The 545,452-nt window shown below is 34.9% G+C and overlaps 49 protein-coding genes and 2 long non-coding RNA genes across 63 annotated transcripts; 27 read left to right on the forward strand and 24 right to left on the reverse strand.

Moving 5' to 3' along the window:
- Positions 1 to 3,221: 3,221 nt before the first annotated feature.
- On the reverse strand, positions 3,222 to 4,010 carry LOC124459800. The gene is made up of 3 exons (XR_006953812.1): positions 3,831 to 4,010; positions 3,514 to 3,774; positions 3,222 to 3,442 (listed from the first exon to the last, which is right to left on the reverse strand). It is a non-coding gene; the product is annotated as an uncharacterized LOC124459800 (long non-coding RNA).
- An 8,166-nt stretch (positions 4,011 to 12,176) lies between these two features.
- LOC6638301 (5-hydroxyisourate hydrolase 1) lies at positions 12,177 to 12,784 on the reverse strand. The gene has a single exon (XM_002061539.4). The coding sequence runs from the start codon at positions 12,562 to 12,564 to the stop codon at positions 12,217 to 12,219; it is 348 nt and encodes a 115-aa protein (XP_002061575.1). The 5' UTR covers positions 12,565 to 12,784; the 3' UTR covers positions 12,177 to 12,216.
- Positions 12,785 to 13,042: 258 nt separating this feature from the next.
- On the forward strand, positions 13,043 to 14,608 carry LOC6638300 (periodic tryptophan protein 1 homolog). Its single transcript, XM_002061538.4, has one exon. The coding sequence runs from the start codon at positions 13,139 to 13,141 to the stop codon at positions 14,531 to 14,533; it is 1,395 nt and encodes a 464-aa protein (XP_002061574.1). The 5' UTR covers positions 13,043 to 13,138; the 3' UTR covers positions 14,534 to 14,608.
- Positions 14,609 to 14,693: 85 nt separating this feature from the next.
- LOC6638299 (transcription initiation factor TFIID subunit 5) lies at positions 14,694 to 17,162 on the reverse strand. Its single transcript, XM_002061537.4, has one exon. It carries the CDS (start codon positions 17,068 to 17,070, stop codon positions 14,956 to 14,958), a length of 2,115 nt encoding a protein of 704 aa, XP_002061573.1. The 5' UTR covers positions 17,071 to 17,162; the 3' UTR covers positions 14,694 to 14,955.
- Positions 17,163 to 17,407: 245 nt separating this feature from the next.
- LOC6638298 (peroxisome assembly factor 2) lies at positions 17,408 to 20,699 on the forward strand. 2 transcript variants are annotated; one of them, XM_002061536.4, is made up of 5 exons: positions 17,411 to 17,481; positions 17,575 to 17,744; positions 17,808 to 18,013; positions 18,070 to 19,132; positions 19,191 to 20,699. In XM_002061536.4, exons 2-5 carry the CDS (start codon positions 17,715 to 17,717, stop codon positions 20,577 to 20,579), a joined length of 2,688 nt encoding a protein of 895 aa, XP_002061572.1. In that variant the 5' UTR covers positions 17,411 to 17,481; positions 17,575 to 17,714; the 3' UTR covers positions 20,580 to 20,699. The 2 variants fall into 2 exon arrangements, with proteins under 2 accessions (XP_023031698.1, XP_002061572.1); XM_023175930.2 differs by lacking the exon at positions 17,575 to 17,744 and having other exon boundaries at positions 17,408 to 17,481.
- A 389-nt stretch (positions 20,700 to 21,088) lies between these two features.
- On the forward strand, positions 21,089 to 22,345 carry LOC6638203 (peroxisomal (S)-2-hydroxy-acid oxidase GLO5). The gene is made up of 2 exons (XM_002061535.3): positions 21,089 to 21,555; positions 21,619 to 22,345. Exons 1-2 carry the CDS (start codon positions 21,152 to 21,154, stop codon positions 22,310 to 22,312), a joined length of 1,098 nt encoding a protein of 365 aa, XP_002061571.1. The 5' UTR covers positions 21,089 to 21,151; the 3' UTR covers positions 22,313 to 22,345.
- Positions 22,346 to 22,454: 109 nt separating this feature from the next.
- Positions 22,455 to 23,705, forward strand: LOC6638202 (INO80 complex subunit E). The gene is made up of 3 exons (XM_002061534.4): positions 22,455 to 22,785; positions 22,852 to 23,480; positions 23,545 to 23,705. Exons 1-3 carry the CDS (start codon positions 22,519 to 22,521, stop codon positions 23,627 to 23,629), a joined length of 981 nt encoding a protein of 326 aa, XP_002061570.1. The 5' UTR covers positions 22,455 to 22,518; the 3' UTR covers positions 23,630 to 23,705.
- On the reverse strand, positions 23,646 to 24,481 carry LOC6638201. The gene has a single exon (XM_002061533.3). It carries the CDS (start codon positions 24,427 to 24,429, stop codon positions 23,668 to 23,670), a length of 762 nt encoding a protein of 253 aa, XP_002061569.1. The 5' UTR covers positions 24,430 to 24,481; the 3' UTR covers positions 23,646 to 23,667.
- Positions 24,482 to 24,734: 253 nt separating this feature from the next.
- LOC6638200 (mitochondrial amidoxime-reducing component 1) lies at positions 24,735 to 26,109 on the forward strand. Its single transcript, XM_023175959.2, has 4 exons — positions 24,735 to 24,789; positions 24,845 to 25,479; positions 25,546 to 25,832; positions 25,896 to 26,109. The coding sequence occupies exons 1-4, from the start codon at positions 24,783 to 24,785 to the stop codon at positions 25,999 to 26,001; spliced, it is 1,035 nt and encodes a 344-aa protein (XP_023031727.1). The 5' UTR covers positions 24,735 to 24,782; the 3' UTR covers positions 26,002 to 26,109.
- LOC6638480 (vesicle-associated membrane protein 7) lies at positions 26,032 to 28,574 on the reverse strand. Of its 2 annotated transcripts, none has more exons than XM_047009456.1 (5): positions 28,407 to 28,574; positions 27,610 to 28,047; positions 27,296 to 27,524; positions 27,164 to 27,231; positions 26,032 to 26,376 (listed from the first exon to the last, which is right to left on the reverse strand). In XM_047009456.1, the coding sequence occupies exons 2-5, from the start codon at positions 27,811 to 27,813 to the stop codon at positions 26,218 to 26,220; spliced, it is 660 nt and encodes a 219-aa protein (XP_046865412.1). In that variant the 5' UTR covers positions 27,814 to 28,047; positions 28,407 to 28,574; the 3' UTR covers positions 26,032 to 26,217. The 2 variants fall into 2 exon arrangements, with proteins under 2 accessions (XP_046865412.1, XP_002061567.1); XM_002061531.4 differs by lacking the exon at positions 28,407 to 28,574 and adding an exon at positions 28,174 to 28,379.
- Positions 28,575 to 28,727: 153 nt separating this feature from the next.
- LOC6638479 lies at positions 28,728 to 31,667 on the forward strand. The gene is made up of 5 exons (XM_002061530.4): positions 28,728 to 28,801; positions 29,989 to 30,162; positions 30,220 to 30,662; positions 30,726 to 31,116; positions 31,175 to 31,667. Exons 2-5 carry the CDS (start codon positions 30,069 to 30,071, stop codon positions 31,261 to 31,263), a joined length of 1,017 nt encoding a protein of 338 aa, XP_002061566.2. The 5' UTR covers positions 28,728 to 28,801; positions 29,989 to 30,068; the 3' UTR covers positions 31,264 to 31,667.
- Positions 31,595 to 32,585, reverse strand: LOC6638478 (origin recognition complex subunit 6). Its single transcript, XM_002061529.3, has 2 exons — positions 32,472 to 32,585; positions 31,595 to 32,414 (listed from the first exon to the last, which is right to left on the reverse strand). Exons 1-2 carry the CDS (start codon positions 32,534 to 32,536, stop codon positions 31,715 to 31,717), a joined length of 765 nt encoding a protein of 254 aa, XP_002061565.1. The 5' UTR covers positions 32,537 to 32,585; the 3' UTR covers positions 31,595 to 31,714.
- A 245-nt stretch (positions 32,586 to 32,830) lies between these two features.
- On the reverse strand, positions 32,831 to 33,900 carry LOC6638477 (proteasome subunit alpha type-3). Its single transcript, XM_002061528.4, has 3 exons — positions 33,783 to 33,900; positions 33,157 to 33,725; positions 32,831 to 33,091 (listed from the first exon to the last, which is right to left on the reverse strand). The coding sequence occupies exons 1-3, from the start codon at positions 33,801 to 33,803 to the stop codon at positions 32,911 to 32,913; spliced, it is 771 nt and encodes a 256-aa protein (XP_002061564.1). The 5' UTR covers positions 33,804 to 33,900; the 3' UTR covers positions 32,831 to 32,910.
- Positions 33,901 to 33,988: 88 nt separating this feature from the next.
- Positions 33,989 to 36,552, forward strand: LOC6638393 (transducin beta-like protein 3). The gene is made up of 2 exons (XM_002061527.3): positions 33,989 to 34,104; positions 34,158 to 36,552. The coding sequence occupies exons 1-2, from the start codon at positions 34,073 to 34,075 to the stop codon at positions 36,499 to 36,501; spliced, it is 2,376 nt and encodes a 791-aa protein (XP_002061563.1). The 5' UTR covers positions 33,989 to 34,072; the 3' UTR covers positions 36,502 to 36,552.
- A 943-nt stretch (positions 36,553 to 37,495) lies between these two features.
- Positions 37,496 to 50,707, reverse strand: LOC6638392 (pyruvate carboxylase, mitochondrial). Of its 3 annotated transcripts, none has more exons than XM_023177372.2 (7): positions 50,419 to 50,707; positions 43,763 to 43,881; positions 42,191 to 43,700; positions 41,624 to 41,671; positions 39,646 to 40,043; positions 38,297 to 39,586; positions 37,496 to 38,231 (listed from the first exon to the last, which is right to left on the reverse strand). In XM_023177372.2, exons 2-7 carry the CDS (start codon positions 43,859 to 43,861, stop codon positions 37,983 to 37,985), a joined length of 3,594 nt encoding a protein of 1,197 aa, XP_023033140.1. In that variant the 5' UTR covers positions 43,862 to 43,881; positions 50,419 to 50,707; the 3' UTR covers positions 37,496 to 37,982. The 3 variants fall into 3 exon arrangements, with proteins under 3 accessions (XP_023033140.1, XP_002061562.1, XP_023033155.1); XM_002061526.4 differs by having other exon boundaries at positions 50,642 to 50,704; XM_023177387.2 differs by lacking the exon at positions 41,624 to 41,671.
- Positions 50,708 to 54,414: 3,707 nt separating this feature from the next.
- On the forward strand, positions 54,415 to 55,960 carry LOC6638391. Its single transcript, XM_002061525.4, has 4 exons — positions 54,415 to 54,607; positions 54,959 to 55,109; positions 55,166 to 55,486; positions 55,548 to 55,960. The coding sequence occupies exons 1-4, from the start codon at positions 54,415 to 54,417 to the stop codon at positions 55,951 to 55,953; spliced, it is 1,071 nt and encodes a 356-aa protein (XP_002061561.1). The 3' UTR covers positions 55,954 to 55,960.
- LOC6638390 (nodal modulator 3) lies at positions 55,961 to 60,703 on the reverse strand. The gene is made up of 6 exons (XM_023175954.2): positions 60,529 to 60,703; positions 59,846 to 60,392; positions 58,893 to 59,787; positions 58,657 to 58,835; positions 57,636 to 58,600; positions 55,961 to 57,578 (listed from the first exon to the last, which is right to left on the reverse strand). Exons 1-6 carry the CDS (start codon positions 60,666 to 60,668, stop codon positions 56,699 to 56,701), a joined length of 3,606 nt encoding a protein of 1,201 aa, XP_023031722.1. The 5' UTR covers positions 60,669 to 60,703; the 3' UTR covers positions 55,961 to 56,698.
- Positions 60,704 to 63,742: 3,039 nt separating this feature from the next.
- LOC6638195 (protein eiger) lies at positions 63,743 to 72,822 on the forward strand. Of its 2 annotated transcripts, none has more exons than XM_023176156.2 (6): positions 63,743 to 64,517; positions 70,307 to 70,432; positions 71,364 to 71,707; positions 71,774 to 71,964; positions 72,057 to 72,185; positions 72,264 to 72,822. In XM_023176156.2, exons 1-6 carry the CDS (start codon positions 64,320 to 64,322, stop codon positions 72,632 to 72,634), a joined length of 1,359 nt encoding a protein of 452 aa, XP_023031924.1. In that variant the 5' UTR covers positions 63,743 to 64,319; the 3' UTR covers positions 72,635 to 72,822. The 2 variants fall into 2 exon arrangements, with proteins under 2 accessions (XP_023031924.1, XP_023031926.1); XM_023176158.2 differs by having other exon boundaries at positions 72,075 to 72,185.
- Positions 72,823 to 73,756: 934 nt separating this feature from the next.
- Positions 73,757 to 77,113, forward strand: LOC6638193 (facilitated trehalose transporter Tret1). The gene is made up of 2 exons (XM_047009524.1): positions 73,757 to 75,214; positions 75,690 to 77,113. The coding sequence occupies exons 1-2, from the start codon at positions 73,866 to 73,868 to the stop codon at positions 77,017 to 77,019; spliced, it is 2,679 nt and encodes an 892-aa protein (XP_046865480.1). The 5' UTR covers positions 73,757 to 73,865; the 3' UTR covers positions 77,020 to 77,113.
- Positions 77,114 to 78,672: 1,559 nt separating this feature from the next.
- Positions 78,673 to 80,314, forward strand: LOC6638192 (facilitated trehalose transporter Tret1). The gene has a single exon (XM_002061520.4). The coding sequence runs from the start codon at positions 78,803 to 78,805 to the stop codon at positions 80,132 to 80,134; it is 1,332 nt and encodes a 443-aa protein (XP_002061556.2). The 5' UTR covers positions 78,673 to 78,802; the 3' UTR covers positions 80,135 to 80,314.
- Positions 80,315 to 81,648: 1,334 nt separating this feature from the next.
- On the forward strand, positions 81,649 to 91,824 carry LOC6638191. 2 transcript variants are annotated; one of them, XM_002061519.4, is made up of 7 exons: positions 81,655 to 81,901; positions 85,231 to 85,443; positions 87,505 to 87,750; positions 89,526 to 90,597; positions 90,654 to 91,064; positions 91,125 to 91,401; positions 91,465 to 91,824. In XM_002061519.4, the coding sequence occupies exons 2-7, from the start codon at positions 85,263 to 85,265 to the stop codon at positions 91,657 to 91,659; spliced, it is 2,382 nt and encodes a 793-aa protein (XP_002061555.1). In that variant the 5' UTR covers positions 81,655 to 81,901; positions 85,231 to 85,262; the 3' UTR covers positions 91,660 to 91,824. The 2 variants fall into 2 exon arrangements, with proteins under 2 accessions (XP_015034701.1, XP_002061555.1); XM_015179215.3 differs by lacking the exon at positions 87,505 to 87,750 and having other exon boundaries at positions 81,649 to 81,901; positions 91,465 to 91,823.
- Positions 91,825 to 93,890: 2,066 nt separating this feature from the next.
- LOC6638160 (putative uncharacterized protein DDB_G0291608) lies at positions 93,891 to 95,262 on the reverse strand. The gene is made up of 2 exons (XM_023176912.2): positions 94,651 to 95,262; positions 93,891 to 94,590 (listed from the first exon to the last, which is right to left on the reverse strand). The coding sequence occupies exons 1-2, from the start codon at positions 95,119 to 95,121 to the stop codon at positions 93,997 to 93,999; spliced, it is 1,065 nt and encodes a 354-aa protein (XP_023032680.2). The 5' UTR covers positions 95,122 to 95,262; the 3' UTR covers positions 93,891 to 93,996.
- Positions 95,263 to 102,646: 7,384 nt separating this feature from the next.
- Positions 102,647 to 104,457, forward strand: LOC6638159. Its single transcript, XM_002061517.2, has 3 exons — positions 102,647 to 102,658; positions 102,766 to 103,002; positions 104,074 to 104,457. The coding sequence occupies exons 1-3, from the start codon at positions 102,647 to 102,649 to the stop codon at positions 104,455 to 104,457; spliced, it is 633 nt and encodes a 210-aa protein (XP_002061553.2).
- Positions 104,458 to 108,417: 3,960 nt separating this feature from the next.
- LOC6638157 (larval cuticle protein 65Ag1) lies at positions 108,418 to 109,161 on the reverse strand. Its single transcript, XM_023177689.2, has one exon. The coding sequence runs from the start codon at positions 109,126 to 109,128 to the stop codon at positions 108,535 to 108,537; it is 594 nt and encodes a 197-aa protein (XP_023033457.1). The 5' UTR covers positions 109,129 to 109,161; the 3' UTR covers positions 108,418 to 108,534.
- Positions 109,162 to 112,674: 3,513 nt separating this feature from the next.
- On the forward strand, positions 112,675 to 115,349 carry LOC6638156 (cuticle protein CP14.6). The gene is made up of 4 exons (XM_002061514.4): positions 112,675 to 112,736; positions 114,374 to 114,565; positions 114,630 to 114,705; positions 114,811 to 115,349. Exons 2-4 carry the CDS (start codon positions 114,387 to 114,389, stop codon positions 114,967 to 114,969), a joined length of 414 nt encoding a protein of 137 aa, XP_002061550.1. The 5' UTR covers positions 112,675 to 112,736; positions 114,374 to 114,386; the 3' UTR covers positions 114,970 to 115,349.
- A 2,386-nt stretch (positions 115,350 to 117,735) lies between these two features.
- Positions 117,736 to 118,139, reverse strand: LOC6638322 (major prion protein 1). The gene has a single exon (XM_002061513.4). It carries the CDS (start codon positions 118,081 to 118,083, stop codon positions 117,751 to 117,753), a length of 333 nt encoding a protein of 110 aa, XP_002061549.1. The 5' UTR covers positions 118,084 to 118,139; the 3' UTR covers positions 117,736 to 117,750.
- Positions 118,140 to 123,451: 5,312 nt separating this feature from the next.
- Positions 123,452 to 124,225, reverse strand: LOC26529530 (shematrin-like protein 2). The gene has a single exon (XM_015179278.1). The coding sequence runs from the start codon at positions 124,223 to 124,225 to the stop codon at positions 123,452 to 123,454; it is 774 nt and encodes a 257-aa protein (XP_015034764.1).
- A 4,201-nt stretch (positions 124,226 to 128,426) lies between these two features.
- Positions 128,427 to 128,753, forward strand: LOC6638319 (glycine-rich cell wall structural protein). Its single transcript, XM_002061510.1, has one exon. The coding sequence runs from the start codon at positions 128,427 to 128,429 to the stop codon at positions 128,751 to 128,753; it is 327 nt and encodes a 108-aa protein (XP_002061546.1).
- A 2,900-nt stretch (positions 128,754 to 131,653) lies between these two features.
- Positions 131,654 to 132,218, forward strand: LOC6638318. The gene has a single exon (XM_002061509.4). The coding sequence runs from the start codon at positions 131,733 to 131,735 to the stop codon at positions 132,093 to 132,095; it is 363 nt and encodes a 120-aa protein (XP_002061545.1). The 5' UTR covers positions 131,654 to 131,732; the 3' UTR covers positions 132,096 to 132,218.
- Positions 132,219 to 134,627: 2,409 nt separating this feature from the next.
- On the forward strand, positions 134,628 to 135,314 carry LOC6638317 (splicing factor 3B subunit 4). Its single transcript, XM_023177667.1, has one exon. The coding sequence runs from the start codon at positions 134,628 to 134,630 to the stop codon at positions 135,312 to 135,314; it is 687 nt and encodes a 228-aa protein (XP_023033435.1).
- Positions 135,315 to 138,136: 2,822 nt separating this feature from the next.
- On the reverse strand, positions 138,137 to 139,453 carry LOC111519088. The gene is made up of 2 exons (XM_023178016.2): positions 139,309 to 139,453; positions 138,137 to 139,245 (listed from the first exon to the last, which is right to left on the reverse strand). Exons 1-2 carry the CDS (start codon positions 139,412 to 139,414, stop codon positions 139,070 to 139,072), a joined length of 282 nt encoding a protein of 93 aa, XP_023033784.2. The 5' UTR covers positions 139,415 to 139,453; the 3' UTR covers positions 138,137 to 139,069.
- LOC6638284 (glycine-rich RNA-binding protein 1) lies at positions 138,659 to 138,997 on the forward strand. Its single transcript, XM_023177660.1, has one exon. The coding sequence runs from the start codon at positions 138,659 to 138,661 to the stop codon at positions 138,995 to 138,997; it is 339 nt and encodes a 112-aa protein (XP_023033428.1).
- A 22-nt stretch (positions 139,454 to 139,475) lies between the features above and the next one.
- Positions 139,476 to 140,011, reverse strand: LOC6638283 (H/ACA ribonucleoprotein complex subunit GAR1). The gene has a single exon (XM_023177656.2). The coding sequence runs from the start codon at positions 139,980 to 139,982 to the stop codon at positions 139,620 to 139,622; it is 363 nt and encodes a 120-aa protein (XP_023033424.1). The 5' UTR covers positions 139,983 to 140,011; the 3' UTR covers positions 139,476 to 139,619.
- A 1,933-nt stretch (positions 140,012 to 141,944) lies between these two features.
- LOC124459816 (acanthoscurrin-1) lies at positions 141,945 to 142,391 on the reverse strand. Its single transcript, XM_047009525.1, has one exon. It carries the CDS (start codon positions 142,389 to 142,391, stop codon positions 141,945 to 141,947), a length of 447 nt encoding a protein of 148 aa, XP_046865481.1.
- Positions 142,392 to 142,938: 547 nt separating this feature from the next.
- LOC6638282 (glycine-rich protein 5) lies at positions 142,939 to 143,331 on the forward strand. The gene has a single exon (XM_002061505.3). The coding sequence runs from the start codon at positions 142,939 to 142,941 to the stop codon at positions 143,329 to 143,331; it is 393 nt and encodes a 130-aa protein (XP_002061541.3).
- Positions 143,332 to 145,625: 2,294 nt separating this feature from the next.
- Positions 145,626 to 153,719, forward strand: LOC6638281 (MAGUK p55 subfamily member 7). 5 transcript variants are annotated; one of them, XM_002061504.4, is made up of 10 exons: positions 145,626 to 145,730; positions 145,814 to 146,136; positions 148,540 to 148,623; positions 148,701 to 148,978; positions 149,501 to 149,632; positions 150,059 to 150,088; positions 150,446 to 150,613; positions 151,783 to 152,110; positions 152,215 to 152,514; positions 152,575 to 153,719. In XM_002061504.4, the coding sequence occupies exons 3-10, from the start codon at positions 148,581 to 148,583 to the stop codon at positions 153,093 to 153,095; spliced, it is 1,800 nt and encodes a 599-aa protein (XP_002061540.1). In that variant the 5' UTR covers positions 145,626 to 145,730; positions 145,814 to 146,136; positions 148,540 to 148,580; the 3' UTR covers positions 153,096 to 153,719. The 5 variants fall into 5 exon arrangements, with proteins under 5 accessions (XP_002061540.1, XP_015034702.1, XP_023032036.1 ...); XM_015179216.3 differs by having other exon boundaries at positions 152,338 to 152,514; XM_023176268.2 differs by having other exon boundaries at positions 145,814 to 146,000.
- Positions 153,720 to 155,652: 1,933 nt separating this feature from the next.
- LOC6638280 (spermine oxidase) lies at positions 155,653 to 160,053 on the reverse strand. Its single transcript, XM_002061503.4, has 2 exons — positions 159,844 to 160,053; positions 155,653 to 157,261 (listed from the first exon to the last, which is right to left on the reverse strand). The coding sequence occupies exon 2, from the start codon at positions 157,245 to 157,247 to the stop codon at positions 155,742 to 155,744; it is 1,506 nt and encodes a 501-aa protein (XP_002061539.1). The 5' UTR covers positions 157,248 to 157,261; positions 159,844 to 160,053; the 3' UTR covers positions 155,653 to 155,741.
- Positions 160,054 to 162,311: 2,258 nt separating this feature from the next.
- Positions 162,312 to 164,945, reverse strand: LOC6638178 (syntaxin-6). Its single transcript, XM_023176250.2, has 4 exons — positions 164,466 to 164,945; positions 164,206 to 164,366; positions 162,512 to 163,255; positions 162,312 to 162,444 (listed from the first exon to the last, which is right to left on the reverse strand). The coding sequence occupies exons 1-4, from the start codon at positions 164,498 to 164,500 to the stop codon at positions 162,368 to 162,370; spliced, it is 1,017 nt and encodes a 338-aa protein (XP_023032018.1). The 5' UTR covers positions 164,501 to 164,945; the 3' UTR covers positions 162,312 to 162,367.
- An 837-nt stretch (positions 164,946 to 165,782) lies between these two features.
- On the forward strand, positions 165,783 to 168,822 carry LOC6638177 (phospholipid scramblase 3). Its single transcript, XM_002061501.3, has 5 exons — positions 165,783 to 165,923; positions 167,012 to 167,188; positions 167,259 to 167,650; positions 167,714 to 167,857; positions 168,706 to 168,822. Exons 1-5 carry the CDS (start codon positions 165,839 to 165,841, stop codon positions 168,733 to 168,735), a joined length of 828 nt encoding a protein of 275 aa, XP_002061537.1. The 5' UTR covers positions 165,783 to 165,838; the 3' UTR covers positions 168,736 to 168,822.
- A 1,600-nt stretch (positions 168,823 to 170,422) lies between these two features.
- LOC6638176 lies at positions 170,423 to 225,502 on the reverse strand. The gene is made up of 8 exons (XM_047009526.1): positions 225,212 to 225,502; positions 199,136 to 199,192; positions 177,897 to 179,434; positions 176,803 to 177,582; positions 176,605 to 176,724; positions 173,394 to 176,539; positions 173,131 to 173,324; positions 170,423 to 173,061 (listed from the first exon to the last, which is right to left on the reverse strand). Exons 1-8 carry the CDS (start codon positions 225,240 to 225,242, stop codon positions 171,062 to 171,064), a joined length of 7,866 nt encoding a protein of 2,621 aa, XP_046865482.1. The 5' UTR covers positions 225,243 to 225,502; the 3' UTR covers positions 170,423 to 171,061.
- A 1,836-nt stretch (positions 225,503 to 227,338) lies between these two features.
- On the forward strand, positions 227,339 to 229,186 carry LOC124459801. Of its 2 annotated transcripts, none has more exons than XR_006953813.1 (3): positions 227,339 to 227,497; positions 228,487 to 228,576; positions 228,794 to 229,186. It is a non-coding gene; the product is annotated as an uncharacterized LOC124459801 (long non-coding RNA). The 2 variants fall into 2 exon arrangements; XR_006953814.1 differs by lacking the exon at positions 228,794 to 229,186 and adding an exon at positions 228,641 to 228,719.
- Positions 229,187 to 229,263: 77 nt separating this feature from the next.
- Positions 229,264 to 294,285, forward strand: LOC6638266 (G-protein coupled receptor dmsr-1). Its single transcript, XM_023176030.2, has 10 exons — positions 229,264 to 229,513; positions 230,982 to 231,314; positions 256,616 to 256,736; positions 269,251 to 269,304; positions 286,002 to 286,292; positions 288,140 to 288,308; positions 288,371 to 288,497; positions 293,404 to 293,592; positions 293,667 to 293,852; positions 293,927 to 294,285. Exons 5-10 carry the CDS (start codon positions 286,053 to 286,055, stop codon positions 294,249 to 294,251), a joined length of 1,236 nt encoding a protein of 411 aa, XP_023031798.1. The 5' UTR covers positions 229,264 to 229,513; positions 230,982 to 231,314; positions 256,616 to 256,736; positions 269,251 to 269,304; positions 286,002 to 286,052; the 3' UTR covers positions 294,252 to 294,285.
- Positions 262,582 to 262,881, reverse strand: LOC111519029. The gene is made up of 2 exons (XM_023177647.1): positions 262,749 to 262,881; positions 262,582 to 262,673 (listed from the first exon to the last, which is right to left on the reverse strand). The coding sequence occupies exons 1-2, from the start codon at positions 262,879 to 262,881 to the stop codon at positions 262,582 to 262,584; spliced, it is 225 nt and encodes a 74-aa protein (XP_023033415.1).
- On the forward strand, positions 275,442 to 277,478 carry LOC6638268 (PR domain zinc finger protein 5). The gene is made up of 2 exons (XM_002061498.4): positions 275,442 to 275,735; positions 275,807 to 277,478. Exons 1-2 carry the CDS (start codon positions 275,610 to 275,612, stop codon positions 277,412 to 277,414), a joined length of 1,734 nt encoding a protein of 577 aa, XP_002061534.2. The 5' UTR covers positions 275,442 to 275,609; the 3' UTR covers positions 277,415 to 277,478.
- On the reverse strand, positions 279,900 to 280,322 carry LOC6638267. Its single transcript, XM_002061497.1, has 2 exons — positions 280,311 to 280,322; positions 279,900 to 280,184 (listed from the first exon to the last, which is right to left on the reverse strand). The coding sequence occupies exons 1-2, from the start codon at positions 280,320 to 280,322 to the stop codon at positions 279,900 to 279,902; spliced, it is 297 nt and encodes a 98-aa protein (XP_002061533.1).
- Positions 288,548 to 289,618, reverse strand: LOC124459802 (melanization protease 1-like). The gene is made up of 2 exons (XM_047009461.1): positions 289,535 to 289,618; positions 288,548 to 289,458 (listed from the first exon to the last, which is right to left on the reverse strand). The coding sequence occupies exons 1-2, from the start codon at positions 289,596 to 289,598 to the stop codon at positions 288,656 to 288,658; spliced, it is 867 nt and encodes a 288-aa protein (XP_046865417.1). The 5' UTR covers positions 289,599 to 289,618; the 3' UTR covers positions 288,548 to 288,655.
- LOC26529784 (CLIP domain-containing serine protease 2) lies at positions 290,065 to 291,195 on the reverse strand. The gene is made up of 2 exons (XM_015179286.3): positions 291,105 to 291,195; positions 290,065 to 291,033 (listed from the first exon to the last, which is right to left on the reverse strand). The coding sequence occupies exons 1-2, from the start codon at positions 291,166 to 291,168 to the stop codon at positions 290,174 to 290,176; spliced, it is 924 nt and encodes a 307-aa protein (XP_015034772.1). The 5' UTR covers positions 291,169 to 291,195; the 3' UTR covers positions 290,065 to 290,173.
- Positions 294,286 to 295,343: 1,058 nt separating the features above from the next.
- On the reverse strand, positions 295,344 to 299,257 carry LOC6638217 (Bardet-Biedl syndrome 4 protein homolog). The gene is made up of 10 exons (XM_002061495.3): positions 299,140 to 299,257; positions 298,893 to 299,032; positions 298,652 to 298,764; positions 297,468 to 297,758; positions 297,193 to 297,349; positions 296,995 to 297,117; positions 296,837 to 296,921; positions 295,946 to 296,032; positions 295,612 to 295,826; positions 295,344 to 295,527 (listed from the first exon to the last, which is right to left on the reverse strand). The coding sequence occupies exons 1-10, from the start codon at positions 299,219 to 299,221 to the stop codon at positions 295,354 to 295,356; spliced, it is 1,467 nt and encodes a 488-aa protein (XP_002061531.2). The 5' UTR covers positions 299,222 to 299,257; the 3' UTR covers positions 295,344 to 295,353.
- Positions 299,258 to 311,842: 12,585 nt separating this feature from the next.
- On the forward strand, positions 311,843 to 313,735 carry LOC6638216 (probable cytochrome P450 12d1 proximal, mitochondrial). The gene is made up of 4 exons (XM_002061494.4): positions 311,843 to 311,941; positions 312,028 to 312,356; positions 312,417 to 312,533; positions 312,589 to 313,735. The coding sequence occupies exons 1-4, from the start codon at positions 311,852 to 311,854 to the stop codon at positions 313,607 to 313,609; spliced, it is 1,557 nt and encodes a 518-aa protein (XP_002061530.3). The 5' UTR covers positions 311,843 to 311,851; the 3' UTR covers positions 313,610 to 313,735.
- A 26,335-nt stretch (positions 313,736 to 340,070) lies between these two features.
- Positions 340,071 to 465,354, forward strand: LOC6638215 (Krueppel-like factor luna). 2 transcript variants are annotated; one of them, XM_023176586.2, is made up of 4 exons: positions 340,071 to 340,264; positions 456,212 to 457,553; positions 457,618 to 457,791; positions 464,678 to 465,354. In XM_023176586.2, exons 1-4 carry the CDS (start codon positions 340,163 to 340,165, stop codon positions 464,851 to 464,853), a joined length of 1,794 nt encoding a protein of 597 aa, XP_023032354.1. In that variant the 5' UTR covers positions 340,071 to 340,162; the 3' UTR covers positions 464,854 to 465,354. The 2 variants fall into 2 exon arrangements, with proteins under 2 accessions (XP_023032354.1, XP_046865419.1); XM_047009463.1 differs by lacking the exon at positions 464,678 to 465,354 and adding an exon at positions 457,932 to 458,135.
- A 44,454-nt stretch (positions 465,355 to 509,808) lies between these two features.
- On the forward strand, positions 509,809 to 511,670 carry LOC6638213 (serine protease inhibitor 42Dd). Its single transcript, XM_002061491.4, has 3 exons — positions 509,809 to 510,805; positions 510,867 to 511,011; positions 511,508 to 511,670. Exons 1-3 carry the CDS (start codon positions 509,927 to 509,929, stop codon positions 511,633 to 511,635), a joined length of 1,152 nt encoding a protein of 383 aa, XP_002061527.1. The 5' UTR covers positions 509,809 to 509,926; the 3' UTR covers positions 511,636 to 511,670.
- The last annotated feature ends 33,782 nt before the right edge of the window (positions 511,671 to 545,452 follow it).

Here is a 545,452-nt window from a genome sequence, read left to right on the forward strand (position 1 = left end):
CTTTATTAATTTAAAACGTTTAGTTAAATTTCTATATATAATCCATTCAACATCTGGTAGCCATTTGAAAAAGATTTCATAAAGTAAAATATAGAAAAGTCGGAATCTTCTTAGAAATCGAATTTTCTTAAATTCTTATAAACTTATTTCTAGTGGAATTCCCTTGAACTTCTTACTGACCTTTTATAATCTTTGTGTAATACTCAAGGACGCAGTTGTATGCAGTTGGTCTGTTCATTTGCGTTAATTAAATATGCCCATGATAATGTTAATGATGCCCTTTCATGAAACATGTGGCAAAAAAAGTGCTTTAAACGTGGAGGCGAAAAACTGAAACAGAAAACGGGAAAAACGAAACAACAGAAGAAAAAAACTTGTACGCTTCAACAATTTGCAAAAACGCTGCAAATGAATTTCAATTTTCATTGAAATTGAATTGAATTTAATTTAATTGTTGTAATGATCAAATCCGCGACTGTATTGAACAACAAAACAAAAGGCGACAACTTTAAATACCCTTTAAATAAGTTAAGGTGTTGGATTAGGGGGGACATTAAAGTTCAAGTATGACCAGAATTAATCCTCAAAATCTTGTGATGGATTAAGATGACCTTCTGTTGTTTTTTTTTTTTTGCAATTCTAAAAGGTCGCTACTCCCCACTTACATTTTATTTATACAATTAATCATATTCTTACTAAAACAAATAGTAAACAAAAGTAGACAAACTGAACAAGAAACATCTGTTGAAGGAAAGCTTCTCAATCAACTTGCCAAAAAAGACATCTGTTGAATGAAAGCACGTGTCCCACCTTTCATTGTTACCACCATGAAGTCAACAAGTACAAAAATGTCGAAATTCCACATATTAATATATAGGGTATCTTGTAGTTGACATTCTAGGCTGAAGAATTTTTTGCTCATTTAATGAATTGCACAAGCGGAGCGTGAAATTTGCCAAATGGCTACTGAACATTCCCAACTAAGTAATGCTCCTATCAGCTTCTATATGTACATACATTCATGTACTATACCATATAGAAAAGAGATTGATATGAGGGAGGGGAAGCTTTCATTGTTGCCTGTGGGTGGGGTCGCCCGGATGCTGTCAAAGAGACTGAGATTAATAACAGACATTCTGTTTATTTTTTTTCTATATGGAAAAACATTATCGCTTTCAAGTAGATAAGTCAGAACTGTACTCTGATGTCTTTGACCCAAAAAATTAAAGAGCCAAAAGAGTTGCACTAATAACACTGGCCAATTGTACAAGAAAAAGCCATCAAATGATTAGCCAACATTAGGGCCTAATCGTTTTAACCTTTTGTTAAGTGCAAAAAACAAAAAAAAAAAAACAAAAACAAAAACTAAAAAAGTGAAATTACACGCAATGAACAATTTCTGGTTTTTGGTTTCATCATGAGGCGGACATAAAGGCGGACATGGTAAGTTTTTTTTCTCTTTAGAGGGCAAAAGATGTTTCCATCACCCAATGAAAGTCATCTACAGCTGCTTTTTAACCTAAATAAAACTAAAGCAGCCAAAAAACGATGTTTAGAAAGAAGAAAGAAACACAACAAATAGAGGTCAACACAAAAAAAAAAGAAAGAAACAAAATATATGCTATTGTGTCGATTGAATATTTGATTATTTCAAACAAAAGAAACCTTGTAAATATGCACAAACTACAACGAAAAAGGCAGCAGAAGTAAAGAGAGAGAACGAACGATCATTTCGGCCATAAGGTTACTTTTCAACACTGGCCAGAACCTGTTGCTTTCTACAACTGTCAATTGCAAATTTAATTACGTCTTTTTCAGCTTTTTTTCTGTTGTTCTACACAAAATTTCGTTATTTTGTAATTTGACATGCATGGCACGTGCAATGGTTATGCCTCCTACTTCTCCTACACCCCATTCCCCTTCCCATTCCAAGCACCTTTCATGGAATGTACACATGTATGTATATATGTTCACTATTATTGTTGTCGTCGTCGTCGTCATCGTCGTCATCATCGTCGTCACTTGAAGTCTTCTTGGCTAGAGTTTTGCTGTTTGCTACCGTGAAGGTCTTTTTCATGTCTCGTCATTATTCTAATACACACTGAACGAATTCGAGGAGTCTAATCTTGCCATTTCTACATACTTCTAAAGAACCTACACTATACTACTGTTCGTCTTCCAAAAATGAGGCATTATCTCAAATGTTATAAAGAAAATTGATTAATTGAATATAATTTTCGTAATAATCATAATTATTTACAAACTTATGTGAAATTATGGCATAAGTAAATATAAGCGTGTAGCAACTAATTTAAATGAAACGAATGTTTGTCGATACGAAAATATAATTTCATAATTTCCTTTTTATATACTTCTTAAGTAGCTTTCAAAATATATAAATGGTGAAAAAAAGTGTTATAAGCTAACATACTTCTTCTTTAGTTCGAGCTAGTTGAGAATCATAAAACGCCCAACATGGTAAAAATAAAGTTGAGTGTTGGAAAACAACGCATTTGTTTTAATTATCGTTCGTAAGAAGTAGTTATGAATTATAAGGTGATATTTAAAAGTCTAAGTAGCCGAATATGTTTTCCAAACTTGTTGTAAGTAAAAATAATTCAACATTCTGAAATTCTGTCTTAGTACCATATATCTAATAGTAATTAATATGAAATATTATTATTATAAATAATATTATTTTTCAGTTTTCTAAGAATTTAAAAATTTTTAATTTAGGGTCCTTAAGGAAATTTGTGATTTAAATCCTGCTATCAGACTGAAAAATTTGATTATTTTTATGTCGACCTTAAATACAATTAAAAATTAAACCATGGATTTACAAAATAAGCTTAAGATCGATTTCGTAATAGATTTTTGGATAAGTTTATATAGAGAATTATTACAATATTTCTCAACTGTCTATAAAATTCGGAAGAAGTTTTAAAAGAAGCCTTTAATATGTTAGTTATAATTTCATATGATTCTACTGATTTCCGTGATTTTATCTAAAACATTCACTGCCAACTAAGTATCTGCAATACTTGTCTTGGAGACATCTACATTTTCCAAATACAAATTAGCCTACCCATTTTCTCACTCAGTTTTTTCAAAGTGTATTGAGGAATCATGTGTGTATGTGTGAGTGTGTCAATGTGGCAATTGATTCGAATTGCGTGCATTGCAACTTGATAAAATTGTTAATGGTGTGAATATGAAATACATTTCGATGTCTATATGGAGAGATGTATTTCCATTTATTGTGTGTGTGTCTTGTTACTGTTATGCGTACGATCGGAGAATGGCAAAACGACTGACAATGAATATCATCGGTAAAGACCATCAATTTATGCATTTATTCCATTGGGGGTTCGAGCTAGTTGCTGTTCCTCAGACAGCTGCTTTATGTACGATATGAATACCGCCACAGTATATGCAATAGTAACTGCAAATAATAGATGAATCTTGCGTAAGTTTAAATTACAAAAAATAAATGTGGGAAAAACTCTTACTTACATACAAACAGAATATTCAACACAGTCAATTTCAAATTTTCGCAATCAAAACATCCGCCAATCCCAATAAAACATTCAAATTCAAATTGCCCAAGGATATAGAACACGAGGAAGACGAAGCAATCAATAATGAATAAAATTTGCCAGATGATAATTGCTAAAGGTTTTCGGTTAAAAGCACCAACAGTAGCCATAAAAGCGCCAATCAAATTAATGAATTCCAAAAAGGCCATAATACGCATGCCAATTACGCAATTTCCCTCTAAATTGATTAAAATTTACTCTTCAAATTACAAGATATGATAATGAGTTAATTACTTTTCTGTGTGAGTGTGAGTGCGCTAGTCAGAGAATCAAAAATCCAAAAAATACCTAAAATAATGCAACCAGTTCGCAGTTGCATGCAACAGAGAAAAGATTTTAAATAAAACATATTTAAAAAAAAAAAACAAACAACAAAAAACAAAACAAAAAGTAAATTCCCAAACAGTTTTATACAGGCTAACTTGAGGTTTCTCTATTTAATAAACCAATCAAAGTTTCGGCACACTCCTAAAACCCATAACATGTCCGCCTTTCGCACAATCCCAGTTTGTTGCAAATTAAGTAAAAAACGGCAATTGATGAAACACACCCAAAGCCAAATTTAATTACAAAATGATGGGAATTATAGGCACAAAACCGATCAGACTTATTTGTCTTAACAATACAATTCGCACATGGGCGTAGCCTGGAATGGAAACAACAACTGATTAACAGCTTGATTATCTGATCAGCACGATGAGATGAATCATTCCAAAGCGCATATTATCGTCTTTAGGAAATAATTATACAAATATTTATATAATATTCTTCATTATTATAAGTATATAATGTAGACAACCCATGTGGATGAAATGTAAGTAAATTATTTGCTATATGTAATGCATATGATATAAATTTAAAGTATGAAGATAGAAGAAGCCTAAGAAGGCACAGCAAGATTTATTTATTTATTTACTTATAATTCCTGCTATGAAAACAATAAAATAATGTCGTTGGATATTACTTATATTCTGAATAACAAAATATACTTAAATCTAAAAATCGAACTTCAATAAGAATTATTTACTATGAAAAATATTTAATAATTATCAAAAGTGATTCTTCTAAATTTTAATGCGAAACAAAAATTATTTAGAGCCAACAATTTTTAAAATCGATCAAATCGATCTAGTTGAAGCTAAAACTTAACCTCAGATTGAACCAAAAAGGAAAGGTTAGGGGAACTTCAGTTATATGATTGCAATCCTTTAAATTGGTCTTTTAGTTTTATTTTGACTGATGAAAATGAAAACGCGCAGCTAAATCAATCTAAAATTCTTTAAATTCATGACACTCACTAAAATCTCACTCAGCTAAAAGTCTTTACTCAAACTATCTTTGATATTTTTCTTACTAAAGAAATTACTAAGAGAATGTTAATAGACACATGAGAATCAAGAGAATAATACGAGATACTTAAAAATAAATACGAATTACGAACTATGTCAAGCATTTGAACTTAAAACAGATCAAATAATGTTATTGCTTTACAATCCTTCTAGTTGGCAATCCATTATCATCTATGTTTCTTAAATTATTTCAACATATATTTTAAAACACAATTAAGATTGAAAGAAGTTTTCTGAAGTAACTAAGCGAGCCAAGACTCTGTCATAGTTCGACAGGAAGTCAAAGTTAAAGACAAAATTAAACGATTTCCTGTTAAGACAGGGAAAATATACTTCCGTTTGTCTGGAATATCCCCCCCTAGCAGGTACGCTCCTGATTGCCTGCCTGATATGACCATTATGTACAATTTGATGTTTTCTATGGCTTTTTTGCAAAACAAATTTCGTGCCCCTGTATTTAAGCATTTTTATTGTTTCTCTCTCGTCTATAAACACACATACTAGACAATATGTATCCATCCATCTATCTATCTCTGGCCGTGATTAATGGTTGCGTTACAATTGGGATTTAGTGCGAGACTGACTTCAAACTATATACAAAAACGGAGAGTCAAACACTACAGCACTTGGACTTGGTAAAAAGGCATCTCTTCATGCTTTTTCAATTATCTTTGTTTTGTTTTTATTTTTTTCGGTGCAGAAATTTTTCGTTGTATTTTTTTTTTTATATGCTTAATGTTGAAACCATAAAAATGCGCTTGATGGTGGTGCAAAATGAAGAAAAAACTGAAATAATATAAAGTTATTGTAGACCAAGACTCGCTTGGCTCGTTAACAAGTGGCAAACAACGGCAAGTGCAAAGAAAACTAAATTTGTTTCAAATCTTGTTGTTCGGTTTTCAACAAAATACAAAAAAAAACTCACTTTAGCATGGCGAATGGCTTAGTCACGCCAATATGGTTATGGAGGGGGAAGTTTACCTTCATTAAGTGGGTAACTAGTCACAGGTATAGATGGTTATAGGTTGGGAAATCTTATTTTATAGTTTAGCCTATCGAATATAATCCATTAAGACCTCCCACACAAAAAACGAAAAGAACAAAAGAGAAAGGGAAACCCTCAAGTGGCAGAAGGAAGAGGGAAACAATTTTTACATATTTCCTCCTTTGGTTGGTAACCTGAGACATTATCTAAGGGTTAAGGCCTATCCCTCTTCCTTTTCCACTTAAGTCGCCTGAAACTAGAATTGTATCTTATGGATGCAAAAAAATGTTTTCAGCTGACTCATATGCTTGAGGTTGAATGGTGAACAGGTTGGTTGGTTTGCTGACTGGCTGGCTGGTTGTTGGCTGACTGCCTGGTTTGTTGGTTTGTCACATACATCTACATGCAGCAATAACAACAACAACCACTACTACACCCAGATGACATGGCCAAATGAAATGCACATGAGCATTAACCGAAAAAAAAAACAAAACAAAGCAAAACAAGTGAGAATGATAAATGCAATAAAGAATCGGCTAGTTTGTTACCCATTAGCCGTTTGAAGACAATACGAATACTTTTAGTTATAGACGAAAGTTAAGTAAAATTTAAGGGAAAGAATTAGAGAGATTGATTTGACAAACTTTTTGATTGATATCAAACCTTTTCGAGGTCCAGACGGCAACCAAAAGAGATTACATTAATACACAGAAGCGATTATGTTTAATACTAAAACGTGAGAACAGAAAAGGAACTCCCCCTTTAAATTAGCTGCAACAGTTATTAATTAATTTATTTATTGTAAAAAAGTGTTTTAGAAAAATATAAAAAAATCATATTATTACAAAGTTAGATTTCAAAAACCACGAAATTTAAAAAAATAGTAACACAATGTCTCCTAAAAAATTATTAAGGGCTTTCCAACACTATTAAAAATAAGTTAAAGCCTAAATTTTCAGACAACTCTAGCTACCAATTCGCAAACACTTCGATGAATCAAACCATGCTCAGAGGGTATCCATGTATGTAAAAAAAAAAATACAAAACTAAACACAAGTAACATAAGACGGCAAAAATAACAACTACAACAACAACAACAAAAGGAACACTAACGAAAGCAACAACAACAAGAAAAGACTCCAACTCAAAACTCTCCAATGGGATGTTGTTATTGTTGTTGTTGTTGCTGTACCCATTGCAATCTGGCCGGCAAGTTCGAACGAACGAAAGGGTACTTAAAAAAGTGCATGCGGGTTCATTTCCTGTTTGCCCCATTGGAAAGAGTGATCAGAGAAACGTGGAGAGGGTTGGGGGGCGAATAGAGAGAACGACACTTCTCAGAGTCTCTCTACTCTCGAAGTCTTTGCCATTTTGCAATGTCAGTAAAAATGGAGGGAAAAAACAAAAACGAAAAGAAATAATCGACGACAAACATGCTCAAGCTGAGAGACTTGCTCTCTCGAAAGCCGCAGTTTCCCCTTACCCACCTTACCCACTTCTCCTCTATGCCCAACCACTTCTTATTATTAATGACTTAAAGGTTTATTTCTTTTTGTTTTCTTATTACATTTGATCTAAAACTTCAACTTTTGCCTTCGTTTTGCTGCACTTTTGCTTGTGGTTGGGTTGTTAACTTGATTTTGCCGCTCTCTAATTTGGCCCAAAGCCTCTAATGAAGATCATTGGAAAATATGCAAAAATTATATGACTATCCGATCGGCGAATGTCTATCTATATACTTATGTGAGTAGTGGGCTAATGTTTTTGACACTTTAGTTGGCTTGAAAACGGTTAAAAATTGTTTTATTTTTGGCAAACCGTTATTTTAGCTGCGGGGCAAGAAAGTGTTTTTTTTTTTTGTTGGTTTCTTTCATTATTATTTCGGCAAAATTTGATAATCAATTATAAATTATGAATTTTTGTTTCATCTTGCTGATTGGCCGTTAGCAAATTGTCAATTTAATTACATTTTAATGCGGCATTTTGGTTTTTTTCGATACTTTCAATTGTTAGATAAAAAAAAAAAAACCAATGTGATTGAATGAGGTAATGGTCCGAGGTGACATAGGCCAAAAGTCCGACTGCCCGTCTGTCTATCATTTGCCCCGGAGGCATTTCTCCCCTATGTATAGGCTGATTATGTGACAGTCACCACGATTGATTATGTGTGAGAAGAAAAAAGTGTCGGCATTTTGTGTAGAAAGAACCAAAACTAAAAATTATTTTGAAATTTTCTCGTCTCTGTGTGTGGTAGAATTAGATAGAAATATGTCTAATCTCGCATCTGGCACATAATTATGTTAAAATTTTGCATAAATTTCGAATTAAGCCTGTCAAAAGCTACTTAATATTTGCCATCTTGACTGAGAATTGAGAAACATATGAAGAAATCGAGAATCTTTTAGGAGCGGAAACAAATTTATGGATGAGCAAATGATGTGTGAATTGAGTTGGGACTTAAATTCAAGAAAGTTGTTCTTTTTTAGATTGAAAGATGATATAAGTTCTTTATAAATACTTTATAAAAGGGCCTTGCTAAACAGTAAACTAAACAGATCCTATTTCTAAATTTGAAATAACTCGGATTAGTGCTACAGGAGGTTAAATATAATAGTGGATTGAAGAAGTTTTAAAGTTTTTTTAATAATTTAATTATTTCTTTCCATTAATGCACACATTAACACATTTTGGAAAAAGAAATGACTTTAAAGCTTTAGTTTTTTTATAGACATAAAAATATCTCTAGTTCTTCTTACTAGACGTGACATTTTTACATAGAAGTTTCTTCTAAACTTAAACTTAAACTTAAAAACTTAAAACTTTACCTAAATATTTGATTGAATCACAATGCAGAGGGCAGGGTCATTTATATTAAATATTTCAACAATTCGTTAAAAAAAAAATAACGAATAAAGTCAAACACTGTAATCAAAATAATAAGAAACTTTTAAGATGCATAGAAAAAACTTAAAAGAATTCTTCCCTTTAAAATTTAATTTAAACATTTCATAAAATTTGTCGATTAATTTATATTATTGTTAGTTTGTGAAAGTTAAAAAATTTCTAGCGACCTTTTAGAATAATTCTCTGTGTAAATTTATTAAATATTTGTTTATTATTTAATCGAGAAACTTTTGACGAAGCTAAAATGTATTTATTCTTGTTTTTATTCTGCTTCAAACATAAAATTTCTAAAATCTCAATTTGCTTTCTATAGAAAATTCATAGAAAAAGTTTTTATATAACAAACTAACTTAAGCTTGGCCGAATTTGTCGTTTAAAATATAAACAACAAAAGAACACCAAAAACTTTTGAAAATAACTTTTTAAAAGATACTTTTTAAATGTATCTGCATCTAAATAGTTTACTTAAATTTACCCATTTTGTGTGTTTGTGTTTCTGTTAAATTTCTTTTCCATTTTCATCTTCATATGTACATAAATTGATGTATGTTAGTTAATTATAGCAATTAGTTAGTTGATGATCAAAATCAAAAATGAATTTCATGGAAAAACTTGTAGCACATCTTTCTATAAAAAAATTTCATGCCTGAGCTAACTTGGCTAACAAGAGTTTTTCATAGCCCATTTACTTGAGATCCAACTTGTTATGTAGAAGATTTATTTCTTTATTAATGATTGATTGTAAAACAATAATTGTTAATAAATAAAAATTACAGACATTTTCCATACCTTTCTAAAAAACAATGCCGGCAACGTTTCCAGTGTTCGTTTAGTTTTTTTTTTATTATTAGATTTTTTCGGCTCTGCACAAACAAATTCAAATTGGACCAATTGGGTTTTTGATCTTGTTAGAGGCAAAAGAAGCTGAGGCCGAGCTTGTTACTTGACTTTTTTCGTGTGTTTTATTTATTTATATATTTCTTCGTTTCGAGGATTGCTTTGGGGGGCGAGGCAAGTTGGGAAACTTGTTGGATCTGGCCGGGGGAGAGAGAATAGAAACGCGATTGGAGGCATACAAAAAAAAAACACAAAAAATAAAGGGTACACAAAACAGATGCAGAGGCAACAAAACGAAAACAATGCCAGAAAATACAACAACCACACACAACACACACACACACATACAAAGAGACAGACAGAGACAGGGAGACAGACATGAAACCATCAAGAATATGTATCTTGAAAACTGGTTTAAGATTTGTGGGGATTTGTTAACTTGGCTAGGAGCGAGAGACTGTGTACCAGTGTGTGTGTTTGAATGTGTGTGCTTGAGTTGGTACTTTCCAATAACAAATTCAACTTCTGGTTTAACTCTTTTTTTTCTTTCTTCTTCTTCTCAATAGCACTTGGATATCATTTCCATATTTTACTTTTAGATTTATATATACATACATACATATGTATATTCGTCTCCCTTCTTCTTCTTCTTCCCCTGGGGGGGTAACAACTGTTGCGCGCGCCTTGACAGAAGTGGAAGAGGGGGCAAGATTTAATACAAAATGCTTAATTTTCAATTTACACTTTTAATGCAGCACTGCATATATTAAAATACATATATATTTTTTATTTATTCTTATTGCATTTATTACCGGCAAAAACAGAAACGACGATCTGTGACTTAATTCGAATCAACATTCATTTAAATGCCAAATACTTTTGAATATCCCGCGGCGACTCACATTCACTTTGACAGGAATTTTGTCATTCAATGGGAATTGTGTTTCAAAACTTGTAGATTTTTAAAAAACGGCATTATCGAAAATCCGACCGACCGCACAACCGCTCACCACGAATTCAAAAACAACACTCCAAAAAAAAAAACAAAAACAAAAAAGCAAATACAGCATTCGTGGGTTCCGCCCGCCACTCGTGTCTGCTACTCGACTATTGCATACTCTGCATCACATGATAGAACTTTAGGACCGACAAGTGGCTAATGGAGACTCCGGAGTTCTTTTTTTTGAAGAGTGGTACTGGATGGGGGTGTATTAGCTCAAGTCCCTCAAGGCCCAGACCCTTGAGAAGGAATACAGTGGCTCAAGTGTCAGATTAGTTCTGGAATAACAATTGTACGTCTAATGGAAGAAATTTGCGTCTTCGTGGCATTTCACACGTGACACATTTGATGACGTCCTTTTTAAAGGAAAAGGCTATGTTCGTCTCTATGATGAAGATATCCTTCCCAGGTCACTGATGAGAAGTTGGTCTCATGAAGCGGCATTTTGAGTCACTGCTGAGCTTTATGGAGACTCTAGTTCAAAACATGGAGATTATTTCTCTTTGCATTTCCAGGGCCAAATGCTTCAAATATTCAAACTTCTCTACGATACCCTATCCTACACAACTCGAACATTAGATGCCAACATTCGCCTCAAATACGTTTGCCTCAAAAGCAACAAAACATTGCTTCAAACCGATTTCGAATCGAAAGAGTGTTGGGCCATGTTCGAGTTGCACTCACAAGGTTTGAGTTGCATGTTTAGTTAAGAGTCGTGTTGGGCTAAACGAATCATTTTGATGAACAAGTTCACTCACTTTTTAATGAGTGAACAATTGTTCAATTAATCAGTCACTCAGTTGCTCACTTACTCCATTGACTATGACCCTTGAAAATATGGACTTATTTCTAATGCGAACTGACAAAATAGCTTTAAGCCCGGTAATATTTTGAACCAGTGAATCAGGACTTTCTGTATCACATTTAAAGTTTTCTGGAAGTTTAAATTTTTCATGGATTTTGTTAATGTTGCGCTATGTTTAAAGAATTCCACAAACTTCTCGTGATTATTAGATATTACAGTTTAATACTCCCAAAAAGAAAGTGGAAATTTATTTTTGACTTTTATAATAGTTATTTTTAATTTTTATAACAATAGTTATTTTTTATTTTTATAATAAAATAGTTCTTAAAAATTAATAAAATAGTTTTTTTCGAATTGCGTATAAAACGTTTTCTAACCGATGATTTTTTGAATAACAAAAAATTGAATAAATTGTTATTTGAAATAACTGATATACACATATTTTTCTTAAAAATAATTGTTTTAAACAACGATACGCACAAATAAAATAATATTTAAAATCAAATGGAAAAAGTTTTCAGTAAATTATAAAGTAACGTTTAAAAAAAGGGTTAGGCAGCCCTGCAAACAAGAATAATAGTTTCCACAAATGTGAGCCAGTTGGGAACTGGAACTGAACAATTGATTTGATTGACAAATCAGGTTTGATTGACCCCAACAGGTTTTACAAATAATAGAAATCATTTATTTATCAATTCAGTTATTTTTATTTTCTTGAAATACATTAAGTGAAATTTAATTTAAGTTCCTCTATACGTCGTATATCCAAAGGGATTAAGTAGCAGCGGTATATGATAATGATCTTGTTCGTCATCACAATCCACAATTATCTCTATGGCCGGATAAAGAGTTTTCTCATTTTGTTCTGCGAAATAGGCACCTACATGAAATGTTAACTTATAGATGCCAGATGGAAACTCATCGCCATCCTTCAATAACTGACAGCGTCCATCCTGATTTGTTTGAACTGCTCGTAATCCTTGCCATTCTTGAGTCTCATTTAGACGATAGACCGTTACCTTAACATTGGCCGCAGCCTTGCCCTTTGAGGTATCCAAAATGTGGGTAGAAAATGTTCGTGCGACCATTTCTCACTGGAGATGCGATGCAACTGTGAAGATAAGATCGTTGGGAGCGTTTATCTGTAGTTCATCGTTCGATAAGATTACTGTTGCTGCTGGTTTAAGTTTTTACACACATCACCCAATACAAGTACATATATCGGTAAGAATTTAAAAAATGGGATAATGTACCAAAACGAGATTCGACATTTCGTTGTCTATTAAAAATTGTGTCAGATATATCATGGCTGAGTTTTAGTCTACTCCTAAAATTTGAATTTTAGGGAATCTAAAAGAGGATTTAGGGAGTAGAAAAAGAAACAGAAAGAAAAAGAATAAAGAGTAATTAACTGTGCCGAGAAGTCACAAAGAAACATGTTCACCTCCTTAAGGATCAAAGGTCACCATTAGAGACGCAGGAAGCATCTAAGAGGCATCCATCGTGGTCGTCAGTTTCAAATTTTTATTTATCGCGCAATATATCGATAACACATTGTGGTAGCCCTGGTTTTGATTTCCCAAAACGCGGCACGTGTTGTTCTTTAGCACATTTCGTTTTCGGTTGAAATTTATAAAATAAATTAATAAATAAAGAAAAATAATGGCTGATAACGAGGAAGGACCTCCAGAGGCAAGCATTGACTTTGTCCCAGCTCTGTGCTTCGTGCCACGCGGGGTTTCAAAGGAACGCCCGGACAAGATTGTGTTGACCCAAACCGAGTTGGCTAGAATTATTGGAGCCACCCAGAATGAGTTGGACGAAGATGACGACAGCAACGATGATGAAGGCGAAGAAGGGGGCAACATGGATGTAGATGAGGAGGAGGACGAGGACGATAATGATGCTGGCGCTCAAAATCGTAATCCCAATGATGAATTCAATTTCAATGGCTATGAAAATGAGGAGAACTCCAATGTAACCAGTATGGCGAACATTGTGGATGCCGATGAGCAAGTGCCCGATGAAGATGAGGATTCCGAAGCCGAGGATGAGGTTATACAGAAAAATGATAATCTCATACTGGTGGGTCATGTCCAAGACGATGCAGCTTCCATGGAAGTATGGGTATTCAATCAGGAAGAGGAATCCCTCTATACCCATCATGATTTTCTATTGCCCAGTTTTCCCTTGTGCATTGAATGGATGAATCACGATGCGGGCAGTGACAAGCCAGGAAATATGTGCGCCATTGGCTGCATGGATCCCATAATAACAGTCTGGGATTTGGATATTCAAGATTCGATTGAGCCTACTTTTAAATTGGGTTCCAAAGGCAGCCGTAAGCAACAAAAGCCTCAATATGGCCACAAAGATGCTGTATTGGATTTGTCGTGGAATCGCAACTTTGAACACATTTTGGCAAGTGGTTCAGTGGATCAGACCCTTATACTCTGGGATATGGATGAGGGTCAACCGCATACTACTATCACAGCATTCGAAGAGAAAGTTCAGTCGTTGGAATTCCATCCGGAGGAGGCTCAAAGTATTCTCACCGGCTGTTCTGATGGTTATGTGCGTCTCTTTGATTGTCGGGACTCGGAGATGGTAAATGCTGCCTGCACTAAGTGGCAAATTCCAGGAGAAGTTGAAAAAGTCCTGTGGCATCCCACACAGACGAACTATTTCATCATTGGCTCAAACGATGGCAGTCTTCACTATGCCGACAAGCGGAAACCCAATGAACTTCTCTGGTCCATCAAGGGTCACAACGAGGAAATCTCTGGAGTCTGCTTCAATAGCCAGAAGCCCAATCTATTGACCTCCACATCCACGGAAGGCACTCTGAAAGTCTGGAATTTCGATACCAATGAGGCAAAAGAGGTCTATGAGCATGAATTCAATATGGGACGCTTGCAGTGCATGCGCCAGTGCCCTGAGGATCCATACACATTGGCCTTTGGTGGCGAGAAGCCACCACGTTGTGCCGTCTTCAATATCAAGAACTCCATAGCTGTGCGTCGGACATTTGAAATTGAGGATGCACCTCAGGAATAGATATTTCTTTTTGACTCCTAGCGATATAATGTATATATAAATAAATGTGTTTTTATATAAGGATAAAAAAAATAACGCTCGAAAGAGAAATTAAAAAGTTGTATTAACTTTGGAATTGGCTCGAAGTTGGTCCTTACCAAAATGAAGAAGGGAGGTTTAGTTAATTTTGTACAAACATTTAATATTTTATTACAATTTGGGTTTACTACTCTTAATCTCAGCTTAATAACTAAATTGAAAATGGAGGAAAACTCTCTCCAGTCAAGGTCTTTCAAAATGGGACTCAAAAAGGAGCGCGTAGGGTTTAAAAAAATGTTGAAATAGTTTTTGGACGCACACAAAATATACATACAAAAGGGCAGGTGGACTTAAATCTAAATGTAACTTAAACTAAATACTTATCGATGAATAATCCGTTTTCATTAACTTTTAAAGAGACCCACACACATAAGCAAATTCCGACGTGTGAAATGGAGACTAACAAATGGTGAATTTTTGCTTGGGAATGTGCGCAATAGATAGACATCCTCATCGTTCTCATCCTGATGATGAGAAACTGTGATATGATTGTTAATATAATCATCGGTGACCTTGTGAAAGTCCCAAAGTGTTAGGTTATTGTCTAGTCCAGCGGCGGCCAGCAAAGTGCCATCTCGACTGAAGGTAATGGTAGATACAGTGCTCATATGCCGCAGCAAGGTGGTTACCAGGGAGCCACTCGATAAATCCCAAACGATTATCTGATGATCTACAGCGCCAGAGGCCAAGTAACGTCCACAGGCAGAGAAAGCCAGACAACTGACCGTTCCTTTGTGCCCTGTCATCAGGCGCACCGATTGCCCCGACATATTGTCCCACAGGCGTACCGTACGATCACTGGATCCAGTGGCCACATAATTGGAATTCGGATGAAATTGCACACAGTCTACATCGGAAAGATGTCCCACAAATACCCTTAAAGCCTGATTCGAATCGGTGGCCCATAATCTGGCGGTTTTGTCATACGATCCGGATACAAAGTAATAACCATGAGGAGCAAAGCGTACATCCCACACGGGATACACATGTCCACGATAAGTAACGACACACGACCAGGTGAGAAGGGACCACAGGCGTATAGTGCTATCCTCCGAGCAGGAGAGCATCAGATTCATTTCGGGAGCAAAAGCACAACGATAAACTGGTCCCGTATGTCCAAAGAAGGAGCGGGTCACCTCACCATTGTTGGACAACATTCGCACATTAATATCCGCCGATTCCTTGTCTAGATCTCTCAGAGCTTCCGCCTCCTTTAGAGCACGCAACTTGGTGGGTGTCAATGACCAAATCCTTATGCTGGAATCGGCAAAACCACAGGCCAGCATAGTTGAATCATCAGAGATTTCGGCACAGGTTACTCCTTGTTGGGAATTTAAGATTGTATAGAAGACAGCCGAGGGCAGTTGATCCTTGCTTAGAGGCAGTCGTTTCCCCGCTTCTCTCAGTGCCTTTAGCTTAAGCAATTTATCTGAGTCTTTAAGTTCAGGCAGTGGTATTCTATCGATTGCCGGTGCATTGGGATCCGATTTTGATTTCTTTGATAATAATGGATCTTTTTTGGGTTTCTTTTTCTTGGGACGATCTGGAGCATCCGGATCATCGTCCTCTTCTTCGGGTGCGGGTGCAGGTGTTGTTAGAGTTTGAAAGTCCACTTCCTTGAGCAAACCATAATAGACACGCATCTTATTATCCTGCCGCTTGGCCTCGCCTATATGAGATCCTGCCGTGGCCACACATTGAATTTTGCTACGGGCCATGCCCTCATATGTATCAAAATGCAAATATTTGGCGACAATATCGGCTACTACTTCCTGCCGGCGATCCTGAATGTGACGCTTGAACAACGAATGGGAATCCCTGGACATGCGTATGACAAATTTATCCACTTCCATGGCTACTACCAGATCATTCTCCAACAATTCCTCCGGTTTGGAAAGCATTAGCAAATTAAATAGTCCTTCTATGTAATATCCATCCAGATCTGATTTGTATTTCTCGATGAAATCTCTCGCCTTTTCCTTTTGTGCACTAGCGAGAATCTTAAAATAGATTTGCACCAATATGGGATACAAGGCCATGGACAATTCATGTTTGTATATATCCAATGAATCCTCTACAAAGCTCCGAAACTCCTCGTAGGCCTGTTCATATTGCTGGGCGTCGAAGTTATCGTCGCCTATAAATTTAGCCAAAGCCTCTGCAGCATTGGCCTCCGTCACTGCGGTGGGTTTTGGTGGTGACTTTGGTCGAGCCTCGCTGGGTTTGGAGCCGGTGTCCCCACCGCTTGGGCCGAGAACTCCGCCCAGTACCTGCTGTACATCTGTCTCACTGATTCCCACCAATTCCGATGTACTCACGTTTGCCTCCTGACACAGAAGCTCTTCGGTGCTCTTCAGCTGGTATTTTTTAAGCAATTTCAATAAACAGAGCAACTCTCGCTTATCTGGCGACGGTTGACTGCCATTGCCGCCATTTATATTGCTTAGTTCCACACTCATTTTCAAGAAATAGAAATCTTAATTTTTACTAATCTTGTGTTGTTGCAGAGGACGCAATTGCGATAACCGATAACCGGTGCATTTTTCAATAGAGATGGCAGCAAAAACATTTGTTGGTGGTGGATGTTTGGCTATCGGGTCCATTCACGTATGAACTGCACAAAATTATTGTGATTATTGTAGGCAAAAGCCTGACGCCCATTGATAACCAAATTTACACTCATTTTTAGTTGCACTACTTTTCAGTTCCATTTTAATAAGTGGTCTAAAAAACTCTCGTACAGCGCCTCGTTACTCATAGTACTTCACCATATGTTCCAATATTAGCAACGGTGTTGCCAGATTGATTACAGATTCACCATAAGAAGATCGGGCGAACAAGCAATGAAGAGAAGAGTAATTGTAAAAAAGGTAAATAAAGTGCAAAATACTTAGTTAATTTAACAATTACCATATATATAATGTTGCCTGATTAATTCGTTAACCTATGATTGCGCATTTCAGTGTTTATTTGTGTCACTGCAGCTGCCCTTGCTCCAAACTCCTTGAACTTTAACCCTTGTACATTGTCACTGTCTTTTGTTTTTGTCTACTCTCCTCGCCACCACTCCCGCCAAAGCACTGTTTTGTGTTGTTGTAGAAACATGAGCGATAATGATAATAACAATATTGCGGTAGGTTAATTATGCCAAAAAATTTCAAATCGAAGTGTATAAAAATGTAATTTTTTGTAATAGAAAAAGGTGGCCGGCAAACGGTCATCTATCACAGCTATTGGCAATCATGATCCCAACGAACCGGCTTACACTTATTCTGGACGGATTCAAGAACTAGTCGAAGGATATAATGTGCTCATACAGTTGATGAGACCCAAATGGCCGTGGTATTTCTTTCCAGGCTATTTACAATACTCATTGTATTGGCGTTATCAGAAATATTACAAGTAACATAGACAAATAGTTGCATATTTATCTGAATAATGATGTTCGTTACTTTCAGAGGCAAATTTCTATTATCCCCACTGCCCAATCGTCTGTACGATCTCTTGATCAAGGATGAGCTTATCAAATCGGAACATGTGATATTTGCCAGCCAGGAAGTGTATGACACCTTTGCAGAATCCCCGGATGTTAATTTTGTAAATGTAATTTTACGCGGACGAAGCAACAAAGAGGACAAATCATCTGGGAGTTCTTCACCTTCCTCGCTGATTAAGCAAATGCTTCAAGAGGCACCCCACACCATCGTGGCTCAAATATTGCCAATGAAGCAATGTCAAGGAAATTGCCTCTTTGTACAGGAGAATTTCTATGGCAACATTTTGGATCGTTTTCGCATCCCCCCGAATCGTAACTGTTGGGTTGAATTGGATAATTTTAACGATGATCAGGCTATACCAGGCATAGCTACCAAGGCACATGTCTATCTTATGACTAATCCCCATGAAATGCCAGCGGAGATTAGTGAATTGATATTGGGCAACTATTTCAATACACCAAGACTTTTGCATCGTGGTCACACCTATCGCATTGAGGTCAATGCCCAACTGGTGGGCACTGCTGCCTATGCTCATTATTATCTAATCTTTGCATACTTGCCTCAAGTCCATTTCCGTTGTGTTCATCTGGAGACAAAGTCAAATGATTTTGAACTGCAGGCCATAGTAGCCAAAAACTTTAGCAACTTGATTCAAGTGCCAGCAACGCATAATTTCCTGCCGCGACAAGTTCTGGATCCATGTGCCATTGTGGAGAGTTATCCTTGTGGTCTGAGGAAGTCATATCAATTGCTACGCTCCTCTATAGATGCTTTTTTACCAAAGAAATCGGCTTGTCTGTCCTCGAAGCACATCTTTCCCGTCTTCCTGCTGCAAGGTGAACGAGGCGCCGGCAAAACCAAGCTTATCAATGCCGCTGCCCATGAGCTGGGCATGCATTTGTATGGAGCGGATTGTGCTGAAATTGTTTCCCAAGTGCCGTCCCACACGGAGATGAAACTAAAGGCAGTTTTTGCCAAAAGTCAAGTCAGTGAGCCGCTAATCATTTGTTTCCACAACTTTGAAGTGAGTCAAGTACAACAAAAAATTAGCCAATTTTAAACTCTTTTCGACTTTCTTGCAGATATTCGGCATAGACAACGAGGGCAATGAGGATCTTCGCCTGCTGTCGGCCTTTCATGTTCAAGTGCAAGAGCTATTCAATCGCGATCGCAAACATCCCGTTGTTGTCGTAGCTTTAACCAGTGACAAGCATCTGAAGCCCATGATTCAAAGTCTTTTCCTGGAAATAATCAGCATAGAGATGCCCGGTCAGGAGGAACGTTACGAAATGCTTCGCTGGATGCATATAAGGGAAACTTTCAATGATGTTATATACAATCAAAAGGCCATCAGTCAATTGCCCCTTTTCCGACTGGACAGACAACGCCAATTTATGACTAGATTATGTTCGAATTGGGGCAAAACCTTGGAAGTTCTGCAAGAAGTGGCAAACAAATCACAGGGCTTCCTCTTGGGGGATCTTCAACTGCTCTACGACAAGGCTGTTCGCCTAAAGTCTAGTCAGAGTTTGGATTGGCAGCATTTTGCCAAGAATCTAACCGATATGCAGAGTTCCTTTGCCGACAGTTTGGGAGCTCCAAAGGTGCCCCGAGTGTATTGGTCAGATATTGGTGGTCTGGCCAAATTGAAGGACGAAATTCAGAGTAGCATTGGATTGCCTCTCAAACATGTTCATTTGATGGGCAAAAATCTACGCCGTTCGGGCATCCTACTTTACGGTCCTCCAGGCACAGGCAAGACTCTGGTTGCCAAGGCAGTGGCCACCGAATGCAACTTAAGTTTCCTTTCCGTGCAGGGACCCGAATTGCTCAATATGTATGTGGGTCAGAGTGAACAAAATGTGCGAGAAGTTTTCTCTCGCGCCCGCTCGGCAGCTCCTTGTGTGCTCTTCCTCGATGAACTGGACTCGTTGGCTCCCAATCGAGGAGTTGCCGGTGATTCAGGCGGGGTTATGGATCGTGTGGTTTCCCAATTGTTGGCCGAAATGGACGGGATGGTTGGTTCGGATGCCACGAAACCAATTTTCATATTGGCTGCCACCAATCGTCCGGACTTAATTGATCCCGCTCTCTTACGCCCCGGACGTTTCGACAAACTCTTCTATGTTGGGCCCTGCACTACGTCCGATGATAAGGCGGCCGTTTTACGTGCTCAGACGCAACGTTTCGCCATGGCCCCGAATGTAGATATTGCAGAAATTGCCCAGAACCTTAAGAGTGAGATGTCTGGTGCGGATTTGTATTCAATTTGCTCAAATGCTTGGCTATCGGCTGTCAGACGAACCATAGACAAACATTTATCGGGAGAACTAAGCGATAAGGATCTAAGACCAGATAATGTTATAGTGGAATCACAGGACTTTTCCAAATCTTTTCAGAAATTTGTCCCATCCATAAGTAACAAGGATTTAGAGTATTTTAATAATCTAAAAGCCACCTACAGTGTGTAGAAGGCCAAGAGGAGAGCGAGTGAAAATACAGGTACATTATTATTATTATTTTTTGTTATTTATTTTGTAGACTTTTGCAGATTGTTAATAATAAAAAAGCGTTAAAAGTTCTTTGAAAAACCAACAATCGTTAACTCTCGAGTGGAACGGATATTTCTGTAGAGTTCAAAATAAAATGACTACATGGAATATCTGTTCCATCTTGGCTTAGGTTAAAGCAAAAAGAGATATTCAAATTGATTTACGTAACGAATCCGTGAGAATTGCAGGGAGTCCAATAATTTCACCAGACACGAGCGTTGGATTTTTTGTATAATTGTTTTTATCAGCTATGCCCCCTAAGAAGAAGATCCCAACGAACTGCGTCGTCTGAAATTGTTTTCTGTCTTAGTTATCAGCTGATTCCGTGTCTTATCAATTTTATAGACAGTACACAAGACATAGGCAGACAGCCATCAAAGCTATAGATGCTGTCCGTTTAATCTTGATGCTCTCAGTTTAAGTGTGAGAAGGCAAGGAAAGGTTGTGGTTTTTGTTTTCATTCCAAAAGTTTTACCCTTGGATTACGTAACATGGTTTTAGTTTGTGTGGAGGATTTCGAGCAAAAGGCCAAAGAGCATTTGGAAAAGAATGCCCTGGACTACTACAAAAGCGGAGCTGGTGAACAATTTACTTTGAGTCTGAATCGTGAAGCCTTTCGTAAATTGCGTCTTCGGCCCAGATGCTTGAGAGATGTCTCCAAGTTGGATGTTGGTTGTAAGATTTTGGGAGAACAAATGAAATGGCCTCTGGGCATTGCTCCAACTGCCATGCAAAAGATGGCTCACCCTGATGGTGAGATCGGCAATGCCAGAGCTGCTGGGAAAGCGGGCTCCATCTTCATATTGAGCACTCTATCGACTACTTCGCTAGAGGATTTGGCAGCTGGTGCACCAGACACGGTGAAATGGTTTCAGCTATATATCTACAAAGATCGGTGGGTGAATTTCTATTTATTTGAAGATTGAGGCACCTAATTTCCGAATGTTGTCGTTTTTAGCTCAATCACTGAGAAGCTGGTGCGACGTGCCGAGAAGGCAAATTTTAAGGCTCTCGTCCTGACTATTGATGCCCCTATTTTCGGACATCGTCGTGCCGATGTCCGCAATAATTTCAGTCTTCCCTCACATTTGACTTTGGCAAATTTTCAGGGTGTTAAGGCCACTGGAGTAGTCACTGCTACGGGTGCATCTGGTATCAATGAGTATGTGTCCAGTCAATTTGATCCGACTATTACGTGGCAGGATATTAAATGGTTGAAGAGCATTACCCAATTGCCAATTGTGGTGAAGGGTATCCTAACGGCAGAAGATGCAGTTTTGGCCAAAGAGTTCGGTTGCTCTGGTGTAATTGTGTCCAATCATGGAGCACGTCAAATTGACACTGTGCCCGCTTCCATTGAGGCTCTGCCGGAGGTGGTGCGAGCTGTGGGCAATGATTTGCTAGTTATGATGGATGGTGGCGTCCTTCAGGGCAATGACATCTTCAAAGCCTTGGCTTTGGGTGCTAAGACAGTTTTTATTGGACGTCCAGCGGTCTGGGCTCTCGCCTACAATGGCCAAAAGGGAGTGGAGGAAATGTTGAGTGTGCTGCGAAAGGATTTTGAAATAACTATGGCATTGATTGGCTGCCAGTCATTTAAAGACATTCAATCTTCCATGGTAATTCATGAATCGGCATACTCGAAACTTTAATTTGTAATCAATAAATGTAGCATCAAAATAGAACAATTTTGCTGGTTTGAATTTGCAATAGGCGCGCCCAGTGTTGCCACCTAAACACGCCAAAGAGATATCGATAAATGGCAGTGCTCATCGCGAAACAGTTCTTTAATTTGTGCCATCTCTAATTCCTCAAAGCAATAAATTGGCCTGCATTTTCTTTTTCCTCGATTTTGAACATGCTGGACGGTTGGTATTGCCGTTCCCTGGCCAATCAGGGTGAGGAAAACTTTGTGAAGGATGAGCAGGAGAGTGAAGAGGAGGTGACTCCTCCAGGAACAGTTAAAGGAAGAGTTCCCAAGCCACATGCAGCGGGAGGAGCAGTTGGACCAAGTTCATCCGGATTGGGCCCATCTGGCAGTGTCGATCCAAGTTCCAATGACAATGTCATAGACTATAAAGAGCGCTACAAGAATCTTAAAAAGAAACTCAAGTTTCTTATCTATGTAAGACAATCCACGAGGTGGTTGGGAAGACAAATTTTGAATAATTGGATTTTGATTTTTCTACAGGAAAACGAATATTTTCAGGATGTCTTGCACACAAATCAGCGCCGTTTGTTGAAGGTATCCAAAGATCGTACTTTCCTGCTAGATCGTTTACTGCTATACGAGAAGCCTGCTAAGGATTCAAGCGATAGCGATGCCACCGATAGTTCTGATGGAGAAGCTGAACCACATTCTGTCTCATTAGCCACACCAAATACATCAATAGGGATGGGAACAAGTGCAGCAGGAGGAGGTTCCACCAAAGAGACGGTGCGACGCAAGTACAAGGATAAAGAAGGTGGAGCAACCGCTCAGGGATCTACAGGCGGCGCACCACGAGGTCGAAAGCGTAAAATACAAACAGAGACACCAACACAAATCCATCCGGCAGCTAAAAGGCAACTAATGGCCACTGTTTCACCATCCCCCAGTGCCACGGTATCGGTGCAACTGCAACCGCAACCTCAACCACAGACGCAACAACCGTTGCCACAGAAATCTCCACAACAAACGGTTCCCAAAGATGTCTCAGTGGCGCTAAGCACGGCAGAGATTACCCGCCAATTACAAGAACGTCGGCCCATGATGAGCCCAGAATGTACTTCGGCCACAGTGCCGGCAACAATGCTCAGTGACGAGAGCCCTTCCAAGTGGTAAATGAATTGGGATGACCCATTACTCCCATAATCTAATAAACAATTTCCCTGGTTTTTACAGTTATCCCCACGATAGTTTCCCACATCTAATGGAGGACGACGAAGTGGCCGCCGAAGAATGCGTTCCCATGGAATATACCAGTTAGATTTCATATTTACATATAAGTTTTCTTCAGTCTTACCTTTATTTTTTTTCCTTGGATATTAAACAAACTAAAACTACTTGTTCGCCTCGTATTAATACTTGGTTAAGTTTCCTCTTTAGCTCAACATTCTTGCGATTGAGACTCTTTACGCTCATCACTTGGGGCAGTGTGATGCCCAGTTCATTCAGTCTATCACTGCAATCCTCTTCTACTCCGCATTGAATATTCTGTTGGCCATATTTAAATTTGCGCCGTTGCCAAGTCTCGATGGCATTGCGAAGAAGGATGTTCCATTGCTTATCGAAGGCTACTAGGTCACCCTCAATGGAACCAGCCACAGAGTGCTCTTTTCGCACCATGACTCGCACTCTGGTAGTCAAAGATTTATTAAGCAGCGACAGAGGTCCTTCGGCGCCGGACATTTGTACGTAGAGATTGCGGTGATGGCGCTTGTTAACCGCCGCTTTGACGGGCATTTGATGGGGCTGAAATCGGCGCTGAGTAAGTTCCTCTTCCTGTGCCTTTTTTGATGTGGAGGCGGCAACAGAACCAATCGGTGGTTTGTCGCTTGTGGGAGCAGCGGTTGTGGATTTCTTATTTAGTTTCCATACGCCGAATTTCTTTAAAGCCGTCTCAAAGGCGGCCAAATTTTGGTACAAAACTTTTGGCTTAGTCTCGGAAATTTTAAAGTTGTCAGCATAAAGAGCCCGCAAGGGATTGAATTGTTCGCTTCCTGCATCCAGTTCGTGATCGGAGTGTTCCTGTTCAGCATGACCATGGTCATCTTTATCATCACTCATGTTGTCGTTGGAGAAATTGCCGGTTAGGTCAGGCCTGGATTTAGTAAATTAAGCGCCCTTTGAACACACGAGGAAAATACCGCACTAAAAATACTGAATCGTAAATAATCGACAATAATCGATAACAAAAAACCAAACAACAAATGTTCACTTTGCACAACGGTACTCTGCAAATATCCGTTAATTTAAAATTAATTATTTTTTAATTAACTTTAATTTGTATTGCCATGCAATCCCTCTGTCTCTACGCATATGGAGAGCTTTTGGCACCAAACAAACACAAACAACGCTAATCAAACCAATCAGTCGAGCTTTTCCAGTGGAAGAAGCAACAAGTCTTTTGATCCCCCATCATGTCAGGCAAGTGAAAATGGAATCTTATCGTAAAACAGGTCCACTTATTATCTCTCAACAGGTGTTGTCGCTATAAAAACATCATCCTCCAGCCCCTTCGAGCTCAACTCGAAGAGCCTGATTGGCGTGGGCGTTGGCGTGGCTGCTGTATGCGGGGCCAGTTATTTGCTCTACCGTCACCTGAAACGGGATGTGATGCCTGTGAAATGGCGTCGTGTGGGCACCTTGCAGCCAATCTACTTATTTCCGGTGAAATCGTGTGGCCCCCTTGAACGTACTCCGCAGCTTGCCTATGACTGTGACACGCTTGGCCTCTCTCTGAATGGCCTAAGAGATCGGAATCTTATGTTGATCAACGAGCGTAATGAAATGATAACAGCCAGAGGTTATCCACATATGGTGAAAATACAGCCAAAGCTACTGGTCGATGGTACGTTGGTGTTCAATTTTCCGGACTTGCCCGAAATAGAATTGAATTTGAAAAACTTGGAGCCTTCGGGAAATGATGTACACACAGCCGTTTGGGGAGTTCCAGTTGATGCTATGCCATGTGGAGAACGCTTTGACAAATGGTTCTCTAAGGCTATATTGAAAAAGGATACGGGAGTAAGACTCGTCCATTATCCCTATCCCAAACCCGTGAGACAAACTGTGGAACGTTTGAGGCACATGCCATTCTTAAGAAAAGAGGATTCGGTGGGTGATAAATCGACGACATCTTTATAGTCCATCGTAACTTACGTAATCTGATTATTATTTTAGGGCACTTTTCAAGACGCTACAAGCTATATGATCATGAATCTGGCCTCTGTTGCTGATCTTAATACGCGCCTCAAGCGACCCGTCGAATCACAACAATTCCGTAGCACTTTCGAACTGAAAATGGATGTAGATGAAGCCTATGCCGAGGACAATTGGCAATGGGTCCGAATCGGAGATGATGCAGTCTTCCGTATTGTTGCTCCTTGCACACGGTGCATTTTGCCCAACATTAATGTTCATACCGCTGAGCGGGATGTCGATGGCGAACCTCTAAAGACACTAAGAAGGTAGGCGTCACAAACAAATTATGACCACTCGAATTCTTATCTCTCAAAATTTTCCTCTTGCAGTTATCGTCTTTTCAATTATTCTTCACCGGCTTTGGGCGTTCATTTGGGTCTGCGTGTGCCCGGTAAGGTTAAGGCCAACGACATTATCTATGTTGAGGAGAAGTGAATTTTCGTAAATTTTTTATACAAACATATCTTTTTATACAAATATTATATCTTTATTTTTACATTGAACAGAGATTATTGACAAATATAAAATCAATTTCATTTCTTTCTATACAGATGTATATTTATATATAAGTTTTGCGGTTAATGCGCTTAAGTGTAAAATATTTTTAGGTATAATATAACAAATACATAAAGTATACGATTCAACGACTCCTCAATTTAAGCATCCTTGCCATGCTAGACCACCACAGGCCATGCTCACAATAATATAGATAATAAAGGCTATAAGCAGACCAACAACCAAATAAACACGAATTTTCTTCCAGAACATTTGACGGGCCAAATTACGTGAGGCTTTCCGGAATGCCACAGACTGCAAAATGAAATAAAAGTATTATCTATGGTTAGAGGGTGTTTAAAATGTAAAGAACTTATTATTTGTTCAACTATTTTTAAAATTCTAAGCCAAGCTTTTTGAAGCTATGTAGCTCCAACATTTTTGTGCCAGTCAAACGATGAATACCTATTTTAAAGTGTAACATTTCTTCTTTTAAATGACGTTTACTTTAATATATATATATATTTTTGTAGCGTTTCGAATTTTGCACAATTGCTTCTTTATTTTTTTAGCAAGTTAACGTTAGAAGATATAGTCAGTCATCCAACAGTTCACTATCCTATTTACTTACCAATTAATGTCTGAAGGTTTTCATTCTATATAGCAAATGTTTACTTCATAGGGGTCAATGTATAAATAGCACTACAAAAATGCATTAACTCACTAAAAAATAAAAATATTCTACTAATTCAACTAAAACTTAAAGGACTTCCAAATGCTGTTCATCGTTTTCCAAATAACCCATAAATGTTGGAGCTACATAGCTTTCAAACCATCTGAAATTTCCTATTTTTGCAATTTTCAGTAAACCTTCTAAACTAAGTGTAGGTACTTTTTGCTCTAGGTCTGAGTTTTGTAGGGCTATGTAATTCGAATATGTTTTGAAAAGATCTACAGTATCTTTAAATCCCTAACATTTTTCTTGAATCTTTTGTGGTGCTCAACTTTTAATAGATCTCAAAAGTCAGATTACAATCAAGATAAATTTCTAATTGCAAAAGTTTTTATAAAGAAATCTGGATTCCAGAATCTCGACACTTACATTATTGCTCAAATTTTCAGTCTTATTGACCAACAGTTCCAATTTTTCACCTCGATCGCGTAGACTGTCTGTAAAAAGAAAGTTGAGCCATTAAACAAATTCGTTGTGTGTGCCTATATACTGGATTTTTACCAATATTTTTAACCATAATATCCTTCAATTCATCGATTTGACCATGAACTCTCGATATTTTATCCACCTCAGTCGATTGACTATAATAGACCATTTTCTCTGCCAGAACCTTGGAGAATTCTGTGTTCATGGCGTAGGAAATTGCTGTGGCCACCTGAAGTCCATAGGTTTGGATGAATGTTTGTTTAATATCCGAAAGGAATAGAAAACTTCTCGTTTTATCGAATAGCTAGAAACACAAACATTGAGATATTTGAGAGGGTGGAGGGTAGGTAGAGGTAGAGCGTGGCCAAGGGCTATGGGGGGCTACTTACATTATCGGTGATACACATATAAATGAGTTTATTCTCGCAGGTATAATGTATCAAATAATCACCATGATTGTAGATCATCTTGTGGTTATGATTACCAATTTTCGCTATAACTTGTTCGGTTACTTCAGCAAAATTGCCAACGCAATCGGCAAATTTGGCCAACACGGTGGTGCCCCGCGAAATGACGCTATATAATATCGGCATTATGTTGGCTTTCGATCTTTGTTGATGTATGTGTACGTCGTCTTTGGTGTAGGTGTGAGCAATTGAATACTAGGTCTCTAGATTCGAGTGTTTTATTTCCTCTCCCTTTTGGCTTTATCAGCACAAACAAGAGAACTTCCTTAGATCTACGTATGAGTCACCAATTGAACCCGGGGCTGGGGCTCCAGATACAGATTCTGGAATGTATGATCGTAAACAGATTCGATATTGCAGCTAAATGAAATTACAAAGGGAAAGAAGAAGAAAAGTCTTTGTTAATCCGCTTATAACAGGGAATCTCATTTAGTTGCAAATTTTAAGTTATAGCATACAGTTTATACTAAATTTTTACGTACTTACTTGTGAAAAATAACCAATAATTGGGCTAGTTTTAATAGGTTTTAAATCAAAATCGGGTTTTTTTTGTTTTTTTGTACTTTTTAAGTTTAGTTGACGTTTCCAATTATTTGTTCATTTTGTTTACTCTTTTTGGTATTACTTCGTATAATTAAACTATTTCCAAGATTTTATTTTATTGGCATTGGTGCTATTTTGTGTTTAGAGATGCAGTTGAACTGCGAATTTTTACTTACTTTTGTTTGTTAATTTATTTATTTATTTGTCTTTATCAAAGCTAGTGCAGTTGCAGCATCTAGCGTTGCCAGAAAGTGAAATCACATTGAGTGGTTTGTTTTCCATCAAGTCTCGCTAGGTGGCGTTTTCAAGCCAAATTCCGCTAAATCGTGTGATGTTTATGAGCTCTCAGTTTTTTGCATTTTTGGCGCGCCGGCATCAAACGAAAGTTTAAAATAAGTTTTACAAATATACATATTCGTGTACGTGTATATACACATACATCCACAATATATATAGAACCGGTTGATATGCCAAACACGCAGTATTCAAAAGATCAGTCGAAGCATCACATCTAAGATAGAATTTGGTGAATCCCACTTATTAGGCTACGACGATCTCATCGCCTTGACAGGTAAATAAATGTATTCTATTTAATGAAAATAGTTTTTCAAATTAATCAAAAATTTAGAAGGATTCATCCTTTTTATTTAATATAAAAATAATTATATGTATAAAAAAAATGTTAGTGTCAATTAGTTTGCATATATTTTGGTAAGCAATAGTCCGACTACTATCAAAGAATGAAGCAATAAAGAGCCCAAATGAAGTCGTTTGCAAATAAGCCGAAAAGGATATATCAATAAGTTGTATCAGTTTTTACATCAAGCAAATAAAAGATTTGGGATGAGTGATCACTTAAGTTTGGAAATGAAACTGTCTAGTTCATTTTTTTCGACTGATTTATGAAGTCGTTTGCAGATAAGCCAAAAAGGACAGATTTATCAATCATTTATTTACCCACATATGTATAGACATTTTAAATATTTCGTCGTCATATTTTTGTTGTATCAGTTTTTACATCAAGCAAATAAAAGATTTGGGATGAGTGATCACTTAAGTTTGGAAATGAAACTGTCTAGATTACTTTTTATTCAAAGACAACTCTAGTTAGAAAAAATATATATATGTATATATATATATATATATATGATAGCTGGAATAGCAACTGAGTACAATCAAATCCATAGCGAATTGCAAAACACAATCCATGGGTGGGGCCAAACATTGGAAACATTTTGCGCGTTTTTATTTGTTTAGACAACTGTATGCACAGTAGAATCCGTTTATAACGACACACAAGGAAGACGCTCTAACCAAAGGGGAAAAAAAAAAATATTATTTTTATAAAAAGTCGTATATGTATATGCATAAGCATGATGTAATAAAATTAGTTTCTGTATGTTTTTTTGTATATTTTTTTCGACGCCAAGCAATACATAGTTGGTTGAATTGTGAAAAATATCGTCGCTATAATCTCTTTTCCCCTAAAAGCGGAAACGTATTATACGTATGAGTTCGCATTGGGATCAAACAAGTTAAAATATTTTAGTCGCAACCGGACGACAATCATTATAACCCGATTCCACTGTACGTACATATGTAAATATTTGCATACATTTCTATATATGTATTTAGTTTAATATAACTGATATGAGTCACATTATAAATAAATGTACATGTATGTATGTATGTATTCTACAAATATTATATACAGAAATAAATGAGCAAAACTAATAAAAGATTTCATTTTGTTTTAAGGTTCAGCGGCTAAAGAATCGCATTAATTCTGCATACTTCAAATTTTTACCGATCTGGCAGCCCAAACAAAATCGCGAATAATGGCAATCCCTGGTGAACCAGAAGACGGGCAGTTAAAAGTTGTGAGAGAAAGAAGAAAATGTGAATTTCGAAAAATGATTGGCGATTATATCGGTAAATATTGTCCAATTTGGTATGATATGATGTTTATGCCAATTGCAACATTTCCAGACACTGTCGTCCGCATTGTAATTACAATTTCACTGGCCGATCTACTGCAGCGGGTTTTCTTATCTGCCTATGAATATATATGGAATCCCAGATTTTATTTGCCGGATGAACGCTTCTGGACCATTTTGCGACGTACTCACACCTACAGCAACAAGCATGTGTACTTAATGCTAGCCTTCGGATGTCTGGGTCTGGCGCGTTTTGGCGTTACAGGCAATCTGAAACCCATTCTGCCATCAGCCATGTATCTGGCCTGCATGCCGCTTTATTGGCTATTCAATGATCTTGGAGAGAGTACCTTGTCTTATGCCAATTGGGTAAGAGATACCCATGGTTTAGATTATGCATCTGGGATGGCATCAAGTTATTTCCATGGCTATTTAAATCTTGCTTTGCCCGATCGCAGCGATGATGGACTGCAACATAGAATGCGGCGATATGAGGTAAGTTGAATTGAATTAAATTTTCATTTGATTTGGATGACTTATACTAGATCCCTTGTTTAGGACTCTCACAATGTGACATTTGGTGTGCATCGACTAATAATACTCATACCCGATGAAATGTGGGTGGGCGGCAGAATCAATAGTGATTTGCTAGAACCAGCTCAGCCCTTGGAGACAATCAATATTAATCGAGCAGGTGTAAAAGGTCGACCCTATAAAATTGCAGTTTATAGGCTAAACAGAAAGATAAACGGGAAATATTATTACTTTGCTTTGGAGGGAGCAACACCAATGTTATCTTTCTTTGAGTCGATTCAATCGAATTTATCAGCCACATGGTATATGCGGGAATTGAAACGTGAAATTTGGCTAAAATTTTCAGCACACTTGAAGAATCTACTCACCACCTGGCCAGAGACTCGTGGGAAGGTGGAGCTTCTAATGTACAATTGTAAGTGCAGTCACGTATGTGTTTCATTATGATTCATTTCCTTTCTAATCATTCACAGCTTTGGATGATAATGGCAATGCCATTGATGTGGGTGAACTTGTCATTGCACAAATGGAAAAGTGGAATAAGACTAAGAAAGTGCAGTAAATGAACGTCCAAATCTTCTTATGGAACTTGCGTGCCATATTCATAAATTTTTTTTATGTATGCATGTATATTTTCAACATGATTTAATCATTTATTCATATAGCTGTTAAGAAAAACTAAAGAGTGCCTTGTGCGTAGAATTCGCGAAATTTCATATTTTCTATCAAAACAAAAAAAAAGTTATAACAAAAGTTATATCGCTATAAAAACTTAATTCAATGTAATGTCGAAATGCATGTTTTATGAATATATTTTATATTGTAAGTTCCAAAATAATGGAAGCTTCTGTGAGAAAACCTTTAGTTAAATTCAATGTCTTAACGATACAATGCATTTTTTATATGTTTTTTATTGCAAGGTGCTAAAATAATAAATTAAGTTCACTTATGTTTGTACTCACATAATTTTCGTATTTGTATTTGAAAACCTAAGACTGGGCATCTAAAACTGGTTAAATCGTTGCCTCAGGAGCAGTGGCTTCCAATTCTTTTAGCTTGGCTTGAGCCATGGCCAACATGCGAGATTTCCATTTATCATAGTCCTCTGTTTCGGGTTCAGACTTCTTTGAGGTTTGTGTTCTTAATATGTTATCTTGTTGGCTCTGTTTTAGTTTATCTTCTAAATTATTGGCACTGTTTCCTATATCCTTGACCTCCTTGTAGTGTTTGGTAATCATGCGTTCCCATTGCAATTCCAATTGTTGCCATTGTGTGGGACGCAGATTACTAAATGGCATAAGTTTGGTCTTGGAAACTTTATGTTTCATTAGGCGGCAGGCATGGAATACAGCTATAGCCGCATATTGAGGATGATCCGTATCAATTTCCGAATTCTCAGATGCAACTACGGCTTTGAAGAGAGTCATTAATTCACCGGCCTTGCGTGAAACCTCGTTGAGATTGAGTTGAACACAAATATCATTGACACTGACTAATTTATTGAGATCTAGAAGTTTTTCCAATGTCCGTTTGGTGTTTTGGTAGTGACTCTTACGCAGACCCGACAATTTCAAGGCCTGCTCCTTATCGAATCCTATGGCCAGAAGGCAAGATGCCAAGTCGGCGCATATGACTATTTTCCCGTATTCGTTAATTTGCAAAGGGACATTTGAGGACCGCAACTCAAGCAGACGCACTAGCTCCGTGGTCTTTCTGAAAAACATTTAATACGTAGGATTTGCCTTACTGCTGTTTAAATATTTCACTTACTCCAGGACATTTGGCTCGTCTCTAAGACCCATTTTTGTGATTAGTTGTTCAATTAAGGTGGTCATCGTGATAGATAACTGCTAAATAAAATCAACAAAAATTTTTGGCGCGAATCAACAATCAGTGATGGCACTTTGTCACAAATTCTTTACATGACTATCGATATCGGATTCCGATATAAATAGAAAATAATTATTTTTAATTTTTTTTGTAAAAATAATTTCTGAAAATATCCTGAATTTTTAAAGGATCAAAATTGGGAGAAATCAAAAAGGCGGCAAGAGGAGACCCCCTAACCACTTAACCCCTGTTGTGGATTAGTAGTGTTATAATAGAAAATACAATGAAAGCACTGTCGATTTCATTAGGCAAAATATATGTATATAATTAAATTTAGTTATATTTGCGGCCCAGAATTAGATTCAATACCAAAACAAAATTATTGTGGTCCCTCATTGTCGCTGCCATCATCATCATCCTTTGCACTTTCGCCAGCGTTCCTAGCCGACAAGGTATACAATTCATGATTAATGCAGTGAGTTCCTTGCGTTTCCTGCGCCACCAGGCCCATTTCAAACCGGAAGTTCTTATCCTTGAGCTCATCGTGAACACGGTAAATACTGAAAGAAAAATATCTCAAATAACAAGTGAAACTATTTACGGAGGGGATGAGCTTAGAACCTACATTTCACCGGCTCTCTTAACCAGTGTCTCTGTGTCCATTTCGGCGAATTTGAATTTTTCCATTTCTGTCTTGGCCTGCTGCTTCGCCTTGCCACTGGCACAAGCATAGTAGCCAAACGACGACCCGGACGGCTCAATCTTATACAGCTGTGGTCCATCTGTTTCGTCCCACGAAGCCAAAAGTACGGAAATACCAAACGGACGCACGGCACTGTATAATGTGTATGCATGTATATAACCGGAAACCCGATCACACAAATGCTTCAAGGGAATGGGCTTCTCAAACTGCTGACGGAAATTGGCCGCTTCCTGGCGAGCAATATCAGCAATGTAGTTGGCATCAGCCATAAGTCCGGCAACAGCCATGCCAATGTTCCGCTCAATGGTAAAAATGCGTCCGCCGGCATCCGGTTCATGCAAACTGCTGGTGATGATCTTCTCAACGGCCAGGACAACACCGTTCTTGCCTCGCAAACCGATCACTGTGCCCCATTTTTCCACAGCCTTCGAAGCATAGTCAATTTGAAACACTCGTCCGTCCGGCGAGAATTGTGAAGCGGACAAATCGTACTTTTAAAGGGAATTCATTATTAAATCGCTACACCATTAAATAAATATTTTACTTACACCTGTGCCAATTGTACTCATTGTGATAGATCAATTTGTAAGCGAAATATGTATGCAAAACGAACTTATTATTTTCGACGATGATTTGACGGCTTTTGCTTGAACTAGGGATGTGAAATCGGCGATAGGTTACTTATCGAAAATACCAAAAATATCACTTCCCATTTTGAGTTAGCATAATACCACTGTGAGTTAACACTCGCTCCCTTTGAGTTAACAGGATGTACCACGCGATCTCTGGACGAACAAGTTTCTGTATTATAAATAATCCTTAGAATAAACGCAGAACCATGGCCATGTTGGCCAATCTATGTGAGAAAAGGTTGGTAAATAATAAAAGTTAATATACAAATCATTAATATACATTTTTTTTAGCTATGCGGCTGAGGCGCGGTATGTAAATTTCTATGCTGGTGGCGATATAGCCTGGAGTTCAGATGGTCAACATTTATATTGCTTGAATGGAGGCGTGGTCAATCAAGTGGATGTGGAAACCTCACAGATATTGCAAAGTTTCGGCATCAGTTCTGGCCAGAATGACCAGAAGCCAACATCTTTGAGTGACATAGAAGAGGAGGAGGACACAATCTACTGCTTTGCCGTATCCCATGATCATTTGGTAACTGCCCATCGTAGTGGCTTGCTTCGTCTGTGGCAGATTAGTCCCAAGAAAATGGTAAAATTGTGGAAATCCCAACACAAAGGTCCGGTGGTCAAATTGGAATTCAGTCCTTGTGGCAAAATAGTCTGCTCCAGCGGTGGAGCCGATGCCACTCTGCGGCTTTGGGATCACACGAATAACAGTTGCCTATGCGCCTTAAAGGATTATCCAGGACCTGCCATGTTATTGAGATTTCATCCCAATGTCTTGAGGCGAGAGATTTATGCTGTTGGATCGGATAATATGATTTATGGCTGGAATTTCGAGTCTAAGAAACTGATACACAAAATGCGTGGTCATTTATCTCAAGTCACGGGTTTGACATTCCGAAGTGGCCAACAGGATTGTAATGACTTGGTCACCGTGAGCAGAGATAAGGTTATAATTGCCTGGCAACTGATGGCAGAAGACGACCAATTGGATGCCAAGCAAATGAAGGTATTGCCCCTGTATGATGAACTTGAGGGTGTTGTCTATGTCAAAGAAGGCACCAAATTGCTAGTGGCCAGTGGTTCGGGTAAACTCCAAGAGATTGATCGCACCAGCTGGAAGATCAAGGAAGTTCTAGCTCAAACAGATTTTCAAATCAATCATCTTTTATATTGCACGGAGTTGAATCAATTGGCTTTGGCTACCACCGAGCAGAATATATTGTTCTATGATCCTGACAGCATGGAGCCCATCAAACATTTGGTGGGACATAATGATGAAATTCTCGACATGTGCTTTCTGGGTGATAACGATCGTTATTTGGCCGTGGCCACTAATAGCAAGCACTTTAAACTCTACGATACGGAGCGGCAAATGAATTGTAAACTAATTGTGGGCCACACGGATACCGTAATGTCCTTGGCTTCGTCTCACAATCTGCTTGTGTCGGTGGGCAAGGATTATAGCATTCGGTTGTGGAAACTTCAGCATGAGCATGAATGCTCTTTGGAGGAAGTAATGAAACAAACAAATTGTCATACCTCGACCATTGGTTGTGTGGCCATGACCCATAATGGAGCCACAGGATTTGCCACCGTTTGTCAAGATGGCTCTATGAAGGTCTGGCAACTACTTAGGGATAAAAAGGATGTGAAATCTTATAGCTTTCAATTGCTATACGCTGCCTTGGCCCACGATAAGGAGGTGAATTCCGTGTCCTACGCCTTGAATAACAAAATTTTGGCCACAGCTTCACAGGATAAGACTGCAAAATTGTGGTCATCTGAAAAGAATTCTGTAATGGGTGTCCTACGGGGTCATTCTCGAGGCGTTTGGAGTGTACGTTTCTCTCCGGTTGATCAAATTGTCTTGACATCGTCGGCGGATTGCTCTCTCAGATTGTGGTCGATTAGTAATTTCGCTTGCCTCAAGCGTTTCGATCAGGAATGTTCTATATTGAGAGCTGAGTTCCTGGATCATGGTAAATTCATTATATCGGCCGCTTCTGATGGTCTCTTGAAACTGTGGAACATCAAGACAAATGCCTCTATACAATCTCTGGACGAGCACACTGATCGTGTGTGGTCTCTGGCTGTCTCAGAGCGAAGTAATCGATTTTTCTTCACCGGCGGAGCAGATTCCAAACTGATACGTTTCAGTGATGTAACACAAATCACCAGAAATGAAGCCCTAGATCAACGTCAATCCATCTTAGAACAAGAGCAAACACTTCTATCCTTACTTCATGCCCAAAAGAATTTAAAGAAAGCCTTTGTCTTGGCTTTAACTTTGGATAAACCCAAAGCTTCATATGACATCATTAAGAACTTTGTCCGTGAACGGAACGAGACGGCCATGGTGGAATTGGTGGATCAACTAAATGTGGATCAACGTGTGGCCCTGCTTAAGCACGTCAAGGCTTGGAGCACTAATTCACGGCACTCTCAGGTGGCCCAACTAATTCTCAAACATTTGCTGGGCGATGCTTTGATGGATTCCAAATTCCGTTTCTACGATAATGCAAATATGGTTGAAGTTCTTACGCCCTATGTCCAAAGGCATTTCAAGAGGATAACTGAAATGAAAAAGGAATTGGCATTCCTTGAGTTTATAGTGAAATGTATGTAGATTTTAAGAATTTCTATCTGTTAAATATAAACAATTGTAAAGGAAAAACAATTAGTTGTTTAATTAATTCAATCAAAATGACGTTGAATATTCAATATTGTGTTCTACCTTATTACTCAAAACATATGTCAATGGAATTTTTTATTTGGATTGGAGAAAGTAAATTCTGTAAAATTTGAGACTTTTCAATATTTTTCTATGAATTTTTTGAAGAAAAAAAAGACCTTGTTTTAAATTAATATATGTACAATTCATACAATGTCCTTCGAAAAAATCTTTATCTCCCTAAAATGCTACTGAACTTTGGAAAATTCTCCTCTAATGAATCAACATTATATTGAATTCAAAGAATCTTGTTTTTTCTTCCATATGTAAGTCCTACAATCTAAACATTTTAAACTTTTTAAAAATTATTCTGCAAAAAAATTATGAATGAGCTATGTATTTTGTAATTCTTAGTACATAGTCTAAAAAAAGTTTACTTAAGAATTAAACTAACAGGTAAAACCAAATACTTTGATTAGTTTTTGGTAGCTTTCGATGAAGAGTAGGAATGAATCTACTAATTAGAAAGTTACAAATTTTACCACAACAAACACAAAAGTCCTTAAAAATTCAAAACTTTCATTTAAATTGCACACGTTTACATGTGTGAATTCTAGGTAATAATTTTTAAAAGTAAAAACTCTGATTTCGAGAGTAGAAAATCTGAAAAATCTACAAATTTAAAACTGAAGACTTAAGATTTGTGTGTACTTTGTTTTGAACTGAAATATTCTAGTACAAATTCATGTGCATTATATATTTTTATTCAGGAAAAATGTTTAACCGCTTTTATAGAAAAAACTAAAAGCAGTTTCGGGCATTCCCCCGAACCATTGTCCAGGAGGTCCATCCTTAATAAAAACATAATAAATAAAAAATCTAACAAAAGATTGTTTTTCAAAAAATAATAACAATAGATTCACTTTTTTTTTTGTAATTACATATTATATAGTATTTAACATTTATTTCAAAATAGATATTATTCAACATTTATAACCACTTAGGAAATATTCGCTACACAGAATCTGGTTCAGACGAAGGAGGGGGTACTTTAATTTGGCATACAAAAAATCGACAATAAAAATTTGTTGGTTTTTGTGCGCGAGCTGACTAAAACACGTACTATAAATACATACATATGTACATAGGTATATATGTATATGTTTATGTGTATATAGAACTATACATATGATAATTTTCTTTTCGTTTTTCGTTTTAAAGATTTCCAAAGATATTTGATACATATTTTTAAAGATTTACAAAAACGAGGATGTTCGGTTCTAGGACTATCACGACTTTTCACATTTCACTTAAAGTAATCCATTTTTTGTTTTCAGATGGATAGGAAGGGGTTAGGGAAAGGGGCACGGGGCGGGCAGCATGGTCTCTTGTTCTCAATTCTTTCACTCTGGCCATTTGGTGAGAAGAGAAAGAATTTACTCGATAATCATGATGAGATCATCACCCTCCAATTTCATGCCATTGCTGATTTCCAATTTCTTGACCACGCCAGCCTGTGGGGCCTGGACAACCATTTCCATTTTCATGGCCGAGAGAACAACCAAAGGTTGACCCTTCTCCACTTTGTCACCAACATCGACACGAATATCAATAACTGTTCCCGGCATGGGGGCACCAACTTCGCTCTTGACCGATTTGTTGGCCTTGGGATGGACATGGATTTCCTAGGAAAAGAGCAAGTAGATTAAGTATTTAGTCAGGGATTATAATTTAATCGATATGAGCTTACCTTAACAGCTTCCTTGTCCAGAATGTGAACCGTACGCAATTGTCCGTTCATTTCAAAGAAGACTTCCCGATCGCCATTGGGTTTCAGATCAGCTGCCATGGCCATGGCCTTCAAGCTGAGTGTCTTACCCTTCTCCAAAGAGACTTCAAATTCTTCTCCCACTTTGGGTCCAGTAAGGAAGATGCGCGTATCCAATTTATCGACTGGTCCGAACTTCTCACGGAAATGTAGATAATCATTGGTAACCTGAGGATACAAGGCCGCGGACATAACATCGCGATCACTGATATTGGCATGAGATTCCTTCAGGTCCTCCTTCAGCTTGGAAAAGTCCAATGGCTCAAGCTCCTCACCGGGACGTCCCTCAATGCGTGGCATATCCTTGAGTACACGGGAGCGCAGAGGTTCTGGGAAACCGCCATGTGGAATACCAATTGATCCCTGCAAATACTCGACCACCGATTTGGGGAACGACAACTCCTCGGCCTTCTCCAGAACCTGATCGGCAGTCAGATTATTCTGCACCATAAACTGGGCAAGATCACCAACCACCTTGGACGATGGTGTCACCTTGATGATGTCTCCGAGAAGCAAATTGGCCTCTCGATATGCCTTCTTGACATCCTCGAAGAAATCGCCAAGACCCAATGAAAAGGCCTGGAACTGCAAGTTCGTGTACTGACCGCCGGGAATCTCATTCAGATAGACATCAGCATTGCCCGAACGCATCGTGGTGGTGCACTCGAATGGAGCATATAGAGTACGAGTTTGCTCCCAGAAGGCCGAGTATTCCGACACATCACGCAAATCCAAATTGGTATCCAGAGGAGTGCCCTGCAGGGAGGCCACCACGGCACCCATGCTGGGCTGCGAGGTCATGCCGCTCATAGAATCGACGGCAACATCGACTACATCGGCACCGGCCTGAGCACAAGCCAGCATAGAGGCCACGCCGGCTCCCGAAGTGTCATGGGTATGGATATGGATTGGAACATCGGGATGCTTATCACGAATGGCAGTGATTAAAAGTCTAGCGGCTTCGGGTTTCAACAAACCAGCCATATCCTTAATACAGAGCACATGAGTTCCAGCCTTGACCAGCTCATCGGCCAGATTGGTATAGTATTTCAGATCGTATTTGGTTCTCTTGGGATCGCTGACATCGCCAGTATAGGAAATGGCTGCCTCAACTACACCACCAGCTTTACCAGCTGCTTCCATCCCCAAAATCAAATTGGGCAAATAATTCAAAGAGTCGAAAACTCGGAAGATATCCATGCCAGTTTGCACCTAAAAATGACACGATATCTTCAGACATCTTTCTAAGAATGTTTCAATTGCAGACTTACCGCCAGTTCACAGAACTTGTAGACCACATTATCCGGATAACTGGTATAGCCTACGGCATTGGCGCCACGCAAGAGCATCTGGAATGGAATATTCGGTATGCGCTTGCGCATCTCCTCCAAACGTTCCCATGGGCATTCGTGCAGGAAACGCAGTGCGACATCGAAAGTGGCACCTCCCCAATTCTCCAATGAGTACAAATTGTTAAACTTATGCGCCACATACGGAGAGATCTTCAACAGATCATGGGAACGCACACGGGTGGCCAGCAACGATTGATGGGCATCACGGAAAGTTGTGTCCATCAGCATTAAGTTCTTGCGGCCACGCACTTCCTTGGCAAAAGCCTCCGGACCCTGACGTACAATAATATCACGCAAGCCCTGTGGAGGTTCTGTCACTACGGAAAGATCATAAGATTAGTTGAAGTAAAGTAAAGAAATCAGACATTAACCCCACAAAAGTCAAGGATACTTGAAAACGCTGCATAATTTATAATTTTGTTTTAGTAAAAAAAATTTACAACAAACAAATTTTACAAAATACTTTATTAAGACCCCCAAAAAGAACTCAAAACTATGGAACAAAACAAAAGATCTGAAGAAAATACATTAGCCAATTTGAACATAGAAAAAAAAAGAAACAGAAAATTTTCACATCTAAAAAAAGGAATTAAAATTCTTAATATATATAACGAATAAAAGACTGTATTATTTTTTAAATGAACGCACATTGAACATTAACTTAAATTTTAAGCCCATTATGTGAGGATGATGATGGGGATATTTATGATTTTAAAAAGACAATTTTTAAAAAATAATATTTAGTTTTTGTTTGTTTTAAGCATTTTTAGAGAGTGAATTGGCAGAACTTATCATATATTATCGAAAGAAGAAGTTATCAGAAGTTATCGTAGGTAAGATTAGACCTTGAAGAAATCATAATTAAATATGTGTTTGGTCTAAAAAATTAATGAATTCTTTATTCCCAATTGAAAGTGAAATCTTGACTTTTAGTTCGTATCATTACAACTTAGCAAAAGTGCCCTAAAGTATGCTATGAGTAAGGTTTCTGAGCAAATAACTGTGGATTGATGGAGTAAAATTATTGGAGCTCTAAGAATAAGAACTTAATTAAAGCTGGTTTCCTTTAAAAATTCTTTAACAGATGATAACAATTTGTAGTAAGATTAAAAATTAACTCTTCACTGTTGACCAACTTATTTAAGGACAAAAAAGTAACTTTTTAGTCAGTTAACTCTCTGTTGAGTTATACGGAGATCATTATATTATGTAAAAACCTTTTTAATAGAGAATTATGAATCAGTGCCAGATTAGTCATTTAGAAGGATTAGCAAATGCTGTAAATATGTCATTTTAATTCTTTTAATTAACATATTTTGGAATTGAAATAAAAAATTACATTACTTAATCAAGTAACATTTTCAAGCAAGTTAAAAAAAAGCAAGTTAAAAAAGCAAGGTATTCCGAAAAACCTTAATTTTATGAAGCTCTAAGTTAATTTTTGAAGTATTTGAACAAGTTATGTCTTAAATTTTACGATAGAAGACATTATTATAAGACTTTATTCAATTATTATTATTATTCAATCTGCATAAAAATCTTGACAACTAAATTTTCGCAAAGTATTGTAATTGTGATATTTTTCAAAAATCGGGTCGAAATAATTTTTTTAAAATAACCAAGTGTTTGATGCCATTTTAGAATATGGTCGATTGCGATTTGATTAACAAACCACTTTTGGTTGGAAATTGGCCAAAATACAGTGTGATAATCTTTGCGAATTTATAACTCAGATAGTTTCTGGCTTTATCTGGCACTTTCCTGAATGCGTTTTAGATGAATAACCCCTGTTAGAACACCCTTAACCGATATGATGTATGATGAATGTATACATATATATATTGTTTGGTGTATTATGTGGTAAAAATTAAAAAAGATTTAAGCAACAAAAACGTACCTTTGGCCTCACCACGTTCTTCACGTTCTAATGCTTCCGGGGACAAGTCTTCATTTGTTTGTGGATTTTTGAAACGTTTTGATAAGTTTTTTTTTTTTTGAGTTTTTTTGCATTTTGACAACGTGTGAATCATGAGAACGTATCGGGCAAATCGTTTGAAATGAACGTGTGGAGATTTTTTTGTTGGTGCATAGCAATTGTTTTGTTTTGATTTTTTTTTATGGATTAATAACAAATGTGAACAGAAAATAAATAAAAGGTAAAAAACATCAAAATAGAAAATAGATTAAAGCATTGGCAAAAATTTTGGTGCTAAAAGTTTATCAAAAGAGCGCATCTGGAACGTATCACAAAAGCATGCTTCTTCAATTTCAATCACAAACTCTGAGATTAGTTCAAACTCTGGCCAACGATTAGTTTAGTTGGCAAAACGAAACTAAGAGTTGGATTTTGGATTAAAGATATACCCGGAAAATGTCAAAGGCAAGCAAGCAGGGAAAATATATAGGAGCACATGCCATTCAATAGTTTCTAAACTGAAGTTAAAGAGTTTTTGACAGAACTTACCCAATGGGACAGTTGGCACATGAGGATTAACTTCGGCTGGCTTCAAACCGGTGGCCAATGGAGTTTGTGGCCCATTGACTAGAACTTCACCCAAATAGTTGAGCAATTTCTGGGCACGATTCTGTGTGGGACGAAATTTAAAGAGCTGTGGATGTTCATCAATGAAATAGGTATCCAGAACGCCATGCAAAAACTTTTGATTCTCCAGCACATTGAGTAGGAAGGGAATATTGGTTTTGACACCACGAATACGGAATTCGCGCAGAGCACGATTCATCTTGGAGGCGGAACTCTGCAGATCACTGGCATGTGAAATAACCTTAACCAACAGGGAGTCGTAGTAGGGTGAAATAATGGCTCCAGCATAGGCTGAGGCACTGTCTAGACGAATACCCATACCCTCACCGGAACGGAAGACCTCCAGACGTCCTGTATTGGGTTGGAAATCATTGGCAGGATCCTCAGTGGTCACACGGCACTGAATGGCATAGCCACGTGGTTGAATCTTATCCTGAGTGTAACCCAATTCGGGCAAAGTCATGCCCTCGGCAATGCGAATTTGTGATTGGACCAAATCAATGCCAGTAATCTCTTCAGTCACTGTATGCTCCACCTGGAGACGGGCATTCACTTCGATAAAGTAAAAGTTACCCGACTCATCGGCCAAGAATTCCACAGTTCCAGCATTTTCGTAGCCCACATGACGGGCCAAACGAACAGCCGCTTCGGTCATCTTGTCGCGTATTTCGGTGGGCAAACGTGGAGCGGGGGCAATCTCCACGACCTTCTGATGACGACGTTGCACCGAACAATCACGTTCATACAGATGCACCACATTGCCAGCCTTGTCGCCCAACAATTGCACCTCAATGTGCCGCGGACGTTCAATGAACTTCTCAATAAACATGGCTCCATTGCCAAAGGCAGCCTTCGCCTCAGAACTGGCACGCTGAAAACTCTCTTCGACTTCCTCCATTTTGCGTACCACACGCATGCCACGTCCACCACCGCCATAGGCAGCTTTGAAAATCACTGGTAGTCCATGTTTCTTGCAGAAGTCAAGAGCCTCCTCTTTGGTGGTCACTGGGCCATCGGTACCCGGCACAATGGGCACTCCTGCCTCAATGGCAGCGACACGAGCAGCCACCTTATCACCCATATTTTGTACCACCTTCGGTGAGGGGCCAATGAAACGAAGACCAGCATCGATCACAGCCTGGGCAAAATCACTGCGCTCTGAGAGAAAACCATAACCAGGATGCACAGCATCCACATCATTCTCTTTGCACACACGTATGATCTCTGGAATGTTCAAATAGGCCTCCACCGGTGGCAAACCCTTGCCCACCATATACGATTCATCGGCCTTCTGGCGATGCATATGCATTTTATCCTGTTCCGAGTAGACGGCCACCGATTTGATTCCCAATTCGGTACAGGCACGGAATACACGTATGGCAATCTCACCACGATTGGCCACCAGCACCGAACGTATTGGTTTATATTCCACCTAGAATCATAAATATTTAACTTAAAGAATAAGTCAAAATTTAGTCCATTTAACACACTCACCTGACTGGAGTAGCCATTCTTATTGATGAAATAGAGTCTCACGCGCGGTTGCGCATGGCGCAAAGTTTTGAAAGCGCTCTGGGCCACCGGTATGAACATGGTGTGGCTCTACTTTTTAACTGTGAAGAAATACAAAACAAAAAATAAAAATTAATATATTGACGATCCACCAACAACCATCTTGAAGCTTGATTTCCAAATGCCTTAAGGTTATCGACTTTGCTTTCACAAAATAAAAACAAAAATCTATACTATATTCCGGGGAGGTCATGATCGTAATGAGACTAGAACATAAGCGTTACGAAATCGCATTTACAGTGGTTCCGAATATAGCGAAAGTATTTCAATTCTAATCAATAAAGAACAAAGTCCATAAAAAAGAGAACAAATCAATTTCATGACGTTTTAAGAAATCAAGAAAAAAAATCCAAGTTAATCAACTTTCTTTTAAATTTTGGCTTGATTAAAAGTTCCGGTTTTAAAATCAAATCCGAAATTTCAAATACTATCGCTTCTCTCAGTCATTTTGTTACAAAATTGAATTCAAATTACTAATACAAAAAGTATTTTCAGTCACGTGATAGATATTGCAAACAAGTTAATTAGTTTAGCTAGTTAGTTACAGCATACAAAAGCCATTCGCGCAGTGTCGCTTCGTTTTGAAACGTTTCAATCAAAAACTATTAAATCCATTATCTCTCGCTCTCTCTCTCTCTCTCTCTCTCTCCCTTTGAGTATTCTACAATAATCATTGATAATAATAATAGTATTAACAAATATTTATAGACACAAATAATAAGTGCTACTTTATTTAGTTATTGTTGGTGTTGTGTGTCTTTACTCAATACTCTTCCAAAAAAAAACGCGAATTTTACAAACAAAAAATTTAAACAAAACAAATAATTTTTCTAATTTAATTTGAATGGGAAACTCATTGTTAATTTGATATAAGTTACTTTGAGAATAAAACAAAAGCCATAATTTTTAATTCGAATGGTTAGGGTATTTAAATTTTGGTCATGACCATAAATGAAATTACTTTTTTCCAATTTTTCAGTTTTTTGTTAGCCATTAAATTCCATTTTAATGAAATAATGTTATTTCATGTTATTTACTCGTCTGTATATGAATGTGGCAAGTGTGTACATTATGTGTTTGTAGAGACAATTAGTCGGTGCAAAAAAATATATGTAGCTACCAATAAATCCATATATTATATATGTATATCTTAAATTGTTTCATATTGTTCAAGCTGCATCGTTATCAGACTTGGAACTTTTCAAAAACAATCTTTTACCGAATCAAAATGAGTCCCGGAATGCACTGATTCAATAAAAATTTTGAATATCTTTATAGAAACAGAAAAGTTCTTGAGTATTTTGAGAAGCTAAGGAAAGAATATTAAAAAGCTATGGAAAAAGTTTTTGAGATAGTGAACATAAGCCAAAATTGTCTTGTATATATTTTAAGCGGTTTCTTATTCAAAATTTAAATAAAAAACTTATGAATATTATTGTGTATATCTATCAATGCTTAAACCAGTTGAGAATTATAACTACATGAAGCGAAAAGTGAAAAGTATTGCTTACAATTTCAAAGTTTTAAATTTTTAAATATGAAAAAGTTATTCATAAAGTCGATGCAAAGCTTAAAAACTATTACCAGAAGGATAAACTAAATTTTCTTGAAAAGTTTTAAAGAGTATCTACTTGTTTATAATTTAAAAACAAATGCCAAAGTCAAGTGTATATACTTATATATTTTATTTGCTCATTATCATTATCGATTCAAATGACTTTTGTTGTCTAACTCGGCAGACAAGAGTGACAAAGACTGGAACTGGGTACAAAGTGCGGTTTTTGAAAATTTGCATTTTAAAGATACTTTTTGCAAGTAGCTCTCTCTCTCGAATAGTCTCCCTCTCTCTCTCTGTCTGCCTCTATCTGTCTCTTTGATCGGGGGCTCGTCTGGAAACCAGTCGAATATTGTTTTTTTTTGGGTTATAATATATGGCCTAAAGCAAATGTGATCTGGTTTGAATTGGTCATGTGATGCGCCATAACCAAAATGAACCTGAAACACCGACCCTGGACTTGGAATGAGCCATAATTGTTTTAGCTTTTGGAATCCTCTCATACAGTTCAACGGTAAGGTTCAATGTTCCACTCTATTTTTGGCCAACTCATTGGATGTTGTTTTACCTGTATTTTTTTGTTTTTTTCGTATGTTTACTAATCGTAATTAAAAAGGTGTTTTGTTTTTTGTTGGTGGCACGTGAAAATTGTTAGTGGAGTCCAACCAAGTAAACAACTGCACTTGAGAATCATTCGATTGCAGTATATATAGAACATACTCATACTTATATATATGTGGACAGGTTGGGTTAGTCAGAGGAGAAAGTGGCTTAACATACAATCTAGAACAAATGTTGACACATGTATTGGTTGTTTATATATATATGAGTGGAGCTATAGACCTGACAGGTGTAGATAATGAGCAGATAAGCTGCAATAGTTTTATTAACACATTCGCGGGAGAATCACTCTCGGTGGGGGTGATGCACTGAAATAAATCGAAATACATTTACACATTAAATTATCCATTTATGTCACACAGACCCTATAAACAATCACTAATTCAATTAACGTGTATATCTATATATATTTGTGTATTAACATTCATTAAAATTGTTAATTATTGTGAAATCAAAACATGATTATCTTATTAACAATAGCAAAAAAAAAAAAAACAAAAATATAATAATAAAGAAATTTATTTGAACCTGTTTTTTTTAAATCCTTCAATGGAATTACACATTGACTGTAGGATTTCTATACTCTTTCAAAGTAAGTACTTTTACTTTTTGAATTGACAAATTGTTATTGGTATATCATAATAAAGGAAAGGTCTTTTCGTTTTCAATTTGTAGATATTGTACGTAATGGTGAATCTTAGAAGTTTTTTTCATTTCCTTTCCCAAGAAAGCCTGCAAAAATTGTTATATCCAAGATACCTCGACGACCGATTTCTCTTTCCAAATCTTCATCTAAATACTCCTTGCTTTTGAGTCTTTATTTGACGTCGAGCCGTTTAAAAGAAGGTCATTATACATATATCTTAAAAAATGTAAATGTAGAAAGAAAATGGACTTTGTAAGTAGTTAGCTTCTTAATATTTTTGCCAAGATTCAAGACTTTGAAAAGAAAGATAAGTATGAATAGAATCTATATAGATAGATTGAAGAAGAAAACAATATTTGTCTTACGTTCTTTATAGACTTTGATATTGTAAAAGTTCCAAAATTCAGACGACAAAAAAAAACTGGACAAAGTTTAAGCTTTGCTTCCCTCTTGATTAGGTTTATTACTCACCTTATTATATCTATTCGGAATTCTCTGGGGAAGGTTTGGATATAAAACTATACAGATGGTCCAGAGGGTTGACTAATAAATGACACATATGTATAAGCATATAGATTCTAGGCCAGGATAACTAAGGACGTTTACAGTAATTATGGATATACATATATGGAAATTCTCTTACTGATCAAAAAAATGTATAACTAGCAATGGCTTAGTAAGAAGAGCTCTACTAAAGAGCTAAGTATAAACTTATTAGGAAAAATGTTTATATTTTAAAACATAAACATGAATAGAGAGAGGTACAAATAAAAAATGATATAACAAAAGAAATACACAATTTCACTTCTCTCAACTAAACTCAATTAAAAACCTATCTCTTTCTTTAGTAAGTCTTAAGGCGGTATTCAATATTTTAAGATGTTAAATATTACACTTAAAAAAAAAAACATATATTAAGCGTATAAGTTGGTCGGTTTATTCAACATTTTTCCCGTTCTATATTTCATACATATTTTTATTCAAGATAAGCACTCAATGTCACCTCTACGAGACGGGAAAAGCCACTCAAGGGGCAAACATATATGACTTTTAGGTTTATTTACTGTCTGTCTTTTCAAAATTGTTGTAAATTTAATAAAATATAATAAAAAATACCAACTATATTTGAATAGTTTTCAACTACTTCAAATGATTTATAATCAATAGAAATGCATTTGAAAGATAATAATTGTATTACATAAACACAGAAAATTTATTAAGAAATTTCAATATCTAAGAAAGATAAGTTCGCCAAAAGCGGAAATTATAATCGCTTATCATTTAAATTAAAGAAGGGATATGATGATAAAGGCAAAAGGCTTATCAAAGTATTGAAACGTGCAAACCGAATTTTAAGACCAGGATTTTGAGTGGTTCTCTGTGTCTACATACATATATCTCGATTCTGGTATTTTAATTCTCATTAGCACACGAATCGTATGCATTTATGACCAAGAAAAAAACAACAATAATAATAATGACAATTTGTTAGCGTTTTGTGAAAAATAAAACGCAATAACATACAAACGAAAAATCTGCTTGGAATCTCGAGTTTTGTTCAACGATTGTGAGATACTCTTTTATGTCTCTGAAAACAATTGTTTCATGTCGTTTATGGACTTTTATGGGATGTGTGATTCGGTTTAGATCCCATATCCTGCTTGACAGTCTTAGCCTCAAGTTTTTATACATAAAAGTACATTTTTGAAAATCATTTCCTAAAATTTATTACACCAACTTGTTTTTCAACTCATCCCATCCCAGAGTCATAACCCCCTGGTCTACTCCCCTGGATCCATCACTGTACTAATTTTATTAATTCAATTTCTTTTCTTCTGACATCTGTTCAAAAATATATATTTTTTTAAATTTTTTTTGAGTTCTACGATTAGAAAACAGATTTTAAAAAATTCGTATCTTCTCATGAAGCAAAATAAATAGTATTATGAGCATTTCTAAAATGCTGGGGCTCACACCTATTAATCTGGCCATGAGTGTACATCTAACATACTTTCCATCTTATTTTGTAATATTGTTTTTCTATTTCTTTTCAGAATTTTATTTTACACTTCATTTTTTTAACGTTTTAACACATTATAATTTTAAAATAATTATTAAAACGCTTTTTTTAAATTTACTTTCCTAATTCTTTTAAAACCTCTTGTTTATTTTGATTGTTAATTTATTTATTTTAATTTTAATATCGTGATTCTTTTCAATATGCTTGTTTAACTTCTTTACCAAATTGTTTCATAAGCACTTTTCGTAATTTATTCCAACTTCAATTCTTCTTCTCAGCTCCTTTTATAACTTTATTTCCTAAAGTCGTAACTATTTACAATAATTTTTAACCCTTTTTGTTTAAATTTCTATTCACTCACTTTACCATGTAACTACATTTATACATACGTTATACATATATTTCGAAATTTGTAATCTTTTTACATTGTTTTCTATTTGTTTAAGACTTGCTCTTTCACCTATCTCAAATCTGCGTATAATTCAAGCGTTTTTTTCTTTATCGCTTTTCGAGTAGAAAAGCAAACATAAAATGTGTTCGCTTCCTATTTCCAATTGTTTGCTTTATATCAATTATCCTGTTGATTGTGGTTAAATGCTAAACAAGGTGTGTTGCCCTAGGACACACCCAAGTACAACTCACGTTACCTCTCCCCCCCTCCTCAGACAGCTCTCTCTCACAGTCCTTGCCCTCTGCTAGTCCTTTTGAAAAACAATTATATGATTTGTGTGTTTGCCCTGCCGCAATAAGTTAGATTACATAATGGAACTGAACAATATACACATAGATAGATAATAAACTACAATAATGGAATTATTCTCCATAGTCTCGTCGTCACTTTCAAGTATTTCACGTCATAGAGCAAAAAAAATGTGTGCCACAATGATCTTGAACACTTAAGGTCAAAGCATTGATTTTTCACAAAAAAAAAAACTAAACTAGAAAAAAGAAAGCAAAGCAAATTTAGACGACAAATAAAAAAAACGGTGCAAAGTTAAAGCTTCGATTCCCCCTTGATCAGTCTTATCAGTCATTTGGACGATTTGGACATTTCGACATTGACTGTACTCTCCATATTAGAGAGACTAGTCTGGGGTCCACTTAGAACTTTGACTAGTTTTTTTTAGAAAGAGTTTTAGTTTATTTTTTTTTTTGTTTGCTGCTTCTTTTCACACATTGCACACGCGATACGAAATTTAAATAAATAATATTGTTGGAAATGTGGAAATATAGATATTTATTTATACATATGTACATATGTGTGTGCACACATTTTGTTGTAGATTTTGTTATTGTTGTTGTTTCCCATTTTGTCAAACACGTTTCATCAGTGGGCAGAAACCATAAGAAGGTCATAAATATTGGGCAGACAGGCAAGGAAAAAAACAAAAACAAAACACGCAAGACAGCAACAACTGCTAGAGCAGAAGGGGGATGACTAGAAGAGAGCGAGAGTGAGAGCGGGAGAGAGCGTTGCGTAGGAGGGTGGAGTAGGGGAGGGACTCCGTTAAAATAGAATAAAATAAAATGTTTAATTAGGCAGCATATGTAAATTACAATTACCCGAGGGAGAGTGAGAAAGAGAGAGAGAATGGGGCAGACGGAATCGACAGAAGAGCAGAATAGAAATTATGCAATTTAAATTTATATATTTTTGTTTTTTAATGGCGACATTTGGGCTAGTGACCCTTCACACACACACACACACACACACGCACAGTTATGAACTCCCTTACCTTAACTGTAAATGAAGAAATGCAAAAAAAAGAGAGTAAATTAGCGCCCGGCGCTAACCTTTACTTTATCCTGGCTAAAAACCTATTAATTAATAGATTTCCTTTTTTTTTTTTTTTTGCTACGAGTACAGTTTGTGTTTTAGCCGAAAAAGAACCAACAAAATTTCGCCGTCTATATGTATATGTATATTTGGTGCGGTGTTTTTCGAACTATCTCACATACACGTTCCACGTAACTGCAATGAAAATCCTTCCTTCTGGGAACTTGGAACCGTTCAAACCAAAGCTACACGTCCAACTGAAAAAAAAACGTGAACGTGAAAACATTTTGCCAAAGTCTCGCAGCTTCGAATTGCTCTCTCGCTAGCGACGCTTCTCTCTAGGCCTTTCCATATGTGATGAGAGAGACCCATATCTAACTCAGTGGTTAAGCTCCTCCTAACCGGTAATGTTTAACAACAACAACAACCATATCAAATCTGTACTTTGTCCTAGTGCCAAAATAGCCGGCTGTTAGGCAGATAGAGAGAGAGACAGCGAGAGACGGAGAGAAGTAGAGAGAACACGAGAATACGCAAGCAGAGAGCTCCCACACTGATGAGAGCAATAACAGCTGTTAGCGGGCCCCCCAATTGGGATGGTATGGTAACAAAAAGGGCAACAACACATTTTATTATATTGTTTGTTTCAGATAAACTAAATCGCTGGATTAGAAAATATATAATATAGACATTAACTTTTGAATATAATGAAAGTCTGTATACCCTAGAAAATATGCTATGCGATGGGTCTAGTTTATACAACAAACTATAATTATGTGTTATAATTATGTCTAACTCAATTTAGTTAAATGAGAATCAATATACTCAGAATTTGTATTAAAAATAGTATTATAGAGTGTATACTCTGAAAGGTAAACTATCTAGTCCAGTTTATACTATATATAATTGGATCAACTTGGTCTTAAGGCGATTGGGATAATGGGATAATTTGAGAAAAAGGTTATAAATTAATGTTTCAATATTTGGAATATATCAACGAAAATAAATATTGAAAAAACTATAAAATATAGTTTAAGAATTCAAAGCAAAGCTGTTAGTCGATTTTTTTAAATAAATGAATGAACAACTTATGATTATTTTTAAAATTTATAATCGAAGAAGAAGAAGAAGAGTTAAGAGTATTTTTAGAATTATTGACTATTTTTACAATTAACGAGTATTTTTAGGACTTAGGCTTACTATATTATTTGTAGCTGATCCATTGGAGTATTATTGTATTTAAAAACTATTAAGATTCGGAATTTGTTCCATATAATTTAAAAATATTAACCGATCATGAATAAATTTTCAAGTTCAGTTCACTTTAGCCTCCTTAATACCTGTACTAGTTCTTTTTACCCTATCCTTAAGAGACTTCAATATTTCCTTAGATATTTCAAACCATCCTATTTTTCTTTGTAGAATGTGTGAATGGAAACTTTTTAGAAGTGATTGATGCTGTCGGTGTTAGTCTATTGAATTCTAGCAACGACGCGTGTGTCTGATTGTTGCCGCAGCCGTCATTGACAGAAAGAGAAACAGAGAGATAAAGACTGGCAGAGGGAGAGAGAGATCGAGCCTAGTCTGATGGAAGCTTATTTTACAGACCCCTTGATATTTCTAGGTCTATTATGAAGAATCGTATGATTTGTATGCGTGCGTTGATTTTAATGAATATGAGCAACAGCTAAAGTAATCATCTCAACATGAACATCAACAGCAGCAGCAGAAGCAGAGCGTCAGGCCCTCTCTTCTATAGACCATCGTCTGTTTGGTTGTTATCTACTGGCACATATCAGAAGGTTTTCGAGATTTTTATTTTTATATTGCGGCACGCGTTGTATGGGCAATTGCTAAAATAAAACACAAATAAGTATGTCTCAACTATATCATGTATGTATATACATTTATATTGATAAGGAACGGCCACGCCTCCGTCTGGATGTTGTGGAAATCTTTTCTAGGCTTTTAGGTATACAAAATGCTCAGTCACTGCTAATTACTACTTGACGTCTGTTATCTTATCAGTGTCTACTGTATGAATTAAATGGACTAAAAACAGCAATCGATGAAAAATACAAAATTTACATGAGTAAAAGCACATATGTACTTATATAGAGTATCCAATGGTTGCCTAAAAAAGATTCCATTGCAGAGATATGAGGAGGTGTGTTTCTATATTGGACACGTCCTATCTATCAACTCTGAAGGTCGCCATCAGACCACACGTGCCGTCGTTGTTTGGGCAAATTCCTTTAACTTGTTGTAGGACTATGCTTATCAAAGTTGTTTTCATCCGATGTGTATATCGGCCTTCCTGTACAGTTTCATCATAAATTTTGATAGAGTCATACAAGTTTGTTTAATTAAAAGTTTACGATTTACGTAATTTGAAATTCTTGAGATTTGTCATACTTATTATCATAAATATTGATGAATATTTTATTCAAAGTCCAAAGTAGATAAATTGTCATGAGTTTCTTTAAATCCAAGATAAGCCTCGCTAGTGGGAACTACCTTGGGTTAGTAAATTTCTTTAGTTTGATTTCAATGGCCTTTAACGGCATAGCATACTTTACGGTGCAGATTTAAATCAAAGATGAGTTTTTAATATATCGATAACAAGTTGGGGCGGTAAATTTGAATTGTCACATACATATGTGTATGTGATACATAAATGTTTTTACTTAGTGATATATTTTATATGAAAAGACTAACTAATTTAATAATAATAAAATAAAAGATTTTAAGACTGTGAAAAACAGTTTGTTTACTTATGAAATTCATTAAATTAAATTATTGAATGTTCTAAATTGCCTACAATATACACACTTTGATAAGTGTATCAGATAAGGACACGAGTTAATAATAAGAACAATGACTAACAGATTGATAAATTTAAACTAGGATTTTTAGATAACTTACATATATAAAGTCATTACAATTAATTTATTTATATGTTTACTACCAGCTACTAAACTTAACACATTTTTGTTTATTTGCATACTAAACTCTGTTCCACCAACTATATAATTCTTTAAACTAAAATTTTGTTGGCATTCCCGTTTATAATTATTATAAAATACATTTCCTTCCCATAACATTACGAGATTTATAATACAAATAATTACATAGAACGACATTAATTAAATTAACATGTTAAATGTTGTAAAAAAAAGGGCAATAGGTCTTCTTAGAGCTGATATTCATAAACTTGACTTGACTTCCTCAACCCACCGCTGTTAATTTTTCGCTTGACTGTTTTTTCCAATATTTGAAAAACTAGGTCAATTTCCTTTTAAGCCGGGACGCCTGGACATTGCCTCCAAAGCCAAAAAAAAGTTACGAAATTTCAGGACTGAAGGTCACCCTATCTTACATGGTAATATAATAATATCCTTAAGAATCTGAAAAATGACAGATATTTGGATTAATTATAAAAAAATGGATGTTAGAATTATGTAAAATAAATGAAAGCATAACTAAAGCCCAAAAGAATTATGTAAAATAAACGAAATAAAATCTTTCATAATAGACTGAATGCGGAATTAATTTACATAAAGTTAGAAAATCTATAAGCACGATTTATGAAACGAAAGTGAAATTGCACTACATATGACAAGTCAAATATTTTGGATTGAAGAAATTTTTTGTTAGCAACGAACGATAATGCATGTTTTGGGCATTAAACTGCCGAAAAGAAGCGGCCAAGAAAAGCAGAGCAAACCAAACCAACCAACTTTGTGTCTACGCACTAAAAATTCACGACTATCAATTATCACCCTGAACTTGACAGACGAATTGGTGGTATATAAATGGCCATCTGAGCCAAGTTAGTGCATCATTCGGTTTTTGCAGTTTTGCAGTGTGAAACAAAAGTTAAGCTCCTAAGCAAGTGTAAGGATATATATACATATATAATCCACGGATTCCAAATCAATAATCTATATCAATCATGCATAAGAATACAATTTGGTATGCAGCCATATTATTGGTGATTTATTTTACTCTCGTGTTTTGTGATGAAAATATTGATGATGAACATGTGAAAAATCAAAGTGAAATAATGAAAACTCCGGCAAGAGAAATTGGCCAAGATCTGTTGGAATTTGAGGGGCGTACTCGTCGTCATCGTCATATGTTCTGGTGTAAGTCTTACTTAATCCAAACTAAAAAAATGAACCATTTTAAATAAATAAAACATAACAATTAGCAATTTCAATTCTGATCAATATTTGTGTTTTGGTTTAGCACTTTGGCACTTTCTTTCGAAAGTTTTCCCCAATCCATGTCTCTTCTTTGGTGTTTTCCAAAGTGGATCATCACGAATCGAAAAAAAACCAAAATTCACAATTTTTAATTAACACTTTTCACTTTCAATCTTGGAGTGTTGGATAGAATTCTCTCTCTCTCTCTGGAAACAAGTGAAAGTGTATTCTCTTGATCATGATATAATGTTTATTACTTAATCGTTTCAATTATTTCATTTTCATTTACAGGGCGTCATATTTGGCCCATTGCCATTGCCTATTGGATTAAGGTGAAGGTGATCATTGTGTCCTTCTTTGTGGGCAGTGCCATTTATTTGGGTTTCCGTTATCTATTGCCTCAACATCATAGATGCAATCAGGAGATTATCCTTGATCATCCGTAAGCTAAAACAGGAAATTGTGTAACTAATTGCTAAAGAGTTTTATATTTTCTAGACCACCATCTTTCCATGATCATCATGATCATATTCCTTACTCCTTGGATCACTCGGACCACTATGAAGGACCCTCCTCTTATGATTCGAGCTCCTTTGATCCTTACTCTGCCTATGGTGGTTATTCCAGCAGTTCGGATATTGTTTCTGATATTCAACCCGATATACACAGTGATGGGCCCACAGCTCCTGGCGATACGCGTCGTCGTGGCAAACGTGATGTAGAACAGGATCAACAGCTGGAAGAGGAAGATGAGCAAGTGGAAATTGTCGATGAGGAAATCTCAGAGAGTGTTGGCCGCCAGCAACCCACTGAAGAACAGTGAGTTCTACATAATTGCCAACCAAATGGAGCTTTATTGATCTTTGCGTTCTTTTTCTAGAATTGCCGAATTTATGTTTGCCTTCTTGGGACTCGATTCCAAGGCTTGTCGTCGTCGTTTTGTCTGCGAAATGGAATTCCGCTCCAAGCTGAATCCCCTGACCAGCATGGCCTTCCGCATAGTGGGACGCGGCTTCTTCGAAAAGTACACAAATGCCAATAATCCAGAGGCAAGAGCCACCAGTTTCCAGGAATGTGCTGCAGTTAATCCCGAATGCGTTTTCGTGGAGACCGATGGCATTGATGAAGAATCCACGGCATCTGGTCAGGAAGAAACTTCCACTGAAGCCTCCATGGAATCGCAAAATGAGATTAACTTAAAGGCTGAGCGACGAAGTGCCAAATTGAAAAATCGTCGAGGTGATCGCATGCTTAGTCCCATAGCCGAACATATAATGATGCAGTAGAAATCAATTTTCGTTTTTAAACTATTTATTGTATTTATTTATTTTTAGCTAATAAGAAAGTGAAAGGAACTCTCACACAAAATAAACTTGCCTCAAATTTAAAATAAAAGAAAAAAGGAAAATAATAACAAAAGCAAAACTCCACAAAAATTTGTTTTAAAAAATGTCCTAAACAAAAACCGAATACCTGATATCTCTAAACGGCTAAAGCCTGACTAAGGCCCTATTTACACTAGAACATGAGAAGGAAATTGAAATTTAATTAAAATCCTTTAACAAAGGATCAATGCAGAGACATTTTAAAATGGCTTTTAGTATATGTATATATATGCATATACTATATGTAAATTCATGTTTTTAAAATTACTATTTAAGTTTTTTTTTCTCGTTTCTTACTAAATAGTATATTAAATGTTTTAACTGGATAGTCTATGGGGAAAACTTTTTCTTTTTTAACAAACATTCTCTTTGATTTAAATATGTATATGTTAACTTATGCGCTGATTGGTCGTACAAGACTAGAAAAATCTCTTTGAATGTCATCAAAATACTACAAAGCAATTAATGTATGTATAAATGTGTGTGTGTGTGTGTGTGTGGTGTGTATGTGGAGTTGATTGAAAAGATAATTGGACAAAAAACTTGTATAAATATATACATTTCAGTTCATAGTGTTAGTGTAAATAGGTTAACCATCTCTCTCTCTCTCTCTCTCTCTCTCTGTCTTTCTATCGGTGGTCCTGTCTTAAATTTTCTTGGCCTTTTTCTTTTTAATGGCATTTATCTGTTCGGCCATTTGTTCGATTTCACGCTGATTGATTGGCTCATTTTTCCGGACTGGCGTTTTGTTCTTCTGTCGCTGGGCAAGATCCGAAACAAGATCATTGATTTTGGACCACACAAATGTGATGAAATTCACAGCTAAATCTTGTTTAAAGAATGCTATGGCCACCAGAGCAATGAGTACTAATGCGGATATGGAATTCTGATTGAGATCTGCCTCGGCAGTACGCACTTCTGGTTTAAATTCCAGGCTAATGAATATTGAAGATTTGTCGGCCGTAAAAGTGGCCGAAGGCAATTTATAGCTATAGGTTTTGTCCGACAGTGTCGATTGCAGCTCAACCACATAGCTCTTGCCATCGAGTGGTATGCGTGGAAAGTATACATTCATACCAGGATTCTTCTTGGATTTGGGATTTATGGGTGTGCCCACACGTTGTGAGAAAAGAGGCGAATCGGCGGATCCCTTGCGATACATGACAATTCGTAGAGTTTTGTACTGATCATTTTGGGCAGCTGTGACTCTGGCTGTGACATCGACAATTTTGACAGGATTAATGGCAATCAGATTGATATCACGCACATCTTCGTGAGCCACTTGCACCGTCTGCTGTGCGGGAATGGAACGTTCAACATTCTCGTCATCGGGTACAACGCGAACAGTGTAAGAGCAACCAGGCTGTAGTCCACGTATACGATATTGTCCATTGCTTTCGCTGATGGCCTCCTCTTGCTGATGCTGACATCCCTCATCGGCTGTGGCCTGAACAGACACGCCAGGGAAGGGATCGCCATTCAAAGAAGTTATTGTTCCAAAGACCGAATAAGCAAACCGTTTGCCACTAAAAGAAAACCATATTCAATTCAATTGCACAATTTTGTGTTAATCAGAGACTTACACCAGGGTAACATCGACTGTTTCGCCATCCTTGATGTCAATCATTTTGGAATTCGGATCAAATTTATATTCTTTCATCATGGGTCTTAGATAATATTGCGAGGGTGAGAGTGAATGGAAATTGAGGGCTCCATTATCGCCAGTGATGAGATTTTTGCGATAACTTTCACCACCACTAAGCGAGAGCAGGACTCCACTTAAGGCTTCACCAGCTTCATCCTTAACATTTACCACAATCTCACAGAGTTTGTGGGCACTAAACGATGCCGTTTGACGATTGTATTCACTGAACACATAGGATTCCTTTTCTGCATGCAAATCAAAGGCTAAACTCTCATCGATGGGTCCAAATTTGAATTCACCCGTCACCGAGGTTAGGGCCTCCAAATTGGCCAGTTCGGGTTGATCGGGAAAACTTAGAGTAATCTTGGCATCTTTAATTGCTGGCACAACCTTGCCACGCAAAATTAAACCACGATTGGCCACAAAATTAAATGCTATATCCACACAATCGCTGGCTCCGACAATTTGCTGATGTTGTGGCGCAAATAGCAGGACATCACTCAATGGGGTAACATCGAGAACTTCCTCGGGCTTGAGATACGCATCGTAACGATAGGCATACTTGCCATCAACTTTATGGGCCTCTGCAGTGGGTGTAATAGTCTGTTTACCCAAAGATTCCGATTCAACAACGAGTTTCAATGAATCCGCATTGGGTTCGCTGGACAAGACACGCAAGCCCGTTTTATGGGCTATGGCATTAATGATTAGCGTTTGCAATTGTTCCGGTTCGGGTGTTATAAATTTGCTAGGCAATGAATCATCATAGAGATGACAACCCTCCAGTTTGAAATCATAGCTGCCATATTTGGATACACAGAATGTGTTGACACCAGAGAGAATTTTTAAGGTTTCAGTTGCTGGCTTTGGTTGCGAGGGGCCCGTCACGTGGGTGTATCTCATCTAAAACAGAAGAAAGATCAGGATAAAGTCAAGGGAAGTCTATTTCATCTACTTACCAAAGCACGATGACTGGAAATAATGGAGACTTCGTATCCCTTGTGTACAAACGGAGGAGCATCCTCTTCAGCAACTGCCACATTGATAAATACCCGTGTGGATTCATAGCACAGATTACCCTGAGGAATAGTCAGCTCATATGGACCGGGCAAAACATCCTTAAACACATATTTGCCACCTGCAAAAGAATTACGATAATCAGTCATATCTTTGATCAAATTTTTAGTCAACTTACGATGAGCCTTAGCCTTCCATTTGTTTTCTGTCGGCTGACCAGTGGCATCCAAAGCTTGAAGTGTCACCTCGGCAGCTGTACAAGTGCCCGTGGCATCGGGCAAACATTGCAACTCTCCACGTATTTTGGCACGCAGCTGGGAGAAGGTAATGCCACTCACTGGTGAATCTTTAACCTCGGTTTGTTGTTGCACCGGGAAGAACTGAACCCCACTAGCCTTGTCCGCTTCAGTAGTAACGACTTCTATTTGATATTTGCCCGCTGGCAGGAAAGCACACCATGATCCACCACTTTCGGGTTTCGTAGTCGCTGTTGTATGGAAAGTTGAACCACTTTTGGTGAGTCCCACTGTATAGGATTTGCTGGAGACAACCTTGCCGCATACTTCGTAGGCTTGCGGGACAATGGTGGGCAGCGTTTCGGTGTTAATCAAAACCTTCACTTGAACTGGGTTAAATTGCAGTTGTGACGAGGCGATTTCAATGTTATAGGAACCAGCTTTAATATTTTCCAGAGTATAACCTCCTTGACTATCGGTTACAGCAACTTTCTGATTATTTAGCTTAACAGTGGCCCCCGAAAGGGGTTTACCACCACTTTGGGCACTCAAAACCTGACCAGAAATGGTAAAACCAGTTATGCCAAACTCCTCCTTCAGTTGCAGTGTATCCCTGGCCACTTCTAGTTCTATGAAGTCGGGACTAAGGTGCAATTTAAGTTTGGAATTCTCGTTGATGGCTTGCAGCAAGTATTTGCCAGTGGGAACATTCTTGAAGCTATATTCTCCTGATTTCTCAACAAGTGTATAACAACTAGGTGATGATTCATATGCAGTTTTAAGAGTATTCTTGACGCTTACTGATGATGACTTTTCGCACTTGGCATCCAAGGATTGCTGAAGGAAGCAAGATATATTAATTTATTTAATTACAATCTTAAGGCTTTCCACTTACTCCCTTCTGTTTATACAAGGCCACACCGATGTTGCCAGGCAACTGATTATTGTCAAATCGGCCATTAATATCGAAACCATGGACAACAAGAGAATTCTCGGGCAATTCTGTATTTCCACTGACCACAACCACTTTATGTTCAGACTTGGAGAAATGCCATTTGGGATGTGTTGCTTTGACCACATATTTGCCCGGTATTATGGGGGTAAATGAGAATATTCCATTGATATCCGTTTTCGTGCGCCGTACTTCATTTGTTTGCTCTGATTGCAGCTCCACATCGACATCACGTGCTCCACTGCCAATTGCTAGGGCCACTTTGCCCGTTATGCCAAAACCCTTAAATACAAAATTTACATCTTTGCCCTGACTGCATACGTCATTCTTGCCATCGAAATTTAACTCCACATGTTCCGGCTCAAAACTCCAGCCCGGCGGCGGCGAAACGCTCAGCAAGTATTCACCTTTATCGTAAATGGGCAGGAAATAATAACCGTTTGATGGGGAACAATCAGTCTTATCCTTAAGTGATCCCTGTCTGGTCAATCTAATTTGGGGGACAGAAAAAAAGTGGGTTAGGGTTTTCTTCCAATTAGCATGTCTGCGGGTCACCGTGTATGTGTGTGTAGGTGTGTGTGTGCGAGTACGTGTTATCAGTCGGCTTTATGGTCAGGTTTACTTACAGTTTAATTTCCACCTTGGAAAAGTCTATATCGGCATGACTCTTAATGAAACCGCCGCAGCCCAATACTTCACCCTGGGCATTAGTACTAATTAATTTAATTAAAATTAAAACAAAAAATAGGCCAATTTTTTCTGCCATAGCGCTGCCATCAATTCTAACGTCTACAGGTGGTGCCAGAAGATAAGAGCGTAACAGTCTGGCAGCATTGGTTTTCGGTCACAGCGTTGCCAGCACTATTACATGATGTATCGATAAGTTATTTCAATAGCTATAGTCTATCGAAATTTAAATTACCAACTTGTCCGTTGGAATATTAATTGGTCTGAACAATTAGCTATAATAATGTTTTGCAATTGTCAGTTTTGATGTTTTGCATATGTCAAACTATTAAACTGTCATTGGACTCAATATTATTATTATTATTAATGCTCACAAAAAATTATTAAGGCATTCCACATTCTTCAGCGCTGACATTGAAAGCAAAAGAAACGGCCCATAGTTTTCATTGAAACAGATATAAGCTTGTCGTATACTAATTATCGGAACGAATTTTCATTACGCCATCCCCAACAAGTGCCTCCCAAGCGATATGATCAACAACAAGATAAAGCGAGAAAGAAATTCATTTCAAGCATCGTTTGGAGCTGCTTTGGAAGGCGTCGTCTGCCTAATACATTTGGCCGATGAGCGAGCCGCAATACAATGAAAAATGATATATAGTGGGATTGCTTTGGAGCGGGGTGGCACACATGTGCACATCTACAAATATATATTCATACATATATATATGTACATATGTATCTGTGTCTATGAAGCGCCAGAATTGTAGGAAACTGCTGTAGCCTTTTGCCAGACTCAATAAATGACATTGACTTTGAAAAAGTGCGCAATTGCTAGCGTTAGGTATTGGTTAAGTGACCGGAAGTCCAAGTACACCACAGGCAGATCAATAAATAGTTACAAAGATATAGACATACATATATGTCTGCTTCGTGCCAGACATTTTCCACTCGGTTTTTACCTGTCGTCGCCATCAATTACAAACTAATTAGCTGCAAAAACGACGCAAACGCGAAGGTTTCTCAAATTATGCACCTTTTGTGAGATTTACGACGGTAGCAAACTGATCCACATCGGATTTTATGGTTTTTGCGGACTATAATATAATTAGCCTATCTCCTCTCTCTTTCTATCTCTTTGTCAGTCTATGTTGCCGTCAGTTTGGCTGCATCACTTAGCAAACCGATAAGCCTAAGTAATAATAAATTTCTTTTTAATGAAATGCTAAAAGTTCATTTCAATCTTATCGGTTGTGTTTTTTCCTAAAACAAAAACGAAGAAGAAGAAGAAGACAACAACATACAAAAAGTCTTGAGGTTCATATTCCGTTTTTAAAAATGTCAATGCTTTGAATGCTATGTACAAATAGAAATATGTATATTGTTGTTTGCTTTTTTTTCAAATGTGTGTTTGGGGTGTATTTTTAAACCGCTTAGTGGTGTTGCTTTCAAACAGCAATCAATGATTGCCGATTTGAAATTGCAACCACCCCGGAAAAAACACAAAAAAATCTGATGGGAACTATTAAAATGAGGGAGGTTTATTACACGACGCAAAAAAGTCAATTATACACAGTGTCTTGAATTAATATATGCACACATGGTCAGTAATTCTGTATGCCAAAGGATTAATTTGTTAAGAAGCATAAAAGCCTTTGAAATCTTATTTATTAAAGTAGGTGTGGTTATTTTTAACAAATGAATGTTTTTTTGGTTAGAGAGGATATTGTCTTGACTAGGCATTAGTTAACTTCTCAAAAAAAAAAAAAAAGACTGTGAAAACTCACCATCTTTTAACAAATCTGGTTAAATTTAACTTTTGTTATTTACTAATTTATATCTTCTATACAAAGAAAATTTATATACTTCCAAAAATGTAATACTATTTAAAATGTTACCTACGTTTCAAGCAGGTAAAAGAGTGAAGAACTGTCTGCAAATCATAGAACTTTCTTGATTTACTGATACTTTTCAGTTGATTAACTGAAAATACGAAGCTAATCTGAATCTTTTTAATAAATGTACGTATGTATATTAGTAGTTTCACGATATTTTTAAAAATATTTACGATCGGAGTATTTTGTTCTTCTGGAATAATGTAAAAAATTTTAACTAACCAGAAATAAAACTTCATTATCATCAGAAGTACTAGGAATTAACAACTAAATAACTATATACATTTGTAGTTACTAAAATTAAGATATGAATATTGTAGAAAAGATTCAACAATCTCTAATAATCGTAAGATTAAACTGAATTAAGAACCTGCATTTTGTTGTAATAAAGTCTTCATAATATAATGTAATATAATATAGTTTTCTTCAATTTTATTTCATATTTGTTATTATTTTTAAATAATTTGTTTAGGGTCCATTAACCATGAGGCAAGTTTTTGGCATATATAGCCTTCCTTGTGACAATCAATTATTCCCTTCCCTTAATGAAGGGTGTCAGGAGGTTGTCAAGTAAATGTTTGATTTAGTAAACCTTTTCAAACCATTTTTTAGTTTTATCTAACATTTTCTATTCTTATATGGATTTCGGAAGGATTTTTTTAAGCATTTGTAGAGTTTCCTTAATTTGCTATAATAATTTGCTTAAATTTTAAAAACTTTGTTGTTATTGTATCAATGATTATAATCAAATACTAAATACCAACTAAATACTATCGATTCTCAATTCTAGTGAAATATTGCTATAAACAGACATTGAGAAAATATTTAGTGTGTTTCTTAGTGATGTATTCTAAAGGAAATGTAATGTGGTGTACACTTACATTTAAGGGTAAGTGGCCATATGGAGGCACATGTGTTAGGTCAGTGTTAATGTTTGTAATGAGCAGAAGCCACCCCCCGAGGCGCAAATTGCCAAAATAATGGAAAACCGTAAAGTAAACGAAACCATACAAAACAGAAATAAAATGAAAAGTAAATGGCGCAGGCGCCCTTAAGTATGCCCCGTTTCGAACAAAGATCACGCTCTCTCTCTCTTCCTCTCTCTCGCTCTCATTCTCTCTGGGTCATTTCTCGCTTTGTCTCGATCTCAACATATTTATTCGTGCTTCGACAAGAGGAAATATGCCTTGGCAGCGGCTGCTGTTGCTGTTGCTGCTTTGGCTGTCATGGCTTCGCTAAATCCGGAGGCAGTGCTGCTGCTCTCAGTTTCTTGCCAGCCGCAGATCGAAATAGACGTCTCGACCCGACCAACATCTTGCCGCGCAAAAGGTGGTAAAACAAAAGCGCGTGCGTACCTCAAGCTGGTGTAAAAAAAATAAGCAAAATAAGTGAAGTGCAATCAGCAGACAAGACAAGATAATGATAAAAAACATATGAGTATAACAAAAAAAAAAAAAACCAACTACTTGTGCAAAGAAGGGAATCTATGTGAGTGAAGTGAGAAGTAAAGTGAGTGGAAACTTGTTTTATGTGTTTGTGTGTTTTTGATTTTTTTTTTTAAATACTTATATAGTTTTTTGTGCAAAAAACATTTAACTTAACAAAGACGCAAAGGGCGACAACTTGTTTATCTCTCTGCGAGTGCCGGGTCCGGTTATCTAGCCCAAGCACTTGACACTCTCTGCACTCACAAGTCAAAGATTCCATTCCAAGTCATCACAAGTCAAGTCAAGATTCTGTGCGACATTCTAGACATTCTGTCGTATTTGTGTGATCTGAAAGTCTCAACTGACTGACTGATTTGAACTGATTAATTGCGCTTGTCAATTGTAATTATGACAGCGGAGACACTTAAACCATTTATAACACCAACCAGTGCCGTTGATAGTTTTCCGGCCAATCGTCAATCGAGCGGAACCTCATCTCATCATAATCATCTAACCCAACGGAAGGCAACAACATTGAGGCAACTGATACCCACTGTCTTTACCATAACAGCTCTGGCCCTGGTCATTGTTATCTTGGGCTTAACGGTAAGATGATTAAACCAACTAACTAATTGGTGAAATAATTAATTAAAACACAACAGTTTAGTTCTTACGTTTAATTAAGAAATGCCATTAGATAATTTTCATTTCATGTTTCGCTATCATAAACTTTGGAATGACAACAAATCATTTTTGCTTTTTTTTTTTAACGCATATCAATTTTCTTTCCCCCCCTGTTGTTTTGCTGTTTATAATTTTCAAATTGAATTTATAATTAAAACAAGACTTAACCGAAATTTTATGAACCGTGACCGCCATAGGTAGTATCAAATTTGCATATGGTCAAATGAGAAAAAAAAAAGTTTTGTTTTTGTTCCGTTTATTTTGGCAGAAAAATTATAAACTATATTTAGGCAGAAGATATACGTGTTGTATGTCGTCACCAAAACGAGTCTTGATACACTTTAAGAAAAGTTTCGATAACACTTTTTCTTAATTGAAAATATTTAACTTTTATTTTTAGTAACATTTGCCAATAACTTTCAAATATTTAACATCTAAATGATGAGAAAGTGTATTAAAACTTAGTATATTTTAAGGAATTTTTATGGGAATTTCATTTACAATATCATAAATGAATCTTTTGATTAGACTATAAAGGAAATTAATTTTCTTTAATGCTGGTGCTATGTATCTATATATTCATAATTATACTGGGAAATCCCTGTTCATTTTTATTTGCCTTTAATAGTTAAATTGTTATAAAATAAAGTCTAAAGCTCAAATTAGACAATTTATTATCAAACGTTGAACTTTCCTTACATTCTTTTATTATGTAATACTAACTATTTAAAGTTAAAAAAATATGTTATTTATGAATTTTGGAGCTTCAACTAACTAAGGAAGAAGTAATATGTCTTTTTATATGGCAAAAATCCACAAAAAATAAGCTAACGGGAACTAGTTGGGAATTCTATGTTATAATTCGTAATTCTTCTTCCAATTCTTCTTAACAAACATCTTAACAGCTGAAAATATACTTTTTCTTCAGAAGACTCTTGATAATCATTTTTTTGTGGGTTTGTTATAACAATTTTTAAGCCAAATAACTTTGCAAACTATCAAAACAGACTTTATACATCGAAAATCTTGATTATCTGAGTTTAAACAAAGTTTTTAAAAAGAATATTCTGAAGAATGAAACCGTTGCTTTTAGGCCAATTAATAGAAACTTTTTTGAATGTCATCAAATCTCAATCTCCTTATTTCATTTTTCTCAGTGTAAAAACATCCAACAGACAGTTCGTCGACTGTGCCTGTGCAAATACAAAGACAGACACAGATACAAATAGAAACGGATACAAAGATACAAATAGTTAGTATAAACAATTTTGTTTGTTATACTATATGTATATACATATGTATAAAGAATTGACTGTGTTGTTGATTGATTTGACTAAATTTGAAGTTCTGCATGATCCTTTCACTTTATACCATTTCGTCTCGAAAAAAAGAAATAAATGAGTTTTGTAGGGCAAAAATAAGATAAGCCAATGAAAACGAAACTGTTTTATGAGTTCATGGGAAGAGAGAGAGAGAGAGAGAGTTGTTGCCATTTTTCTTGCAATGATTGCCCACTATCTTTACATAGTTCAGCACTTGGTCTCTATATACATGTTCTATATACATTTTTGCATTTATATATAAATACATATATATCAGCCTCAGATTGCGCACTTCTTTCTTCTTGCATTTGCTGGACAACAAAAAACAAAAAAAATGAGCAAAATTGTTGGCTTTGGGCGACGGAAATCGTACAATTCCTCAATTGACTTGTAAATTATTGAAACTGAGAATGAAGAACGGAACTTTTGCCACCCGCTTGGCACACTCAAATTCTTCTTTATACATGTACATACATAAATCTTTGTTAAGATTTTCTAGTTGAACAATGAATTCTGAAACTAGCAATCAAATACGAACACATCTAAGTGCAATCGGAAACCCTCATCAAAGTGTCCAGTGAAAGTCAATTAATTGTGCATACATATAGATTTCTGAGATATCAAAAACTGTTATCCATCAAAGTGAATGCACATTGATAACTATTTAGCCCTGACAATGGCCCTGTCTCTCCCTCTCTGTCTGTGTCTTTTGGCCCTTGATCGATGCAAAACTTTAATTAAATAAGTTTTTTATACAAACGAGTTTTTTTTCTGTTTTGTTTGTATAGAGAGCCCTTGTACTTGGTCTTGGGTATACGTAATTTATACAAAGAGTATGAGTACGAGTTGTTTTTTAATTTTATTTATTTTTTCTCCTCTTGTACTCAGTTATTTTTTTTCTTCTCCCCACACACAGACACACTTTTATGGGTCTGGCTTAAGTTGAGCGGACGTTCAAGTTTATATGTACATATGTATTTATATACCCTGTCCATTGTGGGGCATATTAAGATTGTTATAATGTAGGTAACAGAAGTTAGAGAACTAAAGTATGGAGTTGCTATAGAAGGGAAGTTTATAATTAGAAGAAATCTATTAGGATTAAAGGATTATACCTATATTAAATCTAATGATGTGATACAGATCATTTTTCTTAGTTCTCTACTATTTAGTTGAAATGAGAGTAGGTGACTATTAGTTTAAGCATATCACGCATCTGATTTATGGTGGATTGAAGTAATATTCTTGTTTATCTTTATCTAAATAGTTAATATACATAAATTATTAACATATTTTTGGCTGCTTTTTTAAAGATATATCTACAAGTCTATCAAGATACTTAGTGTATAAAAGAACTATATTGTCGATATATCTTGTTAAATTAAGTTTCTTGATAGACTTAACTTTTCTTAAATCTTAGCTTCTCGGTGGATCCCAACCAAACCCTCAAACAAATGTCTAGATACAATTTTTCATACTTGATTCAATTTGAGCCATGGAATGTCAGTTACCTAATATTTAGTTTTTTGTTCGCATTTAATTGAATATATTAAATATAGATGAATCAAACAACGCATCAGTACATAAGTAGATAAAGTTCTAAGTATTATTAGACAACGAGGTACAAGATGCTATTTTAGTAACTTAAACCTTTGCTATATAAATCTTTTTAGGTTATTTATTAAAGCAAACAAAAGATTAGCAGGTAGTCTTGTGTATCACGCTATTTCGAGAGTAATGAAATACTCTTATCAGCAGACTCACCTTTCTAGAATTGTAATGTCAGGCCACTATTTCAATGCAGAAACTAGTTGGGAATTACAACTAAGTGATGCGAAGAAAGAAGTTAATTTTATGTTTACATACCCCTAAGAAATAAGTAGACAGTAAAAGTTTACGTTAGTAAAATTAAATTTGTCATGCCAAAATTGATTTTATATTATTACATTTTAGGAATGATAACATATGTACATATATATCAAAGTTGTTGCTAAAATGTTACGTAGAAAATATTAAGATCTTATTGTTAGATAAAGAAGTTGCAGCGTTAAGTAAATATTAATTTAAAGTTGTTTATATAGAGATCTAAATCAAAAGTTATTCACTTAAGCACGAGTAGGTAGATAATCTGCTTTACACACACTTTTCACCCAATAAATATTTACTGTTATTCATTTTTAAAATACACATAAACAAGCTGAAAAACAAACAACTTTTTGTCCATATATATGTGTATGTATATAGACATAAATAATACTTTGTAATATTGTTTTGTGGAAACATTGTAATTGTTTCTATTTATAGGTACATCAAAATATAAACCACCAATTCTTGTTGTTCCTTCATCTCTCCTTGCTAGAGGGTATAATCAAGGTCTTTATTGTCATGAAACGTGCAGAATTTGTATTTCTTTTAGTTTTTTTTTTTTTTTTGCTGCTGTTTGTTGTTGTTGGGTTTTTTGTGTTTTTTTTTGGCTGCCCAGTGAAAGAATTATGAAAAGTCGCTGCCATATTGAGCAATGCGTTCTTAAAGGGGCCAGGCAGGCGTCTGGCGGCGATGTTCGCTTCCAGAATGTTAATGATCCATTAAAAAGATTATGTGCCACGAAATCTTTCACTTCTGTGTTTCGACTTTCTGTGCGTTCTGGGCACTTTTTGTTTTTTTGTGTTTGTTGTTGTGTTTTTTTTTATTTTTTGGGTGTCAAAGTTCTTTGGTGTATTATGTGTTAGATTTAGCACCAACTAACTATAATTGGCTTAATTGAAGATTATTGAATATGACTGATAAGGCATTATGGTTGAATTTGAAACTCATCAAATATTAGAAATAACCCAATTGCCTATTATATAAAAATTTGTAAGACTGTTCAGGAAATAAGTGACTTAGAGTGAAATTAATCTGTTGGAACAATAAATTTAGTTGCAATGAGTTTACATTTATCAGTAAATTATATAGTTATATTATATAGTTTTCATTGTTGGTCTCTATTGTCTTTGGCTTAGTAATGCTTAGGAAACTCAATAGAATCAATAATAAGTAATTCTATGTAAAAGTGCTTCAGAATGCAGATAAATAATATAATAAAAAAAAAAAAAAATTCAAGCTTGGAGATAAAAAATAAGTTTAAAGTACAAGTGTTGGCATACTTGGTTCAAAAAACTATTTAGAAAATCTTTTTTTAACGTTTTCTAAACGAATACTTTAACAATTTTTATGGTTCATTATGTTTCAGGCTTGTAACTATATCAAACTTGTTATAAAGATATTTTTAATATTTATTTTTTAAATAAACAGATGAAATTGTCTAGAAAATTCAATAATATTGGATGCTGAGAATTAAACATTTTATTCTATTTTTATTGCATCTGCATTATTTATTATATCTTTTTATAGACAATTTTGTTCTTGATAATACGCTAATATAATAGCAGCCAACACATTTTAAGCTTTTTTTATAGGTATAATATATTTTTAGAACTGCATTTTCTTCTTATTCTACCCATAGATTAGTTATAACATTATGCCTCGCAAATTAATACAATTTATATCTATGTATTTTATTTGAATAATTAATAAAAGCATAAAATAGTTTCATAATTTTTATATCGATGTAATCGTCCTATTTTAACTATGTATGTGTATAGAGAATTAGAGTTATTTACGAGTATTTTGATTTCTGTTGTACACTATTCAAAGGGAACATCTTATTTGTCATTCTGGCTGCAAAATGGGAAAACTTTGGTCCTTAAAGTATGCCACGGCTGCAAATAAATTCATTGTTTTCAACAAAACAATAATGTCTAACAATAATGTTTATAATCCATAGGATATTGGATATTTGTTTATATATTTTGAAAATTTGTCTATTGCATTCATTGGAGGACAAATTTAGGACTAAATTTTATTATTATACAAAACTTGAAGTAGGTTTTTTTGACAATTATTAACAAAACAAAAAAATAATTTTCAAAATTGTTAAAAAAAAAACAATAGGAACACTTAGTAACAGAAAAAATAAACCGAAAATTATTTATATATATTCCAAAGAACTAGATTTCTGAGCACCAAAAATTATCTATATTTACCGCAAACTCTAAAAAACTAAATTTATATTAATCATTAATATGAAAAGAAGCCATAAATTATTCTTTAAGTCCAAGAGAAAAAAACTGATTTATTAATGGTTTATATAGGGATTTGCCTTAATGATATTAAGTCCAAAATATACAAAGATATTAGGAAATTTCTCAAGAAAAGTGTAAAAGTGTTTACAAGTTTTGATGCCACTGAAAAGAGGGATAAACCATAATTCTACATACAAATTAGATGCATTTGCTTTTTGATTGATGGAGACAATTAAAAACACTTTAACGATTTGATCTATTTCAGATATGGCAAACAATGCGTGTCTCTCAAGCGGAAAAGGATTTGAAATCTCTGAAACGAGTTGTCGATAGTCTACAGCAACGTTTGGGCATCCATTATTTAGAGGATATTGATGAATTTCAAAAAGAGGTAAAGCAAATGATTAATGCTTTTGACAAAAAAAAAAAAATTTACAAAAATAAAACAAAAAAAACTACCGAAAATTGTTTTTGGCCACAAAAATTTAGAGCGCCACGCATAGGCATATGATAAAAATCTTTGTGTATATAGCAAATATTTTTGTGTGCTGCGACATATATTAATAGAAATATGTGCTGACACTTGAAATATATTTTTGATCCACAGATGTGTATGTGTGTGCGTTTTTGTTAGAAATTTGAAATATTGATAAATTAGGCTAATATATTTAACTCTCAATTACAAGAAAATATTAGCCAAAAAAACTAATTTATGAGCCACAAAACAAACCACCAAATGACATAAGGCTTAGGACATTGCCACATTCACACTTGAGATATGATTTTTGGTTGCCTCACACATACAGATATACAAACTTATCCAAAATATATGGAAACATATCTGTATACAATTGAAAATCGATGTATTCTAGTTTCAAGGCAAAATGTTTTATTAGCTCTATAAAGAAATTATTGCATATAGACAAGAGTGATGACGGATCTGATCTCATCAAATTGCCCTAATGGCAAAGATCGTTTCAAGATTTTCTATAAACTGTGTGTATATAAACATAGATATAGATTGTATGTATATGTATATATACACATAAGTATAATGTAGCCGCAATTCTCTAAATGCTAGACTCTAGAGGGGCAGGCGCCATCAATTAAAATGAAAAAAAAAGACAAAAAAAATTAGAAGAAGAAGGAATAAGAAGGAAAATCCGCGCATTTTTTTTAGAAATGAAATCACACAAATGAATTTGAGGGAAGAATGTTGCAGTCACGTACGACCTAAATAAATTTATTGTACAAGTACATATAGTTATTATATATATATCTTTCTGTCTCTGTCTCTCTCTCTCTCTTTCTCCGTGCTGCAGTATGAAAATGCACTTATTGAGGATCCCAGCAAACTAGATGCCATTGAGTCCGAAGATGATGATGATGATGAGGATAATGATGGAATTGAAGATGATGATGAAGATGATGATGACACTTGGCCAGCAACTGGAGATGATGATGACGATGGTCTAATAACAGACTATGAAGACTATGCCGATGTCATCAAAAATTATCACGATTTCAATGAAAAGGAAAATGATATGGCATCTACAACTCCCACACATGAGGAGACCGATGATGCCAGTTCTTCATCTGCCTCGAACGATGATAATGTATTTCAAGACTTCACCAGCTACAATGATTCCAAAAAGAAAAGGGAAAGGTACGTAAACCCACATGTAATGATATATAAAACTTTATACTCATTACAATGAGTTCTACTTTACAGAAAGACTCGTTCCATAGCCTCAAATGTAGGCCATGATCTGCAGTCCAATAACTTCCCGACCTCTCAAGAACAGAATAAAACCCAAGAGCAGGCAGAAAAATCAACAAACATTAACGAAAAAGAACATAAATCTGTTGTACTTCATCATCGTCGTCGAGTACATCGTCGTCCAAGGGTTCTGGTACGCAAAGGTGTGTAAAAAGTTCATAGGAAAAACAAAAAAATTATCCCAACAATTGGCAAGAGAAACGTTTTTGAAACTGTTTTTTGGTTAATTTTGCAGGTGAATCTTTAATTTCAGCCAAATCAACGAATCTGAATTCGAATGCAAATCAATTGAGTCGAACACCTGCTGCCCATTTTCATCTTAATCGTAAAGTGGCTCATCATCAGGCACCCATACAAGTGAGCTGTAAGTAATTTTATATATTATCAGCTAACCCAAATAATTTCTAATCCCTCCCTCGCTTTTTCTTTTCTCTTTTTTCAGCCTATCAGGGTGATATGTATATAGGTCATGCCACAGCAACCAGCGACAATACGTGGCAAGAATATTACAGTGTCAATGGCGGAGTTTTGACTGTCAATCAGCCGGGTCTATACTATATCTATGCTCAGATCTGTTATAATAACACTCACGATCAGAATGGTTTTATAATATTCCATGGACAGAATGCCTTCTTACAGTGCCTGAACACAGTGCCTACCAATATGCCGCAAAAGATACACACTTGCCACACCAGCGGCTTAATTGAGTTGCATGAAAATGAATCGATTCACTTGCGTGATATACATCGAGATCGGAATGTTATGTTAAGGGATTCGAATAATCGCAGCTACTTTGGCATTATCAAGCTGTAAGGAAGGAAGAGAAGGCAAGAGAAGGAGGAGAAGGAGGAGGCACTGGCCAGTCTAAGCTTTAGTAGTCACCTTGTCTAGACTACGCGTGAATACGATTTAACAGATCATTTAGCATATAGTTTCATAGCTTTTAGTCACTCATGTATAACTTATTGTGTATATATCACTATATATATAGATATATATATATATATTCTGCTGATATTAAACTAAACGAAAATATTAAATTTAATTTGAAATGAAACAGAACTCCTAGCATAATCCCTGTGACATACATTCAATTGAGAGAGGAAAAAAAGTAAAGCATTCCTTTTCATTCGCTTTCTTAGTCATTGCCTTGGCAACACATTGAATTGAGTTTGTTGAATGCCAGAGCAAACCATGGCAAGTGGCATTTAGTTGGCTATTCCTTTATGCTGTCGTTGCCAATGACTGGGATCGAGATTCAAGTGCATCCTGCTCAAACCCGTATTGACGTCATGCACTTGCACACATTGAGGTCCTGGGAAACCCTAAATAATCTTAAGAAGCACTTTTGCCAAATTCACAAGATGGTCGAGTGAATGGGGGAACGTAACAGGTGGTGGATTTTTGGGGTGGCAAGCAACAGTTCTGCCTATCCATTCATTTTGTATTCAGGTGCTCTTTGACACTCTTTTGGCCACTCTCCTAGTTTGAGCCATGCGCAGTTTCATATGCTTTGAATTCCCTGAGCTTTCATTAATTTCAGTTAGGATTCTTCTAACTTTAAAACTTTTAACTGGAAAATGCATTGACAATAATTTCTATGTAATTGAAATCAATTGAACATAATTTGAGTCAAAACCTGTATATTGGTATATTTAATACCCTTTGGTGGGTAATCTGGTCTTTGAAGGCCGTGTAAGAAATATTTATTCTTAAACAAAACGTTCATCTAAATTCTAATTTTAAAATAATATGAAAGAAAAAAATCAAGTTTATTTTTTTAAAATTTGAATCATCATACCCTGAACTTCCATTTCTCTTTAAAAGTTTTGAATGCAGAAGAATGAAAACTTCAGCAAGTCTGTTTAAATGACCTTTATTTCCGCATCACAAAAAGGATAAAGTATCTAAAAAGCTTTGGTTAATTAATCAGTTTTTAGTTAAACTTATCTATTATTTCAATTGACTAGGTTTTTAAGTCAAGACTATGTGAAATTATGTCAAAATTTTTTGTTTTTGGAATTCCTGCAATTTTAAGGACATTATGTTACCGCCAGCTTGGAAGCAATATATTGCAGGATTAACAGCAGCTTTTGGAGCCACCGCTTTTGGGTCCTCGGGTGGATGGTCTTCTCCTGTAGAGGGCAGATATAAAGACGGTTCATCGGGTTATCCATTTCAACCCAACGATAATGAATGGGGATGGATCAGTTCGCTGATCACTCTGGGAGCAGCATTCATGAGTATCCCTGCGGGATTTATAATTTCTAATTGTGGACGCAAATCTACCATGTTATCACTTTCTATACCCTTTTTGATTGGCTGGTCATTGATAGGATTCGCTCAAAATGTTTACATGGTGTACGGTGGACGCTTCATCATAGGTGCTTGTGGTGGATCATATGCTGTTGCTGCTCCCATTTACACCACCGAAGTGGCACAGATTACCAAGCGAGGAGGAATGGGTTGTTACTTTCATCTGATGGTTGTGCATGGTGTCCTTTATAGTTTCATCTGTGGCGCCTATTTGCCTGTGAAAGTGGTCAACTTGATGTGTGGCATATTGCCTGTGGTGTTCTTTACCATATTCATTTGGATGCCCGAATCCCCGGTATATCTTATGCAAAACGGCAAAGTGGAAAGGGCAGAGAAGGCTCTGAGGTTTCTACGTGGCAAGGATGCTGATTTCACTGCTGAATTGGCTGAATTGGCAAAAATGGCTGAGGAGGCCGATATGAAGAAACATAGTGTTCGGTCTACCAATGCTTTCTGTCACAAGAGCATATTGAAAGGCATGTTTATTGCCATAATGCTGATGCTCTTTCAGCAATTCTCTGGCATCAATGCCATTGTTTTTTATTCCACGCAAATTTTTGAGTCTGCCAATACTGGCATCTCGGCCAATCTTTGCACTATACTACTGGGCATCATTATGGTATTGTCCACGGTTGTGGCAATCTCTCTTATCGATCGAGTGGGGCGTCAGATAATTCTCCTGATCTCTTCCTCTGTAATGTGCTTCTCAAGCTTTGTTATGGCCTGTTACTTTCAATGGCTTCAGTCAAAGAACATCGGTTGGCTGCCCGTTTTGGCCATATTGGTGTTCATCATTTCATTCTCCCTTGGCTTTGGACCAGTTCCGTTCTTGCTAATCGCCGAATTGTTTGCTCAAGATGTTAAACCAGTGGCCGGATCCATTGCTTGTACCTGCTGTTGGTTATTTGCCTTTTGCGTAACCAAACTTTTTCCTCTATGCTTTAAAACATTTGGGGAGGCTGCTGTATTTGCTATTTTTGGTGTCTCATCATTAACGGCCTACCTATTTGTTTTAGTCTTTGTGCCAGAAACGAAGGGCAAGACTTTAACTGAAATTCAAGCCATGCTTGGCGGCTGACAATGATGTAAAAATTAACTCTGATTTAAAGTGATATAACTGGCGAAATGTGTATAGTTGATTTAATCTTAATATCCTACTTCGACTATGATGTGCAATAAAGAAATAAAAATCCATAGAAAAACCTAAGAAAATCGATAAATCATTTTGAATGTAATCTAAAGCTAATAAAAGCAACTATGTGTCATGTATATTAATGTCAACTTTTACTGAAAGGCTAAACCGGATATAAACCTTTCACACTAGGCTTTTGTTATTCAATCAGATTTTCATTTTATTCACATTTAAGTTGGAATGTGCATCGTGCGAATGAAAAATATTTTAATACAACTTAAATTCTTTTTCAAGCAGCTTAATTACATGGAAAAAAATTTCGTTTTTATATATGAACAATTTCTTATATAAACGAAAAATTCTGTTTGGCTATTCTATTCGGGAAAAGAGATTTATAAAATAAATTGCATTTATTATGGTTTATCCAGGCTGGAAACAATACGCTGCAGGAATGTCGGCAGCCGTGGGTTCTTTTTCTTTAGGTGCCTCGGTGGGCTGGTCGGGTCCGGTTGAAAGCAGGTATAAGGAAGGAAAAGCGGGCTATTCATTTACACCCAACGATGATGAATGGGGCTGGATCAGTTCACTGCTCACCTTGGGGGCTGGTTTGGTATGTATCCCGATTGGTGTAATTATTGGAATAATAGGACGTAAATTGACCATGTTGATATTGGTATTACCTTATATGATTGGCTGGGCTTTGATTGGATTCGACTTGAATGTCACAATGGTAATGTTGGGACGATTTATTATTGGTGCTTGTGGTGGCTCGTTTTGTGTCACTGCTCCAATGTATAACACCGAAATCGCTGAAGTCCAGAATCGTGGCATGATGGGATGCTTCTTTCAATTGTTTCTGGTGCATGGTATTCTTTATGGCTACATTTGCGGTGCCGTTAATGATGTGAGAATTGTCACTTTCCTGTGTGCCATTATGCCAATAATTTTCTTCATAACCTTCATTTGGATGCCGGAATCTCCTGTGTATCTTATGCAGAAGGGCAAAACCGAGAAGGCCGAAAAGGCAATGAAGTTTCTTCGGGGAAAGGACACTGACAACACTGCCGAATTGAATGAAATGGCTGAGGAAACCAAAAAGAAGAACGTTCGGCTCACCGACGTTTTTTTTCAGAAGGCCACCATGAAAGGCTTATTTCTATCTGTTTCTCTCATGCTGTTTCAACAATTTACTGGCGTCAATGCCATCGTATTCTATTCGAGTCAAATCTTTGAAAGTGCCAATACTGGGATCTCGCCGAATCTATGTAACATAATACTAGGCATTCTTATGATTCTATCGAGTCTCATGGCACTTTTTCTTATCGATCGAATTGGACGCAAGATGATTCTGCTTATCTGTTCCACAGTCATGACCGGCTCACTTCTCCTTATGGCCGGCTATTATCAATGGCTTCAGTCAAAGAATCTTGGTTGGATCGGAACCTTGGCAGTTTGTATCTTCGTGGTTTCATTCTCAGGTGGTTTTGGACCAGTTCCTTGGCTATTGACAGCCGAATTATTTGCCGAAGACGCGAAAACTGTGGCGGGTGCCATTGCATGCACTTCCAATTGGCTCCTTGCCTTTTGTGTTACCAAACTCTTTCCACTTTGTGTAAATGAATTCGGTGAGGCTGTGTGTTTCCTATTTTTTTCTATAATGTCGATATTGGCCTTTGTTTTCGTATTGTTCCTAGTGCCCGAAACAAAGGGCAAGACTTTAAACGAAATTCAAGCCATACTTGGCGGATGAAAATGTAGTAAAAATTAGCTCCGAAATAACCCTTGAATAAAATGTGTAAATTTATAATCTAACCTTCATGTAATAAAAGCGCATTCAAAACTAAGTAATATTCATATTAATGGCTAGAACGAGTTAACCTTTCACACTAGGCCTTTGTTATCCAATCCCACTGTGCATTTGCAGCATCAACTGGAATGTGCATCATGCGAAAGATAAATATTTCAATAATATTTTCCATTAGAACGTAGCTTAAACTGCATCCTGTAAAAATCAAAATGCAAAAGTAAAAGCCATTCATCATCATGGCCCTTTTCAAATTTCCGTAGCAACAGGCTTAGCAACCGATTCAATTGGCATGCAGGAAGCTATTCCTTTGTATTGTAGGAATGCCAATGACGAGTGTCAAGATTCAAGTGCATCCTGGCCAGGACTTGACTGACTTGAGCGACTTGACGTCATGCATTTGCACACATTGCAATGCTAACTCTGAAATTCCGAATGTCAGTTGCCTAAAACAAGAGATGGCCAAATGCCCAATGAGGAACGTAACAGGTGGCGATTTTTTTGGGCGGCAAGCAACAGTTCTGCCCTCTGCCCATTCATTGTGTATTCAGAAATCTCTCTTCTAGTCCCTCTCCTAGTTAGAGACATGCGCACTCTCATTTGTTTTGAATTCCCTGAGCTTTATTCCATTCATCCATAAAAAACTCTTTTGCTTTTTAAAAAGTTTCCAAAGTGCACTTTAAGAAAATTATGCATTACACAAAGTTTTGTTTAACCACAAATCATTATATAACCGAATTTAATGACGCAATCGACTAAGTTAATCATTCACAGTGCATATCAGGTGCATATGGGTTCCTTTACAAATAAACTATTTAAGTTATCGATCAGCAACATATTACTTTCATATTAGTTATTGAATAATATCTATGAATCCTTAGATTATAATCTATACAATAAAGTTACATGTCAATACGATATCATTGAGGATGAAAATGAGTGTAATCTTCCTCCCCGAAACTCACATGCTTTTCTCTTACACTGATAAAATTTCGAATCAAAGAACAATTTCTCGCCCCCCAAAGTGATTAATTTCCTTGTCAATATATAAACCTAAATCGGCTACTGTTCTAATACAATTCTTGAGAAAATTTGACATTAACTTAAGCAGTGAAATTGAAAATATTCTACATAAGAACCGTGTAAACCGAAAATATCCATGAAGCTAACGTGACTATGGTAAAGTTAACATTGCCATATTTATTCATTTTGACTTTCTATGTTTTTTTAAGACTTTTAATAATAATTCTCCCAATCAATTTGTCATTTGTCCGCCAAATTTATAAAACAGCTAAATTGCATAAAAGAGCAAACAATAAATTTAAGAGACTATGCCTATCCTTAAATTTATTTGGGTATTTTTGAGTAGTTTCAGGTTTTTTTTCTGATATACAAGGAACCTTCAAGCGATTTGAGTATATGGCTCTTAGTGTTAGCTTTAGTCACTATGGCTTTCTCTTTATATCCCGATACTCCTATCCTTTCTATATACAGCAAAGTAATTGTAGCTGTGTCTCTCATACGCACAACCTTGATTAAATTTCGTATCACATAGACACTGAGGTTTAAAATGTTCCATAGGTCCGATTTTGAGAACTGTGTTGCCTCTATCAGAGTAGTTTGTTAGACGAAAAGTTTCCATTTTTTTCTGAGAAAAAAATTGTTTTTATATATCAATAATTTCTCAATGTTTTCCAGGAAAAAAATTTAAAGTAAAATTGCATTGATTATGGTTTATCCAGGCTGGAAACAATTTATCGCGGGAGTAATAGCTGCCCTGGGAGCGGTTTGTTTGGGTGCCTGTATTGGCTGGTCGGGTCCGGTTGAGAGCAGCTATAAGGAAGGAAAAGCGGGCTATAAATTTACACCCAACGATGATGAATGGGGCTGGATCAGCTCACTGCTCACCTTGGGTGGTGCTGCTGTATGTATCCCGATTGGTGTAATTATTGGAATAATAGGACGTAAATTGACCATGTTGATATTGGTAATACCTTATTTGCTTGGCTGGGCTTTGATTGGGTTCGCCCGGAATCTCATAATGATATACTTGGGACGCTTTATTATCGGTGCTTGTGGTGGATCCTTTTGCGTCACTGCTCCAATGTATACCACCGAAGTGGCCGAAATCAATAAACGTGGAATGATGGGATGCTTCTTTCAATTGTTTCTGGTGCATGGTATTCTCTATAGCTACATTTTCGGTGGTTTTCTTAAGCCGAATATTGTCAATTTACTTTGTGGCATTTTGCCAATAATTTTCTTCATAACCTTCATTTGGATGCCGGAATCTCCTGTGTATCTTATGCAGAAGGGCAAAACCGAGAAGGCCGAAAAGGCAATGAAGTTTCTTCGGGGAAAGGACACCGACATTACGGCCGAATTGAATCAAATGGCTGAGGAATCCAAGAAGGAAAAAGTTCGGATGACCGAAGCTCTTTATCGAAAAGCCACCTTGAAAGGCCTATTTCTATCTGTTTCTCTCATGCTGTTTCAACAATTTACTGGCATCAATGCCATCGTATTCTATTCGAGTCAAATCTTTGAAAGTGCCAATACTGGGATCTCGCCGAATCTATGTACCATAATACTGGGCATCATTATGGCTCTATCCACAGTTATTGCCGTCTTTCTTATCGATCGAGTTGGGCGTAAGATCATTCTGCTTATCTGTGGCTTAGTCATGTGCGTCGCAACTCTGATCATGGCAGGCTATTATCAATGGCTTCAGTCAAAGAATGTCGGATGGATCGCAATCTTAACTATTTTGATTTTTATCGTTGCATATTCAGCTGGTTTCGGACCAGTTCCTTGGCTATTAATGGCCGAATTATTTGCCGAAGACGCAAAGACTGTGGCGGGTTCCATTGCAGGCACGACCAATTGGCTCTTTGCCTTTTGTGTTACCAAACTCTTTCCACTTTGTGTTAACGAATTCGGCGAGGCAGTGTGTTTCCTATTTTTTGCTATTATGTCGCTATTGGCCTTCCTTTTCATATTATTCCTAGTGCCGGAGACAAAGGGCAAGACTTTGAATGAAATTCAAGCTGGTTTGGCGTAATTATTTAACTGTTGTAGTAGAAGTTGTTTATGGACTGTTAAGAAACTATTCGGGATTATTCAAAACTATTCAAGACTATTAACGACTATGTTTCTTTCTACAAATTTGGAAGTTAATAACAGTCAAATGTAATTCAATAAATTTATATAAATTTACAGCCAAAAACAGATAAAAGTACAATTTTTCGTTCTTTTTTTGAGTAATTCAAATATTTAAGTGAAGTGAATTTTTAAAGAAGATTTTAGAAAGATTTTCATGGACTCTTCAACCTTCCCATGCTCTTTCGATGCTCACCTACTTAATGGACGTTTCGTTATCGGTAATCTGGATCAAGTTTTCCAGCTTTCACATTTTTTTCGTGTCATTAAATTGTAACTCTCAACTTATTTAAATAAATCATTGCAATTACTAACCCTTTAAAAAATATGCTTCAAATCGTAATTTTTTAAAAGAGACAAGAAGTATTACTCCCTATGGATTCCCACTTGTTTTTTGAAAGCCCAGGGCCCTCTCCTGTACCTTTTTCCCCATGTCTATATATAGCGAGTAATTGGACCTCAATATTTAATTAATTGTTTTTGCTTTTAGTGACCTTTACATATTTATTTTGATGTTTCTCAAGCTTAAGGTCAAACATTAAAATATTATTAAATTAATAAAGCTTTTTCTTAATAAGAAGCAAATAAAAGCAAGACTTAATTTAGACTTTTGATATTCATCTTCGAAATACTTAAACTTGCTCCAAAAAAAAAACTTATGCCGATGGGCATATAGTTGTTGCTAGTACTTGATAGTTTACAACTATATTTTGTAGTCAATATTAATAATAATATTAAATCTGGACACAGCATTACAAATAACTTTAATAATAATAGTTTATGATAAATTTGTTAAAATAATTGGTGAGGCTAAAAATAGTTCCATAAACCAACTTGATGTTACTCTAACTAATTACCTACCAATTATCCTAACTGTCAAATGTCTTCATTAAATGAACGGCTTTTGTTTTTAATAGTTGCTTCTATTAGCATTAGTTTCTATACATTTTTCCACAAAGAATGAATAAACAAATGAATATAGTCATTGTATAGATGAAAAGGTCTATCTCTGCTATCGTTCAATAAACTAATCTTTGGTTTTAAAGAGACAAAAAGTAAAGTACGATGCTTAAACAAGATTGGGTCAAATAGCATCAATTAATGTTGGTAATAATCATCATTATTGCATAATATAATTTTATTATAATCATCATTATCATCCATAGACCTCTGATGGATTTATCTTGGACTCTGACAAATGATAAAGCGAACTCTGCGGAATAAATATTCATTCAACAACATGCCATAGCCTGGCTGCAAGGATATGCAAAGCTCTTCCCTATTGAATGCTAAAAAGCACTCTCCAAAAAGCTTTTACATCATTGTATCAGCTGCTTTATCCCATTCATTTTCGCTCCTTTTGTGTATATAAAAGCAGAAACTTTGCCATTTTCATGACACTCTTAGTTTCGTCTTGACTGAGGGCAGTTGAGCCAAAAAAAAAAAAAAAAATTCATACAAACATAAAACTAGAAAAAAAGAAAAGAAAAACCAATAATCCCAACTCTTGGGGAAAGTCATAAAAACTCGTATTCTTGTGGCGTAGGTGTGACGCCATGTTGTGAAAAGTGTCTGCCATTTTTATTTGCCCAAAAATAATAAACGTAAAGCAAAAAGGAAAAACTTCAAACAAGAAACTTTCTTCCAACAAATTATATACAAACATCAAGTGAGTTTAAATATGATAAATTAATGTGCAAATTCAATGTAATTGATTTGTTTATTAATATATCTGAAATGGGTGTGGGAAAATGGGGCAAAAAAAAAGAACAAATTGACAAATTGTTAGTCAGTTTTGAGTGGAAAATGAAATATGTTGCTGAATAAATTATGCTTCTGACAAGCCAAGAAAGACACTGACACATATGCAGATACACACACGCACACACATACAGAGGAGTGGGTGTATACACAGATGTGCCTATATATGCAGGCTAACGAGCTCAGTGCAAACAAGTTGCCTGCGGACAATATCTGTATGTAGATAGGTAGATGGGTACCTTTAGCCAGCATTCTTGTGTCCAAACACGAATTCATTTAAATATTTAAGCCCAAGGATGATAAAAGCCTCTAACTAACAGAGCCACACATAGACAGGCAGACGACAGAGCGAGGGGCGAAGAGGGTGCTTACTGCAATGGGCAATTTTACATTTTTGACCCCCATGGCAAAATGCTCAATTCAATTTTCACATCAATTTTGTAAAGCGAAATTTCAACAAATTGCTTGATTTAAGTTAATTATGAGACAGCCAATTGCCTCTACTCAGTAGCAGGAATCGAAATGAACGAATATCCTTTTGTGTGGACTGTGAAATTCGTTTAGAAATTAGTAGCTGATGGTTTTTTTGATTCAATTTGCCCAATGGGGCTTTTATACAATCAAAAAAAAAAAAAAAAAAGAACGCAAATGGCAATGGCAAAGTCAAAGAGATGTAGTTATGCAATTTCTCTCATACAAATTAAATTCAATTGATGCAATTGTCTGTATAAAAGACCATCTGACAAATAGATAAAATATAAAAAGCAAAAAAAACCCAGTCAGGCGGTAATAATAAAATAGAAAAAAATAAGTCGAGAAGAGCAACAATAACAAGCTAAAAGGAAAACAAAAACAGAAAAACAACGAACAACAGCTGCAGGCTAGACTCAACTGACTTGTTCTTAAGTGGTACTCAGCCAAGCCGCCTTTAAAAAAGGGAACCCAACAGCAGAAAAGTGGCTAAAATCAACAATTGAGACCAATGAAGTTTAAATACTCTCTACTCTACTTTTTTCTGTGCAAATAAAACATAAATCATGGAGAGTTTCTGCTAGATGTAGAATTTGACATTAGAAAAATGTTTTATATGCCTTTTTCTATATTTTTAAATGGTTTTTATTAACGCTTGAAGGTTTAGTATGAGAAAAGTACGCTAATATTTGCCTATTGATAGCATAGGTTTCAATTTGACTATTTTAATTGAGCATACTAGTTGTTAGTTTTTATTTAGTATGCACAATAAGAATGTAGTCCATGTATTAAATAAGAAATCAGTTGATAAAAGCATACGATTATAATTGAAACTTTTAAATCCCATTTTTATATGTATGTATCTATTAATAGTAAACTTTGTACATATGTCTGAATATGAAGATGGACATGTGATTAAAAAGTTAGTCAGTTGACTACAGAGTTTGAAAACTTTTAAGGATTTAATTGAAAAATGAAGCATTGAGTAATTTTAGCCATTTATGGTCTACATAAAGTTTGACCAAAGAAAAACCATTAGTGTGAAGAATAAGAATTGAATTGAATTAAAAAGGGCCACTTATCTAAAACAAATTAAAAATAACTTAACACATTTTATAATAATAGTTAAGTAAACTTTCGAGTTTTTGTTTTGATAAAATGTTCAACTACAACTTGCATTGCACATACGACATGTGGCCTCAACTAGCATAAAGTTTGTCAAAAAGGCAAAATAGGTTTAAAATGGTTAGAAATGCAATTATCAATTGAAAAAAAAACAACATTTTTCTTCCACAAATTATATTACGCATACGTCATGTGGGCATCATCATGAAGTTTGCACAAAAAAGCGGAAGTTGTGCATAAATTGCAAAAAATAGGATAATTAAATAATTGATTTATAGACACACTTAATTTGTCGCTAAGGTAATTATTTTATATACTATATATTACTCATACGACATGTGGTATGTACTTTATTAAAGTTTGTCAGGAAATGTTTCTAAAATTTATATAAAGATATGGAATAGATAACTATAACATTAAACTAGTTCAATGAGTATAAAGTATTCAATTGTAGGTAAGCTTGGCCAAGTTACTTGACCTTTAACAAGAAAAAGTGTATACAGACGATGTCTGCGTTAGAGCGTAACAAGTCGATTGGCAAAATGATAATATCCATATAATAGAAACAACAAAAATTAAAAGCAAATTTTCCCCCAGGTTGTGGATATGAATAAAAAACAAATACATATGCACAACACAAACATACATACATACATATATGTATACTTACTTTGTAGGGCCTCTCTCCATCTCTCTCTCGCTGTGTGTTTGTATGTGTGCGCTTATGATAATCATATTATGAAGTGAAATCTTGCCTTCTTCACCCTGGTCTTCTAACAATACTTAACTATGCATATACAGACACACACAGACTGACAATATATATAAAGAGCCTTATAGACGTCATGACGCGTCCATAGCAGAAATGTATAGCATACTTATGAGCGTCGCACATTTACAAGAATAGAAATGGAAAAAAAATTACATGAAGGAAATAAAAAAAAAAAATAAAGTTTGAGATGAAAAGAGATGGACTAGCTCATAATTGTCAACTCTTGGCCTTTGTTAGCAAGACCAAGAATTCTGATAAAGAGCAGAAGTAAAAGTTTTATATCGTACGCTGTATGCTGAAATATGTACGCGCATTGGAATTTTATTGATTTATCCCCTCGCTCTTCCATCTCTTGGTCGGTTGCTTGGTTGGTTCATGTTCATTAGTTTGCCCAAGCATTTTATGAGAAAATAATTGGAATACCTTTAACTGGTGTCCCAAAATACCCACCATCTACACAGGCTCCACGCTGCTACGATGAACAGACAGAGATGGAGTGAGTGGAGAGAGCGCGAGTGAGACAGAGAGCAGGTGGATTTTTGCATAGTTATGCTGGGTTCTTGGGCTATTTGCATAATTAAGTGTAGGATGTATGGAATTTCACGCTTCACCACAAAATAAGGACACCTGATATGCTTCCCACACCCCATACCAAGAGATACATACACGCACACACGCGGACACCTTTTTTTTTTTGCTGTTGTTCTTGTATACATATTGACCCTCGCTTTAAAGTGCAAATGTAATTAAAAGTTTTTCTTTTTCTTGCTGCGACGTGTTGAGCATAAAAAAAATATCCTTTTAATCCAAGCCATTCGTTTTCTTTTTCACTCTTTGATTTTTTCATTTTATTTTTTCTTCCTTTGCAGTCACCATTCGACCTTGAATTGAGCTTATAAAAATGTTAAGCCATTTTGTGGTTGCCTTTGCGGCTTTACACTGCATTGTGGCCACATCACATCGTCCGGCATATTCTTTGCAGGCAGCTGTCGATGAGTTGCATCGTCGTGAGGCAGCAAAATATCCCTTAAACTCACCGCCCACACATTTTGCCGGCGAACCATTGGATGACTGGAATGAAGGTGAGTTAAGCAAATAAAAAATAGAAAAAAAAGAGATAAGAAAATGGCTAGACATCTTCATTGAATAAGTAAGTAGCAAAAATGACTGCGCATAAAATTCTTTAGCATTTTAAATTGTAGTTTTTTTTCGCAAGTGAATCAAAGCACTGAACCACACTTCTCCCTTTTGCCCTCAACTTGAATCCTGTATTTAAAAGCATCTGACAAGGAGAGTCCTTACAAGATATACTCACAAAAAAAACTAGGCAAATATTTAAACGTTTTGAGCAGTTTGTTTGTCGTTTCTTTTAAATATGCAAAGTTAAATGTAATAGATACCTACATTGAAAAGTGTGTCGTTTATTAAGGTTACAATTTGAAGGTAAAGTTTATTGCTTTATTCAGCCTCAAGTATATTCTAACTATTTAAATGTAACTATTATTTGGAATAAAAAGTGTGAAGTCGTTTGAGTCGTTTTTTCAAGCTATTAAACTCTATCATTAATTAATTTACAATCCGTTTCACTTGAATTAAGAAAAAGGAATTAGACCGAATGAAATTTTCTTGGCTTGGTTTTATAGTTAATTCATTTAGCTTTTATTAGCAATAAAGAAAACTAAAATACGTTAAATAAGTTCTTCATGTTAAAGAGATTCAAAATTATATAACGAAAATATAATGCGCATATTTTGTTTCACTTGAATAACTTACTTTGTCCTTACTTACTTTATAGAACTTTATTGTGTTCCTTTCATTAATAATGATAAATTGGGAGAAACAAAAAATAGGAAGTACAGTAAACTCTATGGGGTGTTCTATTCTATTTCTATGTGTGGCTTAGATTAAAAAAATCTTACGAATGTGCAAATAGATATCATATCTATTAATCATTTTCAAAATAGTTGTTTTGATTAACTGAAAAATCGTAGAACACGGATAAACGAAAACTGTCAATCTATATTCAATAATTTTAATATATTTTTCTTACAATTCCGTTAAAGCAATGCAGCCAAATAATAGAAGTAGTTAGGTTACATAGAGACTTGGGTAATTAAAAGCCGTCTGAACAAGTTTTTACATTTTTGGTTCATATCAAAAATGTCTAGCATAACATCATCCATTAGAATCTATATTAATACTATAAGATTTTCAATTTTTCAATTTTACGGAGCTTCTCTGTTCAATCAATCTTATAATATTTTCAATCTAATAATTTGCAACCTTATATTTTCAATTTATTTTTTGTAACATTATGGTGAAACATTTTGATATATAATTAAGTTCAACCAGTGTCAAAAAGTTAAACAAAACTCATTTTTATTACAAGTAACACATGGATACTATAATACCTACAGAAAGACATAACTTTGAAGCTTGAGCGATGCCTACAAGATCCGTTTAAAGGAGTAAATATTTTTTCTCTATCAGTTATAACAATAGTTAGTAAATACAAGGGACAAATTCTTCAATATGTCAGTAAAATATTTTAATAAAAATTATACTTAATTGCATAAAATTTGACTCAATGACACACAAATTTAGTTATAGTTGCTATGTCATATTCGCACTTAGAATCCAAAAGATTCCTTTACCTTTCACCTACGTTAAGCAAATAAAAACCCCTGTTAGAGAGTCCCTTTTAGATTACAGTTAATTGGAAATTACTAGGATATACATTTAAGTATATAGTTAAATCTTAGCTGAAAGCTTAAAGCGAATCGAAAGTAGACCTGACGCACAAGCTCATATTCATCCTGTCAAATGCATGCAAACTTTGTGACACAATCTGTAAATGATATCCAGGCAAAAGTGACTGGAGATTGGCGAGTGAGCTGCCCGCATGATGTATGTAACTAGCTAAGCTGGAAGTTAGAAGGTTCTGGCACGTGACTGCCAACAGATGATGTCCTCCCACCCGTCTACCTCAAAGCTAACCCAACACACCAGACTTTTCCATTTCTCAGTAATAACCAACGCACAATTCACTTTATATTATTTTTTGTTTGTGTTTCTTTTTTTCTTATACCTTTATCCCTACCACACACACACACACACGAAAATTCAACTGCACACGAACACAGATGGCGATTTATTTGGCACTAAGATTAAGAATCGGAATCGCCATCGAGTTAATAAAGCACTGGCCAAGTACTTAGAACAAGAAAGCGACAATGAGAACGGTCACTTTGAGCCAGATCATGGTCTTAATCTGGATGGCTATGAGTTTCCTGGTGACTATGACAATGGCCCGCATAATCTATTTGCCGATGAGAAGAGGAAACGTTACTCATCCTCATCACTCTTTAGGGAACGTGACGAGGCGAATGGTGAGTAAAATGTGTATATGTGTGTGTTTGCTTGTCTACTTATGATAATCCCAGTGAGAAAATGTGTACGTCTGTGTGTGGGTGTCCACTTGAAATGGTATAAAAGCTAAAAATGCCAAAAACCACTTAGCTCCGATTAACTTGTGACTTAAATTGTGTGAATGCATTGAGCTGGAAGACGGAGGAGAACAAAAGTAGATAGAGTTTCCTTCCCTATAGGTTCCTTGCTTCCTGTCAATTCATTCTTGCCATTTGATTTAATGGCAACAACTTGATGCATGCCTCACTTACAATTAATTTTCGGTCGACTTTCACAATTTATGGTCCTAATGTCAGAAGCAACTGTGTGTGTGTGTGTGTGTATAAGTGTGCCCACTTTCAATTTTCGCCCCCTTTTTAAAGTAAAAACCATATATTTTCTGATACCCTGTATATCTTCTTCACTTTAACTCCATGTTTAGTGGGGTATATACATAAATCTTGAGCTCGTGCATAAGTTATGTTGATTTAATTCACTTGGGCAAAGAAAAACCTTGAAGAGCATATTTATTCAACAAAAAGTAGTTGGAAATTAATATACTCCACTAAAGGAAAAACGATGATTTTATTTGTTCACTTAATTAAGATTTTAATCACATATAGTTGGATTTTAGATTAAATCAAACTTTGCTTGTTAATAGTTGTTGCTACATTTTTCACATGTAAAAAGGATTAAAATTCTTCAATATGATGCCATTATAGACAGCACCTATCAATATGGTATGCCCAGTGACGGATAAAGCCAGCGCGTAGCCTGTAAAACGTAAAATAAGTAACAAAGAAGATCAATTTCCAATGTGAAAATCGTTAAAAAATGATTAACAAAATTAATGTGTTCCTTTTTTACTCTGATTTTTTCAGGCTGTATTTTGGTCAATTTTAAGTCGATTCCAAAAAGTTATATCTTAATTATATCGCAATTTAGTAGCTTTAAAAATGACATCAAACTCTTGGATATTCGAAAATATTATTTTTAAACAAAATCGTTGAAAAAAATCATGATAAAAAAAAATGATCATGTAAATCCATCATGATTAGTTTTGAAAATTGGCCAAATATTTAGTTCAAGAGATTTTATTGCAGATTGAAACACAATATTCGAACTTGAAAATAAAGACAAGATTTTTTCAAATACTTTACAAATTGACTAAATTAAGCTCTAATAAATTTAAGGTTTTTTGAAATACTTTAAAAGGTTTTGTCTTCTTTGAAAGATAACTTGATAAATAGCTTATTTAATTAATTTACATTCCAATTCAAAACTGAAATAAAAGCCATCAAAATAAGATATCAATTATCTAAAATTTGGCAACGTTACAGATACGCAAAGCTAAAAGTTTAAAGAATTTGTAGAATTTTGTTTTTGTTAATTTACTTGCTCAGAATGAATTAACATTTAAATTAACTTTTCAATAATAGCATGAAAAGGAGGAATAATTTTGCAGCCTACTGCATACTTTCAGGGGGAAAGTCACCTTATTTAATGTGTATATAAGGCAATTTCATTAATTATAATTATGATTTGCCAGAGGGCTTTAGACTATTAATGCCAATTAAATGAACTCCAAGGAAGTTATATAGTTGTGTGAAAAAATTAATATGAATTGAAAATAATTAATATTCTGTAATATTAAAAATACACATTTAAAATTTTTCGAATGAAAAAAACTCTCTGATACTTACATATATACCAATTACAACACTAATCTAATGGTTTTATTTTTAAAATTTTCCAGACATTCCATCATCAGTTTTCCGCGAACGTGAGCATCAGGCGCCAAGTTTCTCGCACAGCGATCTAACCGATCAATTTTTGCGTGAAATCGAAGAGGCTAGGGAGGATCAGCCACAGGAGCAGGATCAGGATCATAAGCATCACTATGGCAATGCTATTCGAGAATGGTGGCATCGTTTCAAGCAACACCAGCAGCAGCAGCAGCAACAACAGACAGCAGCTGCTGATCAGGATGATGATGCTGACGATGATGATGATGCCTTGGAGGCTGCCTCCAATGCTGATCTTTTCGAGCAAAAGAAACGGATGCGTATGCCTCCTTATTATCTCTTGATGCAAAAGAAACGTTCATATCCCGTGCTACCCTGGTTGCCCTACAATGCCGACAAAAAGAAACGTTTCCCAGTGGCCAAGCGTGCCATTAGCAAGGATCAGGATATTGTGCCTGCAAAAACCGATGAGCGTGTGGTTGAGGAGTTAAGCGAACTCTTTGGCAAGCCTGCAGAAGCCGAAATTCCAGCCTCGGCTGAGAAGAAGAAACGTTCGGCTGAGGAGTCGGGAAAGAGTTCTGGCACCACTAGCACCACCACAACCACCACCACTAAACCAGCTGACTCTGCTACAACCACTGCTTTGGGTGATATGCGTCTGGAGATTAACTTTCAGCGAGTGAATGTCACCTCATCATCGTCTCCACCCACCGGAGAACTCGTACAACATGGCGGACATGCTGGCCATCATGGTCATGCGCCTGGAATGGCTCAAACGGAAAATCATCATCGTAAGCGTAGCGAACATGTTCATCATTCCAATGAAGATTCCTCCGAACACGATGCCGATGAGCATGATGAAGAGGGTGAGGAAAGCTCCGATGAGGGTGATCACGATGAATTCGATGACGAAGAGGGCGAAGGTGATGCCAACGATGAAGATGAGCGACGCAAAAAGAAGAAACGCTCCACCAAACGTTCGCCCAGTGTGGGACATCTAATGCTCAGGGCCAAGAAGTCCATCGATTGGTCACAATATTTTGGTCTTGATCGCAAAAAGAAGTCCTTGACTGAGGCTCAAGAGTGGGTTTATTTCTACTCTATATAAAAAATGTTTATTGATCTCTTTCTTTTAACAGAAAAAAACGTAGCGAATCGGACAACGACAATGATTCCAATTTGGAGAAACGTAAACGTGATCTAGATCCCGAGAAGTTGGAAAATTTAGACAAAAAATTGCAATCCATTGAGGATTTCATTATCGATGAGACCATCAAGTACACTGGAGCCCATGAGGGTGCCATCAATAGCAAAGAGGAAATACGTAAGATCAAGGATCATGTTCTTTCCCGCCTGGCCACAGCTTACAGTCTGGAGAAGATGCGACGTGCCTTGGACAAACTGCGTCAATCTGTAGAGGCCGAGAATCATTTGCAGCGTAACATCATTGACACTACATCATCGGAGGAAGAGAATAATGGCCTAGAGGATCATGGCAAACTAAATTTGGCCTATATCAAACATAAAGCCGATGAATTTGCCGAATCCGAGTAGGTTTTTGGCTTACTGTTCTTCTGCTAATATGATTAATAGCTAATTTTCTCCTTAAGACAACCTAGAATTGTGGAATCAAAGAAGAAGCGTAGTGGCTATTTACGTTATCCAGAACAACCCAATAATATGGAAGACGCCCTGGCTTTGGCTAGCAATCCCTATGAACCACTAAATGATGCCTATTTGGGCAATAAGAACTACATAATTGGCTCGAATCAGTGTCCCATAATTGAGTCCATGGCTGAACGTTGCCGCGGTGTAGATCTAATCTCCGGTGATCTTAATCAAGAGCTTTTGCCACTCTGTGGTGTCCATCAGATATGCTATCTATGCGTAAGTAACAATAAATTTTCGTAAATTATAATAGATCCAATAGTAATGCATTTTTTATTACAGGGTGCCTCGCAAGTGGCCTGCGATTATCAGTATTTGGCCGAGGCTGACAGCCTGTGCGGCAATAGCAATGATTGCCAATCGGCAGCTCGTTCTGTGCTCATGATTTTGCGCAGTACTCCGGGTCCACAGATCGGACCACGTGAGTGCCTGAAGAATCCTTGTCTATATAGGGCCATGCGTGAAATTGGTCTCTAAATCAAAAAAAGGAAAACCATGCTGAAGATTTTTTGAAGCTGAAGCAAATCAAAAAAAAAAAAAACATTTTATTCAAAATAAAATAGAAAATTTGGAAGCATTTTCCCCCCATCCCCAACCCCCCAAAATGAAAACTTGCAACATTTTTGGTTAAATATTGTTTTTGGAAACATATTTCAACTTATATATACAATACAATTTGTGTGTACAAAACAAAACCAAAAAAAAAAAAGAAAATCCATACATATATACATAAATATATATAAAATATATTCATATAAAAGTATTAAACCAGAAAGCAACTCACATTGGCAGCTAAAACCATACGTAAAGTGTAAAACGGATCTTAGCTCTCATGGTATGCTAATAGATCGAGCTTTGGATCAAAATGGCTTAAATCAAACAACCCCAAATATATATACATACATATATAGACGATCCAATAAAATATACAACTTATATATATATATGTATAAAATAAAACCAAAAAACATAAATGTTTTCTAAACAAAAATTGTCCTAAAGAAGAAAAAAAAAAACAAAAGAAAACCAACAAGTAAACACTCTTTCTCTATATACATACAATATATATATTTGAATGTGTTTCAGTGTGAAAACAATAAATGACATTAACTAAGACAAATACAAAAAAAGAAAAAAAAAATTCTTAATGCTCTAAAAAAAAACAAACAAAAAAACCAACAAACCAAAACTAAATAAAAATCTATAGATGTGATTATATAATATATATACAACTTTAAAATTTTATCATGAAACACAAAAATCATATTATATTGATGTATATGCTAACAACATGAATTTGGTAAAACAATACAAAACAAAAACAAAAAACACTTATTTGAAATTATGTATTGCTATGCAGTTATCATAAATGTGAAATATATGAATGTGAGGTTCCTCCACTTAAAACCAAAAAACCATAATTACAATAACAATTGACCAGTTTCGGAATGGAGAGCAAAACTATCCCAAACCGGTTGTATGTTATTGCTGTTTATTTGTTTTCAAAATTAGCCCGCCTTTAGAGATGCAAGACAAGCTATTCGATAAGTCGTTGTGGGTAAAGAAGACTTATCGATATAATTGATATCGTTTTTTGAACTTTGTAAGTTGCAGCTAAAACTTTTCTTTGGGTGATGACAATTTATGTATCTGTCTATATAAAGAAATTTCAATCGAATCCTTTATTTCTCAAGGTCAATCTTCTAGAGTAGAGTACATATTTCAAATGCAGGACCAAGTTTAACTATTAGCAGATTTTCCTAAAGAACCACAGAATTGCAATGGTCATAGCAGTAACTAATTATAACAATCTAGTTTTCCATCTGAGAATCTAAGCAATGAAAACCGAATGGGGAAAGGCAAGGGTTTTGTGTAAAATGACTCATTTAATCATGCATAAACACAAATGTCAAAATCAATTCTTTAAATTATAACGACTGTAGTTTATCTTACAAGGAAAGTACCAAAGGTAAAAGGCGCCGATCTGGACAAGTTAAAATTGTCAGAGCTAGAATTAATTTACCGAAATTTGCTATGTCCTAAAAATGATTTACTATTTTTGGCCGTAATTGAGAAATAAAACAAACAAAAATAACTTGCGTTTCTGGCCCGTCGTTCAACAGTTTTCGAATAAAACAGTTTTGAATTTGGCGGAATGTTTACAAAATACACGTTGTTCCCATTCGGTTGCGTTTTTTTTTTTTGTCATATAGTGTTAGAAAACTTATGTTAAAGATTTCTAAATGATAATCTTGTATAGTATAGATTGAAAACATTTTTGAGAAAAACTGATTCTGGAAAAAAATTTCGATCTGAAATGAGGTACCTCGAACGATTAGGTTTTGTTGAATATCTTGAAAGCATGAAAGCTGAGGTCATTTTCAGAATCTAAAATCTGAATATGATGTAAATATTTTTGCCCCTGGCCTATTGTTTGAAAGTCGTCTAAACTATTTCCTCTGCTGATGCCATTTGTTTAGCTTTTCTTTGATATTGCCCTTTCTTTTCTAGAAGAACTTCTTAAAAAAACATGAAGTTTTTGGTTTTTAAAATACAAGGTCTTTATGTCATTTCCCCAAATTTTGCAGGGCATTGCTAAAAACAATAAAGATAAGCAGCTATGTGGACCTCTCCCAAAAGAGGATTATGTCTTGCAGAGGGATAAGAGGAATTTCTTCCATTAACCCTCCATTAAAACTTCAATTGAATACATTTTCTTGTGTGCATGTATTTCATGCCTTTGAATTGAACTACATAAGAATTTTTGCACGTCGACTAATTCGTAGGTTTGAAATGGTTTCCTTTTTTACCGGTTCACTTTTTGGAGGACTTCTTGAAGCGTCTGTTGTATTGATTGTAGCTGAAAGGATCGACCAATTGATTGGGACGTCCACGCAATTGTTGGGTAATCAAAGCCTGTTGCTGCTGTTCATTTTGCTGCTCCTTTTGTTGTAGCTGCTGTTGCTGTTGTTGTTGCTGCTGCTGCTGTTGTTGTTGTTGCTGTTGGGGATTAAGATTTTGCTGTTGACCAAATTGTCCAGCATATTGAGCAGGCAAATTATTTGGCGAATGGAGCTGATTAAATGGCAATTCGGGCTGATATTGTCCAGTGTTGCGTAACTGTTGCTGTTGCTGTTGCAATTGCTGCGGCGTTAAAGGTTGCTGCTGTCCCGGACGAAACGCATTTGTGGGCAATGGCGGTGGCAACTGCCTAAATGGTGTTTGATAGGGATTCAAGTTAGGATTGGCAACACCCCCCAATTGTGGTTGATATGGTTGATTGGGAGCAAAGTAGGGAGTTGCTGGTATGCCAGTTCCTTCGGCACGAAAACCATTCTCATCGGCAATATATCGCACGGTAATGGGTGTTCCCTCCGGTGAGGTATATGAGTAAGAGCCTTGAATAACCTACATTTACAATTTTTTTTAATTGGATTTTGTTTATGCCTCTAAGAGTTGTATACAAACCTGAGCCTCTACACCCTCGCCATAGCCCAGATTCTTGACATATCCTTGAGCTTGAGCTGTGGTGCCATCTGCCGTCGAGTAGCCGTAGGAAAAACTGCCATCCAAGTTTAAATCATTCTGATAGGCTGTTATGGGTACATAATTTTGTTGTTGATATTGTGGATTATAACGTGAGACACCAAAAGGTGAGGCTAAGGCAGGATTAATTAAAGGATTTAATTGATTGCCCTGTGGAGCAAATAAGCCTTGTCCTTGTAATTGCCCTCGTCTCTGAAATGGTTGCAATTGCTGCTGTTGTTGCTGCTGCTGTTGTTGTTGTTGCTGTTGCTGCTGTAACTGCTGTTGCAAAGGACGTTGCTGGAAAGGCGTCTGTGTCAACTGAGCCTGGCTCATATCCATTTGAAACAACAGCAACATCATCATCATCGTCGTCGTCGTCGTCGTCACCAGGAGCGAAGGCATCATCATCATGCGATTGTTATTATTATTATTATTGTTCAGCTGTCAACACGACGTTGCAACATAAATCTTAAGGCAAATTTCACGCTCGATAAATTTGACGACTCACTTGTTTTTCGCGTGGGAGAGAAGAAAAACTACTATTGGGATGAAAAGCCGAAGCACAACTGCAATGCCAGCATCGATGAGCAACACTATTTATACTTGAATACCACACGCAGAATTGTACTTAGCTTGGAATCTATGTGTATGTGCTTAGGGCCTACCACGGGGGTTGCAACAAAAGTATAGACAGTGAGCATTTCTGTGATTCTTTAGAAAGTGGTTTTAATTGTAGAAGTAATATATTTGTAAGGTATTCGCAGATGCGTTTGTGATCAATAATTTTTATCCTTTAATTTGTTAATATAAATTTTCTTATTCTTTATAGAATATGGTAATTTGGTTGGATCAATCATTTTATTCATTTGTTATTTAAAACATAAGAATTCGATCATAAATATGTTGTTTGTTTTGCCGAACTTTTTGGGTCGAGGTTCGATGCTGGCAGTCGAAAGGTTTTTTGTCAAACCTATTTGAAAATTTACGAAATTTCAGAAACTTACGTCATAATATTCAACTAGTTGTAGCTCTAACAGCAGTTATAAAAGTAATTAAGGGAAGAAATTTCTAATTTTTAAACCCTTTTGTCGAGATATAACTCCGTATTTGGTCTTAAAAAGCTTTTTCTTGAGATATAATGTTGGAGATTTCCTTTTTGAACCAACACCCAACATCAACTACTTAAATAAGAGTGGTGAAAGAATCTATCGAATCATCTTTTAGGGACACAATTTTATCTTTAAAGCAGCTCTGGAAAGTAACTAATGCTTCTATATACACATTTAAATTTGTAAAATTTGAGTAACTTTTAATTTGTGTTTCAATATAGAAAATTTTCTGAAAAAGTCGCATTAGTCTGATAAGTATCAAGCAGTTCAAAGTAGGTAAAATTGTGCTCCAATATTTACTATTGGTAATTTTCAAATATCAAATGGATTAGCAAGCTACTTGTTACTCCCGACTCCTACTTGTATTCACAAGCCTAAGAATTGACATAGAACCATTTTCGTTCATATATTAATATACATTTGTATCTACCGCTATCAACCACTCTCATTTGCTTCTAACAATAATTTCCTTCTTAATACTCTAGCAGCTACCCATAAGTAAAGCAAAAAAAAAGCGCACAGCCCAGTGGCTTTTCCTCTTGAGTGTTTTTACGATTTTGATCTTGGCCAGCATAAACTGTGTGCATTTACTCTTTGCATATACTATTACAGGGGGGTCAGGGTATGTAATTTATCTATGATCTAGTAACATGGCAGCTTTATTGGTTTTTTATCGGCCATTGACAAGAAGGACAAATGAATTTTTCTTACCTCACTTTGCCGGTATCGTCTCCCCCACCCAGGAATTCATTCATTATCAACTCTTAAAGTGATCTAACGATATGAAATCTTCTTTTGCTTAAAGGTTTTGCTTGGGCTCGAGCTCTTCCGGCCTTATTGTAGTTGTTGTTGGGGGGTTTTTTGCTCTAGCTCTTGTCTACATTCTATCTCTATCTATCTTTGGTAAGGTGTCTATGTGAGTTATGTGCTGACAGTTTTAGTCAGTTCTTTCATCTCTCTCTATGATCGCTGGTGGTCAAGGTGGCCACTATTTATCAATTCCTACATTTAGAACCAGGCGAAGAAGACGACAACAAATTAATATCGGCTTCTGTTCTGCTCTCTTGGCAGTTTCTCTTTATCGTTTTGCTGATGTAGATTCGTCATGCTCAGGTTGTCTAGAGCTGAAGTTAAGGTGTTGTCTTGACATGATACATCAATCTTAGTCATCTATGTTTGTAATGCTAATTTGTCATCTTACTACCTTACTTGCCTGTGGCTTCAATTGCAATTAAAATTCGTACATATCTTTTTTCTGGCATGTTTTGCTCGAAATTTAATTGCATTTATGCTAATTTCCCGTTTTCAACGACAAGGTCAATTAATGACAGCAAGCAAATGAATAATACGCCAAACAATTTAAGAAAACTTAATCAAATTAAAACTCACATAATGAAAATGTCATGAAATACAAAATTTATGATAAATTTTACTGCGGAAATTATGCAAATTTTACTGCAAATAATGTTTTTTTTCCTGCCCTTGTTTTAAAGTGTTTTTCCTGAACACATATGTTTTGTAGACGATTTCATGAATTCTGCCTAAAAGTATGCTTTGAATTCGTTGGCATATATTTTTTATAAAAGCCAAAGAGATGGCTAGATTTGAATACGACTTTGGTTAGGTTTCATGAACTATTGAATGCGCTTCGTAAAGTCTTAAAACTTAAAATATTCTGAGAATTAAAGTTGATCAATTTCACATTTATGAAATTGAAATAGAAATAAAACTTTAGAAACAAAAAGATGATATTTTTAATAGCTTAATTTTTGGTTTTATTTTTAACTTAATTAATTTTGCGTTTATATATTAAATAAATTTAATAAAAATGAGTGGAATTGTTTAAGCCCTATACATACTTATAAATTGTATATAACATTTCTATTCAATATTTTTTCAAAATATCTCATTTAACGGAATAGGATCTATACTTTCTTATAAAATATAAATCAAATAGGTCGTCAATATAAGTTTGATTTGTAAAATGGATAAATATATATATTTAAGATATGTATAAATATATATACTATACGATTTCGAGTTCTTTCAGCTGTTTTGGTTTTAGAGGAATAAACAGTACATCGTAAGAAATGATTATTTTTTCTTTGTCCAACCAATTATGGAAAACAGCTTAAAGGCTTTTATGTTATTTACTTGTTTCAAGAACTAGAGCTGATGCGTAAACCCCGATAACCAATGATCCCGAATTGTAATGTGTTATTAAATATATCTTTTTTTTTAAATTTTGTAGATGTTATCTTAAATACTTTTTATGTATGTATAAATAGTATCCTAATAACTTACAATCAAAGATACACCAATTCCAAAAAATTAAAGAAATATCACCTTGTATTCTAATTGAAAAAAAAAAGAATGAAAGTATTTAAGATGCATATTTTGATACTTCCTTTAGTTAGTTTTTTGTAACGGCTTGATATTTTAATATTTAATTTCATTTCAGATATCAAACAAAATACGTAATAAACTGTTGCCTTTTTATAGCGATCTGTCTTAATGGTAAATTAGTTTTCATTTCTTGGAATTAGTTATAATTGAAGGAATTTTGTTATAAATAGAACACAGTTTAACACCAAAGATCAGTTTGTTACAACATGTAATTAATCAATAACAAAACAATTTAATTTTAACCAGTAAGATTCTATTGAAATATAAATTAAGAGTCTGACTAGCCAACGCCATTTTCAGGACTCTAAACTAATTATATACATACATCTCCCATAGTCAAGGTAAGCACTCCCTGAACTCCATGAACTTTTACCAATTGTTACCTCTCTTCCCATAAAACATCCTCAACTCACTTTAAACCTGTCTATTTTTTACCTTATGGCCTCTTTAACTGAGAAATATCAAATTTAAAGCCAACTGACAGTTAATTTGTATTTACACCTCCAGAAATTAGGCTCCAAATTTAACCTTAATTTAAAAACATTTGGCAAGATCATCATCCCGTCGATTTCCCTCCAACCTCTTTGCTAAACAAAAAATTTATGCAAAAATGCGAAACAACAAGCGGCACAATGTGTTTTTTCTTTTTCTTTGAGCAAACTACATTAAAAACAAAGTCGAATTTAAAGTCAAAGCTGCGCAAAGAGATGGAGATGGCTGGTAGACGGACATGGACACTCCTCCCTCCCACGATGCCAACTGCGATGATTATTAATAGTCGGTTGGTTGGTTGGTTGGCTGGTTGGCTTTAGGTAACTGAGTTGCTTTGACATTTTGTGTGTTATGCCAATGCCGTTAAGGGGCAAAGTCGGCTAAGAAAATTTTAATGGCTAATTGATTCTGAATTGAATTGAACTAAATCCCCCTCGTATATCTAATGGCCAATTGAGTGCGTTAGGTGTTCTGCTTTTGGGTTCCGGTTGGCACTCGACAACTGGCTAAGTAAGCTGGCCATGCAGTTGGTAAAAGGTTACAACTAAATTATGAACTAGTTGGCATTGCCAGTGTAATGAGTTTCAAACTGTGTGAATATCAAGAAGATTCAATTTTATTAACACGTTTCGCTGGAGTTTCAATGTATCTACCCCTCCCCTCACCCCTCAAATTGAAGTGAAACTGGAACTGGGCGGGCCAAGGCAAATGCCACAAAAAAAAAATAGGAAAAAAACTACTACAAATGAAACACCGCAACAGGCAGCAAGTGTTACCAAAATTGCGAAATACCTCAAATTATTATTGAATTCTTTTTTCTGTTGTTGTTGTTGTTGTTTCTAGTGTTGTAAATGTTAGTCGCTTCTCAGTGCCCACCCACTGTAACACTCTGTATGCATTTTGCTAGTGGAATTTGCATTTGTTTGCTGGGGGAAGTCGGAAAACTCCATTTTTTGCAACCACTCAGCCGTTACTCGCCATCCCAATCTCAGCATTTGTATCTAAATCTGGCACCTTACAAACCCAAATTTGACAAATTCTATTAGCAATTAGGTACCCAAGAGAAGAGAGGTGCAGCCACCTTTATATATATATATGTATATGTATATAAGCCCACGCCATGCCCATGCCATTGCCATGATACCTATCTGCAACATGTTTACACAATGCTAAACATCGAAAACATATTTTTTGTTGTTTGTTGTTTTTTTTTGCCAACAAATTAAATCAGATCAAATTTTTGAAGCATTTGAATTACAAATCTGCATCTGAATGGGGCGGCATAATGGGTTCAATAAACCCAAATAAATAACAAAAAATATATGTGAATATTGCCGTTGTCTGCTCTTGACTTGCCACGCAACTTTCTACTGACCCTAAAACAAAAAATATTTCAGCCAATATTGCATAACAAGAAGCCGACTGAAAGATCTTTTGGAGTATGCCATGAAGTTTGCATACTCTTTCTACTTTCTATTCTATTTGACTAACCTTTCTTTTATACAAAATAAACTTTAACAGAAAGTCATTTGGCATTGTCTATTAATTTGTTAATTAATTTAAATAATTTCTGTCCTCAAGGTTTGGTAAAAGTTTTGATGTTTAATATTAAATACATCTGTGCTTTTTTAACAAATTATTATTAAAACTTTTGAGCATAAAATTTTTTTAATAATTTTATGAATTTAATCAAATCCATTTAATTTTACTTTTTAACAAACCTTCGATATTGCCTGTTCTAGGTGCAAAATATAATTTTTGATTTTTACTTAACATTTATTGCATTTTGTTCGGTATATTTTGATCCCACACGTTTTTTATTCATTGAACTTCGATCACGAAACAGCAAAATTTATCTTTGGCTAAAAAAAATGTATAAACTCACAAGTAACTAAACAAATGCTATAATTGGAAACCAAATAGATATATTTTTTTAGATCTTTTCATTTATATATATATTTACTCTTTCTCAGAGAAATACATAATAGAAAAAAGAAAAAATAAATGAATAAAAATAAATAATAAGAGCAAAATAACATTTTTTTGTAACTTGAAATAATACATAATTGAATTAATGTAATTCTATTTCGAATATGTAATGACAAAATACTTTGATATATTTCTTGTGAGTCAACAAAAGCAATCGAACAAACTAAATAAATACTATATGCTTATTAAATTAAGGCTAAAGATAAATATAAACAAAAATATTAAAAAAATAAAACTGATGGCATTAAAAATATGTCAATTTATTTTTACATTAGCCTTTAAGTTAAATGAGGAACACCTGCTGAGACGCATGTGGCGATATTAAAACACTTAAAATACCACCAGCAAATATGTTTAAAATATGAATCAAGTTTTTATTGGCAATCAATCAGAGTCGATTCAAATGCTCATTATGATTATTTGCCATTTATTTAACATTAGAGTAGAGTGGCAGAGACTACTACTCCAATTTAATTGAACCGATCAATCAGAATTGATTTTACCAATTATCGTAGGGAATCGCTTTTTATACCCTTGCAAAAAGGGTATATTAATTTTGGTCAGAAGTGTGCAACGCATAGAAGGAAGCATCTCCGACCATATAAAGTATATATATTCTTGATCAGCATGACGAGACGAGTTCATATAGCCATGTCCGTCCGTCCGTCCGTCTGTCCGTCTGTCCGTCCGTCTGGATCAACGCAAACTCCTCCTAGACCGTAAGAGCTACAGAGCTGAAATTTTGCATGTAAGCTTGTATATACTGCAGGCGTTGTATATCTCGGATTCAGCCGGATCGGATCACTATATCATATAGCTCCCATACAAATGACAAAGTCACGAACAGTGACTTTTCTTAATAACTTCGTTATTTTCTGAGCTATTGTCGTGAAATTTAATATTGGTGAGTTAATTACACATATAAACGACTGTGCCAAATTTGATCAAGATCGGGTGACTATATCAAATAGCTCCCATAGGAACGAACTTTCGAAAACAGTGACTTTTGTCAATAACTTCGTTACTTTTGACGCGATTGCTTTCAAATTAAACATTTGTTAGTTTAATATATCTGTTAATGACTGTGCCGAATTTGATCAAGATCGGGTTACTATATCATATAGCTCCCATAGGAACGATCGGTTGAAAACAGTGACTTTGATCAATATCTTCGATATTTCCTATGCCAAGATTGTAGGCCGTTCTTTCGCAAACATTAGCCTTTTTAGATTAAAAGTTTTTCCACTTTGAAAAGGAAAGAGTTACCAAAAAAGTTGCAAGGGTATACAAACTTTGACGCGGTCGAAGTTAGCCCCGGCCCTCTGGTTATTAACTACCATAAATTGTACCTAAAGTTCTCTAATTTTTTCAATTTTGATGGTTACTATGCAAAATACAATGAATCATGTAAATTTGTGTGAAATCAAACATGCAATTTCAATTACCAAGGAATTTCCAAAAACACTTAAAGTTTAAATCATAAAACTATGATATATATGAATGAAAAAGATGAACCAAAATAAAACCAGTTTCTCAACGATTTGAGTGAGGTCTGGTGCTAGTTTTGTTTATATATTTGGCAATCACATTATATTTATTTACTGTTTAGCAATCTGATCTCAACTGCAATAGATGATAGTTAAATAAATTTAATAACTAAATGTTTATACTAAGTTAAGTTAGTTAATGTCAAATATATTATTTAGTTAGTTTATGAGAGCTGTTTACAAGAAATTATGACCTCAGGCTTCTACATCTTTTAGTAGGTCTAAATAGAAAAATGGCATAAATAAAAGGCCACAATTGAATTTATTAAAAGAACAATTTATTAACATGAGAAAATTTATAACATCTAAAAAGTGGTTTACCCACTTTCAGTAGGGTATAAAAAGAAAGGTCTATAAAAAGCGCAGAATATTTGGCTGGCATTAACATAAATCATGTTGGCATTGGTAAGTTAACAAGCTGATTATGTATAGAGAAACGCTGAACGAAATCAACAGAAAAAAACTTGCTACACACAGATTCTTTTTGTCTCTCCTTTGCTTGTATTCTTTAGCTTCTAATTTGCTTTGTCTGTGCACAAGGAGCCACGACCTCAAGGTCCAACATCATCTCTCCCGTGGCCATAATCAAATCTCAAGCTGAGCAACAGACAGATGGTTCTTATTACTTTGCCTATGAGGCAGCTGATGGCAGTTATCGCCAAGAGGTTGGCCTAATTGCCGGTCCCGAGAGTGAATTGGATATTTCTGGTGCATATGGCTATATCAATGATAATGGTGATCACGTGCAGGTCAAATATATGGCCGATAAAAATGGTTTTGTAACACGACAAATCTATAATAATCGTTTGAAGCTAACAACAAATTGAAGGCATCCAAATTCTACATCAATGCGATGCCAGCTAAATGGAAAACTATGCAAAATTTATACACTTTTGAGGAGCGGCCGGCCAATATATGCAACACCTTCTTCTGTTTCGGCGGATGGGGGTGAAGAAGGCAGCTGTCGAAAAAGTGGTTTGAAAAATTAAAGTCAACTTGAGGCCATTTTTGCCCTTTTGGCCGAAAACGCGAGCAACAGAGACTCAACGCTAAATGTCGTTAATACCAAATCGATTTATATTTATCACACTGAATAATAATATAATAAAAAAAGAAAAATAATAATAAATTTATCCATTTAGAATTCTATGATTCAAGTAATTGAAATTCTAATTTTTAGAATTTATCAAAAACTGACTGAAAATGCTTAAATAATAATAATAATGCCTGGAGCGCATTCTACTAATGTGCTTGGCTACACCTTTTTGCATAAATTTTGCTGACATTTTACATGAGGTAAATGAAAACATTTCTAGAGGCTTGGCATCTCCACTCTATATTAATCTTTTCTTTCATAGTGGGTTGTCGAGTGTTGTAAATGATGTGATTATCGAGTCAATGAATCAATAAAAGATAAAGAAAAAAATGATTCACTTGGGAAGTTTGACACATTTTTTCGATGTTGTGTTTCTATTTGCAATGACCTTGACATTTGAACAAATTATCACACATATTATCAGACAAAATCGGTTAAAAAATTCAAAAAGTGAAGAAAAAAAAGTAACAAAAACAAAAAACCAAACATGTTTGGCATGTTTAAGTGCGACAAACTTGAAATAGCCGAAAAAAAATCATTTTTGGTTTTTGTCTGTCTGTTGTGTCTTCTCCTCTCTCTATATATAAAAGGCATATGAATGATCCACTTAGTCTTCACTTTCAGTTCAACTCTCGCTTTCTACACAAAATGTTCAAATTGGTAAGCTAAATTTTTGTTTTAAAAAAAAAAAAACAAATGTTTCTAATTCCTTTTGGAATTTCAGTTGCCTTTATATCTCTGCCTGGTGGCACTTTGTATGGTCTCTTCCCTGCCATTGGATAATAGTGAAAAGGAAGTGATTCCAATTTTAAAATCCGAGACAAATAAATATGAGGATGGCAGCTATAAATTGGAATATGAAACCGGAGATGGTACAAAACGTGAAGAGCAGGCTTCGGTTATAAATCAGGGCACCGATGAGGAGGCTCTTGAGGTAAAAGGATCCTACAAGTATATCAATGAAGATGGTCAGGAAGTGGAGGTATTCTATACGGCTGGTGTAAATGGTTTTGTTCCCTATGGTTCCATAATCAATTCAGAGATCACAGCCGTGGCCGAGGCAGCTAAGGATTTGCCCAAGGAAGTGCCAAGTGATTTGAAGGCGTAAGCCTAAATGTGTAAAATAAGTTATAAGTGTTTTAGCCAGCGTGTGTGTTTAAAATAAAATGAAATAAATTACCAAAATAAACAAAAGAAATAGAGAAAATCCCAAGAACAAAAGCCAATCACCACAAATTAAGTAATTCCTTATTATATAAGTTTTATTTCTTTTTTGGCCTTGAAAAAAATCTGACAACACCAGACAAAAGTGTTTCGAAAAATGATTTTTTTGTTTGTTTGGTGAAATGTCTGGGCAAAGAGCTAAAAGTCTGGATGACTATGAAAAAACGTTAATAAAGAACTCTTTCGTTTTTCTGCTTTGTGGTTTTTTAAAGGTCAATGCTAAAGAAATGAAGAAATTAATAATCGTATGATTCAGGACCGGTTTAATTATTTTTCTTGATATATTTATTTTAGGACATTTAAAAAACAAGAAGTGACTTTACTCTAGGTACGACCAGTTGGAATATTAAAAGGTTGGACGAAGAAATTCCAATTTTATTAGCATGAAATAAATTATATTTAATAAATTCGAACTTTTAACTCATTGCTTCTATTCTAGTGCTTCAAAGGTCTATTCTTCTAGTTATAAATAGTTCTTCTTTAGATCTTTCAAGATCTAAATCTTATATAATTTACTTAAGAACTTATGATAAGTATTAGAATTGAAAATGATAAACTTTTTGAGGTACTCGAAGCTTTGCATAGAACGAAGTTTTTTAAGTTGTTTTTAGCACTCTAAAAAGGACGAAAAAACTGAGGGCGCAAAAGCAACCCAAGAGGGTCGTCTTGTCCCCGTTACCATTCCGACTTGCCATCCTTCAATAACTCTTATATTGATGACCCTTGACCTCTTTAGGAAGCTATTAAGCAAACGTTTCTGCTGCTTAAGCCTTTAACTTGTCTAACTCTCATGTCAAACACTACAAATAGAGGCCGCCTACTTCCAAAATGTTTAAGTTCGCCCCTGACTTACCATCTTATTGGTATTCATCAATCAAAGAATAAAAAACCAACCATCAATCATTACACATATTATATCTTAATTGGTATTTTATTTCACATTAAACATCCACACCGTAGGACAGGAACACATTGTGTTTGAGCAGCACCAAGGCGAATATAAAAATTAAGTAATAGAATACACGAAGTGCTCCACAGGCGGTGCGCATCTTGAAATTGTTTGTTAAAATGGCCACCAGGGTGAAGCACATGCCAACTTCAGTAAATATGCAAGTGAATTCGCCAAAACTTCCCTCCTCAGGGTAGAAGATACCATATAAAAAGCGTTGTATATAAAAACTTATGGATAGTACTTACAATTATATCCATTTCGGAGTGAAAAATAATCTCGATGGCCAGTGGCATATACAATTGACAAATGTCCCAAAAACAGGCGATGAACCTTGCCGGGCAAATGCAATAATTGAAACCAAATCACCACAACTCAGGGACCAACAGATTGCTGTGGCTACAACAAAGGGCTGACTAAAACCCATAATGGTGCCAATGGTAAAGAACATGGACATCACTTCACAAGATAGAGCAAATATTAGAAATATTGAAGCAATGAAACCCATATACGACATATACTGAAAAAGTGCTAAAGGTATTTACAAATTATAATAATAACAGACTTATTACCTTGAAAACTTGGGCATGGTATCAGTTCGTGTGGTTAGAAATATTAAAATGCCCAAAGGTGTCAGTATATAAAACGCCATAATATAAGCGGCCACTCCCAAAATTGAAGCGCCACGTACTGAAATGATGTGAAAGAAATATTTAATAGTCTCAAAGGGCATTAAGACTTAATAGATTGGTTAAGATTCTGTTATTTATTATATAGGCACAAAAATTGTTGGTTTTTAATCGATAGAGAAAAATATCTTAAAAGTCTCTTTCATCATAATCAAACCTTTCCAAAATGGATTAAAAATTGATAACATTAAGCTTAATTGAAGTAGTTTTGTATTGGAGTGCATAGTGCAAAAAAGTTAAAAACTTAAACTCGACATAGTTTATATCGAAAGATGATCGCAATGTTTGGTCTAGTAAAACAAGTCATGAAGGACTTTGCAATGGGGAATAGATCATGCCCATTTTTTTAGGTCTGGCTCAAGCAGTGGTCGTCTTAAGTGGCTAAGAAAGAATGAAAGAGAGAAAATAGGGAAAATTCATTTCTCAATCTTTCCCATTTCCCATTTTCCAAAAACAATTACTCAAATCCCACTCAATTCCCTCAAGCATTCAACTCACATTCACAATATAAATGCTATATAAACGGGAGCTGCAACAAATTGTATACAGCAAAGTAATTTCGACCATCCGTAATTATGTTTTTCCATATTGACAACAGGAATGAATAGACGTAACATTATTTGCATAGGTTCTTTGATAATTAGAAACATTTTCATTAATGTATTGCAACGCTTGAAACGATCACAATCAAATTTACATATGGAATTCCAGAATTGTGGGAATAAATTACTATTACGACGATTTGAACGTGAACTAGAATGATCTACCATAACTCGATTGATAGGCAATACAGTTTGGGACTTAAGGGCATTTAATTTTCCCAAATCTTTACCTGGTTCACTCGTTGTAGAATATCTATGTTCTAGCACTATAACAGAGATCAAATAAATCTAATAAGAAGCAAAAGATATACTTATACACTTCTTACCCACTTTTCAATCTTGATTTAACTAGATGAAAATCAAATATGGCAACTAGAACATAAAAGATAAAAATGAAAAGTCCTGGAATTGCTTACCAAGCAGTTAATACTGTTCGAGTCTTGTGAATGTAATCCAAGTAGGTAATATTCAAGAAAAAGAAACCAAAATCACGTAAGAGATAGTTAGCATCCGCTTCAAATAGTCGTATCAGTATAACCATACCGCCAACAAAATTGTGCAGAAACATCATTTGAGAGACACAAACTAAAAACGTAAGTTTATTGTGTCTCATCAGGCCAGAAACTGCAGTGAAAATATCTGGAGAACCATTTAAACTCATTAAAGTCACACCAGCAATATTCTCATTCAATTTCAGATTATCAACAATTACTTTTAAAGCAGGACAAAACTTCTTATCTTAAACTTCTAATATGATAAATTAACATTAAACAACACTCGATAAAGTGCTGCCCATCAAATGACGGGTCACACTATTTCACAGTGTTGGTTAAGGTTAACTTACTATTGCGATACAGCCTCTTGAAACATCCAGAATACATAAATGCATATTACAAACATGGCTAATCCACTCCAACCAGACAATAATGCCATGATAGATAATTTATCAAGTACATATTATCCAAACAGTCTTCAGTGTTGCGTACAAACTCACAACGATGCGATTATGGTACATTTTGTACTTCTGCACATAATGTGGCATGCGTTGGATCCATTAGAGGAAGTTTTCATATGGTCTAGCATTGTGTTTTGAAATTTTGAGAAATTTATGTAAGGTATGTTTGATTTGAGATTGATATAAGGTTTTTAACTAAGTATGTACATATTTTATTGATAATTAATTTATGAACAAGATCGTCTCACTATCATACAAACTTAATCTACAGGAAAGAGAAATCTAACGAATTGTTTTTAGTTGAAACTCACAAAAAGCTCATCAAAATGGATCTACCATAAGTCATTTGATTGTTCTTAAAAACTCTACAATGCAAAATATAGCTTTTTTCAAAAAATCTAGAGAAGACTTTTATGTATGATCGCGATTAAAGCTACTTAAAGTCTCATATGCTAGCAAAAATAGGACAAAAATTTAAACATAAAAAGCCAAATACGATCGCAATCAAAAATGCGTTAAATTTGTTTACCCGAAACGAAGAAAATAATCGCTTTAAATGCATTTACATTCTACATTTTAGAGTTCTCTATTGGAAATAATGAGATTCAGTTTAAAATTAGATCAGATTATGCATGCAATTGATGTCGTCTCGTTTTTAGATGAAGAATCATTTATTGGTCTAACCAGTTCTTGAACAAAAATACATACAGAGAAAATTAAATTGTAATAATACTTAAATTAAATTTCGTTTAAACTAAATGGCGAACTAATGGCCGACAACTTTGACGGGAATATCATGAGACTTCTCATGGACAGCATGAGATTTCTCATGCACATCATGAGTCTTTTCAGCCTTCTCAATCTTCTCTACTTTTTCGTTCTTCTCCTTTTTCTCGTTCTTCTCATGTTTTTCACCCTTCTTGGTCTTCTCATCGTTGGAGCGAGCCTTACGTCTGGCTTTCAGATCTTCCTCCTCGGATACTTGTGGCAAATCAGCAGCAGCCTTGGCCAAGGCCGAAATCGAATGGGGAATATTAGTGCCAATGGGTACGAAACCATTTTTGCCAGCCGTATAGTGGACTTCGATTTCCTGGCCATCGGCATCGATATAACGATATGAACCAGATACTTCCAAAGCCTCTTCATCAGTGCCTGCATTTTCTATGACACCCTGCTCTTGACGAGAACTTCCATCGCCTCCCTCATAGCTGAAGTGGAAATTGCCATTTGGTTCCTTTTCGGTCTCAAATTTCAACAGAGGAATAACTTCATGTTTCTCCGTGGTGACCGATTGACCAATGCTGGCCGCAAAGGTGCTGCCCACCAGAGCCAAGACGGTAACTAATACAAATTTCACCATTATGCGAGAGTGAGTGTGTTGTTCCCGGTTAGAGAGTTCAATAGCTACTTATGATTACCACATCTTCTGTTGAGGCTTTTATAGTTACCACACACACACGCACACACACACGCACACACACACACATGGAAAGAGTGAATTTTGTATTTTTGTCTCTTATTGTTCTTCTTTACGTTTTGCGCATTAACTATATACAAAAACAAAAAAGAAAACAAAAAATTAGCATCATCTTCATTAGTCCATCCACGAAAAAAGAATTCTTTTTAAAGATGAAGAAAAAAAAAAAAAAACCAAACCCCATACACTCATACTCATCAAAAAATTTGCATATTTATTATTCCAACTAAATTGTTGTAGTAGATGGATGTTTCATCATCATTATCGTCAACGACATGAACGAATCGAATCGATCTTATTAGTTAATTTCATTTTGCCACGTCATAAACTGGTTTCGGTATTTTTGTTTGTTTTTTTTTTTTTTTGTGGTTTTGCTTCACATTACTTTTGTGATAGCCCAAGACGGTATCTCACTTAATCCATCATTTTGATTGCAAATGTGTTTGCTCGCAATTAGCATAGAATTTGCCCATTGTTTTTCTTTACTGCACTCCACTTCCCTTCATTCCATTCCTTTGCTCACTCACTCGAATAACAAACACACAACAAAGGGGCATAAATTATAGATACAAATGTTACTTTGGAGCAGATGCTGCCAACTGAAAATTCATTCATTCATCTCACACGGGAAACTACTTGAAAATCCATTTTGAAGCCAGTAAGCTGATGGGAAACCTTTTGTAAATGATATGAGTAATTCTTATTCATTAGGGTATTACGATCATTCTCTGATTGGCCAAAATTTACCCAAGTGAATCTTTTTGGGGAAAAAAACTTGAAACTTCTTCCTTTCCTTGATTACTTTTATACTATTTTTAGTCTTCTTTCTTTAATCATTCCTTGATTGACCAAAATTTGCCAGTCAGGAAACGCATGTGAAACTTTTGGGAACAAACCATTAAACTCAAAATTTAATGGTTTGTTCCCAATACGTTTGTGTCTTTTCCTTTCTTAAATATTTTTGCATTTCTTAAGACTTACTTATTAGGCATTTCTTGGGGTCAAAATTGTGTGAAAAAAATGTTAAACTCCAAGATACGTTTATGTCTTATCTCCCTCAAATATTTTGTTGACTTTATTCGTTCTTCTTACTATAGACTTATTCATTGAAGTTTATTCTTGCTTGACCAAAATTTGTCAGCCAGACAACTTATGTGAAATTTTGTTAAAGAATCTTTATTCTTACTCTAAAGCTTCAAATATAAATATAGCTTTTCTTTGTTCAATCTTTTACGGACTTTGCTTGTTCTTCTAACGATGATTTTTGCAGAATACATTTAAGTATTTAACTAAATTATATTTGTTCATACATTAAACATTTTAATTTTAATAAATAAATTTAAATTAGATTAATTGACTTAATACACCAAATCAAAATCAAATTTTTTGTATTGCTTCAAAAATAAATTGTGAAATTATTATTCAATATTTACATAAAATATGCCAGTTAATTAATAAGAATTTTTAATTTTACAACAATAAAATAGGTACTTAAAATAATTAAAAAATTAAATTAAAGTCGAAAAAGTTAACCAAAAAAAACCTTTTGAATCTATAGCCAATTCTTTTACGAGTACGATTTCAGTTTTTTTTGTAAAGACATTATCATAGAAATCATTGATGATATTTGGGGAGTTGGAGTTTACGTTGACTTATCTGTTGACTGTTTAACTCTATCAAGGTAAGGTAAAATGATAAATTTTGGAGGTTTTTTTATTACTTACAATTAGCTTTAAGATCTACATATGTATATAGTTTAACTGTCGCGTGGAAAGTCGCGTTCCAATTGAATCGCAATTTGCGATCGCTAGTAAAAATACTAAAAACCTTCAAATAGAATACTAAAGTTTATGAAATTACTAAAATTAAAAGAAGTTTGAAATGTTACTAAGGATTAAGCTATTTCGAATTGTTTTTTGATCGTTTTTAAAGATCAATTATATCGGTCTTTTAGTTTTAAAAAGTAAACAAACCATTTTTAAAGAGAAATTTCCCTTTTTCGTGAATTCTTTTCTTAAATGATTATGATTATTAAAGCTATGATTCCTCCTAATTTCTAAGGAAAGTAAGTCTCTAAAATGTTATGAAGATCTAGACCCTAGACCAAAGACTTAGCTGAAGTTATAAACATTACCAAATAATAGCCAAATGGATCAAGTACAAAGTTTGTACTACAAACCCAGTGAACTAATAGTTATTACTCTACTTTTAAGTATAAAATTTGCATGTCTTACTTATTTTTCTCTGTCTTTTTGATTCATCATCTCGTCATCATCATCATCATCTTTCCCTTTCGCTGTTTCTGTATGTCAAATGTGAAATGATTCGAAGGCCAAAACAAAAAATGTACGAAAACAACGCCAAAGAGGCGAAAAAAACAACAAACTAGGCAAATAATGCGGGTGATGTCGGTAGATAGATGGAGGTTATAGGTGCATGGGACAAGTGAGAGAGATGAGGGCAAGAGTGTTGGGTGTAGGGAGGAGGCGTAGCCGTTAATCTCGTGCGATGTTCATCATTATGATCATAGTGAAGTGGAGTGGAGTAGCTTCGTGATGATCTACTCTAGTCTTTGGTGTAGTTGCAGTTGTTGTTTCTGTTGCTGCTGCTGCTGCTGCTGCTGCAGTTATTGCTGTAATTTTTATGAATTGCAACTGACATTTCCTACACGTTGTAAAAGTTTAAAGTTTAAGCCGCCAAATTGCCAACCGGCCGGCTTACAAAAAAGTTAAACTAAAGCAGGCGGGGAGTGGCCATAGAAAAAAAAACCATTTGGTCAGTGAAATTTGGCAGACTTAAAAGATTATCAAAAGATGCAACTTGTGCATAGAATTTATAATAGACAAAGGCCCATTAAATCGAGAAGCTGCTATTTAAAATGTCAATTTATAATGTTGCCAAATGGCCAATTCATCAAATTCATCAAATTGCAATCGAAACGGCAAGGCAATTGCAAAATTTATACTTATAAGTTTTATTTAATCTTTTAATTAATATTTTCCACTAGGCAGCTAATTCACATAAATTAATATGATCCACGACAAGTATTTGCGACTTGAGAAGAGAAGAGAATCATTGCATCGAGATGTCGAGTGGTAATACATGGCGTATGCGCAACGCCCATTTGCATTTGAAACTTGTTGGCTGAAACTGTTGCCGGTTGCCGAGTGTTGCTGTTGCTAATGCTGCTGCTGTTGCTGCAGTTCTTCCGCCAAAACCATTGCCAATGCTGTTTGCTGCTGCTTCTTCATCCTCCGCTCTGCCTACTACTACTTTGCCCTACTCTACTCTGCGCTCTCTGCCCAGTTAACGGATGCTGCTGCTGCTGCTTCTGCTGCTGCCTCGGCCTCTGTCGCCGCGTCACAGTGAATGCATTTTTGGTATAAAAACGTTGGCCCCGTGTGCATTCAACACAAAACATCAGTTTTGACGAGTCTTTCAATCCCAAAAAAAAAGTCTAACCGCTCTCGCAAGTCGCGTGTTAATTCAAAGTGAGTTTTGAAAAGGATAAAAAAATCCTCTTAAATGGATAAATAAACACAAATTGTTAAAGACCAAAAAAATAAAATCAAAAAAGGATATTAGCAATCTGCAGAGTTTTTGCAAAAACTGCGTTAACTTATATTTGAAAATTACTTAAAAGGATATTAAATACAAAAATTTACTTTAAAAACATCGACGAAAACATGTTGAATAATAAAAACATTTATTGAAAGGATAAGTATAAGCCTTAACAAATTTATTCTAGTAGAGTCTTTAGAAAACTCAGCATAGAAAATTCACAGTTTGCAATAGTTTAAAAAAGGTTATAAACTTCTTCTGATGACCTAACTATAATAGTCGTTGTTTACTATGCTTAGCTTTTAAAAACTTCCTTAGGTGTTACGTTTTTTCGTCCGAGCAGGTGACATATAAAGAGGATGAAAGTTAAGAAATTCCTACTTTTTACACTGACAAATTATTTTTACAATTACTGATCCTAATTGGTGAGAGAGGTTGATCAAAAATTATAGGTATATTTCTACAGTATATCGACAAACTATCGAATTGAAATGGGACTACTTAAATAACGAAATTGTTATACAAAATTTTATTTATCAAAAATATGTTCCAGAAAGCTAGAAGCAAATAAATATTTTTAAGGCTATTCTAGAAAAATAATAAAGACTGTATTTAAAAATTTCAATATGTAGAGGGCCATAACAGAATGTGCAAAATTTTAAAAGCTTCGTTTACTCAGCTTTTAAGACGCCAAGAGCCAAAATAGCATTCATCTATGAAACAAATACTAGATCTTTAATAGCTATTTTTGTCTAGGTTTTTAGTATCCATCAAACATATTTAAAGTATTTTCCAAGCCAAATTTGGACCGTCTCCAAGAAAAACGAGATTTTGCTCTAGAAAATTCTAGAAAGTACTAAGTTCTAGTAACTTCTGCGCTGGCTACAATGACTATAACTCCCTATTCTTTCGTATACATCTTAAAAGATACCGAAAAGAATTTTGAGAGCCGACAAAAAAAGTTTGAGATATCCAGAATGTAAACCTACAACTAAATAATATATTTTTGAAATTGTTTCAAAATTAAAAATTCGGACTGAAAAAATTTGTCTTATTTTCGAGCCCTAAATGAAAGTCTTCTAAAAACAATTATTCAATATCAAACTTATATTAAAAACTTTGAAAAAATTTCAAATATGTCATATATACTAAGTTACAAACGTTCAAGTATATAAATTATGTTGGAAATTTGAAAGCTCCTTTTATAATTTTGAATTTTTTAAGCAATTACCAATTCTTCATCATTGAAAAACCAAAGTGGAAACGTTTAGCTAGTTATTGGATGTTTCTTTTTAAATACTGTCAACTGGTGCCTAGTAAAACCCTCCCTTGATAAAAGCTTGTCAGCGATAAATGTTTAAATATCTATGATTAATACCCAAAGATTCCCACGCTATGTGAGTAAGGCACATCAACCTTCACTTGCAAAAAACAAATTTTATTTGACATTCAGAACGAAATGGATGCCGCAAACGAAATCAGATGCGGAGGAGTAACATAATCATTAACATCATCGATTTATGACTCAATTTAGCCAAACAATTCGATTATTTCGTTTATTCCCCAGCAAAAAGGTCATCATGTCGAGACTCACCTATGCCTATGCTATAATAGCCATTGCCTTGTGCTGCTCTCTAAATGCCGTTCGGTCTCAGCCCCAACGTGGTATACCTCAGCCGAGATATAACTCCGCCGATGCCAATGCGGTTATATTGAAACAGAATTTCGATTTGAATCCCGATGGCTCATATCAATATAAGTAAGACAAAACTTGCCTTAAGGTTAATTGATAACTAATTTGTGTTTTCTTTTTTATGATTTAGCTATGAGACCAGCAATGGCATTCGTGCTGATGAAGCGGGTTATCTAAAGAATCCCGGCACTCAGGTTGAAGCTCAGGTAAACATTTTGTTGCCTACTTTTAGGCAGGCATTGAATAAATTTTCATTACTGCCTAACAAACTTTGAGGCGTCTCAATTAAACTGATTTGAAATCTTCAACAGGTTATGCAGGGCTCTTATTCATATACTGGACCAGATAATGTAGTCTATACCATTACCTATATAGCCGATGAGAATGGTTACCGTGCCGAAGGTGCTCATATACCCACACCTCCGCCTGCACAAGCTGTTGGAGGACCATCACGCAGATTCTTCAAATAAATTTCCCACTCACTCTGGACTCTGATATAAGCGAAACTTACATATTCCACTAAGAGAAAGAGAGAGATATATATATATAAAAAAAAAAGAAAGAGCAACAGCAAAGCAAGCGATGCAGTGATTAAGACAGAGAAAATGCGAAAGGGAGAGAGACACAGAGAGAGAGAAAGAGATCATTCACCCTGCATAAAAACAAACAAAAAAAAAACAAATCATTTTCCCACTATATTCTCATACTCATTTTCCTTTTTTCTTTCCTTTTCTTAATTTTTAGTTCTATAACCAATTCTTTGTAAATTATACAAATTTTTTCTCAATTGTTATTTCTCACTTATTATCATCAAAACAATTCCATTGCAAGCCAAGCAATAAAATAAATATTGCGCGAAATCAATCATTGTGAAAGCATTTTTTATTTAAAGTTTAATTCTTTTTTTGACATCAATTCAAGATGGCTCAAAATTTCACTAACTCAATCCAAGTTAGATTCTTATCTAAAAATATTAAATATATTAAATCTTTTTTGATTGTGACAATTATTTCAGTGCGCAAAATGCAAAAGCAAGAAAGCAATGTTGGTTGATAAATTAAAAGGATACAGTTGTACAGATCAGTATATTATAACTTACATTCACACACATCAATGCAATGAATAGTCAATCCACGGATGTTGCTTAACTGGCGAGATATCTAACTTGAATAATTTAGTCCTTTAATCCGAAATTGTCTATAAAGATCATAATCCATGGATATAGTTCAGATATATTTGAACATTCACTACAGCAAATAAAATATAGTAAGCTTGATGTTTTAATATTGATATTTATTTCTAAGTTCGGTGGTTTTTTTCAGATTATAATATTATTCATGTGGTTTGTAGTATTATATACCTATGTCCTTACTCTGTCTGTCCTCAAAATACTCAGGGTGATGGCATTGGCAATACAAAGATCAAAATCTATGCACGTATGCAAGAAATTTAAAAAATTATACTTTACCTGTCTTTAACTAGCTTAGATCCAGCTAGTATTTTATTCATAATAACTGGAATTGAAAATGAATTAGTTACCAATGGGATAAACATAAATACCATGATCCAGTTTAAGTTCGAAAAATGGGCTCATAAAATCTTTTTTGTCCCTTTTACTAAGTTTTTATTGAGATATTTTCACTCATGAGATTTAAAACCAGTCTCACTAAACAAAACCCTTAAGGATCCAGGCACTGTTAGATTACTTCCGATTTTTATTTTATTGATAGCAGTTAACTAACAAAATTGGAAACCAAAAATTGTTCAAAGCAATTATAAAGATAAATAAAACAACAAAAGCCCCCAAGTAACACGTCATAGGTGAAAATCTTGAATTAAGTCATTCTTATTTTTATATTTTTTGCTCTAATTGTTAACAACGAGGCTGTGTGAATAAATCTGAGTCAAAAAGGTTTTTCACCATCGAAATAGTCATTGAAGCATAAAAGTTGATGACTCGCTACATTTATACCCCTTCGCAACTGAATTAACTTAGTTTTGCCTCATTCCATGCCATAATTACATGACAACACAGAAATTTGTATATTTCTAGAATGAAAAGTTTCATCTTATTATCAACAGTCGGCAAGACAAAACTTAAGTTAACGTGTTTTAAGCACTAAATTTAAATTTCGCTTCAATCCAAAGTGTCTAGACAGAAAATATAAAAAGTAACAGTGAACTTTTCTATTCAAGCTTGTCCGATAAAGAAAAAATTTAAATATTTAATATTTTCCTCTCATATCATATTAATTTAAACAAAAAAAATAGTTTTTCTTATTGGTTAAAGTTCTTTATATTGACGGGGTTATAGAACATCATTTGAGGGAAGCCAAATGGAAGATCCAGTGGGTGACACCGTTTCAGGCGCATTGTGGGGGTACTCTTATACAATAGATTTATTGCCAAAACGGGAGAAAGAGTACTTAGAGACATCAGAAACCGTATGTATACCAATATTTCTATCATGTAAAGATATTAATTCAACTTTTCCTACCGATTGTACAACCAATACACCTAATTAAATTGCTATAGTCATCTATATTGAACATTTTTAATGACTATGTAAAACAATAAGAGCTTAGTTAATGTTTTGGAATTTAATTTTTAGCAGCTTAAATTTTTTAATAGTTTTTGTTCTCAATGAAAAACAACAAAGTGAATCACTAGATTTTACAACTTGAAAAAATAATTAACGCCGCTTCGGCTAATCTCCACTAATTGTAAGTATAAGGTACTTAAAGCATTTAAATTAGCTATACAACAACAAGAAAATTAAAAGAATAATAATACAAAGAAGAGCATAAACAAAATGAGTTTACTAAGCAAGTGATTCAGTAAGTCAGTGAGAGGAGTAAGTAAGTTAACTCATTAAAAAGATGAGTGATTGAATTTGTCAATCTAAATGAGCCAATTGACCCAGCACAATGTATATTTTAGACTTCTTGACAGTTTATGAAGATTTAGCTTCCATATACTCACACTTATTTGTTTTTTTTTTTGCTCACTCACGCTCGTTGAAGTGCGTATGACTAAGAAGGTGTGACCTGTGAGCTTAGAATTTGTTTAACGACTTTTTCAAATAGATATTTTTACGAGACTTGACCACAAGGAACTCCCCCCCTTTTTTTTTAAGCATACAATTTGTGGGTTTTTTTTTTGCACATTTCAATTTTATTTATTTATTAAGACACAACAAAAAGGAGGTATGAAAACAAAATTTACAAAAGTGTCTTATAACCGGTTGGAACTTATTTGCCCCAACCCCATCCGCCACCACGGCCCCAACCACCACCATGGCCCCAACCACCACCACGGCCCCATCCGCCTCTGTGGCCTCCTCCCCAGCCGCCTCCCCAGCGGCCTCCGTAACCGCCTCCCCAGCCGCCTCCGTAGCCGCCTCCCCAGCCACCGCCATAGCCTCTAGCCTCTCGAGCGCCAGTGTTATCATGGGTTTCTGCAGGACCAGCCACATCTAAGAGTCCAATTGGTTGTTCGCCATCGGCAGAGGTATCAATATCATCCAGGGCATACACATAGGCCAGGCACAGGATGCCAATAAGAGCCACTAAAGTTAGACGCATCTTTCCAATACTATATATAACTCCTCTTATTTGTTTGTTTATTTGTTCGTCGGTTGTTGGTGCTCTGAAATCTTCGTTGCAACTGTTGATCTTTGGGACAAATCAGGGGCCTTTTATTTTGCCTGAGCTGATGATCAGATGATGCGATGTATTCTCGTTGACGTTCCTGTTTGCATACGCATCAATAAGTTCTAAGATCGGAGAAGGTTAGTAATAACACACACACACTGACACAAATACACATGCAAACAAATTAAACTTACATACATATATTCCCATATATTATATTTTGAGGGGCTTTTTTTTTGGTGCCGACATTGTTCTGCGTATTATTGCACTTGCTTTTGTTGTTATTGTTAATAATTTTTGTTGCTGTTGTTACTGATGGATTTGATATTTAATGTTAATGTCTCATTTGGGGGAAAGGTGTAGAAAAAGAAAGAACAGAAAATAAAACAAGTTAACAAGTTGATCTGCCAGCTGCCTTAAGTGGTTCATATTATTGATTATATGTTCATTGTGCGCTTGTTGTGTTTTTTTTCTCTCCCTCTTTTTTTTATCAGCGCTCTAATTACTTGATCTGTAAAAACCAGCTTAAAATTTACGATTTGGCCTTGGATGATGTCTTACCTTAGAATGTCAACAAAAATTTATATCGTTAATGTCAACAAAATTTCACAAAACTGTTGCAATATATTTTAATCTATTGGAAATCGGTAATTTCTATATGATCTCTGAGATATTTTAATGTCAATTTTCGAGGACTCTTCATTGGGAAAGTCCAAGGGGTCTCGACAGCTCTAAAAATATTAGTTTCTCAAACAATTTTTGACCTTTTGGGGCTCCCACCTCACCTAAACAGAGTGTTCTCAAAGTGATCGTGTAATTTGCATAAATTTCCATACTATCAAACTGCCAAAAGTAAATATTTCTAAATTTTTAAAGTCGAAAATTTCTGTTTTGATAGGACAGTCTGCGAAAAACTGTTTTTTTAACCGTCCATGGATTATATTATATGAAGTATATTATATTTCGATGAAACCATTTCATTTCATCAAAGTTTCTTTGAAATATCTATAACTTTAATGATTCTTGGCTAGTATTCTTTTAGTTATTCTAGTATTTTTTTAAAGAACTATATACATATACATATAAATAAAGAATTTAAAAAATCTCAACTGAATTGAATCCTAATTATTTGATGTGTTGTTAATTAAATACCAATTTTTTAACATTTTTATCTTAACTTTGACCCACTGTAAAAGATACAAACTGATCGCCCAGTAAGGCCACATTGTAATTTGAATTAAGACTCGTAAATAAATGCGTAAAAAATGTTAAAAATAGGAAAAAAGGTGTATATTTTTAGTGGCTATGACTGTTGCTTAAGTAAAAGATTATTCAAAATTTAATAAAATTTTTTTTTAATATATGTATTACATTATATATTTGTAGTGAGTCGAGTAAAAGTAAAAGTTCATTTAAAATTTGATTAAACTATTTTTTTGAAAAAGAAACACTTTCTAAACGAAGTCGTTCATATTAATTTCCGAGTTCCCTACAGAGGAAAGGATCACAAAGGATCAAAGAATCAAGTTTGTAAAACCTGTTTCAAATATTAAACGAAAATCAAGACTGGCGCCTCTATTAGAAGCACTTTATTAACTTTATGATACTTAGATTAGACCTTGTTAGAAAGAAATATCAATACATCAAAATTGTCATTAACTGCATTTTTTATGTTAAACCTTCTAAACAAACATTTTGCATTTTAAGTTGCCTTAAATTATTATTATTATAGTGTTTATGCCTTTTTCACTAGTTGTTCCTAGACATACCGCCTATAATTTAAGTGTTTAGTTCTTTTATGGCAAACTATCTCGCATTAAAAAGCAATATTTGAGAGTTTTAGCTGATGATAGATTAACATATATGCTAATGCATATAACAACTCAACTCTTTTTAGATGCACTGCACAAAATTCTGGTCTCATTTTTGAAAAAATATTACAGCTCAATATAAAAGTCGTTTATTAACAAAAATATCCTTTATAGCCTTTAATACCAATCATAATGATGATGATGATGTCCATAATAATATGGACCACCATAGCTGGGATAGCCCCAAGAGTACCAAGGACTGCCGCCCCAAGACCAAAGATGACGTGCCTGACGTTCGCTTGACTCCTGCTGCTCCTGCTGGTCCACATCATCCCAAAGCTGGGCTCTGGGCTCAACCTGGGGGGGCATGGCTAGTGCAAAAGCCAATGATATGAGTACCAGAAAATATGCCAAATGCATTCCGAATGCCATCTTAAACCGAATAACTGACAATTGATCTGAAGGCAGCTTCTTTTATAGTCCATTCTAACAAGGTGCTTGCACTTTGTTCTTCGATAGACTCTAATTGAATTCATTGACGCCTTTTTGCTTGATTGACAAAAGAAACACTTTGCTTACACAAACAATTTCAATTTGCATTAGGAAACCACCAGAAAACAACACAATTCACAATATTGCAAACTCAAAATTATTCTACATTATTCTAGTTATTAATAGGTTACTAGTGCAAGTATAATTTTTTGGGTCTAGGCTAACCAGAATATAAGCTGCTTTAAGCCGTAAATGTAGCTTACTTTCCGGTTAGCCTAGACTAACTTTGAGGATTAGCTTATAAATGACGAAACCAATGCTTCACCCATAAGGCCAACCAGTTGGGATGTTCACACCCTCATTATTTGGAATGAAATTAGAAGACCCTGAAAAGAAAATAAGAACTTTATAGCCACATCCCTATCCAACAATCTTCAATTTCCGTTTGCCACCTGAGTTTGACATTTCTTACGAAGAATGTCTAAATGATTATACTTAAATTCATAAAAGTAATAATATGAGTTAATGGCATCCTTTTATCTAGTTTGAAATAAGAAACTAACTGTAACACTTTTTAAAATTATATATTTTTTATGAGAATTGAAAGTCACTTGCCTCCATTTCATGCGCATATAGAAAACGTAAAACTTGTTTGTAATAAGTCTGTCAATACACAAGTTTCTCTTACTTTTTTCATTCATTCTTTTAATAACTTTGCACTGCACAAAATACTAAATACAAGTCACACAATCCATAATTATTTTATTAACCAAATATTTCATTTAAAGCAGAGTTAAACTAGAGTCACACACTTTTGTAATGTATCCAGAACACACCAAAATCATACTTTGGATTTCTATTTTAATGCTTAATTTCTGATTTCGGATACTAAAAATAACCTCTTTCGATGTGGATTGCAAATGTTTTATATAAAAAGTTTAGCTACTTTTTTGTATCAATTATTATTATTTTAAAAAAATTATACACAATTGCGAATAATATCCCATGGCTGGGTCCTTTTTAAATAAATGTTTTCATTTAATATGCGCTCTCTGGTTTATATAAATAAATAACAATCTCAGGACCAAATGAAATTTATTCAAAGACCTTTAGAACCCTATTATATTAAATTTATATAAAAAATTTAGATAAATTTAAATTGGACTTATTTTAATTGATAGATTTGGTTTGACAGATTAGAAATAAAAGCTAATATTGATCCAAATCATAGATATTTTATGCATATTTTTAAATCCCAAAAATAAGTTACAAGTAAAAGACAGAAACATAAACACTTTGACTAGTTAAATCGTTAATTAGTATTTCAGAAGTCTTTTTTAATTCAACAGACGAAGGACTAAAAATAAGGATAAATCGTCTATACTTTAATTTTTCGTTTGGTTAGTTTTTTGATAATAAATTAAAAACAAAAATCTGTTCATAACTGTATGACGGACAAAACAAACATAAACTTTATTCTGAAACGATTTTCGAAAATCATTAAAATAAACTGGGAAAATACATAAATTTAGTTCGTGATTTTCTTTATCGACCTTGAGCCAATTTAGGCAAGTTTTGGTAGAAACTAATATTTTAGATTTAAATTGAGATGTGGAGTTTTAAACAGAAATTTGGCAACTCCTTCACATGATCCAATTTAACAAAGTTTTTTGCCTCTATTATTTAATTGAAAGTAGTTTTGGTAATGTCTTCTAAGTAGTTTTTTTTTTTATCTACTTCATTCTGTAAACTCTAAACTTCTACTTACTTTCATCAATCTCCAACCTGACCTTTAAAAATTAAAATGTTGTAAGAATCAAAGCTTTTATTACAATTAAATTAAAAATCGTATTACAAAAGATAATATTTAGACAACTTTACGATACAATGATATGGCAACTTTTACGAGAAGATATTCTTATAGGAAGTTTAGCCGTATCCATAGCCATGTCCATGACCATGTCCGTGTCCGTGCCCATGACCGTGACCATGCCCATGTCCATAACGACCATAGTTTCCATAGCCTCGTGCGACACGTGCTCCTTCATTGACATCATTTACTCCTTGATCATTGACTTCGAGAAGATTTTGATAGTCCTCACTTCGAGCCAAATTGCAATAGAAACTCAAGCAAATGACTGCCACCAGGAGAGATACGAAAAGTAGACGCATTTTGACTTTGTTTTGTTCTGTTAATGATTTGTAGATTGAATTGGGCTTTTATAGAAAGATTGATACCATTTATTTATTTCGCAGTTGATATAATTTGTTTGTTTTTCTAAATCAAAATACAATTAGCATAATTTGTAATAAAAAATTCAAAGCTTGTTAAGTGCATTTGATTATATTTGGCCGTTTGTTTATTTCAAAAGTTTATTGACAAAATATTAGAGTTTTTTTTTTTTAATTTTATGACGCATTGATAGATAGATGAGCTTTGTGTGAATTAAAGCTTTGCCATTTGAGTGATGTACCAATGAGCTTCAGTCTGTCACTACTAATGATGATCATGGTGATTGCCATGATGGTCATCAGAATGATGGTCATCATCATGATGGTCGTGATGATGATGGTTATGATGATGATCGTTACAATCTTGAGAGCCAAGATGTCGGGTATTAGAAACCACATCATCCGAAGGTGATCCATTGGGCTCCTTCTCGGCCATGACTAGAACCAAAGCCATTGAAATAAGAGCCAAGAAAAATACATGTTGCAATACGTTAGCCATCTTCAACTGAATTAACTGACAACTGAGTAGAAGGTTCCTCCTTTTATAGCCCAACCACCTTACAAAGTGATTGCATTTACTTCTTCGAAAGGCTCTAATTGAATTCCTTTACACCTTTTTGCTTATTTTGGCAATATCATTTCTTTGCATAAAAAATATTAACAAATTTATTAATCATTATTCAACAAAAAGGAAATAACAAAATTGTACAACTAAATCGCCTATATAGACTTATTAATAGGTTAATACTGTAACTAATTCTAGGCTAACCAGAAAGTAAACTTAACAAGCCGCTTAAGGCTTGAGGATTAGCTCCAGACGCAGTGCCAGCAGCTCCAGCGCCTCCATTGGCTAACAAAGGTCGCAACTGAGAGCCCAAAGCCTGACCCAAAAGGCCAGCCAATTGAGCTGTCTGAGCTTGAGTCAATTGGGAACCAGCCGCAGCGCCAGCAGAAGTAGCTCCAGGAGAGGAGGAAGATAGAGAAGTTTGCGAACTATATGATGGGTAGCCAACACCTGAAGAAGCTATGGAACTCTGTGCATTATAAGAGGGATAACCACCAACTCCTGGTCTTGCGCCGACTCCAGTTCCTACTCCATAATTATAATTATTATAATTGGGATAGGTAGGTCTATAATAGTTATAGGGATAGGTATATGGTCTTTGATAGCCTCCTCCATTATACCAATTATAGGCAGGTCTATAATAATTTGGATAAGCATAGTTATACGAGGGATAACCATAACCATAATTGGGTCTATAGCCATAATTTGGTCCGTAGTTGCCATAATTTCCTCCATATTGATCTAGAGGATCAGATTGTGCTCCACTGCCAGCCCCACCAACACCACCTCCTCCTCCTCCCCCGCTGATTGGCACTGGAACATCGAAGAGTCCACCGCCACCCAAAAGTAGAGGTGTCAATAAACCAAGAGTCCTGCCCTGCGGTTGATCCGATTTCCTCTTATCATTCTTAGCTGCGGCAGCAGCAAAAGCCCACAAAAGACTTAAAATACTGCAAATTTTCAATAGATTCATCTTCCACTAAACTCAACAATCAACTGAAGTGGCTCTAAACTAACCAAATTAGTTTTATACCAAACTAAAATATAAATTGTAGCAAAGCAAAATTCTCGAGGAAATTTCCAAGTTTGCCAAAAACAAACCTATGAAAAAGAGACCTTCACAGTCGCAAATTGAGAGTTGTTTGAGCGGAACCATCCACATCAATTGAAACTACGAAAGAAAAAAACGTCATCAACTGGTTTTTCGTTACTAAAGAAACGCCCGACATTGACCTTGTTTAGTCAAAGAGTGAGAAAGAGAGAGAGAGAGAGAGAGATGGAGTCTCACAAAAAGATGTTGGCCACTAAGTCACTAAGTAAGGCAAGAAATCCGATTCACACCGTTAACTTTTTTTTGCATACTCTACCTATTGATTTATGGGGCATATGTGTTGAGACTTTTGTGAAAAACAACTGACTATAAGAGGGGTATTTGTGGTCTGTATGATGGATGATAAATAGCTAGATCAAAATAAATTTTTTTAACAAATAGTCGTTTTTTTCAATATGGAAGTTTATTTGTCTCTTAGTTTCTTTCTTTGAAGTTTAGCTTTATCTTCTTTTTGTTGTCACTTGTTATAAATTTGCCCAAATTCTTATAAAGTTTGTTCCTAAACCAGTATCAAGATTTTCTAGACCCTTTTGGCACCTTTTCATCTATCGTTGAATAATTTTTAAATCATTTGAATACATATAAATGTATGTCTTAAAAATTTCTGCCGTAAAAAAAGTATTCAAAGGTAACACGAATTAACTTCATCACTTTGCCATATCTTTAAAATTTAAATATAGAAATTTTTAAAAACTCTTCTAAATTTTCTACAATGCTACAATGATAAAAAGAAGGTTCAATAGGACATTAATGAGAAAACTACTACAGCCTCTTGACAAGAATGGTTCGATACCGTCCAAATTCTAGATAAAGTGATAAACTTAACAATATTCTAATGACAAGTATTTTTATATATTTCTAACTCTATTAAAGCCTTTTTTTTGGAATAAACCATTAAACACCTCTGAAGTTCAAAAATAATGAGTTATATATAGGTACATATCTGTAAGCTACAAAATAAAGAAGTTTTACTCTTTTTTATTACAAATTGAAAAGACTCGAGTGGATATTGGACTTATCTTTATTAAAGTAAAACCCCTTTTAGCAGTTCGTTAGCAACCAAAGATTCTTTCGAATGATTAAAAAGTCTGGTTCTTACAAAATGAGTTCGAAAAGTTGAGCAAATATACATATAAAAACCAATAGATGAATTAAAATATACTTATTTTCATAGTTTCAATCAAATTTCTCATCCCTTCTTTTGGTTAATAGAGAAACCCTTCTCAAGGATGGTTTTTATAAAGGAAATTACAGACTAAAGGGAAAATAAATAGTAATTTCCAAATATTTTATATGACACCATCCCTTAGTATATAAACTACTGGAATTTTGCAACAGTTTCTATCAACTCAGTCAGAAAGCAATTGAACCAATTAGAAAAGCGATTTTGTGTAGAAAAAAGGTCACAATACACTTTCTTACTTTAGACAGTACAGACATTTCGCCATCAACATTAGAGACCTGATAATGGGTATTTCATAGTCGACTTCTCACAATAATTCACGCATCATCACAAGTTGCTTTACTTCCGCTGTGGGTTTTTCTATTTTGTCAATTGCAGTGGGCGTTATTTTTAACTGTTTTTTTGTTTTTTGTGTTTATTAATGAACATTTAAGCCATTTTAGTTTTGCGGTTTTAGTTTTAGCATTTTGTGCCTATCGTAAAATTCTATTTTGATGATAATCTAAATGTGAATCATTTGCTTTCAGTTTCTAAGGCGAATTGCAATTTTTAAAAGTTCAAACTGTTGCCAACTGTCTGCTTTGGAGAATAATTATTATAATCATACTAATTAATTAGGTCCATGGAAAGGTTTTTAATTAAATGAAATTTTTGTCTGGCCCAGACGTCTGCCAATTAAGTTGGACACATGTCGAGCTGGTGACTATGGGAAACACGCAAAGTCTGTGTGAATCGCTGGCTCCCAACATTAACTAAGTGAGAATAATGGGTATTTAGTCAGAACACATCATCGATGTAATTTAGTAAACCATTTGCTTTGATTAATTTTTAAACCTGTTTTACTTGCGTCAAAATTAACGTTTTTTTTCTTTATGACCATAATTAATGAGTAGATTTTTTTATATCAAACATTTCGTTTAAGGATTGCTGATTGAATAGATATTGAATTATTGACTGCACATGTTTTGTCTTCTATTTTGTTTTTTTTTTTTTTTTTGGTAGGTGGGGTCAGTGGCTTTGAATATTTTAGCAGGTTTTGTCTATACTGTGTGCAGTAACAATCAAAAGAAAAAAAAACGATAACAAAATTAATATTTAAAAAGCAATAACAAGAAAAAGAAACATAAACCTCAACAACGCAGAGACACACACAAAAAAAAAAGAGGCTTGTTTGCCAAGTGTGTGAGAAGTTGTCTGGGGCTTGGGGCGATCAGGGCTGGAGTTGGGGGTTGTCTGCCCCAAAAATGGGGCTTATGAATTGAATGAAGAAAAAAAATTAAGCCTGATTGGTACTTTATTTTTTCGAATTCGTTTGTATACAAATAATTAAAGTGTTTTCAGTGTTGGGTTTTTCAAAAACCAAAGATTGCTTTTTAAGTTTTGATTTTGAATCTCAAATAGTATCTACATGAAGTAATTTCTACAATCTATCTTCTTATTATAAATAGATGAAATAGAAAATGATTGGCTATTATAAGTAACTAGCTAGTATAATGAACCAAAAAAATTACATATAAAGTTTGGAACTAATTCCTTTGAGTAATTAATTAACTCTTATCAATTACAAAGGAAATATCCTTAAGCAGGACTTCATGTTTTGGAATTCTGTTCCCAGAGCTTATGATTTTAGATCATGCAAAGCCATTCCAATCTCAAAATATTGTTATTAGGATTCCTTTTATTAGGGACAAGTGCGTACAATATTTCAAAGAACATCTTCAGATTTCAAAAACTCACTGTGAAAGTTTTAACCATTCTTCCCTAACTAATTTCATATCGATAAATTACCTGATAAGAAATTAGTCAAGGAAAAATGAGTAAAAATGACTGAAGAAGACTTTTTAAGCAATATTTTTTAACGATAAATTACCCGATATTTCTGTTCTCCGATAACCCAAACAAACTTTTATTTTAAGAGTTCATAGAATACAAACTTCCTCGGAGATGAAATGAGGGCAATTACCACCAAAGTACGAATTTTTACTTCTGAGTCTGGCCAAATTTCCCCATAAAAAGAAGGGTTTTTCTATCTAAATGCCCAAAAATGAGAGAAATCTCTCCCCAGTGTTCTGATTTCCCTTACCAAAATTATGAGGCAGACCCGCCAACGTTTTAAAAAAATTATTTTCCATTTTTAAGCAGAGCCTATGAGTTTTTTGCTTCTTTTTAAATATAAGAATCTTAGTTTTGATTCTGCATTAAAGTATTGATTTTCCAAACATTGTATCCCATTAAATGTAAGTTTCTTGACTAAGATCATCAAAATCTTTTCAACCAACTCTCTTTGAACTCATACTACACTCAGTCATACTTTTATCAAAATTTTCAATTTTTGTAAAATTATTTTGGGACTTTTTTTAAAATATGAAGAAAAAGTTTTATCAGTAACAAATATATTTATAAAATACATGCAAATTGTATAATAATTTATGCTTAATATTTTATCAAGAAGAACAGAGGATCAAAAATCTTCCCCAATATTCTTTTTCAAATAAAACTAACTAATTTCAATATGACCCCAGCTCCAGCCCCGTTTAATTTGAGGATCACTTGATTTTCGACAATTATATGTTAGAATGTTCTCTAGACTCGAGAGAGAAAGAGAAAGGTAAACGGGAGTCACTTGAAATTTTAGCCTGTGGGTTTCTTTGGTAGTTCCCCTGTCAATTGATAAACAAAAACATTTACAATTTATGATGAAATCATCTTCTATGTCATTCCAATTTAATATAATTAAAGACTCTCAAAGCCTAATGATGCCAGAGTTCACATAGCACAAAAAAAGGATGATTGCGGGGCACCACATTTTGGTGGCTAGTATATAAGAGTTGGAAGATTTCTAATTTCCAGCATTAGTAGACAACCGAAAACAAGCGAAAGATGAAGCCATATCTGATGATTGTAGCTTTCGTGATGATTCTGGCCAGCAGTTTGATATCCTGTCAACCCGTAGAGATTCAGCAGTTGACTTTGGAAGATGTTGATGGACAGCAACAAAATGATGTAAATGGCCCTGGAATTCGACAAGTTCGTCACTTTTTCGGAGGCGGAGGCCGTAGAGGTTATTTTGGCGGCGGCGGAGGCAATCCTTATGGCCGCGGCGCCTATCCTTATAACGGCGGTGGCGGCTATTATCCTAATAGCGGCTATGGCAATAGCTATGCTTCAGCTCAAGCTCAAGCTTCAGCTTCATCCTTTGGGCGATAAAAAAGTTGACTTAAAAATAAATGTGTAAATTTGGAAAACCGATTTAAACTCGATTTACTAATAGGGGGGCTGGATCTAGTGGTTTAAGATTACGCACATGTATTGCTAAATTGTTAACGTCGATGACCGGTTCATAGATTCGCTAATCGATGACTGGGTGGAGGAGCCAGCCATAAACGCACGAAGCGCACTCTATTAATCGTTCACTGCGGTGGAGCAGTCTACAAATATATGTATATATATAGATAGATTTTTATTGTTTTCAATTTGTTTGAGAAATATTCCCAAAAGCCAGTGGAATTTGAATGAAATATCAAAAATATTCCGTTGGCTTAATAGCCAAATTATCTATAAATGCCTTAGCGATGTGTTATTATTAGATAGATATCGCTTTCAATGGAATAAAAGATGCAAATTGAATAAAATTTTAGTGAAAAAATTGAACTTTGGAATCTTATTGATTAGTTGACAATGATCAATGGCCTCTGACTCACCCTAAGCAGTCAGTCTGTTCATAATTATTTGATTTCACAATTATATTTGAAGCAAAGAAAGTGCAAAATACATTCTAGATTCCCCAAAAGTGTGCTATAAGTGCTAAACCATAAAGTGGAGACTCGTTAGACAAGCAAATTATTATTTATGAAGACCACTTAAACCAAGTGTGTTTTATATTACAAGCCTTAAGTTGTTATATCCGATATTTTCTGTGCTACCCAGTAATTTGTTTTGAAAGCTGAACAAAAAAAAAGGCTATTAAATTAGGCTTTACGTTCATTTCAATGAAATGGAAACAAATTAAGATCATTTGAAAGCAATAAACTATTTTCATTGATCAAGAAGAAGTAATAGTTTGGATACCGCGAGTTCCCACTGGGAACTTCCCAGCCTTAGATAGAATTAGAATCTAAATTGATGTCATAAGAGAAATACGGTCCTGCGTTGGAAGCGATAATAAATGAAGTCTTTCACCGGGCATGATACAGATTATTTTAGACCAGTAAATATGTAAATTTATTAAAAACAGAACACTTTTCCATATCACAATAATGGAATATAAGCCACAGAATTATGTACATTTTAATTGGAGTTTCTGAAAATGTCTGCGTAGATTACGACCTATTTTATTTATTAACGGTTTGATATCAACATTTTGAAAAAAAATTATTTTAAAGGCATCTCAACAGAGTAATCAGGCTCCCTGCTTAGCTATGATTACCAAATGAAGCAAAAAAAGATAATCTTATAAAAAAATTTATATTTTTAAAAAATTTTTTTGGAAATTTATTTTAGTTAAGATTACGAATACGCGTACCAAACTATTTACTAACTATTTCAAATGTTCATTAAGAGATTGTCAATGCTTTGAGGAACTGTTTCTTGTTTAAGAAACTTTAAATTAAAATCTGTAAAAGCATTTAGAAGGGGCTGTCTCCTCAACAAGGACGACTATTTTAATCAATATAGCTTTCGAATTTAATTATTCTTTGTCTAATGTTTTTCTTTCCTGTTTTACGTTGATAAAAAAGCAATACAAAAATTCCTACAATGCAAAGTACGAAAAGGCCATCCCGACGATAGTTAAATAAAAGTTCCATGTAAATTCCTAGACTATCACATATTTCCCAAACGATATTTAAATCGAAACTCACATCACTTCCATTAACATCGTCAACATCAACATCGTTATCATTAACATCTGTATTGAAAAACAAAAACAAAAAAACAATTTGTTTAGTTACTTCATATCATATCAAATGGCAAGGGGGGTGGTCAAGTGGGTGGCGAGGTGGGCTTGTATTGAGGGTGTTTGAAATTTTTACAACATCTTGTGAAATATATGAATACGAGGAAAACACAAAAGAACTGCAAATTGTTGTTACAATGCATTTTGTCTATATCTATTCAAAGAGGGCGGCAAAGGCGAGCTATGTAAAGTTTGTTTGTTTTTTGTTTTTAAAAGGGAAACATACTAATTAAATATATTAACAGAGATGATAACAACAACAACAATAGAAATATTTTCAAAGCTATATTTTCTATATATACAAAATTTTAAAATATATATGTTTTGCGGTTTTCTTTTGATCAAATGAAGTACCAGTTAAAAATTGGCACCATTTTTGTTTGATCAGGATACAAAAAAAAACGTAACTTGAGGTAGGTTTGGGTTTACGTAAATTCAAATGAAATGAATCAGTCCCAATAAATTAGCAAGCTTTAAGGAAATTTTTGCGAAATCAGTCAATCTGAATGATGAATCATAGTTATTTCTAGTTAAACTAGGCAAATTAACAAATTAACGCCTAAGCTCGAAAGGTGAAAAAGGTTGAGCCCCTTTGGCCCACAGACAAACTTGCGAAATGCTAGGAAATTGCCAGAACCAAGAATAGACTAGACAGATTTAGATGTAGACTATAAATAAACCAAAAGAAATGGCCAAAAATAAACTGACCATACCAAACCTATGAACTAACCAAACACGAAGAGGAGCGTCCATTTGCACATTGCAAGAGTTAATTGATCAACTTATATATATATATATGATTCACAGAAAAGCCTACCACAACTCGAATTTATTTCGATCAGGGGATGGGGAAAGGACGTGACAAACGGGGGAGTTATCTTTGACGTCTGAGCATTTGATATTAAAAATAAAGACAAAAGAAACAAAATAAACCACATTGACGGAAATGTTGTGCGGTCCAAAAAAAAAAAAAAAAAGTTGCTAATTATATGGAAAGATGTATAGCAAATTAAATTAGTGTTTAACATTTATTATTTGCTCACTACTGTCATCGGAGAGTCTGCCATAATAATTAGCGCATAGTGCGAAATGTTCACAGGGAGAGTATAAAAACGTTTAACAAATCTCCAAGCAGACACAGAACCCACAGGAAGCTCAATAGAAGCAGATCACAAACAGCAAACAAAAAAAAACTTTCAACTATCTTGTGAATTTTAAAATATTCAAACAAAATGCAATCCGTCATCACATTTACTTTTGTCCTGTCGCTTGTTTTGGCTATTGGTCAATCGGCTCCCATTATCTCTTCTACGGATATTAGCGGCAATCCAGTTCCCATCACATCACAGACGGATATCACTGGCGAATTAGTCCGTCAGAAGCGTGCCAATCGGGATTACTATCAGGGAGACTACTTCATCTGTTATCCCAGCAGTGCGGTCTATGGCCAACACGGAGCTGCCACCTTAACTCTGGCCAATCGTCGCTCCGACAATGGTTACTCATCGGGCAATTCGCCTTTTGACTCCTTCGAGGCTCGCAAGGATCGTGCTGATCGTGAACGTGCTGCCTATACCGATAGCTATGGCAAATAAGCAATTATTTATTGCCTTTTTATCTTTTGTTGTTAATACCAATTTGTTATTTATTTTAAGGGATATGAACAGGTCTATATTTATTGTTAAAACATGTTGATAAATTATATTATTTATTATTTATTAAAAACTACAAAAAAATCAAAAACAAAAAACAATTTCTATTTATTTTTACTTGCAATAACGTTAGTAATTTATGCATATAAATATAAGGTTAGCTGGACTTATGGTATTTAGTTAAAGTTCTACAGAAAAAATTATGTTTTTAATGCAATCTGTTCTAACAGTCAGCCTTATCGTAGCTCATGGCAATTATCTTCTGTTAAATAAAAAAATTTTTATATGAGCCAAATTTTCCAAAATAACTTAAAATGTAGCCGATAGGCTTACTGATGAAATTAAGAATAACTACAGATCTTCAATTATTTTTTTATTTATTTCGTGTTATTTTTCCTCTTTCATCATTTAAACTTCTCAATGTTTTAAGGTCTATATAAAAATTGTTCAACTTTTAAAGCATGGCTTTTATTAGTTACCATAAATGAATGACTAACCTAGTTTTGGTCATATTGTCATAAAGCAGTGGCTTCATTTCATTCAATTTAATTCTAAAATGACTTTATGCAGTATACAATGAAGCTTTCGATAACGGTTACTTTAAACAATCTAACTTAATTTGAAATTTAATCTAATATGTAAACAAGGAAACAAAGAAACCAATACGGAAAGACATTGAAGTCGGTATTAAACACAAATGCAAAGACTCACTTGGCAGTAGGAGTCAGTGAAGAGATCTCTGGACTTACAAAGGCTCATATAGAATCAGAATCTTTCATTACACCCTGCCGCACGGTATGGTATGATTAATATCATATATTTTTAATTGTGAAAGTTATTATGATATCTGATGATTGTACGGGTACAGATAGATTACAGAAGGAATAAAAAAATAAATGCAAATACCAAAAACGGAAGGCCCGCCGTTTTACACATATTGTTTTGACACTTGCTGTAAACCCTCTTTTTTGCATTTGGCCATTACAACTGTGGATTATTTAGCGAAGTCTGCTGATGATAGAACTTGGTGGTTCTTGAAATAGCTATACAGCCTATGACTTAAAATCTTATAAATTAGTAAGATTTATTTACCTGAAGCCCCGCTAAAACCCAGTTTTCAAATGCAAAAATCTATAAATCCTTACCAAAAGTTTAACTAATAACTGTAACCAGTGCCAATTAAGAAGATTAAATTAAAGATTAATACTTTAAGCAAAACATAGAACCATATCTGAATTATTCAAAAGGCATCAGTTTAGAATTGCTAGCTAGCTATTTATATTTTGCCTTTATTAAATGTTTGACAAAGACTCAAAATCATATCATAAGAAGCAAGTTCAGTGTAGAAAAAACTATATATAAAAACTTTAGAAACAACTTTAGTCATCAACCAATCGTTACTATCCATAAGCATATCCAGCAACTCATTGCTATCATCATCTTCAAATTATCATCCCACATTTAAAAGAATCAAACATCAATCGGTTTCATCTACATTCTAAAGTAAAATGATATAATTGCACCTATGCAGAATGTTGCGCCGAATCTAGTCCGGCAATACGTTCAAATCGACACTAAGGACGATAAAGGATCATTGCAACTGGCACCCAATATAACCTAAAGAAAAGGACCCAATTTGTTTACGATATTGCCGTTTTCAAACCAATTTTTCGCTCATATTTGACGCAATCTTCTTTTGCAACTGCTGTGAAACTGAAACCAACTGTAGACCTATTGAATAATGTCAGAGCTGATCGATTTACCCATAAATCAAAATCAAAGCAAATAAAGTTTAAGGTGATTGCATATAAACAGTAAAACTTTGCCCTCTTATAGGCTTTAGCCATTCCTAACTACCATCAAATAATGATATAAATTAACCATTCTAACATTCTAGGTCCGTTTTAAATAACAACGTAAGGACATATCCACTTATCATCTCCATTTTCATTGAACAAAGAAAGTTATTCCATAATATGTTGCCTACTTTCAGGCTGTATTTGCAAAATCAAGTTTGTGTCTCAAGTCTTTCGTTTCAAACAAGTAATTCACCACAGCTGAGCGCAATATGTATAGTATTCAATTTTCTGGCTTAAGAAAAAGTGTTCAGAGTCATCGCTCCAGCTCCCAGATCTACCATACGATTTCCAGCTTAAGATTCACTCGTCCGGCGCTGAGATATTTCGCACCTTGTTTACTTTTAGCATTAGGCTAAAAGTGTGAATTGTTTATAAAGAGATTACAAAACTGTTCATGAGACACAAAGTCGGCTGTTCGATCTGCGGCGGACTTCTTTCTTTATTTTTGCTGACAGACATAATAAAACCATAAAAGAAATCACCTTTAAAATGGAAAAAAATTGCAAAAGAAAGTTTACCCCCTCGTTGTTCGTTATTTTTGTCTTTCATGTCGGGGTTTAAAAGGCCTTCACAGCGAAACGGAAGCAAACAGTCAGTCAACAGTAAGTCAACGAAAATGTTGAACAATTTTCAAGTGAAATCTCTGGTCTTGGCCCTACTTATGGCCAATGTAAGCCATTTACATGGACAACCATTGCAGGATCATCATGACCGAGAGCAGCGACAATTGAAACAGATGGCAATGCCTGGAGGAACAGCAGCAGCAGCAGCAGCTGGCACTACGGAAGCCGAGGTACAAATGATGGCGAATACAACCCCAACAATGACCATGCCCATGGCCATGAATCAAATGGGATTGAGTGGCATGCAATTGGCACGTTATCCACAATTATATTTTGGTCCTGGTGCTGGATATCCTTTGCCTGTTCCCGGTCTGCAAACAAATATAGCCAACAATTATCCAAGTTATCCTAATGGCGGCTTTCCGGGTGCCTTTGGTGTGCCACAAGGATATCCCACTGGCTTGATGTATCCTTCGCCAGTGTTTGCACCTCCTCCGCAGCAGCCACAGCAGCAGCTGCCCAATGGTTTTGTGCCTCAGCCATCGGTGGATAATTATGCCAATTTGAATAACATTGTCAATATGGCCAATATTCAGGGTCTGCAGGGAGCCACAACAACCAACAATGGTTTCTATCCACCACCACCGCCCACTGGATTCCAGGGAGGTCCTGTGTTGCCTGGTCTATATCCAACGCCTCCTAATGCTGGCTTTATGCCAGCTTATGCTTCTGCTTTTTAGCCAAACAAACGAATCTTTCATCTTTCATCTGCTTTTAATTTATTGCATTAATTTATTTAATTTCTATTTATATAAATATATATTCTCAAAGAACATTTCATTTAACCTTTGTTACCAAATTTCTTGGGCCATTGATAGACTTTTGGCACTTGTGGCAATGGTTGCCTTCTCTGCTGATATGGATGTGGTTGTTGTTGCTGGGAAAATGTCTGCCAGCCTCCAGTTGGTCTATTTCCAGCCAATCTATAGGCTCCTTTGCCAATTTGACTTGGCGCTATGCCATCCAGACGCATAAAGTAACCTGGTGGTAATTTTGCCAGACCATTTGCCAAAGAGACTAACATCATCATCAGCATAACTAGCATCCCGAGAACATTTTGGTTCCTCATCTTGACCAGAACTGTGTTGGCTTCAAGGCCAACATCTGGCTTTTATACCAGCCTCTCCATCCAGCATCCAGCATCTAGCATCCAGCATCTTGGGGTACTATATATGTCAATTGATCCCCATACTGGAAAGTAGGTAAACTGGGATTGGGATTCGAAGTTAACTTGCATTTGACAGTGGTAACTGCATGTATTAAACCGGTTACACTTCATGGCTAGTATATCACACGAATATACACACACAGACACACGCACGCACACACTCTGACAGACGCAGAGACACCTCTTAGCTCTTGCTAATTGCCAAGTCAAGTGCAAGGCTGAAAAGAGGGCCAAGCGGTCAAGTTGCAGGTTTTCAAATTAAATTATTACGAGCTTCGTCACTTAAGAGCCTTCTAACGGTATCTAAAGTAGAAGAAGTAGAGGGAAAAGTTGCTAATTTTAGTTTATGCACAGAAACATAAAAATTAGTTTTAAGAAAATTGCTAAAGGTATTCATATAAGTAAACCAATCTTGTGATATAATCATTTCAATGTATTAAATAGGTATTTATAATTTAAACAGAAATTGCATTAAGAATAACTAAACAAAAAAATATGAGTCATTAAACAAAAATAATTGAAAATTAAGAATGATTATAAGATTTAAGCGTAAAATCTATGCATAAATTTTAATAATAGGAATACAATAGAAATAGAGAAAAGAAAGATTCGAATTTCATAGGAAATTCTTTTTAAGAGCCTGCATAAAGACATCTGATTTTAAATAAACACACTTTGAAATATTTTTCTATTGATTTTGTTTCCAAATATTCATAAACCTGAATCTAGGTTTGGGAATCAAAAATTTCCCAAGTTCTAGCAACTTAGCAACAGCAAGAATCGGATATATTCTCATCTGTACTTAGAACAATCCATAATAAAGAAAAACAAAAACCTATGTTCAAAATTAAATCTGAACAATCCAAAATTCTCTATTACAAGTATGTGAGGAAAATAATTAAATGGCACCCAAAATATTACATTTTTATTATTATTATTATTAAAGTATAGGATATAGTTGTAAACTATCAACCTAACTACATTTTACAAGCACTGGCAACTAAAGCCTTCGGCTTATTGTTAGACGAAAGCTACATCCATACACTAGCCTTACTGGGCCACAGTCAGTTGACTAAATGACTGGGCCACTTAGACAACTCATCTACAGAGGACTGCCAAAATATTACATATTTTTAGATAGAGTATCAGTATCAGTATATCAGATAGAGTAAAGTCAATCTAACGAAGATGATTATAAAATGTCATAGGCAGCAAATAGCTATGTGTTTCAAAAACATCCTAGTTCTACTAACACAGGATTATTTCTCTGTCCCTAAACTCTCTCCTTTACCTGTAAGATACTGATCTGTAAATGAGCCACGATTTGAAAAATTTGCTGTCGATATGAGAATTTCTAATAAAAAAACGTTCCGAATGAAAGAGTAACAAATATTTGTATTGTTTTTACGTTTTTAAGCTGCGAAATCATCTCCAGCTATAGGAAAACTAACACTTAATCCCGAAAATGCCTTCAGAACCCTTAATTTCCTTTTAAGTGTAGTCCAGTAAGAAAAGAATCACTTCTTTGGCTCAGTGTATAATGCCTTTAAAAGTGAAATTGAGATCGTGCTGTTTGACATGTTAACTGAACACTCAAATAATGCACTTTTGCAGATAAGCTGAACAAAAAATGTCATTCTTTATGATTTACAATCTCAATGAGAGAAGTAGAGTAAAAGAAGGACAGAGGAAATGTCAGAAGAGAGTGAAAAAGAGATGAAACGACAGTAATTGAGTGAGAGTGAAAATTTCAGCTACCTGTGAGTAAACCAAAAAGGTCATTGATAGTTTCGAGCAGGTAAATCAAAGGTGAGGGATAATCCACAAAAATAAAACACATACATACATATATAGGTGCTCAATAGAAAAATTTTCCTTCAAGTTACCTAAGAACATTTTTGTAGTCAGTCTTCAATTGCAACTTAAAGGATGAACTACATCTGCGTAACACTTCTAATAGTCCTTTTTCTTTGGCTAGTCGAGGCTAGACCATGGTGGCCTCACACCCAAGACACTACATACGATGCCAGTTTGGATCCTTTGGTCTGGTCACGTGCTTTTGTTCAAGACACTGTGCGAAAATCGCGCACAAATCACCATCATACGAAACCTCATTATGGTCGAAGGAAAATTCTCAAAAATACTTGGTGGCAAGAGCCACAGGATTACATGAAGAGGAAACATTATCGCACTGGCAAAAATCTTTCTGGACGACGTCGACCATCCGCACGTGAGCGTCACTTAGGTGCTAAGCAATTTAAATTAAGAACAAATCATCCGACCAATCTATATTAATTAGCATAAAATAAAAACAAAACAAAACAAAATCAAGAGACAGATGTTATTATTTTTAAACTTAAGTTTTGTGGCATTAACGTCATCAAATCCTGTCACGTTTTGTTTAGCACAGGAGCTAATAATCCAAAAACTGGTTTCAACTGATCATACATACACGCACTTTAAGGTCATTTGCCATTTCATGACCAAAAATATGGTAACAACTTGGTAAATACTAAATAAATATGTAAATATGATGTAACCGGCGAGGCACCAGGCATGGCTATGACTTTGCGTCTGTGTCAATATGAGGGAAGATCATGGCGAGACCCAACCCAAAAATCTAACAAAAATCGGACAGATGAATGAAAGTAAATGTTGCAAAAGAAAAGAAGAAGTCACATATTTTATTGACTCTAACAATTAACAGTTGGACGCACGAGCCCATAGCTAGAGAGAGAGAAGAAGGCAACCCAAAAATGACTATAAAAACGTTAGTTACCAGGGCTAATGGCATCAAATTTGTCTGACCAACAACCAAGAGTAACCAAAAATTTACAAACCAAATCACCAAAGAAAATGAAATTCTTTTATACATTGTGCATCCTGATCTTGACGGTGATGATCTTGCCCAGTCAAGCATTGCCGGTAGAGCAAATAAATCTTTTGGATCTGGAATTGGATGAACCTCATACGGCAGATAACGAGCAGGTGGCAGAAGCTGATCTTCAACGCGTCACACGTGGACTAGGAGGCTTTGATTTTGGTGGCAAATTTGGAGGACTTGGCGGCGGTCTGGGCGGTCTGAAGGGAGGCTTTGGCGGCTTGGGACATGGTTTTGGCGGCGGTTTCGGTGGCCTAGGACATGGCTTTGGTGGCGGTCTTGGCAGTTTCAAAGGACTTTTCAACAAATTCTAAATACCAACATCATTTCTTATCTCTTTTCTACACTTAGTACAAATAAATGTTAATTTTAATTAGTTTATTATATTAAAATTGTCCTGTTTGATATATGGGATTTAGAGCTCCATAGAACTCTAATGTGGGAGCTGGCGTTGAAGTTGTTCTTAGTCTGGGTAAAGGAGTGGAAGTTGAAGTGGTTTCTGTACTAAAGGCTCTACGCAATTGGGCCAACAAACGAGGCCAAGAGTAAAGAGGTCGTTTAACTGGAAAAAAATAAAGAATTGTAGAAAAAACTTTAAGAAATTTCACACAGAAAAAAAACGTACCTTTGCTGGTGCTAATGGGAGCCACTTTAACATCGTATTCTCGTTCATCTAGAGTTGAGGCCAAAGCCAGCAAAAGTAACAACTCACAGAGTAGCAAACGAAACATATTTTCAAACTAAATAAAATGAAATTGTCATTCCATTTTAAAGCATTTTTTTACACGAAAGCTTTCCCCTTATTAAGCCAAAGAAGTTGTAAACAATTTGTTTGTTTATTTTTTTTTCATAGTTTTATTGCCACTGAACAGCACAAAGAAATATCACAAAATCACAATCGATTGATCGATAGATCTCTCGCACTCCCTCTCCCTTTCAGCCATAAAATCCACCGAAGCCACCACCGAAACCACCGCCACGATATCGGGTACGTGTACGTGTCACATAGCGTGTACGTTGATAGCCCCCGCCAAAGCCACCGAAACCTCCACCATAGTATCCGCCATAGAAGGGTGGAGGCGGCGGTGGTGGTGGTCCAAAGAATGGTGGTGGTGGATAGAATTGGCGCACTTTTCTAGTATTCTCCTCCGACAATGTGGCATCAGTTTGATCCGTTTCACCAGCTTCTGCCAATTGGCCAAGTGTCTGCTCCTTCTCCTCGATGGCTTCGCTGCTTGCGAGCACAACAAAACTGAGGCAACAGATAAAAAATAGAACTCCAGTTCGCTTTGAAAACATTTTTAGATACTAAACGTCATTAGAGCTTGGCGTTTTAATTTATATATAAACCCAAAAGACGAGTAGTTGGGGGTAGAATGAATTAAGAAGAGGTTTATTGGCCTGTTCTTTGTGTGAAGCTCATTTGAGTGTGTGTGTGTGTTTGTGTGTATATATTTGTCATTGAATGTAAAGAATAATTAGCGAAAAAACCCAAAAATATGAAAACAACCATTAGTAAAAATATAGCATAAAGAATTTGTGATACTCTGAGGCAAATGCCATGCTAGTTAAAGAATTTGTTAAACCGGATTTTCCCTATGCGAGAAATGTGTTTTATTTTGAAAAATTTGAACCCTGCTTAAGACATCTTTGAAACTCTCCGGACTGTTGATTTAAGGGTCCTAAGTAAACCTTTGAAAGCCGCATTTTTACCATATATTTTCGATGGAATGTTTAAAAAATTAAAACAAAAAAGAAAAATAATAATATATCGAAACCTTATTTTTATTTTCACAAAAATTTTCTGCTCTATCATTATTTGAGTTCGTTAAATGAAAATGGAGTATTTGGTAAGTATTTTTCTTTAGAATTTATTTGAGAATAAGTAAAAAATTAATTAGTTACAAAATAAATACTTTACCTTTCATAATGCATATAGTACTTATTTCAATTCTGAGAACTGTAGATTATACCATAATACTTTCTATTAAACTCACTTCAATAAGTATTATGCTTTAATTTTAAAAACTTAGTACTTATGTATATAAGTGTTTATAACTTATTAGAGTACTTACTTGTGTACTTACTTTGGAACAAATTTGATTTAATTTAGCGTCGAGCTAAAAACATGGTACTAGGTACGTTGACTCCCAAGTTCAGAACTTATTGTTAGATTGGTAAGTTTATTTGAGTTTAATTATTTCAGTACTTTAGTAGCTTCTTTATTGCTTACTTAAAGTACTGAAATACTAACCTCAGTAGTTTAGAACATAATTACTTTAATTATATTATAGTTTGTTATTGTTTTTTAAATTTCTTTCTTCTAACTGTATTTATATTAATTGCCATTTTATATGATTTGTTACTAACCTAAAAGATTAGGATAACAATACTAAGCTTCGCCTATTTTCTAAAATAAAACTTTATGTAGTTACCTTTTGACGTAATTAATTGTTTTCAAATTTTGTTGTTTACTTATTTTGTTAATTACCCAGTTAAATACTTACTATATTTTATATTTTTATATTTTCCTACATAAATAATTTAATTTTTCCTCGTATTTGAAATTAAGTGAGTTTCTGAATTTATCAATTAAAATACTAAATACTTTAATCAATTCAAACACGAGACAAATCAATAAAACCCTACAATTTTGTTTTTAAACTTATTCTTATAAATTTCAAATAAATTTATCAAATATTAAGATTTTTATGATGTAGTTTTCTATTATGTCACCAAAAGACTCTCTTATAGAGTATTAACAAAAGACAATGATTGTTAGTTAAGAGGAATAAATGAAATTGAAACAACGAAGCCGACCTAATATATATATGTATGATGATTAGGCGGAAGTATGTATAGGCCACAGTGGGGCAAATTGTTTGTTGATTATTGAAAGGTCTTTGACTTCAAGAGAGAAAATTTGATTTCAACACATTTCGATAAAGTGATCTTCATGTCGTCGATTAAGCTAAGTCACTTTGGGCAACCACTTAAAATAAACAAATCGACTCATTCCACTGTAATTCGAAGCTGTCTGAGTGGTCACTCATAATGTTTATATGCTTTTGGTAAACAAATCCAAATGGAGGGAACAACAAAAAGCAACCTAAAGAGCAAGAAAAAAAAAACAAAACTGCAATATCATCAAACAAAGAAAACGAAACTCAAACCCAAATTGGGAATTTTTAATATTTTTCTTCTCGATTTTGTTATTGTTTATTAATTATTTACACATCACGATTTAAGTGGTTTTTTTTTTTAACCTAACAAGCCGCCAAAGCCGATACCTTTGAATTTAGCAAATCCGATGCCGCCGCCAACGAAACCACCGGCACCACCAAAGCCAGCACCACCCAAGCCAGCACCACCCAAGCCGGCACCACCCAAGCCTGCTCCTCCATAACCATAACTTGGCACTGCCTGAACAGTTGAGTATGAGGAGACAACTGGCACAGTTGTGATGACTGGAATGGTGGAGACAACGGGAACCGTTTGAATGATGGGTGGTGGCGCAACTAAACCACCAACACCACCGCCGCCAGCAATTACACCGCCTCCAACAATCGCACCGCCACCACCAAATCCTCCAATGTGACGAGTTTTCCTTACTAAATCGGGCGTTTGATCTCCATTCAAAATCGGCGAACAGGAAACGAGGACACCGCCAAGGATAATCGAAAGATAAGCCACCGTTTGCCACTGCATGTTGTGTACTACTATTAATCTGAGCAAACTTCACCACGAGCCACGTTATTTATGCAAATTAATTATCAAATTGTTTGCTTTTTCAATTTACATTTAGTTTAACAAGTTGGGCGCCGGCAACAAGAAAATTTCCCACAAAGACGGGGTTTTACCCAGTGATGAGAAGTTTCCCGAAAATATTGACCACTAAACTAAACCGCAAAGGTTTCAACCTTTGAATAAGTAAATTTTCACAAGTTCTTGATAGTTAGTAGAGAAATTTCCCTTTAAAAAACTTCAATTCCGCTTCCTTTCTTCTCGAATGTACTCGACTTGATAGTTTTCGCTTAGTGTATCTGTCATTTTTGGGCCATCACTGGTTTTGCCCAACTTAGTTCACACCTCATCACACACTCATCATAACTCACCGTCATCAGAATGTGAAGGTCACCCCGGGGGAAGGTAGGGAGGGATTGAAGACCCTAATTCATAGGTAAACAAAGCATAAGTAGGCATAAAAACCAAATGGTTTCCCTTGTTCGCATCTCACAACGTTGTCAACCTCACAATGATGAAGAAGCTTCAATTACAAGTCCTAATCTCAATGGTCATTTGCCTCACGTTGAGTCAGAGCCAATGGACGGGCATACAACAGATTCCTGTTATACAACAGGTCCCAGTTATACAACAGCAGCCACAATCTCTGGGATTACTCGGAGGAGCTGGAGGTGCAGGCGGATTGATTGGCGGTGGTGCAGCAGCTGGCATTGGCGGTGGTTTCGGACGTTATCGTGAAAGTTATCGCATCAAGGCTCGCGGTTTTGGCGGTGGTTTGGGTGGCTTTGGAGGCGGTGGTTTTCGTGCTCGTTATGACAAGAAAGTTGCTGGTGGCTTTGCTGGCGCTGGAGCTGGTCTAATTGGCGGCGCCGGCGCCGTTGGCGGTGCTGGTCTTTTGGGTTAGGTTTGAAAGTAGAAAATTAGTACAAAAGTTGTGAATAAAATATACTTAAATTTTATGTTTATCGAACAATTTATTTAATGCTTGAACTCTTGGTAAACTGATCCGTTTTACCTCTAATTATAATGAGATAATAAAGGTAGCTTATATATTAAATACATTCATAGTTATGCCTAATATGTACTTATATGTAGCCTTAAGAATGTTACTCCAGATGTTACTTACGAAAATCGAAGCAAAACATTATTTTTAATTTAAAATGCGTTAATAAGGAGTTTACTATTAAAAAAAACTTCCCCTCTGTAAACTAGTTAATAAAGTGTCTCACAATATCGTACCACCAACTCCCAAAATGCTAAAATCCTTATACATTACATTGTGAAATACATATTAAATCTTGAAAGGTAGCAGAAACTTTCTTTGAAAGATAAAGTATATAAATACAAGTAACCCTAAAATCACATTCAATTATAAATATTCATATGATTATCTCAAAAAAATCAGTTTTGCATATAAAATTATATTATATTATGTTTTTTCGAAATATAACTGAAACATTACGAGAAATATTTAAAAACATAAATGCTATATATATATGGCTTATGGGGAGAGTTCTCAAATTTGATTTTTGAAGTAAATGTTTTTGACCCAATTTTGGCCGCTACTTAACTTTTCCAACAACAAATTTTTTACATCTTTTAAAAAGTTAATGATCATTTTTACAGAAACGTGAAGGTGTACAAATTAAAAGTTTGTTTTTAGCTTTAGTTCGTAAAACTTTCCAGTGAATATGTTATCCATGTCGTAATTGCTATATGTTATCCTAACAACAATAGAATATGGGTTAAGCGTAGAATAGAATTGTTAATAGAATTCTTTAAATTTCATAAATATCTTCAACTCCTTAAACCAGTAATTTAATCAGTTTTTCAATGATTTTAGATGAATTGCTGCTGCTCAAAGTATTGAAAGCTGCAAGTAAATACATCAAGTCAATGCTATAAATATGCGATTACTATATTAAAACTAAGCGAAGTAAAATTGTATGTTCCAAAAACTTTGCCACTACTGAAAAATGTCTCAAAATCGGATTTAAATTGTCAAAAATTCACAAATTTCCCCGATTATCTTTTATCTTTGCAAATTTGTAATTAAGAATTTATTACGACAATTTTTAAAAGTCATGTCTATCATTACTGCTTAGAATTTTAATTGGAAAAACTAATCTGTTATCCAATATTGAAAAAAATCGTGAATATCATCACAATTTTCAAAAATGTGTTGTAATTTTTTCGGTTTGCAAAAGATTAATAAAAAATATATTAATAATAGAATTTTGTAAAATAAAATCAAAATAAGACTTTTAAGTCGGTTTCAACTAGAGAGCTGCATGAATGATAGAAAACTCAATTCGAGTGAACAACATTCAAAACCAAATGAATGAATTGAATGACTTTGAAAATCGACTTCAAGTAAATGAGTGTGCGACGTAAAAATCAGTCGCACAACATTCAAACGAAACAAAACGAATTGAATGAGTTAGAAAGTGAGTCAATGAGTTGCTATGACTCGAATGCATTCGAATCCCAATTCTGATTTTAGTATTTAGTATTTATATTTGTATTGTATATTTTTGAACTATATGTGATTACTATACGACAAAACTAAAGTGGTCAGTGGCTCAGTGGGGACCTACTCAGACTACAAAACTGTTGTTATCTGGTTCAAACCCCCCTACGGAGATTAAGAAGAATTTTTTTTTTCCAACTAGTGAAGTAATATTAAAAGGTACATCCATCGTGTATATGATGGATTAGAGAATATGATTTTTTTTTTATAATATATTAGATTGCCTTATTTATGTTTTACGGTTTGTGGTAACTAGGAATCTATTTTTTCTAAAATAGAAAAAAAATATTTTTTTCCGTCGACCCAGATATAGACTTTTTATTTTACTTGCCTAAATCCGGAAAATTTGCATGAAAATTGTTTCATTTCCTGCATCATTAACTCACTGAAATATATGTACATATTTTTTGAATATGTCAAGAATATTGTCTTCCCTTGTTGTTTTCTGTTGGTGGACTTTCAAAAAAAACCACCCTGTAGAGCAGAAAATATGCTCAACCTTCTGTTATATAGTTTTCTGCTGACATGCGCATTTGCAACCCCCTCTTCCGAGGAACTCAAAATTCTTGTTGTTGTGTTTTCTCGCATTTTGTGTGTGTTTTCTGAATGGATATGCTCGTTGGGGTCTCTTCGATGACAACGTTTTGGTTGGGCTTCAGTTCGAAATAGTCGCTCCGTGCATTAGCTTCTCTTCCGTTGTTGTTTGTTGGGCCCAATTCTTGCTCTGCCTTAGCCGCCTCTGCGATATACTCTCTGTCTCTCGCTCGAGTTTTGTGTGTGGACAAATATATATATATATATATAATTTGCATTTGCATTTCAGTTTTTTTATTTTCATTTTGGTTTTTTTTTTTAGTTTGTTTTGCAAGTGAAACAGATTTTCCAAAAATGTGTTTAAATTAAGGGACTAAGTGAAAGTCGTTTGATACTAGTTAAAGCTATGTGAAATTGCCTAAAAATAGACCAAAAAAACACGGAGCAAGAGACAATACGACTACGGACTAGGAGATGAATTTTATGTTTGTGTCTTGGACTGTGTCTGTGTATGTTAAAAGTGGAATAATTATTTAAAAATAAACATCTAGTAGACATAATACTTAAACAAAAAATTAATCCATCAGCGAAGGAGATACTGAAACACACAGAGAGAGAGAGAGAGAGAGAGAGAGAGGAAAACTGGTGAGAAGGACCTTTCAATTAACATAATATTTTCACATCAACTTCTTTGCTCCTATAGAGTGACCAGATTTTCCATGATTTGTTGTGTTAAAGTAGAAAATGTTGTTTTTTATTGTCTTTAAAGAAAAGTAACAGCAACTTAATAACTACCCTTCTCTTGGGCGGGGGTGGTGACCGTGTGGAATGGGGGTAGTTGGCTGGTTGGTTGGTTACCTGCCTTATCTCCCTTCTGGGGCTATATAAGATTGTCTCAAGTCGTACTGCAATTAGGGTAATTGCAATGACTGCAAAACTGTCTGTCTATACTGACACTTTTCTTAGGATTATATGCATTCCATTTGATTGGCAGTTACCCACAACTAATGACGTTTTGTTATATATAGTTCACTTTCCACCTCACTCTCTTTCTCTCCCCCTATATATAGTTCAAGGTCATCTATCATCAAAGGATATGTAGGGGGTGTGTGTGTGTGTGCAAGTTGAAGGACACTAGTTGTATGTACATCTTTATTTTTTTATTCATGCCTTTTTCACACTTTTCCCGCTACCCTTTTCTTTCCTTTGTTTTGTTACTAAGAATGTTAAATGGTGACATTAATTTCCCACATTTTCTTCTACTTGAAGGCGCTAATGAGTTTGTGGCATGCAACTTGGCCATTTATAAGTTACTGAACCCAAGCAAAAAAAAAAAAAAAGAAGAAACAAATTTCCTTTTGGCACTCAGCCAGGACCATATCATGCGCTTGGCTGGTCATCAGCAACAGGACCATAAGCAAAATCGAAATCAATGCAGCCATTGAACATTTAATGTTATGCAGTTTTCCTATTCCTTTTTTTCTTGTTTAGTCAAAAAGCGCATAATAAATTTTCTCTTTCAAATTGAGCACATTGGCTAACCTACTTAGGCAGACTAATTGCATTGGGGGCCAATTGCCTTTGCCAACATCAACAACAACAACAATAGCCCACCGAAATGGAGGCAAAGTTTTCTCTGTGACCCTTCAAAATGTCGCCAGTCAGTCAGACGCCAAGACCCCTCTCCAAAAATATACATATAAGAAAAAAGGCAAAAAGGAAACACAAACAACTGACAAGAAGCAATTTTTTTTGGCCAACTTTCAATACAGTAGCGGTTCAATGAGCATATAGGAAACACCCCCACTTAGTGATGCAAGATTAGATTAGTTGAAAAAAGACGTTTTCAAGTTTTTTAAACACTTTTTTATAGTCTTAGCTTTAACCCAGTGCAATTTTTTATATAATATAAATGAATATGATATCTGAAGTTTATTTTTGCAACATTTTTTATTGCAAAGACGATTTATACATAGATTCATTTATTTAAAATCAATTCGAATGGATTCATTCGACTATCGTTTTTCTCTCACTCATGCAGCTCTCTAATACCTACATCCTATAACGAAAAATAATACTTTGTTAACCTAAAATATGAAAGAGTTTATGAATGAATTCAAAACAACCGTTTAGTCGTTCATTTGTTAATAGTTTTCGATTATAGTTCTCTTTGAATCGAATAAAATATGTTCAATACTTAAAAGAAAATACATGAATGAAGTAAAAAAGGCTTAAATATAAAATTTTCAGTCAGCTGGAATCCACTTTATGTTTAAATATATAAAAAACCAAGTTTTTAGCATTTATTCAATTGAATACTATTCACTAAATTCACTTTAATTCGATTTTGAATGACTTACTTACTAAACTTAGCACTTAAATCTTTCTGGAATATCACAAAACGCTTCTTTTTTTGAAAAATTTGGTTGATTGATTCACTAATTAGAGAGAACTATGTGCCCTTAATTTGGCATTCCTACATGTATATATTTTTATATACTTATATAACTTTTCAACACTTCTTTCGAATGTCAAAATAACTATTTATAATCGACAAACTTTGAATTTTGTTATTGTTATATTTGCTATTGCCCTCTCTTTGTTAATAAGAACTATCTCATACCCTACCTTTTTTCAATACTTTGAGTTTTACCTCTAACGAAAAGATTCGATATTTTATTATTATTATTATAAGTATAAATGAACATAAAGCTAACTATATTTTACAGGCACTAGCAACTAGATTCGATATTCGATAACATAGTCTTTCTTTAAGCCTTTGATTTGAAAAAGGTCAACAAAATCCAATATAACAGTTTTTTTTTTGATAAAATTGAATTATTAAGTAATAAAAACTAATCTCCTGTGTAAACTCTTGCTACTCTCTCTTCACTTTTCATCTTAGAACCGGTCCTGTTTGACATTGTTATTATGAAATAACGTAGAAAGTCAACATTTTAGAGTGGGTGGAGGCCAAGCATGAGCCTTGGAATTATCATGCTAAAGAAAGTTTAATTCTATTCATCGATTTTGTCATTTCAATTTTAGCCAACAACATAAAAAAATAAACAAAGGACCAAGGACTTAGCATGCCAGCTGCAGTTATGGCTTCCGATATCAATTGGGATCCTGGTGAGTCATAATATATCCAAGAAAAAAAATACATATTTACATATTTTAACCAAATTTTATTAACTTTTTTTCGGCAGCGCTTTCCAAACTGTTCACCACCTTAAAAGAGTCGGATAATTTATCAAATGATCAGGAAATTGATTTTCTTAAAGCTCTACTCGAATCAAAAGAATTGAATGCTTTAGTTAATGTTCACACTAAGGTGGCAAAAGTTGGTAGAGATGATCGTCTAGCTCCTGTATTATCAACATCATCCCAAGTGCTCTATGAGGTCCTGGAACAATTATCGCAACACTGTCATCTCAACGAGGAATGCAAAGAAGTATTTCATTTGCTACAAGATGTCCATTTGCAGGTGCGAAATATATCAGAGGTCTTAGCTTGATAGTACAAATAGATAACATTACCTAAGCAAGAAAAGAAAAGAATTCTGAATTCCGATCCCATAACACTTTCAACTCTTTATAACGAAAGTCGTACAATAACCGAAACAAATCTATCTTTGGCTTTCGCACTTCTTAAGATGCATCTATAAATAGTGTAAAACTTATTTAACGAATACTGTTAGTTATGAAACAAAAATATGTTATTGACATCTGAAAATGACACATATATTAACTAAAAATGCTTTACTGTTTATCATTAAACGACTTTAAATCGTTTTTTTTTCGATAAATATTTAGACACTTTTACTACCAAAATTTGAAAATCAATTCAAAGAAATTTTAAGAAAATGAATTAATAACCGTGTAAACTTGGAAACAACCAAAAGGTTTAAATTAATAACTTTTCAATAAGACCAACCTGAAGTTATAAATTGATTATCAAGAGATATTTGCATCTACAAATTGTTAATACATTGTTTATTTCTTCATAGCACTTGTTATTTGCCCATGATGCCATAGCCCAAAAGGATTTCTATCCTCATCTGCCAGAGGCTCCTGTTGAAATGGATGAAGATGAGGAGACCATTAAAATTGTTCAATTAGTTAAAAGCAATGAACCTTTGGTAAGTTAATCATCTCATTTTGTCTTTGTTTCGTTTTTGTGTATCATCTTTGGCTCATCTTCATGTTTTGTCAACTTGTCTCACCGCTCCCTACTTTTTGCCTATATATGCATAGATATATTTACATATACATATATATGTATATCTATGTCAATATATATATGTATTCTGCTCCTTTCTGCGCCTAAATTTTCCAAACTTCATTCATCTACCCATTCTGTTGTCCACATTCATTCTAATAATAAATATATGCATTTTGCTTTTTTTAACCGCTTGAAAATGTCGTATGAAAACGAATTCGATTAATCATTTTGAATAACAAAAAACAAAAAAACCAAAAACTAAAAACCAATTCATATGATTGTTTCAAAAAATATTGTACAAAATATATATAAATATATATGAAAAACAAATATAAAATCACAGACAGGAGCACAAAGTGCGGAGCCAATTGTTGTAAGTAAACAAAATGTCCAATAGCTGTTAAAACTGCAACAATAACAACAATAACCAACAAGAAAAAAACACTTGAACACTGGAACACCCACTTGTCCACAGTGCGTCCACCCACTTGACACAGAATCCCTTTGAACAAAAAAAAAAGAAAAACAAAACGAATTGTACAGAACTTTGCCTTTACTTATCACCTAGATACAAAAAAACACACTCACACACACACCCAGCTCCCCCTACACACCCACACCCAACAACACGTACATATATTCACACCTACACTTACACCTTACATATATATGAATCACTTGTTCATTTTCTCAATATCTTTCTATTTGTCCTTCTCTCAATATCTAACAGGGCGCCACCATTAAGACAGATGAGGAAACTGGCAAAATAATCATTGCAAGAATAATGCATGGCGGTGCCGCCGATCGTTCGGGTCTAATACATGTGGGTGATGAGGTTATCGAGGTTAATAGCATCAATGTGGAGGGCAAAACACCGGGAGATGTTTTAAGCATATTGGTAAGTAACTGGAATAAATGTGATTCATTTTGTTTGGTTTTTTATATAATTAAAATAGTTAAAAAATCCAAATCCAATAAGGTCTTCTCACTTTTTGATTATATTTTCAATCTTGAATCGTCTACTCTTACATTTTCAAACTAAAACAATTGTAATTCTCAACTGTTTAAGTTTCAATCAATTATTCTCATTATTTCAACTTAATACACATATAATTCCCAACTCGTTTAAGCCTGAATTCGCTTAGTCTTACGCAGTGTTTAAATTGCTGTAGTCGAATTAGCAAAAGTCATAAATTTTGTGCTATTCATTGCTGTGACTGTTTAGCAAATATGAAAACAAATACTTTGTGTTGCTTTTGCTTCCGAAAAAAACCGAAATTAGAAAATCTAACCGAAATAGAAAATTTTGACAGCAGCAGCACACAGCAAAAATCCGAAAGCAAAAAACCCGACAGCAGCAGCAATAGCAAAAACCCGAAACAGATTGCTTTGATAGCAACAGCCAAGTTATACATTTTAATACTAGGAACTGTTCCGACTGTTGCTATTGGCCAAATTCGGAAGTCGACGAAAGCAGCAGTCGGAAAAATAGTCGCAGCAGACTACTTGATTCTTAATTTTTGGCCTACTTTGATTTTACCTATACATACGAATTGACTAATTGATAATTTACATGTATTTAAAGAGTATTGAGTACTTTCATGTGTAAGACTCTTACGTCCAATCAAAAAGGCTTGTAGTTATTCAATTTAATTCACTTATAAATCACCATAGATAATAAATTGTCACGATTCCGACATAATACACTGGTTGAAATTCAGTTATCAATTATTTTTACTTTTCTAACATAATTTACTTATAATTCCCAACTTATTTAAGGCTGAATCAGCAATAGCTAAATAACACATGCAAATCTAAAAACCTAAAACTTTGTACAGATAAATTGTATTGTATTAAATTATAGAATATTGTTGTAAACTATCAACCTAACTATATTTTACAAGCACTAGCAACTAAAAAATTAAAGTTTGCTTATGAGGAAACAAGTTCATTTTTCTCGAACTTTTACAAGCAGGACTGTTGAAACTTGTTCACGTTACCTTACCTTTGTTACTTACTCTACCTCTCTAAAAGTTCTGATTAATTTATTCATCCTCTTTTCCATAGCAAAACTCCGAGGGCACCATTACCTTTAAGCTAGTGCCAGCGGATACCAAAAATGCCCAGCGTGAGTCCAAGGTGCGTGTGCGTGCCCATTTCGATTATAATCCCGATGTGGATCCCTATATACCCTGCAAAGAGGCTGGCCTTGGGTTTCAACGGGGCGATGTCTTGCATATAGTGGCCCAAGATGATGCCTACTGGTGGCAGGCACGCAAAGAGCATGAGCGTAGTGCTCGAGCTGGTCTTATTCCCAGTCGGGCACTGCAGGAACGTCGCATAATACACGAGAGGACACAACGTGAGGGCGGCAATGCGGATCTAGATTCGAAGCGTAAGCATCAAGAGTTATAATCACTTTATAATCTCCCCCATAACTCGCATTTACCCATATCATGCATTCATCATGCCCCTTTTGCCCCTCTCACCTAATATCAGCCGGTTCATGCGCCTCACTCTGCACCACTAATACCCCACCTGGCTCCCCGCGTTTGCATACGAGCAGCAGCAGTTCATCATGTCGCCAGCCAAAGACTAAAAAGATCATGTACGATTTGACAGAGAATGATGACTTTGATCGCGAACTGATTGCCACCTATGAGGAGGTGGCCAAATTGTATCCACGTCCGGGTGTATATCGTCCCATTGTGCTCATCGGTGCTCCAGGAGTTGGACGCAACGAGCTGCGTCGTCGTCTAATTGCCAGAGATCCGGATAAGTTTCGTAGCCCAGTGCCATGTAAGTGAAACTAAATCTATGTAGATTTATTATATTTTCATCTCATCTCTCTTTTCCTAGATACTACCCGCCCAATGCGGACTGGCGAAGTGGCCGGACGGGAATATATCTTTGTGGCCCATGAGAAAATGGAAGCAGATATTGAGGCTGGCAAATTTGTCGAACATGGTGAATATAAAGGACATCTCTATGGCACTTCGGCTGAGAGTGTAAAATCCATTGTCAATGCCGGCTGTGTTTGTGTTCTAAGTCCGCATTATCAGGCAATTAAAACTTTGCGTACAGCCCAATTGAAGCCATTCCTTATACACATTAAGCCACCAGAGCTGAGTGTCCTGAAATCCACCCGCACCGAAGCACGTGCCAAATCTACATTCGATGAGGCAAATGCTCGTAGTTTCACCGACGAAGAATTCGAGGATATGATCAAATCGGCGGAACGTATAGATTTCCTTTATGGACACTTTTTCGATGTCGAGATAGTCAATGGCGAATTGATCAATGCCTTTGAGCAATTGGTTCAAAATGTTCAACGACTCGAGACGGAACCTCTCTGGGCGCCTTCCATGTGGGTGCAATAAATGCCAAAAAAAAAAGATAAGAGAACTCAAAACAAAAAAAAAACTATAAACAAAAAAAGTTGCATAAATCCAACACCAAAGTATTTTTTCTGCCATACCGAATTTAGCAATTTGATGCTGATGGAGTTTTTAGAAGTTAATGACTTTGAGAATGAGAGAATGATAAACAAATAAAAAAATACCCTAAATAAAGATATAAAACCCTTTGGGCCTGGCCTCCTCAGTCCTTTTTTTCACTATATGTACCTTGTTTTTGCATAGAAAAAAAGAAAAAGTGAAAAACGTAAACACTATTGAAAAGAATACAATAACAAAATTTCAAATTAACTAAATTAACTAAAACAAGTTCATTACAAAACTATATTGTACAAATCGGATTTCTGTTCAACTATATTCTACTATTACAAATCAAGCAAATCAAATTGTATATACACAAATAAAAAAAATACAATAGATTTCATTTGGTTCTATATATAAAAATATATGTATATTGTATTGTATTCCTGATCTGTCCTGATCTTTGAGATGTTCACATTGTTAAAAACAAATGACAAATTAATAAAAAACCAAAAAAGAAAATGAAAAATACATAAATAAAACTCCTATTTTAAAGTAAAAAATTAACATTATTCTACAAATTTTCTTCAATTGAATTAAATTAATTAAGTTTGAGTTTAAGTTTATTTTCGACTTTTCAGAATTTTGTGATGAAAATATTACCAACTCTCCCCATCATTCTCATTTTTCTTATTTCAAAAAAACTCCCAAGACTATAAAAACAAATTAGAAAAGGAATTGTGACTTGTTTTGATTTTAAGATCATTTGAATCTTTATGGATAGTAAGAAAAAAGTTCTTTAACTCTGAATTTTTTAGAAAACTTTCTTGAGAAGACAAACGATAAGAGAAGATCCAAAGTACAAACTTGTGAGAAATTTTATAATTTTAATAGATTTTCAATATAAGAAAATGTTTTCAGAATAAATCAAACAAATTCTGGTGAGTACTAAATTTAGTTTGTCCTAATTTTTTAATTTTATTTGAAGATTTAAAAATCGTTTTAATATCTGATATAACTACATATGTAGCTTTCTCTGAACTGACCAAAACAAATTAAGACACAATTTAAAATATACTTAGTTATGTCCAATCTGTATTTTATTACTTTCATATCAAAATTTCTATTTTTTGAAAAGAATTAAATCGGTATACTCAAAGACACTTTTATTCCGTAGCAAATAAATTTCTTATGATAAATGTTGAAAAATAATGTTGAAAAAAAATAATCAAATATTTCAAAATCTTAAATTGTTTAAAGAAAGCTTAGTTGCGAGTGAGTGAATATAATTGATGTTCATTCAAGAGACTTGTTCTTTTATTAATCATTCAACTTGTTCACTTAGTGACTCACAGTTTTACTGGTTCTCCCTGAATCACTGTTCGGGTTACTCACTGTCATCTTGTTCAAACATATATTCAAAATTAAGCTACGCAGTTATGTTGGGTCGCATGTGAGTGAGTGAAGAAAATTTAACAATTTTCCACAGTAAGTGAATAAAGCTGTTCACAAAACTTGTTCCTTTAATACTCTTGTTCTCTGGCCTATCACATTACTGACTCACTTGTTGGGGTTCTCATCCTGCAAGCAATGTTAATACCTGATTGATAATTGCAAGTTAAGCACGATCAAGAGTATATTCTTTTCACAAGAGTATAGAAAGAAAGTATGGAAACTGAACAAAAGAGTCGATTGAATAATTGAATCAAAAAATGATTCAGCAAATAAATAAGTAAGTTACTAAATGAATAACTTAGAAAAATAACTTCTTGATAAGTGAGTGAACAAATTATTAATTTTTAATTTTCACTTACAAATTATTAATTTGTTCACTTATTAAAAAGTGACTCAGTGAATTGGTTCATCAAAATGGGGAGTTTTTGGAAATAGGTATATTTGAATTGTATTTGAAATGATATATGATAGGAAAAATACATTGAACATACGTTTTCGATTATAATTTAATTAAAGTTTTCAAGTAATATTCCCAAAGATTCCCTTCACATTAAATTTCAACAAATTATAGCCATGATTGATATGAAAATGTTTAAAAATTTGCTTTTTATTCATTTTTTGTTTTCTTTTTGTGTGTAATTTTTTGTGACATTACAAATTAATGGAAAACTTCATTAGCGGGAAAACATTGACATTGCATAACGATTCGAAATACATTTGAATTATCCATATATACAAATTACATATTGGTCACATCTAGACATTCTATTTCTATTGTTACATTTAAATTGCGGAATACAGAAAAATACAAATTTGTCCTTTTTTTTTGTTAATTAATTAATCTTAATTTTGTCACTGGCAGCCCCATAATTATATGCATTTTTAATACATATATTTTCATATTACCTATATACAAATATATCTGTTTTTGTTTTTGTTGTTTGTGTCTTATGCATTATACAAAGTCTATACAGGATGTATTGTTCAGTTGTTGCTTGATTGATTGATTGCAAATTGATTTTAAGTCAGTTATGTATGTAAATAAAAAACGAAGACATCGATGGAGAAGTAAAGTTCTGTAGAGCTCTCTGATTCAGGTTATATATAGTATTGACATATATCTTTCAGTTCCGGCTATAGTTGCGATTTGGGTATAGTTTTAATGGGCAGACCGTAGAAGTCAGCCAGACGATTGGCCTCACGCCAACCAGCCTCAACGGCGCCATGAACGGTTGAATAATAATGCTCACTGGATGCCTCGCCGGCAAAACAAACCAAAGGTTTGTCACAACGACTCTGTTGTAAGTCCTCCCGTTCTCTGGGCGATGTAACCACCACCGACAAGGGTTGGGCTAACTCTCTTGCTCCTGTGCCCAGCTGTTCGGTCTCCATGGATCGATAGGAATATGAGCCACGGAAATTTTCATTTGTAAACCAAGCTGAGGTACGGAAATTCACCGGATCGGGTATGGACCAACTGAGAAAACGACGGAAAAGATACATGCAACCATCGAGTATCTCATCTCGCTCCAACGACTCCATATGTCGGCCATTAGCATTGATTATCCAACCGGCTAATACATTAGGTTGATAGCTGACACGATAGAAGCCAAATACATCTTCCAGCCAGGCACGGGATGTTCCTTTTATATCCTTTAGATCCTCATCGCGCCAGAGTAGCGTGAAACCCGTCCAATCCTCTGGCCAAAATGCCCGAGGAAATTCCACAAATATCTTATTGACAGTTCCAAATGCCAAACCATCAATAGATCGCTGTTTATCCTTGGGCAATTTGGGTTCGAAGAGACGTAAATGTTGTTCTTTGAGTACACCAAGAGACACGGTGATTATCACATGATCGGCCAGACATTTCTCGCCATTATTTAGTTCCAATTCGACTCTCTTATCATTTCGATTCCAATGGATTTTCTCCACACGACGGTTCAGTATTAAACGTTGCTCTAAAATGCCAAATTCTGATTTCATTTCACCCGATCTCATCATTAATTTGAGTAACTCTTTGTAGCCTTTATCTTTCCAATTTAATAATATATCACCTTCACATTCCCAAAATTCTAAATAACCCTGACCCGACACTTGATCCAGGGTATCGGAGGCCTCAACGGAATTCTCAAATTTCTGATAATTATCGAAAAACTCACGGGCAATAACCTCATCAATATCACGATTTTCCGGTTGTCTCAAGACATCGAAAAATTTATTGGTCAAATAACTGCCCAGCGAACCGCTGCAATTTCTCAATTCCAATTGCCGACTGATTAAAGAATCTCCAACTATAGTTTTCAGACGATTTGCGATATGTTCGGGTACAATTTCTCGATTTGAGCGTACACATTGATAATTCTCATAAACTGGGCCCGTCGATTCCAAAAGTTCTTCATCGTGTCGCTTCACCAAATCGTAGACTATATTATCCCTTTCCCCATGACACCATTGAGCACCCAAATCGATGACATTCTCGCCAAATGGTATGGTATGTATACGTCCACCCAAACGTGACTCAGCCTCAAGGAGCAGGACATTCTGGAAGCCATATTCTAAGAGTTTTGTGGCACAGGCAATGCCCGAGGCACCGGCGCCTATAATTACAATTTTCGTCGCTGCTGTGGGTTGGCTCATTGTGCGTGCAAGACCTACGGAAATATATAAAAATAGATAAAAGCAGTTAATAACCACTCCACTTTCTATCTATATATGGCTAAATATATAAATAGATAACCCTTGCTTTTAATTAACTAATTAGAATTTCAGAATTGTATGTCAACATATCATTAAAGAGTTGGAAAGTCTTTTAGTAAGTAGTTAACCAATACATATGTTAATGCGATTTTATGAATTCATTATCCACGATTTTGTTTTGAAACTGTAACTAAACTAGAAATACTATTAAGTAGACACATTACTTAGATTAAATCGCTCTCATTTAAGTCCTATATATTTATATTAATAGATTCCGTTATGCCTTTAGTGGAATTCCCCTTTAATATCGACCTAAACACTGAGGAGATTTTTCCCATAAATTATTTTGGAATCGAAATATATTAAAAAAACAAATAACGTCTAAAAAAAAAATATATATATATAAAGAAGAATGATAGATATGAGAAGAATACTCTAATATACATCTTTTTCATTTGCCGACTTTAAGCTAAAAATAAATGAACTCACTGTCAATATTATTTGCACCCAAAATTGTTTTTTAACCTATAGATCTGTGTATTATAAACTCTTCTGAAGTTTTTATAAAAGTGTTTCAATAAATAATCTTCAAACTAAATTTTTCTTTAAATAATGAAATGAAGTGTTGTGTAGAAATATTGAGTGTTTTTGTGTAGAAATCAAGTTTTTTGGAATATAGAAATATTAACTATTATTAAATAAGGTATCTTTAGGACAGTTAAAAATGTTTTTAAGAACACCTGTGAGGTGCTTGGTTATAGTTTAAAAATTTATTTTGTTAAAAATCAATTTAAAATTAATTATAAAAGATAATATTGAAAAATAATGCGCCAAATTAATAAGTTATTAGGTTTCCAAAATATTAACTAATATCAAACTTTATCAAACCTTAGGTCTAAGTAGGCTTAAAGTCGTTATTTTGTTTTTGTTGTAATTCTCAACTAATTTAAGCTTTTAAAGAATGGAATGGTAATTGTATTCTTGGAGTCTTTATTCGTGCTATACCTACCTGACATAACTTATCACCTATTCTACTGCCAAAAGACTACTTAATCAGCAAAGTTTGGTTTTACTAAAAATCGAAAAAAATTTCTATTTAAAGCACTTTTAAAGCAAACATTAGCCCAAAAAGGCCGCAAGCTTGAGAGTTTACATTACTTTACAAATAATCTTTGTAATTGCAGCAGATGCCATAACACATTCAGATACTTCTTTGGAATTCAAACAAAAAATACAAGATTCAATAACATGTGTTTCTAAAATTTCATCGAAACTTAAAACAGCTTTAAAATACAAATTTCAATAGAATTCCAATTATATTTCGAGTCGTCTAATATTAAGTTTGTAATGCTTCAAGCTAGAGCCATTTTATTCAAATTCTAATTACGATTTGGAATAGTTGAATGGATAAACTTTATAATTTTTAAAAAAATTCAATATTCCAGCATTACTTAACTTAACATTAGTTAATAGGCGATACTTGGACATTTTTAAAGTAACTTAAGGAGTTTCTGCAACAATTTTTGAAGTAATGGCGCTATAATACTTGAAATTGCTAGTAGTATGTCTAGTATTAAATAATATTATAAAAAAATATTGAAATTTTGGAACTATTATAATACTATGGAGTAAGTATTGGCTAGAAATTAAATTTACTTAAGAATTTACACCAATTAGTTCCTATTTCTTAAAAAATAGAAAACATTTTCGATCTTTGCCATAATTTTTTAATCCACAATTTTTTAATAGTTGCAACAAATCTAATTGACTATCCAATTGATTAAGGAATAAACACAAATATATTCGTATATAGTCAAAGTGACTAACTATGTATAGACGCAGAGCTCAAGAGGTGATGCATTGGGCTGGGGGGCTAGGGGGGCAGCGCAGTAATTTGTGTGCATTCGACAATTGAAGTGAAGGCAAATTGGTCTCAATTGAAATTGTAACGGATTTCTTTCTAACTTAACGGCAGCTTTCTCGCTGCTGTTGATAAGATTGGCCGATGAGGCAACAGCTCTAACCTATACATAATCAAAAGCTTTATGTGTGTGTGTTTAAATAAATATGAGTATAAAAAAAAATTGCCAGTGTGTGTGTGCGAGAGCATATAAAAAAAAAATATATATTTATTAATAGGCTCTTGGAGAGAGAAGAGGAAGGAGATGGAGGAGGAACTGGACCAGCTGGTTTAGGCCCACTCAAGGCAACAAACAACAACAACAATCTTACGGTCTAGGTGAAAGTTTATGTACATAAATAGCAGCAGGCTCCAAACATCCTGCCCCTCCACACCTCTCTCTCTGTCTCTCTCTCACTCTCTGTGTGGTTTCTGTCCCCCAGTCCGTTTCCTGTGGCAAAACATTGATTTTTTTTGTCCCAAAAATATTCAAGGTTCTTTAGCAAATACAACAAATTGACTTCTAGAGATTTGCAGAGATTTTTTTTTTAACTTTCCTCCATCACCTGGTCGTAAAGGTAACTCACATGCTTTCCAAGCGAGAGAGAGAGAGAGAGGGAAAGATATGCTACTCACCGAGAGGAAGTGTGAGGGAAACGCCAAAGGATTGTCTCTAGTTACTTCTATTAGATATTAGATTTTACACGTCAAAATTTTACAACATTTTCCACAAGTCTTTATGCCCGATTTACGAAAATTAATATATATATAAGTATATATATTTTTCCACGTTTTTTTTTGATGCTGGCGGCGCGGTGCGTTGACAAAACAAAACTGCCAAATGAAATGGAAATCATATGGGCAAACGTGCTGTTGCCCTCCACGAAGCGCGCTTATGCTTAATCCCCGTTGCCACCCAAATTATCAGAGGCGGACCCTTAAAAGGGGGTCTCTATGATGTTTATATGGAGCCCCCAGAGGGATATTTACGTAGAGGTCTCTGTATTTTCTGCGCATGCTGAAGAGCTTCCGCGCCAAACAAACGACAAAAGCTCCAACAGCATGAAAAAAGCTCTAGCAACTAGCAACAGCTGTGAAGTGGGTTATATGTAAATGGGGGTGGATGGTATTCGAATTTGAAGGGTATCAGAAGAAGGAAATCTAAAACTTAACGATACGAAAATCTAAAACATAATACAAAAAACCTTTTTCAACCTCTTCAGGAACCTTTTGGAAAATGTAGCAAATAGCAATATAATAATAAATATTTTGAAATACTATTCCAAAATTTATAATCTTTCAGTTGTGGATTTCATTCATTTTAAAACTATACTACACAAAAGTTCTTGGTTTTCTAAATCCTACTAAACCTATTTATGCTTTAATAAGTATTAGATCAAAAGTTAGTAAAAATCTGACATTTTTTCGAAAATTTTGAAAAAAAATTCTGGAATTGTTTGTTTTTATCAACCTTTTTAATTGAACTCAAAACATTTGTTTATATTATGAGACTTTGAGACAAACAAAAGGTTTAATACTTTTTAAAATTTCTAAATATTTTAATCATTTTGTATAGGATTCGAATAAAAACCATTCTGAAATATGATTGGAATAATAAGAAAAGACCGGAAAGAACATGAAAATTTGATAGAAACCCCTTAAACTTCAATTCTATAGTTAATATTATCTTGTTAGATAAACTGATTGTGAGAGAGAACCTTAGAAGGGGAACTATATACACTTTATTCATTTCGAAATATTATTCTAATATCCTGTGTAATTTTGTTACATAATTTCTTTTTTTAAACTTACTCGTATTAAATAAAACATTAATCCAACAAACTTGGAATTCTAGATAATAATCAAGGTTATCTCAAGTTCTTATACCCTCAAGACGTTTCCGAACTGAACTTAGATAATTTAAAATATATTTTCAAATGTTAATAATATTTTAATGGAAAACTGTCAAAGGAATCGTGCAAATAAGGGCCTTAAACAAATTCTTACCTGTAATAACTCTTATCTTTTCTACTTGAGAAAATTAAGTTTTGATTAGGAAACATTTGATTGCTTTATCACCTTATAATGAGCTTTGGTCAAACCGATGAAACGAAATGGGTTACATTTTATAATTTCAACAAAGCATGAAATTAAGTAAATCTATTATAAAAAGACACATTTTCATAGGATCTGCTACAACAAAATCTTCTATTAAGTTCAATGTATTCTACAAGTTATAATATTTTTCCCTGTTGCAAACATTTATATAATAAAATATATGGAGTAATAAATAAATTGATAATTACGAAGAATTATAATTCTAAGATTAAAAATTAAGAGAAGGCTAAAACAAGAATTTAATTCTAGAATCATTTGAGTAGTTAAGATCTTTACATTTAAAGAGATAAACTTTTTAAAATTTGAAAAAAATAGGAAGAAATTTGTAGAAAACTATTAAAAAATCATTCAAGTATTAACAATTAATAAGATAACAATTTCCAAATTAATAAGTTTTAGAAGTTCAATAAGTTCCACAGATTGACTTAACTCAAGCATAGATCGTCTATTGCAAAGAAACCTAAAATTGTTCCTCAAAAATAATAATATTCCTATATAAAATATTTTCTTTCCTTAATCTATAATTCTATCATAATTATATCCTTTGACAATTCGCTCAATTTGAAAGCCATTTAATCATTTATCATTTGTCTTTATTTAAGATTTTTGAGAGTCGTTGTATTTTCTTTTTAATTTTGTCAAGTTTTCTTTGTTTTTTATTTGGTTCGAAATGATGTTGAAACAGTTTTTTTTTTTTGGTTTTGGTTTTTGTTTTCTCTAAAATTGTTTGGTTAAACATTTTGCTTTATATGATATACAATTTGTTGGATATATTCACCTCTTTTCTTTTGAGTTTTTGTTTTTTTTGGCCAAATTGAGAAATAACTTAGATGGAAATTTCATATATTTGGTAATTATGTATATATATGTATATATAAGTAAATATATATATATTTTTTTGTCTTTTCATTAGATCTCTGATGTTTTTGTTAACGCATTTTTTTGTTGGATTACATATATAAATATATATATACAGCTAGGGCTGATTAAAATAGAAAATAAACTAATTTACTAATTTACATACAGAAATATATATATGGAATTACAATATAATAAACAAAATTATCACAAATAATAACAGCCCGGATAGAATTAATATGGCGGCCCATTGACGTTTATCTGAAAAGTGAGACGAAATGTGAAAAATTGAAATGAACCATCGAATCGAATCGAATTCGTTTCTCACCATTATTCATATGCAATACTTTGGCAACTTTCTTCATGGTCGTATCCAATTTGGATTCCGTGGTATCGAATTCATTACCAAAGTCATCCAACATCACCGCCTGTTCGTCCAGTTCGACACCAATTTGCCGGGAAACTGTCTTAAGAGTACCAATGGAATCACTTATCATGTCCAGCTGCTCGTCCTGTCCCTGCAGCATACGCTGCTGTATGGACACCGTCTCACCCACATATCTATGACCTGGACTATCGAGACTATTATGCTGGCTATGATTATGCAATGCTGAATGATTCGTATGACTCGGGCTATCGAGATTATTCTCCAATTTCGAATATTTGGTGCCACTGTGACGCTGGGCTGCTGCTGCCGCTGCTGACATCGTTCCGGCTATGGTATTGGCCACCACTTGACTTCCGCTGTTGATCAGAGAATTGCCGTTGGTACACTCCACCAAATATGTGCGATCGTTGTGCGGATGATTATGATGATGCGATTGATTGTGATGATGCGAATGATATTCGTTGGAATTCAAATTGTGATTAGGATTTTGTGGATTATTAATGGATTTGTTGTCGTTATCGAGGAGCGGCTGATGTGCAGTTATATCTCTGTCCCTGTTCCGATTCAGGCTCATCTTATCCTTCATCTGTTTGACCTCATCGCGGGTGTTGTCAATAAAATGACGCCGGCTGGATAATTCACGATTATCGATGCGAAATTTTGTCGGATTCTTCTCGACAATGCGTATTATAGAGAGTTAAGGTGGAAAAACCATTAAATGTAATATCATAAAGGTAAATTTATAGATCTGGAATTGAGATACAATATGTTTTAGTTGTGATTCTATAAAAGATAACTATTAGAATCAACCTATTTCTGATAATCATTCATTCAATTCAATTGATTTAATGTTATTTAATGCAATAATTTTCATTCTATCTAAATCTTTAGTTTATATTCGTTCGAATATAAAGATAGATCTGAATCAGAATTGTCTTTTTAGAGTTAATTTTAAAATTTTATATGTAAAAATCATATCTAGGTGAGATTTATCTTTTTTGTGATATTATTTATCATTAATTTCTGGTTGGAAATTAATGGTCTTTGGTCTGGATATTTTGGTCTTTTAAATGCAAAATTGATTCAGTTGGCTTAAATTAAATCAAAATTAGATTTCAATTGTTGTCAATCTCGTCATATTCATTAATTTCAAATAGTCTTTAGAGAATTAAAGCTTCTGTCAGTCTCTTGGATATACTAAAAACCATCTGAACTGATATATTATCAACAAATTTGTGTTATGTCCAAAAAAGATAAGATCTACAGAAGTTTTTTTATAAGAATATGAAATAGTTTGAAAGGTAACATTCTGAATGAGTACTTGACGTACAAAATGTGAGTTATCAAAGATAATTTTGATGCCGATATTTACGTTTAGATAATGCCATGAAAGAAAGCTATAAAAAATGCTTTGGCGATAAATATTTTTACAACCTATCATAAGAACTACGGCAGTTATTACTTTAAACAGAACGAAACGGAAAGGGAGAACGGAAAGACAGATGGGAAAGAGTATACAAAAATTAACTTTTGAAACTTTTCGTTCCATCAGTTTCAAGTAGAACAAATTGATTTTTCTCCTAGCTAAGTTCATGAATTCTTTTTGTGTTTGTTTTTGTTTTGTAAAAGGATATTGATAGTATCTTCCAAATCCTCTAGATCCCATTCAATGCTTCTCAGGGAATTCCTCAGCTCTGTGGTTGTCCATTCGCTATCCGTTCCTCCACCGTTCTCGCCCAATTCACGCCAACGTAGATAAAGTCCGCGAGTTTTATTCAAAGCTTTAAAGACCTCGCTAAAAGAAAGAAGAAAGAAAAACAAAACGAAATGTAGAAGGAAACTCAAGACCAAAGGGAAAGGCCATAAATTCTCATCATAATGTTCATTTTCATACTCTTTAACAACAAAAAATGGATCCTCCAGTGACATGATATCCTATATCCTATATATTTTGGGTTAATTGTTCGAGTTCAGAGGTCCGTTTAGCCGCACTTGACTTTATATTCATGGATTTTTTCCGTTTTTCTTTTTGTTTTTCTTATTTTTTTTTGCGGAAAAACAACCCCCACAAAACGAAAAAGGGAAAACGAAAATAATGCAAGTTGAAAAGGTAGAAAATATATATGCTCTTTTCTCTGAGGGGGATTTTTGGGGGTATGTTTGTCCGTTACATAGATTTTTTTGGGGTTTTTTCTTATGTTATTTTCAAAGGTTGCTTTTCCGTTTTGTTTCGAATTGCACAATCGACTTTGATCTAATCTATTTCGTATTACTTTAGATGAGAGGGGAAAGCTTATGCTTTTGCAGGTTTATTGATTATTGCACTTGAACCGATGAAGATGTCTTATCTCCTTTATTTGTCAGTTTTTTTTATTATTTTTTTCATATAAACCGCCGCGAAATGCTGCCAACAATTACGATGTCCAAGAGCAGACTGATGTTATGTAGAAAGAGAGAGTAAGAGAGAGAGAGAGATAAAGCTGGTGAGAGTGAAGGCAAAGGTGAAGGCATTTTGTTTATACCGCTCCAGCGCAGGCGCCATGGACAATAAATGAGGATAAAAATAACTAAACTTCAATGCCAAATTATTTTGGCTATAAATTTTAATTTGAAATTCCGTTGCGAAGCACAACTAGAACTTGGCCATAAAATAGCCAAAATGGCAGCTCTGTTTAAGAAGGGTCCAAATGGCAACCCACGCAATTTTCACAAAATGATTCACATAAAGTAAATATACTATTTTCGGACCTTATAGTGCACTCACAATTAACCACAAATGCAATTGTTATTAAACAATTGATATTTCTACTAACAGTATTTCAGCCAGTCAGAGTGAAAAGGCCAAAGCGGCAACTCTGTGGCAATTTTATGACAAAACAAACAACAAACGGAAAAAAAAGAAACTCACCCGTAGCACAGAAAATTTAACACTAGCTTCTCAATGATAGGTCAAAAAACTTAGATTAAATGAACTATTTAATGATTCTACTTAAAATTTACATCAATTTTAATTAATTTTCTTCAGTTTTAATCAAAATATTGCGGATTTCTCTCACACACACACGCACACATTCTCTCTCGCTGCGTAAGGTCACTCTACTGGCTGCCTGTCGATATCGATATGTTTCCGTTACGTCAAACGTTACGTGAGAAGGTCTGAGACGAACCAAAGCGCAACAACGTCAAACCGTAAGGAGGTTCGTTAAAATTTGATCTGCGAAACGTTTAGTTTAAAATCGCCACAAACAGACAACAACTAACATAAAAATGCTTCAAAACGATGCGGTACGAACTCTACAATATGATAGCGAAATCCGTGTGGCTCAACAATCCTCAAATACAGAGCCTAGAGGTAAATTTTTCTATAAATATTGCAAATTAGGTTTAATATTTTGGTCAAATGTTAGTCGAATGAATCATTAAATACTTCTAACTTATCAGTTGGCTGCAATTCGGATTAGTTGCTATTGGAGTGTGGGTACTGTGTGTGTGTCATAGTGGTAACAAATATTCCCAATTGGCTATATCTTATCAGTCAATTTGTTTTGTTGTGCTTTGTTTATGGTCGTTGTTGTAGTCCAAGTTCCTTTGTTTCTTTACTTTAAGTTGACCAACTACACATTGAAATTTGTGAAAGAAAGAAGTTTGAAGAATTATTCAAAAAGTTCATTAGATTTCCAAAATTTATTCTAAAATTAAAATTGAAAATAAAACTCATGTTGTGGATTATAAACAAGTTATCGTTTTGACAATTTCGATTGGGAATATTTTATAGGTTTGTAAATAGTTTATAAAAACCATAAATAATATCAAAATAAATTTAAGAAAACTTACCTTGTAGATCGTTATAAGGTAAAGTTTCAACTGACTTTGATTGGGAAGAGATTGTTTGAATATTTGGAATAATTTATTGTCGAAAATGTTGATTAAATTATGAAATCAAAATGAAAATAAAATTCAACTTGTAGATTATTAAAGACTAAACTTTTAATTTATTTTTGTTCGGAATAGTTTATGTACTTTATATGTTTAAGTTTAAGATTGCGACAAAAAAATTCACAAACTATTATTACCATTAGTTAAAAAAGTGTTAAAAAGAATAATACAATAATCCTAAAAAAGAATACCTTAAAAACAAATATAACAGAAAGAATTATACATTAAAAACTAGTGTATTAGGACTTTGAAAATTTAAAATTTTCACAATTCTAAACTTTCTACTTCAGAAAAAATTCTTACTATTACTATGTAATACTATTCTTACTTAGTATATAACAGAGTTTTTAAAAGTAATCTTAGTAATACGATTCCAAAAAGAAAAGGCAGAGATTATTTAACAGATCTTTAAAATAGTAGAAACACCCAAATCAAACACCTTGTAATAATATTAAAAAATAACTTTACTTTGATTAATTTTGTTGTTTTATTTTATTGTTTCAGTTTACGATTCGCATGTTAGTATAACCTCACAGCCCCGACCTGCCCCAGAAGTGCCTCGTATTCCCTTGCCCATATCGACGGTGACTGGAAGTCGAACATTTATACCCTTAGCTGGTTATGATTGCCTGGCCGATTTACCCTCAGTGCATATAGAACAAACATTCGAGTTGAATGATTGTAGGTTTACAATACTGTTCGAAAGAGCTTCACTATCTAATCAGTTAATGTCCGCTTTCTTTACACCTAGCCCTAACAGCGGTATCATCAGAGAATCGCTATGTGGTACGATCACCCCTCGGTGACGCCATCTTTGCCGCCTCGGAGAGCTCAACAGAGAAGAATCGTTTGGTTTGGGGTGCTGGTCGACCATTTCAAATGCACTTGCTGGACAAAACGCATCAGGAGGCTTTAGTATTTCGCAAAAAACTAGCTTTGGGTTCACTCTGCTGTCGACCCAAGAATCTTGAGATTTGGATACCACCGGGCAATGTTCTGGGTCGCGTGGTCCAATCGCCAACATTTATGAAACCGGTTTTTTATATAGAAGATGGCAACACAAATGATCCTGTCTTCTGTGTTGAAGGACCTTCAAATTCGGGTTTCTGTTGCTTTTGTTTGCCCAAAGAGAGCTTCTTCAGGGTGGGTATTTAAAACAACTTTTAAAATTACTAAAATTATAAGAATTTTCTATCTTCTACACAGATTCATTCGGGTGGAGATATGCGAGCATCAATAGATCATAAATGGGTTAACAGCAAATCACAATATACCACAAATATCTACTTTAAGGACTCAAAATTAACCGCCAAAGAGAGAGCTTTGATACTGGGAGCAGCTTTTCTACTGGTAAGTGTCAAAATAATATAAAATCAGTCCAAAAAAATGCAATATCAGTCAAAACTATAAATACAAAGGTCGCATAGATAGAGGTATAAGTACGATAAGATCTGTAGTTCTCAGAATACTTAAAAGTAATTAGAACTCAATAAATAATTATCACTCATAAATATTAAAGTAAATCGATCAAATCGAAGGCGCTTGTCACTTTTATAAGATAAGACAAACTCTCTATCTTAACAACGTTAACAACAGGGAATTCCATTTTTAACTTTTATTTTTGACTAGTCTTAGTCTGTTGATTACAGCTATGGGATATTACAATTAGAAAAAAGGAAAATTTACTCCCTACAGTATGCAAAGGTTTAGTTTTTCAAACCGTTACTAGTTTTTAGAATATTAAGTTGTAGCTGTCTTTCCCTGCCTTACATGGCAACGCCTTTGACGATGTTTTAATAGAAATTCCCAAAATATTTTATACCCAATAAATTTAGAAAATATCAGAGTATTAAATAATAATTTAGGTAGAAAAATTATCCCCTAAATTAAGTAAAATATTAAGTATTACGACGACTTTGTTCTAAAGTAAGACCTTAAAGATTTTTAAAGATATCCGTAGAACTTCTCGCGGGCATTTCCAGGAAAGTCTTTAGGACTTTTGGTCAACATATGCAATAAAGCCTAATCTAAGCCCCAGCCCCTGAGGCGGGGTTTATTTATTTATTTATTTGAGGGTTTATTTTTTCTCTTTTTCTGCTCAGGAGAGAAAAGGAGACGGATCAATTCTTTTATAAATCACTTTAAGAATTCATAAACTACAAAATCTAAAAGAAATATATATTTTCTTCTCGTTTCAGGAATATATGTACTTTCAAACACGCTTCTAAAAAATCGTTGCATTTTATGAAATAAATGTACTATATATCTGAATATAAACATATACATATACATATAGGTGGCGCAAAAGAAGTCATCCGATATTGTTTGGCTCTTATTTTTTTTTCTAAATGAAAAACTTCGATTCTGTTTTTTTAATATGTTTATTTATACCTTTAGAATTAATTGTGTTAAGTCGAGGAGATGATATCGGACAAATGGGCGCGTCACAATTAATTGCCATACGGGCTCGTTTTGGCATTTTCCATCACTTCGGCGAGCGTTTCGGGCGATAAATTCTCGCATTTGTGTCGGATATTTTCCTTGAGGGCTTCCAAGGTCTCAGGCTTGTTGATGTTAACACGGCACTTCAAAAACCCCATAAAAAGAAGTCCGGGACCGTCAAATCGGGCGATCTGGTGGGCCAGTGCAAATGCGTTCCGCGTTGTTGGGGAGTGTATCGCTCCATGGCTTATTCACTTGTATTCTGTATTTGTCTAGTCCACAAATGTCAAAACAGATTTACATTGGCGGCCATTTGCAAAAATGAGAGTATCTTCCAATAGGGTGATTTCTTTTGTACCTCAAAGCAATTCAAATTCCATAAAAATAATAATAATAAAAAAACAATTGTCAATAATTTTGCTTTTCACATTGATTTCTTTATTTTTTGTTTTTTTTTTTTTTTGTATAAGATTTCATACTTTTTGTGTGTTTTTTTGTTGTTTTTGTAGGTTTTTTTTTTTGTTTTTGTTTGTTTTTAGTTTCTTCAGTTTTCCGTTTTTGTTTGATATATTTTACAATAATGTAATAAATCACTTCATTTTTGCTTGTTTGACCACATACATTCAGATATATATATATAGATTTTGCTTTATATATATATATGTATTTGTACAATATTTTTCATTTTTTTTTATAGCTAACAACATTAAATCTACCAAAAACTTAATGGCTAATATGACAACATAATAGTTATATACAATTTAGTATGTGTAAGTGTAGGTGTGTTTTTTGTTTTGTTTTTGTTTTTGCTTACTTTTTCGTTTTCTTTTGTCAATAAAAAAAAAACGGAAAAAATGTTAAATTAAAGGAAAAAGAGTCTCGTGCTCTCTGTTTAAACACAAAAAACTATGAAGACGAAAATTCATAATTTATTTTAAAATAAATTTTCGCTTGCAATTTGAAATTAGGAAGATCTATGTGATTTTTTTTCACTTGTTGCCTTGCATGGGGGGGGAGTAAGGGAGGGTGGTCCTAGGCCTTAAATTATATTGAATTTAAAAAAGAAAATCATAAATTTTCATTTACTTTTGTTTTCTTCTTTTCTTTTTCACATTTGTAGATAGACTCACAGCACTTCAGGAGTTTTTTTTTTTTGTTTGTTTTCGTTTTTTGTTGAAATTGAAATTATATATACACACATTAATATATGCATATATATATATATATATATAGATCAGGGTGGATAAATTGTTGACAATTTTCTTAAACTTAAATACTTAAGAGGCAAATCGATGTTGCTTATATCTTGTGTATATATAGACATGAACATATACGTAATTGTATATATATATATATTTATATAGATTTCTTTGCACATTGAGGATTAGGTTTCAATTTGTAACTAGTTTTAGTTTAATTTGTTTTTGGTTCAATTCAATTTGAACTAAATGAAACTTAAATCAAACGAAACCATTTGTTTTAGTTATTTAATTTAGGTTTAGTTAAACAACATTTCATTAAATTAAAACTGGCAGCTATCCAAAGAATAGAGCAAAAGTGACTCGTTCTTTTGTTTTGGGGGCAAAATTTTTAACCAACCATTTGCTTAGATATTTGGCATCGAAAATTATTAAATAGGAGAAGGAAATTGTTAAATTTTATGAAATTTTCCCGGCTGTTAGCTGTTGCACTTTTACTCTTTTGTACTAAATAAAAATTTGCTAATATATTTTTGTTGCCAGAGATAAGAAATGTTTGCTTCTTTTGTTTAAGCCTTTTCCCTCAATGTGCCTTCCAATGTGGTTTCGCTTAAAGTCTAAAGTTTGTTTAGAGTAAAGAGTGGTTGTGTTGTTGGTTTTGTTGTAATCTGTGCCCAAATGCGATATGCTTAGACATTTGATATGCGCTCGTTGGAGTTTTGGTCGTCTTGTTGGTTGATTCATGGGCTCCATCCCAAGCTAAAGCATCTCCTCCCCTGCTATCCAATTGCTGGAGGTGATGTGGCTGCTGATGATGAGGATAATTGTATTGCTGCTGCTGCTGCTGCTGATGATGATGAAGATATGTGCCCTGTTGTGCTGGTCAGGATGGCTGCAACATGTACATATATTGTCAGTTGCTTGCTGCTGCAGTGGCTGCAGTTAAGTCCTGAGGTCTTGCGCGCTTTTCATTGCCACCACCACCATTTTCCTGAGGATTGTCACTCTCTTCGCCATTGCTGCTGAAACTAGTGGCGGGCAGACGACGTTTTAGGCTCTGCTGAGTGGTCACTGTCTCATCCTCGGACATGGAACTAGCTCGCTGCGGTGTATTGCCAGCGCTATCATTATCCAATGAGGCAATTGCCGAGGCAGCAGCACTATTTGCCGCACTGAAACCATCTTCGGAGGCACTGTCCTGGGCCATACCCGAGGGGGATGTGTAACCACTTAGCTTATTCGGGTCCTTTTCAAGCAGCTTTTGGGCCAGCAATTTCAATGAGATTAACGAATTTTCACAATCGCTTGTATCGATTTCGGTTAGACTAATGCCAGCCCGTTCGATCTCTGCATAGGTGCCGAATGGCAATTTCTGTAGGCATTCCAATTTCTGGACATGAGTCTTTGATCTCAGGTGCTTGGCCAAATGGCCATGAATTCGAAAGGCTATCTTACAGTCGGTACACTCGAAGGGTCGCGGATTTGAGGTGGTTGGCACACCAAAAGTCGATGTCATCATCACTTTATTCTTATGGGCCTCGGAACGTTCGTGTTTCTGGAGATGGCCCTGAGTGCGAAACGAAATGCTGCAGGGTTCACATTTAAATTTGCGTTCCATATAATGGATATTCATATGGAGAGTGAGTTGATGCTGGCGCTGGAAAGTTTTCTGGCAAATGTTGCAGGTAGGGCGAGCATCGCTGGCAATGGGTGGCGGTGGTGGAGCCACCACACGTTGAGGAAATGCAGAGGCATTGCTCACCGTACTACTAACAGGTAAATCGGCAGGCTTGAATTTATCATCACCCCGAATCACTGGACGTGTGAGTGGCGTCGTTGGTCCACTGGAAGTGGATGTAACCGTGGAAGAGCTACTAGTGAGTACGCCTTTAAAATCTGTAGCATCTGGTTGTTGCACAGCTGCTGGTAAATTGGCATTATGTGTAGGAATATCCGTTGTTGTTGTTGCTGCAGTTGCTGTTGTTGATGTTACAGGCTGTTCATCGTTTTTCTTTTCCTCAGCTGGCGTTTCCATTTCCTCACTTTCAATGGCTTCTAAGGCGGGAGCAGGAGCAGCAGCAGAATGAGGAGGAGGAGTTACCGCTCTTGTGGTTGTGGCTGTCGGGGGACTCTCATCTGGTGTCTTCACCTCATTAACCTCTATGGTGGGCAATTCTTTGATACTCATCACAGGACGACTACTGCTTGAACTAGTCGTACTGGTAGTTGTCACATTTATTTGATAACTGCGACTAAATTGACTCTGCTTCATTTTTGCATGCTGCAGAGCCTGCTCCTTTATATAGGTTTGAAGTAGCAAATCTTCACCTTCATTTTCGGCTGCATTCAGTTTCACTTGCTCTTCCATTTCTGCTGATATACGCACTTTATCGGAAACCGATATTAAAGTCTTCATGAATCCACTCTCATTGGCCGATGTCCCGAAAATCACTTCCCTTATCTGTTGGGCCTGAGATTTGGGCAAATCTTGCATAGCCTGATGATGAGGATGGTGATGATGATGTTGATGATTGCTGCTTGGCTGATGATTGGAATTGTTGATGGAGTTGTTGGAGCTAGAGCTTGGCCGTGGCTTGGTCAAATCCATTGGAGCACTCTCATCGCTAGCCAAACTTCCTTTCGGTTTGGATTCCTCTGGATTGGAATAATACTGTTCCTGTTTCTGATAATCAAATGGCGGCTTTGGCGATGTAAATGAACAAACCAAACGCTTCGGTTGTGATCCTGTGGAACCAATGCTATTAGCTGGACTCGCCGCTGGTGCTGGCTGTGAAGCATCTTGAGTTTGTGAATATGGTGAGACACTTTGTGGTATTGGTGGAGTCATGGATAGCGAGAGCAGACACCGGGCCGCCTCATGCTCTTTCAAACGTGACTTGGATTCATCAGTATCTGTTGAGAGAGAAGAGAGTGAGATTAGTATTAAAAATAAATTAATTTAAATGATTATGTTAATCTTACCACTACTTTCCGATTCATTGTCACTATAATCATCGGAATCCGATTCACCAGCCATTGATGAAGTTCGTCCACCAGCCGAAGTGGATGATTGCTGATCAAAGTCCACATCGGCATCAAGAAATTCACCGCCGCTGCATTTCTTGAAATGAGTTTTCGATTGCATATGCTTCGTAAGATTTCCCTTGGTCTTGAAGCTACAAAAATGAATTGAATTTCAATTAGTTAATCAATCACACACACAATTCATAGTCAAGATTACTCACCTAAAATTGCATAAACTGCAGGTAAATGGACGCACATCTGTATGGGTACGTATATGCTTTTTAAGCATCGATGGCTTCTTGCAGCGTATGCCACATTCCGAGCACACATAACGTCCGCGTCCACGTCCCCGTATATAAGTGTAATCCTCATGCGATTCATAGCCACCAACCAATTGTTGTCCCTCTTGCAATTTCTTGGCCGTTGCCGCATCTTCACTTGCCGCCTTGGCCGCCACATTGGCCTCACTCAAAGCACCCACTGTGGATGTGATTGCAGGAGATGTGCTTGAGGTATTGGTTAGCGATGGCGGTGCTGGCAATTGCTTCAATGGATGCTGATAGAACGAACTACTTGGCTTTGTTGTTGATACTGTGCTAACAGTTTGCTGTGAATAGACCTGAGTATAGCTCAATTTCCCGGCCATTGAGGTGGTTGAGCAACCATTACCCAACATCCTTTGACGCGAATCATAGAGCGACATCACTTGCTTCAATTTGAAGCCCAAAGGATGCGGCTGATTCTCCTCACAGACTTGCCAAACACTGTACATGGACAGCTTATGCATATCGGCCACATACGAAGGTTGCGGACAATTCACTGTACAGTAAAACATTTTCGTACTACATTTTAAACCCAAATACGTATAGGCATGGCCATTTAAATAGAGTTGAACACATGATTTCGATGGCCGTGGCGTCTCTGGTGATATCAGAGGCAATGTATTGGCCGTTGGTGTGATGCCATGATGACGTTTTGGCGTAAATGTTCCCGGTTTCAGTGGCAAACTAGTGGGACGTAAAAATTTCGTCTTGGCTGGCAAGGTTTGAGGCTGCATCTCCTCTGCATTGCCATTGGGCGTTTCTATGTGCAGAGGCGTTAGGGGTTCCTTGTTGTTGGTGTTGCTTGTTGTCGCCTGCAGATTATCAAAATTAAAATGACGCACTTCCTGAAGTGGCTGCTGGGCAGTTGTTGTTGTTGTTGCTGTTGCTAATGCTGGTGTGATTATAGGTGCTGCTGCTGCTGCTGCTACTGCCTTAACATTATCGGCCATTCTTAAAAAATTGAATGGAGCCTTTTTGGCTGCCACATCCTTATTCCATTGCATGGCATTCCTCTGTGCTGGTGTTGGTGGCTGTCGGCTAAACTCACTGGGCACATTTTGGACTCCGCCAAAGGGGGAGAGAGCACCACCGAGCAATGGACTTGGTTGCTTACGATTTGGACTACGTTGTCGTTGTCCTGGCAATGGCAACTGCAATTGTTGTGGCGGCGGTGGCAATAAATTCATTTGTGGCGTTAGGCTACTCGGTCCTGGTATACCCGGCACATAGGGTATACCACCTGATGATGATGATGATGATAACGATGATTTCTCTATTGTCATGGGTGGCAATGTCAATGGATTGAAGGCGGTGATGGAATTAATTGGTGGAAATTGAAAATGTTGAGCACTCGTTGTTGTCGTTGTTGTCAGCAATTTGCGTTCCTTGCTGCTGGGTGACATTTCTTGAAAGCTGCCACCGGATAAAAGTGGTGTACGTATAATTTTGGGACTTTTATCCAATTCCGGACACTCGGAGAGTGGAATCATTGAGCCACCTGAAGAGGTGAAACGTCTTAGGCGTTCCTCTTTACTAGATTGTGGTTCCATGTTGTTGTTGTTGTTGTGATTGCTGCTGCCGCTGCTGGCAAACATTAAGGTGGGAAAATTAAATGAATCATTACTCATTTTTGGTCTTTTGGCATCATTTTCAAATTGACGATCCTCATGCATTTTAGTTATCACTACTTGAGCATCTTGGGAGCCCAGTCTTGAGGCACTTTGTTGATTATAATCCACCAGAGGAGTTTTACCAAGCAAAGGACCCGGCGAGGGTAAAGGAGTATCCACAAAGCGTAAAGAATCGACGACAACTGTTGTCATTGTTGTTGTAGCAATTTGAGTTGCTGTCGTTGCCGTTGTTGTTGTAATTGTTGCTGGTGTTGCAGTTGCACTTGTAGTTGTTGTTGTTGTTGGCGTTGATGTTGCTGTTCTTGCCGGCGATTGTGCTGCACTTAAACGACTCAAGACCAAACTACTTGGCTTTGTCTTTAACTGTGACCATGCCAATTTAGCCAATGACAATGGATTCTTTGAATTGGCCATATGTGACTTAACCTCTGCCAAACTCAGCGTAATCGAATTGGAACGAAAATATTTCGTACTTGGCGATGAGGCCGGACTCATGGGTGCACTTGAACTGGCATCCTGGCAATAGGTACTGTTATGCAATTTTAATTCATCCGCACTGCGGAATTCATTAGTGCAAATGGGACACGAATAGACAGCATCATCGCCCTCACCAATGGGCACAGCCAAACCGCGTGCATTGAGCAAAAGATTCTTAATAATGGAATTATTGACATTTGCCGCAGTTGCCGATTTGGAAGTGCTGGCCACAGGAGCAACAAGTGGAGTCGTTGCCGTTGATGGAACAACAATTGTTGCTGGTGCGGGTGGTGCGGCTGCTGCTAGTGTGGCTATATTATTTGGCTTAGCCTTGCTGGACAAATTCAAGGGCATCACATGATTATTGTTGGCATTTGGTATTTCCAATTTACTGATGGGTGTTGCCGGATCTTGACGATATTGCAATTGTTGCATATTTAAAGGCGATGGAGGTGGTGGCAATTGTGGTTGCACTGGCTGTGGTGGTTGTGGCTGTTGTGGTGTCTGCTTTGCATTTAATGTTGTTGACTTATAGCTGCGCTTATGTAAACCATTTGGTGGTTCTATTGACTGTTGCTGTTGTTGTTGTTGCTGTTGCTGTTGCAGAAACATTTGATATTGTTGTTGTTGATATTGTTGTTGCTGCTGCTGCTGCTGCTGTTGTTGTTGCTTTTGTTGTATGGCTTGAGCCAAATTCACTTTAGCCTCAACGGTTTGCTGTGAGCTGCTGCCGCTGGCATTGTTATTGCTGCTAATGTGTTGTGTTGTTGTTGTCCCTGCTGCTGTTGTTGTTGCATTGCTATTGGCATTATTAAAGCTACGCGAACGATTCAATTGCTTGGGATATTTCTTTTGCAATAGAATCTCCTTATTCTCAACTATGGCCTCATTCTGTGATATCAATTTCGATATATGCTCTTGCACCTTTTCCACATTCTGCAAAACAAAACAAGAATCGATAATTAATTAAGATAATCCCTTTTAAGAGGAGGTTTACTTACCACTTGCATGCCACCGCTGGCACTGGCAAATGTACTTCGATTAGCTGATGGCAAGGAATTGACAGGTGCTGCCAGTGGAACTGTTGCCGTTGTGGCATTAGCACGTGATGGCGGCGGCAACTAAAAGCAAAGAAATTTTTTGATTGATTAGTTTAAGAGAGAAAACTAAAAACACAAGACAAAAATAAAGATTGTTACCTGTTGCGGCGTCTGTTGTGTTGCTTGAGGAGCCTTTATCAATGGAGAATGTTGCTGCTGTTGCTGCTGTTGATGTTGCTGGTGCTGTTGCTGCAATTGTTGCTGTTGCTGTTGTTGCTGCAATTGAAAATGCAAAGCAAATGCTGCCTGCTGTTGAATTGCAGCAGCTGCCGCCTGATTATAAAAAGCCGTACCAGGTTGGCCCAAATGATAATAAACACCACTCGGATGATGAGGTGGTGGCGGTGGTGGTGCCGCTGTTAGCATTAACGATTGTTGATGCTGATGTTGCTGCTGTTGCAAATGCAATTGCAATTGGTGGGAATTGATGTGATTATTCAATTTCATTTGTGTGCTAGGCGATAGAGAGGGATGAGACATCTGTTGTTGCTGCTGCTGCTGTTGTTGTTGTGGCAAAGGCATTTGTAGTGTCAACTTTTGTGGTTGCACGTGTTGTGGCTGCTGCTGCTGCTGCTGCTGCTGCTGCAACGACTGCTGTTCCTTGCCTGGTGCATACAAACTGGCATTATGAAATTTAGGTTTATATGGCTTATAATCTATTGAATGACGTTGCTGGGCTGATGTATTGGCCGTTGTTGCATGCAATAGATTATCCTGTAACGGTGGCAATGTACCAGCTGCTGGTGAACCCAATGGCAATTGTTGCATATGCTGCTGCTGTTGCAAGTAGGCACTTTTGGCAGCCGACAATGTAGATGGTGAGGGCGAGGGCGACGATGTTATATTCAGCTCTTCATACGGCGAACCAGAACGACTAGGCTGTAAGAGAGAATAAATGAATAAGTAAAACAATTTCATAAATTATAAACCAATTTTTTTCCTATGCATAAGCGCATCTAGGACTTTGCCTCTTAAAGTAATCTAAGAATTTGCTTTTTTAATCGTTTATAAATATATTTTTAAACTTTGCTATCTAAATTTTGCAAAAGCCAGTGCAAGAATTCGCTTTTTCAAACATTTAACAGAATTTTGAAATGTTTTGTGATCTTGGGGGCAAGATTTAAGTTCCAAAATATTCAAAAATGCTAATTTTAGCCTATTTTCAAGTGGCAACAACTTTTTTGTTCACTTACCAATTCGGAGCTACTGTTGCTTAGCTCATTGTCTACATCCTGATCGGATAGACCATCATCTGCATCGACTGGGACTTCTATACCCCTGGCACGAGCCGCATGCGATCGGGAGCGACAATGCTTGTAGAGATTGCTTTTGGTCTTGAAGGCAATGCCGCAGGTATTACAAGGATATGGACGCTCATTGGTATGGGCACGTATATGCTTTTGCAGTACTGATGGCTTGGCACAAATCAAATTGCAATATGGACAAGTGTAACGGCCTGGCTTTTCGCCAGTTGTTGGCACTGATGGTGGTGCCGTTGCTGCTGGGGCCGCTGTTGGTTGTGTCTGTTGCTGATGTTGGGCAAATGTTGCCGGTGTTAAACCTAAGCCAGTGGTGCCATTACTTTGACTAAGCGGTGTACGTGGGCTTGGTGGATGATTCGCATTAAAAATGCCAGCACTTTTAACGCTAATCATATTATTATTACTGATCATATCCTCATGGTGCTGCTGTTGCTGATGATGATGATGATGAAGATGATTGGCACTGAATTCACTCAATGTTGCTGCTGCGGTTTGCCCTCCATTCACAATTATTGGCTGGGGTGAGAGTGAGCTATTTGATGATAGACTTGTGGTACGCATGGCATCACAGATGCCACCAGGGCCACTTGGACCACCAGCAGCACCAGTACTTTGATTACTGCTATTGCTGGTTGTACTGCTGGCACTTTCAGCTTCAGTTGAACTGGCCAAACGTTTAAATTTCTTATGCAAATATCTTGAATTTTGGGTCCAATCGGCAGCGACGGCGGCAATTGTGCCGGCCGATTCGATGCTATTGATATTGCCAACATCTGTTGTTGCTGTTGTTGTTGTTTGTTGATGGTCACCATCGACAACCATTGCTCCTCCTTTGGCCACTGTTGAGGCTAACATATTATGTTGCTGTTGTAGCGTCATTTTGCTATCACTTAAAGTTGTTGTTGTATCTGTTTCTGTTGTTGTTGTTGTAGACTTAAATTCATTATAATTATGCTCACTAATACTATTATCACTGTTGTTGTTGTTGTTGTTAATAATGTGATTGCTGCTGTCGTTGTTGTTAATTGTAGGCAACGTCGACGATGGCAATTCGTTCAGTTTATCTCTTGTAGTTGTTGTACTGGGTTGTTTGTTGTTGTTGTTGTTGCTGTTATTATTATTGTTGTTGTTGTTGCTGCTGGCATCATCAGCAACTTTGACTTTAGTTGGTGTTGCTGCTTCTGTTGCTGCTGTTGTTGTCGTTGTTTCTTCTGCAATTTTCGGTGTTGCTGTTGCTTCTCGATATGTTTGCTTCTTATTTGTTGTTGTTGTAGTTGTTGTTGCTTCTGCTCTTGTTGGTGGCGTATCTGTTGTTGTTGTTGTTGCTGCTGCTGCTGCTGCTGTGGCACGTCTTGTATTATTATTTACTTTTTGTGTCTTATATTGTTTGGCTGTGCTCTTATAATGCTTTGTAGTTGTCGTTGTTGTAGATGTTGCATTTTCCATATTAGCATTTGCTAACGGCTCATCTATTAATGAAAGAAGAAGAACACAATTTATTAGATTACATTCCATATTTTTTGTTTTTTTTTGTTTTCGTTTAATTGCTAAATGGTAATTGATTACTTTATTCTTAACTATTTTATCACACAATGTGACAATCAATTCAAGCTCCAAAGTAAAAGCTCTTGAGGCTTATCAAAAGTCAGAGGAAGACTACAACTGATAACTGTCTTGGACAAGTCAAGTGAACAAATAGTAAAGAAAAAATAAATGCTGATTCAAATCGCTAAAAGAAAAAAAAAACCCAACAAATATTTGAACAAACTTTCTATTTCGCATACCAAAAACTGATATAAAAAAAATTTTGCCAAGCAAAATGGAAACTTAAACGAGGCAAAAATTAAAAAAAAGAAAACAAACAAAATAATCAAACCAAAAGGGCCAAACTCAGTTTTATCATTACCGACTATTTGATACCCTGAAAATTGCTAAAGGGGTTTCCGTTGAAAATTTGTATCAATTCTGCTATATGACACAAAAAAGTCTATCTTTTTCAATAAAATCACCTAAATTAAGAAATTTTTGAATAATTTCGTTAAAGAAAAGTTTTCGAAACCTAGTTTTCGACGGCAAAATTTTAGATTGGCAAACAATGTCGCCAAAAATTTTAATTTTTGTAGAATTTTATCAAAAATTAACGATCAATACCGCCCATTGTGACATATATAGTGGATCAAATAATAAATGGTCTATATGTGTGAAAATACAGCTTCAAATATATAGAAGACCCGTATCGAGTATCAAAGATTCATGTCGCCAATTCTTTATTATTTGTTAAAATCGTTAAATTGCCGCTTTAAATTGCTAAATCTAACAAATTTACACGAATATTTTTTTTATAGGATCACAATTTTAAGAGCTAGTATCTAAAATTGACGAAGGATTTCGCCCATAATGGCAAATATCTAGGATTCTGGTGAAAAGTAAAGTATTTAAGGCTCATTACCAAACTTTAATGCCAATGCCTGTACCGCAATCTTTAAAACGAACAGATTTATAACATTTCGAGCCACTTTGCAAGACTATACGAAAACTGCACTAATGATTGTTGTGCGGTTCGTTCACTGGTGTCTGTTTTTAGAGCGTTAATTGACTCTTGACTGCGATTGGTATATGAGAGCGTGGTTCATATACTCGTTTCTATGTTTATTTAATTCTTTATCAAGAGCTGTGTGTATGCCTTTTTTTTATAAGGCTTTTAAAATAAGGCAAACGCGAGAAATGCCTAAAAATTCCATTGATAATAGGCAAAAGTGAGTGAGTGAGTGAGTGTGTTGTGTTGTGTTGTGTGTTATCATCTCAATGTTATCAGTGAAAACCACCCATAGATGGTCGGGCGGTTGGTTGTTGCCGTTTTCGGTTGGATTTACCGGTGGTTTTATGTGTATTACTCAGAACGTAGAAACGCGATAAGTAAGCAAAAGTGTAGATGGCGTTGGCGGTGGGGCCCCATTGTAAAATTCAATGATTATTTTGTGCTTATACATACATATACATATAATATATGTACATATATGTATTATGAGAGATTGTGTGTAGACTGTTTGACGTCAGAGTTTTTTTGGATTATTTCAATTCGTTTTGTTTTTTTTTACTGTGAGGAGAGCAATTAAGCAATTTTCAAGTGTCATACAACAAATACGGCACGTTGGTCGGTCGGTATTAGATAGATTAGCCTAGCTTAAGCCTCATATTAAATATTAATTACATAAGACTGATTCGTAACGAGGCTGTGTGAGAGGCGCATTTACATAAATACACACAAACATATCTCTCACTGAGTAGGTCAATTACAAAGGCGTCGACAACGTCGTCAACCACACACTTTACTACGAAGTAAAATAAAAAAGTAAGCGTAGTTTTGGGGCGATTAAATGGAATTTGCAGCTCGAACCACATGTTAAATATAACAATGTCAGTCATATATACTTATATACATATGTGTATATGTATAGGTATGTATATCCCAACGTTTCTCTCTCTACCTATCCCGCTCTATCTATATATGCATGTACCATAAGCAAATATTTACTATATAAACACAACCTAACTTTTTATACCATGCATCTAGTGAATGACATGGCATATTAAAGCCTACAAAATGTTTATAAGATGATGAAGAATGCGTTGTTAATCCCATAAGAATATATAACAGCAGAACATGTCAAACCTAGTCTTTGCAGATGTAAACATATGTAAAGCTTGAAATGTATATGTATCTATAGGAGCTACAGTCCCCGCAAAATTTGAAGTATCGTTTTCAAATTTAGGACACTAAAACATCTTGTCAATTTCTTTGGGACTTTGAAATTTCATAAAATTCTGATCACAAATAACCAAGTTATTCATATAAACATTTTTCACTAAAAGAACCAAAGTGCTAAAGTGTAAATGCGGGTGAAAAAGCCAATGAAAAGAATGTTATATGCTTATCAAGTTGATCTTAAAATTGTTTCACTTGTTGCTGAACATGGTATACTTAAGTCGGTGCGAAGAGATGTTTATTTCTTTTTTTTTTTTTTTTTGCTGTTGGGTGTTAGAGTTTACGTACTTTGAGCTTAGCCTGCACGCGTTTTTACAGTGTTTTTTTTCGAAAAGCACCGAATTCTCTACGTAAATGACTTGAAACATTTTGCCCCCACAAATTGCATCATTAAAAAAGATAAGCTTTAATCAGTGTCACCAATAAAATTGATGTTTGTATGCGATTTAGAAATAAACATCACACTATACACGGTTCTTAAACGAGGCGTTTTATTTTTTCTTTTTTTTTAGGTGTGTGTTTGAAAATAAATATTGCAATGCAATTTGCATGCACATTTCAAGCAAGAGCAAAGTGCAATGTGTAAATAAATAGAAAACAAAACCAACTCGCATATAAATATCATTAGCACGAATGCCAAGAAGCAACAATAGCGTTTCATTTTTGTGCTTCGATCGAGAGACGAGAGTGCACTACAATTTCAGCGGCACACACACGCTTCTCGATGACTACGTCACACACAAGCAATTTTTGTTGTTGTTGTTGCTTTTTTTGCATGGCCGATTTGGCATCTCCAATTCGTGTACACCCACCCAAAGGTGCGGCGAAACGAAACGAACGTCGACGACGACAGAGGACGGCGCCATATAGTCAGCTAGTCAATTTGTCTGACACATAGCCAAGTCCGAGACGACCGAGAGACGTCATCCATGGTTAGGTTTTTATATTGTAAAACAGCGACAAAAACCAACCGACCAGCTGTCATTTGGCACCAAAACACACGCTAAATTCACGGAAATGACACAAACACTCACACACACACATGTATATTGACTCCGTGTGTTAGGGTAAAAAGACATACCGCATAATTATTACACCCACAAAAACGACACGGATATTAATATTATTATTGGCCAATTGAACAAATAATAAATAAATCGCGAAAAATGAAAAAGAACCAAAAAATATTTAAAGTAGCGCCCCAATGCGTCCAATGTGTTTTGTTGTTGTTGTTATATTGAGTGTATCGGACGAACAACAACCAGCGCGTATGAAACATTTCAGGCGACTACTACAACTACAAATGCGAAATTCATTCAAAGACCCAGACACAAAATCACAGTACACATACAGCTACACATACATACATACGTACATACAAATGTATGTGAGCATGTATTCGCATTGTTTGGGGGTGAGGAAGAAAACGAAGAAGCCGCTGCTGCTGCTGCTTCTGCTGGTAAAACGAGCAAGGCAAAAACAAAAAGCACAACATACAATCAAATAATTGAGAGTGATGTTGAAAAGCCCATGATGTGTGTGTTTGTAGGGGTGGGGGAGGGGTGAAAGAAAAAAACAAGAAGAGCCAGAAGTAGCAGGAGAGAGCGGGAGAGTTTCGGTATGCTAGGAGCAAAATATTGGCCTCACTTCCTCTCCCACTCTCTCTCTTTCGCACATACAGTTGCAATTGTCAATCAAAAAGTAAGCACAGGGTCGAGAAAAGCAGCAGCAACTACAACTACAACAACAACAGGTGACGAGACTGTTGATTACGTCGATTGGACTTAGGGATGGGACGTAAATGACAATCTGTGGTTTCTCATGAACTTTTGGACTTTGAACTAGCGAGTGACAGATAATTTAGCAGCAAAAGGCTGCAAGATTGTTTATGCAAATAAGCATAAGAGAACGAAGTGAATTGTATTCTGAGCGATTTGTAATGAATTTTAAATCAATCTCACAATTTAATTGCCCATCCCTACGTAATCCCAAAGCGCACATTTATGCATAGCTCTATAAACAAAGTTACTCATAAACACGCGCACCCATACAAATACAAACAAATCTCATCTACCTTCTCCACCTCCCCCAACCAATCCAACAGAGAAACACACACTCACACAGAGGCACAGACACACACGTTTCGACTTGTTGTTTAATATACAATATGCGAATTTTTGTGCTGAGTAAGGAAGGTCTGGGGAGCACCACTGAGGAGAAATATATGTATGTATGCATGTACATACGTACACACATTTAAAACGTAGAAGCAACAGCACAAAACGTAGCAACGGAAAAAAGTGATAATAAAATAATAATTGCTGCACACAAACACACACGCAGAAATACTAGAAATGATCGTATGTATGTGTACGACAGAGAAAGAAAAACGAGCGAGAACATTGCCAACTAAACGAGCTAGAGTTGCTGCACTCAGGGACGGACTTAGGGGTGTGATTTCGAGTCTTATACTTTTCTTTGGCAAAGGTAAGCTTGACAATTTCAGTCATCTTCAAAATATGTATATTAGCGACGAACATATTAATTGTATTTTTAGGTGGAATTAAAATGTAAAAGAATGAACGAACTTGACATCAACTTTGAATTTTGCAGATCCGTCCCTGGCCACAGCTGTCTATCTGCAGCTACGTATGCACACACACATAATATGTATGTATGTACAAACATACGAACACCCCTCCCGACGCCGCCCCCGCCGCTGGCAGCAACGTTTCCTAGCCCCACAAATACACGAGTAGAGCACGAGCAACAACCAGCCATGTGGCGACGACGACGACGACGACTACGTAGCTGTTGAATTGTTGTTGTTATTTTTCTTCTTTTTTTTTTTGCCCCAACATGACTAAGCCAAACAACTTGACAACACTGTCGCTGCCTCTGCCGCTTCGCCGCCGCCGACAACAGCCTTTTGTATATATTATATTGAGTCAATTCACAAGAAACGAGGGAACCCGCGCCATATCGTACACACACACACACATACAGTGGTTTTTATTTATTTATTTTTTTCGTTGTATGCATGAATCAAGCTACAAATTTTAATAATTTTGCTCGCGCTGGAAACGACGACGACCACGACGACAACGAAACGAAACGAGTTTAGCTTGTTGAGCTTGTATGTATATGTATGTATGTGTGTGTGTGTGTGCTTGCATTGTTGGGGCCTGGGTTTTGGACAACGCTACTTGTTTTCCTCCTTCTTTATCTTCTCCTCCCTCACCCATATACTGCATATACTGCTAGCACCTCTGCTTTTGCTTCTTCCTCTTCTTGCTCTTCTTCATCGTTTTCTACTGCTACATTCGTGGCGATAATATTTCACCAATACACAATGGCAACAACAAGCTGAGAGCTTTCTAGAGCGCGCGCGCTTGATAAGCAGCCGCAGCCGCAACAGACCCCAGACCACAGATCCCAGACCACGCGTGGGGCTTGGGAGGCGGGGAAGGAGGGGAGGGGCATGTCGATGGAGATGTGTTGGCAGCTACACGTAGCTATGACGTACCCTAACCACTCAGCTGAATGAACGTGAGTACTTAAGCTGCTTGTTTATTACATTGATATGTATGTACATACATATGTATGTATGTATGTATGTAGGTACATACAGTGTTTAAATATTTTCGGATCAGGTCACTATATCATGAGATTGTAACTACTGGGCGCGATCGCTTGCGATTTCAGATGTAAAATGTTGTCATCACCGAATTTCGTTTTTGCATAGAACTGAGAAACCAAATATGATTAATTTTTAAGAAATTTCAACACTGGGATCATCAAACTTCTAATTTTTCAATGATTTTTAAACAAAATATAATCAGCACGAGTTTAGAAAAATGCTTACCTAAAAACTAGACTAAATTTTAACGTTCTGATGGTAAAAAGTTGGATTTTTAAGGAATTTTCAGGTAAAAATATTAAAATCTACATTCAAAAATTTTGACTCAGAAATTGTCAAACTATGATGGCTGATTAATTTTGGAATAAGTTTCAATGTGAATAAGGTTAAATCGTGGTTCTTGTTCGACTTTTAAAGAATTTTGAACGGAAAACTGGCCAATTTAACAAATTTCAAGGAGAATAGGAACCAATATAGTTTAATAATGATCAAACTATAGATACAGGCTAAAAATTTTGAATATTTTAATTATATTTTATCAAATTGGAAATATTTAAAGCATTAAGCACTTCATTCACAATAAAACTTCAGTATCTGACTAGAAATTCTCTATATATGTATGTATCTAAAACAATTTATTATATTGAAAACATTTAAAGCATTAAACTTTGCATTATTCAGTTCATTCAGTATAAAACTTGGAACTCAACCATATGAAAACAACTTCATTAATATAATTCCTATCACAAAATGTATATGTATATAAATATATGTATTGCAACTATAGAATGATAAGCATAGTGAAAACACTCATTGAAGTGTTATAGGAAGTCATATAAAGACTTATTAAGAGTGCTGTAGAGTTAGTATCAAGTAAAAGACTTGATACCCTAAGCCAATAAACCTTAACTCAAAGTAAAGATAACCAAAAGAAGCTCTTCACACTCTATAAAACTTAATTTTTAGCCAGTTTGACTATAAATGTTCAGATTTTAGACTTCTAAATGATTCTATAGGTTTGAGGACATGCACATTATCTTTGATCCATTAAAAAAATCTTCTTTAATGTAATTCTCATCACAATCTAGTCGTTTGTACATACTAATGTATTTGTATATTTATATATAGAAAATAAAATGTGATAAGCGTAGACAAAGGAATTATGTTTTATTTTGGTGCAAAAAGTTTTTCTGCTGATAAGCCAATCAGAGAGCTCAAAGCTCTCAGAAACTCAATTTCGCTTAGATTATATTTCATTAGCAGTTGAGTGGAGATTATTTTTCATTATTTATTTATTCATGACAGAACCAGAAAAGGGGTTTCTTCCAATATACATAGGAGTAACCGTCATAAACATTGAAATTCCCGCTAAATGCCTGATAAATTATTAAGAATTTATTTTCAGAACGTTTTTTTTTTTGTTTTTTCCGTGACTTGACAAAAATGCCGCCTCTTCGTTTTGTCGTTCGATCTAAGCTAATCAAATGATATCGGTTTAATAGAAAATAGGTAGTCAATAGGTTGACAATTTCGTGGTCTTTTGGCAAAAGTAAAAAGGTCAAGGTACGAGGGATAAGTAGATAAGATATAAACAAAAAGCCCGTACTTGTCACATGATGGGAATGCGAATGAATGAGAACCGACCCCACAGACAGATAGCAAAAAAAACAAAAAATAAAAAACTGAAAACAAAAGCATATATAAAATGTGAAGATTATCTTAATCGTAATCTAGTTATTCCTATGATTTCATTATATGTATTCTCAACATGAGTTCATGTTCTTAATAAATAGCAATTTGTTAGAATTTAGCATCTTTGACAGTGAGTAAGCACAAAATGTTTCGTGTTTAGTTTTCTATACCAACACTTATTAAGTACTTTTCATATATTTTTTCAATTTTCCTACTATATAGAAAGTATTTATTTATATCAATTTGTGTATCTTCTACCCACGGAAATTCCCAGAAATGTTTGACGTCAAGAAAATATAGAAAGATTCTTAAAAGAGCAGACCCAGTGCCAAGGTTTTCAATATAAACACAACATTTTTCTTTGCTTAATTTCATATTTAGTTGTATATCCTCTTTAAAGGAAATTTACAACAAACACACAATCGGCACCAACTAATGGTAAGAAAAATTTTGAAATAAAATACATATATACGTACATACATACATATATAGTGTTAATAATAGAAACATATTTGTAGGACGCGATACGTATTCATTTCGAATTCGATCATTCGATTATGTTATTTATTTTCGTTAAAGAATTTGTTGTTTTTGGCCTTTTTTTTCTGTTTTCTACACATCGATCGATCTCGAAATGTATTTTTAAATCTTCAACTACGTAAGATGACATTCAAGTGTTTTTATTTAGCTTAGTAGACACAAGTTAGTATACATCTCTTTTCGCCTATATAGATATATACACAAACACACACATGAAAAAGAAAGATATATAAATATATACATATATGTACATATGCACTTGTATGTATATAGAAAGATATTTAGGTATTCCTATTGGCCTTTTAGCTTTTAATATAAACATTTCGGCTTTTTGGTCTAATGTCACGAAATGCCGTGTGTGGCTGTTCTGTTCGACTTGACATAGACCAATTAAATGTTTATAAATAATTAGATGAAAAGACTATAACCAAATCGTGCACAAAATGCAAAATAATAATATTCTGACAACAAAATTTTTATATTTTTTTTTGCTTTGAGTTTTTAGTATTATTTATTTCTGTTTTGCTTGTCTTTGCTTTTTTTTTCTTCGTCGTTTTCTTGGCATTTGAAGGACGGAAATACGTTGGCGTAGACTATGTGAATTTTTGCATATTAGCGCAAAAAAAAAACCAAGAACAAGAATAAAAATACCAAAAATAATATTTGATAAATTAAAGAAGAAGAGAAAAATAGCTTACGCAGAGCTCTGCCAAAAAAAAAAAAAAACAAAATGAAAAAGAAAACAAACTGGTATATTTTATGTTTAGAGTTAGATCAGAGCACCACGCCAAGTCAATAAGGTTTTTACATCGATGCTTATGATACCCTTTCAAATTTTTGTTATTCGGAAATCGGACAATAAGGTGAAGGTATGAATATGATTTCAGTATCCAACTAAAAAACTCTTTAAGTCCTCAAATATAAATCTTTAATCTACTAATAACATCAATTGTTTTTAAAACTTACAATTTCAGTGTATTTTCATCAAGTTTAAAGTTAATATTTAATTGAAGTAGTGTTAAAAAACTATTTTTAAACTTTTGATCCTGTTTTCAATACCGTCTTTTCAAAGTAGTTGATCTAAATATCTTAGAAATCGTTTTGAGGCAGAATATTCTTTAAATATTGAAGAAAAACAACAATTTTTATAGAATTTAGAACAATTTGAAGCAATATTCTAAATTTTGTAAGAATCTACCAACCATTTTTAGTTTTATATAAAATTATTTATAATTTATTTTGTCAAAAGTACTTAAAATTTTTTGATTTCCATAATCCAAATAACCTTAATTTGGATCATCCTCCTTTAAGAAGTTACAGAAGAGACGTTAAAAAATGTTTATTTTACAATTAAGGATCTAATTCATAATATTTATTACATATGTAAATTCTTAAAAGTATTTATTTTATCAGCACTTTTATTTTGATAATTGTGTAAAAAATACTGAAACACCTAAAGTTGTAAATTACCCCAAAAAAACAAGTTTCTAATATTTAACCCATTAATAACTAGAAATTATTTGTTAGTAAAAGACATTTACATTTTCAAAGTGTTTCTAAGAGGTGTAGATGTATGTATGGACATGGCAAAATCAATATACTCTTTGTGGTAAGAGTATAGGTAAACAGTATTGTATAATAGATGTTGTTTTTTTTTTATATACGATTTTTCGGCGCAAATCAATTTCAAAGATTTTTATGATGATGATGATGGGGGAAAAAATGAAAGAAAAAGAAGAAGCAGAGTGAAACCCACGCAAAAAATAACAGAATTTTTGTTAGCTGCCTTTGCCGCTAATGTTGCTGCTGCTGCGGCTGCTGCTCTTGTTGTTGTTGTCAAGGTCATGTATGGCTCTCGGCTTGGCTGCTCTCTCACACACAGGGGTTGCCTAAACAACAACAACAACGACAACGATAAAAACATGTGTCGTCATTTTTTTTCAGGCCAGGGCATTCCTCACTCACACACGTAACACATACCGACACACAGACACGCACACGAGAGATGGAAAGAGGAGAGACAGAGAGACAGAGAGAGAGAGAGAGAGAGCAATACAATAACTGTTGCATGCCTAATTGTTTCCACTTGAAAGATATAGAGGAAGAACATGAAGAAGAAGAAAAAAGAGAGAACACTCTGGGCTCTGAGGAGATCCCGTCCCTAAGCTGTACGTAGAAAACCCCTGTGGCGTTTTATTCTTGTGTGTGCCTCAATCTTAAGTGGATTTCCACCTTTTTTCCACTAGGCTGGCATTATGTTCTTTTTCTTATACTTCACACATGCAAACACACACACACATACACATTTATATTGTTGTTGTTGCAATGTCAATGACGTCGAAGTCGACGTTATTTTGCGGCAGGTATCCTGGCGCCGGCTTAATTTTCAACGCAGGTAAAACGACATTCAAGTAGTTCAAGTCCATAATACTTTCTCACTGACACACACACACACACTCACTCACCCTCCCGCACTAGCTCACGTTTCATCTTGTTGTTTTTATTTTTTGTTGTTGGCGGGGTTACCCCTCCTAGTATTGTTGTTGGAATAGTGATGGCCCGTTTGGTCTTTCTTTCCCTTTTGACTTTTTGTTTATTTAGAATTTTCATTAAATTTCCAAGAATTATTTTCTATTTGGGGGCATAAACACTATTACTAATAAATACTTGCCTTGTGTGAATTATTCCTTGGACTGGTGACATTTCATTTAAGTAATTTGTTGTTGTTTTGTCGTTGCAAGAGACACATACACATACAGAAAACACTATGATCTAATTTGATTAATACAAAACTTGTTGTGCGTTCTTCGCCCACACTAACACACACGCATGTTCACAGACACATACACACATTCAATCACTTATATGTTTCTTATTCTTTTGCCCGTTATTGTTGTTGTTGTTATTGTCGTCGTCGTAGGTTTTCGTTTTCTGCCTTTTATTTTCTTTTTGTATTTTGTTTATATACGTTTTGCTTTATTCCCTCCTTCTATTTCACTTCTTCTTGTTAATTCTTCTTCTACCCGAAACCGAAATTACTCTCAGGCCAACAACTGAACACCACGACGTACGATCTTCGACTGCGGTTTTTTTTCAATGCTGCTGAGGCACACAATGTGGCGGGGCACTACGAATACAGTGTCGGTCTCGGGGGTGTTTAACCCATAGACAGGCCCAATAAAGTTGAAAGCTGATCTCAAATAGGGAAGATACCTAATCCAATGTGTAGAGAATGAAACAGTTAAGCAACTCTTAATGACAATGTTGATCAAGTGTGTGAGTTTTATATAATTTCTTTGGAACAATAGATCTGCTCCTTTAATCCTTTAATATAAGACAAATAATTTTAATAATAACAACTGCTACGTATTAACACAAACTAACAAACTAAAATTACAATTATTAATGCCAAATTGTATTAGTTCTTCACATGTTTAGAAATTCGCTTCATATTTCGTATAAATTGTTTTAACAAATGATTCGTTCTTAAACTCACTTCATTTAAATGGCATTTTAATTTAATTTAAACAGTCTACTTAAGTTGGTTTAAAGTATAAGTTATTACCTATGAACATGTCGTCGTTGTTTAAGTAATCAAAACCCCCGCATCTAAAATTGAACCGCTACTGAAAATTGAATGATTAACAACAACAACAGCAGCTAAAGGCAAGTGCTGTGGCGTCGCCAAGTCGTCGCCGTTTGTGTCTCTGCTGACGTCGACGTAGGCGTAGTTGTGTTTTTGTTCTTGTCGGCTGTTGCGCTTTGTCGTCGCTGTCCGACGTCCATGTGTCTGTCTGTCTGTATGTATGTATGTGCGCGCGCGCGTATATGTGTGTGTGTATGTTTATTTGTTTGTTTGTGTTCTTATGCTTGTTGCTTACGCTTTACTTTAACTGTCTCCGCAGCCATCTCTTCCACTACCCCTCTCTCACTCTATCGTTCATACAACGTCTGGCTCCACATTGAAATGAGCTCCCACTGTAAAAACTGTTGCTTTGCTCTCCCGCATTATTTCTCTCTCTCTCTTTCACGCATTCAATCTCATTTAATCTCGCTCTCCCTCTCTGCGTATCATCTGTTGGTTCCGCGAAATATTTTTCAGTATTTTGCTTTTCTGTGCGTGTGTGCAGGGAATCCCCCCCGCAACTCATCAAGAAAACGAAATAACTGTGCGTATGTGTGTAACAGCAAAATTTCATTTCTATTGCTAAAAAAAAATCATCCAATAAGCAAAAATATTGGCACTGACTTATTTATGCTCTAAAGATATCTTTTTCACTGTTAGATCAATATAAAATTAACTATAACGAATAACATAAAATTAACTATAACACGAATCGGTATCGTTATAAAAATATTATTTAATTTAATTCATTTCAAAATTAATCATACCTAACCTAGAAAGATTTCTTAAATTTTTCAATTCTACTATATTTCTTTATAAGGCGAATGCCTAACAACTAAGGGACAGACAAAGGCAATTTTCGTTAAGTATAAAATATAGAAATCGATTTGGTCAATAATACATGTAATATTAAATTGTGATCCCAAAAAGCAATGGATATGGGCTAATAGTTTTTGTGAAATCAAGAAATATTTTTTTTTTTAATAAACTTCATAATATTTACAGAAAAATCTTGTAATTTTTAAAAAAATTTGCGTGTCTTATGTTTATCAAAAAAAGTGTTAGTATTATTAGCACTCGAAATTTGTCATAATTTGTTATGTGGATCAATCACCTACACATTTGACTATTATAATCGAAGTGTGAGTACTTTTGAGTACTGATAGTCGATGAGTAAATATTATCCTTAGAATTACAGTCCAAGGGAACTGCAGTAAGAGCAATCTAATAAGATAAGTAAGCTAACAGTCACTAACAACACACAAAAATCAAGACTTTAATATTTTTGATAAAAAAATTTGTCTTTAAAATTTTATCTAAAACATTTTAAAGCAATTTTTTATCATACTTTATCACACTTTGTATGTTTGTAAGTACGTAGATACACACGCATGTAGTTGTTGTCTGTTAACAGAAAGTGACTTTTATTGCTTCTCATAAATCACTTTGCCCCTCTATTTAGAGGATCATTAAAAATCGATCTACGATAACATATTATCGGCAGCGCTTGGCAACAACAACAAATCAGACTAATATACTCTTCCTCCCCCATCAGCTGTTTGGAAAACAAAAAGTTTATTGCAAAATTGAGGCATGAAATTAGGTGGTGATGAATATATTAACTTAACCATAGAGGACTTTGTCTCTCGTCGATAAGCCTCATTGGAAATGTAGATCCAATTAGTGTTAAAAAAGACACTTTTTTTGGCGTCAATGGCTGATCTTCATTGAGATCCTTTGAAATGCCAATTGACACAATTAGAGGCGAAGGATGTGGGACCGCAAACGACTAGCGATAATCACTTACTAAACTAAAACGATTGAATTAGGTCATCAATATGAAACAGCAACTAATATTCTATAAAATACTTATTATACTAAGGTTTAATTAACCTTTTTTTATCAATAAATTTCCAGTGCAACGGAAGCATATCGACATGTAATCTACAAAAAGGGGTCCTTATTCAGAAAATAAACAACAAAAAAACGAAAACCGAAAGGCATTTCTCTTTTAACGGGCTACGACCTTGTGTGTTTGGATTGCAATAGTTTATTTTCATATATTTAGACAGTTGACGTACGATAACGTTCCGATAGCTAAAGCATTGTGGTGTGTGATGATATCACAGAAAAGGTAAACAATCTAATCAATAAACACAATAAAAGAAAAGAAAAAAAAAAAAAAAACTGCGATGACGAGCGGCAACGTTGAGTAGCGCTAAGATACATCTATGTACAACATGCATGTGCCTCACTCAAAAACTCGTGTGTTTGCTGCGGCTCTATATACATACAATTTATATATGTATGTAAGTATATGTATATATGTATTTATGTATGTGCATACATATGTATATGAATGTGTAATACCGGTTGTAGGCTGACAATTAAACGTACAGACGACGTCGACGACGACGTCTCTTCTATACGGCGCTGAACGATTGATTACAGCAATAAAACGTCGTTTCTCGAATCGATTGATTTAAAAATAAACTCACACACATATGAGTCTTACACTTACTCATTCACGCATTGTGTGAGAGGGATGGATGATACAGAGTGTGGGAGCGGGGTATAGGGGGGGAGAGAAGGAGCCGCCAAATGAAACCATTAAGCGCTGCTGCTACAAAAAAGACAACAACAGAAACAACAGACACACACACACACACACACACACACACTGTTGAGGCATTGCAACCAGAAGCTATGATGATCGCCTCAGAGCCGCCAAAGTGGCGGCAACCAATGGCTCCAGAGAGCTCCCCAACAAACAGACAGAACAACAACAACAACAAGTCCCGACGATCATGTCTGGGCCGTACAGCTATGTTGGCGACGTTGTTGTTGTTGCTGTTGTTTCGGGCTCCATCGAACTTTTGTTATTATGCCCACGATTCATGTTGCAGGCATGCCATCCAAAAGAGAGAGGGCAGGGCAGGGCAGGGGGCAACAGGTTTGACCATTCACTTGACTTGCTTTAGCTTAGTTAGGCCGTGGGGCAGGGGCAGGGGCTGTAGGTGGGTGGGGGAGGGAACTCTTTTCTCCTCCGCCCCGCTCTACACATTTAATTGAGCCTCAATCGATGTGGAAGACTACGTTCATATGGACGTACGTACTTACGAATCAACGGCCGAATGGTCGAGCGAACGTGTGAGAGACGCAACACAAAAAGCCATGCGACAATCAAAACTAATTGAATGTATCATGGCGAAAAGGCAGAGAACGTCATCATCATCATCATCATGATGATAATACTGATAATAATGACGATGATGATGATGAGTTTTGCAATTTTTTCTTCTTTCTTCTTCCTGATAACAATTTAGTCTCTCTATGACGATTAACTATAGCCTACTTTAAGGCCCTTTACACACGCAACAGTTTGTCTACAAAAAAAAGGAAAAAAAACAGTTTAGTGTCAATTTCCGTTAATATTTGCACAGCTCACTGTGGGGGGCGGCGGAGAATGACGAATCTAAATGACGAATTCATCCATCCATCTATCTATCTATCTTCATATATGTATATACATACATACATATGTACATACATATGTATATCTTTCTCTATAAATTTTTGACAATATTTCTTTTCGTTGTTTATATTGAAAACTAACACGTGTGTGTTTGTGTGTGTTTGCCTATGTGTAAGAGTATTTTCCATGTGGCCCATTCGTTTCTGTCTGTCTGTCTGGCTGTCTATTTGTCTAGTTATATTTGCTTGGGCATCATCATCTCTTTCCTTCTCGTTTTCTCTCTCTCTCTCTTCTCTATGGTGTGTCTATCATTCGATTATAATTCTACAAAAAAGAAAAAAAAATCAACAGCAACTAAAAAAAAAAGAAAACACAAAGTACCAATTCTATCTGTATCTATAGCGCATGAGTTCATGTGTGCCATGTTGTTGTTATACGTTTAATACTCTATTTAACACAAAAGGTATAAAAACATCAATATTAAATGCTCTAAAAAAGGTTTATATTTAGAGTAAATGTTGATCTAAAGGTTTTCGAAATAATTTTCTCAATTCCAGCATGAAATAGGTTTTAAGAAATACTTTTTTAACAAGGTCAAGCAAAGTTTTCGAATTGAGATTTCAAAATTTATTCTACTGAAACTAAACTTCAGTTGTATAGTTTCAAATCTTAGAGTTATACATGGAGAAAACTCAGATGAATTTGCTTCAAACTGTGTATAAACACATCAAGAATAAAGTCTTTTGTGGAAAAGTTAAGACAATTAGAGTCGGGTTTACGATTTCTAACTAAAACATATTGGAATTTGACTTAAACAAAAAAATTGTCATAATCAAAGTCTTTACGAGTTAGTTTTTTAAAAACCCTATTTAAAGTGTTTAAGTATAGTGCATAATTACATAAGTACTATATCTGTATATAAATAGTCCTCTTTCTGTACTAAAACAAATTGCACCAGGTCAAAAAGGTGCATCTTATGCATCTCATGCTAAAAAACGAATTTAATAATCTTGATTCGAGTTTTAAAAGTAAATCTTAATCAGAATTTCGTCTACAATATGTTATGACATAAAAATGAATTTTGTTTTTATTATTTTTTTTTTTTTTACATTATGAAGCAAAAACTAGAATAAACTTGTTAGTAGACTTATTATGAACTAAGAAATAAAACACTTTTTTTTATAGATCTTTAAAGATCTTAATTTTCCAAAATTATAGTTTTCAGTATTAAACAAAATCTAGTATGAGTAAAATCTAATTGAAAAGGTGATCATGCTTGGGCTTAGATCAGAAGAAGGTTATAAACTCACAATATAATAGAGTTCCAGCTGGTAATCATTTCGGTTCTCAAAAAGTTTATTTTTCGAATACCTGTTGCATAATTTAAGGAGCGAATTTCCCTCAGCTTATATTTATAGGTTCGCCTTTAATCGAAAGAACTTATTGGATCTAAAACTAATTGAAATTTTTAGTAAGAATACTTCTATGAATTTTTATTATACTGGAAAAGATCATTTTACCGGACACTAAGATGTTTTTAAGATCATATTAAGAACTTTTTGTCTACATAGAAGTGGTTTATCCAAGGTTCTTTGATTATAAGATAGATAAAAACTTTTTAATACTATACTATACTACATATTTATTATATTTATACAAAGTTTTAAAATCTCTGTAGGAATAGTTTTGCGTTTCTAAAAACATTTCAGATTATCCAAGAACATAAAGATTTCATATGACCTGCCCAAAATGAAGTATGAGCGCCATTCAAAGTTCTGAATCAATTTTAAAACGTTAGGGTATTGAAAATTCATTTCCTAATCGATGGGAGAACTACAATTTCTGTTTCTCTGTTTGTATTTTATTTATTTTTTTTTGTGTAAATAACGCTTTGGCCGTTGTCGACGACGACGACGTCTTGCCATGGCGCTGCTGTTGCTCTGGCTGATTGAGAATCGCCAGTTTGGCGACTATGCACACAGACAGAAACAGAGACCAAATGAGACAGTGAGATAGATAGAGAGAGAGAGACAGTGAGAGATGTAGTGTGAGTGATAGAGAGGGAATGTTTATAGAGAGCTAAAGGCAGACACGCAGATACTTTTCTACACATTCTTTGCCACTTCTTGTCGACTTTTTGTTGTATGTACGTAGTTTTTTGTAATATGAAAACGTTTTAAATTAAGCAGAGACCAACGACAAGAGTCTCCGATCTGAGAGACCAGAGCGACGACGCCAACAAAAAATATTCGATGAATGTGAAATCTGATTGTCGCCGAATACATACATATACCAAAAACAAAACATTTATCTATCCATCCGTTCATCTATGATCTGGCTATCTGCGATTGCAATTTACTTTAGACGGATTTAAAGTAGATTTTTAGCTGCAGCAGCAGCAGCAGCAGATGTTCTCCCTCTAAAACTAAAATCCAAAATAAAAACCCAAAAACACCTTAGACATCAACGAGACAGCTTAATGACTTGCGTCAATGGGATTTGCTTAATTTTGTTCTTGTTGTTTTTGGCCATTTACCTGTGCGTTTCACTATGTAGACAATTTGGCATTTTTGCAGTCATTTAGAATGTTAAGAATTACCAGATTTCTGGTATTTTCCCGGGTAAAACCCATAAAATCATCAATTGAGAACAGGTCAGCTTAGACACTTGACTTGCCACCTTTTTTGGTTGGTTGCTCATCCTAGCGCCAGGGATGAACTCAGGTAGGAGGGGATAGGGCAAAAGGGGTGCCCAAGAAAATGGTTTCCCTAGAATTGGCAATTAGTGAGAGAATCATAATCCCAACAATGAGACAAAGATACCTAAATGGTATACATACACACACACATATATACCTAGTGTATATCATTTTATATCTACGTCACGTAAAAGCTTATCATTGCTTGATATGAAAGTGAAAATGATGATGATGGAAAAAAGCAGAGAAAAAAAAGTCAGCCATAACTATGGCAAAAAAAAATAATCGACTATAATCTTTTAATGATACGGTTTTGTTGCTATTTATTTATTTATTTATAATTAAATGGGTGTGTGAGTGTATGTGTGTGTGTGTGTACTCTGTCATGAATCACGCCATTTGGCTTTATCAACAAAAAATTATTGTAGAAACGCTGAACGATTCTATTTAATGCTTATATGTATATAGAGCACGCACTTTATCAATATATAAGTGTACATATATTGCTTCAACAGAACATTGACAGTATACAAATGTATATAGAAATGGTATATGACTTTCATATACATATGTACATACTTGGAGAAATATCAATTTTTCGTAGTACAAGTGAAGGTCAATTTGGTAGAAGATATACGACTATGACTTTCTTTGCATTAGATAGTTTCCATTATCGATAAGAAATCAAGTTTTTCCCTAGTTTTTGTCGATATGACTCACATTACTTCACTTTAAAGATCGGGGACTATTGAGAATGAAAATGTTATGGATATATTTGGCTTTTAGATCAGAAAGGATTGTAAAATGCTAAAAATGGGGACTATCAAAAGAAGATGTTATTTATATATTTGGCTTTTAGATCAGAAAGGATAAACACATTAAAGATAAGAGAATGGAATATCTTAAGAATAATAAATATTTCAAAAGAGTATTTGAAGAACTTTTTAAGATCAGAAACGATTTGATAATGCTTCAATAAAATTATAAAAATAAGATATCGATATATTTGCCTCTAAGATAAGTAAGGATTTGAAAATGCTTCAAACAAAGATAATAAGAAAATGTTTGGGATATAATTGCTTAATATTACTTATATCCCAAACATTTTCTTATTATCTTTCTATATTTATATTTATATTTATTCAAAATATATTCTACTCAATTGCTTAATATTACTTGAGTAGAATATATTTTGAATAAGAGATTAAAAATATCTTTTCAAGAAGAAGGATTTTAGTTGATTTATGAAAATTGTTGGAATATTACAAACTACAAAATCTTTGATTATAAGAGCAAAAGAAGAAATAAAAATCCGAAATCCCGCCATAAACCTATGAAACTAATAAAGTTTTAATAACCATGAACAATTGTCCACAAAATATCAAATTTTTCATTCCAGTGGCGAGGAAGATCTGCGACTGATAAAACAAAGTAATTCCTTTACTGGTTATCCCTGGTTAACTTTTTAGATAATTAACTACGATCATCAATTGTTGTTGACAAGAAAACGATATTTTTCCATCGATTTGTGTTAATGGTTTTATATTCAAACAAAACAAAATGTTCAAATATCATCGAAATGCCCTTTTGTGGTTTATTTTCTTTCGCTGATTTTGCAGACACTTTAATCAAATTTCATTTTATATTTTTTTGCGTTTATTTATTTTCTTTTTTGTATATATTTCGGAAGTGTTTTGATTTTTGCTTAAATTCTCTAGCGAATTCGTGACTTACCTTTTAATTTCTCACGCGCCGAATCCAAAGCATTTTTGCGTGAATTTACTGTGGATTCTGAAACGAGAGTAAGAATAAACAAAAAAGAAATTAGTTTTAATTAGTTATGGAAAGTTTTTATTTCATGTTTCTTTTAGATTAATTCATTCACAAAATTGATTTCTTAAGTGATAATTCTTAGTTTTGATGACAAAAGAATTAGCGAATTTGACATTCTGTAGTTTTCATATACTTTCCTATATTTTCATAATCAAAGTGTGTTAAAGATGATAATTATAATAGATAATGCTTATCTTTGTTTATTTCTTTGATATTCTGATGTTGTACCTTGACCTCATTAATGATTTTATTAATGGATCTTCTTAATTTTGTTGATATTCGAGTAGTTTAAAATGTCTATACATATGATATAAATTAAAATTAGTTGTGACTGGTTAACAAATCAAAAAAAAAGATATTTGAAAAATGATTCGTCAAATGTTTTTAAGTTAGTTAAGACTTAACTTAAATGCTGGAAATTTTTGCATTCAATTTCGAGATCAATATTTCAAAGCAAATTAGAAAAATTTTAAGCTTGTAATTATCTTTAAACTTAGGAGAGTTCACTTAAGATGTAGAAAGAGGGTCAATAAATATAATTGCAAATTGTAAATAATTATGTCGAATTTTTATTTTTATGGTGTTCGTTGAACTTGAAAAGTGAGGGAAAAAATATTGTAAATATTGTAAATTTGCAAACTAAGAAGAAAGTATTTTGAAAATTCTTGAAATATGTAGAAATATTGTTTAAAAATATAATGCAATGAGAAATATTAGAACGATCTGCATTATGAAAATGTATGAATATTTTAAAAGCTATATATATGTATATGTATTTACATATATTATATTCGAAATTTTGAAAATATAGTTGGTTGTCTTTAGTCTGGTTTCCCGAATCTATTTTGTGGAATCGATAAATACTAAGGAAAACCCTATTAATTAAAAGAAAAGTTCGCTTACTGGTTAGTATTTTCTAAAGATTGCTTAAACTTGCTTAATCAAAGAACTTATTAGTTAGCATATCCGCCTTTTGGCCCCGCGTTAAGTGCGTTCAAAGTGCAACAGCAACTTTACAACATTAATCAATGATAAGAACTAGAATGGAATGGAATATACAATAAATGCTACTTAATAATATTATTATGATGATTGCCACATCTTCTTATCAAGTCTACTAGGGCAAGTGCGTCATTCCCGCCCATTCCAAAAAGTATCTCTGAGATTTGTGTGGGGCAGAGAATCAGCTTCATTCTGTTGTATTTTCTTGTTTTATTTTGCTTCTTGTTGGGGAATTTCGCCTCGTTTTATTTTTAAATTTCTCTACCTCTCTCTCATTCTCTCGGTGGCTCTCTCTTTTTTTCACGTTTATTTCTAATTTATAAGTGGCATATATATTTATATACGCAGCTATGCAAAAAGTAAAGAAAAAAAATAGAATAAGAACAATTTGCTTGGCCTGTAAACAATTTTTGGTTGTCGAAAAAATATTTTTTAGACATATTTTTGTTTTTGTTTTGCTCATGGATAAAATTGGCCAGATTTTTGGTGAAAACTGAAAATTCTTTCTCAACGTCACCAAGAGAAATGTCAGTGTCAAAGCACCTCAAATAATAATAAATACAACATATTTATATATATAGAACTTGGGTTAGTCCAAACAGATTTAAAAATGGCATCAACAAATGTTGAATGTTTGGACATGGCGAATTTCGAATTTATTGAAATTAATTTTTAAACATTTCATTCACAATCATGATAATACAGTAAATGGGGATTCTTTATACCGTAGGACACTTTGATTGATTTTCATAGAAACTGATATAGAAGATCAATCGGTGATAACTAATATCGGTTATAAAATATTGTCTGTTCCTTAAGTAAAGTTAGAACCGGCATAAACTTTACTCTTATTGTAGTCCTTAAGTTAATGACCTTAATCGACAAGACCTTAAATTATTTCTCCGTTTAAAGATAAAAAGGGTTTTATAATTGTATTCCATTACTTTCACAACTGAAATGTATTAATAGAATAATTAAATGTAAGAAAAAATCATTTCTAAATCGAATTCAATTTCAACGGAACTTAGTCAGGGGTCATTATATCAAAATACAATATTTTACCTCTTAAAACTATTAATAACTATTAATTCATTAAACTATGCAGACACAAGTTATTATAGTTCAAACTCAAATTCAAAATTATCAATAAATTGTAAAATATCCAGATGTCTTTATTTATTCAAATTCCCTCATAGAATTGAGATAAATTAAAGTCTATTGTGTAATCGCGTGTTAATATTCAAGCCAATTAATAAATCGGAATCTAGAGTTCGTGATTGATAAAGTCAATTGACTCCAAAATATGAATAAGTAACTAAAGTCTCTTAAAAGCCTTAATTAGAATTAAGTGGGCTTGTAAATTACAATTTATAAACAATTAGATATTTATTAGTTTATCACTTTATCAGTTTTTTACATTTTTTATTTATCTTTTATCAGAGATAAGTAATTGAGAGTATGAAATCGATCTACTTTTTGTCGAATTTTTAAAAAACATGTATCATTTGACGGGAAATTCAATTTACTTTCATACTTAGATTAAGAAAAATGTACTATAGTTTAAATTGGTATCGTAAAAAAAGACCTTAAGAATTACATACAAAAACCCGAAATTTCGATGAGCCCCAAAATAAATACTGGGGCTAAAATTAACATTTATGGTATGCAGTTTACCTTAGATTTCCTAGATCTACAACTTCTTCAAAGAATACACATGTCTAAGTATAGTAATAAATATTTTGGAAAGACCGGGCTAAACTATTGACCAGAATTTGGGCGGCGCTTTTCGTTCAAAAGCACCTGTGAAAAAAACGTCGAAAGCCTACATGACAATAATTACGGGTCATCATCTAAATACAATAATCAACAAATTACTGAAAAAATCAAATTCAACGTTAAAAAAAAAGTAAATAAAACAAGTCATAAAAGCTATTCTTAATGCTTTTCCTTTGAGAGTAATGGTTTTATCGATTATCCTGAAAAGATTCCAGAATTTTACCATAAAAACAATGCTGGGAGTTACTATATAATTAACTTAACAATCATTTGTATAGATTTTTAACATTCCACGGTCATACATTGATTATAATATCTAACTAATTTTTGATAATAATTTTAATGTTTACACCTAAATTAAAACCTGAATTACCACTTCAAAAACCAGACTTGAACCTGCTCTTGATGCTCTTTTCTAGTTTGAACTATTGAATATTAAATTATATAATATTTGAAACTCAATATTCAATCCAAATTTGCATATTAATTGGAATATTCAAAATTATAATACAGGATTAACTAAAATTTTAATAGGTATAAGCTATAATGAATGAATCACATTATTCAATGCAAACTTTCTCAACCAAAATGACGTCAAGTGTAGCAGTGAAGCAGCCTTAAAGTAGGCAATAAAATGGAAAAACGTGTTTGAAGTCAAAGTGGCGAAAAAAACTTGCATGCAAATTAAAGCACAGACCAGGCGAACAGCAAGCAGCAGTCAGCAAACGCGGCAAAAAGAAGTCACTGTACATATACATACATACACACATACATATGTATGTATAAAGAAAAAAGGGGCAACAGGTAGGTAGTTAGGTTGATAGAAGCTCGCGCGGATACGCGAGCAACGAGTGTGAGTGGATTGAATTGCTTACGCATCCCGGGCCAACTGTTTGGGCCCCTTTTGGCCCCCGGGACTGGTTCGAATCGATGCATGAAAGTTGTGGCTCCTTTTAGCCTTATTCTCTCATTGGATTTTGCAAAGCTACGTTTTTTACCACCTGCCGCAAAGCAAAAAACGAAATCAAATAAAAAAGAAAAGAAGCGGAAACATGGGCATCAGCCACATGAAGATTGAAATTGGCAATGTCGTCGTCGTCGTCGTCGTCAGAGTCGTGGTTGTTGTCGTCGTCATCACTGAAAACTGGTTACGTTTATTGCATTTGCTGTTAACCAGTTTTTAGCTGCTACTTTTTTTGCATATGTCTGTGTGTGTATGTGTGTTAAATTCATTTGGGGGAAGCCGCTGTTATTGTTGTTGTTGTTGCTGCTGCTGCTTTTGCTGCTGCTGCTGATCCGTTAATTGTTGGCTCAAATGTTTATAAAACAATTAACATTTGCCTCGACTCATTGCGATGAGCTCAGCGCACAATAACCAAATGCGCCATAGCCGTAGAAATTGAGCACAAAATGGGATAGAGACAGAGATAGAGAGAGACACGAAGCAAAAGACTGAAGCAGACATATACACGGGGCGTATGAGTAATAAATATGCACATACTACAGTGAAATTAAATGATTCAGTTAAGCACAATTTTTTTTTCCATTTTTATTTTTAGCTTTTTTTTACGGAATAAAATTCGGAATGCCCCCTTAGGTTACCCCATTAGACAGTGGAGGGAATCACTTTAAACCATTTGGATGCAAAAATTCTTGAGAATCGTTCACATGTATTCTAAATGTATATTGAGATATTCATATTTTTATATATACACATATGAAGCAAAGCGTTATTATTTAAACAATTAGCCCATGGGAAGAACCGAATTTCTGAAAAATTAGATGTCCAAGAAAACAAGAAAATCTTGAAATGAAAACTTATTATTATGAAATTCTCTTTTAGGTAATATTAGATGGGCTGTGAGTTGTGCTCTAGTTATAATTTAAACAATTGGGAAGAATCGAATTCATGAAAATTAGACAACAAGATAATTTTGGAATGAAAACTTATTACCAAATTCTCTTTTAGGTAAGATTACATGTTGTTCTCTATTTTCAAATTGGGCTCTGATTTTTAAAGTTTTTCTACAGTAATAAATTTCATTTTATTTACTTTTGCATATTTTATATACATATAATGAACAATTAAGTCGAGATCGAATTACTCAATTTGTTTAGAAGGATATACATATCTTTCTTTAAAAAACTTAGATGATAGATGACAAAAATTTATACTAAATTTATTTCAAGCAATATAAAGTTTATAATGGTTTTGTAAAATTTAAAATATTCAAATTTAAAGGGCCGAAAATGAGAAAAAAAATTCAGGGTTCTTTTTTAAAGACTTGTAAGAAATTAATTAAAAATAAATTTAAAAAATTAAAAAACTACTTCAATTATATATGAACCCAACAAATTTTTAATTAAATTTAGTTTTCTCTCAGGAATAATTTTCTATAAATAATTTTCTTGAACTTTTCGTTTTCAAGTCCAAATTAAATTATGCAAATTACAAAAACTTTTTCCACAACTAGAAGAAATAGCATGAAAAAGTCATCCAAAAAGACAACAATCGATATTGGTTTATTTTTTGATTTGAAAATTGATCAATTATAGTTAATAAAGATATTGTGACTTAATGTTTTAAGTTATTCATCAGGCAATTTGTTGCTTATTGAATTTTTATCGCATCAAACTGAAAATGTTCAACAAATGTATTCTCAACAAATTGTTTGTCAAAGTTAACGAATTTTAATCGATATGGATTGCTAATGCTGACTCATAGTATTATAACCCAGTCAAGTGAGTGTGAAAAAGTCACTTGTTGTTCTTGCTCTGAACCAACTGACCGACTGAGTGCTAGAGCGAGAAAGAGTCACATAGGGAAGAGTAAAAGAGAAAGAGAGGGAGACAACTCGGGTACACTTGACAACTTGGCAACGTCACACAACAAAAATTCATTTTAAAAATGCGACGCAATATAAATATTGCAAATCTTTTATATACACACACTCACACACACACAACCCACAAATGGCAATACTTTTAAGCAAACAAAACTGGGAAACTTAAAAGGGGAATAGGCTCCCTCAATCAAGCAGAACTTCAAATACCCTAAAAAGGTTTATACCAGCAAAAAAAGTCTATAATAGAAATGTGCAATTTTATATCTCTAAAAGATCCGAAACAGGACAAGGTTTTTTTATATGAATGTTTTCTATAATATTGTTGGAAAGGAAAAGTTTTCAAAAAATACAAAAACGTTAGGTTAACGATTTCGAAAGATTTAGATATCTTTAAAAAATGTTTTCAAAGTCTTTACAGAAAAGCGAATATGAAAAAATTATGTTTGTTTTATTAGCTTTTAGTAAGTTAGCTGGTTTAGTTAGTTATATTAACTTTATTAATATTTTTTACTAGCTAAACAGTTTACATTTTTTTTTATCTTTATGAAATGGTTTTTATAAAAATTATTGAACTATTATAATTTAATAAAAATTTAAACCCGCATTTTTATGTCTAAATAAATTAGAAAATTCTAAGTTTTTAAATATGGTATATTAATTCAAGGTTCTGGCAAATAATTTATTCTGCAAATTGTGTTACTTAATGCATTTTGAATTTTTAGGCAAAAAAATAACTTTAAAATGTTTAAGTAAAATTTTTTTAGGTTTTGGACACGTTTAAATTCAAAAAAGTGTTTTAGAACTTGAAAACAACTACAAAAACTTAATTAAAATTGTTGACTGATAGAAAAAAACAGTAATTTTTTATGCCAATTTAAGCACATTTAATTATCTAACCACTTCATATTTTATGCTTTAAATAAATAATGGTAATTTATTTGTATAGAAACAACAAAGTTCATAAAGCAAAAAAAAAAAACTAATTGATTAATTGTGGTGAGGGTTGCAAACATATAATAATTGTGTTTTTTTTCTCTAAAAGTGCGACTAATTTTATATTTATAACTAAACAAACTTTAATTTTGTTTCGATTGAATTTTCATAAATGAAAATAAATATTATTCCCAAGTGGAATACTTCGGTGTTGAGGTAAACAAATATTCTAGACCATTCCGAATATGTAATCAGAGGTCCACAGGATACTTGACAATTGTCTTCAATAGGTCCACCCATGAAGTCTACGTTAACCCATCAAACTTTGTAACAAAATAGTTTAATAACTGTTTTAATAGACCAATTTGTTCGGTACCCAAAAAAATTATTATAGCCATAAATAGCTTTTAAATTAAGGAAATTACTCATTGTATCATTTTAGGAGCTGACTTTTTGGCAAGGGTATTTAAAGTCAAGTTGAGGGTGTAGTCGGGAGATGGGAGGGGTAATGTGAAAAAATGAAATGTTGCCTGTTAAATTGTTGAGTTTTGTTTTCCGTTTCGTTTGATTTGAAATTTTATGACGTTGAGACCTGAAGATTGCGTAATTGTTCCTACTCACCAGCTACACACAATAAACCAAATTGACTAGCCTCATAAATATCCATATATATATATGTGTATCTATGTATGTGCAATACATATGTATAACTGACAAATAAAAATTGCATATGAGCAAGTTTTTTTTTGTAGTTTTTTACTTCTTTTGCTGCCAATTTTTTGCAGCTGTTGGCTGATTTTAACTTGGTAGATATTTCTATGTATGTAAAATGCAAATGGCCAGGCTCAACCTCAACTCAACTCGAGTCGTTTTGCCTCTCAACCTCAACTCATTTGCTTAGACAGACAGCTGGCTCTGTCTGTCTGTCTGTATGTCTGTCTGCTTTTTGTGGGGAGACCAAATATTTGCAGAACTATCTAAAGAATTCGCCATGTGCGTGGGATATTTAACACAATTAAATTGCTTTCAATGAGCAAAAAAGAAAAAACCACACAAAAACTGGAGCACTAGACACAAACGTGAGAGAATTCATTTTACAATTATCGCTAAAGTGTCTAAAATGAAATAAAAGAAAAAGCATTAGAAATACATTTCCTTATCTGTCGATTGAATTAAATAAAACAAAACAAAAAAAAATTATATTAATCTGTCTGTTGGAAATTGTGACACTTGAATTTCAAGTTTAAGCTTATGAAAAATAATTGAAACCTATCGAAACTAAATTATTTTACAATTTTCATTCGTTGTAGCCATAGATTTCTTTGAATAAGTAAAAACTGACCAAGATAGTCTAGACTTTGGAGAGAGACACTCCCTGAAGTATTAAATTTATCGGGTTTTGAACCGTTCTAAGCAAAAAATGTCTTGATTCTTATTTAACTAAAGAAAGTTTTATTTTCATAGTTTTATTAATAGCTGGCAAGTTCTCTAGATTAATTAAATTCTACATCAAATATTAAATGAATTGGTAATAAACCAATTTTTAATATGTCTTTGAAATATTTATTTGTATAGCAATTTCAAATCATATGTTTTCCTTTTGCACTTCTTCCTTTGGAACGATCAATTATGAGTTATAAGTGGTGTAAAGCTATTGAAAAGTTAACGATAAAAATTTATAAAACATTCGATAGTTAATAGTTTTAGGTCTTGGATATAAAATGAGAGAAATGGGGAATAATTTCTCTCCCGTTGTTCCGTCAATAAGTTGAGATTTATAATTTCATCAAGCTGGCCAAATAATGATTTGTAGTAAAGATTCTGATTCGATTTATCGTTAAGATAAAAAATCGAATGCTTGATTATCGATAAATTTTATGATATGCTAAGCTTTCCGAATTGATTACCAATGGAAGGTAACTGAAATAGAGATTACTATATATACAGTATGTATATACAGGCCCAGGAAAAGAAGCCAAACTCCCAATCAGAGAACAGTGCTTTTTCCTAATTGATTACTCTGAATAAGAATCGGTGGTCAAAATCGTTACATTGCAATTGGTGTTAAAGTTATAGTAGCTAAAAGGTGAAGAAACCTTTTTTTTTAAACGATGTATGCAGCTTTGGTACAAGCTTTAATATGGTCGAAGTGTCACCATTTTTATTCCATAGTAGTCTCTTAGTCTGATTTTTGTTGGCCTGTATCGCAGAACATACCTAGCAACATATTCTTTCCTATTTTTTATGAGTTCGCTGTATTTTTATACCATACACCCATAGGGTGAAATGGTATATTAAAGTCGCCAAAATGTATGTAACAGGCAGAAGGAAGCATCTCCGACCCCACAAAGTATATATATTCTTGATCAGGATCAAAAACCGAGTCGATCTAGCCATGTCCGTCTGTCCGTCCGTCCGTCCGTCCGTCCGTCCGTCCGTCCGTCCGTCCGTCCGTCCGTCCGTCCGTCCGTCCGTATGAACACCTAGATCTCGGAGACTATAAGAGCTAGAGCCACCAAATTTGGTATGCAGTCTCGTGTAGTATGTACGCTTATCGAGTTTGTTTCAAATTTTTGCCACGCCCCCTTCCGCCCCCAGAATTTACATAAAACTGTTTTTCTTAAAATGTATAGCAGATAGAAACATCAAATTTGGTTTATATACTCGTTTAGTTAGCGCGCAGAAAATAATTGTTCCAACTTTTTGCCACGCCCCCTTCCCCCCCCGGAATTTGCATAACTCTGATTTTCTTAGAAACTATGAAAGCTACCGACATTAAATTTAGTATGTAAGTTAGCCTAATAGACGCGCAGATATTGACTATTAAAAAATTTTGCCACGCCCATTTCCGCCCCCGAAAATTAAACAAAACTGATTTTCTCGAAAACTAACAAAGCTAAACTCACCAAATTTAGTATGTATATTGGCTTAGTATGCGCGCAGAATACATATATTTTAATATGTTGCCACGCCCACTTCCGCCTCCATAATTTAGAAAAAACCGATTGGCTCTTGCAATTTTTTGACCATCGCGATCAAATTTGGCAGACTAATAAATCTTATCTATTTCTATCAAACTACCAAATTTGATTGAAATCGGACTAGAAACATACAAAATATACGTATGAACGTATTTTGCTAAGCGATCCATAAGGGCAGAAATGGCCGTTGGCTAGTGGCGGCGCTAGAGTGCTTGTGCGTTTGTAGAGTGAGCGAGATAGCAAATGGTATGAGCATGTTAAAACAATTTAGTAGACGTACATTTGGTTTTCGAAATTTTAAATATTTGTTTCACCTGGTGTATGGTATACCCAAGTCGGCGAGACGACTTACTTACTTCATTCTTTATAGAATTTATTGTACAATACAGCTTAAAACTAGGTAATATATAATACGCTGTAGAGCTACTGTAAGTCCTGTTCCTAAAGTTATTTCAGTTAATTTAAAACATTTCGCAGGTTCTGAAATATTTTCGAAAACTTTACGCAATATTAAAACCAATTAAAATTTTTTGAAAATATAAGAAAATGAAATATATACGTTAAAATGGTCTATTTGTTATGTCTTTTGTTGGTATTGGTAGTAAAACACTTTTCATGTTTTTCGGGTTCTTTTGGCAAAGGCCCCAGGGAAAACGCTTTACTTGTCCAACTCTAAATCCCTCCCTGGTTACTGTCACCTAGTTGAATTAGTTTAAAGCTTTATAATTATAGTTAGAAGTTAAGGCATAATATATTTTAACGGCTTTTACTTTGTTTTTGTGGCCATTTGATATATTGTCAACTTGATAGGTGATCTAACTGTTAATTATTATTTACAAACGTTACAGTTAGAAAGCAATTTGCCATGGAAAATTGTGCAATAGAAACTGGGTTAGAAAAAGCATTTTACTTTTATTGAGTCATAAAATGATAAATATATAAAAAAAATACAAATAATTTAGGGCTATAATATAAAAATGTAATTTTAATCAAGTTTTGTGATTTTTCAAACATATTTAAATTATTAATTCAAACGTAATAGGTTCATTAAAAAACCAAAACAAAACGAGCAGAATACTTAAGTAGCTACTACTAAAAATACATTTAAGCACAATAGACACTTGTTCGTATAATAAAAAGCTGGCAAACGACCGAAACCAAACAAATGTTTTGATGTAATTGAAAATTGCTTCAACAATTTGTTTTTCTTTCCTTTCACTTGAACCTCCAAGGACCATATTTTGACACAGGATTGCTTTTCGCGAAATATTTTTGATGATTGAAAGCTTATTAATTGCCCAGGGCAACCAATTAATTTGCACATAGTATATACATAAGTAGTCACTTTGTAATAATCAATGTTTGAGTTCTCAGAAGGTAGGTAAATATCCTCATGTCTATATAAATAGATTTGATAGAGTGAGGAGATGGAAATAAAGCGTAATTCATTAGCAAGTTAACGCTGAATAATTGTATAAATAAGTAAACTATACTTGACTAAAAAATTCCTTGGCATGTGACTCGATGCAAAGTGCAAATGTTTATAAAATGATGGAGAAGATAGAATTAAGTATTTAAAGAGGTATATCATGAAGCTCAACTAAGGAAGTCCGAGCTATGTATTTCAGTTTGTGCCAAAATGCTGACAATACAATTAACAAAAGTTAAGTCCAATTTTTTATGCTTAATTTCCTTTGAAACGAATTGCAGACGAACGATTAAACTCAACGAACTCTCTCACTTCAATTGAGCGAATGTGCTCTTATTCTCTTATTGGCTTTCAATTCAGTTTCAATTCAATTCCGGTTCAATTTCAATTCAATTTCAATTAAATTTCAATTAAATTTCAATTCAATTTTTGTTCAATTCAGAGCAGAGTAGAGGGAATTCCCAGCTCTCTCTCTCTCTCTTTCATTCATTTGTTTTTTTGTCTGTGTCTCTTTTTTGTTTCTCTTTTATAATTTGTATGACCATATGAATTTTTTGTTGTTTTTTTTTTGTTTTTTTATTTTCAACCTTAATTGCTCACTAGGCACATTTTTTGTTGTTGTTGTTGCTGCTGCTGTTGTTGTCGTTAGATAAGATTTCAGGTACATTTTCTGCCTTATTTACCGAACACCTCATTTTTTTGCTTCTTGTGTTTGTTTTTTTTTTGTTTTGTTGATAAAAGAAAACAAGTCAAGTTCAAGAATTTTTGCACTTAATTTTTTTTTGTTCTTCTCTTTCGTTTATTCGTGTTTCATTTTGGTGTTGCTTTTTTTCAACGGCAATCAGAACGCATCATCGGAAACACCTTCATGGCATTGCATTGCCCATTCCATTCAATTCTTTTGGGCGAGAGATTTATTTGTCCATCTGATTGAACATAAATTACAATCCTGAAGGAAACCAGGCAGCAGCTACGTCATAGTAAAAAGCTCAAAGGTATTCAAAAGAGGGTTGTTTGATTATTTAGGAATCATTAGGGGTTCCTTTAAGCCATGGCTATATAGTTTCAACTGGCCACAACACAACTGAAATCGATTGACATGTGAATCGATAAATACTTTACCTAATTCTACGATTTTTTTCAATTTGTTAGCTATCATCTTAATAAAATAGTTTCTTTTTCTATGTTGGCATTTTTGGCTTAGATTTGATCAGACAATTCTATTTTTTAGTTTGGTGAAACCTTCTTAAATAAAAAATATTTGGCCTATAAAAACTCTACAATCTCTTTAATATTTAAATTATAAGTTTTATTTTTAAAATGGTTTCAAAATTAAACCTAAATTTTTTTGCAAACGACTTAAAAACGTGAACAGGCCTGAAAGTTAGTACAAGTCCAGTGTTGTAAAAGCTTGATAAAAGCAATTTAGTGTCCAGTGTTTCATCAGACGCGTGTAAAGTGTTTTTGTAAATTATTATGCAAAGTGTGTTCCAATAAATACTAAAATAATGTGATTAAACACCGTTAAATTCAAATAAACAAAATATTATATCAAAATGCCTATCAATTTTTGGCTAAATTGCGTTAAATCTACTAATTAAGCATAAAGCAGTCAACAAAAAGACATACAATTTCACTTGAATTTGGGCCAAAGGGTAATTTACATGGCTGGTGCTATGTATTAACTGTTAAAAAGTAACAATTTATCCCTCGCACTAATACTTATGTATATTACCTATTGTATCTAACCAGCAAATCATTCGTAGCAACACTGTTCCCTTCCCCTCTCTCTCTCTCTTTCTCACTCTCTGTCTCTTACCATAAAAGACATTTTCATTTCATTTATATTTTATTTTGGTTTTTGCTTTCAGCCTTCGTTTACTTCCTTTGCATGTTTTTTTTTCTCATTTTTTTTTTTCTTTTGGGGAAAGATACAATGAGAGAGATACACAACAAGAAAGAAAAGTATCTGTTGCTTGGGTCGAAGGATTCCGAAACGAGGCAGCTGCCACAGCAGCACCAGAACATAACAACAGAAAAATGGCGCAAAATTCATTCTCAATCAACTTGTGCTTCTTTGCACAAAGCACTTGTCTTTATTTTTTTTTCCTTTGCTTTTTGTGCCACGGATTTCGTTCTTTCTCTTTTGCTCACTCATCTTGGCCTGATTGGTATCTTGATGCTTTTGGGGGCTGCTGCACGAGCTCACCAGGAGTAAAGATGTTTGAGCGAATTACGGGTAGAGGACACAGGAGACAGGAACAGAGACCTGACAGCGGTCGGGGGGAGGACAAAGAGGGGGCAGACAGACAAAGTTCTTCTTACGTTCTATAAACAGACATACTAGACGCTGGCGCCTTCATGACGACGTTCTCCATGGCTTGTACGTGCCGTTTTTGTAACGACTTCCTTTAATAAATGGGCTCCCCAAAGAGAGAAAGAGATAGGAACATTGAGGTAGAAAGAACCAGAAAGAGAGCGGTATAGCAGAACATTTGTCTGTCGTTTAATATAAATTTGTGGTTAGAGGGAATGAAGCTTAACGCTCTCTTACAATAGTTACTTTTCTTTTTAGCCCATTCTCATGCTCATTCTTTGGCCATTTCCTCAACGCAAATTTTCCTCTTTTGTTTTATGATATTTTCTGCAGAATTCTCATTTATTTATTTACATTTATAGAGTAAAATGTATGTGAAAATATGTTTTTCATATTCCAAGAAATCTAAATTTTCCTTCTATATTACGAGACTCTTTAAGAAAACATAATGTAAATATGCAATATTAAAAAGATTTCCTAGAAAGAAATTATTTCAATAAGAGATAAAACTTCAATTAAATTCCAATGAAATCTTTATCCCGAAGCTTGATTAGAAATGGTTGGCAATGTCTAAAAGATGTTTAGTTGTGTAAGGGATTCTTGTTGAGAACAATTTGTTGTCTATTTAAAATCAAGTGTATCTACTATTTTATATGTAGGAAATTTACTGTGAATATAAATAAAAGAGAAAACTCTAGTTTTATGTATATTTATAAGTCACCTAAGTAGACTCTACCTACAAACAATTGTTCAAACAAAGATTATTATAGACATAACTCAATTGTCTTGAAAGTCAAGCCTATTAGTCATTGAAGCTCTAGTTTTTGTTTCAATTTGGTTAAATTAACATTTAATTTATAACTAACGAACAGTTTTTAGCAATAAATTTAATTTTTGAATTTATATTTATTATCCCGTGGATTAGATGTTGAATGGTTTTTGATTACTTTTACTGGGTTTCTTTTTAAATACTATACATTCTTCTATCTACTCATCTTTTTTTCAAAGTATTTACATGAGTGAAAATTTAGGTAAGTTAAAATTTTTTAATCGATTCAAGTCTACTTTACAAAATACAAAACTTTAAGTGAATTTTTCGATTGACACTGAATACTTTTCAAAGATCTTTGAATAAAACTGAAACGTTTTTGCTTCGATATATACATTTTATAAAAAAATTTACCAAAAATTAATTATGATCTTATATTCTGCAAACAATTTAATTAAATATTCTTTATGACTTGGAAATCGCTTAAAAACAAGTTTTTAATTACTAAAATTTGTTTGTTTTGATTAAGAGATTTATGAATGAATAAAAATTATTATTTAACAATAAGAAATTGAATGTGAAGAAATATAACTAAAACTTTTAAAAGATTTTTAAAAGAATTAACTAAGTTTTAGATAAATAAACAAAGTTTATAATTTAGCTATTATATAATTTTTGAATCAATGAATTGTAAACCTAATTTGAAAATTTAGTTTAATTTGGAGTAGAGTATTCGATTGCTCACTTTGGGAAGTGATTGGAATATAATTCAAACTATTTCGATACCAGTTCTTAAAGAGCTACCAATTGCATCTGCCGGGCAAATCACTTTGAAAATCACCGCCAGGGCCAGACACGAAGACGTCGCCAGCGAAAAGCGCCCAACAAGCCAACATTTCGTTCTGGAGAGACCCATACTCCTCCTCCTCCTATGCGAGTGAGTGCAGACAGTTGTTGCTTGGGTCTTTAACCCAAAAACACAGGGTGAAGAGGGATACATACATACATCTTCGATATCTACATATATGTATGTAAGTATGTGTATATACATTGTGTTTATTATTACACATCGTTGTTGTTACTCCTTAGGCATTTTCCTTCTTGGTATTGTCATGGCTTTTAATCCTTTGTGCATACCCTCAACCTGTCGCCTGTACAATCGATGGATGTACCATCTTCTCTACCTTTTGGGCCACATTGAATACGTTTCAAAGTTAGGCCTTACCTGACTTTGACTCTGCCTCTCTAACATAATCATATTTATGATACACTTAACTTGAACCTGTTTTCATTTTATTTTGCTGCGTTGCTGTTGCTTTTTGTTGTTCCTCTTTTTGATCTCGGTTTTGCCACTTAACTTTTGTGTTTTGAATATTCTGCGAATTTGTTTTAATAAATGATTCCAGGAAAAAAAAACAACATCGAAAAATGTTTGTCTCATATAATAAAATTGAATTATTGATATTCAAACTTTTAGTATTTCCTTCCCCCCCATAGGGAATCAAAAAAACAAAAAACCTAATAACATTTCATTTGGGTCTATTAATCACAATTCTTAGAAATTTACTAGCGATAAGTTCGAGTGACTAAGATAAAGATAAAGAAATTGAGTGAGAGAGAGAGACAGAGATAGATAGACAGAGAGGCAGATAGCGCTGCTAGACGTAAAGACTCTAATAAGTCAAACATTAGCACAAAAAAACTTGTTTCTTATTCAATGGGCAATAGAAACTAAACAATACACTGACAGAAAAGTAGATAATTTACCTGGGTTCATTTATTTTTTTGTTGAAATTTTTATTTTTTCCAATTGCAGAAATGTTTTAAGGTTTAAGAATGTGTATATACAAAGTTATATGTCTATATTGGTTAGAAAAAATTGAAAGTTGTGAGACAGTTCATTGTTTGCTATGTTTATTAAGTTTGAGATTTGTTTTTCCGATTTTATTACGACTTTTCAATGTAGGTTAACTTTTCAAAAAGCATTCAGTAAAATAAAACCTTCTTTAAGTAGCTTTTGAGCTTTTTTGGTTCCTAATTACTTAAAATTTTAGGTGAAAGAAACTGTGGAAACCGAAAATTTAATTTTTTTTTAATCATATTCTACAATTTTTAAATCACAAATGAATTAAAATTTATAAAAGATATTGGTTGAACTCTTTTTCTTAAATATTGTGTGCTATGATTTAAGATCTGATGATTTTGGGTATTATAAGACACCTTAATGCAAAAGTTTGTCATTATCTTTACTTGAAATTGTTGAAATTATCTTAAATACTTAATGAGTAATTAGTAGGCAAATTATGGTCATAATCATAAAAAGAGACTGTGTCCTTCTTCGATAAGATACAGTTTCCGTAAATATAAATTTTCCAAGTTTTTGTTTAATTAAGTAATTACTTAAAACGTATATTTATTTAATAAAGATAGCTCAACTTCGTAACGGAAATTCCAACTAAGGTTAACTTTTCATCTCTGCTGATGTACATCAATCCAGAAAAAGGAATTGAAATTGAACATTGGCAGATTCTTTTCAATGTCAATAAATAGAAACGTTTTTATTTTGTTTATAAACATTTTTGAAACCTGATTTGATTCTTGAGTAAATGATTCATTGACAAATTTGGAACTCATTTTGCCAAGTGTATACCTAATGTGTGTATATGTAATATGTATTCTCGTAGATGAACTGGCAAATTGTCAGGTGAATCATCATCAAACATGATCATTATTATCATCATCATCGGACACATCAAGCAACCATCACCACAAAGTTCCCTCTATGAGTTGGCCCTGTCACTCAGGCAATATTTATCTTTGTTGCGGTTGGTTTTTAGTTTTTATTTGTATTCTCTGTTAGGTGTTTTTTTTTTTTTTTGGAGTGGTGGGTGCGGCAGTTCTCTCTGACAATGAGACTAGCTAACATACAGAGATCTCTGATCTCACATCATCATCATCATCATCATAATCATAATCATTATAATGTTGTGGTTGATCATTATGATCGTTGGGGAGCAACAACTGGAACAGGTTACATACAAGAATTCTTAGTGTTGTTGGTTTTATTAGTGCAACTTTAAATGGTCAGCAACTCGGACCTCAGACCGCAGACCTCAGACTCGAGTTCCGAGATCGAGCGCGTGTTTGTCTCTTGTTTGAATGGTTCGGACTTTGGTTGTGTTTTTTTTTTATTTATTTATTTATTCTTTCATGAGCTTCCCCCATATATATGTATATATAGCTTTATATATAGTTTCGTTGTTGTTGTTATTGTTATTGGTGTTTCGGTTTCAGTTTGGTCGGTTGGCCAAGAGTTGAAGCTGAATTAAACTGAAACCGGTATGACGTGATGCCTTCTTTTTTGTTGTTGTTGTTGTCGTTGAATGTATCTGTGTCTGTATTCAACACGTTGAAGTGGACAAACAAAATACAGAAAAAATTTTAGAAAAAAAACAATTTTTTGTTGTTGTTATTTTCTGTTGCTGCTGTGACACTTAAGGCGTCTGTGTGACGCCAAATGAAAGTATTTTGGTTTTTTTTTCTTCTACTTTTGTCATTCTTCTCTCTGTCTTTTTGTGTTGCTTTATTTTGGGGGGTATTTTTAGTGCTTAGGTGTTTAGCCAGCTGTTTTGTTTTTTACTTGTTTTTTCCCTTAGTTTGTTGAATTTCTTACTTCTTCTTACTTTTCTAAATAAACAAATTAAATTATTGATAGCTTATCTCGCTTTGGTGGCAACATAAATGACAAGCTATGCACTTGTTGAGTTTAACGAATTTTATATACCCTGAGAGGGAAATTTTTGCTTTGCTTTGAAATGATAGCTGCACACGAGGTATATAAAGTAACTAGGCAAATATTTATATTTTACTCTTCAAAGAAGTCATAAACGAAATATTTAATTGAATTTTAAGTCCTTGATTTCAACACTTCAAATAAATATTTAAAGCTTGAACTATCCCCCGAGCATTAAAATTGTCTCTTAGAGAACAAAATTTTACTACAAAACAAGACTAACAAGGAATTTTATTCCTTCCTGGACCAAGAATCAATTTTTGATAGATGTCATTCTTTTAAAACTCAACGAAACCCCAACTAAAGTATTATTTAAATAATATGTTTTATAATAATAACAAAATCTCAACTAACGTTTTATTTAAAAAAAATTTTTTATAATGTAGGAAAAGTAAAGACTTTTATAGATAACAAATAATAATATTTAAATTTAGGACTGTTTTGAGTTCAATAATGGATATAGTTAGAAAATATGCTAGGAAAAACATAATACCTTACGAATGTGGTAATAATGTTTAATCAAATTTAAACAGACTATAATGAATGATTTTTGTTAAAGACGGATCTAGTAAAGATTTTTGGATGGTTTTTTTTATCAAAAAACATGTTCCGACTCTAAAAATTGAAAAAATTACGCTATGGGAAAATGCATGACCATATTGAAGACTCAAAGGTTGAGCTTGAAGAGGAAAGGGGGGAAAAAAAGGAAAAGTTATTTTAAGACCGATATTTAAAGGGGTTTGCCAGACCTTCCAAAGTCCCGCCAGTAAAACTGGTGGACAGTTTTGTTATAAGAAGAGAATTCAAAAGTAAGTCTCATATAATAGAATATTTATATCTTCAACAAAATAGAGATAGGGTTTAGAAATGCTTATAAAACCGATTTATAGACAAAAGAATTAGTAAGTTTACAATAAATACTAAAGCTAGTTAAAGCTATATACTAGTTTAACCTAGGAATAAATAAAATATAATAACATATTTCTGAGAATTTTAATTTTTGATGTATATAAATTCTTAATACATTTCGATAAGTTATCAACTGATTGTGAGTTATATAACTTTGCTCTGTCTACTATAGGGATGTTGATTGATGCAGAAATCTTTCTACATATATAGAAATTCCTTTTAATAAAAAACAACCAACTTTTGATCAAATTAAATTAAATCAAAGCAAGTCAGAAATTGAGTGTAGGAAAAATAAAATGAGTTTTCATTCCTTAGAGTCCTTGTCTTGCTAATCAGTTAAATGTCATCTCTAAGATCAAGACAAACTCCAATAACTCTACATAATAAGGGTATATATTTCAAATAATTATGTTTAATGAGCAAATCAAATCAAATCAAAGCACATTGACCGCATTTAACATTGAACTGATGCGAAAGGTTATCACTTAACTCACAAAACGCATAATGAAATACAGTTTTAGAAATTTGTATAAAAATTAAATTAAGAAATATAGAACACACATTCAATGCTATCCCTAAAAGAGGGAAACAAAAATTTGTGCTTTACAATGCGGTTGCCTCGCATTGAAAGCGGTTACAACGATTTGAATTCCTTAACGTCCTTAGGCAATAACAAATATTTAGTATTAGGTTATCCTTGCCACACATAAAACACGCACACACAGACTCTTATACACATATATACACACGATTACTCACACACATAGGACACTTTTGCCTATTTGCCTCCTCCTTTACTCTTACTCTTGCCACTTGCTCAACGGAGGCAAATGGCCTTTCACGGTCGTTGCCGTTGAACGTCATGTTGTTGCTGTTGTTGAACAACTTTCTGCCCCAGCAACAATATTCAACAAGGCCTCCCCTCCTGAACTTCTCCCCAAATTCTCACTCCCATATTCCGTCACTCCTCCTCATTTGAGGAGGTAAATGTGGGGGAGGCGTTAGAGAGTGGAAAGCTTTTGCTTCCTAGTTGCCGTCACTCTCTTTGCCAACTGCCTCTCATTTGAAACTTCTGTTACCCTAGAATGTGGCAATTAGTTGGAAAAAATTTGTTAACTTCTTTTGCTACATATATAACCATTTTTGTAAGGTTACAAATTTATTGTATTTCATTTTCTTTATTCTAGCTAATGAATTTTACTTGTTACGGCGTCAGAATAGAAGCAGTTCGCTTTTATATAGCATTTCGGTATAGTTTCTTTAACTAATTTCAACACTAAAATATTAGATTCAAAAGTTTGCTAGCATACTGCAAAAGTATAATTTAATGCTAGCGAAAATTTTTTTTTTACGGTTATTCGACGTCAAGTTTCGGTTAACCTTTAGCTATACGAAAATACATTCAAATAGGGTATATTGTTTATTTAATTTCAGTAAAAAATCTTGTCTAATGTATAATTTTAAGTCTTAGTATCGAACTAAAGAGGATAGCTATGTAACGACTTTCATTTGGATTTCGGTTAACTTTAATTAACATTCTTTAATATATCTTTAACTTCAGGTCTATTATATTGAGGACCTGTGAATTGACTTTGGATACTGAACATGGATACTTAATAGGAAATATTACATATTATTCAAATGATAATTCCAATCGATTTACTCAAGTGAATATATATTTAGGATAGGGTACATTCTAGTCGTTAATTTTATGTAGGACTGTTGCTTTAGCTGTTGCTGTGGGTGGATTGGTTGACTTGGTTTAATGTTCAGAGGTTTCTGTGGCAACTGACTGCTGCTGGCTGCAAAGATGGGCATCATCCTCATCATCATCATCATCATCATCATCATGCTCATCATCACGTTCAATGTACGTTTTATTATGAGTCGTCCTGGCTGACGTCCTTTTCTCCCCAACTTTATTCCCTTCCCACTTTTCCCCCCTGTACTGTTTCTCTTTTTGTGGGCCTGTGTGTGGCCCAGAAAATTCAATGTGAGCCCGCAAAAAAGCAAATAAAACTTTATCATTTGGGGAAGCCCTCGGCTTTCTTAGACTTTGACGTGGCAGAGGGAGGCAAACCAGAGAGAAGGAGGGAGGAGAACGAGACGTAGAGAATGTGTGGTGTGGCATGGCATATATACATACATATACAAATATACATGTACATGTGTGTGTGTGTGTGTGAATGTGAGTGGTTTGGCCCCACCAAACTTTTCCCTTAATTTCTTGTTTTTATTTTCTTTTTTTTTTTGTTAATGTTGGAAGGTAGATATGTATATATATTTCTTTTGTACAGGTATGAGGTTTTATTTTAGCCAGGATTTTATTTTGCTTTTCTTCTCTTGTTGTTTTTTTCCGCTTGCTGTTTTTTTTTTTTACCTTTTTTTTCTGTGTTGCCACTTTTGAGACTTCTGCCCTGACCTTTTTAGTGGCTTTGAGTGGAATTTGGGTTGTAAATTTTTTGGGCGTGGCTTGGCTCGTAGATGGCTAGGAAACAATGATTCTCTAGGGTTTTCTATATATACACATATATTGTCCTTTGTTTATAGTTAAAATAGAAACCAAAAAAACTAAGAACCAAGTAACTGCATGGTAAATGATAAATGGCTTCGAAAGTGGCTTTTTTCTCTTGTTTGGGGCTAAAACTTTTGTTTTAGATCTTATTTATCGGATCGGGTTTCTAACTTTTTTATTTAACAAATTTTCTGGAAATTTATAAAGGAGCTATCTGGAAATGCTCAAAAGGTGAATTGATTCTAGGAAAGTTTCTTTTATATCGCTTTGAGGGGAATTAAGCCAATTTAGGGAATATTTAGCCATATGATAAGATACTTGCTGCTTAAGGTTTGGTTTGCAAAGCGATTCAGGTTAGAAAAAATATGAAATAAAAAGAAACAAAAACTTTAATAGAGTTTAAAACATATTATAAAGTGTAGAAATACATGATTAACATTATTTTTAAAACTAGGCTCTTAATCTTTTTTTGTCGTTATCAATTCCTCTTTAATTTATATGAGTTTCCATAGCAATTTCTTTTAATAAATATCAGAAGTTATGTCTAAAGTAGAACAAATATATCTTATATTGAGATATAGCATATGTTGTTTCAGCAGAATTGAACTAGTCCTACTACCTTAATATTGTAAATTTACATAAAGCCTTGAATTAAATTTGTTTCAAATTCGCAACTCTGAGATAGTTCTATTTCTCTCATTAAAAACCCAACATTCCGACCCGAAATTGATCACTCTTAGAGCTTTTGAAAACGAGCTGTAAACATGCATTTTAAGTTGCTTAGACCGAACAATTTGACAAATTGGCTAAACAGTTTTAACTATAACTTAAGTTTAGACAACCCAACCACACCTAGACCTTTACCCCACTCTCTTCCACTTAGGTAAAGGCCTTGTTTCTCTTTCTCTTTTCTTCCTAATTGCTTTTAAAATCAACCCTCGACCATTTGTTGTTTTTGTTGAAGAAACTACTTCTACAAAGTGAATCACACAATCAGGAAGAAAAAAGAAAACGCAAAAAGAGGAAAATAAAAAACAAAAGAAAAAAAAAAATGAAAATGGAATACCAACATTGAGAAAAACTTTTGCCAAAGGAAACGAAATACAAAAAGAGAAACAACACAAAAAAAAAAGGTAACAGAAATGTAATAAAAAACAAGGAAAGGAATTTCCCAGAAGTGGGGTAAGACGAGGCGGCAGGTGGTCGGTGGGTCGTTGGTTGGTTGGTTGGTTGGTCTAGGGGGTGGTTAGGGTAGGCAAAGTCAAAGCAAAAGTCTATTTTCATTCTGATGTAGTTTAGTGACACAGAACGACGATGACGAGAGACACAAACACAGAGAGAGAGAGAGAGACCGAGACTGAGACAGAGAGAAGGAGGTTAAAAAGAGAGGGCTAGATTATAACAAAGTCATAAGCAAAGGCAGAGCACTGCCAAAGGCAAAGCCAGCTTAAGTGTTTCCAAGCCAAAAACCAAAACAAGTCAAGGCGTAGTCAAGTGAGACGACGACCAAAGCGTTGGGACCTGGCAAAGCCGAAGAGTGGGAGCATAGGGCATGGAAACGGGGGGGATAAGCGAGTCAACGAGCGCGTTTTGAACATGTTGCGCTTGCTAGGCTTATGCCAAAGTTACAGTGAAACCTCGAAATAGACTTGTTATCACTGTACAGTGAAACTTTAATAAACAAAGAATAATTTCTATTAATAATTCACTTTTAAGAGATAACTGAAATTATTAATAATTATTTATAAATTAAAGAATAAAGAAGTTCTATAAACTTTACAATTCTCGCTTCAAAGGAGTCAACTAGTATTTTTTTTAAGCCTAACGAAGAGAAATGATTTATTCAAATAGGAGTCTGGCAACTCTAGGTTATAGGTAGTAAGGACTAAGGAACACTCACAACTACTTCTGGAATAATGTAACTATTTAAAGATTGCCAACTCCAACAATTATATATTTTAACCCTAAGAAGTTTTCCAAGCTTAGCTTAAAGAAAATGGGAATTATTGCGACAAATATATATTACTCTTGAATAAGAAAAAAGAATATAATATATAACCTATAAAAAATAAATATACTTTTTTCTTGAAGATGATCTATTCTTTCACAATCTAGAAGAAGAACGAAATTTTGTAGAGTTTTTACTAAACTAAACCCAACTTTAAGTAAATTTAAACATTTCAGTACCTCTCTTTGATATCAATTCACGCCACCTGGCAACTCTAGGATTAAAAGGAAACTAATCCCTGAAAACAATGACTAATTGATTGAGCTGCCTAGGATGTACATTGTCATTGGCTACCACTGTATCTTTGAAATACTTACAGATACATAGAGCGTGCTGGTGCTATCGATGGTGTGTATGATGGTAGTGTGAGGTGTGTGCGGGTATGTGTGTGTGTGAGTGTGGGCAGTGAGGCATACCCTAAGAGCAACGCCGCCGCCTTCTGCAACAAAGTCGTTTTTAATAAGTTCAAGCAGCAGCCAGCAACAGCAACAACCTAGCCAGGCAACGGCAACGGCAACTTGTCTAACAGACTCAAAGTAATGCAAAGTATCTTTTGGTCTATGTATCTGTATCTATATCTCTGTCTCTGTTTTTCTCTCTCCCTCTCTCTTTGTGTGTGTGTGTCTGTCAACAAGTTTTTTTTCTTTTTCTGTGTGGGTGAACGCCAAAAAGTTCATGGAGCTTGATTTTCAGGCCATTACATGGGTTACAGGGAAGGGGGAAGGGAGATGGGTGTCATGTGGAAGTGGAAGTGGATGCAATGATGGTAGAAGGTGGAAGAGAAGGAGGCCGGGCAGGCTGGCAGCTTGTTTTCTTTCTTTTTGTTTCTCATTTTGTGTTCTCCCTCTTTGTCTCTGTCTCTCTCTCTCTCTCTCTTTCTCTCTCTATCTATCTGTCTCTACTTAGCTCTGTCTCTTTTAGTCTCTCTGTTTATAAGTGTGTATGTCTGTTTGTTTGTTTGCCTTTTGTGTTGTGTGTTGTGTGAGCGCTTGGGGATTACGTAAGGGAATCCCCAACATTTGCGAGAGGCGCGCACACAACACTGAAAATGATAAAAGTGATTTCGTTGTTGCGGGGCTCGAGGCAAAGCATTTCATGGCATAGTAGGGGGTGGGAGTGAGGAAACAAACTGATGGGGGTTTCTCTGTAATGAAATGTAACTGACGCTGTACGTTTCATGTTTTATTCAACTTCTCTTTCTCTCTCTCTCTCTTTTTATCCTATCCTTGTCTCTCTTTTGCTATTGGCAAGTGGCACAAATAAATATAAAAGAGGCAAAGCGAAAAATGTAACTTATAGTTAAAGGGGTTGCCCAAGTACAAGTACCTACGAAACATACATATAGAAAAACCAAAAAGGGCTAAACTAAACAGAAATCCTCAACGAAATTTTAATACTCTTGCCAAGTAACAATTTGAGTGTTAAAAATAAGTATATAAAGGGGATTAGTTCGCTCTAATTTGACTGCAATTAACCAAGGTGAAGTAACCTGTGGAGCACTACAAAGAATTAGGGTTTAAACACTTGAGCTTGTGCTATTTAACAGGAATTTTATAAATTTGACGATTAATTCCGCCAATTTTAACATAAATCCTTAATAAGACAAAAATAAGACTCACTAACAAATTTCAGATCCATATTTTAGGTAAAGTCAAGAATTTCAGGCACTAAAACGCCTTGTGATCAAAGGGAGCTATAGAAATTTGACGAACAAACGGGCTCATTTTGAGTTATGTGCTAAATAACACACAAGTAAAACATTCTACTAAATTTTAGATGATTACCACCAGATCTATTTAGTTTTTGATCACAAAAACTCAATGGTTTCTATGGCCGACATATAATTACGAGCTACGTTCAAGCCAAGAGTTTAATATAAACTAAATAAATATAAAATAAGTTTCAGTTAAATAAACTAGCTTTACAAACTGAGGGATTTCGTCATTCTTTATATATATAAAAAACTCTATGCTAAATCTTAGATTGATAAGATTACAACAAAGAATACACTTATTTCATCAGAAAAACTATTTTCTTTCAGTCATGTATTGCATATGTCATAATAGATTGCATTTTTCTAACTAATTTCTAATGCAAGCCTTTTGTTTTTTAAATTCTATCTATAGCTTGAACAGAACTTTCATGTAAATTAAAAGTTTATAGAATATTTCCAGCTCGTTAGTCTGAGAAGAGAATTCTTTTTCCCATTTCCCATTTTTTTTTGTTTGTAAGAGTATAAAAGAAAGAAATAGAAAAGTTCTGTTGAATTTTAATGTTTAACGATCCAGCAACCAACTAACCACCCATCCACCCATCATTTTACATCATAAGAACCTACCTCACTCTATAAAATTTGCAACCACTCAACTCTTCATTTCGTTCTTTTCTTTTTTTTTTACTCCTTAAACTACATAGTTGCATTTTCACTTTGTAGAACTTTTCTTGTTTTTCTGCATATTTTATAAACCCTTTCACTTGATGGGCTTCTGTGTACACACACACACACACACACACCCATACTTGCATACATCTGTAGTGTAGGTCCTGCCATATGCTACTTTACTGTAATTGAAAATCCTTTCTGGCCTTGAGCTTATATATCAAATAACCGCACAAAAGCAGTAAACATAAGTATATATATTTTGTATAATTCTTAGAAATTTAAATTGGTTTTTTATTTCAATTAATTAGTTACTTACTCCCTCGACCGCTGCCCTTGCGCCGAGCCATTTTCCTTGTGATTCCCAATTGACGTTTTGCCTCTTACATGGAATCTAATCGAAGCTTTATGGTGGTAGATGGTTGTTTTTAATATTTAATTCAAGACCAGCTTGTCCAACAGAGATGGATGTCCTTGAAGCTAGTTTGATGCTGTCCTTGCTGTGTTGTAGTCTGTGTTGGTCTGTGTGTGGGTGTGTGCATATGTGTGTATATGTGTGAGAGAGTTGGCCTGGTTTTCCTCGTTTTATTTGGTTCCCCAAATGTTTCCTTTTTTTTTTGGTTTATATGCCTGCTGCTGCTGCTATTAATGTTGATGACGTGGATCAAAAATGATGATGTTACTATTGTATATATATATATCTATGTATATATACTCTGTAAATACTCAAAAATGTTTGTTTTGTTTCTTTTTTTGTGGGTTGGTTATTTGTTGTTGTTGATATGCCTGTTAAATATATATCTATATATATATATTTTGTTATGGTAAAATGTCTGTCTTCCGATGATATTGTGTCGTCATCTTTTTTTATTTCATGTCGTTCCGTTGCCGTTATTATTGTTGTTGTTGTTGTTGTTGTCGTAGGCCGCGATTTCATTCAGGTGATTATTGAGTTTCCGCACGCACTTGACGCGTTGCTCTTTTTTATTTTATTTTTCTTTTTATCCGAGGCACGCGAGAACGCACATACAATATACATACAAATCGCGAACGCAACTGCAAGGAAACAGTTTATATTTTTGGCTATATAAATTGAAGATTGATGCTCTCTATCTTTTACACGATACCGGGTTATCCGTTGCTATTCCCACACATCATCATGAATGAGATTGTGGCCCCATATCACAAAACGAGGGCATCCAATTTGCTTGTTAGCACAAAACACTTTTCTTTTTTAATATATGTATATTTGGATTTTGCTCTTTTGACTTTATTAATTAATTAGTTTCTAATAATAATATAAAATTTGTTGCTTCTCTTTGATTAGTTAATTTTTGAACGATATATAGATTGTGTCTGTGTGTGTGTGAGGGTGTGTATATGTGTGAGTGCGAAGCGTTTTTACTACAGCGCGCGAAACGTTTTTGGGGCGTGCTTCTGCCTCAATGTTACATTCACGACTGAACGTCAACCGAACGCTACCACTGGTTTGGTCATGTGTATTCCGCACTAGACGTCCGGACTCGATGAGCAAGCCCCAACAAATGAGGGAGCCAAGACAGGCGTATTATACATACGCCGCGTGAGCCAGAGGGAGAGCGCATTCATTTGTGGTGAGGTTGTGTCTCTGTTGATATTATACATATACCCGATTGAAAAACAAAATCGGCAATCGCCAATTGATCATGCTTGGGATTGAAATGATATATTCTGCACTTTCAAGAAGATGTTACTTATCTGATTCCTTAGTTTCTAATTGAACTGTAGAATCTATTAGTTTAATATTAAGAATATGGTTTAGAAAACACAAATCAATTGTTGACTTAATTTTTAATAATAAATTGAATAAAAATTTGTATTGAATTAAATTTAAATAAAATATTTCTTGTTCATGAAGTGAAAAGATTCGCGTATGATAAAAAATATGACTCGAAATTGATTAGAAAATAGGGGCATAAGCGACTCCAGAAAAGCCGGGGCTAGGGAATTCTTTTTTTTCCGACGAATGGGTCAAAATGGATCTCAAAATCTTCTTATTTATGACTATTTAAATCAGAAAGAGGATTTAAAATTTACTCGAATATAATCGAATATAATAGCAGGGTTTATGTTCCTTAACTTAATCGGTTGCATTTCAAAACAAGTTATATCTTTCTGATCTCTATTCAGTAATAACTCCGGGTTGTTGGGTCATATTCAAGTAGATGTCCTCCATAGCTTTCAGAATAACTTCTGCTGCCATAATTATGGGCCCCACGTACGAGTCCTTTACCCTAAATAGCGACCCGGACCTTTGCAATTCCTTATGAACCGAGTCGCTGGGACTCCCATTAATCACCATTGATCACGTTCAGGATAACGATAACGATCGCTAAAGCGTGGTTTTTGCGCCAATATTATGTATGCATATCGATAATAATCATTGCTCGTTGTTTTCAATGTCAGATTTAACGTAATTTTTACGACATTAAATTTCATATTTTTGTTGAACCAATTGTCGAACCACATAGCGGATGTCCACTGTATTCAGGCTGCCCAACTCGAACAGCGAACATGCAACAAAAGAGTTCCAATTCATGCAAAAGAGTCCACGTGCAGCGAACAAGTGAGTCAAACAAGTGAGAGAGAGAGAGTTTGTCACGCTCAGAGAGAATAAGGAAATGAGAGAGACAGAGAGAGAAAGAGAGAGAATTAACAGCCCTCAAATCCAGTAAGTTTTACCAAACAAATTGCGAGAGAGGCAAAGGCTCTTCAATCTGGCAGATAACTTTCAACATTCTATTTCAATTTCAATCAGCTTGGCATTTGTTTACCTTTTTTTTTGCGCTTTGCGAATTGAAAGAGCATATGTTTTGTGCTCTTTAAATGAAATTAAGAGACAGATTGTCCCCATTGTAATGCCATGCCTCAAAGTATGCAATGCTTTTTTAAACAATTTGCGCACAGTGGTTTCTTATTTCAGTTTGCAGGTAGCAATAAGCACTTATTTTTTCTCAGTTAAATTTGGCCTTTTAATGCCTTTTTTAAAGAGCTTTTTGATGATATTTAAAATTGATTAATTTTTAAGGAAAACTTTAGATTTCGCCATTTTCAGACAGAAGCTTTTATAAAGGAATACTAAATTTTTTATATTTAATTACATTTATATTTTATACTTGTACAATTTACTAATTGATAGAATTTTAGAGACGCTAACTATTAAATAAAAAGTAGTTAACAATTACTCCTGCTTTTAATCAGTTTAGACTCCATTTGATGTTATATTATTATTTTTATTATTATTATACATTGGTTAGTATATCAATTATACGTTATAATTTCAATTTTTGTTTTCTGCATATATTCAAGTCTGAAAATATTCATTTGTTAATCAAGGAGACCAATTTATTTGATTTACAAAAACAATTTTTTCAGAATGTTTGTATAAATTAAAATATTTCAAATCTATTTTTTAAATTATTGTAAAATAAAAAAATTGGCTTAGTTCTCAATTTTCATGAATTCAAAAATTTTCGAGCTTTATAGACTTATGTACTTGCAAATTCTTGCAACTCTTTTTGTTTATTTATTTAAAAAAAAATTCGATTTTTACAGGTTTTCTCTAATTTATGTAGGTTTTAAATTTCGAATTACCTGACCTTAAAATTGCTATGGTTTTTAGCCGTTGCCCTAAAAGTGATCTAAGTAAGTTGTATTTGTTATCCTTTCTTGGCAATTTTCATAGATTTAACAAACTTTATATTTTAAGCACCAAATTTAAAGAGTTAAGTGCGCCTTAAAGACACTTAATTCTCTAACAAAAGAAAAAGGTGCACATTTTTTGTTCGTTGTTGTTTATGTTGTCTTTGAAAATGAAAAAAACTGAAAAGAGTTTATACATTTTTTCGTTTGATATCTAAAGGAAAAATAATACGCCTTCGATGTCAAAACAAATACATTCCCATAGAACATCATGAACATCTTCAGTTGTCTTTTGTGGGTGTGTTTCGATGTGTGTGGCATGAAATAAATGGTAATGAAGTGTGTGAAAATAATGCGAAATTCATTGGGCAAGGGCAACGGCACTACACAGCAGCAGCAGCATCAGTGGCAGCATCAGTGGCAGCATCAGTGGCAGCTGTTGGAATTCTCAACATGACATGCAAAAGGCGTCACAATGAACTCCTTAACCGAAATCAAAAGAAAGACTCAATTTTACTTGAAGACTTAACGAAATCATTATAAAAAACCAAAAACGAAAACCATGTGGGGGTGAATTTTTTGATTGGCTTCACACTTACATGTACTTACACACTTGCAAAAACACACTTAGAGTGCGTGTGCGTGTGTGTGTGTGTGTTTGTTGTGGGTAGGCCCATCAATGAAAGTTTGTTTTTAAGTTAAAAACTACAGCTGACTATTGTTTACTTATTGGCGCAGGCGCCGTTCAGCCGGCTAGAAAGCATTCCACATTTTCGAAATCATTTCGATGACACTGGAATGTAGGGGAATTTGGCGCCATATAATTCTATTTTGGCGAAACAATTCAGTCAGTCGAACGACATCAACGCGCGTGTAAGGAAGTACGCCTGCGGAAAGAAAGTATCAAAAAATTGCAACTTGGATTACTACGACGTTTCAAGTAAATAACTAAGCAAACTGTTGAGTGCAAACAAATACTAAATAAATTAAATAGACAAATTAATAAATAAAAAAATTTATAAAAATAAAATTAAAACAAGAAACTTTTGCAAAGTTGAATCGGAAGAAAAGTGTCGAAATATATTTGAAATTTTTGAATTGCTTAATTGCTATACATACAATTTTTAATTGTTATTTATTAATTGTTAAACTGGCGTTTAATTGGAAAACATTGTGTTTTAATGTAAAAAAAAACTTTAAAAAATATTCCATATTATATTTTTAATATCAAAGTTCAGAAAAAGTTTTCAGAAAATTGATTAAACTTAAAAAGTTCTTTATCATGAAGCCAAAGAGGAGAGTTTTTCACTTTGTTAAAAAGTACTTAACTTTTTGAATTCTTTGAACATAATTAACTATTTAATTTTAGAAAGAAACTAAAATTAACTTTAAAAAAAGTGTAGTTTTAAAAAAAATCTCACAAGAATATTAAAAAACTTGGAAATATTTGAAGTTGGAAAACGAAGATGCGATGTAAAAAGTAATTTACATTAACAAAGAGCCAAAAGTTTAAAATAGTTCGGTATTTTTACTTTCTTAAAGTTAATCTGAAAATAAAATAAAAATTTCAAACATTCAAAACATTAAAATTAAACTAAAATTTAACAAATATAAATTATTTAAATAACTATTAATAATTAAATTATTTTTCTGCTGAAATAGTAAATAAAATTCTCTTTAGCAAATAAAATTGTAATTCGAAGTTTAAGAGCTTTTGAGCTTTAGCGTTGCCAGATCTATAAACATTTTGTTTTGAAATTAATTCAAAACTTTTTAAAGCCAGACTGAAAGATTTTTCCTCAAAAAAAGAACATTTTTTCATATCAAAAGAAAAAAAAACATTTGTTATTAGAAAATCTAAATGATGATTTATTGAAATTGATGTTTACGATTTGAAATATGTTCAGGATTTACTGAGATTTATTACACAGTGAAAATGTATGTGTTTGGTAATTTTAGCACTAAGTACGGCAATTATTCAAATTAAAAATCCTTTATAAGAAAGCAGTTGAATTTTAAGTGTTGCCAGCTTTTGTTTTGATAGAATTGAAATGAGAAACCAAATGAATGAATATTCTTGATAGGTAACTGATATTTTTTGGGTAAAGTGGTACAAGCATAAAATGTGAATAAATTTCTTAATCGATTTGTTTAACCTTTTATAAACCGATTCATTTTCGTATCCGTTTTCCGTATCAAATTTAATACATCATTTCAATTGAAATTGTTCGAAATTTTTTTGGACAAATTGTGAAAATGATTGATGGATATGGATGATTGTGATATTGATTCGCACCGTGTATGACTTACAAAAAATATGAATATATTTCAATACACCAAATTAGTTTTTATTACATTTTTACCATGAATTTGCTTACCAAGTGTTATGTTAATCTTTTAATTGGCAGCTGCAAAGTGATAAATGGTTTTGGTTTACCCCATACCCCACAGAAACACCCACACACACATACAGCATAATTGGCCTCAATAACTTTGTGGGTTGGGTACATTTAGCCCACAAAAGTCAATAGTTAATTGGCTACTTCAAATGGTCATAAACAATTGTGAAAACTTTTGCAGATACTAAGTGAAAATAAAAGAGATACAAAGAGAGAGAGAGAGAGAGACAAAGGTGAGAGAGGCAAAAAGGTTGGAAAACAAATAGACGATTGCGCAGAAAATAAATAAAAATCAACAATCACAGCGCACATTCCAAATAACAACAGATTCACAAGAACTGAGTAAGTATCCCATCGATATTCCCACATACAAAAGTACATATATACATGTATATAAATATTTCTATACAAGAAAAACGGAAATAATAATGCGTATACGCCACGTGGGAGTTCAAGGTAGACAAACAAGAGTTGAAGGAAAACAAAAAGAAGCCAAACAAACGTTTTGTTTGACCTCGATAGCTGCTGATTCTGCTGTCTGGGCAAACATGAACCAAAAACGCTTTCCTTTTTTTCCTTCTAACAACTTTTTTTTTCTTCTTTTTTATTATAACTAATACGTTAGGCCCACCTAGTCTACAATATGTATCTTTACGAGCTGATCAAAGGCTATAAATATTTGTTGTTGTTTTCATACTTTATTGCTATATGCATTGTTCGGTAGGCAAAAACCAAAACCAAAAAAGAAAAAAAAGGCACTCTAGACACGAGCCAAGTATCTTAGGTTAAATCACCCGTGAGAATACAAGAAAATTTGTATTTATATTTCGAAATTTTTCATCTCTATGTTGATATAAATATTAAGCAAGGGAATCTATTTCAAGTTTCAATTTCTTCTTTATTGACATTTTCTATGGCAAAGTTAAAAGTTAATAAAAGTTTTTTAAAGTCATAATTTACTGCCCATCATTTTTACTTATCAGTTAGTAAAAGAAATTGCTTTCTAACTTACTGAAATTTAAGTTTTATTTTATGAATTCAATGACTTTAGAGTTTTGTGTGAGTGGTCTGCTGAAATTGGTCAATGAACTCATGTTCAGGCTTATGGAAGTAATGTTCGGTTGCCATTTTTTGAGCACAGATTGACATAACATTGAGATCTTACATACAAATATTTGGAATCTATGTTTCTCTTTCGTCACTTTTATGGCAGATTTTCGGAGGTTTCTAAAACCCATGATAAACAAAAACTAGCTAAGTGATTGATTTTGCTATTTTTGCAAAAATGAATGGATATTTGTGTAGCCAAATATTATTGACAGGTTGTTTGTCAGTTTTGAAAATTCCATTTTGAGAATTTAGGACATTGATTGACATTAAAAATTATGTGGGGTTTTCAATGTTTTAAAATTTTTTTTTAAGAAATGTAGCAAATGTGTAAATTTTATTTTTAATCTATCATATCAGGAGCTTTACGAAGTTCAATTGACTTTTTATCGATATTTTATGAATGCAACACTAAAAATTGTCATTCACAGAAAAAACCCAAACGAATGAATGAAAAGAAAAACAAAATTTAATTTTAAAATTTTAAATTTAATATTAACGCGGTAAAAAAAGAGGGTTTCTCTCATTTTTTCTGATATTATCCATTACATTGAACATTCGCATAAATTATTTACACTTCTTGTTTTACTATTTTTATACCCTTGCAAAAAGTCCGTCCGTCTGTCTGTCCGTCTGGATCAACGCAAACTCCTCCTAGACCGTTAGAGCTACAGAGTTGAAATTTTGAATGTAGGCTTGTATATACTGCTGAATCTCGGATTCAGCCGGATCGGACCACCTTATCATATAGCTCCCATACAAACCGCAAAGTTTGTAATTGAAATTGACTTTTCTCAATAACTTCGTTATTTTCTTAGCTATTGTCGTGAAATTTAATATTGGTGAGTTTATTACACATATAAACGACCATGCCGAATTTGATAAAGGTCGGGTGACTATATCATATAGCTCCCATAGGAACGATCGGTGGAAAACAGTGACTTTGATCAATATCTTTCGTATGCTAAGATTGTAGGCCGTTCTTTCGCAAACATTAGACTTTTAAGATAAAACGTTTTTCCACTTTGATGGCTATAGGTATGGAAAGAGTTACCAAAAAAGTTGCAAGGGTATACAAACTTTGACGCGGTCGAAGTTGGCCCCGGCCCTCTGGTTTTTTTTATAAGTACATATATACATACATACAATATAAGAATAATATTCTATAATTCTGTTGAATTGTTCCAATTTCATAGGTAAACAAACGTTGGCAGTTGAAGTGGTCAGTTAATTATCCAAATAGAAACAAACTGACAATATGAGATCAGAATTAAAGAAAATATGGCAATTTATACCCCAATTGGGTCATCCATGTTTTTTTCCACCGTTTGATGGAAATAAATGGATCACAATTTGTATTTTAAATATTTCAGAAACCTAGAAGTATTAAAATCTGATCTGTAGTCTCAATACACAAACGAAAAGTTTTTGAGTGTGATACATTCCAAAATGATAACATTCTACATTTCCAACAAATTAAATTGCGGGCCAATGTTTAAATCCACTGACGAATTTGAAAATCAGGCATAAAAATCCAAGTAATTTAATGAGAAACAAAAAGAATAATATAATTATTACCGCTTCTATGGCTTTCCACATTACAAACATATTGGATTAAAAAAGTTTAAAAAATGTCTTCTTATAAAAAAACAAATAAAATTCAAGTTAATAGAGCTTCAAACCACAAAAGCATTTCAGCGGTTCTTTTTTTGGGATTCCTTTAAGTAAGTTTTCGTGGTAACTCCATATTGTTTGGGGGTCTGTCTTTTCGACCACAATTTGACTTGAATGCCAAGTCATGTGCATTCCCATTAACATCGACAACCACATACGCCAGATTCTCATCAACAGGCGGAAACTAGGATTAACCGCATACCAATCTGGTCGAAATACAAAAAATGTATGTCAAGTTGCCCTTCTTTTATGTGTGTGTGTGGATTGTGGCCATCTTCCCCCGTTTTTTGTCTTTTTTTTTGTGTAGATGGCCGCCTACTCATGACAATTTCGAACCGGATGCTTGCCAACCACACATATTGTCGCGTGTCTGTCTTGGAATGCCTTGAAAGTTTTATTATTTAGACTCGGACATTAAATCTAACATCAAAACAAAAAAAAAAACTCAAAAGAAATGAAAATAAATGTTTAAAATTTGAATGCCAAAGTCAGGGACCTCGCATTGCCTTTATTTCTTGTGACCTAAGGCGAAAAGACAATGGCGTCAGCTTTTTTAAGAGTCATGTGTTTTTTTTTTTTTTGTTGCCACAGCTGGATGCTTTTTAATATCTCTACCGAAAGCTCAAAGGACACACGGCAAGCGGTATTTTCATAATAAAAAACGGGAAGACAAAAATAAAAAAAAAAAAAAAACAAAAGACTATAAAGTACATGATGGAGACTCTCGGGGTCCAGTTTCACTTTCAGTTCATTATGGCAAATTGCCCACCATCTTTAGTTAAGGCTTTTTATGAAAATCTATTTATGTATGCCTATAAGATGTTTTGCTTGCATGTCCTTAGATACTTATATGAAACCAGGCCTATAGGCATAAATCCTTATTTATGTTCCTTAAATTTTCTCTAGTGCTTTGCCATACAAGCATTTTATGAACGGACAGAAGTTAATTAGCTAGCATGAACAGTTTTTATTGAGCTCTCCCAATCATTATTTTTCCCTAATAACAATAACAACACGAAACGGAACGGTAAAGACACTACAGGACAATGGCATGGGAAAGAAACATGATGGACAGTACTAACAATGGCCAACTTATTTCCGCTCTGAGCTGAAAGCTCTTTGGGTGTGTGAGTGTTTGTCTTTGTGTGTGTGCGTGTGTGTGTGTGTGTGTGTGTGTGTATTAACATGCTGGGTCATTGCAAGCAATCAAATCTTGGTAATCACCTGGCCAATATTTACCGCTCACTAATAGCCCGGCCAATAAAGAGAATATCTCCTAAAATTAAAGTTAAATAAATACAGAAAATCTCTTGACCATCATAGATTGAATCAGAATGCATTATTTCAATTGATTACGAGTGAGTCTTACTTTAAGGATAATGTAAACAATGAAACAACGTGGAAAAAGATTTCTTATTCAGAACAATTTTGTTTCTCTTGGGAGAATGATTCTCTTGAGTGGAAAGAGAGATGAAATCTCAAGCTCAATTTAAAAGTCATAAACAGAGCCTTTAGGGAAAAAGATTGCAATGTTTTCTTCACTAATTTGTGTTTCCTTGTAAAATGGGTACATTTATTTTGGTCAGAAGTGGGCAATGGAAGCTTCTTTTACCATATGTTTTTTATCAGAATGACAAAAACGAGTTCACATAGCCATGATAGTCCATTGGAATCAACAAATTTTCAAGTCTAAACTTTGAAGCTAGTAAAACTTGCAACGTAATTTATTTTGATTAAGTCAGATAGCTTTCATTGAGTTAAAAATGTCAATAACTTTGTTGATTCTTAGGCGATTCTTTTCAAAATAAATATTTATTAGATTTAAGCACCCATTATTGTTGGTGCCAAATTTCATTAATATACGGCGACACATTATAAAGAATTTAAATTAATATAATCGCCCCCAAATTAAATAACTTTGGTCAGAAAATCTTTCGTTTCGTTTTTGATGCGATGGTCGGTATCGTGTTTAATTGGTGTGTCTCAGAAATTGGTAACGACCGAAATGTTCTTTGATTGTTTAAAAATCTTCCCACATTTCTTTTACCATTTGAACCATATTGCGTTTCTATCGAAATATGAATGAAATTAAGTACTGTTAAAACAAACTTGGATTATTTTTGGTCCCAATTGCATTTAATAAATTGCTAAGAATGTTTGTTCTCATATTAAATTTATTTTTTTTACGAAAACGCCTTTGAGAAAATCGATTCGACTGCTTGCCAAACGTTACCAGAGAGTCCGCGAGTAGGGTCAAAAACAAAATGTCGGAATTTTTCATGACACCAACATTTGCGATGGTAGAATTCAAAAACAAATTGATTCAAAATCTCTAGAGATGTCTCTTACCTTCCCGTGTATCTGAAAATTAATGCTTAAAGAGCTCGTTTCAGTTTCTAGAAACAAAATTCTACTCTTTAGGGAAATAAGGGTATACAAACTTCCGTATGGCTAAAGTTAGAACGACACTCTGTTTTTATACCATACACCCATAGGGTGAAATGGTATATTAAAGTCGTCAAAATGTATGTAACAGGCAGAAGGAAGCATCTCCGACCCCACAAAGTATATATATTCTTGATCAGGATCAACAACCGAGTCGATCTAGCCATGTCCGTCTGTCCGTCCGTCTGTCCGTCCGTCTGTCCGTCTGTCCGTCCGTCTGTCCGTATGAACACCTAGATCTCGGAGACTGTAAGAGCTAGAGCCACCAAATTTGGTATGTAGACTCGTGTTGTATGTAGAGTGATCAAGTTTATTTCAAATTTTTGCCACGCCCCTTTCCGCCCCCGCAATTTAAAAAAAGCGTTTATCTCAAAAACTATTCCAGCTAGAGCCACCATATTTGGTATGTATATTCGCTTAGTAAATGCACACATTTTGTATGTATGAAAATTTGGCCACGCCCTTTTCCGCCCCCGTAATTTCAAAAAATTGATTATCTCCTGTATTTTTTTACCTTATGCAACCAAATTTGGCACACTTAAATTTAATACTAATATCTAGCAAAATACCAAATTTGATCAAAATCGGACAAAAAACAGTCGAGTTATGCATATAAACGTTTTTCCATAAGGCCGGAGTTGGCCGTTGGCTGGTGGGGGCGCTAGGGTGCTCGTCTGATTGAGTGAGCGAGATACTAAGATATGATTGTAAGAAGCATGTGAAAATGCATTTGTTTAATACAGTTGAAATATTTGCTTTACTGGTGTATGGTATACCTAAGTCGGCGAGACGACTTACTTACTTCATTTATTATCCTCCCTGCTATTTTTTTTTACATTTTTTCTTCAAGTTGATATCTATGTATGTACATGATGAAGATATTTCATAATTTGTCTTACAATGGATAGAGCATTAAATTCATAAAGATAATTTGACTCCCCTAGAGTTTAAGTTTAAATTTAAACTCAAGTTCTGTAATATATTGATAGGTCAGAAAAAATAGAAAATTGTATTCCCCAAATAATTTAGTCAGTTTTCGCTTCACATTGAATATGGAAATGAAATGTAAAACTTTGTATATTTTATTTATTTTTTGCAATTTCATTTATGGAAAAATGAATTTTGTGTAAATTGGATGACTTTTCTTTTGCTAACTTTCAATTTTTCTTTCCTTTTTTTCTTTTGGTTTTTATAGAGATTGTAATAACGACTTTTAAACCCCTCTTCTTTTACCCATCACTTGTTTTTTATACATTCTCGTTCACATCAATAAATCATTACGTACATGAATTTTGTTCAAGTTTCCAATTGATTGAACACTTGATCTAACAATTTTGGGCGTAAATCCCTCAAACTCGTTAAAACGAATGTGAGATGCGAGAGGTGTAAGTTTGGGGATGAAAGGTGATGCCACTTGAAAGTTTAAGCCAAAAAGAACTTAGGGTTGCCATCCTCTCACTTAACCCGCAAGCCTGCTCCTCTTCTTGGTTGCCATGGCTGCTTTAATTAAGCAAATCTTTGCCCCTTTTGAAATGGACGATTGGCAAAATGTAACAAATGGCTGACAAGATAAATGATAATTTGCAAAGAAAACAAAAAATTGAAACCATCAAAACAAACTCAAAATTAGAAAAAGCAACAACTGAGGGAATAATTTTAATTAAAAAGAGCATGTCTTCAATTAGTTTTACAGATATACATAGACGGCTGGCAAAGAGATAAAGAGAGAGAGAGAGAGAGCGAGAGGGAAAGCACAGTGAACTCATCATCTGAGTTAAATGAAAATTAAACAAAATTTATAGCTTCGACTCTTTCTCTATCTCTGAAAAGACCAAGCCCCAAAAAGCAAAAGAGAGACGAGAGAGGGGGAGCATATTCTGACTGTTGCTGTTTGCTTTCAACAAGCCGTAAATATACAAATAATAAACAATTTTTTGTTCCTTCTCCGAGAGTAGAGCAGATGTCTGTTGTATCTGTACTCTGGGACTCTCTCAATATTTGTTTGCGCCTCGAAAAATGAAACTCAAACCCACTTGAAATGTTTTACCCATTCGAATTTGTTCGTTTGGTTGTGTTGTTTTGTTTTTATTCAGGGTTATAGTTTACTTTTGCCCCCTTGTTGTTTTTGCTTTTTTTTTTTGCAACCCACTTATTATATTCTAGGGCCTTTTTCTGGCACTTATGAGATGCTGCTGGTTAAGCATTTTCGCCCCTTACATATCCGTTTATGGCAACGGACTTTTTATGGCCATGTTTCACTTAGTATTTGCCCTGACCAAATAACAAGCAAAACCCAAAAAATTTCCCATTGCGTTTAGGTTGTAGCTAAATTTATGGTAATATTCTGCACAGCTTGGCCATTGTTCAGTTAGCCAATTGTTGAAAGGTGCCAACAAAATATAACAATGCAAATGGAAAATCGAAGCATCGAATACCTTTTAGTTCTGGGAAATTTGTAAATTGACTTTTGAACAAACACTAACTGTGGTTTCACCTAAAAGCTTTTGGTTTTTCAATTTAATCATCTTATTGCGGCTTTCCTTTTAGTAATTTTGGGGATTGAAATGATTGCGGGGACAGTTTTGTTAAAATTCGTTCTAGAAACTGGAAAAAATGTCGCCCAATGTTCATTTTTAAAAACATTTATAGATTTTAAGATTAAGAGTGCAAAATAGATTTGTATTGAAAAATTGTTATTGTTTTGCCAACAGGACTTACAGCTACATTTCAAGTAAAATATTGATTCATATTCATTTGTTTTTCTAACCTGGCAATTCCAGCAAAGGGATTGGTCCAAAAAGAATAACAAAAAATCAAAAAAAAAAAAAAAAAAATTTATGAATAGCAAAAAGAAATCAAGAGGGAGTGGGAAGTGGTGGCTTTAGAAAAGTAAGAAGAGATGTGATTGCAGTTGACAGCGTTCGAGTGTCAACAGTCTGTATCATTCTTTTTTTTTTTTTTGGTGCAACACCGGCCACCCGAATAGAGGCAGATACACAGAGAGAAAGAATGTTATTACCGACTAGTTTTTTCCATTAAGTCTGTTCTTAGTTGTAGAATGGATTTGACATTGCCATCGTCGGTTTTTGCTTTCCATTTTTTTTTTCTTTATGTCACAGCTGCTTTAATGCTTCTTGTGTTGTAAGAGCCATTGGTTGGCCACTCTTCATACAAATCTACTTTGTCTTCACCTTTTAGTCTTAAAAAATAACAACTGCCTGAGCATTGTTGAAGCTTGTGATTTCCTAAGCCTTGTTCTAAGAGGATTGAAATTGGGACAGTTTATTTAGAAAGTTCTTCCAGTATCTTGGTTTGAAAAAATTCATGTAAATTACGTAAGATAGTAAATGTAAATAATTAATGTATACAATTTGCATAATTTTTTAAACAGCTGACAAGATTGGCAGAAATATTTGAAAAAACTCCTAAGTTTTTCTTGTCAAACGATCCTGAATACCACTTGAACTAGTTGTGAATTACTCAAAAAGTAGAGAAACAAACGAGATAACGATAAGACCTTGGAGCTATTTTATAGTTCAACAAATAAGTTATGAGTTAGTGATAGTATTTAATAGTAATCTGCTTTGATTTTAATTATTCTGATTAATTTAGTTTGTGGTGCCCTCAATAATAACTTACTAATAGGTGTTAGTAAGTTATGTTACTAAGCTAGTTTTATTAGTTTTAGTCCGAATTGCTCTAGAAAAATCAGTTTCGACTGGAATACGCAATATTAAATAACAGTAGCAATTTATTGTAAATTTTCAAAAGTTTTCAAAAACCTTTTTAATGTTTAACTTTTTAAAGTTCTTCTTCCATTACCATTCTTGAGTGTTCTTTATGATTTTCTCCTCTTTCTATTTCATTTGGTTCTACTTATTGTGGTTTATCTTAATTGCTATCTTAAGGTCTATCAAGCGATTATAAGACTATTTATTTAGTTTAACCAAACAATTCAATTTATTATAGAATTATTTTGCAAATGATTTCACCTAATTGAACCCAACATCTGGCTAATAAAGCTTTGCATTTGCTGTGGTCGATAATGACCGCAGTTGGGTTTTTCGTACCCAGTGGAAGTCAGGAAAATTGTATTTGGTTTATTTTGTTAATTTTATGTTTTCCAATTTTCGTGTGTTGGCACACGCAAGAAAAAGAAAATGAAGCAAACTTTGTTGTTTAGCATTTGAACTTTGAATTGCCATTTATTTGGGTTGAGCATTTTTTTTCTTTTTTTTTTTTTGCGTTTTGTTTTCAACAGAGAAATTATTGCTTTTTAGGGTCTCATTTATTTGCATTGGAGTGTCTAGCCGTCTGAGGATTGCATATAAATTGCCCAAATGCCTAAATTTGTGTTACATTACGTTTGCCAGGTTTCTCTTCGTTTGGTTTGGTTTTTTTTTTGGTAATTGTATTTAATGACATTCGAGGCCAATGTGTCAAATGACCATTTTGAGACAATTAAATGACTTGACACTTGAGTGTGAAGAGAATTTTTAAGTCGCAATGATGACCACACAGAAGCACATTAGCAACCATTAGTCAGCAAGTCCTTGAACTTTTCTTCTCATAGTATTCGTAGTCATTTTTTATTTTCTTGTGGTCTAGTTGAATTAAGCCATCGATTCGTGTATCCTATATCAAATTCGTTGAAAAGCTTTCAGCATAACTTTTTTTTGTAACAAAAAGAAGTTCACTTAGGTCGCAACGCCGTCTCGTTTTGCCTCCTACTTCATCATCTAGAATTTTTGTTCACACTTTCCTCTCACTTCCTTGTGCGTGTGCTTTTTGCATTTCGTTGTTCTTTTGTGTTATGTTGTATATGATGAGTTTATAGTTTTCATCGAGATATTTGAAGAGTGAAACATTTTTATGACCATGTTTCAATATCCATTAAATGCCAAACGTGACTGAAATTCATAAGCCCACCCAAAAAGAAAAAGCAACCCAAAACCAACCACAGAGAATGTGGGTTATGTTGAGGCCTCATAGCCTGTGGGTGTGTGTGTTTGTGTGTGTGTGGGTTTTTTGACTGAGCAAAACAGAAAAACCTTTTCTCGGTTAGGACCATTCAACGAACCAAAAAACATCTGTCTGAAATCAATTTTGTAATATGTAAAGCACGTGCTTTTCAAGTCCATTTTCTACATATATCTCTTGCCGCCTTCTTCTTGGTTTCTTTTATTTTATTTTATTTTATTTTTGGTCCGTTTCCTTTTGAGGCTTATTCTAATTGAAAGCCACAGACTTTCCATTCGCTTTCACCATTTGCCATAGTGGATTCGCTTTCTTTTGTATGAAGATAAATTGTGCAGGCGTAAAAGAGAATAATTTGCAAAACAACTGACGGCATGGATGAGAATGATAATGATTCCCAGGAGTCGTTTTGCATTCCATTAAATTGACAATTGAATTTTCGTTTGCGCCTTTTGGGTATGCAACAGTTTTGAGACCCTTCTTTTTACCTACTTTGCTTACTTTTTGTTATTCTCTCAAAAACTGTTAGACTGAACAATTTGTTTATCTACATAAAACTACATGAAGTTGTATGTGTTTGCCATTCTCGGCATAAAACTGCACTTTAAGCTCTATTAAATTGGCAGCTGAAATCAAAGCAGACTTCTAATACCTGCTAGTTGAATTTTTTTTTTGCTGCCGGTCTAAAATCGTAAAAACTATCCTTCTGCAAACTAACTAGCTACCTGCGTTTTGGCTTTACCATTCAAAAAATGCTGTAGTTTGAGTGAGGTATGTATGTGTATCAGTTTCGTGTTCATTAACAGTGTTTAAAAGACCAGCTTTGGTTTCCCAGTTTTTTTTTTCCATTACATTTTCATTTACCATTTCTTTTTCTGTTCAAACATTTTTCTTCCTTCAGCAATTTCAGTTACCCTTTGAAATGCTTTCATTGCACTCAAACTGGATTAATTTCATGTGAAACTAAATGCACTACAGTACTTTACATTTTTCTTGAATGAATTTAATGCACATCCGCTTAGTGTCCATCTTTGAGATCTTATTTTTGCCTCAATGGAGAAATTTGAATGAGTAACTTTAGCAATTTATTTCGTTTGCCTTAAAGCCCCTTATAGTCTTTACTCCTTAAGTCTCTTATGTCTAATGCAGCATTATAGTGTAGACCAGAAGCCAAAAGTCTATGCAAATCCATGGGGAGCACGTAATGCCCTACAGCTTTGATAACACACTCGACATCCTTTGTTTATGCCTAGGAAATTGGCACATTGCGAAGCTTAACTAAGATCACAGAATCCAAGACTCTTATGACTTAACTTTAATTTGAAACACGATGTGATTGGCAATGTCCACACAAAAGGTTATCAATATGAAATAGAAGCGGATGAGGCGCTTCTGTCTTCAATCGATTAGTTGCAGATATTCTTCAATGGCCAGGTAAGCCTTGTAGCCAAATAATTGTATTTGCACAACAATGGAAGTGAACAAGAACAATAGTAAAACGTAACAGATGTTACCAGATGTGGCCAATAGCCGTTTTGTTTGGCATTTTATGGTCCTAGAATGACCCAAAAAGAGCGGTTATGAAGTACTCTTAGCTTTCTATCTCTCTCCTCTCTCTCTCTCTCTATATATATATATGTATATTATTTTTTCTGGGCCCTTTACATTTGGCTATTTGTTCATTTTTCCCATTATTTTAGATCTGTTCCTTTTTTTTTTTTTTAATTACTGACCAAAAATGGTTTCAGCTTTGTTTGCTCTGGTGTGTAAAACGAAATAGTTGACCGGCATTTCAATATGTTTACTCTGTGTAAATATGATGCTTTGTTTTGTTTGTTAGGTAACTGGTTATTTCCATTGTTTTCTGCTGCGTCAGTTTACAAAATAATTTTTTATATTGTATACACAGATAGATAGCAATTTGTGCAATAAATGTGGAAAAGTGTTTGAAAATACAATAGGTAGACTATTTCAAACATATATATATCTATCAATTATTAATATTCATTGTTTGTTTGACAACAAGTCTACAATCAAAGCTCTCATTCATGACAATCCTGGCACATATATAAAAATATAAAAAAAATAGTTATACTTTTAAAGTTGCTCACTAAGATAATGCTATTATAATTTTCTATGGTAATTTATCTTCTGTAATAATTAGTATTGATATTTTTCACTAATTGGTAGGTCCACTAAGAACTGCATCTGTTAATGAACTTCAATTAAAAACGTTCCCTAACTATACAAAATTTCTCCAAGAGTATCTGTAAGTCTCCAAAGTGACATCTGTACATCAACAATAGTTTTATGTAACACTTTGAAAAAATGGTCCTTTTTTTTAAACTCTACAAACTCATCACTGCTTTTCAAAATTTATAAAGACAGCTGTACTGGTTTGTTTACGAACAACATTATTTGATAAGTCTTCACAGGTCTATGTAATTCAATTCTGATAGCTATTTATTAAAGTATCTACAAACTCTCCACAACTCATTGAATTGCATTATGATTTTGGTAACATGGGTCCATTAATCCAAGTCTCTAGATCACATTAACATTACTTGAACTCCTCAAAAGTAGCTAAGATCTGCAATTAGCATCAACTCTACAAGCTCTCCACAATTTATCAAAACTCATCTTTGATTTTGGAAGGCTAGTTCAAAAATCTCTCCAAATTCTCAAAATTTATGTTTTTTTCTAGTTTAGAAACTTTACAAAATCTCCACAGCTCTCTAAATTCCATAGAGTTAGTTTTTTTGAGTCTTTTCCATTGTCCCGTATGTATCTCCAAGAAAATATTCGAAAACTCAATCAATTAAATAAGTCTACAAAGTATCCAAAATCTTCAATCATCAATAGATCATATAAATTAAAATGCTTTTAAACAATAACAACTTTTTAAGAACTTTCGAAAACATTTTATTAAAAAAGAAGCTGGAGAGCTTTGCATATGTTTAAAATAAATTTTCTGTGAATTAATATACATAATATTGCGCATACGTCAAGTGGCTGCTCAAATTTGAAATCTCACTATTACGAAACTGACAAAAAAAAATTAAGTTTATTGATTTTTAAAACATTGAAGTCAAAAAGTTTTTTTAAATTCGACAATGTTTTCTTAAAAAACTTAATAAAACAAATTACGCTTACAAAAAAAAAAAATAGATTGTTCATTTTCCAATCTCTAATAAGTGTTTCTATTAAAGTACTGGATCAGCTCTGTATAAACCCTTTAAAAATTAAAATGCATGCAATAAAGGTAACGTTTTACAGTTTTTGTAAGCAAAAAAGTTATGTGGTAACCATATTTTTCGTATTTTTACACCATTTATTAAAAAAATAACAACTTATGTATGAATTTATTTTCATAAAATATTTCTAGCTTTAATTTGCTTAACGAAAACATATATGTATGTACAAGAGCTGAGTCTGAATAAAAGTTTTATTATAACCATGGTTAAGGGCTGCACAGCTGTTACCAGTTGCTGTAGATTTTGCGGTTTGCCATTTTAAAGTTAATAGAAAGCCAAAATGAAAATTCAATTAATTCGAATGGCACTTGAGCAAATAAATCAAGCTGTCTTAAGTGTGATGCGGTCAGGACAGAGTCTGTGCTGGCTGTGGAATGGAAGTGGCTCCTTCATTAAACAACACATAACATAACGTTATATAACAACATAACGACAAGTGACTTGACGGAAGCGTTGATAAGGGTCGGTCGGCCTGAGAGCAACATGAACTTTGACTTTGATTTGTTTGTAAGAAACTTATTCTCGTTGGTTTTTTTGGTTTTTCTTTTTTTGGTTATTTTCTTTTATTTAGATTTCAACTTGGGCCCCGAAAGTCATTAGAACTTTAAGTGCTATAAGTTTTGGCCAGAGAGCCATTAATTAAGCAAATGAAATTGCTCTCATGACAATTTAGTTTTGGCATGTGGCATATGTATACTCTTAGCTTGGCAATTATTTATCAATACAAGGTCAAATGACTAATAGATTTCCTTTCGATCTTCAGGTTTTGCATATAACTGACACAGAGATATTTACTTGTTACTTAGTTTTTTCCTTATATATAAAAACTGAAATAGAAATTATTACGTATACGGCACGTTATTCTCATCTTTGCGCCTACAAAAAATGAACATTCTGGGCAACGTGTCGTATGATTATTATTGATTTTGCATTAATCATCCGACACGTTGTACAAAATATAATCTTTTAATCAGTTTGTTTTTAGCAATTAATGTAATTTGAACTCAGTACCTGTTAAAAGTTGTATACTTTTTTAAGTGTTTGACTTTTTTGTATATTTTTAATTACTTATTACATTATATAATCCGCTGCGTAAGAAATAAATGCAAATTATATATTAATTAAATATGAATTTCTTCTTCTGTTAAATTTTCACATGACAGATATAAATGAATACAGTGCTCAGTAACCTTTTCAACTTTCTTTGTGTATATATGTATATCAACTATTTGTGTTGACTTTGTAATTTACACAGAACCATCGACAGTGGTGACATGAGTTTATTGCCTCAAAGATGAAAAAGCCAGCAGGAAATTACAAGGAGATTGAAATACAAATCACCCAGCAGATTTTAATTTAAATAAAATAAAGAGACTTAACATTTTAATTTTAATAAAAACAAAGGTCTATTTATTTGCTTACTAAGAAAACATCTGTGGCAAAACAAGTAAATGGCTTTTAGCAAATTTTAATAAACTTAGTAACTTTTAATTAAGGAAAAAGTATTCACACTCTCTATTATGACCTCGAGCAATATTTTATTAAATTAACTCTTCCAGCATTTCGCAAATGAGAAATAGTTTAATATAGAATTCTATATATATGTTCTATCTACATATATATGTATGTGTGTCTGTCTAACATTTCATTGGCAAAGTTTTTGCTCAGCTTAAAGGCAATATTTTCTTCCTCGAGTGTTAGAAATATGTTTATTATGCCATCAAGTGGCCGCTGTGACAGGAAAAACACAAAAAGAAAAAGAAAACAAAGAAAAAACAATAGCAAAAAAATTGATAGTAAAATAAATATAAATTAATCGCTTTACCCAGCTCTCCCCCCTTTCTAACCCTAAGCAATAACATACCGCTGAAATATCTGCAATGAATATAAATTGGAACTCATGAGTGGAATAATTAAAAATATGTTTAAAAATTCTTAATGTTCATTTTACGCTCCGTCTCTCTTACTCGCTCTGCTTCTCTATGATTCTCACACTCTCTTGTTTTCCGCAATTTAATTGAGCATCAGGAATTTCGTATTCAATTTTTTTGCTTTTGGTTTTTGAATTCCAAAAAAAAAATCTTAAAACTGTAAACAAATGAATAAATTTTCGTTGTTGTTGCAAACATTTCATTGACAGAAATTCTACTGGCTTGTGTTTAGGCGGAAAAAGTTTTTCATTTCGCCTTTTTTGTTTAAGAAAAAGTTTTTGTTTTTTGCTCGAAGACATAACTTTTGCGTACGTGCTTTAAAAATTGGCATATGACAAGTTCATTTAGCCGTGATTTATTTTTGTCAGTACCAATTTTTTTTTTTTTGTTGGCTTTAAATTGGGTTGTATTCAAAATATCTTACCGGACCATGCAAATATAATAAATTTAAGTAAAAAAGTGATATTTTGTAACAAGAATTTAAAAGTTTGTTCATCATTTTCACATTTTCAATCACATTGGGATTCATTAAATTTCACACACTTTAAATGAGTCCTGTAACATGGTCTAGAGGGGAGTGAAAACAGGTAAGTTCTCATTCATCACACATAACTTTACCACACAAATATATACCACACTATATTGTGGTCTTTCTAATGAAGTCTCCAAAAAAGTGCAAAAGTCTGTGCCTAAGTATTTAATAAGATTGCGTTACTTTATGAAAACGATGAATAATAAGCTTCACAAATTATTCAAAACTTAGAGTAGATAAAAAAGAGTTATTGGGATAAAAAGATCCACCTTCTGACACGTTAGGCTAAATTTTTATAGAAAAACTGTTGCCAGGCATTCCTGAAATATATTATTAATATATAAACTGAATATTTAAGTTGCTAATTTATTATTACAGAAACTAAACATAATTTTTAAGCAAAAATCAATCTTTTTGATGGCATTTTCCCAGATTATCAAAGTGCCAAAATGAGTTTTTTTGTAAGAAAAAAAAAGAAGGAGCTTGAGTTTTGGAATACGAAACAGTAACAGCAATTGAGAAAAACACTCAATTTTGCAACTAAATTGCTACAAATTTCTTTTAATGCATTAAGTTTATCGTTTTCCTATTTAGAACAGAAATAAACGCCACATAAAAACAATCGGCTAAAGTTTGTTATCCTAAGGTTATGCTTATACCCACAATGGGCATCCCTATTTTCCTCTTTCACTACTTCATTGCTGAAGGATGAGGCCCAATTAGTTTTCTAGTTTGAATAAATAAAAGGTGGGCAATGAATAGAAATCCTGTGGTAAATTCCTTAGAGCGTATTTACTTGCTTGACTACAAAAAGAGAAAAAAGTTGACTGGAGGGAAAGGTGAGGCAGCTTGAACACTAAGCTAGAGAAAAGCGCACAGGTTGTGCTTCTCTAAAGAGAAGCAAACACTTGAAGTAAAAAAAAAAAAAAAGCATCATGAAATGAAACAAAATTAACATGCCAAAGTGTTCGGATTCATTATAATAATGATGATGATGATAATAATGACGATGTTGCTGGGCATAAACAACCTCAGTATCCTACCCATCAGTGTTCTGGTTAAAGCTAAAAAGTTTCGCAACTTGTCGTTAGTTTGTCTCAAACCTTCTTCTTCCCAACGTTGTTCTTTGCCATCTTGCCCCATACAATTTGCATCGTTTGCATAATTTTCAATGAAGGCTGAATAGTAAGTAAGTAAGTAAGTAAGAGTATGACATGGTTCAAATTCAAGGCACAGTGAGCTTCTGGGGTTATACGATAAACCAGCATTTACTTTAAACATGGTTTTCCTTTTTCTCAACTTAAACAATAAAAACAAAAAGAGAAAAAAAGGCTGATGTCTTAGACAAATCCAATTGAAGGTAAGTGAAGAAAACTTCGTACTTCTCGCTAATGAACAATTTGGAATATTTTGCCCTTTCAACGTCTTCGTGGGGACAAAAAACTTCTTCTTATCCAAAGTCAATGAACTAAGTGAACCGAAGAGAAAGAACAATTAGAATCCGTTTTATTTTGTCTTAATTAAGTTGTTGGCATTGTGCAAAAACTTTTGCTTGTTATGCATTTGGTATTCAAAGCTGCTAAAATATGTGTCTCCAACAGGTCTCCAAAGGGAAAATTAACACAACAAATTTAATGATTCTTAATGGTTCTGATTTAAAGGGTAACCAAAATTTATCGATTCAAAATTATTGGGAATTATTAAGGTCCATATTAAGAGGACAAATTTCACAGTCAGTGATCAAATTAATTGGTAAACAGTAAGGTCCATATTGAAAGAGCAGATTTTACAGCCAACAAATGAAGAAAACTTCTTAAAATCATAAATAGAAAATTGGGATACTTCTATTCTTATTTTTGGTAGTTAGAACATTTTGAAAAGTCATCATCATCAAATATAGAAAGTCTCAACAAGTATCCAAAATGTCTCAGGTTTTAACAACAACAGAAACAAAAAGGTAATCCAGTTGATTGGGTGTACAATTTGTTTAAAAGAAGGCATAGACAGAAACTGAGAAAAAATGTTTGGAGATAATATTTCTTATCATTTTATTTTTAATTTTGTTAGTTCTAAAAGCATTCTAAACAAAAACCATTGCGAAAACAAATTTTAAAGCAATTTAAATAATTTACAAAATGAAACCTACATATGTATATAAAATAATGTGAGATGGCTAAATTAAATCACAAAAACAAAAATATAGAAAAAAAAATATCAAAGAAGCTAACATCGGCTATGCCGAAGTTTATATACCCTAGTAGTCCTTGGTAATAATAATTTTACATGTTTGTTTTCTGCAAGTCAATTCATCAATATACAAAGAAAACAATTTTACTCTCTATTTTACAATTTGTTCTTCTTTCCTCATTCCCAAAGCAAAGCAACGCACGTACAGTTTATGTAGCGTTGCGTCTGTGTGTGTATGCATGTACTCTGTTGATGACGAAAGACGTAGTAGACAGCAAACAGCGCTGCCGGCAGAGCTGGGAGCAGAGTCGATTATTATATTGACTGTAACTTGTGTTATATTGTTATATTTATCCGATCACATTCAAATTTTGGGATCTGGGGTTTATATCCAATATTATCACATATGTAAATTTCATAGCATACTCCAATTTTTATGAAAATGTTTCTTCTAGTTCTTCTAGAGCTATATGATATAGTGGTCCGATCCTGATGGTTTTCATACTTTATTTTTCCCGGGTAATAAAAAACGCTGAAAAAAAATTTCAGCCCGATAGCTCTTAAGACGGCTGAGTAAAACGCATACGCACAGATGGACGGACAGACGGACGCCTCCTTCTGTGCGTTACAAACGTCTGACCAATTTTATAATACCCTCTGCAAGGGTATAAATATATATAAACGACACATTATAAAAATCTCTAAAAATGTAGTTAAATGATGTTTGAAATCTATATTTAATCCAAAGTAAATGAGAAAATAACATTTTAGCAACTTATTACTCATATTACAAAAGTCTACAAATTAAAAACTAGTAGAATATCGTTAGAAAATGAAATTTCATTAAAAATAAATGTGAAAATAACACTTAAACAACATTTTCCATGCTCCAGCTCTTTTAGCTCTTTAACTACTTCTAACTCACCACATCCACAAAAACTGAAGGATATTGGATAACAACGTCACGGTGGGTGAATGGGTGATGAAGCAGATTTGCTTGCATTGGCTTAATTAAGCATTATTTGGTATTATTCTCGAATGCATTCACTCAGAATGCATTCCCGCTTTTCGAGTGCAGTCATTAAAATGGTTCACCAAATTAAACTCGTCTCGCCATAACTATTGTGCAGAAATGAAATGAAATTGTTTATCAACTCATCAAACAATATTGAACGAATGTTCATGGTAACGGATCAAGTAATTGCGCAGGATGTGTCAAACAAGTCTTTAATTTACATAAATTAAAACGCAATAAAAACTCTGGGCCACAATGAATTGCCATTTGCCATGCCAGGACGAGCCATCCCAGCGATTCTAGCCACCCAAGCCATGGTAAGAACAAAAGAATATTTATTATTCACCTTCTGGCAACTCTAAACACAATTTAGACAATAAAGCAATAGGCACGCAAATTCTCCTTTTTCTTCTTTTTATTTTTCTCTTGTTATTTATTACTTAATTAAAGTCTATGAATTAAGCCTGGAGCGGGGGGGGCGGAGCTAAAGGGGCAGGTTGATTAAAAATGAGCAACGTCGGCAAAAACGTTTTCAAATTCATTGATGCCTGAAATGACTAAATGGCCAACGCCAGCAGTAATAATAATAATATTTATTCAAAACAAAAGGGCAGCTAAAACAAACTAATCAAATAATGTTAGTTGTAGATTAATTATTTATGCAAATGAAATATTTGGTATGCCAAATTATGTTTCATCAATGTAATTATACAAGTCATTTAAGTGACCTAACAATGCGTTTAGTATAATGACTGTTCATTTTTACTTAGCCATAACGAATGTGACCATTGTATCGGCAATTAATAGTTCCATTAATAGAACTTACTACGTCAGGCAGCGTTTATGCAAAGAGATGGTCATACAATAGATGAATGAAAGTCTTTTATCGAAGACCCAACCACAAAGGTGTAAACTTTGCCATTTGGATGATGTCCTAGTTTTCTATATTCCATGCTTAAATAAGAGGATATTTGTTTCTATTGTAGCAAAGTTATTTATCTTTACATTCAAGTTATCAAAACTATGTAAAATCCTTTTAAGAATTTCGTTCAAATTGAAAGTTTACTGTAGACAAATTATTTAACTTTAACTCATTTTCGGTCACTATTCGACTTTTCGAAGAGTAAGAACAGTACAAATTCTGTATTTTATTTATTATATTGAAATCAAAAATAAATAATACAGTTACTTATTTTGATTCTTGACTTTTTAAATAAAATACAGTTTTTCCCTCCTATTTAAGTTTTTGGTCTTTATTTTTTCGATGAAAAAATCTGCTATTATTAAAATATAGCTATGCAGACAATCTACTTATAAATATCCTTGAGCCTGCACTTTCAGCAGCTTTGCAATTATTAATAATACCAACCAAAATCAATATCATTATTATAAAGAGGTATTTTAATTAAAAAGATTAATTGAGAGTTCATTTAAAGACTGTAAACAATTTAATGAGAATATAACCGGGATTTAATTTAGTAAAGCTTATAAAACGAGAAGATTAAATATACATTTTTATGATTTCGAAAAGTTTTGTCTCTATTGGCTGTTCAAAAATTATATCCAGTTGTTATTTTTCCCATCCCTTAACTATTCAAATTAAAACAGGACTTGCTTTAGAATCAAATTTGTTCAATGTCCACTTAAAAAGTACTTTAAAAATAGCTAAATTTGTGAATCGACAATTGGCTTAGTTGAAGGCTAGAGCTGAAATTAAGGAAAACTTTTCTATAAAACTCTTGCAACTAGAACATTTTGCACACTTTGTTTGCTTCCGACCAGCTGCCAAAATTTCTCGCTAGTTTTAATCCATGTGGTAAATTTCCACAGAATTAATGCAAGAACAACAAAATATTTTGATGGTGTTATCTAACTCTAGTGGTCAATGTGCTTTAGGGTTAAGAAAGCAAAAACAATTTCATTGATTATAATCAATTTGATCAGGCATAACAATAATATACATATATGGATGAGTAGGTCCTTCCTTCCGTGTATGAGTTTATATATGAGAAAACATCGCACACCCATTTTGACAAGCTTCATTAATTGCATATGGGTATTCAGTTGCCTGTATCTAGAAATCTGTATACACATGCATATATCTGAATATATATTTCAATATATGTATTGTGTTTCCTTTATTTTTTTATGATGAATGAGTGCCATGTCTGTGTGGTTAGTGTCAAATGTTCCTGTTCGGGAATATGTTGCGAAAAACTGATTGTTGTTGTTGGCTGGTGGTGGCGCCATTAAGACCACACAGAACCGGGTAAGGACAATCAAAGTAAGGACATCACACGGTTTTGTTTGTTGGTGCCGTTGTTGTTGTTGCTTTGGTGATTTATGATAAAATATACAACTTGCTTTCATTTGTCAATTTGAACAGTCAGCGACGACGACAACGACCAGCAACATCAGAGTCAGCCACACCTCGAGGCTCGAGACCAAACAAAAACACCCAACAGCCACAATGAAATGATGTTCGATAGAGTTGCATTACCGATATCAAGATACTCTTTAAATGAAGTGTATAAAATCAATTGCAAAGAGCCGGGAAATCTTTAAACCATTCTCTTTTATCAATGAAATGTTTAGTGCTTAGCTGTCTATGTAAAACTCCTTTTGAAGTAAATTATTTGTAATGAAACGCTTCCTTTCCTTCCATTCGTTTCTTCCTCACTGTCTCTATAAAACTGTTAAGGTAAAAGGATTGCAAAGTTTGAAACTTCTTCCATTTTCTACAAATCTCTAGATCAAATATTATAGGTAGTAAATCAAACTGACTCTATTGTCCTTTTAATGCTGTTTAATTTACTTTTTGCCTATCGTGTTACATGCATTAATATACTCTTTCATTCGCTATGTTAAAGGGTATTAAAAAATCAAACAAATCGCCCGTTATTTGTGACATGTCTTCGCAGTTGTTTGCTCACATGGGCTGAGTGTAGCAAGAAGAAAATGTACTAAATTGTCGCATTAGCTTTCTTCATATACATACATGCATACACACACATACATATGTATGTGTATGTGGGTGTAAATATGTAAAATAAATGTAGATAAAGTATATATAAACTGTAGATTGCTATTGAAATTGGGTGTCGTTTATTGTAGATTTGAAAATTGAAACGCCAGAATCGTTTTTCATATTCGTTTCAAATACGAAAGACTTAAAGAACTGAACTTTAAAAGTCAGCTAACCAAACAGTTCTTTCTATAAATTATATATTTATGATTAACTGCATAAGCATTAAGTATTAGCATGACTTAATGCCTATGCAGTCAAGCTCATGCCATGAAAATGTATGACAGACATTGACAAAGGCTAAGTCAGGCGAGTCAAATGGAAAACTTGACTTCTGGTTCCAACATAAACTCATAGCTATTGGGATTTAAATAAATTATGTGAGAAATATATTGATTTATTGGCATTGGTTATAGATTCTAAGAGTCAAACAAATGTTTAACAAATTTCTCATAAGGATAAAGTAGAAATTTAAACAAATTTACCCCAAAGTTGTTATAGTTGTGGAACAACTTTGACTTTACTTTAAAACGATGAATAGACTTAAAACAAATATAAATTGCAAAAAATGTTCCTTTGCCAAGAATATATGATATGAGTGAATCTTTATTAAATTTAGTTAAACGGGACATAACTACATCTTGTAAAAAGACAAAGGCTAAGATCGATCGAAAAGTTTACTTAAACAGGATCATTGATATCAAAAAATAAGCTTAAAGGGCCTTAAAACCTTTTTATAAACCTATTTAAAAATTTCACTTTAGACCACGACCTTTTTGAAACTTTGCTTAAGGTCAATCTTCTAAAGAAGGTTAGCACGTCATCTGTATAGAACCCACTAGTGTCATACTGGCTATTTTTGAGCTACTGAAATATACTTCTTGAGAATATTGACCTTGAGTCGGCTTAATCGCACTAGTTTATTTTTATAATTTTATATTTATGTACATACGTCTTCTTTTTCATCTTACTTCTCCATTAATCAGTAGCTTATTTTTATGTGCTTTGATTTATTAAAATTATGTATACGTATATTATTTCATCTATTATACTAATAAGATTATTTTTAAGCTAGAAATTTCAACAAACGAAATGACTTTTAGTTTGCTTTGTTTTAATTTAATAAGCATCGACGTCAATGATAATATGGTTATGATCAATAAAAGCTTATAACTAATCAAATACAAGATTACGACGTCGATCTTCTTAATATTTATAAATCTCGTGTCACAATATTTGTCCTCAATGGACTCGTAAACCACTTAACCGATTATAATAAAATTCGCACACCTTGTGCAGTTCGATCTAACTTGAGAGATAGGATAGTTTAAATCTCAAATTTTAATTTTTCAAAAGCGGGCACAGCGAAGCGTGGCAGGGTTTCTAGTAGCTATATACATATGTATGTATATAATTGTATCCTAAAAAAAAGTCACTAGAACAATGAGAACCGGAAAGTACATATTTATGTATATGCCAAGTTAAATAAAATATTAAAGTTTTACTCTTTGTTTTGTTTTGTCTCTTATTTTTTTTTTTGATAACCTTGACTAAGGCGATTTTTTAGTAATATACTTTTTATAGAAACTTATTTCTAGAAACTAATTTGGTCCTACAAAAATGCACATTTTTGATTTATTTTTATAACCAGACTGATTTTTCAACTTTCTGACTATTCTACATTTTTAGGGTAAATCAAATTCAAGTAGCTTAAAAAAAAAAATGAATCGCCTTCTTTATAAAGTTTTTTGTGACTTCTTTTATTTTATCCAGTCCCAAGGTCAATTATGTGTGCTCAATCTTAATATTATTTTCGTTAGAAACAAAGTTTCTTTGTCAGGTTTTTTACTTTTTTACTTAATTTTTGTTTTATCTTTCTTTTAAGCGTGACAACTGCATTGAATGGCCACAAATGATTGAGATATTTAATATTAGTCGTTGTTCAATGATCCCCTTATTGAGTTTTAGTTTAATGCGAAAATTTTCCATGGCGAAATTGTGAAAGCTGCAGCAGCCTCTGCTGGTTCTGTCACAGCTGCGAATTCCTACACTGCGTATACGTTATAACAATTTTATTAAAGGGATAGAAACAGAAAACCAAAGAGAGACTGAAAAAGAAAATGGTAAAGTCAATGGAATTCGTTCATGCGTTGCTTTTTCTGTTTGCTTTTCAATTTGTTTTCTCTCTTGTCTGTTTGTGAAGTGCAAAGAAGTGTAAGTTCCTCTTTGGCACTTGGTTTTTTGAGCGTTAAACTGTAGTGAAGAATTGAGAGACAGAAAAATGGCCAGAGGGTTACTTTAACAGCAAATGAAGGTAAGTGAATGGCTCTTGTCTGTGTATATCGTAGCAAAAGAAGAGCTTATTTGGGTGCAAGACAGGGAACTTCGTGACAGTCACAGACCATCTAGTTTTTTGTATATAACTCTTAGACTTTTTGTTTGTTTTTTGTAGGCAATTGACCTTGAGGAGTGGCAAGGCTGGTCGCATGAATTGTTATCAGATTATGACTGGTCTGACGGGGCCCCATTGTTTGGTTTAAGTTGTTAATGACACCACTGGCGTCATCCGATGATGGCCATAATGATGAGGATAATGCACTATAGGCCACTCATAACAATAATGGCAACTCTGTGACAGTCTGTTAAGTTGATTTCTCTATAATCTGGCTGCTGGCAATATTCTGATATTGTGAGGCTGTGTGTAATTGTTATTACTTGGACTTTGGGTAGTTTTTTTTTATAGTACAGACTTTATGTACATGATGTTGAAATGTGATGCCGTTGCTGTTGCTTTGTCATCACAAAGTCAAAGGCCTTTAATGTGAGGCAAAACGAAACCAAACCAAAGTCAATGTTCTGTATCAATAAAACACGCAAAGGTGCACTGAATTGCCTTTCTCTCTCGCACATTCCTTTCAGTCCTCCTTCCTTCCTTAACACTTTGAGAGCAATCAGGGTTATTGCTTCGGTTTCTTGTCAAACTTTTCCATTAGACACGAATAATTTAAGTGGATACATATATCGGTCTATGTATGTATATGTATATGAGAAAATGTTCTTTCAACTTTAATGAATGTTTAATAAGGATAAGCGGCTAAGGGCAACAAAGAAAATTATACCAAAAATGAATGAGGGAAAGAGCGACTTGCGAATAACCGATTATCAGATTTTTTTGTAGCATACTTTTTTGCTTGGAAAATATTTTCATTGTTTGTTAAAAATAAAGTTCAACAAACTTTTGTCTTACATACATTAAAAACAAAAAAAAAAAAAAAAAAAACACGCGAAATTGAAATTGTGCCGACAAAGTTTGTCAACAAAAAAATGTTGTTTTTGGCTTAAAAATTTAATGAATTGATTAGCAAACATTTATCATATGTTACTTTTTTTGTGTTTTATTTTTAATGTAATTAATTTCGCAGCTAACCAGTTTGATATTTCTCTTGTTCTATATCAGATATCTCACTTGGCTTTTTTTTTCTTTGTTTTTTTGTAGCTTTGGTGGCGCCACTAATTTGCATAATTAAATCTATTCTGAGGTGTACAACAATATATGACAATGATAATGATGAAGATAAAGACAAGATAAGTCTCGAAAGTCACCACAACCACAGGAGGTAAGTCAATTTCTCTATACTTTTCTCTACGTCTCTCGCCTGCTCTCTCCCCTCAACTGGCGTTTATTTTTGTTGATGTTTAATAGAGAGTAAAATGCCAAATAAATTTGCATTGCAAATCTTTTTTTTCCGCTTTGAATTTTTATAGTTTTCTGGGTGTGGGCGACTGTGATTGGAATTTCCAATAATTTGGTTTTGTCTATGGATGTGGATGGACGGTTTTGGTTACCCCCCCTTCTCAAAAATACTATTAATTGCTCATCAGATTCTTGACTAACCGAAAGAATGTATTTACTTACATCTTTCAAAGCAATTAATTACAGCAACATAAACGTTAACTGGGAACGAGTTTGTTTTCTTCTTTGGCTGGCGTTATAGGAAACCAATCAATGCGAGACTTTATTTATGGTCAACACACATGAGGCCTAAGGCACTTTGATTATTGGAGCCCTTGCAGGCCCAAAACTAAAAAGTGATTGGTTACGGCTTTTTTTAATAGTCCGCTTGTAGCTTTGAAGTTGATTGAAATTTGTTTTCCCAATGTATCATTCTGATGCAGATATTGATAGGTACGTCAAAGTATCAAATGAAACATTTTTTCATAACCAAAGCTTTCCAAAGGAATGCAATTTTATCCCATTCCAAATATCCCTTAATAAAAAAGCCTGGCTTACAAAGTAACTGTAGACTTATTCAGTTTGAAAGCGACAATTAATGTGAGAAATGTCAAAGAGTCAGTTAAAAAAAAAAACACATTTATTCGAATTTTTTATGTGAATGAAGTTTTTGCCAATTTTTGTAAGCGGCAAATAACAAGAAATGAAGATAGTTCTATATAAAGTAAAACATTTTTAGAGTATTGAGCTTTAAATATTTGTTGACCTGTCGTGCTTTGCATACTTTTCTCATTCCTAATTTTCAAATGTTGCCAACCACCACAATACTTTTCCATTTCAGAAATTGAAATCAACTTCTTAAACATAATAAAGGATTATCTTAAGCTTTAACCTTTCAAGTTCTTAACGATGATGAGCTTAAGTCAATTTTAGACCTCAATTTATGAACTGATGACATTCCTTTATGTAAGCCTTACCAAAAAAATGTTTCAAGAAAGTTAGACCTGCATTTATTTGATTAAATTATACTAAAAGAGTCAATGAGTTGCATGAACAACTTTTTCATACAACATATTATAACCAAAATAACTGAAAACTTTTATGCAAAGTTTTTTGGTTTATAAATAAACTTCTAAGAGATGCAAGACTTTAGCCAAATACTTTACTTTGCAATGACAAAGTTAAGAAAGATTTTCAATAAATTCTTTTGGCTGTGGCGAATTTTGTGTGGGCAAGTCATAAGGATTTATTTTCAATATATTAGCCAAGATTTACTTCGAATATAGACCACACATAAAAACCCCTTTTGCTGATGAAAAAATGTAATTTATTAAGCTTCTAAGAATTCCTAAGCCTATAGATGCTTTGCGAATTGGGCAGGAAAAAGTTACCTGCTATTGCATATCCTGTAATCGTAGACATAGAAAGGGAATATTCGTACTTTTTAAGGAATCCATATGAAGTTTGCACTAAGATGCTGATTATGTGACGAAGTTTTACTTAATTCCTTTCACAAAGTTTTAAATTTTTCGATAAAGTTTGCAAGAACATACACTTGGCATAAGCGGAGTTACCTCATTTAATACTTAAGTACAGTGAAACCTCGATATAACGAATCTGAGGGGGATCGCAAAATTATTCGTTATATCTATTGATTCGCTATAGGTACTGAAATGTAAAACCTTAGTCCTTTCAAGGGACTTAACAAAAAATTCGTTATATTGGGTTTTTCGTTATAACGAAGTTCGTTATATCGAGGTTTCACTGTATAATATCAACCAGGACAACCTTAGAAGGAATCTAAGGGGTCACCTAATGTACTCTACAGTTTCAACTATTTCGTATAGGGCATCTCGCATTCGATGCTACAATTTTATAATCAGATTTACACATGCTTTGGCATTATTTTTGTGCGTCATCCACTATTCACCCTCTTTACTTCTTGCGTTTTGGTTACGTTTTCGGTTTCCTGGCTCATGTCATATTCACACACGTGGGCCACGCCCACATGCAATTTATTTCACTTGATTGCCCACTGAGAATTCCGTTAGTGACAATTTCAGTGACAGACCTCAAATCTTTTTATTGCCTTCGGGGCCATAAATATGCAATGGAATAAAACACATTGCGAGGGATTCAGCGACATTGGCGGCTTCTCTTTAACACATTTGATAAGTGCAACTAACCCACGAACCAATAATAATATGCATATACATACATATATAGTATCGACATATATCAGCAAAAAAAAAAAATATGAAAAAAATAAACTGAAGGCCACAAAAAAGCGATTGCACTATAAAGGACATAAGTTCGCTTTAGACTAAGAGCTGGGTAAACACTTGAAACTGAAATTGCTGGGCGAAAGTTTTTGATGCATATATGAGATAAGTCTGGCCTAGACGGAAAATCCACTTGCCACACTCTCATGCATATAATCAACTTTGTGAGCTCTTGCGAGGATGCAGATGAACTTAGTTTCTTTTTTTTTTTTTTGCTTTCTCTCCTTAGTTACTTTTTGTTATTCTGATGGGTAGCAAATGGCAACTTCTTTTGTTTCTTGGATTTAGGATGGGGCGGTAAACGTGACCGGAAACTATGAAAATAGAAACAGTAAACGAACTAAATTTTAATGAAAATAGACTAAAGAACTTAAGCTTATAAGAAAAACATGCTAGTTTTTCAACAAATTTCGATGTTCATTGATGCATTTTATATTATTTTTTGCAAAATTGTTGAGCAAATTGCTTGACTAACAAAAGTTAACTACAAACAATTACTATCAACAAATTACTGTTGTTAGCAAATAAGCAAATTTAGGTTTATATTAAAAAAAAACAATGATTGTTATGATAAAGAGAAGCAATTAAAATAATAACCAATAACCAATTAGCAAATAAGTTAAGGAAGTAACCAGGTATGGCAGAGAAGGGTAGAGAAAGGCAGAGCTTATTTGTATACCTTTTTTTATGAATTCATTCAATAACTTAATGAATTTAAATCATTTAAAGATTAAGTTTTGTTTTACTTATTTAAGCGATTCACTTAGAATCCTAGCTAGGTCCTTGAGTGTCGACTTGCTTATAGTCTTGACTATACATCTTGTGTCTCGAAGTAAATCTTTCCTTAATGATTATATTCAATCTCTCTTTTTCTCTTTTTTTACTTTTCTTTTTCTCAATTAACTTGGTTTTTAATCAAATTAGTTGTTCTCCATTTCGTTTAGGTCGATTAGTCAGATAAAAACCAACCATTCGGTTGTGCCTAATTTAAATTTTCTGAGCCTTCAATTTTTCCTCGCTAAGATTGTACACCGATTAGACCAATTTTCCATTGAATTGACTTGAATTCGCTTTGGTACTGTGAAAAGAAAACAAACCAATAACAAACCAAGGGGCTGATATTTATTCAACGTTGGTTACTCACATGCCTAAAGCATAAAGTGAAGTCCATCAACAATCAGTTCTGAAATGTTTTGTTGAACAAAGAAATGCATTTTGCAGCCATGGTAACGATGGTAAAACATGGTTTTTGCAGGCAGCAAAAACAGATAGCGGTGCACTACAAAGAGGTTTACGAAGAGCACAGACTAGCCCAGAGCATCAAATGACAAAAGGCAAATAAAGAATGCAGGAGTAACATTCCACTGTACCCCAATTGTAGCCTTCACACTGTGTAGTTCCAACAGTCGAGAGCAGATTCTGGCACATAGAAACTATAGAGCAAAGAGTTAACCGCAATTTAGAAGTCAATTGCATCTATGATCCTTGTACTCGCTCGTTTTACCTCGACTCAATTTTGGTACTCACGATAAATGTTTATTTCCTTATATGAAATTTGAAATGCATTAAAAGCAGTTTGCAAATAAACTTCCAGCTCATATTTGCATTAGCAAACGATTAAATATTAAAATGAACCTACCTAAACCGCAAAACGAAATAATTTAATCAAAGTAACTGTTTAGATTTAAACATTACACTGTTTGTAATAATTACCTATAGAAAATTTGTTGACTAGATAAATAACTCGATATATGTAAATTCGTTAATTGAAATTACTAAAATTGTAATGATTTTAAGCCATAACATAACAAATTATTTGGAATACACTTTGCGGCATAAATTAAATGCAATTAAAAGTGTTATGATATACAAGGTAAATATCATAACAATATCAATATTTTTGTCAAAGAATCCAATTATCAATGTCTCAATTGCTTCAATTGGAGTTCAATTCATTTTAATAATTAATTATTTAACACATTAACTAATTGGCTTAATTGGGAGTTTTTGTTGTTGGTTAAGAACAGGATTTAAACTTTGTCAATCATATTTGCATGCTTATTATGAATTTAATTGACATTTTAATTTTGATTATACAAAAGAAAGCATTTAAAATTTGAAAAAATCCGCTGTAGAATTTCTCCATTATATATTCTTTAACTGTGACATAATAAGTTGGCAATATGAAATGAATGTTAAGCGATTTATTTACACTGAGCGACAAAATGTTAGCAAGTGGACTAAATCTATGAAAAACTGTATACAATTAATTTTCAGGACACTTCAAATAGAATGTGTTACCCTTAGCTTAATACTAAAAAATAAAGCCCCGAGTAAGCCTAGCAAATGCAATTGGCTTCCATACTTAAGATTTTTAATCCCCAAAAAAGTTAATTTAATGTTTGTTAATTTACCAAATTGCAATCTAAACATAGCGATAAATTAACAATTACTTTCTTAAGAAGATTCTGAAAAAAATCTCAAAAAATACTAAATTTTTGAATCTGTAACTTTGACAAATTTTAAGCAATTTTTAAAAGTTATGAATCTTTTTAAAAAGCTTTTAAATTGGAATTGTTAGTCTTGCTAAATATTAAGTTATCTTTTCAAGCAAGACAAAAACGTAAAAATATTCCACTAAATCTTAATTTTATAAAGCTTTATTTTAGACAATTTTTAAGAAATTAAAGAAATTAAAATTACCAAAAGAAATTATTTTAAAAGTGTCTAACAAATTCTCAAATAACTATAACTTTACCAATTTGTAATTTTGTCAACCAGTTTTTTAAAGTTCATAATAACTGTATTCGAAAATAATTTTTTAGTTTGCATTAAAGTCTTTAAAACTAAAATTTGGCAAATTTTTGCTAAAATATCTTATTATTAGGATTATGAATAATTTTTTATTTCAATAATCGAGTTGAAAACAATTTAATCATACATAAACATAGAAAATTGCTATTTTAATTTGCATTAAATACTTAAAAAAGGTCAAGGCAATTATTTTTTAAAGCTTAAAAGCTAATAAAGGTAAAAAAATAATTTGGTATTCAAAATTTACCAAATGTTTAAAAATGTGAAGTTCAAAATTTGCAAAAATGTTTAAAAATTAAACAATAGCAATAAAAAAGCATTGTAAGAAAGAAAAGAAATTTTTTTTGGAATTGCATTGATTTTTTTTTTATAGTTATGAATGAGACTTTAAGGCTTTTGCCTTTCACAAAATATTTCGTCTAATGAATGATACTTCTGAGAACACTCAAGGCTTATGGATTTGTTTTTTGCCTTCTTTACTTTTAGAATTGACTTATAATTTCTATCTATATTATTTGGAAGCAAAGCCAATTCAATGGATATATTTCATTTAAATATATATTTTATTTTATCATTTGTTCATTGGCATTTCGAAAACTAAATTTTAAGTACATGGCACAAAGGAGAGCCTCATCAATAGTGTGCCACAAAGGTGTTGGGGTCAATTAGAGTGGCCACTTCCCATGGATGGACAATTGATTTGCCTGGAATCCGGTTGTATGCAGCTGTGGCATTGAGTAGAGAGAAATGGAAATTTCAATTAAATGTGGGTTTCTGTATTTTTGGTTTTGTTCACTTACCAATTATTTTCTGTATGGCAGTTTGAGCATCCAAAATTTGTTCTGGTGCTGGAGCTGGAGCTGGAGCAGCCTGGGCAGACAGGACAAATGCGAAGAGGATGACAGCAAACAGAGCAAAGAATTTCGACATCATTTTTGTAATTTTTTTTTATTTTGTTACTTTCTTTTGGGTTGGTGTTTGCTCTCTGAGGTTTAATCAAAGTCTAATTGGTTTAGGCGGTTAGCCTAGTCTATTTATACCAATCAACAACAAGTAGAAATTTCTGTTGGTATAATGTTAATTTCTGGTTTGCGGCTAAGCCACGGAATGTCCCAAAAACATTATCAACAATACAACAAATAAAGAAACCCGTTTCGCTAAAGAACAAACGTTTCTTTAGGAGTTTGGGAATTTCGGGACAAGGAAAGTTCACTAGACAATTTTGTTTATAAACATTTTCATATATTTCGCATATTTTTGTTTTCTTTTGTTGACTTTGCATAAGAATGTTGTTTGGTCGCCCACCGGGTTATTGTCCCACCACCATCTCCAAAGCAAAGCCAAGCAAAGTTTTGTCTTTTGTTTTGGTTTGGGCATTTCCCCAAAACAAAAACAAAAAAAAGGTTTAAAAAAAACGCAACAAGATCAAAGCCTAAAGCCGAGAGCAAATTTGTCGCCTAATACTAATTTATTCACAAAAAAAAAAAAACCAGTTGAAACCAACTTAAAGAAAGTGAAATACTTTTGTTCTATGCAGAATCTTTTTTTGTGTGTCGTCCGTTCAAAAACATAAATTATATCAGCGGTTTTGTTTTGTTTTTTTTTTTTTTTCTATTCTTTCTCTTGGCAACCTTTGACAATGCCGAAACATTTAATACACTGACAGATTTATTAAATAACAACAAATTAGTATGTTCTTAGCAGAAATTAGTTTGCTTATTTTAATAAATAAAAATTAAAAATCAGTTGGGTAAAAAGAAAGCATTGCTTTAAAGATGATGATTTGGTACCCGTACCTTTCTTTTTTTTGGTTGGCAAATTTTTGTATTCCCTTAGCCTTCTTAGTTTGAGAGTACCTTAAGATGAATTGAATCAGTTTTTGTTGTCCTTTTGTGGTCTTAATTGGCCTTGCTATGTTAAATTGCCTTCTTATTTAAGTAGACTTTCGTTAATATTTATTCCTTCTCTAACTAACCAAAGAGTAAGGCTTAGTGCTGTACTTTAAGCACAAATTTTGGAATGGTAAAATATATTTCGCTTTCCAGAACTATCTTTCTTTCTCTGTTTGACCTCGATCCGGAAACAAAATGATTTGATACAGAAACAGATTAATAACAAATTGTTTGGGTCCATTTAAAAAAAAAGCATATATAATTTAAATTTTAAAATAGGATAATCTCAAATCAAATTTTTGCTTAGCGAGAAAGAACAATAGCGATACAAGTTCCATAATAAAAATTTAATAACAAGAGACCGTGTCCCGAACTGCCCTAGATCCGTCCCTGATTTGATATTAATCAAAAAGGTCGTAAAAACAACCACAGTAAATGTGGGTTATTTTATTATACAGCTTCTTAAATGAAGCTTAAGGTTTATTGAAAGCATGATACAGTCTCTTAATCCCTTTGAACTTGGAAAACTAAACAATTTTATAAGGAACACAATCTTTGCAAATAATCTTTACTACGATTTCAGGAAAAATTAGTTTGCTTATTTTAATAAATAAAAATTAAAAATCAGTTGGGTGATTGGCATACAAAAATTAAAATGTTGTATTAACTTTTTACAATTTGCTTGCTCAATTTTCGTCAAAACTACTTCTGATTACTTTAGATAGAAAGAAAATTACAAAGAATTGCATTTTGAGTATCCTTTTTCAATGTGTTTTATAATATCTATTCCATTTCATGTAGCAACTCAAAACTACAAAAATTATGAAGAATCTAATTATTTGTTTATTTGCACCTCCTCCCATTCGGTTTTCACTCCCACTTAAAATGAGTATCTTTTGTGTTATTAGTTGAACAAAGTTTCACTTTAAATTTTCATCAGCATTCACTTGCAGTTTGTTCTTCCCCAACAAAGGTAAATTTAATAACTATGTGGAAGCCAAAGAGACTGAAAGTTTTTAGTGTCACATTTTTGGCGTGCAGCAATTTTTCCCTGGAAAAAGGGATCCAAATAGCTTCCTATTGAAAAATCTACCAAGCTCAGTTTCATAAAGACGACCAACATTTCTAAAAAGCTATGTTTCTATGGCAGCTTCTCTTAGACAGAGCAAGGCTAATATAGACAAAATACATTCACTGAAGGTGAAAATGAGTTCTACATGTTGAGAGTTCCTTCGTGTATGTGTGTGTCTGTGTAGGGAAAGGTCTCGTCCACAAATTTTGATAAATTTTAGGCCACAGAAGATGCAGTTAAGGTTCGCTTAAGACGAACATATACGTTGCGTGACTTTAAAATAGTGTCTAAAACAAATATCTTTAATAACTTAAGCTCTTATGTCGCTTTAATACTCATATAGATACCAACGGCAAAATTCTTCTCTTAATCATCACGTGTAACTGTCAAAAGACTTTGAACAACTTTTTTTTGGCAACAGCTGTAGTGAAACATTCACCCGGGCTTTTACCCGACATCCTCCCCCCATCTGCTGCTAAAAGTTGTAATAAAAAATTTGACAACGAATTTTTCACCACACATGCTTTTAAGTAGTCTTCATACCCCCCACCACAGACCAAACTCGCCAAAATGGCAATCAATTTAAGTCTAATGCAAAAAATTGTCAACGGCAGAAACAGCAAAAACAAAAAAAAAAGCAGATTGAGATATATATTAGAGTAAATATGTATATATGTATTTATATAATATGATTCTTTTCCTGTTGATGTTGTTGTTTATGAATTGTTAATCAAGTGTGTGAAGAGGCATGAGACTAATGAGACAGCCTTCATGCCCCTCATCCCCAACCAAGCAGCCATCCAAAATCGCAACCGTAAAGCCTGCTTATCGGCATGTTTATGGATGCCGCACAGACACTGACACACACACACACACATTGCAGCACAGCACTTGACAGTCAATATTAATAATAATGAACACAATAGATCGACTCCCTCCTTGCCAGCCGCCACCCGCCACCCGCCATCCATTTCTCCTAATGTCACAAACACAAACGCACTCGCTCAGTTTTCCCCAGTTTCATTTTTGATATCTGAGTGTGAGTCTATCGTAACATTTTTGGGCCGTGTGCAAAAAAAAAAAAGAAAAAAAATTATTGTATAAAAAAATACCAAGAGAATTAGCAGCAAAAGCATAAACATATTACCCCAGGGTTTCTTTGATACTCTGCAATAAAAGCGTTAAATTGGGCATGATAAGTAGAGCATGTATGGGCTATCTAAAAATGGGAAATTAAATTTAATATACAATTTTGTAACTTTATTGTTATTATTATGATTAAACTGATTAAAGAAATCTAGAAAAACCGCAGAGAAACATTTTTTAGAACTATCTCAAAAGGATCTCATTCATCTTAGAGAAAAAGTATTAGGTTAGGCATATATTAAAGGAATCATTTGACTCCTATTATAACCATAAATATAAACGTTTTTCATCTTAAAAATATTCTTTAAATTCAATTGTCAGGTTTTATGTTATACAAATAAATAACTTATAATTATCAGGGATTGGATAAGGAATGGAATTAAAAATATAATGTCTTAATTGACTTAGCATATAAGCTTAGGAACCTTTCTATAAATAAACTGGTCGTTTTTATGTGCTCTATCTATCTACGTTTTCTACGTTTAAAAAAATATTTAAATTTGTACTTATTGAACACAATAGATTAATAACCTTTTTTGATTAAGTTAGGCATCTATTAACAAATTCATAACTTTTTTCAGAAGGGATTATGAAAAGATTTTATGGAGAATTATCTGAGTCATCTGAGTTATTAGTTTGATCAGATTGAATTAATTGAATATAGATCTTCATTATATACAATTAGCTTGACTTTAGTTTTCTAGTAAACAAGTTTATCCTTTTTTTAATGTTCGGAGGATACATTTTCTATAAATAAGAGCTAGAATTTCGTCCAAGTTTCGGTTGCTTCTAATTCGTATATTATTTATATATTTCTAACTATAATATATATTTATAATATCGTCTATATTTTAGTGATTTTCATAGAAAATAGGTTGATATATGAGCTGGCCTATATCTAAGTTGCTTTCTAGAGTTTTCAAGAATTTGGCTAATTCTAATAAGCATAAGTACATGGTGTTTATTTTACATTTACAATTTATTCACTATCAAACAGGGTATTTCAAAACCGAGTTCTTGAAATCTAGTTTCCAGAAATTTTTTGCCTTCTATGTTATGTGGGCCTATGAAATATGTTGGGAGTATACAAAATCACATATGTATGTACATACATATGTACATACATATGTTTGCATTTTCTAGCCAATTTTGCGTAGGGTAGAAAAGGATTATATCTCTTTGGAGAGTTGGCGAGTAAATTTTCAATGAAATGAATATAAAGCTGGAAGGCATTTTGCATAATTTTATCTGTCGGATAAGAAGCTTCAACATTTTGATTAATGTCGAATTAATTAGCCTAAACATTAGCATTAGCATTTATTATACTTTTTTTTTTTTATATACATAGTATAACTGTGAGGAATTGCCTCAAGGGGATATTTCCAATTAATTTTATCTAAAAGAGCAGCTAATTGCCAGCATCAAGTGAATTCCCACAAAGTTCATCTTTAAAACATTGCTAATTTTAGGCAGTTATATTCTTTACAACATTTAATTCCATAAAATCCTTTACCAGTGTCAATTGGCCTTGCAAAAGCTTGCAGTTGATCTAAGATAATTAAAGCGATTACAATTCTTGGTGAATCCCCTTTCCAATAAAAGACAATAAAGAAGATGTTGCGCAAGTCTGGAAATTGAATTTGATGTGGTTGGGGAAAAATATAATCAAATAGATGAATTAGTGAATATATAATAATTAATTACACAGAAAATCAGTTTAATTAACTTTTCATGAAATGTATTTTGTGTTGGTATTTAAAAGATGCAAAAAATACATTTTTCAAAACAACATTGATTTGAATTAAAATGTTAAGGCCTTGCTGAGGATATTATAAAGTTGGTCAGACAACTTTACAGAAAATGTTTTCAACCTAAAGAATATATATATATTCTTGATTTTTTACACATATGTAGTATACCGAAACAGGAATCTACAAAAAGAATTCTGGAAAAAAATTGATTTTATTATAACTCTTTAAAATTATTCATTATATATTTTATTTTTTCGCTTTTCAAAATACAAATTTTGTTTACATTTTCATTGAATTGAATTTCAAAAACAAAAAAGTTAAAAAAAAAAAATGTAAAAATTTTATTAATTTATAAAAAAAAAATAAGCCAACAAATTAGAAGTAATTTCAAAGTTGTATTTTTAAATAAACTTTTAACTGTTACGACTTTCGCTTCTCAATTGCCTTTGTGATTAAAATCAAATATTTGTAAAAACATTTTTGGAAAATATGCTTGAAAATAAGGTAATTTGCTAAAGATCCGATATCCTTGACTTAATGCAGCTCATTTATGAGCTAAACGTGGCTAAGGCATTCCATTAGCTTACCTTCACTTAACAGAATTATGGCCACTTCAAGAATAAGCATAAAAGCGAATGTTTTTTTTTGTGTTATTTTTTTGTACAACATTTCCTTGTCGCCTGCTCTTTGGCATTTTTTCTGGATTTTCTCCCACTTGGTTTTTGTTTCTGCTCATTTAACATTTTCTCTGGCTTACGACTCATTAAGCAAGAATTTCACTTGCATTTAGCCAAGTCTTTTTGTGACTTTGGCCTTAATTTCAAGATGAATATTTCTCGAGTCATATGCAAGTGACATACATACAACAGAAAGATATAAAAGATTAATTAATGATGTAGAGAGAGAGAGAGTGAGAGAGAAAGAGCATTGCTAATTACAAACATTTTGAATAGAATGTACAACATAATTAATTTAGCAGAACATGTCTAGTCCAACGAAAAAAATTATTAACTTGCTAATAAATCAATAAGAGAGAAAAAGAATATGAGAAATAAAATGGCACACTAATGCGTATGTCAATTTTCATTAGAATTATCCTTCATATGCAGATAAATTCGATTTATTCACTTGTCTCGCTAATTCAGTGAGTGAACCTTCACCTGTCAGGTGCAAATTCCAAATTTGTTTTCCATCGTTGTGGACTAACTTTAATATAACAAATAAAGCACTGCCAAGCTTTAAGATTTTTTGACCAGACTAAAGTTCAGTAGGACCAAGCTCAGCAGGAGGTGGAGAGGGGGGCAGATTGATGTGGCCAACTTTTTTGCAAGTATCTTTGCATATTTTTTTGATGGATTTGAGATGAGCATTAGCCATCAGACATGAAAATGCCGTTAAGCTCAAGTTAGCTTAATATTGCTTTTTTATTTTTTTTTTGCAGGAAAGTTGGCCTCTTCCACAAAAAAGTGAAACACGTCGAGATGTCATCTCAATGGTAAGACAGACTGACAACGGAATGACATGCATATGTCGGCCCGTCCTTTTACTCCAATTCAACAAACAGAAAAGAAAATACCTTAAACGGTAGTAGATGTTTGTTTTTCTTAAACTTCGGAGGGTTGACTTTTACAATTTACAAATACCAAAACTAGATTGACCTATTTTTGACTTGATTAAAACTATTTTCATTTAATTTTCAATTTAAAAAGTTTTATTCTGTTAACATTGTTTGACCTTGAGCCATCTTTCTCGTAAGGTTCGTCAACTTTTGAATTTTAAACTCAAAAGTTTTTAGTTCGGCTGCCACACCATGCGTATACTTAATATTTAGTTATTCACTAGATTTCCAGCAACATTATTCTTATATATCATTAACGGAATGTCTGTTAACTGCTGAGAATCATATTTACATGCTTTAAACTTAGCTCAATAAAAGAGAGTAAAAAGAGAAATCTTTGTTGTCAACATTAATATTAAGTGTTGGTAAAGGAAAAGAAAATCAAACGAGAATAATATTTTGAAACCCACAAGTGGCAACTGAAATAAGCAGTTGCAATGGAAATGCTTGAAAGGCATTAACTTTACTTAGTTTGATTTAGCAAATTTTCGCCTAATTCATTTTTCCTTGTCATTTGTGGTTGAAACAAAATATTCAACAAACTATTTGTTCTGTCTTATTTTAAAAACGACAAAGTTTAATTTAATTCAATTATATTTTCAACATGTTATTACAAAGGTCATGTTAATCACAAAAACCGGTGGCATATTTAAAAAACTTTGCTCTATAATTACATTTTGTTTATCAAATCAAATTTCATAAAACAAACAATACACATTTGTTTGTGGCATCTGGAAAAGTATGTACTCATGCTTTGTAATTGTTGCCTGAACATTAGTTTTAATTAAATTGACTAAAGGAAACAATGGAAACCGACATTGATTTTTTTTAAAGGGTTTTATACCCACTAAAAAAAGGATGAATTATTCAACAACAAGGTTGACCCATTACATATTCTATAAGCCAGCTTATGTAAGTGGATGCAACCAAACAAAAGTTCGAATGCAGTAAAATAGACTTACTGAAAAACAAAATCAAAATTCATGAGCATTGTAAAAAAAGGTATTTAACTTTTATTTCAAATTGTCCATTGTTATCGAAAATGTGCAATTTAATTGTCTACTTAACATTTTTTCGACAATCGAAAAATAATAAATATGTGTACAAGTCGAGTAACTCATTCTGATATAGCCATCCATTTTACTTTGCAAACAAAATACAGTTTTTATATTTCAAGTTGTCATAATTTAGTTTTTTTATAATATAAATATGTATCTTTGATAAAACATTAGTATTCAAAAAGAAAACTTTGTTTAAGGCATAAACTTTCAACTGAAAACATAAATGAGGAATTAAATTCCGTGTATTTCACAGTTTAAGTGAATTTATTAGGGATGTTAAAAATGTCAAGTCAAATTGGCACCAAATTGGATTCTGGATTCTAAATTTGAAATTTTTCGTATACAGTTTCTTTTAGTTAGACCTACAACTTTTTCTAAAAGTCCGAATGTGTGTTGTTATTTTTTAAAATGATTGTAAATGTGTCTTCTTTTAGCGATTCTAAGTGTGGGGCTTTGCTTCAGAAATTACCTACAAAACGATTGATAAAATTTACGGTACATTATCTCAGTATAATGAACCACTTAAAGTTTAAGTAATATGTTAAATTAAAGATCTTTATTAATATTAAAAAAAAAATTGGCAAAATATCAAAATTTTAAGAACAAAAAATTGATGTCTCACTTTAACCATAGGAAAGCGATAATTTTGGCGTTGCAAAGTTTGCCAATATTTTTTTACTTATTAAGTTGTAATTCTCAACTAGTTTTTAATTTTGGTATGGTCTGCTGATAAAAAGATTGTGGTTCTTGCTGACCTTTCCATATGATTTTAAAATCTCACGCTGAAAATTTTCATATGACAAATCTTTTCCTTACAATTTATTTTCCAAACGGATTATGGCGTACCACTTAAGTTCTTGGAAATTCTTTTACTTTTTGTTTATCAGAACTTACTTGGCAAATTCTTAATGTGGTCTGAGACCTTTGAAAATAAAGTTCTTTGTTTGACTAAAAACTTAAAAAAGAAAGTTCTTATCGCATTTCAAGCTGCCAAGTGAAAAAGAGACAGAGAAAGCGAGTTACTGTATATCCTTTTGGCCAACAGATGACACGCCTCTGGCTGATGTTTGCTCCTCTATGTGCTGTGTGTTTGTGTCTGTGTGTGTTTAGGTGCTTTTTGGCTTATTCAATTATCTGATGTGGCAAAAATATATATCAAATGCACTTGTACGTGCTTCTTTGGAAGTAAGTAATATCCGCACAACACACAAACATACTTTTACTATATATAGGGTAAAAATATGTCTGTTTACATTTGGATATTTACATTTCTGACATGATGAAATTGCAAATGTTACTTGAATCGGATTAAATGTGTAACCAATATAAATATGAATATGGGTTTATCTTCGCTTGGTTTGTCAAATATGAAAAAGTGTGTATTTTAAAAAAACACATGCACATAATTGTATATAAATTTTTTTCTTTTTGATTGAAGGTCAGGAGCAAAAATGATTTATTTCAAAAGTCAATTGTTAAACAGCCTCTCTACTTTGTCTGGTCATATGTATGTATATACCTACAATTCATTAAAATAAAATATGCAAATTTAAATTGAAACCGAATTTATTATTCCTTTTTAGCCTAGAGTAACAATTCATTGTGTTTGCTTATTATTATTTATAAACGTATCAATTTGCATTCAAACATCAATAAGTTAAGGCTCTTGGAAAGGATCAATGGGGCAAGTGAAGTTAAGTGAACCACCTGTTCACTTGGGTAGATGCAAAATCTCACTTTATTATAAGTAGTAATTTGTTACACAAAGAAAACTAAGTATAAACTTAAAATTAAAACAGCACAATAGCTGAAACTTTTCTAGTGCTTGGAAAATGAACAACTTTAATTGATTTAAAAGGTCACATAAAGTGAAATTAATTTCCTTGTTAACAAATGCTGTCAGCGACTATAAGAAGTTAGCAAGGCTACAAAACAGCTCAAAAGTTGTGACAAGTTTAAGAAAGGTAATTGTGAATATTTTTTCATTTTACTCTTGTATTTCCTTTCTTCATTTATTTCCTATATCAATCAAATAGCTAAAGTGATTAATGAGAGACAGGTGGGGCTTGAATAAACTTTTTTTTTGTGATAAACAAATATATTTTCAAAAAGTTAAAAAATGTTTCATATCCGAATAAACCAAGTTAAATTTGTTATTTTCGACATTGAATAAAATTTAATGGATATTTTGACAATTTGACGGGCAAGACTTTAAGTAAACGAATTACAGAACAAAAAGGGTTTTCGAAAGGATTAAATTAGCCAACTATTACACTGTACCATTATTGGGAAGTAGTATTAACCCGACAGATAAAAGAAAGTATGCTGAAACTCCATCTGGGACACATCAGTCCCAGCTACCAATTAATCCCAATTCGAATTTATGCCCCAGAATCACTCAGTCAGCCCAAGATTAAGAATCTGATTACTATAAAATAGCCTAATTACTCTTTTATTGTATCCACTGACTGCTTGAGCATTGCCTTAAAAATGAGTTCAAATTTTTATCTTTCTAACCTAATCCCTCAAAAATAAAACAATAAATTTGCAATGTTGTTTCAATTTAAACAATATTCAATCTTTTCAAAATCATTTCTTTTCTCTGACAATTCATTGGAAAAGTGTAAATAATTATTGATTTAGTTTAAGTGCATAAATTAAACTCCAAATTTCTTGTTAATAGTCAAATAAAGGAGTTCAAATTTCCCATATTTAAAATTATATGGAAAATTTAAAATCGATTTAATTAAAATGCCTTGAAGAAGAGTTAAAAAGTGACCTCGAAATAACTAAATTAAAGCCATAATGAATAAATAAATTTCTATTTAATTTAGTTCGAGTTCCTTGAACAAGTTTTCATAATGTTTCGTGTAGGTACGTTTCATGTTCGTTTAAGCCTTTCAACAAGCAACATATGGCGTCTGTTTGCCATTCAGATGAAGTTGGCTAAAGGGAAAGGATGCTGTTGGCTCCTGAGTTGACGCTGTTGCATAATTAATCATTCTGTGACACGCTGCCTCTGGGGGGGAAGTTGGACGCGCATGTCATTTTCAGTTGACATGGTCGTCGAGTGTCGCTTTTTTTTTTTATTTTCTATTGCCGTTTTTTATTTTCTGTTATCACTTCCAGCCGGCGGCGACGGCTTCGACGTCGGAGACAAACCCTGAAAGTAATGCTATATTTATCTTGTTACTTATACCTTCTAACCAAACAAGGCGTCAGAGAAAACTTGCCCAAACCAACAAAGCGGCCCCAAAACCCAGCCCATGGCACCCCATTCAACCAACCGGAAACCCATCTACAATCACAGCCGAGAGCTAAACAGGGTCACCATGGCGACCATGTCAAATGATGGTTCTATGTTGAGGAATGTAGACATCCTCGTGCACGTTTCTCGCTGATAATTGTTGACGTAAATCAAGCAAAAAAAAAAAAAAAAAGAAAAACCTAGAAAAAAACGAACCATGAAAGGACAAAAAAGCTTTAACACTGACAGGACCTGTTAACGCAAATGGACCATTGCCAATGGCGGGCGTATGGAAGGTGTGGGACAGGGTGGTGCTAGGGGGAGAGTTGGGCTCAACACTGTACTGATAATTGAAATTAATGTCCAATGAATATATATATTTATTCCATTATTTCATTTCTTGATTTTATTGAAATGTTCAAATTGATTTTAATGACAATATTTACATATGACCAAAGTGGGAAAAGAAACCCGAGGACACTTTGTCCTCTTTTAAGTGCAAAAAAAAATGTTTACTGAAAAAACAAACACTCTAAGAGCCTGGATAAACTATATTGACCTCCTCTTTGGAACGTCCAGTTTCAGTTGCCTTTGAATTTTTGTAAATGTCTTATCACTTAACCAGATTGTTTTGCTAGTACTATGTGCTTACTTTAAACAGAGTGGCTAAGCTGCTTCTTTTGCGTATGCTTAAACCACCGAGCAATATTAATATGCTCTTTTCACCTTACCTTTATTTTTATTTTTCTTTTTATTGAAGTGTATAAAATAAAAATGCGTAACATTTCTGCAAAAGTATATCAAAATTTATGCAAATCACGTTTTATTTTTCTTGTAAAGCCGCCGCGGGAAAGCTTTTCCAAGGAATTCATTGTGGTAGAGGTAAAATGTTTGAGGAAGGAGTGGAAAAACAAGAAAATTTTATGGCTAACGATGAGAAAGTTGTAAACTTTATATAATCCACTTTACAAGTGTTATTTCAATTTGAAAACAAAATTGTAATCTTGTCCAAAAACCATTCATAATTCGCTATGTCGAAAGCGAAAAAAAAGTTTGCTACTACGATTTAAATTTAAATTAAGAAAAAGAGAAAAAAAATAAATAAGTAAATAGAGAATTGACATAGCTGAAAAAATTTTACCCTAATTATGCTTCTGTTTCTGTAATGCAGACAATAATATTTTTGTGCTGTGAAAGAATTTCATGTATGTTGTTGGTAATGTATTAGAAACAATTTGTTATTATTTATTCATTAGTTTATACAATGTTACTTCAGCATAAAAAAATCGCTCGTGACCATAGAAAAACTTTATTATATAAAATTTGCATAAAATACAAGTTAGAATTTAGGAATTTTGTGAAAAAACATTTAATTAATATTTCATATTTCTTTTTATATTTATCATTCATTCCATTTAAATCTTTATTTTATTTTTCATATCCTTCATAAACTTTATTTCAGATAAAATAATTCAAATTCGCTTATTTGTGTATTTATTTATTAGTTGAATTTTTCCCGCCACTTATCGAGTACTTTTGAGCATGCGCCATGCCTATCGGAAAGTGTTATCGATACCTGATTACCGCACACAGCTGAGAGTGAAAAAAATATGGCTGCAGTACAGGCTTACCTCCGCAAAAAGTTAAAAAAATTGTAAATTTAATAAAATAAACTGACGATTTTTAATTAAAAGAGTGTGCAAAAGCAAAATCAATTAACACATAAACGATAAATTGTTAAAAAACCGAAAGATAGGGGAAATAATTAGAAATATTTTGAGATTATTGCATTTTACCGGCGGGGCGCCAAAAGAGCGAAAACAACAACAATACGAAGCAAAAAATTAAAAACAAATAAGTGGAATTAATTAAAAATGGAAACGGCATTAACAAATGGAAATGCCAATGCAACAACAGAAGAAGCAGCCGCAGCAGAAACTCAAGGAGCAACAAATGTGGCTTCGGACGCTGTCGGTGGGATTATAGAATACCTGGAAGAGGTTAGTAGGAGAGGGAGGAGTCAAAGAAGGTGAAGGAGCGACTAAAAATTGTTTGTTTGTTGCTTTTACAGGGCGAAGCCAGTGCCGAAGATGAGCCAATGGGCGAAGTGGAATATTTAGAGGATGAAATCCCTGAAGAGGAAGTTCCTCGTCTTATCAATGAGACTAATAAGGAGATTAGTAGTAAAAATACGAAAGACGATAAAACTGATGCCAAGGGGAAGTCAACTGTCACCGAGAGTGATAAACCTGTGGAGTCAACTGACGGTGAAGCGTTGGAGGAATCAACTCAAGAACAACCTGTAGAGACTACCAAGGAGAAAGAAATTACTACCGAAGAGGATGAAGAGAATCACGAGGACGATGCCGATGCCGAGGAGAATGCCGAAGAGGCAGAAGATGGTGAGGAGGGTGAGGAGGAAGAGCAGCAGCAGGATGAAGAGGGAGACGAGGCCGAGGACGAAGCAGATGAAGAAGCAGAATTGATTCTAGGTGATGAACCCACAGCCAAGGATGATAATCAACCTTCACCAGAATCAAAATCTGCCACCGAAACGAAGCAAAAGAAAGAAGAAGAGCCCGTCGATGAGAATCAATGTCGTGTATGCACCACAAAAGATACCGAGCAGCTGGTCAGTTTGTTTAAGAAATCATTGATACCACCGGCAACCCAGACGCCCGCTGAGCTCCTGCTAGTCATTTGTCCCAACCTAAGCATAGCTCTAAAAGATTTTATGCCCCAATTCATATGCCGCCATTGTTTGGCTACCCTCAATATGGCTATCAAACTGAAGACCCAACTGGAGACTACGGAAAAAGATCTGCGCAAGCGTTTATCGCGTAGTAAAAACAAAGTACGACGTCCCCGTGGCTATGTCGTCATCGATGCTCCAGTCTCGAGTTCAGCCAGCGATGAGGAGGAAGAAGATGATGTGGAATTTAAAGTATCGGATGTGGCCAATTCGAGTAGTGCCGATAGTGATTCCGCCGATTCGGATATCAGCGAGAAACGGAAACGAGCACCAGGTCGCCCGGGAAGACCTAAAAAAAGGCAGGCCGACGATGATGCTGGAAGCGGTGGCAGTGTGGGAAAAAAGAAAAATCTCGGCTCCTCACAGGGACCCTTTGAATGTGATTTCTGTGATATGAGTTTTCCCCGTAAGCAATCTTGGGTTTTGCATCGTAAAACCCATATATCCCATCGCAATGAGTTCTATTGCCAGATATGCAATAAACGTTTCAAGGTCCAGAAGGCATATAAAACTCACATGGAACGTCATGATCAGGAGCGTTCGCAATTCCGTTGTGAACTCTGTTCGCAGATATTCAAAATGCGTTCCGAATTGAAACGTCACATGGCCATAAAACATGATGAACATGGTGTCATCTATGAGTGTAAACGTTGTCAACGCACTTTCCTAACCCAGCAACGTTTGCAGCGTCATCAGAGTACTATGTGTACACGATATCCACCCCAAGAGAGTAAATCGACTAACCAATATTATCATGAGCAGCAACAACAACAACAACGCCATCATCAACAGCAACAACAGAAACATCACTATCAACAACAAGCGCACAGTAAACGGGGTGAGAACACTTCCTCCCAGGGCAGAGATCTATTCAAATCGGTGGCCCCATTGACAACAACCTATTGGAGCGATAGTTTCTCGGATTAAAAATCACACATTCACACAATTTGCATCATTTATACATTAAATAATTGTAATGAAATAAACAAAAACAATAAAATAAGTTTAAATTCTGCATGTCTTAAAAGTCTTTCTATATACATATATGTATAAATTTCGCTTTAGCGATGTTTTTAACAAAATTTCATTATCTATTTGCATTATTTTTCTACAACAAAACAAAATTGGTATATTTTTTTTGCATTCAGCATTGAATACAATCATTTAATCTTCTTATGTTTTACTTAATTAATGAATGGAATAACAACAAAAATTATATTTCTTATGTGGCATAAACAATTAAAACAAGAATGCACTTAGTAATTGAAAAGTCCCCTTTGAAAATGGTTTACATTCAAATTCTTCTTTTGCTGTTCTGCCAATATGGAAAACAAAAATTTGAAAGCAAAAAAAAAAAAAGTTTAAATTCAAATTTTTTCATCTTTTTTTTGCAATTTTCATTTGCATATCAAAATATGCTACAGCTGAGGGAATTTCAGACAAATGTTTCATCAATTCTTCAAGATGCACGTGGTTTTTATATCTTCGCTAGGGAAACAATAAAGTCTTAGAAAGTTATTAACAGACATAAAAAAAAGAAATTTAATATGCATATACAGTAGACACTCGTTTGGGTGGATTTCTTTTTAAACTCGACCGACAAAGAAATAAAAGTTAGGGAAAAGACAAAATTGGGCAAACAATCCTTTTCAGAAAGATATCTTGGGAAACAAGGACGTACTCAAATGTGGGTAGAGCAATTGCCTCTTTTTTTAGGAATTCATTTAAATTAAAATGAAATTTTGTAAATTGTTTTGGTTTTAATAGTTTATTTGATTTAACTCACTTAAAGATAAAGCTCCAATGGACCTTTATTTTAAGGATTTTAATTTAAAATATATAAAACAAATTGCTCGCCCGCTTTGCACTACTAATTTATACATACACATGTGTCCACCATAAAGGGATACCACTGTACAAAGTGAGAGTTCATTGAAGAAGTGCAAATAACGCGAAATATATAACAAAATTTATTATTGCAGCTAAGCGAGTTTTTACAGTACAGCATTACTTTGAAGTAATTGAAAATTGAATTCGATTAGTTGGACTAGATCTAAAAAATAATATATTATATTAAATATTAATAAGAAAATTATTTTATGTTTAATCGTCCCTTTTAAAATTTATTGTCTAACTGAGAAGGATTGGAAAGAGATTTTAAAGTCAAACCTCTTGATACTGCCGACTCTAGTTCCGAAACTAAAAACAATTATTTTGGCAATATTTATTTAAAAATTTATTTAAGTCAAGATTAAAATCTCTTTATAAAGGGTTAAAATGCTAGTGCAGAAAATAATTATTAAAATTTTATTGATTTTTATTCCTAGTTAGGTCCAAGTACTTCACTTCATTACGATCCCTGTTAGAAAACATGAAAACTTCGAAAACTTTTCCAACTTTGATCAATTTTTCAATACATTTTAAACGGAAAAATAAAGTAAAATAAGTATGTACCACAGTTTGTGTAGTCAATACAATGTTTTTTTTTGTTAACACATTTTTTAGTATTTTATAGTCTCTGCTTTGAATTAAAATGAATATTCTCGTTGTTGGGTTATTGCGTCGTTCTTAATTCTTTTTAAATCTCTTATTTGCCGGCTCTAAAATTGATAATTATTATTCTCTTTATGTCATTTAATTACAAAATTAATATTTTATTCAACTTATTAAAAAAGTTGGCAATAACTAAAGCCCAGTGCAAGTTTCATGTAATAAATTTAAGGCTTATAATATCGAAAGGATTGCATTTAAAATATTTATAGAGAAAAGTTGAAAAGGGGCGGTGCCGGGGGGTAAGGCAGAGTAAGATTTAGCTACTAAATGGCTTGGCATAAATTGGCATTTAGAGCTCATTTATGTGGACTGCATTGCACTATAATCATAATTTAGTTGGCCCACTTGCAAGCTCAAAATCCTTTTGGTCCCATCTCGCCACTACATCCTTCTGTAAATTGTTCTAGTTTACTATTACTTTAGAAAGTAAGTATTTAACTGCTGCTGCTGCTGCTGCTGCTGCTTGCTGTTTATGCCACATGATGTGACATTTGGTGCAGAGTTGGCAAAGTTGTTGTAACCCGCAAGAGCCGCAAGGACAAGTCTTGACTCTTGGCCACTTTCAACATAAACATGCCTTAAAGAAGCAAACATTTTGCGGTTAAGAGAAATGTTGAGAATATCTTAAATTTTGCAGAACAATTTTATTAGGCAATTCAATAAAAGTGGAGGATGGGGGAAAATGGTTGGAAGAATGTACAATAACAAAACAAATATTAAGCCGCCTTTTCAGTTAGTTATTTTCTTGCTGCTCCTGCTGTTGCCTTCTCGTTCTCTCTCGCTCTCTGTCCTCTCCATGCTGCTGCTCATCATTCTGTCATTCTGTGTTACTTTGCTACTACATAGATTGGTTGTTGTCCTAGTAGTGTATGGAATGATAAGTTGGCAGATGATAGGACAAAGGATGATGTGCAATGAGTGGCGCGTGTGCTATGAGCGGTGCATGCGAAATTAATGGAGCATGATGCACAATGGTCGGTGCAGCGGCCACGTAATGTGAGGTGTGTGTCACCAATGGGGCGTGGTAGCCCAGACCCAATGTCAAGCCACGTTTGGCCTTGACAGAGGACTCCTCGGCGCCATCATCAGCAACTGGAGCAGGTGCGGCACAGATGGCAGCAATGCCAGCAATAAGCAAAATTAACTATATATTGTATACAAAGCGTAAGCAAAAGGAATTTCCATTTCCATTCCGAAGTGAAAAATGTCCAAGAAGAAAAATTGTACAAAATTATTCCATCCATTGAAGTGAAAATGAAATTGAACTTACCGTAAATTTCATTCTCTTCGGTATTCTCTACACAAAACTGTGGCTAAAATGCAACTAACTTGAATTCACCATGTTCTCAGTGCATTTATATACGTTTTTGCCTGTCTATTGGCAACATAGAAACGCACTCCAAACAACAAAAAAAAAAAAACCAAAGCCAAGTTGTACGCACTCATTAGGCAAAAAATAAAAAAATAAAGTATTTCAATTTTCAGTTTTGCCCACATCAAGCAAAAGCAAGGAAAAAAAAACGAGTTGGCGAGACATGGAAAAACTTTATGGACAGCTGGACAAGTCTGTCAGAGTTTTGTTTCTCCATTTTCAATCACTCAAACTGAGCGACGGCATAAAATTAGCCTCTAAAGTTGTACTTTTATTAATTGTTTGCCATTTTCAATAAATTAAACGTTACATTTTATTTGGTTTCTTTTGCTCTTTCCCTAAAAGGCAATTTTTCAACGGAAATGGTTTTTTATCACTTTTGATAACATTAGATAACTGAGATTTAATGAAAATTTCTGATACAATTTGACTTATATTTGACACTGGATACGTAAATATATATGTTTAACTATATCTTGGTAGGTTTAATCAATTAAATAAATGTTTCGATAAATTATATTTCCATATACTCACCAGTTAACGGTACAATGAAAACTCATTCAGAAGATTATACTCAATGTTTTGGCAAACAGTTTAAAACTATTATTGATTCTTTTTAAATCCAAAAATATATAAGTACATAAGTTATCAGCTCAGATCAATCGTTTTGAAATCAAATCAAGTGCACAAAATTATGGTTAGATTTTGACTTCAATATTAAAAAATTCATTGGGTCATCTAATGGGTAGAATGAGAGCTCAGTGAATCAGATAACTTTTTGAATCTAAGATGTAAATGGAATATTTTCAAAAAAAAGAAGAAAAAAATCAGAATAATTAGAAAAAAATGTCAATTTGCTCAACACTTTTTGTTGGCAAGTCGTTTACCAAAATGTTTATTCAATTTTTGATATATGACAGTTTTTTCCATAAATTGCAAAAATAAGTATGTAGGTTTTGAAGCCCCCAAAACAATATATATTTTTTAAATATTTTACCTTTTTTATATTCATGTTATTCATTGAAATTTGAAAAATCATTACTAAAATTTTAAAATCTTTATATACATATATAATACTGTATAAAAAAAAGATTTGTAAAAAAAATAAAAACGCTTTCTAAAAGCCAAACGGTAATGACAAAACGTTTTTCTCTTTGGTTAATTTTTAAAGTCAATTTTGGTATTCGAACAAATTTGTGAACTATTTTCAATTTAACTCATCGACATGACCTAATTTAATGTGTAGAATTATTGTAGAAAATTTGAAAATAATCGATCAAAAAGTAGTAGGGCTAGAGGTCTCAAAGACTTGGAAAATGCTGTTGGTTAGAAAATCGACTTAAAATTTTTTACACTCGAACATCTTCACTAAAGGCTTATCTACTTATCAAAGTTGAAGCGCTATATGTTTGTCATTTCTCTTCCGATTTTTCCCCAAAATTATCCCCTAACATTCTTTAAACGTTACAAATTTAAATGGAAAAATTAGAAATAATGTTAACAAACCTTTTTTACCTCCTTAACTCCCCCCTTAAAGTTTTAAAAAACCAAAACTTCAATCTTGTCAGAATTTTCTAAGAACAACCTTATAAATCTTTTTAAACGTATTAAATTTGTCTTAATTGATTTTATGACAAGAATATTTTTTATTGTCTTAATTTAAGTTAACAAATTGTTCAGCTTCTGTTTTTGATTTTATCTCAAACGTTTTACTTATATAAAGTTAAATTGCAGTTGACTTAGACTTTGACTGCATTTGTTTCTCTCTTTGTTTTGTGTTTTCTGTGTATTTTTTTATGGTTTCTTTTTCTGTGTGATTTTTGAAAGCTTGTCCTACAGCATTTTGTTTGACAAATTGACCTAATAAATTTGCTGTTTACATATAAATTCCATTTTCATTTTGACTTGAACTAATCTCAGTCATTTGTATTAAAAGCCTAAAGCACTTTGTGTATAGCATAAAGTTAAATCTCATCTAGATCGGAACAATAATACAATTTACGTTTATTGAATTTATATTGTAAGGTATTTAGACATATCGTTTAAGCTTTTTATTGTTAATAGTTTATGCATTAAATTCACTTGGCCATAATTGCAGTTTAATACATTTGTGTGTGTGCTTGTGCGTGTGATTGTGTGTGTGTGAGTGAGAGAACTGAAATCGTTAATTCAATTGACGCAGGGGCAAAAGATACCGTCACCTCGGTAGCAATCCATACCCCTCCCCTTCCCATTTTTTTTTTGCTTTTGTTTTGTATTGCCATAAAAAGATACTTGGCAAGGCGGAACCATTAATTAAGGGCATAAACGAATGTCGGATGAGCAAAAACAAGATGAAAAAAAGAAGAAGAACCATATTCCCTACTCTCTGTCTCTACCTCTGTATCTCTTTCTCTCTAATGTCCTTATCTGTAGCTGTCATGGCGCCATTTTGTTTTACATGCTTTTTATATGTATCTGCATTTGTATAAATGTCTGTGTGTGTGTGTGTGTTTGTTGTGTGTGGGCACCTGTTTGCCTATTTCGCAGCTTCTTCTAGTTAGCTGGTTTTTATCAACAGCTTCTTAAAGCAAAAGCAAAAACAAAAATTGTATTAAGCAAATGCTTAAGGATAATGTTTGAAGGCAAAAAATGTGTGAGCAAAACATGATTTTTCTCTCTTAAGAGAAATATGTAATTAAATTTTCTCAGAATACGTATAGAAGTCTAACTTTTTGGTATTTGACTTGCTGGCCAGACAAAACGTTTTAGATTACCAAAAGTTTCTTAAAGCATAAAAAATATGGAAAAAAAAAGAATTTCAAACAATAAAACAAAACACACAGAATTACTTCTAGATTTCATAATAGAAAACGTTCTAATTTTTTTTTAAAGAAAGTTTTTGTGTTTTATTAAAGCAGTAGAGATTTTTATGTAATTCATGAAATATTTTTTTCAATTTTTTTTACGATTTTTTAATTAGTTATGACATTTTCTTCACAACAGTTTCTGATCTCATAAACATCTAATTAGAGAAAAATTAATGAAAACATTGTCGTCAAAATTTCCCCTAAAAATTGAATGAGAACTCAAAGTAAACACCTTAAACATTCGTTCTAAATGCAGCTGCTGATAATTTAGAGTTCCGTTTGACCAATCAATCAACATCAACAACAACTTGGACAACGACATAAATAAAAATATATGTACGTATATATACATATATATGTACATATATATATCTCTGCAAATGTATAAAAGTGGTAATAAAAAATTATGCCCACCTGATGAGGCAATCGCAAAAGATAAACATAATTTCAGTTTGTCGTTGATTTGAAAGTTGCGAAATGTTGGCAATTTTTTTTTTGTGGAACAGGATCCGGATCTAGTTTCAGATTCAATTCCAAATTTTTTTTTTGCTCCCTCTCTCAAGCCATTAGCCAAATGCAACACCTTCTGTTTTTTTTTTTTGGGGGCGCCTTGAGGTGTTTTTGGAGGGGTTGGGAAAAGTGCCAGGGGACGTGGGGCTGGGAAGGCATATTTCGATTTGCCAACTCACAAAAACTTGAGTGATTTATGTGTCATATAAATGTTTGTCGTCACTGTAACTCTGTAACTGTATCAGTATCTCGCTAGCATGCTCTCTCCTTCTCTCTTATGCTATCTATGGCATATGTCAACTGTTGCTGCTGCTGCTGCTGCTGCTGCTGCTGCTTGTGCTGAGCTGCTGTGTAGCCAATTAACTGTTACGCCCAAGCAGAGTGCTGATATGACGACAACAGGTGCGTATAGGAGTTTTTGGATACACTTTCAAACAGGTACCCACATACCAATCATCGATTAGACATGAAACGATTTAGTTATATTTCGAAAATCATTTTCAGATGTTCCCTATTAGATGATACTTCATGTTTGGGAAAACTATTATGTAAACAACCGAAAAGAGTTCTGAAGAATTTTTGTTGTCTATTAGGTTACAGTTTATAGGAGGTTTACGCCCTAATGTATGCAATAGATAGTCGAAAAATGAATTTAGTGAAAATTATATATATGTTGAAGGAATGCCAATATACCGAGACAACTTTTGCTTGTTGCCAGCAATATTTAGTGGCTAATTGTTACTTCCACTTTACTATACGAAACATTTCAAAAATTTGTAATTAGTTTCAATAGTTCTTTGCTTACCTATTGCATACTTTAGCGGGCATTTTACCGTCCTAGACGCAGTTAAAATATATCGAATTTAAGTAAAACCAAAAACTGAAGAATTGAGTGCCTTAAGTCGATGACTCTTCGGAAAAATCTTGAGTCTCTTCGTCCTCAAGTTATCGCAGAACATCCTTCATTTTGAAGGTTCACTCGATGACAACATTTTTTAAAGTTATGAAATAAGTTACTTTAAAACATAATATTACATGATATATTTCACACATTTTAGAACCCAAAAGTATGCCCCATTTTAGAACCCAAAAGTATGCCCCTATAGTCGAAGAATATGAATTCTTAAGAAGTTGTTGGTTTCTCTGGCATCTATGCAGGGAACATTCTAAAATCTTTTTAAAGTGTAAACTCATAATACTTTGACTTTATTTAGATTTCACAGTATCAGGACAAAAGCCGAGAATCAGCGATTCCGAATTAGTTAGGGGCACCTCTAAAACTAAAGTCATTAGAAATCATGTATAATAATGTAGAAGAATAACTGAATCCATTTACTTATTCATTTTACAATACTTTTATTATTATTGCTAGCTGTTATTATTGAAACAATTTGTCTTGGAACTCTGGGTTTGTAACGAATCGAATCACTCTTTTATTTGTGATATTATTAACTTAACTATAGTTTAGTCAATCCGCAATCGGTTTTAATTTAAGATATTATAACGCATAGTTTTAAATGTGAATAATATTCAAATAACCGTCTTATGTCTTTGTAAATAGGAATTTGTTTAATTAGCGTTCAAAGGGTATACAAAAACTATTTTTCAATGGGTCTGCATTTTTTTTTTGCAACTCACATTGCCAATTGCATTACATTTTTCATTAATTATGGCACTAAAATTATGTTAGCCATTTGTTGTTGTTCTTGTTGTTGTTGTTGTTGTTGTTGTTTGTCGTCGTCGTCGTCGTTGTCATTGCTCTGGTTGATGAGGTAGTTGGCATTTTCGGTCAAGTCATAAACTCATTACCAATTGATGAACAAGCCAAGCAAAAACAAAAACTAATACAGAGAGAGAGAGAGAGAAAATTTTCCATACAAAGTTTTTTTTTTCAGGCCTACAATTTGATTGCTGTTTACTTGTTTTTGGGGAAGCTTTCGGCTGTGGTTTTGTAGGGGAAGGGGAGTGGATTAGTTAGCCTACGAATTGAACTGGTTGAAGTGAGCATTTGGCATGTGTATTTTACGCAGAATTTGGCATTGGACATACTAATTGTGTCCCTTGTGGCCGATGTCTCATTATTGACTATAATTATACACACAGTAATTGAACTATACATATTTGTATAAATAGATCAAAATCAATTTAATTGCCTGTCATTTTGGAGTGCTAATTTTGTATTTAACTAGTTATTGACCTATCTTTCTCTCTCCCTTGTGTCTATTTGCAGAATGATTTAACACTTTAACTACTACCAATAGAGAAGTTAAACGCTTTCAATATGCAGGAACTCTCTGGCCCTGTCCATTTGGGCCACCATAGAAGCGATTTGAATGCTTCATTATTGGAGAGTTTACATATCTCTCCAGAGGAATTTAATGATTTTATGGCACGTTTAGCCGATATGAAAATTAAAAATAAATCGCTAGCCGAGATTAGCGAATGCGAAGGCTATTGTCAAGGTGAAATTTACAAATGGTTGCGTACTTATAATGGCATGCATGGATATGTCTCTCTATTGGTAAGTATTCAACTCATTAAACACTTCAATAAAGAAATAATTGTTTTAGATATATACTAACTTACTTAGAGAGTTAAACCATTATTTTCTAAAATTTTATGATAATAACTTCTTTATGAGGTTGATAGCAAGCCGGCTTAAATGCAAAGAAAGATTTTAGGTCTTCAAGTCTAGACAGATTATCTAAAGAGAAAAACATGTTAAAGGAGGTGTTTAAATGTTATGGTCCAAGCTAGTTTTCAATTTCATTTAATGAGTTTGCCTAAATTTGTTCCCTTTTACTCACTTAATTACTGATGTACACTGATGTTCAGTTTTTCTTAATATTACTACTAACTTAAGTGGATAATAATGCAAATGATTTTTAAAGATTACACTTATTTTTCTGACATTGTATTTTGGTAAATTTCTCAAATGGGTTTAAAATTGAATCGAAATTTAGCATATTTTAAAATGGTATAGATAATTACTCGATTTTTAAAACAAATCACTAAACAAGTGAGTCAGTGAACAAACGAGTGTGTAAATATGTGAATGATTAAATTAACTTGTTCACCTTTTAAAAAAGTTAGTCAGTAAATTAAATTTTCCAAAATATTATAATTCTTTCAATTTACTTAACAAAGCCTACAAAAGTTACTCAACAAAGCCATAATTATTCCAGTAGGTTAACAAATGTCTTTCAAATATATTAAAAGTCTTCCAAAGTGTAAAAAATATAATATTTATAATACAGTCTAAAATCTACATATAAAACATATTGAAGTGGCTTTAACTCTCTAAGACTCGAAAGTTTCTTAAGCAGTATAAATTTTTCTAAATTTGTTTAACTTAGACATAAAAAAGTGAAACTTTTTATCAAATTATTTTCCAAATGATGTAAAAAATATTCAGTAATTATGATTAAATAAAATATTGATATATGCCTGGAGGTCCATTTAAGTGTTTGAGGGTTAAAACTCTCCACAAGTCTTTATACTTTGAACATTCATGTCTAACTACATATATTAACAGTTACTCGAACCTAAAATTGTTTATCTAAATACCTTAAAGAGCCTGTATAACTAACTCTAGAAAGTCTCTAATCATAATCTTAAATAACGTCTTAGGTCTTTAAGATTTAAGGCAATCGGTTGATTGCCTTTTTGAAAATTTTCTTCAGAAGTTATAAAAAAAATATATATATATATATGAAAAGAACAAGCCACAACTGGCTAATTATCTTGATGTGGCAAGCCAAGACATTTTTCATAGAGAAAATGTCACGAAAAATATAACAAAAACGACAACAAGCACACAAAATAAAAAAAAAAGGTTATTCTCCCCCACCCTATACACCCACGGTTTTCTGTGGGGCGGCGGCGGTCCTTTGACACCTTTGAACTTGTTCCCTAAAAAGGAAAAAAAAAAGAAACCGAACGACAAAAACGTCCTGGCCCGAAAACAAATTAGTCTAATTTAATGGTTTATGCTTTTACCTACCTCCCACATAATTCACAAATCATTGCCTTTTGTTTTCTGGGCTTAAACGCTGCTCCAACCATTTGGAGATTGTGATATAAATGTGATGTGGTTAAAAGTTAATGGAATAACATTAGAAAGAATTAGAAAGAATTTCCATTTGATCCCATTTCTTGGACTTTTGCATCAATCTTGATGATAAACGGGCACAAAAAAGCAAAAGGATAAACTTAAAGCCAAAGCAAGTGAATTGTTAAAGAGAGGCAACAATTTTCACGCCATTTTATCCTAAATCCCTTAACCATTTAATCAATTATCCCTTTCACTAACATGCTAATATATGTATGGTCTATGCTTTCTTTTTTATTCCATTGCCTTCGATAAAGATTTGCATATTCGGCACAATAGCGAACATCTTAAATATAATGGTATTGACAAGAAAGGAGATGGCCAAGGCGCCAATCAATAATATACTTAAATGGTTAGCTGTCGCCGATATGTTTGTGATGCTGGAATATATACCCTATACATCGTATCAATACATCTATATGAAAGGTAAAGCTCATCAATTTTAATCAAAATTGGACTGTTGTAATTCATTTAATTCTCTAACACAGGTGACAAGGATCTTAGTTATGGATGGGCTGTTTATTTGCTATTTCATATGCATTTCACTCAGATATTGCATACCATATCAATTGGATTGACTGTTACATTGGCCATTTGGCGATATGTGGCCATCAGGTGAGTTGTGCTATGCAGGGAACGATAAACAAGCGAAAGAGGTTAAAGAATTACCAATGGAAACCAATTTATTATTCAAATTGTGAATACACTCAGGGAGTTATAATGCAATACTTTTAATCATAATTCGAATCATTTTATATTTAAATTCAAATAAATCAAATCATATTCTGTATAATTAAATCTCTGAAAGGTGCGATACGTTGAAACCACATGGGACGATTCAAAACTGGGTGGTGATCCTTGATTTCACCAAATGATAGAATTCCGATTAAATAAAAACTTTTTGGTTGGCCATCGATCAAATTTACACCCATTACAGCTGATCCAGAGCGAAATGCTCGTCCACCTAATATATAGGCACACATTTGGGACTTGTTCGAGGAGTCAAAACTACGAATTATTCTGTGTTCGTTGCAATATTCATAACTTGGCGAGTGAACAAATGCCTTTATGCGAGTGTTTATGAACACTCTTTCTTGATTATGAACGTAACCAGCTAATTCCAGACGCTGTCCTATATACTGATCAGTCTGCCCATTAGAAGGTGCCAAACAAATCGGTTGCACATAATCCGAAAACTCAACATTTTCTTTTAATTTGGCCAATCCGATGTCATTCATATAAGTATTCTGATTGTATTGAAAATGTGGAACTATCTCTTCCAAATAGTAGACTTTTTCTGATGGAGTCAGCGGTTTGCCAAAAACGACTGATAGAGCATTAGCTTTGGAATACGTAATGCAATGGGCTGGCACTATTATATACCTCTGACTAATTAGTACTGCAACGCAATCGTAGCTAATCGCAGAATTGCCTTCCTTATATCCCAAGAGTCCTAGCCAAGGATATTCGTTTAAAGCTGTTTCCGTTTGTCCATTATAGAATAATGTTTCATTCAATTTGCCGCATTCCTGCGGCAGTTGAGATTGCTGTTGGGCCAGTGCTTCGCCGTTGAATGCTATCAACATAAATATTTATATATATAAATATAAAATATTCCGATTAAAAGCAGGTTTTTGCTTATCATCACTTACACAATAATTCAAATAGCACAATGCCATTTAAAAGCACCGAGACATAGTATGGAACCCGATTCATTGCTATTAGATGCGCTTTACTAAACTGCTCAATGATTACTGAACTGGGGAGATATAGAATGCCTGAACTATATACAAGCTTATATGCAAATTTATTGAGACTTTAGCTTTAATGCTTTGTGAAAAATATCTACTATAGATGAATTTATTTTTTTATAAAAAGTCATCTTTTCTAGTTGTATTTAATAAAAAATAGAATTTTTTGATATTGTTTTGAGAAAAATTACTTTTCCTTTGGTGGTATTATTTTATTTTCTTACGTCTTTCGAATTTAGATCTGTCTTTGTTCTTTCTGATCGCTACTCGTTTAGGTAATCTAACTAAACAGTAACTAAACAGATGTGACAGACTCAATCCCACATATTCACAGTATTCGCAGAGACAAAATCTCTCTTATTTTGTTTTACGTGCCAATTGTAATTGTGTAACCATATATACTTACTTTTTTTCAGATAATAAATATTATGTTTAGATTCAAATTTCTTTAAGTAAAGTTTATTTCCAGTTTAAAACCAATTGAAAAATTTACATTATGTGAAATTTTGCATAGATATTAATAATCATAAAATATAGTCATTAGGTCATATTTTGTAGGATCAAATCTCTATAAGGTGAGACACGTTGAAACCAAGTTGGTGAATCCAAATCAACAAGCCCATTTTGGATTTCTCCAAATGTTAGAATTCCCATTAAATAGAAGCTATTTGGTTTGCCATCGATTAAATTGACACCCATTACAGCTGAGCCAGAAATTAAAGCTTTACCGCCTAATACAAATCCGCACATTTGTTTAGTTGACATATTTAACTCCGTACGTTCTTGTTCGGTTAATCCCGCCTGACAGTATTCAAAACTTGTCATATGAGTTAAAGTTTTCATGCGAAAACTATTCACATCGAAATCAGGACGATATTTAAAGGGATACCCAGCTATTTCCAGCCGTTGTCCTATATACTGATCATCACGTTCGTTAGCTGGTGGCAAACAAATCGGTTGTATATAATCCGAAAACTGAACATTCTCTTTTACTTTAGCCAAACCAATATCATTGTCCAAATGGCTCTCAACGAATTGGAAATGCGGAACTACCTCTTCCAAATAGTAGACTTTCGGTGGTGGAGCACATTGAGTGCGGTCACAATCTCTAAGATGAATATTATTATCAACTCGCCAATCGCCAAAGATAACACTTAATGCATCCGCGTTTTTATCCGTAATACAGTGGGCTGGCACAACGACATATCTCTGACTGATTAATACAGCAACGCAATTATAACTGATTGGATAGTTGGGTTCTTTAAAGCCCAAGAGACCCAGCCAAGGATACTCATTCAGAGCAGTGATACTTCTTCCATTATAGAAGAGTTTTTCATTGAGTTTTCCGCATTCTCGTGGCAGTTGTGACTGTTGAGCCAGAGCTCCTTCTCCGTTAAGTGCTGTTAATAAAACAAAATAAAATAAAATTAGCATGTATTATTTAACACCCTTGATTAAATTATCAACTTACTGATTAATTGAAATAGTACAATGCCATTGAAGAGTACTGATATATAGTTTAGAAATCGACTCATTATTAGATGCAGTTGGCTTCGCTGTTCAATGTTTACTGAGCAAAAATCAAGATTATGTACAGAATTTATATTAAACTGATGAAAAATAGAGTTTATTATTATCAATTTTTAAATACACTTTAACAAATTTATACTAAAGATTCTACCAATAACATTTGCCAATTATGATGTTTCTGTATATCTTGTAAATTATTCTGGAAAGAATTGTCCAAAATAAACTCAAAAGTTTCCTTTACAGCAGCTCCAAAAATTTTTATATTGTTATTCCTTTATATTGGATTCCTTAAAGTATCTAAGGAAGTACAAGAAAGTTGTAGGAAATTATTATCGACTGCATTAAAGAAAAGAAACCTATCAAGAAGTACAAGAAAGTTGTAGGAAATTATTATCGACTGCATTAAAGAAAAGAAACCTATCAAGAAATTTCGTTCTAAGTTTCTTAACATTTTTCCTTTCAAATTAAAAGAAAAATCAAAGAAAAGTAAGAAAAGATTTGGACAAGGCTTTTGAAATTTTTTAGCAAATACATTTCAAGTCCCATCTTAGGCTAGTCTCCAATCAAGTTTTTTTCTTTGTCAAAAGTTAGGTACTTTTTTTTTGTGCAAATATTAAATTTTTATTAAATTATTTTACAAAAAACTTAATTACATTTTTACGAAACGTACTCAACTCATTCAAATCATATTTTGCACAAGTAAATCCCTGAATGGTGAGATAAGCTGATAACCTACAGGAGAGTCCACATCCTTCGTGCGTCTTCCGAATGTTACAATTCCCAATAAATAGAAACTCTTTGGTTGGCCATCAACAACATTGATACCCATTACAGCTGAGCCAGAGAGAAAATCGGTACCACCTAATATATAGCCACACATAAGATTCACGTTCAGTGGGATTCGATCAAAGGCCTTATGACAATAAACGTTACTTGTTGAATAAATAAACGTCTTTAGGCGAACATTATCCAACTGTGAATCTGTTGGCTTGTAGGGATAACCAGCAAATTCCAGACGCTGTCCTATATACTGATCAGTCTGCCCATTAGAAGGTGGCAAACAAATCGGTTGCACATAATCCGAAAACTCAACATTTTCTTTTAATTTGGCCAAGCCGATGTCATTGATAAAACCAAACACATTGTATTGAAAATGTGGAACTATCTCTTCCAAATAATAGACTTTTGCTCGCGGAGCACATCCAGTATGCTGATAATCACACCCTCTCATATAGATATTTATATCATTGCCAAAAACGACTGAGAGAGGATTATCCCTGATATTCAAAATGCAATGGGCTGGCACTATTATATATCTCTGACTAATTAATACTGCAACGCAATCGTAGATAATCGCAATATTGTCTTCCTTACGTCCCAAGAGTCCTAGCCAAGGATATTCGTTGAAAGCTGTTTTTTGTTGTCTATTATATAATAGACTCTCATTTAATTTGCCGCATTCCTGGGGTAGTTGTGGTTGCTGTTGGGCCAAAGCTCCTCCGTTAAATGCTAACAATTATAATATATTCATTTCAATTGAAAGTATATTTTTCTTTACTAACTTACATAATAATTCAAATAGCACAATGCCATTTAAAAGCAGCGAGATATAGTATAAACCCATTATTAGATGCACTTTACTTTACTGCTGAATGATTACTGATCTGGAATTCAGATTAGTTAGAGAACTTATAAGAAGCATAATGGAGAATTTAAGCTAAAATTGAAGCTTTGGATAATTTCTATCATGGGCGTTTGGACTTTTAATGAATGTTAGTTTAGATCTCTCTTACCCGAACTTTTTCATAATTATGCACGTTATTAGAATACTTTTGTTTTGAAAAGTTCGATTGTAGGTAAATCATTCAGTTTTATGCAAACTAAAGAGTGAATATAATTGACCCACCAAATTGTAGAGTAAATTCAATGTAATCTTAGTGCATTGCCTTAGGCATTTAATCTTTAAGCCAGACTCTAGTGCAAAGGCCTTACCAGTGCCTACTAGTACAATTGATTTCAGTATTTTGCATGGTTTCCCCCTGAGTGTATTAAGGAAGTATAAATATACATATACTATATTTGATCTACAGTAAAACATACTGAATTCGCTTAACCTCAATGACGCTTTAACGAAGGCTTTAACCAGGCAGCAATTTGGATTTTTCCCCCTCCCTTTTTTTCTTCACTTCCACCCCCTTTTTTTTTTGTTATAGCAAACTATTACCATCTCTTTTCCACAGACATCCGAATGGTAGTTGTGCAAACTTTCTGCTGGCACATTCCAGAGAGGCCATACTCTTTCCATTTCTCATCTCACCGATATTATGTTTGCCAACATATTTTGTCTTCAAGGTGAGAGAAACGCACGAGTTGGCCACCGATGAGGCCATGTTTCATGTATATTTTGACAACAATTCAATTCTATATAGGTGGGTAGACCTCTCTCTCTCTCTCTCTTTCTCTCTCTTTGGCTTGAATATAGCTCATTCTTTATTTATTGTAGATTTAATTTCTGGATACATTCCGTGATTATAAAGCTACTGCCTTGCTGCATATTAACCATAATTAGTTTGGTTCTAATGCATGTGCTGTGTGAGGCCTCAAGACGTCGACTTAAATTAAAGGATTATGATACCACCGCCAAATATGCCATACAATTTAATTTGAATGATCAAACCAAGTCCAAGCGGTAAGTAAATTATTTCATCTCTAACTTTATTTTGTAATCTCAACCATAATTTATTTTCTTTCTAATCCATTTAGTAGGCCACCACGTTGTGATAGACGAAATGATCGAACTACTTTACTTTTGGTTGCTGTGCTAATACTATTTCTTGTGACGGAATTTCCACAGGGCTTACTTGGCCTATTGTCGGGGATATTAAAGAAATGTTTCTTTGAACACTGCTATCCACCATTTGGTGAAATAGTGGATCTTTTAGCTCTTATTAATGCGGCTGTCGGTTTTGTTCTCTATGGCTTTATGTCCAAACAGTTTCGTACAACATTTCGTTCATTGTTTTTTAAAAGGCATTTTGGTAGTTCAGAAATGACACGTCTAACTAGAGTAACTACCACTTGCGTTTAGTTAAGATCACAAATAAAATAAAAACACTACTAAAAAAAAAAAAATCTCAAAGAGATACAAAAAAAAAACACGATTAAAATAAAACTATAAACTTTTTAAAAGTCTTTTCGGGTGCACCAACCAATAAAACAAAAAATTGAAGCTAAACTGTGAATGATTTCGATTAATTTTCATGATTTTTGCAAAAGTGCCATTTCCAGTTTAAGTGTGTGATTTAAGTGTTTAATGAAAAAAAAAATATATATACATATTTAGCATTTAATAAGAGATTTAAAGTTACAAGTTTTTACCTTAAGTTAAGTGAAAATAAGAAACAACAAAAAAAATAATGAAAATTAAATTTAATTTTTGCAAGCAGTGAAATGCCAAAGAAAACTACAAAAGAAAACTGAAAGCTGAGCCCCTTGAAATTTTTTTATAGTTTTCTTTGGCATAAGAAATTTAGAAATTTAAAATTAGAATTGTTTGACATTTAAGGCAAATAATGTTGGTCTAAAAACATTTGACATGAATACTGAGTAGGAAGTCGCCCTGATTGGAAAATTACTGTATAATTGCATTTTTCATTTGTCATTTTTTTATATTTCAAAAACCAGAAGAATAAAATGAAAATTTAAAAAAAAAAAATATTTTGATGATATTTAGGTGAAGTGTCAACCATGAAACAAATAAATAAAGTTCGTTTGCCTTGAAAATTGAAATAGAAAAGTCAAACCCATGGGAATTATCAGAAATAGGCAAGGGCATTTCCCAAATATGTTAGATCATCTCGTTTTTTTTTTTTGCAATTCATCGAACAATTCTAATCGAAATAAAATTACAATTACAAACACAACAAATTCCATACAAATAATGAAAGTAAAGTATTACAAACTAATATACTTTAATGTATACAAACATTTCTATATGTATATTGTATATGTAAATTCATACATACAGCTGATGTTTTCTATTAAAATGTATATTTACATTGGCTTACACACACAAAATAAAAAAAAATAAAATTTGATGTAAAAACAAGAGAATTAAATTACAATTTCATACAAAATTTATTGTTTAAATTATCTTAAATAATAAAGCATTTTTGTTGTGAGTTCTTTGATTAATTTTGATTATTTACAACTGCATTCACTTCCAATGGTAAGTCATCTGTCTGCTGGAGACCATTAGTGTGCTCGGATATTCGGATATCATTTTCACTTGCGTCCAATAAAATGCCATTGCCATTACTTGTAATGCGTAGAAGAGATTTCAATTTGGTTGCTTGATATTTGTACTGAAAATGGTGAACAAAAGAAACCGAGATATGGAGAAGGTTAGACAAACTAAATTGTAATAAATACATATTTATTTTGTTTACCTCAGTGGGTAGCATTAAGTCCTGAGCTTGACTCAAAAATCTATTGTACTGCTCGGTAGCCAAGGCCAAACGTCCTGTCTCATAGCAGAATAGGGCATAATTCAAAAATATTAAAGGATTACGTGTAGAGTTTGCCGGAAAGGCCAATATCACATTGCCAGCACGCTCAAAGGCATTAAATGCGTTCTCCATATCATCCAATTTACGTAAACATACTGAAAACAAGAATTTTTGAAGTAACTTTGAAGTTCATCTTCCTTACTTCTTCTCTCCTCCCCTGCACTACTCTATACCATCAAATTCATCTTTTGTTGATTCCTCATTTCTTACTTACATCCCAATAGCATATAACATTCAGCATTGTCCTTGCGCAGGTTTATGGCTGCTGCCAGAGTGTGAAAGGCACTGGCATATTGTTCAGCTAGAGGAGAAGAAGAAAAACAATTTAAACAAATAAACAACAGTAAAGCAAAACAACAACAACAAACAATGCACAAAATATGGAACAAAAGTAGGCATTCAGCCAGTCAGACGGCCAGTCCTGCAAACAAATAAAAAAAAAGCCCCTGGGGTTAGGCTTTACTTAGGCTAGTTAGTTCTTTGGGTGTTAGGGGCGGACACTTTTAAGAATTTATTAAAATCCACCCCCCCTCTCACTCTCCCTCTCTCTCTCTTGGTATTTGTTTATATTATTTCCCTTGCCCTCACTCTTTTTTTTTTTGTTGTGTTGTTCGCCATTAGAAAAAACACGTGCTAAATGTTTTTATATAGAAAACGTGCCTAGAATTGCTACAAGTAAAATTTTGAGCTAACCACAACATAAGCTCAAAACAAAAAGGACGACTAGTAAGGCAAAAAATTTAAAGTGCCAATAGTTTAACAATTTCGCGGTTGGTAGTTTCGATTTCCGGCTAAACAATTCATTAAAAGTGACTTGTTAACTCGTCTGCTTGGTAGAAATCTTTTTCCAATGGCCACAAATCCGGGTCAGTAAATATGTTTATTATGATTTACACTTCATCTACGTTGCTTCATTAAACGATTCAATCAAGCGTAACTTCTTACTGTCGGTCTATCTACTAATAAGTTCAGCTCTGACTCTGCGTAGGAGGAGTAAAATATCTCCAGTTGACCCAAGGCAATGTAGCCTCTTGATTGAGTTAATTCACTTCTTACTAAATTCCTAATTTCTGTTTTCATTAGAATTAACGACTCCTACACATACAAGCAATGTAAATTAAACTCAAATTATAAAGAGCATTATAGTTGAGCGGTGAGAGCCAAACTGATTTGCGTAACGATGAAATTGCCTGAGAATGAAATTAAATTCATGAATAGCTGATTAAGTTTTCAACATAATTTCATTGAATTGTATAGGCTTACCACAATGAATTTTTGCTTCTTAAAGAAACACAAACCAATGTTATTCCAGAGTTCGGCAATTTCCGGTTCGGCATTTGCGATTTGACTATATTTGCTCAAGGCGCCATCGATGTCGTTGCGCGACTAATGTTCAGACAAAAGTTGAGATAACAAAAACCACCAAAGAAACCTTTAAGCATTTCAATTCATGATATTCACCTGCAAAATGGCACCAAAGGCTAGCAAGCCCTTTGGCTGGCATTTCCTTTCAATGTTAACGACTTCCTGCAGACGATCGTAGGCCTTTTGGGTCTCATTGATTTTTAAATATAAAACGCTGATTTCAGTCAATACCTCAGCATTTTCGGGTGTCAAACTGGTGGTTTGGGTAGAAAAAGGAAATCACTTTAGTTCATTGTGTTTTTCTTTTTCTTGCAAAGAGGGAAGGGGGGTTAGAGGGTGAGAACTACGTCATGTCATTAGCAGAGACTCACTGTAAACATGTCTCAAGCACATCAATGGCCATTTGGTATTCCTTCTCCTTGCGATACAGCTCAGCTAGACGCATAAAACTTTCCAATTTTTTACCACTTTGTATGGACATTTCAAAATAGGAACGTGACTCGGCCAGTTGTTGACGTGCCACTTCACGTTTAGTTTGTGTGGCAGCTGCCCTATATAATAGTTCGCCTAAGTAATGATAAATTTCATGATCCTGACGGGGACTAAGTTGTTCCGCCTCACGGAATACATTTAAAGCCTGTGCAAAGCGTCCCATTAAATAGCTAGAAAGAAAAAACCACAGCCACAGAGATTATTGATGATACTTTTCTAGTGGGTATCGCATTTTTAAAAACCCTCAAAAGTGAAGACTGAGATAATCTATAAAAAGTTTTTTAACGTTTTACAAAAACTTGCTTGATATTCTTCATTTCTATCTTTTCTGAACTATTATAAACATAAGATAAGAATGTTTTTAACTTATATTCAACTTTTAATTTATATTAAATTAACAGTTTTCTTAAGTTTATGAAGTCTCCAAATTCTAAACAATCTCTTTCAAAAGATGTTAAAGTTACTAAACCGCTTTACAACTTTCTTATTAATACTTTTTCTATCAAGTCGCCAAAGTCTCCAAACTCTACAAAAACTAAAATTTAGAGTTTTTAATATATTGAACCATTTTAGCAATACTTTTAAGCTTTATCCAATCTCTTCATAACTTTCTACACATCATTAAAAAGTCTACAGTAGTATTAAAGTATATATGAAAGCTCAAGCATAATATATCAAAAAAGCTAACAATTACTGAGAATTTTTTAAGAACTTTCCAAAGCAAATAACAGATTTTGTTTGATTTCAAACAACTAAGCATCTCACAGGTCTTTGTGGCAACTTTTAAATCTCTCCAAAGTCTCCAAGTTCTCCAATTTTTTATACAGAAATAATTGCTGCTTGATACTACTGAAATAACTTTTTCAAGCCATTGCTCAAAGTCTCTACACTAAAATTCAGTAAAAGTATTTTGCTTTGATAATATTAAGAGTTTCATTACTTATTTACAATAAAACTTTTGGCAAGGATTCAAGAAAAGCGCAGACTTCTTTTGACTTCCAAACATTGCTTTAATCGAATCGAAGGAAAAAACAAACTAAAAATCAATTGTAAATAAACTTACAGGGTGCGTCCAATTTCTTTATAGGTCTCGGTGTTTTTTGAATTTAGCTCCACTGATTTTTGTAGATTTCTCAATGCCTCAATGTTATTGCCTTCTTCGCGGTCAATTAAGCCCTGATAAGAGGCAATCAATTCGGTTGTGGGATAGAAGGAAGAGCAGATAGATATAGATGGGTATGAATAAGTAGCAAACAAGTTGGAAAGGGGGAGATGGAAGGAATGGATAATGTAATGTTTCTTACCTGCACAAAGTATAGATATTCAGGATTCAAATGACGATTCAACTCACGTTCGATAAGACGACGACAGCGTTTAAATTCACGCCGGGTAAAGTAAATGTGAAGTAACCAATCAATATTTGCATCTCCTGGCATTTTGGGTGCTATGTGTTTTTTTGTTTGTTTGTTCGGGAATTGACAAAAAAGCCCAAACAGATGTTTGGTCAGGTTAAATCCATCGAATTAGAGTAACGGAAGCGGAAAAACTTACCTGTTTTTACTACCTCCAGCGAGGGCAAGTCAATAATGTGGCCGTTGCAGTTAATTTGCTCGCTGCCTGGCTCATACATCATAGGGATAAAATGGAGAGAAAACGAAGTAACAGAGCTGAGGGTATTGTTTTGGTAACTTTTTACCCAAATGGGTTGCCAGGGGCAACAAGTTGTTGTTGCCATTGTTGTCGTCATTCTTAGTGTTGCCATACTACTACCAAAAGATTAACTTGTCGAATTAATTAAGCAAAACACATTCCAATGCAACTAAGTGTTTTTTTTTTTGTATTTTTAATTAGACATCAATCGAATGCAATAGAAATCAATAGAAAACTAATAAAAACACATAAACCTATAAATGTTTGTATGGGCAAGGTAAACAAAATATTTGCAGACAAGTTTCCATATCACGCCGACAAATGAAAACCCAGAAATGGTTATATCCCGACATCGGCATCGAAACTGCCGCCTTTAATCACTCAATCCAATTCACACCGGTCACACCGAGCCACCATTGAGTTTTGGCACTCGTTCTCCATTTTCGTAGTCGATCGTGATCTACATTCATAATATCGAATCTGGCCAAAAATATTTAACCGAGAGCAATTAATGCATGAAAATATCGTACAAGATCAACATCAACCACGAGATCGCGCACTAGATAAGCGTATCGAATCGCATGATTGCTCAAATGTGTGAAAAATGCTAAAAAAAAAAAACCAAAAAACAAGTAAACATCGGAAAAACTGCAACGTCTACGTGATGTGAGTTAGGCATTTTTTGTGTCGTCGAGGAAATAGCGGTATTCAATGAAACATTAAAGAAAATTCCAATCATGAAAATTTGACTTGGCAACAAATATAACAAAATTAAAAAACTATTATCAACAAATCAATTTGAGGGTCTTATATTTTTGAATCAAACTTTTTTTTTTTAAATCAATCAAATCTCTTCCATCTGTTCTTGAAGAAGTTAAGAAAAATATATTTATTTGGAAATTTTAATATATAGTTAATAGGAATATCATCATGAATATTTCAATTCGATATGTGTGATCAGATAAGATTGACCTATTATTTTTCCAATTATTTCCAATATTAAATATATTCATTCATTGCGATAGGTAACAATTTATTATTAATTTAAGTGTCTAACTTAGTAATTTTCAAGCCGACTTTAAATTTCTGGTTTATTTACTATAACAACTTGCTTTAGTATTTTAAGTGTCTTTAAAACTTTTAAAAGAAAATATTTTAGTTCCAAGTTTCAAGTATTTCAATTTCATTCCAATGTTAAATTCCAAAAACCTTTTTGAATTGATCCTAATTTATTTTTTAGAGTTTCTTTTAAAATATGTTGGACAAATATATTAAAGATAGGAAATTAAAGTGCTTTTAAATTTGTGTAAAATGATTTGATAATTTGAACTTAGTGTATAATAGACTAATCTTGAGATCATTAATGATAATGAAGTAAATTAAAAATCTAGTACCATCATATAATTGCGATAATTTTAAACAAGGAAAACAATTTAAAACAACTTTTCGAACACGAAACTAGACTTAAGTGTTAACAAAAGCTAAAACTTTACATTTGAAAATTCTTGTACAAATTTTTAGAATCAGATTATAAGCATTATTCTTTGAGGTATTGTACAAAGGGTTTTTTAACAATTTATTTCGATATTAAGCAACAAAAATTCAAATAATCAATTAGTTGACTCTAGGCTAGACTTAACTTTGTGGTGTTATTTTACGTCAAAAAGAAGTTAATTTTATATTATTTAAAATGTGGATTGCTTGCGACTTAAAAATAAATTTGACAGCTAAGCAAAAAAATTGTTCTTTTAGTAATCATTATTCAATGTTTTATATATATTTCACAGTCCCTAATGTTACCAACCCAGAGCTTTCCGATACTCACGACTAATTGAGCTTTTATCACGTGGGCATCTCTGATTATCCGTCCCAAAAATGAATTTAAGTTTATTTTTGAGTTTTTGTCTTGGCTAACAAAAAAGCTTATTGGAAAACTCAATCAAAGCTTTGCCATATCACTTAGCTTTCGCGATGGCACGTTTTAAATACTTTGAGGAAACAATATTGCAGAAATATTGTAAAGTAGGAAAGATTTTTAAATCAATTGCCCATCCATGGAATATATATATTCCACATTTGGGAAACAAAAATTGATTAGAGAGAAAAAGGGACACGACAAACGTGCGACTTTTATGCTTAATTAAATTTCTCCGTTTTTCCGCCATTTTTAGTATTGTTTGTGTTAAGGGGACTCCCGCAAGGCACAATTTGGGAGACATACATTTATTTGGAGGCGTGTGATGAGTGTGAGGGTAGGCAGCCACCTAATTCAATTATTGTACCACTGTAAATATGATTTACACTCGACAAAGACGGCAACGACAACGTCGACGACGACAACGAGGACAACAAGGACGAGGATGAGGACGAGGACAGCGGCACTTTAGCTAGTGAGAAGTGAGAGTGAGAGCTGTGGGAGGCTTTGGTCCAACAATTCATACGCACATTTGTGCGGCTAAGGGACATAAAAAGGCGACTTACCCTCCACAGATTCTCAGAACTGGATGCGTGCTGTTGTTGTTGTTGTTGTACTTCTCTCAGCCATGTGAATTGCAAGTGCCTCGTAATTCACTCGCTACGAAAAAGTCGTAAAGTAGCTGCAACAAATACGCAGCTTGGCCTATAAGCTGGTTTTGGATTTCCTTCCTTGTCCTGTTTGTCTCACAATTTATGCGAATGTCCTGTCTCAGCTTGGCTTGTCTTGCCTTTTGTGTCCCGTCCATCCATTCATTCACTTTATTATTTGACCATGAGTTTTATTGTATTATGAAAATGCTTCGACCAGACACCTAAATATAGCAATAGTTACATAGATATCCTTACCATAATATCGACAACTTGTTTACCCATCCCCTCTTTCCGCACTTTTCTCCCTCTTTCTTCCCTTTTTTTGGGGTATGTTGTACCCCAATCTGTGCTAAGGAGACAAAACAATATTTTTCTATGCCTGAATGACCCAAATAAGTATGCTTTGTTTTTCCCTTTTCTCGTTGTTTTTTTTTTTTTTTTTTGAGTGGGACAAGGGTTTTGGCTTTTCCGTTTGTATTTGCCATTGTTGAAGTTGTAGTTGTTGTTATTGTTGTCCAATTTATGCCGCTTGGCATAACATTTAATCACAAATTGATGTTTACACACTATTTTAGCTGAAGTATTGTATGAACATGCAAAAAGGGGAGTGAGCTAAATGGGTAAAGGAAGTGAATCAAGCCGAATCAATCAAAAAGGGAAGTATAACAAATTATGACCAAACTATAACAGAAATTGAGGAAATCCGTTACAACTGTAATTTGATTTAATTTTTGGTTTCAGTTGGTGTTAAATAAGTGTGAAGTTAGTGGAAAGTTTGATTTTCATTTGATGCTATATGACGTTTTATTTGTTTAGAAAAAAGATGAAATGTTGGGTTAGATTAGTCTTAAGTGTTAAGTTTTTTGTATTTATTTAAGAATGTTAGTTTAAATAAGGTTTCAGTTAAAGCATAAGTCTCAAGTTAGAGTAAGTTGAAAAATACTTATAAAAATTTAATCTCAAATCTTCTTAGGTCTTTGTTATTAAAATTGAAGACCAACAAGTTTCAGAAGACCAGCAAGTGCAATTGCAATTAAGTTAACTTCCATGTTTTTGCCTCTGTTGATTTGCTCTGAATATTTCGCATAAATTATTGACTACATATGTATTTTGTATTAATTCCCTGCAACTTTGTGCAGGACACAAGTTAACCAAACTTACAAGCCATAATTAGTGATTACTTCAAGTCTTAACTGTTGGCTATAATGTCACCTAGGTGAGTTTATGCAAGGCTTTGGCCTTTGTCTTGCTGGTAAATCATCAAGATTATTAGAAAGACTATCAATGCAAAACTGACCGATTTAACTAACTTCATATGGGTATATATATATATATTTTGTTGTTTCTAATATCCTCTATAAAATGTGGGCCTGACTTCGAGTGTATGTGTGTGTGTGTGTGTTCCCTGTGTAGCTTTTACCAAATTAAGCTGCACAGCACGATGGCTGGCAACTCCTCCTGCATGCTTGTAGCTTAGTTTCTGTTGGTTTTATGGCAATCAAGCTCTATGTTAAGCAATGCCAAAGACACTGTGTGTCTACAACAAGGTAAAGCCATGAACGTCCTACGAGTTTCAAAAAGGGGGTAAAATTAACAGTTATTTTAATTCTAAACATTTTCAAAATGTTTCTTTTAGTCCATGTTGAAAGTTAGTTCAAATTTTCTTTTTGTTCTTTAGCACTTTGAAGTTTGTTGTTTTTTTCAAGTTTTTATTTTCAAATAAACTTATTCAAATCTTTTCATTTCTTGAATTTAGAATTTAAACTGCTGAATAATTTTTGGATACTATAGATGGCTGCTTTCCTAATTTTTGTTTTGTTTCTTTTAATTAAATTTAGAAGATAATTTAAAGTTTTGAAAGCCGATCAAATTAAGTAGTTGTCACCCTGGGCAAAGTCATTCCAAATGATTTTTGAAAGATTTTTATATGCCTTAAGTTTGGCCACTTGGAGGTAACTTTTAGGATTATGAAGACGTAAACAGATCGTCTTTGGAGCTCTATTTTATTAACTAAAAATACAAAACAAATAAGTTTATAATTTAATTATAAAGATGACTAAAATATATTTCTGGTTTTACTTTAACACAGTTGTATTTTATACTACGCCCTGCTCTTGTTTTCGAATAGTATTTAAACTTAATTGGTTTTAATTCGGAATTGGGTTGGAATGAAAAATGGAAGATAAAGATCTGATATATTAACTAAAAGGGATTAGCCTAAGGTAAAAGCCAATGGAGTCAACTTATTTAGAAACTTCAGCCGATTTTGAAAACAGGAACAGGTCTAAATTTTCTTCTTTCATCAATTTTGATTTCACATTTTAAGTTCTATGATTTACCTTTAGGATCAAACTTAAGAAACAAACCAAAAAATAAATATGCTTGTTTGACTTCGTTTTATGACAAATTACGGATTTTGGTGAGACCAATTTTGTAGATTCTGATACTGAATGAGGGTTAACTTAATGCTATTATTTAGCAATCTGACATTTAAACCGGAAAGGAGACAGGAATGACCACTTTATCAGCATTGCTTATTGTTATGAAAAATAAATAATTCTGCAAAACAAAGGCAATTATAAACTATTGAGTTTGGTAATATCACACAGTTTTACTGAGTTTTTCATGCATCTTTTTAAAGACTTGAACACTAATTAGACAGCAATTAATGGGACCTAAATTACCCCCTCTTTTGGCTATGCCTCTGTGTTAGGTGTGCGGCTGGAAAATCTTGCGGTTGCCTTTGCCTGCCTGCTGCCATTGCTGCTGACAGCTCATTAGATCAGGTGTGAGAGAGGTGCGAAAAGTGAACGCGTTCTAGCCCTGTGGTTATTCTGCATGTTATGTGTGTATGGTGTGTGTGTGTGTTTGTGTCTATGTTTGTGTGTGTATCTGAGTGACAGATTTTGACAATGTGCATCGCATGGCATCTGCTGCTGCTGCTTCTGCTGTTGCTGTTGCTGCCTTTTGCATTTGATGTAACCGCATACACACATAACACACACAACTTGAAGTTGAGTTGTCCCTCAGTTGACATGACATCGAGTAGATGAGGGGCGGGGGGCTGGGGAGTGGAGGGAGTTGAAGAGAAAAACAGCGTTAACCACATGTCCTGCCGAGTCTTAAGAGAGGTGCCGCCTGGCAATCACTTGATTTGATGGTACATAAAATGCATTTTCATTTTCGTTTTCCCTTCTCATTTTTTATTTTTTCCTGTAGAGACTTTTTCCTTCTGCATTTTCAAGCAAATTAAGTTAATTAAAAAGTTGCAAGATTTGTGAAGTAATTACCATAAACAAGAAAACTGCGTTGTATGGAGAAAAAGTTACTACCTACAATATGTATGTACATGCATACATACATATACAATCACCTGCGTGTGTGTGTGTGCATAGTATAAACACTTCAAGACGTCCCCCACACATGTAAGGGGAAGGAAGAAAGAATGAGGAAAAAGGCATTTTCAAGTATCCTCGACGTTCAAATTTAAAATCCTTTCAGCAGTGAGAGAGAAAACAAAACAAGCCAACAAAATATAAAAAAAAAAAAAATTGTGAATGAAAGAAAGAAAGTATGAAGAGAAAAGGCAGATGTCGGCTTACGGTATACGTACATACATACATATGAGAAAAATGAGCAACTACAAGTAAAGAGGAGACAGACACATACACACAAACACACAAACACACACACACACACACACAATCGCACATTCGCACATTCCCATCTCAAAAAGGGCTACAGGTACAAATGGAGCCAAGAGTAGCATCTCTGTCAAATGCAGAACAACTAGGCAAAAGGGGCCCACACAACTAGGCTAGGCTAGGCCAGGCTCCAACTCAGTCTCCGACTCTGACTCCGACTCGACTCTCGTTTTGTTATATGGCCAGACAGTTGCGGCCATCTTTGGTGACACTTGAACATAACTGGGTTTTGTGCCTGAGTGCACTGATTATGCACATGGGAAAAGAGAGCAAGAGCGATAAGATTTACAGGCATCCTTTTTATCATTCTTGACTTTTATACATTCTCTATATAAATTATAAAGTATGACCATAATTTTATATACCAACAATTCAAGTCTATATTAAATGTTTTAGCTAACTCAAACTTAACTGTTTATTGAGATTATGGCAAGTTAACTTAAGGTTTACAGTGTTTGAAGTACTTAAGTTTAACAGTTTAGGTATTTTTGGACTAACTGCAAGTTGGCTTTAGGTTTACTGTTTACCAATAAAAGCTTAAGTTTGACTAAAATCTAGTTGTCAGCAGTTGAAATTGGTCTGTTCATTAGCATTAAGAATCTCGTAAACATGGACAGATCTACAAAATATTTTCAAGAGTTGTTAGATGAAAAAAGTGAGTAATTTTCGGCTTAAAAAATTCTGTATATTTCGATGGAGGCATTTGTCAGTTTCGACCTCTTCAAAGACTTATTTTTTGGTCGTAGACACAGTGAAAAGTAGTAAAAATTTATACAAAATTCTGATATTTCAGTTGCATTTATCAGTTTTCCAAGAATTTTGACCATCAATAGAGGCAAATAGCGTGTTGTTGGTGGTAAGGGTCCTTAAGTGATTCGAGCCAAGGGTTATTCACTAATTAGAGTGGCAAAATTCCCTCATTTTACAGCACTAGATCCGCCAATGAACCCTGACAGGTTATGCTAATCTCGTCATTTGACGTTAACTTAAACTTAACTCTTATCACAGTTTAGTTCTAATCTAAATGTCAGAATTCAAGATTTACGAAGTCCTCTATTTGCTGTTGTTATTAGATATCTAAGATTAACTGCATATCAAGATAATTAGCTCTAACTTGCCATTGACTTTGGTATGATTGACTAAATACTAATTTGACTGTAAGCTTTTGGGGCAAAGAAACCGCTAAATGTGGCCTTTGATTAGGTTTAATTCTTGGTTATGTGTCGATTGATTAACCGCGACCAAATTAATGAATTGTGGTATGTAGATCTTGGCAAATTGCCCGCATATATATATATACACACACGCACACAGGCACACACACACACACACACACTTATATATATGCCCATACCAAAGTGTGTGCTCATACTTCGTTATGTTAATTAAATTTTAATAAGCAAAAGGTCATAGGCAGGGCAACTCTTCAGTTGCTTTCTCTCTTCCTCTCGCTCTCTTTCTCTGGCTGGCTGTCGTTCTGACTCTGAGTCAACAATTACAATTATGCTTTGACCAGCAGCAACAGCAACAGAACAAACAACAAACATTAATTTTTAATTCGTTCAAATTATAATTGCCATTGCCGGACCCAAACCGATATATGCCGATGAGATGATATTTGCCGCCTTTGGCATTTTCCAGCATTAACATTAACACCCTGGGGACATGACTAAGCCTCCATGCAGCCACCCCCCAATCCCCAAGTCCCCTGCAGCACATACACACACTCACACACACAATTTAACCTCTTCAATTGACCACGGAGGGAGAAGACTTGGGTGCAACAACAGCAACAGTGTGCGAGAGAGGGAGACATTGGCATTCTGGCATCTGTATGTTGACCTTCATGACGTCGTTGCATTTATGCTTCATAACATCATTTGGGGGTTGCTTCGTTGCTTGTTCGTTGTTGTTGTTGTTGTTGACTTGGGTTGACTTTTGTGGCATTATTATTATCGCATCGCATGAGACCCGCATACCCTAATATAACCGACCCTAACCTACCCTACCCCACCCCACTCACTAATGGGTTACATCAAAAGGGTCGACAATTGGATAACTCCGAGAAATGGTTACCAAAAAACAAAGCGGAGTGTGAGCATGTAATTTATCAATAACTAATTGAGTTTAATTTAATTAAATCCCAAGAAAATCCACGAACAATTATTTGGTTAAATATGGTGAGAACATGCTACCACCCCTTTCCTTTTTCTAATTTGACGTCGAGATATAGACAATTTAAATTGAACTCTATCTCACAATTTTCAAAAAATGTATTATTTTTTAATGTTTCTATTCATAAATCAAAAAAATCTTAACTCCAAGTTGATGATATTCTATTAGCAACATAAGTAATCTTGTTTTGTGTTAGTTTCTAAATTAAGAAATTAGAAAGATCTTACGACATTAAGCAGTTAACAACATAAACTTTAAAAAGTTATTGATTATTTTAAGCACTATGGAATAACAAATATAATAATTATAAGCATGAATTATTTGTTTTTGCCCTTACATTCTGAACTTTAAGTAACTTAAACTTCAGATGTTTAAAAAGGAACGTTTTACAGACAAACAAACAAATCTTCTCCCCACACCGAATAATTATTATATTATTTAACATATTATTATTGTTATTAATTTTATATTATTATTTTATTTCGGCTTAAAAAAAGAGTGACTAAAAATTTCGGTTCTTTTAAATCTTAATGAATTCTCAAACTGTTAAATTTTGTTCTTAAAGTATAATAAATTTAAATTTGACGACCAATAAATTGTTTTAAAACTGTTTAAAGAAATTCAATACCAATAATGGGTCAATATTTAACTTAAATTTTAATATTTACTCTTAAAATAATATGCCTCACAACCAAGTAACAGGAAACTTACCTGCTTTAGGTGAAAGTTGATTTGAAATTTGATTTTGATTTAAAACATCGTAATATAAGATAAAAGTATTAAAGATCCTCCTTAAGCATTAAATCGATAAAAGCTTCAAGTTACCGCTTTAAAATAGTCATTTTAGACAAATGGAATTTAAATCTGTTGAAATGTTTAGAATAACAAAATCAAATACTCGAAACTTCTCTAAATTCTTAATAACAACAATATTCGATGAAGAGTTGGGAAAAATCTCATGGATTTTAATTGTAGCAATATAAAAGTTAAAGTTAAAAATTTTTTGGCAATCATCTTGTTGTGAGGGTATAATACTTTCGTTTTTCTAGGCACTTTACAATTTGTGTTTGTGTGTTTTTTGTTTTGTTTTTTAATTAACTCGAGATGACGCATTGAAGCAGTAAATTGAATTATTTACTCGATGGGTTTTTATGAATGAATAAATGATTCATGGCAAAAAAAAAAAATGTAATAAATATAGTGTGAGTAAATGAATATGAAAAATGAAACTGAAACTGGCATCAACCAGATCAAATTAACCTAAAAATCATTAATTGGCTTCCTCGCTACACCCCTAAAAAAAAAAATATAAAACATCAAGAAAAAATAGAGCAAAGATGATACTCAAAGTTGAAGTTCGAGTTCGAGTTCAAATGCCAAAAGATTTCTCAATAGTTAGGTATGAAATTGAGAAGAGAGCTAGAGAAGCAGTTGGAGAAGACAATTTAATTAATTAACGAGACAAATTCAGTTTGCTCACACAGGTTGGATGGGAGCCCTACACACATATGAGGGGCACATTGACAAGCCCTGCCCTTTTGCTTATTATTCATTAACCAAAAAAGCCACAAAACTCGAGTGTTGCTTGATTGCTGATGATGATGTTGCTAGCTGGTTGGTTGATGTTGCTGGTCCATTTTTTGTGCCTTCATCATCATCAATTATATACAGAGAAAGAGAGAGACGGACTAAGAGAGAGAGAGAGAGAGTAAGAGAGAAGTCAACCCTTCAATGAACTCTTTATTGAACCCCAATACATTTGAACCCTAGCCTAATTGCATTATTTGTTTAATAAAAGTCAAGGGGAGAAACCAGCCAGCCTGCTAGTCAGTCAGTCAGCCAACCAGTCGAACCTCTTCATCAGATCTGGTAAATGTTTAATGGGCCATTTTAGCCTTTGATGTTTTATCCACTGTTCATGATGATGATGATGATGCTTGAAATTTTAACATTTTCAAAGCAATTTTACAATTTACATTTGAAAACAATTTCAGCATGAAAAATAGAGTTATTACATTGGTAGACCAAGAGCGAAAGTGGAAAATGAATTCTATTTTTCTCATAAGCGTTGCATGCCTCAAATTTCATAGCAAATAAACATTCCGCATGGCCGCATTTATCTATGTGAAGTGTTGCACAATATTTTTCATAGTTTGTTTGACATAAATTACAACCATGCCGAGTGAGAAAGACAGGATGCAGCAAAGAGTGGGAGTGGGAGTGGGGAAATGGAAGTTGGCTTGATGGGTTAGGGGGGGGAGACATAACTTCACTACGCATATTTTTGCACAGAGAAAGAGAGAACTTTTTGGCACATTCCCAGGCACATTTTCACTCACAACAACCGAACCGTATAACATTTTTTTGGCTTGTATATAAAATTTTTGCCAATTTTACACTTACAACATGTTTCTCATTGTTTTTTTCCGCTTTTTTTTTTTATTCGCTTTTCTGGTATTTTCACCACAGGAAAAACTCCCTTACATCTCTCTGTCTCTCTCTGCTTTACGTCCCTGACATTTTCTCCAAAATTCAATAGTTATGCTAATGCATGAGTTTTCCTTACACCAAAATGTTGTGTGTTCGTCTGAGTGTGTGTTTGTGTGTGTTGGTTGCTGCTGTCGTGAGCTTGAGCTTGTCTTTGCCAAAATGTGTCAACAACTTTGTCCTTTTGCCATTCTCTATACACAAATTTTCCCAAGATATCGATATCGTATAAAGCTACATACATACAGACATTTTATATGCTCATAGTAGAACTATTTATTGATAAAGTGAGTAGGTTACTTTTACTCCAAGGATCAACTTTAGAGTATTACACAGTTGTTTGGGTATTCAAATCGAATTAAGTTGAAATAACTAATGCATATTTATTTATAAATTTCACGTTACAATACCAAGTAGCGGCAGGCTGATATTGGTATATTAACGTGGCCAAAATGTACATACCTTATCAAACAATTAGTTTTCTATGGTTTCTATTTAAACTATCATTTTCCAAAAGGAATATTAAGATAAAATGAAATTCGTTCAAATGTGATTAGAATAAAATATTGGAAAGGTTTTCGAAAACCACTTTTTTTTATTCCCAAATAATTTGTGGATTAATGGTTCGACTTAACTATTGCAATAAAGTTATTTCACCCATAGGGCTAATATTGAATCAGCAATTTTTCACTTAATAATTAAAAGGGGAAACGCTATCTGCAGTAATTGTTGAAGTTTCCTAAGAACAGACGGAATGATAATGAAAACTATATTGAGCAAGGCCAAAACAAAACTAACCAACACCAAGGTTCCATGACTTTGATATTTCAAATGCAACTAAACGAGTTTTTCTCTTGATTTTGTACAATCATTTACAATTTTCATGAATATATGATCTTCCTCTTCCTTATCATTGATAGGTCTATCACTTATTGTGGAGCTTTTTCATTTTATAAGCATTGAACAAACAAGTTTTTGTAAACATTGCATAGATTTTTGCTTTATCACAATGATTATATACTTTTTGCATAGGCAATTAACCGTTCTAAGTGCTTTTTTATTTCTCAAGCATCGAATTTGAGATACTCTTTAGGGTAATGTACCTTCTGTTATTTTCTTTGTCAGGAGATCAAGTATTTTTAATAAGAAAGTGATTCCTTGTGTAATTTCAGATTCTTTACAAATATTGATATGTGTTTAAACATCGAAAAAATGAAGTCATTTTATGTAAAAATTTTAAATATTTGAGTTCAAAACCAATTTAAATTGACCATTTAACAATCTCTTAACCTTTTTTCTAAATAATTATTAGTCTAAAACCTTTTTTTGTAAAATAAAGTAACGTATATGTTAAATATACTTTCAGAAAGTTTACAAAACGCTGATGAAATATTTGACTACTTTATGGGATAGTAGTCACTTTTTCAACAAACAATTTATAAAGGGTATACAGAAACATATTGTCATATCACTGTGAGCTTTTCACTTGATAAGTAAAGCCCATGAAGAACCTGCTTGATCATATAGTCAAGTCATCCACATAGGTAAAAATTGCAAAAAGCTTTAACTCAGTTTGTTGTGATTTTGTTATTCGTTAAGCGAATATTGATAAGAAACGGGTATAAAAATGCTTGAGAATTGTGAAATGTTTCCATTATAGAACAAACAAATCGACCAAAATGATCAGCCTCAGATACTTTGGGCCATTATCAGCTAGAATTTCTGCTACACAAACAATTCGCTTAAGTTCTACACAGGTCAAATTGAATGTAAGTCGTCGAGATAAGTTAAATGGATTTAATCAATATATAGGTAGGAGTAATATATATAAATCTGTCGATTTTGCTACCTCCAGCTTATTGAAGATGAAGTGCGACCCTTTAGTGAAATTCCCCGACCCTCGAAATTTCAATTTATGCGCAGCTTTATGCCCGGCGGTGAATTTCACAATGCATCGATAATCGAATTCGCTATGAAAATGAGGGAACGCTATGGTGATGTATTTATACTGCCCGGAATGTTTGGCCGCAAGGATTGGGTGGTCACATTTAATACCAAGGATATTGAGACTATCTTTCGTAGCGAAGGCATTTGGCCACATCGTGAGGGTTTGGATTCATTGATTTATTTTCGCACACATGTTCGACCTGATGTCTATGGTGATAGTAAAGGATTAATAGCCACGTAAGAAGTGGAAAAGCGACTAACTACCCAGTTAATAACTTATAAATTTAACTTTAATAGGCAATCAAGTGAATGGGGTAAACTACGTTCGGCAGCCAATCCGGTTTTTATGCAACCCAGAGGTCTTAGAATGTATTACGAACCTTTGTCGAATATCAATAATGAGTTTATTGAACGGTAAATATCTAAACAATTTTAATTTTCAACTTATTTAATACATACTTCTTCTTAGCATTAAGGAGATACGAGATCCTGCAACTCTGGAAGTTCCTGAGAATTTCTATGAAGAACTAAGCCGCTTGATATTCGAATCTTTGGCTCTGGTAGCATTTGATCGACAAATGGGTATAGTACGCAAACGTCGTGATAATCCTGATGCGTTGACCCTGTTCCGTACATCCAGAGAGATATTCCGTTTGACTTTCGAATTGGATATACAACCTTCCATGTGGAAATATGTATCGACACCCACTTATAGGAAAATGATGCGTGCTCTGACCGAATCCTTGGACATAGCCCAAAAGATGTTGGAAGAGACACGCGTTGAATTGGAGGAGCGACGCCAAAGAGGAGACCCTATCAATAGCCAAAGTATGATGGAAAGATTAATGGAAATCGATCCGAAAGTGGCATTGATTATGGGCATGGATATATTGTTTGCTGGTGTTGATGCCAGTGCCACATTACTTTCAGCATTGTTGCTATGTCTGGCCAAGCATCCAGAGAAACAGGTGAAATTACGTGAGGAACTCTTTAAGGTAATGCCCACCAAGGACTCGCTATTGAATGAGGAGACAATGAAGGATATGCCCTATTTAAGGGCTGTCATTAAAGAGGCTCTAAGATATTATCCAAATGGTTTTGGCACCATGAGATCATGTCCCAATGATGTTAATCTATCAGGCTATCAGATACCCAAAGATACAACAGTTCTTCTAGCTGCAAATGCCTTGATGAAGGATGAGACCTATTATCATAGAGCAGATGAATTCCTGCCAGAAAGATGGCTACGCGATCCACAGACCAATAAGAAAATTCAAGTGAATCCATTTACTTTTCTGCCCTTTGGTTTTGGTCCTCGCATGTGTATAGGCAAGCGAGTCGTTGATCTCGAAATGGAAACTTCTTTGGCCAAATTGATACGCAATTTCCATGTGGAATTCAATTACGATGCGTCCAAGCCATATAAATCATTCTTTGTCATGGAGCCGGCTATACCTTTCCGTTTCAAATTCACCGACGTGAAGGACTAAATCAATTTCTGTCAAACATTTCATACTCTGATGTAAATACTTGTATATATGTATGTATATTTCTATCAATTTTTTTTAGTTGTTTGTTTTGTATATGTATATAAATCATAATTGTGATAATACTTATCTCTTTTGACTAACAATTTTATTTAACCCACTGGGTCTTAACATGCTGCGTCTCTCTATGGCCAAAAATTGCTTTTTAATTGGGCACCCATAAAACCAAAAGTCGAACAACATTTAAACAAGCCCTAAATGTTTAGTGGTCATCTGCAGGGGGCCAGTTCAGGTGCAGGTGGTTGGGGCAGGTGCAGGTGTTGTGTTTGGTTTTCTGGCCAATGTGAATGCGTTTTGCCCAATTGGTGAATGCAAATTTAATTAGCGGCTAATTTTGTAAAATTGGCATAAAATTGGCGTAAAATTGAAAATTTTGAACAGGCCAAAAAATTACGAAGCGCCAATGTAAATATCCATGGGGTTCAACATAGTTGGCACTCTCTGACAGTATAAACTTATCTCCTTTGATTACAAATATTGTGAAATTTGGCGTAGGCCACAATAATTATACAAAAATTTCAATCAATTGGCTACAAAAATCTTTGCTGCAGTGAAGCAAACTTATCCAAATTCTCTCGAACTGTTCTCGTTAAAACTATTTCATTGATATAATGATGAGGACAATCCATTGACAGGCCAAGCAAATTGACATTGTCATGTCACATGATGACTGGTGACTGCTTAAAGGGGTGACAGCCAAAAGACAAAATAAAGGGGCAAGGGTGATGCTTCTAAAAGGGGGAACAATGGTGGTTGTAAAAATGTATTTTCCATTTAATTTGAATTCTTAGTATTTTCAACAGGAAAAGTCCAAGACAAACGAAAAAAAAAATTAACTTCAATGTTTTGTCTCCCCTTCTGCCACCAAAAAAAAAAAAAAGAATCTTTGCCGAAGAATTTCTATTTTGGAGAATTTGAGAATTTGTCATGTCTTCGTCTATGTCTTGCCAGAGAGTGACTTAGTCTATAAAATATATTGCCAAGGACTGACTGGCTGGCTCCCACTGAGGAGGCTGTGTGCAAATATGCGAAAGCTAAATGTCAGAGACAACCCTTTTTTACTCGTCCTACTATATATATATATATTTTATGTTTTTTTTTTGGTTTTTTTATTTTTTATTTTTATTTTTTGCCTTTGCTGGAAAGGAAAGTTTTTGCGCTTATCTTAAGCTGCGCTGACAGGCAGCAAGCGGTAAGCGAGAGGCAGTGAGGGGCGGCAGGCAACACAAGTACAAAATGGTCAAGGGGGGTGAGTGAGAGAGATTTGAGAGGGGGTTGGGGTTGAAGAGTGCGGCGGGACAATGGCAAACGTCAAGTTATAGAAATTGCTTGGGCTACTGCTGGAAGGAAGAAAAAGGAGTGAAAAAAGAAAAAAAATTAAAGGACATGCTCAACGCATTCCTGAGGACACTGGGGCCGGGCCTGACAGTGAGTGATTTGACGATACCCTCATTTGCGTGCAGCAGCAGCACCACCACTAGCACCAGCAGGATGAAGGAAGGACCTACCAATGGATTAATGTGCAAGGATGCGACTTACTTGTCGTCGGGCCAAGAAAATTACGTCAACTACGCACTGGGCCAAAACTCAAACCCCCAACCCGTTTGGAAATCTGATGAGAACTGACTGCCCAAAGAGAGAGAGAGAGAGAGAGAGAGAGAGAGAGTGAGTGAGAGATGTAAGGTGGAGTTGGAGGACATGGAGATTAGAGCAGATAATAGAATGAGGGAATGCACATGGAAGTGGAAACGTTTTATGATTTCGTTGAGGGTGGCTAAGCTATTTTTATTTTTTTGATTTTGTTTGCATTGCTATCGATTTATTTCAACATCTTATCTTCTAAATTGAGTAGTTGACTTAATTATTATTTTAATATATCTTATCTTCCACATTTAGAAGTCAAACAGTATTCCATTTTTTTTACTAAATTCTTAACTAAGAAGTAATCTTTTCATATATAAGTAATTACCTTTTTATTTAGAATCAACTTATGTACATTACAGATAATGAGTTTATAAATATTTGGATGGGAATGGGACATATTAAAGTTACTCCTGGAGAAGATCTTCTATGTCTGTCTTTAAAAATTTAGTTTAAAAAGGTTATGAACCAAAAACAGAAGCAATCATTTTCTTTTTTTTGTTATTTCTTTTCTGTTTTCAAAATCATTTGTCTCACAATTTAAGCTTCAATCTCATCAAATTTCAATGTCTGATACATTTTCGATAAGAGAAATTTACAAAATTGACTAACCCCTTGTTATGGTTACGCCTCTGGGCGAAAAGTGGCTCATTTACGCGCTGCACTCGAGTTACACACCAGCAGCAGAAGCTATAGAAGCAGCAGCAGCAGCAGCAAAGACAGCAGAGAGAGAACTTTTCCTGCTGCTCACCCAAATGACAGCGAAATGTAATAATGAAAAACTTTTTCTTTGTCAACTTGATGAGTATGAAATTTTTCACAAAGGCAAGAAGCAGGCGACAACGCAAGGCTAGAAATATGAAACGTCAGAAAAAGGGTTGCCCTATGCCCAAAAAGGCATCGCCATGCCATCCATCCCACCCCTGACCATCATCATCATCTCTCTGATCGTCTCTTTGGGCCATTCTATTCAGAGATTAGTTAGGAATTTCCAAGCGAAGAGGCACAAATGATTGCATGCCGCATTACGCATACGCCATGTTGTGCGTTTATGTTTTAAAATTGAATTTTAATATGGGCAAAAGACTGAACTTTGTGCATGCCAAAAAAAAGGAGAGAACAGACCAGCAGGAGCAGTAGGAGTAGAAGTGGTAGATGCCAGCCATCTAGTGCTATGTTTGCTTTGTCCTTCTCTTGTACTTTTGCTCCTGCTCCTGGTAACTGTTCCATTCTACTCCTACTGCTAACTTTTACTCCTTTTTGCAACCCAATCACATGTTCTGCATTTTTACTTTGTACTGTGCATGGTCCGGTGCGTATACAGGAATTCATAAGCTATGTGCGTTTGCCCCGCCGCCAAAAAGGGGGCACTGAGCATGAGATGAAGATATAGGAGATGGTTGGCCTCCCAGGCTCTCTATCTCTTTCCCTCTCTTAGTATGCAAAAAGCATTTTTGCCGCGGCAAAGGCGATTCTCTCTGTCTCTATCCTGCCGACTGGCATGCCATTAACCCACTCGCTCAAAAAGCGCAAAATCGCTTAAATTATTGTTACAAGCACCAGGACACCGGGACACCAGGACACTGGGACACACCGGGACTACACAGGCTCGTCTCCTGCCACTGCCACAGAACCGCTTAGAGCTTTGCCGCATCGCGCATTTTGCCCCATTCCCTTCATCTAACTCTCTCGTCCTTGTTTTTTTTTTGTTTTTTTTTTGCGTTTTTTTGTAGCGTTTCTGCTTTTTGCTTTGAGAGAGTGCCAGTTAGCATAACTCCGCCAAGCCGCAGGCGAAATTGTCGGCGCTTTGCGTGTGTTTCGCCTCTGCTTTGTTCTTGTTATTGTTGTTATTGTTGTTGTTGTTGGTGGTGGTGTAGGTGGTTGGCAGCATTTGCAGATATTTTCGGCTAGCAAGCATTAGAAGTCATGCCAGAGAAGCAGTAAACAGGAGGAGTCGAAGGAGATGTAGGAGAATCTGCTAAAGTGTCCTTGCTAATTCAGAAAAAACATAACACAAAATTTCTTTGGAAAATTAGGAATTTTTGAAATACAATCATTTGCAGAGTGAGTAAGTATTTTGGGGTTTCCGTTTACCTTTCTATTCTTTTTTCCTAGGTATTCCTGATCAAATCGTTTAAGATTTCACAAAATTGTTGCCACAGGTATGAGCATTTTTTTTCAAACAAAAACCTGTTCTGGAAATTTCCACGTTTTGACTTAATTGCTAAATTGTTAGTGTAGTAACATTTTTTCTTTGAGATTTTGGGAAATATTTGAAAAATACTTTTTTAAATAAGTTTATCATCTCCAAATATAATTGAGATGCTTTTGCTAATATGTACGAAGTAAAATCGTTTAAGATTTTCATTTAATGGCTTCACCAAATTTGATTAAAATCAGACAATTATTTCATAAAGCTTCCTTAAAAATTGTAAATATATAATAGATATTATTTATTACAAAAACACTATAGAGTTTCGACTAACTTAAAAATGTATATAAAAATGAATACCTAAACATTAATTGAAAAGGAAAATCGAATTGTAAATTACAGAGTTAAATGATAGCTTAAAAAAGTTTGTGGACAAAATATGTTCAAGAAATTATTACGCATCCGCCATGTGTGCCACTAATAGCTAACTACTATTAACACTAATTCCTTTCTACTTCATTCTTCTGATGGTCGTTTATAAAAAGAAGAAAGATTTTTTATAATTTTAACTTTACCTACTAATAAATATGTAGGTATATAACAAAATAAACATTTGTATGAAACTAAAAATTTTCTTAAATAAAACTGATAAGATTGTGTTTTGAGACATTGAATTCATCAAAAGAATTTCATATAAATATAATCTAGGTATGGACCTACATAAATATTTAACATTAAGAAGATAAAACTATCTTCATTAAATTATTATCTACATAGTATTATTGGAAATCATACTGCTTCCATTTTCAATGGAATCACCGTTTGATTAACTCAACATTTTAAAAGAACATTTTTTAAGAACATATATTAGAATGTATTTGGATCAAATAGATAACGCTCTAGAAATCAAGTCTATATAGTGTGTGATAAATGTTTGAGGCTTCACTCAGATTGACTTCAAAATGGATCAAATGGCGCTTCCCTTATTTCACTTTGAAATGTCTTAACAGATGACTTTTACAGCTTTTGCAATCTCTGTCATCTCTCTTACAAGGAATGCAGCAGGGGCCAGAGATGGTGGTGGAGAGTTCAAGGGGGGTTGGAAGCACTGAAATTTCATTCATTCATCAAGCGCAGCAAAGGCGCACACACACGCATAGCCAAAAATTTGCACCAACTGACACACCAACACACTCGCACACACACACACACACACACACACACACGTATACAGGGACACCAAGTACTTGCCCAATGCTGGTTGAACTCACTCACCCATTCATATATTTGATGTTTTGTTTACATTGCCGGCTTGCCGATATCAACAACAACGTTAAAAAGAAATGCCATGACGTCACAGAAATGCGTGTGCCATAATTTTGTATAAGAGAAACTTACAGAGAGTGTGAGAAAGAAAGAGAGAGAGAACCGGACTGTTATGTTTGAAGAGCCACTCGAAGTCTCTGTGTGTGTGCGCGCAATTAAGGAAGGAACTCGCAATTTGCGTTGTTGCTCATTTCGAACATTTTGCGGTGAAATGAAATTTCCGTCTCAACGAGAACAACGACAACGATACCGAATGGGAGCGAGAGAGACAGAGAGAGATAGAGAGCCAACGACGAGTGGAACGCAACAAATACGAAGTGCAATGTTCGGAAACTTGATGCTTCGTTAAAATCGTCCTGGCTGCTGCTTCTGCTTCTGCTGCTGTCGTCATCAGGTTTAACGCATTGCCGTAACAGAAACGAGTCAACGTTCGAGTCTATCGGTTGTCGTCGGGTCATTGCGCTAGGTAATGCACTTGGCCAAAACACTTAGAACAAGCGAGAGAGAGAAAGAGAGATAGAGAGCAAACACGCGTGTGTGTGTGTGTGTGCCTATTAAACGTGTGTGTGCAAGAGAGAAAGAGAGCGACCAGCCGACCGAGAGTTGAGAGTGGCACATGGCCTCCTCTTGCATTGTTTTGTGATAATGTTAAATCTTAAATTGGTTTCCAAAAAACTTTAAAAATTCCCTGTGGACACTTTTCACCAAAGGATGAGCATATAATGCTCAAAACTAAGGATTGCCATTAACTAAGTAAGTACAAGTTTCTTTCTTGTTCTCTATATAACATTTTGTTACCGGCTTTTTGAAACGTAAGGAACGAAGGCTCTCGCAACGCCTGCGCCGAAAAATGCTGCCAAACGAAAAAAAGGACAACAACAAACTGAGCGCCAAAAAAAAGAGGAAAAAATGCTAAAGGAAAAAGCGTAGTTCAAGTGCCGGTTGTACGTACGTACGTAACGTAATGGGGGGGTGGGTGGGTATGGACTGCGGGGGGATGAGTATGCACTTTTACCTGCTTCATAGACATTTCTGTGCTCATATCATTAAAATTCCATTTTGTCTCGTCTCCAACTTGCTCTCTATATCTCGACGTACATATATGTATGTGCATATACTTATTCTTACTCCCGCAACCTACTCGAACCTTTGTTGTGGCCCCTTCATTGTGTGTGTGTGGTGGGCCATTCAAATGCCTCCCCAAATGCCAACCACCCATCCTGACGGACTGACTTCCTTTTTTCGTTACTGCTCTTGCTGCTGCTGTTGTTGTTGTTGCTCTTGTTGTCTACATCGTCTGGGTGCAGCACGTGTCGTTCTCATCGTCTACGACTGCTGCTGCTGCTGCTGCTGTGAAATTTCCGCAACCGGGCAACAAAAGTGCGAAATAATGACCGACTCTGCCTGTCACATGGCTGACTGCGCCTGGTAGCAGTACCGGCAAAAACAAACTGTAACTGGCCACTGACAATTGTGTGTGTGTGTGTGCCACACGGATGTTGTCTGTAAAGTTGGTTAAACACACACAAACAGAATGAATTTTTATTGTATTGTAGGTCTTTGACCCTTTGAGATTTATAATTTAAGTGAAAATCTTTCATCAATTTTCACCCATCAAAATGCCCCCGAAGGCGCCAAAAAACTACAAAAGGCGCCACAAACTGTAAACTGCGAACGAGCATCGACCAAAACATCGACCAACAAACTAAGCATCCTGGCATCCGGCTAACAGCTATCATATCTAACCGGAGAGAGATAGAGACAGAGAGAGAGAGTTGGAAAGAGTTGGAGTAAAAGCTCCAGGTAAATGGCAAAATCAAATCAAATTCAAGCGACTAAAGCTGAATGGATGCCAGCAAGTGTAAACGGTCTACCTAGGCACATACATATATAGTCAATGTTTTGTAAGTGTAGACAGTTGTGGCACACACACACAAATACATGAATATGTAGTTGCTGCTGGATGATAGGTTTTACAGGCAAATCACTCAACTGTGTGTGAGTAGCTCTCTTTTCCTTTGCAAGTAAGCAACTCTGTTTTGATTCTCCCAACTACACCTATTGACAGACAAGTAGTTAACTGGCAGCAACAGAAAACAACAGCAGATATGGACAGCTTACTAATTGTTAGGCATTGCTCGAAAAAGAAATGCAATAGAACCAATGCCAAAATTAATGTTTCTTTTTCAAGTATGCATATCGAGCAATTCCATTATCTGTAGTACCAAGTTAACATCTAAATGTATATAATTGGATTCAAAATGCAAAGCAATTGGCAACTAGAATCAATGACTATTAAATAAACATCCCTATCCTGTTTAGGTATTGAAGAAGTATCCTTAAAAAATTTGATTTCAATAGGTTTTGGATATACTGTTACACTAAGTAATTAACTTTTAACTTTATTTCTTTTATTATAGGCAGTTATATATCTTGATAACATTAACAATTTAGGTAAAGTTCCGAGATTCTTGACTATATTAAGTTTAAGCAGTTAAGCTTTTGAATAGTAACTATTAAAACAAAATTCGGATTCCTTCAAATCTAGTTTAATTAGTACATAAGTATTTAAATGGTGAAAAGTTATAACATATATCAAATATAATATATAAAATCACACAAAATAAATAAATTTTTATAATTACCCCAAAAAAAACGTCAAACTCTTCTTCTTCTCAATTATTTATGCCGTGCAATCAATGTGTAACCTAGAAATATTTACAAAATATTTTCACATAAAATGTAGAAATATTTTCATAAAATTGTTGGACAATAATTTACTAGAAAATTTAATGAAAATATTTTTAGCAATTGTTTCATAGTTTTTGAGTCATGTATTAGTTACATTTAGCAATTATTTTCTGTGGCAAATTTAATGAGGGACAACAACAACAGCAAGAACAACTACGACGATGACAACAATTGCAATGACTATCAGGCAACACCATCGATGTGTGGCTTTTGCTGGTGGGCGGCATGGGCGTGGTAAATGCAATAATGGCCATTAACCAAAAACCGTCAAAAGATTTTAATTTATATGCAAATATATATGTATATTGCTGCGGTTTGAAATGGGGCGTGGCCATTGTAATGAAGTGACGAATAAAACGCAGCAAAGAAACAGAAAAAAAAAATTCAATTAAATATGATTTGCATATGATTTTGCAAGAGAAGGCGTTGAGAATAGTGAATAGTGCTTCTTCCGCCCCCCATTTTGGTATTCATTTGCCCTTCTTTGCAATTGAATCAGAAGAATTTTTAAAAGAAAACTTTGCACGTTAAAACGTCATGCCGACTTTGAAGTACATACTTTAAATAGAAGATAAAAGGGTATCTAGATTTAATTTATAATATAAAAATTTAAATAGCAAATTATAAGGAAATTTGACTTTGTCGATTAGAAGGATCATTTTGTTAGGATTAGAAAGCATTGAAAAATAAGAAAATCATGTTGTTAGGATCATTTTGTTAGGATCAAGATCAGGATCAAGATTCCAAGGACTACCCAAGCCTCTTAAGACATCAAGTTCTGGTATATTTCAAAATCAGCTTGTATTTGAAACAAGTTGTATATTTTTGGATAAAATTAACAAACTATTTAAAAACTAAGTGGCTCTTAGTTCTTCTTGAAGCTAATCTATCAATGATTTTTGAGGCTTAATTCCAAAAATATCACTAATTTGCATTAAAAACATACATATTTTTAAAGCTCCGACTTGAAAACTAAGACAAAGAATATGAAAAGAAGTTGCAGACGAATCTTTTATAAATTTCCAACACACTTAATTTCTTTTACAGTTCGATCTCAATCACAATCTTTTAAAAATATTCAGTCTTAAGACATTTCATTCGTTGTTTAATTACCTAAATATCAATCATTATATATTCCTTCCCAAAGGAGGTTGGAAGCTTCGAAAACTAGAAACGACATTTTTTGTTGCATACTTTTAGGTTAAGGTTGAGTTTTTACAAAAATTAGATATACTCAGTTAAATGATTTAGTTCATTTTAAGGTAAACAGTCAGTACTTAAAACCTCCAAATGCCCTGCCATCCCGAATAAGTACAGGGTATAAAAAGCATTAAATTTAAAAAATTTGCGTTTTCAATTACAAAGCAAAAGAAAGAAACAAAATATTAATTCAACGAACAAAAATTTTCATAATTCAATTAGCAGACGAGCAAAATTTTTGGCAAAAATTTAATTTCTTTTTTTTTTGTTTGATTGTTTAATTGAATTAGCAGCAGCGAAAGCAACAGGCCCAAGAAGAATAAAAGGCAGCAATTAAATAATTGCTGACCAGATTGAAGGACTTAAAATGGGGTAGGGGGGAAATGCTCGGAGAGATATATTAATGAGGGAGAGGGGACGTGTGTGTGTGTGTGTATGTATGTAGAGTTGATTTACACAGATGCGTTGCGCTTGGGCTTAAACAAATATTTGGCTTGTGGAAAAGTCTGGGATGACAACAGGCTGCTGCTGATCTCACACTTTCAATCTATCTCACTCACTTTGTGGATGCATTGCGTTTGTTGATTATTGAATAATAATTAAAATTGTTTAATTTAAAATTAATTTTATAAGCAAGCTGCGGCCTCACACCCATCAGCAACAGCAGCAGCAGCAGCAGCAGCAACCAACACCAACAGCAACACACGTTGTTCCGGAATTAAACAAATATTTTTATTAAAATGACAGGCAACAAACACACAAAAAAAAAGATGCGAAAATACAAAAAATAAAGTTGAGGGAGCAACCGAGACAAATATGCAAATTTACCAGAATGCCAACAAGGACAGAAGAGCGATGAGGGTGTGTGTGTGTGTGTGTGTCTGTATGTGTATGTGTCTGACAGCTTTGTGATATTTGTTTTTGATACTTTAATCAAAAATTCAATGAATGAGGCATATATCTTTAGGCCATTTTTGGGTAAAGTGCAAATTGCAAATACCAAAAGAAAATAACTCTAGTTAAACCTCTCTCTGTCTCTCGCACCCTCCTTATCCCTCTCTGTCTGTCTTGTTATCTCTTTTTGTTTATTGAAAAATTATGGAATGCATGATGACATATTTTTAATAGGTTTTTATTTACAACCGAAAAACAAGAAAAAAAAACAACAGCAATAAAATATTTACTTTTAATTAAATTGCATTCGGCATTAATAATGAAATAGTTAATTAATCTAGAATACAGTAGACTCTATATACAAACCATTCTGATGCCCTGTAAAGACAAAAATTCAAGGGTTATATATTTTAAGCCAAGAGAATGCATTAAAATTTTATATACATTTTATATAATTTCAATTTAAAAAATTTACAATTCTGTAAAAAAACATTTCGGAAATCTCCCGCCAAAAGATGCTTCTACTAAGATAAGTTAGTTAATCGATCATTGATAGATTGTTAATTAACTCACTGGGTAACACAAAAGTCGATTTACACTTTTACACATTTCAATGGATTTATGTTTTTGCTGGCTTCAAAAGCTTACAAATGGCTCTAAGCCGCTGCCATTGGCAAATTGTTTGATATGTTGCGAATTAAATGGTTAGTTAATCTATTTTTATGTTTTATCTTTTCTTTTTTTTGTTTTATTAATTCAAAATGAATGCGCATTAAAATAAATAGCTTTAGGATTAAATCAAAGCGAATGAAAGAAATTGAAATGGCAAATTAAAATAACAAAGCAATTCGATACGTATCACTTTCCCAAATTCTCAGATTGAAAAACTATTATTTTTTCTTTTGTACTATATAATAATAGTGAATAAATCAGAATTTAAAGCATTCTCTGTATTTACAAACTTTTCCATTGCAATCAAATTCGCATAAAAAATAAAGAAATTTATATTTCTTTACAATTTTTAAAAAGAAAATGGCAAAGCGGTTTTTAAATAGTTGATTTAATAATCAGAAATTACCTGTTACTATATAATAACTTAAATATTGGATTTCTATATAGTATCTAAATAAAGTCACAAAGTCGTGATACAATGAAACCTCGATATAACGAATCTGATGAGGGAACCCATAATATCTTTGGTATTTTTAATTGTTTCGCTATAGGTACTTAAAAGTACTTATTAAATTGAATCAAAGGGCTAAAACAGAAAATTGCATATTTTAAGTTATAAAAAGGTTAATTGTTTGAAGATTTTTCTATATTTAGTACGATTTTACCCTACAAATTGTTTATTGACTTCATTCAATTAGCCAATAAGTCCACTATTGATTATAAAGTAAATTTTAAATGGAATCAAAGTCGTTCTTGGCTTGTTATTTTGTAAAATTTCATTTCATTGATTTCACAAATTTGCAAACATATTGGAAATTCTTGAATACTGCAAATCTGATACTTTAGTGCTAAATATTCCAAAAATAACAACTTTAAAATGGAAGAAAAATAACAACATTTGATTAAGTTTTATATAATTTCCCCATGATTTTCATTGTTGAAGTCTAATCTAATGAACAAAATGCTTAATTTTCTCAACTCTTTCCTCACAGTTGTTTGTCTTTTGTCAATTCGTTTCGTGTAAGTTTTTTGTATTTGTTTTATGTTTTTTTTTAGCTGCATTTAAATATTTGCGACAGAAAATATAAAAAGGAAAGAAGCACACAAATTTTTGGAGGTAAAGGGGGGAGAAAACTTTTGCTCCTTTCTCAAATAGAGCTACGACGACGACGACTATTTACTTTATGAGAGTTAATGAATGTGCTCAGATTTGGTCAGCTTAAAGTCAGCCTAAGCCATAAGGAAAAGTTTTCCCGGTTCGAAATGATGCTGGAGCCCACTTCAGGGGGCGGTCTGTGTGAGTGGGGTGAATGGTTGGAAGGAGCCAAAAAGGACATGCAATGAATATCAACAAACAAGAGATTTTTATGGGAATACACACACAAACACACACAGACAAAAACACGGAGAGAACGTGTGTGTGTGTTTGTTAGTGCGATTGGACAAGAAAGCAGCAAGTGTTGCTTTCTCTGTCTAGGTTCCGACATCGGGCCATAGAGATAATGATTAGTGTGATGTGCATAATAATCATGACACACCTCCCTCTGACCCCTCACACATACACACACACACACACACACACACACACGTTACTCGTCCCTTATATATGCCACGATTAGTTACCAATTCATATGCCTCTGACTCCACTTCTTTTCCACCTTCTTATTCTCTTCGGTTTTTTTTTCGCTTCTTCTGGCACGTCTCTTTATCTATTCCGTTTTGCTTTTGTTTTTAGCGGCTGAGGGGAGGGTGGACAGAGCAGGGGAAATATTACCACGTAAATTATTAATAAGTCGAATGGCTTCTCCCCCCTTTCTGCTTTAGCAGCGTCGTATACCCACTTCTTTGGCTTGAGCATAAGTTTCCGTCGATTTGTCTGTTACTTAACATGCATAAAATGTTTCCATGAATACATCAAAATATTTTCGCTTTAACATTTAGCCAGGGGTTTTAGGCAAAGGGGACGACGACTTTGGGGCCTGATGGTGGGAGAGGGGGGAGATCATGTTGTTAATGTTGTTGTAGTTGCTTTACGTTTTTGGTTTTAGGCTTTTGGCCCCTTAAGCTGAAAAGTGTCTTCTCTCTGTCTGTCCGTCATCTATCTATTGTCTGCTTGACAATTCCACTTGCGAGTCGCATATTCTCTATCTCACTCTCTCACTTGCTTTATCTTTTCATCCATCTCTCTTACTCTTTCTCCTTCTTGTTGCTGGTTTGTTGTTCATTTTCTGATATCTTTTCTGTAAGCAATTTGCTTTGTGATTTTATGCACTTTATGATTTCCTTAATGGTCTCTGACTGTGGGACGCGAGCACTTAAAATGACCAGTTATATTTTCATATATATCATATACCATATTGATTGCTGGATAAATCTCTGTATTTTTGAAGCAGCAAGTAATGATTCTTTCACATAATCAGCCTTCAATTAAGGAGAAACTTTTTGTCGCAATTGGGAAAACAGCAGCAAAGACCCAAGATATATATATTATTATCTGAAAATAAAATTGAAAATCATGTTTTTATTCAAACACACATTCTTTTTATTTGTTTAAGCTATTAAATAAATTTTGTAGAATAGTTTCGTCGTTTCTTTTATTGCTAGTTTAAAAGTTTATTCTTCCAATTTAGGATCAAATTCAGTTTCAGTTAATTATTTGAGTTTCATGAAATATTAAAATATTTATAAAACTTTAGATTGTTTTATGAATAGTTCAAAAAGTCCTCGTTTGGGTTCCCTTTGCAAAGTCTTCTTTTGGCCATCTTATTACATATTAAGATTTTAAGCCGTCTCTCGTAATTATTCATTGCCATAGATCAAGCGGTTCCATTAACAAAACTATACTGATAAAAAAAAACAATACTTTAAATATTATACAATTTGAGAAAAAGGGACCTTGGTAAAATCAGCCCTGAATTTTCTTTCTTTTCTCATTGTAGTTCTTAACTAGTTTTGGCATTGAGCTTTTAGGATAATCACTTCTTATTAGACTTTCATGGCAATTGCTATGAGGACATGTTACTAAACCTCTGTCCTTCTAAAACATCACATTGAGCCGACTACTGTCAAAGGTTTGATGCAATAAATCTTCTCTTAAAAATAAAAATTGAATGCTAAAAAATAAGTTTGGCTAAAATTCCAGAAACTGTTTGGAATATTTTTCACACTAGCAATTTTTAACTTTAAAAAGTTTAATACACATTTGTTAGCAAGCCTTAAGATGTCCATAATAATGTTTTAAATAAATGGCAAACAATTTTGGTTAGTTAAATTAGGAAAAACAGAGACAATTTACTAGATTAAGACATCCTTTAATGTTATTTATCTCACATCCTTCAAATAATATGGAATGCATTAGTAACAATCTCTATTTATGTGTGTTATGCAAATTTCAAACACTTGATCCTAACTAACATTATCCAATTTGTTTGATAAATTATCCAACACTTTAAACTTATTTCTCTTACTGTTTCCCCCCATCACATTTGCCTCTCTCCATGCCACTTGTCCGGAGGGGGCAATCAATTTTAATCACTTAACAATAACAGGCAAATTAACCAAAAACATAGTCAAAACACTTGCTTAAATATTTATAAACTTCCTGTCACACACTACACACACACATGCAGCAACGCACACATACACAGATAGATGATGGAGCGGAAGGGTATGTGTTTTGGGGGGAGGTAAGGTTGGAGCGTGAGACAATGTGGGTGATGTCGGTGGTATAGTTCAATAATTGATAATCATATTGCGTATACGCCATGAACTTTGCGCCTGCCCAGGGCCAACATTTGCTACACACCCTCGCAGATTCAAGCCACCTCCATTCCCCCCACCGTTAGGTAGCCCGCAGCCCTTTGTCTCTTCAATCTTCTATACGCCTCCCCCTTTGGCTACCTTCTGCCTGCTGCCAGTGTTGATGCAAAATTATGACAACCATATAATGTAGAGGCAGCTGGCAGTTGGCATAATTGCAAATAAACTAGCAACAATAAATGGAAACGGGAGGGGCATATGAGAGAGGGGGGCCGTAGAGAATTGAGGGGAGTGAGGAAGAGATTTGGCTAAGGTAAGCTAAAGGTGCGTTGACAATTTGACATCTTGTGGGCGCTATATGCAAGTGGCAAGTGTGGCCCAAGGAGAGGAGAGTAGAGCCAAAGAGGAAGTCACACACAAATCCGTAAATGGCACAGTTTATGTGCCAGTCCCTCCCTCCCTCCCTCTCTCTTTCACACACACACACTCCCACTCAGTCACCACCTACTCACAACAATTCCAGGGCCATATAAGGACTCCAAGCATTGGCGCGCCAAATTGTCCATTATTGGCGGACAGACATAAGCGAGAGGATACACAAAGAGAGAGAGAGAGAGATAGAGAGAGAGAGAGAGGGAGTGAGAGGCGACGTCGGCGGTGGGGCATTGCAATGGTTATTAATATTGATTGGAGCATAAACTGGAACCCAAGTTGCCACTCGGGCCGACTAAATGTCGCCGATTAATTGTAATTATGTAAATGTTACTGCTAAAGCGCGTTACAATTTATGATATTTGCATGAAGGTTTCTGAATTGTACATCGAGACTTCATTTGACTTCAACTAGCAAACTAAGTGAGTGCATCTGTTGCAAGTCAAGACAAGGCATGCCTTATCCACCATATCTATATCCATATCTACTTATAAGTAGGTATATATGTATATGTATATACAACTCTGTGTATATCCTTGGGGTTTTGGAGTTTGGCAAGTTTTTGGCTTATTGATTTAGTGTGGACGCTGCACAAATTGCGCTTTGATAGCGTCTAATGTGACATTTGTGCAATTCTAATGGAAATTTATGGCGTCTCCAACGAAACCTGAGAATTGTGGCCTTAATTAATGTGAAAGGGATGGAGACAAATAGACTTACAGAAGAAGAGAGGGGAAGCTACATATATATACTCTCTCTATATATATATTTAGGCTAAAAGTGGCCACTCAGGTGGTTTAATTGCTTACACACAAAACAATTAGATGGAAAGGAAATGAAATTGCAAAGCATTAAACATATGGTTTAACGTGCCCTATAATCTATATAGTCAATTTCTAAAGTCTTTTGCTTTGTGAAGATTACATTTACATACATATATATTAATTAAATTGAAATTAAATCTATCTTAGGTAAATTTCTCGGTCAAATTTTTCTATTGTGTATGTTTTTTACATGATCTTTCTCTTTTTTTTGATTAAAAACTTGTTAGGATAGGCGTTAGAGATAAACAAACTTATATGATCATATAGAAAAGTCTGTTAAAGTTGTGTAACGGTGTATCAAATTTCAAAATTACGTAAGAGAAGTAAAACATATGGTAGAACTCATTTATATGAATATTATATTTAACTAAAGTTTATCATCAAAGTCAATATTTTTACTATTTCTGCACTTATTTATTTGTTTACTTATTAATTTATTTTTGTATTTGTAGTTTATTTAGTTTATTAAATATTTTAAGTCCACAATTAAATGGACAACAGGCTAACGAAATTCTGTGACTCGTCCTATGGAAAAAAAACATTCTCATTTATTTAGATGCCAATAAAAATTATATAATTATAAAGAATTCAGTCTATAGCGAATATTTCAAACAGACTTTGAACATTTTTCTTTAATATTTTTATTATAAATCAAAAAAATGTTTTAGTATATAAATATGAATTGTTCTTTAATCAATTTAATGTTAAATGGCCAAAGCAAAACTGGCCAAAGAAAAATGTCTTTCAGTTAACAGCATTGAATATCGTAAATTTACTTGCACTTGTATAAGAGTCAGAGTTTAACCATAAATTTTACTGATTAATTTTTTAGTTCAATTTTGCAATGAAATCACAAATAAAAATAAATTATAAATAAAGAAAATTTACCAAAATATTAATATCAGGGTTTTTGATTTTCTTTCTTAATAATTTTTTTATTCATTGTGTTTGTTTTATCATTGAATGATAAAATGTTAAACTAAACAGAAGTCTTATATCAATTCAAATTGAAATTCGAATTTCTCTTATACAGTCAGTTTGTTTGGTAGCGGCCTGCCTTAACATCGCTGTTAGCTTACAGTAGATGTAAAAAGTTGTTGTACCATGAAATGTTAAGTGAAAAAGATTAAAAATAATTAAGATAGACCCAATAGAGAAAAGAAAAATGTTGCACACAGTTTTAAATAAATGCATTACATAATTTTTGATATAAAATATTCCATAAAAATTTTTCCAATTTGCTGCAAGATCTAGGTCCTGACATCTAGAGGATTTCGGTGCGAAAGACAGGAAAAACATTATATTTATAATAGTTTTGACATTTCTAAGATAATTTTAGCAATCCATTTAAGAAATGCTGTCAGAATGTTTTTTTTTGAAAATTTTTTTATTATTATTTGCTTTCTGAACTGGAAAAGCTGTCTCTACCTTTATTATTTCCTGTGTTAAAGTTTATAAGATTGCAGCTCATACCAGAATATTAAAATGACGGATTTTATAACGCTTATACTTGAAAAATACTTTTCATATTGTTAATATTACTTTTTTGCACTATAAAATCCACTAAACAAATCTGCTATATAGATTTTTATAGATTTTACATAAAAGTATGGTTGGATTTTCGTTCATTATCAATTTCAATTTGGAATATTCAGTGATTGAAAAAAATTAATAACTGAAAATATATTCATTTCTTGGTCAATTTTTAATATTACTTTTCAAATTCTACAATTTATTGAGAAGTTTATCAAAGTGAATTGTATCTTAATGTGCAATTGCATTTGATTTGGCAACAAGATATTATACTCTGTTAGATTGCTGTTAAATTGAAAGTATTTGCTGTTAACTCCCAAGTAGATAAACTAAACTCTAATTAAATGGCAAGAAAGTATTGACTACATTTTAAATTCTAAAATTTTTTTTTGAATTTTTGTTTGTAAGTCCTTTTTCAAAAATATGTTCAAGAAATAAGAATTGTATAAAGAGAGCGAGCGGGCTTCGGCGTCTACGCTATTCGTGAGTCGCAGCAGTGTAAGTATCTGTGTGTGTGTGTATGTGTGTATCTGTATCTGCTGGATGCGAGGGCTGTTGTATTCGTGGTTGGCAGTCGCAATTCAGACGTCGAGCGAAACGCATGAATAACGCGCGTGTACTCCCTCTCTAACAGAATTTTGTGAATTCTCAAACAAAAATAACTAAACAAAAAAAAAAAAAACCAACTCACACTCTCTTAATACATTATTCTACTTTTTTAAAGTAATAAGAATGGTATAAAAATTGTTTACCTAATTTTTAGGGGAAATATATACAAAGCAAAGTGTTTGTGTGTGTGAGAGAGAGCCAAAAAGAGAGAGAGAGAGAGATTTTGTTTAACAACAAATGACCAACATCGTCTGTGTCTCTGTGTATGTGTTTGTTTTAGTGTAAACAATATGCCGAAGTCTCTTCTGATAAGAAAACAGTAGATGACAACATCGACAACAACAATCATGTTTCTCTATTGCTGATAAAGGCCAAGTTAATAACAACAACAATACCAACAACTGGAGTTAAACCCAAAAAGAAACAAGTGCTAAATTCTCCCCTCAACTCAAAAGCCGGCTACTTGATAATAACAACAAAAACAACGGCCAAGAAAATTCACACAACCAACAAAAGTGAAAATGCCAAAAAAATTTAATCACTAAACAAATTGTGCAAAATATTAAGTAAAGGAGAAAAATTCTTACGACTTTTTTTTTGTTTTGCCGGTTTTTGCTGCTAAAAGAAGAAAAATATCTTGTTCTTCGGTTTTAGCCGCTCTTTTTCGCTGCTGTTATTGTTGTTGTTGCAACATATTGCTGCCGTTAATAGAAGCCGGCGTCGCGTCGTCGTCATCATCATCATCAACAACAACAACAGCAACAACAACATCGTCGTCACCGTCGTCGTTCCGCGTGACTGTGTGTGTGTTTGTGTGTTTGTATGTGCGACATGTGTGTGTGCATATGCACTGGCCGAGTGTGTAAACAAGTTTTTCTTGGCAAAAAGGCAAAAGAGTTATAATAAAAAGTGCAATCGAAAACCCAAGCCAAACTCCCCTCCATTTTCCCCCTCAAAAAAAGCAACTCAAAACCAAAAGCAGCGCAAAAAACACACACAAATAGAGAGCAAGAAAAGTCTACTTAGAATTTGGAATAGATTGGAATTGGATTGGATTGAAGGTCGGAAATGCAAGCGATATACCATATATAACAACGTTCAGCCGATATCAATAACATTTCGTCACTTGACACACACAACAACAGCAACAACATAATTTCAAATTGAACGCCAAAAAGGAACAACACACATTTTCTTGATCAGTAGTCAAAACACAATTAAACGGTTAACAATAATAATAATAGAGCTAAAGGAACTAAACGTCTTCAATATTTCAATTTGGTTAATCATCAATAAGTAAACAAGGTAAAGAGACAACAAGTGAAATATTTATCTAGAATTAATGCAATAAATGAAGGAAAAAAAAAAACAATTAATGACTGAATATTTCCTAGACAAAAGTCAGTTTTAGTTTTTTTTATGGCGTTCTGCCCTAAGTGAAATATATGTCATTTGAATTCTATATAACTGATAAGTTGAAATCGTAAAAAGTTTTACACTTTACAGTTTTAGCATAAAAGGCAAAAGTGATTTCATTGGAAATAACAAGTTATTTTTTTTTTTATAGTGTTTTGCCATTTGCTTAGAGAGTTGAAAAGACGATAAGATATCTCTTTAAAACTTGGTTAGCAAAAATATGATATAAACTTACAAAACGAACATTTAGAATTAAGCTAAGAAAATAGAGGGGAAAATTTATAGATAATTAGGGAATTTCATTAAACTATTTAGACTGATAAACTTTTGTTTTGGAAATTCTTTACTTTAGTTTTGAAAAGTTAAGCTGACAGTATATAGAATTAATTTTTGTGATCTTTTGACATTTATTGACATTTGACATTAACAAGTGAAAAATGAAGTTTAAACCAAAAGTTTATGAAATTTTGTTTAAGTTTTTAAGTTGGCATAAAACAGCAATAATTTCAGAGTTTTTTTTCTGTTAGTTGTGAGTGATTTTTTAAAGATTTTTCTATTTTACAATTTGCCCTCAAGACCACTTAAATATTTAGCTAAAACTCACTAAGCTCAGAGTTATTTATGTGATTTTGTATACATAACATTTGATTTCCGTTTTAAGTTCGAAAAAATGAAATTCAAAAAAAGGTGAATCATTTATAGACACCTCTAACCACCTGATTGGCCCTCCCCCCGGCCCTACTTACACCAACCGCTAAAACTCGCAGACTGTGACTTTGTGAGTAACTCAACAAATTCTAGCTAAAAAGAATGAAAAGCAATACACACACACACACTCACACTCATTAGCCGTAAACTTTTTGATTTTCAGTTGTGCGAATGCAATTTGTTTATATAGTTTTTTTTTTTTTGTAAATTATTACTAAATTATATATTTTTGTGCAAATTTCTTTGTTCCATTTGAATCACGTATCAAACGTGTAAGTTGATTCATAGAGAGCTCGACGACGTCGTTGCACTTGTTACTTGAATTTCCATCTGGAATCGTGTTAAATTCAACGAATAGAAAATAAAATGTGTTTACGCGTGTTTGTTTTTCTTTCTTGCTTTTCTTATTCATAATATTTAATTTCTAATTCAATTGAAACATATTGAAATTCCCTTTAATTTATGAACGGTTTCAATTCCAATTGTCTAGCAGCCCGCGCAAACCACAATCGACCCCTTCGCCCGATACCAATTAAAATTGAACACATGTTGAGGAAATAAGCAGATCGCACATAAACAGGACAGCAATGAACACGGCCAGTGGCATGGGTAGGGGTGGGGGGAGTTGGAATGGCAGAGACAAAGAGACTGAATCCAAAAATAAGTCGCCTAATTTATGTTTTTTTGGCCTTTATTAATATTTATTTGACTTTGGGTATCTCACCCAAAAATAAAAATGAAATAGGTACATAAATAACATTTTTTCCATACAGTTTTTCCTTTTGTTTTGCTTATAAACAGATCAACTAAAAATAACTAGAAACTATTTCGAATAAAAGTAACAACTTAAAAGAGAATTCCACATTTTCGGTTTCTGTCTGCTTGTGACATATTTTTTCTATCTTTTGCTTTTGTCTTTATGGATTTTGGTATGAAATAGAAAAATCTATATACATAAATGAATGATAGTCAAATAATGAACAGTGTCTTATGAATTAGACTAACAACAATCCACTTTTTACTTTTAAACCTTTCGTTAGTATTAGAAATTCTCATTTTTAGAGAATTTCCACACACATTTTAGTGGATCAATTTTATTGAGATTTTTAGTGGTTAAGTCAATAAGAACAATAAAGAATGGAAGGCAAAATTCCTTAGTAGAGAATCCTCTCTCTTCTTTTCCCTCTGGAAAATCTAACATAAACAATGAAATTATCTCAAACTAAAAATAGAATACAAAAATTTTTCCCTCTACACACATACACACACACACACGCATAAACATTCTGATAGAAATTTTCTTCCTATTTTCCATTCCAATTTTATTTTAAAACAATTCACGTGTGAAATGAACAAAGTGTTGATTTGTTTGCCCCCGGTATACCCCCTTGGCTCCCGACCTACACCTGAATCGCCCCCCTTTTCTGGTCTCCCATCGTATAGAGTGCTTGGCGAGCAGGAAATATTAGGAAAAATCTGAAAAAAGAGTTGAATTTTTTCGTGCGTAGGAGCAAGCAGCAGCAACAACCACAAAACGAAAACCCAAAACTCAAAAACCAAATCAAGTTCAAGTCATGATATGGGGAGCTGAAGGGGGAAGAGAAACCCAAAAACAAAAACAAAATATACAAAAGGGGAAAAAACACAAAAAGCAAAACGAAAAAAAAAAAGATGCAGGCCTTTGGGCTGTGTGTTGATGACGTTTTACGTTTGACTTGTACTGGGTCTGGAACTGGGACTGACTTGACTTGACTTTGGTTGCCTCTATTGTTCCTCTACCTCTTTCTTTCTCACTCACTCTCTGTTTGCCACTCTTTTGCTCTGTCTGTCGGTTGTGTGTTTGCCTGTGTGTGTCTGAGTTTGAGCCACCGTTAAGGTCGTTCTCTGGTTTTGATATGGAACAACAACAACTCAAAACACAGGCGAGCCCTTCATCTACTGCGACTGTGGCTGCCGTTGCTGCTGTTGCGCTTTCTTAGCCTTTAAATTCCAAAGACCAACAACACAACAGCACATACATACACACACACACACATTCTAAACACACACACACACGCCAAGCCGCAGAGCCCTGCAGAGTTGAAGGAAGAAGAGAAAATTAAAACGCACGTAGGCCAGCAGTTCACAGGAGCGGTCTCCTTAACAAGAGGGACCCCTATATGGATATAAATCTTTTTGATTTTCGCACTAACAAAACTAACAGCCAAATAACTGACCTTGCCTACATATTCTTACATTGACAAACCTACCGAAATGTCAGATTGCTCTTTACAGACTTAAAATTGGGAATTTGTTCTAAATTTCAAAAGAGTTTTATTCAGTTAATTGTTTATTTATAAGAAATATATAAAAGATATGTTTAAATTGTGCAGTCTCTTGTCGAATCTTTTTTGAAGAAACATTTGATCACAAAAGGTTCAAAAATCAAGGAAAATTTCTTCTGAATTGAATTGGAAATTTATATACTAAATTTTGTTAATTTAGTTGCTCTTCTAAATATTATAAAATTTTCTGAACTTAATTGTCTTGAATACATGTACTTATATCGAAATGGTATTTCATGTTATTTATTTTTAATGTTTCAGAGATTGATTCTGCAGTTGAAATTTTGTTATTTAGTTCGCGGAAATCGTATCTTGAGACCTTTAAAAGATAATTCGTTTTAAAAGAATGAATTTTAGTCAAATGTATGTAGTCTTAGGAAACAATTTATAAATCTAACGAGTTTTGATTGAAATTTTAGCATCCTTTTTCTATAGGAAAACATTAACGTCGCCACGTAAATGCAAATTCTCTAAAATTGAAATGAAAGACTTATCTAACTTACATTTTCGTTATTTCATTTAGTTAGATTTAGATTTAACCAGTTAGATTCCAAAGTATCTAAACTCATAACTAAATTCAATTTAAGAAAATCACGACCTTAAAGACATATGTATGTGCACGTATTTCTTTATTAATTTAAACCGACCCTGTTTTATGACGATGAAAAAGGGGAATGACTATGATAGTTGGGGCAAAAGAGCGAGCATGGGGCAGAGGGCTCGCGACGTGGAGCGTTAAGTTGTTGATTGAAGGGTATTTCGAGTAAAGTATCTTTACGTGTGTCTGCCTCGGCCTCCGCCTTCAGCATCGACTTGATGCAATCCATAAATGAAATGTTGTTGTTGTTGTTGTTTTTGTAGCTACATTGTGAAAATTACCTAAAGCTAAAGCCTTTACCTCAGCTGCATCATCAGCGCTCCATCTTCATCTTCATCATCGACACCGTGTGGGTTTTTTTTTTGTCTGTTGCTTCTCATGTGGGCGGTTAGTCTTTAAGTAGTAGCCCAGGTAATGCATAAGCAGCTGCAAAAAAACACAAAAAAAATAAAACTGAAAATGGAAACAAGAAAAAAAAAAACTGGGTTAAGAGTTAATTAGAACAAAACCAGTCACAAAAAAACAGCGCATAAAGAAAATGAAATTATTAAAACATAAATAAAAAATAAGCCAACTCAAAGTTCAATCATTTTGTAAACACTTGAAGAAAAGCGGAAATCAAAAATTAAACTGAATTCAATTTAAATTAATTGTTTTTTTATGATTAAGAATGAAAGTTTTTTTGTTTTGGCGTTAAAAATTGCTTAAGTTTGCTAATTGTTTGTGTAAAACATTTAAAAATTTAAGAGGTCGTTTATTACCTTTTGAAGCAATTTTAAAAATTTTTTAAATTTACATTAAATCATCATTTGAATAATATTTAAACGTATAAGTACATACTTAAGGTGAACATATTTTTTAAATGGTGTTTTAAAATTGAAAGTCTCGAACCCTAAGAGATTTTTGAATGTAAAGTATGTTAGTTTTATTAAGTTTATTTAAAGTAAATAGAAATTAAGAAATAGAAAAACGAGAAGCAGACTCAAAATTTTCCCAAACTTTTAACTCTTAAGTTATGACAGATATTGAATATATTTTATTTATGAATATTGCAAGCAAAATAAAGTATATTCAGTTGAAAAACATTTATGAAAAACTTTTACTTTATCGACCAGCATTGAATTTAGTTCCCGTTATAGAATGTTTGAAGTTTTCAAAGCATATTTTCTCACAGTGTACGTGCATGTATGTACATACACATACAGATGAAGAACGTGTCATGTTTCCAAGCATGTAACCTAACCCTCATTTCATGGTTTGGCAAACCCTTTTTGTTATTAAAAACCAAGCCAAGTCAAGCCGTTGCCCTCATCGACTTGCCGGCCAATGGTCAACTGGAAAAAAAAACTGTACTCCCTCTCGTTGTCCCTTCCATTCACCTCCCGCCCACATATGACCTGCGACCGACTGAACGACCGCTCGCCTGTTTCTACTATTATAACAAAAAACAAAAAAAAAACTTGTTGTAAAAACGTCAAAGCGATAAAATTTTGTAACAATACTGAAAACTGAAAACGGCTGCTTGGGGAGACATCTCAGCAACAGCAACAACAATAAAACAGGAAAAGGTTCCAAAAAAAAAAAGAAAAACACAAAAAAAAAACTGAAAGAAGGAAAAGAAAATTCTAGTGGAAAATCAATAAGCCAGACAGAAAAAAAACAGAGAGCAAGGAAAAAAATGATATAGCAGACCCCAGACCAGACAATTGGAAATGAAAAAGATGAAGGAAAAAAAGTCAAGAACATAAAAATGCCATTGACTGTGGCTAAAGTCTGTGATTCGTTGTAGTCCCCTCTCTCCCTCAGTATCTGCCTCTTAGCACCCGCATCCCTCTCTCTTTCTCTTTCACTCTATATGTTTCCCTTACTTATGTGGTTACTCAAGCTGAAATGTAATGAAAAAATGCATTGCCAAAGTTCTAATTTAGAGGCCTGACAACTAGCAACAAAAACAACAACAAAACTGTACCAAAAAAACAAAAACACAACCAAAAAAAAAAAAAAAAATTCAAGTTTCAGTTAACACGAAAAGAGGCAAAACGAAAAACAGGTAGTAAAAATAATTTTTTTGAAAGGGGAAGAAACCGAGTCGAACCAAGCCGAACCGAATTGTTGTTGTTGTTGTTGGCTGGCTTAGAAAAACAGGCTGAAGTCCCGGCAAACCGAAACTGAGTTTTATGTCTCTCAACATACACAGTCAACATACAATATATTTTGGATATAAGGTTACTGACCCAAAAAACGAAAAACCAAAAAAAAAGAAAAAACACAACAACAAAAAAAAAACTGAGTTTGGCTTTGAGTGAAAAGTGTTGACCAATATGAATAATGAAGAGAAATTTTTTTTTTTTTGGAAGCAAGAGAGAGAGGGGTAAAAATGTGGGAAAAATGTTTAATAGTTTATGAAGATGAATTGGCAAAAACAAATAAGAAAAACATCCGTTCACCAAGTAGACGAAAGACGATCTTAAGATACCCCTTAATAAGTTTTATTAACGATCAACCAAAAGTATGGAAAGTATATTAGTGAAATAGAGATTGTTTTTGGATTGTATAAAAATGGCAAATTGATTTAGTTTACTCTCAACTAAACCTGGGTATGCCTCTTGGTGTCACCATTTACATTTTGGCCATTTTTTTTTTATTTTTTGGGTCATTGGCACCCCCCGTGGCTAGAACACAACTGCTGCATGGCATACAATAGAGAGTTGAGGATTCAACCCGCACATTTGTTGGTAACACAATTCTGCTGCTGCTACCCACTATGGAGGGGCTTCAACCTCAACTGACCATTTATTGGGCTAATGGTCAATTCGTGGTGCCGATTTAAAATCGCTGTTGAATTGTCTCTCACTTACTATGTTGACTTCTACGTAATAACAAAAATGTTTCTAAAGGAATTTCTATATTTCAGAAGGATTCTTAAGATATTCAGAAATATAACCAACACATTCATAATTTAGATTGATTTATTATGTTTATCAAGAGTTGGAAATTCTTTGCCATCTTCTATAATTTCCAGTACCTCAATATACCCCTCTTACGGTTAATCGAAATGCTTAATAGGGTATAAAATTGGGTTAAATAAATTGTAATTAATGTTTCTTTTAATTAATTTTTCTCCATTTTTTTCTCTCTTTGCAGCTGAAACAGCCAAAAGAAATAACAAAAACGTGCTGAATATAACGAAAAAAAAAAAAATAAAAATTATAAGCAAAACCAAAGCAAATTGAAATAAAAAAAAAAAAATAAAAATTAACAAGTGTGCAACAAAATAAGTGTTAAATCTATATATAAATATATCTATACCTAATATATATACCAACAGATATATATATATATATTTGAATGTATGTATATTGTCCTCCCCTAATCCCCCTTCGCGTGTGTGTTACCATGTCAAGTCAATTGGCTGGCATTGAAATCCATTTGAAAATCAAATTCAGTTGAATCAAAATTAAGAAAAAAAAAAATAATAATTAAAGTGTTTAGCCAAATAAGAAAAATAACAACATATATATATTGAATAATTTCCTATATATATATATATATATACATAAATATTAATATTATCAAAAGAAACAAATAAACGGCCTCATCACGGAGTCCTTAGAGTTTTTTGATCATCACGAAGCGGAGGATAACGACGATTTTGAGATGGATATTTTACCAAGTGGGAATATATTTAGCGAATTGGAACGCATCTGCGCCACAGGCTATTTCTCATCACAGCCATCGATTGAGGATCAATGGCAACAGGTAAGATTAATAGACAAATATTTATCTTTACGAATGTTCATTCCATTTTTAAATGCATCTACAATCACCACAATTATATACATATTTTAAAATAAGATATCCAAAAATGAGATTTATTTCACATCCTAAGATTTATTTCCCCAAGCTGTACAACATTTTTAAGTACTTTACATTTAAGGAGCAATTTCTGTTGTGTAATTGTGTAATAACAAATTAACATAAATCTTCGATTTAATATTTTTTGCCAATAAGTCTCATATTTCCACCATTTATTCTTGGCCTATTTTTAGTTATGGAAATGAAACAAAAATTCATTTCTAGAATTGCACACAAAATTATTTGTTTAGAAATACTTGAAATTTCAATCAAACAGAAAATGAAAAAAACCAAAAAAAAATTGTATTAAAATAAATAGAAAAATCTAAGTTAATGGCTAGCAACAATGTTGTGTTGCTGAATTTAGACCAAAAATAAATAAATAATGTAGCAAACAGCCTCAATAATCAACAATTGAAAGGTGTGAAAATTTTTTGTTGAAATAATCAAGAAAATTAGAATAATAATACGCATGTTGAATTAGAAAATGCCCTGTAGACTTTAGTTGAACAAGTTGTGAGTTAAAAACTTTGAAATATATATAACAATTAACTAAAACAACAATGATATATTCATGTAGGTTGGTTTTAGAGCCCGAGTTTTAGCTCTTTGATATTACACTCCAAGCATATTAATTATAGCTCTAGGTATTGACAGACTAAACTCCATTTCTCATGGGGTAGACAAAATACTCGCTATCAAATTCGATTACAGGGTATTGAACAATAGCATGTGGGGGGCATTAAACGGTAGCTGATATATTTGCACTGCTGTCTTTTGCCTCTTCTTGGCCTTATCTTGGTCTTGAGTTTGATGCCGGGATGAAGGCCCAAAAATAAAAAAGGCATTCGTCTTATTTGCCGCCCCCCCCCTCCGGCGGTCAGCCTGTCTGTCCGTACGTTCATTCGTACTGATAAGCTGGCCAAAAAGGCAAAAAACAAAACTGAACCAATCAGCTGCTATGATAAGAGCCAAAGCTGAATGTGAGACAAAAGAGAATTAAAACAGACTAAAACAGAATGAAAGAAAGAAAGCGAATAACAACACACAAATGTATCAAAATGTTTGCAAAAACTGAAAATAAAATAAAATTGCTATATGTATATACATATATAAATATATATTTGCATACATATATTATAATGTATGCTCTGCGATGATAACCGACGGCGGCGCTGCTGCTTATTTATGGCCGGCATCTATATTTTCGCAAATTGTAGAAATTTATATAGACATACATACTACATGTGTAGGTATATATAGTGTAGAAACCTATACCTATACCTACTATATGTATATATCCGTATGCCCATACATATGTTTGTCAGAATGTTTGCTCTCTCTCTCCATGCGCACACACAATTTGCTTATCAAAAGTTTGTTATTTTTGTTGTACCATGCACTCATAGGGTACAAAGGGTATATAAAAGACTCTAAGAAGTAAGGAATACGAATAATACAGAGCCCATAGTTTATGTTTTTGTATGTGTATGATCAGTATTAACAGTCAAGTCGATATAGCCAAGACCTACACCTACAAAAGACCTACATTCATCAAATTTGGTTAATGGAATGTATAAAGACGCAATCTATTTCAGTCTCCTTAATGAAAGTATGCCGTATCGCAATTAAATTTGTTACACCTACATTTCTTAGAAATATCTAAATGCCAATTAAATTTCATAGAAATTCCATAAAAAAAGGCTAAGATATGCGTGGAAATTTCGTTTAATATATGATGCAGAAAATTTCAATTGTCCGTTTTGCTGGTAGTGTCGCTTAAGTTCATACAATTTAATTATAAACGTTCATATCAATTTGCTCTTTAGTTGTTTCACTTAGTGCATGGCATACCAAAGTCGTTGCGACAACTTACTTACTTCATTTCTTTTTTTGTTTTGCATTTTAATTTTAGCAGCAGGTAAACTGGAAAGTAGCAACCATAAAAATAAAAAAAATGTTCACCTTGAAATGTGGCAATAAAAAAAAAAAATACAACAAAAAAGAAATACTTAATATATATAAGGCACTTTCGATTTTGTTTCTCTGTTTTGATTATGCTCTCGAGCGCATTTCTTTATGCGTTTAGTTAGTCAAAATGATTACGCAACCCACAAAAAAAAAAAAACAAAGAAAAAAAAACCGCAGCTAAAGTCGCTTAAAGCCTTTTAGATAAAATACTTTTGCTATGCCTTAGTTCTATTGGGTACAAGTTTGGTAGCAAGTTTTGTTTTTTATCATAAATAAATAAGACAAATAGAAAAGAAACTTAAAAATAAAATGACGTCAACCTGCACATGCCTTGAAAGTTTTTTCTTTTTTTTTTTTTTTGTAAATGAATGAGAAAGAGAAGAGGAAATTATTTAGCAAGAAAATATCTATAATCGAATTTCAATGATTCAATTGGTTTCAACTGAGAAAAGTTATCATGGTCAAAAACAGTTGAGATTTTCATTTGCAGACAGAGTAGGTATAAATTATTTACAATGAATAGAATTTGTTTCAAAAGGCGAAATTAGTTTATGTATTTTCAACTACATATTATGTTCTTAAAGTCTCAAAGCTGCTTAAAATTAGTCACCGACTATTTATTTCAATGGTTTTAGTGTCCGATTCCATTTAATGGAAGTTAAACTAGAAACTTTTGAGCTTCTTTCTTAAGAAAAATTATATGAAAATCATTTTTAATCTTTAAGATCTGTTTCTCTCTGCATTTTGTATATAAGGTGACTTAGTAAGCCTATGAATTTTTCATTTCTAGTCTTGGCGACTAAGGTTATCGTTGCATATGTTACGTAATACATAATTCTAGTATCAAGAGTTTACGTGCTAAATGAAATTAAATAACTTTGTCAAATGACTTTTATACAACAATGGTGTCCTATAAAGTAGTATATAGCATTCCTCACTCACCTCAGATCGGAGTACAATGTCATATCATGTGAGCTTCAAAAGTTTTCCAAACTTTTAGTAGTAGAATTAATAAGACATAGTTCCAAAGTTCTTTTCAATTTATGTTTTTATTTTGATATTCTGTTCAACTGCCTACTTCACCCCTTGCTTTGCTTATTTCTTTCTACTTCCATGTTAAAGTTACTTGGTGGGATCATAATGTTTCTTATTAAGAATGTCGTTTAACATTTGCCTTCTTCAATTTGTAATTTGTACATTGAAATGGGAATTCAATCGCACGAGTCTCCGAGTCTGAGTTGAAGTGGAAGCTGCGTCTGAATTCCATAGAGTTGGAGTCACAGTCTGAGGTTGAGTTTGAATTTGAGTCTGAGATGCTGCAGCAATCCACTTGTGTTTAATTTGCACAACTTAAAAAGTTTTAATTGAACTCGAGTACAATAACAACAGCAACAGCAACAACAACAACAAAAATTTTTGTGCATAACTTTTTTTCCGCTCGCTGTTGTTGTTGTTGCCGTATTTTGCCTTGACAAAAAGTCGAGGCGAATCGTCGCGACGTTTTGGTATTTTGCTTTTCTTTTTCGTTTTCTTTTTCTTTGTATTTTTTGTTGTTGTACTCAGCTTTGGGGTTAAAAACTTTAAATTGCAGCATTAAATAAAAGTTTGTGACAGGTAAGTTGACGTTCAAGTTAGTCAAATTTCTCTCTCAGCTCTCCTTCCAGAAAAACCCCCAATTTATACCTTCACCCACTTACCCCTCTCTCTTAGCCTTTTGAATGCCCTGAAAGCAAATGTCTTTGTAATTAGAACTTGCGGATGTTTTTGCTTATTTCCGTTGACTTCCGATGCGTTTTTCTCTCTGTCTTGATGATGAAGAAAACAGGAATAGGAAGGGAAAGTGCGGATGGTGGGGGTTGAGACGGATGGTATGGTTGGGGCGGGGTACTTCCAACATTATGTTATTGTTATGATGCGTAAATTTTTTGGGGTACCGTCACACTCACTTGATGATGATGATAATGATAATGATGATGATGATGAAACACTTGTGTCCCTTGCCCCACTCTCTCCACCAACTCCTACAATTTAAACAGCTGTTGTAGCTCAATTTGTCGTTGTTCTTGTTGTTTTTACAGTGGCACAAAAGACAAATAAACCAAAAATACAAAAGGGGGAAGGTGGGGAAGTGGAAGTGGGAGATATATCCTCTTCATCATCTGCATATGTTTATCTAAGCTGGCAAAACAATTTAAGCAGACCCAGAATAAAGTGAGAGACACCGAGAGAGGAAGAGGAGAAAAGTCGAGAAAGAAAAGAAATTTGCTTAACAAAAACAAATACAACTCTTAATTTTATTTCTCCCTTCCCCACTTTCCACCACCCCCACACATAGAGTTTCAATTTCAATTTGCCATTCAAATACATGTATGTACATACATATATACATATATGGAATATATATATTTTTCTTTCATATTCATTTTGTTTGGTTTATGCTTATTGGTTTCCAATTTGCCATATAATCGGATTTTAGTCTATGCATTTTAGTTTTTGTGTTCATTTTCATTTTGGGTAGATTTTAGCTCTGAGGTTTTTGTGGTTTGGCGATTTTAGTTATAATGTATAAATCGCTTTAAATTAAGCCGGTTCTAAATTTATAAATAAATGAATTACAATATATCATCACCTTACCTCAATATGCCACACCTCCTCCTCTTGATACACGCACACACACACACACACACGCAGACAAAAACCCTCAACTCACTCACACCATCACTCTCTCGTTATACAGTCAGACAAACAATATGCAATCAGCAGTTAACATTTAACACACACATGACGACAAGGGCGAGGAGTGGTGGAGGAATGGAAAAAAAGGAAAACAGTCACAGAAAAAACCCAAAAATGGCACGTACCAAAAAATAGCAGAAGGCTAGAAAAAGGAGAGGGCAGGGACACACACACACACACATACGCACCGAACACCTAATAAGCCAAGGGCCACACCCACTCCAGAAACGCCCTACTTCTATACTCCATCTTCATTGACTAGTCTCAGTCCTTTGGCCCTAAACGAAAGCGACGCGACGCAGTTTTTCCTCTTTTTGTTCTTGTTTCGGTTTATTTGATACCCTTTAACGGCTAAAAAGTTACACGAGGAATGCAGAAAGTTTTATTTAATGATTATGAAAACATAAATCTGCCTATAATATTTGAATATAAATATTTGTTATTCCTTTCTTTGGTAATAAATATGTTTATTACTTTTCTGTCTACTAATATAAGTCTCTGAATAATTATCTATTAATTATTCATTTAATTGTATAAAACTTTATTAAGGTATCTCAATGCTATAAACTAAATTTAGCACTTTTAAATCTTATAAAATAGTTTAATGCATTAGTGTTTTCCATCTTAAAATGCATTAAATAGATGTGAATATAATGAGTTTTCGATTAGAATGATACAAACCTGTTTTTATTATTTCTATTAGTATTAGTCATCATTTACTTTTTATAGCCTAATATATTTACTATATATTAATTTGTCAGACGAGGTTGGTCATTTAAGTATGAAAATCATAAAAAGGTTATGCAAACAAGGTCTAAATTTACTCTGTTGTTGGCTTAAAACCCAAGATAAACTATAAAAAATGATTTTTTAATGCAAAAACTTTAATTTAAATCATATCTTTAGTAATTTTAGTATAGAAGTAATGAAGTCTTCTGATCATTGATCAAAATTTAATAATCTACAGCCATAAGCTAAGAGTTTTTCACTACTTTCTAGGCATGTCAGTAACCAAATCGATTATCTACCTAACTAACTACAATTGCTATCACTAGATTATATACATATGTACATATATGTATGAAAGTACATGACCAACTGCGGTCTTATTATTCCATCTTCAAATCTAGAAGTAAATCGGTCAACTAAGAGCCTTTACCTTAAATGCAAATGCGAATGATTAAGGGCATTAGAACTTTGTCATAGTCCAAGTTATCTAGTCTCTGTTGTTACTTGGGGGGGTTCTTTTTTTTTTTTTGGTGAAAAATAGCATAGCTAGCAGAATGAACGAAATGGAAGAAACTGAGGAGTAGTAGGAGGAGGAATACGAAGAGAGGACAAGATGGAGGAGCAACAAAAAGCAATCCCAAATACGTGCAATTGCTGAAAATATGCTATGCGAGAACAGGGCCCGGCATCAAAACGTGCGGGCCAGGCAGTACTAAGCCTTAAATAGAAAGAAGGCGAGAAGAGGAGGGAAAGAAAGAGCCCAGCCCTGCTCTGTGTGAATCGCCCTCATATGTCCTCCGCAACCTCACCCTCATCCCAACCCACACACATACACACACACACACACATAGTGACTGCCGTTTGCTACTCCTATTACCCTCAATCATTTATCATCTTGGCTGCAATTAATCATCAAATGCGCGCGCTCTCACATTCGCAGGAGATGAAGGCAAGCAACCAAGGAGGAGAGGATTCTATGTGTGTCCTTTTATAGTTTTTGTGTTGGACTCACATACACACACACACACATGCACACATTTTTTGGCTGGATTTATGCGCATAATATGTGGCACTGCTGCGGTGCTAGCTCACATTTAACTATGTGACAGACGCCGAACCAGTTCCAGCTCCAACTCCATCTCCACCATCTCCATCTCCATCTCCATCTCCATCTCCATCTCCATCTCTTCTTCTGCTCCACCACCTTCCCTTGCAACTCCATTTCCATTTCCATCTCCATCTGCTGGTTACGTGCAACTTTATGATATGCCTGAATCTCTGGGCTTTTGCGGTTTCTGCTGCTTCTGTGGCTTACACTTGGTTAAACTTTGTGCCACACACACTCATTCACACACACACTCACACCACAGCATAGACACACGCAGCAGCTGCATGCAACTAAAAGTTAGTGCAACTTGCGTTTAAATTAAGATATTCGCTTGGGGTGGGCTAAGTCTATGTCTGATTAGACCCAGGTTAGGTAACTTTTCTTTGGACAAAATAAACTTCTTCGCAAAACACACATTTTCTACAGAAATTTTGATGGCAATTTTATGATATAATATGTAAGGATTGATTACTTTGGGTTGCCTATATGACAAACGAGATTATTAAACATTAAACTACCTTTTCGTACTTTCTGAAAATATTCTGTTTTAGACAACTTCCAAATTTAGAAGTTTATTCGTCTTGAATTCTAAACCTTCTCACAATTTCAACATGTTTTAATCAACTTTAGTTAGATGACAAAGTGTTTGAAACGTTTTAACAATCGATTTCCTGTATATTTGTTCTTGTTCTTCTATATGTTATAGCAGATTCAACTAATATATTATGAGACTATGAATCTGTGGGTCGAGAATATAGTTTTCGAATAACAACTTCTTCATTTTTGACATGTTTGTGGCTGCTTTTTATCTAGATAGAGCTACTATATCATAAAGATGCAATAGAAACGCTCAATCTGAAAATCAATCTTGGTTATAACAAATTTTCAGTTTCTAATCCTATTAAAAGTATAAAACTGATGCGATAAGTTAAAAATCTGTTAAATTTAAGCATAATTTTATTGCCAATTGCAATGATAAAAACAAACTTAGATCACTACGACTTCATCCTTATTTTTAACCTGTTTTATTACAGCTTGGACTCTTTTTTCTAACAATTCCTATTTAAGTATCAACAAATTTTATAAATCAGCATATGGAAATAAGCCCTGTTTTTCTCACCGTGCACATTTTTCTACCCCTTAAGCCATATTTATTTCTCCTGCTTAATTTAATGTTATTTTTTTTGCCGAATTATTTGCATTTGTAGAACCACTGTAATTACTTTAATTGGCTATGCACACACACACACACATAAGACATATGAATATATATATTTATGCATGAGGTAGAGGGAGGTGGGCAAAGGGTGAGTAAAAGAGCCCGCAATTAGCAGCATATGACACCCTTTTAAATAAAAAAAGAAATGTATATAAAACAGCTGTTGGGGTCATACATAATTCGCAAAAGTTTTCCTCCACAATGAAAACGCACAGAGAAAGGGCAAAAGTTGTTTGACTCTTTTAAATTTTCAGATAATTGAGTTGAATTGCAACTCTCCGATACAAGTACAAATGTGTATATGGTGTATGTGTGTGTGTATATACATACATATAAAAACTTGTATAAATCTTGATTAGGTTTTTTTTTTCTTGATCAAAAGAATGAAGGAAAAACTAACCAAAACGAATGTCTGATGTGTCTGATGTCGGATGTCTGATGTCTGTCTTTCTTATTTTGGCCTTTTGAGTTTGAATTATATCCTTACTCTAATTGGTTGTACAATTATATATGCTTCGGTTAGTGGCTGATAAATTTGTATTTATTAGACTCATACATCAAGTTGGCATCTCCTTTGTGAATGGTTGCGAGATGCTCTGATGGCGAAGGCACAGACACACATCGAGAGAGAGAGAGCGAGAGAGAGAGAGAGAGAGAGGCACCGAGAGGATGTCGATGTCGGTGAGGATGGATGGAGGGAAGGCAGCTCCATCAGCAGTCAATGTTGTCGTTCGTCCTCGTTACTCAAAGATGTGAGACGGTTGATAAAGTCTCTTGGTAATGAGTGGATATGTTTCGTATTAATTACAGTTGTGTATAAATGTGTGTGTGTATGTGTGATTGTGTGCTCCCTAACCCCTTCTCTTCTAGAATTGCCTTGTTATGCGTTGCCTAGGAGCGAAGCCTTGTTAAGGAGTTGCCTTTTGCTCTGTTTGCTAATCTTTTATGTGGAGGAGTCTGATCTGTGCTGCGTTTGTGTGTGTGTGTGTGTGTGTGTGTGTGTGTGTTTGTGTGGGTTGATTCTTAATTTCCTCTCAACTCTCTATCTCTATGCTATACTTACTTCTTCTAACGATTTAAGTCACCATCTCCAGGCATTAAAGTTGGCTTCTCAATAAAAATTGGCCTAAGCCTTGATTGATTTTTTTTTTCTTTCCTCTTTTTTTGTTTTTACTTGTTGTTTTTTATTGCTGCTGCGTTTTATGGCCGAAATTAATCTTTATTGGTTGTTTGGGTAGAGGAAAATTTCATCTAGCCATAAAAAACACTTTTTACGACTGCCAAAACTAATCCTTTTTTAATAATGCTTAGCTCGGCAGATGACCAAGCCCACATTCAGACTCAGATTCACAGACCCCAGACCCAGACCTAGACCTAGACCCCAACACAAAACTCAAACTCAAATCTAGCAAAACTCATGCCACGTGCCTCGATTTTTTGGCAATATTCATTTGAGTGTAAGACAATTTCATTTTTGGCCATTTTGGCCATGGCCAATTGCACATTATTTCATTGTTTCATTTTAGATATTTTTATGTAAATTTACAAACGCAAATACAAATATACAAATACAAAAGTGGAACAGCAGCAATAGGTACAAATTGTTTTCCATTTCTTCAAGTAAACACAGCCAACAGACTTGAAATGACATGAAAGCTGGCAATAAAAGTAAATGATTTTGCTTACAACCATACGACTGTTTGATGCTCTAGAAACATTCAAATATTTTTCAATTGTGAAGTAGTTTAAAGTAGAATTTCTCGCAAGGATATGAAGCAAACTGTTTAATTTCTAGTAAATCATAGATTCCTGTTTTTCTTCATAGATACATGTAAATGGTATAAATGGTAATGGTAAACTGATGAATCAAACTAAGGACTCCTTCTTTAGTTGTAAGATTCCTTAGTTACATAACGAACTTTTTTGATTACAATTTTTATTAAGACGCCTTGAGGTCAAAAGTTCCTCAAATCTTCCAATAAACAAAAACTTCTCACTAATTTCCATGTCCACTTAAGTAATATTTATGTTGCAAGACTTTTCAGTTTTTTTTTTCGGGCAAACTAAACCCATTAATGATTATTAAGATCAACTGCATAAATATCTGCTAGTGTCAGCGAAAAATGATCTCAACTTTTGATAATGTCTAACTGGCATTGGAAACGAAATATAATCATGATAAATTTGAGTCCTAGTTACGAATACATTATTTATTTATTTTTTGTGTGAGTTTTTCATGAATTATTCAAATATCGTCTACGGATTATCATATATACACATACATATAAGGTCGACTAATGCATTTTGTGTGTAAGAGTATTTCACAAGGACCAAAAAGACTATCAGACGGAGACATTTAGAATGAAACAACAACCCTCAAAAGTGTACATATTTATTTGCTTACCCCAACCACACCAATTCCCCTCCCCCCAACCATACTTTTTCAAAATGGGCCCCCGGCCACCTCAAGCAACTGTCTGTTGGCATTATTCCTATTTCTCTGCGCCCCTTTTATTTTCTTTGTTGTTTTTTTGAGGGTGAATTTGAGTTTTTGGTATTTTAAACATTTTTTGCGCACACTTGCTATTTTGTTTAATTTTTGCACACACGCTCGCTACCACCACCAGCACGACAACGGCGAATGTGACCACTCCTTCCCCTCTCTCTATCTCTCTAGAGCTGCTATTACTTCTATGAGGAAGTGTGTATTTACTTGGAATTCTAAACGAGTGTGCCATGAGTGTGTCTGTGTCTGTGTGTGTGCGTTCGTTGGGGGAGTGAGGTAGAGAGGGGGTTGGTTTTCGCTACCCTTAGAGTTGGCAAATGTATGTCAAATTTTTTGGTATTGTATGCGTTGTGTGTGTTAAGCCTCAATATGAAAGCAGTTGGTCACCGAAATGTAGCACTAATTAGATGTTCCCTTCTGCCCACGCACTCGCCACATCTACCACTCTCTCTTGCCCTTTCACTCACTCACACTTTGTCTCTTTCTCACATAAATTTGCCTTAGCCCTTATTTTCGTTGCTGTTCTGGTCTGATAAGTGTGATAAGGCCACAAAAATGGCGCCAACTGTAAGAAAATGTTCCAGCAGCTAATTCCAAGAGCAAATGATAAGGACATGAGCCTTTCTCTCTCTTTTTAACTTTCTCTATTGTTATATATGTGTGAGTGTGTGTGTTGTCTTAGTTTATACAAAAGCAATTTCGTTTAGTTGACACATTGGGCCATAAAAGGGATCAGGACCCTTGCCCTACAGACGCCTGCTTACATATGTGGCCCATAGATGTTTATTTTCTGTTGATGTTTACAATTGTCGAATGACGCCCGCCTGTGTTTCTACTTTCGATTGGATTGGATTCGATATATGTATATGAAATGGACTGGGCGTGCCTTAACATTATACTTGTGTGAGAGGATTGTCGTTTCCTCTGAAGGCTGATAAAAATGAAAAAAAAAAAAACAGTGTGACGCTGGACACACTGAATCATTTCATATCAATTTTGAAACTTATTTCGTTGTGTGTTTCGCAAAACAACTAAGGGAGAGACAGAGAAAAATTGTTTTTCATTTTTTTTTTTATATATTTCGTATATTTTTTTTTCTGTTGTTTTGTGCCCATCCCAAAGAGCAGATTCCAGTGCTCAATCCTCCAGTCCAAAGACCCATCCATATATGTTAATCATCCATTCAAACAGTTTTCGGCTCATATAACAAGCAATGGGAATGCATTTGAGACAGACAGTGGGCACCCCTTGATGTTTGAGTTGTGTTTGCTGTTAGTGTTGGGTTTTTTTTTTTTTTTCCATTTTGGGATCGTCGTTGTCGTCCCCCCACCATGCCTACCCAGATGATTTTGAGTTATTTCACACTGTCCGACAGCTGCTGCTTCTGCTGCCGCTGTTATTGCTTTTGTTGTTGTCTTTCAAAAAGGCGTGAGAGAAGGCAAGCCCTGAAATCAATTTACACACCCTACAAAATACATTTCGCCTCCCTTCTCCTCTTCTCTCTTTTATTTCTTCGACTAGCTTCCATTCCATAGGCCTAAGTGCATCAATTGACGAGAAAGTTCTTCAACAAATTGCATTAAATAAATTGTATAAAGAGAAATTCTTGACATACGAGGGTTACCCAACCAATTATAGAAAAAAATAGAATAAAAACGAATAAGAAAGAAATAAATCCAGTCACTTTTAGCCTCAATTAGAATGCTAGGAATGGGCCAAATGCTGTATGCAAAAGTGAACTATTAAATTCAACTATCATTTCGTAAGTGATAAATAAAATAAACTTTACCAATGAAATTTGTTCTTATACAAATTCTTGGAAATTATTTTAGCAATTGAATAATAATAAATTGTTTTCTTTAGCATTCGAAAGTCTATCAATAACCATAAAAATTAACTAAAATAGTTTCGAATAGTAAAACTTAACTAATTCGTTCTCCCCCCTCCATTAAATAGGGGATAAAATTGTAAATGCCAGTTTGGGGCTTTTGTTTTTATAATTTTTCTTGTTTAAATTTAATACATCAGAAAATATCTAAAAGAGATTTGTGCCTTTAAGTAATTTATCAAACTGGCTTAGAGTCAGTTGCTCTCTTCCTCTGTCTTCTCTCCATGGCAGAGAGCTAATAATAATAATGGCAAAAGGCAAAGAGGCAGTTTATTTCGTTCTTTTTTTTTCATTCTTTTTATTTTCGTACTGAATTGAAAAGGAATTATTTAAATACAAGCTGGAGGAATGAATTGGAAATGGAAATGATGATAATGATTGATGGAGGCTGCAGCTAAAAAGGAATGTTTAGTGATAAAAGGCAGTACAAAAGAACACAAATACACAGAGGAAGAAAGGAATCTCTTTCACTTGGTCTCTTTCTCAGAATGAAAAACATGATAAGTATAAGTATGCATATTGACTTTATCAAAAACATGTATATATATTTATATGTATATGAATATTATGCACATTCAAGATGATAAATGTTGCCAGTTGAGAGAGACAAAGAACTTGCCTCATTTCAAGGTTCAAACTACCCGCGAATCCCCCCCTCGAAAGGCTATCGACAATTCAGAAGTGACTAAGCAGAAAAAAAAACATAACAAAAAAAAATTTCATGGCAAAAGCAACTAAGTTATTTTCAGAACTTATTATTATATGACAAATTGATTACAAGTAATTTCTGGTCTTATTTTCAGTACGTATTTTTGTTGTTTGATTTATCTCTCTGCCAGAGTTTTACTCATTCCTTTTCTTTTATGCTTTTTTTTTATCCATTACATTTCCGAAAGCATTGAATTGAGTTATAGGACAAAAAAAAAAGAAAAATCTTTTGAAGACAGAAGCAGAAAAAAAATTAAGGGGGCTGACCAATTGAGGGTAGCATAAGAAAACCAATATCTACACTTTGAAAAAAGAGTCAAGCATATTTCTTATAAAGGGGCAATAATTTATATCAAGTGCCTCTATGTAATTCGATTCACATGACATAAAATCGAAGAGAACGACAATTACATTGCTACTTCAAGAAAGTTTCAAATACCCTGAAAATTGTTTTCGGAAGTTTTTCAGACTCAATTGAGACATTTTATTGTGTATTCAATTTAGCTAGCAACATATTGAACTATCAAATAAAAGAAATAAATTGAATGAAGTCTGAGAAATTAGACCCTGTTAGATTTTGAGAGTAAATATTTTGATGATTGAGTTAGAATTAGGATTCCAAAAAAAGTTAAGAAGCAAAAAAGCCCATTTAATTTTTTTAGGGAAACAACTTACTCTTAGCAAATTTTTGGGCTTAATGATTGTAATATTTGTTTTAAACGGCCATTCATATATATTTAATATATACAGTATACAATATACATTTAGAGCTGTCTAAACAAGTTTGGAATTATAAACAAAAAACTTTGAAAACTGAGATTTTCTTTACTTTAGAAGATCATTTGTTAACATTTACAAGTCTATTTATTTTATGATTTCAAATATAACTAATTTTCTTCTAGTACTTACTTCAGTTCTAATAGAAGATCTTCTAAGGATTTTATTAGATCTTCAGATCATTGAGAAACTTTTTGAAGTAAATGTTTGAAACACTTTTCGTTCACTTTTTTATATCCCTTTGAGTAGATTTGCCAACTGGCACTTAATTAGAGATCAATACTTTGTTAGATCTTTACTTTGCCATTAATTTCTTAAAGTGTATTTACAGTTATAAATTAAATTTTTTCATTTCAACCAAGAAAAGAGAGAGAAAGAGACACAGAGACTAGAATGTGAGAGAGACAAACTGTGGGTTAGAGCAGATGAAAGGGCAGAAAGGCAGAAAAAATGTTTTTATTTACGTTAAATTTCATTTCAATTTCTTTTGCTTTTCTTTTTTTTTTTCCTTTGACTTCGATTCCACTTCGATTTCAACTCAATGGCCAATCAATAACATGCTGAATGCTGCTGCTGCCTAGTGCCTGCTGACTGGCTCTGCCTGCTGCCTGGTGCCTTTGCTCTAAACACCAATTGATGTTTATATGATAATGATTAATGACTTTGCTTTACTTTTACACAGATTGCTTTTTGTACTCGCATTTTGTGTCAAGAACGGAATGGAATGGAAAATGCTATGGATGATGTAAAGAAAAGCCTATTTATTTATATGCCTGGCGCCTACTTCAATTCATTTCATCAGTCTACTCCTCTAATATTCTCTAGCACAAAATCGCCAAAGAGTGAGCGAGCGAGAAAGATAGAATTTAGTTGTGTTTAGCCTTAAATTTTTTCTCATTATCCCAAGACATTCATCAATTGTTGGCAATTTGTATAGAAAAAGAAAAAAAAAAACGAAAATATTGAAGAACGTACCACTTACATGGCAGGAAACTGTGTAACTAATGATGACAACTTATTTTGGCCTAAACACTTTTATTGGTTTTTCCCCTACTTCCTTCTCCCTTCTCTCGTCATTCTCATTGAACCGTTAACCGTAAGCGTAACTGTAATTAATGATGTTCGAGGGTGGAAAATGACTTTCTGTTAGTTAAGTTTTCTTTTTTTGATTCTTTACACAGTTTTTCATTAATCAGTAACAACAATCAATAGAAAAGTATTGCAACTTAACTAAAAACCATGAATGTTCTCAATATTTTGGGTTTCTTTTGGTGTGTGTATGTGTGCTTTTGACTTTTATGTGTCAGTTGGCAATTAAATTAGGCAAAGCAATTAGGCTGGCCAGAACAACAGACAAAAACAGAGAAAAAAAGAATAAAGAAAAAAGGGTTAGGTTACTTTGTGGTGGGGTGGGCAAGGGAAGAGAGGCCAAAGAGAATATCGATGAGCTTCAAATTAATCAAAGGGTCCTGGTTCTGGTTCTGGTTCTGGGTAAGTAATCATTGAGTAAACATGGTGCAAATGGAAAATGTTGCTCTGGGCAAGGACTGACCGGGGAGGAAGGCGTGTCATTTTGGGCTGAACTTGGCGTTAATTGCTCTACTCGATGTGGTGTGTCCTTTTACATTTACCATTTTTTTGTTGTTGTTGTGCTCTCCTTCTCGCTGTCTCACTTCTCCTTCTATTTTCTGGCACTTCTCTTACATTTGCCCAGTACAATTTCAATTGTAATTTATCATTGTTTGCCTTTGCATTTGCTTTGGCTGAGAGAGACACAGAAAGAGAGAGAGAGAGAGAGCGAGAGAGAGAGAGGGAGAAAAAAAGGGTTTCACAATTTCCCTTCACTCATTTACCAACCATCTCCACTCGTACTCTTTACACTCTTCACACGCCATCAAAGGCAATAGACAGCAAGTAGCAAAAAGGGTTCACTTTACTTGACCAAAAGAAAACCCATTCACCATTCCACCTTTTCGCCAATTGCCATTTAAATTTAAATATTTTATTGAGTGCACAAAAATTGTTAATTGTTTTTTAATTGCCTACCTTTCTCTTTCTCTCTGTTGCTTTCTTTCTCTTCTTCTGTCTGTTTCATTATCCACAAAAGCAAAAGAGAAAGGGGAATAAGAAAATAAAAAGAACTTAAAAGTTTTTCATTCTCCAAAGAAATTTATATGGAAAATGTTTTTAAAGGAATTCAATTATAAATAAATATAAAATCAAAAGAGAAACAATTTGCTTCGTTATGTTAGGTTGTATGCTTTGTAGAAACTTGCTACAAATTATTTAGTTACACAGTCACTCTGCTTAAGTATGGGAATTTATCTTTTTAGTTAAATATATTTTTAAAATTGAACTGGACTCAGACTTTTCAGTATTTTCTGTAGTCGTTTGATGGTTTCTAAGTTGATTTTATAATTAAATGACTTCTGATCTTTTTAAACTTTTTACTAATTTTGTTTAATTTTGGGGCAAAAGACTTTCAACACCTCTTTTATTAAAGTAAACCCTGACCATGGTCCGCTCATAATGAGTTTTGGAATTCATTATAGAAATGCTTGATGAGTTTTTGAAAAAAAGAAAAAACACTCAAAAGTGAACAAATTCTTAAAACTCCGCCAATTCAAGTGGTTAGACGGCCTATGAGTTTTTTTTTTTTTTGCGTTTTTGAGAAATATAATAAACGACACATGGCAAACGCCATAAACTTGGCCTAGCAGCTGTTTGCTGAACCAAAAATTTGTTGCCTTAAGTGAGCACGTGCCCGACAGAAAGATTTTCCGAGCCGCCAAAGTGTTAAAGAAGCAAAAAAAAAAAAAGAAATGAAAATATGTACCTACATATATTCAGGAAAAACGGAGAAGGGGACAGCAGAAAGAAAAGGAAAAGCAAACTCAAAATTGAGTTAATTTCAGTTGCTTTTTGCATATTTGATGCCTTTCGCCTTGAGTTAAGACTTTTGCCTACATCAAAAAGTGGCAAACGTGCAAAGCAACTCAAAGTCAAAGAAGGCACACAAACAACTCACACACACACACACACACACACACACACAGACATAAAAAAGGCACTGAAAAGAAAAACGACTGTCTGGTCAAAATGCCAAAAAAACAGGTGAAAAGCTGGTGAAAAATGTATGGAGACACACGGCAAAAACAAAAAAAAAGAAAATATTGCCACTCCATTTCAAGAATTTTTAATGAAGCCAGCCAAGAAAAAAAACAAGAAGCAAAAAGAAAGAAATAAAATTGGGCCTGACAATATGTCCCCGGGCTTGAGGTTTTGTTCCTTTCCAAAACTCTGACAGCTTTTAATAAAAGTTGAGGATATTCGTTCCTTTTTTTGATTTGAAAGTTCACTCGTGCATGCAGCAGCAACAGCAACAGCAGCAGCAGGTCAACCCTTTTGCACCCTTTGACCTTCTTCTTGAGCCTCTATTATTTTGTTGGTTGCCTTGGCCTTAAAGTGAGTTGTCAAATTATTTTCACTGTTTTGCACTGAGAAATCATTTCAGTCTTTGTCGTTTGTGGTTACCGCCAAAACACGTCTGTTTGTTTCTCCTTTTTGTCGGCTTTTCTTTTATTTTTTATTTTTTGTTTTTGGTAATCCAAGACGCAAATCATTTGAGAAAAGTCACCCCTAAATAGAAATTTGAGCTGAAGCAAACTGGTGATATAGATCAAGATCAACCACTTGACATATAAAAGGTCGTTTCGCTTCTTAAAAGTGTCAAAAATATACTGCTCTTTGGTTTTCTTTTCAAAATAAATAATGCAACTAATTATAACTCATTTATCCTTTTTTCTTTTCAGGTAAATTTACTTCTACTTTATGGTTTTGCTCTTTGTATGCTCAAAGGGGTAAGTTTTTCTGGCTTAGATTATAAATTCAATCACCAAGATGGCCACTTTGAATATTATGGCTATAACGAATATGGTTAATATCAAAGGCTTGTTGACCTTTTCCGCGGTTGTTTTCAATTGCTGTTGATATTCCTCCAAAACGGCAGGCGTACTTGATTTGTGTTTTTTTACCATTTTGTGGTTTATTTTATTTATATTTCTCTATATATAGAATTTTAGTTGATTATTATGACAAAGTCGTCTGATATGTAGAGTGAGACAGAGAGAAAAAATGAATCATTTGTGTTCCGGTGAAGTCCCAAGCCATTGTTTTTCTAATTCTAAGTTGCTGTAATTTATTTTAATCACTTTAAGTTGGATGATTCATTTAGCTTAGAAAATCCCTCATGATTTTGCCACATTATAGAAATGAATGTGGAACAAATAAGTACACAGACATATTTAAGTCTTTTGGTATGGGTATTTCGTTTCGGTTATGGTTTCAATTTCGAATGCCACTCAACTTACGAGGTGAAAGCGTTATCAAAAATGCATTTTACCTACTTTTTTTTCTTCACTGTGCTAATTAGTAACTCCGCACCTTGAGACGGCTAGAGTTGACTCGAGTTGACTGTTAGGGCATTTTGTACATGGTTTCAAATGCATTCAATGGGCTTCTCCTCGACGACAAAAAACACTTGACCAAGTTAACAATACACAAGAAAAAAATGAGGTAGAAAAAAGATAGAAACCTATGTTTGAGCAGTAGCAAATTGTTGATTTTTCTCACTCACTGGTTGATATTTTCTCGTCGCTTGTTTAGCGTTTTTCATGGCGTTGCTAAGTGTGGAAACTTGTTGTTTTTTTTTATTGTTGTTATTGTTGTTGTAGACTTCGTGTAACTTCAATTTGTGTTTGGCTAATGAAAACGATTTACCATATTTAGGCTAAAGTATTTGCCCTGCAATACCATAACCAACCATAACAAAAACAACTACAACTACAACTACAACTACAACTACAACTTAGCTTAAGCTAAAGCTAAAGCCATAAAATGCAAAACATTCCAAAGCCATTGGAAAATGACTTCATCAAAACGGCGTGTCGAGATTCCCCCACCAACAAATAGACAAACCACAAGACAATGAACATCGTCTCTAAGTTAGAGTGGCCTACAGTCTCTTAGCCCCTTACCACTGTTACCTCTATCCATCCATCTATCTATCTGACTGTGTGTCTGGACTGGACTGGGCTGGCTGATGATGCCTTCGTAATGGAATTCAATGCATTTAATGGAAATTTTTCGCATTTACATAATCGATGCAGGGCAACAACAACAAAACTTATGAGCTCACACGCAAATTAAGCCAAGAGACTTGAAGCAGCAAAATTGAACCTACTGATTCTTCTCTTGTTTAATGTGTAATTTAGTGCATTTTGATAAGTGAAACTACATTTTTCAACATAGAGCAAAAAAAAGGGAACAAATTTACTGTCATTGTGCGTTGTCGTCGACTCTGAATTCTCTCCATTCTGCTATTTTGCTATTTGCTTTTACTGGTTGCGGGTTTCTGCTGCTGCTGCTGCTGTTGCTGATGATGATGATGATGCTGTTAGCTCCCATCTGGGATGATAATGCCTTTTGTTTATTTAACGGCGCTAAGTGCATGGTTCTTTCCATTTGCATAAATCGTTCCATTGGCTGCCTCTGGGGTCTCCAGTCAGCAGTCAGCATCACATTCACACTCAGACTTACAAACTCACAGTCCAGTTCAGTCCAGTCCAGTTGCATGCATTAAACAATTTGTGGTTACAAATAATAATAATAAAAATCAAAAATATCTCCACATATCTGTGCTGGTCTTTAAACCATTAAGGTTCACTTTACAGTCACCTATCTCTTGCTCACTATGTCTCACTTTGAATAAACAATTTGTGGAATGAATAAATGTTTGGAATAGTTTAAGCATACAAAACAGAATGAAATTCCTCTGAGGACACCAACTGAGAAATAATTCAAAGCGGGCGGTCTCTTCATTTGCAGACTACTTCAATTCTATGTTGTCTAGATTCGGTTTCATTTCAGTGGTCTAGCTCTAACAAAAGCAAGATTTTGGACCAAGTCTGAAAAAGAAGATATAAATCCTTGATACTATGACATTTGGATAACATCTTCAGGTAAAACTTACCTTTAAAAAAAACTTACCTAAAAAGTAAATATATCCAAATCAAAAGCTCTTAGCTCAACGGATTGATATTATCGAATTTGCTCAAATAAAGTATCATTATCTCAAGTTTAATATTTCTGTACCAAATAAACATATGAATGCACCTTGAAAAATAAACAAATAATGAAGTCATATATACCCCATCAGTCATAAGGCAAATGAACCAATTTCATAGCATATTAATCTCTTTGTTAGTGTAAACGAAAAAAATTATTACATCATTTGCTTGTTCATCATTTTGGTATATTATATATTTCTTTTTGTTTAGCAAACATTTGAATCACTTGAATTTATTTTCGGCTAATTATTATGCCTAAATGGCATCGCGTGACCAACAAAAAAGAAGAGACGAAAAAACACCTCAACCTCGCAACGTTAAATGACAAAGATAAACACAGAAGAAGACGAAGAGGCAAAAAACAAATCACAAAATTCGCTGGGCGCCACGCGACGACGTTCAAGTTCATTGCCATTTAGCCAAAATTGGCGCAAGCGGAAAACAACAAAAAAACCGAAAAAAAATACAAAAACTGAAGAAAATAATTATAAAAATAAATGCAGAAAAGTGAAAAAAAAGGAAAACCGAAATGAAACACAGACGTTACATTGATGTTTGTTTTACTTTTGTGTTCTTTGGCTAGTTTTTATAAGCATATGGCACGTAGCCAGCAGCGAGTCCCACAGTGCGGGGACAGTGGAGGGACAGGCTACGAAAATTGAGGCATTAATTTAAACACACACTCACATACACACAACGAACAATCGATCGTTCAACCATCGACAAGCAATCGATCGAGCGATCCCGCGAGGAGTGAATTGCACACGGTTCGGTAGTCAGCCAAGCGTGGTAATCATTCCGGGCACGTTCCTCAATTTTCGTTGAAAGTATTTAACGCATTTGGTTGCAATTAATTTTCGAGTGGATTGGTAAAATGCCAAAGCAAACAGCAACAGGAGCAGAAACATCAGCAAACACGAGAGAAAAAAATAAGCAAAATTTCAATGCTACAACCCAAAATAACTACAACGAACCTCGAATAACCTGCAATGCACAACAATGAGAACAAAAAAGAAACACTGATGCAGTGTGCCCCCTGTGAAACAGGGTTGTGTTATGGTTTTGATTTATTTGCCTGACAAACGGGTTAATTACAATATGTTGCGGCAGCCACTGCAACTGCAAGCCAAAATGAAAATGCAAAAGAAAAAAATGAAAAAACAGGATTTACATTTGGCACAATTGTTGCATGCCCCACCATGTGGATGATGACGATGATGCAATACCCTGATACCCAGACTCTAAATGAACAACTGGTTGTTGTAGTGGGCGCCGTGTGTACAATTTTTATAGTCAATCGAAGTTTCGTCTCTCTCTCTGTCTAGGTGCAACATCATTTATATTGCCTGTCCATCTGTCTATCTGTTGGTCTGTCTCTCCGTCTGGCAGTTTCTTTGTTATTCGATTGAGTTGGCTGACTGAGTTGGCATTGAGAGAGAGACTCTCCTCTTATAACATATATTCATATAATGGAATTCATTTTCTTCTTTTTCATTATTTATTTATTAAATGTACAAGTGTGTGAGTGTGCATGTGTGTGTGTGTGTGTGTGTGTTGAGTAAGTGTTGTAATTTATCACAGTTAAAGGGCAAACCATAAAGAGGAAAATTCCTTTTATTTTAATGCCATAACAATACCAAGCCATGGAAATGCCTGCAACACAACTGATATGCTGCCTTTTTGCCATGGCTCGCTCTCTTGCTCATTTTGTGGTCGTAATCCATAAATAGTTATATGATATACCGTTTTTAAGCCCGTAAATCGTATTAAAAATTTTAATAAAAAGACTAAGTGCCAACGTAGAGCAATGAAAATTCAATCATAGCCCATATATAGTTCTTTTATTATTTAATGATTTTAGATGACCTAAATGAGTCAGATATGAATTTTGAAAGCAATTTTGTGGATTATTAGATCTTCATCATGAATTGTTTGCTATGCCATTTATGTAATATGTTTGCCGCTTGGAACGAGCAGATCTCTGCCATATGTTCCCTCGATAAACAAGAAAATTTTGTTAGTTGGAATGCAAGTCTAACTCACTTCTTCCTTAGGCAATGAAAGGGGTTCAAAGAGAGAGGAATCTTTGATATTGTATTGTAGACTTAAAAGAGTGACAAGAATGATCCAGGATGATCTGATCTATCATCTTAAAGAAATGAGACCATGAAAGACGGCTCAAAAGAAACTGATCCTTATAAAATAAAGCAGAAATCAGAAATAAACCAAAAGTAAAGTCAAAAAGAGAAAACAAAAGAAAACCTGCCTAGAAAGATCTAGAAAATCAGAATATATATTCGAAAGTAACTGTTTATCATCTGATCTAAAAGCATGTTTTAGCTAAAAGCGAATATGAATTACCTGGAAAAAGCAGAAATAAATTCTAAAACTAATTATGGATCTGTTATTACTCCAAGGATTATCTTGTACATTATAATGACAAATTAACTAGAAATGACCTAGATTAATCCATTATTCAGTTTAAAAGTAACATTATATTGTATATACAATTAAGTATAAGCAATTAGCTACATATAGATTGTTAAAATGTCTTATATGTACATAGAAATATTTGCCAAAAACAAGGCAATCAAGATAATTTTCATTTAAACACTTGATGGGGTCATCTATGGCTGTTGGGCAAAGAGTTTTCTCTGTTTCTGTTTCTTTTTTGGCGGAAAGAAAAGTCTTCATTGCAAAGAGGCAGCTTGACAACAGTTTGCACCTAATAAAAGTGACGAAGACATTTTCCAACAAGATGACAGCAAACGAAAGAGACACACACACACACACAAAGAAGAAGAAGGAAGAAAAATAATGGCAAAATGTTTGCCTCAAAAAAGAGTTGATATGTGTGAGTTGGGTGAGGGGGTGGGAGGGAAGTGATGTTAAGATTGTGGGGCGTGAGCATGAAACGGGAGGCGTGGCACCATGAAGTGTAGCGTAATAAAATGCACACAATTTACGCAATTTACGTAACGTTAAAAAACATAACAGGCAAACAACAAGACAAGGACTACAGGAGCAGGAGGAGGAGGAGGAGTAGGAGCATGGCGGGAAATTGCACAAGAGATGATGGTGATGGAAGAGGGGGAGGACAGGATGAAGACGAAGCAAAGGCACTTAGTGCTGCGACACACACACACACACGCACACATAGAGTAATGATGGGCCAACTCGCTTGCCTTCTCTTGCCTCTTGTCGCCTTGTTCAAACAGTTTTCCACGCTTTTCCCTTAACTGTTTCGCCTTCTCTTTTATTTTTTTGTGTACGCCGCCATTTTTGTTGTTGTCTTTTTTTTAGTGTTGCTGTTGTACGTGTACTTTTCGCCGGCTTTTCGCTGTCATTGTCATGGTTGTTGTTGTTGTTGCTGTTGCTGAAAATGTTGCTCTATTTGCTTGAGTTTTGTTTCGCTTTTCCCTTTTTTTTTGTGTGTATTTTGCTTTTTTTTTGAGTATTTTTTGTGTATTTTTTGTGTTGCTGTTACCAAATTCAATTTTCGTCAAGTTGGCAACAGGCACATGAAGACAGGCTTCAGTTCGAGTAGTGGGTATATATATCCTTCTATCCTTTTCGCCAACATTTGTCTATGTCAAGTTGCTGCTGCTGTTGCTGCTGCTGCTGCGACGACATGCAATAACTTTAACTGATTTTTCACACACACACACACACACATACAGCAACAGACAATTTATAATTCTATTTATGCCTGGGAAAAACTGGCCAAGAGCGAGAAAAAGTTCTCTTGCTTGTCAGGCTTAATGATAAAGTGAAAGTTTTTTCAGTTGCTGTTGATGATGTTGCTGCTGCTGTTGCTGTTGCTATGTTGCTGGTGTCCTCTGCCTTTTTGCAATCTTCTGGCATGTGAGGAGGACTCCATGGACTGTATTGGCTTTTGCATGCCATCAGGCTCAAGTTGACTTTTCATTAACAGAGTGTGCTAGTGAGATAGACAGAGACAATGGCAAGCAAGAGCAAAAGAGATGGAAAACTTAAGTTGTTTTCCTAACTGTCATAGCAAAAGACTTTTCACATATGAAAAGTTATGTATACTTGGCCTCGACTTTTTAGCCCACCTCCCTCCCCCTTTGCCTATTGGGAAAATTAAGGCGATTTTCTTTTGAACTAACAAAAATTGGTTACATTAGCAGCAACTCTTTGGTTTTTTGTTTTTTTGTTTCTTGTCAATTTTACAGTTGAAGAATTTTCTGCTGCTGCTGTTGCTGCTGATGTGACTGTTAACGTGTTGCTGCTGCTGGTGTTGGGTAGAAAACATTTATGATTATAATAATAAATTGTTGGAAATGATGATTGACATTGCATACGTGAGTAAGGGAAGGAGTTGGAGTTGAAGTAGAAGTCACTTTGCCGGGGTGTGACTCTGTTGATGTTCATCAGCAATAAAAGAAGAAGAGAGAAAAAAATAATGCCAAGAAGTAGGAGGCAGAAAATTGCTTATACGCTCAGTTAGACCTACAACGATTAAAAGCTTGGTTTTTATGAGTTCCGAGAGATGTTGCAACATAAAATTGCTGACGTGACTGGGAATAGGCTTGAGGGGGTAGCAACATCTCCACGCGGCAACTTGATTAAATGTAGGGGGAAAAAAAAAACAATATTCAGAGGGTGCAGAAGATCCCTTTTTTGTTGTTGGTTTCACCAATTACTTAATGCCTTTTGCGGCAGCCACAAAAATTTTTGTCTCGTTCCTTTTATTTTTTGGTTTTGGGTGTATTTTTATTTGCTTTTTGGTTGCATTTCAAATGAGCAACCAGCAGCAACATAAATATTTAATTTCTCAATCATTTGCTGACTTTGACTTTGTAAATTATTTATGATATATATATGCGCTGCACTTTCGCTTTTAATTAATTGATAAAGACCAAAGACAAAAAAAAAAAACTAAACTAAACTAAACTAAACTATAGATAAGATTCATGGTGAAACAATTAAGGGTTTAGTTTCAGTTCCAAGTAAAACTGGGCCATTGACACAATTTGTTGTTGCTGTTGTTGCTGCTGCTGCTGCTGTTGTCAGTTGTTGGTCTGACAGGTGATGCTGCCTGCTGCCACGCCCCAAATATGCCAGAGTGTATTAGGGCTTACGGCTTGGTATGCGTGACTGTCAGTTTTCCCTCTTAGCTTTCCTCAGTTTTCCACAGTTTTCTCTCTCTCTCGCTCACTTGATTTCTATTACACTTGACAATTTCGTTTTTGCTGTTGCTGTTTGCCTGGCATTTCACGCTGACATGATTTTGACACAGAAATGACAAAGTGTTTAATATCCACATCCATAAACTCGCGCGAGGGGCGACCAAGCCGTATAAAGTAGACAAAACGTAGGGGAAGAGGGTGATGAAGTGTCAGCAGCAAAGAAAATTATGTCACCCAAAGCAATATTCTAGTGCAATTGAAGTTTCAACTGACAAAAGGAAAGTTGCATCAATTATGTGACTAAGCAAGACTCTTTTATGACTGTTATACAAGTGTTCTATTAGTGTTATACAGCTGTTATATTAGCGCTGTTAACTTTTTCTATGTTTCTAATATAATTGACACTTATGTGGGTAATATGCAATTTGTTTACTTCATTTTCACAAGCTTATTTGTCATAACGATCAATCATTAAGAGTTTTATCAACTTTTTATGAGATTTTTCTATTATGCACCTGTTATACACCTTTGCCTCTGCATTGACTGTCATAAGTACATCACAAACTGTTATACAACCATAAGCTGCACTTCGAAATGGCACGTTTCGATATAACAATGATGATGGAAATTGCTGCAACCCACTCCTTAATGCAGCTTAATTTTTGCTGGTTCTTTTTTTTTTCTTTTTTGGCTCGCTTGCCTGGGTGTTTATATGCCATCATTATCGCCCGTGTGCGTTGCAGATTAACTGCCTGTCTGTCTATCTGTCTGTCCTTTGACTGTCTGTTTGTCTGCTGTGTCTGTGTCTGGTTTGTATTCCATTCCACACTCCATATTCCATCCTTTTGGCAGTATTCGCGTTGGCGTCGTCATTGCATCCTCTTTCTCATCATCCTCCCACCACTCCTTCCTCAACATCCTCTATCCAGTGCCGTGCCCACGCGTGCTGCATGCAACAAACTGCAAAATGGAATGCCTCCCTTTTGTTGTTCCTCTTGTTGGATCTCCGGCTTCACTCCTGCTCTCTCTATCTCTCTCTCTCTCTCGTATACTCTGTCTATCTATGTATCTGTCTCCCTTCTCGACACTGTACACTTCCTTCGCTTTTTCCCGCTTAGCACAAGCAGTACAAAATTTAAAGTTGAGTGGCTCAAATGACATTTAATTGAATTAAAAATAGCTCGGGCAACTCCTTTTTTGTCAATGAAACCGGCAGACACTAGAGACCAAGCAACAGCAGCAACACCAGCAGGATGAAAAGAAAATTGCATTGCTGAAAATTGTCTAACTATAACCTAATATATAGAACCAAATTTGGCGACTTAAAAGGTCTTTTGCCTCAACAACGAGAAGACAAGAAAAGGGCAAGCAAAAACTGTCTCTCATCAGGCAAGCTTCAGCTTTAATAGCAAATTGAAGGCAAATCTTAATGATAAATTCTACAGAATAGAAAACTTTTTTTTTTATCGACTCGTTTAAAATATTTAAGCCATCAAATTGAATTTATTTTGCAATAGTAGCTGCATATTAAGAAATTTAAAAGGCATTTAAATTTTAATAGCTTATTCTGAAACTTAAGAATCGATAAAAAACAACGTCATCAAATTTTAAAGCTTTTCATTAAAATATTACAAAATTATTAAGCAACTTTACAGACGGATTAGAAATGCTCAGAAAATTTGTTACAATTTGTATAAAAACATAGATTTTTTTAAATTTTGGAAATAATATTTTGTTCCGCATTTATTAATTAATATTTAAAATATTTTATTAATTTGCTTTACTAAAACCAAAGAATATATAAATATTTAAAACCTTAGTGTTTATTCATTGGTTAAAAGCAAAACAAATAATTAAATTATATTTTAAATATGATAAGGGAAAGACATGTCTGTAACTTTTTAATTTTTTGAGTCGTTGAGAGAATAAAGAAAGTATTAAAATGTTAAATTTGGTTCTACGCAAACTATTTGTTTAAGCAATGAAATATATATCTCTCAAATATTTTCTATAAACTCAAATAAATTTAAACAAATATTTGCCAACAAGTTTGCAAGAATGAAATATGAATTTAAACTATGCGAAAGAAAATTTCCATAAATTTTGTGTTCGATTATTTTTTATGCATTTTGAAAATTTGGTGGAAAGAAAAACTAAAAATAACTTGCTATTTAATCTAAGTATTTTTGTATTTGATTTTCCGCTTTCTCAGACCGTTCTTCACCTCCCTTGACCAATAAATTGGCCCGCGTTTTGTTCATGTTGTTGTAATTGCTGGCTGTCGGCGATAATGAATTTGACGTCAATCTTTATTTGGCAGCCAGTGTCATTTAAGATATCAACGCAACGCAACGCAAGTGGTGAGCTATTTGTTGCTGTTACTGTTGTTGTTGTTCGCATTGTTGTTGCTGGTGTCCAGCGGAAATCGTTGGCACCAAAAATCAACGCCAAGCGGCACGAAATGTTTGTTTTTTTTTTGTTTTTGGTTTTTTTGTGCATGGCATAAAATCAAAATACAAAAGAAAATACACACACACACATATAGACACAGCTTGGCATATAAAATTGGAATTACTCGTACTGCTGATTGGCAAAAGCCAAAAAAAAAAGCAACAACAACAACAAATGCCGGCTGGCAATGAAATGTGAAAAGCAGAAGCAACGACAGCAGCAACAGAGAAAGAGAGAGAGAGAGAGATACATCAGCAATGCTCATACTCATACAAGTTTAATTTAATGATGCAGTGAAGAAAGCGTGTGGTAAGAAGGGGCATTCGGAGAGGGGGGAGGGAATGGGGGCTGACAGAATGAGTGGAAGCGGGGCAAGTCAAGCGATATGAGTGGGTGTAGTGTAGTGGACACTCTCGTCGGGCAGTTAGACAGACATGCTAGTATATAAATAAATAATTGTGCATTGATGAGCGAAACGTTGCTCAGGCATTTGAGAGAGAGATAGAAGCAAATTGCTAAAAAGAGGAAGGGATGGGTTGGGGACGGAAGGCAGGATGGAATGGCATATAGTATTAAACCATGCCATGTTCTTGTAGCTCTACAGACACGCACTTCCGCATTATGCTGACTGCTGCTTAAATACAATACACACATACACATATACACAAAATCAAGCTGCCATTTCACTTGTCAATTTTGCCGTCCCCCCATCTATGTGTGTGTGTGTGTGTACGTGCTAGCAAGTGGTTATCTCTTTTTCTCTCAGTGTAGCCACTTGTTTACGTTTCGTTGTTGGCAATGCTAGATGCAAGGTCAATCTTAAGCAAATACCCCATATAGCACACACACACTCTTTCTCTCTCTATCTCTCTATCTCTCTCTCTCTTTCTGTATGTGTTTTTACAGTTCAATGATCTGTCTTTCATTTTACGCCCTCAGCAACAGGAATGGCCACAGCAATGGCGACAATAGCAACATCGATTACATCGGCTGCTTAATCATACCAAATATAGTCAGACCTTCCTCTCTCTCTATGACCATAAAGAAAACAAAAATTATGGCAGAAAATCTAAGCAAATAATCATAAACAGGGACGGATTAAGCCAACACACTTTAGGCCACACACTCCAGCAATAATTTAATAACCAATAAGAAAAAGATTTTCTTGTAAAAAATTGAAAGTTTCCTGTTACCTTTTTCTTTTCAATTTAACAATCATAAAGTTGGTAAAGTTTTTATTTGCAAGTTTTCTCAACTTTTATAAAAATAAATATATTTTAGTAAGAGATTAGTTAATAAGTACATTTTGTTCAATTACTTTTCTGAAGCTGTAGCTACTGAGGGGCACACTTTCCGTGTTGTTCCTTGTTTAAAGCCGCTCCTGAACGGTCATTGACATTTTTTTTCTCTTGACCATTTTGTAATCATTTCGATTTTCGAACTTATGACTGGCCAGTCTGCTGCTCAAAGGGAGTTCCGCTGCTGCTGCTGTTGCTGCTTAGCCACTGTTTTTGCATTTGACATTTGGCTCAAATGCAGCCAAGTTGCCTTAGCACGTGCAACATGGACCATAGACGAGGATTCAACTCCAGTCGACTCGACTCGACTCGACTCCTATGTCTGTCTGGGTTTTTAGTTTTTTTTTTTTATCTCGTTGCCGGCAACCGGCACCCGGCACCCGGCGACAGCAGCAGCAGCAGCAGCAACTGATTTGCTTGGGGATTACGATTTTGTCTATCGGCTAATGGGGTCGTTTCTCCTTCTCTTCATATCTCCTCTTTTTTTTTCTCACTGTCTTTGGTCTGGGTGTTTGTGTGTGTATACGAGTTGATGATGTTAACTCAGGTCAACTACATGACTTTGCTTATGCAATATGCTTAGTGCTTGGACTTTTTTTTTTGTTCCTTATTTTTTTTTCTTTCTCATTTTTGGTTTTTGTTGCCTGGTTTACTGATAATTAAACGGAAATTGCAACAGTCAAAAGGTGGAAGGTAAATACAAAAGAAGCACCAGAAGAAGATGAAGGCAGACATCAGAGACAGGGTTAACTTGGCATTTTGTAAACCATTTTAAATTGCATGCCACAAACCGCATTATACTCTGCCAGCCCCCTTCCCATCCCTCAGCAATCTTGTCTCACCCACCCAGGCAGTTCCTTCTTCATATCAATAAAGACTATATTGTTTGCCTGTCACATGCTCATCTTCTCTTCTTTCTTTTTCTCAACATTTTCCTTTACCCTTTACGACATTAGTGGAAGCAACGAAAAGAAAAAAAAAAAACGAAGGGTTGCTTCACTTTGTTAATCAAGTCGAAAGAGAAATTTAAAATAATTCAAAAGGGAGATTTCCCATGTCAAACGTGTGTAGATTAGATATAAGAGTCAAAAAAAAAATAAAACTCATCTTTGCGATTTTAAGTGGAAAATGAAATGGAAAAAAACTTTAAACTATATATGAAAGATTCAAACTAAAAGAAAAAAACAAAAAGTTGCTATTATATTCAAGAATATTAAATTCATTAATCTTGCTTTGCCAACAAAAATACTGACTTTTAATCACTTTTAAAGGTTTAGTTTGTCTTAGCCAGATCTTTTTGCAGTTTAGATATACGTAGATACAGCTGTCTTACATCTTCACTTTCTGCAAAAGATTTAGAAGACTTTAAAGAAGCTTAATAAATTATCAATTCCAAAAACCTCAAGTTTACAACAATAAATCGTTGACTTTAGGGAGTGATATAAGATATTAAAAAAATGTATCAGATGAATGTTTCCTATTTGAGCTCACTATTCCTATATTTATGAGAAAATTTTATTAGTATAGGAATCCTTGTAAGACTATAAGACTATATAATGTTTCCAAGAACTATTTCAAAAGGATTTTAAAATACTTAACGAAACATTTGAGATCATAGTTTAATAAGTTATGGCGATTAGGACTTTTCGATATCATTTAGATTAAAGATAGTATTCATTAATAGAGACAACTCTAATTAACACTTAAGGAAATCTAACCGTCACTTAACAAAAAACAAATACAAATTACTAAAGTCAAATAAGCATTGAATATCAATATTCTTCTAAAATATTCTTTAAAGTGTATAAAATATTTTCGATTTGGTTGACATATTTTTTTCTCCATCTCGCACTGCTTATTTTGTTTTTTTCTGTTTCTCCTTGTTGTTGTTGTGCTTGTTGTTGGTTGCTGTGCTCTACGCATAAGCTCAAAATGACATTTTAACTGGTGCGTATAAACTTGAGCATTTTATGCATATTATCCTTTTATTTTTTTGTATTTTTTTTTTCTTTTTCTACTTTGCTGTTATACAAAACCTCCGCCTGCGGCCTAATGCGCACACACAAAAGGGAGGATGAATCAGTGAAAGAATGGCTAAGGATAGGAAGGGGAAAAGCGAAGGGGAGCAACTGCCGATGACGACACGCCTTGGCAGCAGCTTTAACAAAGTCAAAAATCGTATTTATTATATTGCATTGACAACTCATGTGTCATGTGGAGCATATCAGGAGCAGACAACAGGAAGAACGGGGGAACAGCAAGAGCAGCATCTGGCGGGGAAGGGGCAGAGCAGGGGAACAGAGGAAGGAGTCGCCCACAAGCGTCGAGTTGAGGTTGGAGTGTCTGGGCTACAACTTAAAGATTAAGCTTGGGTCTGTCTCTTGGATAAGGCGGAGGGGTATAAGGTCTCCGGTTCCTGCGATTTGGGAGACAACTTTAAGTTTATGTATATGAGAAGGCTGAGGAGTTTTCTTGATTTTGGGTTTTTATATTTTGTATTCGTGTGTGATGCGTAGGTGGGGCAAAGTTTTGCCGCCAATTTCGATGTTGTTGTTGGGGTTATCATTCTTCCTGCTCTTCATCCTTGTGTATATCCTCTGCCTAGTCATCTTCCTGATGCTGCTGCTGTTGCTGTCGCTCATTTGTTATGCGACAGTGATAAATGTCATGCAAAAAGTTTCGGCAGCTGTCAAAAGGCATGTTTTTGGTCTTTTTCATTTTCCTGGCCAGCTTTTTGTCTCTTCTTTGTTTCTGTGTCCCCCCCTCTCTCACACTCTTTATATTTCTTTGATTCTTTCTGTCTGGTGGCACCGATGACAGCAGGGCAAAAGGGTTTTGATTATCCATTGGGTTTTCTTCTCTCTCTCTGTCTCTCTTCTTTTTGGGTATTTATTTAGTTCTGGTTTAAAGGCTAAGCCATAGGAAATTAAACTGAAAATTAGCTGGCTCTAATTTTACGCATATTAGTTTTCCTTTCGCTCACACACACACTTCCTTTCTTTTTGACGCTTTCTAAGGATTAGGCTCCTTTGAAAAATTAGCGCCATTTACATTGTCCTCACACCTACACGTCCCCATCCCCCATCGTTCCATCATTCTCCATCTCCATCCCGTTTTGCTTTTTCTTTTTGACAATTTCTTTTGCATGTTCAGTGATTTGGTTGATGATTTTTCTTTTTCTTTTTTTTCGGGAGTTTTTCTTGATGATGCCTTCAATTTTTTCTTCGTTTGCTTATTGAGGAATTGTAAGAGGGGCGCGGGGGGTTCGAAATTTATTGAAATTGCCTGAGCCATAAAGGCGCGAAAATGCTTACTTCATACTTCAATATGTGATTTATTTGCACTTGATCATACTCTAACTTCAAGAGGGGAAGTTCCTATCGAATATTCATGATAATCTTAAATTAAAATCGCCAAATATACGTATGTATATTTTTTTTTTTATTAATTTTCAGAATGCACTGGAACAAGTTTCCTTAGATTGTTTAACTTTATATTAGTTACTAAAGAAATCTAAATCTAATCTCTTTAGATAAAGGGTATTTCGACGTTGCCTCAGACAAATAAGCTAAGTGCAAAATTTTATGTGTTTTGTGAGGTTTTTTTTGTTGTGTTTCTTTTTTCATTTTTATGTTCCAATATTGTTGCTGTTGCTGCTGCGAATTGCCGTTTCGTTTGTGAATTGTGTCTTTTAGTGTGTGTATTTTGCCTTATATGGCAATTGATTATTTTGCTTGTACTCGAAAATCAATTTTGAAGCATAAAAAAAAAAATCAACTTTTGAAATTCTATACAAAATAAATGTTACTTGTTTTTTTTTTTTATTTTTTGTCCCATTCCCCCTTATTCTTACTCGTTGTGGAGGTCTATTCGTTTGTGCTTCTCTGATTTGTATCTTTCGTTTGAGAGACACTTGACTCCGACTCATGCTTTGGATTCTGCTGGAGAGAAGCTAAAAATTATGTAAAGTGTCTTGAAAGCATTTCAAAAAGGGTTAGCCATAACTATAACTTAAAGAACTTTATTGTTATACATATATTTAGTGATGATGAGAGAAGAGCCAAGACAAGACAAGTTCACAAGACATTGGCCCAAAAACAAGTTTTTTGTCTTAAAACTGAAGAATTTGGATTGAGGATGGGGGAAGGAGGAGGAGGAGGAGGAGGAGGAAGTAAACAAGAACAACAACCTATGAGCAGCAGATGTTGCTTACTCTAAGCTTAGACTTTGGGTTTACTTTCTTAATTAATTCGGTGGAGAAGGAGAAGCAGAAGGATGAGATGAGCAAAGGAATAGGAATAGGAGTAGGAGTATGAGTAGAAGAAGCTCAGCATGTGTTCTCTTCCCTCTCATTCTCTCTCTATCACTTGGTGTAGTGTCACAGCTTGTGGCCTGAGCATCACTTCAATTAAGGCACTTCACTCCTTTAGGTCCTTTTTGGCTTGGTTTCAGCCTCGTTTTCTGCCTGCCACCGCTTTTTGTTTTTATTTTTTTTCTTAGCCAAGGTGTTGCACGTGTCGCTGCGGCTGCGGCTGTTGCTGCTGCTGCACTGTGGCCTCTACAAGTGTCAGTTACTGATTATGATGAAGCATCTTGTCATAAATAAACACACACGACAAGTTCCAAAAGGCCTTCGCTGCCATCTCTCTTTCTCTCCCTCTCTTCACTTTTGGTTTTTCTCTTCCTTTTTCTGCCTGGGTGTTGATTAACCCCTTTTGTAATCCCTTTCAGAGAGCTAAGCCACTTCCCACTTGAGGTCTTATCTTGCTTCCTGCCTCCAGTTGGAGCCTTTTGTTCATCTTGCTCCCCGCCTCCTTTGCTGTTCCCTTCTTGTTTCTTGTGGTTCGCTTGGTTTTATTTTTTTTCCAGGGCATTTTCTTTTCACCACTTTTGTGGTTTTTAATTATTTCAAGTTTATTCTTTTTTTTCCTGTTTTGTTCTTCTCCATATGATATTATTCGTCTTGTGAGTCAACTGTACTTTGGTTTTAATTAAGTTATATATGGGAAAAGAAGAGTTCGAGAGTCTCTCACTCTCTTGAACTACTCAATTTATAGTTAAGAGTGAAACTTAAATACTTTCAGTTGGGTCGGTCAGTCGGTCAGAACTAGAGAGACCCATTCATTATCATTATCTTGAATAAGCAAAAAACTTTATACTAAAAATATAAACAGACAACACACAAATAGAACGAGAAGGAGATAGTATGTAGGAAAATAAATAAAAGTGCGAAAGGGAAGGATGACAATGCGTGAGGAAGAGTGGGGGAAGAGAATGAAAAAGATATATACATATATATACAGTTGAAAATTTAATAATAATGAAAATTGCAAGCGACAGTGAGAAATTCAATTAGCTTGAGAGCGAGAAGAGGATGGAGGAGGCGAACGGGGGTGCGAATGTAGGTGGTTTGGGGCTCTATATAGGAGGGTCTCCAAATTGTCTCTCATTCTCCATGTGTGTGTCGCGTCATGGCATAATTTAATTTGTATGCTTGCTCATTCATTCATTCAACCATCCATCCAGCTGTCTGTCCATCCCGGCATGTATTCATTCATTCATTGGATTCGATACATTGGGAAAATGAAATTTCATTTGATACATTCAAATGGCTTCAGGAAAACGAAGAGCAAAAAAATCTTTAAACATTTTTATTCACCTGTTGGATTGAAGGTTGTTAACTGAAAACCAATAGCCAAGATATTAATAAAAACGAAGAGCAGAAGGGGGGCGATTGAAGACAGTGAAGGATGTGAAGAAGTATCGGCAACTCGTAGAGTTTCATTTCAGTAATTATACTCAAGTGGAATTAAAGAAATTGCTAGCAATTATTATTTGTCATTAGTAAAAGGATGAGAATGCGAAAAGAAAAACAGAAAAGCAATGGATGCTGGAAGAGAAGGAGAAGGAGGAGGAGGAGGAGGAGTAGGAGAAAACGGGGCATATAAAATGAGTTGCAGAAGACTACGAAAGGAGGCTGTGTGGCACGATTTTCAATTTGCCTTGACCAGCATCAAAAACTGCACGAGAAACAATTAATTTGTGGCAAGAAATTAATGAACGAAATCCACGAGAGGATGGCAAAGGGAATGCCTTTGGGATAATATTGTTGTTGTTGCTTGTGATGTTGTTGATGGCAGCGGCGATTATTAACATCAATATGCAGCAACTAGCAGCAACGAGCCACCAGCAACAACAACAAATTGACACTTGAGTGAAGACAAGCAACGCTGCATGGAGACGGCGTCAAATCGATTTGCGCCACAACAAAACATGAGAATCGAGAGATAAGCAAAGAGAAGCAAAACTTGATGGCAACCGCAATGCTGCTGCTGCTGCTGCTGCTGCCGTTGCCATTGCCGTTGCCGTTGCTGCTTTGCTATGTTGTTGCCGGCAACAACAACAATAGCAACAAAGTGGAGCTGCTGATGATGATGCCGCTGCCTTGGCTACTACAACTACCCAAACGATTTGTCGTTTGCCTTTGATAATGTTAACACTGATGATGTTGTTGCTGCTGCCGCTGCCGTTGTCGTTGCCGTTGCCTCCGCCGCTGTTGTTGTTGTTGGTTGCCGGCAACACAACTGTACTGTAAAATGCGCTTATGCAACGAAAAGGGGCAACAAGCAACAGCAAGCAACCGGCAACAGCTACAGCCACAACAGAAGCAGTAAAAGCAAAACCCAAAACAAGAATAAATACTGAAACTTCATGTGAAGCGAATTGAAAAATACTCTTCAAGTTAATCAAAATGAAAGACAAGACAACCTTAAGGAATCATTTAACTATTTTAAAGTAGTCGAAGGTGGTTAAAAAAATCAATTCGGAATCGGATTCACAAAGTAATTCAGTTCCAAAGCCAATCTGAAATTTCCTTTTTTGGCATTCTGATTAAGTGGATTTTAAAAAAAGATTGTTCCAATTTAATTTTAGCAAGCAATTCATAACATTTGAGGTTTCAAGTAACTCTCTTCATATTGGCAAAGTAACTCCGAACTTGAATTCTAAGTTTGACCAAATAGCCGATAGACTTTCGCTACAGTTTTTCTTTCTTTTTACTGTCGCTCTGTTTCTATCTCCTTGGTAAAGGGTATTACAAAAGCTGTCTTTAAGTTGGAGATTCGCGTTTGAAAGGGGGTGAGAGGGAGTGGGGGACTTTAGAGCTATGGCTATCCGATTGCCAGTCACCCACTTCTGCCAGTTGCCCCGGCAATTCTCTCGCCATGCTTTCTTCTCCTACACTTAACGGTCTCTTCACCCGGCAGCTGCTGTCAACAGTTGTGTGTTGGTTGCTTTTTATGGCTGCATTTTGCCCACTCTCCCCATCTCTTTCGCACGCTCTGTCCTTCTCTCAGTGTATCTCCTCCACTGGCTGACTGTGTGTGTGTTTCTCAAGTGCTATTAAATTTCGTTCCACTCTTACAACACTCTACCGATATGCGTTATAGGATTTGACAGTTGCTTAATTTTTTCTATTTCATTGCACTCTCTTTTCTCTCTCGCATATTTCCGCATTGGCAATTGGCCTTTATAGACGAAGACGAAGACGAAGATAAAGAAGAAGAAGAACCAGCAAAATAGATAGATTGGTGAGATTGCTAGATTGGAGAATGGCCACGTGTCTGGTTTGGTTATTTCTTTTTTTTTTTGTTTTTTTTTGTAGCAACAACATGCCACAGTTTTTCAATGGCAGCGAAACCAGCCGCCAAAGCTATACTCAGCTGCTTGTTAAAGACTCTCTTGGTCTCGGGTTTGGTCTTTTGATGGGGACTGGGTCGGGTTGGGTTTGGTTTGGTCTTGGTCTTGGTCTTGGCTATTTGCTTAGAAAGTGCAACTGCAAATTGCATTTGCCCGACTCACATTCAGCTGTCAATGCCAGAAGCTTGAGCGAAGTGAAGCTATTAGTTTTGCCAACTGCGCTTCTCCTTGTTCCCTTTTAACTCCTCCTTCTCCTTCACCACCCTCCCATTCCTTATTGCTTACCCTTTTTTTTCATGCTTTCCTCGTATTTTTTTGCTCTTTCTATGCAGCAATTTGTTTGAACTGCACTCGCTGATGCTGCTGCTACTGGCTGGTAGCTGGTGGCTGTTGGCTGTTGGTGCCGTTGTTTGCCCTGCTGCATCAGCAACGGCATCAGCTGAAGATGCTAGGCAACACCGCAGATAATGCAGTTCATCAATATGTCGCCCCCAGTCCCCTTTATAACATCCCTAAGCAGCAGCCACCTCCTCCTTCCTTGTGCTCATCCCAAGGGCTTATAATCAACACTCTAGCTTGGTGTTTGCTTTGGCTCCTTCAATAGCCTCGGCAGGCTACACTTACAGAATTAACGACAACTGTGAAGCAACGACAATAGTTTCGATTTTTCTGCTCATTTCTCTCAGTGTAGTTACACTTTTGTTGTGCTTCCTTCTCTATGGGTTCGGGCTTGGTTTTGGGTTTGGTTTTCAATACGTTTCATTTCGAATTAAGTTATTTCCAAGTCGAATGCAATTTGCTGTCCCTTTGCACTTTGGCACTTCGCCCAGCACTTAAGGCCAAAAACCCAACAACAGCAGAGCGAGAAAGACATAGAGACAAAGGGAGCACAAGGGCAAGAGGTGCGAGGTTAGGTGGCTTGGGTGGGCAAACTGCTGCGTCATCATCAGCTAAAAGAGAACTGTGGGAATATTCTGCTCAGCTTAATCATCAATGCAGTGGAGAAGGAGACGAAAGAGGTAAGGCAGGTGGTGGGTGACGCCTTTCCATTTGCATTTGACACAAGCCGAAAACTTTATTAGTTCAAAATAAAAGGGAAATTGGGAAAAATCCACTTTAAATAATGATTTGTTCTTACTCACATTTCCTTTTTCATTCTCTTCTCTTTACAGGTAATTAGAGCTAAAATCGATAAATCCCACCAAGAGGGGAACCTGTGCAGGGAGTCCTCCTAATTAACAAATTGTCTGCCATTAATTAGTAAGTTATATAGTAAGCAAAAAAAAAAATTAGAAAAAAACTACAGTCAATCTGCAGTTGAAATGCAAGCAGAAAATCAGCTAATTTGCCAGATTCACGCTAATTGAAGGGTTAAGGTGAAAGGGCTTAGGTTGCACACGACTAAGCTCAAGATGGAATGAATCATTTTGCTTCAAATAACAATAATAACTAGAAAATCAAATGCAATCGAAATTAGAAAATGTTTTATTGATTTGCAATGCGAATTTAGAGATTCATCAGAAAGTCATCATATTTAAAATCGACGTTAATTCCGTGCTTATCAAACTGTGTTCAATCATCTGTTGTCGATGAGATTATGGGGAAATTTTTAATGAAATTTTAGAAAATATAATAAATTATAATAAAATATAATAAAATACAAAATTCTATATTTACAATCTGTCGTTATGAGAATTTCATAATACATTAATTAAATTACAAGATTAGTTTCTGCCATTGTTTTGTTTGTTATTTAAAACAATTTATTAAAAGAAGATTACAGAATTATTATCTCTATACCATATTATTATGAAAGTTTTTTAAAGGCATTTTTATATAAAGTATAGTATGCGAAATAATACTAGGAAGAGTGTAAACAAGTTCTTGAATATTCTCAGGATTTTAGTTAAATTTTGTACTGGTAAAGGAATTTGCCTCCCTTCTTCCCTTTTCCCATAACATAGTCCAATAAAACCCTTGGTTTAGAAAATGCTTTCGCACTGTGCTTATCTTATCGTCGACATCAACATCATCATTATCATCATCATCATCATCATAAGATTCCGATGCTAGTCTCTGTCTGGGGCAGTCAAGTCGCATCTCGCCTAGAGTTGAGAGTTGAGTCGTCGTTGCTTTTTATGACAAAGCTTATAATTATCTGCAATATAGTTAGCGAGCCAGTGACGCCAGAGAGAGGAAGGTACAGAGAGAGACAGAGGAGGAAGGGCGCGGAACGATGCATTCAAGCGCAAAAATGTTTAGTAATTAAAAATAATAAGTGCACTTTAAGTGCGACATGGAAAAAAAAACAAGAGTAGAAAAAGCAGAAAGAAAACTATATAGCCAAAAGCGAAAGTGTGGCAAGAACTTGTCGGGTAAAGAAAATGCCGAAGAAGAAGAACTGAGAGAAAAACTGGGGAAAAAGAAATAAAATGAGATGACCATCGTCCAAGCTGTTGGGTCAAATTGTAGTTTGTGGGATAGAAATATTTGCGCTGCAATGGTCAGTTGAAACTTTAACAAAAACTACAGCTGCAACTCCGTTTTGATTCAATTGAATTCACATTTCTTGTTCTCTCTCTCTCTCTCTCTGTCTTTCTTTTTAACTTTTACTTTGTTTTTGGTTCTTGTTTCTTTCTCCACTGCCACTGCCTTGTGGCTTTGTTTGCTAATTTCTTTTTACTGCAACTTTTCTTTTTTTTTTTTTGTTTTGCCGATGGCGGGAGAAAACTTAAAGGAACTTGCCCAGCTGTTGGTTTGCGGCACAATTGGAACTGTGCAACTATTTTCTAATAAAAACCATGTCAATTAATTTACCCAAAAGGCCAGCGGATAAATGCAGACAAGCAAAGAGAATGGGAAGGAGAGAGAGAGGGAGAGAGTGAGATAGCGATGCGCTGATCGTTCTACCTTCTTCTATTTTACCTCTATTCTGGTGTTACGCTCAATGAACAACAATCGAGTTTGCAACGAGGGGGCGGGAGGAAAGCGAGTTGACGGGGTGAAATGTTTTTAATCAAAAACCGCAGTCCATAACTTCTCGAGGAGACAAAGCGAACAAGAGAAACAATGCGAAAAACGAAGCAACAAACCACACAACCGCAGCGAGAATGGAGAATTCTCTGGGCGCTCCTCCTGCTACCGACATTTGCTCTGCTCTGCGCCTCAATTCTGTTCGGTTCTGCTACAAAGCACAACGACAATATATAACATGGGAATCAATTCTTAAGCTGCAAGAGAAACAGCCAAAGGGTTGTTAGGTTTCGTTCGAGTGCCAGAGGATTATATTAAATTTCCAAAACATTTCCGCAATTTCTTGAATAGCACTCAACCTAGACCCAGAGAGTCTAGAGTAAAGAATCTTGTCTTCGTCACTTCTCAATACTATGTAGATGAAGATTTGCATTTTGTTGTAATTGCCAAATGCCAGAAGCTTTAGTCTCAACCAACCAACCAACCACTTAGACAATCAATCAAAGATAGAGAGAGAGAGAGACACAGACACAAAACATAAAGCGGGAGGCAACAAACGAGAGAGGTTGAATAAATTACTCATACGCAGTGTAGACAAGTGCAACAAGGCAATTTCCATACGATCATATCACACAGAAAACGTAGATGGAATTTGCAAATGCAAATAAATTCATTAAAAAGCAAACAACGAAAAAGTGAAAACATTGAGTCAAAAAGAAAACTGAAAGGAATGTGAGATTATAAAAAGGGAGAGGGTATCAGTAATATTGAAACGACCTTTAAGCTAAATGGAATTTATTGATGCCAGTTGATAACGATTTGAATGCATAAATGTTTAAAGCTTTATTGAAAGTTTCTCTAACTTAATAGATGGTTCGTTTTTAGATGAATATAGTAAAGGTTCTAAGTATTTTCCTATTAGAGCACAACATTTTCCTTTAATTTGATTCCTGATATACTTTTCATATTTAGTTCAGTCCTAAACACTTTCACTTAATCTAAATGGCAAAAAAAAGGGTAGCAAAACAATGAAAGATATACTAAAATACACTTGTTGTTGCCATGGCCATTATTGTTGTTGTTGTAGTTGGTATTATTGCAAGTTAATAAATCTCTCTGTTGAAATGAAAGAAGACGGTGACCAAAGGGGTAAGCAAAGGAGTCAAGAGAATTGCATAAAAGAACTGAGCTCAGTAGGGAATAAAAGAGGAGGGAGCGAGGGGAACAGAGCAGCTGGCACGTTCTCTTTGTGTTATTTTATCTAACTTTCATTAGAACAACAGCAGCAATAGCAAGAGCAACAACAACAACGACAACAACAGCAACTACAACCGCAACAACAATGAATATGGCATTCATTTTAGCGTTCATTGAACTATGCCGGCAAAATGCAGTAGCAGTGGCAGCAGCAGCAACAGCAGACAACAACAACAATCATATCGGCAAATGCCGCCGGCTATAAGCAAACATTCAGCGCATGTGCGAATTTTTTTTTTCTCGCTTTTATCTCTCCTCCACCCCATCACTTCTCACTCTTTTCTCAACTGTTCTCCTTAGTTTTACAGTGTGTCTTGTCTCTGCCATTAAATGCATGCCGCGCCTTTGGATTTTTATTTCTTCTTTCTCGATTTCTGTTACCCTAAGCCAATCAAGATTATATATACAGTGTAATCAGCAGTGTACAAATATTGAAAGTCCAGCATAGTTATAGAAAGATGTTTGCTGAGTTATCGTACAAAAATATGTAAAAAATCTTTGTGACCTCTAGATAATTCAAGATTTAATGTCCAAAGAATATATATTTGCAACCTGCTATACTTGTTACTTAATTTTCATTTAATTTAATTTCATTTAATTTTCATAATTTGAGAAAGTCTGTTGAAAATCGAACAGTTCATTAAAACTTTGCTGTTTAGCTTTTAGAATACAACAAGGAAACTTCAAAGCTAAAAGAATTCCTTAGTAAATTGGGACCTTTTTTAATTAATTTTTTATGCTATGTAGCAAGTGAAAAATGTTGGACAAAATCTCATGCTAATTTGGCCCCGATATGGTTGATTGTAAATTTTATTATTTTGTTTTTGTTTGAAAACAAAAAAAACAAATTGGAAATCGACACTAATGAGCACTACAATTGAATTAGGAAGTTGGTTAGAATGACTTTTAGGTTCTTAATGGTTATATATTCACAATTTACTTATTTATCTCTGGCAATGCATACAGAAGAGTATGCAAGATTCTTTATATGGGTTTAGTTGTTTTTCTGTTTAATTCTGCTATCTTTGAATCATCTGTTGTCTGACATTTTGTTGTTACATATTACGCATACGCCGCTTACGCCGTGTTTCATTCATAAAAAGAAAGAAAATTGTTGACAATAGACTGCCATCCACACACACACACACACAAACACTCATATGTACAGACATACATTTGGTTCAAGTTGTTGTTGTTGCTATTTAATGAGATATTGCAATTTGGACATAAGCAAATCGAAATGCATTTTGTTGTCGCGGATTTTTTTGTTTGTTTTTTGCGTTCGCGTCTTTAGTATTTGGGTTTCTAGTTTAACTTTAAACGTGTTTCGCTTCACTCTTATGCAATTTGTTGAACTCGTTTTTGTTTTTATTGCTAGTGTTTTTGCTTGTGCCTATGCTGTTGTTGTTGCTGCTGCAGCAGCAGCTAAAAATAAACAACATAATTGCATATTTACTGCCTGCTCACTCACTCACTCAGTGATTGCTCAGCGGAAGTTTCCATTTTTACAAATGAAAAACACAACAGCAACAAATAACAAAATAAAGAAGACAATTTTTGCCATTTTCATTTTCTTTTTCGTATTTTTTTTTGGTTTTGTAGAGCGGATGCTTTCTGCATTCCAAAAATTTGTGTACTAATTTATGCTATTGCCCGCCTAGAAAGTTGTGTGACTTTTTTTGTTGTTGTGTTTTTGATTTTTGGGTTTTGAGCTGGAAAAACTCTGGCAAGTTTTTCACACGCACCCGCAGCTAAAGCAACAGCAGCAGCAGTTGCCGGTTTGCTGAACCGTAAAGCTTTGACTGCAGTTTTCGGGCATTTTTCATGAATTATTTATGTATGTCCGTCTCCTACTCCAACTCCGACTCCTACTCCGTCTATGCAGATGCAAGCTTACATCATGCAAAGAAGAATGGTAAAGACCGCGGAGACTGAGGGGAGTCATCTGTACCTGTTGGCCCGCGGGTGGTCAAAGTTTTAATTTTGGCCAAACAAAGCCAGAGTTAGCCATGCAATGGAATAAGAGTCTTGTTTTCATAAGCTCAATTAAAAAGTCATAAAAATATCGCATTAGAACCCAACGAAGCATCAATTTACGGACAGATTACTTCCATATTATAGTTAAATGTGAAAATAAAGTAGTAAAACTATTTGTTATTACGCATAATTCTATAGTAAATTTGTTTGGTATTATGTTTACAATAACAGTCTGTGGCAACAGACGAAACACTCGGCAATTAATTACATGTTTATACAGAATTTATTATCCCTCAAATGTTGCAACAACTTTACTTAATAAACATGACGTACCAAAAATATTTCAACTGAACAAAAACGCTGCGCCCACTTCCCCAACAAAGTGAAGGTCAATAAAATTCTGATAAATGCTTCTTAGAAAATCATTTTCAGCAGATAATTTTGTAATATTTATTTCTCAATCTACGCAAGTTTTGACAGATTCAAAATGTTCTTAAGAAAATCTTAAAACAAAAGACTCATTTTTAAAAAAGTCAAAAATTGAAGCGCATAGTTTTTAGAGGGCCAAAAGAAACAAATTGGTTTTTGTGTGTTTTCTTTTGCCTAATGTGTTCAGCACTTGAGATTTCAATGAGACATTCTGACATTCATATTGGCCTGCTGGCTTTACCATTGAGTCATCAGATAAAGAACCAAACAAAGCCAAAAAAAAAAAATATAAAACATGCCATAACAAAGACCAGGGACGAGAAATTGAAGCAATGGAGAAGCTAAAAGCGGACGGGTGAAGCGGTGAAGGTGGAGGCAGAGGCACGTTCAACATTTGGCCAAAAGAGAGACACGCGTCTCAGATGTTTTATGCTCATTGCCCAGGTAAATGGCTGAAAACGAGACGAGGACAAGAACGGGTACGACGACAACTGCAAATGGATTTTGTGTTGGTCCATTGTTTGTGCAACTGCAACAAGCAGCAGCAACAACAACAACAACAACAACAATAACCCACAAATATTTACCAACGTGACCGTGAACTGGCATAATGTGGCACGCGATGCTCATGCCGCGACACGTGGCAACAAAAAACAAAAAAAGAGAGGCGACAAAAAAAAAAAGTAACAAAAGAAACGGAAAAGCAAAAGGATTTACACGCATTTTCGCACAATTTGTCATAATATTCACTTCCAATAGCTTCCTTTATCTATAGCACTCTATCTATCCCTCTCCATTTTTGTGTGTGTCTCTTTCCCTCTCTCTCTCTGCTTTTATATATATATGCTTTTCTATATATTTTCCCTCCCTCCCTATGGCAATTAATATTTAAGTAACTTTCCGTCGGCAATTTATTTGCAAAATTTATGATGAAAGCCTTTCAATTTTCATAAAATTTTCGAGCTAACAAAAGTTCCAGCTAGTTTGGTCTGAAGAGAGGCTGAGAGAGGTCAAAGCTCAACTGAGATTTACGCAGTTTGCTTGCAAAATTTATGAGCCTCAGCTGGGATTGTTGTTGGGGCCTTGGATGTTGCTAGCTGCTGGTCCTCAATGTTCCTGCTGCTGCTGGTTGTTGTTGCTGATGACTATGTTACTTTTATCTGACCAGAAATTAACTTTTTTTGCTGCTGTTATTGTTGTTGTTGTTGTTGTTGGTGTTAGGCAGAGGCTTTAGCCATAAATTTTCGCCCTTGAATGGGCTAATAACTGCGGCTAAAAAGAAAGAGCCAGTACGGCAGTAAACGAAAAGGAGAAGGAGGAAGTGAAATAACCAAAAACCAGCAAAAACAAAAGCTTGTCTGTTAAATTACATTTATTTTGTTTTCCCCCCTTGTAGGATGATGGGGGCGAGTCAATGGTTGGCTTGATGGTTTGATTTTCCCCCGCTCTGCCTTCTTGCCGCAGCACTTTAATTGGGTTTTATTATCTAGCCATAAATTCGCAAACAATTTTTCACACATTTATGCATTTAAATGCAACACATTATGACAATTCAACAAAATGGCCAACCTGATGCCATTTGAAAAATTACAACAAAAAACAAACCAAAAAATAAGAGTACCATGGTACCATAACGATAATTGGATACTCTTTATGCCGAAAATTGGACTTAAAAATCAAATAAATCTTACCAAAATGGGAAAACTATTCAACTGTTTAAAAATATAGAATATAGGACTATATCGCGAATTATAAAGAAAGACTCATATGCTTCAATAATTCTCAATCTGAAATCGGGAACGTTTAACCAGTTTTCAATCAACTTCCAAAGTGATCTCTAATGACATAATATTACTATATGTATATCAGCAAATATAAATGATTTGTACGTCTTGAATGTGTGTGACATATTTTTATATATGAGTCAGTATTTGTTACGGATCAATATTATGTATGCTTTTAATGCGATAGTGCTTCAATTCACTCTCAACAAAGGAGAGATAAAAAAAACTAAGTTTGTTTTTTTATTTATTACAAATAATTTTTTTCTTTTTTCCTTTTGTCTTTACTTATATTTTATTGTTTAGCATTTTTTCAGCTCAATTTATTCATATTTGTTTGTTTGCCTGTTGATTTTTTTCATTATTATGACTATTACTAACCAGTTTGGTATGCAAAATTCAAAATGAAAAAAAAATACTAATAAAGAACAACAACAACAACAAAGTAATTTGTTTTGTAGTTTTATTTCTCTGTTAAATAAAAACAAAATACATACATTCTTGAATCTTTATACATATATGTACATATATATACATATATATGCACGACAAAATACCTGAAGCAAGCCCAAAGCCAATAAGGTGGGCGAGCCCGTTCTAAGCCAGAGCCGAAACGAACCGAAACTGAACAAAAAAAGAATAAAAAATAAAACGAAGTGAACAAACTAAACGAACTACGTGCCAAGTATTTGTCATGTTCTCTTAATGGAGAGCCAACACAGAGTCGGGCCATTTAGTATTATTTCTATATAATTTATTATAGAATTAACCTTCAACTTTTTGAAATGTCGCTGCTGTTGCTGCTGCTGCTGCTGCTGCCGTTGGCTTTTGCTGGCTGCAGTTTGCTCAACATGAAATCAAACAAAACGTGCATTTAATAGACCTTGACTTGGCTATTTTCCATTTGCTGTTACATTGTTGTTTAGTTGTTGTGAGAAAAACTCACAGCTCAACTTGGCTGCGGTTCATTGACACAATTTTCCAACAAATGAAACAAGTTTTTCAGTGTGAGAAATATACAAACAAACCAACAAACAAAAAAGCAACAACAATAAAAAGAAAAAAAAAAACAGAAATACTATGCACAAATACTACAGCAAGTGCAGGCAATTTTTGTGCTGAACAAAACAATTTTTATTTTCAGTTTTATTTTCAGGTTGGTTTTTTTATTGCTATGTCCAATCTCTTTCACATACGAGGGGAAAATAAAAAGTTTCAAGTATTATGTACCATGAAAAAAGAGGAAGAAATCCTTGTTCGATTTGATGTAAGCAATTAAAGAATTGCAGTTTCATTAAGTTATAAAGTACAATTTCTTCAAGTTTCAAATAGGCATCCTTTACGGGTTATAAAGTACATCTTCTTCTGGTTTCGAAAGTATATTTTTGTCAAGTCTTAAAAGAACATCGTCTTCAGGTTTCAAAGCTGCGACTTTTTCTAGTTTTAAAAAGTGCATTCTTTTCAAGTTTGCAAAAAAAAACAACAAAAAAAGGTAAATGAAGAAAAAGTAAAGGTAAAAATATGAAATATTTTTGATAAAAAGGGAAGAAAAATCAAAGAGGTAATAAAATAGCCCAAATGACTCATTTGTGATCATATAAATAAATATATCTTTCAATCGATCGATCAATCATTACTTGTCATATTGTATAAAAAAACATATTTCTAACAATGAATGATTTTGGAACAAAAAGATGTAGAGAAATGATAAAAGTGGATTTCTGGTGAGCATGGGAAAGAAAAAACAAGTCGATGAATGAATATAACTCACCAATTTTTGCAGGTTCTTGTAATCTTATATGCAGGTAACTTTTATGCTTACCCTCGTTTTACATCGAAATGTTTCCCTAGTTGTTTATGTAGGCGCCAGTTATATGTGAGAGTTGATATGATTTATGGCATTTTCACAGTCCATTTACCTAATTGCTAAAAGGCAACGAAATGCAAAAACAAAACTACCACTCAAAAACAAACAAAAAAAAATATAAAATAATAATATTGAATGAAAAAAAAAAGCAGATATCTACCAAAAACCAAACGGAAGATAATAATACATAATCGAATTACATCTGCACAATAAATGCCCATTAAATATGTATAAATTCCACTCATATCATCTCCCGTTTAAACCGATTGCCAACCACTTGAACATGTAAATGCTGTTGCAGCTGAAAAATTCCATGTGGCTTCTGCTGCTTATTTTCGCATTGTTTAAAATATTTTCCATAAGGGCATTACACCACATATGCATGTAAATAGCATGAAGGCTCCAAATGCCAAATGTCAAGCCTGCAGGGAGACAGAGAGAGAAAGAGAGAACAATAAAGAGAGATAGAGAAATAAAGACCCAAAAATTATATCCCAAAAACTGACCATGACTAACTGTCAGGGGCATAATCCAGTGTCTGATGGATGAAACTCTTTTTCCTTTTTTGTTTTTTCCTCATTTTCTCTTTCTAACTTTTGTCTGCTTTATTTTTCCACATTTTCAAGTGGCTCGACTCTGGCATTTTAATTATATATAGAGGCATACAAATGCTGAAAATGTTTTGAAGAGTGATGGCTTAGTGAGGGGCAGTTGTATGGGGTGGGGAGGAGGGCCATCAAACGATAGAGCCGGGGTAGACAGTAACTATGACATTTATGATTGCCTGCTGCCTGCTGCTGCTAACCGCCACCTGTCATAAGTTTAGCCCCAAAAAAAAAATAAAAATAAAACAACAATGAAACACAAGTTGGTCTTGTGTGTCTGAGTCTCGTGTCTGTTATTTTTTTATGGGAAACTAATTAAACTGACTTGGGCTCAAAATTGTTGAGTATTTAATTACGGTGATAATGATGATGTTTTGATTCGTCTTCTTTGTAATTAAACAATTAAACTTGGTCTACTCCTCTATTTACTATAAGAGTGTATTTCACTCTCTACAAATACCTCAAGGGCTAATATTGGCCATTGTTTAAAGACAAAATAAAGTGATTTTTATTAGTATTAAGTAAAAGACTTTCTAAATACAACCACTAACTGTTCAAAGCAGGTAATTGAATCTAATTTTGATTTAACAACCATACCAAGCTGAGATTCAGCTTATTTGAGAGTCTTTGCTTCGATTTGAGTTTTTCTAGTTTTTAAATATGTCCTGTTTAAACTTAATTTGTCTTGATCTTATGATCTTCTATCATATATTAATAAAAGTTATCTAGAAGTTGATAAAAATCTATAAATTTTATATAAGTTGGATTATATTTAATTTGTAGTTGTCTTTTACTTCGATTCTCAACAAAAGTCATAAATTCAAGCCCGTATTTCGAAATATTAAACAAAAAATATAGACACTATCTGAATTAAAATATCTCCCTTAACCTAAGCCCTCACATTATGGGAAGAACAAGCTAGCGGCGAAACATAAGAGAAACCTAATTTGTCAAGTAGAATTTCTAATTTACAGCGCTTGTCTTGCTTCTTCTTATCTTTATTATTTGAATATGTTTGAACTGTGCTTGAAAACTAAACAAAATACGTTTTTGTTTTCTATAAATAGAATAAGAAAAATTCAAATTGAAATGTACTTTTTAATGTTGTTTCGTTTCTTGCCTTTTTGTCTTTCTTTTTTTCTTAACTTACTCTATAAAGTTATTTCCGTCTTTTGCCTGACACTTTATTACATGTAATTTTGCCTTTTGGCACAGTTTCGATTTCATTTGGTTGTCACTCGATTTCTGCTCCAGTAAACTTGATGCTTACATGAAAGAAATAATGCCGACAGGCCATATGATAATTTATATTTTATTACCACATTTTTCAATGAGCCACAGATGAAGATTTACGATGTGTCTGTGTATCAGTAGTTTGACTCGTATCTCTGACTGCGCTTGTGTGTGACAAATTCCGCTCTTCACTTGTAAATGAGCTGTGAGAAAAATTAATGGCAAATCGGAAAACAAAAATAAAAAACGACGATTTTAATTGGGCGCCAATCGTCAAATGGAATTTTCGTTTCCCCTCGCCGTCTCCAAGGGTTGTGGCTCAGGTATACGAATAATCAAGCATTCCAATTGTTATTCGAGGTTTTTTTATTTGACTTTTTTATTTCATTTCAAAATTTATGGGGTATATTTTTGGTGTGCTTAACGCGTGCCAGATGAGCTCATTATGGCAAAGAGAATGTCGTATTATGTTTAAGGGGCTTGGCTAATGCTTTCTGCTATAGTTGCTGCATTCCCGCAAATCGCATTTTGGGGTTTAATTTACTTAAAGCCAAAATACACACACACACACACATAGAGATATAAACACGTAAAGCTCATCGGTTTGGGGTTGAAGATGGGCTGTGGTAGGGGGCACAAAAGGTTAGTTGGCAAAGGCAGCCGCAGCCTGTAAGTTGATATAAGCGAAACTGACAAGGGGTTAGGAGCAGCGGAGCAGATGGAGATGGAGATGGAGTAGAAGTTGTTGGCTTTGGGTCCAAAACTAAACTAAATCGACAAGCGCCAAGCCCAAACTCAAACAAGTTGCAAAGGAGCAAGAAAATGAGACAGCTCGAGGAGTGGGAGTAGGGCGAATGAGTTGAGGCCAAGGCAAAAGGTGTGATGACATGTGAGAAGCATGTGGAGTGGGTCTAGATCCTTTTTAGCGGCAACACTTCAAAGGGGTTTGCCTGATACTAATGATAGACAAAAAGCCAGCACACGATGGAGACGATGATGATGATGTTGATGCTGCTCCTGCTGCTACTGTTCGCTACCCAGCTAGCTAGATAAGATTAAAATTACCAAAAAAAAAGTAAAATTGAGGGGGCTCCTTCTCTAGCTCTCCCCACCGCAGTCTCATCCTATTACCATTTCTCATGCTTCTGCTGCTTCTCCTAGACATTCTGGCAGACAAAAGCTGCTTAATGATGACAGAGAAGTCTGGTTAGTTTTTTTTTTTGTTAGTCTCTCTTTCGGTTTTGGCTCTCTGGCTTTTGGCTTTTTGACTTTGGCTTCCTTGACTTTGCCTCTTTGCCATGGCTTCATCTCTCTCAAATTAGTCGTGAAACAAAGCCAATTTACATTTGCTTTACTCGAAATTTAAAATATATATATACATACTTTTAATATTACCATAATTTACTGGCAAATTGCAAATTGCGTTTATTAGCCACATTAATTGTCACATTGTTAACGGGTTTGTCCATTTATCAAATGTCAATTAATTTGTTTAAACAAATTCACTCATTATTTTTATTACCTATCCGTGTATATTTTTTTATTCACGAGCTTTTGTTGCCTGGACAATTTGTTTATTGAAATTTAATCATCGATTGGTCAGTTGATTGATTGCGAAATGAAACATTAAGCAGAGGCGTAAGTCAGATAATTTTCATGGGGGGGACGGCCATAAAATAAATAATGGCCATCATTCAAGCGCTTCTTTTCCCCTCATTAAACCTGTCCCTGTCTTTTAGTTAATTTCCCACAATTTGTTGTTAATTTGGTTTCACTTGCTCTTGGCTGAAGTTTTTTCTTCTGTTACTTTTTGGCCATCAAATTGCAGTACATTTTGAGCTGCATTTATGTTTCAATGTTTCCAATGTTTAATGATCCAGACCTGGCCAAATAGATTTTCTATATATAAACCAAGACAGACAGAGACAGCAAGGAAGAGAGGAAGAGAGAGAAAGAGATAGATGTAGTCATAAAAACGGAACACAGAATTGAGGAAATAATTCAACTTCTTTTGCGGAGAGTTGGACAAATTGCAGTTTCATGTTTTTGCTGTTTTGCGTTGGTCTCGACCAACCAACCACACACACACACACATACAGAGCCAATCACGGAATCATAGCCAAGTTTTACGAGCATTTAAAGCGCCAAATAAAATGGTAAGAAAAAAAAAGAAGCCAAAAAACCGAAAAAACGAAAGAAATAGCCAAGAAGAGGAGAAACATTTTTACCAACTTAAGCGTTAAAAGTTGTCAAGATGAAGATGAAAATAGAGTAGAGGAGGTTGTGGAAGGAGCAGTAAATTCGGTAAGAGGAGGAGTGAGGTAAAAAGCACGTGAGCCAAATTTTTGAAGGCAACATTTAATGTAAATTTAGAAAATTGAAATGGCGCATTGCGTCATGTATGTGCATGTGAGTGTGTGTGTGTGTGCAAGTGTGTATGTGTGTGTGTGACTATTCCCCATTGAGTAAGTAAAGTTGCCAGTGCAAAAAAAAAAAGAATGGGAATGAGAAAAAAAATGGTGGAAAAATAGTAGCACCCCAGAGTCAGGTTGTAGTTGAAGCAGCCGTCACTAAAGTGCAAAGGTTATGGGCTACATGCAAGGATGATAGGGGGAGGGGGATGGGGGCAAAATGGCAGGCGGCAGGTGATGTCGGTGGGCGTGCCAACAAATACAATCACACTAAAAGGTGTTACACCGCAAATGCAAACGCTTTTATGAGTCACTGTAAGAGTTTGCTCCCCCCATTCTCATTCATTCTAACATCTACCCTGAACTTCAGCCCACACACACACACACACACAGAAACACTTATGCCCTTCCTTTAACCCCCCCAAATTCCCTCTTTGTACGCGTCATCCTGCTTCGTTTTATAGCCACCATATATGTTTCTACATATGTATATGTATTATGCGTGCTCAGCTCTCGACAACGCGAGGACGCACTTTTTGGTTTACAAGAAAAACCCAAGCAGTATCCAAATTTGATTTTCACAAGAAAAACTATAAAAGAAAATACTGACAGTAACAACAAAAACACCAACAATGACAAGGAAGCAGATAACAAAAGAGAATCTTAAAGTCACGAATATTATATACCCTACGGGGAATATAAAAGATAATTCATTAACTTTAATTGTAAGTTAATCGTAAATCGAAGTTTCGATCTAATTAATTTCTTGGAAATACCTTGCAAATGAAATAAAGTTTTAAGTCTACAAAGTCTTTGAAACTTTCCAAAATAAAGTACTCCACGTTCCCGAATGAAACTAAAAACTAGGCAAATCACTAAAAACAATTTCCTTAGATTATGTTGTCATCAAAAATAATATTTAAAAAATTACTTAAGTAACACAAATGATAAAAAAAAACAGGGATAATGGAAAATGTATCTGTAAGATTTTAATAAATGACTTTCGAGTAATATTTGCTATTAAGTCAATTAGATAAGCATCTAAACTACTTTTCTGTTTAACCTGTAGCTGCTTATCAGGAAATTTGTTTCACTTCTAATACCCTATAAATCAGAATTTTTAGATTTGTTATTCAAATTGTGGGGAGAGTATTCCTCTTATACCATTAGAGGGTATTACCAAACATTGTGTGTGTGTGTTTGTGTGTGTCACAACCATTTGGTTCAAACCAACCACAGGTCCTCAATTTAACGAGTCCAAGCAAAAAATAAAAAGAAAACGAAAACGAAAAATGAAAATCTGCACGAGGGAATGAAAGTGGAAAGTGGAGGGGCGAACCAAAAAAGAAAAAAAAAAAAAGAATTACATTTGCCCGAACAAATTATACGAGCGTTGCGCCCATTTGGCATATTCAAATTGGCAACAATGTTGAATGTTGCCCCAGCAACAGCAACAACTATAACAATATCTGGTGCTGCTGCTGCTGTTGCTACTACAGTTGATGTTGCTGCTGCTGCTGCTGTTGCTGCCGTCTGACTCTTTCAATATGCAATGGCAATGCCTTGTCAAGTTTTTCGTAAAAATTTGTATGCAATTTTTATGAGTTTTTACTTGGCATTTTTGTTGCTGTTGTTGCGGTTATTTCAGCAACGTGTTTACGCATAAAAATTTTTCAGCAAACCATCTGAAAGGGGTTGGGGATGCAGATTTTATTTCGCCTGGAGGGTTGTTGGTGGGCCAAGGCGCGGGGAGGAGGGCTTATGTTGTCTGTGACAGTCATAAAATTTACGTTTATGCGGTTTTCCACGTGAGCCACACACACAAATTGCAGGGCAGGGGGAATTTCTTCTTTTTTTTTTTGTTGGTTAGAAAATTGCTGAGAGAAAGTGCAGTTTATAGATTAAAATTTTTGTGTTGGAAAAATGTTTTACGAGTCATCGCGTGGGCGGCCTGCCAACCCTTCCACAACCATCCATCCACATGGAGGAGTTTGAGAAGTCACCCCTATATAGGAACGGAATTGATGATTGTAAGGCCTTTTCAGTTTTTCCAGTTAACGTTGCTGGTGGTCAATTGCTGGTGTTGTTGTTGGTGTTGCTGTTGTCTATGCTGCTGGTTGGTAATGACCATGTTGGGCATATAAAACAGGGTTTTAATTTTCTAATTACACACGGCAAACAAATGAAAATTTATTGTGGGTGAAGAATAGCGCAAAAAGGACGAGGGAAAGATTGGGGTGGCCAACTGTTGAAGGGAAGGGTGTGGCAACTATACAGTTCTCTAAGGGTAGCCACACACACTTCCGCACACACACACACACACCCCGAAAGCAACAAACAAATTTATTAAAAAACCAAGCCTCATCCTCATCCCTTCTCATGTGTCCCTTCTGCCCCATAAGCCACTGGAGCTTCTGCTACAAGGTGGAAATAAATGTTTAGATCCCCACCCACCGAAAAAAAAATACAGACAAAAAAAATATTGTTATAATAAAATAAAATGCCATGCAAACAAATCGTAAAAAATTTCACTTGCATATATCCTTTTGAATCCTTCTTTACTTTCATTTCACTCCTCCTTCCTTCTCTCTTGCCATTGATTGTGGGGGCTTTTGCTGTGAGTTTTTAATTTAACATTTGGCCTCATCCTAACATTTGCCCCAACCGCCTTCTAACATTATGCTGCTGCAAGGGATCACACTTACCCCAAGCAGGACAACGACAACGACACAAAAATATCTTATGTAGCCCCATATGGTTCTCCTTTTTCTTGTTTTTTGATGTTGTCGTTATTTTATTTCATTACATTTACAAAGTGGAAGTGTGTGTGTGTGTTTGTAGAGGGGGAGTGTGTGTGGAGAGATAGAGAAGAGAGTGTTATAAGGAGAAATTCTGTAAGTTAGGCAGCAAACTGTTTTTGCCAGGGTCACAGGCAGAGGGGGGCAGCAGATAGTAAGTGAACTTCAAACCGTTTTACAGACAGTCAAAACAGCATAAAAAAATTTGTGGACTAAATTTTTCTATAAAAATATATATTAATTATAATTTGAGCTTACCCATTATGAAAAGACTGTATTAAACCCTAGAGAATCAAGACCAACCGATACTACCATAGAATACCATCAGCAACATCTATCTCGGGCTCTAACTAAAGCTTTTCCTGAGTTTTGAAAAAAACATGATATTACGATTTTTTCAGGGTGCAAATAAATTTTCTAGATTTTCATAACAGATCTAAATAGATATTCATAGGAATAAAAACGATAAACATTCGAAATCGTCAACAGAAAAGAAAAAACAAGTTAGAGCTCTTAGAAAACGGGGATAATACAACGATTTTCCTACCATATTCTGTATTTCAATCTTAAGTGCAATCAGTCCTGTTATCTTTTTCGATTTTAAAACAAATTCTCAAGTTTAAAGATAATATCCACTCTAACGTTCTTTTATACTTAAAAGAATCCGTTTCTAAATATTTATTAACTTTTACCTAACTCACCAAGAAAACTTATTTTAAATTATGGTATCTTTTAAAAACCAATAATTTAAAATATATTTTTCATTTGGTAAAGCTTCAATAGTTAGCCTAACTAAATATTGCATCAAAGGATATATAAATGGAAAAAAAACACGAAAGTAACATTCAAATTTGATCACATTTTATCAATTTTCATATTTCCATTTAGTTTCGAGGACACCTTTGAGGGCTCCCTCCTCTAGTTTTCCATTGCTCTGCCTGTCCCTGTTAATATTCAAAGTGTTTTTTGTTTTTGCCTCTTGCTTGCTACCTATAACACTCTAACTCGTATTATTTTCCGCTGTATCCCAACATGAATAGATATATTTGTGTGTGTAGTAGTAGTTTTGCCTGCCGCCGCCTGAGACTGTTACAGTTCCAGTTACTTTTCGTTTTTTTTTTTTTTGGTATACGAGTCCTTTGGGATGATGATGATGAGTGCGCGCAATGCGTGACCCCGCCGCATCAGGACACAGCGACACGAGGACACTAACATCATGTGTGTGGGTGTGTGTGTGTGTGTCCTTTTTTTGCTGCCGCTTCCTCAACGTTACGTTTTCTTCTCATTTTTATTTCACGGTTAAGTAAAAACATACGACATACTTGTACAACAACAAGCAACGGAATGGGGTGGGGTGGGATGGGGGGAGTTAGGTGAACTGGCTGTGGCAAGGGGAGACGGACGAAGAGTGTTGGCTGGCCTTAGAGATTTGTATTTGGCCCCGGCAAGAACTTAATTTATATGTTAGCTACCCCCCTACCTCTTAGTCCTCGTGCCAACACACCTCACTCCAAGCCAACTATAAACAGGACACGACACAGGTCTTGGGCTCGAGCTAATTTAGTCATATTTTCATTTTCATTTTGGTGTGTTTTTTCTTCAGCTTTTCCCCTCTGTATTTTGTTCGTTTTGGTGTTTTTTTTTTTCTTTTCCTCCGTCCTTGTTTTTTGTACTTTTTGCGTTTGCGTTTGTGTGCTTTGCATCAGAGGACACATTATGACGGCGTCGCCACTTTTCACGCTAGACTAAACAAGGCTGGATATACTATATATAAGGTCTATATATACATATGTATATATATGTAGTTGTCCTTATTTTATTTGCATGTGAGTGTGTCCATTTGGGCATTTCTTGGTCATAAAACACAAAAAGTCCTTTGGCGAGCTGCTTTCTCTCCCTTGCTGCTTTCTTCTTTGTGGTCATAAATATTTGCTAGGCTGTCACTTAGGTTACTTCTTCCTTTTTAGTTTTTTGTAGCCTAAACGTGATTTTATTAAAGCTAAGAGAAAAAAAAAGTTGTAAAAAAGGTCCTTTTACTGGCATGTGTGTGTGTGGCTAAGTGTGTGTGTGCATGTGTGTGTGTTGTGCCAACAAAATGCGCGTGTGTTGCTGCTGCTTTCTCGTTTTTCTTCCTGGCTTTTCTTTTTTTTTTTTTGTGTTGTTCGTTGAATAACACTTGAAATGGCGTCAAAGTGCAACTCATTAGAGTTTCAAGCAGGAACTGGAGTTCTCCCCGAGACATGATTAAGTGCAATGAAAATGGGTAAATGATGATGAGCATAAGGACAAGGATGAGTACAACAAAAAAAAAAAAACAAAAAAAAAGCGTAGAGGAAAAAAAGTGTCAACAGAGAGAGTGAGCCCTAAAGTGTCATTGTGTTTGGGTCTGTTCACTCCCCTCTTATCCTCTATGTGTTTGTGTGTGTGTGTGCTGTAAGTGTTGCTCTCAAGTGTTGCAAAAAGCTCTCAATTAAAAACATCAAATGCTTTTCCTTTGACTGCTGCAAACGCACTTGAAGCTTGTCGCCTTCAGGCACAGATCAAGGATAAAATTAAGCAACTACCACTCATCGCCGCTCTCCCTTACCGCTACCCCTCCCATATCATAGCCCTTAGCCGTCTTATTCCCACCGTCTCCTTTTTTTGCTGCTTCTTTTGTGTTTGCCTTTTTTTTTTTTACCATTTTCATTAAAAATTTACCGCATCTGTACACAACTCACATATTAAATGCCATGCAGACAAAATATGATAAAATAGCTCAACACATTCCATAAAAAGAAGAATTAAAGCAAAAAACATTGAGCCATAGGCGACATTTTAAATACTCTATCAACGTTTAAGGAAAGAAGATGAAAAGCAGAGTGTATACTTTTTATGTTTTCTGAATTTGTTTAAAGATTCCTAGCTTGTGTTAATATGACTAATTTGTTCTTTACTCTGTTAAAATTCTTCATAAGTATATTCTATTTATTCATTTATATTTAGTCCTTTAACATTTGGTTGAACATTTAGGAAAACTCAGCAACTGATTTATTATGTTAGCAAAGATTAAGCTATTTCTTCTTTTTCTTTTTAGATAAGAGCCATAGAAAAAATTAAGATTAAAATCGCCTTAAATTATTTTCAATAGCAGACTAATTCCATAAACCTTCTTTTATGATTCATGAAACAAGGAATGTATTTGTTTTTGTAGAAAACAAACTAATTCAACTAACAAAAACATAATTATATCATAAAACCAATAAATAGAATAAGACATGAAAATTTTCTAGTTTAAGCTGTAAATTCAAATAGTTTTCCCCCATTTGAGAAGCATTCAATGCGAGTTAAATAACTTGAACAACCTTAATGAAATAGTTTTCTATGCCCCATGGCTGGCTAAGTTAAGTCTATGAAAAACTGAACGTCATGTTAGAGGCATTTGTCCGGCAGCCTGTGACTGAATGCCAACCCTCTTTAGCGCCAATGTCTGCCTGGTTCACTGTCTGGCTTGTCTGGGTCTAGGCTGTGTATGTGTGTGTGTGTGTGTGTCTGAGTTGGGTATTTGGGGTTTGAGTTTTGGGCTAGCATAAAATTGCTTGCGGTTAATTGTTTTTCACGCGAAAAACTTCAATAATGCAGATATTGGCTGCCCACATTCATACATATATACAAACAATGCCCTATGGCAGCTCGCTTGCCGCACTTCTCCTCTCTCCCATGCCATGCAATTCTTTAACATTTTATTGTTTGTGTTTTGGCTTTTAGTGTTTAAAGTTTTCTATTGATGCAATTGCTATTATTGTTGAATTTTTGTATGAAATCAAATCAAATTTCAAACAGCGTAAAAACTCAATAGGTTCATTTAGGAAAAGGGCAAGGGAGCATGAGCAATGAAGAGACTGAGAGAGAGAGAGATAGATAGATAGGAGGTTGAGTTGGGAAAACTCAATTTATTGTAAATATTTTCGCGCCAAAGGCAAAAAGTTGCAAATTAATTCTTTTTTTTCTTCGTTTGGCCATACCCTAAAGTAGAGAAGAAACTACATACAAAAAAATATATAAATAACAGAACAGAAAATAAAATCCAATATGAATAAAAAAAAGGAGACGATGATGAAAAGCGCAACTTTAGCTTAAGAAGAAGCAAGAAAAATGAAGAGCAACAAGAAAAAAAGGCAAAGAAAAGCAAAAGAAAAGAAAACACAGCTGTGAGTTAAAAGGAAAAGAAAACTTGATGAAAATAAGAGCGCGGAAAAAAAGGCAAAAACTCTATTATAAACGGTTAATGTTGTTGTTGTTGTTGCTTATGTGTCCTGCAGGCATATTGTTGTTGTTGTTGCTGTTGTTGCTGCTGCTGCTGCCGTTGCTCAAGTAATGAGAATTGCCGCCAGGCGTTGAAGCTTGAGACTTTTGCAATATTTATTAAAGTCGAAAATTATGATACCGCCTGACTGACTGACCACCCTGGACCTCACCTCCTCACCCTGGACCTCACCTCCTCACCCCTTACGCCCCCAATATTTTTGCCAGCAAATAAACTGCCCCAACTCAATTACAGTTGTTGCTGCTCACTTGTTTCCCCAGTTTTGTTTATTTTGCCAGAGAAAAAAAAAAACTCCGTTGCCCGCTTTTGTTTTGTTTTTTCTTCGTTTTATTTTCATGTTGTTGTTTTATTATTTTCTTTTGAGGTCAGCGGCATTTCCTTTCGAGGCATTTGCCATTACATTCATTTATTGTCCACTTTTTTTTCGTTCCTTCATGGGACTCAGTTGGGATTGTTGTCCTTTCAATAATCAAATCATCAAGCAACAACGACAACGACAAGCGGCAACAACATGACAATCCAGGAAATATCAAAATGGTCGCAAATATATTTTGATTGTTTATTCATATTTTGTTACCCTTTCATGAAATCAAAGCTTATTCGACTAGTTGAACACATTTGTTTTGGAAGGAAATTAAAAGAAAATACAGCAAATTTAATTTGTGATAAGTGAGATCGGCATAAAATATAGTTATATTTTTTTTAGCAAATTCATTTAGTTTTGGTTTATAACAATGGTTATAATCCGCATAAAGATTACTTTTCCAAAATACCAAGGATATATCTGATTCTCATATTGAAATCAGAGCATTAGGACTTCGTGTCAGTCCAAAAACATTTATTTCTTCTTCTTGTTGATTTATGATTTGCTAAAAACGCAATTTGTCTATTGAATGAGCCTTAAGCAATAATTTCCCAAAAAATCAAATTGATTAATAAAAAATGTTATCTATTTTCTTTTCATTGCAGGTTCGTTGTGGGTTTCCCCCTGAAAATTCTATACTTTAAGAGACATGCGGGGCATTAGTCCGCCCAGATAAGTATGCTTTAAAAAAATTGCATTTCTCAAACAGGATTTTGAACAACAATAAAACACTTTATGCCTCAGTTGGGCTTTTTATCCTGTTCACCATCACCCAAAGGCATTTTTTCGTTTTTTTGGCTTAGAAAGTTCATTGTCTTTGCACAAAATGGAAAGTGCAGCTAAGGGGATGAAGATTATGGGTAGATAGGAGTGTATAAGAAAGGATTGTGGTGGGAGTGACAGAAAGCTTAAAGGGCAAACCGGGCACCTGCAGTGGGTGTGGCACATTGCAAAAGGGTGCAAATTGCAGGCAGCTTTTGTCTATGTCTTGGCGAATGCATTAGTTTTCGGGCCTTTTGTTACGAACAGCTGAGAGAGAAAGACTGAGCCTGGCCTCTAGGCATATGCTGACTGCCAGGCACCCACACAACTCGGTTGCCTTCACTCCATACACACCATTGCTGGCCTAACCTCGTTTCAACAGGCAACACAAAGCCTCTGTCTCCGCCTCTGCCTCTAGATTCTGCTGCAACTGCAGCTGCATTGTGACCTGCCTGCAGACAATTGAATTTTAATTTGTATAACTTTACAACCCAGACCAGACAGTGAAAGGAGTGAATGCAAACGAGCGAAACAGAGACAGAGTGATTGAGGTAGAGAGAGAGAGTATGAAAAGTAACCTACCCTGTTGCCGTTGCCTCATTTACGCCTTCAAGCTATGCAACAGACGAGGAATATATTTTACATATTTCATGCGACATAGCCAAACGTTAGACCTCCAGTTTCAGTTCCAGTTCTAGTCCTATACTCCATTTAATGGAGTCTAAACTTTAAGCGGCGCCAAGTTAGTAGTTGTAAATCCTCTTTGTTGTATATACGTATATATATGAAAACAATTTGCAAATTGCTGGCCAAAAAAAAAGAAGGAAAGACGGGGAAAAAAAGTAGAAATGGCGCCACTAGCTCACCTGACGCCATTGCCATCAATTCAACAGCAATTACAAAAGGTTCACCACGAACAGTGAAGCGGGCTAAAAGGGGGCAGAGACAGAGCACCATATATACACAAACACACACACACACACATACGTTGCACAAAAACAATGGCACAACTTTAACGGCTGGTCGCCTTGTTCATTATCAGGCAAGAGCAGCAACGGCAGCAGAAGGAGAAGCAGGAATCGGGAATGGCAAGCAGTTGACTCTTAAGTGACTGCTGTGGCGGCGTTTTGTGGCCATGTTTTTGGGGTGTTAAGCTCGACTGCACAAACACAATAAACAACAACAACAACATCAGCAGCAGCAACAGCAACAAGAACAATCAACTCAAAGGCAACAGGAGATACACAAAGACAGCAAAGACCAAAACAAGGACCCAAGCAACACCATTCACATATGGCCACTGTCGACTGAGAGTGAAAGAACAAGCAACTATGCAGATTGGCCACATTAAAAATGGCTAGCGAAATAGTAGAACGAAATTAAACCAAAAGAAAATAGGTAAATAAGGCAAAAATTTAACTTATTACTCTATTAAAAAAGAGTTGGTTCAGAAAGGATCTTTGCTAAAAATGGCAAAAATTTAATTTTAAATGCTTTAGAAAAAACTAAATCATTTTAGATACAAAGAATATTTGGATCATCTATTAAACAATTGTCTTTCGATAGGAATTCCCATTGTCCAAACAAGAGGAAAGAGTCTAGAGCAAATGTGCAATCAAACTTCATCTCATAACTGTGCTACACAAAATTCCTCTTAGGCTCGCGTTGGTCATTTTTTGTTTTTTGTCTTTTTTTTCTTTTAGTCTTTTTCACCCACCCAAAATAGGAAAAATCGAAAAGGCTAAAGTAACAACACTGTGTGGCAGCATATGTACGCGACAACGACACCTGCTGTCGCCGCCGCTGTTGCTGTTGCTGTTGCTGCCGTCGTCGACGACGCGACGTCGCTGCAACCAGAAAAAGCAGCGAACAAAGTTTAGTGCTTTTCATAAACTAGTTGCCAACAGGAGCAGCTAGAATCACGAAGGGATAGGGAGAAAGGACGAACTAAGGGAATACCAAGAGGCAAACAGAGAGAGAGAGAGAGAGAGAGAATTGGGCTTTGCTTTTATTTTCAAATTTTTGTGCCGCTGCGGCCGTTGGCCCGTCTACTATTATTATTACTACTATTATTATTTTTGGGCCGTTGCGCTTGAATCGTTGTTGTTGTTGGTGTTGCCCGCGTTGCTGTTGGCACAGGAAACGTGCGACGTCATGTAGGCGCGCCAGTCAGACGCCTAAAAGTATGCCTCAGCGTTTAGTGGCAATATCAGCAAAAACACGCGACGACTTTCAGCGAACAGGCTGAGGCACAGAGGGTCCGGGCACTAGGCCTGGGTCCTGGCGTCGTCCTGCTTCCGCATTGGTTGCTGTTGTTGTTGTTGTTGCTTGCATGTTGTCGCAGGGCTTTTCCATTTTTTCCCTCTACAAACACACAAGCAAAGTAAACTAAACAAAAGAAAAGCGAATTTTTTCTTTTCTTTTTTTTTATTTTGGCCACAGAAACTTTCGTTAACACGAGAAATTGCATGCAGCCAACTTTAAGAGAGGGAGGCGAATGGAGCGAGGGTGGTTTGAGGCTAGTGCCAACTGTGGCACTTTTTTTGCTCTTAGTGTTGTTGTTGTTGTTGTTGTTTTTTCTACTATTGCTGAAGGTTATTGTGGCAAATTGTGTTTTTGCATGAAACTTTAAGCGGCTTAAAGATTAGGCCAAGACAAGCCACAAAACAATTTTTTTTTCTGACAGGCAACCAAACATAGAGTAACTTGGTAGTTGAAACTAAAGCTGACTTTATCCATTTTCTCTGTGTCATCAAGAAAAAAACTAAGCGAGAGGCAGAGGGAAATGGGTAAAAAGAGAAGACTCAAGTATTCTGCATTTTATTTATGATAATTATGCTTGCTGAATATGAAATGAAATTTTAGCTAGACACAAACAAAACAAAAAAACACACACTTTACTAGAGACATTTTTTTTTGTACCTAACTTGAGTAATACTCTGTCCACTCAGTCAATTTTTGTTAACTAAGTTCAGTCAATGTACTGAAAGCTGAACTTTTGGTTAAGTTTACAGGATTAAGACGAAACTTGGAGTTATTTTTGAAAAAAATAACCTTTTCATAAGTTAAACGTATTTTAGTTAAAATTTTTGTTCGAATTTTCGGAAAAGTTTACTAAATAAAATACAAGTTTTCTCTGGTATAATTTATAAAACAATTCTTAACGTTTTTATCGAAAGGTCAGAGGAATGTTTTTATTTTCATAAAAGATTTTTTTTCTTGATTTTTTGTGTGCTTTTTGAATAGAACTTCATTGATATTGCAGGTTGTAGGTCCAAAATGATGGAAGACTTCTCGTCTTAACTGATGATTTATTAATCAACTTAGCCTAGTGAGATCTTCTATATGCGTTTCTAAATTTCTCATAAACCTTGTCTATGGGGAAAAAATTTTATTAGTAGAAACGTTTGTTTCATGCAATTGCAATTTTGTGGGAAAAAGTTATATCAAGTTTAAATACAGACCGATTATTGTCAATTGTCATTCTCACACACACCACAAACAGATGCAATAAATTGTTGGCTTGCATATCGAAAAATAATGTCATAAATATTGCCTTGCCACAAATACATAAAATTGTCAAAAGCGAAGGATTTTAGGAAATATTTCTTGATTAAATAGATAGTAACATATATTAGATGGAAATAAATCATCAATAAACCATTAAGTTATTAAAGAAATTAACTTTACTAGTTCATAGATTTCGTCTAGGCCAATGTAAACCATTTTCAACATTTTGCCCCGTTTTTAGTTCAAACTTGCCAAGAACATAGAGTATATGGCTAATAATCTTTTTTTTTGGTACTTGGTTTCTACTTTTGTTTTCTGTTACTGTTTTTTCAAACTTTTTGCTCATTTCATTCGCATTTGGAGTCCTTTTCCATTTGCTTGCTATTTTATATATAAAATTTTTATTTTTTGTGTTCTCAACAGTAACAGCTGCAAAAATATTTCTACTTTTTGGCCATTTGTTTTTATTGGCCTGCAGTTACAAGGCAAAACATATATGTATGTAGATAAATTTGTCTGACATCAGAGTCTCTGGCATTGTCTCTGGTGCATTCTGATGCTTTTAAAATTTATAATTCACATCACATGTTTAGGCCGAATCACATAGAGATAGAGAGAGGTAGAGAGACTTATTAAATATGGTAAATGCCGCATTGGCAAAACACAAAACAAACTTATAGACAGAGAGCGAGAGAGTGCAAAAAAACACCTGCCAAACAAACGTGGCCAAAAACGTAGCCAAAACGTATTTGTGTTAATAGTCAATGGCCGGCCAAAACGGATGCTCTAATGAGTCACATGTCTGTGTGCATTTTGACTTGAAAAAATTCATTAAATTTATTCTAATGGCATTTGAGACGCCATTCGCCGGTTGGCCAAAAGCAACAAAATGTTACGCAAGCGCAACCAAAAAAAAAAAAGCAAAATGAAACACAACAAAAAACCGGCTAACAGAATTCAACTGCTGCAATTGTAAATGCTGCTTTGCAGCTGGTAAATGTTGGCCATGTCCAAGAGCCAGTTCGTTGTCACATTTTTGGGTCATAGTTTGGCTTTGGCTTTGCCATCATCATCATCATCATCATCAACATCTCATCACAACTTGTTCTTTACTTACTTTCTGCTTAATTAGCGTTTTTAGCGAAATTTCTCACGATTATGTGAAAATAGCTTGGTTAACAATAAACAAAAACAAAACAAAAGCAAAAGCGAACAAAAAAAAAAAACAAAAACAAAAAACACACACAACCTAAGTGAAGACCTAAAAATAAATGCATACGCAAAGTTAAAAACCGGTTTCATTTTGTAGTTGTATTTGATATGATCTATAATTTGTTGTTGCTGTAACTTTATAACCAGCTTCGGGCATAAATCACTCTGCGGGCCAAGTTAATTCAATTTTTATATACATATATTTATATATGGTGAGACCTGAGAGATTGTTGGCTGGTTCATTCAAGTTGCAGTTGCCGCTAAACAAGTTTCTCGAATTTTTTTAAATTTTGTTATTTTTGTTTTGTTTTTTCGGTTTTTTTTTGTCGGCTTTTGTTTTGTTTATAAACTTTGCTTGTTCTTCATCGCCATCGCCAACGTAGTCGTCGTCATTGTCTTCTTCTTTTTCGCTCCTTCATCGTATATAAACAAATGACATAATTTGATATTCAAATTCCAATGCAAACAAAAACAGAGCGAGAGCGAGAGGGAGAATGAAAAATTTTAATTTGAAAAGAAAACGAAATTGAATTTCAATTTCAAACTACCTGACAAACGGGCGTACAGGCAGGCAAAAGCGAGTTCGCTGAATTCTGCCCCTAACTCTGTCTTTGGCTCTGGCACTGCCTCTGCCTCCGGTTCTGTTTCTGTCCATGGAGATATGCTAATTTTGCCAAATGTTTTTTCATGGCGCTGATATCATGGATATGAGATGATGTTAACAATGAGCATGAGGATGGTTGATGACGACGTGGATGATGCTGAAGAGCCACACACAAACATGAACGTAGTTAAAATATTATTTAATAGGAGAACTAAACTAAAAACTGAACTAAACTTTTCGAAGGTGGAGAATTAGCTTATATTTTCTAACAATATTTCAAGAGATTTCCATAGTATTAGCAATTGAGGAGTATATTGGAGTATATAGGATATAGGACATATTTACTTATCAATCTTAAGGCATGCTTCTTGGCATGGTTATCTTTGAAGGCGTCTTCAGTTGGCAGATGTAAAGCTGAACACGTTTAGAGAGACTATAAAAACCAACCAGAAAGTCGTTATCAAAATGTATTCTATTTATTGATATTAGATTTATTCTATGCATTAGAAATGGTTATTACGTACAAGCATATCTTTTTAATCTATCTGAATTCTGTAAAATTAAAGACAATGTTCTTCAAAGATGTGAAGATTAGACTTCCCTAACAACGACTTTTGTTCAATTTCTGTAAAAATGGTTAAAAATGATTCAAAAAATATATTTCTGACGTGAAAACTGTGTATGATTGTGTGATAATAGGAAATTATTTTTAGTTTACTGATAACAGCTAGTGAAATACCTAAAGCTAGACCTGCCATAATAATAAATACCAAAGTAATCTTAAAATGAGGTAAAAAAAACCGTTCCTATTTAGACCACCTGTAACCAATATTAATTACATTTTGTGTACCCCATTGGCATTTTGGTTTTTTGTTGATACTAACGCCTCTGGCATTTGGTTTCAGTTTGTCGCTCTTTAGTTTAGCTGCGCTTTAGTATATTATATAATTTTGTTTGGTTGGTTTATGCATATTATTTTTTTTTTGTTGTCATATTTGTTTTTTTGTATGTTTTTCTTTTATTTTTTGATAAACATTCGAACTGGTTTATGAATGGCCTTAACTGTTAAACAAAACGTTTGAGGTTTGTTTAGTTTCTTTCTTCTGGCATGGAATGATGATGTCATAGTATGAGCCTGATGGCCAAAATGTACTCATATTCTATATAGAAATAAAGAAGCATTCCTTAGATTATCAACTATAAATGAAGGCGTTGAATTTAATGGAATGCGATTGGATTGAATTGAATTGATAGTATATATTGCCACATTGACAGATATTCGATCAGTCTAGACATACATATGAACACATATGTCAAATATGTGTATGAACCACAAGCCTCCTCTTCCTCCTGCTCCTCCTCAAACAGCACCCTCACTCTGGGTAACGTCATTTCTTTCTACTAATTAAATTTGCATATAAAACGCGTGCGAGTTAAATACATAGAGAACATGTGCCCCACTCGAGAGAGTGTGAGAATGTCGAGAAGTGAGTCAGTTGACTCATTCAATTCTGTTGGGTTCACACAGCAATTGAAAGCCAAGGCAAGGCCTTACGTTCGTATGTATTTTTGTTGCTATTATTATTACTGCTGCTGCTGCCGATGCCGTTGATGATGCAGCTGATGACTAAATCGAAAATGTACTTGTAGTAAATACAAACTGGAGATAGCTCGCTAAAGTCTATATAGACTTCAAAATGACTAAGAATGAATGCCGGCAAAAACAGTTCAAAAGAATTCAAGCCCTATTCGAAGAAAGAGAGATGAGATTCATTGAATTGAGGCAACTGCTGTTGATTGAAAGCAAAAGTATTGTATTTTTTTTTCTTCTTTTTTTGTGTATAATTTACATTTAGCATGTGAGAGGTAGCAACTATGCAAATTAAATTCTCACAGTCATAATAAAAATAAAAAAAAATTGCCCAAAACAAAATTGTGCAAAAATTTCAACATTTTATTTTGGAATACCTTGTATTTAGGTATTCAATGGGTACATTCGGCTTAAAGAAAACACTTGAATTAGAAGTGAAGAATATAATATTAGACTTTTTACTATATAGTTATGATTTATATATACTGAATAAGTCCCTTCCTGTTTATTGTATTAGCCAAAGTAAATTGCTGCCAAATTCAATGACTAAAACATTTTTCATACGGAAACGGAAACAAGTCTCAAGTTATTTATCAACAAAATTTGTTTGGATACAGAAGACTTTAAAAAAATGTTTCTGAAATTACGTTAAGTTAGTTTCTTGTCATTTAGTAACATTTTCAAAAAGCGGACACTAGAATAGAAAATCGTCTTTATTTAAATATACATTTAAATATCCTCACACTAATAGTTTAATTACTCAAGAATATTCAATTAAAAGCCTAAACTTGACCGCTCCATATTAAAGAGTACCCAAAATTCGTGGCCCACAAAAAATGTGAGATAAAATTCTTAGTCGTTTTTTTTTTGCTTTAACATTCTCGCAAGCATTGTTTAATTATTTTTTTAATTAAGCTAAAAAACATAAAAAAGCCCGCGTAGCAGCATCGCCGAACACTGCTCGAAAATAAACAAAACAAAACAAAATATGAACCATCTTCCGAAAAAAAAACTTACTGAGGCAAACTAATGCGAAAGGGCGAGAGTAGCAAGAGGCATGCGGAAAATAAAACAAGGCGATGAAGGGGAGGGGACAGAGAGGAACTACCCATAAGAGGCGTCAAGAAAATGTTTAATAGGCGCGTTGAAATGAAACTTAAACAAAGAAAAGCAGCAGCAGTCAAAGTCAAACTGCAAACATATGTTTGCCCCCTTCTCCATCTTTTTACTCACCTCCTCATCCCTATCCTTTTCACATTCCCTCCACTTTACGCTTTCAGCACCCTTTTGTCCCCCACACCAAAATATATAAAAAAAAAAACAACAAAACTCTTGACTGACATTTTCTCTGTTGCTGACTGCAAATTCTGGAGAATTTTGAGTTTTTGATTAATTGCAGCAATCCGCCACCAAGACTCGTGCCCCAAGCAACAGATCCTCCTCCTTTGTGGTGGATGGCAGCAATAGCAGCAGCTGCAGCTCCTCCTCATTACTACTCAATCTTTTAAGCGGCATTCTCTACCCCATCCCGATACCAAAATCCAACCCATTCCATTTCATTTTGACTCTGGTTTATTTATGCAGCCGCAAGTGAAGAAAAAACAACGAGGAGAAATGTTTTTCTGCCACATTTAGCTCTCAGAATTTTTGTGGCTCAAGGTCTCTTCTTCTCCGCCACCGACTTATGTATGTATGGATGTAGTTTCCGTCCCCCTCTCAGCGGCATCATTGCAGCTGACTGTATTCAATTTGTTTGTCATTTGTTGCAATACTGCATTTTGCATAAAATAAATTCAAATTTAAGCCATGATATTTTATCTATTTCGCATCGTCTGAACGATTTTCGCAAATATATTTATATGTTTACTGAATACATATTTGTTCTTGTTTATTGATGCTGTCCAATTATCAAGATATTTGGCACACTTGACCAGATCGAGCAAATAAGAACAATAATATCCAAGCTAAAAACAAATGCAAATTGCTTCTAAATTTAATGCAACAGTAAATTTTAATAGAATTTTACATGAAATTTATTCGAGTGTTAAGTTTTACTTGGGCAGAAAAAGGTTTGCTCGAAACTAAATTAAAATTTGCATAGTTTCAAGCACTTTATTACACATGCAATTTTTGGTTAAATAAAAAATAAGAGACTTTTCAACTTGTCTAATGCTCGAATGAAAACATATTTGATTTAATAATGTGAAATTTAATTTAAATCAAAATGTGTCAATTGTATGTAGAAGATGTAATGATTAAGATATCTTTTCTTTATATCTATTTAAAAGTTAGAAAAGTTTGTTTAGAAAATATCTTAAATCTTATCTCCGGAATTGAAGATAACAATATTTTCATTATACAAAAATGTTGATGATACAATTTTCTGAGTTTTTTCCAACTTTACCCTTAGAAAGTGAATCATGTTGAAAACGTTTGTCTTTGAATCTTCACCGATATGAAGACGGCCTTGATGAAATGAATCATAGATTTATAGACAACATAAAATTAATAATGTTCGTAGATAAGATTATAATTATCCATTAATAAAGCAAAGAAATACTTATCATTAGGCAAACATTCGAGTAGAACTCAAATTGCAATTATTAACTACATTTTGGCAGCTTAAATTTATCTTAAGTAAAATATTAAACCTTATAAGTAATAATCTTCAATGTAATAGTAAAATCTATTTGTAAAACTTACTCAACATTCGATTGATTCAACCGTTTAATGAATTTGCCAAATGTCTTGGACAATTTTCATAGTTTCCCCCTCCGGCTTGACCAACCTTGAATACTGCTAATATGTAGAAGCAAACTGATATACAATATACACATATATATATATAATTATTTAGACACATAAAGCAATGTGTGTTTACTTCTATGTTTGCGTGTATATGCGTATGGCTTTTGAACTCTCAAGAGCTCTAAGCGAAAAAACACAAAACAAAAAAATTTGGCATAGTAAGTAAATTATTTTTGCTCGCCGCTTCTACTGCCGCTGTTGCTGATGATGATGGCTAAAGTATAAATATACACATATAGCAAAAAAAAAAAAAAAAGCACGAAAAATGTGCAAATTTATTTAGCCTTGATAAATCCAAAAATTAAAAGATGCCAAAGCAAGAGAGCTCTATAGATAGAGCAATACATATAGAGTGGGTGAGACAGCGAGACAGATATCTAGAGAGAGGGAGAGACCATTTATATGGCTTTGGCTTTGGCACACATGGCCACATTTTGAGGCATCATCAGGCAGGCAAGCAGCCCCAGCCCCAGCCTTCTCAGCATTATCAACATCATCAACATGAAAGGCATTCAAACACATCATGATTTAAACCGATTAATCTGCATCTATCAGCAGCACTGGAGAGACTATAGAACTTAGCTCAGTATATATAACTACATTTCCCTTACTCTCTCTCTCGCTCGCTCGCTCGCTCTGTCTCTGTCGTAGTCAATCTGTTTCTTTTGCTGTCTCTGTCTTTGTATCTCCATGTCGAGTGATGTCATTGCAAATTCAATTTAGTTCAGTTCAGTTCAAATGGAATTTATTTCTACAAGCTGAGCTGAGCCGCGTCGTTGCGTTTTTACTACCAAAAATTATGTGCTCGCCATCTTTTACTCCGATATACACTATAAATTTGCAGTATGTCAAGGGGTTGATTTACTTTATGAACGCATTTAAAAAATTATCGAAATTTATATACATATTTCTGTAAACTTAATAGAAATCACTTTAATTTAAATGTGATCTATAATAGATCTATGCTCATTTGTATTAATTTGTTAAAAGTTAAACTTCTTATTATTCCGTTTTGGATATCGGTTTATTATTAATTCTAAGACGACTCTAAAGCGTCTTGAAATGTATTAATATCTTTGGCTAAGTTCATTAAACTCATCTTCAGATTCTCTCCAAGATTTGTTACTCATTCTCAAAACTTCAGTGTTTATTTCACAAAAATAATTTTTTAAGTCCAATCTACATTGGCAACATTGCCAAATTTTCTAGAGTATACAATTGCTTGTGCTATAGTTGGTTCTTTGATTTTTTTATATGGCTTATGCATATAGTTTGTTGTCTCTTCCTCCATTTGATTCACTTTACTCTGCCCGTTCCCTTGCTCTCATTCTCTTGCTTTACCCTCAAACTCTTATTCTATTCCTGCGACATTGTGACTCCGTTTTGCCTATAAAAAGGTAATAAAATTTTTTGTTTACCTTGGTAATAGGAAGTGAATAGCACTCACACAAATACATGCATAGACACACGCTCATCACACAAACACACACACACACACATATTTGAATATATTGTATAGACTAAGCGCCCCTTACCTTTCCGACTCCTTCGTCCTGTTCACGAGGTTGTCGTAGTAGCCTTGAGTGGTTTTAGCCCAGGCAAGTTTATTTGCCCAACAACAAACTGAGAGGGAAAAAATGGAGTCGAAGTCGAAGAAGTCGCCGACACAGGAAATTGATTTCTTTTCGTGGCTTTTTAGGTTGCCTGGCTCCCTTCCTTTTGCTCTCGTTTTGACTCTGCCTCTGTTGTCACAGAGAATTTATCGATGATTGGTTTGCTCTTTGCGCATATTTATCTCAATGATGGGGTGGTAAGGTGTGGAGTGGAGGGAAATAATTGCACTTTGCTTGCATATAAATAAAAGTGGAAGGCTCATAATATATGGCATAATAAACTTTTTCTTTACATTTGAACGAAGGGGGGAAAAAATGCTGAGATAAGAGTGCAAGATACGAGATGGGATCATTGAGGCAAATTGTTTTTTTTTTTTTTGTGTTTTTATTTCGTCTGCATACCTGCAGCAAGTAAGAAAAACCTCATAAAATTGAGATTATCTCGGAGAAGTTTTCTTCTTATGGTATTTTTTATTTCAATAAACTCGAGAACAATCGGCCCCAAAACGAAACAGAAAAGAAGCGTTTTCCGTTTGCCTTGGTTCATTTTGGGTAGATTTTCAGCCGAAAAAGGTTGACAAAAGTTTTTGTCGTCGTCATCCGCCTCTTTTGGCGGTGTGGTGGAAGGTGAAGAAGTTTTCCATATTTGCCTTCATTAAAAACTTTTTTGCCTAGATCGAGGCATATCGTCTATGGGGAATAATGAGATTCTATTCCTACTCTCTCAATTTGATTTATAGCTCTATTAAATAATTTCTCGATGCCCCAGCTGTCATTACTGAGGAAAATTTTCTATAGCATACATTTGAGGGCAACAGACAGTATGAGAGGAAACTGCTTAAATATGCATTTGCTATTGAATTCCTCTAGTCAGAGCAGCAGCTGCAAAAACGTGAAGTTCACTCAGGTGTAACTAACACACACACGCGGTGTATGTGTATGAGTGTGTTGCCTACCGCATGCACTTTCACCTTTAACTTTGGCTGATTTTTAGTGCGGAAAGCTTCCTTTTTGCTCTCGCTCTCTTTTGGGCCCCCTCTATGGTGCTCGCTCTGCTAATATGTGTCTAATACAGCGTATTAATTTATTTAAATTCCACCTAGACACAAGGAGGATACCACATATGCTTACCTTTGCTTCCTACCTTACCCGTTCTATCTCTGTTGGTGTATGTGTGTGCTCATATGGGTCTGTGCTGGCATGGAAAAGCCATTACAACGTTCAATGACACGGCAAAGTGTGAGCCATGGCAACTTTTCCTGTCGTTGTCTCTTACCGGCTGACTGGAGCTTCTGCTTCTGCTGCTACTTCTACTGCTGCTGCTGCTGCTATCTATGCCCCAATGATTACACCAGCCATCAGCGGTAAAGAACCCGTGGACCCCCTCCAGGTGGCCTTTTGATAGAGCCACCATGCGAGGAGCAGCATCGGCATTTTGCGCATCCTTTTTCGAAACGTTTTTCCCGTCTCTTTCTCTTGCCACCTTACTCTCTGTCTCTTTCTCTTACCATTCTATCTATCTAATAGCTTCTAATGCCTGTAATGTCAGTTCATGTCAAGTTTCCGCATCCTTTTTCGTTCGTTCGTTTTTTTTTTTACTTTTTGCTCTTCACATTTTTGCGGTTTACCTTTTTTTTTAAAGACTCGCGCAATTTGTTGTGATTTAGAGCATAAAATATTGATTTTTCTTCGCTCCCTTTTCGTAAAGTAGGCTAAATGCAAAATTTAATATTTTTAATATCGTGTTATCTCAGTGGAATGTAACTAATAAATCTTGTTGTTACAGTTTAAAAATATTTCGAAAAATAGTTAAAGACTAAATGGCTTACCTTCACCTTAAATATTTTGTATTAACAAAAATTCACATCGAAATCCTCACTTACGAATTCCTGTAAAGGGAAAAATATTCGTCGATAAGAAATCCTTTTGCTAAGTATAAGTAAATCTGAGCAATATCGGTTAATGGTACTACAAAGTAGCTTCTGTCTATCTTCACTTTTTAAAGCAGATTGTGCTTAAGAGGCTGACTAAAGTATCTCTCATAAATAGTGGCAAATAATATCTCTTAAATTATGCTAAATTTGTTTTGGGTCAGACATATGCTAAATAGTTTTTTTTTTCTCTCCTATGAAAGGGATGGGATTTACGGTCTAAGCACTGGAAAACTTTATCTCAGGAAAAGTTTACACATGTCGTCAACTAATTTTAACTGCCTTTTTATCTCCCTCAACTCAAACACACAGACACACACACACTCACACACATGTCCTTGTTCAGCTTTAATAAATATTTATGTTATGTCTCCTACATTTGCCTTTTCCTAACCCGCCTGCCGCCAAGCTTACTTCCTTTCAACCGTATCTCACTCCATTCCACTCTGTGCCGTCACTTTATCGTTTTTGTTTCTGGGTTTCCCTTTGCCTGTCAATTTGCTTTTCTAATTTGTATACAAGGATTTTTCATTTGCTTTTTCTTTGCTGCTGCTGCTGCTGTTGCTGTTTGTTCTTGGCACTCTTACATATTGATGAGAGGAGCAGAGTAGAGCAGAGCAGAGCTCGGGCTGCGATTAAGTAGAGCATGCCTAATGCATGCAGTACAGGTGACTGGTGAGAGGTGATGAAGTAGGCGGTGTAGAAGCACATGTGTGTCTCTGTGTGTGTGTGTGTGTGACACGAAACTCATCAATTTTTATGCGGTTTCGTTTCATTCGTTTTTTCTTTTTCTCTGATGAAAGTGAAAAATGCGCCCAAAAAAAGGAGAAAAAAGGAAGAAATACTTGAAAAAAGGTGAGGCAAAGGTTTCAACTTTTGCTACCTGCTGTCTACCAGTCTAACCTGTCGCTAATGTTATGCAAAATGAAAGTAAACACATACACCAAACTGTATTTGTGTGTGTTTTGTTCCTCCCCGGTCTTTGGCATACAAATTGTTGTTGTTGTTGTTCTTGCCGGTTTTTAGGCGCAGCTTAATGCATTTAAATGAGAAAATTACAACTAAAGTTTTCGGTTTTTCTTTTTTACCGATCCTAAAACTAAAAATTTTCAAAGGGTTTTTCACATTGGATAACTTACCAGACATTAGGGTAACTCTTTTGCCTTGTCGGTTGCTACTTAAGGCTGAACAAAAAGAAAACAGTTAGCAGCATGTTACCAGTTTTTAAGTGGCAACAATTAAGTTAACTAAAAGAGAAGAAAAGAAACGCAGGGGTCGGAAAATGGCTCAAATTGTGTATATTTTCAGTTAAATTTAACTCAAACATAATCGGAAATTATCTATAAAAGAATTAAGAACAAGCCAGAATAATATTTACATAAGTTTTGCATAAATTGAAATAGAAATAAAGATTTGAAGATATTTTCTTTTCTCTGGGGATGCTTTGGGAGCTCTGCAAAATGGCTGAAAGTTTAAAATGCCAATTTGTTAGCGAACTATTTAAATATTCCTGGCCATTGACTGTTCGTTCGTTCCATTTTGACAATGGCTAATTTGGTTTTGGTTAAAACTTGAACAATTTTCTTTTTAAATCTATGCGTAAAAGGTTCATTTGACTTTAAAGTTAATCCTCCTTAAACTGTAAATGATGTGGCAACACGAAAGAGCCATTCTTTTGACTTATTGGGTTGACCGTAGAAGTGTGACCAAATGCGGAAAAAACTCTATTTGCGGCCATAAAAGTGTTGCCGCTGTTGTTGTTGTTGTTGTTGTTCACACCAACGCAATGACTGGGTGGACAACGACCCACCCAGTCGTCGCATTTGCCAGAGACATTTCCATTCAATCCCATTTCCCAGCCATTGCTCGTTGGCTTTTATTGCTTCAGCCCTGAAGTATGCAGCAAACTTCTTGCCTCTCTGTCCTTCTCCTTCTCTCTCTAGCTCTCTGGGCGTCACTCTTGTGAATCTCGCTCGCTCTTGACTGTTGCACGCTTGTGTTGTTACTTCTGACCCACTTTACGCGTTTTTTATTTACTTACTTTTCCTTTTTATACGTTTCTTTTTTTTCTGTTCACCCCCTGCCTGCTGCTATTGTTGTTCCTGGCCATGTCTTATTATGTGCCATCCCACTTTCGCTCCCTTCTTTGCCATCACTGCCGCCCTACCCCTTCGGGCTTGCCACGACTTGCCCGTCTTTGTCTGGCCTTTTGTTCTTCTCTCATTTTATGGCTTGTTTGTCTATGACAGCGGCGGCAACAGCAATTATGTAGATTTTCTCTCAAACTCAACAAAAACAAAAAAAGAAAAAAATGATGAAGAGAAAAAGCCAAGTAAATAAAATGTAATTTGGTTTGTATTGTGTTTTACTTTTTTTTTTTTTTTGCTGTATGCTGCTCTTGTTGTGGTTGTTGCGGCACCTTGAAATGTGAGTTAATTGTTAAATGTTTAACCTGTGCGTAATATAATGTATGATATCATATTATATTATGTGATATATCATATGTCAAAGCAGACAACTGCCGACAGACACAACAATAAGAGAGAGAGAAGAAAAAAAAACACAACAACCATTCATCCACCTTGTGCAAATTTTTCGGCAAAATGTCTGTCAGGATTTACGCTCTTGTCCTCCCTCACATTTTGGGTAAACACTTCAACATTTCAGGCAAAATGTTTGAACATGACACCAGCAACAACAATAATAACAGAAGCAACAGCAACAGCATCAACATCAGCGACAACAACAACAACTACAACAATTCATGCCATATTATTCATCGTTTTATCAACACCTCTCCGTTTATTTCACTCCCGCTCTCATTCTCTCTTGCGTTCTTTGTCGCTGTTCATGTCCGATAAAGTGACATTTAATGGTTAGCTTATTTTTTATTCGTTTTTCATTTTAAATAAATGCAACAACAGCAAAATTAATAGCATACGTTTCAACTTTTAGATACCTGTACCCATTATTGTTTAAAGTTCAAGTTGATAACTTTTAAAAAAAGTTTAAAGGGGTCAGTCAATGTATTTTGGTGTTTATTTAACAATATTTATTTAATAGCCAGATTCAAAACTAAAAAACAAAACCCTTAATTGCATTCGTATTCAATTTATTTCTATAATCTCCCAAGAGAAATCAATTTAATACTGAGTAAAGACCAGTTGAGCTAAACTTTAATTTACAACCTAACTTCTCTTAAATAAGTCTTAAAATATAATTGAATAAGTATTGATAGAGAAGAAAAATGAAGAAATGCGAGCAATTTCTACTTTTTCTAAAATTTGGTATTCTATTCTTGGTATTCTAAAATATTTTTCAAAATTCGGTTTTCCCTTCTAAACACTTCCAACTATTGAAATTTCAACACCAAATTTCTAACAGGTTCGAAAATCAAAGCGATTCAAGTTTAAAAATTATTCGAATTGATCTTTTTCTAAAAGGAATCACAGCTATAAATTAACATTAAAGCTTTGTTAGATTATTTAGATTTATTACCAATTTGCCAACGGATACTAACCCAAATATAGTTTTTTAATCTTAGAAGGGTTCCACATAAATTTAGATCAATTTCAAACATATATATCATTGCCATTTAAACTAGTTATAAATAGTTTAAATTAACTACTAAAAAATTCCATCGCAATTAATCAATATACATACAAGTTGGTATAATTAAAATCTATCTGATATTAATATTAAACGTTTTGCATTTATTTTGTCAGCAAATCATTTCGTTTAAGGCGTTAAGCCATAAAAAAATAACTTTGTATATATTGCTGTAAACCATTTGATTCATAACTGACTCTGAATCAGCATCAGTTGATTTTTTATTACTATATAAACAAATGGCATAAAAAATAGCTAATTTAAATGTTTTCCTCTCCATTTTTGCTATTTTTTTTTTTTTTGTTTTCGTTTTCTTACTCATTACTATTGACCACATAACTACACATTTAACTTTTAAATGCAACGGTTTTATTTTTGTTTATTTAATACATTTTTTGTTTTTTACTACAACATTTTGTTTAATGTTTTATTTGCTTATCTTTTGGCGTATAAAATTTACACATTTTATTTTTATTTGCATTTATTCAGCGATGCTGAAAAAATTGATTGCAAATGGCAAATAAAATTTAAATCAATAAAACAAACAAGTCTTGAAAATAAAAAAAACTGTCAGTAAGAGGGGGAGAGTGAGAAATGAAAACAAAAATTACCTCACATTAGAATAGGCAAACAAAATAAAATTATGCAACACACACAACCACAGAAATTGAATTGGTAGCAGGTTGAGAAGAGATGACTACATTAAAGCCATATATAATTACAGCTTGAATCTTTATCTAAATTCAAAAGACATGATCAAAGCCAAAATAAAAAATAAAAAATTTCGCTATGAAGTTTGAAGTTGTGGCGTCTTTTTAAAAGGATTTTCATACGTTGGTTTTCATTGAATTGAATCTGTGTAAATTAAATAGAAAACAGCTCTAGATGCTGGAGGCCGACTCTACTCTACAAGGGGTTTTGTGTGGGGGGGCGGGGGTGGTTTGGTTTAGCTTTTCTTTGCTTTTGCCTCAACTCGTGGCTCGTGGCTCGTGTCGCCATCTTTGGTTGCGATGGTTCACTGATTTATTCTTGTGCCTAGGCAACGCAGCAATAATTTGTGTAAATAATCAATGATGGTCGGAGAGGGTCGAGTGGTTCGATGTGGGAGTGTGGTTGGGGTGGCTGACATATTCCAGAGAAAATTTGGTGTCCTTTTGTGGCCAAGGCAATTAAATTATTTATAGGCCGCCTTTTTTGCTTTCATGCTTTCTTCTTCTACATTCACTTGTTGTTGTTGTTTTTGTTGCGTCCTTAGCAACTCACCCAGTCTAGACTTTTTCACTTTTGCCCTTAAACTTTTACCTTTATCGCGCACTTTGAAACTTTAACCCATCGAGAATGAGAAAGAAAGTCGCTGCCGTCGCCTTCGACACGAAACGCCCTCCCATGGCGTTTCTAATTACCAACCAAAAAAGATGTTGGGCTGCTTGAAAATTATATAACAATTGCTAATTTGATGAGTTCCCTTTCCATTAATTCATCCATCCATCCAACCATTTGTCCCATCTGTCTGTTTGTCCGCCCCGACAAACAGCTGAAATAATAGAAAAATTAAAACATTTTCCGGCAGGCAAATCGACAGACAGTCAGTCAGTCATTCAGTCAGACACCTTTTGCTGACGCCATTATTAAACTTTCTATTGTTGTTGTTGTTGCTATGCCCTTTTTTTTTTTTGGCTAATACCTTGGAAATTTGTGCATAATTTCAGGCACTTAAACCAGACGCTTTTTGTAAGTACTTAAGGCGGTATTGCCACGCCTATCCTTAAGCGAAAATAATGGTCGGCTCTACAAAAATGATGAGAAGTGTACCATCGTCCTTGTTGTCCTCATCCTCGTTTGGCTTTGGCAATTCGTGTGGCAATTTAGTTTGTCTGAGCCAGAAAATTTAAATTTTCTCTCTTCAGCGCGTTGAACAACAATTGCTTCTTTTATATTTTGTTTTAATAAATATTATACAATATTTATATTGTTTTCAATCATAAGAATTTTTTTATGGATTTTGCTTGGATTTTTGAGAATCTTTCTTCTGAGAATTTCATTGAAAATGTTTTGTTTTCAAGGTTTTTCTTTCACGTTCCTTGACAAATTAAAAAAATTTATTTGAGATCTAGATATTTGTTTGTTAAGTTTACTAAAAAGTTGATGTATTATTATACTCTTGCTTCGTCAAAGTCTAACATGTTCAGTATTTTTTTTAGGTTGTTGATTTTTAACTTTTTTCAAATATTATTCAACGAATTGCTGTTTCGAATTGACATCTATCAATAAAATTGCAATTTCCTTCAAGGAAACTTTTCAACTGTATGACAGTTAGAGGGTACTTCTGAAGTCGTTTTCCAATTTTGGTTCTCCTTGTCTGTGAAATTTAAGTAGAACACGTCTCACTTAATTAACTATTCAAAAATGTTTGCAAATTACCCATCTTGCATGATAACCAACAACGGCAACAGCAGCAGCATCAGGCCACATTGGAGGGCATCTTTGAATATTTTTAAGAGGGGCGTTCCAGGCATGGGGGTGTTTTGTTTTGTGGGAGGGTATGGATGTGGCTGGTCCACAGAATTGTCCAGGATGGTCGAAAAATAGCTACAACTCCACCCTCCTTCGTCTACATTTCCTTGCCATCATCTTTCTACTTGCTTCAAGCAGTCGTGCGTATTATGAAAGCAGTTTTTTTCCTGATAAGAAGTCTCCCCCTCTGGCTCCTCTGGCAGGGAGTGGGAGGGGGAAGGACCAGGGCCCAGCCAGAATGGCGGCTGCTTAGGCTTGGTTTTTTTTTGCCTTCAGTTTTTGGTGTTTGTGTTTTTCACCCTCTTTTTTTCGTCCTTGACTTATTGTTGTTGTTGCGTTTGTTGTTGGGTCGTTTCTCCATTTGACTTTCAAATAATAAAGCATATTTTTGGGGGCACAACAAACAGAAGCCAAGCCGCAGCAGCATGAAAACGGCAGCTGTAAAAATTTGTTCGACAAAAAGCAAAAATTTTCTACCTTCTTTTTCTGTTTTTTTTTTCTGGCCTTTTTTTTTACAAGGTGAAGTTGGTTTTTGCAGTTATTCGAATGGTATGAGTGGAGATGACAGGGTGGAGAGGGGAGGGGGTCAGAGGGTAGCAGGATTTCCATCAGAAGTGCAAAAATGCCAATTTTATGCATGAGAAAATAAAATATATTTAAAATAAGTATAAAAATATTTCATTTAAATGTAAATTTTTTTTGCTTTCCAAATTCGAATTTTAAGCAAACATACGTGTGGATGATGCGATAGGGGGTATGAGATGGCTGGGGGAGGTGATGGGTTTTGAGGGGGTCTGTCATTCTCGACGGCCTCATGTTGTGTCATTTGTTTAGCCATTTTTGGCCATTTATCTTTGGGCTAGTTAAGAATTATGAGGCATGTCCTTACCTGACGACGACTACCACGACAACGGCGACGACGAGGAGGACGACGAGGTAAGGTGAGGTGAAAAGAGCAGACAATGAGGTGAAAAGAGGGGAAGTGTGTGTGGGGAGAAGCTTCGTTCCGTCTGCTGTCGTTTGTCATAAAATTAGACTCCCCAGGCTGCTGCTGCTACATCCTCTTCACTGACATACACAAATTAGTTGCTGCATATTTTATGTGAGATAATGTTAGCCCCACATGAACATCATGTCCTTGTAGCTTCCCCTTCCCACCATCTTCATTTCCCTGTCTCTTGCCACCAGATGATGGATTTGCTTAAGAAGGGAAATGAAAATGAAAATTGATGCCTTAGCGAGATTTTTCACGCCACATTGTCAAGTGTGTTGATTCGATTAAGGCAAAGGCGCTGGCGAAGAAGATGTTAGAGGTGTGGGAGGTAGATGGTGGAGGAGGAGGAGGAGAAGTAGAGCATTAGAGGTTGCTTTAGTGGTTACTTGGCCCACAAACCCATTTCAAGTGCAATGGCATGTCTGGAGAGTTGTATAATTGCATTAAATCCCCATGCCATTGCCATACCATCAGCTGCACAGATCCACAGCCGCATCCACATGCCACATGCCACATCATTCCACGCTCATTACGAGCCCAAGCGAATCGAGAGCATGAGAGAGGAGCAAAAGAACCAAAGTGAAATTAAAATTTCCGCCTAGTTGTAGCCGTTCACACGCAGCAGCAGCAGCAGCAGCAGCAGCAGCAACAGCACCGGCAGCAACATCGGCAACAAAAATTGCCATAATAATTGCAGCAAAAAGTATTTCTTGTTTTTTTTTTTATTTTTGCTTGGGCCCTCCCATTGTGTAGGCAATTTGACTGTCGTCCACCTATAATAATCTGATCCGATCTGTTCTGTTGTGATGTGTTGTGTTGTGTTATGTTGCATTGCGTTCGGACCCCTTGAATTGTTGTCACGCAATGTTCGCATTGGGACCCAGCATCCACTTTGATTTGCAGTTCATCTTCTTGAACTTTAAGAAGGATATCCGTTTGCCCTCTCTCTCTCCTTCTCTGCCGCTGTCTCGGCCTGTTGCGGCATTCCTTTCTCTGACTGAGTGACTGACATCATCATCATTATAATTACAATACGCTACAAAAATTTCATTTTCAATTTATACTGTCTTCTCTCTCTCTTCACTTCTCTTCCTTTTTCTTCCCTCTGACTGTCTCAAGTGTTGGTTCTTTTCTTTCATTTCGTTACGTTCCATTCTTTGCTCTGCCTTGTTGAAAAGTTTATTAAAAACTCACAAATAAAAAAAGAGGCACAAAAATCTGTTGTAAGAGGGTCGCTGAATATATAGTTTGCCACAATTTTTTTTTGTTTTTGATATTAAATTTCATACAAACAGAAAAACTGCATTTCGCAAAATCCATCATCAATTTGAGTTTGTGTATTTATATTTTTCCGCATTTACCGCAAATATTTTCCAGGTGTGTTGCGTGTGCACCACCACCAACCACCACCTCTGCCACCGCCAGCAAACCGCCAGTCAAGGTAAAAGGCAGCAGCAGTAGCAGCAACACCAATGCAAATACATTTTTGAACTACATATTTGTCGATGGATTGGCAAATGGTTCAGGGAGTAGTTAACTCATAGGAGTGCCATCTACAAAAGCGTGCAAGGGGGCAGTAGGTGGAATATCAAACGTTCGACCTACACTGATCCGAATCAATATTGATAAAAATCTCAAATGAAGAGAATTCAATTTGCATGGAAGTTAGAATATGCCCCCCATAAAATAACGTAAACGTCATTATTTGAATGCAATATTTTTAGAGGACATCATAAATGCTTTTAAGAGAGGAAATGAATCATTCCCAGGGAGTTTAACTTATTCCTACAGTTTATATATACATACTAATGTCATAAGAAGTCAATATCTTAAAAATACAGCTTAGCTGTATCATTTGCAATAACTATTAAGTCGTTATACAGTCACTTTATTACATAGAAATTAGATTGAATAGTATTTTTATTTATATATTTATAATGTGATTGGGCAGTGATTGTAAATTACAATCTTCTAACTAGCTATAGCTACTAGGCCTTAAGCTAAGTTTGAATAGTAAAATTGACATTTGATTGCATTTTTCTTAATAAAAACAGCTTTAAGAAACTAAAAGAAAATAAGGTGTAAAAAAATGTTTGAGATATGATATCTCTAATTAATTAGGTCAATTTTAATGGAGGCTTAGCTGATGCAATTCTATTAGGATTTTTGTTAAATGCAAAATTCAAGTTAACAGCTTGATTTAATTTTCTTTCAGTGTAAATATTGGGCGAACGCACTTTTTACATACATATATATATATTTTATATTGTATATACATATATATTTATATATGTATGTATATATTGAACACACATCGCTGCACTTGAATGCATTCGAGACTTGGCATTGGGTTGCATTCTGACAGTAGAGTGGGCCGAAAAGGGAGGTTAACTTGCTTAAGAGGGGGAGTAGGGACAGTGAGCGAGAGAAAGAGAGTGCACGGTAACAGTGGGAAAGGGAGTCGGAACGCCATAAACGCTTTGACGCCAGCCATTCATCCATCTAGCCTGGAAATGGAGATGGAGCAGAAGCAGATGCTATAGCTTTAGCAGAAGTATTCAGTAAGCGCATATTTTATCTTTCTGCAATGCTCTCGTGCTCCCCGATTCTTTCACCTGCCCATCCCTACATACCTCCCACACTCACTTCACTTCACTTTATTCGACTTTCTCCCCATTTACTCTGTCGCTTTTAGTATATGTTGTGTTTATATTGTGAGGTTCCTCTGAAGCTGAAGCTGATGCTGTTTAGCCTTGCCATGCTTCGTTTGGCATCTTAAGTGCTTTTCGATTTGCCCTGCAAAAAAAATATATATACCAATCCCCCTCTCTCTCCCCGACTCCTTGTCTCTAGATATCTTTCTTTATATCGAAATGGCTTTATGTGAGATTCAATGAGCCTGAAATCTATTAAATAGGTCTTTAAAGTTCACTCTCTATATTCCTGTATGTGCCTGTTTGGCTGTTTATTGCATAATTAATAATTAAAATTGCAATTGCATTGGCATTTTCCCGCTGCTGTTGCTGTTGCTGTTGCTGCCTCTGCTGACTCGTTCCTGACGGGAGGGAGAGGTTGCTCATTGGGGAGCATGGGGAATGTAATCCTATTTGTAAACTCAACGCATTATTAATAAGCACAAATTTTGCATAATGGCCAAAGCGGAAATGTAAATAAATAATACATTTCATTTTTTCTCTTCTTTTTTGTGATATTATTGTTGTTATTTTCAACAAATTAAAGTGCCAACATGCAATGGCTTTAAAACTGTAGCTATAGCATTAAAATTCTGATCGTCTACATCCCGGAGAATGGAGTGGAGATAGATAGAGAGAAGTAGAATGAGAATAGGGACTTATATGGAAATGAAATAAGCTGAAACTCTGTTTAATTTAAATGTTCTCAATTTGTATAAAATCCGGGAGTTGTAGAGAGATGGGAGGGGGGGACCCTTTCGATATGGCAGCTTATGTTTAAGTACGTGCCTGGACGTACCTAAGGCTTACACCTATTGGCTTTGTCTGTCTGTCTGTCTGACTGTCAGTCACTCACAATCAGTGGAGATATAGGGAGAAATTCTCAGCGAGAGAGTGAGTGAGAGAGTAAGAGAGAGAGAGAGCGAGAACTTGCCGCGAGCTAGAAATCATGTCTAGAATGCTTAAGTGCCTCGTCGTGAGTCAAGTCAAGTGGTGTGTGGCAAGTGTGTGTGTGTGTGTAGGTGGGAGTAAAATGCGTAGGCGTCTTCTTCTTTAACAAAACGTCTTCAACCTGAAAGGTTTAATGAACCTCAGGCATTTCATTTCAATTCATCAAACAATTGTATGTCAGCTTTTTTTTATATTTTTATTTGTTTTTATTCGTGTTTGTTTGTCATTTCCCTGCTGAGAATGATATTCAAATGCGTTTTGCATATTTATTATTGGGCATCCCGCATTTTCTACTATGGCTTTTAATTATGGCCAGGCTTTCAATTATGACCGCATTTTATGGCTAACAACAATAATACCAACAACACCATCAATTCCCTCTGCATGTTGGCATTTTTTTTCCATATTTCCCCCTCGATCTCTCTGCTTCTACATTTCTGAATTGTTTGTTGTCTGCCTCGACGTTGTCGCTTTGTTCAATTGTTGAAGCGTGCAAGCCATAGAAAAACATAAAAAGAAACCAAAATGAATGAAGAGAATAAAACGAAAGAGCGAAATGAATGGCGGGTAGTAGAGGTGGTCGAGAGGCGGGCCAACACGTTCCACTGGCCAGCAGCGGCGAAATGTGCGAAATAGTTTCCTCTCTCCGACCAAAAAACAATAGAAATTTGTCAACCAAAATGCAACAGAAGCGACTCTAACAGCAACAACAACAACAATAACAGTTACACATGACCATAAATTTTAACTCACATTTCCCTCCCTCCACTTTTTTGCCTTCTCAATTTTGCCATCAATTTTTTTTTTTGTTGAAAAGAATTTTTGTTAAACATTTTTTCCATTTTTATCCAATTTTATGCCTTACTTACTAAACGCATTTTTTTCTCGTCTCTCTCTTTGCAGGTAATTTTCAACACTTTTCTGTCGTTTTTGGTTTGTTTTTTTGTGTTCGTTGGAGGGCTTATAAAATAATTCACTTGTAAGTAATCTATGTAATTTGTCAAAAAGAAAAACGGCAGCAGGGAAAAGGGAATGCGCGAAGTGGCAAAAAGTGTAACCAAAAGAGCAACAACAATCAACTTTATGAAGCGAGCGTCATTTTTATATAGTAGTAATCTGAACAGAGACAGGACAAGAAGGGTTTGGTATATATAGTCAGTGGGAAACGGAAATATAGATAAAAATATTTCAAATTAAAGTAAAAAAGGAAATGTGTACTACTATTCTATATTTAAGCTTTTCAAGTAACTTCACATTACTAGTTTCCATCTCTTTAGAAAACTCAAATTTCTCTGAAAAATATTCCTTTTTTTTAAATGATAGTTTTAAGCAAAAGTTTTATCTTGCAATATCCTGAACAAATCCCGAATTCTACATTTTATTGGAAAATAATCAAAATTCATATCAGCGCTTTAGAAACTTCTAAGAAACTGGCTTAATATTTTTGTAAATGCCATTTAGGAGTTTTTTTATTTTTTATTTCAAGTTGTTATTTTTTGGCCAAGAGTCATTTTAATTTCTGTGACTTTACTTATCTCTGCTAAAAATTTAACATAATTTCTAAGAGACAAGTTTGCATTCTACCAACTACCCATTGACGTCACAAATGTAGCAATTTGTTTGTTTGAATTTTCCTTTGCAAATTGTTGAAATTGTCAACAGTTTTATCCTCTTACTGAGATTTCGCCCACAACCATGTGAATGCAACACCAACACCGAAAAAAAAAAATATAGCGCAAATTTCGTTAAACAAGGAAAAAATGTTTTTGTGTATACGTGTGTGCTGTGCGTGTATCTGTGTGTGTGTGTGTGCGTGAACATTATGGCGAGCATTTGACGCCTTTATGCGCATTTAACTTTTATGTTTATTATGAGAGCGAACGAAATTGCTGTTGCTGCGGCCTTAGAAATGATTTTTTTCTGTTTTTTTTTTTTTGATATGTTGATGACTAACGATTACACAATTTTTATATAATTTTTGCGAGGTTTATGTATTTTTTTTTTTTTTGCAGAATCTGTCGGTACTTTCTCTCCATCAACCTCCATTTTTTCTGTTGCATACTTTTCAGAGTCATGAATGAAATGAGAGTAGTAGAGAAATAGAAGAAGTTACTGCCACTCATAAGTTGTAGTTGTAGAGATGTAATGCAACACCGGCTCCTCTTGTCCCCTTTCCATCTTCACCACTAACGCCTCCCCCACTTGCCACCCATCCTTGCCCTGTTAAAAAAAGGAAGTGAATGAAAAGTTGTCTATGCTGAGTGTGCGAGTGTGTGTGTGTGTGTGTTTATGTGTGTATGTGAGTGCTGTGTATGTTGTGGTGATGGTTGTAGTAATGCCTTTACAATGATTACTCCTCAAACCCTCTGGAAAAAACTCTCTGAAACTGAAACTCAACGTTGGCGGTTGCCAACTTTTCAAATAAACTTTGCACTGACTGACTGATCTGCGGCAAAAGGCTTGTAAAATGTCTGTTTTTATGCCACGCCCCCCCTTACACACACACCCACTCATATTATACTCTTGGGGAGGGTCTAACCATTGTGTGGCCGATTGTGCGTTCATTGCACCCTGTGACTGTGACTAAGAGTTGGAAATGGAACTGTAACTGTAACTCTAACTGTAGCTGTAACTGTAACTGTGACTGTAACTGTAACTGTGATGGCATTCGCAATGGCAACTGCAGTGCTGCAGTCTTTGTCTTTTATTTTTTTTGTTTTTGTTTTTACTGTAATGCAGGATATTAAAAATGAAGAAAAAACTCCACTCATTAATGCTTTTGCCAGGCATCTATTACTATCTCTCTTCCTCTCTCTCTCTGTGTGTGTGTGTGTGTGTGTCTCTTTTCTGTTACTTTAAAGCCTAGTTAAAGCCAAAGCCAAAAGTGAAAAACATGACAAAGAGCTAGCAAGAAGACAAGAGAAGAGTGATTTAAATGCCTAGCTAAGGCTTGGTCCTGGACCAGGCTGGCTAGATGGCTGGTTGGTTGGCTGGCTGGCTGGCTTGTGTTGCAGTGAAATAAAAACCGCATTTTGATATAAAGGCATTGCCGCAGCTTTTCAGCACCCAAACCCAGACAGAAGGAGGGAAGACATGAGGGGGTAAGGACACAACCAACTGGCACTCGCTGCTTGCTGCTGCTGCTTTCGCCTATCTATTTGTCTGTTTGTCTCTATGTCCCAATGTCTGTCTATCTGGCTGGTTTGCTTGTTGGTTGTCGCTGCTTCTGCTGCTGCTGCTGCTGCCGCTATGCCTTGAAGAGTTTTCCAGTGTTTTCCTTCTGCCTTTACACGGCCTCCCTCTCCCTCTTTTGGCACACATGCCTGGCATACAAAAATGGGGGAGAGTTGGCTCTACTGCTGCATGTTTGTGCTTATGGAAAATCCCTGCGCTCTAAAAAATTTATAAGTGCGCCGCTCACACACACACACACACACACATAAAACATTTTCCTCTTTTCCCTGCTGCTGTTTCCTCTTTTGCCTCAGCGAGAAAAAAAAAAAACTTTTGTAAAATGACAAAAATATGCCCATTAAAATGAGCAAATGTTGGAATTTATGTACATTAGAAGGAAGATGAGGCTTCAGCTCCACATTCGCATAAGGGCTGCTCTTTTATTTGCCTGGATTGTGCTTTTTTTTTGCGCTCACTCCCTCTTTCTCTCCCTCTTCACCCACTTTTTCATCTCTGTGCGACTCTTGTCTCCTTCTACTTGGCAGACACACGGCCATTCATCAGTGGAGAGAAATGTCCTCTTTTTTTCTGTTTTTTGTGTTAGCATTTGTCAGTCACAGTTGCTGCTGCCGCTGCTCCTCTTTCAGTTCCTGCCTCCTTTTTCGTTCTGCAAACAATTAGCGCAGCTTAATCAGATTGCCAGTCGAGAGCTAATGCCTGATAATGCCCAATTTTTGGCACAAAGCTAAGACGATTGACAAGGCTCTAAAGTTGGCCAGAAAGAAAACTTTAAGCGTTTCTTACCCACTTGTCTCTGCCTTGCTTTTCCCCCTTTTGCCATTCAGCTGGCAAAAACTTTTGCCGACTGACTGTGAAACTTTTCCAATTTTAATGAAAATATTTGTGCAGACATTACGCACTTGAAATGGGGAATACGAATCGGACATGCTTCAAGACATAGATTTTTCGCCTGATGTCATTAATATGCATGTCAGACAAGCTAGCGAGACGACAACAACAAAAACAAGGAAAAGCCCAAAGAGAAAAAGTAAAGGATAGAGGCAACAAGGAAAACTTTTTGGTAATAGAGTATAAAATGTTATACCCTTACACTCAATTGTCATGAGCTGGAAGAGTAGAAAGCGATAAATGTTTTTAGCAAAATTATTAATAATTTAATGTTAAGCTTGACATACTTTAATGATTTAAGTGATTTTTTCTTTCCTTCTTAAGAAAATAGCCTAAGAAACTGAATATTTATCAGTTTATTAATAGTAAGGATTGATATCCATAGATTTTAAAGTCACATTTCAATGTGACTACTTGTGTGTTAGCACAACTTGAACTTTAAGAAGCAAAACTCAAGTGTGTAGTCTCAATATCTGTATTATTTTCTATTTTTTTTTTTTCTTGTTTCTGTGTCTTTCTGGGCAAAGGGTATTTGTAGACAAAGTTTATGAGTGGATTGTTGTGGTGTTACTCTCCCCGGCTCCAACCCTTTTTTCAACACTTGGTGGACATCTTTTTTATATGTTTATAACAAGCTAGAGAAATATTTTCACACTTTTTGCCACCTTCAGCATCGCCCACTTGAGAGACTCGTGACTCGAGACTCAAGAGAAGACTCTCGACTTTGGACTTGGCCTGCTGCTTTCTGTTTTCCCACTGCCACCACCATCTTCGTCTCTTAGTCTCTTCATTCTTAGCTGCCCCTCGACAATGTTTTGCCTTTGTTGTTGCATGTTGTCGTTCGTTGTGCTACAATCCCCTTATAATCGATTTTCATTCTTTTCATTCCTTTCTTTCATTTCGCTTTTGCGTTTGCTACTTTTTTTTTGTCGTTTTTACTTTTTGCTCTGGTGTTTTTCTTCACACTCTTGATAACAAGCAGAAGGAGCCAGCAGAAACAGGAGAAAAACAGGAAAATGGGAAGAAAGCTGCATTGTTATACTTGGCTTCCCATCGTTGGGCATGGTCAAGTTTTGTAAAAACAATAAACAGAACAAAGGGCTTTAAAACCAAGGAAGAGGAGAAAAACAAACATATATACACACACAAATTTCCCTTTTGCCCTATCCCCCATTTAGCTTTATGTCGTTTTTTTGCCTCAAAAAGTAGGCTATAAATTTCAGACAAAAAAAGTTTGAAATGCACATATGACTGTCAAACTTTTTAATGAGCTAATTAAATAGAATTTGTTTCACACTTTCATTTTAAATGTGTGAAAGTTGCTACAGCAAAAAAAAGAAAAAATGAAAATGACAACAATTTTCGTTGCTGCCAATTAAAAGTTAAAGGACACAAAAAACGAAGCTAAACGAAATTGCAAGCAGCAATCGAAGGGAATTTTAATTGAAATTCCCAAGGATAAGAACGCCAAATGCAAGTCACGTGCATTTACTTGAAAAAATGTTAACATTTTATTTGATTAGTTCTTGCTGAAATATATAAACAGTATATACCATATACATATATAGTGTAGCCACATATAAATAAATCTTTTATCTTATCTTTTGGGCAATTAAAATATGAAAGCAAAAAAAAAACAGAACAGCAAAACGAAAAAGAAGAGCGGCAGGAAAATTTTAGCCATAATTCAAGTCATTAAACTTTGTTAGTTGCCTGCTATCACACAATGTTTCTCTGGCTAATGTTGCCGCCGCCGTTGCTGTCGCTGTTTTTGTTGTTGTTGTTGTTGTTGTTGTTGCTGTGGCAAACACAAAAAAGCCACCACCACCAACTAGGCAGACAGTCGGCCCCAACGGGAGGTGTGTCCTCTGCAATAAAATTACCACCGCGTCTAATGCTAATTTACTGCGTTTATATGCTGCTTTTGCCGCTTCTTACTTTTAGGCCAACCCCCTCCCCGTCCAGCCCCCAGCCCACAGACCCTGTCTGTCATGTTTTTTTCCTCGCTTTAATGGCCACCCTGAAAATAAATTAGAAAATTTATGCCTAAATGCCTAACATTAAAGGGCTCTACTTGCCTACCTGTCTAACATTCTGGTATAGCAGGTAATTTGCTCTTGAAAATGGCTAACAAATTTCGCCAGAAGAAAACAAGCACAAACAACAACAAGAAGAAAAAGAAAAACTGGCAGCAAATTGTTTGCCAATTTGTACAAATGTTCAGGCATGCATGGCCTATGGTTGCCCTTGGTTTCTGGATAATTAGGTGTTAAATAATATAAATAAAGTATATATACTTATATGTATATATATATATATATTTAGATCAAGATGTAGTGTAGTGGTGGTAAAAAGAGGAAGAAGAAGCAGCAGCATTCAATTAGCATTAAGCCAGGCGGAAATTAATCAGTCAGCATCAACAGCAGCAGCAGCAGCAGGAGCATCATCTGAAGCAAAAGGCTGCCAATCAGCAGCAGAGTAAAACTTTTGCCTTTGAAGTTCGGGCCATGTCATTTTCATGCAGCCAGACACTCTGACACATTCTCTGATCCCCACACCCCCTCTATCAACGCACTCTCTCTCTCTCTCTCTCCACTGACACTTCAATTCCCTCATCATTGCCCTACCCTCTCCCTTAGCCTGCTGACACTGACAATGACAATTAATCAAGCGATAACAAGATGTAAATGCAATGCATTGAATATTTCTCAGCCCTTAGTGAGAACAACCTCCAACACCCTCTCAGAAAAGCAACTAATGCGCTCATCCTCTCGCCGTCATCTGCATTATAATTTTATTCTACTTATTTTTTTTTTCTTCCTTTCGCACAACCCCCTGGACTTGTGTTTTTTCCTTCTTTTCCTTTCCCTAGAAAGTTTCTTTTCGGTTTGGTAGTCTGTGGCTTACGCCTTGAGGGCGCATTGCAGTTTATTTGAAAATTAAATTTACGCCAAATTTGCTCAGACAGCTGGCTGCGTTTTCTCAACTTCATGAATTGGATTATGCCAGTGAGAAAAAAAATAAAATGAAAGCTGAGGGGAGATTGGAGTTGGGGCCATGTTTTAACTGCCTTTGGCATTATTTGGCTACAATGCCCATGCTAATGCCAGGAACGGCTCGAAAAGGGAACAAAATTCTTCCTTATTCGGTGTTAATTATAAGCATATCCAAGAAAAATGAAAATTTCTTGCCAACAGTTGGTACAAATGTCTTGATGTACGATTGAAAATGTAGCTCAAGTGTAAGTTAAGTCATCTTCGAGGCTTGAGGAATTCTATTTCTGTTCTGTTCCTTGTAGTTCACTTTCTTACCTTCTGTGTTTGTTACATGATTCTTGGGTTTCTCTTCCTGGATATCTTACTATGGCATTCGTATCTCCTACTATTTCTTAAATCCCAATTCCTGGTATTCTATTTCTGACATTCTCATTTTGTTTTCCATCCAAATATTTCCTTTCTGACATCTTTTTTGAACTGTCATTCTTTTCATGGCATTCTCCCCTGTGTGCCTGAAAACTCAAAAATGTATCCAAAAGAAGCTTCTTAGATTGATCTCTTCAGGGCTTTTAGTACATTTCTCAGAATTTTTCAGCTGTTTCCCTACTAATAACCTGTTTCCCTCTAAAGCATCTTGCTAATCCGCTCCTGGTCTTGCTGCATAGTTTTGTTAAGTAGCTGCGTAAATTTTCCTGCCCAGATTTGTGTAGCCCAACTCCATACTTTGCCATCCTTGCCCTTCGCTCAAGCCGAGTGTGCGTCTTCTTTCAACGCAGAAAAATCGCCGCTAGCGTTTTTTGAGAAGAAAAATGAAATGTTGTCTATGCATGAATGCAGTCGCCTAGGGCGGTTAAGAGCGGCGTCTTTACTGGTTCGGGTTTTTTCTTCTCTTTTTTTTGCATGTACGAACAAACGGTTTAAGTGCTTTCAAAATGTTGACGCTGAGCCAGCGATGATGCCTCACCGTTCTCCTATCCATCCATTCAGTCGTCCATCCCCTCTACTCAAACAAAAGGAAAGAGATGGAGAGGAAAAAAGGGGGAAAACTTGCTTCATTCGACAGCAATTTTATTATCTGCTATGTAAATTTGTGAGCAAAAAGTTTGCCCAAAGTATTTTAAGTTTGATTTTAAAAGGGGAAGGGATGAGTGGCAGGTTGGGATTAGCCTATAGCCGCCTTGTGGCACACACACACACACACACCACCCAATGCTATGCAATACCATTTGGTTTTTGGCCATGAAAAACCAATAACCACTGGCGCTATTTTGTGGGCTATAATTTAATTCAATTATCCAAGACCCATACCAGGCACTAGGATACCTTTTTTTGGGCAATGGTTTATACTGGTTTTTGGTATATTTTTTTTGTTTTGTCGTTTTTTTTTCTCTCTTTTATGGAATTTCTATTGGATTGCCGTCGCTTAAAATGCTAAATTATGTTCAAACGCCACGTCTATAAATTTAAATGCCACGGCTCACTTTTACTTACCTAGACAGAAATGGACAGAGGGGACGATAAGGCAAAAGGAATTCACGAGGCATTGTAAAAGGAAATTTTTATGGCATATTTTGTAGGCGCGAAAAGCTGCTGCCATTTGCCATATGAAAATATTTAAGGCCCAAGAACAATTTGCCAAAGCTGCTTAAAAGCCGCAAGGCAATTCTTCATATACATACATGTATGTATGTATGTACGTATATACAGGACGAAATAGGACTCATATGTGACAGGGTGTGTATGTGTTTGTCTGTGTATGTGGTTGGTCTTTTGTTTTGGTCTTGGGCAAAGCCTCTTAGAAGCAAACGAAACGAAATCAACGTGGCGCCATATTAAATTTCCTTCGTTCTTTTTTTTTTTTGGTTTTCTCTCTTTTCACCCGACTGAGGCGGCTGCTGCGTATATATTTGTTTATATCTTTTCTGTCTGCCTGGCTACCCTCTTCTTCTGTCTCTGTCGCCATTTTGCTCTCATAAATATACTACAAAAAAACTTGCCAGAAATTCTGAATATGCACTGAAAGAAAATAATTAACCTACATACATTAAATACTTTTGAAATGAACTATTTATTTATGACTTTTTTTGCTCAAAATGTTGCATTGGTATAATTTCAGTAAAGTTTGTTTTTCAGCAATTTTAAATATGTTTTAGGTCATTTCTACAGGTTTAGTTTAATGTTTACAGTTTGAGAGTTACTGTTTACAATTTAGAGGTGTGTTTAAGTTTCTGTCATTAATAATAAAGTCTGCCTGAACTATTCAACTCTTAGCCAATCTAGCCAAATGACAAATATTATACAAAAACTTACTCAGTTTAAATTTCAAACACAGTTTTAATTGAATTCCTAATTATCCTGTAAAAATATCAACTGATTTTTACCCTCTTCTTCTCTTAGTGTCTGGTTAATTGTTTTTTGTCAATTTTTTCGCCGAAATTATGACGAATTGCAGAAAAACTTTTCATAAATATCTGGTTTATCGTTTTCTCGCATTTTTATTATGTCAGTTTTATTCTTTTTTTCAGTGTTTTATTTGTGAATCGTCTTTCTTGTTTGCCTTTTTTACGTGTTTGTTTGCCGGGGGGTAAAAGAGAAAGAAAAGAAAAGGCGGCGGCGGGCTCAACACCAAACTAATTGAAGCAAACCAAAATGAAAGCCAAGTGTGTGACGTCATTCACAACACACATAACATTTCATTTCGTTTCGTTTCGTTTTGATTCATTTGTTGGCCACCCCGTTTAAAGATTTTGGCAAAGTTAACCTTGAAGTAGGCCTCCCGTTTTTTGGAGGTCTTTATTGGGGATGCTTGGTTGTTTGGTTGTCATGCCAAATAAGAACATCTGGATGAAAGTTGCGACTGTTTGTTTGTCTCTTATCAAATCAGACTCAGAATTTTGACAGCTTTCTGGCAGACAGCCTCCTTACTCAGGCCTTACCACGCACCGTTTGGTTCGAAATTGTGTTCCTTTCGATATCTCTCTACGTAACTCGTGGATTTATTTATCTTGTCTAGTAATAAATTTCTCAAAAATGACAAAACAAAAAACGAACGAGCAGAGAAAATCGTTTTCATTAAAAAACATTGCCACTGGTTTCAGTTGACTTAACTTGGCTAAGATGATTTTGATTTTGATTTATTGACCTGACAGATTTTGAATTATTAATGTCAATTTCGGTGATTACAATTTAAAGACAAATCCAATTGCTACACGAATCCGGTAAATGTATTTAAGTCAAGTAAATATCAAACAGAAACTAAACCAATTAACTTTTGGCCAAATATTACCTCAATAGAGGGAAGGCACAAGAAGAAAGGTGAGAGAAATAAATAAAGACAGCTTAAGTTAACGAGAATGCTGGGCTGAACGAACTAAGTAAATTCAATTGGCAATGGCAAATCGATTTTTTGGCCAAGTTTAAGCCATAACCATTGAATCTTCTTCTTACTTGGTGACTTTTCGCTTCTTTTGGCCATGTGTGTAAAATTTTATTTCATTTGCTATTCTTTTCAACAATTTTCACCAATTTTCACAAATTTTCTCACAATTTCTATTTCTTTTTGCCATTGCAGGTAAGACGACAACGACAACGGCGACGACGTCGACGTCGACGATGCTTTTCATTTCGCCAAGGAAAACGGAGGCTTTTGGAAATTGGATTACAAACTTCGCTGAGCAGAAATAAATCACTTGACTTTCATAAATCATTAGCAAGTAGGCTGCAAAAAAGTTATGCCTGGGATGCTGCTATGCCGGATCCTTTGCTCCCCTGGGGGTCACGTCCGTTCCGTCCCGTCTGTCCCGCTCTTCCTTTCTCTTGTTCTCTCTCTCTCTCTCTCTCTTGGTCTGTGTGCAAAAATCAAAAGCATATTATGCCTAAAAGTATGCAAAACATAAACCAATTATGGGACCGACCCTCGCTCAAATGGTTCAAATGGTTTGCTGCCGTTTTTTTTGACTTTCTGGGGTCAAAAGAATCGCTCAAGCATTTAATCAAAACCTCCCACTGCAAAAAATGAAAAAAATTTACACGCTAAACTGATTACGCGGAAAAGCCAATAATTATGTAATCATAGAACCCATAGACTTTTTTGACAAAGGTCAAAATTGGAAGACGGCCACAGAAAAGGATACACTAGAATTGCTTTAGCTTCTCTTTCCCCCACCCCGCAACCATCCGTCCATCCATCCTTTTATTCGCTACTCTTTCGCCCCGTTTATATTTTTTTTTTTTTTGTGGTGATTTACCGCCTCATTTTTGGCATTAACTGTACCCATTTCGTGAAAGTGGAACTGGAACAGTTTGCGGTTATTGACCAGACTATTTTAGCCAGGGCTGGATTGGCCGTTGGATCAGGGCCAATCACAAACGGTTTAGTTTAGTGACTAACAATCAATTTTATTATCTATTTATGGTGGAAAATCAAAGATAATAGCCTCTTAATCCTTCATTTCATTGGTTCAAGTTTGCTAGTCCTGTGACAAATATAAAAATTTAACTGTAATTGAAGGGCATTAGTAAGTTAATCCGCTCCTGTGTTTCGCACAGACTGTGGCCAAACTGCATTCTGCTCCTTGGCTTTTATGTGGCCTTTCTCTGAATGGCCCTGCAAATGGCTGGCAATGACTGTGGAAACATTTTCCAGTCGTGCCGTTACTTTTAATTAACTTTGATTTTCATTAAACAAGCCATAAACACATACACACACACACACACACACACCATAGAGACAGCCAGAAGCGAGAGAAACCAAGATGGAGGCCACCAGCTTCCTGCCGCGCATAGTATGTACAAAAAGTTTCCATATAATGATTATGAATCGGTGAAGATTCTTAGGCAACTAGCCCCAGTCTCGCATCCCTCCTTCAGCTACATACTCTCAGGTCCTAGCCATGGGTCGTGGGACATTTGGTGTGTGGGTGTGTTCCTTATGCATTATGCATTAAGCTCTGAGCACAAAAAAAAAATAAAAACTTTCATACAATATTCATTCTCATTTTTAATGAAAATTAAATTTTAATAGTTTTCAAGCCAGAACTGTGAAACAAAAAATTACTACCAAATATTACCAAAGCGTCCAACAGAGTGTTCTGTTACCCAAAAGTCGCTGCTTCTAGACCCTTTTACCGACTACCAAGGAAAAGTGAAAGCAGCCAAAGAAATACTACATTGATTTTAGATTTTAGTTTAAAACTAGAAATGTTCTCATTAATTAAACTCATCTTTTATTGGATGTTAGAACTAAAACATAATTTATTTAAAACATAAAAAATGTAGTCTTCTCATATCGATATAAAATATCTCAGAATCTTAAATTAAAGTTTGTTATTTTCTTTCATAACTATCGATAGATGTTAAAGAAAATATTGTTTTTGGATAATTAGCAAACGGAAAAAGTTAATTGACTTTATTGAGGTTAAGCTTCTTGATTTTATTGACTATGTGTTGTCTTATTGTTGATATTTCTTCCATGAAGTTTCCTTTATTATCTATTGGAAATGTTCCTAAAATCATCTAATCGATCGATATATGCTCATATCCTCTCCCTTCTCTCCTTTATTAGTTTGTTTTTTATTAGACTATATGACGACCTGCTAAATCAAAAGTCCTATATACCCTTGCTAGTCACTTAATTGTGAGAGGGTATCAAAACTACCGCAAGCAAATTAATTTTTGGCCTGCACACACACAAAAAGGGAAACATAGTCATGCATGGTGTCCATTTTAATTATGTATAAATGTCTGTCTACATTTTTTGAGGCGGAAAGAATGAAAATTGGAATGGGAATCCACAGAGAGGGAGAGCAAGGTAGAAAGATTGGGGTTTCGTTTAGTTTTTTTTTTTCATGGTATTTGCATAAGTTTTGTTACCTTACTTCAATTTCCTTTACTCCTTTCTGACTTTGGCCTTTGGGCAAATAATTGACCAGGCGGCGACGGCAACGGCAACGGCAATGGCGGCCACTTTTGTTTGCTTAGACTGAGACACGCCCCCCGCGCTTTTGTTGGTGGTGGCGCCACGCCTTTCAGTCTCTCTGTGAGTCAGTCAATTTGCTTTTGGGTCGCTTTTCCGTGTTGCATACTCAGCTTATTAGTGCAACTCACTTAAGGCAAACAAAGCCCAGGCTAAACTGTTAATCGCCGGCAACACTTAAGACAAACATGAGCCACATGGCAACAGTAAAAGCTACAACAACAATAACAACAGCAATTGCATGTCAAGCTGATATCCCTTCCACCCTTCTTTCTTTGGTCTCCTGTCTGTTGGCTTTTGTTTGGCGCACATGCAACAAGGATAAGAGTCAGCAACACAGACACACACATCCACACAGACAGAGAGAGAGAGAAAGACAGGGTGAAATGGCATCAAGGGGAGAAAGTGCTGCCATTCACTTTTGTTTTGTCTCGAGTTGGTTTTGGCTTTGGTGTTCCTCTTAATCTTGATGGGACTGCCAATTGCCTTCGATTGGCAATGGATAGACAACATGACCAACATCCATATTGAGTACGCTTCCCCCACAAAATGTCTTTCCCATTTACCTCTTTTATTTTTACACCTTTTCTAGCCATTCCCATGATCCTTTTATATTTTTGGGTGAAATTTGCTGTTATTTGTTGCCATGTAATTTGAGGCCATAACACTAAATGCCAGGGTCGCATCGCATCTCTGTTCCTATGGTTGGAATAGAGAGCTATATCAGGGGCATGTATATTTTGCAATAAATGTTGTTGTTGTTGCTTTAGCTGCAGCAGTGAGGCAAATGCAATAAGCGAATTTACATAAAATCTCTACGTTGGTTTACTTTGTAAAACGAAGCTAAAATAAACCAGTCATAACAATGCACAAGGGCGTCAGCAACATACAGGATGAAGGGGAGAATATAACATTACCGAAGTTATCTCTAATAATCTGGTTCTGGATTTATTTCAAGTTAGCTACAGTGAAGTTTTTCCAGTATATTTGGGTTGAAAGGAGAATTGGGATCGTTAAAAACGATTGTTAAATCAAATAACTATCGAGAGGTAGAACTATTCTAAAATTCGTTCTTATGAGCGCCAATCATTCATTTATTTTAGAACAGGTAGTCTACTACTTGGTTTTCTACCTTTAAAAATTGAAATTTCGAGTTAAAAACTAAATTGCAATTGCTTACTCTTTATTCTTCATCCTATTAAAAGCCATTAAAAGACAAGAAATGGTTGTAGAAATTCACTTAATGTAGTTCAAGTTAAAATACTTGTGCCCTTCTCGATTCAAATTGTTTTAAGATTTCAAATGACCAATTAAAATGGTTTAATTTAATTGAATAGATTACATTAAATATAAAAATGTAAAGTTTCAGTTTACTTTGTGTTTTTAGAATCTAGATTGACCTAATTGCAACAAATGAAATTTAAACTTTTTCTATCAATTTTATATGACTTTGACCAGCACTTAATTTAAGTTCTAAATTCTTTAAATATTCTTCTCTCGAAGGAATTTTTTAGGAATTCCTCCCTTTTTTGATTGCCAAAAATGTTCATATCGACACCTCTGTTAGAAATGTTTTATGCATGAACAGCATCAACAAATTGCAGCTAGTAACAAATACAAATATAACAAAATAAAAAAATAAAATGTATATACAAATAAAGTGAAAAGAAAGGAGAGGTTTAGAGAGGGGGGTTCTCTTTTTCTCTATTGCTCTTTACCTCTCCATCATCCTCTTCAGCTTTTGGTCTCGTTCTCGTTCTGTTTTATATGGTTTGTCAGTTTGTCAGCATTTGGTTGAGCCCTGGCATATGCTATACATTGTTATGCATTTTCGACTTTATGGGTAAATCAGATTAGGGCTGACCCACACAAACACACACGGCTACACACACACACACACACACACACACACACACACTCTCACTCACAGGCAAATAGACAGACAGACAGCAAGCTTAGCTCTCTCAGAGCTCAGTTACAATTTCAATTGTAAAAATGGCACATTGTTTTATATGGTTTGCTCGTTTGGTATGTTGCAGTTGTTGCTGTTGTTGATTTAGCAGTTAGATTTATTGCATATTTGATGCCATGCAACAAATTGCCTAGATGCCACATACAAAAAACATACATGAGACAGGAGGCAGCAGACAGACAGTCAGCAAGCACACCATGCAGAAGGCAATTTAATTTTTACATTTTTGCTCAATTTTTGTGAGTAAAAATTTGTTGAGGTTCAGTTCCATCTGTGGTCTAATATGCAGTTAGTAAACAGAATCCACAACAAACTAAATGAAAATCTAAATTGCCCTCAAAAAAATAGAGGGAGAGAAAGAGAGATACAAAAAAATACATCTCATATCTGGGATATCTATCTGCATATATGCATTTGACCTATAAATATTTGAAATTCTTCATCACACATGAATTAAATATGCTTCAGTATTTTCCTATTTCACTCTGAATAAATAGAATGAGAAAGGGGAAGAGAGAGAGCTAAAGAGGAGAGAGTGTGATGCCATATATAATTCCACTTTTTAATTTATATTTTTAGTTGAAACTTCACTTTCAGCAATTGTCAAATGCAAATGTTTTGCAATTTTACTTTGGTTTTTGGTTTTGGCTCTCTCCTATCTAATGTCGCCGCCCTCTTTCACTAAAAAAAAATAGAAAAAAAAATTTTCCCCTTTACGAATTTTCCGCCACTTGCAAAATTACCTTTTTGTGTTCAACCGCTGTCATGTGGTTGTTCTTGTTATTGTTGTTGTTGGGTGCTGCCGTTGTCACCGTGCTGCAGCAGCAATTGCACGCCAGCAACACCAATTCTTGTTGCTGCTGGTTGTTGTTGTCGCCGCACTTAATTTATGGCATTCGCTGTTGCCGCTGCCGCTGCCTCTGCCGCTGCTGCACACACATGAAATTTTACACATTTTTGGCAACAACGGCAAATGGCAATTGCCCCTGCGGTTTGTTTTGCCACAACAGTCAGGTGACTGGTTAGAAAGAGAGATAGAAAGAGATAGAGAGAGAGAGAGAGAGAAGCAAACCAAAAAGCAAAAGAGTAATAAGTTAGAGGTAGGTGAAAGTGTGCGGGTCAGAGGAAACAACTAGCAATAAGCTTAAGGTAATTACCATAAAATTATTTCTGTCACCCGCACTATTTTTGCTTTTCTGATTGCTGCACTCTTAACCAAGCCAAGAAATATGGCTAAAGCAATTGCGATTAGAAATTCTAGATAAAGATTTGTAATGTGTGGCATTTTAGCATAAAGGTTTTGGTTTGACTACAATTAGTTTGGCTTTGTCCAGCTGTTAATTAGGTTTTCCAAAGTGAAACGGGTTTTATTCCTCATATATTGGGGAAAGAAGAACTCACAAACAAAAAATGCTTGGACTCCAGCTGTTAAAAGACTCATCTCTGCAGAAAGCTTATGCAAATGGCGACTACAAGTGCGAGAATATATTAAAATTAAGTTTTTTCTGTATATATACTGATATATATGGCCATTAGCCCTGTACTTTATTCATCTGTTGATCCCATACTTGCACTTACGTTTTGATGGACTTAATTCACCATTATGTTTCTTAAGTGTTCTCCGTACCATCGTTTTCTTTAACTCCTTAACACTTACCAATCAGGTAAACTAATTCCCGTTCCACTCATTGGGCAGGACAATATTCAAAGGCAGTTCAATTTTCGTTAATAATAGGCTTGTCTTGTACCAATAAGTTGCCTTAAAAAAGTTTCCTTGGCGAAAACGTTCATTTATCCTATTGGCTTAGAAGACTTTGGCCACTTTTTAACACCTGTTGAGGTGGAATACTTTGAAGAAGTTAAAGTTTTTTCCAGATCTAAGTGTTAAATACTCGATTTTTGAATTCGATAGCATCATTTCATTTATATTCACCAGCAGATATCATTCTAGTTACATTCAGATGGTAATTTCTTCCAAGAATACTGTAATTTTAAGTCAACACAAAACAAGAACAAAAGACTGTTATACAATACCAAATTCGCATTCATCTACAAGTATTTCAAATGATGGTTTATATAATAATAGAGCCAGATAAACATTTAGCCTTGCTCTATACATTCGTTTGGTAAACAAATTTGCTTACTTCAATTGAATTCCTTCAACTTTCTATCTATACGATAAAACCACTGCGAAAATTGAATTGAAATTAAAGCAAAGCAAAGCATAAAAATGTGCACTCAATTAATTTTGGCAAGTGTTGCAACAGAAACTTTTGTTCTACTGTTTTTGCCTGGTGGGTTTTTGTGTTTTTTTTCTTCTTATTGCTGCACAATTTTTATGCTGAACACAAAACTTTCACTTTGCAGTGGGAGAAATGTGAGAAACAGTTTCAAAAACAATCAGTGAAATGGCAAATTGCACATTTCCGCATGCAAATGGACACAGAGACACATACACACACACACACACACACACAAAGAGAGAGAGGGGGACATGAAGGAGACAAATAGTGTGTGGCAGGATTCAGCTCATCATGTTTATTACGTGGCCAGAGCCAACAGCAAACTCTTTTTTTTTTTTAGAGGGCGAAAGAGTAAAACTGAGAACAACAACCACATATTGTTGAATTTAATTTTCATTTTGGATGTATTCCAATTTCATCAACTCAAATACTCCGCATTCGAGTTATATATATACCGCCAGACCGCCCGCATGTGCCACGCCTTGCCACACACACACACACACATGCTGAGAGAGAGAGAGAGAGTTACAGAACTTTGCTTTGCCAAATTGCTTTCTGCTACTGGTAGTCTGATGCTGCGTATACGTAATATTTGTTAACTGAAAATTAAAGCCAACAAAGCCAACTAAAATGAGGTTGGTGAATGGTTTCTGGGTTTTTGGGGTTTGAGTTTTGGGTTGGATGGATTTGCTGCGACAACCATAATGTGCAATTACACACTTCGTTTTGGGGTTTCCCCTTTTCCTCTATGATCCTCCAATTCCGTCCACTTGGTCTTGCGCTTCGTATGATTTTGGGCTGTTTTCTTTTGCGGGGGAAGGGGAGTGGGAGAGTTGGAAGGAATAGTGTGCTAGCTAGTCTCGGTCTAGTCACGCATAAGTAACGAGCCACATAATTTTCATTTCAATGAATGTTGCCCCACATTAACTTGCCGCACGTTCCACCATTACATGACAGCTGTCTTGCTCTCGCTCTCGTCTTTCTTCTCTTTTTTTCCATATATATATATATATGTATATGAGTGCGACATGTTTTGAATTTATGCTGAAAACGTGCATAAAACTATATAGGAATGTGTGTGTGTGTGTGGGTGCCATTCGATCTTGTGTCATGTAAATTGCATAAAGATATCAAAATGAAATTGCTCTTTTCAACTGGCTGCCATTTTCTTTTCCTCTTACTCTTGCCAAAAGTGTCAACACCTGGACAAAAAGGTAGCATCGTCCTTTTACCTTTTATCCTTTTCTTTCTTTTTTGTTTTTTTTTTTGTTTTTCATATGGCCATCGATCAATTTAATAATTCTTTTCCAACAGTCTGCTGACATGCATCAATTGTACTTGGTAGTTGTTGTTGCTGTTGCTGCTGCTCTTGTTGAAATGGATGAAATGGTGTGGCGCCACCAGCTGCAGGCAGCTGCCTCTCCATTTTTTTTTTTGTTGCCCAACCACTTCCTGCAGCTTTTGTTTTACCCATCTCACTTCCTCTCTCTCTCTCCGTCTCTGATTGTGTGTGCTTTCAGTTGCCATGTGTCCTTGGTAATTTATTCTTGTTGAGTGCCATGTGCGAATTATTGTCAGCGATTTGTTGCAAATTTAAAGGTATTAAAAGGCTTCGACTAACGGCATCAACACAAACAAACAAAAAAAAAACCAATCGAGCCAAAACGAAAGACAAATTGTTTCCAAGAGCTGAACAATAAAACGATAGCAAAGTGAGAGAGAGATTATAGAAAAAGACTTGGAATTGAAAAATATTCGACCATGCTTCTTTTGGAACATGTCGGATTTGAATTGGCTTTAACTATTCCATTGGTTTATAAATCAATCGCATATACATATATATAATAATATTATATTGAATTTGGTACTTCTGTGCGGTAGCTGAAATTTGCCACAACTACTTTAGATACTCAAACTAAATCTACATTTAAACGAACAAAACAAAAAGAGGATTTAACTTGTCATCTGGAAACAAAAAAGGTGCAGACCAATAGGCCAGTTAATTTCTCTCTAATGAATTTAAAATAAGTTGATATTGACCTGAATTTGCCTTTAATGGCAACTTAACCCTCACCTCCATTTAAATCTATTTTATGACCAAGTTCATAACAATATTCTTAATCTGAAATGAATTGCATAGAGAAAATTTAATATATTTTATTGGGGTTCTTGGGGATTCTCAACTTTCAGTTCAATTTTCCAATTAGCATTTCATTTCGAATTCACCTGAAAACCCGTAATGCATAATTTATTTAGCAAGTATAAATCAAAGCCAGAAACACGCAGAAAAACAAAATAAAACCCAAAAAGGCTAAAAAGGAGCTGTAAAACCCATTAACAATTACACAGAGCATTTTATTTACTTTTTTTTTTTGTCCTCCTCTTAATGGTTGACAACCATAATAAAAAAAAACACAACGAAAGAAAGCAAAACGAACTAAAGAAAAACGATAGAGAGAGAGAGAGATGAAGAGAAAAAAAGGCAACCAGAAATGATAACCTAATTAAGCTGAGGCGGCTCACCTTTTTCTCCATTTTATTTATTTTGTGTTTTTTTTTCTGCTGTTTTTGGTTTTTGGAGGGGAAATTTTTATGCCTGACAATGTTTCCTTCTTTGTGTGTGTGTGCGTTTCCCCACTGCTTCCTTTCTCTCTCTCTTTGAGCCTTACAGCAGCTGCCATTACAAGGCGAATTACATGAAGAAAATGTCAAACATTCCGACTGTCGATGGCCTCGTTGTGATTATACATACCAAACCAGAGCAGGAAGAAAAAAGAACAAAAAAAAAAATAAAAAAGAAAGCAAAGAAAGGACGAACAAGAGAAAGGGCAGAGAGACAAAAGTTGAAGAAGAAATCAGGCCAACAGAAAATTTTAGCCAACAAAATGGGCATTAAAGTTTCATTTTTATCTGGGGGGCTGTTTTCTTCGTTTTCTACGCTTATTTGCCTTTCTCTTTTCATCCTCACGTTCTCTTCGACTTCGCTTTCGACTTCATACGCGTTTTTAATTTCCCCACAGTTTATCGCTACTTCCTTTTCATTTGAGGCCCCCAAAAGGACCAAAACTGAGTACTGGACTACTACTGGGCGGCTGCCATTCAATGCCATTTCATTTACTTCCGTTTCATTGGATCGCTTTCTCTCACTCATTCTCTGTTTGGGCTCCCTTTTATTTTTTTTTTCGGGGTCCTTTTTGCTCTGTGGCTTGTAATTGCTAATATCCGCTTTTAATTAAGCAACTTCCTTTTCAGTCCGCATTGTGGTTCGGTTCATACTCTATGTGTGTGTGTGTGTGTGTGTGTATTCTGGTCTGGCTTTCAGTTTTGTTCAGTTTTTATTTATATTTCCCTTTTTCTGTTTTTCTTTTTTTTTCGTTTTTGGTGTTTCGTTTTGTGTATGACCCGAAAACCTAGTATATAATTCATAGAACTCTCGTTTTGAAAGGGAGATAGAAAGAGCAAGATGAAATAAAACTTCAATTAGTCCTACGCATTTCTATGTCTGATAGAAAAAGCGTTTTCTAATTTTCCCGGCACTTTTATCTAAAATAAACGCAATTCAATGGTCCATAGTGAAGCTTCAAGCTTGCCATTGGAACCCGTTCATCCTCGTCGATATTCGTTCTACACTACTTTCCACTCTCTGTTGTATGGCAATAAAGTTTCACGAAGCATATCAATTGCCCCTCAACGTATGCAATGGGTTTTTTCGCTCTTTATTTTTTGTTTTCTGTTTTTTTTTCCTTTGCTGTTGTTCTGTATGTGTAAAACGATGAGACCCAAACAACAGTAACAGCAGCAACAAGAACAACAGAGAAGAAACAAGCTTGATTGGGGTCAAATCAACATGGGTAGCCACTGGGCATGGCCGGCTCCTCCGCCACCGTCACCGCCATCGCTTCCATCTCTTGTTTCCCCTCATCCACCTCCACCTCACCATCCTTCTCTAGAATTCACAGCTCTTGCTTCTCTCTTGTTCAATTTTTGCTTTTGGTTTTGTTCAATATTCACTACAGGCCAAGTGCAAACAGGCAGCGGCTGCTGCATCTATACGTTGTATAGAGGGGTCAGTCGACGAGCTGCCTGTAGCATTTGTGGTTAAAAATTGAACATGAAAATGGGTTTGGAGGCTTCGCAGAGACAGGTGAAAATTCCATAAAAAAAAAACAAAACAAAAACAAGAAAGAAAGAAAGAAAAAACTACAGAAAACAAAAAATACATAGAGGTGGCCACAAGCCGTTAGGCACCACGTTATAAAACTCTCATGCAACACATTTTGCTACACTTGCAGAAAATATCATCGAGAAAAGTGTTTACTCAGAAATACAAAAACCTTTGCACACTTGATCCAAGTGCGAAATTGGGAAAAGTTTAAAGAGATTTTTTGGGTATTTTAATAGGCTTTTTAAAGTTCGGGTATTTAATTTTTTTCTTATTGGAATTCGTTAGAGAACAATTTATTATAAGGGGGGGATAAAAATCGTTTTTTAATTTCTATTTTCTACTTATTTCAAAATGAAAGTTTTATAGTTCTTTGATATTTTGACACCTCGCAAAGAGGAATAACTTTGTTTATGCATCAAACATAAAGCCTTAGAATTTGAAATAAAAGAATATAGAGAAATGAATTCAACTAACTTTAGGCAAAGCAAGACAATAATACCTAATTAAATTAAACTAAAAGACATACATAGTTCAAAACAAAATGAATATCAAATTCGAGGGTATTGGTTGTCTCAACCAAAACACCTAAAGAATTAGAGGTTGACAATTTTTCCTCAAATGTTTAAGTTCAAACGTTGTCGTTAACAAAAGAAATTTCCTACTTTGTGTCTTTAAGATTCCTTTCGTAAAATAACTTTGTTATGCATTTCATTTTACCAATTTTATGTAGAGCTTGATTTTTGGCAAGTGTTTAAACTGTTTGATTGTTGTTTGCAGTTGACCTGTTGTAAATAAATTTTCAAATTGTTTGATGTCAGGCGGAGGAGGAGAGAGAAGCAACAGAAGGAGGGTCCATGCCACGTGTCCTGCCATGGTATGCATTAATTAAGCTTGACTTGGGCCAAAAATGTCACCACATTTGGCACGAAAGAGATAGAGGGAGAACATTTGGTAAGCGCCAGAAAGTGGGCTCAATTGTATTTTGGGCAATTTGGAGTTTAATGGCCAACTAGAAGAGAGAGGTAGAAACAGAGTGGGCCAATACACGACAGCGAGCAGACAAATCTAGTGCAACTAAGCGGCTTAGGCAAGTTGTTGTTGTTGTTGCTTTGGCCTTTGCCATTCGGACAAAAAAAGGGAAGCCAAGTTAAAGCTGCAAAGCTGCTTTTTTTCAATTGATTTTTTTTTCCTTTTTTATGATGTAAAGTAACGGTGCTTTACAGGCAAATTGGTTATCAATTGTTTAATTGTTCAATCACCGTTTGCTATAAATCTCAAGTAAAATCAATAAGTGTGGAAATCGTTCAGGTAAATCTCCCACTTTCTCTCTGTCTCTCTCTGGCAACGACCAACTGTTGCTGCTGTGAATGCTGCTGGTTGCTGCTCCTTTTTGCAGCAATTACTCAGTTTTACGATTCATTAAATCTTTATGTCGCTCGGGCATAATGGATTAAAATGCAGCTTCTATGAGGTGTGTGTGAGTGTGTGTGTGTCTTGGGGCAAAGAGTTTTACAATTTACTACCATCGCTCTTAACCCCTCTCTCTGTCCCCCTCTCTCACTCTCTCTCCATCGTCGTTGTCTGAGTATGTTTGGTTGTGTTAAATGTGTGTAATGGAGTGCGGCTAATGGCATTTTTATGCTTTTGTTGAAGCGGCTTAAAGACACAAGCGCGAAAAAAAATTGTCAGGGCTCAAAAGTTGGAGAGCAAAAAATTAGGTGGTCAAATATTTGCCAATTTTTTTTTTGCGCCGGGTCGTGTTTGGTTGGTTTGTTGGTTTGAGATTTGTCATCTACAGCTATGCCGCATAAATTTTCTTTGCTCTATGCAAATCTCTATCTGCATCTCTTTCAGCACACACACACACCCACACAAAACTCTGTCCATCTTTCTTTCTCTCTCTCTCTCTCTTGCTTTCTATGACACTCTTTCTATCTCTATCTCTTGGTGCTGCGTGTAAATGAAATGTAAGCAGAGTGTCGCATATTTCATGACACGCTGCATAAAATACAATCGTATTTTAGTTAACGAACAAGCATTCTAACCCCCTCCGATCCCTCCTGTTTCATTGCCTCTCTCTCTTGGGATGTATGCAAATGTATGGGTAGGGCAGGGAGGTAAATGTGGGTGGCAACTGACCACTGTATCACTGTGGCTAGCTGCAACATAAAAGCAACTTTATGGCCATGTTGCTGTTGCTGCTCCTGGAAATCCTTGGCCCTTGGTCCGACGTAATCTTTTATGCCCATTGGGTTTTATGTTTTTGTTTTCTTGTCTCTTTTGTTAGCAGTGTTCCTGCTGCTGCTGCTGCTGCTGCTACTGCCCCCGATTATAGTTCGGTGGTGTCATTATTTTATTGCCTTGAACTTAAATTTCTTTGCTTAAAATTAGGCCAAAGAGAAAATGATGTCCCTCCGTCTTACTACCTCACTCTCCGTTCGTCCGTCTCTGCTTTGTGTACAAATTTCCTATTTATCGATAAAGTCCTCCTTCCCCCAACTGTTCGCAACCTTTAGCTAGTCACATAAAATGAAACATTTTTGTATGTCGCAGACAAAATGCGTTGTTAAACATGTTTTGGGTCAATATCATAAGCCATGATAGTTATAAGCCACAAAATGTTAGACAAACACTTAAAGCAGACAGAGAAAGAGGCAACAACAAAAGCCATCATGGATAGAGAGAGAGAGAGAGAGATTGAGCAAGACAGTGGAAAAGTGGGTGAGAGGAATGAGGCAAATCTACCACCTTGACAAGGGATATAAGTGAGGGTTCGGACCATAAAAATGAAAACCACAGAAATTGCATTTTTCGTGTCGGGGGCTTCATGTCCTGGGGAATGTCCTGCTTACGTGTGTGTGTGTGCGTGTATGTCTCTCTGTCTGGCTCAATATGTGTGTGCGTCTGTGTGTGTATGTGTGTGCTTATTTTGTCATTTACTTGTATCCCTTTTAATGCGACCCAAAAAATTAGTTTTTATTGTCACACGAGAGACACACATACACACACACACACACACAGAGAGAGTCTTGTCCTTTCTCCCCTCTCACTTGGCCTTCTCTGCTCGCTTGGGCTTCTCCATTTCAGTTATTAAGCCTTTTGTCTTTATTTTATATGTTTTACAATCTCTACGTTACGTTGATGACATTTGGAGTCATCATCCAAAAGGACCCACAACGAATTGAATGTGTGCGGCGGCTTTTTGTGGTTTCTCTTGGCATCTTCTCGTCCTCATTCTCTATCTTTCCTTTTCTGTGGTGTCTCTTTGTCTGTATGTGTGTCTCTTTAAATGTTAAGCTTTAGATTACAATTTGACTCCAGCTTGTATCCCATATAGAACTATTTTATTAGTTTGTTCTTTTGCCCTAAACCTCACAAAAGGAAATTTTAATTGCCCCATTAAGTGGTTCAATAAAATTTTAGCAAAATGCCAAGCAATGTGTATTCAATTTCAATAAATTCTTGGTTAAGTAAATTGTTGCCACAAAAAAGGGGTTTTTAAATATGAACTGAGATACAATTTGTATATAAATCACACAATGTTTAGTTTAGTTTGGCGCAGCAGTGTTAATTATTTTTGGTTTCCTTACAACTAAATAGGCCTAGTTTAAGGTAACAACAGGCTTCAATTAGTCAAGTGCTAATGACTTCAAAAGCAAACAAAAGTCAGACGAAAAATACATGTCTATTAGTTAAATACATGTCTGTTAACTATCTAGTTAGACTATTGGAATTTAGTACAAATATAATGAATAGCATTTGCCCTAGTGCTATAATATTATTCCATTCGATTTGTTAAACTAAAATTCTGTAAAATTTGCATCATTTAAATTTGTTTGACTCCCTTCACCTATGTAATTTGGCTCTTAAAGCTGGCATAATGCGTTCTGTGCTTAATAAAGTTCAATTTTGGTTGGTTAACTTGAACGAGATAGAGAGAGGGTGATAGAATTGGGGGGAAAATGCAAATGACATTGACTTTGTGTGGTAGGATGGGAGGGGGAAAAGGCGCGAGTGTTTTCCACTCGCACCGCATTCTCGTTGAGCCCAAGTGCGTTAAATTTATTTATTATCATTGTCAGCACAGCGTCATCATTTGGGGCAAAGTGTCATTTAGGCAAGAAGAAGCAGCAGAGCAGAGTGGAGCAATGGCAGTAGTCGAAACATGCCACAAAATTGACAAAGAAAACGAAGCATAAAGAAAAAGTACCGCACAAATAACATCAAGTTCAAAGCTAATGGGCTAAAGAAGGAAGCAAGAGAGAGGAGTAAGAGAGGACTAAAGGACCTTCTGCTTTTGCTCTCCTCGCGAGCTTTCTGAGGCATAATCGAAGCGACGCACCCACCCACACACTCACCCACACACACACACACAGACAGACAATGCATGCGGCATGTGGCATGTAGCAAGTGGCAAAACTGTTTGTATAGTCAAGAACGAAAGCGAAAAGCAAAAAGGAAAAAGTGAGGGAGAAATTTTTGGGTAAGGATGGGCAGAAGAGGAAAGGAAGGGGAAATAATGTACGCATTAATTCCTCATTTAAATTCAGCGGCGCGTACAACGCATTAGTTGTTGCCAACACCCCCGAAAATACCCCCCGCCCTTCTACTTCTCACTCATCCCCCTTGTGTCTGCTTTCAGCTAATGCTGTCTTACTACTTTTCTTTTCTTTTTTCTTTTCGTTTTTTCCTTTTTTTTTTTTTTGTTTTGCTGGAGACACTTTTTGCTTCCTCTTCAAGTGTTTTTCGATTGCCTTAAAAGCAAAAATTTCAACGCCTAAGCGAAAGTGATCAGCAAGTACCACTCCCTCCTCCTCCCCTCCTCCCATCCAACCAAGCAACCCTTTCCAACTTTTTCACTCGAAAACTACTTATTCAAAGCAAGTGGAGCGGCAGCAAGTTCCCTTTTTTTCTCTCTCTCTCTTATTGTATTTTCTTCGAAGAAATTAGCATAATGCCTGAAATTATGCAACGCCTTTGCCACTTGAGTTACAGTTTGCTGGTGTTGTTGTTGTTGTTCTTGTTGCCACATTGTGTGTGGCACTTTAAGTGCACTTTGAGTCCAAAGAAGAAAAACAAATAACAAATGCAACAGCAACTGAAGGTGTTGCTTCTCGGGCTTCTGGCCGGGATGTTGTCTGGGGTAAGACAATGGCCCAGGTCAAGTAAATCAACGTATTACACTTGGTAATGTGACAGACTTATTTCGTTCAGTTCATCTGAAAGGCGTTGAAGGGATGAAAAGGGGGAGACAAAAGCAAGTCGAGCAGTGGATACCAGTAAGTGCAATAGCTCTGATAATGCCAATAATTCAATTATCCTGCTGCGCTTTTCTCTCCCACTCTCTCTCTCTCTTACAAACTGTCGCTCCATCTCATTCTCTCTTATTGTTATTGCCAAACCAAGTGACTTTGCTGTTGATGTTGTTATGGATGCACTTACAGAACAGCTCCTTGCTGGGTGATATGTATTAAGAAGTCACTTAACTGACAGCCAGATAACAAGACAACTGTAGCAAACACCAGATAGAGAAACAGAAACAGCAGCCACAGCAGGGCGTAAATTGAAAACAATAGTTGCAATCCAAAACGACACACGAAACGTATCAATCTGAAAGTGCTAAAGTCCGTCTCTTTCTCTCTCTCTCTCTCTCTCTCTCTCTCACTATCTAGTTTGTTATCCTTGTCGCTCTCTATATCTGTTTGTCTCTATCTCTCTCCTGCGTGTGTTATAAATACAAATAAATGAGTACAGAATATTGTCTGTATAAGCCATACAGGGTGTATAGCAAAACAATCGTAAAATTTAATCAAAGTGTTTGTTAAGTAATTAATTTTGATAAACAGAAAATTGCTAGATACTTAAGTCTCAAACAATATTAGGCAACTTTTAATTAGCAAAAGAAAATAATTCAAAGTCATATCAAAGCATAGATGAAGCCCGTTAAAAATCTCCGTTGAAAACTTTAATAAATTTTCCAATATTGATTCTCTTTCAACATTAATTTACTTCTTAATTGCTGTGAACACCCTGTATTTGCAATAAAATGGCCCATTGAAATTGATATGAAATTTACATGACCACGTCCTTTACATCTCTTCTACACTCCCTGGCAGCTGACACCGCCCCTTGTGCCACCTCATCTACACTCTCCTTTGCTATTTGTTTATCTTACTGATGATAATAATGGCTTACACGAATATTTAATGGAAGACAGTTTCAGAGATTAAAGTGCTAGGGCAATATCACACACACAGAGAGAGAGAGAGAGAGAGAGACTCACACACAGATAGGGACAGACAGGGGAATGAAACTTGGATACCGACATTAATTGTCAGCATTATTTCATTACGTTTCGTTCATTAAAAGTTTGTGTTTTATTTTTTTTTTTTAAAAGATGACAACAATAATACCCCAAAAAAAAATATACAAAAAAAAAAGGAAAAAGGAAAACTTGTGGAAAAATAAAGAACAGAGCTTTACATCCACTTCCAAAGGGGAGGGAGCGAAGCTAACGTGAAGTTGGGAATGGGATTGGGAGGGAATTATGGCTCATTAAATGACATAATGCTAGAGGGAGAAATTGAGAAATATATATGCATAAATATATGCTATATACACATAAAGCTGATATTTGGCAGCTGCTTTGACTCCTTCTTCATGTTCACGTTTTCGGCTTTGCCTGCTTTAAGTGCCTCAAACCTCAATCTCCTTGTCGGCCTGCTAATGTCTTTCTAATACACAGACACGCAGAAATATGCCACGCAGGACACCCCAGGACATGCGTGGCATAATATAGTCTTAGCGAGATTTCTTTGCCAACCATTTTTCTCACTCTCTCTATTGGTGTCTGAGTCTCCGTTTCTCTCTTAACTGCCATTGCGTCTTTTTCAATTACACACATAATTAAATATGCTACCGCCCCTTAGTGGGCCTGTCTGTGTGTGTATGTGTGTGTGTGGGCGTGGTATCCCGCGGGGTTTAAGCCTAGGCAAACAATTTTTCTCTTTCCCACTGTGCGTGCGTGTGTGTGTATGCGTGTGTGCGATGATGCCAGGCAAATCTCTTACCAAATCTCTCCCAATTGTACGATATTCTTTTTCCTTTTCCCATTTTGTAGATTTTAATAAACATTTAGATAATTAAATTTAATCGCAGGCTTTTATTTTACATTAGCACAAAGCATATAAAGTGGGACCACATGTGTCCCCCTTAAACCCCGCCCTTTCCATCACCACCCTCTTCTCTATACTTCTTTCTCTCTTTTGCCACACTTTCCATCTAAATGGCAAATTTTATTTGCCTTGGCCAAAATTCAATTTGCCACCAAAGTTAGCAAAAGAAGAGAAATGCTGATGAGTATGAGGGGTAAGGGAGGAGGAGGAGGACGAAAGTGTATGTGTGTGTGTGTGGGTACATGTGGACAAACATTTCCATCTCTTAGTTTGCTTAAATTTATTTGCATAGGCTCAATTGTGTTCATTTTCTTCCCCACATCCACTCTCGACTAGGCAAACAAAATTTGTGGTTTAGATAATTGCAAAAAACGAGCAAAAAAATTTTGCAAAAAAACCAAACCTAAAAAAATAAAAATGAAAACCCTCTCTTTCTCTATTTTCTTTTTTTCTCTCTCCCTCTCTCTTTTGTCCCATGTTTATTTGCCAACATAATTTAGCTTAGTCTTTGAAAATAAAATACAATTTGCTGGATTTTAATAACCGCAGCTGACACTTTTTCGGGCTAAGTGCAAGCCATAAAACTTACCTTAAAACAAAAAGGAAAAAACCCACTGAAACGAAAAGAAGTTGAAACGGAAATGAAAACCACAATTTAAGATGGCAAAACAAAATAACAGTGCAAAAAGAAAATAAACGGAAAAAAAAACTGAAAAAAATAATGGCCAAAAGTATTTAGAGAGCAAAAGGAAACCAACGACTTTTAGCCCATACATCTAACACCAAAAACACAGATGGAAGAGCCAAAATAGGAAAGAGCAGAGGGTATGACTGGGTATCGAGACGGGACTGATAGCTGGCGAAAAAGCCAAAACAAAACATACATAAATTGCTGGCAAAAAGTGTGTGGAAAAGTGTTTTCCCCAAATAAATTTCTATTAAACACAAATGAGCAAGGAAAAAACCCACCCAAAAAGTTCTTGAAAAAGTTTCTTTGGCCACACACACACACACACATATTCTCCCCGGAAAAAAAGCGCGTGTGCTCAGAAGATTGACAAACATTTCTAGATATCTTTGCTATTCCATCCCATTCCATTCCATACACTGGGCCTTCCCTTTTACTCATGGTTTCTTTGATAACTTTTGTGCCAACAATAATTATGTTGATTACAACAAGAGTAAAAGCAGAAAGAAAGCCAAGCACCAAAGAGGAAAACTTTCTTTCTTTCCGTCATTCTTTTTTTTCTTTATTTTTTTGCTCTCCCACTCTTTATCGAGCCTCATCAATGACTGTGCTAAGTGTTCTTGTTCTTGTTGTTATTTGTGTTTAAAAAGGGCTTCAATTATATGTTAATATACGTGCAAGAAACAAAGAAATAAAGAACCCCAAAATTGGCAATTCAGGGCATATGGCTATATAGAAATAGATGACATTGTATTTATCGAGGGGTGGATCTTGCTTTGATATTTTACTTTATTAATAACTAACCAAACTATTTGAAGCATAATGTAATTTAGCAATTTGACAAAGTGCTTATTTTTAGACGACTTCAAAGGAAATTCATGAAATAGTTTTTAAATTACCAAATGTATGGTTTAATTTACAAATAGTTTATTAACTAAGGAGAGAATACAGGACAAGAACTTAGTTTACTTTTTGATTTATTTCACTCCGATTTTGGCAAACTAAAATAGTTATAATTACTTCATTCGACACACTTTGTATCAAAATTTGAGGTGAATATAATTTAAGACCTCTGTGCAAATGGAAATTGTGTCAAAATGTTCTTAGTAACAAATAGTCGGTGACAAAAATTCTCAACCACTTTTGTAAATCAGTAATAATTAATTATATTTCTGTTACTGGCTAAATGTATTTTACTGTTCTTCCCATTGAATATTATTGTGTGCCTGTGCAATGGGCGACAATTTCTCTAGTTACATGCACATATTTAATTTATGTGCCCTGCTAAGTATGCTATATATTTTAAACAGTTCATGCTGTGTTTGTTGTGAGGGGGGCGACTCCCATGTTAAAGTTTAATTAAAAATGTTTGCGCTACCGAAAATTAATTATTAGCTAACAAATAGAACGCAAACAATTGAAACCACCGCAACAATTAGACTAATTACAGATAACAATAACAATAACAACAACAACACCCGAAAAAATATTGAAATTTTGAACTGCGAAAAACTAATTAACTTTAAATGTTCATTCGTTTTGGTTTTTGGCTTGGCATGTTTATAGATAGCTTTGAGCTTGAACTAAACAACCAACTGGCCATCAATCAGTTAGAAAGAACCCAAAAGGATATGGGTGGGTGGAGGGAGTGGCGAAATTCACCTGGCTATGTCCTCTGCCAGGAGCAATTTGAAAGTCGCGTCTAATCTTTGGCCTGTTGGCTCTCATGTGATTTGTTTGCCGAGGCGAGGCAGGCAGCAGGCAACAGCGTGGCATAAATCAAAATGCCATTTTTGATAGCACTACAGCTAGTAGTAGGAAGTTGGCTAGCTCTTACCTTCCCTTTCATCTCCTCCACTCCCTTCCTTTCTAGAGTATTCATTTTTTGGCTTTTTTTGTGTGTGGTATGTATGTGTGTGTGTGTGTGTGGTCGGTGTCTGTTTAAACAATATATCAAATTGCTTTTGCATTCCGCGCATGTTACTCGTACATTTTATTTAGATTTTTCCACTAAGATTGCCAGACTTTTGCTGCATTGTCTGTCCAGGAAATGGAAAATAAGTGCAACACCAGCAGCAGCCGGAGACTCTCTACTCCACTCCGCACATTAATCATGACTAACGTGTTGTTGTTGAGACTTTCTTTCCTTCCCTTTCTTTCCCCCTCTCACTCACACATTCTTCACTGATTCATAACACATTATAGCATAGTTTTTTTTTTGTTCATCCTTTCTTTATTCCTTTCACTTGCCATACGCAAAAAAGAAAACCAAATAGGGGAGAAAAAAGGGTTAAGAAATTTATGTGTTGCAATTATTTTGCCTTGGAGGAAATAACACTTAAAGTGATTTACACACACACACACACACACACAATGGTCAGTGAGAGGACCCACAAACTGCTTCCCCTCACTTCGTTCCTCTGCAACTATTGTTGTTATTGCTTGCTGCTTATTCCGCCTCATTGAGTTTGCCCAAAAACGAAGAATACAAATGAGTTACGAAATTTGTGGAATTTATATATATTTTTTTTTATTCTGCTTATAGAAGGTAGACAACTTTAAGCCAGACAGTACGCTACCCCACCCCAAGCTATACATTTCGTTTTACCAAATATGTAAGCTTTTCATATATTGAAATTGTTGCAACAAAGAGGCGTGGCCAATGCCCCTGCAGCAAAGTACAGCAATAGCAACAGAATTTTGCTTGTTTGCTCACTCGTCCATGTTCTGGCCCCATGTTGTTTACACAATGACACAGAATATATGAAGGCCAGAAAGAGAATGGGGGGGGGGGGGTAAAGATAGGAGGGGCACATCGGGATGAACAGATGATGGGGGCCCAGCTCGTTTTCGGCTTTTATGGTGCACTTAATTGTCGGCTCCATTAAGGCCAATGCCTAAAAGTATGCAATGTGTGCAAAATTATTACCTGTAATTGCGCCAGGCATAAAACATAATTTCAATACCCTAAATTGTACAAATGGGTGGGGTATATTGTTGAAAAGGACTCTATATACAATTGTATATTTAAAATATTTGAAAAGGACATTTTAGTTACAGTTGCCTGTCTGGTTTAGGAATAATGCAAATTGTGGATCAAATAAGACATATATATAAGAGTTATAAGGTTTAATCTCTATAAATATCTAAGAATAATTTTTCTAGGGTATTGAAACGTTGTTTGTATAAAATATTTTCAAATTCCTCTGCCTGGTTGGCTTTATAATTTATGCTGTTCCGTTGTTGTTGTTGTTTTTTCTGTTTACAATACTGGCTGCTTAATGTGGCTGATATATTTTTGGCAAATTGAATTGCTCTCACGTTAATGGACAAACTTTTAAGTGAAATTTATTTTAACTCTTTCCTTCTCTTTCTCTCTCTCTCGTTTGCAGACCTGCTATGAATTGGAACGCTATCTGCACGATGAGCCCAAGCTACAGAAAATTCACAGTGAATTGGATACCGCTTGGGGTATATTCTCGACACCTGCCCGCCTGTTAGAAGAATTGAAAATTAAAGAGCAAAATTTGGATACGATATCGACCACATCGTCGGTATCATCGAATTGTTCGGGCATCTCCTGGGATAGCAATGGTTCCGCCCAGACATTAAGCTGTTCGGTGCTGGTCAAACAGGAGCGCATCGATGAGGAAGATGAGGCGGGAGTGGTGGGTGTGGGAGTCGATGATAAGATGAGTGTGTTGTTTGCAGCGCCGCCATCGGCCATATCGCCAAATCCTAGCATTAGCAGTGGAGGAAATATGACGCCCACCAGCAGCACCATTAGCAACACTAGCAACAGCAACAGCAACACTAGCACTAGCAATCAAATGAGCAATTGCAATACCATCACATTGAGCTCAAGCAGCAGCTCAGCGCCGGGCATTAAGGTGCGCGTTTTGCAGGCCAAAAGTCAGCATCATCAGCACCAGCATCATTTGGGCCACCATGTGCAGGATTTTGTATTGCCCACATTAACGCCGCCATCATCGCCCGAATCCAGCCTGCGAACACATAACTATGCTGCGCAACCGCAGCAGCAACAAAGATCGAAACAAATTGATGCCAGCGAGTTGGCTGCTTTGATTCAACAGCAGCAGCAACAACAACAGCAGCAGCAACAGCAATCGAATTCCACCCCCCCTACAGCAATCTTACGCTTTACCAGCCATCAATTGTCAGTTAAAGGTCAGCAGCAGCCAACAATGACGCAATTGCAACAGCAGCAACAACAATTGGCTGTACAGCATTTGAGCATATCGCCGCAGGCTTTAACTAGCAACAGCAGCAGCAACAGCAGTAATAGTAGTTCTAGCAGCAACAGCAACACCAACAGCAGCATTAATTCTCCGAGCACATCACCCAGCGAGACTAACAACACTAGCGCCGCCAGCAGCAACACTAATGTCATTACCAGTAGCAGCAGCAGCAACAACAACAACAACAGTAACGATCAGGCAAGCATCACTAACAACACCAACAGCAACACCAATACCGCTGTAGCCACCGCCGCCACTACCAACATTCCCCGCAGCACCATTGTACGTTTGACCACGGCCAATGGAAAGCCAGGTGCCGCTGGCATAAGTCTAGCACGTGTCATACAAATGCAAAACAATGGCCAATCTAATGTTGCTGCCGTACTGACAGCAGCTGCCACTAGCAACAACAACAACAGCAATAACATCCAGCAACAAGTTGTTAATTCGCCGCGTAGTGACAAATCCACAAATGGTAAGCCACACAGCAACAACTTGACCCACTTTTGACTATAGACTAAAAGTTGATTCTTTTTTAGCTTCTGCCAAAAGCCATCACCCGCGCCAACACCATAGCAGCAGCAACAGCAGCAGCAGCAGCAGTGATCATAGCCCGGATGCCAAACGTCGGATACACAAGTGCCAATTTCTGGGCTGTAAAAAAGTCTATACGAAAAGTTCACATCTGAAGGCCCACCAAAGAACGCACACAGGTGAGTGCACTGCAGAGAGGAAGAGCGATGGGTTTTTTTTTTGGGTCGGTTTAAGTGTCTTTTTTGTTCGAGGTCACACGCATGACTTGATGAAGGGAATTTTTTGGGCCTCTGCAACTGACATTTTTGTTCACCCACAGAGTGCTGAAATATGCGGATTTGGCAAAAAAAAAACCAGAGAAATATATGCGACCAGCTTATAAACTTGGCCCGAAAAGTGTCAAGTCTATCAAAGTAGGCCAATAGCAAACTAAAGCCGAAAGATCACGGAATTACTAACTTCTGGCGGAAAAGTATAGGCATATGGAATAGTATCCAGTAATTTAAAAAACCAAAATTTGAAATTTGACGCTAATTTTAAACCAATTTAAAACAAATTTTAAGAATCTAAATATGATTTTTTTAGAAGTCTAAATCGAGTGTATATGAAAATTAAATTTTATAGACAAGCCTTTTCTTTAGGTCATAAGACTGAAATTCTTTTCATCGTCTCTAAGATCCCAAAAGTTCTCTCTTGAAGTCAAATTAATTCTAACAATTGACAAAGAAACATTCCCAAATATTAACTTCCAACTAGTTGCAAGCTCTTTCACAATTTCATAGACCTAGCAAAAGATCAATTGAAGTTTTTTGCCAAGAGCCTGACAATTCGTCTATGCCTTCATCTGATAGATTTAGAGTTTACAGTTTGGTGCTATGTGCTTTGGTCTGGTTACCCTTAATAAATCAGAGACCTGCGACAACAACAGCAGCAGCAAGCACACAATGTTGGGGACAGGCTCCTGTGTGACACACAAGTGACATGTTGCATTGTGTTTGCCCTGACACTGTCCACTGGAGCCAGCGATGACGCCTCCCTCCGAAAAAAAAACAACAAAAACGAAAACCAACAAACATGCAGAAATCAACTCAAGTGGGAACGAGGGTAAAGTACAGGTAGGAAATCTCATAGCATGACAGCAAGAGAAAGAGTTGTGAAGGGAATGCTTGAAATTTCAATAAAAATCGCATAACTCAAAAATGAAATATTGGTCACACACACACATACATACACACCGAAAAAGATAGCTATAGAGAGTGAGAGACAAACCTAGCATTGAATTGTAATTTTATTACATGGTAGGAAAATCTATTGATTTCAACTCGATGCTGTTGAAAAGTTTTTTGCATGCGTGAGCAATTGCCAAACCAAAAACAAAAGTAAGCAAACAAAAAAAAAAGAAAGACACACACACTTAACCCATAAATTCAAACCAAAAATCCTAGAGAAATAGAAGAAGAAGAAATTGTGAGAAATATATGATGGCAAGAGATTGCATTTAAATTGTCGTTCTTGGCAAGAAATCAACAAAAAATTTTAGACTTTAGATTTAATACGAAACCAAACAACAGGCACGAACTTACGAGAAGATCAAAACGGGCGCTTTTTAAATGTGTTCTTCAATTGAAACTTGTGAAAGTAAAAAGTGAATTAGTAAGAAGGGAAATCGCCAACAATTTAAATTTAGTTTTGAGAGAATATTGTTTGAAAACTTTGTTCATTTTCTTGCATTTTTAAACTGCTTCCTAAGTCTGAAAATATGAAGTTTGTCCGATATACAATACCTTTTAATCAATGGCTAATTGTAAAATCAACTAAGATAAAGGCGAAATAAAACAGCTTACAATGGATTAGTACTACTTAGAATACTTCCATTTGGATTGCTCCTACTTTGATCCACTCACTCCCCTCCCACTTCTATACTCAATACCAACAGACACCGCCTACTCTACACTCCGCTCCCGGCTATTGAAAATCCAAATACCAAACTACTTTAAATTTTAGCCCATTTGCAGTTTACTTACCAGTTTCAAGTCGTTTGCCTTTTAAAAAGGCTTCAAATCCAATCATCATCATCATTATCATCACTGATTATTCAGATTTTCAATTGGGGTAAAAGTAAACATAGCCTCGAGGACATTTCCCATCCCTCTCAGACCAAAAAGCCGTTTACATTCGATTCCCAAAAGGAGTTAAGATTTTAATTAACATTCAATAAGCGCAACAGCAAAAACAACAAGCAACAAAAACGGAAGGGAAAACTTTTGTTTAATAAAAATCCATAACAGTCAAAAACTTTTTGCCAAGCTTAATAAAATCTTCAGTTTATCTTTAACAAACACTTTTTTTTGTGTGTTACATGGACTTTTAGCGGAGATGAGAGTGAGATTGGTTATAGGCTTTCTAATAGAAATGTAAATTTGCTTTGCTTTTTCTCTTTTTTTTTCTTTTTGTTCTAATTAATTACACATGTTAAATCAAAATCAAAAGTCAAGGTGTTGAAGCGATAAGATTGAAACATTTGATTTCAAATGCTTTGAGAAAGAAGAAAATGCAAAATGGAAAAAGTATGCCCAATTACCCTACAACATAGGGTAAGAAGGATATTCCTAGTTGCCGGAACTTAAGATTGTATATATACAATCTTAAGGATATATCCTTATAGAGTCAATTCAGTTTAGTTGCCATTTCCACAGTTTAGTTAACAAAATCTATATTAAATTCTTTGAAAAATATTTTACAATTAAAAATTTTACCTTAGGGTATTTGAAAGTCGTCTTTATTAAAATTGAGTAAAGTTTCTTTTCGGAATTTCTTTTTATACTTTTCGTTATATATTTTGCTTCGTTTTTTTTTTTTTGTTTGCTTAAAAGAAAACGTAATTATTTTAATGACACCATGGAGACCCTTCGAGACCTTTGGACCCCGAGACCATTTGGAAAATGTCTATGACCAAAATTAAAGTAGCGAAAATTTAATGAATTACGTTTTTTGCATACACAACAAAAAAGCAAAAAAACCGAAAACGAAACGAAAATTAAGCTTGAAAATTTTCATTAAATTTTCTTTTAATGTTGTCACTTAACACTCCAAAAACACACACACACACAAACACACAAACACACACACACACACATACAAAATAATTGATGATGACCTATTATTCAGTTGCCCTTGAGAGGGAGAAGCAGAATAAGAATAAGGGAGACAACTCTGAGACTTGTCGGATGTATGAGAATAGGAGCCAATCCCTGGGGTTAGGCAAATTAATTTGATTTGGGAGTTTCCGGCCAACCGAAAATTAATTAGAAATCCATTCAAATTCGCGAGCGCCAACAATTAAAGAGCTAAATAAATTTTGCCACAAAGTGAGAGATAAATCGAGACAGACAGAGACAGAATGAGAGTGAGGAAAAGAGTAAAAGATTTCAATTAGTTAAACGCAGGCGGCTATAAAAATGCCAGAGTTGCAGCCAGTTAAGTCAGGATGGGGGGAGGAATGTGGCGAGGTAAGTCACTGAGGGAGGGAGTTGAAAACCGTTAAGAAAAGATTACAAGTGCAATCAAGTGAAAAGACGCAAACAGACCATAAAAATTGTGTTGAGTGCAAAAAGCCGAGAAGGCAAAAATAAAAAAAAAAAAAATAAAAGGGGGAAAGTAAAGCGAAAAACCCCAAGCCATGCAACGAGAAGAAAGAAAAATTTTCCAACTGCTTCTCCTGCTGCATCTTTTCCACCCGCCAGTTGCATGTCTTTGGCCCCACATCCCGAAAAAGAAGAAGAAATTCTTTTCTATTGGCCTGAAATTAAAACCCCAGCGAAATTTATAAAATATTAACTGGCTGTTGGCTGCTGCTTCTGCTGTTAAGCGGCTGTCGTTGGTTGCTCCTTCTCGGTCCTTCCTGCTCTCTTGCTTTGCTTTCTTCCTTATTGGCGTTTTAAACAATTTACAAGTCTTACTTGGGTTCATTTTATGGCCTTAACTGCAACTAAAAACTATCAATATCAAAGGCAATAGTCGGTAGACAAACGGCTGAGGTTAAGTTTTAACTGCCTTCGGCTCAATAAATTAACATTGCTTGGCGTCCTTCTGACGCGCTATGTGCTTAAATCAGTATTTGGGCCAATTGATTGGCTTTTTGGCCAGAGTAAAAGTAATTAAAAAATTTCACCAAAAGACGTGAATGAAATGTTTAAAAAAGTAAATACCATTACGATCAAGCTTTGATAGCTTAGAAGGATACGATTCTAGGTTTTGTGTCTTTAAATTGATATCTTTGCCTATACATTTCGATTTTCATTTTTGGGTTTCTGTTTTTTGGTTCTTCTTGGCTACGTTTCGCTTTTCATTTTCGGGCCATTCGGATATTTTTTTTCTCAATGGCCAGATAACATGACCATTTTTCGGTTGCTGCTGCTTTATCGCCAAAATACCAAATACGAGACTCCTGGGGTGGACCAATTGGGCATAGAGAGAATGAGGCAAACGTCTGCACTTTGTGCATTTGACGCTGATTTACACACACACACACTAACAAACTAACCAAGCACAACCAGGCCAAAAAAAGAAAAAAAATCCAGGAACTGCCATGGCCAAGAAGAAAAAGAAGAAGCAGAAGCACTGCATCCCTCGAGTTTTTGGGCATCTGGTTTATTTATGGCCAATGCTTCGATTTTCAAACAGTTCTGACAACATGCCAAAGTGCAAGTGGCAGACGGCCCACACTCACCCACACACACAACCAGAACAAACACACACACACATTCCTACACCCACACACATTCTCAGTTATTCGTAGATAGGGACAATTCTTTGGGCCAGAGTAAACACAAATGGAAATTAAGAGAGCAAGTCCAACAGAAAAAGAAGATGGGCAAGAAAATGAAGGGCTAGAAGAAGGCAAGAACGAGAGAATCAAAAGAAGAAGCTACGAAAACAGGCAGTGGAAAACATTCAACTGAGAAGAAGTGGCAGAGGAAAAGGCAAACGGAGGCCGCAAGTGCATAATGTGAAATTGAGCACGGAAATATCACACATTTCCGCATGCATTAAGTTTTAAGCCAAGCCAAGCTAAGTGTGTGTGTGTGTGTGTGCAAGTGTATGTATGTGTGTGTGATTGTATGCGCTTGTATATGTGGCGCGTTACAAAGTTTTCCACTCAGCTTTATGCATTTTTCTTGGCTGTCGTCGTCGTCTACTTGCCGGTTATCTTGTTCCAGTTCTGTTTTTTTTTATCCTCTTATTCCCCAAAATATACCCTTTAAAGGAAATTGGGTATATTTGGGAAGAGGAAATCATATTTCCTACACTGACTTAATATGTCTAATTTTAAATTTTGTTTATTTGAAAACCCTGAAACTTCAAATAGGCCTTTGTTTCCAAACTACTTAAAATAAATGAATAATTATTTTGTCGTCTCTTAATCTTCATCTTTATATCATTAAAATTAAAGCTTATTTATTTATATTGTGATAAAAATTAAGAGCTATAAATATAGTTTGAAATCAAACGTTAAATGGGTCAAAGTTTCCCATTTATCAAGGCCAAATTGCTTTTTGTGGTATTAAACATAAAAGTCTTCATAACGAAATTATGCCAACTAGAGACTTAATCGTGATCATGTTCAGAATTGGTAAACAATTCAATTTTCATAAAGGGCTGAGACTTGTCTTTATTGTATTTAGATTACACTAGAAACTACACAAGCCACAAATATAAGAAGGACTCAAGAAAAAAGGAACATTCTCCAAATTTAAAAAGTAAATAAGGCACAAAAAAAAAACGTAGTTTTAAGATTAATTTTAAAGAAAATTAAGAGTTTGTGACAATAAACAAACTTCAGAGAAACCGTCGATCAAATAATCAATTTTCTAAAGTTTAAAGTCAAACTTTATGACAAAAGTCTCATGAGTATTTTAGGGTATTAAAACTTCGCTTTAGTTTCATTTAGCCTGGTTATTTTCTTTTTTTACTGTACCCTTTCCCCTTTATCTTAGTTTTTTTTTGGAACGGGAAAGCAACGGCGGCAATTTCCTGCCTGGGCTGCTGTTTGTCTTTTAAACTCAAATAATTTTGCAATTTTTTCTACAGTTTTGCCTCTCTCTTACGGTTTTTGGCCAGCTTTACACATTGGGATCTGTGAGTTGAACTCCTGGTACTGGTTCTATAGCTAGTTCTCGCTCTGTTCTGTTTCTGGATTCCTCTTTTGTACAATTTTTAGGTTTTATGCTTTTGTGTGAAATTACAACTTCTGCATTTCCTTTTCCTTTTTGGCTTGCTCTCCTCTGTTTCGTTGGTTCGTTCGCCTTCTCAGTGAATTCTGGTTCTGGCTTTTGGCGCTTTGGCTGCCAGCCGCTTGCCTTGTATCCTTGTATCCTTTGAGGCTTTTGGCACGCATGAAAAATGTTGGCAAAGCATCGCGTTTGGCACACCGTACCGACGACTCTGATGCTGCTGCTGCTGCCACCATTCGTCGTTTTGGGTTTTCATTTTTCAGTTTTTCATTTTTAATTGTCTTAAATTCCTGGCTCTGCGTTCGTTTTTTTCCTCAGTTCTTTTTCTTTGTTTTACCCCCTTTTTGTGCTGTTCTCTTGTTTTATGTTTTGTTTACTTGTGTTTTACTTTATGCATATTTGAGCAAAAAACTTTTTTCATTTTGGTTGCCATTTCTGAGGCACAAAAGTGCTAAATAAAAAATGCTTCACAATTAGTCTAGAGCAACGACTATGAGTTACCCTGTGAAACTGATAACGAAGGTATAAATGACTTGACTAGATTTCCTTTGCTTTTAGGATTAATAAGCAAACAAAAAATATAACTAGGTTCTTTAGTAGGTACTTTTCCTATTCCAGGTTCATGTGATCCACATCTTTCTCTTTCTCAACTAAAGGGTATGAATGGGTTGGTTTCTCTCTTTGTTGGGAATATTTATAGTAGCACAAATTGCAGAGAACTAACAAATTTCTGCATCCAATAGTAACTTATTTAATAAGAATTCTTCCCACGTTTTTCATTTTACTCATTTTCTTTTCCCATTTTCTCTTTCTTTCTTTGAACTATTTGCAGGTGAGAAGCCGTACAAATGCTCTTGGGAAGGCTGCGAATGGCGTTTCGCTCGTAGTGATGAATTGACTCGACACTATCGCAAGCATACGGGAGCCAAACCCTTCAAATGCCGTAACTGTGATCGCTGTTTCTCACGTTCCGATCATTTGGCCCTGCACATGAAGCGTCATATGTGAGGAGAGATCTAAGCTACAATCAGATCGATTAAATTGAGAAAATAGTTGTTAGTACTTGGAGTATCATCTCTAAGGATAAGAGGAGAAAAAGAAGAAGAAAAGAAGCCACCACCAACCACCTAATGGGAAGTTCATATTAGTGAAAACTGTGTGCCATCAAAAAAACAAAACAACAAAAACAACTTTTCAAAAAAAAAAAAACACACAAAACGGAACGATGAAATTGGAAAAAAAACCCAAAAACAACTTGAGTAACGCAAAATCAAAAATCACATCACAAGCACAAACAAAACATAGGAAAAAAGCAAAGAATGAATGAAAGTAATAAGAGAAAAGTTCTCTAGGAATTCCGTTTTTAAATTAATTTATTAATTTAATATAATTAATTGTCATTTATCGTTTCCAATTTGTTGCCTTTTTATGTAATTTTATTTTTAGCAGAACAAAAAAAAAAAACAAAACTAATTATTGTACAATTTACCAAAGCTAAGCAACAAAAACAAAACAAAAAAAAAACAAAAAACTAAAACAAAAAAAATCAAAAACTTTACGAGAAAAAAATTAGATTTTTGTTTTCTTAATGTAAACACTGCCAAAACAAAAATTAAAAGAAAAAAAAACATACACAAATTATTAAGAGAAAAAGTTTAATTAAGTTAAACACCCCCAGCCTCAGCCATCCACGTTAGCCCCCATTCAACCCCCCTTCCTCACCCCTACATTGTACGTAAAAGAAAAAGAGAAACAAAAAGTGAAACAAGTGCAAAATATGTTTAAAACAAACATTAAAAAAAAATTTACAAAAAACACATACAAACAAAAAAAAAACAACAAATAAAAAGTAAAATGCTTATTTTTCTTAAATTAATTTTAATTGTAATTTAATTGTTGTCTAGATCTGAATTTTTTATATATTATATGTATGTATAATTCAATTGCATATTAAAATTAAACTTAATCTAATTTCCCTTCCTTTTTGGCGCTAAAACCAATTACTATTTTTCATTTCTATTTTTTTCATCTTTTTTATTTTTTGTTTCCTAAAGCAATTTTGTTGCTATGTTTTTAATTATATATAAATATATATTTATAGATCTATTTGTATACTATAGAGTTTAAAATTCATCAACTTTTTTAAATGCCTTTTTGCTTTTAGTGACGGAAAAGTATTACATTGAAAAAAACAGAAATAAAATTTTTCATCTTATAATTTGAACAAACAAAACAAAAAAAAAACAAAATTATTTGCATAAAAAATTCTTCTTTATGTGCCTCATTAATTTTAAATCAAAAACTACAAGTAAAAAAAATGTATGCAATTTTTCTTAGTGTTTTAAGTCGAAAACAAAAATTTTGAAAATATTTTCTGTTATTCATCAAAGAATGAAATGGAATTGTGAGCAAATTTGAGGATACGAAATTGAACTAGTTCTGCAGCTATTGGAATCAATTGAATTAGTGCTTTTTCTCCTGGGCTAGTTCTTTCCATTTCCATTTCATTCCCTTATGTCTTTTATCATTTTACTTTTTATTATCCAACTTCCCCTAATAGTTTTTATTATAAATAATTTTGTTAATTGCTGCTTAGATATTTTTTTCCTTTTTTTCTAAAGATATAATACATATAATAAATTGTAGTGTAAGCATTTCATTTGATTTGAATTTTATGTTTTGTTTTAATTTTTAATTATTTTTAAAATTGAATAAATGAAAAAGAAATATTAATTTGTAAACCACTTTACATTACATTTTCATTGCATTTCTATAAAAAAAAAATAACAACAACATAAATGTATACAATTTGTGATCAGTTGATCGATGATTTAAATGGTTTGTGTGATGAGCAAATTCTGTGATCCCCAATAGAGGAAAGCAACTAAACACAGAAAAAGATGCAGAGACAAAGTACTAAATAGATAGTACAACATAAATTGTTGATCAAAACTAAACTAAAATTTTGCAGTTCGTTTGCATGTTCAAATCCCATTTTATTCCTGAGAACACTTATTCTTTAAAAGTTATCGAAAAGATAATTCTCAAGAGTTATCTTTTCTGTATGCAGCAACATGGTTGTACATAAAAACGTGGCAAATGTGAAAAAAAAACTTTTGAACTAAAATTCAGTAAGGATTCCTCAGCTGGAAATATTGTGGTACGGTGCAAATATTCAAAACTCAGCATTGAAATTTCTATAAAATGCATAGCATGCTTTTAGGTGCAGCATAAGTTGCCTGAGAACAATATGATGACAAGAAGATGATAAACAAAGATATATAAAACACATACACAAGCATACAATTACACTGAAACACAGCATAATTTTGCATTTTTATAGCTTAATTCCTCATTGATGGTAAATAGTACTTTTGTTGTTGTTTTCTATGTCTAAATGTGGTTGGTTAAGGCTTAGGCTTTCTCTATGTATCCTGTGTCCAGTGTCCCGTATCCTATGTGAGTTTTTTTGTGTAAATGTTATTGCTAATGTGTAAGTAAATGTAGCATTAGAATATTGAAAAATTAAAATAAAAAAAAAAAAACAAAAAACAAAAACAGGCGCCACACCCCCCGCCCCAAAGAGAGTGAGCAGCTTACTTCGGCTTCCAGTTCGAAAGAAAATGCAAGAAAACAAAAACCGAGAACACTTTGGCTTCCAAAGGCTAAAACTAAAAAATGCACTGAGCAAAACGAAAAATTAAAAGTAAAAAAGATGATGATATACCTAAAATTAAAGTAAAAACCAGAACAAAAATGTGTACGATGTGTCAAAAATGCTTCAATCAGTTTAGTCTAACTTTTCAGAAAACAAACCGAGAAATATTTTGTATAGAAAACCTTTAAGAAGAAAAACAAAACAAAACCTAAATATTTAGTGGTCGTCACACTTACATATATATATATATGTATAATGATATATAGAAATATATATATATATATGGATATATGTATTTTACAATCCCCTTAAAAAAAAACATACAAAAATTTAAAAGAATAAAGTTTATTTTAAAAAGTAAATAAAATGTAAAAAAAACAAGAAAGACTGGTCAACGAGGTGTTCCGCGTTTATGCAACAATTGCAACAAAAAAATAAATAAAAACGATATATATATATATACATACATATATATATGTGAAATATACCAAACTTACATTGTACACTTACACACAGAAATACACACATACACACACTATAAAAAATTAGCATAGGTTTAATCAAAATCAAATCATGATATAAAGAAGAATCCAAATGAAAAAGAGAATTCTCTTCGGTGTAAGCTTTTCAAATCGTCTCAACCGCGTCCCCATCTCCCCCATCACATACATGCCCAAAACGCGCCCGCCCCCTCATCCCATGCATACGTAAGAACGTAATTAAAGTTAATAATTATAAATAAAATGAGAAAAAACCAGTACGAATTTTAAGGAAACGCTGAATGTGAGTCTAGAGAGTACTAAAAACTATAAACTTAATAACTTAACATGTAAAACTTCAAACATACACACACACACAGACACAAACACATACACACACACACATATATAAATATATATAAATGCATACATTTTTTTGTGGGGGCATAAAGCAGAGGGCAAGAGATGAAGAGGAAAGGACATGATATAGAAAGAGGTCAAACAAACAAATCTTTGGTTTAGGCCTGTTTTTCTAAGAGATTTACAGTTTGAGATCGAAAGTTTGACACATTTAGAATTTAACATTTTTAGTTGCAAAAAAGCTTAGCAAAAAAAATAAAACAAAAGTGTAGTAAAAAATAATATATATATATATATATACCGTATATATACCGTATATATATATATAAAAAATAGTATATAAATCACCAGAAAAAGTTTAGCAAGTTTTATGGTAGAAGAAAACAAAACAAAAAAATACAACAAATGAATTATAAATACAGATTTTGTGTATAGTTTAGTGAAATGACTTAGTTTAATGTTAAAGCAAACAAAAAAAGAAAACTACATTAACTAAAACAACAAAAGAAAATGATCTATGAAGTTAAGTCTAAAAACAATATTGTATGACAAACCACAACAACAACAACAAACCTATTTATGTGTAAAGTTGTGTGTAATTACAATTTATAAAACCATAAAAAAAAGAAAAAACAAAAAAAAAAAATTAAGTAAATTAAATTTATATTTAAATGTCTTAAGATAATAAGATTTCCATAAAGAGAGTTACAAAAATCAAGTTATAGAAAGCTAAAAAGAAAAACAAAAAACAAATTAAACGAGAGGTTTAGAATGAAAGTGAAAGTAATGAAAGTACGATAGGCAGAGGAGAAAATGAGAATGCAAAGCATCTTAAAGTAAACGTAATATTATTAAATATTTGTCTCAAACAAAAAAAGGTTACTAAAAAGAAATTAAGAATTTGATGTGGTTCCGAAATTCATAAGAAAAAAACGCATAAGCACAAGAATTGAGAGGATAAAACATGATGCAACAACAGGAGATAGCTCTAGGTTGATTGTCTTTTAAGTGATGTGTTTTTTAAGTCATTCAATAGGCAGATTATATATATATAATCTGTCGAAAATCTTTAGTTCTGTTTAGAAAACCCTTTGGAGAACTAACAGTTTAGAACTGAGAAAGATATTAACTTGTCATTGCACTGCATTGATTAAGACAAATTCAGATGAAACTAATTATATCCTAACTTTGCTAATTTTACAATGAAAGGGTAAGTTTCGATTGATTCCTCAATTGATTCATCATCACTCCTTCAGGTAAGATGATTAATTAATAATCATCTCTGATTCAACAAGAAGTTATGACTGAAAAATTATATTTCAAGTTATGCAGATTCTAATCTGACTTATTTTTTACATTTCTGACTATTAAAATTTTCCTTTTCAAAAATACATTTTATGAAATAACTTTAATTTGTTTTTATAGTAGTCGAAGTAAAACGGACTAACAATAAAAACAATGATGATCAGAGACACAATCTAGGGCTATCTTTTATACTTGTATTCATGTTTATACGAAAGTTGGATGTAATTTAATTTATATTTTGTGGGCAGCAACTGGTGATTTACATAGATTTTATATACATATATATATATATATATAAAATGGAAATTATCTTAATTTAGCTTGGCATATTAAAACTAAAATGACAAAAATTCTAACTTTTAAGAAGCCTAAACGAACGAAAGAAACTAAAAATTGATATCAAAAGAAAAAGAATAGAGTAAAGAAAGGAGGAGAAAAATTTTCACAAGTTTCGGCACAAAAAAAAAACAAAATTAATATTAAATTAAATGGCTACATTTTAAGGCTTAAGGGCGAGAAGAACGAAAAGGAAAATGAAACCATTAAACGTATGAAGACATAAGAAAAATGAAAATCCTTAGCTAATAGCAAATAGCAAAAATCTAATTGTCAGTGTTTATATTATTATATGAATTATTATTCAATGTGTAAAAAAATGAAAAATCAATAACAAAAAGCTACGAAAAAAACCCAAAAAAAAAAAATAAAAACAAAATGCATTGCATATTTATGGAAATTTCCTTTATTTGTTTAACAGCTTGCTAAATAAACAAAAATCCAAAAAAAAAAATAAAAAAATTAAAAGAAAAACAAACAACACAAGAAATGAAAACAGTGTGAAAATGGAAAAGTAAATTAAATGTTTGCCTCATTTCTTAGTTATAGAATTTAATTCAATTTAGCATATTTTATATTATTATTATTATATTATAATTATAATTATTATTATGGCTTGTTTGTTGCAGCTTTTTGTGCATTTTTTTCGGTCTAAGAAAATCATCAGAAAAAAAAAACTAAGAAAATCTAAAATAAAACAAAAAAATATAAACAAAAAACATATTTAGTGAGTAATAAAAATCATGGCAAACTTAAAAGCAAAAACCACAAGAACAACAAAAACAACAGCAGCAGCATAAAACAACAACAACAAAACATAAGAATTAGAAATGTTATTTTTATTCTTGTATAAGTATAGCAACAAAAAAAAAACAACAACAACAACAAAGAACAACAACAAAGGAAAAACCGAAGGCATTTTCACGTATGACAAACTTTAATTGTACGTAAACTTGATATTTTGATGAATGAATTTCTGTGAACAAAAAAAAAATGAAAATGAAAAAAAAATCAACAAAACGAGAAAAAAATATAGAAAAATATAAAAAAGTCAACAAAAAAAAGAGAAAACTATAGAGTAATTTATTTAACAACTTTTGGGTTTGGGTTAAAAAGCAATTAAAATTAAGGCCCCAGGGAATACGATTACCTAAAATATCAGCGATGGATTCTCAACTTGTTTCAAAAAGAGGGTAACCATTATTTATAGAATTAATAGAATAATATTAGGAAGGGTAAGTAAATTTGTTGAGCAAACTATTTTCCAGAAGCACTTCAATGTTTTTTGACCTCTTAGAGAATTGCTTTCCACATTGGGTAGAAACACTAAGAGAAAACATATTAAAGAGGTCAGCTTTTCTTTATGCTAAGTAGAATCGCATATATTTCCACAAACTGCCGATTTTAATGATTCTGTTGATTTATCTTTTTAAAAGCATATATGTATATATAGTAGTACATGCAGCTCAAAATCTGTAAAGAGCTCCTCATCTATGTACATTTGCAAACATTTGACCAAAAATCTATTAACCTCTTTTTGCAAAAAGGGTATAATGACTTTTGACTGTTTGTGATTTCAGTGAATGAGTTTCACATCATTAGCCCTGAAGGAATGCGCAGAAATAATAATAACAACAACAGCAGCAGTAACAACGACAACATGAACAGAAGCATTAACATTACACATCCGGATCAGGCAAACGATAAGGTTAAATTTTATAATGGCGGCAAAGTTGAAATAACATTAAAGTTCCTGCGGCATAAGTTTTCAGCCATTCATTTTTAATTATATTTTATGGCATATACAAACACACACACACACACACACCAGATGCATATGGCAATATGGAATATGGGTATACGAATATATATAGTATGTAGTGTGTGCATATATGCAAAATGTCATTAACTCTGATTTCAAACAAACAAATAAACACTGCAAGAAAAATTGCATGCATTTTTGTAAGTATAAACATTTATACAAGCAAATTTAAAATATATGAAGGAAAATGCCTATTGCTTGATTTAAGTTCAATCATTTTCACGATTTTCAATCTTGTCATATCCTCGAAAATCTGCTAATTTAGTTAGTTTTTCTCTGTGTGAATATGTGTAAAGTATATGTATTTTATGGACCTTGGACTTTACAACGCTTTTATAGTATATGACTTTCGAGTGCTTGCCATTATCAGACGAACAGACAGACAGACAGACACAGAGACGTACAGACCTACGCAAGGGCAATTGTCATAAATATATGTGGCATACTTTCAGGCTGGCCTTGCCACGAAAGCGGCCATTTATAGTCCTTCTCACACACACACGCACACGCACAAGACAGGTAGATAAATTACATTAAATCAAATTTAATGGCAAGAAAAGTAAGTAAGTAAGAAAATTAAATTGGCCAAAGACTAAAGTCAATTTTCAGTTCCAAAATGTAAGAAACCAAACCAAACCAACCGAAATTGTTTTGCATTTCCTTTTATTCTTCTCGACTAATGAAAGTGGCCTGAAGATGGACAACAGAAGTTTATTCCACCCACATGCTCTACCCCTCTCCCTCTCTCTATCTAAACTCGTGATTTCCTCTCTTTTAATTTTGGCCCGCAGACGTAACACTCGTTTTGGTATATTTTTTTTGTTGTGTTTTTCCTTTATTTTATTTTTATTTTATATTTAAACATTTCTAAAGACTTTTTTCTGCCATGAGGATGCATGCAAAGAGGGAGGGGGGAGGAGGAGGAAAATGTGAAAAGGAAAATCCAAACGAACGGGTAGTAGTAGTAGTAGCATATAAAAGTTTTCATTTTCTTGATTTTGTTGTGTTGCTGCTGCTGCATCTTTTCAGCCAGCGAAACTTCTAATTACGTACATGACCAGCATCACACACAGACAAGCTCACGTGGTGGGTCTGGGAAATCTTTTTACAGGGCAGGCCCAAACAAGGCAAGTTCTTCTCCAGCCCGGCTGCATCTTTATCAAAATTGTTTCTAAAGTTCAAACCACTTTGCGAGCGGCGCAGAGGGAATATGACTTTTAAAAAGTTTTCATTTTACCCCACAAGTTTTCCACTCTCTCACTTGTACTCACTCTCTCTCACATAAACACACACAAACACACACACACACACACATAAGACATGTTCTGTTGCGGCTGATATGTGTAGCCCGTTATGCTCCTGCTCTTGCTCCTGCTCCTGCTCCTTCTGCCTGATGCAACACAACATTTGTAGCTTGTCAAAGTGGCTCAACACGCCCGGCATGTTAACTTATTTTGCTGCTTTGCTGCCGCAGCTAACTTGCAGCTAACTAGCGGCAGCAGCATCACATGAAGAAGGCAAAGAAGAAGCAGAAATAAAAGAAAGACCAAAAAGGGTAGGCAAAACGCAGAGAAGGCGAGGTCCAACATGCAAGGTAAACACAACCAAAGGCAAACGACAGGACACCAGCATTGGCCAATCAAGAGCATATAAGGCTATATATTTAGTAACTAAAATTTAACACAAAAGATAAGAATAAAGTGATCGCTCTTCAATCCTCTTGTAGTAACTTGTTTTAAAAAGCTTTAAACCTTTTGTTGCCTTTTGGGAAATGAATACATTTGTTTGTTGGGCTTACTATAATTATTTGAGCCTCCTTTTTTTACAATATTAGCTTTGCCTGAAGCTTTTGATTAAGACTTTATTAAACTCACTTGTCAAATATGTAGTACAGCATTGCATGGATACATTCAAAAGCACAAACGAGTAATTCGGTTTTTGAAAGGTCTGAAAACTCACTTGACACGTTCAAACAGGTTCATAAAAAAATGTATTTGATATTCGAAAAACATTGAACATCTCCCGAATTGTGAGTGATTGCCGTCTCAGAACTTATAGAACATTTTATGTATACAATTTTTAACAAATGTAAATATTTCAAATTATTCAATCTTTAAGTAAATAAAAGGTACAATTAGCAATTTGTTGGATTATATTGTGTTCAGATTAAAATGAAATTCGATGCATTTTTTTTACAAAACTTATTTACCAGTAACTATTTTTATTTTCAATTAGTAATTGAATGTCATTAATCCTTACTGTTGTCAACTATAATCTTGAAACTCTAACGACCTCTTCTACTGGGTATCAACTTGGTCGACCCTTGTAAACATAAATTTGTGGCTGTTGTTTTGCTATGTTGTGTGTGCAGCAGCAGCAGCAGCAAGTTCATTTGGTAACAAAGCTCTGTGCTGGCTTTTTGTATAAATTACAGCCAGACATTCAAGCCAAAAACAGTCAGGATGGCCTGGCTCTCATATACAAGAAGAGAAATGAGCGTGTGTATGTGTGAGAGTGTGTATATTTTGGCATCCTTAAAGTCAGTCAGTTTGTCCTGCAGGCGATTTTAACACTCACAATGAAAATTTAAAAGGTTGAACACAATTTGCTGCAAATGCCAAATCAATATGATTTCAAGATAAAAACCAAACAAATATGCAAAAAAAAAAGAAGAAAGTTTAACCAAAAAAAAAAAAAGAAAGGGGAAAAAGAGAAAATGAGTTCTCACATAAGTAAATATGTGGGCGTGGCAACAATGAAAATTATGATTACAAGCAGAGACTGTCATTTGCCATAATATGAAAACGTAATACACACACACACATGTAGATATGTATGTGTATATGTGGGGAGCATAACGATTATTATGGATAAAGCTTTAGTCACGAGTCACAAGCAAAATGGATAATAATAAAGTGCTGCCAGAGCAAAGGGACGTGCTGGGGGTGTAGGGTAAATGGCAGGGGAGGAGTTGTAGCCCGGAACGACTGCCAATGACAATGACATCACTTGCAGACAAGCCCACATGGAAATGGTGGATACTAAGCGAGAATTGCACTACGTCTACAGATAGCATAAGAACGTTTCCGAACCTGGTACAAAGTCACTTGTTAAATGTCCAAAGCACACACACACACACACACACACACAGACACACTAAAAGCAAAAATTATGCATACATATCTAGATTCCTGCAATCGAAGAATAGAAGAAAGACATTTAGCTTTAAAAAAATGAAGAAGAAAAAAGTGTCATCGCATTTGATTGCTAGATTTGTGCAATTCCCATGAGTAATCAGCTGGGTAAATCACATTTATATTTAACTAAGGCTTTAAAATAGAGCTCCAATCAAAGTAAATATTGCAAAAAATGCAAATAAATATACCAAAACATATAATTTCTAAATTGCTATAATGTTATTAAAGTCTTTTTTATTGTTTTGATAGATCAATTCGATTTCTGCAGATCAACTTAGGAGCGATTAATGAATAGATAAACAATAAATGCAATATGACAACGAAAAAGCAAAAGTTTTAGATTAGCTAGTTCATAGACTAGATTATATATTAACGACGAAATGAATAGCTCACAATTGAAACCATTTCCCATTCAAAACAGCCGAATAACTTTGCATTGAGATATCGCTTAATAGCGTTATCGAAAACCTTATACAATAAATAGTGTTAAGAGGAAGGTCTTGAAAATGTTGAATGTCCTAGAAGCGTTAAGACAAGAAAAGAAAAATTATCTCAAAAGACTTCAATAAATTAACAAACAATTGAAATTCGATTACTTATCACTCGAAAAATCGAAAAACAACAATACTTCTTATTAGATTAGATAGTTTTCCACCCTCACGCCTAGAAAATGTAATGAAACTTGATTTGAATTTACAAGATTTTCTGTGGCTCGCAATATGTCTTATTGTGTTGCGATGAATAAAACAAATCTTTATGAAAATTTCATTTTTAATACCCAATAGGTTACCGTTTGTTTAGTGTAAATAACATTTATTCAATATGTTTTTCTGGAGCGATAACAAGAGATTTAAGATGTAAAAATATTGCCACTTTGGGTGTCAATTGGTTTTAAAATGTAAACATTGTCGTGGCCTTAAGGCCAACTAAGGTGTCTGCTCTTTCAATGCAATTCAAAAATCGCTAAATCTGATGGCAAAACTTTTGGGCCTGGGATGACAAGTGTCAAAGTGGAGCGGAAAAAGAGAAACAGACAGAGAGAGAGAGAGAGACAGACAGAGAAAAAGAGGATAAGATGAAGCGATAGAGCCATGGAGATGTCAGGCAAATGCGGCACGTTTAAATGTTAAGATTTCCCTAGACTGGTAACATCGTATCGTATCGTTTACGAAACGAACCGCAGGTGCAAAACGTGCCAAAAAGGTAAAGTAACTTACATACATACGTATGTATGTAAAATTCTCGACTCTCTCTTGCCTCTCTTTGTCAATGGGCGTCAAGTGCAGTTGAAGTGTATCGAATTTTTTTGTTCAGAATGGATTTCAGTTGCAGCCAATAATTTGACACTTGGCAAAACGAAAAACGAGTAGGAATGTAGAGAGAGAGAGAAAGAGAGATGGCGACACTTAAAGTAAAATCTTGAATAAAGTTGCCTGCATATAAGGGAGCCATAAAGTGTAGAGGACGAAGTGAAAAGATTGTGGATGTGTGTGTGTGTGAGTGTGTGTGTGCATAAATGCATGTTGAGTAAGCAACAAACCGAACCGAACCCAAACCCAACCCAAACCGAACCCAAACAAACAGACGAACAAACACAAACGCAATTGTCATCACCATAAAAATAACATAAAACTTTTTTACGACTCCTGTGGCCTGCGTAAAGTCTGCTTAACATGAGGGGGAAGGTGTTGCCGCCAACAGAACAGAGGGGGCGAGGGTAAGGAGGAAGTGGAGACACTGTAGCACCAAGATCCCCCTTTTCTCTACCCTTCTCTCATATGTGAATATGTGTAAGGCTTAGCACTTCTTCACTTCCTCACTTGCCTTGGCAAAAAAATAAAAGAAAAAAGAAACGAAAAAAACTTGCCTTGGCCTTAATTCGACTTTGTCGCAGTTCATTAAAGTTTTCTACCCCCCGCTCAGAGTGCCTCCCCCCCCATAACAACCAACTCGCAAGTCTATGGTTCTTTTTTTTTATTTCTTCTCCATTTTAACTAGACTTTTTGCAAATGCATTTTGTTTATTTCCTTTTCTGATGCTTTGCTTGTTTGTTTGTTGTTTAGTTAGTGTTTGTCTGGGTTGGAGTTGCGGGTTGTTGTGCTCATAATTCCTCAGCCTAAATGTTCTGTTTGGCGAAGCGTAATTGATAATGCATTCAATTGGCCAGCCAATTTGCTAAAGTGCCTAAGTGAAGTTTGCCGAGACCAACACAAAATACAGTGGTTAAAAATCAAAACAAACTTTCACATTTTTTATCAGTAGTAACTGGGGAAACAAATGTCCAGGAAGTAGTATTAGTTAATGTAACTAAACAATTTTAGAGTAATTTAAATATCTCTATCTAAATAATTTTCATATTATCTAAAATAATTAGAATTGTTCTCTTTTTTAGGAAACCAAAATATGATTTGTGGTATCTTCGATTTCAAATCTAACTCAGAACTGAACTGGAGCCGATCTGTCCTAAAGGTTTGATTAAAGCTTCTAACTTTAGACAATATTTCAACAGTTATATAATATATATATAAATTATATATTATATAATCTTTGTCTATATTTCAAATTGTTATCCATCATAATCATAATTTGGTTAATATTTTCTGCAACATTTTGTAATTTCAAGCTTATAACTTTTAGAATTAAAGTACTACAATCTCAAATTTATTAAGATGTGAATCAGTTGTCTTAAAATTTTTTCGAAATCTGTTTGCTTACAAAGGTAAACAAAAATATAGTTTATTTATTAATATACCTATATATTTTTTGTATACTTTTAAGTTTACGTCTTAAATCTTTTCTCGTCGTCTATATCATTCTTCCGTACATATAAAAATATTAGCTTTACGAAAGTTAATTTGTAACAATTGAAATGCCCAATACGAAGCTGGTGGATTTGTAAAGATAGAGCCAACTATAGGTAACAGCATAATAAGGGTTAAAATTTCGTTTAAGAATTAAGCTAAGATTTTAAATTCAAACTTGAGATCAATAGCCATCCCAAAATGAACTGTCTAAACCAAATCTCATTTCAATCGTTAAAGAACTTGTTGACATAATAAGAAAATTCTGTATGTATTAGGCAAGCTCTAAGCATAATTTGCTGAGGCCAAAACAAATCTCTATGGATTAATTGTCACTATGTTTTTGGCTTTTTGTTTTGTGATGCGGTGCAACTTTAAGCACTGTGCATAGGCGGCAACTGGTGACTTTCAACTCCTCGACTTTTGGTTTGACTGGTTGTTGGTTGTTGTTGTTGATGTTGTTTTTGTTGCTGCTGTTATTGCTCGTTGTCAGTGCAAAGATTTAAAATCAACAACACAGGCGACAAGCGACAGCAGCAACAACAACAACAAAAACAACGACAACCAGAACAATGTCTGACCGAAGTCAGGCGTACACTCATTTGCACTAAAAGCGGCATAAATATAAACAGGCACAAACACGGAGCAAAAAAGGAAGAAAAGAATCGAGCAAATGAAATGGTAGGAGACACTGAGGGGCTGAGTGGGTGGTTTATATTGGTCTGCAATAGTCTGCCATAGTGGGTGGCGAGTGGTGATGGGGGTAATGGGGATGATGGGGGTGTAGTTCGAGTGGTTGAGTTTGCCTGGTAGATTGCGTATCGAGACTGCAAATGAATTGCAATGCAGCCAAACGTGTGCCCAACTTAACGGTAATTTAAATGTTAATGCTGACTGCCTGCCTGCCGTCTACCCCATGTATACCCCTCCTTCTTGTGGTTCCTTTTACTCTGCTGCTGTTGTTGCTGTTGTTGTTGACATCCATTGGCTTGCCCGGTTGTTTGCATCCTCCATATAGTACATACATACAAAATTGCCTACAGGCCGTCATTTTGTCAATGCGCTTGTTAATGATGTGACATCTTTTCTCTCCCTTTTAGCTTCAACCCCATCCTCGTTGGTATCCTTTTTATCCTTGTTGTTCCTTGTGCAATTTGGTTTTGGTTAAATTTCACAGCAATCCGTCTAAATGAGCAACATTGTCACCAAGAATGGAGAATGGCGGCAGTCGGGTTTCAATTTAATTAAAGCATTTTCTTTCATTCCATCTTTTTTCCCCCTTGTTTTTTTTTTGTTTTTTGGTTTTTGTTCTTCTTTATTCTGCTTAACAATTAACCTTCATATAAAACACTCACTTGTGGCTAATATATGATAATTTTTTAATTAAACCAAACGATTAACTAAGTGTTCACCAAAATTTCTGTTTTAGTTTAGAAATATTTATACATAAACATATGAGAAGACCAAATACTCTTGCTTTAAAGGATTTTTTATGCTCTAACGAAATTTCAATTTCTCATTTGATTCAAAGGCGATCGTATATACTGAAAAGTTTATGAAATATCCATAAGAATGAAATAGAAAATATTGTATAGATAGTCACTATTCCTGCTCTTGATTTTAATTTTTTTAAATCACCAAAAATTTAATAAGTGAATTTTCCTTTTGAACATTTTCCCAGGCACTTGTTTACTATTTTCTTAAGTTTTTTCCGCCAATTTTATTCTAGGCAATTTGTTAAGTTTTATTATCGTTGTTGGAATTATTCTTCAAAGTCTTTTCTGACTTAGCATATTTTTAAAATTACTGAAGGCCGCCTCCCAGACCTTTCTTATCGGCTTTTTGGTGCTTTAATTTATTGTTTTTATTTTTGTTCATTAACCAAGCAAACACTACAACACTTAACTTATAATTTATGAGTTCAATCTACTTTTGCCCTTGACTTACACATTTTTGGCTACAATTTCTCATCTTAATTTAAAGGGTATACAAAATATGGAATCTTTATTTCTCTAAACTCTGACTCTACATTTTTCATGTGATTATAATACAAATTACCGCGGACTTGCCCAAAAAAATAACGAAACCCAAAGAAAAAAAAAAACATGGGGGAAAGAAAAGGGGAAAAAAATATGGAAATAATAAAAGGTTCGGACCATGCGTGACCCTTCCGCACCTTTTGCACTTGTCATTCATGGTGGGACTCTATGGACATGTGTCCTGGTCAGAGGACATTAATTTCGCCTCAAAGTGGACATACACACGCATTTACCTTAACCGCAATTAGAACGAAAATGAGAGCGAGGGCAAGCCAAAAGGAGGCGTCACATATCTAAACGATATCATTTTTCATGCATATTTCAAGAGGCGACACAAAATGGGGCACAGACGAGAGAGTGAAAGAGTGAGTCTTAATTAATTACAAAACAAGTAAATTGCCAAGGCATTGACATAAATTGTCTTTTAATTTGCTTTGGGTAAGGAAATTTCATCACTTGAGCTGCTGTTGCTGTGCTCCTTTGGCTGCTGTTGCTGCTGCATTTGATTGATTTGTCCTGTCTTTGACATTTGATGATGCAGGTCGGTCAACATTTCGACCTCTTCTTGGCCTGTGTCTTACATAATCGCGCACAGAGTACAAACGCAACAGGGTTGTGGTGCAGGCTGTGGTGGTTCAGGTGGGGCAAATGTTGTAGATGTTGATTGTTGTTGTTGTTGTTGTTGCTGCTGCTGTTGCTGTAATCCAGTTCCACTTGAGTTTGTATCTTCATACGATGGTGGCGGCATTTTGCCCTGTAATTCTGACATTTCACACACGCAAATTTGTGGTTAATACTCAGTTGCGTTGCCTGTATTTATACCTAGTCCTACCTGAACTTCAACTGAACTGAACTGAATTGAACTGAACTAATTAACCCAAATGTACACATCGATTTTGATTGAAAAAGCAGCACGCACCGCTGCAGACTGTTTATCGCTCGGCCTGATAATTGCGCGTGACTCATTCATTTTCTAGATGTATGTATATACATATGGTCAGGGTCATCAATTTGGCTACTAGTTGACTTAATTTTTAAACTAGTGGAGAGGGAAATGGGCGATAGCGATTAACTGTTAAGATAATGTTAAATGTACGGTAAATGTTTTGTTTGTGGGGGATTTTTGGATCGGGTATTTTTGGCTCGCAACATTTTTTTTATGGTTTATGCGTATAATAAATGATTAAGATAATGGCCAAAAAGCAAACTGTTCGTAATTAACTTACATGCGTCTCCCGCTCATTGTAAAGCAATCTCTTTTGAAAATTTTAAGTGCTGATAAGCATGAATGAACTTTTTGTTTTATTTGCAATGGCAAAAATAATTTTTAATCCAACTCTTTACTCTACAATATTTTAAAGAATAGGTTTATGTTATGACATATTTTGACTTCTAAAATATTATCCATATTCGTTTAAGAATCTCAGCAAGCATTTTCTGTAATTCCCTTCTCAGCATTGTCTTGTGTAATAAATCAATCAATAACTTTAGTTGTAATGATAACTATTAACATTAGCCATAATAAAATTGTTCTAAAAATTCGTTGTTATAAACGGACTTGGCTCGGCAAAATATATGAAAGAAACATAGACACGAAAATTAAGTACCTAGACCTTAATTAATAAAGAATTAAAAAGGTAAGTAGACATACTAGCTATAGTTTTAATCAAAACCCAGACACAATAGAATAGAGAAGCCAGCAATTAACTGGACCCTCTTAGACCAATGCAGACCACACACAACACACAACAGACCGTAGTGATGGTGGATTGGGTCGTTTAACTCTTTTGTGTAGATTCTTTGGATGTGGGGCGTTGCAAACAAACAAACAAACAAACAAACAGAGGACTACCACCCCAAAAACGCAAAAAACCATTGCAAGAGTCTCTGTCTTACCTTATAAGACATTTAACGGAACGGACCGCACCTTAACCAAGTAGAATCTGGCCAGGATATGGGCAACTGTCCGGCTCCATGTATTATTTAAGCATTGCGCATCCTTTTGCCGTGCCTTGCATAAAATTTCATTCTGCGGAAGTTTGTCTGCAGCTCCGTCACCGTCACCATTACCAGTTGCCGTTGCCGTTGCCGTCTCCAGACTTTGCTGCTCAGTGCTTTATGTGTTTCCGCTCGCATTTCTTTTGCCATTTAAGTACACACCTAGTTTGGGATTTTTTTTTCTTCTGTTCTGTTCTGTTTTGTTCCTTCAACTTCTCCGTTTTCTTCTACGTCTTTCGCTCTCTATCTCTTTGGTTTCTTTTGTTCTTTTTATATCCTTTATCTAACCATATAGAGGGGCTATAGTGAGGTATCTCACTCTAGCTTTGCAAGAGGCCAAAGAAGGCAACTTTGTTCACTTTCTCATTCTAGTGAAGAAACAAAACTTTAAACACACCAAGTCAAATAAATAATCACATTTCTATGCTCACTTAAAGCAATTCTCTTTTCTTTTTCACTTTTATTAATAGAGTATCTTACAATCGGTGTAACAATATATATTTGCTTTTACCTACTGCGACTGCTGCTTGTTTATGTCTCTTCTTTCTACCGGGTTTTTATTTTCTTCTTGTTGGTTTCATTTTCTTTGTTTTTTTGTTCATTGCTTGTTTTGAACCTTGTTTGAACTGGTTTAAAATTTCTTGGCAGCAGGCCTAGGCAAAACGTTTCTTTGACAAGGGTGAGAGATAGAGGGGAAGAGGGGCGAAGTCAGTTTTTGAGCTCATAACTTTGTTACACACAATTAACAATTTGATGCTTTGCCAAAGTCTCACACTCGTTTTGCAGTCCCAGTTTCTCCCTCTCTTCCCTTTTCTTTCTCACTCTCTCTCTTCGTTTCTGTTTCTTTTTGTTTGTAACCTGCAGTTACAGTTGTTCCTGCGGTTGCCAACGACAACATATCCTGGCTTAGTTTTAGGCATGAGAATATGGCTGCGACACACGAGCCTTTAAGTGGGCGTCTCTAATTGAAAAGTGCAGCCAAAAATAAAACATGTTTCCGTTGCTCTCCCTCTCCTTTTCGATATTTCTCTGTCATTTTCTCTTTCCATTAGATAGAGGGGTTGGGGGCAGGTGCCACGTAAATTTTATGCTTTTCGGTGCGAAAAAAAAAACTTTTCTACTCTGGCTTATGCAAAAAACGGAAACTTTAAGGTCAACTTGTTACTTAAAGTTGCTAGACTTTTTAGCCAAACAATTTCCCGTTGGATTGCATGGCCAGAACATGCCACTAGAGATGCCACAAGGTAAAATTTCTCTTTATCAAAAACCAAATTCTCTCAAAGGAGAAGAACTTTGAAAATATTTCATCAATTTTATGCTTGAACTGTTAACAATTTTGATTCATTTAAAACTTAAGTTGAAAGAGTTTAAGCTTAACTTTTAAGAATTTTCTCTAAATGAATTAATTTTAATGGCTATTTTTTGGTTTGTGGGAGAAATGTTTTAGTAAAAGGAATTTTACCTGTATTAAGCATTTATATCGGAAGCAATTTAAATCGAAAATTAAGTATATTTAGTATATAGTATACAAATATATAAGTTTATTATCAAAATTTCCTTTAAATTCTATTAAACTTGAATATAAGTATTAATGATTAGAGAATAACTTATACTAATCTCAGCAGCACTTTGATTAGATTTATCTCATTATATCTTAAACAACCTGCTACTTGGTATCTTAGTAGCAAAACTAAATCGAAGTTTGTAGGTAAGTAATTAAAAGTCAAATAGAATATTGTGTATTTACTCACGAAAAAAACAATAATGCTAAAATTAATAAAGAATTTTATGTTGTTACTTTCTTTACAAATCTTACAAATTTTTAAATGCTGAACAAAAACTTTCTCAAACTATTGTCTTAAAATTGAGACCTAGCCAATGCAAAGTTGTTGTCAATTCTAGCTAAAAGATACAAAAAATGTGGTCTAAGAAAAATACATCCTAAAAACCTTAAGAGAAAATTTATACGCAAACATTTTGTAGTAAATTCCATTGCCTGCTTTTAGGCTTGATTGAAGAATCTTAAGATATTTTGCATAAATTCATGGAAAAGTATATGACAAAGTAAATATTTGCATATATAAAGTACATATTTATATTCTCTCTTTCCATATCTCTGACTCATCTCTAACAGCATTTGTGGTTGGTTCTGTTGCACCAGCAGTAGCAGCATTTTAGCTAGAGAAAATTAGCCAAATGGTCGCAAAATGTTTAAGCGGCATAAAAATGTGCAACTTTTACCTCAACCAGATGGCACTTTGTTTCTCCCCCTATTCACTCTCTCTTTCTCTCTCTCTCTCTGTCTTTACCACTAACATAAGTACTTAGTTGGTATATAAAGTGAGAGGAATGCAGCTTGACCTTCACCTGGAATGCCAAAAGGGACTATACGACGAGGACAACGTTGAAAAGATGCCTTTTTGGTTGGCTGCTTGGCTAGTTGGTTGGTTGGTTGGCTGGTTGGTTGGCTGGTTGGTACTCTGTGTGAAAATTTGGAAAATTTATTCGAAAAATATTTATGTTGCAAGGGCAAAAGAGACAGAGGAATAGCTAAAGTTACCTGATGTACGCTAACAGGATATATTATGCCAAAAACATTTTTAATAATTTAACAATTAATTTTTAATAACTCACACACACACATGTTTATCTTTCCTTTGAACAGAGCTGTGGAAGGCGGGGAACTTATGTTAGCTACTGCCTTGGCACAAAATATGCCAAGCCGTTGCCGAAACTGTTTTGGCATGTTTTTAGTGTTGAGTAATGCGAAACCAATTTTGAGCGTTGCAAAAAAGGGAAAAACGTCCTAAAACATGAGCTAGCTTTGATGTCAAAAGTCATGATGCTGCAACGAACAACGACGACGACAGCAGCAACGGACGACTTATGAAATATGAGCAAGCTGAGAATCCGCTTGGCTCTTTCTGCTCCTCCAGGCAAATTATTTGCGGCCACACAAAGTCTCAAGGCACACAAATTAGTGGCATGCAGAAAGAGAGAGAGAGAGAAGCCAGAGTCAGGGGCAGAGTCATTCAGTTTGTCTGTCTAACTGTCTGCCGTCTCTGTGAGTCTGGCAGGCAAAGGGATTAGGATATATATTCAGCTTAGCAAAAACTGTTTAACTATGCCTTTGATGTTATGTGGATAATGCCGATGGCAAAGTGCTTCAACTCCAACTCCAAAACCAACTTCATACCAATGGCAACTCATTATGCTTAGTGCCTCGTTCGCTTTCAGCTTTTAATTCAATTCAAAACGCAACATCAGTTGCATGATTTTAACAGGGCGTATGCTTAATATGGATACAGTTCATCTTACCCCTGCTACAACACTGTATTCTCCTTCAATATTTGCCATTTGCACATATCATCACAAAATTGATTTCGGACCAGCCTCGTCGCCATCTTTTTCCCATGTCGCTAAAGCAGCGCCAGCTCTAACTCCAGCTGCGGCTGATGCTGCCGCTGCTGCTGCTTATTGGAAGAGCCTAAGGAATCCTCCTGCCAGGACACAGTTTTCCAATTGACTTTGGTGTTGAGTTTGTTGCATGGTCTCTCTTTTCTCCCTCCCTTTGTGTGTGTGTGTGTGTATTAGATGTTTGCATAGAGTGTGTATGTATGTATGTAAGTGTGTTTGTTGGCTGCTTGGCGAAGAGCAAACAAAAACACACACCGCCGCCGTTTCAAAATTGAATTTTAATACACAAAAGCAGCCACGTTTTGTCGTAGCCCAAAAGTACACACAACACACTCGCACACACACACATTCCCTTGCCTAGACAATGAAATGAGGCCTCCAGTCTCTCAAGCTCTACCTCATTTGGGTTTTTCCCCAGTATTCCCTCGTAGCTACAACGAGGTATGACACAAATGTTATTGACAAAACAAGTGCAACAAAGTGCCTAAAGCTTAGTTGAGAAAAAAAATGGTTTTACTTAAAGAGTGTAAAGGCAGTAGCAATCACGATGCTCATGGTCCTTCAATTGTCTCGGATATGTACTTATAATTCACTAGTGGAAATCACATTCTAGATATAGACAGTGTTTAATACTTTAAACGAATCTAGTTATACCTTTTCTTATCGTAAGCTGAAGAAAGTGAGATGTTTGACTCATTGTTTATCATAATGCTTCTAATTTTCTTTAATTTCAAAAGGTTTATGCAATACTAAATGATTTATTTTTACATGTAATTAAAGGAAACAAATTTTTGATATGAAGCCTATCTGAGTGCAGTGGAGGTTTTGCTACAGTTGAATCGAAAGGCACATAAGCTTATAGTATAGGAAAGTAAGGATAAAGATTAGGTTTTGGTTTTAGTTTTAGTAATATTCAGACAACCAACATTGAATTACCCATAATTTAAGTATTTTTCAAAAGAGTAAAGAAAATACGAAAAAGTCAGAGAATGAAAAATGCAAAGTCGTTAAATTACTCAAACTAAGGTATTCAGGCTTATAAATATATAATGATACATTTTTGTAACGTTTTAGTCTCTCCTCGTTGGCTTATTCGCTCTAATTTGGCTTAGTTGCTGCACCAGAAGAACACTTTAACCCTCACCGAGCAATTGCATTACTTGACTCTCTCTTCTCTTTAGCTTTCTCTATTTGGTCGTTTTTGGCCAAAAATTATCTCAAATGTGTTTGCGTTTTTGTGTGTTTTAGTAATGCCCCCAAAAAATAAAACTCAACTTGCTCTTGATGCCATTTTCATTGATTTTGTAAATAAATTTTTGCAGCTTTTCTCAAATGCAGATGCAGTTTATTTGTTTTTTTTCAGTTTTTGAGAAAACATCTCATTTGGTATGTCTATTACTCTCTCTGTATCTCTATGTATCTATCTCTTAATTTAATGTTATTTATTTATTTTGCAAAGAGGAAAAAATTTTCTAGTAAGTTAAGACGCAAAAAAAAAACAAAAAATAAAACGAAATGGAGAAAAACTAGAGAAGAGATTCTTGAAATTAAATTTTCAAGTAACTTTCACTCGAGCGCAAAGCAAACTAAATAATTCATGATAGCAGCAGGAAAAGTGGGCGTGCCCAGCAGGTGCTTTAACACACACATGACAGAGTATGTGTGAGTGTGTGTGTGTGTGAGTGTGCATACATTTAAATAAACAGCAGTCAGCGTCAGATTCAGTTGCAGTTACCATTTCACAACTCCCTTTTTGCCATTTTGCCCAGTTTTTCGATGCGCAGCGAGTTAACTTTTTCCAGCAGGACTCAGGCTAGGGCTATGATAACGCGCTGAAACCTCCCTCTCCCCATTTATTCCATATCCCCCCGTCACGATATTCCCTTCATTTTTTCCTTTTTTTGTCAGAGCTTTTGTGTGTGTCCTTCGCACAGTCAGTCAGAGGAGTCAGATTCGTCGTCGCCGTCGTCGTCATCGTAGTCGACGTAGTCGTCATGCCAAAATAGGCAAGTTCACTCAGGCAAAGCAATTGCACAAATGGCCAATTCTCCTCGTAAGTAGAATTTTGTTCGTTTCGTTGAACGGGTTCAACTAAAGAGTTGGCAACATGAATGGGTCCAGCAAGCGGGGGGTGGGCTAGAAGCTCTGACGAAAACTGGCTAAAACACTGCAACTATCCAACATGCGAGGGAGTAACTCCCATGTGGGTGTGTATGGGTGTGTGTGTGTGTGTATGTGTGAGCTGGTGTGTAACGAAGCATAGATAAAATAAACAAAACACAAATAAATATGTACGCTGGCATGGCCAAAGTTTAAAGTGCTAAGAAAAAATGAAAATAAAATAAAAAATAAAAGTTTTTCTTTTTCTCGCTCTCTCTTTCAGAGTGTTCTCTCTCTCTCTATCTCTCCCCATTTCTCTGTTTTGCTTGGAATACCAACTGATTGCATTTAAGTTGATACAGAAGAGTTGAAGTTGCCCACTCAGGGCTGGCAACAAACTAAAACCAAAACCATTTTCCAAAAATAGACTGCAAATATTTGGCTCTTATCTTCTTTGATAGCAAAATACACAACGATCAAGTGGAATTTAGAACTAAAATTGTAGAATATTTTAGGTATACAGTAAAACCTCCTCTAAGTGGGGTAATGTGGCTGATGATGTGATGTACCACGAACAATACAAAATATATCAGAGTAGCAAAGCTTTATCTGTTTTATTCTAGAATCTGGATTATGCTGCATCTCAATCTGTTAGGTATATTCAATATTACAATTTACGGAACTTGTCATAAGTAATCAATTTAGGCAACATTTTTAGATCTATGCGGAATAATATCTTTAAACTGACCTAAACTAGTTTAAGAAACTAAAGTTTCTAGTAAGTTTAAATAACATTATGTCTAAAGAAACCTGAAAATGAAACTACAGCTTAATGACAAAATTGGTAATAGCTAAGAAAGAGGTTTACTAGTTCAATGTTCTTATTGACTTATTAAATTGAATATTGAAAATGATTCAACTTATTTTAAATGGTATTTAATTTGACCATGATCTAGTATGTAACTAAATAACCTAAATATAACTTAACTATATTTAGTGATCTTCTTTACAGCAGCTAATAGATAAAAAAGAAGACTATACATCTGTGACAACATAACATTTTAAACCTTTTTGACCAACAACAAAGTTTGACAATGCCCAATGGATTTCTGGACCCAGTCTGTGAAATGTGAACCCAACAAAGGTGACTCATGTTCAACCCATATCATGGGTAGAACACCTCACTTAATTAAGAACTTTTACAACAAGTGAAGTCATACATTAAATGAAAATAAAAAATAAATTTTGGGGCTGTTTTCGTTTCCAGATCCAAATATTTTTGTCGAACTCGAATTTGAGACCTGTTCTCCCTTTCAATTCCGAGCCAAATTTTATAATAAACGACAAATAAATTCGATGTAAAATAAATGTTGATTTTCTAAAAATTAAATTCAATTGACAGGACTAGAATTAATTAATTGAAAAACCATTTTCAAATGAATTTCGAATTAATTTTTTCAAAATTGACACTCAAAAATATATTTCTATTTTAAGTCTCGGCAAAACTATATTCCAAAAGCGTAACAAAAGAGTTTCAAACTTAGCTTTCAAAATGAAAACGATTGATATTTCAAAAACTTATTCACCGTTTTTGAAATATCAATCGTTTTCGTTATCAATATATTTAGCATAAGAAGTAAAACGACCTGTAGAAAACTAAACAAGGGAACCTCAAAAATCGCATTACTAAACTATTCCAAAAGCTCTCACTATCTCATCGCCGGAACTTAACTTAAAGTCTCTTTTTTACATAACGAAAATAAACTGAAACTGAACGTATTGAACAAGTCTGACTACCACTAAGGTAAGTATTATAACATATTATAGCAAGTTATGTATTATTTAGGTTAAAGAATATATTCTATATCTTGACATAAAGTTCTACAAGAAACATAGAAATCAACCATTAATAATATTAACCGGAAATCCATTAACAAAACTTGACTGCTTCAGTTTATTATTCATAGAAATGTAGCCCTGGATAGAATGTTCTATATATGCAACATTGAATCGCAACGAAAACTTTTCCCCTCAGCTTGTTTTTTACAAATAAAGTAAAACGAAGAAAAACTAAAACAGTATGAGAAGCATTTCATTGCCGGAAACTAGCGAAAATCTAAGTAGCCTCAAAGAGGGCACGCACTGAGAGAAAAATAAGTACATATATATTTTGTAGGCAAACGGAATTGACTCAAATTGATTAGATATAGTTTAAGAACTAAATCAGTTTCTATTTTTATTCTGTCCATTGCACAATGATGGTCATTTTCTTTGTTGAGCTGGCGCCGTAAATGCAATTTATAGAAGGCAAGTTAATTAAATTCACGGCGAATGTTCAAGTCGAATTCGATTAACTTGACTTAACCTGGCCACATATTGCAGCATATGGAGTAGAAATGCAATCGAGGGAGATGCAGTTCACTTGTTGTATTTACTCGTGACACTTGAAAACATATGCGAAAGATAGAGACAGACTGAATATATATATATGTACATATATAGAGGAGATATATGGAGTCCAGAAACTGCTTTATGCTTAATTGAGTATTATCCTTGTTGCACACATAAAGTCAGTTTATTCCTGAAGAGGGTAAGAGAGAAGAGGCGATATAGAGTATAAGAGACGCGTAGTGTTTGAAGCTTGGTTTGGGGAGCGGGCATGGAGGACGTCTGCAAACAGCAGCTCTGTTTGTTTAATAGCATGGTCAGTAAATTTAATTAACTTCCCTTAAGGATACATGCAACATATAATAAAAGCACGTCACAAAAAACAAAAAAAAAAAAAAACAAAAACACAAAAAAACAAGAAAAGGACAAAAACCCAAGCGAAACTCCAATGGCAGCAGCAGCTACGGTGTCTCCTCCGTCTTTGGCTTCAAGTTGCACTGGGATTACACACATACACACACACACACACACCCACACAAAGAGACAGAGAAGGACTGACTGACTGACTGCCTGACTGGCTGGCTGTGCCTTGCCGTTGTCCTTTGAGATGTTGTGCAAACAAGCAGCTTAATGTCAGTCGACACAAGACAAACACACGCAGAGAAAGAGAAAGACACACACACACAAACACACACACACACACGCACACATGGACGAGAGAGAGAAAACACAGAAATTAACTTCTTTTTGATGGAGCATATGTTGCTCAGACATTGGCTCAAGCCCATCTAGCCCAACCGGGCTATCATTTCCTTCAAATTATAGTCCCTACACTCCCATCTCTCCATCTCTCTAGTCCCTCCTTTGCACCACTTATACTGTCTGCCACTATAATTGGCAGCAGCTGGCACTTCGATTTGATTTGGTTCTCTTCTGATTTTTTTTTTCTTCGTGTGTATGTGTGTGTGTGTGTTGCGTTCCGTGATTCACAGTTTCAGATTCAAATTCATAATTCATGGCGCCTACTTTGCATGCCCCCCTTAAGCGGTAGAGCGGCACGTAGAAAGAATTCTGGTGCATGGCACAACGCTTCGAGCTGCCTGCCAAATGTGCATTGTCTTGTGTCTGGCCACGTTTGGGCCATAACAAATGATGCACTCGACACGCGGGGCCAAGTGTACATTAGTCAGAAGATACCAGGCCAATATGAGCAACGCGGCCAAGGTGAATTCAATGTGAATGCGAATGTGAATACGAATGTGAATGCCAATGCGAATAAGAGTGTGATAAGCCCAAACACACATACGGCTACTAGGAATGAAGCGGCATATGCAAGAGGTTATAGAGGTTGCCCAGGTTCCGCAGGTTCCGCAGGTTGATGAGCAACCAACCGGCAAATGCATTTCAATGTGATTTCCCTGTTCAATGAACTGCTATCCCACTCACCTTTCAACCTAGCTGCCTCACGGCGAAAATCGGCAATTAAACCACGGGGTCGAGCTGCCTCCAGGCCTGATAGCAGGCCGGCTTAATGAGCGTTTGATTGAACTGCAAAAAAAAAATAAAAAAAAAAACCAAAACGATGAGGAATGAGAAGTGCAAATATCAATACGCAGTTCTAGGTTAAACTTCACATTCAATGAGTGACAGATATATCGAATCTTGTATACTCTATAATTACTTTACTGATATTGATATATTGAATATATTGAAGATGTTCAAACTGAAACTTTTACTCTCTAATGTGCTTTGAGTTAAGTCAAATGATTATTTATGCACATGGTGGTAAACCTAGAAAAAAATAGAGGACGCCACAGCACAATTTCAACTTTAAAATGGACTTGAAGTAGCTTCCAAGAAGCATAATGAGAAAAAGACAAAATCTGACATATACAAATAAACCTTTCTATCGAGGTTTCCTTAAATTTCCCTTCTTCTTTTAGGAAAAGCAAAATTATTCCACATTTTGGAAGATTTTTAAATGTTTCGCCACCTAAAATTGTTAGTTTTTGATAATTGTATTAAAACCTCCCAACAAGATTAACCAATTTAATCAAGTAAACTGATAATATATAAAACTGTTGTGTTTTATATTTTCAATCCTAATTTAAACCCAATTTGCAAACTCTCCATTTACAAATCAAATTTATGTCCCACTTTGTATTTTATTTTAGTAAACCCTTTTAAATCAAACGAAAAACCAGAAACATAATTGCTTTGATAACAATAATAGTTACAATGAGAACGAAAATGATGCCAACAAATTACTGAATTCGAATTTATTTTGTATTTTAATGTATTTATTGCAAGTGTAATGTATTTATTTATTACGGATGTTATATTTTCGTTTGATCTGATGAGTTCTAAGCTCAGAAAGTATGTTCTGTACAACATTTCCACTAATTACAAATAATATTTTACTCAAGTTAAGGGAGAACTAACAGTTAGGAAAGTAAACAAATACCATAAATACATAAACGGTAATGATTTAAGTGTATCCCTCTTTCATTTATATATAAGTCAAAGATTATCAAATTGTAATCAGTTGATATAGACTTTAATATTTCCAAAAATTTTCTTCAAGTGCATCCATCACAAAATTGTTTCACATTATCGTTCTGCACATTTTGGTGTCCTCGCAATTGCTCATGTGAACAAAGAGTGAAGGAATCACGCACTAAATCATCAGTGAATCAGTTTCGATGTTGATACTCAGTTTCGATACGGATTCGGATACTGTAACTGATGCCTGACAATCAAAATGTTGGACCAAGCAGCCGCAACTGTCAACATAAGTCATTTTGCCAGCATGAGGAGAAGGATGGACTTTGATGGCTATGAAGAAGGGCGGAAATGTAGTAGGAGAGAGAGGAAGGAAAAAATGGGCATTAATATGCCCGTTAACATTGCGGTTACTGTCGCCCTTCCACCCAAATAACATCAAAAGAGGCGTGGTCTTGGTTGAGTCGCTGGGTTCCCTTACACTATCAACGGAGAGGAGCGGGTTGCGATGGGTTGGTAGTAGTGGGCATCTGTGGCAGCTGTGGCAGTTGCATTTAACACTCTCACGACGATGGCGGTGGCCAGCAACTGTTTCCTTGCTGTCACACACTTGTCCCTGTAACCTCACACCCCCTCACAATCCATATGGCTGCTGCTCCTCCTTCAACTCCTTCACTTGGAGCACAGGACCAAAGGCAGAAGCTAATGTTCGCCGCGTAAAGTTTAAGTTGACTGCCAGTAAAAGCCATTTAAAATTACGTGCTTGGATTTCTCTCCATCACCTGCCCCTCTCTACCTAAATCTCCCCTCTTCGGCCGTGTGGGTTTTCAATGTGTGTGTGTGTCCTGTGGCCGCTTCCTGGTCGGTTGTTATTGAGCGCTAGACTACGTGGCCAAGTAAGCTGACACAGCCAGGTTTGTCACTTGTGTTGCAGTTTCTTGCCACTCGCCCTTGCCGACCCACACTTCTACCCCCTTCTGCCGCGTATGTTGCACATAATTTTCACATAAACGCAAGCCTAATATAAAAAAATTCTAACAAATCGTGACCAGCAAGAGCAAGTGATAGGTAAAACCTTAAAGAGCTCAACAAAAATATGGAAGGAAAATGGGCAAAAAGTAGCGAAATGCAGCAAAATTTTAACAAAATAAATCAAACTGCACCACACCCACAAACACACAAATTGTTGCAAAATCCGCAGCAGCAGCAGCAGCAACATCGACATTTTAAGTGTTGCCCATTGACTTTTGATTGCTTTTTGGTCTTCAGCTTTTGCCCCATCTCTGCTTGCACTTCCTTCTGCTAGTCCGCTGGGACTAGATGAGGGAAAAAACCATTTAATGAGCTTGCCAAGCATTCACCACAGACCATGGTCTCTCCTCTTCGCTTCACTCTCAAGTCCCACCCCCAAGCCACCCACCGCAACAACAACAACCCAACTCATCTCAGCTGTGAAAGAAAGGGTACATTTTTTTTTTAGCCTTTACTACTTCCTTTTTGTGTTACCCTTGCCCAATAATAGGGTAGATTAATTTCGAAAACTAGAAATTTAAATTTGTTGAATCATTTATAATTCATTATAGTTGGTCAAAATCAACAGGGCAAAGAGCAATATGTTTTATCTGCATCACAGAATACTCTATGTTTTTGGATGAAGCTATTTTATATCATTGATTGACGAAGTGGAATATATACTCATGACCAAATAATTCTGCTATAAGTTGTTGGAACTTTTAAATTTTAAACAAATTTTAATGAACAAAGCCTCTGGGAAAAACATAAATCAAGTTGACAAATATTATTCTATATTTTTGCATATTCCACTTTGACACTTTTAAATTTTGTACGAATTTCATTGCTTTAGCTGAAAGCTATGGAAAAACATAGAAGAGTATTTTTTACGAAAATTATTGTAAATTACTTTGTTTTATATGATATTAAACAAAAGTCAAAATAGAAGTAGTGAAAATATTTTATAAAATTGTATTTAAGACAAAATGTACTTAGAACCTCTCTCCATTGCTTCTTTTCTACAAATGTCAAAAGTAAGATTAAAAGTATATATTAGAATTATATAGAAAGTATCTGTTTTTAATTGTACGCAGAAACGGACTTTGTAAAAACTATCTATGCAGGAACTGGCTACAATTTAAATCGAAGCTACCAATTTAAAATCAATTCTTTCAAGTTGTTGAAAAATCCTATGTACCTAGAAAATTCTTTTCCATGGCTTTTCATTGGTTTATATTTAAACTACATCTTCTGCGAAAAAATAGGTATAAAAGAATAGAAATTGTTAATGGAAGTAGATCATAAGTCTCGGGATAAAGATGATATCTTCTTAAAATCGTTTAAAAGTCTAAATCTGTTGCCTATAGCGAATATTTCGATATTTGTGCCACGAAATCAATGGACAATTCCCGGTTTAATAACAAAAAGCAAAACTAAAAGTTGAACTCCGTCTTTTAATAATTTTAATTATCATTTCCTAATAATTCTAAAGAATTGGTATTACATATATTTAAATAAAAGGGTATCAAAATATTTGCTTTGTCGCTGGCAGTTTCCAATGTCTTTTCATTTGTGTGTGTGTTTTTTTTTTTACTTTTTTGTTTTTGCTGTGTTGGCCAAAACTATTTTCAGCAAATTTGTCAAATTAAATTGCATGTACAAGAAGAGGCCGCCCTGCCGCTGTTGCTGTTGCTGACTGTCAACCCAAGGTTTGTCCTAGCTTCCCCCGACGCCACGTCGTCTTGCCCCTTCTGGCTGTCAGGCTTAACTTTGCTTCTTGAGGATTGAATTAAAAAGTTGAGACTGAGGCCCAGCGCGAAAAATGCCGCAAATTAATGTGCATAGTTTTTTGTTGTTGCCTGGTGGCTTTTAATTAAAATTGTTTACTAAATATGCTTGAATTTGTGGCAGCATCATCGTCCCCCACTCATCCCATTCTCTTTTAACCACTCACCAAGCCATTCCACCCACTTTTTGCCTTTTACAACCAAAATTGGGTCAATGCACAATTCAATTTACGCATTTTCCTCTATCTCACTCTTACTCGTTGTATCTTTCTCGGTCTTTCTCTCTCACTGTGTGTGTGTGTGTGTGTATGTGTGAAATCAATGCAAAAGAGCGGCTGCAGAAATCTGTGCTGAAAATTTCAAAATCTGCTTTGTAACCAGAGTGACAAATGTTAATTAAGACATGACTTTTGCCTCCAACTCAACTCTACTTCTCGTCTCTCTGCTTGTCTCCTCTTTACTTTTTAGCGGCATCTTTGATAGATTTAATAAGGTTCCCTCTTTCTCTTTGGCTTGTTGACTGCTCGCGAATGCATAAAACTCCAAGTTGAAGTCCAGAGCTAAAAATGCATTACAATGATAATGTTGCTGCCTGTAGATGTGGCTGTTGCTGTTGCTGTTGGCTGTTGCCGCGCTACATAATTCACTGGGACATGAACTGACAATAAAATTTAGTGCTGAGCTTGCATAATAAAGTCGGCCGTGGAGTCAAGAACAGGTCCTGTTGCCGCTGTTCCTGCCGCTTCTGATGCTGTTGATGCTGTTGCAAAGGGCTAAAACTTAAAAGCAAAGTCATGCGGCCGGCAGTAATGAAAAGCGTGCCGAGAGCAAAAGCAACAATAGCAATAGCAACAGCAAAAGCAACAGCAACAGCTGCCAGGCTGTAAAACTGTAAGTTGGCATTAAGTTGCAAGCATAATGAAATTATTTCTCAGACGACGTCGACGACGACGATGTTGAGGATGATGATGGCAACGCATTGCTGCCAGTTGCTGCTGTTGCCGTTGCCATTGCCATTGCTGTTGCTGTTGCTGCTGTTGAAAAAGCGCTACGGCACATAAATACTTCATGCTTAATTGTCCTTTTGGGTGTAATTTCAAACGCACAGTGGCAACAAAAACGCACAAGATGACAGCTTTTAAAGCTGGACTGGACCTAAACTTCATTTCCCCCATCCCCCAAACCCCATCATCATTCCCTCAGCCTTCTTATACCCTTATCGTCTCTCTCTGTTTCTCTCTTAGACATCTTCTGCTTTGTTGCCTTTGCGCCATTCTTTGTGCTGTAATTTTAGCGCTTGACACAACAGTTGCAATTTTCGCTGGCTCCAAAAAGGAAGACAACAACAAAAAAAAAAGGAATATGAGAAAAGCACAGAGAAAGAGAAAAATAGAAAGGAGAGAAAGAGACAGTGGAGAAAAAGGAGTAGACTTTTATTCGCTCAAAAACTTTCCTTTTTTTTTTTTTGTTTTTTTGCTGCTTGTTAGTGCTCTGCTCCCTGACAGGTTGTGCTTTGGTTCGGTCAGACTCACTCAACGATTCATTCGACCATATAGGCCACAAAACTCAAGAGCTTTTCATATTTCTCTTGTTGTTGTTGCTGGTGTTGCTGTTGTGCTTCGCTGAAGATGCAGCTGTATTTTTGCCGAGTTTTCTAAAGGTTTTCCCTTGTTTTTCAAGAGGTGTAAATAAATGTTGATTGATTTTGCAAATGAATAAAATAAAATGGAAGCGAAAAATAATTGCTAAAGAAAAATCAAGTTTTTGCAAATTGTTGTAAAAATTCAGATGCAATTCAAGTTTCTTTTCATCGACAACATCAACAACCCTAGAAAAAGGACAATTAAAAGTAGACAAAGTATCAAAAACTACATCTTTTCACATTGAAGAACTAAATTTAGAGCGAATCTAACGGTAATGCAAATAACAACTTTGGCAAATCATTTGAAAACCGCACAGCTCAACAGCTTGCTAACTGATTCACAGAACGCACAGAAATTGTTGCTTCAAATCAGGCATTTACATATTTCAAATACCACAAGGCGTCAATCAAGACCAAGGAAACCACATCTAATGCTAAAATCCGGTAATCTAGAAAGGCTTGTTAACTTTTGTTAACCATGATGACAGACTGCTGTTTTATAGCTGCCAAAATGGCATTTAGTTATTATTTGTGGTCAAAATAATAGTGTTTGACAGAAGCACATTTTAAGTTTACGGTCGATAAGATATGGAAAATGTATATTGGTAAAATTATTGTGCACAAAATGTATAAATACAAAACTCTGCAACTAATTGATTGATTCATTAATAAACTATGCCATAGAGGCAAGAGGCAAACGTTTTCTTTGCACTTTTCCAACACTCAAAAGCTTATAATTCATAGCTGGTTAAGGGCTTAAAAGTATTGGCATCTTAAAAAGAACCTACAGTTTAGAAATTAGTCCGCTGAGAGTATATATAGTTTTGGTTAACTAAAGAAGTATTCAATTTGTTACTAATTCATCTGAATTAAGCTTGATTATGTTTAAGAGAAAAACTATTTGCCTACAATAAAATCAATCCTTGAAGAATTAACGTATAATATATAACATTTCGCTTTCATTTTGGGGATAAATGAATGTTTACCATGCTGAAAATGTCAACAAATGAATGCATTCATGCAGCTGTTTACTCTCACTCCCATTGCTTTTTTTCTCTCTTCTCACATAGAGCATAGAGGATGGACCCTCAACGCCCACTCAAAAATTCTATTCCCCACACATGGCCGTAAGCAAAATAAATCGAAATACAACCAAACAAAACCGAAACAATACGAAACAAAAAGTAGAAAACCGAAACCAAAAATCGAAACAAACGAGAACAAATTTTTCGGGTAAAAGGAAAAGCAGAGAAAATCCACAACAGCAAATGGTCATCAATTTTTAAATTTTATGGCAATTGAGAGTGGGTGGAATGGGTGAATAGAGTTGGGGATAAACACATTCGATTTGTAGTCGTTGTGTTTGTGTGTGGGTTTAACTATGTGTGTGTGTGTGTGTATGCCAACAAATTCTCTTTGGGAAATTAAATGCTACGTGATTGAAAGTTGCCCGCCAATGGCCAGCAGCTGCAGCAGCCATGAATGTGGGCGTAGGTGTGGGCGTGGCTAGTGGGTGTCAATGAATTGTGGCCACTTGGGGAGTTACCATAGGTTTCAGACTTTTCGTTTAATTATCCTGACTTTAAGCGAAATGTCAATTGCAAAAAGTCAAAATTTGCTACCCAAAAGTAATTGAAAGTAAGTAAGAAAGGAAAGAGAGTAGAAGCGGAAGTCTGAAGAAAGGTGACCAAATCAAGTGACCAGGTGAAAATCATACTCCTTGGCCACTTATAAATTCACAAACGAAGCATGAACTAAAAATAAGAAACCCCCTGCTTTTTGATATCCTGTATTATAACTAGGGAAAAAACAGTTTTAGGTGTTTAATAATTTGTTTATGACGTTTGAAAAAATCAGTTCCCTCTAGATGTTATATTAGAGTTTTCTTTGTTCACTATTTTAGGTTGTTGTTTTCTTTCTTTTTCAGAGATTGTATATCATGTTCTATTACTTTGTGCATAAACTTTTATTTATCTCTCTTGTTATCCATATAAGACTTAACATATTATATACTTTAGCTCTTGCATTAAATACAAAACATATTATCAAAAGTTTTCCGACTTTTTCTCTTTTATTAAGGTCTTAAATTTCCCTATATGTACATGCACTACATTTCAAGTATTCCCTAGATTTTAAAATTTTCTACGATATTATCGAGTCGAGGACTTGAATTTTTAAAGCTGACTTTGCATTTTTCTTCGTGTTCTTTGTATTTTCTCTTTTTTTATGTCGAACCACGCCTACTTTTTTTTAGCCACTGCATAATTGGCGCCAATCATAGCCGAAAAAAACAATCTTTTTTTTTGGGTGAAAAATAAAAAGAAAAAGAATGAATAGAAGAACTGGAAAACTGACAGCCAAAACGGCAGGCTGCAACTTCTTCCTGTCCAAAAAACTAGAAATGAAATAAGTATCTGCATGGCCATGCAGCCGGCCAGCCGGTCATTAGCGGCGACATTTTGCCAGTACCCCGAACCCGCCATTAGCTTCTCACCAACATCACTCTCTTCCAGTCGCTCCGTGTTCCATGATGCACTACCCATGGCTTTGCCTTTCCGGTCATGGCAAAAGTTTTATGAGATTCATAACTTTGTTCTGTTTAGTTTTTCGTTCGTTCGTTCGTTCACTTTGTTTCCTCCTCCTCTTTTCTCTCTCTCTCTCTCCCTGTTTTCTGCACTTCTTTTTTTTCTCCCGTTTTCGTCTCATTTTTATTGCTTGCTTAATTATGGAGTCACTTTACATTGACACGCTTTGGCTTTGGCTCGCTCTCACTCTATGAAAATGGAAAACGATGCAAAATAAATAGCAATAAGTTGAAGCAAGCCGCTTAAAAGTTACCCAAACTAGCAACAAAGTTCAACTTTGTCATCATAACCTCTTTTTTTTTTTCTTTTTTCTTGCCCCCTCGACTGCCGTTTTCTGCATTGCTTGGAGTATATTCTCACTTTTTAATGGTTAATTAGAAGAAACAGCAGCGGCGGCAGTGGCGGCAGCTTGACGGAAATCTGCTTAAATATTTATTAGTTAAAGGAAAACGTTAGATGTGGACAAAATTTTCACAAAAAAGTCCATAAAAAAGATTTTTCAAAAACTTTTTAATATTTGTATATTAAGCACATAATTTTTCGAAATTTAACTTAAGACGAACTATTTAAATTGCGATATTTATTTATGTTTAAGGTAAATAACAACTCAGGTGTATGGAAAGTTTTTCCTTCTGTTAATTATGCCAATAAGAATAATCTGAAAGAACACTGTAAATCAATTTATTTGTCATTTAATCAATGGACCAATTCATTGCCAAGTGTCGTTTGTACCTCTTGTACCTCAGTTATTTTCATTTCATTAAGAAATTATCCTTAATCAAAAGGAAGTCACTTCACAGCCTGACTGACCGCAGTATCTCTCTTTCTTGCTCTTGCTCTTTCGGTAGGTCGTTGTCTACGTTTTAATGTACTTCATCAACAACAATTAAAAACACACAAAAATGTGGGACCCATGGCTCCAGTTTTCCTCGAGTTTTCCGTCGAGTTTTCTCTCGCTCTCGTTCTACTATTACTACTGATGCTGCTGCTTACTACTGTGGCGGCGTTAATCATACGCCGCGTTGGCCGCAAGTTAAAGTGTAGGGAAAGAGCGTGCGAAACGGAATCGCAGCGGTGTCTGCACAGCGTGCCATAAGCTCAACTCAAAAACAAACCACAATGGACCATTAACTGGTTGACAACAACAACAACAACGATGACGACAGGACGAGAAGTAGGGTAGTGGGGAGAGACCCAGATATTGCGGCTACTTTTGCCGCCTACTTCAGCTGCCTTTCAACTGCTTTTCATCTGCTTTTCACCTGGCTGTGTTTCTGTTCACTTGTCGTGTGCATTTTGGTTTAGTATTTAGCTAACGTCAAGTCAAACGACACTTCCGAGTGGGGGCCGAGAGAGGAATAGGAGAAGGCGGTTGCAGGCCAGATTGGGCGCCGGCTACGTCTCCGGCTAGGTGCACATTTTGTCGCGCCAACATTTACAGTTAACCACATTTCCGGATTTAGAGCCCAGAGAGCTTCCGTCGTTTAACATGGAACAGGGAACAGAGAACATGGTCATGTCCAAAGCAGAAGTAAACTTCTCCCACCCTTGTCTCTCTCTCTCTACCCCTCTTTCTCTGCGTCTCACTCTGACTGCCATTTTTTGCATTGAAGTGTTTACACTTCGTTTAGCTACATTTTTTTTTCCTTTTTCTCTTTCATTTTTTTTAAATATTTAAGCTAAATATTTGACTTTAGTCATACGCAAAGTTGTCCTCGTTCGTCAGTGTGCTGTTGCCTTTTGTCAATTACTTGGCCAAGTTTTTGCCCACATGAGTCAGCCAATTTTGGTCTAATGAATAAATCAACATCGTTAACCAATGCCGAACGAGAACGCAGCAGGAATAGAACACCAACGAACAAAAAAAAAACAAAACGACTATTCAATACACACAGAACTTGTTATACCCTATAAGAGCAAAAATCTTTAAATGAAGAAAGTCTCGATTACGAATCTTTTTTAAAATTTTACTTGATTTTTCAAAGAAAGGTATGAAAATTTTAAACTTTGTAATATTAACTCAATTTCCCTAATCAATCTGTAGCGCACCGGCAAACTTCTACTCCAAATTAGAGTACTTTTTTTTGCAAGAGCATCGACAAAAAAAAAAGGAAGTAGTAGTAGCAGCAGTAGTAGAAAAGCAAACTCTATGCCACGTTCACATTCTGGACTTCTATCACTAATGAAGTAGTCCTGGTACCAGTGCCAGGACGTGCCTGGACCAATTGTTAGATTCAAATTCTCAGCCAGAGAGACAAATCAATTATGTCCTCTCCTGTTGGTGTTCTCTACTTTATCTCACTCTCCCTCTCTCTCTCGGTTGGTCTTAATTATAGCTGGTTTTCGTTGTTGTCATGACGAATTTCAAACTTATTTAATGGCTAAATCCTTCTTGAATGGCTTGAACTTCAAACTAGACAAAAATCTACGCATAAACAGTTTACAGCTAACAAAGCTTGAACACACACATTTTACATATTCTCAAAGGTTACATGTTATCTGCCCAGTTGTATTTAGTTTTCCCTTCCATAGTTTACAGTTGAAAAGTTAAAATCATGCCAAACACCTGGATAAAACACAAACACACGCATACACACACACATTCAGAAATTGAGGAAACGACCAAATTTTGACAGTTAACAAATTTTTGGGGTTGTCCAAAAAGTTTTCCCTACCACTGCCACAGGTGACAAAATTAAGTGAAGCATTCGTGCATGTTGGTTGTGCAGCAGCTGTCAGAAAAGGTGACAAAACTGCACACACACACACACGCACACACACACACACACTCAGAGCCGCCGCAACGAATAAAAACAATTTGTTTTTGAGATGCTAAGTAAATTAATTAAAAAGCATTTTCCAAAAACTAACTAAAATATAGAAATGCGGAGAATGTTTGCTTATGACATCATCACAAATTTTGTTCATAAATCCACACTGCAAAATAACTCAATTGACAAGGGATATGAACAACTAAGCCGCTCAACAATGCTCATTCCCAGTCCCAGTCCTAGACTCAGTCCTAGTGCCATGTGGTTAACACTCCACCCCTCCAAAAAATCGTGATGAAAATGCTGCGAATTTAAGATAGAAAAAGGAAGAGAAGAAAAATATCGATTTGCTTTCCTAAAACAAGCAATTTACAAAGAGGGTTTCCTTTAAAAATAACGAGATTATATTAAAATTATTTCAATCGTCTTTAATATCGATCGATTCAAATCTTTAGGTTATAAGAAAGTTAATCATTACTTCAAAAAAAACAATAACAAAGTGACCAAAAAGTTGAAAAAATTTCGTTTTTTAAAAATACAAAAAAAGTTATCAATAATATTTCACTTACAATATAGACGACATTTTTTGAATCTAAAAGTGTGTCATTAACTTTTATTTAACTCTATAATTGAATTACAAGGAATCATCCTACATTTAAGTTAGAGAAAACATGTATAATATATGGAAATCCCACCCAATAAATAAAATCTAAGGTTTTTAATTCATTATAAACTTACTTAAACTTTACTGGCAACCTACGTCCTTTAACCATGGCCATACAGCAGCTGCTGAGGACGTGGTCAGCCAAAGATATTGGTAACATATATGGAGACAAAAGACAGCGAGTGGGTGACAGAGAGAAAGAGAGAGAGAGAGAGAGGAAGCTTGTAAATGTAGACAGCAGAGGCTTAGGGTCAGTTGGTTTGGTTTTGGTCCGAGTCCGGGTCCGGGTGCTGCTTCTGCGGTTGACTGCTACCGCTGCCTGGATCGAACTCACTTGTCACCCTTGTCTTGTCTTGGCCATTATTGTTTACCGATGTGAGCTTCTAATGACCGTTGACAATATGAGCAATAACATCAGGCTGAAGGAGAAACTAAGGCAGCATTAGCAGCTGCCACAAAAGCAGTTTCCTTTCATTTCTTCTTCCTCTTTTCCTTTTCGTAGGATGTTTTTTGGAATTTTTTTTGTTTTTGGTTTTTTTTTTTAAAGAAAGCTCAACTTAAATGTGCTTGCTCTTAGGAAAATTTTGGACAAGAACAAAAGAGGAAATTAAGTGCCGACCATTTTTCGTTCTCCATTTCCATGTCGCTCGCCCTTTATTCCTGCATTCGTTTTCACTTTGCACTATTTTCGGATTAAGTCCTGCCGCTGTCATGTTGATTTGTATTTTCTGTTTGCCTGCTGCCTTCTGCCCCTACCACCTCAGATGTGTCCTTCTCTTCTCACTCACGCTGGAAGTATGTGTATGTTTGTGTGAGTCTGTGTGTGTGTTTGTGGTTGCAGCGCCGTTGGCGTTTTATGTTGAATGATGACCTCCTCCTCCTGATTTCCATAGGTTTACTGTGTAACCGCCTGTCGTCACTCTTTTTGGTGCATGTGTGAGTCAAATATTGTTAATCCTATTGATTTGTGTTAATGATTGTCATTGACACTGTTGACAGGGGCAGTTTCGGTTCTTTTGGTTAAGGTTTATGTGTATGTCTGTGGGGTTTTGTTTGTGTGTGTGTGTGTGTATGTTTCAGTTTGGCTTACAACATCTGGTGTAGAATTTTCATTTCGAGGCATTTTGTTTAAAGTTCTTTCTTTGCCACCTAGTTTTCAAACTGCCTCAAGTGGACCTGCCATTCAGTTATCCTTCCTTAGGTAACTTGATGTTTGCCTAAGTCCTTGACTGTATTTGATATTCTACAAGAAATCAGCACGCACACACACACAACATTCACATGGACAACAAATAGTCAAGATTTTCGTTGTACGTTCTCAACTTTGTCACCATTTGCAGCGGAAATGAAAAATCAAATCGAAGAAAGGCACAGGAAATGTAGCTCTTCTTCTTCTTCAAATATCCCAAGTGTATTTGTGTGTGTGTGTGTGTGTGTGCAAGCTAGTATATACATAGCTCCATATGTGTGTGGGTGTATGTGTATGGTTTAAATTTAGCCAATGTCTAAGAGCTCTTTATTCTGTCTACTACAAACTTCGTATCCGAATTCAGCAAATCTGAAATGTCCCCTCAATATGTTTTCTCTCTTTCTCTTTGCCGTCATGTCTCACTCCCACTTCTTTATTTTCTCTTACTCCTTCTTCCTTATCGTCTTGCTATGTCTTACCTACAACTTTCTCTGGAAAAATCTGTCATAGACATGAAATTGTATTTTTATTGTTTTCACCCATCATAATGTCTTTTTGATACTCTATTTTTCATTGGAACGGCTAAAGGTTTCATTTATTTTAAGTTAATGTAAATTTATTTGAGCATTGTTTTTGAAAAACTCGTTATTTTTGAGAGGAAAAAGTAAAATAAGTATTTAAAGTTTATTAATATTTTTTAACGCATTAAAACTTCAAGAATTTCAAAGCGTTGATATGTCTGATTAATTTAATATATGTATTGACAAGTAGAAATAAATACGAAGAAAAATGGTTTTAAAGATGTTCAAAAATATAATTGTAAGAAAACATATTTGGTAATACAATAAGTGCTCTTAAATATTTTTAAAATATATTTACATACCTATGTATATAATTTCTGCCTTAGAAACATTTGGATAAGTAACTTTGACTATTGCGAATTACCTTAAAAGTTTTCATAAATAACTAAGCCCAAGAGTATAGCAATTTCGTTATCTTGCCGCTGGCAAATTGATTTGAAGCATTATTTTTGCTGTCTGCACTTGAAATGGTTTTTATTGTCTTGGCCATAAGCCTAAACAAATACAAACAATTTTTGTCTCGATACAAAAAAAGAACGAAGAGAAAAAGAAGAAGCAGCAATGAAAAAACAAAACAGCAACAAGAAAACCAAACAGCAGCGCCAGCAGCTGAAACAAGCGGCAAGTAAAAAAAAAGAAAGAAAGGAAAAAAACAAACATACGGAGAAACAGAAATCAAATCAAATCGATTTCAGCTCAGACAGCTCAGAACAAACCATATAAGATGGTAGGTAGACAGCTCTAAAACCAGCAGGTAAAAGAGCAAACTGTTGCACTAATTTATTGAAATCATTTACCACACACACACTAGGAAACGCACCCACACCCACACCCAACTAACAAACTAACTAACTAATTAAATGATGAATGCAACTCAGGGAAATGCCAATGTCGATGAGTTTTGTATTTGCAGCAGATGTAGCAATTCCCAAGAAGTTTGATTGAACAATGAATGATTTAATTAATAAATAAATAAGTAAGTCTAAGATGGAGAGACAATGCAGAGGCAGAGAAGCATTGTCGGGTCGAGGAGTGGGGGGTGTAACATGCAATTGCCAATGCACAAGTGTGGCAAACAATTAATTATTGAGCTCTGTAACTGAAGCAACAGTGCGTATGCGTGACAAAACGTGTTGTAACACTTGCAACACTTGATATAGACATTTGCTACATGCCACATGCCACTTGCTTAGTTCTGGCAAATGTCGTTTGCTGGTTTGTTTGATTTTCAACTTACAAACGGACCACAAATCAAATGGACAAAGCTACAAAGTCAACCGGAGATAGAGACCCAGAGAGACAGAGAGAGAGAGAAATGGAGAGCAGTGAATTCAGAGCAAATAGAATTTAGTTACAGGTTGATGACAACTCTTGGTCTCAAGTCAAAGCCGGAAGTTTGTCAACCAAAAAAAAAAAATGCCCTATACGAATCTCAATTTCATGTTTCCCTAGTTTTTTTTCTCGTCTCTTGCTATACTTCTTTTTCTTTGCTACCAGCAGAAAATTGAATTACTTGTGGCTTGAATATTGGCAATTTGTTAGAAGTAAGAAACTATAAAATCAAATTACCATATCTATGCTATCATCACACACATGCGAGGGTCACTGAGGAAGTTTATTCTTTACCATTTTGAAGAAAGGAAATTTATTTTAAATGTTGTTGATTTGAGATCTGATAAGAGAATATGGCAATAAGTTGCCACTGCAGATATATCTACGTGAAAACTGATCCTGACCCGTCAATATCTTTATGATAATAGACATTTATATCAAAAAACAATTAAAAATAACAGATTAGTTAATATTTGTAGCATACATTTCAGGGACATTTCCCTTCAAATACAAATTAATGCAAAGTTTTTTTAGCATACTTTTCAGAGCTAGTTTCATCTAAAGTCTTCAAACTCTCTTCGTTTTCTTGGACCCCATCACAAAGGAGACTAATTTTAAATTCTCTACAAATGCCATTTGAAGTTCCTCCTTTTTTTGCGGCAAATTTTACAATATGCTGCTCGTATTTTCCATTGTTGCCCGCATTTTCCCAAAATTTCGTATTTATTGCGGTTGTCAAATTGAGTGGGAGAACTCAAGACATTTGGCAATACTGTTGTTTGAGTGTGTAGGAAGGCCCGACCACAAACTAGTTGCCTGAGCCGCAACAGCAACATCCAAAGCAAGAGCAAGAGCAGCAGAAGCAGCAGCAGCAGGAACACCAGAAAGTTTCACAATCGAAAATGATAGCCTGAGGACTAAGAAATTTGCGAACTGCTGCAGCCACTACTTCCCTTACTTTCCTCATGAATTGTTTCTAAGCCATCAAAGCCGCATAATATAGTCTTTCAATCCCCCATCCACCAAGCGTCCCCAACCACCGCAGTGTTCCGCCATTCGATAGGTATGTGCAAATTTTGCGTTTCTATTGCCTAGCTTGAGGCGCTTTCGCCAAGTTGGCTACTTCATGAAAATGCAATTAGTGATGATACTTCGTCAAGTTTCCGCCTTTTATGATTAAAGATATAAAATGCATTATTAAAAGCATTTTGTGCGAACTTCAAGCAAAGATATTAGAACCTTCTCTCTAAAGCCCAATGGGTCGTTGTTAAGTATGTAGATACAAATTGCTATAGCATAAAGAAACTTAGTTAACAAACAAAATAATTGGAAACTAACTTAAAGTTAAAAACCTTAATCGAAACATCACAAATTTCAAATTATATCAAAAAAATTATTGATATTTGTTTTCCTTTTTTTTGTGTTGAATATATGCAGATAGTAATCGATTAATTGCGTCTACATAGAAATTAAATGCCAATAAAATGTTAAATTGATTGGTTTTACTTTAATTTTATAATATTTAATGATAAAAAGAACAAAAATAATATCACTTATGTAAATTTGTAAGTCTTTCTGGTAGTGCTTGACATTGATTTGGAAATTGAAGAGCTTCTACGAAAAGATTTAAGATTTAAAAAGATTTTTTTTAAGATATAGAAAGTCAGTCTATAGATTGATAACTTAATGGTTTCTCGTGTTTAATTTAATGTGTTTATGTCTAGGGAATTTGAACGAAATGATAGGCTGAGGCATGCTTTGAGCCTTCATAATCGAATTGCACTTAAACGACTCAATCAGATGTAAAATTTGTTCATTTACGCCAGCCAAGTGCATGAACAAAATGCATGATTGAGTGCGCTGACTGTGACACACACACATACACACACACATCATAGAGGTACACCATCATAAATACACTCACATATAGAGAAAGAGAAAGACATGTCAAAAGGTGAGTGAAATGAAATTGAAATATAAAATACAAATGCATTGGGCGCATAAGCAGCGCAATCAAGTGCGAAATTTGTTTAAAGGAGGGCGACACAGAGCTCACAGACGACAGCGACAGCAAAGTGGTAATGGAACATTAAGACTCGCCGACCCCATAACCCCCACATCCCACTACTACCACTTTCATCCATCCATCCATCACCCACCACAACCTTCATTTTCAATCATGCCGCAAAGCACACAAAGACAAACAGAGAAATCTACAAAAGAGGGTGAGGAGACAAAGCAAATGAGAGTGCTGGAGGTTCCACTAAGGCTCTCCCACTTTGCCAAATGCATTGACGTTATTGACTTACTGTCGGCATCGTTGTCGTTGTTGTCGTTGTGGCAGTGGCAGCATCCAAATGCAAATACAACAATGCCCCGTCGAATCGGCAAGCTGCAAAAATATTTGCCAGTCGAGACAAAAATTGGCAGCGATGCGAGCCAGCAAACAAAAACAAAGCAACAAACCAACAACCGACTTTTGGCATAACAATAATGTCAACAACAACAACAACAACAAGAGCAACAACAACCAACAATACTCAGATTTTGTCGTCTATTTAATTTGACTAACAGACGCAAAAACCCAACCAACCCACAAATTGATTTCCCCTGCCAAAAAACAAAGAAAGTTTCGTCCAATAGAAAAATTGAACAAAACTATTATATTTTTGCTTTTTTTTTACATTGAATGTTGACCAAGTCAAAAACTAATTACTCAATTGATCGAATTTTAAAGTTAAGTCGAATTAAAAGTTAGCCAAAAGAACTTTAACCACAAACTAAATGCAAAAGGTAAATTATTAGTTTATGGTAAGTTGCTAAATTGATAATTATTAATTAATATAAATAATAAATATAATAATGAAATAATTTAGATAATTATTATTATTATTTATTGAAATTTAATTGAGTTCTAATTGTATTTAACGCCAAATTAAATAGGAATAAATGGAAATAGTATGTACATTTAGGTATGTATGTATGGTTTTTGCAAATTATATATGTATAATGATAAAGTATTTATGGACTTTCCTTTCCGAAATAAAATTTCGTTTATCTTTGTTGTCAATCTGAAATACATAAATGCGCTTTAAGTTATAGCTTAAGCAAGGTTTGAAAGGGCTTTTTAAAGACAGCTTCATTTAATTATATGATAAAATTTGATAAATGGCAAATAGCACCGATGTTTTGGTGAAACATCGATAAATCGCTGAACATCGACATCGACAAAATCATCGGTAAACATCGAAAAACATCGCCAAGAGAACATCGATGTTCGAAGCATCGAAGTTTTTTTACATCGCTACTTTAAATTAAAGAAAATCTAAAAAATACTTTTTTCTTTATATTATTTTCTTGAAATCTTGTTAAGTATTTTTGACCTACAGTGAGCTTATTTAAAATATTCTTATATTTTTATGCTTTTCACCTAAAAATCTAAAGTTTAATTCGTCGTTGATGATATTGATTTATCAATCAATAATGCAATTAATGCAATTTTTAGCCCCATAATGCTTAAAGGCAATTCACATTAGCAGAGTATCCAGATAGTGTATACTTAGGCCTTTTTATAGGTTTAGTATTTATCGATTACTAAAAAAAATCTCAGTTTACACCATGTAATCGATTGCAGCATCCGATAAACAGTTTATTTGAAGTCATAAAAATATTACTGCACGAAATCTAATGAGAATTTTTTCCTAGAACTTCAATAATAAAAAACTTGATTTAGGCTTTTAGTTTTTGGGCTTTAACTTGTTTTTAGTCGTCTCTCCCACACAATTAATCAAACATGTAAGCAAATAAATGTATTTCTCACACGAGGAAAACCGGTTTGCGAACAAAACTCAAATGTAAATAGTTGAAAAAAATAATGCATCATTCGTATTCAGTTGAGATCAGTCACAATAATGCCCCTGACGAAAACGAAAGCAAACAACATGGCTTTGTGTGAGAAATCAAGTAAATTAGAAATCTTTTGCAAGTTGTGAATTTCGAAAAAAAAAACTTTATAAAATATTGTGTGTTAAATTTTTTTTAATTTCTTCTATTTTGGGTATCTTGAAAATACTATGTAGTATTGGTTCTTACCTTAGCCCTGATTCACTGCATTAACATGACTTCGAGTGGTACCATAGCTCCCTCACTGGCCGCCAGTCCCATTGTCTTTGCCCGCAATCTGTTTCGGGCAATCAACGTCGAGTCTCCCATGGTGAATATGGTGATATCACCGGCAGCGGCTCGTAGTGCCATGACATTGGTTTTTATGGCTGCCAGCGGTAAGAGTGCCGATGAATTGCGTTCAGTGATTATATTGGGAGTGGACATTAAGGAGGACATAGCCAAGCGTAATGCAGATTTCTGGAGCAAAGAATGCGTTTGTTCGGACCATGGTGTGGGCTTACGTCTTGCCACTCGGATTTATGTTAAGGATGATCAAAAATTACGCCCCGAATTCAATTTGCAAGCTGTTGAATTCTTCAATGCCCAAGCCGATGCATTGAATTTCACCAACAATATCGAATCGATGAAAGAGGTCAATAAATGGTTGGAGAAGCAAACATTTCATACAGTACGAAATTTACTAACACCAGTGGCCTTCAATCCAGAAACGAGTGTTATTTTGGTCAATTCATTATACTTTCGAGCCAAGTGGTCAAAACGTTTTCCCATGCAACGCACTGTTACCGATGATTTCTGGATAAATTCCAAACAACGCATGGAAATCCCAATGATGCGCCAAGTTGGTCATTTTCGTTATGGTGAATCGAGAAAATTGAGATCGAAAATATTGCAATTACCATTCGATGAATCGGACATAAGTATGTTGATTATTTTACCCACCGATGTAAATGGTCTGGCCGATTTGGAGGCAAAGCTGGAGTATATTGATTTGAATGAGGTGGCAACCAAAAGTCTATTGCATGATGTTGATGTACAAATACCAAAATTTCAAATCGAATGTGATGTGGATCTCAAAGTGCCACTACAAAAGGTGAGCAACCTATATCAAAAATATATAATCTTTACTCAATTTTCTTTATCCATTTAATCAGATGGGCGTAACGCGCATTTTTGAACCCAATCGTGCTGATTTAACTGGTCTTTTCGCCAAGCAATCGAATCAAGTGATTTCGGAGGCACGTCATAAAATTAATTTGGGTTTCAATGAGAATGGATGTGAAGTAGATATAGAAAATAGTAAGTAGTTTATCTTAATTTAGGACAAACTCATTTAGTGGTTAGTTAGGGTTTGGTTGTTAGTAAACGACAGAACGTGCAGAACAATTCCTATCTTAATGAGGCCCAAAAAGGATATATATATTAAGAATTAGAAGTCTTAGCTAACCTAACCGTGACCTTATCCTAGCTTAATCTTAGCCACTATATAACCTACTTCATAACCTAACCAGATGTAGAACAATATAATCAATATATAACCTACTGTATACAGTTGCTATGCGTAGAACCTATATCTAACTTAATCTTACCCACTATATAACATACTCCATATCCATACTATGTATGACTTCAGTACACAAAAAATGGACTGAACTTTTGTTCCCATATTCTTCTATCTTAAATTGAAAACCATTTGTGCAGTTTGCCTATCACTTTATAGTTTAATTTAAATTTTGCCTATACAAGATTTAACGTTTTTTTAAACTTACATTCTTTTATTTTCTTTAATTTCTAGAACCCGGTCCCACTGTTCCAATTGTACCAGATGCGGAGAGAAAGATCTTTAGAGCAAATCGTCCATTTATATTTGCTATACGAAATAATCAAACCGTTTACTTTGTTGGTCATTTCATTAAACCCTAATCAACAATGCCAAGAGGCAAATTGTAAATTGTAAATTTCTGTTCGCCATATCTTTTAACTTTCTGCTTGTTTTTTTCTTTATTTCATCTGTCTCTCTCGTTCTCTCTCTTATTACAACAAAAACGGCAATTGCAACAAATGACAATATCCCATGAACATCAAATTATTGCCGAACAAATGTCTACACAATGCACAGAGCAACAGAAGCAAGAAGAGGAGACGAATGGCATGAGGAAGATGTGTGGGGGGAAGGGAGAGGGGTTCCAAAACAAATAGCAAAATGGCTGCTTCAATGGACGAGAAGATGGAGAAGTAGGAGTAGGAGTTGGACAGAATGGAGGACAGATCATTGCGAAAATTTCGCTGATATGAAAAGGGAGTGGAAAGAGAAAGAGAACAAAGAAGCTGTAGAAAGAGAAGAGCGGAAGAGGGCTGGTTAGGGATGGCGGTGAGGGGAGCTGGCCCAAAACTAAATGAAAAGTTAAAAGCAGCTTCGCATTGGGGCTTGGACTTGTGAATGTGGTGGAAGCAAAGGGAGTTTTTGTATATGGTGCGGGTTTGGAGGGCGCTGCTGTTTGGGTCGCTTCTTTCTTTTCCTGCTTTTTCCTGTTACTGCTGCTGCTGCTCCCCAACTTGTTAGCCAATTTTAAATACAACTGCTGCCACTGACAGTAATCAAGATTGCACGGCAGCGGCGGCGGCAGCTACAACAATGCCAAATGCCATTCGGCGGGGGCCTTCAACAATTGAAAAATAAGTAATTTCTCTCTCTGTTCCCTCTTCTTGTGTTGAACTGTTGTGTATAGTGAACTTGCAACTCCAACAACAACACTAACACAGCAGAAGCAGCAGCAGCAGCTGAGACTTGAACTGGTAGAGAATTGGAGCTGGAGCTGTTGCTACTACTACTACTACTCTGGGGGTAGTCAGTCTATGGCCAGTTCGCGTCCGGTTGGCAAACTTTGCCCGTCCAATTCATCGATGATTGTCGTGGACTTTGGCAGCACCGTCTGCTATTGATGGGCCAACTGCCACTGCCACTGCCACCGCCACCGCCGTTTGCCACTAACCAATGCCACTGCCAACTGCCAGTGAGTTTTGTGGCAAATGTTTATCTTTTGGTTTGTAACTGGTCGTCGTCGTCGTCTTCTCAAACTGATTTTAGTTATTCCATTCCGTCATCAAAACGGAAGTGCAGCTGCATAAACTTTGACTCAGCAGCCATAGTATACCCCAAGGGTTTTGTCTTTGGGCCATTTTGGAAAAAAATGCTAATGTAATGTTGTTAGAAAATGAAATTACTGAAATCCTTCGTTCAGTCTGGCAGCAACTGAATGTATTCAAGTCGTACATAACGACAAAACATTCGCATTGATCGACTATTTAAATTGTTAAACAAGGCGAAATGAAATTTGTAATTTGTAGTGACAGTTGCTCAAGTATTTCACCAGAGACTTTTAGTTATTATTGACATTTAAGTGAATTGATTTAATTGAAACTAAACTTTCAGACTTTCAATCTAACATTTGGGAGATTGTTTTAATAGAAAATCTTTGAGTTGATGTTAAAGAAATTGAAGATTATTATAAAATAAAACATAAAAAAAAGGTGCTAGAACTGATTAATCCATCAAGATCCATAAACAACTGATCAAGAGGAGTAATTTTTCTGATCAGAAAACGAACTCATTTATGACTATTCAATTTAGAAAAAGAATTCAAACATGAATCTTATATGAAGACAACTTTCATAAAATGCTAAGTTAGTTCAAAGTAATCAAGCAAGCTATGATTATGGTTAAAAAATGTATCGTTTAGATAATTAACTGTAGTAATATTACATGTTATGCAAATAAATGTTTGTGGCAATTTTCATTCAAAAACAGCTATTAAATGTGCAAACACACAAAATCTAATGAAATGGCGCAAGATAAAACAATTGCTATCTAAATTGCTATATTTTTTCAATAAATGACAATTTCCACTAGTTCAGTTCAGTTCAATGCAGCTCACTTAACCGAAAAGTGGAATATTATCGTTTTAGGGTTTTTTGTGTGCGGCAATGCCCCAAAAAATATGCAACAAAAAAATGTGATATTCAAATTTCTGGTCATAATGCAGAAATGTATATAAATTATTATACATATATTTAGTATATTGCAGGACTTTGTGTTTAATTGCAATTACAATTGCAACATAATAAATCACAAGTTCCAATGCACTTGCCTTCCCCTAACCACCCCCTCTCAACCACTCTCTGTCTTTGTCGAAAATGTAATTTAAAACCAATCAAATGCATTCACATGCAACAACGAGCGACAAATGCCCGACGGTCAACAAAATGCATTAAGCATCTTCATTTTGTCCAGAGCTCAAACAACACACAAAAGTGATTGCCATGTGGTGGCCATGGAGGAGAGAGAGTTCGAGGGAAGAGAAAACGATGGGCGGTTTTGTTATGGTTATCATACATTTGCCAGGCTCATAAATTTGTATAAACAAACAAATGTGGGAACAATAAAAACGACATCATATCCCCATCAGCAACGTCATCATCATTATCATCCACATTCGGACTGGACCCCAAAATAATGCAAATCGGCATGAAAATCGAAATCGGATTTACTATGTATGGGAAGTGAGAAAATCCATATATGTACATACATACTTTCACACATTGCATATATGTACATACATAAGTATGGAAAAGGCCTAACCATAAAACAATGAGGCTTAATTTTAAATCAAAAGCTGATTAAATTTCCCCAACTTTAACATATGTATTTCTCGGATACTCTATTGCTTTTCAATTCCATTCACTTCACTTCACTTGACTCTCTTTTCTGCATACAACAATTTCTAATGATATTTTACCTTTGCCTGCAAAAGATATTCATATGAGTTTCATATGGCAAATTGCTGTCAGGAAATTACATTTCAATTTGTTCGCTTCCTTTCATCCTGGCCTGCCATGAGCCTTGCCACTTATCGCTCCGACTGCAGCTTAAACTACCATTTAATCCATCACTTCCCAAAAACAAAAAAAAAAGAAGATATATATACGAATACCGAGTGCAATCCTTCAGCATATCTAGCCTTCTCGTATCTGAGTGTATGTGTGTGTATGAATGTGTGCGTGTGGCACGTCAGGCCTGCCTGATAATATGCCGTCATGCAGCTGAACTGAGCTCAGCTCCTTCATTCTCTGACCTGGACAGCAGCTTTTCATTGCGGTTACAACAAAAAAATCAACAGAAAACAAAAAAAGTTTCATGTTGCAAATTGCAAGTCAACTTTAAGTGTCTTAAGCATGAAAAACAAAAAAAAAAACAAACCCTGATAAATTTGTGTATTATCTGAAATACGACTTTTCAATACCCTTGGCTAAAATAAAAGTAAAGAAAATGTATAAAAAATGGAAAGTCGAAACTGACGATATATTCAACATTAAATTCCTAATTTAATTAATTTAAGCCTATTTACTACATGTTTATATATTCTAAAAACTTTCATCTAAATTTACTGCTCGAAAAGTCGAAAATTTGCTTTTATGTTTTTGAGTATTTAACAAGTTTTGCAATCTTTGAAAAATTTTCCTTGCAAATTCCAAAAAAACATTTTGAGACTTCTAAATGAAGCATAGAAAAAATTTTTACAAAAAAAAAACAATATAAATAAAAGTTTTTACAAGTACAGAAAAACGTATGAATAAAATTTTAAAAAGTAAGAAACTTCAAAGATTTAAGCACTTAATAAAGAATTTTTTCTTATTTTGAATTCCGTATAGAAAAATGTATTTCTTATATGAAAACTTTAATGTTTTACTAGTTAGTTTTCCCATTTTGCAATTGCCAATCAAAAGTAAATAGCTATTCGTTTGTAACTATTTCTATTTTATAGGGTATAAAGTAGAAGAAAAAACCAGCTCAACTCAACACACAAAGCTAGACAGGTGATTTAAAAGCCATTTGTCAGCCCTTACCCAGCATGGGGCAGGGCAATGGGGTTTCAGCTGATTGGCTGGGGTCAGTGAAATTATTCAAATTATCTTGAAGAAGATTTTGCAACTGCAGCATCAGCAGTCAAGTTGCTGCCGCTGGCTAGCAATCAAATGGTTTTAGTTCTTTTTCTTTTATCGCGCATTCCAAAACCAAAACAGGAATAGGAACCAGAATGTAAGCAGAAAAGGAACAGGAAAGAAGCAAAAGACATGAAAAGATATCTATACTCTCTGGTAAACTAAAAGACGACAAGGACAAGGACGATGACGATGACATCGGCAAATGACAGCCAACAGCCTGCTTAGTTCTTATTGTTGTTGTTGTTATTGTTGTTGCTGTTGTTACTGGTGTTTGCTACTGCTGCTGCTGCTGCTGCTGCTGCTGTTGTTGTCGACGACAACTGAAAATCTCATCTATTATAAGTGCTTACCACTTGGCGACGAGCATTGACATTTGGCTAATGGCAAAAATGTCACCGAAATGCAGACAGCAGCTGCTGGGCAGACTGACAGAGAGAAACAGAGAGAAATATAGAGACAAAAGAGACAGCCAGCCAGAACAGCTTAACTCCAAGAGTCGGAGGCGGCAGTGGCAAAAGAAAGGTTGAGCCCAGGCGCCCAATGTTTGGTATACCTATGAAAATCAATTTCATTAACATAGCTCAAGGCGACATGGGGGAAAAAAGTGAAAGAAATAAATAATTCCTTTGAGGTAAAAGGAACTTTTCTATTTCATGACAAACTTTGTGCAAGGATATCTGCCCGAATGTTTCGCACTTCATCCTGTAGATTTGCCTTATTTCGTAGTTTATATAAAGGTTAACGAACTAATACTATATGGAAATTATTTTCTATCATTAAATTCATTGGTAACTAAGTATAAGACTTCTCTGAAAAAGTGAAAGAATATATTATTTTTTTCAGTTTCAGTTTCTTCTTTTGGATTGTTGTGACTTTCATAGGCCTAATATATGTTTTGAAGAAAATTAGAACCCGATAATTTCTGTCTGAGTGTGTTTTTTGTTTTTAAAAATATAAATAAAGACATTTGCGACTTTTTTACAATTTTTTTATACATCCTTCAACTTTAATATCGTTTTAGATTAGCTAGCACTATTACGGAATTGACAGTCAAGCAAGACAGTCAAGCAAGAATCTGAACAAATGAACACAATGTTTTGAGAAACTAAAGTTAGCTCCTTTAGACTCTTATATTTAAAAAAAACATTTGTTTTTCAAAAGATGACCCCCTAATCGATTTATATTTCGTATACAATAAAGAAGAATACATTTACCTTTTTTATTTAAAATCAAAAATAAGATAAAAAAAACCATAAACTCCAAACTCAAAGAATTCGGGAATCTTTAGAAAATCTTGCACCCTTCTTTTGTTGTGCTAACTGTTAAAAGTACAAAAAATTTTAAAATATGATTTTACTAAAACGCAACTATTTATCAAATCTTATCTGAACAGTTAAACTCTCCCTCTCACTCACTCTCTATATTTCACTGTTTAGTTTCTGTCTCTGTCTAACAAGCTGTTGTTCTCGCTTAGCAGCAAATCCTTACACATAATTCATTAAGCAGCGGGAAATCTTTTGAATCAAAGGCAATCATAAATCAAATAATATGATTCATTGATTAGACGTACACACATGCACTGCCATACAATTGTGTTTGTGCTCATGTGTGTGTCTGTGTGTGTGTGCCTGGCAGCTGCCTTTAACGCGCCTATTTAATCAACTCATACCCCAAAGTAGAAATCTCTCATTTTAGGCTATTGATTAATAGCACAAAGCACAGCAGGAGAGCAAGAAAACTAAATTGCCTTAACTAACCTCTAACCCGCATACCGAATATCTCTTTTTCTTTCCCTTTCTCTCTCTCGATTCGATTAGCCGCAACTTAAAGCTACATATGTGTGTATATATGTGTATAGAAAAAATATTGCAACAATTGTAAAGAGATTCGATCGATAAACCAGACAAAAGCAATTAACTGTCAAATTTGATAACATAACAGAATGTAAATATATTTCTAGGACCTTAATTGAAAAGGAGTCGAGTGTGTGTGTCTATGGAAATTACTAAAAAACATATAAAGTATACATATATATTTACTATATATATATCTCTCTGTTTGTATGCAAAGTGTCATGTCCGGCTGGCATTTGTTATGACAAGTGGTTGTCGGTTTTTCAGTTGGGAACTCTCTCTCTCTCTCTCTCTCTCTCAGTTCATCTCTTTTTGTTTGCTTTTCTCGAAAAATTCCAAAAGAGGGAAAATTAAATGCTTGACTGCATTTTGTCAATTTCCCATAGCATACTTTTTGGGGACACGCACACTAGTGGGCTAAATGGGGTGGTAAAGATAGAGAGACAATAACTCATTAACATAACATTCAGGGGCAACATATGCTCCAACATCACAACATCAGTGTCAATCAGTTTCTGTGTCTGTGTGTGTGTGTGTTGTCTGCTGCAAGTTCGTCGTTTGCGACAACTAAAATTTGACATTTGCAAATGTCACTAGAAACAAGGAACGTCAACAGCGTCAACGGCGGTGGCGGCTGCGGCGGTGATGGCGGCCCACACAGATGATGAATGCCACTGCGCCAAGCCTCCTGATTTCAGCTCTCATTCGAGAGTCAAGCACCTTTTTTTTTGCTTCTATGTCTTTTTCTCTGACAATTTGAGAAGGAAGCCAAAAAAATATATATATAACTAAGTCAAAGCACAACAGACAAATGACCACAGAAATTTATTTTATTCATTTATACTCTAGAAACAGGAAAAGTTACTTCACTTTTTAAGAAGTGAATGGCAAAAAAGAGGACTTGGAATAGAATTAAATTTTTTCTACATTTTCTAATTAGTCTTCATGTTCTTCATTGAGTTCCTGATATATGAATTGATTTCCATTCATTATTTTAAGCATTATTTATTTTGATTTAATTTGTTAATTTGGTTTGGTAAATTGTCATAAAATATCCCAAAATCATAATCAGATAGAGTATCTCTCAAGTTGATTAAATGAGTGCCAAAAATGTTCCATTATTTTTTTGTTTTATATACGTTTACGTATTTCTCTATGTGTGTGTGAGTCTTTCAAGAAAAACAATGGCCAAGAATAATTGCATGAAATAAAAAGGCGGATTTGCATTTTCCCAGATTTCGCAGCCAACAAGCAAGCAAGCAAGCGTCCACCTTTAGAGAATGCTGTTGATTTTTGTGGGTCTGCTGACAGACGAGCTGTGGGAGTTGCTTCTGGACTTCTAGATAAGACGAAGACGATGATGATGACCAAGAAGTCCGTAAGGGGGATGATGATGATGATTGGTGGTTAGTTGGTTGTCGTTGTTGTTGTTGTTGCCAGCAAATGTTGCACTCACTGAATGAATGTCAGCCAAGCAACTGGCAGCTTGTCACACAGAAGAAAACTAATACTCAAGACAATTTTTTATGACACTCGAAGCTTTTGGCTACTTTCGAAATGAGGGCGAAGAGCAATGTGGATGTCGGGGATATGAAGAACACCATGAGAGGTATGAAATGATTTAAAGTTGTTTTTCTGTTTTCTGTTTCATTTGCCGGAGGACACAAAATTGAGGGTTTTTCTTTGTTTTTTGGTTTTGTATGGGGTCTTTTTTTTGTTTTTTTGGCTCTTGGTGTTTAGTTACATGAGTTGATGAAGTGGCTGGCCCATGGCTTTAAAGTGGGTAATATATTTTTATGATTCTCATCTTTTGCCTCTTCTACAGTTGCGTTTTATTTTTTTGTGGTTGTTGTTGTTGATGAGATTTGCTAAGCGAAAACTTTAGGCACATTTTGTTATAATGCCAGAAGTTTGATGGCCTGTGATTTGCTTTTGATTGAGGATTTTCTTTTCCCATGGTCTACTCAGTTTGGGGGAAAACAGTAACATAGCTTGTAAAATGTAAATGCAACCGAAAATTATCAAAATATGCTTTTGGAGTTTTTTGTTTTTGATAAATACAATTTATTGTTTATATTTATCGGTTTTCTACATATTTTTATTTCATACAGAAAGTGGGAAAATGTTTTATTATTTAGCAATAAAGATATGAAAGATACTAACAAAAAAAAGTGGAAAACAAAAATTAAGGAAATTAATTAAGAAATATTTGCTTTATATATCGCAACTCGATTTCTTGAATTATAATATGGCAAAGTGAAAATGTTTCATACAAATTTGTGGGTAAAACAGTATAAGTACCTAACTTAAACTATGAAAATAACACTAAACTAAAGATTAACAGAAAAAATACAACCATTTTGATGAATTGGCTAAAGCATTTATCGGTTAATCGACTATGATGTTCCACCGTTTTGCTAAAGCGTCAAAAAGTAGGTTAATTTTCGCATAAAGCTGACAAAAAGTAGTTTACAAACAAAAAGAAGGATCGCCAGAAGGATGGCATGAGGGGGGCAAAATATACGCGAGAGAGTGCGAATATTTTTTAGCAAATTTACCAATGGCAAACCGCAGAGCATCGCAATGTTGAAAGTGTGTTGGGAACAAATGTAACATGCAAATTTTCGAGAAAAAAAAAACACACACACACACGGAAAAAAATAACGAAATGTTGGCAACAAAAAAACCATCGCCGAAACGAACAGCTTGTCTAATTGTAATCCGAGTTGTAAGTCGTTTAAAACAGACGACAATGAGAATGGTGGGAATCGGACGATAGGGTTAGGGGACAGGGATAGAGAAGAAACAGAACAGAACAGGACATGCAGGACACAACTAGAGAGAATGTCGAGTACTCGAATTAATTACCCTCGGAAGTTGCTTGGTTAACAACGCGCAGCGAAATGGAACGGCACACGGAAATGCTGGCAACGGACTGGACTTTTGCTTTGCTTTGCGCTCACCGCTCACAGCGGACTCTTTCCCCCTCTCTCTTTCTCTTTCACTTTCTCACTCTGTGTGTGTGTGTGTGCGTTTTGGTATGTCATCATCAACGTTGTGTGTGTGTTTATATGTGTGCACAATGTAGCCATGGGCCAGAACTTTGTGGCCGCAATGCAATGAAATTGCTACCACAGTCACTCGCTCACCATCTCCATCTCTCTCACTCCTCTCTCTCTTTCTCGCTCACTCGTTTCATTTTGTGACGTGCAAATGAACGCAGCGGAAATGAAATGAATTCGTTAGTTGCTGCTGCTGCTGCTGCTGCTGCAGTTGAGAGCGTAGCTGTGTGTGAACATTGCTCAAATGGTTTGCAATTAATGAGAGCGTAGAAAGATGGAAAAAAAGCAGAAAAAAAAACGGAAAAAACAGAATGTGCCAGCAAAAAACTTTAAGCTGAGGGAGGCGTGGCCAGTGACATAAATATCAACTTATATGGACACAGCTCTCTATAAAGTGTAAACTAATTGAAATCTTTTTTCTCTCACTCACAAAAAACAAAGAGAAAAATGAAATGCAGTAAATGAAAAGTAGATGTGTAGAGAAAGGGGGAGAGAGAGAGAGAGAGAGAGGCAGCAGAGGGGCTCTGAGAGAAATCTGGCTAAGCTTTTTGTCTTAAGTTCATTTGCCTTTTGCCAGAGCATAATGAGCTCAAATTAAAATCTTGTTAAGAGTGCAAGAGGCGCAGGCATAAAAAATATATGAAAAGACAAAAAAAATAAACTCCAGAGAAGTTTAAAAAAATAAAAAGAAAGAGATGCGTGAAGAAGGAGAGATTAATATACTATTTAATACTCTTAAAAATACTTCTCTATAGTTAATAAAAAATGATTAAAAATTAAAGTTTTCTGTAAAGTAAGCCAGTTAGAAGAACTTTCATTTAAGGCAATACCTAATACAGATATTAATAATAATATACTACAGAAATTTTGCAGTATTCACCCCAATAATGGTGAATTCATTAATTTTTCATATTTTTTTAAAAGAATATACTGCGATAATACTATATGTAGCTATTATTTGTATATCTGTATTGAATTGTTGATACGTATCACCGTAATACGTTGGTTAGGAAGAAATTTGGTATATACTTTAAGGCGAGCGACATGCGTTATTTGGGGATAAAAAAGAATTTGTTTAAGTAGTTGTTGTAGCAGTAGTTGTAACTATAAATATACATTTATTTGGTTTATAATCATTATTATTATTATTTTCAATTTTTTTTCCAATAATTTCCATATTTGCAAAAGTAATGTCCATATTTAGGAATTATATATATGTATAATTAGTTTATTTTACGAAACTTTAGAAGCCAAGTTTTTAATTCAATAAGCAAATATTGTGATCAATGCAATTTCATATACCAAATATTTAAAACTTTCAAACCTAAGAATATCAAAATCTGTAACCAAAAACCTTTCCTATAATCTAAGCATGTATCTACATATATATTTATTATGCATATACATATATAAATCATCTCTTGCACACTTCAAGTGGCTTATCATTAAGCATGAATACTACTCCTCTTGGCAAGAGTATTGAAAAGCATAAGAAAAATGACATTTGCCTGATTCCTGCCTCTCTCTTTCTCTCTCTGTCTCTCCCAGTGTCCTTGCTGCCTTAGTCTTGCACTTGACTCTACAGTCAGTTAATCCTGGGAAGCTACTTAAAAGTCATTGCAAGAACAGGAACAGAGAAAGCACAAAGTGCAAGCAAAAGGAACAAGCAAAAGATGAAGCGAAACGAAACGAAGGAAAATAAAATGAAAAAAAAGGAAACTTAATTAGAAAATTATGCGCGCAACTTCAAAAAGCCAGCATTAGAGATGCACTTCTTTCCACCCATCCACGCTTACCTTCTGGTAGACCTTTCACCATCTATTACTGATGTCCCCATCTCTCTCAACCCCCTCGTTGTGTCTTCTTAAGGTGCTTATAATTTGCATATTAAATGCCATGAAGTGATTTTCTAATGAATCAAAAGCCATCAAATTCGGCAAGTCAAGCCAGTCAAGGATCTCTCTCTGTCCCTCTCTCTCTTACTCGCCTTTCATCCATCTCTCTTGTGCACATTTAATGATGGCTGCCAACATTAATGGCTGTCAAAATTTGTAGAGTTTGTTGCCTTAACCTGCACTTAGACACATCCACAAAACGTCAGAGAGCTACAGAGAATATCTCAAGTCCCTGTTTAGTGTGTGGGTGTGTGAGTGTGTATGGTGTGTGTGTGTGTGTGTGAAAGGTTATGTGGAATGAAAAGTTCCAGTCCTGTGTATGCATTTTTTATGGCATTAATTTCTCAGGTAGAGCTGCAGCTTCGTCACGTTGTCATCATTTCTGCTTGTTTGTCTCGTGCAAAAGTTTGCGTTTTGCTATAATTTCACACATCCTTATTATATCCATCCTAGTTTTAACTATATGTACACAATATATATGTATCTAGTAATCATAATTCTCTCACGTTGATGTTGATTAAGTTGTGCTTAAAGTTTTTGTCGTTTGTCGTTGTCTGTCCTGTCACCAGCTTTTGGTATAATGAAGACATTTTCGCGTAAACTTTTCCCCACAAAAACTCCCAAAACGTGTCAAGTGCGATGTGAATGGAGAGAGACACAGAGATTGCAAGAGAGAGAGAGAGAGAGAGAGAGAGATGGAGAGAGAGTGCGAGCGGTGTGGAGATTCTCGCCCCAGACTTGGCATCAAAAGCCAATAAAGCTCACATTAAAATTCATTTAATGGTCAATGCTCTCACACACTCTCATACAAAGGCAAACATGTCCTGTCCCTGGCAGTTGATTCTGTTCTCTGTTCTGTGTTCTGTTCAGTTTCGTTCGGTTCGGTTTTCAGTTCAAATAACCAAAGTCTGACTAAGTTTTAATTGAACTTTATCAAGTCCCGTACACTTGAAAAAAAAAACCATAAACAAGTATTTTAATGGATTGTAAATGGTTTGGAAAAAATAAATTGTTAAAATAAAATCATATTATGAGAAATAATAGAATTAAAATATTACTTTGAAGAGTTCAACAAAAAAAGTTGTCTTTTTGCTTCTGAAATACCCAACATCAAATCGATCTTTGGTAATGCAATTTCAAAAACCGAAACAAATTGAGACTTATAACCAAATGTTGCACGAAACACTTTTATTTTGATAAATTAAATAACCAAAGTTTCAAGTTTCATAAAATTAGTGAACAGTTTGTAAGACAGTTTTGAGTTCTAAAACAAGCAAATTATTTATAACTCAGACTTGTAGCTTAACTTTAAAACAGAAAATGAGAGTAATGCTGATTTCATAACTAAAGAATCACACAACATTCATAGTTAAAGTCTAAATTTCAATTGTTTACTAAGAATGCTTTAAAAAGTTTACTCGTACTCGACCTTCTAGAGATTTATATTTTGTCTTTATGACATGTGCAGTTTTTAAAGTTATTAATGAACTACCAATGATATTTTCGAAAGATTTTTTTCCAGTGCATCAGAGAAAAATGGAAAAAAAGTTGTAAAGCGTGGCAAAAAAAAAAAAAAAGGAAAGATGAAAATGAAAAGCTACTACTACATAGCAGAGGGTTCTTCTATACATACGTACATGTACATATATAGAGAAAGAGAAAGATGTTTTACCTGGGCAATATTACTTTAATGGAATAATTAAGCATGTTTGCTTGGCCTCGACACAAAAGCCAAGGTAAGAACACGATGAAGATGAAGATAAAGATGAAGGCGGTGGCAAGTTTGTTTTCTTAGTCTTTGTACTCTGGCTGTCGCAGCCTTTGGGGCCGCGGCTGACAATGGCTCAAAATGCAATTGTCAAATGTCGCCAGTGAGAAGAAACTGTAAGAAAGAGAGAGAGAGAGAGAGAGAGAGAGAGGGTGCTGAGAAGGGGGAAAAAATCAACCATAATCATATTGAATGACAAATAATTGGGGTTAGTTTAGCCATTGACCTAGGGGATAGAATCGCCAGCAAATCAAACTAAACTAGTTGCAAATGTCAAACACGTTTCAGGGCTCATGAGTGGCACCAGCAACAACAGCAGCAGCAGCGGCAGTAGCCGCAACACCAACAGGAAGGATGAGGAGAACACGAAGAGGGGAGGGGCTTGTATAGATAGATCCTCTCCGTTCATTCCCATACAAAAACTTACAATTTTCTAAAGAAAAACTTTTTTGTATAACGGAAAAAGCAAAAGTTTTTTGCCTTCATCGACACCGCAACGAGAATTGTGTTTAGTCGCCATACAAAAGCCACAGAGAGCAAAAAAAAAACATAAAAAATAGAAGGATAAGGGAGGAGGAGAAGGAGAAATTGAGAGAGAAAAAAAAGTAGAGTGGTAGCTGGTACTGATGCATCGTCACTTCCTGCTGCTAATCCATAGTCATAGAGTCACACTCGGCTAGTGATAGTTTTAGGCGTACGTGTGGAACGTTTCAATTTAGCTTGGATCTGGCTACTTGGTCCTGAGCTCCTTGGTATCGTATCCTTTTGCCTGCTTCACTTGGTCGCGTGCACAGCAAAAATTGAATTTATTATCATTGGAATTGATTGCGAACAGCAGCATCAGCAACATCACAGTACCACCAGCAGCAGCAGCAGCAACAGCAGCAGCACTAGTAGCAATGTCTCTAATAAGTTCCAGTCACAATGTCACAATTTACAACTATCTTATGTCACAGACTTTGATTTATATTGTAAAAAAGAATGGATAGTAATGTTATCGACTAATTTTTGAACAAAAGTTGGACGAAAATGCTCTAGCTTAAGTGAAAATCTTAGAAAATCTATGTGGATAAGCAAAAATTCTTCTCTTGTAATCTCTTCTTCTTATCAATATTCTGTCGAACTCTTCTTAATCTTCTTCTAACAAACAAATTGACTTGGGGAATCAAAAGTACTTACTATGATTTGGTAGTTAGTGGTTAGGCCAACTTAGGGTGTCAAAAGCATTCGAATGACCTTGAACGTACAACCTGCAAGATAGAGATAAGCATACGATAATTCTGGGGACATTTACCTAAGCGTGTTTCCACATCACTCAACATTACATCTCTTTGTCTCTCACTGCAAAACAATGCACAATACTCTCAGTCACTCACGCATTATATCTCACTCAGGCCACGCCATTTTCATTCACCTTACGAGACGTTAACCACGCAATCGATTCTCACACTATTAACATTGATTGAAAATAAACTGCATTAGCTAATGACGAGATAAGTATATTATAATTTAGCTTAGAACCGATTTAAAACAAAACCAGAGTGCCGGGGTTAACTTTGAACGCGTCAACATTTGTATACCCTTGCAACTTTTTTGGTAACTCTTTCCTTACCTATAGCCATCAAAGTGGAAAAACGGTTTATCTAAAAAGTCTAAAATATGCGAAAGAATGGCCCACATTCTTATAATATAGTTACCCGATCTTGATCAAATTTGGCACAGTCATTAACAGTTACATTAAACTAACAAATGTTTAATTTGAAAGCAATCGCGTTAAAAGTAACGAAGTTATTGACAAAAGTCACTGTTTTCGAGCGGTTGTTCCTATGGGAGCTATATGATATAGTGACCTGATCTTGATCAAATTTGGCACAGTTGTTTATAGGTATAATAAACTCACCAATACTTGATTTCACGACAATAGCTCAGAAAATAACGAAGTTATTGAGAAAAGTCACTGTTCGTGACTTTGCCGTTTGTATGGGAGCTATATGATATAGTGATCCGATCCGGCTGAATCCGAGATATACAACGTCTGCAGTATATACAAGCCTACATGCAAAAATTTCGGCTCTGTAGCTCCAACGGTCTAGCAGTAGTTTGCGTTGATCCAGACGGACGGACAGACGGACGGACAGACGGGCGGACGGACGGACATGGCTACTTGAACTCGTCTCGTCGTGCTGATCAAGAATATATGTATATACTTTATGTGGTCGGAGATGCTTCCTTCTATGCGTTGCACACTTCTGACCAATAATAAATAAATTTATGTAATCGAAAGTTCTGGCAAGTGAAAGTGCCATCTGTCAAATGCAATCTAAAGTATGAGAGACAAAGAACTAATTTTCCCAAATCAATAAGATTAAGGCAACAGTGCTGAGAGCTATAGAGAATACGCAAATAAATTGTTAAATTACATGAGACAGGAGTTCGAGCAATGTCTCTTTATGCATTATTTTTTAGTTTTCCAAGTAGAGAGACAGGAAACATTTTCATGCTGATCAAGGATAAGTTACCTTTCAAAAGTTTGGGAGTTTTTTTTTCAGTGGATAGCTACATTGCCACGTGTTCTGTATGGTGACAGAATTTAAATAAATTAAAAGTATATATTTTTATTTACAACTATTTCTAGGCATAAACTTTTAATTATTAAAATTTTCTTTTAAAATTTAAACTAAGACTGAGCAGTTCTTTATCCTCATAGCATTAAGATATGCAGACAAATTTAAATTATTTGACTTAGCCATGACGATTTGCCTAAAACTTGAATGTTCTTTCACATTGAAGAGGACGACCAGAAATCTTTCCTGCATTGAGGATTTGCTCTTCAACCTTTTTAGTTAAAATCACAAATTAGCCATTAACTGTGATTTTGTTTTATATAATTTTAATAGCCAACAATTCTAGTTGTATCTATGGCATACCTTGCGTATACGTAATTGGTTTACATAGACAATTATTTGGCTCATAATAGTTTTCCTTTGGTAGAAAATCAAAGTCATCGAAATTCATATTATTAAATTCTATTGAATCCTTGTAGTTTTTATCTTGACCTCCAACATTTTTAGTTGGATGCAAATGCATCTTAACAATTAGCTCTAGCAATTTACAAACCATATAATTCAATGCTTGACCTTAATGAAGTTGGAAGGTTACACTCGAGCGATAAAACTTCCATTTGACTTCAACTGATGCAAGGAATATTTCGGGCAGACTTCCTCTTCTTCCTTTCTACTCTCATATGCATACGTACACAGTGGAAATTCAAATCGATTTGTTTTTTTTTTTTGTTTTTGGGGGGGTTTGCAAATTTTTTAAAGTGTCTATCAAATGCTTGTACCTTTTTTTCTGGACTTTTGCTGATTACACTTTGAACAAAAGTAGTAGAAAGAGAGAGCGGGATAAGGGACTGGGAATGAGAGCGGGTGGATTCTTCCGTTCCGGAAGTTGTGTGCACATTGGGGCCTGGCCAAAGTCGTTAAAGCTTCATTTCCGGCGCAGCCATGCATGTAACCAGGCATTGACCAGTCGGAAGAAAAAAACCCCGAATTGGAGGAGCAGGCAAAGTGGTGTTGATGGCTATGAAAGAGCGCATGGACGGGAGAAGGGCAGTGGTGGTGATGTTGGTGATGTTGGTGTGGTTAAATGGGGAAAGTCAGCATCGGTGGAAGAGGATTCTTCTGATGAGCAGCCATTGTGTGCCATTTGGACTTATCGTTTTTCATTCTTTCTTCTTTTGTTTTTTTTTTTGGATTTTTAAAGCGAATTTAAATTAATTAAAAGACTCGTCACCTCGACACGTAAACATTAATAGCAGCAACAAAAGTTTTTGTGGTCAAAAAGGGGTAAACAGAGCTACAGGCGAGATGTGTTCGTGTGTGTGCGTGCGTATGTGAGGGCAAAAGGATTCTGAAAGGGTAGCATGATTACAGCAAACACTTTCATTAAAATTATTATGGCAGAAAATGCTTTTTGCTTGGTTGCAATTGTTTCCACTGAACCTGAAGTTGGTACCCACATGGAGTCTCAACCGACCGTCCCTTTCCTCCTAACTTCAACTCCCCCTTCTCAATTTCTGGCATTTACATGCGTTTTTCCTGCGTTATGTTGGTATTGTTGCTGCTGCTGTTCCTGATATTTGCTGTTAGCCCAAAGGCGGCAAAACTGTTGGAGTTGCATCACCCGGCACCAGCAGCAGTTGGAGGTGTTTGTCTGCGGTGCTGCCGCGTGTGCTGATTGCTTCAGTTGCCCAAGGTGGGGGAGGAGCAGTTTGTAGAGGAGAGAAAAGAGAGAGAGAGAGGGTGTAGCTACATGAAAATGCAATGTGCTTCTCGAAATGAAAACATTAAAAATTTAATTGCGATAATACAAGCGCATAAAATGTTAATGGAGTGTATGTAATCTGACACAGCAGAAAACTGGAGCTGATGCTGCTGCTAGGAGAAGCCCTAGACGACGACGACGACGACTACGACGATGAAATAGCCAAAAGGAAGCAGCTGTAATGAAGGATAAAAGAAATTAAAATGCTTTGTTTGTGGGTGAGTGTATGTGTGTGTGTTTGTGTGTGGGTGTGTTGCAAGAGGAGAATACTCCTCCTCATGCTGCTACTGGCAGTCATGATGTGCCACTTTCAACACGCCAAAACCAAAGACGAAGCCGAACCATGCAATGAATGCCAGAAATGCACATTAAAGTCGTCGCCTGTTCTCAATGAGAAGGAAGAAAGATAGCCAACAGAAGCACTTCATAGAATGGATGGCTAAAGAGGGGTAAAACTGAGGTGGGGAAATACAAGATGCCTGCATAAAGCTAAAGAATTGCAGGTGCAAAAGCTTTTTGAAAAACAATCTCTTGCCACTGATTAGGGTAGTCGAAGTTATCGATACCCTTTTTTCTCTGAAAAATTCTCAACATTTGAGGAAAAGATAATAATTTAATGTATTCTTTAGTTCTTCAAAAATAACAAATTAATCTTACATTGATCCTCTATTTTTAATCTTCTGTTTCTACTCTATAATTTTAGATAAGTCATTTTCGAAACGCCATTTTGGACTTTCCATTGCAGAATCGTCATCTTTAATCTGCTCTTTCTAATGCATAATAATAGTTCCGTCTCTTTGGATTTCTTATTTGGAATCTGACATTTTGAATGCGCCATTTTTGATCTGTAATTTTGTTACAGCCATTTTTATTTATCGCCATTTTAGATCTGTCGCTTTGCATCTCTTTTTATAGATTTCAGCACGGTTTCTTCTTAAAAACCCCAAAAGAGTTTAGAAACTATCGTCTCTATACTTAGAGATTACTATCTTACAAAACATTTTCATAACATTTCCCTAATGCAATTTTAGCCTAATATTCCCTAGCGAATATTTTTTTCATTTGTAAGCGCTAAAAACCAAGTTGAAGTATTGCGAAATTCAACTCGACAACATAGTCAGTCGAAGGTGCTCACCGCGTAGTCCTCTTCAACGTTCGAGTTGAATTGCGCTCAGTTAAGTTGCATCTCTCCTTCTGTATTGGCAAAACAAAAACAGGAAGTGCTCTGCGTTGCGCTTAAGTACTTCCGCTGCCTCATTGTTGCCAACAAGAAGCCAAAGCAGCGAAAGAAGCAGAGAGTAAGGAGTAAAGTGCGGCTAGCTAAGGGAGGAATGTAGAGAGAATGGTAGATTGAGTTGCAATCGCAACGTCATAAATGTTTGCTTCTGGCTGTTTTGTGTGCTACCTGTCAGAGGGCACTACTCCAGCGCAATCAAAAAGTTATGGCAGTCATACACACACACACACATATAGAAACAGACATACTCATACACACAAATATTTAGCATATCGAAATGCTGACAGATTATTTAGCTTCAAGGCGCAAAAAGCACAGAGAGAGAGAGAGAGAAATTGCAATATGGCGATGTAACGTTTTTAGCTTCACCTATCTATATCTTCATATAAATATCCGTAGTCAGTACAGCTGGCAACTTCATTTTTAGCCATATGGCCAGGGCCACCTTTTTAAAATGCAAAACAAAACTTTTCGGTTAACAATACTAATCCGGCAATTTATGCAGGGGATTTCGACAGCAACAGCAGCAGCAGCAGCAGTAGCCCCCACCAACAGCAGCTGGACCACAGCTGCTTAAACAAACTTAGTGGCTTGGGGGCGCAAAAACTACTACAAAATACCCTCCACTACCCTTCGCCACCACGTCCCACCGCTCCGCACAAAATTGTGCGACAAAAATACAATGGTAGAGGGCAAGAAGAGAAAGGCAGAGTATGGAGGGTAAGCAGATCCATGGACATGGCTGAAAAGATGCCCAATTATGCCAACAACAAAGAGACGATGAGCGTAACAGCAACAACAACAGCAACAGAAAACAAAATTATATGAAGAGCTTATAAAACTTTTCGATATACCAACCAACCAACCTACCTACATACATACAAACAGACAAAAAAAAAAACATACAGACCTTCCTCCGTGATGCTGATCTATGGCGTATAGAGGCAACTTTTGATGCCGCTCAACGTAAATTTTCTCTCGTTAGCGTGTGACGTTCCCTCCGCCCCCTTGGCTTTCATCCATTCCGCCCCCGAACCCCCTCCATCACACCCTCCGGCACTCCTCGAGTTTGGTCTTAAAAACAATTCATTATAGAATTAGAAAGTAATTCGAACGGAAATTTTACTTGCGGCGGACGAAACGAAAGCACAAAAAATAAACGTTGGGGTGATCTTTCCCTGTGTGTGTGTGTGTGTGTGTGCACGTGGTTGTGTGTGTCTGTTTGATAGAGGAAACTGAATGGTATGGAGATGGGTAGCACTCTCTCTGGTCTGCACCTCAACATAAAATTTAAGGCGATTAAAATGTCAAACACGACAAAGCGTGCGGTATTAAAAATACCAAACAACGTGGCAGGCAACAACAACCACTGACACACACACACACACACACAGCAGCAGCAACAGCAACCGTAGCAGCCATTTGGGGCCAGGGATGCGATACAAATTGTAGAGCAATCAACGGGCAAGTGAAACCCAATTAAACGAAATCAAAGTGTAAATAGGATAATGTTTCAAGGATATATCAAAATTTTACTGTGAACTTTCACCAAACAATTTTAGGAAATCAGAAAATAAAAGCCTTCTTATTTTCAAAAAAACAATCACTAATTACGAAGGTCTTAAACATTAGATATCTAAGAAACTTCTTCATTGAACTAAAGTTACTTTAGTAACTAGGTTTGTGGTATAGTTATTACATTACAAATAAGACAAGTTCAATTAGTTAACACAATTTATGTTAATTTCAAACGGTTCTGTCTTAGAAAGATAAGAAACTTGTAGGATGCGTCGAACTTATCAGAAATATTGGATTCAAAATGATTTTGTGTCAATATTGGACTCATATAAGACCTCAATATGCGCCTCGCTAGATATGAGTAAAATTTTTCAATTATATTAGAAGAAATAAAAATAATATTGCAGTTAATGTAGGGTGAAGGAACTTTGTTGCAGCTGAACTTTGATGTGGCCCTGTGAGTGGGTGTTTGTGTGTGTGTGTGTGTGTGTGGCTCTGCCTTTGAGAGTGGCTCTCTCAATTTTCAGCTGCTGTTTGCTTTTGCATAACAATTTTTTTCCTCTGTTGTTGCTGTTGTTGTTTGCCTTCAGTGTTAAGTACTTAACGGCATGTCATCGCTGCTGGTCAGACAACACAGAGAAAGCAGCAAGAATCGGTGAATGAGAGAGAGAGTGAGAAAGCGTACCACAGAGAAAGAGATGGAATGAGTTTTCTATGGCTATTTTGACTGTCAATTAGTTTTTTCTAAATTTGTTTTTTTTTTATTTTTGGTTATACAATGAAAATTTAAGTGATTTTCACTTGCACTTTAAGTCAATGATGTTTTCCAATTGTTTTTTGTCCATCCCGTCTGTATGTGTGTGTGTGTGTGTGCTTGACTATCTGTCTGTGTGTGAATAAGAAAAAGAAAATTGCGCAAATTGTGTGACAGCGTGTAAAGTTGGCACTTTCACACATAACTCATAACTTTGTGGCGAAAACTTTCGCTCATCCTCAGCTAGAGTTTTGGCTAGAGGGTGGCAATAGGTTTGCTTTTGCTAAGAGTCGGGGACGGGGGCGCGGAGGTTGAAGAAGCTTACATTGGCGACTATTTGGACGCTGAGACTATGCGACTGAGACTATTTATCTGTATGGGTGCTTTTTGTCTATCTATCTCTCTCTCTCTCTCTCTCTCTCTCTCTCAAACTCTTTGACTGTCTTCCCCTTCCGCTGAACTGGAGTTTTGACAGCGCATATAAAAGACCATAAAACAAAAGTTTTTACTCAACTTTCAGCGGCAGCACCAGCACCAGCAGCAGCAGCAACTTTAACGCCTACAAAAGCTTTACACACACTCAAACACACACACACACACGCACAACCACTACCTCGGCTAGCCTCAGCCAGTCTAAACTATAAACTCTTTGCGGCATTAGAAACGCAGTGGCAAAGAGCACAAAATCTGAGATTTTTTTCTACATATATATTTTTTTGTTGTTGTGTGCTCTAAAAAAAAGTTGAACGCGGTTTTATATATGTCGATGTGTCTTTGTGTGTGTGTGTGTGTACGGCAAACAAACGTCACTACCAGCAGGAATAGGTTGCTCATGAATTATGAAAAAAACAAAAAATTTCATGAAAAAAACTCACGAAAAAAAGGTAGGAAGCAAGCGAAAGAGAATGAGAGAAAGAGAGAGAGAGGGAAAGAGAGAAAGTGCAAAAAAAGAGTTGTTCAACCATGCAGTGAAACTTTGTTTCCAGAGGTTTGTTTTCCTTTTCTTTTTGTTGTTTTTCTTTTTTATTTTTGTGTGTAGCCTTCTTGTTTACGCTTGAAATTAACTGGCAAATGATGAGTTTCAATTGCAAATAACCTTTTTTTCTTTCTCTTCTACTTCCTTACTCCTACCCACAGGGAGATGGCCTATTTGACATTCATTGGAGGGAGGAGAATGTTGAGAATTCGAAAGCATTTGCATGTTTATGAGACATTGCCCGAAAAAGTATGCTACAAAAATGCAAGCAGCTACAATGCAGAAGGAAATATTTGTCTTTACAATTCAAATTGTCATAAATTAACGCAAAATTGCTGTAAAAATTAACAAAGTAAGCTTAAATAAAATTGTTTTTATATTAGCTGATGAAATTACATAAAGTCAGTAGGGAAATTATTGTAGAATATCTACTTTTTGCAATGAAAAAGTTAAAAAATAGCATTTGGAAGGGGAAAGTATGCTAGCTTCACTTCCCTTGATTAAAAACTAATAATTTTATAAGTGAACTCGAAAAAAACATCTGGGACTAAAAAATTTTCTAAATGTTTTAAAATTTTAATTAAAATAATAACTTGCAAATGTGGAAAAGTATTTCTATTTATAAATTAATGGCAAACATCCTGTATGCATTTGAAAGCATCTCTGAGAGTAAACAGTTTCAATTAGTTTTAAAAATTAGTCCACATAACTGTTCTGTATAACTGTTTATAACTGCTAATTTACTCTTAATGTCTAATGGAAGTTAAGAAGTCATACAGTTTAAAACGAAATTAGTCAATTTGGAAGCTTATTTTTACAGTGTATACACACATTTATATTTGCTTTTATTGTAAATTTTTAGATTAACATAAATATAAACGTATTCAATACAAAATGTGAAATTTGCAACATTCCAAAATCCTCATAAATTTACCAGTTTTAGTGAACAGAGATTTGGAATAAAGCAAATAGAGTTACTAACCCTGAACTGATTGCCCAAATACCCAAACACACACACACACACAAAAACACAATAGTTGTGGGAATAAAAGGAGAGAGGGAGGGGAAGAAAAAAGTGTGAAAGGCAAAGAGCGAAAGAGAGAGAGGAAGAGAGTGAGTTTTCGCCCGCATTTGAAATGCAACTGTGTTCTGTTTGCTGCCCTAATGAAGTAATAGAAAATGCAAAGCGCTGCATAAAAAATGGGAAAACATTTTTCAAAACGCAATTATGTTAAGGGTGAAGGGGAGGATGCTACCCTATCCCCTCTCCCGGGAAACCAAATGGCCAGCGTCAGCTGCAACATCATCATCATCATCATTGCCAGCAACTGCAGCAACGTTCTCGTCGTTGTTCGGGCTAATAATAATAACAGCTCATGAGCACTGACATTTGACAAATGTTGGTAAAGGAGCGTCAGCCACGCCCACCGCACAAACACCACCCACACTCAAATGCTGCCCACTTCCATTTATTTAGCATGCAAAAATGCAGTTGGAGACATTACTTCTTATTAAATGAAATTCCTTAGAGCAGAGAACGAGAGACAAGAAGCATCTGGCAGATGAAAGACAAAAAAAAAAAAGAAAGAAAGAAAACTTAACCAAAACCATTGGAAAATGATCGGCCATATTGACAATGGCTTGTCACAAATTGTTTATTACAGGAAATGTCAATTCATGTCTGCAAGTCCAAGAATGAAGCTAAGAAGGACCTCAAGTCCTTGGCAAATCAAAATGACAACACAGCTTCTTGGCATTGGCATTGTTGTTGGCTGATATTTGTTGCTGTCGTTGGCGTTGTCGTTGCTGTTGCTGTTGTTGTTTTTATTATTGTCCCTGACAACACAAACACAAGGCAGTAAGAAAGAAAAAAGGAAAAACTTCTCCATCATGTTGATTTTCTTTTCTCGCTCTCACTCTATTTGGTCTATGTCTATATCCCCCTTTTTACTTGCTTGCTGTTTCTCCCTCCCTGAATCTTAGTCTCGTCTCTCTCTCTCTCTTTCTCTTATTGTCTCCCTGTTGTCTATTTATTAAAAAAGTTTTGTAATTATAGCAATGCGTTTGTCGTACTCCCAGAAAGCAACCAGCAACCTGAGAGAAAGAGAGCTTGGACATTTTGTACAACAGAATACCCTTTATGTTTTTTTATTGTGAAGAGTATATTAATGCCTTCGAAATATATGTAATAGACAATTCAAATGTTTTATTAGCCAATCATTATAGATTCTTAAACATCGATTTTTATAATTTATCGATCAAATATTTCGCTCAGTAAAAAAATTGAAAAATGTGACTTAATTTAATCTTAACCTTAATAATCCTGGGATTTAAGTTAAATTTATGAACCGTAAAACCTCAAAAATATTATATAGTGTTTGAAAGATCGAAATCTTTATTGCCCTACAACTAAATTGTATGATGTAAGTTCTTGATTAATTAATCGATTATTAGAAATTAAGCTTATAAGGTAAAGAAGTCACTTTCCAGGTATTAAGTTCCTTTTTGGAATATATTACAACTCCATTAATTTTTATAAGCACCTCAATTTAATGTATAATATCAAAGTCTAGACCAGGATAACTTTAAATTCATTGTAAAAGATTATATATAGGGTAAAAATTTCGTCGCTATTTCGGTTAAAGGTATTAACTTTGTCGTTGTTGGCATTGTCAAAGCAAATTAAAGTCAAACAAGACAATGCTTTTTCAGCTTTTTTCCCTTAGAATTTCCTAAGGGTTTGGTCCCTCCACTAAAAACTACTAGTAGGTGTAGTAGTACTCTATGCATTATTGAAATTATTAAAAACATGTTTTCCCCACAACACTATTGTAATTATTTTCATTTAGAAAATGACCTTTGTTGTCCAGTGTTAAGCTACCCCAACAAACATCAACAGGAACAACATGGTCATGTTGGCCCCTATTGCCCTCTGAATCATGTCCAAAAGTAAAAAGTACCCAAAAACTACTACATAGCATGACACTCTCTTTCAGTCTCGCACTCTCTCAATCTCACTCTAAGTTTTGGCAACCAACAACAACAACAACAACAACAATAATAATAATAACAACAACATCAGCAACATTTTGTGCAACATTTTTCCCCAAATTACTTAAACAAATGCCCCAAGTGGAAGCAGAGGAAGCCATCCAGGCCAAGGATGTGAAAGGATTGGGGCCAACTTTATGGCCAGACAACAATATTTTGAGCCAACAATTGAGTTTTGGTTTCTAAATGTTTCGGAAATTCAATTCGTTTAGGTTTAAAGTTTCAACAATGGGGGGAAATTCTTTTGCACCAAAGTGAAGTGAATTTAACATTATAAATTGAAGCATTTAAAATAAAATGTGATACACTCAAGGGAGAGCATTTCAACAGGCATAGATTATTTAAGTCATCTATTTTATTTCTGAACTACTTAAATAAGCTTGTTTGTTGTAGCTCATAAAATGAAAATTGTATTTTCAAGAGGCAAAACATTTGACTCTGAATATTTGGAACATCAACAACATTTTTTCCATAAGGAATACTTCTAGAAAGAAATGCAAATATGACATCTTTAATATTTGATTGGAAAGTTTGCCTAGCTACTATTTTTGTGTTAAGGAAACTTGCTAGAACTGATAACCATACTAACAAGTTGAGTTAATAATAATTCTTAAAAAAACTCCCTAGTAATCTTGTTTGTTCTTCTATTGAAATCAAATTCGTTGAGACTTTCAACAAATGATGCCACATTCTGAAGAAAAAAAAAACCAAGAGCTTATAAACATGCGAAATTCTTGCTAATATACATTATCTGTAAGCTTTTGTTTTGTTTACTGCCGAAGCACAAATATTTATTAATATGTACATATTTATATTTTCTCAATTTCAAACAGGAAGAACCAAGAAGAAAAATTGCATATTAGACTTACTTGTGGTTTGAAAACCACAGAGAGCACGCAAGCAGAAAGCTGGGGTAAAATTGAAGGGAAAAGGGGACAGAGGGAAGAAATGGCAGCTAGCTAATTAATTTTAATAAATTGGCCACAGACACACAAAGATGTATGTTCATATAGATGGATGGAAGTTAACACAATAGACGGTTGCCTAGGCCGACTAAAAACCGAAAATTAAATAAATCCTTGAGACCCACCTCTCTTTCTATCTTTCTCTGGCTTTCTATGTCTCTTTCCCTGTCTTTGTCTTGAGCATCCTCTGTCAAATTAATATATATGTATAATATGTTTATATAGACACACACACACACATACACACGCAAAAGAAAACTGAGGGAAGAACCTTCTGCTTGGTGCCTGATAAAGTGCTGCCTCATATATATGAATATGTATGTGAAATTGATGCTGCTACAATTACCGTTACCGCTAACTACACACGCACAGACACACAAACACACACACACGCGAAATGAATGGAAATTCTTCGGGGGTATGAATGTTCTTGGTACACTGGCAACTTTTTGCCAATTTACGGCACTTTTGGTCGTAGCAACTTTCACATATAAATTATTGACAGCTTGTAAATTTCACTAAAAGTCAGTTTTTCGTGGTGCTGTTGCGCCATAAAACGCTGACATACATACTACTACATATTCGCATGTACGCACTGAAACATAGTGTGCGAAATTAATGGCGAAAAACCAACACAAGGAAAACCCATCCCTTCCTCCTACACCACAGAGTGTTAGATTTATTCTAATTTTTTTTTGTTCTTCATTCAATTCTAGTTTTGTCTGCTAACCCTTTCCCTTAATGCGCCATACTCATACACACACACACACACACACAGGCATTTGCATATTTGCAACACAACGAGCACAAAAACCTCTTGGAATATTTTAATGGACCATGGTCGTGCGTTAATTTTCTTTACTTTTCGCCCCAACATCAGGCGGCTGCACTTTGTGGCTATTAAGGACACATTAGTCGGAAGGGAATTTATGTATGTCCAATGCTAATGAGAGACAATTGCATTAAATTTAAACCAGACAGCTGTTTGCATTCAAATGGTGACCCCGACGTCGGCCATTTCCAGAGAGTATGTGTTGAGTTTTCCTCCATTCCATTTTTTTTTTTTTTGGTTTCTATTTTAGAGAAATATTTTGTTGTACAATTGATTTCATGGACCGGCTTAAAATTAATCGTCACAAAAAACGAACCCACAGTTTGTTGTTCGAAAATTTCATCTCAAACTTCGTAAAAACATCTTCGAAAACTCTGACACGAGAGAGAGAGAGAGCGCGCGAGAGAAAAGTTAACCATTGAGAGCGTAAGAGAGCGTATAAGAGTAAGAACCTTTCTTTGTCTCTCATACGCTGTCGGAGAGCAAAACTTTGCCATAAACTTTCCTTCTGTTAAAGTTTACGATAAAACACTTGGACCTAAGTATAACAGTTGAGCTTAACAGTCCTGTTAGGGCTCTGTAGGTTTTTGTGTTTTTTTTTTTTGGTTCTTGTACGCTAAAATTTTGCATAGTGAATGTTAATTGAAAAGATTGTTTGAACTTTTTCTTGATTTTGATTTCTTTTGGCCAGCTAGCTTTAAGGATTTTCGCCGGGGAAACGTTTTCTATGCGTACCGGAAATAATAATCAGCAACAAACACTTACACTTCCCTCCCCCTCCAGCAACACTGTGTGTGTGTGTGTGATTGTGGGGGGTGTATGCATGAGGCTGGGGTTGATGAATACTCGACATCACGTACATACTGTACGAATTGTACGTGTTTCCATTGTAACGGGAGAGAAAAAAAAAATACTGTAGGATAAAAATATATACACATACTTATATGTATTTGTATATACATAGAAATTTTTCGCCAAGCATGCAGAAATAGAAACTGTTGCCAAAGATGCTCGCGGTTATGCGGCCAGAACGAAGTCAGACATAGAGACCGGGAGAAAGAGACAGCAAGTGAGGGAGAAAAGATGGATCCATGGCCGTGCCAAAAAGCCGAGGTGGTCTGTCGTAGAGTCTGTTGTCTAGGACTTTAGCCCATACAAAATGCCATTTATCATATTCGCTACCCTCGAACCTCCCTAACCCCTCCCTCACCCACAAATGATGCTATTCTTTGCCCCATTCTTTCTTTCAATGGGATCATGAGTGTTTTATTGCAATTAATCATTGAACGCACGCACGCTCAACAGACATACAACTCGTTACCTCTTCTCCTGCTCCTTGACAATGGGTTTTCTCCTAGGTGTATGTGTGTGTGTGTGTGGTGCTCCAACCGTTTCGAACAGAGGTTTTCATAAATGTTAAGTTGATAAACTGCTCTTCCCGCTATTAACTCGTCCTCAATTCTCCCCTCTCCTGTTGGTAACAGTTTTTCCCCAACCATTTTGAGTATTTGTTGTTGTTGTTGTTGTTGTTATTGTCATTTCTTATGCTACAAACATGTCGCAGTAGTTGCCACAAGCTTTATCACAATTAAGATGAACGAACAAGAAGTAGTAGAATAAACATAGGTAGTGAGACAGCGAGTCGTGAGTTGAGTGAGGCATAAGATAATATGTAGGCAAGTCGAGGTAGATAAGGTCTAAGGTAGGGTGGGTTGTAGCTAAGTTTATTAGGTAATTTGTTTAGTTGTTATTTCGTTTTCAGAAAGAAAACATATGGCAACTTCTATTTGGGAGTAGATATAAATTAGTAAAAAATTACAACTGAAGAAATTATTTATTAGTTGTTATATTTTATTGCGTTTCTTAAGGTGCAATGTGTTAAGGGTTATATGAATAAAAAGATAAGTTCGATAGTGGAATTCTAGATAAAGAAACTTTCTAGAACGTCTTTAAGTGGACACCCCATACAGTTTTTTCAAAACTCTTTAATACCTTTTAAACAGTTTTAACTTTTAATAATATGTAGTAAAACTCTTTCACATTCTAATAAGAATTACGCAAAACATATTTAATGCTTATTCAATTATATTTAAAGCTAATCAAATTTCAGCTAAATGGTAAATAAAACGCATATGTCTAAATATAGACTTACATTTCGAAAAGGAGAGAGAGAGAAAACAAGACTCTCTACGGACTGAGCATATATGATAAACAAAATTTTATATGGCTCATAATTTTCCAAGCCAATTCATCTTGTCGATGGTTATGTGTGAGTGTTTGTGTGTGTGTTGTGTGTGTGTGTAAGAGAAGGAAACTCTGTGCTACTGGTTTCTCTCTAAAATTAACAATAACATTTCATTAAACTCATTAGCAAGGCAAATATTTGTGCAATTAATTAGTTTTAATTACAAGCCATTTTTGCCCCGAGTCGGTGGCGTATACGTGATATATAGAAGTGTATCATTTATAATTAAATTTAAGCTGAAGCTCAACAAAATATTTTTAAAACTATACAAAAAAAAATATCGAAACTGCAGTGAATTGAAATGAATTAAAGTTGAAAATCCAATTGCAAAAGTTGCAAAAAGCAAAAAATAGCAAATAATAGTGACATGACGAAATACAATCATAACCACATAAAAATAGCTAGGCAGAGGGTAGAGCGAAAGGGGAAAAGAGCAAAACAGAACAGAAGAAACTTTTACCATAAACAACAGAGCAGAAGAAGCAAAAAGGACGAGCAAATAACAAGCTGAATAATATCAGCTTTCCAAAGAAAGACACAAAACGGGGGGAGAGAGGGAGAGCGAGAGCAAGCAAGGGGAAAAAAAACACAAAAAACTATAATTTTAGTTAGGGGGGACGCAAAAATGAAGCTGTGCGCCCAAGTCGGAGCAGACTGAAGATGGAGATGGAGCAGGACAACCACAACAGAAATAATAATGGCATATAAATGAAGTAACAAACATTGTTTTCCTTTGACATAACTCATTAACCAGCAGAAGGCCAGCAGCTGAAAGTGAAGACAAATGCGAAACCAGCAGCCAAAGCAAAAAAAGAAGAGACGAACAATCACGATCAGAGACAGGACATGGAGGGGACTTTAAAATGGGATAACATAGTTAAGCAATAGAGGAAAAATCTTCGAATTATAACTAGATTGTTGTAGTACCACTTTTAAATAGATTTATTTTAGGTTTTTTAGTAGTTAGCCTAACTAAAACTTAAGAGCCAAACTCATGTAGACCTTATCTGGATACGTTTTGAATCGACGTAAGACCTAAAATCATATGGACAAGTATCATATGCATTTCATACAAGTATGTGTGTGGATCTTATGAATGCAGATAACAGACATATCGTTGGTAGTGTGATGCTTTTATGACTAGATGATGCCTACAAATCAAACTTCATGAAACAATTGTGAAAATTTATAGTTATTTTCGAATTTTTTTATAAAACAATTATTAACAAATACTTTTAGTAAAATTCGAATTTTTAAGGTTTTATATATTTTAAAAATACCTAATATATTTAACAATTTCTTATTAAAAACTTGTCTTACGAAAATGATACAAAAATTAAGAACAATTCTAAACATTTAAACGTAGTTAAACGTTTAAGGAGTTGAAACATTCAGAATAATTCAAAACACTAAATTTTAGGCAATTATAGATTTTGGATCTTGATTAAATTAAAAATTTAAACGAAGTTCAAAGAAAAGAGTAAATATGAAAAGTTTTTGAAGCAAATTTTACTTCAAGCGGGTCAAATTTTGTATAGCAAGCATACACTTTATTACTAGTAAGTATAGATGTTATAGTTGTAAACTATCAACCAAAATACTTGTTACAAGGGCTAGCTAGACGATAACTACATACATCCAAACCGTAGCTTGGGGATTCAAACCAGTATCCTCGTTGTTTAGATACGTTTATGACTAGGTCATATAGAAATCTTGAAGCAAAAACTTCATATTTTCCTTTGGGTTCCCATTGGCCACTTTCCTTAAATGGCACCTCTATCTACGCCCATGAAACTAGTGAAATCTCCGGCAACGAATGCTTTCTGCTGTCATTCACAATGTTGTAGATGATGAAGTCGAAGAAAATGGCCATCATTTTGCTGTTTCTCTCCCTCTCAGCTCTAAATCTGCAACTATCTCTTTCCCTCTAAGCTGTTGCACGTTTTAATAGACCCGAAAAACTGAAAATTTCTTAATTAAAACAATAAGAAGAGGGGCGGGGTTAAAGAAGATTCTGAGCGGAAGGCACACACAAACAGCGGCCACAAATGTCTGCAATTATTTTGCATGACAGCTACAGTAGCAGCAACACCAGCAGCAACAACATTAGCAACAACAATAGCAACAGCAACAGCAGCGGCAGCAGCAGCAGCAGCAGCAGCTGGTGGCAAATCTATCCACAGGCATGGCAAATCGCGACCGCAACCGCAACATGCCGTCAACTAAGGCGAAGGAAAAGCAAAAGGAAAGCGTTCTCTCTTTTTTTGTTTCTCTGGGTAAATGAAGAAATTCCTAGTTCTAGTAGCGCCTGTCACTCAGACATATTCTCCCAGCCATCAGTCTGTCTAACTTCAGGAGCGGAATGGTTACATTGATCAAAGATCTGTTATTAGAATTGAATTGAAAAATCTAAAGCCATGACAAGATCAAAGGTTAATATGGCATTTGAGGGATGGATGCTGAATTTCAATATTAATTTCAACTTCAGTTGAAAAAGTTGCTGCCTTAAAATAAAACATCAAGCAAGTTTGAAATATTCTCCAGTAGAAAACTTTCAGAGAATCATACAGAAATTATTGCAGAATGTTTTTTACACTCCTGTAGCTCCAATCGAACCTCAAATGACTCCAAAACCAAAAGAACCTCTCCTGTAAAATGATAAGAAGAAAATTGTTCTATGCCCCGAAAAACATATGGAAAACTCAAATGATTTGACTTGAATGATAAGGCATAAAACTAGCTCCATACTTAATTAGGCCAGCAATTGGTTATAGATGAATTGCCAAAAAACAAAGTTGGTAAAACTGAACATAGAGGGTGATGCAGAGAGAAGGAGAGGAGTGGCATTGTCACAGCTGCTTAATCGATTTTCAAGCAGGCAAAGCCCATTTTTGTTTGTTTGTTGTTATTTTCTTTTTTTTTTCGCTTGCCCCAAAGTTATTTGCGGCCATTTTTTAATCTACACTTGAACGCCTTGGCCAGGGCCATCACCACGGACCGTGTATTTGCTCAACGTGATGAGATTTTGTGGTTACTCTCTACCTCTTCCCCCTGCTCTTACAGCGCCATTATTTTGCCCCCGATAAAAAAAAAACACTTTATTTACATTTTGTTCCTTCTACTTTTTTTTTTTTTTGGTGTTCCTCTTCTTGTTGTTGTTGTTGTTGGCGTATCGATCTTTGGCTTTTGCCCAAAAAACAACAAAAATCTACGCCTCCATCAAATGTGGTTTGATTTTTCTACTTTTTTCTACTTCTTCTTCATCATTTTTTTTCTTGTTGTTCTTGTTGTTGTTGTTATTTGTTAACGCAACAGCTGCCAGCTGCCGAGAGGCGCAAAACTTTTTGGCAGTCAAAAAAGCAAGTAGGATAAAATAAGAAAAGAGAAAAGATTGACAAAAAAAAACCAAAAATATTATAAATAACAAATGTTCTGTCTGGCATGTCTATGATGAGGCGCAAAGACATTCTCAGTGATGATAAGTTAGCCGTCTGATAGAAATTGCCTCAAAACATTCTGAGAAACATATTTCTCAATCGATTTTGAAATCATTATACAAAATCAGAAGTATCAATTATAGACAAGCATCTGTTGTGGTCCTCAAGGACCTCTTGAAAGGTCTTCCCTTTGCATAGTAATTAAAGACAGAAAATACTTTTGCCCAATTACAAGAAAAACTTAAATGAATGTTTTGATTGATGTGTCAAAGCCTTTTAGGGAATTTGTTGAAAGAAATGCGAAGAGGATATAGCTTAAGCAATTACTAAATCAATTACTACTCAAGTAGTTCACGTTATTAGCATCTTCTCAAAATTGCAACTTAATAACATATCTAATGCCTTAAAATATAAACAAAAATTTAATTTTTACATTAAAATGCAGTCAAAAAAATGCAGCTAGTTTAGTATGTCTAAGGAATTTTTTCTTAAGCTAATTACGCTTTCATTTGATTTTCCACAGCTTACTTTTATATCCTGACTTTCAAGTGGAATATTTGGAGTTCTTTGAAACATTTTTTTTTAAGTTTGCAGATATGTATGTGATTTATTTATCATCACTGTCGTAACTCTAAATGCATTGCACTTTAGCTCCTTTCGTAGCTCCCTATACATCTCATTTGTAGTGAGTGAGGGGCATCCTTTTTCGCTCGCTTGCTTTACAACTATTAAAGGGGAGGGAGTTTTGTAAGCATTGCATACTTTCAGGCAAAAGTTCTAATGCTCTTAACGCTTATGTCGCTATATGTTTTTTCGCTCTCATCTTCTCTTGCTCTTTTTGTACCCTATATTCATAGAGTTAATAAAGGTACATTGACTATGCAACTATTGGGAGATATGCAGTAGTTCGGATGGTTCAAATAAAATGTATTTAAAAGTACGGATACAAGATTTGATATTAGGACAGGTTGCAAGAAAAATCGAGAAAATCAAAAACAACAAGAAGTTCTAGCGAGTTAGAGTTGCTTGAAATATATGCTGATAAAGGAATTGGAAGATTTTGGAAATTCTGGAGGACTGAACTTTATAAATCCAAATTGTTCAAGCCTTTTGAAAGAAAAGATCGCTCAGACGGAACTCATATCTTTATGGACTATATGGCCTATAAATAATACAGTTTTTGTGTTTTATAGATCTGGAATAAATTATTTATGTACTTAAAACTAGACAACAAGTCGATGGAACAAGTGGATGGAACAAGTTGATGGAAGATCACTTAAAGGATATCATTATATAAAGAACATCAACCATTTTTGCCGTACCCCAACATATCATACTATAGGGTATATCAAAGTCGTTGACGCTTTAATTTATAAATCGGTTCTTCCCCTTTTTTTTCTTACTTTGGTGCACCCAAGGATTTGTCGCTTCCTGTTCGGTCTGTCTGTCGTATCTGTCGTGTTGCCTACATCTTAACCCAAACATTTTTCCTTTTAGCTAACTGCAAAATCGACAGGCGTCGCATAAGTTTTGACATGTTTCATTCCATCTGCCGCCCCTGCCATCCTTTGCCAAAGATAGAGAGAGAGATAGAAAGAGAGAAAGGCCTGAGAGTAGAGTTTCATGTCCTTGCCTAACTAAAACACATAATTTTACGCCAATGAAAATGCATTTAAAAGTATACACGAAAATTTATTACTGTCTGTTGGTTGTAGTAAATCAAATGAATAATTTAAGTTCTCTCTGCATTGACGAAACACACACAATCACACTCAGCGATAGAGAGAGAATGAGACCGCCCTGAGTGCGGGTGACCAA

Source organism: Drosophila willistoni, assembly GCF_018902025.1.
Source record: "Drosophila willistoni isolate 14030-0811.24 chromosome 2L unlocalized genomic scaffold, UCI_dwil_1.1 Seg139, whole genome shotgun sequence".
NCBI lineage: Eukaryota > Metazoa > Arthropoda > Insecta > Diptera > Drosophilidae > Drosophila > Drosophila willistoni.

Coding starts and splice junctions, on each gene's coding strand:
- LOC6638284 (XM_023177660.1), top strand. CDS start 138,659: ATGAAATTCTTTTATACATTGTGCATCCTGATCTTGACGGTGATGATC.
- LOC6638477 (XM_002061528.4), bottom strand. CDS start 33,803: ATGAGTACAATTGGCACAGGT. Junction 33,726..33,782: donor TGAGTACAATTGGCACAGGT/GTAAGTAAAATA, acceptor TCCCTTTAAAAG/TACGATTTGTCCGCTTCACA. Junction 33,092..33,156: donor GTTAAGAGAGCCGGTGAAAT/GTAGGTTCTAAG, acceptor TTTTTCTTTCAG/TATTTACCGTGTTCACGATG.
- LOC6638299 (XM_002061537.4), bottom strand. CDS start 17,070: ATGAGTGTGGAACTAAGCAATATAAATGGCGGCAATGGCAGTCAACCG.
- LOC111519029 (XM_023177647.1), bottom strand. CDS start 262,881: ATGATGTCGAAATTCTTTGCTCTGTTTGCTGTCATCCTCTTCGCATTT. Junction 262,674..262,748: donor TGCCATACAGAAAATAATTG/GTAAGTGAACAA, acceptor TCAATGCCACAG/CTGCATACAACCGGATTCCA.
- LOC6638268 (XM_002061498.4), top strand. CDS start 275,610: ATGGAAACGGCATTAACAAATGGAAATGCCAATGCAACAACAGAAGAA. Junction 275,736..275,806: donor TTATAGAATACCTGGAAGAG/GTTAGTAGGAGA, acceptor TTGCTTTTACAG/GGCGAAGCCAGTGCCGAAGA.
- LOC124459802 (XM_047009461.1), bottom strand. CDS start 289,598: ATGAATCGGGTTCCATACTATGTCTCGGTGCTTTTAAATGGCATTGTG. Junction 289,459..289,534: donor TGTGCTATTTGAATTATTGT/GTAAGTGATGAT, acceptor TTATGTTGATAG/CATTCAACGGCGAAGCACTG.
- LOC6638216 (XM_002061494.4), top strand. CDS start 311,852: ATGATCAGCCTCAGATACTTTGGGCCATTATCAGCTAGAATTTCTGCT. Junction 311,942..312,027: donor CTACACAGGTCAAATTGAAT/GTAAGTCGTCGA, acceptor TGCTACCTCCAG/CTTATTGAAGATGAAGTGCG. Junction 312,534..312,588: donor AATAATGAGTTTATTGAACG/GTAAATATCTAA, acceptor ACTTCTTCTTAG/CATTAAGGAGATACGAGATC.
- LOC6638203 (XM_002061535.3), top strand. CDS start 21,152: ATGGTTTTAGTTTGTGTGGAGGATTTCGAGCAAAAGGCCAAAGAGCAT. Junction 21,556..21,618: donor CTATATATCTACAAAGATCG/GTGGGTGAATTT, acceptor TGTCGTTTTTAG/CTCAATCACTGAGAAGCTGG.
- LOC6638300 (XM_002061538.4), top strand. CDS start 13,139: ATGGCTGATAACGAGGAAGGACCTCCAGAGGCAAGCATTGACTTTGTC.
- LOC6638191 (XM_002061519.4), top strand. CDS start 85,263: ATGTTAAGCCATTTTGTGGTTGCCTTTGCGGCTTTACACTGCATTGTG. Junction 85,444..87,504: donor ATTGGATGACTGGAATGAAG/GTGAGTTAAGCA, acceptor ACACGAACACAG/ATGGCGATTTATTTGGCACT. Junction 91,065..91,124: donor GATGAATTTGCCGAATCCGA/GTAGGTTTTTGG, acceptor TTTCTCCTTAAG/ACAACCTAGAATTGTGGAAT.
- LOC124459816 (XM_047009525.1), bottom strand. CDS start 142,391: ATGCAGTGGCAAACGGTGGCTTATCTTTCGATTATCCTTGGCGGTGTC.
- LOC26529784 (XM_015179286.3), bottom strand. CDS start 291,168: ATGAGTCGATTTCTAAACTATATATCAGTACTCTTCAATGGCATTGTA. Junction 291,034..291,104: donor TGTACTATTTCAATTAATCA/GTAAGTTGATAA, acceptor TTTTATTAACAG/CACTTAACGGAGAAGGAGCT.
- LOC6638156 (XM_002061514.4), top strand. CDS start 114,387: ATGTCGAGACTCACCTATGCCTATGCTATAATAGCCATTGCCTTGTGC. Junction 114,566..114,629: donor GATGGCTCATATCAATATAA/GTAAGACAAAAC, acceptor TTTATGATTTAG/CTATGAGACCAGCAATGGCA. Junction 114,706..114,810: donor GCACTCAGGTTGAAGCTCAG/GTAAACATTTTG, acceptor AATCTTCAACAG/GTTATGCAGGGCTCTTATTC.
- LOC6638201 (XM_002061533.3), bottom strand. CDS start 24,429: ATGAGTGATGATAAAGATGACCATGGTCATGCTGAACAGGAACACTCC.
- LOC111519088 (XM_023178016.2), bottom strand. CDS start 139,414: ATGTTTCGTTTGCTACTCTGTGAGTTGTTACTTTTGCTGGCTTTGGCC. Junction 139,246..139,308: donor TCCCATTAGCACCAGCAAAG/GTACGTTTTTTT, acceptor ATTTTTTTCCAG/TTAAACGACCTCTTTACTCT.
- LOC6638159 (XM_002061517.2), top strand. Junction 103,003..104,073: donor ATAATGGTGATCACGTGCAG/GTCAAATATATG, acceptor TTGGAATTTCAG/TTGCCTTTATATCTCTGCCT.
- LOC6638319 (XM_002061510.1), top strand. CDS start 128,427: ATGAAGCCATATCTGATGATTGTAGCTTTCGTGATGATTCTGGCCAGC.
- LOC6638177 (XM_002061501.3), top strand. CDS start 165,839: ATGCTTCAAAACGATGCGGTACGAACTCTACAATATGATAGCGAAATC. Junction 167,651..167,713: donor CCAAAGAGAGCTTCTTCAGG/GTGGGTATTTAA, acceptor TCTTCTACACAG/ATTCATTCGGGTGGAGATAT. Junction 167,858..168,705: donor TGGGAGCAGCTTTTCTACTG/GTAAGTGTCAAA, acceptor TTCTCGTTTCAG/GAATATATGTACTTTCAAAC.
- LOC6638215 (XM_023176586.2), top strand. CDS start 340,163: ATGGATATTTTACCAAGTGGGAATATATTTAGCGAATTGGAACGCATC. Junction 340,265..456,211: donor TTGAGGATCAATGGCAACAG/GTAAGATTAATA, acceptor TCTCGTTTGCAG/ACCTGCTATGAATTGGAACG. Junction 457,554..457,617: donor TAGTGACAAATCCACAAATG/GTAAGCCACACA, acceptor ATTCTTTTTTAG/CTTCTGCCAAAAGCCATCAC.
- LOC6638178 (XM_023176250.2), bottom strand. CDS start 164,500: ATGTCACTGGAGGATCCATTTTTTGTTGTTAAAGA. Junction 164,367..164,465: donor CCATTTTTTGTTGTTAAAGA/GTATGAAAATGA, acceptor TCTTTCTTTTAG/CGAGGTCTTTAAAGCTTTGA. Junction 163,256..164,205: donor GGATTTGGAAGATACTATCA/ATATCCTTTTAC, acceptor TCTCTATAATAC/GCATTGTCGAGAAGAATCCG.
- LOC6638282 (XM_002061505.3), top strand. CDS start 142,939: ATGATGAAGAAGCTTCAATTACAAGTCCTAATCTCAATGGTCATTTGC.
- LOC6638160 (XM_023176912.2), bottom strand. CDS start 95,121: ATGATGATGATGCCTTCGCTCCTGGTGACGACGACGACGACGACGATG. Junction 94,591..94,650: donor GCGAGGGTGTAGAGGCTCAG/GTTTGTATACAA, acceptor TTGTAAATGTAG/GTTATTCAAGGCTCTTACTC.
- LOC6638393 (XM_002061527.3), top strand. CDS start 34,073: ATGGCCATGTTGGCCAATCTATGTGAGAAAAG. Junction 34,105..34,157: donor GCCAATCTATGTGAGAAAAG/GTTGGTAAATAA, acceptor CATTTTTTTTAG/CTATGCGGCTGAGGCGCGGT.
- LOC6638213 (XM_002061491.4), top strand. CDS start 509,927: ATGACTTCGAGTGGTACCATAGCTCCCTCACTGGCCGCCAGTCCCATT. Junction 510,806..510,866: donor TCAAAGTGCCACTACAAAAG/GTGAGCAACCTA, acceptor CCATTTAATCAG/ATGGGCGTAACGCGCATTTT. Junction 511,012..511,507: donor TGAAGTAGATATAGAAAATA/GTAAGTAGTTTA, acceptor TTTAATTTCTAG/AACCCGGTCCCACTGTTCCA.
- LOC6638202 (XM_002061534.4), top strand. CDS start 22,519: ATGCTGGACGGTTGGTATTGCCGTTCCCTGGCCAATCAGGGTGAGGAA. Junction 22,786..22,851: donor AACTCAAGTTTCTTATCTAT/GTAAGACAATCC, acceptor ATTTTTCTACAG/GAAAACGAATATTTTCAGGA. Junction 23,481..23,544: donor GACGAGAGCCCTTCCAAGTG/GTAAATGAATTG, acceptor TGGTTTTTACAG/TTATCCCCACGATAGTTTCC.
- LOC6638479 (XM_002061530.4), top strand. CDS start 30,069: ATGGCAATCCCTGGTGAACCAGAAGACGGGCAGTTAAAAGTTGTGAGA. Junction 30,163..30,219: donor AATGATTGGCGATTATATCG/GTAAATATTGTC, acceptor CAACATTTCCAG/ACACTGTCGTCCGCATTGTA. Junction 31,117..31,174: donor GGAGCTTCTAATGTACAATT/GTAAGTGCAGTC, acceptor AATCATTCACAG/CTTTGGATGATAATGGCAAT.
- LOC6638176 (XM_047009526.1), bottom strand. CDS start 225,242: ATGGCTCGGCGCAAGGGCAGCGGTCGAGGGA. Junction 179,435..199,135: donor GGCGCGTGAGAAATTAAAAG/GTAAGTCACGAA, acceptor TTTCATTAATAG/ATGAGCCGTTAGCAAATGCT. Junction 173,325..173,393: donor TGCAGTTTATGCAATTTTAG/GTGAGTAATCTT, acceptor TCATTTTTGTAG/CTTCAAGACCAAGGGAAATC.
- LOC6638478 (XM_002061529.3), bottom strand. CDS start 32,536: ATGACCACCTTAATTGAACAACTAATCACAAAAATGGGTCTTAGAGAC. Junction 32,415..32,471: donor GACGAGCCAAATGTCCTGGA/GTAAGTGAAATA, acceptor AATGTTTTTCAG/AAAGACCACGGAGCTAGTGC.
- LOC6638193 (XM_047009524.1), top strand. CDS start 73,866: ATGTTACCGCCAGCTTGGAAGCAATATATTGCAGGATTAACAGCAGCT. Junction 75,215..75,689: donor CAAGCCATGCTTGGCGGCTG/ACAATGATGTAA, acceptor ATTTATTATGGT/TTATCCAGGCTGGAAACAAT.
- LOC6638317 (XM_023177667.1), top strand. CDS start 134,628: ATGTTGAACAATTTTCAAGTGAAATCTCTGGTCTTGGCCCTACTTATG.
- LOC26529530 (XM_015179278.1), bottom strand. CDS start 124,225: ATGAATCTATTGAAAATTTGCAGTATTTTAAGTCTTTTGTGGGCTTTT.
- LOC6638200 (XM_023175959.2), top strand. Junction 25,480..25,545: donor TCTTAAGAAAAGAGGATTCG/GTGGGTGATAAA, acceptor TTATTATTTTAG/GGCACTTTTCAAGACGCTAC. Junction 25,833..25,895: donor CCTCTAAAGACACTAAGAAG/GTAGGCGTCACA, acceptor TTCCTCTTGCAG/TTATCGTCTTTTCAATTATT.
- LOC6638322 (XM_002061513.4), bottom strand. CDS start 118,083: ATGCGTCTAACTTTAGTGGCTCTTATTGGCATCCTGTGCCTGGCCTAT.
- LOC6638217 (XM_002061495.3), bottom strand. CDS start 299,221: ATGATGTATGAGCCAGGCAGCGAGCAAATTAACTGCAACGGCCACATT. Junction 297,118..297,192: donor CCTTTGGTGCCATTTTGCAG/GTGAATATCATG, acceptor TCTGAACATTAG/TCGCGCAACGACATCGATGG. Junction 295,528..295,611: donor ACTTAATGCTACCCACTGAG/GTAAACAAAATA, acceptor CACCATTTTCAG/TACAAATATCAAGCAACCAA.
- LOC6638192 (XM_002061520.4), top strand. CDS start 78,803: ATGGTTTATCCAGGCTGGAAACAATTTATCGCGGGAGTAATAGCTGCC.
- LOC6638390 (XM_023175954.2), bottom strand. CDS start 60,668: ATGGCAGAAAAAATTGGCCTATTTTTTGTTTTAATTTTAATTAAATTA. Junction 58,601..58,656: donor TTTCCAGTCATCGTGCTTTG/GTAAGTAGATGA, acceptor CTTCTGTTTTAG/ATGAGATACACCCACGTGAC. Junction 57,579..57,635: donor ACAGTCGATGTTACCCTGGT/GTAAGTCTCTGA, acceptor GTTTTCTTTTAG/TGGCAAACGGTTTGCTTATT.
- LOC6638280 (XM_002061503.4), bottom strand. CDS start 157,247: ATGAGCCAACCCACAGCAGCGACGAAAATTGTAATTATAGGCGCCGGT.
- LOC6638318 (XM_002061509.4), top strand. CDS start 131,733: ATGCAATCCGTCATCACATTTACTTTTGTCCTGTCGCTTGTTTTGGCT.
- LOC6638195 (XM_023176156.2), top strand. CDS start 64,320: ATGACAGCGGAGACACTTAAACCATTTATAACACCAACCAGTGCCGTT. Junction 70,433..71,363: donor TTGATGAATTTCAAAAAGAG/GTAAAGCAAATG, acceptor TCCGTGCTGCAG/TATGAAAATGCACTTATTGA. Junction 72,186..72,263: donor GGCACCCATACAAGTGAGCT/GTAAGTAATTTT, acceptor CTCTTTTTTCAG/CCTATCAGGGTGATATGTAT.
- LOC6638281 (XM_002061504.4), top strand. CDS start 148,581: ATGCCAGCTGCAGTTATGGCTTCCGATATCAATTGGGATCCTG. Junction 149,633..150,058: donor TTAAAAGCAATGAACCTTTG/GTAAGTTAATCA, acceptor ATAAAATCACAG/ACAGGAGCACAAAGTGCGGA. Junction 152,515..152,574: donor GTTTCGTAGCCCAGTGCCAT/GTAAGTGAAACT, acceptor CTCTTTTCCTAG/ATACTACCCGCCCAATGCGG.
- LOC6638480 (XM_047009456.1), bottom strand. CDS start 27,813: ATGCCGATATTATATAGCGTCATTTCGCGGGGCACCACCGTGTTGGCC. Junction 27,232..27,295: donor TATTATGGTTAAAAATATTG/GTAAAAATCCAG, acceptor TTCTTTTTACAG/ACAGTCTACGCGATCGAGGT. Junction 26,377..27,163: donor CTGAAAATTTGAGCAATAAT/GTAAGTGTCGAG, acceptor TTCATTTTGCAG/TCTGTGGCATTCCGGAAAGC.
- LOC6638301 (XM_002061539.4), bottom strand. CDS start 12,564: ATGGTCGCACGAACATTTTCTACCCACATTTTGGATACCTCAAAGGGC.
- LOC6638157 (XM_023177689.2), bottom strand. CDS start 109,128: ATGGTGAAATTTGTATTAGTTACCGTCTTGGCTCTGGTGGGCAGCACC.
- LOC6638266 (XM_023176030.2), top strand. CDS start 286,053: ATGCAGGAACTCTCTGGCCCTGTCCATTTGGGCCACCATAGAAGCGAT. Junction 288,498..293,403: donor TGGCGATATGTGGCCATCAG/GTGAGTTGTGCT, acceptor TCTTTTCCACAG/ACATCCGAATGGTAGTTGTG. Junction 293,853..293,926: donor GATCAAACCAAGTCCAAGCG/GTAAGTAAATTA, acceptor TAATCCATTTAG/TAGGCCACCACGTTGTGATA.
- LOC6638283 (XM_023177656.2), bottom strand. CDS start 139,982: ATGTTTTCAAAGCGAACTGGAGTTCTATTTTTTATCTGTTGCCTCAGT.
- LOC6638298 (XM_002061536.4), top strand. CDS start 17,715: ATGAGCGATAATGATAATAACAATATTGCG. Junction 17,745..17,807: donor ATGATAATAACAATATTGCG/GTAGGTTAATTA, acceptor TTTTTGTAATAG/AAAAAGGTGGCCGGCAAACG. Junction 18,014..18,069: donor CGTTATCAGAAATATTACAA/GTAACATAGACA, acceptor CGTTACTTTCAG/AGGCAAATTTCTATTATCCC.
- LOC6638392 (XM_023177372.2), bottom strand. CDS start 43,861: ATGTTCATACCGGTGGCCCAGAGCGCTTTCAAAACTTTGCGCCATGCG. Junction 43,701..43,762: donor AGAATGGCTACTCCAGTCAG/GTGAGTGTGTTA, acceptor TTATGATTCTAG/GTGGAATATAAACCAATACG. Junction 41,672..42,190: donor TGTGCCAACTGTCCCATTGG/GTAAGTTCTGTC, acceptor AAACAAATGAAG/ACTTGTCCCCGGAAGCATTA.
- LOC6638391 (XM_002061525.4), top strand. CDS start 54,415: ATGCATAAGAATACAATTTGGTATGCAGCCATATTATTGGTGATTTAT. Junction 54,608..54,958: donor TCATCGTCATATGTTCTGGT/GTAAGTCTTACT, acceptor TTTCATTTACAG/GGCGTCATATTTGGCCCATT. Junction 55,487..55,547: donor CAGCAACCCACTGAAGAACA/GTGAGTTCTACA, acceptor TTCTTTTTCTAG/AATTGCCGAATTTATGTTTG.